Below are 558,759 nucleotides of genomic sequence, written 5' to 3'. Positions count from 1 at the left end.
ATACCGTGCCCTATGCCAAGGACACAGTTGTTCCATGTACAGAAGGTACAAGGGCACTAAGTGTGTGAGGCTGACAGGGCATATCTACCAGCCTGTAATATTTGGGAGGTAGGGATTACTTGGTCAGAAGGGTGGTTCCACTTCTTTTCCTCCACCAGAGTCACCCTCTGTCCTCGACCCACACAGTGGATAGCAAAGTGTTGTGATAGCACAGATCTTCTGCCTAAGTTTTCTTATATGTAAAGTATGAATATTTGCTACCTACCTAGTAAGAGTACAGCATAGACCTTTTTAATCTTTGTGAACACTAAGTCTTAGCATCATCTGCTCTTCTTGTGAGCCAGAATGAATGGAGAAAGAACAACCAGGCTGCATCAACAGCTGCTGTCTCTATTAAAGTATTCTCCAAGGCTCTCAGCCCTGGAAACCACCCAACCCTGAAAGCTGCTGAAAGGATGATGCTAATGATACCAGTTTGTAATTCATTACCAATTTGTTCTGACAAGTGGAAAATACCTGCCCAAAGGTTGTTTCTTTTAAGTGTCCACATTCCAGATTCTGTGCACTCTCCATTCTACGTGCATTTCTATGTGCATTCTCTGGAGGAGAATAAACTCACTGTGAGTTTGTTTGTTTTGTTTTATTAAGTATCTCTGTATGATTAACAGTGGTCAAGAAATTTTCCTGCATATAGCAATAACATTTCCTCTGATAATGCATCAAGATTTTTCTATTATAAACAACATATTCACATAGGAAATTTCCACCATTTAAAAGGAAAACAGTTAAAGGCTGATTAGGGGTTTAATACAAGCATATTTCAAACCAGAACTGTTATGCCCTTCATGATTTAAGCCCAGAAGCACTGTGCATTCTCCTCCCATGCTAGATACGATGCATACAGGCTCCTCCTGCAGATACCACAGTGCTTATTGACAAGTAAAAATACATCTCCATTAACAACATTATCACTGATTAACCCACAAAAGAGTTCACAGAAATGGGGATTTTAATACATTTACCTTTGATGTTAATATAATCTCTGACTTAAAATGTGTTAGCAGAAAGCTCACTACTTCTTTTAAAAAATCCGGGTTTTATTATTTTAATATTTTGGTTTATATGTCAGCAAATATTCTAGTTTGATAATAATTCTTTATAGTTTTCTTAAGAAAAAATAAGTTTTATATCATAAAATCTTGGCTCTGCTCTATTTTTTTAAATTGATAATGAGGAAAGATGTTTTCTAAAGCAGAATATCATGCTCCCATTTAGTTATGGATGAAAAATAAAATCCTACTGACTTTTCTCAGGAAGAAATTACACTATTTGCTATGCTATTAGCTATTTTATCTTGGCCACATTCCCAGGGAGAATCAAGGCATTTGTCAGTCCCTGGCAATCAACTTCATAGGATAACAAGTAAACACTTCTATTTCCTTCAACAAACAAGAGGTTACTGGTCCGTAGGTGGAAAGATAATCTTACTCCCTTTTATAGCAAAGCAAGCCAAACCATGCTGTAGCCTAATGTGATCACACTGGATTTCCATTAATTTCAAACCCAATTAAAAGGGAATTGCAAGAAGATAGGATTTGCTATATCAAATCTCTTGGTATAAGAAACTGCAGTTTAAGAATCATGACAAATAGGATATATTTCAGGATAGCAGTTTGTTACAGAAATAAGAAGAAACCTCTTAGCACAAAATCCAGCTCAAAATCACCCGTGACTACTCCTGTAGAGAAGTACTGTAATAAAGGATGAGACACAAGATAAATTGTTTTAGGATAGCATTCATGTCATAATTCAGCACTTGGACAAATATGTGTTGACCTAAATTCAAAATGTGCAACTGCTGCTGCTTGAGATAATAAAACTCTCCATAACAAACCTCTGCAATGCCAAGGGCTTATATTTTTCAGGACAAAGGCAAGGCTGGCTCTGTGCTGCATGTCATTTTTATTCTGTGTTTGTGCTGTTCAATGCTAGATTTTCTATTTCTTTCTAAAAAAGAAAAACAGTCAGAAAAAAACAACTTTTAGAAGTTTGTTAGCAAATGCATAAGACTGAAAGAGACATGAGAAGTCTGGGTCCTGTTAAAATCAGTGGGATTTTCAAATGCTAGTGATCAAAATGCTTGTATTCTCAAGAGACTTAAAATGTCAAGTAGTATCAGTATGCTTTCTGGTTTCTAAGCTTTAGCCTACATTCTGTTAATATCTCCAAACTTTTTCAAGCTTTTTTCCACAAATGTAAGATTTTAGAGTACTTCTGCTTTCTTTTAATAAAAAAGCTGCACTTTTCCTGAAATTTCAAGATTCTGTGTACAGAAGCTTCAAGAAATACACTAAGTAGCATAAATCTCACAGTGAAACTGTAATATTTGGCAACACTGCATTTCTGGCACGAATACTTGATTATTGGCAGGTTCACTTCCACTGTTACCAGGTGTGATCCTCCATGGAGCAAGCTTCTTTAGCACCATGACATAGCTTTTTCTGAGCAGGGAGATTCCAGTTCTCCACTGGGACAGCTACAGACCTTGCCATCTGCAGAACCAAACCTGTCAGTGAATGTTTAGGATTGGACAGGGGTTAGCTAAACTGAGCACTTCTGCTATGCCATGGGATTGCACTAATGAAGTTCAAGGCTGTTTATTAGAGGCAGGGAGGAACAGCTTTAGCTTCTGTTGTCAAACACTGCAAAAGAATGCCTACACTGCTGGGTGACCATTAATATTGCACTTGAACTGGGAGCACAGTCTGTAAGCCCCAACAAACAGAAAATCTTTTATCCTTTTCTGGTGAGTCTTCAGAAAATTCCTGTGAACTTTCAGGCATAAGACCGAAATTACTGTAATTATGATGTGCCTGCTACAAGTCTGAAGATATTTCATTATACATACTGCCAGTGCAAAGAATCAGCTCTTGAGAGGTTCCTGCAACATGTGGACACAGAGGTAAAAAAACAGATGATTTCTTGATTTCATTAAGGAAGACTTCAAGAGATGTAAATTCCGTAGATACAAGTACTGGAAAGCATAATATCCATGAAGTTATCTCAAAAATTCCCAGTGAAGCTCCTGCCAGATTTTTCTGCTCAAATAAAACCTCTCAGTGAATGGTCCTCAGCCTTCAAAGCCACATGTACCAATACTAAGCAAACCATACATTGCATGGAATTGCTTTGTCCTCAGTTTTAACTTCCTCTTGGCATAAACAATCTTGGTGACTTAGGGCTTTAAATCTTTCCAATGCCATACAAGCTTTAAAGAGAAGATGATAATTCTCTGCTGAACAGGATTGTTGCTTTCACTGCTGCTATGACTCTTTCTCTGCAGTTCAGGCAAAGTTTAGGTGGGATAATTTGCCAGTCTAGTACACTTTCTGGGGTGTCAGAAAAGAAATATGGAGTACTGAAAGAACCCTACAAAATATTGATTACCCTCTAAATCATTAAACCCATCAACACACGGTGTAGTTTAGCTTTGTTAGAAAGAGTCTCATAAAATATTTGTTTTCTCTGACATGGATACTGAAAATTGTCATCCCTTCAAAGTCTTCATGCACTTTACATTCTCTTCTGGTTCTTTTTGCCTGTTTTACATTTAACAAATAGGAAATATAACTTTTTTAAATGCTGTTTGAACTATATTATACTCTTCTGGTCATACAGTCAAAATCTTACAGTAGCCTGGGAAAACTCAGTTCTGTCACAAACAATTAGGATTTGGTAGGCATTCAAGAAGCAATGTGACCTTGCACAGGGATCCTCCCTGATATCTACACTAGGCAGGCAGTCTGCTCTCCTGCATATCCTTGGAAAACATCGTTTCTCACAGTTATAACTTCAGGGCATAAATGTATCATAAGGACAATCATGGAATAACAGGCTCTGATTCTGTCTACTTGAGCACTCAATACATTTTTCAGGATGCAGTGCCTGCAGTTTGGACACAATCTCTGGAGTAAATTTTTAAAGACACAGTACTGTTTACATAAGAGAACTAAATGTTACATTTCCGTCATAAGTGAGATCCTTGGTGCCCCCACTGCTTGGAGAGAATATTGCAATGTGTTCCTTGGACTGGGACTCCATTCTTTCATCTCCTTTCAGGCATCATGTCAGGAGAACTCATTAGCTGTTGCTTGTGCAACATATTTACTTTCTTTATAAGAATAATAGCTGTTCAACCACAAGTTAAAATTTTCTAAACTAAAACATGGTCAGATGCTTGGGTCACCCCATTTGCTGCTCTTGTAATCAGTTTTCATTACTTCTCTGGATCTATGTGCACACAACATATCTGGAAAACAGGAATTGTAAGCTTTTAAGCTGAATAAGCAAAAGAAGGAAAAAAAAAGAAGATGGATCCAAACTTTGTGATTTTTCTTTTATAAACACCACTTGTCTGCGAGTCAGTTTGCTGATCTGTATGACATTTACATAAATATTTACCCAAATCACCAGGGGTTGTGAATCCTCATGAATCATTGTTGGTGAAACACTTCATAATCTTTTCATGAAGTGTAACACATGCATTCAGAGTATGGATCTAATTAATGGCAGAAGATGAATTAAAAGAATAGATAGGAAAAAAAAAAACCAACACATCACCTTTTTTTTTCCTTGTTAGAAATTGATTTAAATTGTTTTGCTTATAAATGCAAATCTTTCTTTTTCACACAGATATAATATGGTTAGTACACATATTGGTGATGATTAGGACACAATTTCAGCATATTCAAGTTTGTTCAATTTTATTAAGAGAAAAAAAGCAAGTATTGCTAGTCTATAGTATTTGAAACTCATGTCTATATCACTATATTTTATTCTTTCTATGTAGAAATATACACAGAATTATTTAAATTACAATATTATCACATTAAATACTCCTAATTTATATGTAGACAAAGTCTTTTCTGGCAAAATTCTTTGCTTCAAGAAATGGGTAAACTAAATGAGCATACTGGCTGCTTCACTTAGCTGTCATCTCTCTAAAGGCTCTATGAGTAAGCCTGACACACTTCATCTCTCATGTTACCATCATCTACAGGCTTCTGTTAGTGTCTCCCATGTTAAACTTTTTGGCATCTTCAGTCAAAGGAATACAAGTGAGGCAAAGTGTGGGACTGGAAATGAATAAAACATCTAGAAGATTGGTTTAAAAAATTATCCTGAAGCTTGTGTGCACACAGCCCTAGTTGCTAAAATATCAGTGGGCAAGAACCATATAATTCACCATCACAGGACATGCTTGTCCTAAACCAGGCACGAAGAATTACCAGCTGACAAGAATCCCTTCAAAAGGGGCAATTGAGGAAATTTGAGAACAGCCTAAGAAGCTTGTCATTTATGCAGAGTTACCTATCTCATGCTGAGTGAAAACTGCAGGGATTGATAATCTGAACTACAGATTTTGGAAACTGAGGTAAGAAAGTTCCTTATGTAAATAAGGAGGGTTTTCCTATTCATTCCTTCTTCTTTCTTCCTACATCTTTTGGTATTATTCCAGCAGTACTAGGATTGTTTGGTAAAATACCTTCTTTCTCTTGTTGATTTTAAGTCAAAGAATACAAGCGTAGCTAAAGTATTTCTGCCACCTCTATATTGTCACAAAATGAAAAATGCTACATGTTAAAAAGGAAACACAATAATACTATAAAACCATTGACTAAAATATAACTTCTTATGGTGCAGTTAATAATGCTTGGGTGGCACATTGAGAAAAGTGCTGGGTGGTGTTAGTTAGGTTCTTCACAAGGACACAGCACATATCCTTGTTATCAACTTTTTCTTTATCAGTAATTTCTGTAACAGCAAGAGTGTCTATCCAAAATAATAAGAGACTTGAGCTTTTGATTTTTCACCAATATCTGAGCGAGGTATGTTGCTATCTGTTTTTTCTGCTGCTTCTGTCACCTTCTTTCCAATGCTAAATTAATCATGCAGGTGACCTTGCTGGTTTTATTAAGCACAGCAGGCTGTATGAGCTATTGCTGGAAAAGCGTGACATTGCTCAACTAGTGGGGTCCTACGTCTATATTTTTCTAATATGGTTTCACTGCCACTTCTAAGTACAGGTTATATTTCTGCTGTCATTCACAGTTTCCTTCATTTGCCATCAGTTAAAATTAATTATGCTGTTAAAAGGAAAGTACAGCATAACTGCTCATAAACAGAAGAACTTTTTATAATACACTGGTTTGCCTCAACTTTCCATTAAACAACAATGCTGAACACAGGAGTCATAGTAACCTGAGCAGCTTTCATACCAACATATTGAGTGAATGGGTACATCAAACTGAAATTTGACAACAAGGGTCTCAAAAAAATCCAGGCAAGTCTGAAATGGCACTGCATGACTACAGTACAGCCATGTACCACTGCATGATTCCAGAGAATGGGCAGGAGGCCATCTGGAAACTCCAAACATGTTGATCTCCTAAATTTGCCACAACAGTAAGGGAACAAGTCAATAAGGCTTTCTATCTCACATTTTGAATTCCTGAATATTTGTGAACAAGAGCATGTCATCTGGGAAAGTAAGGCCTCTTCTGTAGCAAGGATCTGGCTTTTTATGTTCATGATTCATCTTGCATAATGTGAATGAATTGTCTTACAAATCTCTCTCTAGATTTATTTTGGGAAGCATAACCAAACTCTGCTCCTGAAGCCCCTGTAAGGTCCCCCAATTTAGAGTTTATTCTGTTCAGACATCTACAGACCTGCACTGGATCCGCTGGCCTAGTGCAAGAGAAGTTTCTGACAGGCACAGGATCTAAGAGCAAAGATCTGATGTGTTGGGGGTGGACATTGTTGTGATACAGTAACTAGAAACACTGCCCTAATGGAGTGTTACAGGAGAAAATAACTACTTTTCTAGTTGCATTGATTCATGGAATTAAGCTTGAAAGATTATTTCAGTGTGCAAAGCATGATGCAAGTAAGAGATGAGGTGGCAAAGCTGTAGCCTGATACCGACTATTGAGTTGTTCCATTGAGCATTGGACCTCATTTGCTGATGGACCACACCGCTGAGGTGGAGGCTGCTGGGACCTCCTCCCTCCCTGCCACTCCATCAGCCCTGCAGGACTCAGCACCTGCCAGCCAGGTGCACCAGGCATGCTGATGGCAGGTGGAAGACAGACAACATAGTCTAGCCAGGAGGAGAATTAAATACCAGTCTGCTTTGCCTTAAGAGATGAACAGTGTTTCCTAGTCATTAAATGTTTAACACAACAGCCCAAGTGTTTTCAACATACTTCTTGAATGTGACAGTTGATTATGGGATCAAAATAACTGAAAAGGGAGATTCAGAAGAAATTAAACCATGTCCCTGAAACAGGCATGCTGAAAGCTATTTTCAAATTAGGCATAGAGAACACTTAGAAAAATAGGTTAATTAGCATTTTCAAAGGACTTCTGAAACATGAAACTTTTGGCTAATGTCGGGATGCCAATGTGGCCTGACAGGCTGCTTACAGCTTCAAAGGAACATCTGGACAGATGCACGCAGCAGTAAGGATGAATGAAACACAGAGTACTTGCCTACTGGCAGTAGATACTGCACTGGGCAACTTTAAATGATTCTGTGGATGCTGCGGACAACAGTTGTTATTCTCCTAGAGGGAAGAGCTATAAAAATAGGATGACATGCCTATGATCCCAATTAGCTGACTTGAAACTTTGAAAATCAAAAGCCTTCAGGATATACTGCTGGGGGAGAAAGGACACTGCTTGACAGGTCAGTGGGCTGGGATATGGAGGAAGGATACTGGCTCGCTGAGTACTACCCCAGCTAGCCGGGACCTTAACCCCGAGGAGATGTTCCCCGCTTTCCCGTAGGACCTTAACCGTACCACTGTGGCTGAGCTCCCCTGAGCGCAGACAGGTATCGCCTTTCCTTGGCAAGCGCGGGGAGGACGAGGCGGGGGGGAGGTCTTGAAGTGCAGGGATGAGAGGCGCGCCCTGCGCTGGGGGCCGGGGACGGACGGCGGGCGGCATGCGGGGAGCTCCGGTCGCTCCCCGGCCCCTTCCCCTCCCTGCGGGGCGGGCTCGGGCCCCGCCGCAGCCTCCCCCCGCGCTCGCCGGTAGGCGGCACCGCCGCCCGCCTTCCTCCGCCTCCTCCTCCTCCTCACCTTCGCCGGGCGCCGCGCCGGGTGACCCAGATCGCGGCGGCGGCGGCAGCTCCGTGTCCCTCCCGGCTGGGAAGGACGGCTCGGGACGGCGGCTGCGCTGCGCCGCGGGCATGGAGCGGCGCGGAGCGGTGAGTGCGCGGCGGCGGCGGGCCCCGGCGGCGGCCCCGCGGGTCGCTTAGCGACGGGAGGCGGCTCCGGGCATCGCATCGCAGCTCCCTGCACCGCTTCCCTCCCCTGTTCACCGCCCGGCGGTGGGAGAGAAGTTTTGCCCCTCTGAATGCGGGACGCTTTATGGAAAGACCTTGCGGCGTAAGGAAATTTGGAGGCGCTGAGTGGTTTGCACATTTAGGGTATTCGTAGTTGATTTTTAAAATTTAATTTATTTTTTTTCTAGCGGCCCCATCCTTTATAACTGTACGGGAGGAGGCCGGCACTGGGCGGCCGCCAGGCGCACGGCTCTGCGGCTCCGCAGTGGGCTGCGCGCCCTGCCCCGCAGCCCGCCCTGCGCGGCGCCGCTGGCCTGGCTTGCCCCTCCGCACCTGCCCCGGGCTCTGTGCACCTCAGTTACACCAGCGTGTGCACATGACAATGATGACTTCTTTTTTCCATGGCACTCTCTTCTTCCCCGCCTCCCCTTCATCCCCCCACATGGTCATTGTGTATTGAAGTTACACTTGCTCCGAGTTTATTCCAGGATTGATGGCTTTGATGTTTCCCTTTGTCCTCACCGATTCTGCTTTTCTTATAATTTCCTTTAAAATGGCTAAAAGAGGATAGGGAAAGTGTATGTCAGAATGGGGGCGGTGGGGGAGAGGGAAGAACAACACCTTTGTCCCAATTCAGTCAACTCAACAGTCAGATCACAACAAGCTGTTTTTTTGTGACAAAGGCATTTGAAACAAAGAAGCCATTTTAGAAACGGAAAGAAATTTATTTTGTGGCTTGCATGTTTTTGTCAATCCAGGTTCTCATTCTTTTCTCTTCTGTTCCCCCCTGCCCCCTCCTCCACTCCCCATTATTCTAATTTATCCTAAAATGAAATAGAATAGAAAAAATAGCATCTCTAAAATCCTGCATCATTCTTGTGCTCTTCAATAGGCTTGCTGATTGCCTTCTGTTCCAAACGTTTCATTGCACATTTTTAAGGAATGTTATTTTGTACTCGTAGATCGATGAATAGTTGAATCAGTTGAGTGTGATAAGAACATCTCATCTCCCCGGGAACAGAACAGCAAAAGCCTCATTATGTGTAGTAATTTGGTAGGTGTTGCATACTTATATCTATTTAGCAAAGTGCAGGTTCAGATGAGACTTACTGATTCTTAGGAGAGCCTGCTTTTCTCTGACTGTCTTTAAATTGTGGGCCACTGTGTTGCCAAGATGAACAGGTGGAGCTACATCTAGAAATATCCTTTGACTTGTTCAGGTCTTATAATCTGCATATTATTTTAAGAAATATTTCAACTAATGCAAAACTACATTGCTGTAGCAAATGACTTACCATCAAGGCTAATAGAAGCTTGGAGACAGGAAGCCTATGATTTTCGAGGGTGAAATCATGTGACAGGCTCAGATGCTGTATGTATTACTCTAAACAGAAAATGGGCAAAAGATGATTCCAGGAAAGCAGCAAAGAATGGGAAAACCGTGCCATGGAATGCATTCGTTAACTTTCCTACTGGCTCACTGACACACAGTGAAACATGTCCTGCTAGTGTAGAAACCTGCTATGGCTGAGCACATAACCACAGTGTCTGTGAATCCTCAGCCTGCTCAAGTTTTGAGACAGGGCTTTATTAACCATGGGACAGCATCACATTAGCTTCACTGACATGTGTGAACCCAAGAATTTCCTGTAATCAAACATCTTCCTGTCACTCTTGACAGGGAATTGCAGCCCCCTGAGCTAAGCTATACTTAAGTGGTAAACTTTTGGGCTATGTTGCATTAAGTGATTATTTTGTTATCTGTCATCTTCCCTGCACAAACAGACTTGCTGCAGGGAAAATGCTATTGCACAAATGCTGGCACATGTAGGGCTCCAGACTGCTGCTAGTATTTAAATAATCTTGTATTTTAAAGTTAAGCTGTGATCAGCTATAAACCAATTTAAACAAAAATTATGTTCAGTTGTACAGTCAGGGCATTATAACTATACAGAGCCAGGCAAGCTTTATTTTTCCCTAGGGGTCACTTGAAGTGTTAGCAGAAAATTGCGAGAAGAACAAGCTTGAGTTGCCTGGAGATCAAATCTTGTTGGATTTAATGCTCTCCGGCTCATAAGACTACATTTTAATTTTTTTTTTATGAATATCTGCTCAGCTTTCTTGATTGGAAAGCTTCTTTCATTTGACATTCCTTTTAAATCCTTTGCTTGGTAATGCAGGGCAAAGGACTGCATGAAATACACTACTGTTTGAATACAAGCTTTGGGAAGGAGGCCTGAAAAGTAAACTCTAGAGGAGAGCTTACTGAAATACTGAGAAGGAAACCAGGTGGTGAGATTCCAAACACACAAGAAAGATAAAGTAAGGAAAAATAAAATGAAAGATGAGGCTGATGTAAAGAGATGTGGAGAATGTTTGTGGTCGTGCAGGACTGTGGCTATGGTTCAGGCTTAGCATCCTCAGCATCCATCTAACATGATTCAGGCTCAGCCACCTAACTGAGCTCAAGTGCTGAGCTGTGCTGTACCGCAGGATTTACCAAGCCTGAGCTGGAGGTGGAAATTTTGCTTGTTCCTGCCAGGCAGTGTAAAGGGAAGTATGACAGCAGAAGCTGTGGGAGCAGCTTCCCAAGTCACTACTTAGTGGTATGTGGGACTGCATGAGCATTCCTTTTCAAGGCAAAGCAAGCATTTTTGTGACAAACTGACCTGTCTGACTTTGCCTTGAGACACATTATAGGTATGTTTACTGGTGATTTGGCTTGCATCTGGCTTAAGTATCTGACATATCCTCCAAAGACCTTCTCCGGTTGCCTTGCAGTGGTTCAGGTCTCAGAGCAGTCTGGCTGCAAGAGATCTGAACTCTCCATTGAAACTACACCAGGACTTCTGCTTTTTGTTCCCACTCAGTTTCTGAGCCTTTCATGAAAGATATTGGTTTCTTTAAAGTACCTCCTAGCTGCAGTCTAGTGAGCAGTTCTCATCCACTTTAGCATAAAACCAATGAAGGGCCCCACGTCAACTTCATCAGCTTCAAGTGTTTCTGGCAGTTTGTTCTGGAGTGCAGTATCCTGCTCCTCTGCAAAATGTGAGCAAACACTTCTCAGCTTTTTCTTGCAGCTGAGAGGCCCTTCAAGAAGATAGTTTCTAGCCCTCCCAGTAAAGTACCTGAGAGAAATTTGGCATAGTGTTTTTACCTCATCCTAATCTGTCTACAGGTCTGCAGGCTGAGCACCACAGTCTAGTTCAGACAGATACAGCCACAGATGTCAATAGGAGCCTGGGGAACAGGAGAAATATAGGAGCTACAAAGACTGGAATTGAAAACAATTGACAATATAAGCTGGTGAAATTGCAACTTGTTAGAGCAAAGTTAGGAGGTGAAGTAGTGGTCCTCAGGATTGTGTCTATAGGAAAATGTGTACCTGTGAGTTCTTCGCTCTCTGGTAAGAAATTACTTCACAGGCATTTTTAGTCTAAATATAGATGTCTACATTAATGTTTCTCAAGCAAATCTCCTGGCTTTTGTTCTTCACCTTTCTTTGTGGACTAGTCTTGGAGCACCTGAGAATAAATAGGTGAAAATATTTTGGAGCACACCAACTGCAAGCTGATATTCAGTCCCAGGTACCTGGTTGGAGCTACTCCAGCATCTGTATAGGATGTTTTGTTTAAAAACAAACTGCCTTCCCCCATCCTGTGCAGTTTCAATTTCAAGTGCTTGGCAGCAGCATTTCTTTTGGTCTGTGCTCTGCACTGATGTGGCTGTAGCTTCTGTAGTAGCTATGTATTTTGTTTTTCCAGGGAAGGATACTCAGGTAAATTAAGGGACAAGACCAAACCCAAAAGAATTAGTTATACAAAGTCCTGTCTCCATAGCTCTCTGAATCATCTTTGTAACTTGGCCATGGTTAACCAATGTTTTCTGATGGTGCATAAGAAAGAAGGGCAGTTTCTGCAAAGAAGGCTTGATTAGGACTGTGTACAGCTGTCTATCGATCTCACAGACATAGGAGTTATTCCTTAATATATATACACCATCTGCCATTTAAGCCCCTATTGTATGCCTGTGCCTATGCCTGTGTCCACCAAAAGTGAATCAGTAAGTTTCCTAGGACCCCAAAACTGATACTATTATACTTGCCCAACTGAGCAAGGGCTTCTGTGGCTTGTTACAGATTGCACTAATGATAAAAAGAAGTTTCCTAATTATGTTTATTTCTTCTTTATTTTTTTAGTAGTCTTATTCATATATTTGAAAAATAGAATTAAATCTCTACCTTTCATTATCTTCCAGGATGACTTAGATGTTGAGACTTGTCCATGGCATATCAACAATTTGTTACTACACTGATAATACTTGCACAGTCATGTGGGTGTGTAGGTGATAAAAATTGGGCCCTTTAGTACCAAGCTGTCCTGTGGTCATGGAAACTACAGTCCTCTTCTGATAGGCAGTTATAAGAGCAAGCCTCCTATTCCTTCTCCCACTCTGCTCTCACAAAGCCATATCCATATCAACATTGGCTTGGACATGTGCCATCAAGCAGGTTGTTCCTCTAAAATACTAAAATCAATGTGGAGTTTGTTAATTTTGAGCTTGCTAGGCCCTCACACTGTCAGTGTTAAAGCAGCCTGAGGAGAACAGATGGGTTGAAGGAGGAAAAAAGGAGTTCTTGCTGAACTGACTGAGGAAGGGAAAGAAATGGTGGTGCTCCCAGAGGATGACATGGAAACAGGACATACCATAAGCAAAAATTAGGAAAAGGCCGCACAACCTACTCCCCACTCTTTCAAGCAGGACTACAACAATATCTCCAATGGTCTGAGATAGTCATGTTCTTCTTTGAACCTTGTTTGTCCTGACCAACGTGTGCTATATTGTTCATGTTACTGTCTCAAGGATAAGATCAGTTCATGCTACTGAATTATTATGGGTGTATCTGCTGCAAGGGTTCTGGAAACTTTTTTAATGTGTTTCCTTTTAGAAGTTTTCCTATCACTTTACACTTACTAGGTTAAGAGTAAGACTATGAGAAATAAAAGTATGCCCACTTTTCTGAGAAAAAAGAGACACCGAAGGAGGAAGATTTTCAGTGTTAAGTGTGTTTCAGTGTTAAGTTAAATTTTCAGTGTGTTAAGAATAAATGCTTTATGGAAATCCTGTCAATCATCCTGTCCTAATCTGTTGGCTCCACTTTGTTCCTCCTCCCCCTCAGTAATATTGCAGGAACATTGTTCAATGATCTTCATGTTTCTTCTTTCTGTTTTCTTCCCCACATGGTCTTCTCCTGTCTTTCCAGTTTTCTACTATCAAATCTTTGCCATCATCCTTTTCTGTCTGAGAGTGGGCACCCAAAATAAAGTAAAGGTCTGATTGAATTAAGCAGGAAGCAGCAGACAGAAGAGCACCACAGTACCCTTGTTACTCACTTTGTTTTCCTTCTTGATTGAGAAAATACATTTTGTGCAATTACCACATAAGAATGGTTCCTACGCCATGCTTGAAAGTGTGTTTCATACACCTTGCTTACAGCTGGTGGAAGTTCATTGACCTTCAAACCATTCTTTCCATTTTGACCTTTTGCAGATCTTCATTGCCTTTTCTTGTTACTTTGTCGTGTCAGTGTGGTGTTTGTGTTGATATATCCCTTATTTTTATGAATGTCTCTGTCTCCAAAATCCATCATAGCTTTCTTTCTCCACTGCTTATAGAAGCAGTGTTTGACTTTGATGCTACTTGGAGGTATCTTAAGCTACAGAAAGGTGAAGGAAGGGAGCCTTAGTGTGGTCATTTTTACAGTTGTTCACAGCTCTTGTTTATAGAAATAAAAACTTGGTAAGATATTTGTGACTCTTTCAAGTTGAGCTGATATGCTGGTACATAGGTCTGTCTGGACAACAGATTGGATAGATGCCCTGGAGCAATAAATTACATATATATATATATATATATATATATATATATATATGTATATGGTTTGGGGTTTTGTTTGTTTGTTTGTTTGTTTGGGGTTTTTTTGGTTGTGTGGGGTTTTTGTTTGGTTTTTTTTTTTGGTTTTGTTGCCATTCAAAATTTTTCCCTAAAGAAGGGCTTAAACCGGGTTCAACCACAGCATGGAGTTTGCAATACATATTAGAGAAACTTTAGAAAAATTTTCTAGTTTCTGTCATAAAACAGATGATTTCTTCCACTTCTCCTCACTTCAGACATTGGTAAAACCAGAGCAGTCTACCCTGCACATGTCCTTCGGGGCAGCAAATGCATAACCAGAGTTTCCAACAAGGTCATGTACTTGGAGTTGTCCTGATTTCCTACCTCCTGGGATGCAGAACATCTCACTGAGCAGCAACCAGGAGATTAAATTGTAGGCCATGAAGTTTGCAAAATAACTGCAGTGGGATTTTAGATCCTCCTTTCTGGTGAATAAGTTTTTTCCTCTTTGATTGTGGTCCGCCTGCAGGCTGCAGGACTGCAGGCAGCAAACAGCTGGTGCATAACATTATTATAGAATGCTATGATTTCACAAGTGTGGTGCTTCATGACATCATCTAACTGGCTGACTGCATGGGAGGTCATCATTCTTGAATCCTGTCTTAGTAAAATGGCAGAAGGAAATTCAGAAACTCTCATGGATCCTACTTGCTCTACTCTTGCATGTCTGTCTCTCAGAGCTCTATGGAAAAGTTGCCACTTCCATGCCAAAGTAATCTGGTGAAATGAAGGGAAAATGGCACCACATGGAACAATTTTCTGTTAGATCAGTATGAATTGTGTCTGATCTTCACCAGATTCCTGGGTAAATAAGTTGATTTATACTCCTCTAGCTCAAAAGATGAGTTTGGCTTTTGTCCTGACACCTCTGGTATCCTTAACGTTTTTTGGGAGGAAGGGTGAGTTAACAAACTAAATCTCAGTTCGTAGTTTTAGATGCTTTCAGGCTGATACTTGGGGTGAGGTTGTATTAATCTGATGGCTGAGCTAACTCTGCTTGATCCAAGAAAATACAACAGATGTTGGAAAGGTGGATGCATGGATAGAACAAGAATCTCTGTTGTAAATCTATTGACATTGCAGGTCTGTATGTACCCTGTTGATAGGATGATGGTTCTTCCCCATAAACTACTGTTTGTTAGGAATTAAAAGGGCTCTAAAGCAAATCTAGACTTCAGGTAATTTTGGTGGCAAGGGAATACTTCATCTTTGCATTTTAACTTGTACCCTCCACTCATCTCTGGGCAATGGAATGGAAGCCAGGAAGGGAGGGAGAGCAAAAGCACATCAGTCATTCACTTTTATAAATAGTAATTTTGGGTTTTTTTCCTGAAACTTCTTCAGTAATTAGTCTGGGAGTTAGTCAGGCAGCCTCTTTGGATTTTATGTATCCAGCCTTGTAGGATTTATTCTAAACTTGAAGGATTTTTGCTACGAAGTGTGATGTTTTATTTAGAACACACTTCCTTGAAATACAAGCTGTTGTACAGCGTGTCTGGCAACAGAGCAAGCTGGCCAGAAACATTCCACTGCAAACCATGGAGACACATGTGAGCCACCCAGATGATGCTGCTGTTCTCCTGGGCAAACTCCTTAGTGGTCAAGTGAAAGTTCATGAGAAGTGACTAAAAATTATACCTTTTTATAATGTATGAAGGAGGGGGGTGGAGGAAGTTTCTATTCTTTGAAGACTGTTTTCAAGCATGAGAACTCCATTTTTAGCTGGATATGTCATTTACTCAGTGCCCTTCTGAAAAAAATACACTTTCCTCCATATGTAAAGTGAGCTTGTTAAGGATGGACACACTATAGACAGAGACAAGACAAGACAATACTTTAATTCCTCTTGAATGTAGGCATCAGATTACAATTCTAGAAGTTTATAGTATTCTGGGTTGTGGAGAGCTTGCTCTATTTTTTACCTTTGTATTTATTAGAAATAGACTTATTATTAGAAATAGAATTATTAGTATCTAGCAAAGTCTTCACCAGTGACCTGAAGTGACTTCATATAGTTTTGTTCTTTCTTTCCATCTTTCAACATTGTAGTAGAGCAGAGCTAATAGAAATTGGAAAAAGCAGATTATTGTCACAGTTCTGCATGTAAAGTGTGTCTGTATGCATGAACATTTCCTTTGCCGGATTTCTGGGATTTAGTTTGCTTTGAACAGTCAGGTAGAGAACCCCAGCCTTTTTCTTTTAAAGGGCAGAGATCTACAATGAAAGGTGGAGATGCTTCTACAGTGCTGAGTTCTGGTTTGACGTTAACCTTCATCAGACTGTGGGTTGTCACTGAGCCAAAATCTGCAGGTAGGCTGAATTGAATGGTGTTAGAGGTAACTTGCCATGTGAGACTTGACAAGTAAGTTCCCTTGAACCCAAATACAATCCTACATGACTGTCTCTTATGAGAACTTTAAGACCTTCTTGATCCTTCCTTATATTCGTAATGCTTTGAAGAGGCAGTAATGGACTGAAATGCTAAGTTAGAACTACAAAATTAGAGGCTTTCAAAGCACTCTTCTGTGGCTTGAGAGAAGCTGGGGGTTTTGTGCCCTCTGACTCCCCAACTCTGTTGTGATTTTAACCTTTTATTCAGGCCTCTTTTTCTTTTTATTGCTTAATTGTGTGGTATGTGCTTATGCTCACAGGACTAAAATTCAGTTAAATTTTACTTCATATGTAGCCTTGCCCTCACTCTCCTAGTGAAATACAGAAATGTAAAATGTCAATGTGTGATGGAGATTAGAAGTGGAAAAAATTTTATTACCTGTGACAGTGTGACTGAAGTCAAGTCTTGCTTATTAGGGTAATCAGTCAAGTGTGACATTTTGTTCCAAGATTTTCCTCTAAAGAATGCTTGAAAGGCTGTTGAATATAGCCTGATCTTGGGCACATGGAAATGAAAATACCCTTCTGTACTGAGATGGGGAACTAAGCTCACACAAAACAGGCATCCACTTTTGATCTCTAAGGTGAGTCCTGCCAGTGGCTGCATTCATTGGAGACAGTCAAAGCCGCTTCTGAGCCAACATAAAACTTTTGAACTGCATGGAACAGGTGACCTGTTCTTGAGAGCTTTTCTAGCAGTGGAGCTGTTTCCAGGATGTCCTCTGAGTTGGAGAGGTCTGAGCAGTGTTGTTGCTATAACATTCAAAGACATGTAAATGATTATGCTGTAATAGGCATGAAGATCCTCTGTTTTTACTAGTTTAATACACTTCAAGTGATTTTTATGCCACCTTTGGGCATGAATGCAAGATGGAAGATGCAAGTAGGTATGTGTCTATTCCATAGGATAGCTGGATAAACAGTACTTAGAATTATAATGGCTTACTAAACTGGGGCCCTAGAGGTGTTAGGGTTTTATTTGTATTTGGGCTTTTTGAGTGTTTTGTCATTGGCATGATTCTTGTAGACTCTCATTCTTGAATTGCTGGACCTATGACTAGTAGGTCTAGTAGGACTAGACATAAACTATGACTAGTTTATGGTCAAATTTCATGGTGGAGGCTTTTGGTGGGAGTGGTAGGGGGAGATGAGAGAGGGAATGATTTTGTTCCATCCTAAAGGTAAGCTTGTTTCTTGGGAGGCATTGAAAAGTATACTGAGAAGTGGGTAGCTTTTAACTGATGAAATAGCAGGCACTTGGGCACCCTGTCAGTGGAATCTCTATAGCACTGTAGTACTAAGAGTATTTGGGTATAACGTGGGATATTTGAGATTGCCCTGTGAGAGCGACTGTGGGTGGAGCAGAGAATCAGAGGCTGGAAGGGACCTCAGACTATCTCCTGCCCAACCTCCTGCCCATAAGAGGGTCAGCTTTGAGGTCAGGCTTCTCAAGGCTTCGTTTGGTTGGGGCTTGAAACCTCAAAGTGTCTCTGAGCAGCCCGTGCCACTGCCTGACTGTCCTCTTGGGAAAAAAATTTTGCCTCATATCTAGGCTGAACCTCTCCTGTTTAAGTTTTTGCCTGTTGTTTTTCCCCTTCTAGTCCTGCACTGCTGTAAAGACTCCATCTCTTGACTTTTCAATGACATCCCCACAGGCACTGGAGGTGCTGTTATGTCCCTCCAAAGCTGTCCCTGCCTGGAGCTGAACAAGCTCGTCTCCCCCAGACTCACCCCCATCATGCCAGTGGCCTCTGCTAACTCTCTTAAATTTGTTGGTGTCTTTTGTGTATTGCTGGGGCCCCAAACTAGGCAGTGTCTAAATATGGCCCAGAGTGCTGAGTAGAGGAAGATAATCTCTTCCCTCAATCTACTTACTGGCTCTGCTTGTGTTTGTGCAGCCCAGAGTGCTCTAGTCCTTCTTTGCATCCTGCTGGCTTCCAGCCAGCTTGCTATCCTCCAGGACCTCAAGGGATGTTTCATAATCTGTATCAGCTATTCTTCCGTTTTCCAATTCTAGTTATCTTACATTGGTGTTTGAGATACAGAAACACTAACATTCCCATCAACAAAAGAAAAAGGAATGTACTGTAGCAAAACACTTTTTGTAACATAAGGCTCAAGCCTATTGTCCCTGACAAATAAATAAATGTAGGCTATCAAGGTGAATGAGGAGTAGATGCCAACCCAGGATACCAGAGGAAAGAAAAGTGGCAACCTGAAATCAACATTATGGTGATGGCATTCAGAAGAACATACTTTAACACATACTTCAAATTGCAACAACTAAAAATAAATTACTTGGTTTGGGGTTTTTTTTTTGGTAACCTAATGATCCATATAAACAAAGTATTATATCCAGCCTGCTCACATTAATGTTTCTGATTTTTTTTCTTCAGCACACCCATTCTTTCTTTATAATTGGAACATACATTTTGAAGTGTTTGCAATATGCCAGGTTGCAAATACCCACTAGCTTGCAAAACAGAGATTATGAAATGAACTACTTTGGGTTTATATTTTACTCTGAAAGTATGGTGATTTAAATTAAATAACACAACTTTTCCCGGCAGCTGTATCTGCAGCTTTATTGAAGACAAACAAAGCCAACCCTCAGCTTTAGATAAAGAGGTGACGTTTAAGGCTTACTCTTGATTTCTTTAAGCCTCCAGCAACTGTTACCCTTTCAGATTGATGCATGTTTTGCTGTACAACTGAAAAGATCATAGAGTCACAAGAAATTCACATAGTTGAGTTTTATTTAAGAAAAGCTTCATTTATATTTGAGACAGATCTTGCAATAGTTTTGCTGTTGTATGTGATTATAGTAATAGTGCTTCTCTTCCAAGAAAAGCTGTGGTTAGTTTTAGGAGGGGAAGATGCTGTCTAGTGTAAAATAAACTGGATGAAACAATTGGCAATGAATGGGTACGTGGGTGTGTTGTTGGAGGGAGTAGGAAGCTGCTTTGTGGAAGTGATAAAATGGGATAAAATCCTGCAAGCTGAGAACATGAACATGTGGGAAACCCAAACTTCATCCTCACCCCATCAATCTCAATATAAAGCCTTAGAACATGTGTGAGTCCCTTCATGTCAAAGAGCAAACTTCAAACACTTACTCTAGAGGCTTTCTGTAGTTGTAGGTTCAAGCTACCTCTAGGGAGCTAATGGAAGATTGCTAAAAAAGTCAAATCTATTTGTCTTTAGACTTATATCAGCTGCATGACTTAAAATCAGAAAAAGCTGAAAAACTATCTACAGAAGAAAAGCATCCTGAGTATTCCTTAGTGAGAAAATGTGCTTATAGCATGAAGCTGCAACATTTTCTTAAGCCATAAAAAAAGCCCACAGCTACAGGTTCACATGAGTGAAACCATGTAAAAGCACAAACTTGGGCTCTGAGCAGTGGGTGGATGCTGTGGCAAACTGGCTGCTCCCCAGCACCTGCTGGCTCCGGGTGTCCTGCTGTCAAGCCTTCAGAATTTTGTATTTCAGTCTATCCAACCATAACTGCTGACAACTTCTCAACTGAATTTATAATTGTTGTGCCCTTTCTTTCAACAAACTCATAAACATTGATTAACAAGATTATCATTTGTAGAGGAGAATCTTTTTCTCATGGCTTTCTTTCCTACAAGTGGACCTTGAAAGCCTTCCTGATCAGCAGACATCCAGCTTGGTGAGGAAGGTCTTTCCTAAAGACAACAGGAGGCTGGAAGTCAAGTCGTTCTCCCTAAATAAGAATGAATATGTGACTTTTTTGTTCGGGTTGGATTTTTTTCTAAGCACACCTAACGGCAAATGAGTCTTTTTGTAAATTCTGAATTGTTGATAGAACATATCATTCTAAGCTAGGGCTGTTCTTCCTGTTCACTGAGATGCTATAACAACCTCACTGGAAATAAAGTTTCACTTATGAGAAATCTATTACATTTTGAGATGAAAAGAGATTGGTAGAAATTAGATCTTCTGGCTCTACAGGGTTATGAATAGTTGAACTTAGCTGTAAATTGTGGTAATAATCTTTCTTAAGAGTTTAAATACTGTTTTCTTCACAGAAAATCTTTACTGAACTCCTCTAGAGGATCACTTATGGAGGTATATGGAAGCAGGAAATGCTGCCCTCCAGTCCTACTTGTTTTAAGATGACTGTAAAATCTCACCTGATTCAATTTCTCAGTTTATCCTGGGTGTAAATAGCTTAATGCCGTCTGTATGTGTGTGTTCACAGAGTGAATTGTTGCAAGAACCACAGAGCATAATGTTGATTTCTGTACTTAGCAGATGACAGCATTTAGAAATGCTGTCTGCCATACACAAAACCTAAACTTTTTACCTTATGAACTAAGACAGCAGCATTCCTGTACTGTAGATTCCCTGTACTTTTGTTTGAGCTGGAAGTCTTGCCTCTAGATATTAGATTCCTCTTTTTAATAGAGTCAGGTGGGATTTGATTGCTTTGTGCCCCTGTGGAGGAAACTGCTTTTGAGGCCATGGCCTTCCTATGGACCCAGTTATTAGTTGGGCTTGTACTGTAGGGAACTGGCTGTTGAACTTGCACATGAACTCTCTCTCCATGCTGAAGGGCTTTGATATTGACTTCTACGGCATCAGGTCTTCAGCTGTAAAGTTTCTTTCTGTAGACTTCCCCACACACATTTTAATAAAAAAGTAGAGACCAAGGAAAATTTATTCTTGTAATTTCAAGTGTGGGCTTTTGAAGACACCCAAAATAGGCACTTTTAACCACTTGTCATGCTTGTTGTGTCATTTAGTTTTTCTTTTATTTCTTTTTTTCAGTCAACTGTCTTTCTTTCAGTGGTCTCTGGACAGCTACAATGACACTCTAATTTTTAATGAGCATTGAGAACAGATTTGTAATTTATAATTGGCTGGAGCTGGTAACTATTCTTGAAGAGACAGTATCTTGAAGCTCCTACCATGCCATGCTTGTATGAGCCATTTCTGGAGTTGGGACAAGTGGAATTTCTCTTCACTTTAAAGCAGTAATAATGAAGCAGCATAATTTTCAGCAAGGACCTTGGTCAGAATCAAGAAGGAGCTGACCTCAGAGACTGAGAGTCGCATGCACTTTTAGAGGGGGTTGATTTGACAGCTTCTGGCACTTCTGGTGTGTTCCTTGCACTGATGCCCTTATGGGTCAAATTTTGTGGTGGAGCTTCCTTTGTTCAAGTTGATGTTAAAATGCTGAGACTCAGCTGTGAGAATCTTTCACAAACGATATCTTTTAAACAGCAAATTATTAGACTGGAGAAGGGGAGCAGGTTACATCCCCTCCAGTTTTTGCCTATCTCCTGTGCTCACTGCCATAGAAGACCTATCAAAAGCTGTCGCAGGAAGTGTTTGGAGCCTGCCTCTTGTGTTCATTAATGAGCCAGAGTTAGCATCTCTCTGCCCTTGCAAGCAGGTGTCACTGCAGCCAGCACCAATTACAGCTGTATTCAGGGGACAGCAACATGATTCAGCCAGTCAAAAACAATATAAATGAAAGAAGCTTTCACAGTTCAGGGATTATATATTTTTAGCAAGCTGTATGTGATATAATCCAACAAGATAGCTGTATTTTTCTGAACTTAAATACTTGTTCTGTTCCTGTCAGCAGGCAATAGCACAATATAAAACTTGCAAGTTACACAGAGGAAAGAATATGAGAACATGGTAGGGCAAGAAGATTTATATCCCATCATTGCTGATAGGTCTTGCAGAAGAAAATAGGTTTAAGTTCTCTAGATTTCTAAATTTGTGACAAAAGAGGTCAGATTTCTTAAGGCCTTCAGTACTTTTCAGCATGCAGTGCTAAGGAAGAATGGGCTCTTAAATGATTTTTAACAACAGAGCTTTCATTCAGGCCTTTGTGTGTGGTTTGTACCAGTACAGAGTTTGAAACCATGATCTTGTTATCTCTAAGTGTTGGATTAAGTTGTCCCGATAGCAGTTGCCCCTGTGTAACAGTGTCCCATTTTTCTGGCAGCAAGTAAAAATGTTTTACTGTCTTTTACAGGACATGAAGTACAGTAATTTGAGAAGTCTGCATCTTTTAGTCAAGTATCACTTGTATATGAATACTTAATTTTAGAAACTTAAAGTAAAGAGATGGTGACTGGGGAGAGTCTGCAGTACACAGGCAGGGTTATATTTATGAAGTCTCTTCATTCATTCTTCCTGTTGTCCTCTGCTGGAACTATGTGGTAATTATAATGGGCATTAACCATAGGACACAAGGTCACAGAACCAGTGGGCAGCCTGTATTATAGGAACTCTGTCAAGAAGTTCCTATAATACAAGGTCAAGTGTATTATAGGAACTCTGAATTCAAGAAGTGTTTCTGAAATGCTCTCAGGCACATGGTGTGACTCTTGGGGTGTTCTGCACAGGATCAGGAGTTGGACCTGATAATCCTTGTTGGTCCAACTCAGTATATTTTATTATTCTATTATACATATTATGCAAATTCTGGTGAAGAGAAGACTTCCAACAGCAGAATGAACTGTCTCTTGAAGCTGCTGCTTGGAAGTTGAACCAGACAGGTGTTTGAAGAACACAAGAAGCATTTGAAAATGTCTAGATAATTCTTCAAGCTTTATCACTCATTTCTGTATTCTCATTCAAGATTTTTAGATTTTTACTTCTCTAAAAAAAGACATGGGTAGCATAGTCTGGTCAAAGTATGTGCTCAGGCTGAAGTGTAAACACCTTATGATTTTTCATTTTGTTTTTATTGACATAAAATTTTCCTAATATATGTCCCTTGTATTTCCATAGATGTTTGTTTCAAGAGCAATTTTAAAAAACTGAAGTATCCCTTTTTTTTTTCTGTCTGTAAGAAAGTCTCAATTCTATTTCTACAGCACTAATATCCCCTGTGAAGAAGAGGTCATCAGTGATCAATATATTCCAGCTCTAGCAGCACAGACCAAACCATCACCATGAAACACTTCCTGAGGTAACTGTTCTGTATTTTCTCAAAAGTTTTGAATTATTTCAATTACTTTTATGCTGCAGTGAGCTAAATGGTTTAATTGTTACAAGTATTACAGAAGGTGTAAACTAGATTATACTAGACTGCTTTCTGTTCACCTAGATTTCACTATTTAATTAAAGCTATTTTAATTTAAATTTTCTTTTGCTGTTCTTTATAGAGGCAAAGAATGTGGGAACTGCCTTGTGGGATTGGAGCAGTGATGTATCAAATGAGTAGTGCCTGATATGTCAGGGGAAAAGAGAAAAAATAATAGCATAGAACAGTGCTTGGAAAATGTCAGGTTTTTTCCTTCCTGCTCTTGTCCACTGTCTGGATTTTTTGGAGTGTTGTTTGTGAAAGCAGAGATGCTTGCTGAAGATGTGCAAGTGTTTTTGAAGCTGATCATGCCCAGTTTGCAGGAGAAATGTCAATTACTTGCTCCCACATATGACTTGCAGTTGCTCCTCTATAAACTAATTATAGAATGGGGGACTTGCAGACAACAGAAGTAGGTGCAGAAAGCCCATGTTGTTTTTGTTCTGTAGTCAGTGGAGGGAGTTGAGCACTTCTCAAAACTAATACAGATCAAGAGCTCATTTGTGTATAAACCAAAGAAATCATATTCTCTCTGTATGGGAGGAACCTTTTCAAGAGGACTAAACATATGCTTCTGTATAGAGCATCTGTCACTATATTTTTCTCCCTTTTTAGACTGTTTATAGCAAAGAAGCTTACACACTATGGATATCAGCACCATTACCTCTAGGCTGATCATCTGTAATGATTTTGCTGCCAAGACAGACATAGCTAAAGCATTTCTGTGGAGTGTTTGGGCCAGCTTCCTCATCTTGAACCAGCTGCAAAAAGGGCTCTGTAAGAAGGACATAGAAAGATTGAAAGTATAAAGCAATTATTTGTTTGCTAACATCCACAAAACACAGCCAAGGCTGAATTGGGCCTTAATTTAAACATTAGTGTGCTCAGCACCTGATAGGCACCAGCCAGGAGGGAAAGAACTGACCCTTGCAGCTCTGTGGCCCAGGTCTTGGGTGGTCACAAATCTTCCACCAATTCCATTTTGCCATGGTTTGACACTGGGACAATGCCAGTGCCCCCATGAGAATACCCTCTCCCTGGTTTCTGCTGTGAGATGTGACCAGGAATAAGCAAAGCAGGCTCCCACTTAGGAAAAAAAAATTTATTAACTAAACTACAAGGGAAAGGGAGGGAAAAAAAAAAACCACGCAAGGAAAATGAAAACTTCACAAATACATCTCCTCCTCCTCCCCACCAAATTCCCAATACAATACATCCCCCAAATCATCGACTCTCGGTCTGGGAGCACCCTTCAGAATACTCAATCCTCAGTTCATCAAGAGGAGAAGGAGTCCTTCTTGTGCCAATGGTGACCTCTTCCTTTCATGTCCAGCGCTCTCACCACTGAACGCGGACCAGAGCTGCTTCTAGGGTCGACTTTTAAGGATGCTTCATCCCACTCCAAAAAGGCACAGTCTCAACTTTGGGACATCTGTCCCCCCCATATTTTTCACCCCCTGGGGCTGAGGGGCACCAACACTGAACCCTCTTGGCTCTGAGGCCATTGCCTCCCCCTAGAATGCAGTCTCTGTATCACAAGGAACATGGTTCTGTCCATGGCTACACAAAAAGAGTCCAGCAAAAGCCACTCCATCATCTCTTCCCACTAAGATTCTTCTCTATTCTTCCAACATCTCTCACTTGCCCAGACCTCTCTCACACTTGCCCATGCTGCCAGCACAGGCCCATGTTTATCAAGTTTCAAGGTTACAGTCTCAGGCACGGGCTCTCTCTCTCTCTCTCTCTGTGTCTCTCAGGGGGAGCTGCCCGATGGCTCCCGGTCTCTCTCTTCCACCCTTCCACCCCGGGGCTCAGGCCTACCTCTCTCGGCCACATGGCTTTTCCCCTCCCCCTGCCCAGCCAGCAGCTGGGCCGGGGGAGAGACCCGAACTCTTTCCCGCCAGAAACCCAAGAGAACCTCCCAGGGGAGAGCTCTGCTTTTAACCCCGTGTTCTCAGAGGTGGACCCACTGTCCCAATGGCCACATTAGGTGCCAATATTAAAATCTGAGCACCAATTGGCCTGACCACAGCATCCCAGAAAACATATTTCCTGTCAAACCACCACACATTTGTACTAGTTCAGTGATGTAAAAGTTCACAACTAGCCTGACTAACATCCCTGCACTGCTTTTTCCCTTTACAATTTTGTAACACCTCATGTCAGAGCCTTTGTTCTGGAATCCTTCTAATTATTTCCTTCTCAGCACTCCTGCCTCTATAATTTTTACCTTTTTTCTCTGTACAGACTTGTTCAGCAGCCTGACCCAAGGTCACAAATTGATGCCATATGGGATTGGGTTCATGAGTCCCTCATAAAGTGAACTCTACCATCCTGTGAGAAGGGTGGGAGCCTCTGACTGGGATTGCAGAGGGTATTACACTTGCTCCCATAAAGGTCTAGTATTTTCTGAACATAAAGTAATTTTGCTCCCTCCTGATGGAGAAGCTGAGCTGATGCCAACTTCTAAGCTGCCTGCTCTCTTCCTGTTAAACTATCTGTTCTGTTCACCTTTACTTTCCTGGCCCCTTGATGATTTTCTCCATGTTGGAGAAAGAGAGCTGTTTTGAATATGTGGGTTCCTAAGGCTGTCATGGAGAAGCTACCTTCTACTTCTCTTCATGTTTTTCCTGAAGTCAGTGAATCCTAAAAGACTTGAAAGGTCTCAATGGTGTTAGATTCTCTTAAGTAGTCAAGGTAGATCTTCTGAAAAACAGTTGTCTAACTAAACAGGACAGTCTAGGACTTTGTTATGGAAAATCCAGTATTCCAAATGCTGAACAGAAAGTTAGATTAAGGAATGGGGCAGAGGAGAGTACAGAGCACCAAAAATATGAACACAGTGTTGAAATAGGAAAGCTATTTCTATTTACTTACAAGCATCTGGATTTTTTTATATTATGTTAAACCTTTGACATGAACTGATAAGAGAACTACCCTCCCCATTTTCTGTAAATGTAGAAGAAATCCAGAGAGACTAAGAAGAAAAACCCTCCAAGGGAAGCACTTACTGGGCATAATGAGTTCTGCTCTATGTGTTGCAACCTGCAGTTGCAGGTTTGTGTGATGGGGAATAAGTGAAGTGTGGAACTGCAGGGACATATATGGGCAAGACAAGGTTATTAAGCCTTCCAGCTTGGAAATGGGTTGGAAAAGAAGTTAATATATATTGTGTCCCCATGTTTGTCTGTAACCAATAGCAGCACCACCTGGGAGCTTAAATCATCCTTAGCTGTTTGTGAAGATCAGTGCAGGGTTGAAATGTGGAATTCTGATTGTGGGGACTGCTCAGTGGCACAGTGTTTTCCTTGTTGCACAACGTGGGACAGACACCAGAATAGCTGATGCTGATGGCATAGATTATCTCTGTGGTTAAAACCAATGACTTTATTCTGCACAAGCTGCAAGTCATTTTGTTGATTGCAATGTGGAAGTTGCCATAAAACAGTCAAGAGGAATAGGACTTTCATCTCTGAAGTTATGATAATCTTGACTTTGCTTTCTAAGTGGTGACAGTATTTTACCTCTAGCAACTTCATGCAGCAGATACTCACCTGGAGACCCAAGGAGGACTTCGAAGAGTGGATTTCAAATCTAGCTTGTTGTTTAGTGAGGTTGAAAGACAGCTCTGGAAATCATCAAGTCCTTTCCCACTGCTCAGAGCAGGGTCACCTATAACAGGTTGCTCAGGGCTGCATCCAGACACATTTTGAGCACCTGTAAGGATGGAGATTCTGCAGCCTCTCTGAAAAACCTGTTCCACTTCTTTAGAATCATAGAATTTCTTAGAGCCTTTTAAGATGATTCAATCCAAGCATTAGCTCAGCATAGTCAACTGTACCACTAAACCATGTCACCTGAATGCCACATCTATGTTTCCTTTAAGTATCTCCAGTGATGGCGATTTCACCACCTCCCTGGGAAGCCTGTTTCAATGCTTGACAATTATTTTTGTGAAGAAATTTTTAATGATTTTCAATCTAAACCTTTCCTGGCACAAAATGAAGCTGTTTTCTCTTGTGCTGGGAGAAGAGAATTACCTCGACCTGGCTGCACCCTCCTGTCAGGCAGCTGCAGAGAGTGATGAGGTCCCCCTGAGCCTCCTTTTCTCCAGGCTGAACACCCCCAGCTCCCTCAGCTGCTCCTCACAGCCCTTGTGCTCCAGAGCCTTCCCCAGCTCCGTTGCCCTTCCCTGGACACGCTCCAGCCCCTCAATGTCTCTCTTGCACTGAGGGGCCCAGAACTGAGCACAGCATTGGAGCTGTGGCCTCAGCAGTGCTGGGTACAGGGGGACGGTCACTGCCCTGCTCCTGCTGGCCACACCTGGCTGATCCAGGCCAGGATGCCATCGGCCTTCTTGGCCACCTGGGCACACTCTGGATCGTGTTCAGCTGCTGTTGACCAGCACCCCCAGGTCCTTTTCCACCAGGCAGCTTCTCACCACTGCCCCCAGCCTGCAGCACTGCCTGGGGCTGTTGTGACCCCAGTGCAGGACCTGGACTTGGCCTTGTTGAACATCATGCAATTGGCCCTGGCTCTGTGATCCCGCCTGTCCAGATCCCTCTGCAGAGCCTTTCTACCTGTAGTAGATCATCACTCCCACACAACTTGGTTGGAGAAAGAGTCTGTCTATTAAACAGTCCAGTAGCTGGAGTAACCCTAAATCTCTGAATTTAGACTCTTATGTTCATATTTCCAGTTCAAGGCAACGTCCAAATGAAAATAGTTGGTCTTTTCTTTTTCAGCTTGTCTGATATGAATTATTTCTGACATCTGAAATATTACTTATGAAAAAATAAAACTATTTCTCAGTTAAATACTTAATCTTCCAGGGCTTTCTCATTTTGTTGTAAAGGGGCTCTGAGAAGTCCATCATCAACACTTTTACTTTGACTGTAATTTATCTTAAACATCTGAAATAATAACAACTTGGAGAACCAACTGTAGTAGACAGGTTTTTTTCAGTAAATCCTAGAAATCTTACATCTCTTGCTCTACTGCAAAGCAAACTGTAAGCTCTAGCAGATTTTAAGTGTACTGGAGTCATCAGATAAAATGAAAATCAAATCAGCAAACAGCAAGAGCAGTGAATATGTGGAAAGCTGCTGTTAAAAACTATTCATATGTCTTCCTTAGCTGCCACAGTGAGTTGCTCCTATGTCTAAATGGGGAGATAAGGTGGATTTCAGTTGTCATGTCTGCAAAGGCACAGAATGAAAGCAATTTCTTGTGTTTTAAAGTAGCTGGTCTGCCTATGGCAGAAATGGTGATTGGTACCTCACTTCTTGGTTGACCTCGTATACCCACTGTAAACTATGCACATAAACCAAAGATAGTCAAGTTAATGAGCTCCTACCAGGGTTGTATCACTTGCTTACTCACCCATTGGACAGCTGATCAGCTATGACTAGTGTGTCCTTGACTTCACAAACAGTAATTAGAATTCTCAGAAAGGAAATACTGATATGTAATGCAGTCTTATCTGAGATTAGTATGTTCTTCAGGAAAAAATAGTTGTGTAAAAATCTCCAGAATCCATAGGGCCTAAAACACGCACACAGAAAAGAAAATGATGTGTAAGTATGCTCAGTGACTTTTATTTCATTATTTTAAACAATTGCTTTGGGGGAGAGGATGAGGGGTATTTTGTTTTAGATTTGGATCTAGGGTTTTAGGTTTTGGATTTGTTTTGTGTTTGGGTTTTTTTTTTTGGTAGGGCTGGGCATTTTGGCTTGTTTGGGGTTTTTTTGTTTGTTTGCATGGTTTTCTTTGGTTTTGGTTTGGTTTGGTTTGGTTTGGTTTTTTTCTTGTTTCAGGAGTTTGCTTGCTTTCCCCCCAGGCTGAAGTCCAGTAAGTAGCATTGAGTATCTAGATGAAGCTTTTATTTTACCCAGAATACCTATGTTTGTTACTAGCTCTGAAAATACTGAGGTTCTCAAATAACTGAAGGAGGGAATAAACACTTTCATTAGTTTCATGCACAGCAATTAATCTCTACTTCCCTTCAGGAAGTACTTCATGTTGCATCAGACATACATCTTGATATTTAGCTGAACAGATTACACAGGAAGGAGCTTCACAGAAATATTAGGCAACTTTAGAAAGTTTTGCATAATTTTGCTTCTGACATTTTATCATGGAGAAGGCTGTGCTTATCTCCTAGAGGTAGTCACCTTTAAATAAAAAGCCAGATTTCATGAAAATGTGATGTCATACTGTCATTGGAGAGAGATGTAAATTCTAATAGCCATTGCATTTCCCATTTTAATCGCACTGTCCCAGCATCAGCTGGGCTAGTCAAGGGCAAACCTGGAAATCCCTTGTTGAAAACCACTTAAATCCTTCCCTTTGCAGTGCTGGGGTGTGAAGCAACATGCTCAGTGCTTTTGGCTGGTTGCTGCCACATGCTTTCATTCCCCAGGCAAAGCAGCACATGCTGTGGGAAAATAGAAGCACTGTCTCTGCTGCAGCAGTACTCTTACTCTGTGCTGGCTTTGGCTCTACATTTCCCCCTGTCTTGCAAAGATGTGAGAAATTGTAGAAACCCCTTTCTTTGTCTTCTTTGTCATGGAAGAGAGCACTCCAGAATCTCTTGAGCCTCATTATTGCTGATAGAGATTGGTTGCTTGCTTGGTTTTGTCATGCACCATCCCTGGCAAGGGAACTGAATGTTGATTTGATATCTTAGTATGCAGTTTTTTCTTTATTTTGCTTGAATAAACGTTCGTATGAACTGTTTTAATGCATGTATAAACCCATATATGCAGGTCTATACAGCTGCTTGGAATACAGGAGGGGAAAGGAACTTGGATTGAAATAGGAAAAAGTGTGAGTCCCTGAGGAACACCTTCATTTCTGTCGTACTTCTGTTCTTAGACCTCTCCTCTGAGGATCTGAAATAATCCTGTACATGACCACACAAACTATTTTCTGTGCTGAGAAACCTGCAAAGGCAAGCAGGTGGGGGAAAAAAACCACAAAACGAACAAAGAATAACAAACTAAAGAAAACAAAACAAAACAAAACAACAAAAAACAAAAAACAAAAAACAAAAAAACAAAACAAAACAAAACAAACCAACAAAAAACAACAAAAAAAAACAGAGCACAGAGGATATTGAGTGGAGAGGAGGTTTGGAATTTGACTCTAAAGCAAGCCAGAAATTAATGCCACTGTGCCACAGTCGAAGCACATGGCTGTGCCTTTGGGGGGTTCATTTTCTTGATATGCTGTTTTGTTTTACAGTGCATAGGGGCTAACATAAAACCTGCCTTGCATAATCACTAGTGTGCCTTTATTACAGGATTTCTGCAAGCAAGAATTCCCTTTTATAAACAGCTTGTGATACTTTTTATGTCTTTCATGTTACAAATGGAAGGTTTCAACTACTGTAAACTTGAGATGGATGAGTGGTAAAAAACTGAAGGTACCCACAAAGATTGACTTTCTTCTATATAAGTTACCTAGTCAAAATTAGTGTGTGTTTGGTTTATTAGAAATAGCTGCTAAGTATATTTTAGTGAATCACAGAGGTAGCGTTTGTGTGCTGTAGTGTCTTGGTTTTAGTAGATGCTTTTTTAGTAGTCTTTGTGCAAACCACAGCCAAAGCAGAACTTTGGTGGAGAAAGTGGTTGCAATTATGTGGTCACAGCTCTATCCCATTTGGAGTTTTTCCTTTGATTTGCAGATCTGTCATTGAGCCTAAGGCAAAAATATGTAATTCAAATGCACCTGATACCTTCCCACCTCTAAGTCCCCAAACTTATCCACAACACACAGTATTCAATTATCCACAATATAGTACACAGAACATTTTTTAATGAAATGCATTGTCATGTTTTAGCATTGGAGGCAACAAAGTATAGGCATGAACTTTCTTAAAGCACATCTGTATTTACAGGAGCTCTCTTGCTCATGAGAAGGAAATCTTACATGGACTGTAAACATGAAGTTAAATGAGTCTTTCCATCTTCCACATAAATGATCTCTCTGTATTTTTTTGCTCTAAAAGAGACCTAACACTTGGAAACAAAGCAGACCAAAAGAAAGCAACTCTAATTTCTACTACAAATATATGATGAAAATTCAGGACTCTGTTTTACCATATTCGGCCTTCAGGTTTGGTGTTTTCCTGTGCTTTTAGCCCAGCTACAGAGCTGAGTTGTGCTGATCAAACTAAGGAATGGCTGTAGGTTATATTTGAATTCCTCTTCTTGGTCTTGTGGAAGGTGTCCTTGCCCATGGAAGGGGGATTTGGAGCAAGATGATCTTTGAGATCCCTTCCAGCCCAAATCATTCTGTGTTGGTTCTGTTATTCTACTTCTGACTGTTGGAAACTTAAAGAATGGCTGCTTGCCTGGTGATGGCCTTGCCTCCTGGTACCTGGTGATGTCCTTAATACTGAAGGTGATAACCTGCTGTGAAGCACAAATTAACTCCTCACAGTAGTGTGTTCTGGCATATCTTGAGTCAGGGATGAGGGAGTACCCAAATACTTTGATGTCAGCTCCTGAAACTTTTTTCTTATCTAAAACTTGGTTCCATAATGGGACTGATTCCTCATTCCTTAGGTATCAATTTCTTTCTAAAATAGAGGCTTCCTGTTGAATAAAACTAAGGAGGTTTTCTGCATGCAGGCATTTGGGAGTTCTAAGTGAATTAACTGAAAGTCTAAAGATAAATTGGATGCTTTTAAAGCATTTTAAATACTTGTGTGGATGCTTTCCATTTAGACATAAAATGTCTTTAGTTCCCTTAGCTTAATCCCCCTTCAAAGCTGAAGCCAACATAAAGCAGATTAAACTCCTGTGTGGACCTTAACACACCTTAATTCATCTTCCCTTCCTTGAACATCCTTCTACACCATGCCCTTCAGGAAGTTTTTAAGTCATGGAGCTCTTCAAGCTTTACATACATACACATGCATATTTATAACTGATTTGAGTATCTGGAATTCAGTGTTTTGAAATAATCACTGCAGTCCATTGAAAAGGATAATAGAGTCTCCTAAGAAATAACTGTCCTTTGAAAGCATCAACAATAGAAAATAATGGGCTAATGATGAATATGCATACACACAGACTTAGACCATAATGGACCAAATTATTTGTGAATATTTATTGGCAAGCTCGCATATCAAAGTTGTATTGATGTTTTCATATAATGTAATCACAGAATATGATCATAGAGAGTTTGAGATAGGAAGACACCTGTAGATGCCATCTAATCCATCCCCCTGTTCTAGCAGAACCACCTGTAGCCAAGGACCATGTCCAAATGGCAATGTTCCTACTGCTAGTTCTTTGCAATTTGTCTTTTATGAGATGTGTTTCTGAACCCAGGGGCTGTGGGTGGATCCATGTGGTGGATCATCCTCTTCATCCCAGGAGGTTGACAGATAGTTGGGTGATGTGGCAGGATCTGTGCCATCATAGCCATAGAAACAAGAAAGATAAATTATTTCCAAATAAGTTGTTTCCCATTAAAATATGGGTTTGGGGTGTGTTATGTAATTGTGGTAGCAATATGTGAGCTTTGGTAGCAGGTGTAATGCTAACCAAGTTTAAAATTGAGGGGTTTTCATGTATGCAGCCTTTTTCAGGCTTTTGTAGGATCCCAGTTGGGCCTGGGAGGGACCTTAGCAGGTCTCCAGTTCAACCTCCCTCTCACAGCAAGGTTAGCACTGAGGTCAGACTGGGCTGCTCAGGGCTTCTTCCAGTCAAGGATTAAAAAACTGACAAAGGAGACTGCACAGCCTCTCTGGGCCACCTGTGCCACTTCCTGACTGTCCTTGAGGGAAAAAGCTTCTCCTTGCAAGGCTGATTCTCTTGTGTTTCAGCTTAGAGCTGTTGTCCCTTGTCTACTGGCCCTGCAGGATCGTTGAGAGCCCAGCTCTGTTTCCTTCAAGATCTTCCCATAAACGCTGGGGGCTGCTGTTAGATCCCCCCCATATCTTTGCTTCAGATGGAACAAGCCCAGCTCTCCCAACATCTCTTCACAGAGTTTGTGCTCCAGCCCTACCATCTTCACTGAAATACATCCAGTTTGTCAAAGTCTTTCTTCTGTTGCTGGGACTCAAAACTAGTTGCAGTAGCTACGTAAGGGCTTTCTTGGCTTACTGTCAGTTCTGTACTTTGAGAAATTGTGCAGCATCACTGCTATGTAACAGCTGCTCTTGGGAAGAACTGGCACTCCTCAAGAGCAAAGTCTATATTATAAGAACCAAAAGGTTCTTAAACACCTTTTCTTCTGCAAGGGCAGAAGCTTTGATTGCCTTAGTTTTCCTTCTTAGGGACATGACATGAATGCTGTCAGGATGTCAAGTTTGTCAGGATAACCAAGCATTCTGCTTGGAGCAGGTTGTTGCTGAGGCAAAACTAAGCTAGGGTGTAATGTCTTCCTGAATTCTCAGCATCCATTATATCAGGGTGAGCTGTACTCCCTTCTCATGTAGTCCTGTTTCCCCAAAGCATTGGTAGGAACTATACAGCCTTTTATGTTAAGAGGACAAAGAGTTTTTGACAACTACTCTTTTAAAACTCTGGAGCTTACTTATTCAGTGCTTCTAGTTGTGGTGCTTTTTGTGGGGGATGTTTTGTTGGCTAATACTAAAAAGCCCAATTTAATATTTACTGGCATAAATGTTTGTAGTGTAATTGCTGCTTTTGCTCTGAAGTTGCCTTTAGGCAATGAGAATTTGGGGTGAGGAAGTACTTTCTGTTTGGGTGGTGAACATGTTGAAACAAACTCTGCTCCAGACTCTTATTTTCAAGCTTCTTCTTTTGCCAGGATGTTTGTCCAGGTATGCCTGTACTTCTACTGCAAATGCTTGTGGCGCTGCCTGAAGTTCGTGGTCAGGAAACTAACGGGTCAATGTGAATTGCAAAGAATCTGTTACAACACCAAACCTGGAGCTGCCAGAACTATGAAAATAGGTAACTGCAATACACTTAGTTCTGCATGCCTTTGTAACCTTCTGCATATGGTCAGAATTGTACATTGTTACTAGAAATAAGTTATTAAATTGATTCAATGTAAACATGCTTGTCTGACATGATGCTTTTGAATATTTCCCTTACAGAGGCATCCCTGAAAGGTTCAAAAAGTAAGGTGAGTGAAAGATCTCATTATTCACCTTTTCATGATGTCTTGTGCTGTTGGTTTGTTCAGTCTGGTATTTGCTCACCCCAAAAAGTCACTTTAAGGTTTGATATGATTTTACATTTTCCACTGAAGAGGGTCTTGTGTCTGCAACAGCAGTTGATCTTGCAAAGTTGGGTAGAGTGTCCTGTGTTCCAGAGACAGGCCCACTGTGGCAATGACGGAATCAAGGGAACAGTTTGCCATGGTGCAGGTCATGAGAGTGAAGTGTTGTAATTTAGGAGTTCGTGGTTTGATTCCTCATACTGTCCTAGAGTATCTGTAATCTGCAGTCAGTTGCTTCCAAATTTAGAAAAGTCAGAGGTTTTTGTGTGGAAAGCAACTTTCCCAACTTTGTTCCCTCTTTTCCTTTTAAATACTTTGATGGAGAAAAGCCTCTTTCACTTCATCCTTTTACTGTACCAGTGGCTGAGCTAACCTGAGTTGCTCCCTAAGGCATTTGTGTGTATGTTAAATACCACCCTTCAGCCTTTAAATTTTCTGTCACAAGAGTCAGTGATATTGAAAACCTTGCCTCACCATTAACAAAAATAAAGTCATTTAGCTCTTAGTTCAGCATAGTAGTTCCAAATGCATTTCTAGCACAAACAGAAAGACAAAATCTTATGTAAAAACTTGGATTTAAGTAATCGTGAAGTTTGAGACAAAGCACAAGAAAATTCAACCTCTAACATTTTCAGATGGCATTTTGGTTTTTGAAAACTGAACTTCTGGGGGCATTTGTACAAATAGCAATTACATGTGAAAGAAAGGAAAGGATGTTTTGCTGTGTTACTGCAGCATGTTGGGAGAGGGAATGGCAAATGAAGACTGTCAGTTCCAGTGTAGTTAGGTGGATGGTCTGTAGCTGCTTCTTGGTCTGCACTGAGGCCTTTGATCATCTTCACTGACAGCCACCACAGAAATGTGATAAACTGACTACAAAGGGACTCGAGTTCTTACAGGGCAAGTGCTCTGAAACAAGTCAGAAAGGTTGAATAATTTGAAAAGATATGTACAGGGGTTAAGTTGAGTCTTCTGGGCTCTTAATGCAGAAGCTTTCAGGTATCAAACTTACCACTGTTAACTTCTGTTAAGTAATAGCTTTTGTAGGAATTAATATGTGTTTAAAACCTCTTTTTAGCGGCTGCAAACATCAGTAAATGTTCACCCTGATGCTATTGAAAAAACGATAGATGACATCATGGAGCTGAAAAGGATTAATCCAGATATAAATCCACAGTAAGTTCATAGTTTCCTTATAGAGCAAGTGGGAATTACTGATTTCCTCAATTCTTGGGTCCATGGAGAATTTGTTCTCTATAGTTATTGTGGTACAGAAGTTGAAGATGAATTCTGTCTCTTAGCATAAAATTCTAATTTTAGCTTTGCTGTCAAAAAACTGATGTAAAAATGAATGATTTTTTTATGGTGACTTAATAAGCAAGTCCTGAGTCTTTTATCTATCTAATACTGTTTTAGTTTATTGTTGATGCATGGATTTAATGGGGGTCACTTCCCCAGGGATAAAACACCACCAAACCACAGGTCCTGGCAGGGACAGTGATGGCTTCTTCTTCTTAGAAAGGCTGTATGCTGCCTTTAGAGTAGGGAAGAAACCATCTTGTTTTAGCTGATACAGATGTATGCTGGTTTGCACAAAAAATCACCTGAATTATCTTTTTTTTGATCCATTTGGTGTTCATATGCTTAGCACAGGACAAATGCTTAATTGTCTTTAGAATGCTTGCATTCAATATTTTACTGCATTTGAGTCTCTCATCCCCTTTTCCCATTGCACTCCCTCCCATTTGGTAAAATATCTTAAAGCAGTGAGGAATGGGGGCCTGAAATGTGCAAGAGGAGGTCACATACGTAGATACACACTCTGCCACTTAATTGGTCCTTATATTAAATTAATCATATTTCTGCTAAACTTTAGACATCTGCACTGAAGTTTTACATGCAGCCATTTATTTTATACTGATGTTTTCAACAGAAATTTGAGCAAAAGCAGGTCAGCTGCGTCTTTAGACATGATTAAGGAAAATCCAGTGCCTTGCCTTCTCTTGAACATAAAACACCTGTATGCAAACGATCTTGTTTAGAAGCTCTGGCCTTGTGTTGGATAGCAGAGACTTGAAATTTCCTGGGGTAAGGACAAGGGGACATGTGTCATACTGTATGTGTTTCTGCAAATCTGTATGCAGTCATTTTTGTTAATGTGGCATCTTTGCAGAGCTGAATTAGCATCCCAGGGGTGCTTGCACTGGCTGTTCTTGAAAGCTGTGGGCTGCTGTGATCCAAAGAGGAGAAGGCATCCCACAGTAATTTTCCTTTATCAATGCCTCTCAGATAAGTGTGTGTATTTAGCAGTAGGAGCAAGCAGGTTGAATAACCTGGTGGTGACGTGCAGTCTACTCTAACTATGGAAGCAGACATAGAACCACAGGAAGGCTTGGGTTGGGAGGGAGTTAACGATGATCTAGTTCCCCTGCTCCAGTTTTGGACTTGCCTCCATCTGGTGGAGCACATGGAGCCGAGTACAGTGGGAGTGCAAGCCCAGGTGTGTTGCTCCTGGGCTCTGAGAACAGCCATAGCCAGCACCAGGTGACAAGGAGGAGGTGTGGGACATCAGCACTTCACCCACATCCTGTGTTTGGCAAGAATAACAAAGCATTAATGAAAAGGAAAGGGAGGAATCTAATTCGACCCCCACCCCCTCACCCGAATAACATGGTGTGGAGCTTTTGACTGCCTTTATATAAAGTGCAAAAATGGTTTACTTTGAATGTGTTGTGCACCTTGTATCTTAAAAACATGTATTTTTTTAATATAAAATTGCTCTGCTTTGCCACAGCCTGTGTTCTGCTGCTCAAAACTGAGACTATAAAGAAGTTAAAAACATTATGGCTGTGATTTAGTGATACTCTACAGCAATTCATAGTCTGTCAGGCTTTTCAGCTTTCTTTGAAATGCAGCCTTTCTGTAAAATTGGAGGCTATAGCTAGTGAAGCATGTTAAAAGAAAAAGCCCCAAAAAAAAACCAAAAAAGAAACAGCAAAGGATGGAAAATACTGTGGAGGCTTTTCTGTCTGAAAGGGTTATAGCTTCAAATGGGATAAAATTGCGGCATGAGAAATGGACTAATGCTGATGTCTCTGATTCTGTAGATTAACTGTGGAATCATTTAGGTTAGAAAAGGTTTAACATTCTGAAGTCCAACAGTTAACCCAGCACTGCTAAATGCACCACTAATCCATTTCCATAAGTGCCACATACATCTGAAAGATGTACATGTCTTTTAGATACCTCCAGGGATGGTGACACTGCTTCTTTCCTGAAGGCTGTTTCAGGGCTTGACAACACTTTTGGTGAAGGAAATTCTCCCTACTATCCAATTTAAACTGTTTCTGGGGCAACCTGAAGCCATTTCCTCTTCTCCTATCACTTGTTACCTGTAAGCGAGTTATAGAGAGTCCCCCCCCTTATATATAGGTCCCCCCTGAGCCTCCTTTTCTCCAGGCTGAACACCCCCAGCTCCCTCAGCTGCTCCTCACAGCACTTGTGCTCCAGAGCCTTCCCCAGCTCCGTTGCCCTTCCCTGGACACGCTCCAGCCCCTCAATGCCTTTCTTGCAGTGGGGGACCCAGTGCTTTGCCTTGCTGAACCTGATACAATGGCCTTGGTCCATGGATCCAGCCAGCCCAGATTCCCCTGCAGAGCCTTCCTGCCCTCCAGCAGATCAACATTCCATCCAACTTGGTGTCATCAGCAAACTGACTGAGAGTGCACTTGATCCCCTCATCCAGATCATCAATAAAGACATTAAACAGAACTGGTCCCAAACTGATCCCTGGGGAATGCCACTAGTGACCAGCCCCCAGCTGGATGTAACTCCATTCCCTACCACCCACAGACAGTTTTTTACCCAGTGAACAGTGCACCCACCCAAACCACAAGCAGCCAGCTCCTGCAGAATGCTGAGGTGTCAAAGGCCTTAGTAAAGTTCAGGTACAAAACATCCTTGTCCTTTCCCTCGTCCTAGGGAGCTCAACTTGACATAGAGGGAGATCAGTTTAGACAAGCAGGACCTGCCTCAAAAGATAAGCAGTGAAAAATCCTTATGTTCAGAGAATTTAAGAGTATTACAGAATAAACAAAATGTTTCAGTGTGTCAAGCACAAAAGGCAAGGAACCTGTGCAGCTTAATATCAGTGCAGCCTGTGTTCCACAGAGGAATAAGGGTGCACACTTAGCTTGCCCTCCAAATTCATACCAGGTGTTCAAATAATTTTACATACTATTAAATATTAAAGGGCTTATTCCCATATATAAGCAAATATTTCTATGAGCATGGCAGCTGCATACTGCATGACTTACATTTTGTATTGTAAAATCTTAATGTAAATCTGTTGTTTGGTGCAGAGTTTTCTGGTGGGTTTTTTATAAGTTTGGTTTAGGGTTTTTTGAGGGTAGTTATTTCATGTATGTTGGGTTTGGTTTTTTTGATGCATCAGAAAATGTAAAAAGGAAACACAAAAATCTGCATTATAATGAAAAGAGAACCATTATGATGATTCTTAACAAGAGACAAAAGCCAAATCTGCCTGGAGGCAGATTTTTGAAACTATATTACTTCAGGGTTTTGGCTTCTTTATGCTAGCTTTAGTGGCACAGGAGCAAAACAATTATTTTTAGCTTTTTGCTGAATTTTCTTTCCCCCCTCAGCCTTTTTCAAGTTCACATCTCTGATCCCAGGGAATTTTTTGAAAAGCTGTCATTGGAATGAAGAGAAAGATTCAGTAATGTGCTTGTTATAGGCATTCAATTCTGCTGTGTATAGTTATAATGTGATTTCAACGTGAAAAATCACTGTTCACGGTTTTAAAATATCCTAAATAGTATAATCTAAGGAAGGCACTAGATGAGACTGTGCCCTTCACAATGCCTTGTTTAATGTAATATTGATCTCTTGGAAATTTTCCTGGTGCAACTGAAGTGTTAGACTGTCAATTAATGGATGTAACAGTAATTGTGTATTAGCTGTGTACACGGCAGTGCTGTTTCATGGCTGGCTATACCTGATTCAGGTGGAATATGTTGCTCTCCCCACCCCCAGGTTGGGAGTGTCTCTCCAGGCATGCCTGCTGCAGATTGTGGGCTACAGAAACCTCATTGCAGAGGTGGAGAAGCTGCGCCGAGAGCCGTACGATTCGGAGAATCCGCAACATGAGGAAATGCTGCTGAAGGTAGGCACTGAAGACATGCTTGGAGGGCATCCTTTATTCATGTCAGCTCCCAAGCCTGCTTCATAAACCTCTTTGAAACACTGAGAACTGTTCTCACCTTCCTCCATCGTGTACCTGTTTTAAGATAAGACTACACAGCATTATAATCTGGTCTGGGTGTATCACCCGCCAAGCAAGTGGCTCACTCCCTGGCTGATAAATGCATTTCCCTTGGCTGGACTATATCTAGGCACTGGATAACACAGGTCTTAGAGCACAGAGCTGTTATCTGCAGTGAGCTCTGGAAAAGTAGTTTTATGTCCTACTTCAGTACACCTTTCTCCAGCACAAGAAGGTATTTTTCTCTATTAACCAAATTACAAATTTATTTCTTCAATTTAATGTATTTTTGCAGGGCAATGTCTGTGTATACCAATGGAAAACATCTATTTTTTATTGTGTGGAATGGAAGAGTGGGAGTTGATAACTTATGCATTTATAGTTACCAAATGTATTTTCAAGCGAAAACAAAATGAAACTATTATTTTGATAATACATGCCGAGTCAGGAAAACCATAACAATTGGGTTTTACTTCCTTCATGCTTTCAGGAAAGCCTTGCACTGGAGCAGATAATAAAAGCAATTTTTCTATCTTGAAGCCATAAGCAGAGAAAGAGCTAGAGAGTTCTTATATTAGAAGGAAATTGAGGAAAGAATAAAGGTCTGGAAAACAGCCTAATAGCAAGCCCTGGCCCTGATCCTGGTTTAACCGTAGCTATTGCAAGATGCTTCAGAGAAATGCCAAGAAACATAGAATAAGTGATAGGGAGCTTATTGGCTATAAGCAAAATGCCTTCCTAGAGAATTTTCAGAGTTCTTATAAAAGCATACTACCTGTTTGGTTGTGGGGGGTTTTCTTTTTCAATTTAAGACAAAAAATACTGAAGACTTTAACAGTACCAGACCATGATAAAGATGTCTTCCATGCTGTAGCTTGCAGTGCAAGGCTTTGCACAAGTTACAGTGAGAGCTTCTGGAAATTTTACCATAATTACTTGGTCTTCCAAAAATCCCAGTAGGCATATTATACAAGCACTGTCAGATGCAAGTAACTACTTCTAAAAATGCCTCAGATGGTCAGGATTGCTGTCTGGAAAGCTGCCTTTAAGGTTTGCCCACTGATGGGAGGTGGGAGTCTCACCAAGGAATGGTCCAAATCCAGAGCTGCCCTGAAGGAGTCTTGTAACTCTCAGGTAGACTTGGACAGATGGACTTCTGTTCAAGTCCTGCCCCTGTGCATCCAAATGCAAAAATTTATGGGAGTGGAGTGAGTTTTAACTAAAGAGATACACGGATTTACCCATTGAGGAAGCCTGTGTCTTGCAGGTGAGAGATCCAGGTGGCAGCCTACAGCGTTGGTTGATGAAAATACCAAGCACCACACTGCAGATTAAAAAGGGCCTTTGGCTCCAGGAAAGCATCCCTAAATTCCCTAAATACAAGAATACAATAAATACATTGCCCAGAGAGCAAATAGGGTCTGGGGGTGGGGTCATAGGTGAGAAGGACCAAGGAGCTGGCTGTAGTCTCTCCCCACCATCCAGCCTGAGAATCATGTCAGCAATGATGTGTAGTCATGAAAGTGCTTTAAAAACATAATTATAAAAGCAGAATGGAAACTGGGCATTTGTCTGAGAAGAGATTAAACAGTGCAGTTAATGCAACATTATGCAGTCAAAATGTTGAAAAAAGTATCAGTTTTACTTAAGTATTAGCACTTGTTTACAGCAGATGTTCTACTTTTGCAAATGTCAAATGAAAATATGTCCAAGGGTTTAATTCATTTTATAATCCTCTCTGTGTAAGAATAGTCTGGTTGGTTTTCATTCCTTCTAGATACTCTGCTAAGTGATCTCTGCAATGGGTAATTCAGATTCCTAATGGCTATCATTTATTCATGTTTACCAGGAGAGCACTTAATGAATGAGAGAAAGATTAACTTAATGTGATTGTACTAATGATTAATACTGTATTTACTGTTGATGGATGAACATTGGTTTAAACAATGATGCTTTATGCAGTTGTTACAGACTGAAATCATTAAGATTTTAACCTTCCCAGGGCACTTAATTTTAAATGCAGTTGCTAAAATTAAAACAATTTCTGTTTTTCTTTGGGAAATGTGCACACATCTCTTTCCCTTGGGTAGGCTTTGTCTGAGTGATTTTCTTGAGGATGTACTCACCAACTCATGACTGGTGATTAATACACTTTCTTATTCTAAATTCTGATTTCTTGATACACTTCAAAAAGGATGAGCTTGTGATATGGCACATGAGGTGTGCATAAAGGTATGCATTTGTCATATGTCAATTGAGGCTTCTTTTAGGTGCATAGCAACGTGATATTTAGGCACTAAAGTTGCTGGACCAGTGCAGTTAAATGGATTTATTCCAGCTGATGATCTGGCTTGTTAAATCACTTCAGACATTTCTTTATGTGAGATCAATGAATGATTCTTCCCTTAGTTAAATGTGATGGTGCACGTGCTATCCTTATATGGATTTTTTTTTTTTATGTTCCCCAATTTGCTTCTCAACACTGTGGTAGCCAAGTCTCTTGATTTATAACCTTTCTAGAGACTTGCAAAAGATGCCAGAGAAAAGATTGCTGCAGAGCCTCAGGGACTCAAAGCTCCTCTGCTGCTCTGTCAGTGATTTACAACCAAATTCCAGCCCATTCCTGTCTCTGTGGTTATAGAGGCAGACACCACCTTGATGCACAAAGCATGAGAAAAAAACAGCTCTTTGTGTGAGATGTTAGAGCAGCTGTGATAAGGTCAGAAGGGCCTTGTAGGGCTGAAATGTCTGCAGTACTTCAGAGCAGTTTGGGATTTCCCCCCACAGACACACATCCTGAGGAACTTCACTTATTTTGTGTTTGGGTTGCTGGGATAGCAGTGCAGTGATGTTACTGCAGTTGTCTGTTCAGTGATCAGAATTTAGCTTGGTTTAAAAAGAGAAAAAATAATCTTTACTGTGTGGAAACTTAACTATGTTTTACCTGTAATCTTCCTAGTTGTGGAAATGCTTGAAGCCGAATTCACCGCTGAAAGCTCGGATTTCGAAGCAGTGGTGTGAAATTGGTTTCCAAGGTGATGATCCTAAAACAGACTTTAGAGGAATGGGTCTCCTGGGCTTATATAACTTGGTGTAAGTATGTCCCTCTGCAGATGGGTTTACGTGTGTCTGAAGTCATGAAAAGCAGCATTACTTGCAGATTTTAGCAAATCTGTGGGAATAATTTATAAAAGTGCCAGGGACTTCATATTAAGCAAGTGAAAGAATTTATTTGCTAGCCTAATTTTTGGAGTGTTTCTCAAAGGGGTCTCCTTTCTTTCAGTATTCCTAATTCAACCTTGTAATACCACTTGCTAAGCCCTTTTTTTAGTTTCTCTGTGACACAGTGAGTTAGCACTCTCTTCCTACCAGAAAGAAAGTGTAAAGTGGATTTTCATCAGTATCTAGATCTCCTTAAACAAAATGCCCTGGAAGTATGTAGGTGGGAGGGTTATGTTACTGCTCAGCTGCTGTCTTTGGGAATTTCATGCTGAATTCTTAAGCAAAACACTTGATATGCAGTCACTGATGGCAGATTTAAGTAGTTTGAGTACTACTTCAATTTCTGTCAATACTCAAAATTAAGCAGTGAGTTTACATCACTTTTTTCTTCCAACTCATGCACACCAGGTGTTAACGCCATAGCTGTGCTTTGTAATTTGGGAATTGACTAATGCCTGTTATTTTCTCCAGCCCTTGTATTTGCTGCATGCAGTTACATAACTTGGAAACATTTGGTAAAATAACTTCTCCTTACAAGGCGAAGAATAAGTATTTTCTGCTTTTACAGATTGCAGGACATAAATCATCCTCTGTCCGTATGTCGTTCCCTAGTAAATCTCAGTTGAGGATCTGGACTCTTGACTCTGGCTTTGAACTTCCATTTGAAATTAATCCCTACCATGTATTTAATTTCTTAGTCTTCTGTGATGACTCTTATCTTGCTTAATGAATCTGCCAGATCAAGAAGCCTGAACTGTTTTTCCTGAGCTCAGCACCCGACATGCTTCAGTCATAAACAACTGATTTTCCTCAGGGTGGGTAGAGAGGAGACTCTGGCAATGCACATTCACTAAACCCATATAGGAGTGCACTTGGAGTTGGAGGCTGCTTTAATCTTTCAATTTGGGCGTCTGAGTGGCAGTTTAATGAGTTGAATACATCGGATGCTACTCATACGGTGTAACACACGCACCTGCCTTCAGAAAGGTGTGTATAGACAGCTTAATATGACTTCAGATGCTTTTTTTGGTTTTGTTTCTTTTTAAACAATTCACCTAAACATATATGTCTGCAGGTATTTTGCTGAATGGGACACTGAGATAGCTCAGCAAGTTCTCACTGATTCTCTTCACCCTAAATACAGGTAATGCTTGAGACCAGAAGCAATAACTTGAGAGAGCACTCTGCTGGCTCTCTTTGAGGAAGGGGGCTGGGGTTTTTTCTCCTTTTTGGGCATATCCTTGGATATTGCCACATGCTGTCTGTTGTAAAGTACTGGTCCTGAAAGTTGATCAGGTGCAAGAGGCAAACTTGCATTCTGAATCTTGGAAATAGTTAAATTTAATGTTAATTGTTTTCACTTCTGATTTCAAGTTATTTTTGTGATTTTATTTACCTTTATTTTAATTTGTTTGTGTTTTTTCATAATAAAGGGAAGTCACTAAGAAGGAACTAAGGTATTTTTTTTTCTTTTTTCTAAGTTTTCTGAAACACTACATGTAAATAAAGATCAAACTACAATTTGGTGTGTTATAAACTTAAAGTTTTTGTTGCAACACTGGAAGATCCATATTCTTTCCTTTAGACCTAAACTGGGAGGTGGAACACTGGGTACATATGAACATGCTTATATATAAAAAATGAAGTCCAAATCCACCACAATATCTTGCTTGATATCGTTAAAGTGACTGACTTGATAATCATAAGTAGTCTATGCCAAATATTTGTTAGCAGAGCTGGAAAGCCCCTTTATTTATAGTCACATACTCTGTCTACCTTGACTAATGATGGTTCCAATCTGGCTACTCCATTGTCATGGCTGTTGAGAGATCAGGCACCTTCAAGTGTCACAAACTGTGCTGTAGATAATTTTTCAATGAGAGACTCTATAATTATTGGGGAGTCGAGGCCTCTTAGCTACATAGAAATCAGTTGCCTTAAAAGACATTTTTCTTCTGCCAGTAGTGTTAGATATCCATAAAGCTGGTTCACACCTAAATCCTGAAGCTTTTGATCTCCTCAGGCTTCTTGGTTTTTTTTGTTGAGTTCCTAATGGTAATTCTGTGACAAAAAGCCCTTGGAACATATTAGTGTGCTTCATTTGCATGTTTGATTACCAAGGGCAGTCTTGGAGTGCAGTGTGAGCATGTGCAATTTCTGTGCCTTGCAGAGCATTCAGTAAAAGATAGATGCTGCAGGTGGTGCCCACGGTGATCTTCCTGGTGTGGTTGCTTAGCAGCTGTGCTGTTTTCTGATGGGATCAATGGATTTTCTATCTCAGTTGAGCTTTTTCACTTGCCCACATCCTATGTGTGCCACCTTTATTATTCAGTCTTTACCTGGGGTTTTCTAACTGGTGTTATTCCACAGCCTGCAAAGATGGTTCAGATTTTAGAGGATGGTGAAATAATAGTGTATTCCTGTATGCAAAGCTATTTAGGAGCTGAAGTTTTTGTTCTCATGCATGCCAGCTAGTAACCCTCAGATCACAATGGGTATGAATCTGTTAGCATTTTAAGTAATTATTGATAACAATTTTTATATAATATATTTACTCAATATATTTAAGCTCAGGGAATTGTTTTTAGTGTAATATATACTTGCTGAAGTTCAAGAATAGTCTAAGAGCAATGCTTTCACACATGCCTGTCTATAATTTGGGACCTAAAGCTTGCAAACTCTGATTTGCCTTACTAGGGCAAAAGTCCCACAGCCATGTAAAGGTTGTAGGCTCCTGGTTAGGGTCAGTTCTATGCCTGCCTTTAGCTGGTTTTAAATGCAGGCAATGATTTCTGCTAAACTTGCCTATCTCAGTAGACTCAAACCTGGTTAGTGGGATGTTGGCTGACTGGTTGGATCACACAACTCTTTTAAATTGTTGAAGAGCTGAAATTCAGTCAAAAATCAATCTGTTCCCTGACTAATTTTATTTTAAGGGAGGCGTCTTCTGTGTCCTTGAAAAGCACTGCATTATTGTGCCAAATAATAGGAAACTCTGTTCCTTATCTTTGGCTTTTGAGTGATTTCTAATTTGGCTGGTCATAAAAACTTACTGTCAGAGGAGTATTTTCATGTTTGCTGCCTCAAGTGAATCATGCCACAGCATCAGTGATGAGTATCACAAATATCTCTGAAAACACAAAAAAGCTAAAACCATCTTTGATTAGTTAAATGTAATTTCAACTTCTTGTACAGCTCAAGCTTAACTGAAGTGGTTCACCTTTGTGGTCAATTTAGAAAACAATGAGTTTTTGCTGAGAGCATTGACATAGGTGCATTTTGTAATGGTGAGAGCAGTTTGTTGGCAATGCTCTAAACCAGTTACCCATTTCAAGTCTGTTTATGTCAACCCATTCAGCCAGACGGAGTGTTAAATGGGATTAGCCATATAAAAGAAGATAAAATATCATGTTCAGCCAATATTATTGCATCAGAGAAGCTGAAAGAAAATATTTCTCAGTTAGTAGTGGTTGGCAATATCTGGATTTTAACTATTTTTTTTTCCTCAGCCAACTTAGCAAAGCTGAATGGGAGAAGAAAAAGTTTGATAAGGCAATTGGGTAAGTTTAAAGACCTTTTTAATTTGCTACAAACACATCAGGTAACAATGAGGCTGTATATTTGAGGGAGAAAAGGTGTTTCCTAGTTATTTTTTAAAGGAAATTTCTGTGAGCATATGTACATCTGCCACACCTTGATTTTGGTCGAAGATTACTGGAGAAACAATTCAAGTTACATTCAGAAAAAAATAACCCAAAAATTTTGTAGCAAGGAGAAGCTTTCTCTTTGTGCTATATATAGTGTGGTGATTAATATCTGTTTAATTCTTCTTAGCACATGACATGCTCAAGTTTCACTTCTTGCTGTCAAATCCAGGTTCAGAACTGCTTTTGGGAAAATAGAATAGTGAAGAAATAATACTGAGGGTTATTTCTTCTTTAACAGTGGGTTTGGTATAACTGCATTATTCATGGAAATGGAACAGGATGTTCCTTCTGAATGTATCTAAAAATCTATAATACAAGATTTTACTGCCCAGATTTAATTTTTCTGTGAAACTTGCCATTAGGCAAGTTAACTTCATGTTGAAGTTAACTTCTGGACTTCAGGTTTGTTTTTTTCCCTCCGGAAATGCAAAAAAAAAGGAAATGTTTGCTTTATAGAGGTAGTTGAAAAAATACCCAAGACAGTCTAGAGAAGACAGCTGTCTTTAGCTGAGAAAAAAATTCAATCACTGAATATCCAAACATGTTTGCTTTTATGACTAAATGTCCGTGCGAGTCTTTATGTGCTTCCTTGGGAAATAGTCACTGCTAGGAATGTCAAGTTCTTTATGCACCGGCCTTACAAGTTAACTTCCAGTTTCTGAGTTTCATTGTGCTTAAATATACTTCACTTGTTAATATCTCCTAGCAGGACAGAGTTTACTTAGTGAGTCTGATTTTCTTGTTTCTGTTTCCTGCATGCTTTGATTTAGGATTCTGCCTGTTTTCTGGCCTTGTCTCTAGCTCTCTTTTAGGGAGAAATTAGAGGTCACTCTGCTGGATCCTTTTCACAAGCTTTTTAGACATATGAATGTCTTTATAGGACAGGTTGTTGAAGCATGATGTTCCTAACTATGGGTAATGAGTTCCAGTGGGAACTCCAGCAGTTAAAAATAACAAATGATGGGTCACCCTGCAGCCGTGGCCACCGTGTGGAGTCCTTGCCCTGTTTCAGAGGCGAGTGCAGGAGCACGGGGATGTCTGTGCTTGTTCTTATTTTGTAGGAATTAATCAGTACTGTTCCACTGAAAAGGCTGGCACATGAAACTCCTGTTTTTACTGTGACCATGTATTTCCCAAGGGAAATGCTGTACAAAGCGCACAGAATAAATGTTTTCCTTGCTTTCCACCCCACACACACCTTGGATACTCACATAGGAGAGAATTAATACATCTCAGTAACAGGGTCATCAGTGTTCCTTAAAATGTGACAAAAGAAAGTGAATTCTCAACAAAAGTTGCTGCTTTTCCTTACAGCTACTCTTTTGCCATCGTGGGCATTAACATAACAGACCTTGCATACAACCTGCTCGTGAGTGGGGCTCTGAAGACCCATTTCTACAATGTTGCTCCAGAAGCACCGACGCTCACCCACTTCCAGCAGACGTTCTGTAAGTTCTGTAAGGGTGGGAGTGTGGGGCAAGGGGTGGAAATTCATAATTGGTACTCTGCCAACATACTACTGCCCATAGTTTAAAAAAAGAAATAAAGTCTTCTGACGCAGCACAGAGACTGTGCGCTCCTGTCAAGGATGCTTGGATTCTGCTCTTCAGCTGTGATGGAGGCCTCTACCAAGCCAAGGTGTAAAACAAATTAAGAAACACAAACAAAAAATGCACTAAGCACCTTACCAAGTGACCTTCCTGTTTTTTAAATAATAAGAAAAAAGCAAATGTGCTTTAAGGAGTGTTTGAATATTGTTTCCCCTTAAATCCAACTGCCATATGATCCTTGCAATTGCATTCTGGTGTTACTCCCCACCCTTCAGCAGAGTTGCAGCTCCACCGCCAAAATAATGTTTTGACAGCTCTGTCCCCTGTATTTAAGCATCCCTGCTACAGCAGAGGCCTGCTGTTCATCTTTGCACAGTGGGAGTAACACTTCTAATATTTTTCAATGTGTAGGCAAGGAACTGATAATGAGCACCCGCAGCATCTTTCCCCCTTTTTATACTCCCTGGTTTTATGTTTCAATTTGTGAGTCCATATATCAAAATGGCTAATGACTTGCTGTGTTTATTGTGAGAAATTCTGCCAATGAAATTCTGTGTTTATTGTGAGAAATGCATCCAATTTTGGCGTTGTCCAGAATAGGTTTAGTCTTGTTCCTGCCCAGTGTCATGAGGTGTCAGATCTCAGTGACTAGGATTCTCTGTGCAGATCATAATTATTAATTCCAGGGTACTTTTTAATTGTATGTGTCATCTTCACATACAGTATTTATCTCTTCTTCCTTCATATTGTTTTGTAGGCTACTTAATGCATGAATTCCACAAATTCTGGATTGATGAGGATCCACTGGACATAATGGAATTTAATCGCGTCAGAGAGAAATTTTACAAGCGAATCTTGAGACAGCTCCAGAACCCAGAGATGGCTTTGTGTCCTCACTTTGCTGCATCAGAAAGTTTAATCAATATGTAGTTACTCAGTTGATTTAATTTGGAAGCACTGTCTCACTCTTGGTTTAGATCACTGTTAGACCATCAGTAGCATACTGAATGACCATGGCAATTGTGTGCATGTTTTTGGCGCAGTGTTCATCTATTTTTGTCACATGATCCCCTTATGCTTCTCTTGCTGGGGATTTTTCATTTTAAATGGGTGCTCATATTGCCTCATTATGCAGTGTTACCTTCTGAATTGATGTCCAGATATCAGAGTTTTTCTATTTTTTTAGACTTTCCTCATAATTCAGCATTGACAATTGAATTGTATTTCTCTAGCAGTGTTTTTGTATATGTGGAATAAGTAGCTGGATCTTGTATTGTGAAAGCTTTTTAACTTCTCGGTATGTTTTAAGATAACTACTGGCATTTCAAGCAAAATATATGTTTGGACCTCATCTAGAAGATAATGTAATTTAATCTAATTCAGACAAACACATTTAAGTCAAATTTTCTCCATGCAACCATTATATGCTTAATGCAAAATAATGAGGCTTATGAGATACAACTTTCAGTGAGACGAGTTTATGCAGAATTATGATCAAATGCATGAATACCAAATGGTCTGGTGATGCTAACACAGTGAGCTGTGAGCACATTCACAACTAACAGATACCGGCAGGGGCCAAAAATTATAACATCAGGCTGTTGTCACCAACACCACCATGCTGAAGCATGGTCTAGATTCCTGCACATTCCTTTGGATATGCAGAGGTTAGTGCTTTGTGTCACACATTGGAAGGCAACATGATTTGGTCACATGGTGCTTGGTGAATTCAGGGAAGCAAAATTATGTATCTTTTCTTAGAACTACTGAAAATGTTGCTTTGGTTGTTAATTCAGTTCCTAAGAGCTGGGAGAAATAATTGGTTAGAAGGTTTAGAACAAAACTGCTTGTGTTTCCCAGAGTACTTATTAAAAAAAAAATTCAAAATGGCAAACTGCCTTTTTTCTAAAACCATAAATGAATAAAAGTGTTTGACACTAAGATTGTGTAGTATACTGAACAACATCTACCATGGCATTTCATACCCATGGTATTTTTTACCTTCTAAGCAATCAATTTTAGTATTATATGTTTGTGTAAATCACTTGCATATGGAGATCAAATTGAGTAGTGTCCAACTACTTGTGAATATATGAATAAATTATACATCATTCTAAACTGAAGCACTGTGGGTTTTATTTTTGAGGTATGCAGTAATACAGAGGAAAAGTGTTTTACTTAATGGATGAGGTAAAATGGGTTGTAACAGCTCTGTGGTATTCCCGAGGATGAAGTGTGATCACAACTTCTTCAGATAAGGTGCTTTATATCATTTTAGTTACTGCTTGGGCCATCACTTTATTTAACAAAATAAATAAATAAATAAATGGAAGTGCTTCAACTTCCTAGGAAACTCCTTGGGTTTAAGTTGTCTCATTTCTTTGCTAAAATGTAAGCTGGGGTCAGGACTTCTCTACATGGCTGGAAACTTGCACTCATGGAGTTAATCAGCAGCATTTTATGGGTGTTGCAATAATTAGTCTTTTCCAATGAATCTGGAAATATGGAACTGGAAACATTAACATTTGCATATTTTGCATGACAATACAAGGAATAAAAACTATGCATGTTCAACTTAATACCATTGATTTTGGAAAGTGGTTATTTATAGCTGTTAGGTCTCAAGGACTTTTTTGTGTGACTCTTGAAGCTTCTAAAATAGGTTTCTAGTAACAGTTATCGTTGTTTCAAATTTTAGGCTCTCTCTTTCTTTCCTTGCCCCACTCTGACTTAAATATCTTCTGCAATTTATTAGGTTACTCTGGTTTATTTTTAATACTCTGCAGTGGAGTTCATGAAGTTGTGGGGGAGGGAGGGAAGGTTCCTGCTACCTTCTTACTGCTCTGATCCTCTCAGGTGTGCCTTGTCTCAAGGTGTCAACCTCAAATAAAACCAGAAAATGTCATCTGGCTCTATGTCAGATTGTATCAGTATAATCTAACTAGTTTGGGTTATTATTTTTCCTGTCTTGCAGGAAGATAGATTTAATGAAGTGAAAGTGTGAAATTCCTTCTCCTGTGGAGCCCTTGCATGCTGGTGCCTTCAAATCTTGTCTTCCAGCCTGTTTGTGCTTCAGCTTTGTCCTGTGATTTTGTTCCCAAAGTCAATGTCCAACCTGGAGCAGAGAACATCCCTGGTGGGTGCCCAAAACTGGCTGGGCACTGCTGAGGAAGGATGTTTGTGGGGCACTGCCTTCCTTCCTCCCCAAGAATGACCTCTTACAATGATATAAACCTAAGCATTTTTTTAAAAAGTTAGAATTTATGCTATCACTAGTACAGATCCATACTGACCTGTGAGCAACTGGATGCTGCTTTCCCTAGGGAGGAGAAAATTAAAGAAACGGTAAGGGGGGCAGGTGTGTGAAGTATTAAATAGCTTTTTCAATAAAGAAGAATCAATATTTATACTCACTACAGGGTGCAGAATTTGGTTTAATTGAGTATAGAGAAGGTTTAGGTTGGATCTTTCCACAAACCTTCCACAGCTTCATGGTTGTTGCATTTCACCAGCCATCTCTCTCAGGCTCATGCCTGGCCACGTTCATCTCAGGCAGTAAGTGCTTCCTGCCCAGGCTGTAAAGTAAATGGTCACCTTCTTTCTTAACAGGCAATTTTTCTCAGGCAAATAATTCACATTGACAATGCCATGCAGCCCAGGTGTTGTTTTTAAAAGGCACAACTATATTGTAAGTCTAAGCTGCTGCTTTACTGTATAAAATTCAGCCTGCTGAAGCTATGCAGAATATGCATTGCTTAGAATATGTATTGCTTGGGGTCAGCAGGTGAAAATATAACTGATAAAAGTATAATATTGGGAGATTGAATGTGTTAAAATGCAGAAATACTAACTTTGATCTGCTTAAAGCCAGGTGGGGAAAGGGCTATGTAGTACTGGAGTTCTTTAATTGTGTATTCATCCTTTTATAATGGTGCTTATATTCTTCTCTGTTACATGTTTGAGCATTTCCCATAGCACAGCATTTTCTTATCCTAGCTAATGTGTATTTAAATTGTTACCAAGGCTCCTTCAACAACATAGGTGGGCACGGACTTGTCTTCAGTAACCTTGGTGCTTCAGTACCTTTTCCATTCACATGCTCCACAGCATCTGTGGAGCTGGGGCTGTGAGAGCCCCAGGATCTGTGCCTGGGGGGTTGTTTACAGCCAGGAGGAGGAGAGCAAGTGCTACTCCAGCTTCCTGTCACTCTTTGGCTTGTAGCTTTTTTTTCTTTGAGGGAAGGAGAAATATTTTTGCTGCACTTCTAACTGGCTCTTTTGGAAGGTAGTTTTTCAAATCCTGGTGCTGGTGGTATTTCTATGTGCTGTTTTTAGAAGCAAACAAGGTCTACCTTATGTATACAATTTGCCTTGGACAACTGTATCTCCTGACTGTTTCCTGGAGCAGCACTGAAGCTCTATTGAAAAATTTACTGTCATTTAGAGAGTAAAGGAGATTAATTTATTGTCTTTTTTAATGAAAGAGCAATCTCTAAAAGCAACTGTGCCCACTGTGGGCCCTGTGGGGCACAGACAGCTGGTGATGACTTAGCAGGCTAAAACACTTTGCTGCAAGCAGGGCATTTTCAGCATGTCCCCAGCTGAAATAAGTGCTGTTAGTTGGAACAGGATGTATGTGAACAGAGTGCTGATGCTCAGGTTAATGAACCCAGATACACCTCCACTGGCCCAAAGAATCACTGGTAGCATCATAATACATTGGCTTCCATTATGAGGGATCATAATTTCTTTCTTAATCCCCCCCTTCATAGATTGTGATTAGCTTTTAACATGCCATTTGCTGACCCATCCCTTTTTGTCAGAATGTGACCAGAGATTTTTGACCCTTCCACAGGAGTGACCAGCATTGCAGGGTTGTCCCCTAGTGTGGTATTGCAGATTGTTGTCATTCCTGCCCAAGCTCTAGGGGAAACCTCAATCCACAGCTCCACCACTTGGATGGATCTGACCAAGGTAGGAACCAGTTACAGCCTGGAATAGTAACCTGAGAGCAATTCTATAACTTCATGTTATAGGTTAAGTTCATGTCTTTGGCAAGTGCTGTTGGGGAAATAGGGAAACTCTGTATACATATTGGAAAATATGGTAACTCTGATTATACTTACTTCTGTCCCCCAGCTGGCTCTTAACAAGCTTGACATCATCAACATTCTGACATCATTGTGACCATTTTGCCATCACAGTAAGACTTCTCTGGAGCTGTGATTTTCAGAGAACTGTTCTACTTTGAATCTTGTAAACTATCCTGATTTCCACCCTCAGTTCTCACTTGGAAATTGTTCCAATGGGAGCTCAAATTTTGCACTAATGAATCCTCTAGACTACACTGAGACAAACAGTAGGGTTCCCCTCTGTACTCTTGCATCTACAGCATGGTGCAACTAAAAATCACATAAATTATTAAAATAGATGTTTTGCAGAAAACAATCCTGAAATGGATAAGGCAATGAATAATTCATTGTTTTCCTTGGTTTGCAGCAGAGCAGGTTTTCTGTAAGACTTGCCAATGATTAGACAGGACTCTTCCTGCCAGATCCTAGAGGACAGGCTTTGTGCTTTCCCCTGTGAGCAGTGCACATAGAAATCAGGTCATTACTTATTCTAGCAAAGGAAACTGTTCTACTCTATATAGAACTATAATTAGAAAAGAGATTTAGCTTTAAAACCCAGCAAGAACTGGGGTCAGCAGCTAAACTCCGAAGGAGCTATGAGGAAGGGCAGAGGGCTGCTTACTAGGCCTGGGCTCCACTGTGCTGAAGGATCCACTGCCAGAATTATAGGTGGTGTATTCCCCGAAAAGCTTACAGCTTGGAATGAGGGAGGCTAGCAGGATGGGGAAGCTCAAGGCCAACACACACCAGCACAGCTGGCAGCTCAGCAAAGCAGATCAGCACAAGAGGAGTTGGAAAAAAGAGACATGAGGTCTCCTGTTGTATGTTTACAGTCAGTATTGCCCAATTGAAAGGGTAACCACAGACACATGCAAGTGACTGTGAAAAACCTAACCCAAGGACAACAGGCCATGGCACTGTGACACTGGAAATAAGGACAGACATAGGAGACCCCAGCTCGAGTACTGCACCGAGCTCTGGAGTCCTCAACACAGGGAGGACACGTAACTGTTGGAGCAAGTTCATAGAAGGGACACCAGGATGATTGATTAAAGGGATGGAGCTCCTCCCCTATGAAGAAAGGCTGAGAGAATTGGGATTGCTCAGCCTGGAAAAGAGTAGCCTTGGGGTGACCTAATTGCAGCTGTTCAGTACCTGAACGGGCATACAGGATGGAGAGGCTATTCGCAAGGGGAATGGCTTCCAGCTAAAAGAGGGAAGGTTTAGATTAAATATTAGGAAGAAATTCTTTACTGTGGGGGTAGTGAGGCACTGGAACAGGTTGCTCAGAGAATTTGTGGATGCCCCATCCCTGGAAGTGTTTAAGGACAGGTTGGGTGCAGCTCTGAGTGACCTGGTCTAGTGAAAGGTGTCTCTGCCCATGGCAGGTGACTAGAACCACATGAACTTTAGGGTCCCTTCCAATCCAGGCCATTCTATTATTCTGTGACCCCTGGTGCCTACCACACAGATGAGAAGAAAATCTGTGATTCTCAAAGGAGACTAGTCAGGAAGTATCAATAAGACATAGACATAGCTTTGATGTAAAGCTCAGAGGGGAGGTTAAGGCCCAAACTGGGATCCTTGGTCATGGTCCAGAGACAAGATAGGATTGTTCTCCTAAGTTAGAAAGTGCTTCTTGGCACATCAGCCTATGAAACCTGCCTACTCACCCCTGAGAATCTGCCTCTGCTTGATGTGCTGGATGGGGGAACACCAAAGGAGCAGGATGCTGAAGACCCAAGGATGCAATTTGCTGTCTGTCTTTGATAGGGGAATTTGTGATGTTGTCTTGGCTCTGGGTGGTCTCACATGTTCCTTTAAGCTGTTATGATTAGCCACCATTTGCCTCTTCGCCCTCAGTGTTCCATTCACATTGGCTGGTTGGTTTGAATTTAAGGCAACTGGCACACACATCACCTCCAGTTTCCATGCCTCTGGCCCTTCTCACATATTTGTCAGCAAGCCATTTTGCAGAGCTTGCAGGAGACCACTGTGACACCAGGGGTAGGAAAGCTGTTCTAAGCTTGGCTGTGTCAAGGCTGCTGTCTCCAAGTGCTTTGTGCCTGTGTTGAGGGCCGTGGAAAAAGGACATGAGCATGTGGCTGCACGGACAACCCAGGGCTTCTCTAGTTAGCTGCTGACAGTGCATGGGGTTGTTCTGCCCCTCAAGCACCCTCAGCCTCCCACCAGGTTCTCTCCAGGGGGAATCAGCTTTTTCTGTCTTACAGAAGAGAGCTGGGGATTTCAGGAGTTATTTTGTCCATGCCTGAGACTGGCCTCAGTGTAAGTCATGCCTGCCTGCTGTGAAACTCAGCAAGTTTACACTGGTTCCAAATCTGACTGGAATAAATGAGTCCAGCAACAGCAGAGAACAGGGGATCCAGAGCCATGGCAATAAGTTATAATCCCAGAAGAGTACTCTCCTTCATTTGCTGGATAAAAAGACATGTCTGGGGGAGATATAAACATCAATTATCTAGCTGTAACCAAATATCAGTAAAAATAAAATAAACTGCTTAACACCAATGTAATACTAAGAATCAGGTGTTCTTTATTTGTCAGAAGGCATGAAGGAATATTTCCTTCAAAATACTGTGCCTGCTGAGTACAGGAAAGCTTCTGATTTTATACTGTATTTCACATACATATTCACTGATTGCCCCAGAATAAACATACATATATGATAGTCATGTCCCTGAAATCATTGACATATTTTCTCTCCCCTTTACACGGGTTCTTCTGTGCTGGGGGTCTCTTTGGTGGTCAGCACAAAGTCACACCTGAATGATCAGTGAACTAGTATAAGCTGGCAGAACTGGGGCTGGTTGCTTTCCAGCTCTCCTTCTTACACAATGGGCATTGTGCAGATCCAAAGGCCAGTGGGTTTTAAAGAATAAGCATTGTGTTAGCTCTCCAGGTGTAGATGATTTTTCATCTGGCAACACACAGAGTGGGTCAGAAAGCCTTCCTTGATCACTGGTGTGAGTGCCCTTGTATTAATGGGTAGACTAAGCCTTCATATCCTTAGAGACTATTGTAAAAGCTTGCCAGTGACTTTCTCCTTGTGTGAAATATCAGTGCTTTTGGAATGCTAAACTAATTTCTAATTCCAGCAGAGATACAGATAGATGGTGGGAACCTGCCTTTTGGAGCTGTCTGAACTGCAAATCAAAGAGAGATACTGGCACTTCATTTTGCATGTATAGGTGCAAGTTAAGAATAGAGAATAAAGTATTAAACATCACTGTCTAGCAACAGTATCTTTTGTGATCCTCTTCAATTTATTATGGATGTCTGTAATCTCTGCCTTTGAGTCTTATACACAATAGAGATTAACTTCTATGTCACAGTTCTGTTCCATTATTTTTTAGGCACAGCAATGACAGCTCCTAGACATCTGAGTGATGAGAATTAGAAACTCTCATGACCAAAGAGAGAGAATTGCCTTTAGGGTAGATCATTGTGCGAGGCAATGCTTCCTATGTCATTTGGGTTAGGTCATCTGTGATGCTACTGAAAATTTAATCAATATAACCTTAATATCAGTGCCTAAACTTCAGAGAGGGATATCCACACAGGTGAACACATTCATAAGACCATGTACCTATCCAGGAAAAAGGTAAGCCTGAAATACCCAAATTGCAGTTGGGGGCTGCAGAGTGATGAATTACCTGCACAAGCAGTGGGACTTCTACATCAGTCTTGCACTGTGTCAGGAGTTATTTCCAGGACACCTTAGCTCACTGCTGCTCTTGGGATCAAAGTAGTTACAATATCTTTATTTTCTTCATATTAAACTGTCTGTTACAAACACTGCAATGGGGGAAATATTGTGGTTTAGAGAGAGCACATTTTATCAGTGTATCTCAGCTGCTCGCTGTCGTATGACTGAGTCCCAATAGCCATGCTCCAGCAAGGACAAGCAATGCTTTGCCCATCATAAGGAATTCAGCTTCACAAAATCCCTGTACATGGACAAATAACACCTACTTGTCATATTTGAGGAAAAGGAGGTGCCATGCAAAATAATGTAGGTTTAAGGTATGCCATGCATGGGAGAGGCCTGAATTCCCATGCTCTCCTTTCTTGCTTCAGCAATGAGGATGCTTTCCCCAAAAGACAAGTAGAATACCATCTGAGAATGAAATATCTTGGTTTATAACTGGCAAACACAAATTTTGGGTATGATCTCATTGTTTCGTCTCAGCTGCTGAAGCAGCCACTGCTCTGACATTGGCTGCATTTTGTGGTTTTCCAAATATATATGCACTGAATATGGAATACAATGTCTCATCTTGCTTAAAGCTATCCCATCACCATCATCCTGCAACACTTGAAACCTGACCTTTAAGCAATTTATATCTGTGCCAATTTTGGCTGAGGTAGAGTTAATTTTCTTCATATTAGCCACTGCATGGCCGTGTTTTGGATCTGTGCTGGAAACAGTGTTGATAATAGAGAGGTATTTTTGTTATTGCTGAGAAGACCTTGCACCAAGCCAGCAGTGAGTAGGCTGGGGGTGCACAAGAAGTTGGAAGGGAGCAGAGTTGGGACCAACAAGGTATTCCAGACCATATGGAATCATAGTCAGCTTATAAAACTGGGAGAAGAAGGAGGAAATGGGGATGCATGGAGTGATGGTGTTTATCTTCCCAAATAACCATTAAATGTGATAGATCCCTTCCCTGGAGATGGCTAAACATCTACTTGCCTATGGGAAGTGGTGAATTAATTCCTTACTTTGTTTTGTTTGTATGTGAGGGTTTTTCTTTTCCCATTAAACTGTCTTTATCTCAGCCCATGACTTTCTTGATTTTACCCTTCTGATTCCCTCCTCCATCCCACTGTTGGGAGGGTGAAGGAGTCACTGGGGATGCTGAGTTGCCATCTGGGGCTAAACCACAACACCACCTAAGTGCAGAAAGTCAGATACCCCTGGCGGGGGGGCAGCTTCCTCTGTTTAATGCCCAGCACTTTTTCTAGTTTCTAACGAGTTAACCATTGTACCAAAACCTTTGGGTTTTGCTTCCTTGGTTATTTTTTCACCTGCATTCTTATTTCCTCAAAACCAAAGTCTCACTCCTCCTTCAAAACTTTCGTTCTTGCAAGGCCCCCACAACCGAAGTCTTCACCACTGATGTCTGACTATACAATGAATAATAAGGGAAAAAAATCCCCAAAAACACAAAAGACCACTTCAAAGCCATTAGCACCAACATTTTTATGAACAGCCTCACATTATGGTGAGTGAAGGGCCATCATGATGGTGAGAGGTCTAGAGAGGAAGCTGTATGAAGAGCCACGGGGGTCACTTGGTCTGTTCAGCCTGGGGAAGAGGAGATTGAGGGGAAACCTCACTGCAGTCTGCAGCTTCCTTGTGAGGGAAAGAGGAGGGGCAGGCACTAATCTGTTCTCTGTGGTGCCCAGTGACAGGACAGGAGGGAATGGGTCTGAAGTTTTGTCAGGGAGGTTTAGGTTGGATATTTTGAAAAGGTTTTTCAACCAGAAGGTGGCTGGGCAGTGGAACAGGCTCTCCAGGGAGGTTGTCACAACACAAAGCCTGACAGAGTTCAAGAAGGACTTGTAAAATGTTCTGAGGCACATGGTGTGGTTCTTGGGGTCGTCCTGTGCAGGGACAGAAGCTGGTCTTCGGCGATCTTTGTGGATCCCTTACAACTCAGGTGATTCTATTATTAATTGCCTTCCAGCTGACCCCTCTGTGTTATAACCAAGGGCCGTTCTGGGGTAAAAGCACGAGATTTCTCTTCTTGGTCTAAAAAGCAACAAGAGGTAGTGGACAACCTCCTTCTCCTGGTGCCAGGGTCCCTCCCAGTGCCGCCTCCCGCCGGGCAGAGCCGCCCCGGCAGCCGCGGAGGATGAGGTGCAGCCGGTTCAGCACCCTGGAGAGCGCCGGGCCCGCACCGCTCCCGGTGCGACCGACTGGCGGCATTGGGACCCCGAGGCACAAATAACAACCCTCTCCGAGCTCCTGTAATTCCCCTGTTACAGCCCTTTGCTGCCGCTGAGTGCTGGAGCAATAGCAGTGGGGATGCTTGGTAACTATCTCCAAGAAAGCCCTGTTAATCAAATGAGGTAAATTTTAGTTGAGTTTCTGATGGAATTCAGAGCTTGGCAGTCGTGTTGAGGTCATGCCCTTCAGGGCTTTGGATCTGTACGGGGGACTTTTCACTCAGCTTGCCTGTCAGAGTTCACTGAGAGACTGGACAATGCTCTCAGCCCTGTGTTTTAGTTTTACATATTGCTGCAAGCTGCAGGGTGTTGGATTTGAGGGTCCTTACAGGTCCCCTTCCAACTTGAAATAATTTATGATTCTATTCTATCAAGAGTTTCTTGAATAGGATTGGCTGTTGTGAATTCCCTCACCTTGGGGATATTCTGCCAAGGACCCTGCACTTCAAACCTGACAGATCCCAAAGAGACAGGAGCAGCCTGGAGGAAATAAAATCAGAGCAGCATTTGTCTTCCCTGAGGCAAGCATTTTCCATGCTGTGAAACACTGCTCTGAGTCACCTAAACACTTCCTAAATTCCATAAAGGCAAGTGCACATAGGTCTATTCACATCTCCTTGTTTCTTCCTGTAAGCAAATTACAGCAACATTAGCATTTCTCTCCATTGCAAAGTGTCCTCCTCTTCATTGAGCCAGGCTGGGAAGGCTGAGGCCTCTTAAACTCTGTGATTACTGCTTTCACAGGAACTCCTTAAGAGGTAGTATCCCTTTCCAAGCTAGGAGAGTGGTTATAAAGTATTCCTGATGGATTTTTGAACCCATTCCCTGGGACCACTGGCAGCATCTCTTGACATTGGTAGCCCCACACCTTTCAGCAATGTAGCATAGTAATCAACTACACCAGCCATTAGTTAGACTAAGAAAACTGCTACAAAATCTCTGTTGCTAACATCCAAACCCATTACTTTATGTGCAAGGAAAAGTTTTTTCTTTCTTTCTTCTTTGCTGTTATGTTGTATGTATTTGAAGGCTGTCAACAATCTTCCTTTGTCATATTTGGCCCATCCCCATTCCCAGTGAGGTGCCTGGTGTCTGCTGCTGGGGCTGGTCACATTGGTGCCCTGATGGTAGGTGAAGCAAGGTGCAATAACTCTTCAGAATACCTACTGAGATTTAGCAGTCTGTGGGTTAAGCTTCCTGTGGAGCCCCAGCAAGCCTACCCTCATATTCGTCAGGTCTTGAAGCCTTTTATTCTCCTTCTGCAGATTTGTCTAAACATTTTAAAATATCTGTTCTGTTTTCTTTCAAAACATCTTGTCCTTTTGAGTTTTACACTTCAGTTTTGCTTTGCCAAATGCCTTTCTTCATTTTATATGTCGCTATTATGTTTGCCATTTATTTGATGGACTGAGAGACTGCAAATAGCCAGTCTTTTTGCCTTTATTGCTATTACTCATGTCTTTTCTTCAGTTACCTTTTTCTTCAAGGTAAAGGGATCTATGTCTACCAGATTTCTTCTCAAGTCAAAACTGTTACAATGCTTTTTATTATTTTATTGCCCTCTGCAATTTTTCTGACACTGCCCACGGAGCTGATGTGTTCAGGGAACTCTCTGCAATTATTCCTGGATTTTTCCTGTATGCCAGTGTCTGCTGAGCTCATTATTTTGTGTTGGAATGTTCTTTCTCCCAGTGTATTCTCCTTCACATTTGTCAACTTTTAACTTTATCTACCATTTTATTACTTATGATTTGGCATTCAGATGACTTTCTGCAACCCCTCGTTTATGACATGTATACCACCAGAAAATTTTGCAGTGCTTCTGCTTTTCCTGTAAATACATTAAACAGCAAAAGCTCTTGTGGACCTCCTTTTATTATGCAATTTCACTGTTCACTGCCACTCTCTTTCCATCTTTCACCCAGTTAAAGGGAGAAGTCCCCTCTCGCTCCCATCACAGTTTGTGGTTTTTAAAACTTATTGATTGGCTCACTTTTACTGTTTCAGAATTGTACTAGATACCAAGAGCAAGATTTCCCTTTGCTGAAGCCTTGCCGACTTTTCCACTTAGATTCATAGAACTGTATAATTTTTTAGATTGGAAAAAGTCTTTAAAATCATCAGCTCCAACCATCAACCTGGCACTGCCAAGTCCACCATTAAATCACGTCCCTGAATGCCACATCTACACTTTTTTTAAAGACCTCCAGAGAATTTGACTCCACCACTTCTCTGGACAGCCTGTTCCAATGCTTGACAACCCAAGGCAACTATGTGCCTTTGAATTCTGGTTTTCTGTGGTTTGGGGTTTTTTTGGAAATGGAGCTTCCTGGTCTGTAACTGCCCAGCTGTCCTCTGCTTTCCTCTTAAGAACTGATACTTTAACTGCCACCTCCCATTTCTCTGGTACCAGTCTGATGTGAGAAATAAGTTACACTCCACAGTAACTTGGCAGGCAATTTCATATCCAAGCTCCTTTAAAATCACCAGGTGAACATCATCTGGTCCTGCTGATATATCACTGCTCATGCTGTTGGCTTCTGGCCCATCAGTTGAGACCATTACTCATTGCCTGCAGATAAAAGTTCTTGCATGGAAACTCTCATAATCTCTTCTACAGGGAGCAATGCTGCAGGTAATTAATATACCTTTCCTATACCAAACGTATTTTCTGAGCGCTCCTGCTCTGTATCTATCATCTGCAAACCCTGCAGTCTCCTGGCAGGTTGCCTGCTTCTGGTGTATTTTATTTTTAGCTTTTTAATGCATCTGCTGTGCTGTTAATCAACAGTTTTCTTGCCCTCCTTACAACCTTTTATTTAACTTTCCTGAGTTCTCTTCAGTTTTGCCAATGTAGATATATTTTCTGTGTTTTAAGCAGTAGTATTTTATTCATAACTCCTCCCTGTGCTTTGCTGATTCTTCTTTCAGCCTTCCTAGTTCCATAAGGAAGTTTCCCTCATGTACATTGTGGTCACTGTCACACCATCATTTTACAAAAGTAATATTTGATCCTGATCCCATGTTCTGTTAATGGCTGCACAGCTTCTCCTTCTGTGACATCTGAGTGCCCAAGGGGAAACTTTATGTTGCTTAAAAACGTAGCAGGAATTAGAGACCAGTTTGACCTTTTCCCACTTTGTGGAGGTGGTGCAAAGCTGGATTTTTCTATGGCCACAGTGCTTTCTGCCTTACAGCCTCCCTGGTGTCTTATTCTGGTTGACACTTTAGTCCTAATTGCACTTTTCCTATTTTTGAAATGTCAGGCTAGAGGGTTATTATATATATATTTTTAACAGTGAGTTTATTTTGATAAAGATTTCTTTAATGCATGCTGCACCTTCTTTACTGATGTTGTCATCTTTGTCTTTCTGATATTTGCATTACCACCATGTCCTATGGTCTTTTTCTATTTCTGTCTAAATGGGCCTTTATTTGTTGAAATTTCTGATTGTTTTTTCTTTTTGCCATCTGAATTTCATTGACTTTCACTCTGTTCTGTGTTGGGGAATGCAGTATGGTATGATTTAAATCTATAAACTGAGAACTACACATTTGGAGCTGGCTGTTTATGCAGACAAGTTTTCCCCAAGCCTGAAAGGGAGTTTTCAGTAATTTCAGAGCTCAGCTGAGTGCAGCCTAAGAAGAGACAAGAGCCAAAACTCCCAACCAAGGCTGCAAAAAGGAGTACAACTCTGGGACAACAGATATAAGTTCCCACTTATTAATCTCACAGGAGACTTTATTTAGCCTCATTATGACATGGAATTGACTGTATCTGATGAGACAGTTTCAGTTTCACACTTTTCTTGATACACAGGTAAAAATGCAGCTGAAGTACCCAGAGGGATCATTAAGTAGGGAAGTATCCCAGACTGAAAAAAGGAAAAAAAAAAACAAGGCTTAGTGTTTTCAACGTTTATCTTCTGACTTCACTTAGATTTAAACCACTTTAAAAAATAGGCTAGATTTAAAATTCTATTTTAAATAGAATAGAACAAAATTCTGTTCTAAATTGTAAAAACAAATCTGCTGCAAAAGAAGTCTATTGAACTCATTTAATTGTTATTACTTATTTTGTTCCAAACCAAGTAAGTTTTAGAACCTAGTAATTTGAAAGCATATTTTGAAATAGATGTATATATTTAAATTGTGAGGCTTACTGTTTCTGAATAATAGCTTCATTAAAGTGTTAATTATTATTGCTTATAGTGAAATTCTTTTATTAAAATTTGTGTTGAAGTGGAAGAGCTAAAGCTACTTCTGGTGTATCTCTTCCAGGTGATGCTAAAACAGAACTCTGTGGAGGGCAGATCAGAACCAGAGAGACACAGAGGGGCAGATCCTTGTCTGACATAACCAGGCCCAGCTCCACTGGAGCACACTGGGGAAAAGGCTTGCAGCAAGCCAGAGCAGATCCTAACATGGTAACAAGGCTCGGGTCAGTCCTACTGGAACTGGCAGTCACCAGTGAAACTGTACTGCAAGTATTAAAAAATCATGCCCCTGCTTTTAGCTATGCCAAGAGATGTCTGAGAACAACGAGCTGAGCAGCAAAAGGGTTGAATGCAGCAGGGAAAAGAAGTACATGCAAAATCCATCCTAGATTATTTATTGCTCAACGTGTCCCGTAGTTTTGATTAAGGAATTGGGTCACTCCCACCAGATATTTTGGGTGATGCATCTGGGACAGGCTGTCACAGTGACGTGCAAGCCCACACAAATGCCATGTGCATGTAAAAATATGCAGATTTCTATAAGCACAAGGTAGGATCTTCTCCAGGAGCCCTCCTCCCAAGGCACATATCCATGAGGGATTAAGTCCCTCCTGAGCAACTGATACCTGGATCACCATGAATATCCCGACCCCATCAATTTGATCTTCAGGTCACCTGAGCCACACTTGCTCCAGGCCTTCATACATGTGGCAGGGACAGCAGGGTGGGGCAGACATGAACAGGGCAGGACATTATTCTAGTATTCTGTGTACATCTCTGGCCACGAGGCTGAGACAATCCCCACAAAACCCACTGCCTGCTTCCCGAGAGGGCAGAGTTGAAACACAAGGAAAACAGCCATTTGGAAGAGAGGCACAGCTCTGGCAGCTCATCTGGGTACACCAAAAGGCATAAATGCAAAACCAAAAGATTAAGGCACATCCAGGCACATACAGAAACCTTCCTGAGCCCTGCCATACAAGCTGTAGAAGAAGGAAGCATGAGTCTACATTTACCTAACAACTGCTGCCAAAACCAAATTATTACTCATCTCCTTCATCCACCCACTACAGCCAAGAACTGGAAAGTACAAGTGGAACACAGCACACACAGTGGGACAAGATGGCCACCTCTGTTCGTCCCATTTACAAATTTATGCTTCTTTGCACTCCCTCACAGATCAGCCCAGTGTGAGTAGAGATTGGCATTAGCTGATAAGCATAGCAGAGCCTGCTTGAAATGCTGTCATCTCTCTGCAGAAGCTGCCAGCTGAACTGTTAAGCTGGGAGGTCAGAGCTGATTGGCTTGAGCAGCAGCTGTATGTGGCCCTGAGAAACGTGCCAAAGGCTTTTCCAGCTCAGACCCGTAATCTGTGGGTAAGCCCAGCACACAGGGGGCAAACCAGCTCAGCTGTGCAGGTGAAGAGTGATTTAGGAGTCCCCACAATGGCCAGCCAGCGAGTCAGCACCTGTCAGTCTTCTTGATCCCTTCTAGCTCACTGCACCAGCAAAATATAGATTATGATTGTGCCAAGTTCTTCTTGAATTGCAAGGGCATCTATTGCCTCTGGCATGCTTCCAAATGCAGTTGTATAAATAGAGCTGTGCTGGACTTGCTACATAGCGAGGAAGTTATTTATGCTTCACATTTTTTTTGGCATGACCCAGAGAAAGATTCTGTACATACACAGGAACACTGCCTTGATAAGGCTGAGAACTTTTGGATTTTCTTCTTTTTCTTTGTCATCTGCTGAACACATACACAGCACTTACACATTTCATGTTATATATTTCCATCTGCTGAACACAGAGCTTACACAGTGTGCCATTTTTTCCCCCCACAGAAAACTGAATTTTGAGTGAATCTTTGCAAACTAAAAAATGTCACTAAGAAAATGTTTGTAATCAATCCACTTAGGAAGCAGCACATGCAGATCCTTGATGTCAGCCACTTCTTTTTCCCATACTCACCTCTGTCTCATTGCATGACAATTTCCTACCTTGTGATTTGGAGGTAGCACACCATGAGAGTGATTGGTTATGCAACATGGGATAGAGAGCCTGCCTGGCCTGGAGCCTGGGCAATGAAGGAGAAGGGGGCACAGGTCACATAGCCTACAGCAGCTTTGACACATCATTCAAAAGCAAAATGGACACAGTTGGTTTTCATACATGACATTTGACTTTGACAAATTTTATTTTTCCTTGGAAAAAACAATTTTCTTGAAAAAAAAATAGAGAAACTGGTTTCAACTGAAAACATACTGGATTGGTAAAAGTATTCTGGTAGACCCCACTGAACAATTTTCTAATGATTAGCCAAAGTTTCAAATCTTGGTGCCTAAATTTGTTCTAGGTTGGTACGCAGGCCCATAAACTAGCAGTCTGATTTTTCCCAAAAGCATGCTGAACATCCTATGTCTTGAGCTTCTTTGGAATGAAGTACTTAAGGCTTAGCAATTCCACATGACCAGGCCTAGACTCAAGCTCCTGAAATCTGAACACCTAGAATTAGGTAGCTGCAGTCTGACCTAAAGCCCAGTAAAGGGAATGGAGAGATTGCTGCTGGACTTCTGCCTCTGTGTGTGGCTAATTCATCCATGCTTAGGTAGCAGAGTAAAAATTACCTCGTTTGAGTCAGGTCAGTCCTAAGCAATCACTGTTTTGCTCATCGTAAGCAGCTCCTGCTGCACAGAGTGCCTTTAGCAAAGGAGGTGGGATAGCAGAGGGATGGGGTATGTGAGAAACAACTGCTCACTTTGAAAATTTAAAAAGGTTTATTAAACCTTGAAAAAATACAACAAAGGACTACATAAGGAAAAAGCTGCAGCGCTGGGAACTGCCCTTGTGCATACCACATGGCCAGTTCATCTTCAAGATGGATGCTCAGTCCTTCATACCCCTGGGGGTTGCATCAGCCAGCCCTGGCCCCTCCCAAAGTCTGTCAGTCAGCTCTTCTTTGCCATTTATTGGTGGAAACCATTTTCTTGTAACTTGGTTGGAGATCAGGTGTTGCCATGCCGCACCCCCTAAGCACCAAGCTTTTCCCATTCCCAACTGCCCCATGCAAGGGGCGCATGTGCAACCTTCTTCTTACCTGTCCTAGACAACCCCAGATGTCTGATGGCCACAATACAGGGAGGGGGGAAAGGAACTATGGGGAGAACAGAGGACATCTAAACTACAATAACATAACTATACATCACTAAAGCTTTTCTTAATATTCACACAATAGTCATCTTTTAATTGCGAGAGCCAATCATCTCATTATCCATCTATAACAGGGTAGTAAAGTGTCACCTGGGCAATCCTCCTCACGGGTGAGAACTGTGCTGCATTGATGCCCTGGGCATGCTGTGTAAAACTGCCAAATGCTGACATACAAATGCATAGGAGGGGCCAAGCAGCTGGAAGGCTGCTCTGCAGAGGACCTGAGGCTCACTGGGTACACCATGAACCATGAACCATGAACCAAAAATGGGTCCTTGCAGCAGAAGTCAAAGAGCCTCCTGGGCTGCACCAGGCAGAACACTGGCAGTAGACTGAGGGAGGTGATCCTTCTTTTCTGCTCAGTGCTGGAGACACATCTGGAATGCTGTGTCCAGAGCTGGACTTTCCAGTACAAGAGAGACATGCAGAGGGTCAAAGAAAAGGGTCATGAAGATGAGGAAGCATCTGATGAAAAAAGGCTAAAGGAGCTGGGACTGTTCAGCCTGGACAAGGCTTAGAGGGGTCTTCTCAGTGTATGTAAACACCTGGTGGGTGAGAATGAACAAGACAGGGCCAGACCCTTCTCAGTGGTCCCCAACAGCGAGACAAGAGGAAATGGGAACTAACTCAATGGCAGGAAACACATTTAAACATAAGGAAACTCTTCTTTCCTGTGAGGACAGTCAAGCACTGGAACACTTTATCCAGGGAGGCTACACTTACACTTAAAGTATTGTCCAAATGAAAATGAAAATTTTGAATAATGAAAAGTATTGAAATGAAAATTTTGCATAAAATAATTTTGCTGATAAACTAAAGACAAATCACTGTTAGCCCAGAAGTCCTCTGATGTTCTCCATCTCCTTTATACTGCAGAAGGATGGAAAATCATTACAACATGCATCTCCACAAAGCCATCTCTCATCCAGGGATTCTTTGGTGAGCAAGAAGGTAATGGACAGTTTGAACCTTAAGGGTCACACCAAACACCTACATTAAGTCCCTCAAACTAGGAAATTTTGTATTTACATATCTGTATTTGGTTGAAGTTCTTTGACATTAATGCGCCTCTAAACTACAAAATGCTGTCTCTTCACAGCATCTGGCACTAAATGTTGAATTGTCTTTTTCCTCAGCTTCAGGCAAATGACCTAGGCAAGTAATTTATCTCATTCAAAATTTTCTTGAAAACTAGAAATGCCTGAAAAGAGAACCATTTAGGCTGGTATTCTCACTTTTAGGAACTTGTTCGAGGTGATTTACTTTAATCATATTGTCAAAGTCAGATGCATGGTGACTCTGAAAAAGATTGCTGACAAAAAGTTGTGGATGGCCCAAACTCTCCAGAATATTTTCTTAGCAACTTTCAGCACAAATACAGGCTGGGTAGAGAATGGATTGACAGCAGCCCTGAGGAGAACGACTTGGGGGCACCAGATAATGAGAACTGAACACAACCCAGCACTCACATCTCAGAAAGCCAAACGTGTCCTGGGCTGCATCCAATGGTGGGCAGCAGGGCCAGGGAGTGGATTCTGCCCCTCTGCTCTGCTCAGAGCCCACCTGCAGGGCTGCATCAGCTCTGGGGCACCAGCACAGGGAGGACAGGGACCTGCTGGGGTTGGTACAGAGGAGGCTACAAAGACGATCAGCAGCCTGGAGTACCTCTTCTATGAAGACCAGCCTAGAGAGCTGTTCAGCCTGGAGAAGAGAAGGCTTTGGGAATGCCTTCTACAGCCTTCCAGTACCTAAAGGGGTCTGCAGGAGAGCTGGAGAGGAACATTCTACCAAGGGCATGTAGTGATAGGACAAGGAGGATGGATCTAAAGTGAAGGAGTGGTCTAGTGGAAGGTGTCCCTGCCCTTGGCAGAGGGAGCTGGAACTAGATGAACTTTAAGGTCCCTTGCAAACCAAGCTATTCTGTGAATTCAGTTTTCATTGCACACTGAAAACTGCTAGGATCACCTTGAAGTGTTTCTGAACCACTGCTGGTTCAGACAGTGAAGACTACACCTCTGGTTTTTTATTTGCTAGACTGGGATGAGCCCAAGGTATTGCTCTCTTCTGGGAGTTACAGCCAGTGAAAGATTCTCATCTTTCATACTGAATTATCAAGTATTCACAGTATTTATAAATAGATTTTCCATGTCCTTCTCTAGCTGTTGCTTGCAGGTCTCAGCCAAGCTTTTGAACACAAACAGACCATGTGCACTACCGATAAAAGAGCAGCATCTGGTGCAAGGTGGGCTGCAGAGAAAGGCTGTGTCCATTGCTGACAGAAGTTCATTTCAATGTCTCAGCGCTTTTTTTTTCTGAAAATTTGCCATCCCCAGAAGTTCTGGAGGCAAGTTTGCTCATTTGCAGTCAAGAATAAAGAAGAGGTGGCTTTTTAGCATTGCACTGCAGTGGGGATTCCTTGACTGGGAGAATGAGAGGCACAAACTGCAAGACTGCAGGCCCAGACAAACAGTACAAATGACACAGAGCAAGAGCTCATTTATTAGCAAACTTGAAGCAACACAAACCCTTAATAAGTGGTTCTAACAGAATATTTGCTATTTTCCCAAAACCCAGGCCCAAATCCCACCTGTGAGGGCCAGCTCTGCCTCACCATCAAAGACCTGGGTAGCCCAGCACAGCCCTGCAATGCTGCCTGCTCCTTCCAGGCTCCTGGAAGGGAAAGAGACATGTATCAGCATCGTGGCACATACTAAACTGCCTTCCTACAGGAAGCTGTACTTTGTAGAGGATGCTGATTCTCTGAAGCCATTAAAATGACAGATGGGGAATTCCTGGGAGGAGTTTGATTACTGATATCACAAGCCCAGGAACTGTGGGCTCTTCAAGCTGGCTCAAGATGCTTTAGCAGGCGACGACACCGTGACAGCAACCCAGACACAGTCACACCTCAGCCTCCTGAGGCTGGCCACGGCTGTGCCATGACACCTGGCGTGTCCCACTGGGAATGCTGCTCTGGGCAAGGCTCATGGCTGGGCTGGGGTGCCAGCAGGAACCTACGCCTGCAATTGGCCAGGCTCATCCCTGCAGGCACTGCTCCAAAAATAGCTTGGCCCAAAATAAAACTGTGGGAATCCCTGCCCAAAATCGAGCGTCAGAAAACGCGATTATTGACGATGTCCCAGTGGGACAAAGGCTCTCTTTGAAGTCTGTGTCCACAGGCACCAAGGGTGTCAGTCTCTCTGGACAGAAAATCACCCAAACAGGTCATATATGTGGTTACATGTCTGTTATGCTGCAGGGTTTCCATTCTACAGCACTTTTTAAAAAATACAAATTGAAATGTAAGTTGGAGGAACAAGCAAACCACCCCACTTTCACATCACACTGTACCACAGCTATTATTGGCTCAGGTCAGGAGAGGGATAAGGAATGCTCCAAAAAATGGTTTTACGTGGTCTTTATTTAAACAAAATGTGCAAGTGGAAGCAGAGGTTTCACATTCCTTTTCTCTAAGCAAGTTTATGCCTTTTACATTGGATAATACAGGCTCTTACATTACATATTGCAGTTTTACACCCTCCAGAACCCAACACTGATGCCAAACAAGCCAGCATGGTGGGCTGGGAGTACAGCACTCACAGAAACTAGCACAGAGGAGACAGCCACATCAAGCTGTTCCTAAGCATCTTACACTTTACAGCTGGATCACTGCAGACTGAAAGAATTACACCATCACAGACCCATTACAAACATTAGCACAGGCAACAGATAGGAGAGAGTGAAAAATAAAGATTCATAACATCTTCAATTGACTGAAGGCTAATTGATGTGGCATGCTGTGGGTGCCACTGATGTCTGCCACTGAAATCACCTCCAGGGTTTCTGAGAGTCTTTCAATCCTGATAGGACTTCACAAGGAGCCACATGAGGATTACAGTAACCAGGACAACCATGAAGTTGAGGCAAATTTCTCGTGTGGAAAGTTCCATTTTTTGGGAGTAATGAGGAGAGAGCAGAGGTCAGCAGGCAGAGCAAAGGCAAAACTCCAGTGACTTGCTTGGATGTGTCCTTGAGTTCAACCTTCAGGTCACAGGCTCTTAAAAAAAAAAAAAAGAAAAAGAAAAATACGTAAAGGACAGATGCATGAAGGTGGCAGATTCCGTAGAGTTTTTTATGTCAGTCTAAATAAATGTTGTTTCAGTGGCCAGGAGTCAGTAAGCACTGGGGTGCTAAGAAGTAAAAGCCATCTTTGGCAGCTTATCACCTTCTTTGATTTCCAGCAAGGACCTTCCCAGTGTCACCCCAAAATAGAGTACACAGGGGTAAGCAGTCTGTGTAAATCAATGCTGCTTTCTGCAAGTGTTTTCAAATAAATAATGCCCAAGACCCATTTCAACAAGTATACATTGTAAATAGACTACTGTTAAGAGTTTTTAAATTCCTATGTTTGTAGGTGTATTTTTTTTAAAAAATTAAGTGCAAACTATTATTTTATAGAAAAATATTAATAAATGTGAATTATTTACTACTACTAAAAGTACTAAAAGGAGAACCTAAGGTTAGACATTTTAATTTCTGAAGAACTTCACATATTTTGTGAGTCATTTCCACAGATGAAATAGTATTTTCTCAATAAACTTCTGCCACTCTTGAAATTTCAAGGAAAAATTGAATTGAAAAATGCTAAAAGTCTCATATTTCAAAAATCCCATTCGAGTTGTACTCATAAACTTTTTTGTTGGTTATTGCTTTTATTTACTTTATGACAGCAATTTTTAAATTTTATATGATTTTGGAGTTCATGCAGAGAAAAGAGAATACTTTATCAGAAATATCATGCACTAATCTCTGCATACCATGTAAATATAATAAGAACCCTTAAACAAATGAAACGTTAAGTCTAGACAAAGAATTTCAGCTACACAACCAGATTAGGCTGTAACATCTCTGGTGCAAATGAGAAGCCTTGGGACCATACCAGCATGAAGACAGAGAGTTTCAATTGAAGTTACTTTAGTTTGCAGATTAAACATTAAAAGCCTAGTGCATGCAGTTAACGAATTCCTACATTTTCAAGTTGTTTTGCCAGCCTTCTATGTCCTTGCACATGAGAAAATCTGACCTAATAAGTAAGCCAGTTCTTTTACCTTGAGGAGGTAAATGAAGCCCAGTGGTTCTGCCTCTGGACTTTGGGTCACTGCAGATAATTTTTCCCTCCAAGCTTCTGCCTATCTCCCACTCAGTCTGGATACTCTGTCCCTGTGTGGGAGCTAAAGTAGGCTGAGGGTGGAGACCAACAAGTGCATTGGCAATCCAGGTGCTGACATCACCCCCCCCAAATATTTTTAAAGGGCTAAGCTGGGCTGCAAAATTGGTTAAAGCTGTTTATGCAGTGGGCTCTGTGGGCAGATTTGCTTCTTTTGCCACAGTGCTGTACTAACAGCAGAGCTGTGTGCATCCCTTGGGAGTCAATTGGATCAGATGAAGAATTTCATGCAATCATAGAATGGTTTTGGTTGGAAGGAACCTTAAAAATTATCCAGTTACAACTCCCATGCTGTGGACAGGGACACCTTCCACTAGACCAGGTTGCTCAGAGCCCCATCCAACCTTGCCTTGAACATTTCTGGGAACTGGGGCACACTGCTTCTCTGGGCAACCTGTTCCAGTGTTTCATCACCCTCAAAGTGAAGAATTTCTTCCTAATATCTAATCTAAACCTACTCTTTGAACTGGAAGACATTCCCCATGTTCTGTCACTACATTCTTTCCTTTGGCTGGTTGGTGTCTTCCCCAGTGTGGAGAAAGGGAAAGAAAGCATTGAGTTCGTATGCATTTAAAAGAGAGTGAATAGGAGCAAAATATACTTTTCGTTTCAATACAAATAACTGAAGGAGGATAATTTCCTGGATAGGAAAGTTTGGGACTAGTTTGTGCTGAAAAGTACAAAACATTTCTTTAGAGAACTGTTGACACTCTTGCATACTCTTCCCCCATTATGCACTCTTCCCCACTCTTGCATACTCTTCCCCACATGAATTTCAGTGCTGGTGTGAACTTCAACTATCTGAGCATACAGAGAAGTATTTCTGCCACCATGCAGTGTTTCACCCCACAAAGACTCTGCTCTGTGGCCTAGAGAGCTGTAACCCCCACATTCCCTTATCTTTGCTGAAGGCACTGCTAGAACTTGCTGTAAACATGAACAAGAAGTAGCTATTTGCTCCCTTTGAATTGACACAGCAGAGCGAGCTGGGATCGACTGGGAGCAGACAGTGCCCATGGGTTTCCCCCTACTTGGAAAATACAAGTATTTCCACTGAAGTCAAAGGGTCACTTCTGCAATATGGTGCTGCCAGAGGAGTGGGGGGATCCTGCTCGGGTTTAAGTGTGTAAGGCTAGCCACAACACTGACCTTATTCTCACTGCCAATCACCATGTGGTACATAGCATGCAGATAATTTATTGATTCTGATGCCTTTTGTATATTTATACTCAGGCATGCTGGGACATATTTTAGCTCAGAGTATCCAAGTTTGTTTGTCACCATCCCCCTTCCTGAGGTCCCAGGGAGCATCATCACTGGCACTCACATCACAGGACCATGGCCAGTGAGTGAGGCCAGCTGGCTGGAAACCTACCCTGTGGAAAACACAACAAAACAAATAGCTGTGGGTAACCAGGGGGGTGGAGGGCAGTGTTGCTTGGGTTTTGCTGGATGGTCTCCCTAAATAGTCTTCCCACGGGATCAGTGGAGATGGGAGGGGGATCGGAACAGTAGAAGATTTCCTTTTCTTTGGTTTGACTGCCTTGCCACTGCCCTCCTACACAGCCAGGCAGCATGTTCAGAAAAGCCAGTGTGCTGCGTGGGAGCCTTGTGCTAAAGTACACAGATCAAACAGCAAGGGCTTTAACCCTTGCCTCATGCAGGAGTTACATGCCTAAGTAGGTTTGCAGGGTTCTGTTACTATGCTTGCTCTGCTGAGCCATCCTTTTAGGGGAGACTTGGGCAAACATCCCATGCTTACAGGGATTTGGGAAATCCAGGATGGAAAATGCTCCTTTTAGAGGGAAGCAAGATTATGACTACCATGAGCCTACCCTAGACATTTCCTCCCTTGGGATGTTCTGAAGCAGAAATCTGTGGATTTCTCATGCTATACCTCATTTACTTCACCTTGAATCACATAAATGTTCACCAGAGAAAAGGTGAAACATCTGAATGCCATTCACCCTAATTACTGAATGTTACACAGCACTGCCCAAATATTCCCCTTGGGCTATGGAAACCTTGGGATTTATTTTACTTTCTGCTAACAGAAAACTCATTTTTAATCCTAGAACCCATCAGCTCTGGTCCCCATGCTCAGGTCCCCTGCGGTTCCACACTGACGGAGAGCTCCTTCTCCTCTGTCCCAGTTCATCTCCTTCTTCCTTAATGTCCTGCATGACAGCTAGAAAATTTACCTTCTTCAAAGCAGGGAAACAGCACCATAAATGTCATTAATCACAATACACACAACACTCCAACTCACCTCTACAAGCATAGATGTTTCTCTCATTTTTCGTGTTGAGGATCTTGCAGTAAACCATGGATGAGCATATAGCATCACAATTATTCATTGCTGAACCAGAACAAAGTTCATCTAACCCAACACACTGACTGGTAGCGGGGGGAAGTATATAGAAAACAGGAAATATGATATGATCTTTGCCTAGATATGCTCAAACATCTGGGATTCGGTCTATGGGGATTGCTGGATAGAGACTACAAACAGGTTGCGTTTATGGCTCCCTCTTGCTCATTCCATGAATAATTCTAGATCAGGCAACTTGTTAATAATAGTTGAGCTTTACCTATATATTACATATGTACACACAGACACACAAACACACAGACACACACACAGACTCTTGTGAAAAAAAAAGGGGCTTAGCACTGACCAGGAGGTCCAATAAACACCCCTGAGCTCTGGAATTTTCCCCGGATGCTGACCGTGAATCCAACCAGTGTCTGAACATCTGACTTCAACTCACCACAGATTAGAGTTTGTGATTGACCAGAGGATGAAACTTCTGCCCCCTCCACCCAACCTCCCCCCACAAAAAAAAACCAAAAAACACTTACTCCTGCTCTTTATGAAAAAGCATAAAGACCTTAAAGGCTGTCTCTTTAAAAAGTTGGTCTATTTATCCAAGTGATTTAGTACTGATTAGGAAAGCAGAAAGGAGAGTAAGAGAATGAATGTAGTGATTTTACTTGAAATGCTAATCCAGAGGTTTAGATACAGTGTTGAATTTTTTTTCTCGTTGTCACTTTTTCTCCTTTTTCTGACAGATCTGAATGTTCTCAGCTTTCATGTGGCCATGCCAAAACTCCATTTTCATGCCTCGCATACTCAAACTTAAGGCTCCAGTCTATATTTAAAGCTGCTGTGACTATCTCACATTCTTCCCAGCCTACTAATCAAGTTCTATATAATCTTTCAAAGCCATTCTTACACAGTTAGAGGATATTGTGCTCATTCTTGCTCTCAGCATTACCTTTCTTACCAAATGGAGTATATGTATGTATAAGTATGGACCACGAGTCACACAGGTGTTTACAACTGTTGTCAGCATAATTCCTTGTTCTCTGTCAGAGCTCGTTTCTTTTTACAATATTTTCTTCTTACAACACTTTTATTAGGTTTTGGGTGTTGTTTCATTAATTTTAGACTTCAGAAGATACTCCTTTTTTTTCTCTACAACATTTTCAATTGGACAAATATTGCAATACTGTGAGACAAACTAAAACCCTCTGTGGCAATGTACTTAGACCAATAAAAGACCATGTGCAACCCTGAACACAGAGGGGAAAGAAGAAAACTTGAAATTACTTCTAAAGCTCCAGAAATGGGAGGTACGATAAGAAGGATAAAGCAAAGGAGGCCTTAATTTTAAACTTTTAAAACTTTTAAACATAGCTGGCTGTCTCAAAAAAATTAAATGTCAGGTCATGAGTGAAGAAAACATCGATTCCCCTTCAAAAGCAGTGGCCCTGTCACTCCAGGGACAATCAAGCAGTGAATAGCATTAGGAGATTAAATATCACAGATGGAATTATGCAAAAAGTTATGTTGAAAGTTAGACAAAAATGGGTGTATTTTACATCTTGGCTCCCATATTCTTACATTTTACTTGTTCTGAATGGAGTTGAATTCTGGGACACAGCCTTCGTCTTCCACAGGGCTTTACAGAAAACCATTAAAAGCCAACTACTCCCAGGCATGCTAAATGTCAGGCCTTGAAGTTAATGAGTTTCTCCAGGAAGATAACCAAAGGCCAGGAGGGAATTCATGGCTATGCACTGGGATATGCCATCACTGCACTTGCTTGTCCAGACAGTACTAATGGAAGCTATGGAGAGGGTTTTGAGCTTAAACGCTTGTAAAGCTAATTTCAGCAATCAGGATCAAGGTCACAGACATGCAGATTACTGAGGCCACACTCTTCCATACCACCTTAAAATGTGCTGCCAGAGAGAGCTGCAGTTTGGGCAGACAGAGTAGGCAGGAGCATGTTAAATCCCTGGGAATATGAACCCCTGCATTGGCAACATCCTCAGCAGCACAGTAGTTGTGACCTTTGTGACATCTGTCTTCCAAAAAATGCCATTAATGAGGTTTATGCTTGAGCAGACTTCTGTCCACAAGCATAAGGTGGTAACAGAACAACTAAAGATCTAGTCAGCCCTGGTTCAAAGAAAAAACAATCTGGAGACTAGTAAGGAAATACATGAGAGGGATTGATGGCAGAAGATGAAGTGGAAGAAGAACACATTCAAATCAGAAACAAAATCAGTCTCTTTAAAAGTGATTTCTGAGTGGTGCAGGAAATTTCTGCAGGTGGTGGAGGAGAGACTGGTGCCGTAGGGTTGGGGGCCTAGGCATAGAAATGCAGATTTCTGTACTCAGGCCATGGTGTTCAGTGCTTTTGCATCAAGAATTATTGATGCCCTTATAGGTATCAACATGTCACAAGTCTGCAAAGGGTTCAACTATCCTGGAACAGGTATGGGTACAGAGCACAGAAGGTGTCTATGAACCTACAACCTGTTGGTGGCACCCTGGTAAATGGGCATATAAGCAAAGACAGGGTGCTTATCTCTGGCAATAAAAGGGGCAGCTTTGTAAGTAACTGTAAAGTAACTTGTGGGTAGGAGTTTGGCCACGAGTTTCCACTGATGTCAGTCTGCTTCTCCCCTTACTCTAGCACAGAGTGAGGCATCTGTGCACTTACAGCCTGGCTTGATCTCTTCCATGGAAAGAAGTGAGTCTTCAATAAAATATGTTCTGGCACCGAAAAGAAACACAATTTTTATCTCTGTGAACAACAATATCAGCACTACTGGTATGTGACAAGCTTCCAACTTAACCCATACAGCTGTTGTGTGAGCTCTCACATCTCTGAAGTCACCTCCAAGGCAGCCTGCAGCCCCTCCCAGAGCAGGAGCTTTGCCTTTAGTTACTGAGTGGCCACCAGCTGTTGTGCCAACACACCCTGGTGCCTCAGCCAGCAGTGTTTGTGTGGGTTTGCAGGGCTGTGGGCTGGTGACCCTGCCTCTGAAGGCTCCCAGCCCAGCTCTGCTGCAGCATGCAAGGCTGCCCTCACCCCGGGTGTGCTGCGTGGTGCCCCTGCCCCTGTCACATTTACCATGGAACAGCAAACACAGGTGCCGTGGAGCACCTGCTGCCTTTCAAGAGAGCAGCACTATTTCTCCCCAGACAGACAACATCCTGCCCAAACCCTCATGGCAAAGCTGTGGCAGCCACAGGGGAGTGTTAAACACCCCTGGCTGGCTGTAAGAATACAGAGAGGGGTGTGCTCCAGAGGGGTGTTGGGGGCTGTCCTGAAGGATTGGCACTGCTGAGGGAGAAGGCGGCAGGGGAGCAGCCGGTGCGTGCAAAATCCGAAAGGAGTGGAGGGCACCACTCTCTGTGCACACGGGAAACAAATCCTTTGACAGCCCCACCTGAGTCCAACAGACAGTCCAACCTGAATCCAACAAAAGAAAAACCCTGGAATTCTGACTAAACCTTGGCCAAACTGGGTTCTCAAATACCACTCCAAGCAGCAAGAAATTCTGGGTATGCCCTACTTGTTGGTGCAAGCTTTCATTGCCTCCCATTCTCACTACTTCACAAACACCAACAGCAAACTCTTTGACAAAAGAGTGCACTTGGTTCAATGAAAAAAAACCCCAAACCAAACCAAAAACCACCATGGTGGGACCTCACCCTCAGCCAGGAGATCATCAGGAAGTAACTACCAGCAGTAGGCTGGTATTTTATATAGTCCAATATCCACAGTAAGAAGACAGAGATCCCACTCCTGGGAACATGGAAAGGAATTTTCCTTCCCTAGAGACACTCAGAGGAGCATGTGGACAGAACCAGCAAGCTGAAGCCTTAGCCTGGAACCTGTCTGGGGGGAAAAAAAAAAGGAAAAAAGAAAACCAAACTAAACCCCAAACAAACAAAGAAACCACCCAAAAAAAACACCAAACCCCACCAAGGAAAACAAATAGAAAGCAACTGTCCTTCTCCTGGAGTTATGGAGCTCAGAGGTACATAGAAAGCCACACATTTTCATTCAGAAATCAAGAAAAAGAAGTGTGGGGGTCTTCAAAAGAGAATGTGTGGGATGAGCTCTGGGTCCAGCTCAGGACTGGTAGAGAGGAAACCACACTAATCTGGGTATCTGTATTAGAAGCAGGAATATTGTTGATTTTAAACTGCAATAAAAGCTTATCTCTATAAATGCTTCACTGCATGAACCCTGTTAAAGCAGAGTTTAGCACTTACCATCAATTAGATTATTTTCTAGGTTTTACAGTAGTCTGAGTTTGTGAATGCTGTAGACAAGAAGCCTCAGACAATGCTTGGAACAGGGGGAAGCCAACAGGCTGGAAGACCGAATGCTTCTGCAAGATTTAGGTGTCTTCTACAAATATAAATATTTATGATGAATAAACTGCTACTAAACAGACCTAAAACATCTCTTCTGGCCCAGCACTACCTCAAACACCCCTTGCAGAGATGTTAACACTCACATTTCAGTACTATCCATTGAGACAAATCCAAAGCCAGTGTTATTTAGCAAGAAAAGCTCATGAAGGATCTTATCCTTCTCTCACTGAATTCCAGAGGAATCTTGCTATGGGTTTTAGCAGGGTCTGAGCAGAACCCAAAGCACTGAGTTGCATTGCTGTGTGTTCATTAGGAAAAACAGAGCTAATAAGGGCTGGATTGACTTGGTGGAGGGGAAGGCAGGAGCAGATCCTCCCTCAGCACGGATTCACCCTTCATTTTTGAGGTGTTTATACACAGCCAAAGAGAGTCAAGAGGTCTCTAATGACTTTCTAATCACAGCAGTCCTTGGCCCTGTGTGAGTGGGATGAAATCTAATATATAGCTTGGCTCAAGACAATGCAGACCAGAGTTTTGTAACAACTAATGAATATAAATTGTTATTCTTTCTCAGAGCAATGTACTTTTATGGAATTTCATGGAATGATTGAGAAGTAAAACCTGGCTACTCTCAACAATTCAGTAACCCCTTCTTTCTCCAGAACCCAGACGATTGCTCCAGGCTATGAAATGCACCTGAAAAACTTTTGAGACTGTCAGGATTTAATCCAGAAAAAAGGTTTGAACAGCCAAATTAGTGGAACATTCCAAAACAGCACCCTCAACCTGGACCCCGCCAGTTCTTCTTCTTTCCTCTTACTTAGTCAAAATCCACATCTATTATAATTGCTCTCCCAGTCTGTTTTGATGGGCATATGTTCTGGGTCTTGGAAAGACAAGTCTTAAGAGTGAACAATAACTTTTAACAGGACTACTGACCAGTAATTATTGGGAGCAAAGTCTTTTAACACTAGATAGCTGCATCACTAAGGTTAAGCTTCCTCCATTGTTTGAGATAAATGTCCTCTTATTGTCTTAGTAATCACAGTTTGTGCATCACTGATGAATAGTTAAACCTCCTTTTTGCTTTCTGCAAAATCAATTCACACATCTCTGTGTGAGCAGATGGAGGCTTCATTACCTGAGGGTGTACAACTGCAGAGAGGAGCAAGTGAGCAGCACACAGACACCCACTCTTATGCCCACAGACTTCGGTGTTATGTGGCTAAGGTGAAAATTAGAGATCCACTCCATGCTCAGCTATCATACCTTTCCTTCCCTTCCTCTGTTAATACATTATCTTTCATTCCCTGCCCTGGAATAGGAAACTACTTGCTTTGCCCTCTCTGGGCTTGGTTAGGCAACTGCTAATAGCAAACCTGTGCACTACCAAACCAGCTTGTGATAGATGAGTATTGTGATGATTGACTCTCACAATTAATGGACAAATAGAAAGCATATAGGTTAAGAAAAGTTTTATAGATTTTTAGTCATGTTTTATCGCCTTGCATGGTTATCAAGGGACAGCTGGAGTTGGGACATCTGGGAGGGCCAGCTTGTCACTATGGTGACATCTGATCTCCAGTCAGAATTTGAGGACAAGATCTCCACCACTGGACAACGAAGAAGGGGTTGATGGACAGAACTCTGGGAGGGGTTACAGGGTTAAAAAGGGAAAACCTCCATTGTGAGGGGGCTGAGCACATGGTAGGAAAATCTTTTGCTCCCAGGCTGTAACCTTCTTTCTTTATTCAGTCTCCTGTTGTATTTTTGATAAGGTTTAATAAACCTTCCTAAACTATGAAAAGTAAGTAGCTATTTCTCACAAGCTGTCAGCATGACTCTCTTTGGGTCAGGTCACAGACATAATCCTGCAGCAGTGAAGGTGACCTGGCAGTGAGCACTCAGTGTTTATGGCAGCTAGAGCCGGGCACCCCACCTTCCCTTCACCCTTGGGTGTGTTCCTCAGTGCTAACCATTTTACACAGTGAAAACACTTCATAGGTGGTTATTGGAAGGCGTGTTATCTGCCATCTTCCAGACCTTTCTGCATCACAGGAGACACTTCCCAGGTGGGTAGTCTGGTTAAATTTTGGACAAGACTTAATTCCTACCCATTGCAGAACATGAACCAGGGTGTGCCCAGGTGGCCAAGAAGGCCGATGGCATCCTGGCCTGGATCAGCCAGGTGTGGCCAGCAGGAGCAGGGCAGTGACCGTCCCCCTGTACCCAGCACTGCTGAGGCCACAGCTCCAATGCTGTGCTCAGTTCTGGGCCCCTCAGTGCAAGAGAGACATTGAGGGGCTGGAGCGTGTCCAGGGAAGGGCAACGGAGCTGGGGAAGGCTCTGGAGCACAAGTGCTGTGAGGAGCAGCTGAGGGAGCTGGGGGTGTTCAGCCTGGAGAAAAGGAGGCTCAGGGGGACCTCATCACTCTCTGCAGCTGCCCGACAGGAGGGTGCAGCCAGGTGGGGTCAGCCTCTTCTGCCAGGTAATAAGCAACAGAACAAGAAAAAATGGCCTCAAGTTGCACTGGGGAGGTTTAGATTTTATTAGGAAATATTTCTTAACTGAAAGAATTACCAAGCATTGGAACAGGCTGCCCAGGAAAGCAGTGGAGTTGTCATCCCTGGAGGTGTTCGAAAAGTGTGTCGATATGTCACCAGGGGTTGGAGGGACATGGTTTAGTGATGAACACAGCAGTGCTGGGTTAACAGTTGGACTCTGTGACCTTAGAGGTCTTTTCCAACCTAAATGATTCTATGATTGTAACTCTGCCCTGCAAGAGAGGGTCAGGGGTCCAAGTCAGTGCACTCTTTGGCTTGATTTGATAATATTAACAGGATCAGTACTTTGCCCATAGGAGCTAGGCAACCATCTGACACCTAATAGACTGCTCAGGCTGGATGACATGACACTGACCTGTGTCAACCCTGGATAATAGAAGTATCTCTTAATCCAGCCGGAACAGCCAGGGAACCACACTCTGATCCTTTGCAGAGCTCCTGTGGGGCTTGTTATGCTTTTGGAGAGAAGCAGAAATCTGTGCCAGGTCAGTCAAGAAACTTGTTATTCCAGGAAACATTAGAGGAATGTTGCTTCATTAGCTTGAGCTAAAGTTCAGTTTTTCCACCCTACACACTGATAAGGGCTGAAGTTGTTGATGATTACCTGGGCAATAAGGGCACAAGAACCTTGCTAGCCTGTGTTGTTTTCTACGTGCAATCCTCGTCGTAATAAGAAGTTATTGGTTTTGTGCCAATTATTTTCTGAGGTTTGCCAGCACGTGGCTGGGGTATGACCAGCCTGAGAGAACAGAAGGTGCTGAGGAAATGTCAGCCAAGGAGTAATGGAGGAGTGTGTGTGGTATAGGGGGGGCAGGATGCACGGGATACCCTGGGCCAAGGAGCCTGCCTGCTCCCCACCCCCAGAGGCATAACTGTGTGCCTCTGCCTGCTTACTGTCCCCCAAGCCACTTGACTTGGAAGAAAAAGAGGTTGTTGCCCCATGAGTGCCCTCAAAAAATGCAGTCTATTAAAGCTGGTTGGAGGGAAATGTGGCCAAGCAGAGCCCCATTCAAATTTGGGGGAACTGGTAAAAGACAAGTCACAATGACTTAGAAAATGGTGTTGGGTCCCAAGTACTTACAGTGAGGTTGGCAGGACTCAGAGACCATGTCCAGTTAGAAAAGGGCTGAACACAGATGGAGACAGATGTAGGGCACAGAGCTTTCTGCATCCAGCACCAAATATTTTTGAGCATGATTGACCTCACCATCAGTTTTCACTTGGTCGGCAGTGGCACCCAGAATGGGACTCACTGTGATTAATCACCAAGGCTGGTGCCTCTGGCTTTACTGCACTAACCAGGCATAACAGAGCTGGTTTAGAAATGTCAGGGAAATACATCTTATTTTGGGCAGAAAACTGCAAATAAAAACGTGACTGTATAAATAACTGGGTTTTGCCAACCAACCTTAAAGTCCCTTCTTCAGCTGCAATTCAGACAATTACAGATTTAAAAATGCAGTAGGCAAGAGCATAAAAATCCCATCCCAGTTTCATTAATAAGAGAAATTGTTTCTAAAATCAGGTTATTTGGGCTGCTTTGCTTCCCCGCAACAGTCCTCTGTTCTTCAATCCATAACCACTCAGCTCAGATCCAGGTTATCGTAATTGTCCAAGCCATGAATTTCATAAACACCTTTGGCACTTTAGCAGGTTGATGCCTGTAAAATAACCATAATCTCAGCAAGAAATATTGCTGATCCCACCTGTAAATCCAACCTTGGATTTGGGTTGCAATCTCTTTAGTGCATGTTTTGTCCAAAACTCATCACAGAGGACATGCAGGAGGTGATGAGTTCCTGAGTGCACAACAGAGACAAAAATTGCGGCCATCTGTCTGCAGCATCCCCAGTGCCCACCCTGAGGACTTCATGACATGTGTGGTACCCATTGAGCCCTGTCCCTGTGGAGGAAGGAAATTTGTTCCTCTGAAATCAGACCCAGTGCCCACTGGCTCTGCATGTCTCTCACACTCTGTATTTTGCATTCCCTTTCTGTTGTGTTTTATTCACAAGTTTCAGATTCCCATCGCAGGCTATCAAGTTGCACATGACATAGCAAGTGAGAAAAAGGCATGTTGTACTATTTGATCTCAGTCCCACCAGGTTTATCACAGACCCAAAAGTATTCCCCATAGGAGGCAAGGCCTTTTACTGAACAATGCACAGCTTGCCACACTTCACACATGGCTAGGTGCAAATCCTTATTTACCGGGTTGCTGAAAATTTAGCTAAGCTCCAGTTTGAAAAAAAAAAAATATGTGACCGCATTCACCTACCCATGAATTTTGCAGGACTGTGTCTCTGCTGGTCTTTGTCTTTTCAGCAGTGTCCAGGCACACAGGAGGAGTGGAGGGCTCTGCTCCCCTCTAAAACCCCAGAGATCCCCAACTTTGTCACACAGATGGCCCCACCTCTGTGCTTCCCACTAGTCCCAAAGGTACCATTTGTCCACCCAGGACCCACAGGCTGAGCCCCACAGAGGCAGGTGCCCAAGCATGGCTTCTGCAGTGTGTTACTGGCACAGTCTGGATACGATCATCCCATCTTAAGAGGGAAGAGAGCTATGGGCAGGGCAGCTGGGCCATACCTCCCCTTCTCAGGGCAAATAATGGCCCTCGGTTGTTTTATTCAGTAGCACAGGCACAGCTGTGCAGGGCTAACACTGTGCCAGGCTGGTCAACCTCAGCGTAGCCTGACGTACCCTCACTCCTGTCCCTTGCCCAGCTCTCCAAGCCTCCTCACCTGGTGCACTTTGCTGAGCCTTAATTTGAGTTCTTTTGGGCTGAGATTAAAAGCAAAGTGTTAAAGTGAGCCTGGGAGAGGAGCAGCAGCTCCGGGACTCCTGACAAAGGGAATCCATGCTATTCACAGTGTCACAAGGGAACAGCTGTCCCACTTACAGTCCATGAAATATTTCTGAAATAAACTTCTGGAATGTGATAAGAAGGTCTGATAGGATGTCACCTCCTGGAATGAACGAAGCACTAGAAGTGCTGTAAGGTCACAGTCTCATGGCCCTCGTCTGCCGCTTGGATTTGCGGGGTGGAGGTGTGTAGTGGAGAAGCCCCTTGTGCCAAGGGCCATTCAGGCACAGGATTAGCCATGACCACATGGCAGCCCTGGAAGGAGGTACCAAACCCAAGCAGGTCTCACAACTCTGAAGGAAAGACACAGGTTTGTCTTCTCTGGGGAATTCATTAGGCACTTGCCTGCCCCTGGCTTTTGTGCATCCATGCAGGCTACAAGAGCAGTCCCTCCCCAAGCTGGGCTATGGATCTGTCCAGCCTCTGAAGTTGATGTTTGATATCCAACACAGGAGGCTCTTCAGGAGCTTCAGGGCCATTGCAGTGCCCTCTGGAAGCAGCGTGCAAAGGGGATCCAGGGGAATTGCCCAGCACCCATGGAGCTTCTGCCATGATCCAATGGTGGTGTAAAAGTGAAAGCCAAGTCAGGCAACTTGAGAAAACCAGACTATGGGAAGCTCATGGCATTTTCCTGCTTGCATTCTAAGTACACTAATCCGTGCATACCAGAGGAGGTGAATAATTAACAGCTACCCTCCTAATTTCTAAAGGGTATTTTGCTATACAGGTGGGAATGGCTGTACACACCTCACCACAGGAATATCCTGCTTTCTGCCATAGGAAGGTAATGAAAGCAGACTGGCAACCCCTAATTTCTCACCAGCCTTTCAGCCTAGCTAGCACATTATAAACTAAAACCAGCTTGGTGACAGGAAGGCAGGAAGAGGAGGCAGGTACATGTGCTTCACTGGCTTTTACCTGACTCATGCTGCATAATCCCAGCTACTAGAAAATGTCAGGAGTATTAAATTAGCTGCACTGGGGTTTATATGCACCTTTTTCCATTAGGAACATTCCCTGAAAATTTCTGGTAAACATTGCCCTGAAAACTTGAGAAAATCGCTGACACTTTGAGTGAGATTTTAAAATGCCACTTCTCCCATCTTCCTCTTGGTAGGACTGGGGAGGAATTATTCACAGTTTATTTCTCACTATCTTTCCTGAGAATGGTTCACTGAGGTGATGATTTTACATAAATTTATCTGATCTCTAAAATTGTACTATTTCTTAGTTTTCCTAAAATACGTTCCTGGACAAATGTGAACATTTCAGTAGAGAAGCAGTTAATGGTTACTGCAAATTGTGGCTGCGGTGAGCTCAGGGAGAAACAGCACAGCTGGCAAAACAACCTCCCCCTAGGGCCTGATTTAAGCCCCAGGAAATTCAGAGAGACTCTGTCATGTTTTTAGTTCAAGCAATACTTATTCTGTCAATATCTTGGACCTTTCACACTCTTGTGAATATTGGATGGACCTGCAGGAGAAGCTACTGCAAAAAAACCCTGAAAATATTTTCAGGTCTACTTATTTCATTTGGACAAAAAATTCTTTGAAAAAATGTTGGGTGTTTCATTCAAGAGACAGAAAGAGGAAAGCCTGAAAATATTACCTACTAAAAAAAAAGAGTTGGGGTTTTTTCCCCATTCAAAAGCATTATTTATTTACTTTATAGAAAGTCCTTTTCTTTCAATTTCAAAGCTGAGGATCACTAAAGACTGAGCTATAGTCTCTCCATTTGAAAAAGGGCCTACTGGAAAGCTCTTAGCTGTAAGTAGTTCATGGACAATGAAACTATTGCATGGAATCTTTTTTATTCCTGGATAAACCCAGAGGAGAGAACAGGGGGAAAAAGATGAAAAGGGCATATACAAAAAGCCATCATGATTTTTTTTTTCTTTGCTCACCTGTCTGCATGATGAAGACTTAGGTGCACACAGCCAAAGCACAACTTCAGCCCAACAATGTCAATCTTTCTGAGATGCCCCAGCAGAGAGAGAGGCCAAACTCAGCATCCCTGGAGGCCCTTCTAGGGGGTGTCAGCCAGTGCAGGCCACTGTGGGCAGCAGGGTGCTGCTGGGGCAGATGTCTGCCTTGGTCCCAGCCACCCCTTGTGGGGAGGGTCTAACCTGCAGCCTGCCAGGAATGGGGACGAGCCTTCCCAAGCCAGCCCCATGAGATTGGTGCCAAGTCCTTCACAGGAGCACAGGGATCCCTGCCTGTCCAGCCCTTTCAAGGAAGAGCTGTGCTGCAGTTCAGCTCTGCATGGGACTGGGACAACTTTGGTGGTATCTGCAGAGGCCAGAAAACCCAAGAAGAAATTCCTGAGACTGCTGAAGGACTGGGGAAACTTTTCCTTGCTACAGCTTGAGTTCTCCAACTTTCACAGGCCACCTGCTTCAGTCTCAGGTGGAGATGAATAGAGAAAAAGCAGTGTAGATATGTATGAGCACAAGACATTTACATTTCTTTCTAGTCCAAAGAACTAGACAGATAACTTCTTTTGCTGTTCTTGGAGATGGAGAAGAACCAGAAAAAATATTTTCATAACTAGACACCATTAAGGATGCCAAAATAACCCTCATCTGTTATAAGCATTTTATTGCAATACAAACCTGCTTCCTGAGAACAGAAAGAACATGGCCATGGCTCAAGATGCTCTCAGCAAGGAGGAAAGAGAGTCTAGATATGAAGCCTGGAGTTCATGCAGAATTCACCACTAACCCCTGTATTGTGACTGAAATAAATTGGCTTAAAAATTGTAATCTAAACCCAGCCAGGATCAGTCTCACTTGTCAAAGTCTTACATTTGAAAATATTTGTATTGTTCATATACTTTATGTTCTGTAAATGTCTTCTGTAAGAATCTAGGAAAGTTGTTTTTTTAAAAATCTGTTTTAAAAATTATTTTTCAAAAAGAAACATATCAACCACAAATTCTCTGCTCTTTGTCTAGGTAGCAAGATTTCCCTGTTGGTACTGTGACTTTTTATGATTGTGAATATGGGTCTTTTACCAGACCTTTGGAGCTTGTCATTCCTGTGAGGAGATAATCTGAAGGGCTTGGTGTTTATGGACAGGCAAAGGACAGATTTCCATGGTTTATAGAGGGTTGAAAGCTAATCTTCATAGACACTGAGTTTCAAGCAGAGCTTGCCTCTTCAGTCATTAGTCCTTGCTGCTGCAGCAGCATCTGAAGAATTCTTTACAGCTCACAGCTCTGCACATCCACACCAGCCCTGTTCCAAGGCAGTCCTGAGGCCTGGCAGGTTTCCTGGGACGAGCTGTGTGCTCTCCCACAGCCAAGGCACAATGTACAGCCAGAGCCTGCTGTTGACAGCGTGGCCAAGGCAACATCACGCCCGGCTTCCATGGGTCTGGGCTCCAAAGCTCCCCCCACAGCTATCCCTGGAATGTGCATCCATCCCTGCCACAGGACACCTGTCAGCTCTTGCTTCAAAATCTCATTAAGGACTAGCTGGGCATTATCTAATCCAGAAGGACTTGTTTGGATGAATTATTTCTACAGTGAGGATCCTGCAGTATAATGTTTCAGCTAAAGTTTGGTGCTCTTATTCTTCCAGGGATGGAAATCAAGAGAACAAATGGAGAAGGATTAGGAGGACTAGATAACTCTTGACTGAGGGCACTGGTTAAATAATCCACTGTCACCTTCAGTCCTTTTCTGATTACTAAGAGGCAATCCCAAAATGGATACAGCTGATGAAATCAAAGTAAGCAACAAAACCACAAAAACCTTGTAAATGTTCTTGGCCTGAAAAAGTACCTCTTCACATACAAGCAAAGTGTTTTAAGACATTTAAATAAGTGCCTTAGTTATGTAGTGGAAGGAATGTGGGTGTGCAGTTAACTTGCAGCCCAGCTGGCACCACAGTAGGGGACATTGACTTCAGGACCTCCTGAGAGCCACACTCCAATTTGGAGCTGAAGGGAGCCAGGACAGGGAAGGAAAAACTCACCAGTGCCACTGGCACTTAGATCCCAATGTCTTTGTTTGCCTAGTGACAAAAAAGTGACAATATAATAAATGTACAGCTCTGGGGGTGGGGGGTGTCCATTCCCTCCACCCCCAGCCTGGCTGGGTGTAGAGCTCCCTGCAGGAGAGGAGCCATGCTGCAGCATCCCAACAAGTGCTTAAGTGCATGTTTAGCTCTTTGTGAGTCAGCTGCTGATTTCAGAATAGCTCTTCTCACTCAGAGTTGAGTGCACTTGAGGAGCTTTGCTGAATCAGGCCTCAGGCATATTGTTATGCAGGCATGTTATATTCAAATGGTGATGTTTTAATGAAAAAATGTATCCAGTCTTGTTCCAGCCATTTGAGATTTTGCCACTGACCAATATAGGGCCTTTCTGTTGTCCAAGAAATGCTATGAAAATGCAATACAGTGAAGTGTAACCAGTTTCAGCTTTTTAGAAGCTTTCCATTCAATTAGCCAGAAGCCACCTGTTCAGGCAGTACATGAAATGGCAATGTTGGATACCTAACCCTTGCTCTGTGTTCAGCAGGGTGACACCATGTACCATGGCCCACAGAGACCAAGGGACAGACCATGGCCCTGTGTTCCTGCAGTCTGGTCCCACATATTCAGCCAAGACAGGCTAAGGACACTTTGTACCTCAGTTACTGTCCCCATTTTCCCCAAACCCAAGTCCCTATCATCCCATGGGCCTTCAATGCTGCATTTTACAGCACTGGGTGAGAAATATCCCCCACAAGCTGTACTGGGAGAAGCAAACCTGATCTTCCCTAGGCTGAGGGAGCTGACTCCAGGTCTTTCATTTCCCAAGTGAATGCTGCAGTCATTTCTCATTAAACTCCAGGCAAGCAGTGGTCACAATAGTCACCAGTGCCATCACTGAATTTAGTGAGGACCCTGTTCCTGGCGGAGTGGGGACACAGGTACAGAGACCAATATACAGTCCAAGAGAACCAGGTGGCACCTCTGGAGACCTCTGAGTGAGCTGTGATGCCAACCCATGCTCCTTGTTCAGATCCTGGAGCCAAACATTGGAGCATGACGAGTGTGGGCAACATGCAGGAACTGTTGTTTGGCTTGAATAATTTTATGGGATACATTGGATCTGGGGCAATTCAGTTCTGTCTCAGTCCCTTTTCAGACCCAGTGATCATTACCACAGCTAGACTGACAGGATTAATTTTGGGATCACTGGCCATCTTCCCACAGGTCTTCAATGTCATTGTTTGCTCAGAGTCTCGTCCTGGTGGTGGGTCAGTGAAGGAAGGTGCTGCCCTTTGGACCAACAAGTGGAGCCTGTTGCAGCATTGCAGCCTGCTGGAGGATGTCAGAAGTCAGCCAAAGTGAGGGCAAAGTACTCCATAGAGACATACAGAGAAAAGGCTCCCAGGAATCCTCAATGGGCCTCAGAAGTCCTGCAGCCAAGCTGGCCTTGCCAGAAGCAGGAGGTTGAACTTACTACCAAGAAATTATGATAATTGTTTCTAATTGATTTAGCCCCTGCTGGTTTTCATTAATCTGGTCCTTTTGATTTCTGTTTTGTGTTTGGTTTTTTGGGGTTCTTTTAATTGCTGTGATGTCTTCTTCAGTACTGTGTTCTTTAACACCTCAGTTGTAGAAGTGCATGTCCTTGCAGAGGGAGTATTGGTTTGGTTGCTCCACATCAGTACAGCCAAAACAGAGAAGACAGACAGCTATAGAAGAGACTTCTATAACATCAGTACTTCTATAACATGTCTGTAACATCAGTAACAGCTTGCCTCCAACCTGTACACTAAAATAGGGCAATTTCCAGCTGCATGCAAGTATTTTGTAACATTTTGTGATGGCATTGGTAGGCACAATTTTTCAAAAGCATGTGAGCTAGGTAATCATCAAAGGGGCAAAGACAGCTGTAGTTGCACATCAGAGGTATCCCAGTAAAAAAAGTTTCCAGAGAGAGGAGAAGTGCAGGGGCATAGAAATAGATGGGATAAGAACTGTTGGCAAGACAATAAAAAATAGCACAAGTGGCATCAGGAACAGAGGAGACCTCCTGCCACTGTTTGCAGAGGGTGCTCTGAGTTCTCCTTCTGATGAACCCTCAGGACCTTGGTGATTGTGAATGACCAGGACTGTAGTCAGCAGTGCAAACTGTTATCTCTGTGGTGTCATTCACTCACAGTTAATTATGACTATCAGGGACTAAGACTTTTCTCTATGTAGTGGCAGTGCTTAAAATGGTGCAAGAAATACCCATTTGCAAGTGTGTTGCTAATGAATAAATTTAGAGGAGGATTTCATTTTAGAGTTAAGTTGGTATGATTTGCCAGTCTTCCAAATCCGTGGTCTTGAGCAGCCTGGAGCATATAATGAAAGATATATTCAGTTACATAGGCAGGACCTACCCAAGCTGTAGCTGTATCTTGTGTCAGCTAAAATGTAAGTACAATTTTATTCCCACATTAACAGCTGCAGTATAGCCAAGGGCTACTTATGAACTTAACAGTGATTTTGTTGCTGCCCTTTGAATTAGGACTTGGAAACCAGAAGGTTTGCTTGAAAGGTGTAACACAAATTGCAGGGTTAGGAGGTCATTTGCCTAATGGCTTTGCACCTCAAGAATCCTATTTTCAAGCACTTCTAACTATGCACATATGATTTTCAGTTTAAGTGAAGTATTCCTGTTTCTAATAAGCTTCCTCATGCTGGAGCTGCAAGGGGGACTTCAAAGGCACTGTGAAAATCATTATGAATCTCAAGACTTGACAGACTCATACCAACTGAAAACTGAAGTTCTTCAAGATTCAACCTGGATTTTGATTGATAATGGGACCCCAAACATGTCAGAACTTTGAATCTGTTTCATCAAGGGCAAGGAATTAAATCAGTCCACTGACTCAGCTGCAGTATCAGGGAAAGGGCTCAGACTTACAATTGAGTAAGTCTCTCTGTTTCATTTCAGCTTCAGCTAAGCCTCAGTCTTTTCTGGTAAGAGCTCACTGATCAGTCTCCAGACATTTCCCTGCTTATCAAGCTTATCTAAAAACCTCCTTTTGGTGTATTCTTCCCTTCTCATTGTTTGCAATCAAGCATGGATGTTTTTTCCATGATCAGTATGAGCTCAATGCTGATAAAGATGTTCTGGTCTTGGTTCCTCCACCAAGGGGGCTGTAAACAACTGCAGCTCATCTGCCTTTGTAATGAAAGGATGAAGAGGAATGTGATTTGGAAAAGATGCTGTGTCTATTTACAAGGCCAGCTTGAGCTATATTTAGGCAGTGCTCAACTGGATGTGAAGGAGGTCCCTGAGCTGTAATGTAATACTTGTGTGGAACAGAGTAGAAACAAATTTGTAATGCCAGACCCAAAAACTGGATCAAATATAGAATAAAATTGAGCAGATGAAAACGGGGGGGGGGGGGGGGGGGGGGTAGGAGAAGAAAATGCAGGATTAAAATCTACACTGGATTTCCTACCCACATTATACACCAAACCTTCTTCTAGCCTACAATTTAGCTCCCTCCATGTCTAAATGCTTCCATCCCAGAATAAAAGAGAGGCAAGAGCACAGACAGGGGAGAGCACTTGACAAGCTGCAACTATTTTTTAAACCTCATTAACTATTTAGCTTTACCTCAGGATGTGTAAATAAAAAGCATCCCTCCAAACCTGTACTTCTGTCTTGTGTCTGCCAGACCTGCTGGGGGCTCATGGTACCACCCCAGCCAGGGAGAAGTCTCCAACTACTGATAGCATATGGAGCAAAACCACATTTGGTAAAAAGGAGGATGAACGAAAAGTACAGGTATTTGGAGGCTAAATGAACCCACAGAATCACAGAATGTTCTGAGCAGGAGGGCACCCAGAAGGGCCATCAAGTGCAGCTCTGAAGTGGATGGCCCATGGGGGATCGAACCCACAGCCTTGGTACTGTTAGCACCAGGCTCTAACCAGCCCCATCTGCTTTATCTTGCTGATTCAACATTCTGCAAATTTCTGACCTCATATTGATTTCTGATTTTAGTGGAGATGGTGTTTATAAGAACCAATAGTAACTTGACCTACTTACGCTTTCCAGGTCTAAGAATAGCATGTTTGGGCTGCTGCTGCCTGCCAGGACTGGCAGCTGTGTCTCAGATCACTATCAAACATACTTGAAAGGGTGTTTTCCACTTAAGAAAGATGTCTTTTGCCTTTTTTAGGTTTCACTTATTGGTGGGGGGGAGGGGAAATACTAATTTCAAGGTATTTGTGAGCTAAAATCAGCCTTGCAAGAAGTTGCCCTCCCTGTCCCTGAAGCAGCACTCAGCCACCTCTTCATGGTGCTCAGGACTCAGCTGTCCCTGGTTCACTGCAGGCTGCACCAGGCCCTAATTTTACACCTGTCTTTCCATTATCCTATTCTGGGTTTTCTACTTCATTTTAACATATTTTTTTCCCCAAGATCAAATACACTCATGGGTTTCTGGCGACAGCCAAATAGCTTTGATTTTTTTCTCCTTTTATTTCTGATTTTAATTTTTTCCTACTTTTAGGATTATAGAGCACCCTCTAGGGTAAGAGCTGTCAGATTTCTCTCCCTGAGAAATATCTGTATTTTACAAAATTGAAACTGAAAAAGAATCAATTACAAGTCTTAGAAGTATTAGAAGTTGTGGGGAAGGCAGGGAATGAGGCTTGAATTTTTATTTTAAAGAAAACAAAGAAGGAACCTCCACTACCTCTTCAGGGGGTGTGAGGGAGGCCAAAAAGCAGCAGCAGACATGTCCCTGGCTCTGTGCCCTGCCGTGCCAGGCAGGCTGCAGTGCTGCCCCAGCAGTGCCATGGCTGTAGCACCCAGGGGCACAGCATCCCACCCAGTGCCAGAGCCACTGCCAGGGCCCACCTCTGGTGCTTTCTGGGATGCTGAGTGCTAATTACACTGCACATTCCTCCCCACTGAGAGCAGCTGACAGGTCCTGGGGACAAAGTACGTGCTTCAGTGCTGCAGCTGGAGACACAAATGGTTCCTTGTCCAGGGACCACTGGGCAGTAGCACAACGGAAATCGTAGAGGAGGCCCCATGGGGGTCCTTGTTGCATGGACACCCACGCTCCCAGCCTGAGAAAGATGGTTTGTGGTGCTTTGGAGCAGAGCCCAGAGACCCCAGTGCCAAGGTGAGTGGTGAGGGCCAAGCTGAGTGAGGGGAAAGGTGACTGTCATGCCCTGTGCTGTGGTAATCACATATTCTCTGAACAGAGAGAGACATAGCTCTCTCCCAGGATTTTCCTGGGAAGCTGTGAAAAGCTGTGAGAAAGCTCAGAGAAAAGAACGAGAAACAATTCTTATCTCCACTTGCTGTACCTGTTGTTGTGCACATGTGGAATGTGTTACGGAGATTTGTTTACCAAAGGGTGATTTCTTAACTGGACACTGGTGTTGGTCTTCGGATTTCAATTGACCATTTGGATCTGTCTGTCTGTATCGCACTGTCTGCAAGGACAATGTTTTTTTCTTAATAGTATAGTAGAGTTTAGTACAATGAAGCCATTGATCAGCCTTCTGCAATCATGGGGACAATACTCATTATTGCGCAGCAGGGCCCACTGCTACAGTATTGGGCAGCCCTGGGTGGGAGAGGAGGGCAATCCTCCCTGCACAGCCTGGGCAGATCCTCTTCTGCTGCTGTCCCTGTGCCAGCACTCTCCCTGTCCCCAGCTACAGCATCACCACTTCCCACAGGTTTGCTGTGAGATATTAATTTCCCCTTTTCAGGCAGAGGACCAAGCAGGACATTCACTGGGCTGAGCCTGGGCCCCCAGCTAACTGGATCTTGTTCTGGTGACTGTGGGGCAGCTTTCCACCATGGAGTGTGGCTGTGAGGCACCTTCTCCCCTGCAGTCCCTGAGATGCACCCCAACCCTTTCCTTTCTGGCCACCCAAACCACTGCTTTACCATGTAAATTTAAGCATTTACACTAAGTGCCTAATAGAAAGTTAGAGCCAGCCTCTCCATTCCCCAAACCTTCAGAGACTGAGGATAGGATTTATCCAACTCCATGCACAGATCTCCTGAAGGCAAGAGCTGGAGGATGGATCTCCATCATCTTTTTTTCTCCCTTGCTTCAGCTGCTGTTTGTGGAGACTATGGCTGGCCAAGGACATGCTGTGGTAGGGCATGGCCAAAAACTGATCCTGACTGAGAGGTCGAAACTCAGAAGATTTAAGACCTGTATGCTCTCAGCCTTTGAGACAGTGGTAAGAAAGACAGACTGTATTTATTCTCAGTGGAATATGATGTTTATTAATGAGATGCTTATTTGCATTAAAATCAGAGGTATTTATTAAAACTTGTCATTCATAATGGACATGTTTTGTAGAAACATGTTTTGATCCATCTTTCTTTGTCACCTGATAGCTATTACTAACTGCCACAGCTTTGTGATTTGCTGCTTTAGAATATCATAGATCACTTGAATCATACAATTGTCATCTTTCTGACTGAGCACTGTAGATTTTATGAACAGGAATACCCTTATCTCCTTGGAAATTACATTTAGATAAGTTCAAAATTTTAATTACTACCTCTAATTTATAGTCTATTATCTATTTGGTCAATAAAAGTGCTTGACAACGCCTAAAAAGTCATTTCAGTAAGTGCCCTCCCAAAGACACTATTGCCTTCATGTTTTATTACAGTTGGTAATGTTTCAAGATCAGACTTCACTCAGGATGCACCAAGCAGTTAAAAAAATTATATCCCTGTCTTAAAGAACCTATATCTATACTCAACAGTATAAAAAGAGATAGAAAACCATATAGGTTTTCTTTGCATTTACTGCAAGTAAGTGCATGAGGAAGAATTAAAAATGTTACTGGAGGAAAAACCTTTTCTACTGACACAATCAAGTACAATGTGCTTAATTCAAATAATCAAGCAGAGAAAACTTCTGCACTCAAATACCTGCAATATCATGTGACTCATTTGCTGTGTACTGATGATAATTTTCCCCATGTTGGTTTTGTTTGGCTTAATTTGCCCAGCCCTCATCTTCAGGACAGCCAGGATGCAGCACCAGAGCAATCACCACCATGCTGCTGTGAGGCACAAGGAAACCTGGGCTGTGGGCTGTAGCTGGGCCTGAATTGCTTGGGTAGTTGCTTCTTTTGATCCAAGGAATCGAACAAAATTGCAGTGTTTCTACTAGGAAGAAAGGCTAAGAGGTATATTATTTTCCAAGTATGCAAAGCTTCTTTTTCCCATGAGTATGCAGTAAGAGACCACCGGGAAGATACATTGTCTCTGGCCTTGACTCCTTCCACCCAAAGTTTCATGCTTGTTTCTTTTTTTCTCATAGTTTCACAGAAAGCACTTCTCTGGTTGCCTAAAAAGCTGAACCTTGATGGTTTCCCTCTTTCTCTCACAAATATGCAGCAGCTACCACACCTTTCCTTCTTACTGAGGTTTTTCAATCAGAGCAGAATCCAAACTCATCACTTCATCATAGAATCCTAGAATCATAGAATAGTTTGGGTGGGATGGGACTTTTAAAGATCTAGTCCAGCCCCTGACCATGGGCAGGGACATCTTTCACTAGATCAGGTTGCTCAAAGCCTAGTCCAATGTAACTTTGAGCTCTTCCAATATGGGCCATCCATAACTTCTCTCAGGAACCAGTTCCAGTGTCTCACCATCCTCATCACTTTGCCCACGTGCAATAGTTGTCCTCTATGTCTAACCAAGGTCAGTCTTCCCTTGATCCCCAAAATGTCGGCAGCTGCCATGGCCAGAAGCTCCTGCATGCTGATATGACCACTCAACCCTGAGCAAATCCCCTAAGGATTTGTTAATTCCACTTCTATTTGATGGTGGTTTGGATGCATGAAGTCAAAACACACAGAACAAACATTGGCAAACACAAAGAATGGCAAACATCCAGTCTTTGAGTAAGGCATCAGCCTCTCAGAGCAGACTGTGTGTGGGACCAAAGACATTTAAGCAGCGACTTTACTGCTTCTGTCACATCCATCTTGACCTGGCTGGAAGCTACTTTGGCTCTAGAATGAAAGAGATCCAGGTCAGGGTGAGGGTATGGATAATGTGGACATTAAGTTTTTGATGGACACTGCACAACATGGTAACCAGAGAATTATCTCACAGGCTGCATACCCCATGTGTCCCCTCTGCAGTGACAGTGACCCCTGAGCTAGCAAACATCTTTGATAGGAAGGAAATCTGCACTGAGATCTGAATCTAAGCTACCAACTTGTGCTTTGCTTTGAGCTTCTTACTTTAAAAAGTCAGATAAAGCCTTTAAAATTATAACCCTTGCTCTGTTTGTTCTTTTTGTTTGTTTGTTTTTTAATTAGCAAGTTGCAGAGAGCTCAGTGAATGAAAATAGCATTGGAAATTAAGAAAATGCTTCACAGAACTACAGTATGCCAATTGTTTTAAAGGAAAAGCATTCTTTCTTTCTTGGACCCCATTTTGCCTGCTCTACAGCCTTGTTTTTAACCAGACTAAATGCTCTCGTTTCTGCAGGACTTCCTGCACACTTTCTGCAGAAAAGACATGGATGCACGCAATTGTCAATGTTAATTAAAACTCAATTACAGCCTCAAAATCTGCACCCAGTTGTGCAGCCTCTCAGCTGAGCCACAGACCCACAGCCCCTCCTCTGGCAGAGCTTGATGATATTGAGAGTGGCAACAGCTCCTTGCAGGAGTGCTGAACTTGTGCTAATGCTCTTCCCTGGTTTTCATTTAACCAGGCTCTCTCTCACAACAAAATGACAAATAAGAGCCCCAGGAACAGAGGGGATGTGCATGGACATCTAGTGAGTTCATAGTAGTGGTGCTGGTCTAAAAACTTGTCTTTTAGGTGATAAGGGCCTCTAGAGAAAATTTCCACATGCCAAAGGATTGCCATGCATGTGCATGAGGTGCACAGTGAACAGAAAGGCAGTTGACCTTCCTCGTACTTGGGAAAGGTGATTTTTTCCCTCATCCACAGAGGAAAGGTGATTTTTATTTGGGGATACACTGAAGACAGGGAGTGCTGCTCTGGAGCAGCTTATTTGCCTAAGACAGTAATAGGCAATCTGCCGTGTGAGACAAAAGTGTCCAAGAGCTCTCATGCTCTACCTAAAGGAAAGGCTTCCATAACAACCCTATTCTCCATATGGGATTTTCATATGAGAAACACAAGCCTGCTCAAGAAGCTTGCATCTCACCATGCCTCAATATGATACTTTAGTGACCTCTTATGCAGTAGGAATTTCTATGGCACACATTTCCTGTAGAACAAAAATAAGATACCTGAAAAATGGCAAACGATTGTGCTTCCATCTATCTACTTTCTTGAGCTGAAAATATGTGAGAAACTTTCCATTTCCTGAATACACAATAGACATGTTGCTAGAAGAGCTGGGTCTTGATTTGAAATATGAATATAACTTTCAGGCCATCAAGTCCAGGTCTCTGCTCTCTTGGAGAAGGGATCCAAGCCAGCTAAATCAATGTACAATTGGATATGGAGCTTGACTTCCTTTTTCCTCTTGTTTCAGGACACCAAAGCTCAAAGGTGTGCCATTACTGTGAATTCTTGCACAAATAGGGGAGACTCCAGTCCCTGAGTGTTGTCACCACCATGATTACTTTGTGAAGAGGTTGTGGAAGTTTTAAATGGAGAAACAGAGAGTTGGTTGCTACTGCCAGGTTCAAATATTTAAGTATCATGGGCCACATTCCCCCAGGTCCAAATAAAATTTTCTTTAAATAACAAAGGCATTCTCTTGACTTAGGCTGTTATTATTCCTTTGATCATATTTTCTCTGCAAGCACAAGGGCAAGAAATTTACGTTTTGTAAAAACCAAGACCCTAATCTCAGATCTTCAGAACCCACAGGTCTAAAAGTGTGTTTAGCCACCAAGGTGGCTAAAAACATCACAGGCATAGTGCTAAATAAACCTGTCTCCAAATGCTACTTCATTTTCCAAGCTCATTGGTAACTGGACTTCTTGTCTTCTCTTTTCTTCAGCGCTTTTTTGTTTCACATACAGAGCAGAAAACAGTGTTTTGGAGGGTAGCATGATAACATTCTGGCAAGTGGGTCCAGAGTCTCTTTTTCCTCTTTGAAATGCTTTAGATTATGAGATATTTTCAAGTTTAAAAACTGCCAGGGAAGGAAATTTCTTCAGAAGTGTCCTTTGAGTCAGAGATGAAAGTGGTGCCCAGCAGGTATAGGCTAGCAGTAGTCAAAGAAAAGATGAACTCCCAGCAGAAGCTATGAAGTTCACTCCCTCTAGTTCTGCTGTTGTATAAGACTACATCATTCTTTATTTCTAACCTTTTCTTTTTCTATCCAATGGCTGTACCAATAAATGTGCAAAACCTCTGCCTGTGAATCTGCATTCTTAGCCTAATTATCCTGCTGTTTATGATGTTTTCCCTGAGGACAGGAGTCAGGCTACCCGTCACTTCATGCAGTGACCCGAGCTCCATCAAGCCCCACAGGTGACACATCTGGACACCTCTGCAGAAGATGGAGCACACCCCAGGGCTGTGGGAGCAGGCACCAACTTGGACCTCAGGAAGGCAGTATTCAATTTCCATGTTTAGCAATGACCTTTTGATAAATCAGTGAGCATTTAAGATCTTCTGCCTTGATAAATCTGAGGGTTTGTGAAAGTTCATTGATAGTCTCTGGAATTACACATTAGAATGCAATGCTATGAATGCAGGAAATGTTAAGATCCTTTTGCAAAGGGGAAAAATTTACCTGGGAAGGCGGGGTAAGAGCATTCAAACATAAGAGATGCTGGTGGTGAGAGAAGTGCTTCTGAGAAACCTGCTTTTATCTCCTGCAAATTTGTTTTACCATTTTGGCCCATATTCCTCATTTGCCCTCACCTCATGCCACACATGTTTAATTTAAACCTGAGACAAGCCAAGGACAGAAACACAAACTCCGTGTCCATGACTCTCTCATGCCATCTCCAGCATCCCCAGGAAAGCCAAATATGCAGAGAGTGACACAGAGACACCTGTTCTGGCAGAGCAAATGAAAATGTTGGTGCTACAACATAAAATCAATGTTGCACATTAAAGGGTCCTTTAATGGCCATCAGGGAGGAAATTACATTTTTGTCTGGCTAGATGAATTAACTTTTAGATAATAATATTTAGATATTAGTATTCCTAAACCATTTTTAATTCCCAGCCCTTTAGGATTGCTGAGGAACAAACCCCTTAGAAGCTGTTTCTAACTCCAGAAACATTTACAAAGAGGGCTGCTATAATACCTGGAAAACTTGAGTTTGGGAGATCAAATGACCATTGGTAGCCAATTACCAGAGCTGTGGCAGACTGAGTCTCCTGGCTCGGCTCCTGGGGTCTCAGCTATCAGTACAGTTCTCAGACAGTGGCAGTTTCATTGTGTTATTTGAGAACCTGTAACAAAATACCTTATTTCCATGCTGTCTAAGTAACCTGTACTCCATGCACCCCCTCTGTGCCTGTAGTGCAGGCAGAAACCAAAGAAGCCTGTGCTAACTCCTGCCTACCCAAACAGCAACCAACACCCCTGCATGCAGAATGCCTTAAATACACTTCTTCCAAGTTAACTAAGTGTTGCTGATGTTCTCTGATAAATAAAAGCCCTATAAACTGTTCCCAGTAGTGAGCAGAGAGAAGTGCATCTGAAGCCAACTACATTACACTGAAGTTTTATATGAAGAATATGCTGAGGCTTCATCATAAATAATTAAATACCTTTCTAAACTATTAATGCAGCTTGTTGATGGCTTCTGTTTTGCTTATGGTGTTTCAAAGTTGTTGACTGTAGGCAAGTATAGATCTTTATCTGGGATGAAAAATAGCTTTGAAAATATCAAAACACCTTTGCAGTTGAAAGTCTTTCTCCAGACAGGGACAGGAAATTGAAGTGTGCTGTCTGCAAGACAGCACTCCTAAGAAGGATCTAAAGATCAAAACAGAGTTTAGTAAAGTCACTGCAAACAAATCTATTTGGTGTTTGACCAGCTAATGTCAGCCACTTACAAAACACAAAGTTTCACTGCATAAGGCCACCATCAGAAATATGCTGAGCTAGACAGAAATTGTCTGAAGCAATAATTGACATTATTTCCAAACTAACACCAAAAGTGATTATTCAAGGCATTCCAGAGCTGAGAAATCAGGTATGAGACTGCATTACATCACTTTTCCTTGCAGTTCCTCTCCATTTAGAAAGAGCTTAAGGGTACCAAGGCAGATGGTATCTAACAAGTACTATCCCAGTTTCTGGAGGCTACCATGATGTTGCCAATTATCAGAACTGTATTTGTGAACTTGGAGAAGTGTGACAGAGGTTTTCCAATTATTTTTCTGTTCAGAAAGATTTGAGTTTTCTAATCAGCTGATGAAGGGTTGCACAGAGAATCCTGGAGTATTCCAGGCTCAACCTCCACCAAGCAGAGGGCACAAATGTCACAGCTCTCATGCCAGATTTATAAAAAATCCCTGTCTAAGCTCACTCTGCTAAGAATGATCCCACAAGCAATTTTTGTTAAGCCATGTGCCCTCTGCCCCAGACAACTCCAGGCTGATCCTCAGTTAATATTTCTGTGCACTCTGGTGATGATGACAGCCTACAGTAAGTGTCCCAGTGGATTGCATTAGTGATTGTATGTCAAAATGGAAAGGTTTACATGAAAGGAAAGAGGGAAAACTAAGCTCAGAATAAAAAAAAATATTCTGCTAGCTTTTAAGTAGAGTCCCAGATGTGGAAAAGCATCCCACCTCACCCCTAACCCCATGTCCTTGCCTTTGTGCTACCACAGTAAAACAACCAATTTCAAAATGCCAGCATTAAATAATCTCCTGTTGGAGCAGTAAACCTGCAGATGAGCACTGCTGACCTGTCCTGCAGAGCACAGGGAGCTCCTGTTAGTGCTGCTATCTGCTGGGCTGGGATTCCCATGTGCTCATGGCTGCAAGGCTTTGGAATGCTGGAACCCATCTGCTCTGATGTTTATGTTAAATGGGTTGTTCATGTAAATAGTCAAAGTCATTATTTCCTCCTAGGAAGGTGCTCTATCTGTTCCAGTTAGAAGGGGCTGCCTCTGTTGACTCCTGCAGCCTGCCTGCAGATCTGTCATTGCAACATGATCTCCAATCAGTTAGGCCACTTCAAAACAAAATGAGAATATTGAGTGTCACCGGCAGATGGTGAAGATCTGTACCAAGCAGAGAAAGTCCCTGCATATTTTTGAGGAATATGAACGAAAAGAATAAGAAGGAAAACACTAAATGTTGCTCAACTTAGGAGAAAAATCATGTTCTGCTTTGGCTGGACAGGAATAGCAGAGCAAGAAGCAGTGGCATCAGAGGGGGTGTTCTCCTGCAGCCTGAGCTGCATCACTGAGATTCCCAAGGCCTCCACTCACAAACAGAGCCTAAGGAAAATAATTAAACTCTCGAGTACTTTGCAATTCAATCCAGTTACCATGGATAATGCACAACTTTTGCCCCACCTCATACAGCACCAATATTTTTTGGTATCATGTTGGGGCACAGACATTTTTCTGAGTGTCTGGTCCATCTTCCAGAGAGGGCACTTTAAAAACTAGCAAAAGGCTTGCAAATTACTTTTGTATAACACTATTGGTCTGGATTCTTATCTTGGCAATTTAGCATCAAAATGTCACTGATCAAAGTGCTGGAATTCACACTAGTTTTCTTTTCTTGAGGAAGCAATATGATTAACTAGGTTATTAGAATAAAAACTTAACAGTGTATGTATTCACAACATTTTGCTCCCACTAATTAATTTCCTATCGAATACCCTGCCAGAGGATCAGCTTACTACTGAGAGAGAGATCACAGCACACAGAAGCTTAATTGGATGGGAAGTGGTCCCAGAAGGACACAACTCCCCTGCATCTTGATGCTGTGCTGGATCAAAGGCTGCCAGGGGCTGGGCAGAACTGGAACCCCATAAATGTGGCTGCAAATGCAGTTGCCAGGCTTTGCTGGCAGCAGGGCCCTCATTGCAAGCACCAGGGCATTGGAGCACAGGAGTGTGTCCTTCATGCTGAAAAGGGTCTTCAGCCAGCTTTGCATTCCTGGAGGAGGCAGGCTTACATCTCATCAACAGCATGGTCAGGTGCCCCACAGCCCTGTGTCCATGCTGGGATGCTGGCACACCTCAGCTGTGCCCCTGCAGGCACTACCCCAAGGCTGCCTGCCAGAGCTCTTGCTTGGGTCACTGAGAGCTGCCCCATCACACCTCAGTGTCCCCTTGTCTGTGCAGCCCTCAGCAGCAGAGGGGTGCGGGAACTCAGCACATCGCTCCCGATGTCCAGAGATGCCAGGAGAACCCTTGGGGGTCTCGGAAATCCTGGAATGTTGCCAGGAGTGTTTGGTGGCTTGATTTTGATCCATCCACAGAAGTGACAGCAGTTTGAGGACATGAGAATCACTTTGGAGTGAAGGGTGTAAAAGGGACACATTTATAGGGTGAAATATAAACTTTAAGGTTTTGGTACAGGGGGGTTATGGAGACAAGATGGAGGGATCAGGGCGTGTCTCGTCCTTCTTCTTTCTTCTTCTTGTCATCCATTTTCTGTGGTGATGTTGGCACTTGGGGATTGGTTCATGGTGAAGGTGCACTTGCTAATATGGGTGAAAAGTATTGGAAAACAAAAGTAAATATCATGTACGTAGATTTTAGTATAAAAAGACATGACCGCCCCGTGGGTGGTCACGAGTGCCTTTGGCTGCCTTGAAGGTCAGACCTCTGTTGGGCAGACAGAAAATTTTGTAGATAAGAAACAATAAACAATCTGAAGATCGAAAAGCTGAAGAGTCCAGACTCGTCCATTGAAACGCGTGCCACCCAAGAACCACCCTACCCGTGTCGGGGCAGAGACAGACAGCCGGACCCAACAGAGGGGGAAGGCAGGGGGACCTGGGGTGGGCACCATGCCCATGACCCTCCCTCCTGGGCACACAGGGCCAGCCAGGACCTCACACTCCCTGCCAGACCATGCTGCCAGCAGCCACTGCTGGGACATGTCCCTTGTGGGGCAAAACTGACCTTGCTGTGGCTGATGGCAGAAAGGGAAGACCAATGCAATCAGGTTCTTTTTAGCCAGCTTTGGTCATTTAAACCAGGAACGTGACCAAAATTCATCCAACAGAAGCTTCCATATGGCAATTCCTTACTGTGAGAAGTTTAATTGGCAGTTGTCATCTGTTCTCTCTTCCCTGCTTTAAGGGAAGAGTGTGAAGGATTTGGTCACAGGTCAGCATCTGTCCTGCACTGATTTTCAGGCCTGTCATGTTTTCAATACATGGTCAGTACCTCATGGACACAAATCTGTCGGCATTTTTTGTAGGACGTGAGGTACAATCCTGAGTTCTTCTGTGAGGCTAAAGGTCAATCTAGTAATGAGTAACTCAACATGCAACTTCTCCAAATTATAATCAAAATTGAATATTGGATCATTTAAATGAAATTAATCCATCACTTCTGTTAACTGAATTGTGGTTAAATGACCTGGGGCAAATTGAGGCAGTCCATGTGGAAAACTTCTTAGCACTAGAAGCAAATTAAAAAGAAAAATGCAGGTCTTCTTTAAAACAGTCTTAATTCAGTTTGTTGTAAACCTGACTCCAAGTTCTGCCAGCAGCCTGAGAATGCTGCTAAAAGGCAGTTGTACTCTACTGCAGAAAGAAAGGGGAGCAGTTCTTCGGTTCTCCTCATTCAATACTGAGGTGAAAGGTCCTTTTCTTTACAAAAAAAGTTACTAGCTCTCAGTAGACCATAATCCTCATGTTGGAGTCTTAAGGTTAATAGCCTGGGTTGGGGCATTCATCTTTTGAAATGTCTTTCATGCTTTGATAAATCATTCCTTTCCCTCAATGCAGTACTTTTTTTTTCCCAGCAGCCGTTCAAAAATGAATGAAAAATCTGTGAAGGAATTGTAGACAAAAGAGAGCAGACACCTCAAACTTCCAAGGAGTTTTGAAAAGACCTACAGAAAAAAAAAAAAACCTAGATGGGTGTGTGATACAACATTACAAATTTTACTAGCAGCAGTTGTAGCAGCTCACTGGAGCCTCTGAAGCATCTCACCCACTCTGGGTGACTCATTTCTCCCTCATCCCAAACACTGCAGCCCATCACAGTGGAAAATACTGACTTTGCAGAGCAGCATTAAGGGATGAAGAGCATGCACTCTGAAAATTCCCATGCTGTCCTTTAGCAAAAATAGACTTTACTGAAACAAACAGGGCCCAGGAGTGTGAGACTTGACATTTGAGAGATTGTCATCACACAGCACTATTGCATCTGCACTAATGCTCATCACTGGTTGTTCCTGAGTGAAATATGTGCAGATTCCTGACATCCAAGTGATTTGTTGCAGAAATCACACAGCAGAGGCTAGCGAAGGACGTTATAAAAAGAATCTGGAGCATGGGTGAGGTGGGCCTCTCACATTCAACCTTGCTCAGTCTCCTGAAAAGGTGTCACAACAGGATCATGGCACATGTAAGGAAGTGGGGGAATTACTGGATCCTTCCCTACTGACTTTGCTTGTGATAACCAAAGGTGCAGCTAACTTCTGCCGGAGTCTTCACTGGGTGAAATATGGAAAATAAAGTAAGAGCTGGCAAACTGTGGCCTGTGTTGGCTGAACTTCCCCAGGCAAAGTCGGGGAAGACACAGAGCAGTGCAGAGCATCAGCTCATCCTGGAAGGCAGATCCATGAAGCCCCAGCCTTTAAGGAGGGAAGTGTAGGTGCAGGGACACAAGCTGTGTCACACCACCTGCATGTAGAGCCAATCAATGGCTCTCAAACATCTCAGTTTCCTTGCTGACCCCTGGATCTTGCTGCTCTGATCACCCAAGGCAGCGTCCTCTGGGACCAAACCCAGCCAAGGGCTACTTCAGGTGAACATGGATAAGGCTGCACTGGTCTGGGCTCCCACAGCCCTCTGTGGGCCCCAGCACTCTCCTGAGGGACTCAGACAGAACTTCCTCCAGGCCTGCCAGGGCCTGTGAATATCCTCAGTTCCATGAGGTGAGTCAACCATTCTGCTGGTTGACTATGTCTCACCCTTCATGCTTTCTCAGACTCTGCAACTAAGGAACCCCCAAAATGATAACCAGCGTCTCAGAGCCCAGAGAGGATGAGGGCTGAGTACCATGGCAGGGGAGGCAGCTGTAAGCACATCTTACAGCTCCACACCTGTCCAGGAGACCAGAGTGTGAGCACCAGGCAAGGTCCCTGATGATCTACAGTCTCTCAGCAAAACCTGCTGCTACTGCAAGTCCGTTTGTGAGACAGCCAGCCTGACAGAGGATTTTTGTTCCCACTGGTTTCTCCTTTCTGCTGAGAAATGTTTTCATGACAAGAAATGCTAAGAAATATATTAATATAAAGCAAAACAGGAAGGGGGAAAAATGCAAAGACTAAGTTAAATGTGGTGTTTTCATTGTGTTTCTCAGCACCTTTTTCATATCAGCTGCCATGAAGATGGGGATACTTTCCTCTTTGCAGAAACAAGACCTCAGCTGTGGCTGAACCTGCAGTTTCAGATTAGGAGCCAGAAAACAGCCTTTTCCATTTACTGGTGCAAACACATCCATAAAGTTGTGTCAGTGACCTGGCTCTGCAGAACATGTCTCATACAGTGCTTTGCATCCAGATTTGAAGCATCCCAGATTTACATGGCAACCCTGCACTTGTTGTCTGGTTAAGATCCTCACCAGAGTGGAGAGCTGAGCTAACTCCAGATCCTGCCACAGGTTGCTCACACCCTGCTGCAAATCCCTTCCTGGAAATGATCACCTGTGTATTCCAAAGTGGGCTCCAGAAAGTGAGGCTGGACCCAGGTTTCACTGCAGTTGATTTGGGACCTACACCTTTCCTCTGTCCTTGTGAGCATAGACTGATGCTGCAGAGGGCCCATGGCAGCTTTATTGCTGCAGTAAATGCCCTTTGCAGAGACCAGGGGACACTCACCATTGGCAAATGATGTTCCACTAGAAACCAAGACCCTGGGAAAGCCACTACAGCTGCAGTGCATCCCAGCCAAGAGCTAGGATGTTTGAGACCCATTGATTGGCTCCTGCAGGTCCTTCCTGCTGCCCCAGGGGAAGCCCCACAGCAGCTCCTGGGAGAGTTAGGCGAAGGTGAGAGGTGCCCAGCCCCCTGTCCTGTCTCCTGGTGCTCCTGTGCAAAGAGAGCAACAGCTCTCAACAGCAACTCACTTCCTGCCTCCTTCAGACTGAGGAAAGCAAGGGGGATAAGAGCAAAATCTCTCTGGCAGAGCACAGTGTGTGTCGCTGCCCATGAGCTGAGCTGGCATCTCCCGTCTGCGCGCACAACACCCGCAGGTCGTCCTCAGGTCCTGTTCTGCTAACACGGACATTTCCATGGCAGCTCGAGCAGACAAACACCACAGGAAGGAAGCAAGCACATCCTTGGTTCCAGTTTCACTACATTCATAACCTTAATATCATATTAACACAGCAAGTGCATCATTGCTGTAATTGCGTTCCAGCTGCCTGAATGCTCCTCTTAATTTAGTCATGCTACTTTAGCTTTGTTGTGAGTTACAAATCATTCTTGCTCTCAAGAAGCAAATCAATTTACAGATGTTGCAAGAGATAGGATTACCCAGTAGGTTTTCTTTTTTAAACACATGCAATGTATAAACTTTATTAAATGAAAGCAATTTCTCCAGGGAAGTCCAACAGGAACTTAGGCTGATGGAAGAGGCAGAAAAATTTCAAAGGTTTTTGAGCTTCAGGGAGCAGCACAGCCTCCTTGCAACTGACTTGAAGGAATTCTGCCACAAACAATACAGCAAAGCAAGAACACACGTTGTATCCTGTACCTGTGCAGGTTTTTAAATGCTCATTGATTTTTCAAGTGTACAGAAATTATGAATATACATATGTTATGGTCAGTCCATGAAAAGTTGGCTTGTTTGAGATTGGTGGCATATTTTTTACTCTGAGCAAGATTTTTCAATCAGTTAGAATTTTGCCATGGTTTTGACAAGGAAAGGTGACCCAATAGTTTGAGGCTAAAATTAATTTCACTACTTTGTTACAATGATCTGTGTATGGATGAGTTATCTTGTTTATTAAATAAGAATAATGGATTAAAGCAAAACCAGTTTTTTCTGGACTACAGGCAAGCAGCCATACTCTTCTGCAGCCTTTTTCTGCTACATTTATCCCATTTCAAATCACCCCCTTGGTCATGCATTTACTGAATTACATGGTTGCGCTGGGGAATCTGCACTTTTGCCTGTATGATCGCTGTTCCTAATTAAAATAATTAGAAACAGTGTCAACAGATGGTGCTGAAGAGCAGCAGCATTGCCCTGGACTGCTGTACAATCAAAAATATTCCAGAGAACTGCAACCACTGTCACCAGCTGCTGATTACATAAACTTCCAGTGATGGGTACTTCTGGAGATAATGCACTGTTTCCAGACATCAGTACATAATAAACTTTGGTATTTCTATGAAAACATCGTAACATCTCAAATAAACATCAGCATTTCATTTTGTGCAGTAATAATATGTCTCTCTAATTTTTTTAAGCCATCCTCTTGAATGCCTTCTTTGGAAGTTGTCTGTAATGCAGTCTCAAGTCATGTTGTCTGCTCCTTCGGAGTACTCTGAAGACTGTGCTACTATGATTTATGGGCATGAAGCACACATTTCACCTGTAGTGCCAGTGATCTTTCTGCCGTGCTGGACAAGCTCTGCTCCTGGTACTGACACAGGGAGGCAGGCTGGAGATGAGCTGGTGAAACAAAGTCTGTTTTGCATAGGGTGACGTCATGGGCCTCAGTTCAGTGATACTGACTCCAGGCCATACATTCAAGATGAAAATATCACAGCTGTTCCCAGCTGGCACCTTAACAATACATCAGTCTTGAAGGGCAGGGAAACCTGTTTTTAGAGGCTGTTTACTCTCAGAGAGCTCTGAGAACCATAACTTTCTTCACACTTTATATATCCAAGAGCCAGTTCATGAAAATAAAATCAATCCTCCTATTTCCAGAAAGGATGAATTCAATATCGCTTTAAGAATTTAATCAAGATTTTAAAGAAATGCTGCAACATTACTAAAATCTATACCATTTTCTGATTTAGGCTAGGATAGAGTTAATTTTCTTCCTAGTAGCTGGTACAGCTAGTAGCTGTGTTTTTTACTTGTAAGCAATCAGAAGCAATATGGTGACCCGTGTTGTACAAGAAATCAGGTTTTTCCTTCTGGGTCTTTTCTGTAAAATCTATAACTTTCAGTCTTGAATGCTCTTATGCAAGAGAAAAATTAAATTGTATCAGGAGAGGAGTGAAGATACATTTCAGATACCACTACACACAAAACCTTGTCGAACCAGCCACAGGCTTCCCATAGCTGCTAAGAAAATATGTCTGTGCCTCTTTTATCTCTCACATAAATTGAAAAAAGGTTCAGTTTGTATAGCCCCTTACTACAGATACCAATGTCCATAAGAATGGGACATTGCCCTTGGCTGGGATCTCTAGGTTTGGCTTGACTCCACTCATGAAAAGCAAACTCAATAAATAAATATTGGCATCTCCACGGGAGAGCTGAATTTCTCCTTCCAAGGACTGCAAAGAGAGAATTCGAGAGGGTGAGGTTCCAGTACCTTGGATGCTGTTTATCTGATGAATATATTTTTAGGTGTAGCCTCAAGTTAAACATTAAATCTCCAACATCACAGCTCATTGGATTCTCATCAGGTAGAACACTGAAATTGCCAGAAGGCTGTATTTTGGTGAAAGACCAAACCAGTCACAGGATCCTTCACTCTGCATTTTCTGGAATCTCTGTCTGCTTGCTCAAAATTGTTCATGATTGATCACAGAGCATGTGCAGTTTCTCTCTGTCAAACCTCCTAAATTGATTGAAATAGATTGTTCCAAGACAAGCATATATATAACACAATGAAATATCCCACAATAAATAGTGTGAATGAATGGTGCTGACAAGAACCGATGTGTTTGTTCCAGACATCACATCATACAGAACTGAGTATGTGCGACCTAAAAAAGGTCAAAAACCTTAAAATAGCTGATGTCCACAAGCCCATCCTCTCCCTCAAGCTCTAGAGATGTTAGGACTCAATTAGTGCCACACTAATTTCTTACTTCCCAACACACCGTGACATTTTGATGCCAGATAACTTTTGCTGTTTTGTAACCAAACCTTGGAGGAAGGCTGGATGTCACACATTTTTATTTGGATTCTTGTGTTTAATGCAAGTGACAGATGGATTTATTTTTTTTCTCCAGCTTATTCCAATATTCCAGAAAGATTTATGTTAAAGACTGACCTTGTCTCAGAGGTACCAGAGGATCTGGCATATGTGATTCCTTAACCAAACATTTGTTTCCCCACGAGCAATACCTGTGTCACTTGTGCTCTGAAGCAATGCATCTTTCTTCAACAGCCTGCACCCACTTCCTTCTGATTCATGGGACAGACAGCAAGGATGACTGATATATCTGGCCCCCTCCCACACAAAGCAGGTTCAAGGGGCCAGCATCCCGTGCTGAGGACTCTGCAAGGTCAGGCTTCAAGTACCTCACGTGCCCAGAGCCTGGACCACACCATGGTTTGTGATGCAGAACTCTTCTGCAAGGCAACTTTGCCTCCTCTCCACCCAGACAGCCATTCCACAGGGATGCAGTAGAAATTTAAGGTGATGAAAGGCAGGACACCAGGTGTGCATGACCACCAGTGTGTGGCTGGCCACTGTCCCAGGCTGCCAGAGGTGCCTGCATCCAGCAGGATCACAAGGAGATAAATGGGAGCCATCATGAGGATGGCAAGAGCACAGTCATCTGATTGGATTGACAAAAAATATCAACCTTGTCCTCACTGAGAGCTTGAAAGACCTTCTTGGTAGCATTAGCACATGTGAATCTCAGCTACCCCACAATATTCCAGGAAATCTTTTACATGGCGTAAAATCCCAGCATAAGAAATTAAATCACAGTCTGTATCTGTGAAACAGAGTTTTAAAGTTTTCAACTCAGAATATAAGTGTCAAATCTCTAAGGTGTCCCAATGTCCATGCTGGGGAATCTAAGCTGCCCCACACTGCTCCCTTCTCCTTGCAGAAGTCCTCTCTGGTCCAATTTGCTTGAATCAGATTCCAACCTCTCATTAGAGTCAGATTTTAAAAGCCTTGGAAGAAAAACTCCAGGCTGTGGATTTTAAAACATCCAAGCCACGTTTTACACAGTTTTGGTATTTCAGTGGTCTATATGCCAGAAGATGAGCTGCTGCCTGAGCACTCTCACCACACCACAAGATGATCCCGTGTTTTGAAGACCGGCCAAAGCCTGAGCCAATACACACTCCCATGCTCTTTCTGATAAAATCTACATTATGTTACACTGATCTGTGTTCTGATGTTACTACCACATAATTTTATAAAATAAAATAAATACCGTCCCCCCTCAAAAAGAGCATTCTACATGAGAGAGGACCCAAATGCTTTCCATAAAACAGCACCTGTTCACACTTCTGTGCATGAATGACACAGTGAAAAGCATCAACTGTTGCTGTAGTATTTGTTGAACCTTTGTTGTCTTTTTGTAAACAATCAGGTAAGATTTTTCCAGGAAAATATTGCTTGAATAAACTACACCAGAAGCACAAACCCACTCAGTGTCATTTGATCACCAGTATCTTCAGAAAATGTCGTATTTCCTTCTAGAGCAAAGTTTAGCCAGTAAAAGGTTTATTTAGTTGGCAAAATTAATGAAAACAATTTTGAGCAGTAAGAAATCCTAGCTTAAAAAATAAGCAAACCAAGACCAAGTGTCCAGCTGCTGAATACTTTATTCTTTTTTTACTTCATACACCTGAGCTCTTAAGGCTTGTACAAAATATAAAATAAAACAAAACCCCAGTATGGTTTTACTGATCTTAAAACTGCAGCCTTGTATTTTTTCATCATTTATTGTAAATATAAAGAGGGGTATGAAAATTGCTAGTGTATCTACTGGAAGCATCTACCCTTTTGGATATTATGTCATTATTGTTGCCGTGAGAGTTGGCTTAGTTGATTCAATTTTTTGAAGAAATGCCAATTTTATTACAACTCTTTCAGCAGAAATGTGTCCCATTTCAGGGAGAAATTCACTGAGAAGTGAACTTCTGTTAAAACCTCATCCAGAAAAAAACCCACTTTCAGTTCTACTGAAGAGAGGAAGAGCCTGCCTTTGCCTCCCCCACAGCTAATAGGAATGCACCAAACAAAAGGCCACAGAGAGAAACAGGAAGAATTATAAAAACACATACTCAAACTTCCCATACTAGCAAAATTCAAAATAAAATACAAATTGCAGCCCCAGTGGCGACAGGGACTGCAGCAATATGAAGAGACGAACATTTGGGTGGAATGTAGGCAGCCAATCCTTCCACTGGCAAATCCTTCCATCCTTCCTTCCAGAGGAAAGAAGTCCACTGGCACGTAGAAGGTGTGTGAATACACTGTGGCTTGCTGAACCAGGTCCTGGGAGTAGCTGAGCAGCTTTTGCAAGATGCTGTCTGAGGGCACCCTGCACCAAGGGGTGGAAATCATGAAGCCCTCAGACAGCATCGTGCAGATTTAGGTCCCTAATGCAATATAAAACATCTTTGTTCCCCATTAAGTGACCTGGGAGCTTGCTTTGGCTTAGTTTCTTTCCCCAAGCATTTGTTGTTAAGTTAATTAAGCATTTAAAAATAACAGTCTCTCACTTTCCAGAGACTCCACATAAATACTAATCTGTCTTCATCTAAAGGCCAGATTTTCTGCAAGGGCAAATCAATACAGTTTCACTGATTGAGGATCTGGCCTTAAAAGTCTATCAAGTGCATTAAACCCAGCACAGTATGACATGTGCCTTGGCAGTAGGACAGTTCTCTGGATTAATATTTGAGGGAAATTTGGCAATTAAAAAAAAAAATCTCTGTTTTGAAGTGCTGCCATTCCTTTAATTGGTGCTGAGCACCACAGTTTCTCCCCTGGAGAACTGCACAGCCACGGCTGGGCTTTCGCCGTCGTTCTCCTCCAGCTTCAGGGCCGCGTTGTCCAGGCCGGCGTGGCCAGGCTGCGGCACGGCCGTGGGCTCTGCCGTGGGAGCGGGAGCGGCGCAGTACAACGTGAAGCCCACCATGATGATAACAAAGGACACGATGTAGAGACCTGAAAACTGGCAGAGGAGAAAAAGAGATGCATTAAGTCTCGCCTGATGTAAGAACGTGCCGCATGTAAGAACACAACATTGCCTTGTTTCAATAATGTGAAAGCTACCCTTCTTTGTAAAAATTATTTTAATGAGGATTATCACCATTAGCTGGATTCACGTCTGAAAACCAGAATTCAACAGCTCTATTTACTCAAAGACTTGGGCCACTGACTGATTTTCTCTGCACTTTGTTCTCAAGACTGTTGGACAAGGAGTTTCCTTGGGTCTACATGCATGAATCTTAACAGAGAGAACAACTGGGTGTAAACACAGACATACTGAATGAAAGCTGTTTACTCACAGGAATACTGAAACACTTTACCCCTACGAGAATTCTGATCCAGCATATGCAAGTATTTCAAGTTCTGGCCAAGATGAATCTCCGTGCTATTGCAAGCCACCAGGTTAGTTCTCTGCACAGATCTCTAGCCATCTGCAGGGCTAGATGAGTGTTATTGCTGGATCAAAACCAGTTTGCTCTTTACACCCAACAGGTCCTTGAGGGGACAGAGGCTGGGGCTCCTTTTACAAGATTGGCATTTGCAAGCTGTGAAGAGTGGTGAGAGCTAAAGAGTAAAATTGCAGAGGTACATCAGGCACTCTGTTGTTCACTTGCCTGTTAAAATTCCAGTAATTGCCAAGATTCATCCACCTTGACAGAAAGACAAATACTTTATAACACCAGATTCAATAATACCAGGTGTTGAAGTTATCCACAGAAAGGAACATTTTTCAGCAGGTTTATTAAAATCCTCCATATTCCTTTTGTCAAACCACACTGATTAAATACTAGGAGGAAGGACCAGCATATCCTACACACCTCTGTCAATATCCTCTAACTTCCTTAGCTTCCTTAGACATGCTTGAAAAATATGTTCTAGTTTATCAGGATGAAATTAATGGTAGGACCTAGACAGTGGACTCTCCTCCAAAAAAGACTAAGGCATCTAGAATTTAGGCACTGCAATTCCTAGCTGGCAGTCACTTGGCTTGGAAACTCTTGGATGGCAGCACACAAAAAAAAAAGCAGACTGAAAGAGGCAGCAGGATCACCCATGGTCACACCTCCCACTGACTGCTCCCAGCAAATGGGCAGAGCCTGGGGCTGTATCCAACCACCTGCACAAATTCTCCAGCCCAAGGCCCTGAGTGAGCATGTGCCTGTGTGCAAGGACCTGTGGCTGGGCAGTCACAGGAACTGCAGGAACTGGAACTGTTGGAACTGCAGATCCCTCACAGCACAGTGCCCACAAGGCTGGAAGTGTCTCTGATCCTGATGAGTCAATTCCTCCAGGAGTAGATACAGTCACCAAGGCAGGGTGCCAAAGCTGTTGCAGTGTAGCTGTGACTCAAGTCCTGCCTGTACTTTTACATTTATTGACACAGGTGAACATCACCCATGCTGCCCTCTCAGACCTATACTCTTTTTTTTTTTCCCCTTTCGAGGAGAACTTGGTGGTTTTTTCTTTCTTCTTTTTTTTTTTTTAATTTCAAATATTGCAACAACTTGATTGCTTCAGACACTGATTTCAGTCATACCTTGTGCAGCTGATATCCTCATTCCCACTGCAGAGCCTAGAGAGTACTTTAAATGTTACTGGAGGACTGTATCTCCATCTAGTGTCTGTGATGTATACTCCCTTCTACAGTGCTTTATACAGCTAATGCATGAGATCTTTCTCAACATCTCCTGAGGGATTACAGGTATCTATATAATGAGTTCATTAGCAAGCACAGCAAGGATTCATTATGGAGTAAAAGGAAAAAATAAAAAAGAGTTCAAAGCCAGCATGAAAAATTCACATTTCACTTGAAACAGACATGCTGGGGCCAAAAAGTTAAGTGCATTAGCAAAACACTGTGCACATATCAAAACTTTATCAATTCCTGGGCCTGGTTTCTGCTGCAGCCACTGACTGTGGTTCTTCTGTTTGTTTGTTTCAGAGCAGGCTCAGACCTTGGCAATTCAGAGCTCTCCATGGCTCTCTCCACTCTACAGCCCAGCCAAGCCTCCAGCTGCCTTTTGTGAACATCATCTGATAATGGGGAATACTAATTAATAGGGAATAATAATTTCCTGTATTTTTTTGTTTGTAGATTCCTGTATCCAGAGTGCTTTTTAATCCAGCAAACATCCTACTTGGTTCCTTTGCCCCATAGGTAAAGAAACTATATGGTTAACTTGGCAATAAGATTTTCTACTGCTAAGAGCCATGTCAAAATTAGGCTCTCACTTCATGGTTATCTCAGATAACAGATGAGAAAATAACTTATCTCAGATCCTCTGATCACTAAAGATGTGGCATTACTATTGCTCCCCTTTTTGTTACTTCATTGTTTCTAATCCCAGATCCAAGTTCCTGTTTCAATAAATATCTGAAGTTCTCTCAACATAATCCCAAAGTCTTCATCTGTTCATTTCTCCTTTTGGTACCAGATTACCTCACTGTTAGAAATTATGAGATGGCCTGCTCCCAGAAAAACCTCTTCCCAAAATAAGCTAAAAACGCGAAAAATAAAAATTTAATATATCCCTTCCAAAGCTCTTCTTCCTCTTCACTATAATGAATATAAATTTATAATCACTTCTTGAGTTAAGCTATCTGGGTGCCAAAATCCACATTTGGAAGTGACTCAGAAAGGATTTAATTGTTAGACCATAAGTATGCTTTGCTTCCTGTATTCATTTTTAATAGATGCTTTGTAGTTTGGAGCAAAGTCTGGAACCCAAAACAGGGAGGAAAGCTGAGCTAAGAGACTCTTGAAAAGGAAAATCTAGCTGCTGTCAGACCCTACCATTACCAGACTCTGCTCTGCCTTCATTTTCAGAAAACAAATCTGACCTAAAAGCTTCTGGCTGAAGAGAAAGCAACCACATGGAATAATACAAATTAAGCTCCTAAGCAAAGTTCACAAGCTTCTCACTCTCACAAGCACTTCCAGTCACTGAGTTGCTGACTCAATTACTCCAATTACTTTAATGAACTAGGTTCTCACAAGATTCTGGATTGAAAGTGGAGGGTGGAATGAAATCCTTTCAGCACTGTCATTTAGCTTGAGCAGACCCTGCCAAAAATATTTTAGAGCACAATAGAAGTAACTGCCTTTTGGAGAGTGTAGAGAATAATACATTTATCTGTATTTTTTCAGATCCTTTCGTTTCTCCTTAGCAGCAGCCCTAAGAGAGCTTGATTCTCATCGCAAAATGTTGGTAATGAACAGATTAAACTTCTGAAAGAAAGTATTATTTTCTGAAAATCAAATCAGTCCTCTTCCAGACACCAAATGCCTTTCAGGAAAGGGAGATTCAAACCCTCTCCTTTGACACTTGGGAGTAATGAACCAGATCTAACATACAATTCCACAAAGGGCTTTCAGTGGGAACTCTATTATTGTTACACCTCAGGAAATTATTTACTGTCTCTTAACTTATCCCTTCAAGTGTGAAATGGTTTGAAAGTGGCTCTCTGGCTAATGGTGCAAGGCTCTGCCATTAACTGACATGACTCCTCCTGACTGACACCTGCCAACAATGAATGACAAAAACTGCAGAAATGTGCAGGTGCAAACGGCTGTTCTGGAGCTTTTAAGAACATTACACTTCATTCATAATTTTGGAGTAGAAACATAACTGAAGGAATGTGAAAGAGGAGGAATGAATGTACTCACCTTGTAAAAAAACAGGTAAAGCCCAAGGAAGAGACTGTAGAGATCTGAAGTCAGAATCGCCAGGTTGACGGAGGTTGCGCTGCTAACTTTAATCACAACTGGCATGAAGCTGTACAGCCCAAACATGCACAGGGCAAAGGCTGTGAACAGTAGTGCTGCAAAACAAGGTGACACCTTACACCTCAGGCACAGAATATGATTTTATAGAGCACTGATATCCTTCAGATGCCTTAAAACTATGCATTTCTATCTCCTAAAAGATATGGGAATGGACATGCAAGAGAAGCATGAAGGACTACCTTATATTGCAAGAATAACTCTACCTTCAAGAAAGTATAGAATATATATATATGTATATATACAAGATGTATATATATATATATATAGATGTAGATGTATATATACAAGAAAGTTCTTGTTCATTCCTACATAACATAGGAGTTGACTGAAGAAATTTAGAGCCACGCTTCTTGATAACATTTAGTTCTGTTCAGGTCAAAATGTGTCAAGTTTTTCTGTACTTCATTTAGGAAGGACAACAGAAGAGTGTTCTTGTGATGTTTCAACAACAAACACGTCAGTAATTAAACAGGTTTCATTTTTTACTTATTTCAATTTATTTTGAAAAATTATTTCAAGTACTATGTAAAATGCAAAACCTGTTTTAATGTTCAATCCTGCAGACCCTCTCTCTTTGCTGAGCTGCAAAGTTTGAAGAAAATAAACTTGTGAAATACAGTATTCATGCTGCTTGTAATTCAGAGAAAGAAAAGCCCCACCATTCAAAGTCTAAATGATTATAATTTTCCAGTGTTCTGTAACATGCACATTATTTTGTCATACACATACCAATTTTCCAGTTCCACTGAATTTTCATTATCTCTTTATGTTCCACAATGGCTCTAGAGTTAGAGAAAAGATATAATATAGTAAAAAAGGAAAAAAATCATACTAAAATAGAGAATTTAATTACCAAATATATAAGAAACTTTTCATCTATAAGCCATTCATTTTTTTGTTTCAAATTTTACTGAATGACACTAGCTCAAACATCTAACAAGCATGAAAAAAGACATAAAAATTAAAGTGCCTGAAAGTCAAGAGCACTGTTATTTAATTTTTATGCCTTCTTCACAGGCGTTTTAATCCTTCAGCAATTCAGTTTTATTTGATATACCATTTGAGGAAATTATTAACTATAATGATGAGAAATGAGGACTATATAATTCATTAGACAGACTTAAGTGCATCTGGGCTGTTACTCAAATGTGGTTATTTGTAAGAGTATACATGGCTTCATTTTAAACTTGAGTTTATTATGGAAGATCTCCTGCTAACAATTATCTCCTAATCTTTTCCACAGAGAAAATTCTTTAAGAAATACAGTCCTATGAACAGTCCTCAGCATACTGAGTGTCCTCACAAACATCAACAAAATAAAAAATACAGCCAAGTATCCTATGTGTTCAACTGCAGGAGTTTAGCTTTAGAACTGCTGCAATAGGAGTAATGCAAATAAAAAGGATATAAAACAGATGCTGATCAGCAACAAAAATCAATTCAAGTGGAAGGACTCCCATATAGGCCACATACGGATGCAACAAAGAATTTAATAACATCATTTCAGGGTATACAAGCAATCATCTGTAGTATATTCTTAATTAGTTTTAAAATAAATATTAGATCCTTACAGCTGTAGACCGCTGATAATAGTCCCAAACAAGCCCACCATTCCTAGAAACTCCACTCTGCTCAGATTTTTCACAATGTATTCCTCACCCACATTAGAAATGGCATACAAAGAAGCAGCAAGAAGCACTAAGACATCTCCAATCACCACGTCACTACCTGTACAGAAATATTAATCCACAATAAGGGTAATGCCACAAATACTTTTTAACTTTCCTTAAAAAAGCAAGCAAATTTATCTTGAACATCTCTATCTTCCTAGCTCATTCCAGGGGAAGGGGGAAGGAAGCCCTTCCTGTGTGTGCAGAGGAGTGTCTGAGCACAGACTCTGCTGCCTGCTCACCTCACCCTGCAGTGTGGAGTGAGCTAAACCCAGATTTACATCTCATCCCAGCCAAGACCCTGCTGGATCATCTGGTCCAATCCTATTTCTGCTGACCTCAGGCCTGCAGGGAATTGAGCAATCCCAGTTAGAGATGCTCTCTGCATTTCAGGAATATTGTCCCCACTTTTGCAGTAAGGCCTGATTCAGGGCTTGCTAAAATCAGCCTATTGATTTTGGAGTGGCCTGGACTCAGCTTCAGGTTTAGGACATGTCCTAAGTGGGCACTGCAGAGGGGTGGTACCGTGTGTCCTGCTGCAATGTATTTATACTGCAAATGGGACTCCCTGTGCTACCATCACTCACCATTTAATGTCTCTGTGCTTCAGCTAAATAGCAAGAGGATCACTGCTGTTCAAATCCTTCGATTGCTTTAAAATTTCCTTCCCTAAGCAATCACTAAGAAAATATGTCTAAAATATGAGGGTAAGCAGCAGTAAGGATCCCCAGATCAGCAAATAAAGCACAACTTCCTAATGTCTCAGGGGAATATTCTTCTCCCTCCAAGATACTTGTACCACATAGCAGTAAAGCTGAACTTCAGTTTGACCTGTCTTACCTACAGTAAGACCCCCAAAATAACAGCACACATTCTTATCTCTATGCTGCCTGATGAAGGCAGTGCCCTGAAATTTACCTTCTATCATAGCCTGTGGCTCTGAAAATTCAAAATTCTCATTCCAAATAAGATTGCTATGATAGGGGTTGATTTAGACATCTGTCACAGAGAAGACAAGACCTGTCCTTATCTGCACCCTGCTGGCTCCTGGTCCCAGAGCCCAGCCTCCCTCACAGAGGTCCCAGGAGAAGTCAGCTGCTGTGAGCAACTTTTTATGTGTTACTTGTACCCAGAGAGAATTGCAAATCAGAAAAGTCTGGCTGCCAGCAGGTTGATACTGTATAAACAAGACAAGGTTTGCAGGCATAGGCCACTTCTTCTATTAAACCATCTCTCATGACAGTCAAAGTGACCAAGCTTTCGGGAATGAGACTTTTTATCACATTGTCTAACGAACAGCAGCAAAATTTAAACTTAACACAAGTGGGGCTTTTTTTAGGGTGGTAGAAGTTTCCAAACATACAAGCAAAGAAATTCCACAGCTCCCCATAAAATCAACATCTCCTCTTCCCAGACAAGAAATAAAAACAGCAATATCTTCTCTTTTAAAACAGAACTGTATCTGCTACTATTTCTGCTTTACAAGTTCCTGTCCACAGCAGGAACCATCTCTTTGCTCTTCCCCCCCCACAATAAAGGACTCCTTACCTTCACCTTCCTCCCTCCCTGCCAAAATGTCTGCACCCACCATTGTTGCCACACCCAGCAAACAGATGGCAACAGCAACAAAATGTATCATCTTGTATCTTGCTCGGAGAAGGAACCAGGACAAAGCCATCAGCACGGGAATCCCAAAACAGTCCAGGAGCTGTGTGTGCAGAAAAATTGTTTGAGTTAGAAACCCACCCCAAATCTGGACTGCAACATCCTGAAAACAAATGCACAGGATCTTACTTCCAATCATCAGATGTTAAGGAAACCTGCAAAGCAGCCCCAGTAGAAGAGAGGGATGAGACCCATATTTCACCATTAAAAGCATTTTGCAAGTGAAGGAGGAGCTGGAACAGGGGTCCACTATCTCTTGGTAGGAAAGCACTGATTTAGAAACTCTTCTAAATGATGAATCTAATCAATCTTTGCAGCTTCACAAACGAATGCTAAGGTGCTGCTCTGAAACAGCATTGCTCCCCGGGGCTCCCTGTACACAAAGCAAAAATATGGAACTATTGATGGGTACAAGTGATCTAATTTTACATTGATGTGACTGTGACAACGACTTGACCCTGGAACTTTGGGTTTGATGCTCTGCCTTATCTTTCCTTTCTTTATTTTTTCTGTATAAGTTTCTATGTATCTTTGCTTTGCTGTTAGACCCACCCATAACCACAGAACTGCTTGGATTGGAAGAGATCTTAAAGTTCATCTAGTTCCAACCCTCCTGCCATGGGTAGGGACACCTTCCACTCAACCACTCCAACCTGGCCTTGGACACTTCCAAGGATCTTCTACCTATTCCCCTTTAGGACAGGAAGCAGCAAGACTTAGCTGTGTACTTAATACAGAAGAAGATACACTGCAGCATAAGATAGGCATATTGTTCTAAAATAATCAAATACCATCAAGACCACTGTGCTAATCATAATTGGTTTAATATTTAATTCAACAAAATAGGTTTTGTTTCTGAATTTGTGAAAGGAAAGGTGTATTTCCTGACCTGTCTCATTAGAGTGCCACATAAGGGAACAGCCTACAGTAGAACATACAGTCAACTTCCCAAAGATTCCTGAGAAATTACTCTCAAATGTCAGCCCTTAAAACCCGGCCTCTTGAAGCCCCAACAAAATATCCAGATCAGTAGGACTGGGGTATAATCCCTGCAATCATGACAAGAGCTCTTAGTTCTTAATGTTTATTTCCAGACTCTGCCTGCCTCAGTGCACCACTGCAGTTAACTTCTGTGCTGTGCCATTTCCCAAGGGCTTCAACCAAACTTGTTAACGTTTTGATGATGAGTCTGGTTCTACTTGTTCATAACTATACATAGTAAAGTCTTAGAAGCATAGTGCTAAGAGCAGCTATTAAAGATTAAATCCTAACAGTGCCTCTAATCCTTCCATCTACTTGTCTTTGCTCCTTGGATTGCCTCCAGCTTGTCCAGTTTGTAAAGTCTACGAAGTGTAAAAGTACTCCTTCAGGCCATATTATGAGACATTACAACTACCTAAGTCTCAGTATGTGATACCAAGTATTTCAATACAACTTTACACCATGGAAAATATCACACTGTGATCTTCTATCTTGTCACAGGTCTTGTTCTCTATCTCACCTTTAGTCTAGACTTGTGAAAACCTCTGAAATTTCCTTCAAATTTGACTGTTTTGACTAGTATCAAACAACAAGAAATACTACAAGCATTAGAAAGCAAAATTTTTACCCCTCTGGTGGTATATCTACCAGAGGGGTAAAAATAGACATAACTCTTCTACTAATAAGTAAGCTTTCACTCCCATTAACTGAGATGTTAGCATGTAGCCTTCCAATCTCCAAACAATTTTTCAACCTAAACAGAAAAAGTAGAAACCCTTTAAAAATCATCTTAATTAGGATATGAGAGTAGTACATAATGAGCCAGAAGCTCCTTCAGTAATGCAAGATGGGGAATTGCTGCATCCAGACCAAGAACACACCGGAGAACCACAGCACCATGGTTAGAGGACTTGCAGCCAGGGCACAGAGGCACCAAATGATGAAGAACACACTCTGGTAATCTGTTCCAGGAGACAATTACCCTCAATTACAGACAGATGAAATCAGATTTCCATCTACTGGATATTACCTTCCCTTCATCTAGTACATTACAGAGCTCTTCTGTACAGGATCAAGATCAAAGAAGTGCAAAGCAGATGTAATACCACAATAAATTGTGTCAATGGAACCAATTAAAAAATAAAGTTTATTTATTGAGGTTTTACAACATTTACAGCAGTACTGTGGTGCTGACTACTATTTCCAGTACAGCCTCTTCAAACTCTCATCTTATTCAATTCTAGCCTGTATTTTTAACAAGGGGGGGAGAGGGAACCAGATAACCTGGTGATTTGATTTACAAATGTTTTGACTCAACAAAACATTGTGGCACGCTTTGGACACAATGTTTATAGGAGGTTTTAAAAGTAGGGTAAATTATTAAAAGATGCTTTAATATAATGGTTAATAAATTATCATAGACAGTTGGAGGTCATTGGTTTGCTTATAATTGCCAGCTTCGGACAGCTTTGTAAGCAAGAATGCTCAACTGCTCATCCTGCTCATTCCCCACAAGGCTCCCCAAGGGCAGCCTCCAGCTGAGCCCCAGGGGCTCATCCTTTATTTTCTCCTACTGAGGCTGGAACTCTTCCATCAGCTGACAATCTGTCAATAGTTGCCTGAAAAACATTTCTATCTGAATTATCTACAGAGCAAATGGTAAATGTGCCCAATAACACGTTAAAAACATCAAACCACAGCTATACTGCTTGTTTTTTAATATAAATCACATAATTGTTATCACAGAATATCCTGAGTTGGAACGAACCTTTCAGAATCTTTAAGTTCAACTCCTGGCCATGCACAGGACACCACAAGAGTCCCACCATGTGCCTGTTGTCCAAATGCTTCTTGAACTCTGTCAGGCTTGGTGCTGTGACCAGTTCCCTGAGCAGCCTGTTCCAGTGCCCAACCACCCTCTGGGGAAAGAACCTTTTCCTGATATCCAACTTCAACCTCTCCCAATTCAGCTCCATGCCATAACAGGCGGTCAAACTGCAGCACAGTCAAGTCCTGCCACAGGGAAAAAAGGACGCTGGCAGTAAGGAGTATCCTGGCACTGCCTCAGCCACAGCCAAACAGTTCAGTTGTGGACCAAAGTCTTTGTCTGTATTTACCAAGAAATGAGAGCTGTCATCCCACTGTTATCACCCTAAAAATCTCCAAACCCCTCCTGTAAAATGCTGGTATTTGAGAACTCAAGGGAAACCAGTTCTGCTTGTGTGTGCGTGTGTGAGAAAATACATGGAAGTTCCTTGCTGAGCTGAAAAAAACTTATCTTTGAAGCTATGTTTCATGGTGGTGAGTGAAGCTCCAGCCAGACAGCATTTTAACAATGATTACACGGCTTTTGGGAAGGTGCCATAAACCCCTGTGTTGTTTTTATGGTCCCTGGGAATCCACTCACAGCCAGTACTGCAGACAGGCCATCAGGCTGGGTGCTCTGAACCACGGGTACTGATGTAGCTGCAAAATCGCTTGCCAAAAACAAAAAGAAAATGCCTTGCACTAGAACAAATCACAGGCTTCTGCTGTATGTTTTTTTTCACTGTATCTCATTTCTGACAATGGAGAGAAACTGGCAACTTCAGAGAATGTGCAAGAAACCTCAGGGCAATTGCAAAAAAATTGCAATTACTGAACTGATCAGTCGCAAGGTTACCAAAAGTGAAAAAGGCTCAGAAAAAGCTTGAGCTTTTTGGACAGGACAATCTATTTTATATATATTCTTTCTTAATTTCTATGAAAGAAATCATGGGAATAGCTTTACTATTTCTGAGAACTTGGATCAAAGTCCTGGCTTCTTCAGCTGTAAACTATAAGGTCAAACAGTGTCTAACTTACCAGCTTAACTTAATCTTGAGACTGAAACAAGTCACTCTCAAAACTTTGATTTCTTAGGCATTATTTGTAAGGAGATTAAAGACCTAATGAGTCATAACACATAAGTATGAAATGGAAATGTGACAAAACAACCCAAGAGACACAATCGATCTTCAGTACTGCAATGAAAATTTACTGCAATTCTCTAAAGGGAGCCCAGACTGCAGGAGTTTATTGCTTTACAGGTAATTCTCTTAAACATTAACCCCTATTACTTTGACTCTGTAAAACACTGACTCCTTTCCAGCTAACCACCAAGTCTTCATGTTACTATTTTTTTTTATTCAGGTAAGTGGGGCCATGACCCCAGCCACAGATCCCCACCACTGGTAACAGCAGGCATGAACTGGCACAACATGGACACACTCCCTACTCCACACTAACACAGTGAGTTAACCTGGGCCTGACACAGCTCACTAACAGTACAGCCAAAGGCAGGGTTTACTCCCACTTTGCTCAGTGTTCTGAGTTAGTTTGTTCAAGGAAACTGTCCCTGCAAGCTCAGGAGACTGAAGGAGGAAAGCACTGACTCTTCCAGCAGCTTTTGTCTGTGCAGTGTGACAAAGAAACCCCAGCTTTAGCCCTTCTGTTTACAGAGCTTTTTCAGAACACAATATTTATCCTAAAGCAGCAATGCAGAATCAAGCACTGGTGTTGGAGAGGATGTCTACTATTACTTTATTTATGCTGAATTCCTTCCACCTCTTTCAGAGAGGGCCCTGAACTGCCACATTCAAAAGCCACAAGGCTGGTACCCCCCTGCATGGGCTGCAACACCAGCTGACATTCAGTGTGTCTCACAGGTGGGGTTGCATCTCACAATGCCTCCTGTAGCTTCTAGGAGTAGGCAAAAGAGCCACCTCACTGTCATCAGTAAGAACCTGCACTGAGTGACTGAATCTGGTCATAAATCTTTATTTTGTGTCAGGAGAAAAAACTGAGTGGCTGTCAGCAAACTCTTAGAAGTGCTTTTATCAAAATAATTAGGGTTCAACTCAAGAGCTGGCACAGCTCTACCAGCCAATCTTCTCTGCTTCCTGGAAAGGTTATTCATGATACAGGATGCTCTTCCCTGTACTGCAGAGAGAAAATAGATGCTGGAAAGTTCTTTTCAGGCTTAAATAGCTTCCATGTCTGTCCTATGAATCTCATTTTAGAAACCAGTCCAAAACTGTAATAAAAGCAACAGCTCAAAAAGAGAGATTGGTCCTTACCTGCACACTTGTGAGGTTTGTGTATTGGTAGGCTTTTACAATCGTGTAATTGGCTTCAACATCAGCCAGTCCCACAATAATATATTTCCACCATCTCTGTTTCAAAATCTGACAGAGACTGTCACTGCCTGTTTAGAAGAAAGCAGCAATCAATATGTATTTCTTTCCAACCAAACATTGCACAGGAATTTTGTTTTTTAGAAGCATAAATAATACCAAGATTGACTTTGCCTGTCCCTGCTTAAGATACAATAACAGGAAACACAGCCTGGGAGGAGACAATACAAATGCTGAAAAGCACAGAAATTCTTCCACATGAAACAAAACACAGCAAGACTAGAGTTGTCTAAAGAGTAAATTAATAATAATTGGAGGAATACTAAATAGCCTTTGGTAACAAAGCGTGTTAAAACAAATCTTATTTTTCCTAATATAACATATGATTTCAAACCACAGAGCACAAAACTCTAAACAGATATGACATTACATCAAATTAAATGCACATTTAACCTGTGAAATTAACTTCCATGTGTTGCTATAAAGCAGGAACTTCAAAAACTAGTAGGAGTACTGAGGTCTTAATTTTCGAATTCTGAAAGGAAAAGAAAGAGAGAAAAAGAGAGAAAAAAAAAGATGAACAATAATCTCCCATCCTGTATTTCACATACCAGTCTTAAATACCAGCATTGTTGTATAAACCAGAAGCAGCAAACAATAGTTGATGAAACTTTGCAACATTGGAGTATTCACATGGAATTTGTCTGCCAGGTACTGGCTTGTAACAGCAGTCCCACAGATAAACAAGGAGAGCATCTGGCCCAGAATTACAGTTTTCCAAATATGCCTGTGAACATAAAAGACAAAACAGTAAGCTTAGAATTAAACATTCACATTTCTAATAAAATATTTTCTAGTTTTACAGGAAAAATGATTTTTTTTTAGACTGACACTTTTTTTCTTTTTTCCTACTCCCTACCAATGTTGTCCTGTTACCTACAGGTAAGCAGGGTTTTGTGTACACAGAAGGTTTAGTCTGACCTCAGGACAGCCACGTGAGAAGTGAGGCCAGCTCAAACCACCAGCCATGGAGACTGCAGTTACTCGCAAAGATCTTCAAACAGGTCACCTGGGCAGGCTCTAGCCAATAGCAGGTCCTATTCTTATTAAGCAAGTTTTGAGTTAAATCCTTTGTTTCCACTGAATTCCACCCTGACTGATCAACAAAGATCTACAACAAGGAGATAAAGCACAACTACTTTCAGGCTCGTCTGAGACCTGAGTTGTAGTGAGCTGAGACCTTAAGATGAGCAGTGGAACACAAAAGTATTAATGATAAAACCAAATAACAGTTCAGTTTGGAAGGCTCTTGAAAGATCATCTGGTCCAAACCTTCCTGGGAAAGGGAACCTTGAGGAGACTATTTAGCACCCTGTCCAGCTGCATCTTGCAAACCTCCAGTGATGGGGACTCCACAACATCCTGCAGAGGTCATTCCAGTGATTGCTTGTTCTCACCATAAAATAAATCTTTCTTATAATAAGAATTATTATAATTAATACTTATTGTGGATTTTTTCAGTTCTATCACATCATGTTCTGCTGCAGCTGAGGATGGAGTTAAGAATGCATTTTGGGTAAGATCATGTTTGCGTTTACAGCTCAAGTCCCACCCACAGCCAGTAGGGACAAAAAAGAGGAAAAAAAATCTCATGCTCTTTTAGTAGCAATTCTTCACTTAATGTAAGATGACCTATTCCAGATGCTCCAAGACAAACAGGGGCATGTAACTCTATGGGATTTTTCTGGCTTGCTCTTTCTCCTGCCAGTGGAGCTATGCTAATTTGTACCACCCCAAGTCTCTGCACATGGCACAATACACAGTGACAGCTCAGCCCTGTGCTGGCTGTACAGGTCTGCTAAGTTCACATTTAATCTGTTTACTCTGAAGACTACTGATGACAATTTAACTGTCAGCACAATCAATAAATTTGTTTCCACTCAAATTAATCAAGCAAGGGAAGAAAGGACCCCATTAGGATTCTGCACCTACCCTGTGCCCACATCTCTCCACGCTGACTTCTGGCAGGACACCCACGTGTCAGGCACAGCACCTGAGAGTATCACTGCCTGTTTTCCCAAGGTGGGTGACCCCAACACAGTAAGTACCAGCTCACTCTGCTGTGCTGCACAATCCAGCTGCCAGGCAATTAGAAGGGTGTGTTTGACAGTGCTAAACCTGACCACAATCATGCAATCAATCCCTCCTTTTGGAAGGGAGGCATCTTCCTTACACAGACTCCGATGCACCTGCACGAATCCTGTTTTCAATTCAGCCTGACACCAAGCTCTTCTGACTTTGAAAATGCTGCTGGGCACATTTTTCTCTCCAAGTCCATTCTGATGAGACAGCAAATCTCTACAAAGTCCAGCCACACTGTACTTCCAAGAGATTTGAATCCCATGTTTGCTACAGCTTGCCTTGCCAATCCCAGGAATGGTGCACATTCACACTCTTAAGTATTATATATTATGTGACAATCTTGTAAGGTACTGTCCAGTCTCATCTGAGTAACTCTTACTGGTGTGTGAAAGAAAAACATTCTCATTTCTAAACAGATCTCTAAAATACATATGGTGGGTGTGGTGGGTGGTTTTCATTAAAAACAGCAGGAGAAAAAATTGAAGTAACCTCACTTCTGTTATATTTTAACTGATTTCTTTTTAATTTCTTTATATTCTGGTCTATGCTATTTAGTGAACAACTCAGACACATTTTGGCTAATTATTCTGGCTGATGCAGAAATATCTTTTTATAGTCACGTAAAGAATTTAATCATTGCCATTAGAACAAATGTGATGTAAGTTAGCTAAATTTCAAGCAGGCATGGATGAGGATTCCAGCTTGCAGTTTGCCAGCTCTGCAAACTCTGGCTCCTTTGCAGAAGGTAAAGTGACAGAAGACCCACCGAAATTCAAAGGAAGATACACTGTGGTGAACAGCATACAAAAACATGTTTTCAAGCATTTAAAAAAATACACATGAACTTTTTATTATTCAAATAAAGCCTATTGCCCCAAACTAGCAGAAAAATGTTTCTTCTTCACCAGCAGCACTCAAGTAACACAGCAGGCATTTAGCAGTTTATTAGACTAAACTCACCCTGCACTTGTACTAGCTGGGAAGAGAGTGTGGAGGTCAGGATCAGACATGAACAGAGGCATGACTGGGCAAAACTGCTGCAGTTTTACTGGAGCAAAGCCTGTGTGCTGCACAGAATGAACTGCACTTGTCCATATGCTACCAGGAGAGGTCAAAGCTGCCTTGGCTGGCAGAAGCCCTGATCTGGACATAATCTCCCCCTCTCCCCTCCAGCCACCTGCTGGGTGTTGCCACAGAGAAGGGCAGAAGCACAGGCAATACCAGCCCACAAGCTTGTTTAAGGAGGCTCATTTAACATGGACTTCAGTGTGGTAGGGCTTTAAACATTTTTGTCTAGGAGATGAGTTGCAAGGGGCAACTTTGCTCCTCCTGAGCTACAGCACCTTCTCTACAGCAAAGGCCTGGACTCTACGTGCAGCCCTCTGGCATACTGGATAGCAACCATGTTCCAGTGAGAGGATAAAACGGGGGAAACCTGCTGCCACTCAAATTTGTTAACAATTGAGCTGCTCCAACCATCATTTACTGAAAACAAAACAGACCCATCTGCCCTCTTGCAGTGGAGTAACTCCACTAAACTAATCCTCAGCTTTTCTAATGACCAAATTTCCCCCGTTCAAAGTACCTAAGGAATTATCTCCTTGCATTTCTGCATTTGGGAACAGAGGCAGGTCCAGAACCTCCAGAACTGTTTGCTTTGTGGTTACTGCCCTAGCAATCATTGCTATTTAGTTAATATATGTCTTGGCAGTACTACATAACAAAGGCGTCTGACAAAGCAAGCAGGGTTCATCACACCTCATGCCCTTCTCTATTTTTGTCTATTTTAATTCAAGGAATTTTTTTCTTGCCTGAACAGATTCAAAATGTTAACATCAAAAAACACACAGAAAGACTTAGTCTTTAGTGGAAAACTGCCCTCAAAAAACGTCTTCTGTGAATCCCAAAATGCTCCATACCTGGCAGCTTTCTCAGCTGTGTGTAAGGTAACAGCCTCTTGCCCTGACTGCTCCCCAGTGCCAGGTGGAAGCCTCAGCAGGAAGCAGCAATGGTTTCCCTCATACCACTTGCCAAAGCATGAAAAATAATTTCTTCAAATTGAGATGACATCACCATGCTCCTGGCATGATGCACTGGGCTCATAGCATATCTTAAAAAATATGTTTGATCCTCTCTAAACTTGAGAGCAAACTTTAAATCCTACTGTTTGAATTTTGTATGACAATTTCTTCTGAGAAAAATGATTTAAAGACACAAGTTTCCATTCAATTTGTTATTGATATGAGTATCGATGACAGGGACTTTCTTATTAATAATTGATCAGATTTTGAAATATATTAATTATTAACTTTTCCATGCCAGAACTTAATCCTCTCAGCTTTTTTTTTTTTTTAATGCACTGGAAAAGACGAATTCACTTTGGAGTCTCAGATGATGCAAGGTAAGTGTTCTGAAAAGGCCTTTCATTTCATAGCTGGGCGGGGTGGGTTATTGTTGGCTTTTAATGCTTGGTAGAGAGCTACTAAGATTAGTCCTCCCCTCCCTTCAGCCACCCTATCTTAGCTAGCTGTATCTATGGCTTTGAGCAAAACTAAAGACATTTTGGGACTTTTTAGAGCATGAAAGTTTGCCACAAATTGGTCTAAAGTGTACACTGAACAATGTGCAGCTCTCAACATCATGAGAAACTCAGGCTGGCTTTCCTTGGCTCCATGTGAAATGCAGATTAAAAAATACACCAAGATACTAAAGTACAATTGATATAGGAGGAAGTTAAAGGAAATTTAGTAAGACCATAGTTAACAATTTTACTGGCAATTAGTTTACTAAATCCTGTAATTTTAATGTGAATTTTTAACTTATAAAAAATACAGCTAATCAAATATTCATTTTAATTCTGCCACCAATCTAATACTGACATGGCAAATCCTGGCAACACTGTTCACGTACAGTGTGTACTTGCAGTTAGCTTTAACTACCGAACCCTTCCTAAACAGGAGAGGAAGTGACCTTTTAATTTCAATGATCTTACTTTTTCATGCTAGTGGTTAAGGGAAAATGCAGGTTCAGACCAAACCATATTGCAACATAATTAGTAATTAACTAAGAAGAACAGAATATATTTTCAAGAACTAACATCATCAGAAGTTAGTTTTTCCATGTTCTGCTTTGAAACTGATGTCAATTTAATTTGCAAAGTAAAAAGCAAAAAATAGAAAAGCATCAGAAATATATTTTCTAATGGTTCTACTCAAAAAACCAAAAAAAAGCAGAAAAAAAACCCCACAACAAAACCCAGACCCAGCCTAGTTTATTACATACAACTATTAAACCTTCCTACGACTCAGAAAGGCCTCAAACAAAACTGAAGTGGCTGAGCCTGCTGTCACCTGGAGGAAAAAAATAAGAAAAAATATCAATTCAGTATCTCAGACAACACTTCTTAAAATTCAGTGAAAGCTATTGATTTTCTTTCAAATACCTTCCATAGACTCCCTTAGTGTAGCCGTTGGCAAAACTAATGGCATAGGTGAGGTTACTGAACAAGTCAACAAGTTTCTGTCTTGCCTTTTGGTTCTCTCCTCACAGGCAAGAGGAGTGAAAAGAGAAAAACTTATAACCAACAAAGATGAGACTTTGTTCACTGCAATAAGGCTCTTCTTGGCCAGCATACACCATCTCATAGTCCAGCAGCCAGACTACAGTTTATGAGCACGAGACTGGCAGGAAAGCCAGCACAACCTTGGCTGACAAATCCTATGCAATAACTATTAGTGACCAAACTTACAGCTCAAAAAAAGCCTTTTAAACAGGGACTGTTTTCCCCCTCTAGAGGGGAAGTGAAGCTGTAAATGGATGGTCTAGAAGTCTGAGGATGCAGTCCTGCTCTCATGAAGATAGTGCTTCTGAAGTACCAGCTTGTCTGTACAGCTTGGCAGGTATTTTTCCACAAGTTTTCCATGCTTAACTAGTGCTCATATTTCAAGAGATATACCTGAACGAGTCTCTATCCCAAGCTGATTTACGGAAGGAGGAAGTGGGGATATTGGTCTTTCTGGACTCCACATTTCGTCTCAGTTATTTTGTTCTATTACCTTTGCTATCCCCCATGACCTGTCCTTCATAATGATCGAGAACTACAAAACAGATAAAGTGCAGGGAAAAAAACGGAAAACAGAAGAACAAAAAATACAAATGCATGTGTTTATGTGTGAGAGCACAGTCCTACTTCAACAGAGTCAAGACGTCACTCGCTAGTTCCGCGCTCAGCCGAGGCGACCCCGAGCGCTCTCGCCCAGCAGCATCCGCAGGCTGCAGCTCGGCGGCGCTCCCGGAGCAGCCCCGGCATCAGAGCACCCGCTCCGGAGGCAGCGGCCAGAGCTCCCCCGGGCTCCCCGGTGCCGGGCCGGCCGAAGGCTCCGGGCTCAGCTCAGCCCCGAGCAGCCCCGGCCGTAACCGCGGGCCCGCACCGCGGCGGCCGCTCCGGCCCAGGCTCCCCGCGGCTGCTCCCGGCGGCGCAGAGCGGCCTCCGCATCCCAGCCGCGCCGCCCGCCGAAGCGCCGAGAGCGGCACGGACGCTTCCCCTCTCCTCCCGTCCTTCCCCCGCTCCGGCGGGCGGCCCGGAAGCCGGCGGGCGGGGAGGCCGGCGCCGCGCGGTTCCACGTGGAGGCCGGGGACTCACCAGGTGCAGAGCTTGGCTCCGAGCAGCGCCAGCAGCCGGCGCGGAGAGGAGGCGGCGGCCCCGGGCGATGGCTCGGCAGCATCGGCAGCATCGGCAGCATCGGCAGCATCAGCAGCAGCAGCGGCAGACGCGGGCCGCGGTGTCCCGGCAGCAGCGGCCGCCTCCTCCATGGCGCGGCTGCCCCGGCCCCGCGCCCGCCGGCAGCGGGCAGGGAGCGATGGAGGGCGGGCGCTGCGAAGGCGGCACCCGGCGGAAGGAAGGGATGAGCAGCAGCACCGGGACAGCGGCACTCTGCTCCCCGGAGAGCGGCCGAGCTCGGCTTTGTGCCCGCCGAGGGGCCGCCCCCGGGAGAGTCACGGGTGGTCGGAGCTCTCCTGATGTTGCTTCTCCTCTCCGGCCCTGCAGTTTCCTTCAACCGCTGGCTGTAGGTGGGGAGCTTTAGCAGCGCCAACGCCACGCTGGTGTTCCCGCTCTGCCGCGGGGCCCCTCGGCAGCAGCCCAGCCCGGTGCCCCGGTGCGGGTCCCTACTCTGCCCCCAGCCCCTGCGCAGGCAGCGAGCCCCAGGGCACGCGGGAGCCTGGCAGCAGCAGCAGCCGGGCGCTGTGCGGGCAGTTCAGGCGCATCCGCCGGTTACAGGAGTAACAGTTACTGTGTACGCTTCGAGTTCAACTTCTCGCAGCTTTCTGCGCAGCCTCGGGTCTTCCAACGTTTGAACTCCCACTTTGCTGCTTCTTTCCCATGCCTCTGGGTTTTTCCACATCCTGTTTGACTTCACCTACATCTCAGGGCAACTCAGCTAGAGAACCTGGTGACATTTTGCATACTTTGGTGGGTTTCTTAACAGTACTTCTGATGATGCTCTGTAAGTGATGGAATTGAACCCCGAAGGTGTCTCCAGGAAGAGCAACCTTCGGCCCTCATTGAGGCAAATATTTATCACTGTCGTCGCTAAGCTGGCAGAAAGGATTTTCTGCCACAAGACACTGTTGGTCTCTACCTTCAGCTTTTCCCCGCAGAGCACCACAATCTAATCTTTCTCCCCCCAACACCATAACATTTTTTTCAGACGTTTTTCTCTGTCATAGTTCTTTCAGTCAGATTGTGTTTATTTATGCTACTCCTCAAATTCATCCTCATAGGATTAGATTTAGGAGTCAAAGAGGCCTTACTGTGCCATTTTCAGGTTATCTTTACATTTCCATGTACCTGTCATTAATGAAGGTGAATTTTAGTCTCCCCTTTCCCCAAGGGCCCAGGCTCAAATAACCAGTAAGGTGTTGGCTATATGGGAGAGGACCCCAAATACCCTCTTTGACTCTGTGATGGTGTAATGTTAAAGGTCATTATGAAAAAAAAGCTGTATAATTACATGCTTTAAAAGCATTAATAGATATACTTCTATATTTATAGCATACATACCTATTTATTAAACTGAGTTTTTATGTATTTTTCATTTATTTGTATAACAGAATAGTTTACTGGTATTTAAATTTTGAATTCCTAATCCAATAAAAGTCCTGCTCTGACTCCTGCAAGAAATCAGTCTGCCAAGATTAGTCTCAGTGTTATGATAGTTATGAATCTGGTCATGCTGGTTCTGATTCTTCACAACCTAAACTAACACAAAGTTTAAAAGAAATGGACTTATCAGACCCTGTGTATTTAGTCATATCTGACTTCAACAGCTGTGGTCCTCTTATCTTCACATTTAATTCATCCTAGTCTGCAATCTGCTGCCAGTTTTCCAGAGATGGTGAATCTTGTCTTTGGTGCTCTTTGACTGCACTTAAGCTCAGCTCTTGGAATTCCTCCCTACAAGTAGGCTGCAGCAGCCTCACACCAAAAGACACTGCCAGGCCAGAGCTTTACCCTCGACTGCTCAGTTGCAGAAAGATTGCGGTACCAGAGGGGTACCTATGAATTCTAAAAATGTGAAACAAAATAAAGTTTGATCTCTTTTTAATTTAAATTTTAACAATAACAACAAACAAAAAAACCCAGCAACAACTGTTTAAGTGCCAACTGTTAGACGTTGGGGACTAAGTTCATTGCAAATGAACTTGGGGGCCTAGACTAACAGGTAGGTATATTTCTCCTTTTTGACTAAGAATTTTTAGCAGTACATTTACTGAATTCTTTAGAAATTAATTATTCATATTCAAAAGTTGCATCTAAATTCTCAAACTATTTTGAGGTGTGACTGAAAGGAACTAAGAATCCAAATATTTCTTACAGTTGGATATCTTCTAGAATGGGTGAAGGATAACTTAAAAGTACCAGCATAGCTTTTTTTACTGTTTTTCTTTTTAAAAAAAACCAAACTTTTGAGCTGAGGACAAATAAAAGAATTAGCAAAGCCATAACAAATACAAGATAGACATAGCTCTGGTATCCTCATCTGCTTTCTACTCCTTTTTGCTAAACAATTTCATTTCAGTGTGTCTTATCAGACTGTCCCTCCTGCTGAGAAAATCATAAGTTTGAATAGGTGATAAAAGTAGATAACAATGATAACAAGTAAAGGGCAAAGCCATTGTTCAGCGAGACACTTTGTGTACATTAGTGTAACAAAATTATATTTTTTGCATCTGTGCCAACTAAAGGAAAGACAAAAAATATTACATGAACTGAAGTCAAAATCTGAAACTGCAGAAGTGATTCTTTCTGAAATGCTGAGCAAGCATAATGTCAGGGTTTTTTCGATTGGAAGTATATGTGCCACTAGAGGTCCTTCATGGTCAGATTATGTTTTCCTCCACAGCATTTTTGGAGGGCTTTTTTTATTCTTTTATCCATGGTATATATGAGAATTATGATTTCTAAAGATATTTATTTAGTTTAATGTATTAAATTCTTAGAATAATGGAGTGGTTTTATTGTGATGAAGCCTTTTCAGGGAAGATACCAATACAATTTTTCAGATAGCATTTATTCAGTAAAAGCACTTGTTTTATTATGAAATAATAAATGTTATTTATTTTTACTTCAATAACTGCACTTTTTTAAATTTCCAATTTTTCATTGTCTTATACCACATCTTCAACATAATCACTTTTCTCTTAGAAAAATAAAGGAAGGAAACAAATGTCAAACTAATGAGTGAAATTAGGATAAACAACTGGAACAATAAAACAAGATGTAAGGTAATTTTTCTCTGCTGTGTCATTATTTTCTTATTTCTCCTAGTTAGAAGTTGGTTTAAAATGTCTGAACATTGTTTGGAAGAACTGTGCAGCCTTGGGACTGACATTAAATTTATCACTACAGAACACAATGTAATTTATTGGGAAACTAGTAACAAAAAAACCATAGCTCATTAGTTGGAAATGTTTAGGAACTAAGGCAAAGAAATACTTGCTGTTCCTGGGATGGTCTGAGCTGGAAAGGCCTGATAGCAGCACAAAGGTCAAATGGAATCACAGAATGCATCAGCTGGCATCTGCACAGAGATGTGTTACACTGTACAAAGTCCTGGGGAAACTTTTAATGAAAGGTGGGGTATGTGCTGGTTACTCATATTCGGGACAAATGTGCAGAAAGATGCAAAAAGATCTGTGGATTCACTGCCATGGGTTCACTGCAAAGGCCCTGATAGCCAAAAGACTCCTTACTATCCTGTATCTTAAGGAAAAAAAAATCTGCAGATAAAGGAAATCACTATTTCAAAATTAAATATTAGCAGTTCTAATATTCTCTAAAATTCTCTAAAAAAATTTAGTCTGAGAAATGTCACAGTAAGATATTTAGTGGAAAAATACATCTTATGTCTGCAATGCCATATCCTGGGGTGCAGGTGTGGTTCTGCTGTCTCTACCAAGAAGGAAATGTGAAGAAAGATGTCTTTTCAAATTGTAATGTCAAAGAAGGTATCTACTAAGCAAAAGCAACTGAATGAGGAGAGGTGAGAATGTCAATATGTGGTGAGATTTATTGATGAGAAAATATAAAGAATGGAGTTTAGGTACTTGATTTGCATTGAAAATCAGCAGAGCCAACAGAAGAGGTAAAACATATGCATTTTGGGGGCAATCAGTACGAGGTCACACAAGTCTATGCATCTGTAATTCTGATCTCACACACCATCCTCACTTCCCACTCACCTGAAATGTGACCCCCTGCTTACAACCGTACCCAGACAAAGAAAAAGGTGGGGTTTTATTGCAAATTTAGTGTTTCCAAGGCCTAAATAAACCAACGTGGGTGTTACTTTCGCTAATAACTAGCAAAATCTCAAAGGACTCTGGTTTTGTACCCAGTCCAAACAGAGCTCACTCAAATCTTTAACCTTCCAGCACTGACACAACATATATAATATTGAAAGAGCTACTGGGACAACTGGAGATTACAGCTTCAAACCATGAGTTCAGTCTCAGAAAGGCAGACATAATAAAGCCCAAGGACCATCTAAATTTAAGCCTATTTAGCACATGTTGAAGGCTTTTTTTTAATCAAAACTCTCTGTCCCTGAAATAAAAGGAAATATTCGTCAACTCTCTGACAGATTTCTTTCTCTTAAAAGAATTGCATTCTCTCTGTGGTTTCATGGAATGGCATCTAATACTTCTGACTCTGCATCTGCAGGATCCAGTAGATCCTCTATAACACTCATCTTTGGCTGTTTGGACTATACAGAATAGTTTGGGATTTTAGTCTCAAAAAGAAAATCACAAAGAAAATAGTCATTTTACTACATTGACTTAAATTTTTTATCAGAATACTCTATGACACTGCATTCAGCCTTGCTATTACATGAAAAATAAAATCTGTGTAAATTGAATTGCAAAATTTGCCAGTCTGAGATCTTTCTTGATTAAGACTGTGTAGTACTCATTTCAGTTTGCCTGCTTGTCCATGCTGGGATATTGTTAGAGTAATTGAGACTAAACTTAGAGTAGTGAAGGCCAGAATCCACAATTCCCTGCATGAATGTGAATGCCAGACTTTGCATTGTGTGGTGCATCTTTAAATCTTACCACTCGCATACAGACTAGGGCTGAGAAGAGCCAAGCCCCAACTAAAACAGGTATAAGGGTAGAATAGTATTTTACAGGCAGGTGAAGACCCCTGTTTCCACTCCCAACCTAACAGAAGAGTTGGAACAATCTTTCCATAATTGTTTTTACACCTTACTGGCACTGCTACTTTTCCTTCACACCTCGATGAAAAAGTTGAAGGTAGCATCATCTAAGGCAGCATTGTGATGATTCACCACAAACAAAACATGGATTCCAGGGAGAAGAAATCCTTTAATTAAATCAACTGGTGTAATTTGAAAAGAGTTTAGCCAGACACACAGCAGTTCATTCAACTGGATTTGCACTGTTGCAGATTTGGGCTGCATCAATGCAATATTATGAAGACAGGGACCCTAGGATATATCAAAAGATTTTCACAGAACTGCAGCTCAAATTGAAAGGGATCCCTGGAGGCTATGCAGCCCAAATCCCCAAGGGATCCCTGGAGGGTATGTAGCCCAAACCCCCGCTTAAAGCAGGGTCATCTTGAGCAGGTTGTTCAGGATCCTGGCCTGTTAAGCTTGAATATCCCCAAGGCTGATGATTTCACAATTCTTTGTGTTCTTTTTCCAGTGTCTAAGTATGCTCACAATAAAAGAGCCTACTTAGACATAAGCATACACAATACAAAACAAATAAATAAATCCTTTTCCCTACTCAGAAATTCCCTTGTTGCAAATCATGATTGTCGGCCTTTCTCCTTATGCGGTGTGCCATCAGGAAGGTGAAGAGTGCAAAAAAACCCCCTTTTCATCTCCAGCTTCCCTCAGCTCCACCTTGGCTGTCATATGCTGCAGACCCCTGACCATCTCCATTGCTGGACACCCTCCTAAATGCCATTGTCATTCTTGTACTGGAGAGACCAAACCTGAACACAGCAATGAAGGTGATCATGCAGAGTGATTTCAGCAGTTTTAATATTTATTATCTGAGAAACATGGATTCTGCCAGGTGCCTTCTGAAGACTTACATTCTCTTACTGATCTATTGATTGTTCATTATTTTTGTGTACATTGAAAGAAGTGTTACTTATTCTTAGGAAAGACTTTGTTCTTGAAATAAAAACATGCATTTTGACATTTTAAATCATACTTGGAGGAAAAGCATTCTGTAGAAGCATATTAGGTGTTACACAAGGAAAAGCAAAAATTGAGTATCAACTTCAGTGTGAAACTAAGACCAAATTTTTTTTTCTTCCTTTTAGTTTTTGGCAATCCAACAAAGCACAAGTAAAACCAGACATTTGAATGGTGTAAAATAAAACTATTCTACATATAAAAAGATACTGTGGGGAAAAGATATTATATAAATAATGCAGAGGTGAGCAGCTTTACTTCTTTTTTTTTTTTTAATTCTTGCATATTCAAAAGCTATTTCATTGAAATGTCTTGAAGAAATTTTAGTCAAATAATATTTTAGTTAAATAACAAATAATAAATTATTCCTTCTCAGAAAAATAATTATCTTTTTTCAAGAATTTTTTTAAGTATTAAGTATAGAAAGTTGGGGGGGGTAAATATCTCTGTTCTTTTACCCATGTTGGAGTTTAGGAGTTTGTATTTTTATTCTGAACAGTTCCTAAACACTTTCTTTAAGCAAGGAGAGAGAGGGGAAGGTTTTGCAAAAGCAGAATAAAAGGCAAAGGGGTTAGGCTTCAACGAGACCTGTGGAGCTGCATTCCACTCTCTGTTTTAATCTTGGCAAGGAATTCCACTAATGAGTAAATGATGCAAGCTGCACCTTGATTGTAGCATTACTTCAGTTGAACTTTCACCTTGTGGGAAGATGTTGTAAGACATTTTGAACTACAGTTTAATATACATTCCAAGAGAAATTTTTTAGTTGCTCTCAAAAATTGACACAAAATAAGCAATGCTTATCAGGTTTGTTGGCTTGTTTGTTTTCAATATGACTGTCAGAAAATATTGGTCTTTGAGACACTTGCAGAGCTTAGTTGCCAGGTTAGGAAAATATTAAGTACCCACTTAGCTTCATATGTTGAAGTGCTTTCCTAAACATTTTTCACCAAGAAGTGTAACCAGATAATTTTACTCATTCTTATTCCTATTATGATTCCATCATAGAACTTAGATATTTTAGGACTAAGATTGATCACAGAATTCTCTTTATCTGACAGTCTTAATATATAAGCAACCTTAGAAAATTGAGTGTTATGTTGAAATGTAAGTTAATGAGAGGGAAATTATTCTTTTTTGGGGGGAAGATTTAAAAATACACGCACTTATCTGAAAGCTTAGCTGTTTTATGATAAAGTGTGCTCTGTGTTTCAGATTTTTATATCCTTTATAACAACATAAGGTAGTAATAAGTTTGCAAATCATAGCATTGAACAGAATTTTATTTGGTCTTTTTCTTAGAACTTTTTTCTTACCTGGTCTTCAGTCCTGGAAGCTACAAGTTAGGTCTTTCCACAGGAAATACACAGGCAGGGAGTGTGTGTCCAAAACTGAACAACCATGGTGTAGCAGGGTGTTATGATTGTTGCTTTTTCATGCTGTTGGGGTATGATAAATGAAATATCCCCTGCCAGAAAACTAGCATTACATCTGTGAAAGAAGAAGAATGTCTAGACTGATTTACAGAAATGACGTGCACGACATTATTACTAAGTCACTCCTTTATGAAAACTGTCATTTTTGTTGTGTGCCCTCTTTTGTTTACATTTCTTTTGTGTGGGATCTCTGTTTGGCACACACATTTTCATGCCCCCCCCCCCAGCAATCAGAGATATTGATCCATCAATATCTCCCAGTCCACCACTACCACCCAGCCCACTTACACCATGAAACCCCTTGTCAGCATTGCCCTTCTCTCCAAACCAGTGATATCAGCCATAACTTCAGCAGCCACATCAAATGTCTCAGGTTACAGTAACCACTTCCAAGACCTGATTCCACCTTCTGATTCTATAGCCAGTATGTACAAACCAATGGTTGTTCAACTCTCTCAGCATGCTAAGGAGGGAACTCCTGTTATCTCCATTGCATTAACAGTGAGCTAAAGACTTTTTCAAATAGCTCTGATTATTTTTGCATTATGAAAAGGCCATTGTGTTTCCTGGAGCTGTAAATAATACAATATCTTAGACAATGCACACTTAAAAAAAAGAACTTCCTAAATTTGTAGTCAAATATGCACTTCTGTGTTTGGACCTATCTGGAACAGTCACACCTTTTCCCGTTTCCTTACAAGTCAGTCAGAACTTAACCAAAAGAAAGAACAAGGCATTCTGCTATTTGGAAATCACAAGCCAGATTTTGATTTGAGTTAGAGTGGAATAAATTCAGGGTGGCTGCCAAGACTGTACATATATATCTGAACTCCAGCTTTGATCTAGTCACACTCTATTTTCCTTGCATAGAAAAATGACCCAAATCAAAGGACCAGGCAACTGAGCCGGCCAGCTGGCTTTAGCTAGCTGTAACTACTAGATGAAGGCAAAAAAAAAACCCACAAAAATTGTCTTTTCAACTGTTTGGCACAAATGCATCTATTTGAATGAAATACAAAACCCTGAATGTTTAAAAAGACTAATGAGGCTCAATAAATGTTGACCAAGCGAAATAGATTTTATCTTCAGGTCTGGCTTGAAGAGAGCTGGTAATTGATCTGTAACGCCAAGAGACCTGTGCATGTTTGGCACCTCCTAGAAAAAAAGCAACAGGCTGAACATGTTTATCCTGTGTTCCCTCTTAAAAGCAGCTGGGTAATTGTCCTCTAAACTATTTATGATAATCTTGTATGGACAACTGTACTAAACTACATTCATGACAGTGTTTCTGTTGGGGCAGTGAACATGATACTGTCATTTCCAAAGACATCATAGAGAAGAGAGTAGGAAACACATTCTAATCACAGCAATTGAAATTTATTCCCAGAAAAAGTTTTTTATAAAAATGATCCATCTATAAACTTGTCTGGGAGTATGACCCTGAAAATCAGTGAGATTCTCCTCAGCACCAAGGGTTTTTTTCCTTTGCCTTCAGCAAAAAAAACTTTGTCAAATCATTTGGGTTTTTCCCATCTTAAAATGCCCTTGGTGCATGCAGACACATCTCTGGCATAGCTCATAAAGGGCACAACATGGCATTACAACTTCTTACTATGTTTAATTATTTCTAATGCAGCCACATAAACCTGGTGTGTTCCATAGAACACAATGGGCGAAAGACAATGTGTTTTAAGCTAAGGTGTAGATTTGGAAGGTAAAATGTAGAGTTTTTCTGTAATTTTGTGTTAAAATGATAGAATTGTAGGATGGTTGAGGTTGAGGTTGGAAAAGGCCTGTAAGATCATAGAGGACAACTGTTAACCTGACCCCACTGTGTTCACCACTAAACCATGTCCCCAGGTGCTATCGCCACATATTTTTTGAACACTTCCAGAGATGGTGATTGTACCACTTCCCTGGGCACCCTGTTCCAATGTGTGACCACTCTTTCAAAGAAGAAATCCTCCATAATATCCAGTATAAGCTTCCCTTGGTGCAACTTGAGACCATTTCCTCTTGTTCTGCCGTTTATTACCTGAGAGGAGAGGCAACCCCCACCTGGCTGCATCCTCCTGTCAGGCAGCTCTGGAGAGCAGCAAGGTCCCCCCTGAACCTCCTTTTCTCCAGGCTGAACACCCCCAGCTCCCTCAGCTGCTCCTCACAGCACTTGTGTCCCTGAGCACACTTGTGCCCTTGTGCCTCCTTCTTTTGGACATGCTCCAGCCCCTCAATGTCTCTCCTGCACTGAGGGGCCCAGAACTGAGCACAGCATTGGAGCTGTGGCCTCAGCAGTGCTGGGTACAGGGGGACGGTCACTGCCCTGCTCCTGCTGGCCACACCTGGCTGATCCAGGCCAGGATGCCACTGGCCTGCAGTGTCCCAGGAAGCGCTTGCTCTCCCCAGCCGCGCTCAGCTCCATGAGGCGATTCCAGATTTCCAGGCCGCGGCCCCGGCAGGGCCCGAGCGCTGCCGCGGGCGGAGGGCGCCCCCTGGCAGTCAGGCGGCGCCTCACGGGCCGCAGTGCCGCCCGCTGCGAAGGTTCCTCACAGCCGGGAAGAGATCTCCGCTCCTTCCAAGCAAGAAAGGCAACATGCGTGGCAACTTCAGCGGAATTAAGACATTCAAAGCTTTTTTTGTCCTCAACCCGTAATAATGATAGACCTTGAGATGCCCTGTCCCCTGAATTTGAGGACCACGAGTGTGGGAGCAGTGACCTTCCATTTGCTGACACTGAAATTGCAAAGGAGCAGCTCTGCCGGGTGAATGCTCACAAGTCCCTGGGGCCTGATAAGATTCACACCAGAGGTCTGAAGGAGCCTGCAGATATTATGGCAGGACCCCTCTTCATCATCTACCCAAGGTCTTGGGAGTCTGGGGAGCTCCCTACTGGCGGGATGTTTGCTGGTCAGAGTGACTCAGAGATACATACAAGTCTCTGTTCTCAGCTTGGCAGTCGAAGAAGGAGTCAGAATTCCTCAGCTGTAGTTGTTAAGGTTGTTTGTTATTTTTTATCTACAACATTCTTTCTCTGGCCTTCCAAGGTCTGTTCAGCAGGTCAGTCAGAGGCAAACTGACCGCCCTCAGAGGTGGTGTTATCTTTTTATACTAAAAACCACGTGTACATTATTTACAATAACTTCCCAATACCTATCACCTATGTTAGACAGTGAGTTTCTACCTAAACCAATCTAAAAGTGCTAACATCACCCAGAACATGGAGGTTAGGAAGAAGAAAGAAGAAGGACAGGGCATGCCCAAATTCCTCCATCCTGGGACTCTGAGCTTCCATTCTAAAACTCCAAAAATTTACATTTCACCCATGACAAACTAACTGTTATTCTACTTAAACTCTCTTGATTTGTAATTCTTCATGTAAAGGTGGTAATTTGCTCTATGGGTCAAAATCAAAGTCGCAGGTGTCTTGGGCACTGTGCCAAGGTCTCTGAGCCCCCTGGCAGGGGCTTGAGCCAGGACAACCAGGGAGATGTCCTGGGTTCCAACACCTACTGGCAGGATGTTAGTCTCACCTACAAAAAGGTATGTGAGGGAGGACTCAGAGAACTACAGACCTGTAAGTCTAACCTCAGTTCCTGGAGAGAATATGGAGAAGGTTATTTTGGGTACTATTAAAAGCCATTTAAAGAAGAATTTGTACTCAACATGGGTTCACAAAGGGAAACTCTTGTTTAAGTAATTTGGTATCCTTCTGTGAGAGGGTAATTTCCTTAGTGGATGAAAGGAAGGAGTGGATGTAGTTTTCCTGGATTTTAGTACAGCACCCTTCTGGACAAGCCCCCCAGAAGGTCTTGGTCCCAGCTGTGGGCTGGGTGGGTTCATGGTGTGCTGGGTGAAGAACTGGCCAAAGGGCAGAGCTCAAAGTGTTCCAGTGAATGGGGCTGCATCTGGCTGGCCACTGGTCAGGAGCATTGCTCCTTCAGGGCTCAGTTCAGGAGTGAGTTCTGTTCACTATATTTGTTAATGGTCTGGGTGCAGGAGGTGAATGCACCATTGGCAAGTTTGCTGATAATACCAAACTGGGAGGTGCTGCTGGCTCTCTCGGGGGACAGGAGGCCCTGCAGAGGGATCTAGATAGATTGGAGCATTGGGTTTAAAGGTGATTATTACACTGTATTCCAGATCGGTGTGGCCTTATCTTGATTGCCATGTGCAGTTCTAGGTCCCACAATTTAAGAAGGATGTGAAGGTCCTTGAATGAGCTTGTTTGTTTTGGAGAAAGGGAGGCTCACTGGCAACCTCATCTCTCTCCACAGCTTCCTGAGGAGGGGAAGTAGAGAAGGGGGTACTGAGCTCTTCTCCCTGATATCCAATGGCAGGGTGTGTGGGAATGGTTCAAAGCTGTGTCACAAGGGGTTGAGACTGGACATTAGGAAGAATTTCTTCACCAAAAGGGTGGTCACATACTGGAGATGACTTCCTGGAGAGGTGTGAATGCTCCAAACCTGTCAGTGTTAAAGAGGCATTTGGATCATGCCCTTAATAGCATGCTTTAACCTCTTCTCAGCCCTTTTGGTCAGCCAGTTGGACTGGATGATCATTGTAGGCTCCTTCCAACAAAAATAGACCTGGTCTATTTTATTCTATTCTAAAGCTCCTATAACAACTACTGGGGGGATGGGGAAAGGCAAGTGCTCTTCTATTAAAAAGCTCTCTCTGCAATTCTGGGTAATTATTAACTATTTCTTTGGCAATGTTTGATTTTAAAGAGTAAAGAGCAGTTTCCTCTGTATATATATCACACTTATTCAGCATGCCAGACCACAGCATATATTTTGAGGAATAAAAAATGGTTTCATTGATTGCTTATCCAGGAAAATCTTTAACATTCATTGTCATACTCTAAACGTTAAGGTGGGAGTTCTGCCAAATCAATAATAGACTCAGAGGGCACACATGGAAACATTACAGATACACAGACGTTATGCCATTGTTTTATGGCATAGGTATATTTTAGGAGCTGTGAGGTTGTTGGACATACTCCAGAGATTTTTGTTTAATTTCTCTGGTTAGCAAAATTTCCAAATCCTGTCTCTGCACTTGCACACTGTAAATAAAATTTGTGAACTGAAGCTTCAGCACTTTTCTGCTGCAAGTCATTCACAGTGACCTTTTGTTGGTGGATTAAATGGCTGTTGCCCATGCAATACAGACAAGTACTCTTCTGAATAGAGGCTCAGTGCATCCACTTCTAGCATTAGTGTGGTGTACTTTGTGCAGAACCACTTATCTGCAATTGCTGGAGCTTCCTTTGTGTTGTGAGAGAAACCTTTTGGCCTGAGGATTGCTGCATCTGGAAGTCCAACAGAGGAGAGGCTGCCCCAGCTCTCCCTGTTGCCAGAGGCAGTAAGTACTGGGGTGGGCTGTTGCTTGTATTCCCAGTAATCCCACAGAGTGTGTGTGTATATATATATATATATATATATATATATATATATATATATATATATATATATATATATACACACAGGTGATCACACCACCAGAGGCACAAACATCCTAATCCTGCCTCCTCTTTGGAAGATAAAGGGTTTTTTTATTGTGAAATAATTTTTTTTATTGTGGCCATGGAATGAGTATAATTCAAGCACTCTGTCCAGTAACTGACCATGGACCCTCGGCCTTCCACTTTACTCTGCATGACCCCACACAAACCAACAGCCTACATGTGTGCACTATGGATCTTCCCAGTAACTGTCCCTGGCTCCTCTTGTCTCCGCCTGAGTCACATGCAGAGACATAAACCTGCAGATGGGTCTCAGGCTGACCACTGACTCATAGCCTCTCCAGTGGATGGGTTGGACCTCTTGGTCCCTCCAGGAGCCAACTGTCAGACCACTCTGGTCTCACTGGTATCCAGCCTAGACCTACAGCTTCTCCATTTTACAGCTTCCACGCCTCTTGTCCTTCTCACTAACAAATCCAACTTGATATTTGCAGATATGTACACACTGATATACATCTCTTGACAACAAACAATCTTCACCAAAAAAGCAGCATCCTCTCTTGAAACAAATATATTGCATCTGCACTTGCTCAAATTACTTTGCTTTACAAAGATCACTAGAACAGGAGCTGCCTTTTGCTTACAGCATCTAGTAGTGGTTTCTTTCCTTGTCACTTCATATTTCTTACGCTTTTCAATTTCTGCAGTTTGGATTCCTCCCCAGACTGTAGTCCCCTTCAGTGTAGTACCTGCTCCTGCAGGAATGCCTTCATGGACTGCAGTCATCTCAGGATGTTCCTGCACCTATGTCTTCCTGTGTGTCATCACTTGTACCCTCACAAATCTCTCAGCAGCTGCTTTATTAAATGTGTTTCACAGAGATGCTGCATGCTTCTATAATTGGTTATGGTTTTGGCATGTGGTGGGTTGGTGGTATCTGTTGCCAAGCCAGCTGGAACCAGCTGTGACTGAAGGGCAGACCTTCTCCTACACAGCTAGCCCCTGTAGTCCCACTGCTACCAAAACTCTGCCAGCTATGCACAGGGTAGCATTTTGTTTCCGTTTGAGGCAATTCACGATCTTTCCAGTTAGGAGCTGTGTTTAGGCAGAAGCATTCTCAGCCTCACCTCAGGTTTCCCCAGCCTTTCACTGCCCTCCAGTGGAAAGTGCTGCTTGTCAGCTTTGTCTGCCGCGGCATACACGGCAGCTTTAAGGTGTTTCCTGTCCTTTCACACCACATCCTTTAGCAAATAAAAAAAAAGAGCAACATGCATGTGAGTGGCAGTGTTCCAAGTTTGAACATTGATAATGTGTAATTGTCTTTGATTGATTCCTGCAAAAACAGAGAGCTTTTCTTTTGAACCCAGACACATTCCGGGACATAAGAATTAAAGGAGTGAGAGCAAAGATGCTCAAATTATATTTGAGAGATCACAGAGAGGTGTTAGGGTGAGGGTTTGACATGTTGATAATAGTTTTTCTTTTCATTCCCGGTGTCAGAAGGTCTGCTGAGTTCTGTTTCAATTCATAGTGTATTTTACCTGAGATGAGGTGCAGGACTTCACTGATGGAAGGCTTGTCTGTAGTTCTTTCTAAAGAACTGTCTAGTCTTGGGTACAGGCATATTCCTGACACTAACATTAAGTGACTCAGAAGGCAGAACAGAAGTGAAACCCTCTTGGGAGGATGGACAGGACTGCAAACAAACCCTCATGAAAAACGCCCTTCTTCCCTCTGCACAGCTGTCTCCTCTCCTGTTGTCCTGTTTCCTCACACCATGCACTGCACTCAGTCCCTTCAGTGAGGCAATGGCCAGTGCAGACACTGGGATCAGTATGTAGTGGTTCCTCCATCAGCAGCAGTCCCTTCAGAGTCATGCCAGGTGGGGCCCTGCTCAGGCATGGTTTTTGCTATACTCCTGGTCATTTTTCCCTTCCCTGCTGGTGCTTTCTGCCCTTTCTAAAGCAGATGTTTCAGAGGTGCTACAAACCCATCTGGTGGCTCAGAGCCACCAATTAGCTTGGCTGATGTGCTCAGCTGTGGCCTGCAGGGGTGAGTCAAGAGAAAACTGGGTGTGTCCGATGTGGCTGTGACCTTCCCACAGAAGCTTATCCATATAGACCCTTCCCCAACATGCTGGTTATGTTTAGTAGACAGATATATGACATTTTGCAAATTATATGACTTCCCTTTGCCATGGGAGAGATGGTGCAATGAAGTGGAGCTGTTGGGCCAGCTGGCATTGTGGTTTCATTCACAAGATCCTCATTCTGCAGGAAACATGGTGCAATCCTGAAGGAAGCATGGGTGGGTCAGTGTGGTTGTTCCTGCCATGCTTTGGCATCCTAGCACAGGAACATGGGTGGGTCTTGGGTTTCCCTCACTCTTTTCAGTTCTCTGAACTCAGAAGCTACAGATACAGTCCTGCACCTTATAGCAGAGTCATAGGCCCTCCCTCCCCAGGGTCATTTTTAAGTCCCCTCCAGTTACCCCAGTACCCTTCCATGTCCTTACTTGTAGGACTGGTTACACAGTACCTCATTGATGACAACCCCACTTGTTTTCTGATTTGTTGTTGTTTTCCAGTTCTTGCTTCAGTTACTTCTGGATGCTTTTCCATTTCCTGATGACCATTGGCATAGATTGGCTGTCTGTGTCCTTGAGCACACCAAAGCCATCCCTCACCAGGAATGGAGCCCAGGCAAAGGCCCCCACCAGTGCTGTCCTTCAGCACAAGCGTACTGACCAGTAACCTACTTACATCGGTCCAGCTCCTTTTGTCTTCTTTCTTCTCTGTTTTCTCATACTCATTCCTCCCAAGTCCTTGATCCTTCCGCTAAACATCCCACAGTAAGTCTTGTACAACCCCAAAATGTTCTTTCAACTTCCCACAGTGAGTCCTATGGTCCTGTAGGCAGTAATTCTCTCTGAATCTGTAAAGGCATTGATGAGGAGTGTCTTCAATTGACTCAGCTGGGGGTGCCACCCCCAACCCACAGGGCTGGTGGCTCCCCTGTTCCAGCCCTTGGAACAACCCTGCCAGGAGCTCATTCAGCTCTGGTGCAGTTACTGGATTTCCCCTGCCTGTCATTTTGTGTCTCTGCTCCTTTGTGTTCATGGGAATGAGCCTTCAGTCACATAATTTAATCTTTACCTAGTCCATAAATTGTGCATACTCATTTAGGTTCACTTCTTGAAGTTCTATGGGGTAAAAAGTCCCCAAATAGCTCTGTGACCACAGTCTCTTAAGTCCAACCCCTTCTGATGATTGCCCAAACTGTAAAAAATTTGTCCACTCATTTCTGCTAATTCCCTCCTACGAACTTCTTCTTTGTTCTAAATATCCTCATGTGATGTTTGCTTTTTGAGCAGAGACACAGTCTCTTAAGTTTATAAGAAATTTTATTCACTTTTTAAAGGCTTTAAATTCCCAGGGACAGAGGGAAGGCTTCCTGTCCTAAAGTCACTCAGTCTACCTCCAGAGCAAACAAGGTGCAGTTTCAACTGGAAGCATAGAGGATGGTGTTTTGGGAGAAAGACCATGGGGCCTACTTCCAGTTGCAAAACCTAAGGCAAGGCTTTACACCAGAAGCAGGACTGCAGGGCAGCTGTCAGTGTTTTTTGAATGAAAGCTGTCTCTGATCTACACCATACATGCCACAGTCACGAGGAGATGAGGTGTGATACACACTTTGCCTGAGTGGATGGGTAAGTGGGTAATGAGGATTCCTGATCTGCAAACACATCCCACACAGATCAGAGCTTCAGCCCCACCAGTCCTATACTGGTAATCCCAGAGGAACAGGTCTCTCATTCTGACTGAGCAACATGCTAGGTCTATGGATGACAGTGTAGCTTCCCTGCATTGCAGTTCTTGTGCTTCAGCTCCTGCATGGTATCAGATGACCACGTGTGGTGTTGCTCCCAAAGGACTATCACTTTAACAATTTAATACCTTTCATATTAAATCATTGATATAAGGTGGCAATGGCTCTGCTAACCACACGGCCTGAGGCCAAGCATCTTTCACTTCCTCCATCCCAGAGGCAAATTATTCGTTCCCACCAGAGTTTCTATAACCCTCCAGCACTCCATCCAAGGTACAAGAGAAGAAACATTACCTGTGCTACCAGCTCATACTGGATTCATCAGTTCAAACTTGGCAGATGTTATCACAGCATATTTGTCTGGGCAATTCTTCCAGATAGGCTAAACTCAGCAGAACTCACCATACAGGGAAGTTCTTTGTTTAATATTTGCCAGCAGTGCAGGGAGACTTGTTTGCCCGTCCTGAATTATCTCAGCAATTATATTTATGAAGGCAATTAAAAATAATACACCTCTTAAGAAATTATCAGAGATTGCATCTGACCAAAACTGGGACTCTGTCAAAGTTGACTATGATAGTGAGCCACGACTTGTAGGATTCCTTTAGAAATGCAGTGCTAATGAAGAAAATACCTCTTTGATCAATATGTCCAGGGGGTCCATGCCACAAATCTCAGACAAGGAGCATTCTTTGTTAGTGGAAATCTAGGTTGTTTCACACACCAGCAATCCTAAAGAGAAAAGAAATGTAAGAGACAGACTTTATCAGAGCAAAAGATGCATAGAATCCTTGAAGGATCCATTCCAAGTGACAAATGGAAGAGTGAGGCAGGAGAACAAATAATTCACTTATTTAGTGTCACAGAATAAATTTCCATTTGGAATTTATCTCACCTAAAGGAAATCTAATCCTGCCTAAAGACAGGTTCTCAGCCAGTTTAGGCATTATCTCTGACATGTCAATGAGCATGAATTCACTTTAGTATTTTAGTGGAGCAGGTTACATGTTCCTGTATTTTCCTGACAGTTCATGCATTAGATGTGCTTCTGTTACTGTGGCTGTCTAAGATGTCACCTTAGATGTCTAAAATGGCAAGATTTTCAGAGCTAGATATCTTCTATTGCTCCTGGAATACACAGGTGTTTGGGAGGGAAATACATTTCTTGTAGTGCATCTTATTTAGGCACAGCAAAGACCAAGATGTGAGTCATTGCTGAGTATAACATAATATTCCTAACATTTTGAGGGAGGAGATAGTTGGCCAAGAGGGTAAGGCAATGATGACCCTGTAGTTCAGGTACACACTGTTAACCTGTGTGAAATACGGAGGGCTCAAGAGTTGATGAGATGTGAGGAAAAATATAAAAATATCTAATGGTTATAAAGCATTTGTTGAGTAAATATCCAGCCCTTGATTTTTAATACCCTGTTAAGTAAGGAATTTTTTTTCCCCAGGCTTGTCTTTGAAATTATGTTGTAGTTACTTCTGGAAGATCAGGTCTGAACAGTTAGAAGTTTTTTTTGTCCCAGATGGGTGTTTCTCTTCTTCACTGAAACTGTCTTTATGAGTTCATTCAGCTGTCGAGTAGTTTCACTTGCATCATCTCCACAGACCCATTTTAATGCCTCACAAAGTGGACCTTTATGTACATATTTATTTATTTAGATTTTTTTTTTATTTTTCTATAAGTCCATTCATGGATTCTGATCACTCAGTTGGGCAAATTGTTTGTTTTTTTTTTTTTTCCTGAGGTTTGTACGATGATTTTCTATGTACATATTTATCTCAACAACATAAGGAACACCCTCATCAAACAAGGACATCTTCTAAGAGGTTGTCATTTAGGAAATGTCCTTCCCATCATCATGTGAAACCTAGCTGGTTGATGACATCTCAGAGGAAGGAAAATCTCTGCTAATTAGTAGCCTCCAGTACTACTCTAACAAAAGAAAAGAACTTGCAGCAAAAAAATCAATAGTTTGCATATTGGAACTTGCTCTGTGAAAAAAATTAACAGCTGTATCAGCCTCCAGATTAATAGCCTAGGCAATTAAAACAGGTATGGATGGCATCTTGCTTCCAGACTGGTCCCTCAGTTCTCTTAGATCATTGGGTGGCAGCAGAAGGCATAGTTTCTCAGTCACGGGCTGTCTGGGGTTAAAAATCTATTGCTTTCATCTATGTTTCTCTAAATTTCTATATAAGCACATGAGCATGTTCTTCAGGAATGCTGTGATCTATGTAGTCCCCTACCCAGTCACCAGTGTTGGAGAAAAATCCATGTTGGGTCAAAAACATAACAAGAAATGAGGAATTTTTAGATTGAAACATCTTGGATTTGCAGCTTTGTGCAGTCATAATGGTGATTATGCAGAAGATTTGGAAGTTTGGGGTTGTTTGGCTCTTTTTTTCCCCCCAGAATTTAGGTTTGATTCACCCTCTCTGGGAAGAGCAGATTGAAGCTGCCAATGTACAAGTGATAGGAATTGTCTGAAGGGAAGTCAGGTTCTTGTTGCTACTTTAACCACTCTGATCTAACCATCCCAGCTCCTCAAAGCAGCAATTCCTGATTGCTTCTTCTGACTGCTGGTCTGAGATCTTTGTGAGAACTGTGTGCTGTCCAGGGCCTCTGTACTCACCAGTAAATGAACCAAAACTGAATGACTTGGACAGAAAATTCACCCATTGTGTTCACTTCAAAATAGACAATTCAAATGCAGGTTCTTTAGGTAGCATTGATCATATGACACCCAAAAGATCACAAATGAAGATAAAAGTTTTTGGTTTAGATATGTATGTGCCATAGCTTTTCTACAATGACAAGCTTAGCTAGACAGACCAGACTCTGGAAGCCTGATAATATTTGGAGACATATTTAGCTCAACTGTAAATGCCCTAGGCAAATTGGCTTTGTTCACCTGTTAGAAATGAAATGAGCTGTGCAGCTGATTAGTGTGGTGTTTTTCCAGCCCAGATGTACAAAGGACAGCAATCTGCTGTGCATCTGATCCAGGTATTATACAGTGAACAAAGTCCACTTGAAATTTTTCAGTATTCACATTTGGGAAGTATCAGAACTACTGATATCATGTACCTTGAACCTCTGTTTCACGTGAGAATACTTCTTGTATGTAAGTGCCACTTTTTTCAGAACACTTAGGAAAGATTCCAGGGAATCACCTGTAATCATGCCCATGAAGAACTTCAAGAAATTCACTGATTTCAGCTTTATGGGAGTTCATTTATCATTATCATTATTAACACCATTTTATTTTAATTGCTACTTAAAGGAGCAACTAGTCAAGTATAAGTTATGTTCAGTTTCTTTTAAGAAGAGCTGGTGAAAGTACACGGGAGCAATGTACAGGAATCAAAAGGGAACACACTCAGAGATACATGCAGATGCAGAATCGCTGTGTCCCAGGGACTGACTGGACAGCCTGAAAAGTCCCTGGTGAGAAGAGATTCTTGGAGCAGGTGGCATCTTGCAGCTTCAGCTCAGCATGCATAGCAAGAAAAATCCCTCTGGCAGCTCCTGGCTGTGCCTTTTACAGCTTCTAGACTGCCAGGCCACATCTTTGCTGGAAGGTTCTGGGGTCATCTGGATCTGTTCCTCAGGACCAGCCACCCATTAATATCCCAGAAAAACTCATTTTGGGGCTGGGAGACATCATCTCCTGAGCAGTGCATGCAACCCCTCTTTCAACTTCACCTTGTCCTTAGTCTCAGTCATCCACTCTGTGGAGCTGCAAGATCTACCCAAGCCTACAAGGGAAATCTACCTGTCCCACAGTGGTGACCAAGTAACAGTAACAATACCAGACTCATGCAATGAGAATACTTGTCAAAGCAAATTGCCCCAAAGACTTACAGAAGAAATGTGGTTTCAGCTATGCCCCTAACCACAGGTACTTAGGCGTTTAGCTGCATTTGTGCCCCACATGGACAGAGGAAAACAGGCTGTGTGAAAAATAATGTTACCCATCTCCTCTCCCTGTCTTTTTCACTATCAAAGTGCCTGTTCATATCAGTATTCACTTGCTGCTGACCTTCTGCCTACAACAGCCTACTTCCCAGCTGTCCCAGCCTACTCAGTTGAGTTTTCAGGCTCACTGCCCATGGCTCCCTCACCCCAGCTCAAACTACAGAAGAAGCTGATGCAATTCTGTTTACCAGAAGTCCAACGATTTCCTTTTATTTGGCTCTAATGCCCTTACCAGCCATTGTTAGTGTTTGTTATCCCATGTGGTTCTGAGACTTAAAAGAAATCTGAGGAAACTATTGCTCAGCAGATTTATCATAACATGATAGTCAGGTGAAGATCCCAGGAGGGCAAAGAAATTTCTCTGACGCAGGAATCTCTTCTGACACAATTCTTCTATTACTTTGGGTAAAGGCACTTTCACCAAGGCCAAATACAGTTTGTTCCACTGGGAAATGAAGAGTGTATGTTCCTGTCATTTCCAGTATTATGCCCTTTCTTTAGGCAGTTTGTGTGATTCTCTCTGGGGATAACTAGATTGCTAACTCTTCTTTTCCCTTCTGCCACTTTCCCAGCAAACCATTACAATCTGGCACTTATTCCTCTCTATCTGTCGGCCTGCACAGCTCCCACCCACCCAGACACCTTCCTTTCCAGGTCCGTGCCCCTTTTTCACCTGCCGATCTTGTTCCTCCACATCTTGCCCAGTATCTCCTTTCTGCTCCCAATTTCTTTGCAAAAGTCATGCTTTAACAGTCTCTCTCGCATGATATTCCATGCCGGCCTGTCTCCCTACCCCAGCATCCCCCTTTTCCCGGCCCAAGCCTGCACTTGTTGCCCGCGCGGGGAGTTGCACGCTGGGCACGGGCAGTAGCCCCAAGGTAGCCCCAAGCTCTCGGCGCTCGCTGCGGCGGAGGAGGGCCCGTCTGGCCGCGCACATGACGGCACGGTGGGAGGGCGGCCCCGGCGGGCGGCTCGGCCGCGCCACCGCCCAGCGGGCGGCAGAGGCGGCCCCAGCGCGCACGGGCCGCGGCGGCAGGGCCGGGGCAGCGGGAGCGGCGGGAGCAGCTGGGGCAGCGGGGGCGCGGAGCCGCGGCCGGAGCGGGGCAGCGCGGTGCTGAAGGGACAGCGCCCGCCCCGCCCCGCCCCGCCCCGCCCGGGCAGCCGGCGGGGACCACGGCGCGGAGCCCCGGGAGCGGGGCGGGGGTTCCCGGCTCCTGGCCCCCGCCCAGAGCGGCGAGCGCGGGGACTCCGTCCTGCCCCCGCGGGAGCGGCGCCCCGGGCCCCGCGCAGCCCCCGCCGCCGCCCGCCCGCCGCGCCGATGCCGGGCGTGGGGGCGATCGGGGCGCGGTGCACGCACCGGCCGCGCAGGAGCCCCAGGAAAAGCCCCAAGGCAGAGCCGGGCCAGACCGGGGCCGCCATGGACGCGGCGATCTGGATCTACCAGTTCCGGCTGATCGTCCTGGGCGACTCTACCGTGGGCAAGTCCTGCCTCTTGCACCGCTTCACCGAGGGCCGCTTCCCGGGGCCACTGCACTCTGACCCCACCGTGGGGGTGGACTTCTTCTCCCGGCTGGTAGAGATCGAGCCCGGCAAGAGGATCAAGCTACAGCTCTGGGACACGGCGGGGCAGGAGCGTTTCAGGTACAGGATCTGGGATCTTACCCACACCCTCTCCTGCCCTCTCCCCAAATCTGCCGGCCTCCGGGCACACCCTGCTGCCCTCCCGGCCCTGTACCCTCCTCATCCGACACATCCCCGGCCCCAAGGACTTTGCCTTGCCCCTCAGCAAAATTTTCCTGCACCCATTTGGTTGCTGTGCCCCAAGCAGTCCTCCATCTCATTGCCCACCAGTGGCCCAAGCCCTGTGGCCCACCATCCTTCTTGCCCCAGTACCCTCAAGTTCCTCCCCAGTAGTTTCCTTCCCCACCCTTTCCCTTCAGACACACCAGGGAACAGCTACCCTTCTCCTTCCAGCTGTCACTGTAGGGTAACAAGTGGCCTTGTCCTGTTTCTTCTTCCCTTCCTCATCTTTCTCCTGAAGTCCTGCACCTAACATTGCAATCCCTCCTCCACGTTTTTTTCTTTCATTGCTGCAAGAGGCCTCTGCCTAACTCTGCATTTCTTACTTTGTCATCACCTCCGAACTCATCCTCCCCTGCAGTATTTCACTCTGCCATTACCTCTCCCATGCAATCTGGAGACCAGGCCACCTCCCAGCTCTTCTGCCTTCCAGCTCAGCAGCACTGTCTGTACCAGTGCAGTGTGGAAGCCACTGGGCAGCCAGCTACAGTCCCTTATTTCAGTGTTTTGTCTGCCTTCTGCACCTGCTGTGCACTGATTGTTGCTAGAAGTCTTCACTAATACTGCTACCATTTATAATGTAGTTAAACTAGTTCAAATGCTGCACTGAGTATTAAACACTCTCCTTTCTCCCCTCTGTTACAAACAGTAGCAAAACTACCCTCTTTTCCTCCCCCAGAAAAGTCTCAGTCGTTTCCCAGTTAGCAAGTTGATACTGTCACTCACTCACTCTTGTGTCTCTGTTGTATCTGTAGTGCTTGCCACTTCAGGCAAGTTGTGCATGGATTTTAGTTTGGACTTGGGGTTCAACAGATATGAATTCATGGCACAGGCAAACGCATAGTCCATCTCTGTGTACCTGACCACACATCTGTTGTTACTGGAATGCTAGCAGGAGAATTAAAATGGGCCCCTTCACTGGCCAGAATCAATTCCTCTAAACTCCCTGTCTTCTCTTGCAACAGTTGTGCAGATGCCTATACCCAGCTGAAGAGGTGGGATTGCACTGTTTTACTGGGGGACAACAACTTTTTTTCTTTAGAATAACCATTAAAGTGAAACAACAAACAACTTTCCTGGGCTTGCATGAGTAAGATGTATTTTTGCAGGTAGGCTTCTGAAGGGTTAGCAAAGAAATTAAGTGTTAATGGAAAGCTCTTGGCATTTTTCACCCTCTGTGCATTCCAGACAGAATGTAGAATACTTGTAAATAATTGAAATTGCTGACAATTAACCAGGATGACCAATGACAAGATATTCGACTTAAAGAAATGGAAATACACAGGCTCTTGCATACATTTAAAATTAAATTATGGCAATCCTTTAACCCCAGAATGCTCAGGCAATATACACTGATGAGTCATGCTGTCAGCTGCTCTTAAATTTACCTCTGTGTTTTTTCTAATACTCAGAAGATACAACCTGAAAAAAGTAGTTTTAAATATTTGCATTTGTTTTTCTGCTAATTTATCTCTGTGTTTTTTCTAATACTCAGAAGATACAACCTGAAGAAAGTAGCTTTAAATATTTGCATTTGTTTTTCTGCTAAGAAACTGACAGTTTCTTGTCAGTTGGTGTACTAAATATAATAGTGTTTGTTGTACAGTCTGTTTTACATTTAGTCAAATAAATTATAAATATTTTACTACCTTGCACCACAGGTTACAATGTTGCATTCTGTTCTGCTAATGGAGAACATTACAGATCACAAACGAAGACGATCTTAGGGAGGAGCTAATTACTCCAAGTTATACTGGGGAACACCAAGTAGTTTGCAGTTCTGATTTCCAGTTCTGCTCTGGCTCACTTGGGATTTTAGAAGAGGTAAAACCTGTCTTGAAAGCTCTCTGGGGAGTTCCCTGCATGCAGGGAAAACTACTGGCTGTGTAATAACCCCCTTCTTTTGGTCCCAGGCATCAGGGACACTCCCAGGGGAAAAGGAAGATGTGACACACCTGCCATCACATTCTCTTGAAAGATGTCATGTACTTCCTTGGATGAGTTATTTGGGAAAAATTCTTACATGTCTCTAGCTCACTGATGAATCCACATTTGAACTGTATTTCATACATTGACGTAGAAATCATCTTTAAAATGCCCTGAAATAGCAGCTATTGAATGTATTTATTTTGACATCAATCAGGCATCACTAAGCAGACTTTCTCATTCTCTGAGGTGCCACATGGACAATAACAACATAGTCAGTAATGCTTTTAACATCTTACTAGAACAAGAACCTGCAGACTTGCTTAGTATAGACTCAGTTCTGTAATGCGGATTAACATAAATGAAGGGCACATCCACAGTTTCTTTCTATCTTCAGATCAGTCATTTAGAGCAATCTGCTATTTTGTTTGTGTTTTACATCATCTACTTTGCTATGGTTTTTGTTTGTTTGTATATTTTTCCCATATTTAAATCAAATAATATATTTAAATCGTGAAACCTCCAATGCCATAAAATGCTCATGGTGCTAAGACTGAGAGTTCATTTCAGTAGGGGCAAAATATTGTGGGGATGCTTCCATTAACCCACTTTTTAGTAGACCAGGATATTAGACACATTCTGTTTCTAGTACATCTTGAAAATAAAACACTATCCTATTCTTTTTCAGTAAGCAATATGTATTTTCAAAATTATTACATTACAATGTAGTCTTTAGTCATAGTATAAAAATAACTCTCCAAAATTAGATAAAGCTTTTAGGGAAAGTTAGGTTCATCTGGTAAAGATCAGTAAGATCATAATGAAAAAGAAACACTGACTTAAAGCCTCCCTAAAGCCATAGTCTGATGTGATTATACAAAGAATCATAGAACCATGGAATACTCTGAGTTGGAAGGGACTCAAAAGGACCATCAAGCCCAACTCCTGCCCCTGCAGAGGACCATCCTCAAGAGTCACACCATGTGCCAGAGAACATAGTCCTAGTGCTTCTTGAGCTCTGCCAGGCTGGTGCTGTGACCATTCCCTGGGGAGCCTGTTCCAGCGCCCAACCACCCTCTGGGTGAGGAACCTTTTCCTGACATCCAACCTGAACCTCCCCCGACACAGCTTCAGGCCATTCCCTCAGGTCTGTCACTGGTCACCACAGAGCAGACATCAGTGCCTGCCCCTCCCTTTCCCCTCACAAGTCATTGCTCAAGACTGCAATGACGTCTCCCCTCAGTCTCCTCCAAGCTGAACACATCCAGTGGCCTCAGCCACTCCTCATATGGTTTCCCCTCAAAGCCGTTCTCCATCCTTGTTGCCCTCCTAGGGACACTCTCCCATAGTTTAATGTCTTTTTTATATTGTGGCACCCAGAACTGCCCCCAGCACTGGAGGTGAGGCTGCCCCAGAGCAGAGCAGAGCAGGACAATCTCCTCCCTTGCCCATCTGGCCATGCTGTGCCTGATGCTCCCCAGGACAGGGTTGGCCCTCCTGGCTGCCAGGGCACTGCTGGCTCATGAAGTGTAAAAGCACTGGGACAGGTTGTATGGGGAAGTGGTGGCATCACCATCCCTGGAATTATTTAAATATGTGTAGGTGTGTCAGTCAAGGAAGTGGTAGAGTGCTGGACTGTGCAGTGCTGAATTAACAATCAGAGTCAATGATCTTAAAGATTTTTCCCAGCCTAAAAGATTCTGTGGTTCTATGATCCTTTTCTCAGATTTTAGAAAACCACATAACATGATATTGTGTGTATCGATGTTTCTTTAAAATTTTTGTGTTGCTTTTTTTCTTGCATTACTGTTTTCTAAAGCTTCTTTGTAATACAAATCTTTCTGTTGGTAATGAGAAAAGTAGTTCCAAATTATACATACCAGAAGTACAGAAAAAATGACTGTTGTCTCTCCAATATATTCACCCAGTTTTTGTGATGTACGGCACAAAGTATCCTGTAAAGTTACAGGATACTTTTTAGTCATCTCCATTAAAAGCAATACATACACATAATTCAATATAATGGCTTAGATCATCAGCTTCTGTAAATTAGCACATTTCTGCAGAAGGGACTTGCAAGACATGAGGGTACTCACTGCTGTGTATAAGCATCCATAACCACGCAGAGGGCTGGGTTTCAGTGCTCCAGTTTATAGATAAATGATAGAACAACTTTTTATATAGAAATACTTGGCAGGTGATGCATTGCATTTTCAATACTAACCTACTTTCTTTCCTGGCTAATGCATTTCTTTGTTTTCAAGTTTTGGGGTGGGGGAAGGGTTGTTTGAGTTTTTTATTTTGGTTTGGTTTTTTTTCTTTAATGATAGTAGGTTGTGTTAACTTTTACCTCTCCATATCAAATCCCATTTTTGTCATCCACATTTGCTCTTACTAGAACTACCTGAATTATTTTTCTGCCTTAATTTGTGTTTGCAGACACTCTAAAGGAAAAAAATGGTTAGGAAAACCAGAAACAGATCTTTATGGTACCTGTATTTAATATTTCACAAAATGTGACACCCCTAACTTATGTTCTTAAACAATTTTGTGCAACAGTGTGCCATTTTTTATATCCAGGCCTTGTGAATTAATCTGAGGTTGAGATCCTGTTGTCTTCACATTCAGAGAGACACTGCATGGAGTCTATTACTGGGAATATAGAAAAGATCTTTCTAAGCATTAGGAGAAACAGCCCCTCCTTCTTATCTAAATAAAACCATTTCAAATGCTGTTTGCTGTGGCTAAATGAATTTGGATATACCAAGAAATCTAAGTCTTCTTTATCTGTGCACTTACCTATCTGTAAAAGGACTATTGCTGCTAATCATGCCTCTGTGTTCAAATTGTCATCAAAAACTCTATGAAATGTGATGAACTGAGATTTGGAGGGAGCTACTGTTATAAAAAGTTGTACTATTGTGTACAGTTCATCCTGCTTCCTAAAGTTTTGAGGTTTTGGCATCAGCATGCTCTTCATAATCATGAGATAAAATGGAATTAATTCTTAGCTTAGGTTATGATTTCAAATAATGACTGTTTAGAGATTGTGCTTCTCATTTCATTTGGAGAATACTTATATATACACTAGTTATATATTTATGCCAGCAATAAGGGCTTGTGTACATTCCTTGGTAGGCTGTCACTTTCTTTAAAATGTCTCTTTTCAACTTCTCCATTCTCTCCTACTGTTCATGATTAGAGACTGAAAATAATTGTTTAGTTCCTGTATCTTTTACACTCTCTGTCTCTCTCTACATTCTAACTTCTTTTCCTTATTCTAGAGCACATTAAATTTTTTTTCAACCAGAAGAAGACTTTCCGACTTCCAAAATTCCTTCCAGTGAATATTCTGGAGCTTAGAAGGCTCAAAAGTAGAAAATAACTCTTGCCAGCCCTCATGCAAAAAAATAGTAAATTTATAAAATATAAAGGGCTTTTGAATCTCTGTGTGAGAGAGATGCTGGAGGTAGATGTGTCCCTTCCCTGTAATAAGTTTGTGTTTGCCTAGCTCACTCAAAACTTTTGGACAGTTTTGTTCAGGGAGTTTCCTTTCTCTGCCTGCTACCTGTTGACTTCTGCAAGCATGAAGAGTTATGATTAGCTATATAAACATTCTTTTAAAGAACGTTTCTTCAAGGAATGCAAAAGGATATGCTTGAACATCGACAAGTTTGGCCTTCAGGTTTCTTGACATATGTGTACATGTTTCAGTCTGAAATAATTGATTAGGACAAAGTGAAGTGCATGTTTATATGAAGCTGAAGGACTCAGACTTTACACCAAAAGTGTATATCTTTTCTTCTGTGAACATGTCCCACAGTTTGCTAATAAAGACCACTTAACAGAATAATTCAGCATTCAATATTTGCCCTAGAGGTGTTGGGTTCAAGAATGTTTAGAAACTGAATTTTGGATGTAGGAAATAAAATGGTAGTCTAGTAGATTAAATTTATAAATTTCAATCAGCTTTAAAAAGGAAAGTTATTTAATAAAACTTATAAAAGATAAAAACACATTGCCATATGGAAAAGTAATTGCTTTATGAATAAAATGAAAATGCAGTTTAATTTTCCATTTTCTTTATTTTCCCCTTTGCAGATCAATAACACGCTCTTATTATCGCAATTCTGTGGGTGGCCTACTAGTATTTGACATCACAAATCGACGATCTTTTGAGCATGTGAAGGACTGGCTGGAAGAAGCAAAAATGCACGTGCAGCCCTTTCAGATTGTGTTCCTGTTAGTAGGACACAAATGTGACTTAGTGTCACAGCGCGAGGTTACGAGAGAAGAAGCTGAAAAACTGTCATCTGACTGTGGTATGAAATATATAGAAACTTCAGCAAAAGATGCCACAAATGTCGAAGAGTCCTTTACAATTCTTACACGAGATATCTATGAACTTGTAAAAAATGGAGAAATCTCAATACAAGATGGATGGGAAGGTGTCAAGAGCGGCTTTGTTCCAAATGTTGTACATTCATCAGAAGAAGCTGTAAAGCCCAGGAGACAGTGCATCTGCTGAGTTTGTAGCATGCCAAAGAGCCCATGGGGTGTTTAGAAGATGATGCCAATCTAAATGACAGCAAAATAATTTTGAAACAATATTAGATCATGGCATAGCTGAATCATAGAATGGTAATTTGGTTTTGTATCCTTCTGTCAAGGTTATAATCCATAACACTTTAAGTGCTTTTTTTCTTTACAGAGTACAATAACTTTGTGTGGTCTTCAGGAAAATAAATTAAATATTGCTAAAGGGAAACCTAGTTCTATAGCAAGACACTGAGAAAGTGCAATAACCATCACGATAACATCTTCATTTGGGCTTTGTTTTCTGAATACTGTTTAAAATCAAGTCTTGTTAGATGAGGATCAGATGATTTCATTACTTTTCTTCATCCTGCCTTAGCTTTGGACAAGAAAATGTTATACCTTATACTTTTTTAATGTGATTCTTTACTCAAGGGCAAGGTTGCTAATGACCATTAAAGTTAGAATGCTGTAGAATTTGATAGTAAAGATAACTCTAAGGAAAGCAAACTGAAAGATTGCTCAAATAGCAAAACTTTTGATATGACAATGAGTACAAGCCTTACTACAGAAAAAGAATGTTTTAGAACAGATGATTTATTTGTATACAAAAATGGGGAATAGAAACAATGGAATTTATTATTAAATATTTTCTGAATTGCCAATGAAACTAAACATAACATGACATATGATCCAGCTGTTATTTGACTTGTATACAAAACAGCTTTCCCAACCACTGGAGTTACATTTCAGTGGCCAGATCCTCAGCTGGGTAATTATCATCGTCACATTGATGCCTACAGAATCATGTTAATTTACACAAACAAATTCCATATTAGCTTTAAAAAATAAACCCTCTTCTAACTAGAAGTAAAAAAAAGTTTAAAAGTGCTGCAACCCATGGGAACCCAGGCCTTAAATTTGAAAAGAGCAAGGACAGTTTTATTCTTAGCCAGCAAATGTTAAACTGTTGTTTAAAAATGGAAGGTTTTAAACTAAAACTGGTACAAACAGAGCATTTGGAGAAGAAAGAATTTCTAAAATGATGCTCGTCTACAGAGAGCAAAGTAAGAGAGCTCCTAAGAAAGAAACACATAATAGCTTTTAATAACAACAGTAGGAGAAATCTGTGATCATGTAGCATTTTACTGAGCTTGGAGTCATCTTTCTACTCCTCTGAATATAACACACACTAGCTTTATGCAAACTAGGTCTAGCACATAAATACCAAATAAATCTATTTCTATTGTATTGTAGTAAGTAGTATGAAAGATGACTTGATCTCCAGAGTTAATAAGCATCTACAATTTATTTGGCATAATCATAGCCAAACATCAAGCCAGTTATCTTCATATAAAAGTGTGTTATCGTGTACAATTCTCCTTTTTCAAGATCAGGCAGCAAGTCTATCTAATCTAATTTTCTTCTTCAACAAGCAGATGATTGGTTTTCTCTCAGGTTACTTTGACGTTCTTTTACAATCCTTTTTCAAATATTTTGTAGTATGGAGACAGGTTGTTTGGTTCCAGTTACTTTATACATTTAGGGCAACTAAAATCATTGACTTCAAAGGGGGCTAGAACTTAAAGTATTTCTAAAGCCTGAGTCTTACCTGCACTGAGGCACAGTTACACTATTATGGAAGGATACAGAGGCCTTAATATAAACAGGAATCAGCCTTAATTCATTAGCAAATAGGACAGATAATTCTAGTCTCAGCATGCCAGAGAGTAATTGCTGTGAACCTGATTCTCTGTTAAACTACATGTATTGACACCAAATCAACTTTGTAGGGTATTTTAAGCCCTCTTTACAAAGCAAACATGACTACAGATGCCAAAAGGTAGCGCAGAATCAGGCTGCAAGCATTTGATACTCATTTCTTTATAATATGAGGCTTATGTTGTGCATCTCAGAAGATATCTTTGTTGTTTAATTAATTAATTTAATTAAATAAATCAGTGACTAGGGAGTCAACAGATCCAAAGTCCACCACTGGTTCACTGTGTTTTTCTGAGCAAGGCATTTGTGGTTTTTGTGCCTCACCTTCTGTATCTCAAATATAGAGATGATTGTTCTTCCTTAAATTCACAAAAACTGCTGAGACCAAATCAGTCTATGTGATCTTTAGTCCTGGACTCTATCCTCTGTGTGCTACCTGGTTTTGAGTGTTTAGCATCATGGGATGTGGATACTGATTTCTTCTGACATACCCAAATAACGATAACAAAAAAATTAAATTAAAACAGCCTTATAAGTGCCAGGTATTGCTGTGAATCTACATTTCATTGCATATTTCATTATTTTTAGATTAAAGTCTTGTATCTTTAATTTTTCTTCCTGAATACTCTGGAGCCAATGAGCTTTTCATTCTGTATGAAAAAAATGGGTTTTACTGGGGGTAAAAGGACTGGGAGAAGAGGGGAGTGGAGGGGAGGTATGCACAGAGAAACAATCATCAGAACAGAGCCTTAATCTCTGTTGTCAATGTTGTAGCTGTGGTGTCACGTTTATTACACTGGGAATGGAGCTTTTAACCAGATTCAACTGTGTAAGGAACTGGTATTGGCCATGCAACTAGAAGAGAAGTTCACTACATTTTAAAGTACTGTACACATAGTTGTCTTATTTGTAATTCCTAAAAATGTAGATTAACGTGTACTTTCAAACACTGTCTTTATGATATATTAAACCACTACTGTATCTTCTCACTACACAGTGAGATAGTGATAAACAGATAATTTGTCAAAATGTGTTATTTTCTTTTCAGATGCTTTGCAAGATGATATGTAAGTAACAGCTTGAATAAGTTGTAGAATGGGTGATAGTTCAGTGCATGTATATTCTTTTTACCCCCAAGGAAGCATGAATATTGACAACAGAATTAAATTCCCAGAAATTACAGAAATTAGATAAATCTTACATGGTAGCCAAATTTAAAATATAGAAAATATTTAATAAGAAAACACAAACTTTGCAAATTAAGATTTGGTCAATCCCAGTTAGGAAATGAAAAATGTTGAAAAACCTTGACAAAGGTTTTATTTGGATTCATAGGCCTGGCAAATGAACGGATAAAAAGTATTGTTTTGGACTCCTAAAATGTTTAAACTTCCATTGCTTTTATTCTAAGCTTGATAAAGAAGAGTAAATATCTTCCTCATTAAAATATTTTACACATGAATTCTTAAGATATTTTGGCTTGCTCATAATTGTATCCATCCCATGTAAGAAGCAGAAACTAGCCTCATACCTTAGGAATCAACCAAGGAAAAGATTTAGATTTAGTTTTGTTCATTTATGCCTTCATTATGGAATAGACTCATCAATCTAACCAAAAACTGGCGACTGTCCTGTGCTCACAGAAAATGATGCAGGCCTGACTGAGCTCCCAGGCCTTCTGTGCTGCCCTATGCTGAGGTTCCCTCTGCTCACATGAACGGCTGCTGGTACCCACGCCGCCTGTCTGAAAGCGAGGGGGGAGATGATCACAGATATTTCAGTCTCAGCATTTCAACTCCCTGAGGGAGTGCATGCTTCATTGCCCTCTTTTTACATAATTAACATCCAGGAAGAGTGCTTTTTCCCTCACTGAAGACCCCAGCACAATGGGAGCTCCTCCAAGTCTCCACCTTTGCTTTTTACACAGAGCTGGCACAGCAATTTCAGCAGCCTTTATTCAGTCCTGAAGAAAAAGAAGAAAGGCCAAGGGTTTATCCTCTACATGAGCATGGAACCTTACCACAAACATGGTGGACAGTTTAAGAAATCATTAAATATCAAAAAATAACTGTCAATTGCAAAAATTTGCATTGCTCATTTCTCAGGGTCTAGAGACTATCGTTCGATTAAGTGAATGAAATGAAAATTCTAAAAGAGGAATCACCCATCGCCCACAGAGGCTATTGGGAGTAGCAGGCTCTTTATGAAGGGTAGGTAAATCTTCATTTAAACTCAAACTGAGGAATTCAAAATCCCAATCCTGAGCTGCTAGAGTGGATCACTGTCTTTGCAAGTATTTAATTCATTTACTTCTCAGAGAAAGTAATGTTTTAAGCCAGGCCTGAGTGATGCAGGGATGGATGCACAGTGTGTAACCAGCAGAGAGATGACTGCTCCCTGGGAGCCAGCTGACAGCAGCCCCCAGCAGCCTCATAGGCTACAAGGGCAGCTCAGACTGAGATTAACTGATCCCAGGCTGCCAAAGGCCCCTCTTGCAGCTGAAGAGCTTCTACAGAAAGCCAACAGTAGAAGTAGCAAACCCAAAAGCTGTGCATTGTAAATAAAAGCAACGTCTAGGTAAAAAACTGGCATTTCAGCTATAGTTCAATTACTGCCATTCCTCATTTGAAGCTATGGCTTCAAATCTGTGCAATCTATGCAAACTGGGCTTTCCTGCTCCATGAAAATTGTGGAAGGACAAACTGAACCCCCTGTAGCAATAAAGTCAGTCACCGGGGAGAGGGCTGCACAAGATAAAGGTGGAAGGAGGACAGATAATTTCTTCCATCCCTGCACAGCCCTGAGGGAGAATTTTGACTGACCACTGCCAGAGCCCTTAAGACCCTGCAGAAATATCCATCACTGTGGTGGGACTTGTGGGATGAAAGAAAGCACCAAGGACCTGGAGTCTGCACAGAGGTGCAGGCTCCTGGCTCCCTAACCCCAGCACTCCCTAAGGATCAGGTTACCTGTGGGGCACAGCTGCAGGAATGGTTGGGTATAACTCTGTGCTGGCACCATGTCTACATTGCATAGTGTCTACATTGCATAAAGGCAAATGTCTACATTGCAGGCTTTTTCCCCTTTCACCTTCTCCCCCATGTGGTTTCTTTACAGGAAGGGACTGACAGAAGGCATATCTGGCACCAAGGTCTGACAGTGAGCAGGGCAATAGGTGGAAATTTTAGTGGTCGTTGCTAAGTATTAAGGTACTAAAACCGAGGGGAGGAATTGTGGAAAATATTCCAGTCATAATCTTAGTAATAAAAACCTTCCAGGGCTGGCACTGCTCTGCAGCACTTTCGAGAATTGTCCATTTTGGTTAAGTTTTCAATGCCAAGGAAATAGTTCAGCTATTTAGTAATAATTTATATTTGTTCATAATTTAAAAATAATTACTGCATATTATTCAGGAAGAAAAGTCTTCTATGTGAAGATCATTTTAGTAATTTTGCTGACATACAACTTATGTTGTATATTTTAAAAGAACAAGCTATGCCAGGACATAACTTTAAAACACATAAGTCTCAAATCCCATCAATCAGTCAAATCCCATCAAAACAGTTCATTTTATTGGGATTCTTCTCTGCCCAATTCTCTGTGGAAAAGAGTCTGATTCTCAGAAAAGCTTTTAAAACAAAAGAGAGGCAAAGCTTACTGAGCACTGAAAAAGAGATTCATATGTGAACAAGTGTCAGAAAAGTAGAACATGTTTTTTCTTGTGGTATCCTCTTTCACACTACCATGCTTCACAGCCCAACTCTAGCTCCCCGAGTACATAGTGAACAGAACAGTAAATTTCTAGCTGTCCAAAAACCACTGGGAGATCAAATGTAATTCCCCACAGCAGTTCTCTGCAACTCTGTGCTTGTGTGAGGAACAATGGCCACATTCTGCCTAACGCATGCCACGTGTTTCTCTGTGTCCCAGGAGGAATTTGGCCCCAACAAAAACCCTCCTGCAGGTTCTGCCTGCGAACAGTCACTCTGCACCACCCCTCACCATTCTCAGTGACACTCAGGATAAAAAGCGTAAGGTTTTCCAGCAAGGAAACTATGAAGGAATAGCACTGTGGTCTAAAAAACACATGAGAGAAAAACAAACATCAGTGAGAAAGGTTATTTAAGCTAAAGGACAATGTTGGCATGAGAACAAAGGGGACATACTGAGATGCACAGGATAGGTGGTTCTGGTGACGCTAAGATAGCAAGGCCTTGGGCTGCTTTAAGTGAAAGCAGCAGTAATCTTTACTGCCACATGCAGGCAATTTCTGCAGAATGCCATTGCTATTAACAGAAAAGGTGATGTGAAGCCCAGATAGTAAACACCAGAAGTGTTCGCTTACTTGTTGAAATGGAAACATAGAAGTTTGGTCACTGACAGTGCTGCTTTTTTCAGCTACAGGTAGATGTCTGAGTGTTCTTGCCCTTTTAAAAGGATTGTCTTTGGTGACTCACAGCACATTTTGTGCATGAGGTCGTGACAGTCCACAGCAGCGATAAACAAGAATTTCCAACTGAAAGAAATCTATAAGTTTTAGCATCCCTACTGAATATAACTAGTTTGATGGCAGAAGAGTTTAAAAGGACTAATCAAGCACCACATGTTTTTTCCCTTCATGGACTAAGATTAGAACCATGTTTATGTTATTGGTTCATCTTAGTGGTTTCAGGTCATTAAAACATATATTTCTCTCTGATGCAACTCATTCAAAGCTTGGAATCAGTTTACTCCAAGATATCTAAAATATTATGATGATAATAATTTCACTGATCATCCAAATCTTCATGAGCTGCTCCTTGCAAATCACTTTGAAGTAGTGCACATGTCTGGGATTGCCATTCCCCCTGCCTTTTACAATCCATGGAAAGGATTAAAACTGTAGGCCAATGTAGAAGCAATCAATAATTAATATCTTCATTACCAGCAGAATTTAATAATCCATTTGTAATAGAATTAAAATAAATAAAACAATATTGTGTAACTCTGAGCACTGTAGAAACACCCTGAAGCGGTACTAAAATACCACAAAACCTTAAGACTCACAGATGTCTTTACTTCCCAGAAAATTCATGCACAGATCTTCAGGGAAAAAAACCCCAGCAATTACAGTCATTGTGTAAACCATGCAAAATGAGACGCACACTATTTTTAATATCAGTAAAAAGTACCAGCATTTCCTTGTCTCTCTGCTTCTCAGATGTTCAAGTTCTCTTTATTCCTTGGCTAGCCTATTCATAACTGTTGCACAAGAGCATACTGAGGCAGGATGCAGGAACTCTCATACTCAGCACAGTCATTGCTGACCCATCCAGGCCAGCAGCATAAGGGTTACATAATGTCTACCAGGTGCCCCAGGGGACTTAGAAAAGACCAGACCATGAAAAGTACTCTGGTGCTCCTGCATCCTGTGTACTCCCACACTTTTGTGGCAACATTTGTTAAGATTGGAGGAAAAGTGCAAATACAGAGAAATCCACCATTTTCAAACATAGCATTTTAAAACACTGCCCAACTTAATTTAGCTTCAATGTTGATTAAGCAAAATTTGCAGTTACAGCATTCTAATGATTTGTGCTGTTGTCTAAGCTTTGCATCAAAGGGACCTGAGATGAAGCTCTCTACAGCAGTTCATCTTCTGGCTCTATGTATCAAAAGCAGTTTATAAACACCACCGAATTGTGGCATTAATAGCAAACGTATATTAAAAAGGAAACAGTTAAAAATTAAAAGAACAAAAAATATAAAAAAATTGGAAATGCTCACATTTTTAAAGGGTATGGGCAAAAGAGAATTAATCAGTTCACAGAATAGTGGCTCATAGAAATGGTTGTCTCCATGTCACATTCTGTAGAATATTTACCTGTATCTCAGCTTCTCTGGTACTTACACACCTGTAACATAATACAGAGACTGGGCAGTGGAGAGGCTGACACACAAATGCACAATGTACACATTTTACTGCCCCTGCTGGAGACCTCCTAACTTCAGCACTGTTGCAGAATATATGTGCAATAGAAAGTGCAGAATACAATGAGATCTACATTGCATAATTATATATTATATGCAAAACTGTATAACTGAGTTCATTATATGTGCAATAAATACCATATACTGAAATATTGATAGTATAGAACATATGATAACAAAGCAAAGAAAAAAATCATAAATTGGAGCATTTGGAAGCTGAAAACTTTATCAAAATAGGACATTATTCAACACCTCATTTCCACTTCTCAATTAAAAGAAGGCCTTAATATGACTATCATAATTTATTCATTTACTAAGGCTGCAGGCCACATTTGGTCAGCATTATCAAAACTTCCACAACAGTATAGACATTTCTTAAATATTTTTTTACAGCTTTTCTTACACTTCAGGGTCCCTATCCTCTGCAATATGAATTTATCTTCAAATCCTGTGCCGCAGGAAAGGCGAAAGGAGGGCTGCCATCCCTGGTGGCCAGTGGTGTGGCTGTCCATGCTAATGACTCAGGGCAGGCCAGGCTGAACAGGAAGCATCAGCTCTCAGGGCTCCAAGCCTGTACAGAAACCTTGGTGACATTTCTTTCAAGGTAAATTTTTAGGCAAAGGCTAAATATTTTAAGAGAAAAGTGAGATTCTGTTTTATATAAATATATAAAGAAACCCTGAAATTTTCCAAATCCTTCTCAAAAGGTGCCTAAATGCAAACTTTTCCTACTGAATATTCCCTTGTGTTGGACTTGGATGAACCTTGTGTATCCCTTCCAACTCTGAAGATGCTGTGATCACAGAATCACAGAATGAGTCAGATTGGAAAGGACCACAGGGGGTCATCTGGTCCAACCTCACTGCTCAAGCAGGGCCATCCTACAGCAGAGGATTGTGTCCAGACAGCTCTTGAATTCTCCAGTGAGGAGACTCCACAAGTCCTCTGGGCAATCTGTTCCAGTGCTAGATCACCCTCACAGCAGAGAAGTTCTTCCTTTTGTTCAGGTGGAACTTCTGTGCCCATTGCCTCGTGTCCCGATTGCTGGGCACCACTGAGAAGAGCCTGGTCCATCCTACTGACACCCTGCCTTCAGACGCTTACACACTTACAGATTCTGTAAATAGAACTCTTGTGACAACTGGCACGAAGCGTGATGGCTTAGCCGGAGATTGGGTGTAGGGCAGCGGCTTGGCTTCGCAGCACACGGCTTAGTGCGGGTGGCCGTGCGGGGCTGTGCCCGCGGCGCTCTCCGATCCCTCCGGCCGGGCGTGCGGGGGGCGGTGCCGCAGCACCCGCGGGGACAGCACGGCGGCACGGGCCGGGGTTAGCTAGTTAGTTAGTTAGATAGCTAGTTAGTTAGATAGCTAGTTAGTTAGTTAGAAGTCAAGTTATTTCTGCGCTTACAAACCACAGCGCCCCGGCACTCCGCGCCGAGCCCCGTCCCGCGGGGCCGTGAGGGCAGTGGCGCCGGGGCCGGGCGGCGCGGGCGGGGGGCCGGCAGGGGGCGCTGCAGGCGGGGCCCGCAGCCGCGCTGGGCGGCGGGGCCGCTCCCGGCGCCGCATCATGTGGGCCCGGCCCCTTCCATGGAGCCGCGGCCGCCGAGCGCCGCCCGGGCGGACGCCGCCATGAGGCTCTGAGAGGCGGCTGCGTGCGGAGCACCCGGCCGGTCCCAGCGCTGCCGAGCTCCCCGAGCCTCGCCGCGGGACAGGGAAGCCTAACGCTGAGGCCGCCGCCGCCGCCGCTGCTGCTGCTGCTGCCGCCGCCGCCGCCGCGGGTCCGGCCGGGCGGGCGAGCGGCCCGGGGCCATGTAAAGCGGCAGCGGCCGGTGGGAGCCGAACCGAGCTCGGGCAGAGAAGCCGCCGCTGCCGGCCGGGGAGGCCCCGCAGTGGGGATCATGGCGACGTCTAATCTCTTAAAGGTGAGAGCGGAGCCCGGCCGGGTCCTGCGGGAGGAGGGGGGAGGCGGCAGGGCCGGGCGGCCCTGCGGGTGGCCGGACCGGACAGGGCGGCAGGGACGGGGGCAGGGCCAGGGTCGGGCCGCGGGTGCCGCTGGCCGGAGTTGCTGCTCCCGGGGCCCCCCCGCAGGTGAGCGGCCTTGGGCTGCCGGCCTCGGCCCGGCCCGGCCCGGCCCCGCCGGCGGCTGCTGCTGCCTGCTGCCAGCACCGCGCTCCCTGCCCCCGGCTCTCCCTTCCCAAACACGCCCCGTTGGGAAACAGCGTTGCGTCGTGCGGATAGACAGGGCTCGGTGTCTTCTCTTTGTTTATTTAAGAAAATCCGGGTGTACGGAAAATGAGTTTTAAGTTAAACAAAGAGTTGGAAAATGTCTTCGCTGAGGGCAGGTGCCGTTATTGGGGTGGCTGCCGTGTTCCAGTTTTTTTGTTAACTGCAGTTTTCCTGCAAAGGAAAACTCCCGGAGGCCTTTCGCTTACGTTAAGCAGCTTTGCTTTTGTAGTCATATGTTTTCAAGCACTTTCCCGACGTTTGATGGCAGATGTCAGTCACCCCAAGCTGCCGCAGGTTGGAACGGAAGATTTCAGTGGGACAGTCCAGGGTTTGAGCTCAGGACTGCCTGTCCTGATCTTTGTGGTATGTATGAGTAGAAGACTCTGTGTGGCCTCTGAGGCCATGCTAGCACAGGGAAGATGGGCCTACTTGAAACCACTGTTATGAATGCCTCCAGTAAGTGCTTCTAAAACACCAGTTAACTACAGTGCTAAGATAGGCCTAGGGCAGGCTGTCTTCTTAACGTGAGGAATTGACAATTGAAGATATATATATAAACATGTGTTCAGCACTACGTATTTTAGTTCATTGTGGTCCTGAAGAAGTGTTGCTTGCGTTTTATTAACCTGACCTAATTTGGATGTATAGATCTAGCCTGAATCTGCTGGTTTTATTTATTACTCTGAGACAGTAAGTGTGAAGAAATGAGAAGTAATTTATCCCCTTGTTTCTTCCTCATATTCAGAAAAATCTCTATATTAAAAAAATATGTTTAAAAAAATCTTCCTTGAAATTGAAATGAATTTTAATTAATTCCTGTATATTTTTTATGCCTGTAAGTGGTTCTTAGATATTTAGGCAGATAATACTTCAAAATACTTAAAAATCTAAAATTGAGGAACCCAAGAACACAGGTGAAAAAAATAATATCTCAGAAGAAGAAGTGTCCTTTTTGTGGAAATAGATGTATTCAGAGCAGGGCTCAGAGAGTTTTATCCACTTGGTAATGTTTTAGACCATCTCTTTTCTGTACATTTGAGGATTTCTCAGAAGTCCAGGACGTGCTCTGATGATACACGTGGTGGGATAGCCCACAGCAGATAGGAGAAACAGAGGCCTGTAAGATTTGTCAGCATTCTGCTTCAGCTATTTTGAAAGAGCAGTAAGTAGTAAAAACAGAGGCCTTGACTTGGCGAGATGGCTCTTGCCAAACTGAAGTCTTTGTGTTAACTAGTCATGTTTTTGCCATTGGCCTTTGAGTCGTCAGTATTTTATATTGACAATAAAATATATATGCACAGTGTGTTTTAGGAAAAATGCTGCAGAGATATATCTTCTAAAATAGGCTTTTCTGGTCACTCAAAGTGTTATTAAGCATATAGCTTACTAATTAGTGAGTTTTCCGATGATAATAAAGTATGATTCCCACTTTACAGAAGGAAAAATTATACAGTGATTTGACTTTGTTTATAATGGCAAGATAAACCAGTGTGAGAACTGGAACTAGGTAAGGTCCTTTGCTCCCCAGTTCCTCTCATCAGAGTGCTCTCCGAGGAGCAAACTGTTGATTCCAGGTCAGTGTTGCCTGGCAGTGCCTTGTGCCATCTGAGTCTGTCCAGCTTACTTCTGCTTTCATCTTTAAGGGGGAAAAAAAAGCAATGTCTGGGCACAGTATAAATCCCAGGATAAGAAAGGAGAGGTGTTAACATCTGTAAGTTTTTTCCATGTCTTTTCCAAATAAGCCTGCATAATCAAATCTGTGTTGGGTATAGACAGGCCTTAGTTTTGCCAGCATGAGCAGGACCTGAGTATTTTCTTTTGTTTTCCCCCATCCTGGTCCAGCTTTCCGCATAGATGAAACAATGAAGTGACATATTCCTTTCTGATTCTATTAACAGATCTAGCTGAATCCAAATCTGACTGGCTGTCACAATTTTAGAGGGCATCATTTAAACTCCACTAGTGCTTAATTTTCCTAATTGTAAATTCTTTTTTAGTGAGAAGCATATTCTTGGAGAGCCTTCTTTAAATGCAAAATTAGAATGACCAGTCATGTTGAATCCTGGTGAGACAGAACAAACTGTAATGTGATGGAAATGCTGCAGTACTTAGTAAGAGCCCTTACAGGCTCAGCTGGTGCCTGCCCTACCTGTAGCAGAGCTGCTCTCCCTCGTTGAGGCAGTGGCTTTCTGGTAGGTGACCAAGCCACTTCCAGCAGAGTCCCCTAGAGTTTTTTGTCTCAACGCATGTGTGACACTTCTAAAAAGGGGTACTTCCTTTCAGGGGCCCTGTAGGACTTGTAACTTGTTCTCTTTGCAGTGATGATACAGTCTAAACCAATTCACCCATGTGGCATGAAGACACTTGAGTTTTTCTGCAGTTTGTGGAGCAGAAAGCACATCAGCTTATTGTAGCACAAAGAAAACCTGTAGCTGTATCCATGCTGGCAGATCTTGACACTACTGTAGGGCCTTACTGGAGCTGCCAGCAAATGCAGTAGTCTATCCTTGCAAGAAGAACTCCAGCATGAGCCTGATATTAGGAAAGAAGCAGCAGAGGAAGCAACAGTTTTTCCCTGGGCTTAAATGAAATGAGGATCACTATTTATCTTTGCATCAGTTTCAACTGTTTGTCACTGACAGCTAGAAACACATTTGAAGATTTTTAATTTTTTGACTTGAAGTACAGGCTTCCAGTCTGTATTTAGTCTGTTCCTTCCTGGCTGTTTCCATTTAGGATATCTTTAAGAAGCTAGGGAGTGTTGCATGCTAGTTAGTTGCATACAAAAGCTTTTCCTGTGGCTACTTTTCTGCTTTGAGCAGAAACTTGATACAAGCATTACGCTGATTTTTACAGCTACTTGTAGCAGAGATTAATCAGACAGTGCTTGTTTCCATCTAGGACATCATATTTCCTACTTCATCCCTCTGTGAGCTGGCTTTGGTATAAATACTGTCTAAAAACAATGAAGTTATAAAGGTGAAGATGTTACTCAGATGTAGATCAGATGTACAGTAAGACCTAGAGAACACTTCTTTTCTACAATACTGTGCAGAGCATCTGGCAGAGACCAGGGCTGAATTTCTGTGTGGCCTGAAATAAAGAGGTTACACAGCATAGAGAGTTCCACAGAGACATTTTGAGGTTCAAAGGGAGAGTAGGTTGATGAAGGTCTTGGTGTATTGCCTTGCCTTGTTATATCTGTAATGTTTAAGTACTTATGTGTAGAATTGAAGAACAGGGAAAAGTGTAATGTGTAAAGCAGTATGTATTTCAAGTAAAGTTTAGTGTTAAAATGCAACTTTAAATCTTTATGAACAAATCTAATGAAATTAATTTTAAAACAAAATATTTCATAAGTGGAGTTGTCTTTCTAAGCATTGAAATTTAACAAGAAGAATGGCTACTTAGCCAGGGTGTGACTATCAATTGTAGTCTATGTTTTCAGAGAAGATTTGTTAAGTGGAGTAATTTTATTTCATCAAAGGTATACCTTACTGTTCTGTTTACCTTTCCTTTGGAACTGGGGTTGGAAACAAAGTAGGAAAGAAAAATTGCTCAGGAAGTACTGCTCAGAAATTGCATGTGTGACTTTGGTAACAACTAAGAATTGCCACTGTTGGACCTCCTCTTCTACTATAAAATCTGTTTTCTGTCGCGCACTAACAGGCACTAACAGATGGAATTAATGAATGGGAATAATACACAGTAGGTGGTATTTAATGCACCCTTTCTTCCTGTAATTACTGTGTAAAATTGTAATGTCATGGAATCCTAAATCTACCTAAATGACGTTTCTGTAATCTTTTTTGATTTCAGTAAAGCTTTCCATACTGTCTCTCAGAGCATCGTTCTTGAAAAATGGTCCAGCCCACAGCTGGATAAACACATCACGTGATGGGTGAGCAACTGGTTCATTATAGGGAGTTGGGTGATGTCAGACTGGAGACCTGTCATAAGTAGGGTTCCATGGGGCTCCATCTTAGGCTCTGTGCTCTTCAACATCTTTATAAATGACTTAGACACAGGACTGGAAGGGACAGTAAGGAAGTTCGCAGATGAGGCAAAACCGGGAAGAGCTGCTGACTCCTTTGAAGGCAGGGAGGCCATGCAGAGTGACCTGGACAAATGAGAGGGCTGGGCAATCACCAACCAGATGAAGTTCAAAAAGTGAAAGTTCTGGATTCTGCACCTGGGATGGGGCAACCCTGGATGTACGGGCAGACTGGGGAATGAGATGCTGGAGAGCAGTGCCACACAAAGGGACCTGGGGCTCCTGGTCTGTGGCAGGCTGATCCAGCAGTGAACCAGCAGTGCCCTGGCAGCCAGGAGGGCCAACCCTGTCCTGGAGGCATCAGGCACAGCATGGCCAGATGGGCAAGGGAGGGGATTGTCCTGCTCTGGGGCAGCCTCACCTCCAGTGCTGGGGGCAGTTCTGGGTGCCACAATATAAAAAAGACATTAAGCTATGGGAGAGTGTCCAAAGGAGGGCAACAAGGTGGAGAAAGGCTTTGAGGGGAAACCATATGAGGAGTGGCTGAGGCCACTGGATGTGTTCAGCTTGGAGGAGACTGAGGGGAGACATCATTGCAGTCTTGAGCAATGACTTGTGAGGGGAAAGGGAGGGGCAGGCACTGATGTCTGCTCTGTGGTGACCAGTGACAGACCTGAGGGAATGGCCTGAAGCTGTGTCAGAGGAGGTTCAGGTTGGATGTCAGGAAAAGGTTCTTCACCCAGAGGGTGGTTGGGTGCTGGAACAGGCTCCCCAGGGAATGGTCACAGCACCAGCCTGGCAGAGCTCAAGAAGCACTAGGACTATGTTCTCTGGCACATGGTGTGACTCTTGAGGATGGTCCTCTGCAGGGGCAGGAGTTGAGCTTAATGGTCCTTGTGGGTCCCTTCCAGCTCAGCTTATCCTATATTTCTGTGAATTGTTTATTGAACTTAAAGAATAGTTGAGTAGGATTTTTCATCCATCAATTTTATTTCATCTTCTGCTTAATTAAAGAATAAAGACAGAAATGTGGAAAAAAATTTACTCCTATGTATAGGAAGCAAAGTTCTACACTTCTCTAATGGGATTTCAGGATAAGCTTTAGTTGAGGAGCTCTTTGTAAATAGGCAGGTGTTGGTTACAAGTGGACACTGGGTTTTTTTACAACTGAAGTTGTATTTTATTTGTGCTTCTTAGGATTAAGTAGGTAATCGCAGTCTAAATCATATGAACGGTTGTGTTTGCAGTCCTCCTCCTCTCCATGTTTTACAGTGAAACTAATCTTATTCACACAGATAGAGCATTCAGGTTTTATCTTCAGCTGGTTTTGGTGAAGGGCAGAATTGCACTTCTCAATAATTGCAGAACAGATTTTTTTATCTGTTCCAAAAAACTTAAGAGGTCTTCTCTGATGTTTCATTCAAAAGAAAAACTTGTAAGGAAGTTGCTTTTACTTTTTTTATAATGCCTTTTCTGGAACTTCTAACTGTTCAGTATGTTCAATATTGTTCCAAGAGGGACTTGGAACAGAAGTATCTGCAAGTAGAAGCTAACAAATTTCAGAGGACTAGCAAAGATTAGACCAATGCATCAAACACTAGGAAATAATAGTAAAGCTGGTTCTGTATAGGAGAAGCATTTAGTTGATGATTTTCAAAGATGATGCATTCAAATTTTCTTTTTTTGCACTGGGAAAGAATAGGTAAAACTGTCTCTGAATAGGCAAACAATTTTTTTTTTTTATGTTGAAAGATTTATACACTTTATCAACAGGGGCTGATTCCATGAAAGCTGTGTTGGTACCACAATGCTGTGAGACCTTCAGATGCTGTGGCTGTAAAAATAGTTATTGTGGTGCCTGTTGCATCTTTATAGCTTGAAGATGAGGTATCTTTGCAAACTTGAGAACACCAGCAGATATGGTTGCCAAACTGTGCTTATTCTGAATACTAAATAACAGATTTAATTGTAAATTTCCATGTAGAAATTAATCAAAAGGAGGTGATTGAGGGAACATTGTGTGCTGCTTGTGCTTGTTTATCTGAAGAGATGTTAGTTGCAGAACAGTGCACTTATCAGAATTTAAAGCAGTTAGACTGTATTAGTTGCTCTATTTGAAGTGAATTGTGTCGAATGTAGTATTTCTAGCCAAGACAATGATCTGTTCAGAAGTAAACAGTGCACTGGAACGTAGCCCTGCAGTTAACTGAAGCAGTAGTCTTTCTGCCACAGAACTCTCAATCAGTGTATTCTTTTAATTGCAGATTTCTCTTTTTAGAATGTGGAGCTTTAAGCAAAGAGAATCACAACAAATGTGGTAGAGCTGCTGTTTTTCTCTCAAAGTTGTTGTGTTGTTTGGATTTTCTAAATAATGAAAGTTAGCCTGGATACTGTGGTGAGATTTTTTAGAATAATCAGAATTATATGGGAGCACTTCTTTTTTTCCCCTTTCCTCTTATTTTGTATCATAAGTTTGGAAAGTCCACCTGGCATTAGATTTTTCATCATGGAGTAAATAATTTTTATCTGCGGTAGTCTTGGTCTTGTGGCCAGTTAACCACAGGAAGGGAGTCTGCGATGCAGCAGCTCCTGCGTTACTCTGCTTCCTTCCTCCCTCTTTGCTGCTGATGCCAATTGCACAGTGAGAGAAAAAAGGTACCTGGTAGCATCCACAATACCATTCCTGACTCCTGGCTGCCATTCTGGTCAGGGTAATTTATTGAAGACAGGTTTGCAACTGCTGCCTGACTTCCATTGCTGGTATCTTGGTTGGAACAGTGAAGCTGCTCCAAATACCATCTGTGTTGTCTGTGTATAACTGCACTAACAGCTGAAGAACGCTTGCTAGAACTTTGCTTGTAGCTAATGCAGTGATTAAATGAAGAAATTGGCAGTGTCTTTGAACCAAATAATAGCTCTGTCACTCCTTAAAATAGTACTTATTGTGAAAAGTGTTGTTCAGCTGTGGTAGTGTAGTTTAAATGCTGGCTTATGAGGAACACCTGAGAAAATATTTTTATGTTAACTGTATAAACTGCAATCCTAAAAGACAAAGTAAGATACTGGTTTATTAACATTACTTTTTTGTTGTTTCTTTTAGAATAAAGGTTCACTTCAGTTTGAAGACAAATGGGATTTCATGCGCCCGATCGTTCTGAAACTTCTTCGTCAGGAGTCTGTCACGAAACAGCAATGGTTCGATCTGTTTTCGTAAGTAATTGTTTTGTATCTTGCATCCTTCTGCATGATAGGAATACAGTTACTGAGCTACTCCTGATACACACAGAAGTTATGTGACACAGATTGTTTGGAAACACAGAACAAAAATACTAGTTTAAGTTTTATTAAGGGGTAAGTGTGCCAACATCACTCTAAGTGTGTAGAAGGTGAGCTTTGCTGGGATTCAGGTCTTTGCAAATAGGGTGGAGAAAGAACAGCAGAGCTTTTGACTTCAGTAAACAAGTTTTATACCTGCCCACAAACTTCTTGTTAGAATTAGAAAGAAAATGTTTACTGCTGTGTCAGTAAATTAATTTAAAGGCAGTTTGCAGAATGTTACATTATTCTGATTTGAATGGCTTTCTTCTAAAATAACTGAAGTAACAGGGTGGTGCAGTTTAACTTGAATTAACAGATTAATTTGAATACTTTTTTATGCTAAGAATGAAGTATAAGAATTTTCAGACAATGTTGGTACTAATGTGCTTTCTATAAACCCTGCCATTTTCTTCCTTCCAAAAAGCAAGAAGATGCTTTTCCAGAAGCTTAGGTGATTTTTTTTTTGTGTGATTTTTGAAAACATGATATGGAAGTAAGTTGCAAAAGAAAGACCAAAAGTATATCTAAAATAATCTTTGTCTCAATGGAGTTATTTGCCCTCTAATGTAGTCGTAATTCAAATCTGCAGAGTATTCTTTTGGTTTTTAGAATCTGTCACAATTACAGTTTTTTTCAAATGCAGTCTTGTTGCACTCTGTCTTTATTGCTCTTTTTGATGGGTAGTGACTCTTTTTACACCCAGTTTAATACACTTGTCACACTTTTCTGCCAGCCAAGAGGAAAGGTAATCTAACATGTGGTGGTTTTAATATTTTACAATGTCTCTGCTGTAGTAGTTGCCAGACATGGTATAGTTAAGGTAAAAATTCCGTTCTGAGTCATTGCTTTAATTTTTAATAACTAGTTCAATAATTCTGCATTGGAATGAAAACTTAATATTTATTATTTTTTTCTTGTAGCTGAGTTATTGAATAGAACTTAAGTAACTTCATGGCTAAATTAAAGCTATTGAGGGAAAGGATCCTACTTCCCTAGATTTATATTTTTGGACACTGTTCTTTGTTAAGCTTCTTAATAAAAATGCAAAATCTGTAGGTGTCTTCTACATGCCCTGTGAGTATAATTACCTGGTACTGCTTTTTTTCACTGCTCTCAGGAAACAGTGACATTCTAAATACAGTAACACCTTTTCTGCCTGTGAATGTTGTGTAAGTCCCACCAGTTGGGTTAGACTTCTGTAAAACTTGGCCCCAGCACCTTTAATCTGTGTCAAAGCAACTTGTGAGTTTTGTCTTTTCGATTAAACTGAAAAAGCTGCTTTTGTATTGAAATAAGTGTATTGATTTAATAGGAACGAAGTGATAGCTTTAGACTATAGGGGTGCTTTTCTGCAGAGATGTGGCCTTGTTACTGAAAGGTAGAAGAAGAACCAGAGGATAGTAATGAGTCAAAAATGGCTTGCTAAGCCATGTTATATATGATATATGGTTAGGAGTGTAACTTGCTTTATTTAGTCTTCAGTATGGAAAGAATAGGAGTTAAGATACACTTACTGGGCTGTAAGGTAGGAAAAATTTCATTTGAATGACAGCTAAAACTCAGAATTTTGCTTTGCAGTGCTATTTAGTAACTTTTCTCCAGTAGTGTTTCACTTGAAAATGCTACCACTTCCATGAAATGTGTTGAGTGATCTTATTAAACTAACTGAATCGTTTTTTAAATCACCTGATCCCTCAGGGTTCAAATTTCTCATGAGGACGGTCTATTGCCTTTGTAGGATGTTGTAGTGCTTGGATTGTGAAACTGTCAGGGAAGGCTGCATGTTAATGATAGCATTTTAGAATAGCATGGGCTGAGTAGTAATGCTGTTATTGGCAAGTAATGTCAAAAAGAAGCTTTAAAAATTGCCCTTAATTCAATAAGGATTATTGAATAGGTACTGAAAACAGAATTGCCTTACACATCTTCTTGACCATAGCCTTCTAGATAGGTTGCAGTTACTTGCTTCCAGGACCTTTCTTAAAGCTTCAGTCTGTTCCCCAAACATGCTTTCTCCCATGTGTCACTGGGATCTAGCTGTGCGTTGTTCAATAACACATATAAATTTCTTAGACATGCTGAAATTATGACTGTTAAAGCCTCATACATTATGCCATTAAATTTTGAGTAGCTGTTACTAAAAGGTGGATAAATTTTTTTCTAGAGATGTACATGCAGTGTGCTTGTGGGATGATAAAGGTCCAGCAAAAATCCATCAAGCTCTGAAGGAAGACATCCTTGATTTTATTAAACAGGCACAAGCAGTAAGTTATTAATGTTTCATAACTTTTATTCACATTGTTAGAAAAATAGCCAAATAATTCTGACTTCTGTTGGATCAAATGCATTGCTTTTTTGTTTGAAATTTTGTGATGTTCTGGAGATCATAATTACCCTGCAAATTTCTATTGAAAAAAGAAGAGCCTTGAGCCTGGCTCATTGTTTTCTCACAGTGCTTAAAGCTGGGATGGGCAGTGATTTTTATGGTATATTTAGAAAAAATAAAACACAGCATTATTTTTGTTTATCCAGCAGTACTTACGGAATTTTCTTCTGCTTGAAAACTTCAAAAGGCAGAATTTTTCATAAGAAGTTACTGTCTGAAAAAAAAGTTTATATAGCTTCAGTGCTATTTTGACATGTTCATGGATGGCTTAAAAGAAGCCATATGTACAGTGTACTACAAATATCTGTGCTATCAACTCAGCAAGCTCAGCTGTCCAGTTTTATGGGCTTCCCTCCAAATGAGTGGCACTGTCAATAGACTCAAAGGAAGTTCTTGTGTTTGTAACACATACTACAGAGAACATCTTTTGCTATGAGGGATTTAAAGGAGGGAGTTGTGAAATTAAAAAAAAAAGTTCTAAAGCATCCTGTGGCAATGGTTTAGATGGTTTAGAAAAATTCTGTACACTTTTATTTTATCCTTTTAGTGAAGTGATTTACACCACTAAGGCTTTCCATCAAGGAAAATAATTTTTTATAGAGGCCTTTTTAAAACCAGGCATATAAATGTTGTTTTTTAAGTTCCATAGCTTACCTGCTTACATACATAAATGCTATGCTGAGCTGAGGCCTTTTGATGTGGTTTGTGTTGTCTGTTATTTGATAGACAGGTTTTATTTTTGGCATTATGATAGCCAGTGTACAATATAGCTAAGTTTGCAGGATTTAATAAAATATAGGTGTTAACTATCTGTCTGGGTCTAATGAAAGGTTAGTAGATGCCATTGAATCAAAACCTGTCAGTGTATAGAATATAACGCAGTCCTTACAGGTTTATGTTGATTTAATTTTTTTTTAATATGGTTGTACCACCACATGCCTTTAGACCAAATATTTTAATTTTTTACTTGCCCATGACTTAAAAAGAGAGAAAGAGGTTAATTTAGAAAATTTGAACTTAGTGTGTACTTTTTTACTGCTGTCTTTCTTTGCCCTTTAGAAATGACCCATATGACATGGGTTAATAACTGCTTCAAGAAACCAAATGGCACTTCAATATGTAGACTTCCTTAGTCTGATATATGCGTATATTTGAGTTTTATATGGGGAGTTATTTTCAGCATAAACAGAGCCCATATTTTGTGCATAAATTGATTAATAAATTCCCTCATCTGCTCGCCTCACCTGCAGAGAGTGCTGAGTCACCAGGATGATACAGCTCTACTCAAAGCCTACATCGTGGAGTGGCGCAAGTTCTTCACCCAGTGCGACATTTTGCCCAAGCCCTTCTGTCAGTTAGAGATCACTCTGATGGGCAAGCAGGGCAGCAACAAGAAGTCCAACGTGGAAGACAGCATTGTTCGAAAGGTGAGTGGGCTGTACTGCCAGAGAGCTTTGTTGCACCAAACCTCATGGGATGCAGCAGCATTAGCAGCAGTCACCAAAAATAACAAATCACACAATGGAGTATAAAGGGGCACATTGAGTGATGAGGATTTTGATAAGAGCCTCCATAACTAATCTTAAAACTTTGCAGTGCTTAGATGAGATACCGAGTTTTTTATAAACTACAGATGCATTATGTGCATACTGAACTTTCTTGTTGGATAAATGCAATATAAATCCATCAGTCTTTCTCTTCATGTAACTTTGGTGTTAGTTGAGTTTTTAGTTTTGTCTAAGGCTATGCCTGCCAAATGGTGAACTATATTTGGGTGTTTGCCTCAAAAGTACCCCTGATATAGCAACTCCTGACACATTGTATTGCTGGAAGGTTACTTGACTGATTATGAAGAACTCTATAAGTAATAGAGAATTACGGAGTGAATACATGAATTCAAGACTGATCCCCTTAGCTGTCCAGTTACATAAAGTTTAGAATGTAAGCTGAATATGGCTTGTATTACAAGTTCAGAGCAACATCAGGTTCTGGCATAGCTGAACTGCTGTGTAGGACCTGAAAATTACATTATAAATTGCTTGATTTCTGTTTCTAATGTCTTGTACTTTTTTGCATGAACTTAGGTCTGCATGTACCTTTCTAACAGGTTGTCTTTTTTTTTCTTCCTTTTCTTCATGCAGCTCATGCTAGATACATGGAATGAATCCATATTTTCAAATATAAAAAACAGACTTCAGGACAGTGCAATGAAGCTAGTTCATGCTGAAAGGCTAGGAGAAGCTTTTGACTCCCAGCTCGTTATTGGAGTTCGAGAATCATATGGTACGTCTTGCACACACTGATCTGTTGCCTCCTCACTTTATTAAATGAATTTTCTTCCTACAAAGTTGGCAGTTGTGGTGGTAGGGTTGGAATTATCTCAGCATTTTGTATTGATTTTTTTTGTTGTGCTTGTTGATTCATGATACCAATTAATTTTTGTTTATAATCTTTAGCTTCTAAGTAATTCACCTATGTATCAGTTACTGCAAAATCAATGTTTTCAAAGAGAAGAGTTTTTTGACTTTTTGGGGTTGCACATATAACTGTACAATGGTACAACAGCAGTATGTCTGTACTCCTTTATTTACTGTTTCTGATTCTTTAGACAGTTTGAAGAAGAAATGCTAAACAGGCTACATTTAAGAGTTTGAGTCTCTCTTTGTTGCAGAACAGATCTGTGTATCTGAAACTTCTGTGATATTTCACCATTGCCTGCTACTTTTGAAAGCTTTCCAGCCTGTTGAACTAAAGTTGTGGCTAATGGTGAACTTAAACTTCTTTAAGCCAGCTTTTTATATAAGTCAAATTCTAACTTTTTTAAAAGCATATTCCATTTAATGACTATTCATTTCTCTGTAACAGTTGAAACTCTCTTTCAAATAGTGCAAAGCACTGCAATAAGCTTACTGTCTCCATTCTTGTAAAACAGGGAAAAAAGTCTAAAATGGAGACATTGTGATTTCAGGAACAGTGTCTAAGAGAAGCTTTTTGCTCAGTCAAGTGGAGAACTTTTTACTTTATTAGGCACTATTCTGAGCTTTTTTATTCCTTCCTTACAATTTTGCAGTTGTATGTGTATTTATGGTTACCAAGTGCTGGAGTGCTGGAGCTAAGTATGAAACTTTTTTCCAGTTTGCCATAGTTGATCTGAATGTTTCTGGGAGCAAAGATTGGCCAAATTTGGTTACTTTTGTGATCAGAGGCCATTTATCAGATCTTTCAGATTGTTCAATGCAACCTTTTTAAACAAGTCTCACTCTTTCATTGAAATTTGCTTATTATTAGCCACATAAATTTCCAAGACTTGAGAGTAAGTTTGGACTTTCTCTTTGCAGTTAACCTTTGTTCTAATCCTGAAGATAAACTTCAGATATATCGGGATAACTTTGAAAAGGCATATTTGGATTCAACAGAGAGATTTTATAGAACACAGGCTCCTTCTTATTTACAACAAAACGGTGTACAGAATTATATGAAATATGTAAGTAAAAATTCTGTTGTAACTTCGTACTGAATGTGTTAGTACTTAAAATGATTGCTGTTCTACTTTTGCACAGGCAGATGCTAAACTAAAAGAAGAAGAGAAAAGAGCACTACGATATTTAGAAACAAGACGTGAATGTAACTCTGTAGAAGCAGTGAGTATAATGTGTAGAAAAATTGTGTATTTCCTAGTTATATAGTGTTGTAGTTTTTAGTTTTGTATTACAGTATTATTTGATAGCACTAAATTGGAACTGTTTATTTTGTGTTCGCAAATCACAAATTATTTGTTGCAAAAACATGTATTACTTTCCAATCTGGTAATCTACAATTTCTGCAAATGTTTAAATAGTACATGTAGATCAAAAGTTAAAACTGAAAGGCAGGTTTTTATTCAGATTGGCTTTTGTTCTTTCCTTTTGAGTTAGGTATGGTGGATTTTTCCCTATGGTTAACAGGGGATGAGAATCATGTTTGAAAATGAACTGTCAAATCTGTTTGGCAAATGATTTCTCAGTGCTCATTTAGAACACCTGCAAGAGTTATTGTTCATTGCAATCAAAAGGAGCAATAGAAATTTCATTAAAGCTGTAATATATTTCCTCTTAGGCTGAAATATGGCCATTTAATATAAAAGATGGGTTTTCTTTTTTTCCTTCCCCTTCTTCCCTCTTCAGCAATTCTTTTACATAGTTCAGATTCTAGAGGAAGAATGCAATGAATATGTCATAATTGTCTGTGTTGGAATTAGTTCAGGAAACAGCTTATTTTAAATAAATACCTTTTAAATCTGATAATTTTTTGAAGTGGATCAAAATGTGCTTTACACCTTTTGTTAAGCTGTGAGTCATTCATTTTGCACAGGTATAAATTGTAGCCCATATAAAGAGGCTGACAAAGGAGAGATGGTCCTGACATGTACAGGCAGTAGATCTAATGCCTTGTTCAAGCCATCCAGCCTGGTCCAAATAGGGTATGCTGGAATGAGAACTATTCTTAGCTCTTGGATGTATACTTGGAAATGAAGTAGGGTAGTTACTGTTCCAAAAGTGGTGGCTCCCTTGAGAGAAAAGAGTCAACAGAAATACTAAGCTCCTTAATGGTTTGGAGGAGACTTTGCCACTTTTACTAACCTAAACATTTTGAAGAAATATGGTTCCTGTATAGATTCTATTCAAACTGTAAATAGTTTTATGAATCAGTGAATGAGTTAATTATTTTGTAGAGTTAGTTGTTGAGAACAGTTAGTTTTTGTGTCATGGCAAACTTGAGACACGTCAGGCTTCGGTTCAGGTGGCTGCTTGAGCTAATCCTGTGTTTAATGTATTTCAGCTCATGGAGTGCTGCGTCAATGCCCTGGTGACATCTTTTAAAGAGACTATTTTAGCTGAATGCCAAGGCATGATCAAACGAAATGAAACAGAAAGTAAGTGGAGCTTCAAGAGCAGTGCAGGGTGAACCCTGCATGAACTGCATAAAAATAGATTTGTGTGTAGATATATCAAATTACTGTTTTTAATAGATGGTGGTAGTTTTTCATATAAAAATATTATTGCGCATGAACAATCACACAAAAAATTACTATCATTGATTCATATTTTTTCCTATCACTTTTGAAATTGATGTACACAATACTTTAATTTGAATGAGGGGATAGCTCTAATCTTGTTTGAAAGAAAATATTTTGTGCTCTTTTTTCTTTATTTTTTCCTACACTTACTTGCATTCTATTGACCAACTCTGGTAAATGCTCCATATGTCTTTACTTTGTCTTTGAGTACTCCAGATACAAACATTTCCTCTTTGTTTCACCCCACTACCTCTTTACACCTGGGGAAAAAGTGAAACATCTCTTTAGAAAAGATTTTTTTTCTGAAAGGCAGGGAGAAAATTTTCTTATTCTGATTATTGATGCAGGACCTGTAGGTCGAATGAACAAATCTTTGCAAGCTGTTCATGGGGGTTTATGGCCAATATATCAGTGTGAGTATTGAAAGTTAGCTCTGCATGCCTTTTGAAAGTTTTCAGAAGATTTTTTTAACTCTGCTGCCAGAATTTGAGAAGTTAGTATGGTAAAACAAACTAAATATGTCATTAAAATGTTGTAATTCAGGTAGGAAAAATGAAAAAAAGAAACCAAACTGAAATCACAGGTTAATTTTTCTTTGAGGTCTTGGTATCCTGCAGCCAGGGAATATTTACTAATGTCTTCAGAGGTTTTCATTTCTATTGAAATGAGAAAACTGTTTTATGACTTAGAATATTATAGAAAATACTCACTTCTAAAGCCAGCTTTTAAGAAAATATTTGACCTCAAAACTATGTCATACTGATCTGTTCATCTAGCAGCATGATTTCTGGAAATAGCCCAGAGCTAAATGTAGAAAGCAGTGAAACTTCTTATGAGTATATGTTACAGCCTTTGGGAGAATGCAGGAGGCTTATGTAAACACAGAGCTTCAGAAGGGTTCATCTGCCCAAGGACCTTTCTTTAGAAACCTGTTGAACTATTCACAGAGCCCTCTCTTGTGGCTGTGTCTGTCCTGTGGTTGCAGGGCACTTCTGCTCAGTCTGTAAGAACTGCTTCAAATGCTTCAATGAAGGGTGCAGGTGCAGATGGCTGAAACATAATTAAAGACTGGAGCTATGCATAGGAATGTATACATCTGATCATGTCCTCTGCTCTGCTTTGCTTTGCTCACTCATCTGACTTGCTGATATTATCTGCCCCAAAGAATTCAGTGATGTTTTCTTTATTAAACAGCACTGACAAAAGAGGGCTGTTTTGGTGGGGATTTTTGGTTATGAGCTGTGCACATACATCTTATTATGTTAAGTAATATTTACATGCTGTGCAAAGACAGGAAGGAATAATATTTTTCAACTAAAATCTATCAAAAATGTCATAGCTTGCAAACACTTCAGAACTGACTTTGTGTGGTTTTGTTTGCTTATAGTATTGGGGAAGTGAGGCCTAAATTTTATTCCTGAAGTGCAACAGAAATGAAAAGTATGCTTGGCTTTCATGAATACAGAATGAAAGCAGACTTTAAGTGCCCCAACAACTACAGCATTGATTTCTTTACTCTTCAGTGTCGTAATATATTCTGAGAGAAGTTCCAGTAAAATACTCCTTTTGGTTTTGTTACTTTGAAATCTGTCTTTGAAGAATTTATAGGTTTTTGGAAGAATTTATAGGTTTTTGGATTCTGCAGTCTTAGGATGCACCTGGAGTCTTCCTTCGCTACTGATTCTTAAGAGAAACCACTGATTTTTTTAATATTTATGGCATCACTACTGTACAGAAACAGATGTAGAGTCCTTTAACATATATTTTTGTTTCTCTTTTTCTGCCATCTTTTCCTCCCTCTTACTCTTTTTAAAAGCCTAGATTAAAAGATCCAGTAAAAGTTGAGCTTTTCGGACTTTTTGTATGTAAAACAGTGCTGCCATTTGTTATAGCAGATCTAAATTGCACTGAGAATGCCTCCAACTACATTTTTTTCTGGTTCCTGCAATTCAGCCCATTATGAGTTGTCTGTAGTACCATTGCAAGCTCTTATTCAATGTTGTTTGTAGTTCCCATTCTCTAATTTGCTTTGTTATGTTCTAAAAGGATTTATTTTCTTCTCTATGCTTTTCTATTTGCTTCTGCAGCAGCTGTTGTGGTACAGATAATGGTAGCATATATCGTCCTCAGTGGTGATGGGATCTTGATGTTTGTTGCTTACAAAAGTAATGTAGAAAAGAAAGCAAAGGCAGGGCCTCTGACTTTTCCACTTTCACAGTAGACATAACATTAAGGAACTAAGTGAATCTATAAATTTTGTTTTCTGAGAAAAAAAAATTGTGTCCATTTGTTCTACTTCATGAAGCAAAGTCCTTTGCCAAGCTGAGTTCAATTCTCTGTGGTGTCTTTACAACAACCTGGTGACCTTAATCCCAGTGTTCTTTGTAGACAGCTTTGTCAAGATGAGTATTGATGTTTCAAAATCCTCTTTTTTTTTTTTTTAAGCAGTACTGAAATATCTTCACAAAAAAGTAGAAAAATAAAGCATCACATTTTGAAGTTTTTGTACTGGTAATTTTCCGAAAAACTAAATAAACTCTTTGGGAAGAAGAGTTCAGTGTTTGCATTAGTCAGTTTTGGTTACTTCAGAACTTCGCAAGCTTTTATAAAACAAAGCATTGTAAGTGGTGTTGAAACATACACAAAGACAGGTGTGTTTGGCTTTAGTTTAAAATATAAAAATGTCTTGAATCCATACAGTTTCTTGCATAAACTCCTATAGGCTTCCAAATGAGAGAAATTCTTGCCAGGGATTTGAAGGCAATTTGTTAGAACCTGGACTTAATCCAAATTGGCATTGGTTTTAGGGGGGGCTTATTCAAGCTTGTGATACTATATGCATTAGCATACTATATAAGATACTATATGCATAAGCAAGTATTACATTGCAATGAACATACCTTTTTTTGCCTTCAAAAGAATCTTCTTGTGGGACCAGAATTAGAACAGTACTCAAGTCATCTTTCTTTTTAAGAGATGAGTTGGATTATCCGTTCTCCACATATTTAATGTTTCACTTGAGATATGTCTAGGAGAAATGCAGTATATTTGGCTTTTATAGATGTCTTTGACTGGTGGCTTCATTGGTATTTGTATCTTTCAGAGCTGCATTTAATGTTTTCACTGATGGATAAAGTTCCAAATGGCATAGAGCCTATGCTGAAGGATTTGGAAGAACATATTGTTAGTGCTGGACTTGCAGACATGGTAGCAGCTGCTGAAACTATTACTACTGTAAGTGTATTGGGTTTTAGTAAAATAACAACAGGAAAACAACTTTCCAGAAGTTAAATATTCTCTATTTTTGGCACAAATGGATAAATGGAAATAATTTTTAAGATTTGTGTTTAGAGATCCAATTTTGGTCCACTGAAAGTTTTAAGTGTCTTTAGGATAACTTTTTATTTTTTGTTGTCAGTTGTGGCTTTAAAAAGTGAATCTAATTTGCAGAAAAGTTATAAATTAAGTGCATGGGTTGTTTATACAATACAATTATGCTAGAATCTTAATTTAAAAAGCCTAATCAATTTTCCCAGAATTATAACTTCTTGATGAAATTTGAAATTTGCTTTCAATCTAAGAGTGGTTGTTCAGTGTGAAAATTATAAGGGTTTTTTCTCCACTGTACTTTTTCAGCTTTTTATCATTTTTTTCCATAGGGTCTAGGAGGCCTAGGTGGCTGCAGCAGTTAGGATGTGGCATTTGTCTTTTATTGATGCTTGGAAACGTCCTTTAAAATAAAACATTGCTGTATAGTATTAGAAAGTTAGAGTTTTTAATTTTTTTTTTCTATATTTGAAATACTATCCTGAAAGTCTGTGTTTAAGCCTACATGCTGTAGAACTCTTCAATCCAGAGACTGAAGATAAAATATAAATTCACAGTATGCAGATTTTTTAGGGTACAGCATTTTTACAGATTAGGAAATCACGTGTATGCTCACACTGAATTCTGTGGGGCCTTGGTTTTATATTTGATTTTTGCCTCTTTAGGATTCTGAGAAGTATGTAGAGCAATTGCTCACGCTATTTAATCGGTTTAGCAAGTTGGTTAAAGAAGCTTTTCAGGATGATCCAAGATTTCTTACTGCCAGAGATAAGGTATGTGTTTCTGCTGGTCTTTTGTTCACTGTAAGACTTGTTGCAATTTGTGTTACGATGTCTCCAAAACCTTTTGTGCATTCACTGTTAAATTTAGAAGCTGCTATTACTCTATTAAATGTGCAGACTAAAATATTGATGAAACTTACTACCAACTTAGGAGCTTTCAATTTCTGTTACAGTGCTGCATAAAGTTGCATATATTCAGCTTTGTAATGGTGTAGAGCACATCAGAAGATGACCTTTGTACTGAGAACCATAATGTCCGACTCAGCAATAATTTGTGTTTGGAATTTACTTTGTATTTGTGTCATGACTTCAGATGTGCAACCTGCTCCATGTAATCCCTTGCTAAGTTGCTGTTTAAAGGAAACTATTATGTTAGTGGAAAAGAGGAAAACATCAGTTTATTGGGAAATTAAGTCATAGAATTTGAACTCTCAAACTGAAAATAGAATCTGCAAACTTTGGGCTAATAAAAAAAATTGAATTAATTCCATGTTACAGTAGTGTAAAAAGAGAGAAAACCTTTGCAATTCATATCAGAAATTGAGTGAAGCACCAATAATCTAATTATTTTTCAGGCATACAAAGCAGTTGTGAATGATGCTACAATATTTAAACTTGAATTGCCATTGAAGCAAAAGGGGTAAGCCGTGTAAACTTCATGTGAATCAAGGTTTTTAAAATGTCTCTTCAAAAAGTAATGCTGTGTTTAAAAGGGCTTTGTGTTATTTGCATGATGTAATTTCAGATTGCTTATTGACCTCTGGTAAGACTCTCTTTGTGTGGAAGCAGATCAGTGAATAGCAGCCTGGTTCAACTTAAATTTATTTGTAGTATTTGGGGATCTGTTCTTTTACGCCATGAGTCAGTTTGTTAGCTGAAGTTCATAATGGTTTCCTGGATTAATTTCAAAAACCTCAGCTGTATAACTCTGTCACAACTTCAGCAAAGGTCCTGGGGAAAAATGAGGCAGTAATCTTGGGAATAACTGTGGCTGATTAAGGTGTAACCATCCACAAGCTGTTTTCCACCTCCTCTTGTGCCAGTTGTGAGTGTGACCTGTCCAGCTGTTGCATTTTTGTTTCAGTGCAGGATTAACCAGGTTAGTTTAAACAACTTCCAGTAGATTAGGCAGACCTGCGTGACTCAAGAAGAAGGACCATGCTTACAGAGCCCGCTCTGCTAACTCAGCCAAGAGAAGGTAGCAGTCAGTTAATTGATTGTTAACATTTACCGTGTGATGTGCCACTTGAGTAGGAACTTGTGTTTATTTAGGTGCTTGGGATGGCTTATATATAGTTTGTCATCTGATTTACTATGGAAACAAAGCTTTTGTAGCTGGGCTGCCAGCTTCCCTTTCCAATTGCTTCTAGTTAGGGGTGGATGGTTATAAATATCTGTCCAGCGTCTTGGTTCATATTCTGGGTTTGGTTTAGGATAATGGCAAGCCAGAATAGGGATTAGTCTTTCTCCTTGTATTTATTGGAGGAATGCTGTCACAAAAGACTGGATCCCTGCTTTGTATACTTTGCATAGATGTAGGTAAGGTAGAGGAGTTTCTTAGGTATCTTCTAATAGTTTCCTTTCCTCTCAGACCATCCCAATTGATACCTCATTCAAACTGTTTCACTCCTAAAGTGAACCCAGCCTAGTGGTTTCTTAGAAACCACTGTAATTGTGATGGTCTTCTGTTCAGCATTCTTCTTCCCAAGCACTTTGAAGTTGTCTAGATATGCAGCCTGGTTTGAGCAAAATGAAACTTCATCTTGCTTAGTCTTCTGTAATAGCCAAAAGACTTGTGATCTGCTTCAAATGGTCTTTAGGAGGGCAGAATACATTAGCCTGCAAGCTGCTTCATGAATTAAAAAAAAGGACAAGTTGTCTGAAGAGTGTTAGCTCTGTCTGTACTAATTGACGAGAGGCTGAAATAATGAGCAAGAAAAATGGATTCTTGAGCTTGCTGTGGGCCCTTAAGTAGCAGTCAGGTTGGTGCCATCTGACTCTAGGAATAGGGATTGGTCCTTGCTATTTGGTTTTATTCACCATTCTAGACACGGGTTTGGAGCATGACCGTGGTTGATGAATTTTGAAGAACCACAATCTATCTACTGTAGCATCTTGTTTAACTTTAGTCTGCATTTAATCTCCTAGCTGTTAGTCCATCCTTTATAGCCGTGATGAAATAATTTTATCCTGTTACTATGTGTTAGATGGGTTGAGTCTGTGCAGTCTGTGTAGTGTGGTGCAGGAGGCTGTTCTTGAGAACTCACTACAGCATACTGAGGAGATGAGTGAAACATTTCACTGTAGCATTTGTTAATTCTTTACTGGAATATTTCTTTCCATACAATATTTTGTTGTTTCACACTGTAGTTCCACCTGTATACTCCATTGTTACAGTTCTAAAATTGTAATTAGTTAAAATAAGCTGTATAAGCTTTCTGAAACTGTTTGGCAGTATTTATTCTTTCAAGAAGAAAGGGTGTTATCCCTAATTTTTCATTAGTTTAACAAGGATATAAATTCACCACCAGGATCCTTGCCAAGGGGATCAGGAGAGAGCAGTCTGTCTTGTTAACAATGTGACTACTCCAGAATAGCAGGATGCTGTATGGTTTGAAGAAACACTGTTCTTCTTTTATCTAGTGTTGGATTGAAAACACAGCCTGAATCCAAATGCCCTGAGCTTCTTGCTAATTACTGTGACATGTTGCTAAGAAAAACACCACTAAGCAAAAAACTAACCTCTGAAGAAATTGAAGCAAAGCTTAAAGAAGTGGTATGTTTTTGCTTTTTATTTCACAATTATTCTGAAGAAGGAATTTATTTGGTTTAATTTATTTCCTTATGTGGGTTGAGGCCTTGATCTTCAAAAGCAGTTATGCAGGGTGTAAAGAGTTTATTTTGTTATGAAGTGTGTGTGTGTGTTTGAATATTGTAAATCATTTGATGTTTCATGTCTCCTGTGTTGGTTCACAAAATTCGTATATTAAATTAACGCCTATATGAGACTGTAACATATTACAATAACTAATATTTGTCTAGAAAATAATACAGGGGATTTTCACATACCAGTGTCAATGTCTTCTTTGATTTAAGATAATTTCCTGATGTTTGAAAAATTAAGAAATTGAAGGTGTGATATTATGAAACATTCATTGCTGATGCCTATGATAGTGCTAACACAGTTGCTCTTAAGCCAATGTCAAGTAGCCTTTCTCTAGTCATAGTCTGCAGCGCCATTAGATCAGCATTCAGACTTGTCTGGCTAACAATGCAAATAAATACATTTAACTCTGTTTTTGACAGCTTTTGGTACTTAAATATGTACAGAATAAAGATGTTTTCATGCGATATCACAAAGCTCACTTAACAAGACGTCTGATATTAGATATATCAGCTGACAGTGAAATTGAGGAGAATATGGTGGAATGGCTCAGAGTAAGTAGCATCACATCTTTCTTTGGTTGTGTCTCATGCTTGTGATTAATTAATATTCCACTCTTGAACTTAAATATCTTTCTTGCTTAGGTGAGTTTTATCTTTAATAGCAGGCCCCTCAGGGCATCTTAATGCTTCCCTTCTATCACAGTACTTCATGAAAGTAAAACTCTTTGGCTCTTCTCTAGTAGTGCCAGTGACAGATTTTAAAATATTTCACATACAATTATCTAAAGGTTTTATATATTCCATATAAGCAAAATGCAGTGTACTTATTTAATTATGTAAATAATTTGAGATGCATTCTAATTTTGAATTTTTATGTAGATTATAATATTATTTGCATGCCTGAAACATTCCTTCAAATTTCAGAACTCATGGATTCTTTAAAGCATGCATACGTTCTTCAGCACTTGAATTTCTTTAAAAGAATCACCATATGCCCTTAAGGGATAACTACTTACGATTTATGCAAAAAACCCCTTATATTGTATTGCAGATTCACTATTACTGTAAAGCAATGATACCAGTGTACTTCTTTATGCTTTTTATTTATTCGAGCTTCTTATTTTAAACATAAAACTTTTTGTTCATAGTTTCCTATGTCATATTTACTGTTCTGTTTGTTTATGTAGGAAGTGGGAATGCCAGCAGACTATGTAAACAAGCTGGCTAGAATGTTCCAGGATATCAAAGTCTCTGAAGACTTGAACCAGGCCTTCAAAGAAATGCACAAAAATAATAAGCTTGCTTTACCAGGTATTGTTTTCGAATTATTTGCTACTTTTTATTTCTCTTAGTGAAAAATAGCTCAGTTAAATCTTAGGTTAAAAATTATGTCAACTGCAGGTTGAACACAGTCTCCATGGCACTGTTGCCCCTAGATTGGAATTGTCTGTAGACTCTGCTTTCTCCTGCAGTTGATATTAGAGCTGTATCACTCTGTGAGTTGTTTTGGGTTTTTCTTGTCAGCAGTCTCGTAGATAAAGATTCCCTTCGCTTGTAGCCAAATTGCAAGCAGGGGCTTGAATTGGCATCAACCAGGTGAATGCCTGAACTACCTCCTTTTATGCCCTCATCATTCTTCTAGTGCTCCATGCTGTGCTCTCCTTCATCTGCCAGCAGGAGAGCTGGATGCATACCATGGAGAGCATAAATCACATTCTGAGATTGTTTCACTGATGAGAGAGGCTGAGGAACATCAAGCACTGGACCTGCCATGCTGAAAACCCTTGAGTAGTGCTTATAAGCATCAGCTGTAAAGGTGCACCAGTGTTTAAGGAGCTCTGCAGCAGCAAGAGAAAAAAACAGATTTTGATCAGTGCTGCTGGCAGAAAGCCAGTGGTGCATAGAGTGCCTTAATGTTTAAGTGGGTAGACACCCTGCAACTTTCTGAAAATTCAATCCTTCATAATTGTGTTGAGAGTAGGAAGAAAACCCAAAACATTTTGGTTTATCTGTTATACCTGGAGATTCATATCATCCAATATCATCTTACAGCTGACTCTGTGAATATTAAAATTTTAAATGCTGGTGCCTGGTCCCGAAGTTCTGAAAAAGTGTTTGTCTCGCTGCCCACGGAATTAGAAGATCTCATCCCAGAGGTCGAAGAATTTTATAAAAAGAATCACAGTGGTAGAAAACTCCACTGGCACCACCTCATGTCCAATGGAATTGTAAGTGTGTCGTTTTCATTGTATCAGTCTTAATGACTGCACTCTCTGTGTATTTATAACAGTAAGAAAGCTTGTGATTCAGACAGGCTTATAAGTAAAATGTTCATCCTCTTCACAGATAACATTTAAGAACGAGGTTGGCCAGTATGACTTGGAGGTTACAACATTTCAGCTGGCTGTGCTGTTTGCGTGGAACCAAAGACCCAGAGAGAAGATCAGCTTTGAAAATCTTAAACTGGCAACTGAGCTCCCTGATGCAGAACTTAGGAGGACTTTATGGGTATATCCCTTTCTCTTGAAACAGATTGCTTCTTGATTTTTGTACTCTGAAATACTGGATTAGTATTTTTAAAGCACTGTCTGATAACACTTTCAAATGTGAACGCCTTTCTTGGTAATTAATCAGTTGTAGTGCTGGCTCCTTGCACTGCTGCTGAACACACACAGCCTTTACATTGACATGTTCTCTCTACCCAGTGTTACTTCACAAACTTTTGGAAACTGCAAGAATTTTTTGACCATATGCTGTCTAAAGCAGAAAGTTACAATTGTATATTGTCAAGTAGGTTTGGTCTAGGAAATTAGTGACACCTGGTAAATGTTCCTTAGAAATAACTTCAGTGTTTGCTTTAGCAGACTACTAATTATTTAGCTCATGGATAAAGAGAGAAATCACGTAAGTCAGACTTGACACCACTTCCTTAGTAATGAGTTTGTGTGTTTTACTACTTTGTATGATTTTGCTTATACTAACCCATTTCAGAAGGAGGTTTGGTAAACTGTGTCCCCACTCTGATTTTACTAGTTCCAAACAAGGCTATGTGGTTTCCTCACTACAGTCAGTACTGCACTGAATTATGGTTATAGAAAGTAGTTGTTACCATTTAGAAAGTCTGGTGATTTATTTTCATTCTTTCTCCCCCTTCCCTTTTCTCTGTAGTCTCTTGTAGCATTTCCAAAGCTGAAACGTCAGGTTTTATTATATGAACCTCAAGTCAATTCACCCAAAGACTTTACAGAAGGAACCCTCTTCTCGGTGAACCAGGAGTTCAGTTTAATGTAAGATGATGTTTGAAAAGTAAAATAACCATGTATTGTTTTATAACTAAAGGAATTCACTTTAACTTAACCTTTGTTCTTGAACCTAGACACATGCTTTGCTGCCCTGCACTCACTTATTTTGGCAATAGTTATGCTTCAAGTAGGTGATTGGACTAGATCACCTCCAGCAGCCCCTTCAAACAAATGTTTTTATAATTCTAATTTTTGTGACATTAAATTTCTTACACACTTAGGGACTAAGTACAAAATTGGAGTTAGCAGTAAGTCCATAAAATTTCATGGAAGACAGCCTGTAATCAGAGCAGTAGTGCTGTATTGATTATTATACACACACAGAAGTTCAGAAACAATGATAAGTTAACAAAAAGGAAGTGAAGCTGCTTAATGATGTGGTGTGCTGTCAAGAGCCAGGATTTTTGGTGTGGCTCTCCCCAGAGAGGAGTGTCTTTATTTCTGTGAGAATTGCAGTGCTCTTTTATTGGTGCTTTGAAATCCTTTGAGCACAAGATAATACAAAGAGAGAATGTCTAAGTGATACATACTACGTTCAGTGTGGTTTACTTGCTTCTGCTTGCCTCCACTCTCACTGTCTATGATGAGAACTGGCTCCTTGCTAGGAACCTCAGATTCTGTGCCTCATTCTCAGCAGCAGCTGGACATCTGGATCTGTCGAGAAAGAGATAAGTGATGAATCTGCTTTCCTGGGGCTTAGTTTATTGCCCAGGGCCATAATGATTATTCCTGTCATCAGGATTCTGAACTTTGGAAAATGATGATAGGACATGATAGAAGACACAGGCTGTAGAGAAAGTTTGTGGGTGACCACTGAAGAATGCCATCAGCTTTCTTTGTTGCAATAGCTGGGTTTTGTCCCAGATGGTTCTTTGATGGAATATTAACTATCCATATTTCCTGAACTTTGTTGTAAAACCTTCCTCCAAAAGCTCTAGATTTATGTAATTAAATTGAAATATATTTTTCTGAAATTCTGTTGTTTCAGCTGCTGGATTTACTTGTAATGCTTGCTAGCATTATTTAAGTTTCATTGTGCAGAGACATTGGCATTGAGTTTTGATCTGTCAGACAGCTCTCTCGCTGCTGCAATGCTAATAGCCTATAAGTATCTAATCTATCATGGTACTTGTTGCTGCTGTAGTTTAAGTTTAACAGGAATTTTATAATTGAAAGTTTTGGGGTTTGTATTTTTTTTTGCTCACTCTCATGCAATACAACTTTTTTCAGAAAAAACGCTAAAGTTCAGAAAAGGGGCAAGATAAATTTGATTGGTCGATTGCAACTTACTACAGAGAGGATGCGGGAAGAGGAGAATGAAGGAATAGTCCAGCTAAGAATATTGCGAACCCAGGCAAGTAACCTGCCAGAGGAATACAAAATTCCCCTATTTCTTTTATTGCATTATCATTACTGTAATTTGTTGTATTATCATTACATGCTGCCCACCATTGGATGTTGATGTATGAAATGGGTGCCTTTAAATGCCACTGGAAGTCACTTCTGCTGTATGACTCTAGATCCTTTTAAATACCTGATTCTGCATGTGTGTTCGTGCACTTGTAGCTATCAGCCTCCTGTTCTGAAGTACCAGGTCATCATCTTCAAAGAGGACAAAGCAGATATTACACAAGTGGTGAAGGCATACAGTGAGGGGTGGGTGACAGCAGCAGATTGGCAAAATTGACTGACACTGGCCACCACCATGAATAAACAGCTTGTTGATTTTGAGATCTCTTTGGTCTGTATGAAGAGAATAATCTTGGAGGTGGAATCATGCTGTAAGTGCTACTTAGCTGTACAAACTGCAGCTTCCTGCTTTGTGGCTGATAGTTAGCTACTCATGCCAAATCTTTTGAGCTGACAGTTTAAAAAAAGCCTGAATTTTTTCAGGCATCGGGGATCATTACATACAATGGAGTCTCATTTTGTCTTCAAGTTTCAGGTCTGTTCTGTCAGTCAGGCTGGATTGCAGGCCATGCACATTGTGAGTTGTACCACCTGATGTAACATGATGTAACTATTCTGGCAGCAGCAGGGTTAATGCCTGGTTGTACTTAGAAAATGAGTGAAATGTTAACAAGTTATATCACGAGTAAACTGCGACTTCTGCTCAGGGTGTGAGTTAACATTTGGTTTCAGTGAGTAATTCACACTCTAGATATAGGATTTAACTGCTCCTTTGACTGGAATTGTCTTATATCTCTTGCATCTTGCCAGTGCTTCGTTCTTTTCCTTTATCAGCTTGCTTGTAAAAGCAGTTCTATATAGGCTAAAAAAATGCAGTATATTTCTGATTTCTAAGGAAAAATACAGATTTCCTTGCTCTCTTTCCTTACCAGGAGCCTCCTATTAATGCTCTGTTCATTTTGTCACTTCACCCAGGTATTTAATTTTTTTTTTCTTGTGCCCCACTAGGAGGCTATCATCCAAATAATGAAGATGCGGAAGAAAATTACTAATGCCCAGCTTCAGACTGAACTGGTAGAAATATTGAAAAACATGTTCTTGCCACAAAAGAAAATGATAAAAGAGCAAATTGAATGGCTTATAGAGCACAAATATATCAGAAGAGATGAGTCAGATATCAACACCTTTATATACATGGCATAATTGGAGGACTCTGCGGGATGCTGAGAACATAAATGGAAGGGTGCTTGGACAGACAGCTGCAACAGTTTGTGCTGCAGAAGGACTTGTTTTGACTTTCGTTACATATTAAAATCCCTGCCTTACCTTACAGAGGACTATATTTTGCCAATCTCATTCAGCTAGCATGATGGCATTCCCCTCATGTTGCACACTTTTAACAGCATGCTGTTTTGTGGGAGACTTGCATTCATGAAGAGCCCATTGTGAACTTTTTAAAGTAGATTTGATTTACACCCACCAGGAAGAATACAGGTTTGGGTTTTTAGATGACCAGTACTTGCACAAGGAAAAATATTCAAATATTCATGCACTGAGGAACTGCTATTAGTTTTGTTTTGGGTTTGTTTTTTGTTTTGTTTGGTTTTGGTTTTTGGGTTGTTGGTTTGTTTTTTTTTTAATGCAATTAGGACTAGAAGTAGCACTTTCACTTTTGTGTTTTGGATCAACAGAGTAATGTACTGTCCATCTCTGATCCTTATTTCATGTAATAACATTTGAGAGACACAAACACATGCGTCACAACTGATCCGTATTTGTTACAGTTAAAACCTGTTTGCTAGAGCAGTGCTTCAATCTAGTAACTGGATTTTAATAATTAACATATTAAGTGACACAAAAGTAATTCCAAGTCATCGGTGATATTTTTCCCAAAGCAAGAGATCATTGTTTTTAAATTGTTTCCTGTAAACAAGTGGATATGTTGTTACCTTAATTTGGACAGGTGATTTGCTACAATCCTTTTTGACAAGGTAAAAGTTTCTTGAATGATACTTCACTCTAAAAGCAGTTTTCATGGGTGGGTCTGCTATAGGAACAGAAATATTAAGTGTATTTCCTTGTACATTTAATATTTATATTCCAAATATTTCAGTATGACTACATATATCAGGATGCATTAAAGAGTAATTTATGCACAACTCCCGCAGAAAGAGAATAACACTTGAAGATCCCTGTACTATTTCCTTAGTGGTAACTTTTATATACATGCAAGGTTAATCCAATTGGACTAGTCAACATCTTTATATGAAAAACAAACCCTCTGCTTTCCATTTGGTAACTGGTAGGGTAGGAAGTACTCTTCTAATGAAAATGATAAAATGCTAAGGAAAAATACCTTGTTCAGTGTATGTAGAGAGAGTGCCAAACACACATCAGGAATCTCAACTACTTAATGTTACCTCTTCCATTCTCAATCATCTGAAGTAGTCATTTGGCACTGCCCTACTCTCTGCTGTTCTGAAATGTCCCAGCATGTACTGAAGCGATACCATGAGTCATAGGAGCAGAGTGCCTGTCTTAGGACAAAGGTAAGTTGTGCTTTACTCAGTTCTGTATGAATATTTCTTCTATAAATGACAAGTGTGTGAAGTTATTTTTTAATTAACCAGTTGAACTATGACATCTAAAGGCCTCATCTTTGATGATGAAATGGGGAAGAGGATAAAATTAACTTTAGTCAAAAAAGAAAGCCTTCCAGTAAGTAAGAGGAGGAGTTTTACTTTCACATGGTTACAGTAAAGTATGCAGGAGTGGTTTAAAAGCAAACTCTCCAAGAATGGCTGTTTGCACCCTTAAAGCAGGCTGTGTGCTCTGTTACTAATGTAAATGCCAATGTGACTGCCTGAGAACAGTGTGTATTTGGACATCTGTTTGAGTAAGAAGTTTTTGGTAGTGAGGGTTTCATGACCAAGAGATGGAGAAATCAAGGCCTGGCCAATTAGAATTGATTGAAATCCTACAGCTTGTGTTCCATGCCTCTATTGACACTCAAAAGTAGATGCTGTTTAAAAATATTGCATCTTTTATGCTGGCCCTGTGGTGTTGCAATTCAGAATCAAAAGGAAGTGGTGCTCTGTGTAGTTAACCAATGAAACTATTTGAACATTAGAAAACGAAATTCTAATAAAACACTTTGTGCTGCAAGACTTTCAGTCTTTGTAACTTTAAAGTAATAAATGTTTACTTGGGATAACTGGGGAGAACACGACAGTGAGCACACTCTTCAACATGAAAAATTCCAACCCTAACCAGAGAAGAAAGGTGTGAAATGGTCACACGGAAAGAGCTGCCAAGGGGATAATGCTAATTTTGAAGCCATTGGTTAAATTTGAGAGAAATTTAGGAGACTGCATCTCAGATACAACTCTTTAGGAAGCTGGAATGTATGCAGAAAGGAAAGGCTTGCTAAAAGCTAAGGAGCTACACATTCCCTCAACTAATAAATACAATACAACCTGATTGTACCTATACGTTTCTCAAAACCTGTGATGGAAATACAGTTGGTAATGTGCCTATGACATGGTCATTTTTTCTTTAAATATATACCAGAAATGGATGTCGGGTTTTTTATGAAATCTAAGACAGACACCAGCAAATTTGTTAAAGATGCAGAATCACGTTTAGCATCCTTCATCAGGTCACTTCACCAATATGCACTTAAAACTAGTATTACCTGGGGCACAGGGAGATACCTAGGGTAAGCTGTTCTTTTGGGGAGGGTAGAGTTCAGATCTAAATGAAAACTATTCTTCACTTGCAATATGGCAACAACGCACTTTTAAGGCTGCAATTTTTAGCTCTGAATATATATGTCCAAAGACCTAGCTTAAGGAGGTGCTGCATCTGAAAAACACGTTGCCACACACACTGCCACGGTGAATAGCTAAGGAACGAAATCTGGTGTAGAAGGGGCGGGGGGGAAATCACTCCTAATGGGTTTAATAAGGAAATACTGTTAAATCTTTCTCAGTCCCAACAACTTGATGATAATCTCAGTTTCAATTCTGAAGTCTTCCATTTTCCTCTTTCCACAGTTGGTGTCCCTAGCTTCTTCTTTTACTCATTTATTTTTTGTTATGACTGTAATGCAGTTACATTTCCAAATGACAATGTGACTTTCTCATTTTCATCTTTTTAAAATTAATATAAATGTTCTGAATGTTCACATCTTGCATTTATCTGCATTGGGATGCCATTGTCCTGTAAAGTGCAAATTTTAGAAATACAATTGGCAAAAAGATTTGATAGTTTTACAGAAAGATTTGCTATCTCAAACTGTTTTCTATTTTCATCTAAATAACTGGGATGCTATCTTTGTAATTCTTTAAGGTCATATTTGTGAAATAAACAACACATGAAAGCTTTCCTGTCATATACACTATATGTAGTCTGGAGTGTTGAGCAAACTCGGGTTCCTGAGTTGTAATAACTATCTCCGTATGGTATTTACAATTTTGAATGTGTGCCACTACCAAGATAATAATGCTGTACAATTTTGAATGGTGGTAGTTTCTGTATGGCAGTCCAGCTGAACTATTTTGATGTACTGCTTAATTTTTGAATTTTATTTTTTAAGTTGTATAATTTATTTTCTTGCAAAATAAAAATGTAATTTAAAAGACTCCTCATTTAGCAAGGTATTTTGGTGTCTCACCCTACAAAATTTTTAAGTTGAATTCAGGTGCTGCTCCTAAAATTGCCACTGTATGAAATTGGCCTCACTTCAAGTCCCAACAGATGTTATGATCAGAGTAATTAAAAAACAAAAGTGGAGACTTCCAATTCTTTTCTTGGTAAAAATTTTTAAGAATGTAAGATTATATGTAGAGCTATTTAGTCTTCTGAATTCTATTTAAAGATGAGCTGTAGTCTTTCAGTCAGTGTATCAAAGCCTACCATGCCAAAACTGGCTGGGAGTTGCCTAACTTAGTTTATGGCATTTTTAACAGGGTTATGTTTCTGCAACTCACAGGGATGAACTTGGATTGCTGAATATTTTGGTTGATTTGTCTTTGAAGTTATTTACAAGGTGCATCACTGAAAGTTACTGGTGTTGCCACCAGGACCTTCAGGGAGCTGATCCTGCAGTAAACCGTGATGTGGGAACAGTCACTTGCCTGAAGGAGTGCTTTTAATGTAATGGCTTTTCTTCTCTGATTGTTCTTGCCTTTTAATGTTAATCTCTTTTTACGTATCAACTCTCTTCTTTAAGTGCAGCAGCTAACCATTGGTGTTTTGTGCTCTCTGGTACATGCAGAGTTTAGAACTATTTGTATGGAATAAACAGCTATTTTTGAGTGAGTGCTCAGTACTGTGCATGGCAATTGGCCAACTTGCAGTTCATGTGGGAAGAGTTTTGATGGCAGGTTGCTATTATTTCCAAACTTTTTTCCCTCTGTTAGGGCAATATATAGTCTTTCCCAATGATTTTTCGGCAGAAGTTGTTCAGGAGTTGTGCAGGAGTTCCTTGGCTAAATCAACTCCTACCCCTGTAAATTGATCACAGTTTAGGTTGATGTAAATACAAAAGGCTTAACCTTGTTCATTCTTCTAATAAAGTGAGAATGTGGCTTTATTTTCTTCTTTGCTTTACCTGTCAGCATGCACTCATAGAATTGTTTAGGCTGGAAAAGACCCTTGAATCTGTTAACCCAGCACTGCCAAGGGCACCACTAAACCATGTCCCTGAGTGCCACATCCTCTAAGTCCAGGGATGGTGACTCACTTCCCTGTTTTACTGCTTGACAACCCCTTCCATGAAAAAAAGTTTTCTTAATATCCAATCTAAACCTTCCCTGGCACAACTTGGGGCCATTTTTTTGTTACTTGTTAGAAGAGACCAACCTCACCACCCTTGGCTGCACCCTCCTGTCAGGCAGTTGCAGAGAGTGATGAGGTCCCCCTGAACCTCCTTTTCTCCAAGCTGAACAACCTCAGCTCCCTCAGCTGCTCCTCACAGCACTTGTGCTCTTGATCCACTCCTTGGATATCTCAACATCTCTAGGTAGACATTGTGCCTGGCATTTGATCCTCATTTATTTTAGTGATGGAGATCCACTATAGAAATTCAATTGGATACTGTGCTTCAGCTCCTGCATACAACCTTAAACACCTGTTAGAACAGCTGGAGTCACAAATGGCAGCTGCTGCTTCCCTCTGTGGATCCAGGGCATAGCCAAAGCAAATACCACCTGCTGAGCTAAGCAAGAGCAGCACAGTGTGACTTTTTAATAGTCTGTGACGACATCAAAAGTGACCTTGAAATTAGTACATCATAGTCAATCTTGGTGAGAAGAGATGATGAAAAAATTAAAGAATGTTAGCAGGTTATATGCCTGAAAAAGAGCTTTATACCGCAGGGGTAAAGGCAAGTTAAATGAGAATTTACTGGGTTTTGTTCTACCTGTTTTCAGCATTACTTATTTCTGAAAAATATCTTCATCCAACCTGGATGTTTTTGCTATATGGTACATATATATTTTCAGAGTAAAACCTTCAGGTTTTCCTGAGACGATATTTACCTTCAGTTTTTCTTGAGACAGTATTTATCAGTTCCTTTGTTATGTATGGTTTGAACTTGAAAACTGTCTCTAAATCAAAGGTCTAGACTAGACCACCTTAGAACATCAGCTACTGAGAGTCAAGAAAGCAAAGGAGTACAAATGCTTCCCTCGCCAGTGCCTGTCCCAATCAGCCTCTCGCTGCATGTCTGGAGAATCTTCGGATATATATATGGAAAGCAAGAAGTATCTTACTTTTGAGAGCAAAGACAAAGTGAAATCCTCTCTCACAGGGAAATGAATGAGATGTAGAACAGAAAATCAATCGAAGTAGTTTTGACAAATGTTAGTTCTACAATGTGAAGATCAAATATTAAAAAAAAAGTCAAGGTAGCAAATGAATGTTACCAGGTTGTTGAAATACTCTTGCTTTCTAGTGCTATATCCAAAGCCTGGTTCTTGGCATTTTTTCTAGTTTCGGGTACAAGTGGAAGGAAAGGTGCAAGTAAATGCTTGTTTATGTGACTGGGAGACCTCAGCTCGGGGGAATGCTTCATTCAGTTGTGGGTTACTGTAGCAGTATACTAACTCCTTCAGGGACTAAAAAAGTGGTTGAGGAGAAGAGACTGATGAGAAACAGAGAATTGCTTGTCCTAGACTGTGTGCTCCAGCACAATTCAGAGAAAGTAATTTTGTGTTCTGAATCTGTTCCTTTGAGATACAAAGCTGGCGACCAGGAAAGATCCAGGCTTTTCCTGGCCTTGCTCTGTGCATGTTGGAGAGCCAGGGTGAAGAGGAGCGCTGTCAGGCTGGCAAACAGCTGTAGAGATTTTGTGCTGGCCTTCCAGCACAAATGCAGGTTCAGAGACAAGAGTGCGAGGGGAGAAGGCGCAGTGCAGCAAGGACCGTGGGACTGGGATGGGCAGCCTGAGGTCAGCTGGGTTGAGCTGCATCAGTCGCTCCGTGCAGGCAGCTGCCGGGACCGTTCTCGGCCACGTTTGAATTCTGAGCTAACCAAGTCCGGGGTTTATGCCATGGCCAGGCAGGAAGGGGTTTAGGGGGAGTTAAGTTGCTGACTCTTCTGAAAGCAGCATTCAGCTGCAGCACAAGGGCACGCCAGGCACAAAGCCATACTCGGCGCTTTCATCCCCACGGCCTTGTCGTGCGCAGGATGTTTCCGATACGGGATCAAATGTCCGCGGCTCAGGTCAGCTTAACCTGCAGCAGAGTTAAGCGTGGGGCGGGCGAGGGCCGGGCCGAGGAAGGGCGGTGGCGGAGAGGACACAGCCCCGGGGGCTGGCTCTTTTCCCGCAAGGATTTTCCAGCTGTCTCCATGAGGTTCTCTACCAGTGATTTTCCTTCTCGGCGCGGCATCCCAGGCTGTCCACCCCACGCCTGGCCTCCGGGCGAGAGGAACGCGCCTGGCGCTGCGGAACCGCAGAAATCCATTCGGTCAGAAAAGACCTCCGGGAACACCGAGTCCAACCCGTGACCCAGCCCCACCGTGTCACCCAGACCGTGGCACTGAGTGCCACGCCCACTCATTCCTTAAGCACCTCCAGGGACGGTGACTGGGCCGCCTCCCTGGGCAGCCCGTGGCGATGTCCGATCACCCTTTCCCGGGAGGAATTCCGCCTGATCTCCAGCCCAACGGGGCTCCCGGCTGGGGCGGTCCCACGCACGCGGCAGCCGCGGCCCTAGGGCAACGCACGCGGCACCCCCTCTGACGCCGCCACGCCTTCCGCACCAGCCAATAGCAGGGGCGGGTGTGGCACCGCCCCGCGCCGCGGGGCCAATGGCAGCGGGCAGGGGGCGGGGCACCGCCGGCTGTAGGCGGGGGCGGCGGCGACGGTGAAGGTGACGGGGGCGCCGGCGGGAACATGGCGACGGCAGCGGGGGCGATGCTGTGCGGGCGGCGGCCGGCAGCGGGGCTGCTGCGGGTGAGGCGATCCCGGGCCCGGCTTTACCTTCTCCTTTCCTACGCAGTCCCGGCCCCGCCGCCGGGCCCGGAAACGCTCGGCCAAGGTCACAGTGCCCTGTGGCGGGGCGGCTGCGCCCCCTCCCCTCACCCGTGCGGGAACCCCGGCCCGGGAGGCGGCCGAGCGGAGGGAGCGGGTCCCGGGCCGGGTGGGGGTGAAGGGCGGCCTCTCCCGCCCCCGCAGCCCCGGGCCCCGCGCTAAGCCCGGCGGGACCTTTATCCGCGATCCTGAGCGCGGCTTCTTCCACTGTCAGCGCCGCGGGTGCCGAGCCCTGTCCGGTACCGCTGCAGCCATAGCGGTGTCCCGGCCGGGCCGGGCCTGCACTCGGGTTGGGTTCCTCTAATTAAGCAGTGTACAGATATAAATTTACACCGGTGGGTGTTGTTTCTCAGCTGGGCAGTGGGATGCTGCTGCCCCCAAAGCCGGTGTGGCGGCAGCGCTGCTGGCACTGTGGGGGCAGGTGCTGGCACCCCGCACGGCGGTAGGAGCTGTGCTGGGAGAAAGGAGGGCGAGTGGATCGCATCCGAATGCCGTATGCTAAGCTGGAGGTGGCATTTTACCAGCTGTGCAAGTGGGTCCTTCCTTCCTTCCTTCCTTCCTTCCTTCCTTCCTTCCTTCCTTCCTTCCTTCCTTCCTTCCTTCCTTCCTTCCTTCCTTCCTTCCTTCCTTCCTTCCTTCCTTCCTTCCTTCCTTCCTTCCTTCCTTCCTTCCTTCCTTCACGACAGAGCATGAATACTCCTAGCAGATGCCAGCTGCACTTGGTAAACAATTGTCTCTTAGTCCAGTTTAAATTTCAGGCCTTGTGCAGTAAGAGTATTTATGGTAGTATAGGTATTTATTTTACTAGGCTTTGTTTTTTTGGCACCAACCCTTAGAAGCACTGCTGTTAAAGCCCTCCAAGGGACATAATTCTTTTTCAAGGAGAAGTTTTAAATTAAACTTCCAGCTGGCTATTATAAGTTGAGCTGGGGAGAAAACCAGACAAAAATCCCCGAAAAAACCAAAAAGCAAACAACTAATTCAGAGCAGTAAAAAAAAAAATCAGCCTTTTGTTAGTTGAAGGCTGGCAAATGAAGAGGAGAAACAGGCTAAATTTTCATGTTGAGACACAACCAGAAAGCTTTGTCTAGTTTATAAAAATGGTAGTGTTCTTGTTGTATCCTTAAGCAGTTGTTTTTAATTAGTATTTATTTAGCTGTAATTCAGTAATTACAGATAGAAGGCCAGAAGTTTCCAGTATGCTGAAGTGTTGTCTCAGGAAATGGCTAAAGAAAGTGGTTTAAGCCACTAATGGAAAGATCACTCTGTTAATATGAAACAATACCTACAGATATAATTTTGTATCTTTGCACTGCTTAATTGTATGAAGCTACTGGCTGGTGAATTCGACTGCTCAGATAATCCCTTTTTCTTGGTTTTGTTTTATTATCCTATCTTGGTGTGATGTTCTGAATTTGTTGTCCTCATTTTTGTTTATAAAACACCAAGGGAGTGGGAGTTGTAGATGCAAACTGCCACTGTTTAAAAGCAGTGGAGTTAATGGTAGGAATGAATGAACAACGTCCAGGGAAGCAGACAGAGGGACTAGTAACTTTTTCAAGATAACAGCACTCACCCCTGGCTTAGATATATGCTATAGGTGTACATAACAGACTTGGATAAAATGAATTTGGTGTTGTTTTTGAAGGAATATTTGTTTATTTTTCAGAAAACATTTTATCACAGATGTTATGGTGAGACTGTACTAGACTACACTTCTTTGCAAAGGCATGTCATGATTTTTTTCATATTTTTCCAGTGTTTCTTAGATACTAATTTTTGAAATAATGACTTCTATGAAAATGGGTACATTACAGAATGAAACATTATGGCACTGGCTTTCTTGATGTGAGATTCTGAGGACTTTCTTGTTTTCAGGCTCTGAAGTATACAAGCCGTGGCTATGCATCACAGCGTACTTTAAATGTAAGTATAAAGCACTCTCTGACTAATCAACTGCTGGTTTAGATTTGCTTGTTAATCACTGACATTTTTAAGAAAATCATCACAAAAAAACTAGCTTAAAGACAGTGTCACTTGTGCCCAAGCCACATTTTACTGCAAAATCTGAAATAACTCAGATTGCAGTTTATTTTGGTTGGCTAAGTGTGGGACGAAATTAGAAGTGTGTCAGCTGATGTAAGCTTCATGTAACTGTTAACCCAGAATTGGGAAAATACAGCTGATATTAACTGATCCCTTTGAAATTATTTGTGTTATCCTGCAACTTGCTGTTACAATGTGAAAGATGAGGACAAGTTTGTTACTGTCACTCATGAAGTCAGTCATGATGAAGGGGTTACAGTAATAGACAGCCCTTCATAGTTTTAAACAAGTATCATTTGTCTTTATTTTTTTCCTAGTGTTTTCTTTCTTTGCCTAAATGGAAAAACCCTCATGACCAGGCCCTGTAAAGCTTTGTGGTTAACTTTCACTGAAACCAGTACAGCTGGAAGCAGTCACTGCTGTTTCTTGACAGCTGTCAGGGGCAGCCAGAGGTCTGGCATGTGCCTTTTTGGTGCCAGGTTCTCATGCTGCTCTCACAGGGTTTTTGGGTGCACACATGGATGTAACACTAAAGCTAAGAGGCAAAATAAGAGTAAAATAGGGCTGGATGTCATAAACTGCTGCTTACACGTTCTGCTGGCACCTGGGCATTTGAGTATATCCAGGGGTGGAGACCTCACAACCACTCTGGGTAACCTGTGCCAGAGTTCAGCCACACCCCCAGTGGAGAAATGTTTCCTGATGTTCAGTGGGAACTCCTTTGTGTCAGTTGGTGCCCACTGTGCACCACTGAAAAGAGTTTGGCTCTACCTTCTTTGCACCCTTCCTTGCAGTATTCATATACTCACCTCCATGGTGAGGTGCTGCTGTTGAAGTTCTCTGTGGCACTACAGACCTCTGGTGTAGCAGCCACTCCTCTTTTGGTGTCACCAGCAAACCTGCTGAGGGTGCACTGCACCATCATCCAGTTCACTAATGAAGATGTGACACAGGACTGGACCAGTACTGAACCCTGCTAACTGGCCTCCAACCAGACTTTGTGCCTCTATCATCATCCCAGCCTGGCCATTCAGCCCTTTTCTATCCCCCTCACCATCTGCTTGTCTAGCCCATAGTTCATTAGCTTCTGTATAAGGATTTTATGGGAGACAGAGGTGAAAGCCTCACTGTAGTCCAGGTGGACCATGTCTGCTCTTCCCTCCTCTACCAGATCAGTCACTTCATTGTAGAAGGCTGGCAGTTTGTCTGAGCGTGGCTTCCCCTTGGTGAGTCCATGCTGATGACTCCTGATGATTTTCTTGTTAGTGTAAATGTTTTTTTTAGGATTGGGATTTTTTAGGATTAGGACGAAACAATTAGGATTGTTTCATCCCTTTCCAGGGGTTAAGATGGATCTCACTGACCTGTAGTTCCCTGGGTCCTCTTTCTTACCCTACTTGAGGATTGGAGTAATGCTTGGCTTTCCTCCACTCCTTGGGCACCACACATAATGGCTGTGACTATCTCAACATTATTGAAAGTGACCTTAAAAAGTCACCTGCCAGCTCCCACAGAACTCATGGGGGCATCTGGTCAGGACCCATGGATTTATGTATGTCCAGTTTGTCCTGACTTGTTCCTCTTTCACCAAGGGTGCATCTTCCTTGCTCCACCCTTCCCCCAGTCTCTGGAGCCTGGAATTCCTGAAGGCTACTCTTAGCACTGGAGACTGAGGCAAATCAGGCATTCAGCATTCAGTATTTCAGCCTTGTTCTTTGTCACCAAGGAGGCCCATATTTTCCTTGCTTCTTAGGTGCTCATGGAAGCCCTTCCTTTGCTTTTGACATTCTTTGCCAGATTTAATTCTTGGCTTTATGACCTCATCCCTGCATGCTCAGACTGTGTGCCAGATTCTCAGTTCCTGTTTCCATCTCTTGTACAATTCATTTTTGTGTGCGAGTTTTGGTATCCATCCTGGCATTTTTACCCAACTTATTGCTCGTTGGAATGGATTGCTCTGGAGCAAAAAGGGTCCTCTTTGAACATCAGCCAGCTTTCTTTGTTCCCCCTTTGCTCCAGGATGTTCAGGATTCTTGCAAACATAATCAATGCCAAGGCTGAGCTCAATGCACTCCACCTGTTCTGTCCCTTAACGCACAAGGCCTCTCCTCTGCCCCCTTGCCTTGTCTTCTTGACCTGTCCTTCCTGGAGAGCCCTTATCCCTGCATGGCAGCACTCCAGCCATGTGAGCCATCTCACCACAGCTCCATGATCCCAAGGTTGTAGTGCTGCAGCTGCACACCAATCTCCTTATGTTTACTCTCCATGCTGCACGCATTAATACAGATTTTAGTGCTCTGAAGCACTTGCAGGATGAAAGAGAAGCTGTGACATCAATGAAATAATAACAAGTAGATACATTTAAAATATACTGCTATATGTGTGCAATTGTGAGAGAGATTGTGACTTTTACTCTATTCTTCTGCACTTAGGAGGTGGTGATAGCAAGTGCTGTAAGGACACCTATTGGATCTTTCCAAGGGTCTCTTTCCTCACTGCCAGCCACTAAACTTGGTTCCATTGCAATTAAGGGAGCAATTGCCAGAGCAGGTATGCATACACATTTTTTTTCTCTGTGACAAAGAAAACCTTAAGTGGCTCGGTGTCTTTTCAATGGCTTGGTAATGAAAAAAACCTGCAATGTCCTGGATTTTTTGCTCCTGTGGCATTTTTAAGTCTATCCACAAAAGCCGTTTAAGTAAAGTTGACTGTCAGACTTCTATTCAATCTGAATTAAGAGCTGCTTCTAGGAGCAGAATGTAGCCTAGGGGTATCTGTGCTATTCCAAATGTGATTGAACATGGTATTTGGTTTGTTGGGATGGGTTTTTATGACATGTGTAAGCTGATGCAAAGGCTGCTTGCTGCTGAGACCAGTGGCCTTTCCTTTCCCTGCCCAGTTTTTATGTGGGTGCATGTACTTGAAGCACAGCCTTGTCAGCCTTTTGACAGATTCAGTCTAGCAAAAAAATTTTTTTAGGGAAGAGGAGGGTTAATACTATAGGAAGTTGGACACCAGGGCTGTTGCAAGAGATGCAGCAGGAGAGCATACCTCTTCTCTGTGGTGGTAGCTTGCTATGGCCTTGGCTTGCCCATGCTAAATAAACAAAATTGTCTTTAGACATAATTCTAGCGCAAAAAAAGTTTTGGGCATTTAACTATCCATGGAAATCGAGCTTCTCAGGTGATTAGTAAGACTTGGAAATGTTGACTTCGATGAAATAACTGCAGCTTGTCCTGCAGAGTGACAGGGGAATTATCTTCTGGGGGGATCACCAGTTCGCCATACTCCATGAATATGAGGGTAGAGATCTGGAATGCACCCACTGAGGCCTGGGTTCTGTTAGCATATGGGTTGGATGTGGCAAGTTTTATTAGTCTTTGATAGAAAACGTCAAAGGGAACTTTTGTCAAAAGGATCCTGAATCAAAACAATTTTGTTTTGTAGGAATCCCTGCAGAAGAAGTGAAAGAGGCCTATATGGGCAATGTCCTGCAGGCTGGACAAGGACAAGCTCCAGCCAGACAAGCAGTTTTGGGTGCAGGTAATCCTTCTCTTTGCACTGGGGTTGAAGGTTTTCTGTCTTTATGTAGCTGGGATCTACTGGGCTGTGAGTTAGAGCAGACTGGTGGGCAGCCCTTTGTCAGGACTGTCCATGGATGCTTTTTGCCCTGTGATGGGTGAAGGGTGCACATTGCACTCACGCAAGTGGGATGTTATTGCCTGAAGTGCTTGCAGAACCTGGAGAAGACAGTACTGGAGATCAGGCTGGTAATTCCACAGTACTTTACAGTAATGATGGATGCTGCTCTGAATCTTTCACAAAACAGACTTTTTTTTTGGTGTATTATTATTCTTAGTTCTTACTGGATAAGGAGTCAATGAGTTTCCTTCAACACATGAGTGTCTACATCTCATCTTCCTGTGGAGTCTGGAGCTGACACTGGAAGTATTCACTATATGATGTTAGCTGTAACATTAACTTCTCCATTCTTCTGTGGGGGTGGGATTCCATAGCTTAGCTTGTTTCTAGGTAAGCCTGTAGGTCAAGGAGGAACTATGCACTTTCTTGGATCTGTTGTACATTTTTGAAGGAAAAGGAACTACTTCCATGTTAGGCAAAGTGATAAATATGGCTCTCTTCATTCACAGAATTATATAGTATCTTGAGTTGGAGGGGACCTTAAAGATCTCATTCCAACCCCCCTGCTGTGGGCAAGGACACCTTCCATTAGAGCAGGGTGCTCAGAGCCCTGCCCAGCCTGGCATGGGGTCTGTCTTGTTGCCAGTTGCTAAATTCTGCAGCTTATTTATGCTTTTTCAGCCTTGGGTGCTGCTTAGAAGCAGAGATCAGGGTTTTAGGAACAGGAGCAGTTCTGGAGTCCCTTCCTTGATCTTCCATTTCCTTGCCTTTCCCCTTATCACAAGTCAGTTGTTGGAAGGGGAGAAACAGCAGGGGTTTCCAAGAACTATGAATAAGTGTAGATAAATTGCCTTGGCAGGCTAAACTGTGCAAGCTGGACATCCTGGGCTTAGATAAAAACTGGTGCCATATGAAATATTGCTGAAACACCAATAAAATGCTGAAGTCTGCCCTCCAAATAACAGCTGTACAAACTTCTCTGACTTAGGTCTGCCGATCGCCACTCCTACCACAACTGTCAATAAAGTCTGTGCTTCAGGAATGAAATCAATCATGATGGCAGCACAAAGCCTGATGTGTGGGAGTCAGGTATGTGGATTTTGTGCTGTTCTATGGAAAAAACCACACAGTTAATGTTGTATATCCTGTCCTACCAATAGCTGTGCTCTTTGATTTGGGATTGTGTTTTGGCTTGGGATAATAAAGCTAATTAGCAAGGGCTTGTTTTGTTTTGTTTATGCAACCCTAATTTTATAGTCGGTTAAGTATGTTTGAGTTCAAAACAGAAAAGAAAGTAAATACTATAGTTGGAAAATTCAGATGTGTTTTTAGAGCTGAAGAAACAAGGTGGATTGTTTGGGGGGTATTTTCTCATCTCTCTACCCCCCACCCCACCTACCAGTCCAGCCCCCAAAATATAATTAAGGGAATTTTCAAGCTTTCAGTTTTGAAAAGGTGAAGAAATTTTTATGTACTTAGTTTTTGGTAAGTTGACTTTCAGACCGTGTTAACATTTAAATGAATTAAATACACGTGTTCAAGCAATGTTGTTTCCAGGTACACTAAAGATCTTTCAGGCTTATTTATTATTTTAGAAGAAGCAGAATTTGTTTATGAATAAGCTTTTTCATTACAGAGCTTGATGAAGGAGAATTGCTCATCTCTGTCAACTTTCTTACAAGATTTTCTGTACAATGGGAAAAAAAGTTCTGTCACTTGATGGGAGGATAGGAGAATACATCATTTTCAGTAAGCCATTAAATGCTGCACAGCAAAGAATGTGGGAGAAGTGTCAATGTGAAGAAAGACATTTCAGTTTTGTTTTTAATTCCACACCCAAAGCATTTTGGCAGCATCTTTGGTTCTCTGAAGTGAAAATATAATCAGTTCAATTATATATATATTTGGCTTTAAAAGTAAGTGGCTCATAAGTGAAGAAGACTTTTCTGTGTGTGTTTAAAACAAAAGTCTTTAAATTTTGATGTGCCTTCTGTGGAAATCACAGTGTAACTGGAGTTAAGCAACTGCTTTATTGCTTTGGCCTTGCCCTGCAGAAAACAGCACTTTGTCTGGGGCCTGCTGAAGTTGATGGAAATCTTGTCACCAGACTTTGAACCAGGCCCAGCATGTCTTTGTAAACAGCTACATTTGGATTTAGTCATTTATATCCAATGACTTCATGAGAGTGCTTGTGCCTTTGGTTGGTTTGACAGATGTAGGCCATGAGCTCTGAATAGAAGTGGAATTTTCAGCTGAATTAATCATACAAGCTGTGCTGCCAGTCTCAGCAAAATCAGAGACTCAGCCAGTTATTAATCTCTTAGAGCTATTAATTATGGGGGGGTTGGTATTGGTTTGTTTTTCCTGGCTGTGGGCTGTGAGGTATCTGTGGTATGACAGTGATGGTTCCCAGTGGCTTGAGTCAGTGTACACCATTATATAAACAATTGTACTGGCTCTCTCTCCAGGTCTTTCACTTAATGGAATTTTAATGCCAGGGATTCTTGTTCCTCTAGTCTGCTGCTGCTTCCATATCCTCCACTGCCTTTCCAATCTGTCTTTTCAATAGCTGTCCTCAGCCTTCTTTTTTTTTTCCTTTATTACTTCATGTCATGTTTCTGCCAGGTTGGATTACCTATCTTCAGTTGTTCCTGTTTGCTTTTTAAATGCTTAAAGGGTGTTCTTTTTATGTCCTTCTCTAAGACTTCTGAGAAATATAAAGTGTCCATGCTTAAGCTTTTACTAATACTGGTTCTACAACTGCATGATTATTAACTTCATCTTGTTTCCTTTGAGCAGGATGTCATGGTTGCTGGTGGAATGGAGAGCATGTCCAATGTTCCCTACACGATGAGCAGAGGGGCAACACCTTATGGAGGAGTAAAGCTGGAAGACCTGATAGTAAAAGATGGGCTGACAGATGCTTACAACCATATCCATATGGTAAATATTCCTGCACAGTGCTCATGTATCAACCATAGATAGACCTGATGCAGATCTGAAAAGCTTGCTTATAGTTGTTATGAAACTGCTTCCTCTAGCAAGCCTGGAAATGAGGAGGAAAAAAGTCTTCCATTTCCAGGTTTCCTGCAGTACCAGACCAGAATAGCAGAGTAGTTTGTAATTACCTGTCTCTGCAGTCTGAATAGCCTAAAGCAAGGATTAAGAGAAAAATTAATTCTGCTGCTGATGGGTTGCTGTTGCTCCATCTGAGGGAGGGAGCAATCAAGTTGCTTGGTGTCTGTGAGGATATCTGCTCTGAAGGATCCAGCAGGCTCATGTTTTTCCCTCCCCCAGAGTACATATCTCATATCTCCTGTGGGAAGGTTTGAGTCAGCTGGTGTGCTTACTCATCAGCAGGGTAACTTAAATTGGACAAACAAGGGCAAACTTTGGATGGGTTTGGAAAACAACTGATGCAAAGACAATCAAGAACAATCACCAGGGAAGAAAAGTTTAAAAAGAGAATGGCTGCTTTCAGCTTATGAATATTTCTGACCTTTACCCAGTGGCAATTCACAGCTATAGAGCAGTATTGATTGATCAGTTGGTGTTCTTTCTGGGATACAGGAAAACATGTCATGAAGAATATTTACTTTGATTCATAGATTTGGTACAGACCTCACTTGTGTATGATTTATTCTTTTTGTACCCTAGTGCTTAGGCTATGTGGGAATGTTGAAACTCATTCCCACATTTCAGCTAAAATGGATTTTGAATGTGAGGATTTTATAGGAATCTAAAGGGTGGCTTTGATAGTTCCCTCATGTGAGGAAAAATTCTAGCAGTTGGTTATAACACACCAAGTTTTAATAGATTGGGACTGTATGTTGGAACCTTTTGTCTGTCTTATAGCAGATGTAGGTTGTTTAGAAAGCCTTGACAGTCTGTGTGAGAACATACAATAAAGTCCATAGGATGGCTTTGGGAATTACTCTTGTCTGTATTTTGGCAGTAGCCTAAGTTGCTGGTGCTTTGAGGTTTGAAGACTTAAATTTCATTCATTACATAGAAATGAACTTCCTTATTTGAAGAACTGGAGGGACACAATACTAAAGGGTTTTGTGTTGATTCATTGAGTTTTCCAATGAAATGAGAGGTGGAACAAAACCTTTCAAGGGCAAATCTTTCCAGTTGACTAAATGAGTTTTTTTTAAATTTTGTCACTGGATATTTAGACAGTGATGGTAATGAATTGTGAGTATATAATTACAATCATGATTTGCCTATATAAAAACTGATTTGGTTGTTTTGTTCTACTTATTTCATTACAGTTATTAGAAAAAAGGGATACATATTTTTATTTCTACAGTTTTAGAGATTCTGAGTTTTAGAGCTTTTTAGAGATTCTGAAGGCCCTGTGTGTTGACCTGTTCTTGTAATCTTTGGAATAGGCAAGATAATAATGGAGTGAAAACACTAGGAAAATGATGTGGACATGTGCTTCTGTGGCTGAACAATAATCTTCATTCTCTGAAGGTGTCAGCCCTAAGCACTTTAAACTTACTTTTGCATGCAGTTAAACTGAAAAAAAAAGCCTTATAAGGAAAGTTCCTTTATGGATTTGATAATCTGGATCCAGAAAACATTTGCTAAATCTGACAATTATATTTCAAAACCATAAGTTACTTTTGTTACTGTTACGACTGTGTAAACCAGAAACAGAACACCAATATTAGTCACATTCAGTTCTGGAAATCTGCTGGTTGAGGTTTTTTCAGTTGTAGTTGAGCTTTACATCTTCAGGAATACCAAACCTAACAGGCCTGTTTTCCTCCAAGGGCAACTGTGCTGAGAACACTGCCAAGAAGTTCACTATTTCCAGAGAGGAGCAAGACACTTATGCCATAGGCTCTTACACCAAGAGCAAAACAGCCTGGGACTCAGGAGTACTGAAAAATGAAATAGTTCCTGTCACTATTTCAAAAAAAGGTACTGTGGAAAGGTGTGATGAGATGAATTTTGTTTCTTATAGAAAGCTGTAATGTTGTTTGTATTCACTGCAAATTGTATTGTTTAGACATGTGAATCTCAGGAACATTCATTTTGATCACCTAAGAATTTTCTGTTAGGCAGACTTTCTGGTAAACAGCAGTCAGTGACCTGTCATCTGGTTTTTGTTTTTCAGTTTTTCTTCAATGTTGCACACCATTTTTTTTTTTTTTTTTTGGTCTGAGTGAAAGTTAGCTATTGAATTCAGTTATGGCTAAAAGACATCTATTTGTATCGATTTGTTTTAATTTACATTAAAGATAGGCTCTTTGTCCTTTTTGTTCAGCCACTGGGAAGTATAAATGGATTTTCTGCAAATAAATTTGATTAAGGAATAACTTTTTTTTTTTCAGTTCATGTAAGCACATTTCCTGATGTGCGTTTTACATGCATTTGCACTTTTTTACTGAAATAAGTTATTTATATAAAGCAGTATTTAGTCAACTGTTCTACAAAATACTAAACCAAATCTGAATTTCAGGGAAGCCAGATACAGAAGTGAACGAAGATGAAGAATACAAACGTGTTGATTTCAGTAAAGTTCCAAAGCTGAAAGCTGTTTTCCAAAAAGAAAACGGTAAATATCATAACAGAACTGCTTAATTTTCTGCCAAGTGCAGGGATGCTTTGTCAGGGTGGAGAGTCTATTCACAAGAGCATGAATGCTCAACAACAGCCCTTTTAATTTTAAATGTCTGCTGAGATAAAGAAACATGCTGCACAACAGCAGGAACTGGCTTGGATTAAAAGATGGTCCAAGAACCTTAAACCGGTGAACACCTCTGTTTGGGACATTCACCTTAAAAAGAGTGACAGGTGGGTTTCAGTTTCACTGGGCCTTGGTCTCTGCCAGGTGTAAACTCCTGTTGCTGTGCAGCTGGAGTGGCTTCCCAAATCTGTAATTGATAAACCTTCCTGGCTAAGTCAAAACTGCCCCTCATTCACAACCCCTCCTGAGCTGGAATTCTGTGACAATGCCAGCAGTGCAGCTGCCATGGAAGGCATGATCTAAACTGGCACTGGGATAAGGATACAAGTACCTCTGGCTGCATTGTTTCATCAAACAGATGTCAAAAACCAACTCATTTTTAGTTAACTCAGTGCAACAGGTTTCACCAAATGATTGAGACTTCATGTTCAGTGAACTCAGGGAGAAACAATCCTTCACAGGATATATGTGAGCTATTTTGCATAACACTCTCACCTCTGCCTAAGGGATGTTTTTCCTTTTCTAGGAACAGTTACAGCTGCTAATGCCAGTACTCTGAATGATGGAGCAGCTGCTTTGGTGCTGATGACTACAGAGGCAGCCAAGAGACTGAAAGTCAAACCTTTGGCACGGATAGTAGGTATGATCTTCCTTACCTCTAGGAAAGTCCTGGAAAATACTCCCATAGTGTGCTCTCAGACTGGGAGTCCTGTTAGGCTGCTTACCTGACATCATGGCTGCATCTTCCCAGCACAGTCCTTGAAATTTCAGGTGTTACAACAGCAGACTTTTGACCATAAACAGAATATTCTATATGTAATAATAAAATTTGGAAAATATTATTGTGTGGCTTAGGGCACTATGTTTTAGATGCAGCTATTTCATAGACCATGGTATTCAGAATTTCTCTTATCTTGGCAGTGTTTGCTGCTTGCAAAGAAAGAAAATAATGTATGGTAAAAACACAAGGTCTTTAAACACCTTTTCTGAATTATTTTTCTTTTTTCAGCTTTTGCAGATGCTGCTGTTGATCCTATTGACTTTCCAATTGCACCTGCATATGCTGTTCCTAAGGTAAGACTAAAACTGAGTGAGTTTTAGAAAAAAACAAGCTTCCCTAGCATTCCACTGTCAGTTCATCCCCTCTCAGTGGGTCTTCTTGAATTAGGATTGAAATTTTAATGATGTCATAAATACAAAGAACAGATGTTTTACAGAGGACCAAGGCTAAACTGCAGATCTTCAGAGTTAACAAATTTCTCACACCTATTTTGAAAGAGAGTATTGTTCTATTCTGCTTTTAGCAACTTTTGACACATTTGCACCTTTGAAGTTTTGCAACTTGTATGGCCAAAAGGCAAAATAAGTATGATTATACATGGGTAGATTTGTTCTAAAAGGAACTGAAGATAGGTGTATGATGTGAGGCAGTACTGTGTCATTTTAAATGGGCTTACTGTAGCAGCAGTCTTAGTGTTGTGTGATGGAAGTGCATCCTTGGATGGGCTGCTCACCATTCCTTCTTTGGTGAAAAGTCAAGTTTGTGGTTCAGTCCTTCAGTTTTGCTTTTTCCCATCTGACAAAGAGGTTCCTAAAATGTGAATTTGTGAATCAGAGTATGGGGAGCCTGAGTCACTGACTTCAAAATAGAGCTATTATTTCTTTAATTAGTTTCCTATTTTTTTAATAGTAGTAATTATTTTGTATTATTTCTAGATTCTAAGTGAGACAGGCCTGAAAAAAGAAGACATTGCAATGTGGGAAATTAACGAAGCATTCAGTGTTGTGGTGCTGGCCAATATAAAAATGCTGGACATTGATCCACAAAAAGTAAATATTAATGGAGGAGCTGTCTCTCTTGGACATCCAATAGGGTAAGCAAAATAAGCTCTGGGTTTTCTCTGCACAGAGGCATTGTCTTCTAGGTAAATGAGTTGTAAGCAAATAAGAGTATGTTTGAATTTAATCCTCATTATTGATTTGGTTATGGGAGATCCCTTCTTTGAAAGAGCTTTGCTGCTTGTAGAGGTACTCTGTAATATACAGGCTGACATAGAGGTGATTTCTTTTTCCCAAAGAAACTTTAGCTATACATACACAAACAAAAATGCCATGTTGAAGAACCTTGTGTTTATTCCTCTCTAGCTCCAGTACTTAATCTGTACTGCACTGAACTGCAGACAAAAGGATTGTTTCCGTGTTTTTGTTGGTACTATGTTCTACCAACGTCCCTGTGTAGGTCAAATTGAGAATTTCCTTTAAACTAAGCTATGTTCTTTTGTTTTTCTGATATCTAGAATGTCTGGAGCAAGAATTGTCGTTCACATGGCGCATGCTTTGAAACCAGGACAATATGGTCTTGCAGGAATCTGCAATGGAGGAGGAGGTGCATCTGCAATACTGATACAGAAGCTGTAGCCCAAGCAGCATCATAAACACAGCCTTAAAAGCTCTCTGATCAAAACTGAGTGGTAGCTGTTACATCTTATTTATCAATCAGTGGATGAGTTCTGTAACTGCTATTCTAAAATTTCCTAAAGCATCAATGATTACTGATCCAGACAACTGGCCCTTTTACTGCTATATCAGTTCAACTTTTTATACAGTACAAGTAAGCAATGTCAAATTTTAATTTTGGCTTGACATCTGTCAATAAAGAATGTTAACTATGGCTCCCTCTGTCACTGACTTATCATTTCTTAAAGGCCCTTGAAAAGGAATTCTCTTGGTAACCCACAGAGTGCTGCTACTGGAAACAGCTGTTTTCTCCTGAAAATTACTTGCAGTATGACAGCAGCTTGGTGCTGAAGATACTTTTTTCTAATGAAATTGAATGGATAATTCACATCTTCATTAGAACCAGAGGGCCTGAGCTGAAACATTATGGTGGGTAGTGGATGGCCCAGGCAAGAGTTACCTTCAGTCTCAAACAGCAAATTAATTTTAAGTGTCACCATCACTATTAAGCATTTTATGCTTAAGACAATTTTGGTGCTTGCCTGCCCTAGTCCCTCTGACAATTGCAATTAGAACTTAGTGTTTAATATTGGACTCTTCATCTTCAAAAGCAACTGACCACCAGGACTTTTCTATTCAGTATCTGCAAAGCTGCTTAGTGGACTGAAAAACATTAAGCAAGACACACAACTTTTTATTAAAACAAAAATATTTATTCAAGCTGTAAATGCTATGCAGTATTTAGTTACTGGATGGGTTTAATATAAACATCTACTGCATAATCTTGGTTCCTTAGGAATCCTTGTATTGTATCTGAAACATTGCCCTGTTGCTGTACAGATCTCTGACAAGAAAACGTGCAAATTTTTTTTTTTTAAAGATGTCAACAATTTGAGAACAAGAAGAAATACCAGTAAAGAAAATTCTGTAGTTTTGGAGCAAGGTGTGCTCATTCAGCAAAATGTAGGCTGAGCTCCTCCTGCACCCCTTTTGGAGAGTTTGTGTAATAGCTATGACAACCTCTATGTTAAACAGAGAAATCAGATGCAAATCCTTCCATGCCTGGCTAAAAATTTAAGAGTTAGATAATATAATTTCTCAGCAGTACAAATGAAAGGTGAGGGAATTGACTTTTGCATTAGAACACACTGTAATTCTTGTTTAGCTGTAGCTTCAGTTGAAGTATTCATACTGAGGCATGACCCCACACAAAAAATATGTTGCTTAAAAAGAGCTTTTGCATTTGAATGACATTCAGCAGCAAATACTGTAAACAGAGAAGGCCTGTCCAAATTAAAGTTCTTTTCTGAATGACAGCTGGGAAAAGCTCCACCAGATGAGAAATGCATTTTGAGGTTTTACTGGCCTTATGTTCAGCTATTATTATTTTGTTCAAAGCCTTACAACATGGGCTTGACAGTGATGAAATGACAGAGTGTGAGCACAAGCCAGTTGGAGCTGAATATTTAAGTCCTTTTCAGAATCAACAAAACAATGAGAAGTGGCCAAGGTAGCTGCCCCATCTTAGAGTGGTGAGAGACAAACACCACCTTTTCACAGACTGGCTGAGTGCTTCAGAGGGGTAAGTAGAGAAAGCAGCAGAACACAGACAACGTGGTCTAACAGGAAATGTACAATCTTTCTTACATTTCATTTACACAAATTTACAGTTTTGCAAGTTAAATGGCTCTATAATTATGCAAGTGCTTTTTCAAAAATAAACATATACCAACTCAATGATATTTACACTTTGCAACCTGCTTCAGAATCAGCATGACTTTGCTATAAAGTGAAACTTCAGTGCACTGAAAGTGCAACTTGCTCTTTAGAGTTAGTTAACTTCTCTTCCCATGCAAAACCTCAGCACTGCTCCACTGAGCTTCAGATGGCTCACTTCAACTTCTTTTTATTCATTCATCGTAATGCAAAGACAACAAGAACTTGTCCACATCCATTCCTGCTGGAAAAGAATTTGGGAGCTTCTTTTTCTGTAGGAGAGGAAAGTAACAACTGTGTTAAATACAACGAATCTAGGGGAACTGAAGAGTCTGCAAGCATTCTTTTCTCATCCATCCATCCATCCATCCATCCATCCATCCATCCATCCATCCATCCATCCATCCATCCATCCATCCATCCATCCATCCATCTTTTATCTGTTCCTGCACAAATGTGCCCCAGAACTCAGACACTGCCATGTGCCATTCACATGTGCCCCCCTCTGTGGAATGGAGCATTTTCCAGGCTCAGTGTTTCAGTAACATGCTAAAGCTAAGTATGGGAATTACAAAGTTATACTCCTTTTTGTTATTTACATGCAAAGACATGTAAATAACATGTGTCTTTTTGTGTCTCACACCTTGGCTATTTGCCTTTAAATCCTCAAGTCAAAGGCACAGTGCTGCACACTAAAGAGACTGGGAGTATCACTAATGGTACTAAACAAGGATGCAAAGCAGCCTGAATTCTAATAAGGCCTACTTTGACTTTGGCTTAATTCCTACATTCCACCTAAAAATTTGGAATTTAGAAACTCGTTCATGTTTTTGGAGAAATAATGTAATTGTCATTGGTGCCTATTTAGAGAGTTAGTAGGAGTTACTTGTATGTATCTGAACACTACACCAATCTTAAAGCTTAGTTCAGAGTATGCTCAAGAGGCAAAGTTGGAAAAACTGAAAAAATCTAAATAGGATGCCAGGGATTTGCACTAGCATCTCTGAACCCTTCCATTACAAACAGTACACATGAAGATACCTTATATATATATTTAGAATTTAATTAGAAGAAGTAGATGTTTGTACTTGCCTTGATTTTCTTCTTTTTGCATGGCGTTGGAGAGCTCTGAAGCTCTTTCCTATTTGCAGAACGGGAATTTCTCTCCCCCTCATTTAAGTCCTCGGGTTTCCTTTTCTTGACGGTGCTCCTGAGAGCCCTGAACTGCTGGGTGTTGTCCTTGAGGGGGGTGGCAGCGCTAGTCCTGGCGATGGCGGCGCGCGACAGGATCATGAGGGTGTGCGCGGCCATGCTGACGCTGTTCTCGCTGCCCGTCTCGCTGGCGGGGCTGCAGGCGGGCAGGTCGGGCGTGGCGGGGGGCACCATGATGCGCGGCGTGCCGCTCTCCTCCGGGAAGCGCCGGCAGGTGGGCGTGCGGACGCTGTCCGTGGTGTCCTCCGTGTGCCTGTCCCCCACTCCGGACGGCGTGCGGGGCACCGGCAGCTCTCCGTTCTCAGCGGTCTTTGCAGCGGGGCTCTGCCACTGGATGTCCTGCAGCATCTCCACGCACTGCTTGCCAAAGGGGCTGGACAGGCCCAGGCCTTGGCCGGAAGCTTTCGCTGCTTCTCGCTTGGGCTCCTTCGAGGACAAAGAAACAGACACGGATGACTTGCAGCTGCCAGCCCCAGCTGCCAGCGACCCCTGCTTTTTGTTCAGCTCTTGGACTGAAGCAACTGTCTTCTCATTCCATAAGGCAACGCTCTGTTGGCCATTTGAGAGTTTGGCAGTGTCCTGGCTCTTCTGCTTTTCATCAGTGTCCCTTCGTAGCTCATTTTCTTTGTTTGCTGTCGTCTTGTGGAAGGGATCTAATGAAAGCCCTGCAGCTGCCACCTTCCGCTCGGGCTGTGGCTCCTTTGCAGATGCGCCTCTGTTGCTACCAACTTCTGGCCTACACAGAATTCTGGGCAATGTTTTGTCTTTGTCTCTCTTTGGTACCTGTGCCTTAGCAGAGGAGCATGCAGAGTCAACAGCAAATAAAGGGCTTTCGTTTCTTTCTTTCTGGGATGAGCTCTTAGGAGGCTGAATTTGGGTGCTTCCTCCTGGAGTGGGTAGGACGTTATCAAAGCAAAGCACTCTCCTGTGACTCTCACTCTGTCTTGAATTTGAGCTTGTGCTCTCTGCTGGTGCAACAGGTAAGTTCTCTTCCACTTTCCTTCCTGCCTCTGCACTGGTAAGCTTGTCGTAATTTCCAGCCCTGAAAACGAGATGAAAACATTTCACTGATGTGTTTATTCTTACCAGGCAAGTTAATTTCAGCTGGCTGGAAGTCCCCACCCATCCCTCTAAAAAGCTCTCTCCAGCCAGAATACAAGTATTTTATCAACACATAAAGACCAAGACTAAGGAATGACAACAGCAGAAAGCTCAGAGAAGGCCTTCTTGGCAAAAAGGTACCAAACAGAGTATGCACACTGAACAATTAGGTAGGCTGGGGCTTTTCAGCCTGGGAAGAGAGATCACTGAGGGGAAATGAAACAGAGCTCTGAAGAAAGCTCACAAAAATGACACTATCTGCTGCTTTTCTTCCAGTAGAAAAACTAAGGGCATGAAATAACACTGGTGTTAGGTTCAAAATACAACAAGGAGGTCTGAACACTGCATGTAACTAAACCTGGGAACTTTTTTACCTTGGGATATTGGTAGTTTACTTGACTTCAAAAAGAAACTGAGTGCATTCATGACAGGACAGTCCCTCCCAGAATACTACTTATGGCTCTGCGATCCTTGGAGCTGAAATTCCTAAGAGGCTGCCAGAATATATTGGACAATGTAATCACAATGTGTGCCTTGTACTCTTCCCTATGCACTTGCTGTGCATGGTGGGACACTGAGCAGGACAAAAAGCTTCTGGTGGGCATCTGGACAAAAACATCCAAACTGCCTGGGGTGTGGTCTCCACCTGACAATCAGCCCCATCATGTGAAAAAGCCACCACTGCACTGTGGAAAGAAAAATGCTTCTGCTCTGTCAGCTCATGCCACTGTTCTGTCTGTGCCCTCTGCCTGGCTTATGCTGCATTTCCAAGAGAAGCTCTGGCATCACTCATCTATGCCTGTAAGGCTCTCTCCATGCACATAAATCTCTATGATTTCTAAGAGGAAAAGTCAAATTTTTGGGATGCTAACTTGGTACCTTTGAAATGGCAGAAAAGGTCTGAGTAGTAGCAGCTTGTTTTATTTCCATGAAATTTGAGATGAGACAGAGGACAGAAAGTGGAAATAAGAAATTACACCTCTTTGCAGGGAAGATTTTGCTCTCTTTGCTATGCAAAACATACACCTAAAGATCAATTAAAGATAACAGAAAGCTGAATTATTGAAGTGGTATTATCCAAGATCTTGCTTCTGTGTTTTTTTAAAAAATCAGTACTCTTTGCATGCATGTATATGGTATAACTTGATGTATGGTTGGAATTTTTTAATAAGTTGACTTTAATGGTCCTGTTTTATCTCCACTTTTCCACCATTTTAAGTGAGCTCTAAATAGGTAGTTTTTTTAAAGTATGAGCTAGTTTTCCAATAAAAGATCATTTCACCTCTTATATTTAAATTGAACTTCTGACCTGCTCCTACACTCTTCTGCTCATTCCAACATCCTTTTCTTTCAAGTCCATTAATGGTGAGGAGAGTTACTACTGCAGCCTTGCTTCCTTCTCTCATTTGCCCAACAGAAAACTAGTGCCTACCCCAAGGAATTAAGTTATGCTCATTGACATAAAGTTAGCATGCTGTTGTCCTCACCTTGCATTCAGTTCTCATTTTTAAATGAGCAAGCAGAGTTCTAATCTACACAGCTGAAATACAGATGCAGAACCCAATCTTATACACTCTACTGGATCTCTACTGGAAGTCAAAGAGAATGAGACTACACTACAAAACCATGAGTACCACTTGTGAAAAGAAAAAACAAAGGTTTTAGTCATTTAAATCTCACAGTAAATGTAACAGGCAATTCTCCTAGCTTAGACTCTGCTCAAACAATTTTTATTTGACATTTGAGACAGGAGACAATGAAGACAAAGCTGTACAAAGCACAGGAACAGTGACAAGACAATTCCAGCACAGGCTGCACCAGTCCCAGCACACATCTGTATCAATACTCCTAGCAGACAGGCAGCAGGAAAGGGGGTACTGCTTATGCCACTACTAAAAATAGTTCCTCTCTTCACCAATACTGGATGAAGAAATTCACAACAGGAAAAAGAAAGCAAGTTTCAATACTTAGCACTACTGACCTCTGTGTTCGAGGATTTGCATGGTTCAAAGGCTCAGCTACATTTGGTACCAGTTTTCCTGGAACAAGAGATGAAGTATTAATGAATGATAGGTAAATAATTTCACAGTTTTAGTACAATGATATTTCACCTGACAGAGAACCAACAAAGAAAAACCCAACAACAAACTCCACAGTATTTTGTAACTTTAAACTTTAATGATTAGTAGACTAGCAAAGGTCCCCAACTAAGAACAAAGAAGAAGCTTGCTGCCTACACTTAGATAATGCATAGCCCTGGCAAGACAAAACAAACTATCCTGAACTTTAAAATGCACAGTGGGGATTTCCAGATAGCAGGAAATTAACTCAGGGAACTCTCAGCTATCCATCAGCAAACCAGACTGCAAGCAACTATACAATCCTAGATTTTATCTTAATTTGAAATTTCATTCTGTTTTCATTTTTATGTGCAAGCCAACTATTTTTTAAAAAGGCAGATAGGCTAAAGCACAAGTTGTCCTTATAACTCAATGTTTCTATTTTCAATTATTTTTCATTACCCCTTTCCAACACTGAGATAGGAACATAACTCCAGTCTTGTTACAATTAACCATTTAAAGAAGCAAGGTCTCAATGAAAAGAATATACAGAAGCATATGCCTGAAAGGGCAAAAGGGAAACAGATAGTAGAGTGCATTTTTTCTAGCAACAGCCAACACTTCTAATTAATATTTTTCCTTAATAAATTTTTAGAACTGCTGACTCTTCTAATATCTTCATTACTATGTGGCTCGGTTCCAGTGGCAGCAGTAAACTACTTAAAACCAACAAGATGAAAAATAACCAGAAACATAAAGAAAAGTAAACTTTTAAAACTGCCTGAGAGCCTTGAAACATTACATTTTGGAAATAAGCTTGATGCAAAAACTGGAATTATGTCATATGCTGAAGTTCTCTGCAAACTGACCAAACAAGAGTCACTAACTGCAGGTACAGACCTCTCTCAGGACAGCCCAGCAGCTGCCAGGAATAGCAGAGATATTTATAAATAACTTTTTTTACTTAGAACTGACTTGTCCTTAGAACACTCTGCTTTTCTTCTGCCCCTCTCAAGAATGCAAGGCAGGCACCTGTAGTATTCCTGTTTCTTGCTCCAGGAATCTTCTGTGATTTGGGAGGGATGGGAAGCTTTGGGACACTTCCATTGCACACTGGATTAGCCACAGGCATGTGAAGAACCTTGAAAGAATCAAAATATTCTATTACAATTTACCAAAGCACTTCTTATCACTGCAGCTTTAATCTTGAAAATCTTTATTTGTCATGTGCTACCTGGCAGGCAGGTGCTGAGAATGTATTTCCATTCTGTCCTACTACAGAGAGAGGTATCATTCCCACCATTCCTTGCAAAACTGGCTGCACTGGAGATGCAATTATAATGGCAGAACCTAAAAAATACCAAAGTGTTAAGATTGTACAGAAACTAAAAATACTTCAGTGAAAAGAAAAACTTCTTAAAATTATACGTGGTCAAAACCTGTGGCAAGAAAAGCTCTGGATTTTCAGAAAAACGTCACTGTCCTTTGCTATAGTTCACTACTAGAAAACAGGGTAAGCACCAGTTTTAGTTTTAGTTTACAAGGAATTCTTTAGTTAAAGTCTGTTTTCCTTTGTAAGAGGTAGCTCAAAATAAAGTATGATAAACCTATCTTAACATTTAAACTTTAATTTAAAAGTGATTTATAAAAAACAGCAAAAGTAACATAAAATATCATATTTAGCTGCCAGATATATGGGAATTATAAAATATGGAAACTATCCTGGCACATTAACTGAAAAGTGGAAGAATATTTTCAAAAGTGAAAGGAAACTGTTCCTCTCTCTATGACAAAAGCATTGAAGGTAAGAGTTGCATAAAGAAATCAAATGGCAGAAAAGGCTGTCACCCTAAGACCTTGCATGTACTGGTCTCTGTCCTCAATTAAATGACTACACACAGAAATTCAAAGGTAACTGCAAAAAAGTTCATAGTTTTTGAAAGAAATCTAAATGTGATTACAGCTGGTTTATAGCTGTTTTTTTTAATATCAAAAAGCACTCAAGATTTTTATTGCTGTAGTAATAAAAATGCTTGTATAGACTTTAAATCATGGAAAGAAATAATCTTACATTTTCATATTTACTTAAATATACTTCCAATGCAGACTAGGTTTTGAAATATGAAACAAAACCAAGAAAGTGACTTGAGAAGGACTAGATACATCTACCCAGTTATCTACACAAAATATGGACATAGAGCATTGCACTTATAACAGGAATCTTATTAAAATAAAAACCTGTTTTATTTAGCCAAAGTAATGGAATCCTTTCCAATGTAAACCAAAATATGTTTACTACATCTAATGCTGCTAAAATTATATCAGTTCAGCTTCTGAAATATGAGGCTTTTTTTTTTTATTCAAAGCAGCCTGATCAATGACTTCTCATAGTTTTATTTCAGTTCTACTAGCAACTAATATACTAAAAAAAAAAGTAACTCCTGGATAGTTGCAAGTGGCAAACAAAGCAATTTAAAAATTGTTTTACTTTTAATGTTTACTTAGTGGAAAAACAAAAATAACAAACACCAGATTTTCAGTACTTTCCTACTAATGAGATTACCCTGTGGGAAGTTTGGGGAGACAGTCTGGTTTGCTGGAAATGTATTGCTGGATCTGGGAGGAGTCCGCAACTGCTGTACAGCTGGAGCTTGGGAGGCCAGTGGCATAGAACTGCCAGGCAATACAACTACATTTGATGGTGTTACAGCTGCTCCCAAGGCTGCTGGATCAGTCATACACGTGGCTATGTAAAGGTTGCTTGAATTCCCAAAAGCTGTGCTCGTGGCTGGCATCAACTGTATAAATCCCCCTTCGTTGGAAAGATGAGTTGAACTTGCAACTGAAAAACCAGCACAGTCTTCATTCTGAGTGTTAACCGAGGTGACCACAGGATCCTTGGGTCTAAGCACGAGAAGATTCTGCTCTGCCAGAGCTGAATCCACATTTTTTTCTGTGTCTTCTGTAGTCAGACATTTGGGCAGGCCTGGGGTTTTGGCTGGGGATTTGGCTGGAGATGACAATATTATAGTAGGCAAATTTTCTCCTGTGATGCTGGAAACAGCATTGTTTAACTCCGTGTCTGATGCAATAAAGGGATCATCACTGATGATAATCTTGAGGGACATTATATTAGAAGGATCAACATCCATTGGTTGACTACTAGAAGATACATTGCTTACACTTTTCGCCTCAGTACCTGACTCCTCTGCTGAGGATGCAGTTTCAGGGAGAGGAGAGTGGCATATTTCAGAGGTAGTAAGATTGTTTTCAGTGGATACTACAGAAATGTCTGTACATGCATTATTACCAGATGAGAAATATAAATTATCAGCGTCTACTTTTGTAGAAGATGAAGGTTCTTGCATCTCCCCTTGTGTTCCCTCTGTGTTTGGCAGTTCTGAAGGGAGGTTAAAATCTTTCTTACAAGGCTTATCAAGTGTATGCTGATCATTTGAGTAAGTTTTGTTAGATGTATCAACAACTTCAAGCTGCAACTCTGTTTTGTCAAGACCTGTGATGTCCACCACAGATCCCGCAGCACAGTCTGCCTGTGTGCTCTGGTCCTGATGGTTAGAGGGGTGGCTGGAGTTCTCCTCTGAAACACCAGGCAAGGCAGCTGGATCACTGGTTACAGTCTGTTCTTTTCCTACATCTGCCAGTGGGCTAGAAATGGAGGAGTTGTTTTTTCTCAGCAGTGCACTGTGGCCAGGGCCCCCATCAGAAGGGCTTCCAGGAAGTCTTTTTTCAGACAGTGATGTATCTGGTGATAATAGACATTTACTTCCTGAATCAGTTTTGTTTTCACCAGCTATAGTATCCTCTGCCACTGAAATCAAAGGAATCTGTGGAGTACCAGAATGAACATATTCTAAATTAGGACTACTTTGAGAACAATCACTTGGTGGGCTTTTTTCAATTTCCATAGCACTCTCACTTTCAGATACTAATGTAGATGGCTCTTTTGTAATGTAAGTGTCTGCACACTGTTCATTACATTTGCTGTCAGAACTTGATCTCTTGTTAGGTTCAGTCAAATCAGACACCGAGTCAAAAGCAATTTCATGCTCTCTAATATGTTCAGGGGTAATGGCTGTAAGTTCTTCAGTCTGCTTCCTTGGTCTACAGTTTCCATGCAGCTGTTCACTGGTTGGATTTTTCTTAGCCATATCATCATCATTAATGCTGGTCTTCAAGGCACATGATGCTTCTCCCAACTGAAAGCCTTTACAAGATAGTGGTTCTCTAGAATTATCACCTGTAAAAGACAGAATAAAGCAGTTCCATAATTATTAGAGCAGATGATCCTTTTAGAGCATTTTAGAAATAACTATCAGTTCAATGGAAAACTATTTCCCATGAAACTAAGTGGGAATAATGTTACTCATCCTTACATTCAAGCTGAGTCGAATATATATAAAAACATACATAAACTAGATAATCTGGAAAATCAGTTTGTACATTAGTAGTAAGTACACACATAACATGTAAATATCTCAGGTCACTACATCAGATTTCCAGAAGCACAAAAACCATCTCATGATAAAAACCTCTTGGCTCTATTGCTCATATACTTTCACTAAATACCTGCTACTCATGAACTATTGTCAAGAATGGTGGAGACAAAGTAACATCCCCTTTGTCCAGAGTAAGACTCTTTTTGTGTATGAATTAGCAGATACATTACAGAATAGAGATAGAAGATTAATATGGTTAGATGTAAAATATTCTCTTTATGTGTTTCCCAATGGACACTGCAAAGTATCCATTTATTGACAACCTGCTTGCACTAAGGAGCTTATCAAGTACAATTTTAAAGTACACTGATGGGATTACTGTTAAATTTAATAGATTGAAACGTTGTAACATGCCAGGTGTATCTGTATGTTCACACAATGTAAAAGTCCACATGGATATTACCAGTGAAAAAATAAAATTCTGAAATGTACAAATTGTCTGAAAATATTTTCATAATGAAAAGTTAACAGAGAAATCTTAGAGGAAAAAAAACCAAAAAACAAAACCATACATCTGTTAGTTTCTTCTGTTCCTAAAGAACTTCCAAATGTTTCCAGGCTATCCTCAGCCACCAGGATTTCATTCTCTACTCCATTCCGACCAGAAATACCACCAGGTAAGTTCTTGTTTACCTTGCTCTTTCCTATTTTCAAAATAAAGCATGAAAAATGGTTAAATATGTAATTTTCTACATGCATGTCATCACTACCTTTTAAATGAACCACAGTGTAAAGATCTCCTTATGATTCATGTGAGGATACCCCTGAAAATTTTACAACAGCAAACAAGTATAAACTATCATCCTTCAGAGCTAGAGTGTCTAAAAAAACAGCAATAAAATAATCACTGAGCCAGCACAAACCCAGAATATCAGCCACAGAAAAATGCTGTACTTACACACAACTTTATAGCTGTGTATAAATGTATCAAAGAATCTAATTCTCTATTAAGGCATACCAATGTCATTTCTCTTGCAAGAGGCCTGCTGAATTCCTTTGCTCTGTCAAGCAATGCTTGGGAAAGCTCATCATTCAGGATGCTTTACAGTAACAGTACAAGTGAGTACAATGTAGCCTACCATAATCAAAGCAGTCAAACAGAGCCTGGAAATCTGGATCTGATTCTGTCTGCTCCAGAATGTCCTGGATAGCCTCTTCTGACATATGAATTTCACCCTGAGAAAAGACACGAGATACAGAACTGTTAAAAATAGACAAGAAGCGTTTTCTTTTCAGGTTGTTTTTAGTTCTATTACTTCTGCTCAGCACAGAAACAAAAAGAATAATGCTGGGAACATTTCTGCCACAGATTTAAAAAATCTTAGTGATTGAAGTTGAAGAAATACGGTTCTCCAAAACCCAAATGTGTCTGCCAGACATCACCCCCACCATGTGTGTACTGGAGTATTCTCCACATAATGGCCACCACTAACCAAAAAGAAGGACTAAATCTCAGGCTACACTGGAAGCTTATGCATGTGGTATGGATGCTGTGAACCTCTACAAGCAAACCACTGGTTAAAAAAAATCCCCAAATTAATCCTAATTTCTTAGGTTTGAATATATTATATATCTGGAAGCCAACACTAAGTAAATGGAAGTTTTATTTCATATGCCAATTACACGTTCTATATTACAGCCTCCAGCTACTTCTTTGTGGAAGGCATTTTGGAAAGCACAGCTACATGGGACAGTGCTCTAAGGTTCCTGATTCTTGTTCTGTGGCAGCCCAGGAATAAAATGAGTATCTGGTACATACTCAAACGATTAAATACAAAGTTCTCCTGCCTTTCTGGAGACCCTCTAAGCACTCTCCAACCTTTGATATATATCTCCACCTTTTTTGATATATATCTCCACCTTTAAGGGTGGGTATTCCATGTTATACCCTTGCTTTTGTCTCAGCAACTCCAACCAAACCAAGAAGCTGCTTTATTTCTGCTCAGAAGAGTGGAATACAGCTTTGTAGCTCTATTTTGACAACTGACCTAAAATCACCAAGCAACAGAAGAATAGCATTTATAAACCAGACACCTCTACTTCATCAACAGGGAACTGCCTCTACTCTCCTGTCTTTCTCATGAAGGCTGTGAAATTTCCCTCATTAGAAGTCCTTTTTAATTCTCTGATTGCCAGCTTGAGACTTACAGAAAAATGAAGGGAGAACACTATAATTATGTTTAGTTTGTAGAAGCAGAACACGCATTTCCTCCAAAAGCAAGAAAATACAAAATTTGAAGAAAAAGTATCATTGTTTAGGCTCAAAAAATAATTTCTCTTGCTATACTAAATGATCCATGCTTATCTTGGAGTAAATCACAAAATCAGATCAGATTAAATGTATTTGGAGACAGCAAGGAATTTATTTTAAATTCTTTTTCTTCTCTGAGGCTATTGATTAGATCCCCAGTCAGAAGCTGGTAGCCAATTACTGATATGAAAGATTGAGTGAGAGGCAGGCAGCTCTTAAATCCAGTCCGAGTGTAGGCTTACCAGCTAATTACTGACAGAATCAATCCCACTCTCTTGGCTTCGACCCTGCTGCATGCTTATGCTGCCTTGGACAGGCACTGGGAATGAATTCAGAATGCTAAACTGGCACAAAACAAGCTCCTGCAGAACACCAGGGTCCTGCCAGCTCAGCTCCCTGAACCTGCCCTGCACCACACAAGGTCAGAGTTCACACCTCTGCAAGGGGAGCTGCGGAGCTGCCCCTGCACAGAGCGGAGCTTCAGGGAGGCTCAGCTGTGCTGGGAAACAGAAACAAGAAAAGAAAGGATAGGAAGAGGAGAGAATATCCTCAGATGTCAGAGGTTCACCATAGATCTATCATTCTTACATGCCTGGGCCTAAAAACAATGTGATCAGGGCAATCTACACCTACCTGAAGTCCAAGGATTTCATCAATCGAAGTCTCCTGTTCTGTGGGACCACTGTCTGTCTGTTTAGGGGCCTGAGCAACACTGCCATCACTGCAACATGTACATCATTAGTTCAAAAGTCAAAAATAATTTAAATAAGAATACATATTAAGTTTAGAGGTTCCTTTTATTACCTCCCCAGGATTTTGTTAATGTTTTCAGCGAGCTTCTCCTGAAGAGATTTGCTGCTCAGGATCTTTTCTCTGGCATTTTCAATAACCAGTTGCTGGAAAAAAGTTTTGAAGTGGTCAGGTTTTTATTTTTAACATCACAAGAAAAGGAGCATGAATTTCTGACTAACCAGTAAAAAATAATTTAAAAATCAATTCAAAGAGAGAAGACTTTTATAACAGAGAGTCACCTGTGACTGCATTCCATTGTTATGAAAATCAACCCAAAACATTCCTGTGCATCTACTCTCCTGAAGGACAGCAAGGCTTAATGTGCCTTCTGGTTTCCATTCTCTGAAGAACTACTGTATTCTGTATTCTATACAGCCAACAGGTATCTTAGCAAAGCAAATAAACCAAGAAAAACAAAACTCTACGTAGCCATGTCAACTTTAGGAATTTAGTACACATAAGAACTAGTTCAAATACAAACCAATAGATTTGTCTTTTAAAGGTAATTTCTGTAAAAAACATGAAGAACAACATGTTAAAGATTAGTTCTCTTGAGTTTGACTTTGTTTCTTAAGTGTAAATACCTTCTGTAGGCATATACTCACTGGGAAGTTACCATCAATTAATTCTTCTAGGGGCTCACTTTCTTTTTCTACTACTGCTTCTTCAGATTCTTGAGAACTTCTAGCTGCTGAAAGAGGTCCAGATGTTGCAATATTTTTCCTCTTCTGAGATTCACTGAAACATTCCAGGAAATTTATGACACAGTTTATGAGAAAATTGCAAACAGTAGACCTAATGGTGAGTAAATCAAGTGCTTCTCTTTCCTTTTAGCAAACAAAAGATCTTAATCACTAGAAAATTAAATACATATTGAAAATGCAGTAAAAGCTGGTACCTGTTTTACTATCTCTAATGCATCTATTGTGTCTGCCTTTACAGAAGTTATAAATTTAGAGATTGTAGGTAAACAGCTCAATGGCAAACTGAATTCCATGCCCACTATTCAGCATTTACTGCCCCTCTACTACATGTTACTCTAACTGGTGGTACCAGTTAATGGATCCTAATTAACTGCAACTCACAATCAGATTTGGGCATTACCACCGAAAACAAAGACTTCTCAAGGAGCACTTATTTTCAAAGAAGAAAACAAATCTTAAATTCTGTAAGAATTTAGTTGATAAATAGGAAAAGTAATGTTTTTATAGGAGACAGTGTAGGCTCTTCTGAAAACATCTATTGGCAGGGGCACTAAAATTACATTTAAAAAAAATCAAGATAGATTAGGAAAGACTTGGGGAAAAATGGACATCTGAATCAGAGAATAAAAAACGCAAAACTAGTACAAAAGAAGTTTTTCACACAACTTCTAGTGCAAATATTAATACTTTTCTGACAAAATTTACTCAACTCAATAGTTTTATGAAGTTAAATGCACATTTTTATCAATATTAAGAATTTTCATAATTGAAAAGGACATTTTGGAAGAAACACCAAGTCTCAGCTCCAAGATTATTTGCCTAAGTCTAGTAGTGGAGTAAAGACAGAGTGTACACAAAGAAGCCTCCTATCAGCCTACTGTTAAGCTCTTTGACTTCCCTTTCCTCTGTGAAACAACAAACACTGCCCCCCCCCCCCCCCAGCAGATCATACATTTGAAACACTCCACCACTGAAGAAAACTTACACTAAAGGTTAGAACACTGTCTAATTTCTAAACAATTAAACAAAAAAAACCAACCCAAAACCAAACAGACATCCCTGTTTACCTTTTTCGCCTTCCTGGAGAAAGCAAGTTTGAATGAAGCTTTCGTTCTTGTGATGCTGGAACCTGAATGTGTATGAGACCTCCTGCTTTATAGAGGGAAAAAACAAACAAAAATAGAAGTCATGATGCCAACACCTTTTCCAGTGACACTGTTAAAGCACTACAAGATCTACATGTTGCTTACTATGTTCTAATCAATTCCTGGAAAGTCACACAAAAGAATTTGGTATTATCATGGAAATGAGGACCAGTCCTTTTAAACATATCCTGAAATAGACATTCACTTAACGTGGATCATCCCTATCTGATGAAACAAGTTTTTTGGGTGAGGATGAGAGCACAGAACAGACTAACCACAAATTAATGCACTTCTGATTTCTGAACTCACATTGGCAAGCAAGTATGCAAGAGCCATCTCTCTTTTGGGCACTTACTTTCTTTTAATCACCTGAACCAGTCTGGAGAGCTGGGGAACAAAGCATGAATTTTCTGGAACTTGTTGGTGGAAGATGATTAGCCCTGATTTTAGAAAACTTCCATTGATAGCCACAGATTTTTCACAGGAAAATAAGGTTTAAAAATTTTTGCAACTTACTGTTGATCTTGTTTTCTTGAGCTTGTGACTGGTTCACAAACAGTGTACTCAGTCTTGTCTGTGGCATGCTTTGATTTATTGCTGGCCTGTGAATTACTTGAGGAGGTACAACAGAAGAAGAGGAATTCTGCTGCCCTGACTGATGGGCTACTGACAACAGTCCTGAGTTTGCAGGAGCTGACTGCTGAAGCATTCTCTGTCTTTTCATTTCTACAATTCCACTTCTTGTACGTACTGGAAATAAAGACAAGATGAAAACATAAGATAAAGGAGTTTTTAAAAATTGCTGATATTCACACAAAATCTGTTTAAAAAAATTTAAACAATGGAACATCACCCAATCCAGTGAATCTCAAATCTGGGAACAATCACTATCTGTATCTCACACTCTTTTCTTATACAGTAAAAATACTACAGAGAAAAACTTATTTTAAAGTAAACCAAGTTTTCTTTGTTGATAGCTCATTTTCAGCTTTTGTAATGAAAGAAACAACTTTAGATACAACAAGCTTGTTTTTGTATTTTGGTTGGATATACGTTTGTATATATAACAAATGCTACAAGGTTGCAATGTTTCTATGTTCCTCTTCTACAGAAATCCAACTGCATTATACTCAGACCAGCTACGATTTCAGTTCATCTATGTACCACAAATTAAGTCAGCAGTTTCAGGAGTGAAACAGCAGTTTTTAAACCTTTTAATCATGTAAACTTCCAAAAAAGTTTTTTTTCAGCAGAGAAAATGCTATAATAGAGAATTTATGCCCTTTGCAAAAAGCTCAGCTTTTCTTATTTTCCTTTCCTGATCATTACAGTATTTCACAGACCCCAATGAAGACAACAGACATGCATTACTGATAGCTGCAGGCCCCTATTTTTTGCCAAAACAGGTAATTTTAACATAAAACCTACTGATCCCATTTTAACATAAAACCAACTGATCCCATGGAATTGACTCAGTTACTTACTCCTCTGGTTAGAAGAAAATCTGAAATCTGAATTCTGCATGCTCCTAAAAAATAAAGCAAGTGACAGAAATGAATGGAGCATAATGGAAGCACTCAGCTACATACACAATGTGACACTACCTGTCATGTGATTAATGTCACTCTGATCCTAACCACAAATTCCTTCAGAAAAATCCATTGATTGCTCTTTTTATTCCTTCCAACAATTGTCACAGATCCTTCAAGTGAAGCTTACTGTTTCATTTTTGACCAAGTAACCACGAAGATATCAGATTCTAAATGAGTCATAGTATATTGTTTTATTACAGGAAGATCACGTGCTCACACTAATGCCCTCCTTATTTGCTAGCCCCTCCTTAAAATCTTGAAATGTCTGCTCAACTATCAACTCTAACATACTCATCTTTTTCACTGTCTCTCAAAGGAAACAGAGAGTTAAACCACTCCCATACAATGATAAGGGAAGTTGGTCAACACAGGGACTCACTCTTAGAGTGAAATATTACTTTCTTGATTTCAACACTACATTACCTGATCTGAGAAAGTGTATAGTCTAATTTTTTCCACAGAGATGACATCATTGCTGGAACTTCATTTGTTGTTTCTGAAATGAACCATAAAAACAAACTGATGCCCAAAACCGATATATGCTGAGAGAAAAGTAAAATCACAAACAAAATAATTATTATGGAGTGTTTCAGACATCATCTAACTTTAGATGCCTAGCTGCCTTCTTAATATTCTATTAGTTAGAGAGTCCTAACTCCTAATTTAAAGAATTCAGATTGATATGGATACAGTTCTGCTTTAGAAGCCTTGTTGAAACTGAATTAATGACTATAATTCTTGGTGGAATTTGCACATGGTGTTGACTCCTCAGCAAACACATGCTAACCTAACCCATGCTAACCCCCCCAACCCACTTCTGGAAATGGAATTCATATTCCCAAGTCACTTTTGTGCCTTTGAAAAATCATAACCTGACAGACAGGCCTTTAAAAGTAATAGTTTATTTTATGATATTACTCAAAACAGGTAAAAACATTTGGTCTTTCTGAAGCACAGAACATTAGAAGTGTGATGGAAAAGATAAGTAAACAGTTCAATTTACTAAGTTTTTCAAGATGCCAAGTACAAAGCATTTTGAAGGAAGTACATCTGTGTTTTAGTTACCATTTCTGTCAAAGCTAGTGTGAAAGGAAAAAAATGTTCAGAAATGTTCCATGTATAATTTTTAACACCAAGCACCATTAAAATATGATAATATAACAGATATCAAAAACCTGTAAGATTTGGAAACATTCAGAGGCTTGATAACTAATTTAAAAACCAGCAAATGCCTTAGCTCTGCCTACAGTATTCATACAAAATATTAGGTAGTTCTGAAACTATTTTAGTTAGTCTTAAAAACAAGATAAGAAATATTTCATACCATAGGACTCCTCCTGATTATTTAATGGAATCATAGAATACCTTAGCTTGCAAGGGATCCATAAGGATGACTGAGCCCAACTCCCTGCTCCTCACTACCTAACTCTAAACCATGTGACTAAAAGCATTGTCCAGATTCTCCTTGAACTCTGACAGGGCTCAGTGCCATGACCACTTCCTTGGGTAGCCTGTTCCAGTGACTGACCATCCTCTCAGTGAAGAACCCTTTCCTAAGATCCAATTTGAACTTCATTTCACTTTTCTCATGAAATGACACAGAATTTCATTTTTCTCTCATTCTGTTGTTGGTCACAAGAAAGATAAGCACCTCCCCCTCCTACTGATAGTATAAACAATAAGCAGTATAATTTCACAACCATAAACCCATACATTTTTCACATTTTATTGTATCTCTATGCTTTTGAGATATAAAAATGCTCACAACTGAAGTGAAAATATATGCTGGCATATGCAAACTAACAGAATCAATTACTTTTGCTCACTAGATGTCATGGCTGTTGGCTGTGTGATTTGGTAACCTTCAAATCGTAGCCTAAATGGGGGATTACTCTAAGACCATACACCTCTTCCTCAAGGAGGTCACGTGAGATAAATAAAAATAAAACAACACCTCATTCTGAAGGCTTACCTTTTGTTTTCATGGCTACGTATTCATTAAGAATAGTTGTCAAGTTTTTTCCACACAGCGACTGGAAAAAAAAGCAACTGAGCTTAGAATTTTCACTAAAATCTTCTGCTTCATCTACTGTAGCACATCATACTTAACGAGTTCTTTAGCAGTCTACACCATGCTGACCCTCAGTACCACAGACTGTACTTGGGAGAGAACAATCAATGGATTAAAATCCTCTTATGTACCCAAAATGTGAAGTACTCTATCTCAAGGCATAACACTGGTAGTTAGAGCTGTCTGACCTTCACTCACCTTTTTTCATTATGGAATAAACCCATGAAAAGTTGATGACAAACAGCATGATGCTCATTAGTCTGCTACTGATGAGCAGTAACAGACTAATGAGTACGTATCATGCTGGAAAACAACATGCACTAAGATGCAAACGTGAAGGAACCTCTGTCTGAAGCAAAATTTTTAACAGTCACACAGAATTAACCTTCTTATCATGTTTACTTGTCCTGTAATTTTAGGTTACACAAAGATAATTAAAATTTTAAAGTTACCACTATCCTGTCTGTAACTTCTTCTCTTGTTTACTAGTGGGAACTCTACAAGACATGACAAATACAGCCCTTTACTGCAAGTATTTGAGCTGCAGTAAGAATTCTGTCTTAGATACTATGATATCACTTTTATGTGAATAATAAACATTTCTACTGAGAAAAGGATGATTATAAAAACGCTTTATTAATCTGGATAACCTATCTACATTTATGTTTTCTAATTTTTGATGGCCACAGCTTGGTTCTCAACTCCCTAACACCAAAGTACAGATGACTGAACACTTGTAAATGAAATAAATTCAATAGTTTGTTTTGAAAAGGTGCATCAAGAAAGTGCACCTTGGATCTCAGAAAAAGAACTTCCACGAATTTTGAATACTGTGGACAAAGTCCTAGACCATGAAATTAACTAACATACTAGAAGAATGAAACAGAAAACATGAACAGGACACGCATATAAACACTAAAAGTTTGATACACAGCAATACCTAAACCCTGTAATTTGCACAGTATAGTAAAAATTCCATTTTGTATATTTGTTTAAAATGCAAACTATCTAATTATGCTGCAGCTCTACACATGTATCTACAGATGTGGCTGCACACTATTTATGCACACCCAAAATTCTGCCTTTCACTCAGAACAATGGATATGATACTGAACAGAGAGGAGGCCGAACACAGTTTTTGCCAATAAAGTTTGGCAGACTCAGACAAATCTGAGGTGCCTTACCTAAATATTTACAATATACCTGAAATTGAACATTATTGGCTGCCATGTCTAGAATAGGAAAGTGATCTTCAGTAAATTACAAAAGCAGCCCTAAAATCAGTAAAACTCTTGTAAGAACACCCTTCCATAAATCAACCTCAAAGTTGTAATGCAGACTAAGCATAATATGCTGAAACAAATTTGCAAATTTCACACATGTTTCTTAGTAAGCTTAAATATTAGAAACCAAATAACTGCTAATATCATAGGATGAAAAACACTAAACAAATCAAATATCAAAAAGTTTAAGCAACATTTGAGAATTAATTGTACACTGCAAAATCCCCAATATTGTTTTCCATGGATGCAAGACAATGTAACTTTCTGCTTTGCAAATACAAACTCACCAGCAAGCAGGCTGGAATAAAACCATCTTCTGTACAGTGCTCTGCATATTCTTTCAAATCTGAACTTTCCAGAATAAATTGGTGGCAGGTAGCTTGAAGATTTTCTTGTTGCAAATAGCCTGCAACAAATCAGATAGAAAAAGCTGCCATTTCATTCATACTTCTGCTCAATAGGTATCAAAGCTGGATACAGTGTTGGAATAATCAGATAAAAATTTATATGTAAGAAAAGTAAAGTTATGTTATTTGAAAATACGTAAGTTCCTACCAGAAATTTAACAGTTAAAACCCAGAAGAGCAAAAAATATAGATTGGAATTACACTGTATTTACAAAGTATTCAAGATTGAAAGTGAGGCAATATGAACAAATTTTGGTTTATCTTTAGTACACACAGGATAATAAAAGTTCTTGGCTCAGAAGGCTGACAAACAAACCCTCATATGGGCTGAACCACTCTACTTGATACTCCACCAGAAATCTACAATATTTTGTTAATAAAATGCATTGCTATGTAAGAGTAATTCTCCATACATTGTACTGTTTGAAAATAGGCAAAACCTGTACAGCTGCTGCAACAATGGATAAGATTTATTAAAAATACAGGCATTGTACAAAAATGAGTAAAGAAAAAGGTTTTTCCCCACCTCACTTACAGTAATTTTCATTTAGGATAGATGTACTAGATGCAAATTGTGCTCTCTACACTCTAAGACTCAGTAATTATCATCACAGAAAATGTACTGACAAAGTTTTCCAAAATTCCATTCCTCATCAAATATACTCTACTTTAATTAAACTTTTTACCCTGCTTTAATCTTCAAACACCTTAAACACTAAAAGATAGAAATGGACCAATCCTAATGAAGGATTTTAGAACAAAGAACCACAAAGAAAAGGTTTCTTCTTTCTTGCTCTTAGCAGAGCTTAGCATGGAAAATTTTAAGGGTAAGATAAAACATGTGCCTAGTTAAACAATGCAGGATATATACATTATCTATTTCAATGGACCCCCAAAATGGTCTACCTCAGTTCATGAAGAAAAATGCACCCTTTAAGTTTAAAAGAAAACAAATATCTTTCACCAGATCTGAATACAGCTGAAGAAAACAAATAGTGTTTCCAACATGCAAGCCTTGCTCAAGTCTTCAACAAGTAGGCAAACTTGAAAGTTAAACACAGCCTAGGAATAACCACTGTGAATTTAATCACAATGTATGAGCAGGCCTATCTGACAGAAAACATTAGTGGAATGGATAAGGAATATCTTATATAATTTTTCAATTACATTTTTATAGAAAAATCTCAAGCCACAAATGGCTGAATGTGTATTTCTCAAAAACAAGATGATACCTCACTGTTGTCCAGGCTGGAAGATGGGGTATGAGGCTCAGGGGAGCTCTGATCTGTGCTGGTATGACTGCTCTTACAATCAAACTTACCTGAACACCAACACAAAAAGTTGCAATTTTTCTTACTTGAACCTGCTACTAGAGTATCACAAGGGATGACTGAATGCTTGCGTACGGGCACGTTTTACACACACCAATTTCCTGGTAATAACGCATTCCAAAGGCTGAAAATGCCTGTGCAGCTGGCCCAAAGTGCTTGTGCACACACTGTATAATGACTTAAGAGTATGTGGTCCCAAAGGTTGCCAAAATTAAATTAAAGGCACAAAAGGGAATGTATGTTTTGAACATATGAAAATTATTCAATATTTTGTGCTATCTTAAGAAATGTCTGACCCATAGTACACATTCACTCTATCAAATAGGAAAAGATAAATGTTCCTATGCATTTTCCTGTTCGTGAGCTCAGCTTATCATTTAAGCTTTGTTTCTTTAACAAATATTCATCAACCTTCACAGCACCAGAAAGATTTTGGGGGGAGCTTGGGGGAGAAAGATGGAAGAGATGCACTGGGAAGTCTGTTTACCCACTGAAATTCAGAGACGCCTCACAGAAGAGGAATCTCTATTAGAGAACAGAAATGGTTACAAGGAATATCCTGCTCTACAACCTTAGGTTGCTCAGAGGTTTCCCAGACATGATGCATGCTCCATGCCACAACAGACACAAGACAGGATAGATCATTCTCAGCACACAGAATGTTGCCAAGGTTGTGTACTACGTCTGCAAGTCTCAGATAAGCACATAAGAAAAGCATTCTACCTGGAAACTTGTAATTTCATCAATCTTGTTTGGAAGAGTGCAATGAGAGAGCTCACTTGTATGAATTCAAATCTTCTTTTACAGTCCACAGAACTTCTAAAAATCCTGTTACTTCACAGTAATAAATAACCTGCATCTCCTACTAGCCTTTTTACTCAAGACAGTAGGAAGCAACATTTCAGGTAGTATTTAAAAATAAATTGTGCTGGGATAATACTGAAGAAGAGATTCAACTTTAATGGCTTTGAATTAAAAAAAAACTGTGAACAACTGAAAACTGAATCTCACAGGGCAAGCTGCCAGGAAATCTTGGCAACCTGTGCCAAAAGGTACTTACTATGTGTGGGACTGAAATATGTGGGTCACATTTTTGCTTACCATCGATTTGCTCTCACCTTTGGCAGGATCTAAATAATCCAAAGCATTAAGTAATTTTAAAAAGTCACTGTCTGCTGCCAGTGTCCTGAGCACACTTATGCTTTGCTTTCCACAGACTCTGATCACGCCTGAACTTTTAGTGCACCCTCAAAGGTAAGCAAAACAGGGCCGGAAAGAAAAACCATCTGACCCTTAACGAAGCCTTCCCTGGGATTTTAGGTCACCCTCGGACTCCTCCTGTAACCAGGAGCTGTTTAAGCCCTGCTCAGCAGTTCTCAGTCCGCAGGTGGGCACCGGAGACCACCACGTTTCCTTGGAGCCGTGAAGAAGCCGAGCCCAAGGCACGGCCGGGGAGCGGCCTGGTCCCTCAGCACCCGAATCCCTCAGGAGCCAGCTGCGTTCGCTCCCCGGCAGAGGCCGGGCCGGAGAGCGGCGGGGCCAGCGCAGGGACCGCACGGTATGAACCCCGGCAGTGACAATCCCAGCCTGGGGTGACCAAGAGGCGCTGCCGAGGACCAAGGGCGAAGCCGGCTGCGTCCCGCCGCGCCTCGGGCGGCTGACAATGCCCGGCAGAGCCCTCCCGGCGCGGCCGGTAGTCCGCGCCTTACCCGTGCATCCCTCCGTCCCTCCCGGCTCACTCACCCAGCACCAGCCGGGCCACGTCGGACGGCAGCAGCATGGCCCGAGGCGGAGCGGGGCACGGGCGGGCGCAGCTCGCCGAGCGCAGCCGGCCGCCCCGCCACCCAGGCGAAGGCGCGGAAACTCCGCCAGCCAGCGCCGCGCCCGGCCCCTTCCGCCGGAACCCGCCGTGGCCGCTCATCCGCTTCCAGGTCCGCCCGCAGCCGCTGCTTCCACACGTGAGCCGCGCTCCGCTCCGCGCCGCGCCGCCGGGAGCGGGGCTGCGTGCGCCCCGGCCGAGGTGAGGGGCCGGGCCCGGGCGGGGCGGCCGCGGCCCCGGCTGCGGGTGCTGAGGGGCGGCTCGCGGGCCCGGCGCGGGGGGCGGCGGCCCGGGGTTGCCGGGGACCGGAGCTGCCGCTCGGCGCTGCGGGTCTGCCTGTGCCGGGGCACCTGGCAGCGCCTCAGCCAGCTCCTCTCTCCGCCTTTCACGGTATTCGGTGCGCCTGCATCCCCCTGGGTCAGCCATGTAGCGCGTGAAGGTGGCCGCCATGTGGTAGTTGGAAAACTGTAGCCAGGAAGAGAAGTAGTGGATTTAGTGGGAATTTTTCACTGCTTTTGTTATGGCTGTTGAAATACCAATAGGTCGAGAGGGCTGCCTTCTTGAATGCCCAGGCCCTACTCCTGTTGCCACAGTTTTCGACCAAGCGCATCAGAAGCCCCTGGTGTTCAAAAAGTTTCTTTCTGTTTCGTTTCCAGCTAAAGCATCAGCTCTGCTGGGTTGAGTTATTTTTCGTTCCATTGCCCAACCACCAGAGGGACAGCGAGTGGTTGAACATTGGCGCAGGCTCCCAGGGAAGAGCTCACAACGCCAACTTGCAAGAGCTGTTTGGAAACACTTTCAGGCATACGGTGTGATTCTCGTGTCCTGCACAGGGCCAGGAATTGGACTTTGGGGGTCCTTGTGTGTCCTTTCCAACTCAGGATATTCCATGGTTCTTGAAGTTAATAAAGGAGCACTTAATTTAAATAAGTGCAGTTGTACAGTACATGCAGCCTTCACACTTAAAATGTGTTATTTTTCATACACATAGATCTATCACTCACCAAATCTCTGATTGTACTTAGCCCCAGCCTGATCGTGATTGAAGCCAAGGAAATAGGAAATAATGAAATAGGAAATAAAGGAAATAAATGCAGTCTAAGACAGTAGATATTTAAAGTTTTACTTAATTAAATAGCTATTTTTGTATTCTCATCTAAGCACTCAAGATGCAGTGCTGTGCATCATGAACGCCTGCTCTCCCTTCCGCATTACAGCAGCAGCATGTGTTTGGAGTTACTTCCAGCTTGTGTGATCTGTCTTTTCCAAACAGGGTTTCTCTTGGGTCTGCTTTAAGGGTGTAAAAGTAGAAGCATGGCAGTTAAATAGAGTGTCATGGTTGTGATCTGCAGCATCATAATTTTATGTACTGCAAGGTCTAGCTAATTCCAACCTCTGTCAAAGAAGAGGTGTAATTTTAAGTGTTCACAGAAGGAAAAAGTTGTTTTTTCATATGACTGATACTTAATAATCCTTTGACATGTTGAGTCCCTGGGGATTTGTCCTGCACCTGGAGATGGTGCATACCTATGAAATGTACAATGTGAGAAAGCATTTTCCAAGTGCTGCCTTCTCCTGGCAGTATCACATTAAAAGAGCTACTGAAAGTTAGTGCCACTTGCCAGAATGTATTTAGCTCTGTCATTCTCACTATAATTGTCCTCCCAATTGTGTGCCCAGCTCTACTCAGCACTCATAGAAAGGAAGTCAGAGTTATGTGAAGGGGTTCTCTGCGGTTATTCTGTGACTGTTGTCTGTGGGAACAGATTGCATTCCTGCCATGAAACTGATTGAGTTTTGCAACCAATAAGACTGACCTAGCCACAAATAAGCTTTTCCATGAAACATTGAACATTGTGGTTCTGTTTGATACTGGACTTTCAGTATACTTTTTTTACTTGGCTGTGTGGTCAATAATTACTGTTTAACCCATTTTTCTTCTGTGTGCAGATATAAATGACTCTTCTTCAAGCTGAAACATGAGTCTTGCATTAAATGATCTGCTGGTTTGTTGTCGTCGCCTTGAAAATGAGAAAGCTGTGGAGCGAAGGGTAACGAGTTTTCTTTTGGGCAGTGTAACTCAAATAACAATGAAGGGAATCATAAGCAATTGTTCTTCTTGTAATACATTTTCAGAAAGAAATTGAAAATTTCAAGCGACTTCTCCGTGATCCTGAAACAGTTCTCCAGCTGGACCGGAATTCTGATTCCAAACAAGGAAAGCAACTCAATTGGGATGCTGTATTTAGGTAGTTCCTTGGTTTTGTTTGTGAATGGTCACAATTTTCTTGAATGGGATATCATTCTTTTGTTTGTTTGGCCTATTTTAATGCTTATCTTTCTGTATATTGAGTTGGACTTCTTGTCAGCTTATAAAGAAGTAATTACTTACCTTAGTCTGCAAAGGAAGTAAGTTTAAAATGGCCAAAAGTGCCACACTTATCCCTTACAGAAAACTGCTAGGAAACTCAATAATTGGGTAGGTTCTTTTACTTGCAAAAATAATAGTTACTTTCTTCTTTGGAAAATTATTCTTCACTTCTGATTTTCAGTCTATACTCTTAGGTGGATTACAGGTAACTTGGTTAAAGTTTCTTGTGGTGCTGAATTCCTCAAGATACAGTAGAAAGCCTGTGGCATGTTTGTAGAGGCTGATCTTTGGTACAATCTGCTTAAAATGTACTTTAAGATTGGACTAAGCATGAGTGTGATAAGTTCTTACGGCAGCTTCAGCCAGTGTTAAATTTCATGGTGGAAGTTCATGTGAATTACTGCTTTTCATTCAATGGGTTCCTGCTTTCCATGATGCTTTTTTTAATTTGACAGCATTTGAATAGTTTTTGTTTCACAGGTATACCAAAAGTTTCGTAAAAAGTACTTGATAAATTTTGTATGTTGCTTTAGAGACAGTAATATATTAGGAATACACCGGAGGAATACAAAAATAGAGCCTCTAAACTGAATTCAAATAGAAGGCCATAAAATCTGTAGCAATTACCATGACAAATACAGTGAAAAGTTTAATTTATTGGTAGATCTAAAATATAATCCATATATTAACTTCAAATTATAAGGAAATAGGACTTGAAGGCTTTCCCAATAAAAGCAATGATAAGTACTTCTTATTATTTTGTTTTATAATGTTGCAGCATAAATAAAAATACTTAGCAAGGTTTTTTTTCCTAATTGTATGTTTAGCACTGTGCAAAGTTTAAAGGAAAGTTTGGTTCCTACTCCAAGTTGCTTATATGTTATCTTTAAAACTTGCATCTTCTTTTATAGACTGTTTTCCAGTCATGCTTGGACTGTAGTGTATTTCAGTTGGGTTTAGTCTTTGATAATTAGAATTGTGAGAAGAACAGGAACTGGCATTCTAGCCTAAACCTACATTTTCTTATTTTACTTCAGTCATAAATGAGCAGATCCTTGGTTAATCTCTCTTTTATTTTTGAAGTGTCTTGCAGAAATATTTCCAGAAAGAACTTAAAAACCTGCAGCTGACAAAACCAAATGCATCTGCTTCAACCCAAACTACAAGACAGAAAAAAATACAAGAATTTGGAAGCTTGGTCAAATACTTCATCAGATGTGCTAATAAACGTCAGTAATACGCATTATCATATAGAGATACTGATTTGGTTTGGTACTTTGCTTTCAACTTTGAATTTTAGCTTTGAAGTTACCAATGTAGGGTTCATCATATTTGCTTCCAGATGTTTGTTATTTAAATATCTTAATGTGAATCTGTCACTTGTGCTCCTTATCTGTCCTTTTTGATGTTCACAGTGCCTTTTTCCAATTATTCAGTGTGTCTGTAAGATATATCCTCCCACTGGTAATTTATATTTTAGAAACAGTTTAAGAAAATATTTCCTCATAGAACTAGGAGGACGTTTGGGGGTTTTGTTGTTTTGTTTTTTTTAATTAGGTAACATTTACAAACTATTAATTACAGGTTTATTTGGTAGAATTTGGGTTAATTAAATAATCTCATGTTGTTTCTTCATATAGGAGGACCCAGACTGAAATGTCAGGAACTTCTGATTTATGTCGTGGAAATTATAAGAGATCCAATAAGTTGTGCTGCTTATGGTTCTGACTGTAGTAGTATACTCCTAAAGGATATTCTGTCAGTAAGGAAATACTGGTGTGAGATATCCCAGCAGCAATGGTCAGGTAACATTTTTGAGTTACTTGGAAATGTGTTTTCTTTTGTAGAAGCATGTTTTAGATGCATTTTAATTTGTTTGATGTCCTGTTGTGTGAGGTAGTGCACAAAATATGGAGTAAAGCAGTGTCAGCCTCTAAGAGCTTACACTTGAAGTAAACAAAGCAACAAAGTTTAGGAATTGATTTTTTTTTTTCTTTCTGTGTACTGTTTGTCTATTCTTGCTGAAACATAAGCACTTCTGTACAGTCAGGTCATGTATGCATGGTCTGCACAGGTCACTGGGAGGGAGCACAGGCATGGAGAGCCAGTGGGTTCCTGTGTGGTGGTTTCTTTAGGAACATGGAATTTAGCTGAGTCTGTGGATGGGCAAAACCGGGAAGTGTGGCAGAAGAAATGTTGACATTAGATCATAAGGAGCGCAGTGGAATTTAGTTACTGAGGTGAGGCAGGGCTGAAGGCCGTAAATCTAGAGGAAGACAGACTTTAATCCAGTAAGTGGAACAAGTTGCTTTTATTAAAGAAGGGATATATAATCTTTGTAAAGGTTACTATAACCTTTTCTAGTGATTCCACCTTAATGCTTGCTTATAACTCTTAGGGTACATCAGAGAAGTCAGCTTTTTTATTTATAAAATCAGGGATCTGTTGCTGTTGAAAGTAAGAACATGGATTCCAGCTGTTGACCACAGAGTGGTGGTCTCTGTATCTTTAATGCAATATTTTGTGTCAATATTTTTTTATGTAATCCTCTGTATTATATATGTTTATACTTATCTGCATTTTTTTTTTAAATACATTTGCAGAGTTGCTGACCCGGTATGGCCATTTATACCTCAAACCTTCTGGAAGCATTAATAGAGTCTTAGTGGCTAGGATAATTCACACACTTACAAGAGGGTACTGCTTACAAACTGATGGGTTGTGTTCTGACATGCTTGTCTTCTTTTCAAAAGCAATGCAATCTGCAAGGTAAGTTGCAAGTGCTCCTTTTGTATGCTAGAAAATAACTTATATTAAGTACTTGGAATTAGACTTGAGTAATAACAGGTAATACTTCTTCAGATATATTTTCTTCTGTCTTTGAATGTCAATTAAGGAACTTCTCTAAAATACTAATGACTTTTGCATTTATTCAGCAAATACTGTTCTGAATGTTGTTACTTGCTAGAATTTGCATTTAAACAATACTTATGAAAATAAATAAGGTTATTTCTCTTGGAAGTTTGAGTGTTAGGTTTGTGTTACAGGCAGGAGAAGAATACTGCAGGCCTGGATCATATTGTTGGAGCAATGAATACCTTCTGCAACAAGTTTGCTGACAACTGTCGCATACAGATTTGCAAAGTAGGGGAAGAAATTTTGCCTACGGTGCTTTACATATGGACTCAATACAGACCAAAGGATTCCCTGAAAGAATCAATAATTGAGTTATTTCGTCTCCAAGTTCATATTCATCATCCAAAGGGTGCAAAAACTCAGGGAAGAGGTATAATGAAAAGCTTAATTTGTTTTTTTTTTTTATTGCTGCATGTGGTTGTTTAAATTATTGTGCCCACTCTGAATTTTGATGCTGAGTCTTGGAAACATTAATGGTAGTGATGATTATTTGTCAGTAGTTTTATGCTATGGGTAATACTGAGTGAAAGTGAAAAGGAGTTTTCAAATTGTATCCACTAAGACCATATTAATTGTGTTAAGTCCTTTAAAGGTTGAGGCGTCTTTTAATCAAAAGGCAGTTTTAATTGCTAAATGAAAATACCAAGTCTTTGGGGAAAGGAAATAATAATTTAGATTGGCTTTGTATTGGTGTCTTACCAGCTCTATTTAAACCCAGAAATTACTACTGTTAATTGAGTCTGACTTACACTATAAAACTGGTCAGAGAATATAACTCAGTAATTATGTTTGTCGTGGTCTATTTTAGTTCTAGCATAGTTTTTTTTTACTTTGTACAAATCTATCCATTACCTTTAACTGTATTCTTTCCAGTTAGATGAGGACTTGTTTATTAGAAACTTAATTCCTACCCTAATTATTTCTGTATGCTGATTAAGTTCTCTCTTAACTTTTCCCCTTTTTACTTTATTTGTTCTAAAGTATAGAATTTACTTTTCAGGCCCGCACTTGCTGAGTTTTGTTTGCCTTACTCAGATTTTGTCTGTATTTTGCATTGTCTAGGTAGGTTTATGTATTGTATCAAGTGGGTGATACATGCTATCTTTTAATTGTGTTTGCATGTACAGGTGCATATGACTTAACAAAGTGGCAAAGCATCTTACATAACCTGTATGATCTGCTGGTGAATGAAATAAATCTCATCAGTAGCAGAGGGAAGTATTCTTCAGGCTCTCGTAATATTGCTGTAAAGGAAAATTTAATTGAGCTAATGGCTGATATTTGTCATCAGGTAACATTTTTATTTGAGTACATGATTGACTATACCGAGCTGTATGTTTTGCTGAAGTATTCATGCCTTTTGTCTGTGATCTGTTGTGTTTTGTTAATTCTGTACGGTTTAGAAATGTATTATACTGTATTTCACTTTGTTTCTTGTTAGCCTGTAAGTATTTCAGTTTACTTGTAAATACTGCTGCTTTTTTTCCCTTAATTTGCATGCTTTTTAATTTCTCTTTATGAAAGGTTTTTACAGAGGATACCAAAGTCCTTGAAATTACCCAGTCATATGCTGTTTCACAAAGAGAGCCCAGTGAGAACATGGTGCCAAACAAGCGCAGGAGGATTGAGCTTGGCTGGGGGGTCATTCGAGACAACATGCAGAGATCCCAGAAGGATTTTGATGTCATACCTTGGTAATAACATCTTTACATGGAAAACATATCACTCCGAACATCTTCTTACATTTAACGTTCTCCTGAATATGTTGTGCATTTAAGTTGGGTGTCTGGACATGCTGTGATTATATATCTAAGCAGTGAACTTAGAATGTCAGCACATTTGGAAAGTTGCTCTAAGATGGCTGTGTCATGGTACAGTAACCATTAAGAGTTTGGCCATTTTGGTCTAGTTCACACAGTTTTCTGTAATACCTGTTCTGAAAACTGTTCCAAGGCCTGGCTTCTTACCTTGGACCTTGATTGAGTGATATTTTGTTTGCCATGAGGGACCTCTGAACTGTAAGAAACTGTTAGTGATAGTGAGGCTAGATGAGTCTTTACAAGTGAAAATGGTAGAAATACTGGATCTTTAACTTTTGATAGTAAACAAATCACCTTAATACTGTAAAATGTAAATGAGAAATGGCAATTGAAGAAGGCTTTGTTTGTTTGTTAATTTATTTCTGAAAGTGCAAATTTTTGTATATTTGGTATTAATTGCTTCGCTTTGTGTTTTCAAGGTTACAGATTACAAGTCAGCTAATATCCAAGTATTCCATGAGTATTCCTAACAGTGAGCTGCCTGCCTTACTCAATGTCCTTCACCAGTTACTGCCTCAGCAGCGCCGAGGAGAAAGGACCCCCTATGTGCTGAAGTGTCTCACAGAGGTGGCTTTGTGTCAAAACCAGAAAACTGATTTGAAAAGCACCCACAAGCTGGAGCTCCAGAGAACCTGGGCAAAGATCTGGACTCTTACCATTCGCAGCATTAGCCTTCAGCAAATTGAAGTGGAGAGCTTTGGGCTGCTTGGAGCTATGATCCAAGAGAATCTTGTTGTAACAGATAAAGAGCTCTGGAAGATATTTTCAGGACCTGCATGCAAGCCTTCAAGGTAAAATGGAATCAAGGATAGTGTCTGATCCACATTCCTCTTTACTGTGTTACTCAGTATTATTGTTGTTGTGATTGTATTTCTGCTTAAGAACTGCACACATTTGTGCAGACAGACACACAAATTTTTGTTCTAAGCATTTGAAATTATCATAAATATGTAAAAAGACTGAAAGCAGAGGCAGAAGAGGCAATCATCTTCACACTTAGAATATACTAAAATATAAAATGGACGAAAAATTTAAAGATCTGACAGACAAATGTTGATTTTTTGAAGTTAAGAAGCATGTTTTCTTCTGAGTTTTTATTCTGAAATAAGTACCTGACTTAGTCTTTAAGATAGGTAGGAAATGTCTGTAATAGCCAAGAGAAATGAAAATGCAAAGATTTTAATGAAGGAGTTGACCAGTGTGCATGTTTTTTAACTTGCTTATGTACTTGATGCTTCCTGTGCATGCAGAAATACTCGCTTTACTTTAGAGTTCTAATGAACAAAATACCACATGGTTTCTCACAGATCCCCTGTTCCATTTTTGTTACAGTTCTGCTGTATGTTGTTTGTCATTAGTGATGTCTGCCTATTCAGTGCCAGAAAATTTGGACATAGGAATGGAACAGAATAGTTCTGAAAGAAATCTGGGTTCTTTGTTAAGGGAGGCAATAATGAAATGGCTCCTGTCCAGCTACTTGGAGGAAGAAATAGAAGAATGTGCAGAGTTGCCTCCTGTGCTCCTCAGGTAAAGTTTTTGTGCCATAATTTTACATGTAAGCTCACCCTGTAACACAAAAAAAATTGCAGGGAAAAACATATTATATTAATGCAGAATTCTGTTATATTAAAGCTTAAGCAGAGTCTGTAGGGTTTTTCAGCTTCCTGTAGAATGTCATTCAGGGGATATAATTTGTTATCTGTCCATATCATGGCAGATATGTGATCTATGCATTATAAATCTTCAGTGAAAACTTAAATTTCATTGAAGATACCCTGTTGATCCAGTCAATGTTTGTGTGTGCTTCAGGAATCCTAAGAGCTTGTCTGATTGGAAGAAAATACAAAAACATTTTCTTTCTTACAGTGATTATCCTCATCTTATATTACAAAAAATTCTTGTGAGCCTTACAATGAAGAACTGCAGAGCCTCCATGATCTTTTTCCAAAATGATGCTAAATGGTATGTTTTTGAATTAATCATTACAGGTACTTAAGCTAGGAATGCTGCTGCATCTTTCATCAATGCTTTGGACTATATCCAGTTTCCTCTTAATAAGACTAAAATGTGTGTAACTTGTTCTGATGCAAGATAAGACTTACCTACTAGAAGTTAAAAATATTAGTTTCAGGGGCTTTGTGGATTTCTGCTTCAGCTGTGTCAAGTAGGCTGAGGTCAGGGACCCTAACACAAAGCAGATGCTGCTCCATAACTGCATGATCTGTGTGCAGGCTTCATGTTTCCTTACAGTTCAGTTAGAGCTGGAATGGTATTGTCCATTCCCCAGTAAAAGTCATGTCAGAAAGTAAAGGTCAACCAGGGTTTGGAAGCACAAAAAGATAAAATATTTTATTTTGCTTTTATATATTTAGTGTATTTAAATAATAATATTTAAGACTTTTAAGTTATATACTGGCTGCTACAGTAAAATCTCTGTCTTTACTTCAAGTGAGCAACATGTGCAAGTGAAAGAAGAAAATAATTTTTCTGATGTTGAAGAGCTGTACCTGCAGACTACATTTGATGAAATGGATATTTTCACTAACTTTGGAGTAAATGTTGCAGATAAAAATGTGACTGGTTCAAGACTTGTCATCAACCAAAATCTTAGGGAAACACTGGAGAACTGCCTTTTAGCAATGTCAGATAAGCTTTTAAGCAGTTGTGGTCCTAAGGTAAGTTAGAAATTGTTACATCCTTACATTTGTGCTCCCAAACAATCTATTTCCAAGGCAAAGTGTATGGAGTCTGTATTTTGTGGTGATGATACTGGTATTGATACTGTGTATTTGATTTAGTCTAAGGTTGTTGCTGCTGAGCACCTTGTCCGATGTGTCAGTCTCTTGGCTGGCGTTCTGGGCTGCTATTGCTACACTGGTATTTTTAAAGAGGAGGATGCCTGTAAGTCAGAGTTGTTCCAGAATGCTAAGGTAAGCAGTAATGCATTTGGGACCTATTAAAAATTAAATAAAGCATTGAATATTAACTAATTCATAAAATTCTGTTTGTATTGGCACCTTTTCAGAGCACAGGTGTCTCCTCAGAAAAAGGCAGCTTAGAGAGGTTTAAATAAGTTTCTGCTGCTGAAAGAGAGGAGTCACTGAAATTCTGTCAGTACACCAGCTCATGAGTTTTGCAGTGGAGATTATTCTAAATATTGATACATTTCTGAGTCACAGCTTTCCAAAAAATGGAAGTCATGGACATGTAGACAAAGGACTAATTATAGGAGAGCAAGTCCTTTTTTTGTAGGTCTTTTATTCAGGAATTTAAGATAATTTGATGGTTCAAACCAGTATGAAGACTGCTATTGCTATTATTTTTATTATTAACAGTATCTGAGGTGGTTCCTGGCTTAAATACAGAAACCCAAAACTTACACTTTATGGAGATGTGCTGTATTTTTCTTTTGTGATGAAAATATTAGTGTTTCACACATCCCTAAACCATGGTTTTCTACTTGAGCAAAATGAGCACAACAAAAATACCAGAAAAAAAAGTGGGTTCATTGATGCACACTATGAATATCAAAGCTGTATGAATGAGAATGTATGAATGAGAACCCTTTCCTTTTGTGAAAATTTGTGTACTGTGTAGGTGCCAGTGTATAAGGGCATTTCACTGGGGTTTTCTAACCATGTTGTATTTTTGCTAGTCTCTCATTCATTATGCTGGAGAAAGCATTTCCCAGTCTATAAACAAACTAAATGAAGATACCCAGATCAACACACTGAGGACCTTGATAATGCAGTGTACAAAATGTTTGTGCAACTGTACCAAGGTAAAGTTTATAAAGGACTTTAAATTTCTTTCTTCATTAATGAGATCAGGAAATTGAGTATATCATACCTTTAATTCCTGAAAATAATTAATTAAGCTATCTGTACCTCTTACTTCCTTACAGAACAGTGCTAATAAGATGGTGTCTAACATATTCCTGCGTTTGTTAACGTCAAAATTTATGAACGATCTGATAGATATTTGCAATAATCTGGTAAGTACATTCTGTCTGTTTCTGAATGCAATGCTCTTCTATGAGGGGATTGTTTTTACAGCACAGTAATCTGGAGGCCAATCAAACAAGATACATATTACTGAAAAAAATAAATTGAAACACATTGAGTCTTATAGAAAATTCCAAACAGAAGCACTTCTGTTTAGCATTTGAACTAAATGAAGAGCAGATGGATAACATTTGATCAAGGTGAGCATTCCAGCTCACATTAAAAAACAAATTTATGCTGTTTTTCATGTTTTTAATACTTTCTTGCAGTAGAGGTGTATACAAAAGAATTCTATACCACTAGATGGTTAATGTTAATGCACTTGTAAAGGAGCAGGGTTTTTTGTGTTTATCATGTATTAAATCTTACTGTAAATTACTCTTTTCCCACTGGCAAAAGTGGAAGTGTACACATCACTGCACAATTCTTAAAATTTTTTTTTGGCACATGGTGCTGTAGTCAGGTCTAGGTAGGCAAATCCCTGCTTTTCAGATGAGGGAGAGCTGGGGGTTTTGCCATGTGTTAACTTGCCATCTGGTAGGGAAAGTAGTAATTAATTTGCCCTCAGAAAGTCACATGCCTCCTTTTCATTTCTTTCTAATTATGAAGTACGGAGAGAAGTTGGTGAGTTTTATGGAAAAAACTGTTTTTTTAAAAACTAACACTGTCCTTGGCAGAATCTAGAATGCAGAGATCAGTATCTGTCTGAGGAAGCTTCTATCCTAAAGAGAATAGTTCAGACAGTGTATAGAAAACAGGTTTATCACAAAGGATGAAATTCATCAATTCTGTGTCACCCTTACTGTCTTCACCTGTTCTGGTTCACTGGAAAACTGCAGTGTCTTTCCTTGTGCTATGTCTGTGGTGTTTCTTCTGTCTCTAAAAAGCAACTGTAAAAGGCTGTGGTGTTTTTGTCAGATGACAGTTACTGGAAAGCCAAGTGTACTGGGAGAAGTGGATCTCAGGAATGATCCTGAGGAGAGTATTATGGAAGTAGATAACCAGGCATCTGATGGTTTGTTTGATGATCATTCAGTGACTGACATCAGTGATACAAATGAATCTGGTGACATGCAAACTGTAACAGGCAAGTATTTTCTAATTCCAAACTACTTCCAAAAGCTTGTTTTTGCAAATATCTCTTTGCTTGAAACTTACTAAGGTACAAAATTGTGCTGCATTATTAGTAGTTGAAGCAAGTAGTGGTTGAACTAGGTACTTTCTAAGCAGTTATAATTTTCATCAGTACTTTAAAGATGTTAATGAAGTGTTTGAGCTCATTTAGAAAGGAGTAGTTTAATTTTATAGATCAAATAAGGCAAGAAGAGACACTAACTTTTTCAGAGTCAGAGAGAAGTTTTGGCATAGAAAAGACTAGAAAATGTGTCTATAGAATAATTGTCTCTCATTAGATTGTGCTTCATTATCTTAAAAATAGTCCTATTTAACTTTTCTCCTTCTCCTGATCAATAATTCTTGACACTCTATCTGGACCTTCAGAGGGACAGGAGCATAAATCTGTCTGTTTGTTCCTATTAGAAGCTACAAGTACTGATGTTACCTTTTGTTTTAAATTCTTACTTAAAATGCCCTAGCTGCTCAATAACAAATGAACACAAAGGTTGCTGGTACTCTATCTTTTTTGAGAACTAATATTAGTTTTGCAAAGACTTAAAATGTTACCACCTCTTCTATTGCCTTTGGAGAATGCATTTCTTACATGAAAATCTTACTTCCAGGTGCTTTGAGCCCATTAGCTGAAGAGCAGTTGACAAAGCAGGATTTACTTCTCCTTGAAATTGTGAGGTTCTTATGTATTTGTGTAACCACAGTCCGAGTTCAGACACTGAGCTTCCGAGCCTGTGATATTCGGAGGAGGCTCTTAATGCTGACTGAAGGCAGTGTCTTTGACAGCACTAAGCCACTGCATCTGCACATGGTGAGTCTCAGGGGTTTTTACAGCAGACCCACTTCTGTAATTGTACTCTTACTAAATTTGCATAGTCTTTTCTGTTGCACATTGTCTTTCTCCTGTCATCAGTCCCCTGGGAAGACTTAAAATGGCTCCATTTGGTGTTTTGAAGTGTGTTGTAGTCAGGAAAACAGCAGTTCAAATTTGCAAGCCAGAAAATGAAGAGTTGAGAAAAATATATATCTTGCCTTTATAATTAATTGTTTGTTAAAGAACTAGAAATAGTCTCTGCAGTAGAATAATATCTGTGGCTTAGTTTACAAAGGATATATATTTTACTGCCAGAAGTAAAAGTTTGATGTGTGTAAATAAAAGATTGACTGGTCATCTTTTTTTGCATGAAAAGATGACCAGTCAAGCATGCAGTTGCTGATGATAGGTGTCTTCCTGCATGGTTTTGTGTAAGACTTAACAAAACAGTTCCTAATTTTTCTTTTTGACTACTTATTCTTCCAAGTACTGTTCATCGTTTTAGTTTTGTTTGGGCTTTTTATTCCATTTGGGTTTTTTATTCCACAGTACTTGATCCTGTTGAAGGAGCTCCCTACTGAAGAACACCTCTTGCCTGTAGTCGATGTTGAGATGCTTCTTAAGCCTCTCTCGTAAGAAAGAAACTATTCAGCATGTTTTACATCCATTTCAAGGCATTTGGTGGCTTTTTCAACATATTTTTTCTTTCTTTCTTTCCAGTACTGTGTGTTCTTTGTATCGTCGAGATCAAGAAGTTTGTAAAGTAATCCTAAATAATTTGCTCCCTATAGCAGCAGGGTTGGCCCAGTTCAAAGAACCTATTGAAGAGGCAAGGAATGCCAAAGGACAGTTTTTGACAGTTGTTGGAGCCTTCTGGTATGTTACTTAATGCAGGAGTCTGTTGGACATAAAATTTTTGATTTTTAGTTTTTATCTTTGCTATCAGTAAAAAGACTGTAGTGCTGTCTGTTTCTTGCTTGGGGTTTTTTTTTGGTCTTGTTTTTGTGTACTGTGGAATCCTTATGCAGCATTTAACTTCTCAGATTTTCTGTGTCATGCTATATTTGTAGCAAAAAATTAATCCTTAAGATGCTACCAGGATAATAAACACTACACTGCTGTATATAAAAAAGGACTGATTCTTTGCTGAATTGTTTCAGTAATTATGACAAGGGCTGAATTTCAGCAACCCAAAAAGAGTACTGTCTGCAATTACCAATAAAAATGTCAAATCCTCCCAGACATGCCCATGGAGCACAAAAGAGTCAACTGTGAGCAGCAGAAACGAACTTGCTAGACTGTTTCTCAAAACTGTGGACACCTTTTTCTGTTAATTGAGTATTCCTTGTTTTAGGCATTTATCTCAAGGAGGGAAGTGCACAGCATCAGTAAGAGTGGCCCTTTTAAATTGCATGAAAACCCTGCTTGAGGTAATCCCAGATTTTCTGACATTCATTAGCATACTAAATATTTATTTAAGATGTACTTAAAAACAGTGTGTAAATATCTTTTGCATATTGCAGTGTATCTTCTGTACATTTTGAATCACAATATTAATTTTCTTCAGGTCGATCCTCATTGCAAGTGGGCAATCCTTAATGTGAAAAATGAAGATCTCCCTGTGAGTGATGCTTTCCCACATTTCCTTGCAGATAGTCACCATAAAGTTCGAATTCTTGCTGCAAAGTCAATTACCAGGTGATAATATAGATATTGTTTCTGTTTGTAGGAATAATGCCTAATTTCACTTAACTGGATGTCACTTCTGCTACTGCGTAGCTGCTCTTTTCAATACCTCTGGAACTGCAGTCTTGTCAGAATATAAAAGCCTATCAAATTTTGTTGAAGTGTTCCAACTTTGCATTTCAATTATTCTGTGATGTGAGAGATCAATATAGAAACTGCTCTATAAGAAAATAAAGAAAAATCTATATAAGGCAATTGAGACAAAAATAATTATATTCAGAAAATCAGAATCCAAAACCACCATTCTGTGCTGTTATGCTTATAATTATTGTTCTTTTTTTTTAAAGCTTGTTTCAAGATGTGAAACAGAGAGATTCTTCTGGAATGTCAAGACCTCTTCCCCTGAAGCTTCAGCAAAAGGCTTTTGAGAATGCATACCTCAGAGTTCAGGAAGGAATGAGCAATCTGGTACCAACATCTAGTCATTAGTTTTTGTCTAGTTTGGATGTTTTGAATAAAATTACCTTTAACATCATCATGTTTAGTTTTCTGAAAATACTAATTCTTCTGGACTTCTTGTAATCTGAGCTCGTGAAACAAAGTGATAGTCAGGGAATTCCTTTCATATCCAGTCACTCACGGTTTTGCCCACATGAGAAGTTTGTAAATTTGTAAAATGTATGTTTTAGACTTCTCTTCTTTATAATACTATTTGTTGTTCAGTTCTGTACTGTACTGTACTGTAACACTTAGGAATAGCAGAAAAATGTAGCCTCAATAATCTAGTGAAAACATATAAATAATGAATAAGGAGCAGTGTAAATTAAATAATGTGTTTACACAGTATAAAACTAGATTTGTAAATTTCAGAAAGATCATGTTTCCAGTGGTATTAAGAGCACAAAACTGAGATTTGCTTCAAAATTTGAGCTATTCAGAAGAAGCTTGAAGTGAAGGAAAAGTTACACTTGGGTGAAGTGACTGGAAATACAACAGTGTGATGCAGTACTGTAGAATTTCTTAATTTTTCTTTTAGTGTCTTTCAGTTTTCCTCCTTCCTTGCTACCATGTAAAGTCGTCTACTTCATCATTTTCCCTCTTTTTCTGTCATGCTGTTACCTACCTGCATGTCATCTCTTTTCCCTTTGTCTGCTGTGGCCTTGCTGCTGAGGCCTCTTCTCTCTGTCATCTTTTTCATCCCTCTGTACTGTCACCTCCAACTATTTGTCATCATCTGATTTCTATGTTGCTTTGGGTCCTTGTTCTGTCCCTTCAGCTTGGTGGTGTCTGTTAGCTTTTCTCCTTTCACTGCAGTTTCTTGAAACTTTTATTTAAACTCATCACTTGTCAACACAATGCCTTAATAAGGGGAGGACTGCATTTAAATAGCAAGGCAGTTCTTCCCTATATGCCCCAAGGAGTTAAAAAGAAGACTTGTTCAGCAGTATTTATGTCAGTGCCCTAATTTTACATTATTTATGCTGATTTATTAACTAGGAAATTGCTTTAATGGAATATTTGCTCAAGGTCTTCATGATTTCTTATTGTAGGTCAGGGGTGATGCAAGTCCTGAAGATCTTTTGGACAAACAGAGTAATGGAAAAGCAGTTTTGCTGATGCTTATAACCATGGTTCTGTGCTGCAGCCCAGTCTGTGAGAAACAAGCTCTGTTTGCTATTTGCCAGTCTGTGAAAGAGAATGGATTAGATCCTCACCTTGTGAAAAAGGCAAGTCTGATATTTCATTTGATATTTAGGTTATAAATTAAGGTTAGGTTAAAATTAAAAGACTACAAAATGTTTTGCTCAGTATTGAAATGTGTTAAATATTGTAAAGGTATAACTAATATGGTACATTACTGAATTAATTTGTCTTTATATTTAATGACTTACATAGAAATAATAAAATCATGAAAGGCAATTGTAATGGCAAATCTTGTATGTTCAAAGCACAGATCTCAAATACAAATAGACTTTTATATGCTGAATATTGCAGATCTCACTTTAAAAAATCATTCGACCCAGAGGAAGCAAGTTTTCTTATGTGGAAAATATGTAAAATAAATGCAGTGTATTGGAAGATGGTATGTGTCTTGTGGAATTCTATTTTGAAGTTCACAAGGGTGTACTGAAATGATTGCTGTTTATACATCAGCCTTTCATACCAGGAATTTTTTAAGTGCATGTGTTCTTTTTATCCTTTCTTACTATTCACTGCTTGCTTCATGTTTTTGCACACAGTCTGTACCCAAAATGAGTACTGGCCATCCTTTCTTTACTCATATGAGTTAGTTGTAGTTCCTGGATTGCACTCCAGGATCTCCTGAGATATGGCAATACAAATTATAAAATAACTTATGCGGAAGAGGGGCTGAGTTACACAAATATTCATTAAAAGGCTGGAGGGTACACATGGAGGTGTAATATTGTCAGTTTGCCATAATACCATCTACTCTCTATGTTATTTTTGCATTATTAATTCATGCATTTCAGGTTTTGAAAAAAGTGTCTGACATTTTTGGCTATAAAAGTATAGAAGACTTCATGACATCACATTTAGACTATTTGGTGATGGAGTGGCTGAAAATAAATGATACTGCATATAGCCTGTCTGCTTTTCCTTATGTTCTTCTGAACTGTACTAGCCTTGAGGAGTTCTACAGGTGAGTTTGCTATATGATGAAAGTATCATTTAGATTTTATTTACAATTATGATACAGGGTCTCAAGTTGCTAAATGTAGCAATGCATCAGGATTTTGTTGTAAGGTGATGTATTGAGAACTTTTGAAATGTATTCCAAGCATCATGTGTATTATATTTATGCAGGTAAGATTTTCTTTTTTTGTGTGTGTGTGTGTAGCAGTAGCTAAACAATGATTGGAAGTTTAGTTATACAGTAGAGAAATGGTATTTACTATGTGATGCTCAAGGTTTTTTTAAAAAGTAATTTAAGGACATTTTGGAAATGTATTTACTACATGTAGGTCTTGTTACAAAGTTTTGGTTCCACACCTGGTGATTAGAAGTCAGTTTGAAGACGTGAAATCACTTGCCAACAAGATTGAGAAGGACTGGAGACAAGTTCTGGCAGACTGCTTTCCAAAGTTACTTGTCAATATCCTCCCATACTTCGTCTATCAAAGCCATGAAAAGAGTGAAGTAGCAGAGCAAAGAGAAATGGCTTCTAAAGTCTATGACAGGCTTAAGGATGAAAACTGCTTAGGAAAACAGGTATCCATTTAAAATGTGTAAGTTGAGTTTTATGGTGTTTAACAGACCAGTCAGAAAAATTTATATATTATGTAAATAGTTCAAATTTAGAGGTGCAAAAGTAATATTTTATTAAATACAAACTAGATGAATTTTTATCCCAAGGATTTCAAGGAGCTGTTCAATAGAAACTTTAAGACAGAAAGTTGACTGAAGCATAATTTTTTTCATAATGCAATATTTTTTTTTCCATTCATTGTACAGCCCTGAGTTTCTCTGTCATATATCTGTCACATTTTCCTCTTAAAATATTTTGTTAAGGCTTTATGATGAGTCATCTTCTCCACGGGCAGACTCTATGTTCAGAACTAGTAGTAAGGTGAAACTTTTTTTTTCTATATACTGTAGGAAAGCAGACTGTTCTACCTGTTGCTACCATAGAGAAACTTAACCAGGCTTAATTTATGAATGGATTGTATGTCATGGATGATGGAACAAGTAGAGAATCTAGACAAGTAGGCTTTCTCAGAAGCCAAAGAAATAATTCCGGCTGAAACACATTTTTCTAATTAAAATGCTATTTTTCTTCTTGTAGCAAATGGACAATTTATCTCATAGTAACTTGCCAGAGATTGTGGTTGAACTGTTGATGACTTTACATGAACCAGCTGGTACCACAGTCGAAGAAGGGTCTCATCTAAGTAAATACATAAGGTATATACTTGCAGATTTTCTAAATGCTGAGTGTGTTTGTGTAACATTGTGCATTAAAATGTGCCCTTCAGGCATAAGAAGAGGTAACTCTGCAGCTGAGAGGGTTTATTGTTACTAGTAGTGACAAATCATAGTCATACCTCCTCAGGTAGTTACTCCCCAAGGTCAGGATGAGAAGCTCCATAATGTGGAATTTTTCTTCACTCGAGGTCACCAGTTGTGGTGGTGTTCACAGGGGTCGCAGGATGAGGGAAGAGATGAGAATCTTGACTCCATGTTTCAGAAGGCTGATTTATTGTTTTATTATATTAAAAGATAATGATCTACTAAAACTATACTAAAAGAATAGAAGAAAGGATTTCATCAGAAGACTAGCAAGGAAAGTAATGGAATGATAACAAAAGCCTGTGACTCTCAAAGAGTCCAAGCCAGCTGACTGTGATTGGCCATTAATTAGAAACAACCAACCCATTAGAAACAACCAACCCAACCAATCAAAGATGCACCTGTTGCATTCCACACCAGCAGATAATTATTGTTTTTCTTTTCCTCTGAGGCCTCTCAGCTTCTCAGGAGAAAAATCATGGCAAAGGGATTTTTCAGAAAATATCATGGCTACACCGTAGTAGTGCAGCCAATGGAAGGAATGAACAGTGGGCCAGGGAGTGCTGTTGTGTGGCGTTGAGCTGGACTGTTATGGCACTGCCAATTGACATAAGTTCAAACCTAGATGGACTGCCCTCTGTAAAATTGGTCAGATTCTAGTCTATAAATTAAAGTGATTCAATGATTTTTAATAACTTGAAGTCACAGAGAGGGTGACTTAGTGGTTTTGGCAGTGTTTCTTAGTGGTTCTGGCAGTGGCAGCTCTTGTCTTTGGTAAGGAGACCAGTTAGGCAATGCCAAATAAACAAATTCCTAATTAATAGAAATAGCCTAGTGCCAGAAATATCTTCATGTTTATTACCTTTTCAGTCTTTGTTTTTATCCTAAAATATCCATATTTGCATAATAGTTTTCCAGATTTTTATGTTCAGATACAAACTTTTTGGAAAAACATTGCAATTTGTAAAGTTTTTGAAGAAGATACCTTTATTGTAAAAACAGTTAGTTGAAAGAGTCCAAAGCATTTATTGGAAAATCTGCCAGAAGTTAAATAGCTGAGAATTTAAAAACTCTTCAAAGAATTTTTTTTGCAATGAGTTTATTAACAAACTGTGGTGTCTGCTTGTAAACAAAGCTCTATTTAAGAAGGAAATGGTAAGAATAAGAGTGATGAAACTTAGGTTATATGCCTTTATTACTACCATGATGCATTTCTTTTCTTCTTGAGGTCCCAGAAATTTTCACTCCCTTGTTTTTCCTCAACCAAATTGTTCCCACAATTACATAATGCAGAAGATTTAGCCATGAATTGTAATTAGATTTTTGTGCTAAGTACCTTAGATGAGACAAATGTGTGGATTTTTAACAATATCATCTCTCAAAAAAAAACAAAAGTAAAAGAATGTTTAGAAAGTACAGTTTTGAAAGCTACCATAGAGGAACAAGAAGCAGATACAAAATAAGATGCATGTCACTTTTCTGGATGCTTTTGATGCTTCTTATTAAAAGCACGTATTTTCTAGGAATTAATGTGTTTATTCATCAAGACTTACTATATTAAATACAAGTGGTTTGACTTTTGAGAAGAAAAATATAAATCTCTTTTTTATTCATTTAGAGAACTGGATCCTGCTCCTAATCCACCTCATTTTCCATCTTATGTGATTAAAGCAACCTTGGACTATATTAGCAACTGCCATAAAAGCAAATTAAAAAGTATTATAGCAGTTCTTTCTAAAAGCCCTGTAAGTATGATGATGTATGATGTAAGAAAATTATGAATTTATTTCCTATAGAATAAAAAATTTCTGTTATGGGTACCCTTTAGTTAAATTAGACATTTTCATCATTTCTATGTGAATCAAAAAACCAGCCTTAGTCCCTTTTCTATTCATTTGTTTGCCTCTTGAAGTGGAAGATGTCCTAAATTCAGGGACAGAGTTATGTGCACTGTATAATTATATTACTTCATTAATTATTATATTATATATGTAAAATGTCTTATATAACTGTGTAAATTATGTAATTATATGCATTATATAATACATATAAAGTAGAGTAGATTATTTTAAAGCTTTTTATTTTAAAATCTCTGTGTACCAGTCACAGTTTAGAATGTGGCATATTTGTCACGTGTTTGAAGAGTGTTCTAAAATAATTATACTTGGTCAATTGTAACTACATACAGCGTACAATTAAAATATAAAATTTACTTACTTTTACTGGCAGTGTGAAAATTTTATACTTAGGGATATTTTTTGACACTTGATTTTCATTTGTTAAAGCAAAATATGGAGACATAGGAAATTATACAGCCTTGCAATGAATCATAAATATTTTACTGTCTTCTAAGTTTGTTCCTTAGAAATGTATCTGTTTAAAGTTATGCTGTTTTATTGTATATATTGTCAACAACTTCCTTTGCCTACCTATAAATAATCTAAAAATAGGAAAAAAAATTTCTAAACCATGTTTTATCTAAATCTTCTGAGTGTAAAAGTTAATATTGCCAGCCAGTGGACTAAGTTTTTTAAAATGTTACACTACCTGCCTAGTGTTTTATAAGTTTACAGTTTTAACAGTTGCAGCCTGCAGTGCTGTGTTCTGTGAAACAGTGCATCTTTCACACGTGAAAAAATACAGGTTGAATTCTTACCTGATGCTTTCATGGTTTTTAATTGATGTTTCTCTGTTGATACACATTGCCATCATTGTTTGGCTTTCTGAAAAATGGGCATAGCATATCTCATGTGGGGGGGAATAAAGAAAGGAAAATGAAGAGGTATATGGCTTATAGTCCTGTTTGGGGAACTGGTTTCTCTGTAGGTCTTTTGTTTGTTTAAAGCAATAAAAATAATGAAGCTCATTTGCCCATGTTTGATTTTAAGTTTTTTAAGTTTTTTCTTGATATCTGTATTGACATTATGAATAATTTTTTGTGCTCGTATTTTATTCACTCTTAGGATTCATTCCAGAAAATCCTTCTAGCTCTTTGTAAGCATGCTTCAGAAACAAAAAACATGTATAAGAAACACAGAGTTCTTGTAATTTATCACCTGTTTGTTGGTCTGTTACTCAAAGAGATCAAAGACAGTTTGGGAGGAGCCTGGGCTTTTGTCCTTCGAGATGTAATTTACACCCTGATTCACCACATCAACAGCAGGTAAACAAAGTAATTATCTCTAGTTCTTCCTGTCTGTGCTCCCTTGCTCCTGTAACCTTACAATCTGATATTGCTAGCAGATGGTAATTAATCTGTAAAATTAATTATAAGTTGCTAAAATTAAAAATAAAGTTGCTATTCTTTTATAATTTCAGAATTTAAACATAGAACTCCTAATAAAATATGGAATGTTTTGTGCTAGCCTTGTATTTAGATGTTTGCTATATTGAAGGTTTTGTATCTGTAGTAGGTTATCAAATTGTAAAAATAAGCAGGGTTAGGAGATTTTCATGATGGGGTGCTTAGGAATTTAAATCATATGAGAGAAAAATTAAAAATGTGGGGTTAAGTGCAAAGTAAGCACATGTCAAATAAAATGTGCTTTTTGAGTTAATAAGAGTGTTGGCATTTACATTCTCACCCCTAAGTACCTATAGCAAAGTGAGAATTGTACACGTTGTCTTAGCTTGCCTTCAGACTGAGAAAACTGGTCCTTCATCAGGTTAAAATTTAAGTGGGATTCTTACCTTTTGCATAAGAAGATTATAGATACTTTCTTACTTGAGCTTTAACTTGGGGTTTCCCAGACAGTTATTAGCCTACATGTCTCTGAGTTTATGTATAAATTGATTCCTCAGCTGGTTTGAAGCATTTCATACCCTGAGATGTTGGAGACATGTGTGGATTGTAAATGCCATTATTATGGCATTACTGTTCTTATGTTGAACACTCAACTGAGGCAGGGGCTGCTGATGCACTGGAGAGCAACACTTCCTTTCAGAGGGACCTCAGAATTCAGCTCAATAAAACCCTGAGAACCTGATCTGAATTTGAAGCTGAAACTGTTTAAGGGAGGAAGCTGCACTGCATAATCTCCAGGTGTCCTTTATAACCTTTTCTTTTTTAAACTAATAGTCATTTTGGGTAGAGGAGGATTCAGAGAGCATGTTTTCCATTTTTTTCTGCTTCTGTCAAGATTGTCTTGATAAGTAATAATCTAAAACCCTTCTAGGGATTTTTTTTCTTTATGGTATTTATCTTTTAACAAGATTTTATTCCATTTTCTGAAGTGATCAGTCAGATTCACTGTGTTTCTTTGTGTTTCCTGAGCTAAGTCTTTAAAGCTGATTCATTGAGTTGGTAAATTTTAAAGTTTAGAATTAATTCATCCTGACTTTATTCTTTTTCCCTTATTATTCCAAGATGCATGAAATGTTGATACTCAAGACAGTGCCAATTTGTATTTCTTTAATTCTGCTTTGTTTCCTGTGACAGACCCGTCATAATCAGGGACATTTCCATGCGCAGCTTCTCACTCTGCTGTGACCTGCTGCATCATGTTTGCCACACAGCAGTTACGTGCTGCAGCGATGCTCTGGAGACCCACCTTCATGTTATTGTGGGAACCCTGACACCTCTTGCCATGGACCAGTCTCAGATTCAGGAACAGGTAATTCTGTGGTGCTGCTTATGCCTTAAGTGGTAGTTTTCCAGTTCACGTTCACTGTTCTTAACGCTCTATCTGTACTTGTGTTCAATTTTAATTCCTTTTTCCTATGCTTTGGAGATTTATATAAAAACTATTTTTTGGATGTAATACTATGCCTTTAGTTTTTTTAAATGCAATTTCACTTTTGGTACTTCTGTTTTGCCAAATAGCACATCAAGCAGCCAAGCAACTCCTTAAAAAACTCTGTGGGTGATTTAATGGGAAATATGATGAAGACCTTTAGTACAAGGTGTCTAAAGGACAAAAAGGAAATGTGTGCAGAGAACAGATTTCAGTAGTTCAGCTATTTATTTAATAAATGATCGTTTTAAAAAAATGTAGCACAGGTCTTAAATGGGAAACAAAGCAGTTTCTGTTGTGTGACAAGCATTGTTTCCCCTCTAGTATTGCTTTTTATGTGCATTCTGATGGGGGTGGAAATATAAGAGGATTCAGAGATTTACAATTAGTAGCTGTAGGTCAGAAGAGTGTGCCTGTTGCACTTCAGTCCTCATGTTGCCTTCTGGCTTAATCTGATTCCACTGTACCATAGGCATCTGCATGGTTGCACTGTAGCCCTGTGCTGTCCTCCTCCTTGTACTTCCAGTTCAGCTGGAGGGCTGCACCAACCCAGCTGAAAGTAACCTGGCAGTCTTGTTTCACAGCTTCCTGATTGTGATCAGATTTACAATATGTCTGTGTAAACTGGTGCACGTGCACATCTGCAAAGGCCACATGTCAGGGTATCCCTGGGCAGGACAAAGTGGGGAGGACAGAAATTTCTCTGAATTGGAACTGATGTCAAATGTGAAACCTTCTCATATCCTACTCCTGCAGGGATGCCCACCCTCTAATGATCACTTTTCAGTTCCTTCTTTTTTATTTTTTCTTCTAGCATTGAATTGAGGCTAGTTGATAACTTTCAGGTAAATAGAAGTCTTCAAATAAAACCCCCATCATTTAGATTTAAAACTTCTCAAAGGTGCTTGGATTTAATATCCAGGTGCATTGATTTTTAAATAAAGCATAAATACAATGGTTTTCCAAAGAAAGTATGGTACCCCATTGACATTTATTCAAGTTGTAGATAGGTTGTTAAACAAATTCTGCCAGAGTTCAGTGATTTGGGTAGTAAGGTACGATATATAGGTGTTTGTCTAAATTCCAAATTACCAGCACTTTAGTGAGAACAGGAAAGTCCTAATAACTCCAGAAATGCTTGGGTGCAGTGTGTTGTTAAATCTTTGTGAATATCATAGAGATCATATTGGCCAGCATTTGAAATCAGCTTCCTCAAAAGACAGAGCAAACTGCAGGCTGGAATAGTAAAAGCTTTGATTTCTGTTTGGAAGGAGGAAGAGCAAAAATGCTCCACCATTTTAGAATGTATCTGTGATTTCCCCACACCTCTAATAATCTTACAACTTTTAACAGTGTAAATAAATTATCTTAGTAGTTTAATGAAACTTAGAGAAATACAAACTTTATAACCTGAATAAGAAATACAGCTCAAAAATGTTCCTCTGTCTTTTTTGGTTTTCATTTACTTTTTATGTTCAGGTCCTAGGCTTGCTGAAATACCTGGTGATAGAAAGTAAGGATAATGAAAGTCTGTACCAAGCAATCAAGTGCTTAGATCCTTTTCCTGAATACCCTGCTTTTAAAGATCTGCGGGCAACTCAACAGAAAATAAAGTACAGTAAAGGACCATATTCTCTTTTGGAGGTAATTACATTTTAAAATACATCTCACATAATGTTTTCTGTAATGCAGACTTTCCCCAGAAGAAAAATTTTCTTACTGTAGTTTAAATGAGACACGTGGATTCTTTTATTGCTGGTTTCAGCCACGGAGACACTTGTAGGTCTCCATTTTTACTTTGCATCCTTATTGTGAATTTGCTTAGAGCCACTTCTTTACCTGAAGCTTTTACTTGTATGCTGTATGTGCTTAATAATGTGTTGTTTTGCAGGAAATTAATCACTTTCTCTCAGTTGGGGTTTGTGATTCACTGCCCTTGACACGGCTTGAAGGACTGTATGATTTACGCAAAAAGTTGGAACAGTATAAAGATCAGATGAAGGATCTCCTGAAAATTTTCCAGGGTACTGATGGCTGATTATGTGTTTTATTTCTTTTCTACCTGGTTTTAGGTGTTTAGTGATGTACCCTATTCTAATTTGACATGGAAATATTTTTTGTATAATTAACAATGTAATCATATTATAATTTGACACACAGAGTAGGTTGACATCAGTGTTTCAGCCCTCAGTCCAGACCCAGTTCCTTCCTAGTTTGGTTTTCAGATAATTGTGCCAGACCATTTCACTTTTCTCCTCTACATCAAGTCTTCATCAGCTTGTGTGCATGACAGGAGAATAAAACAAGATGATGTGATTAATTGTAAACAAGTACAAAGTAAAATTTGGTTAAGAATTGTAATGTTGTAAGGCGATGGTGCAAGTGCATTTTGGCCCCCACATCCCCAAATTTACAATTTTACAAATAACTCACTTTGAACAGAGTTAGTGAAAGGGTAACAAGCTTTTGTGGAGCAACTTCCATCAGAGGAGAGTCTTGTGAGATTGGAAAAGAGATTGAGTAAGAATAGATAGAGCTGTATGAGCTGGTGAATGGAATGATGAAGCATAGTAGGGAGTGCTTACCACTTTTATCACAGTACAAAAACAGATTAAATAATCTGGGAGCAGTTACACAAGAGAAACCATGTAATTTCTTCAAAATAGATTCACCATGTGACTTACTACTACTTACTGTGAAAATTAACAATATAACTGACCTTAAAAGGAGTTGGACATATTTTATAGAGATTATTAGGTGTGAAGATGTGCTCAGGCAAACCCTGAGAAGTATTTTCTCTTGCTTTGCTGGAGATGGGCTGGCAAGCTTAATGGGGCTTTTGCCTTATAATAAAATTCTATTAAGCACTTACAAATCTATTATTCTATGTATTCATTTTTCTAAACATATCAAGTAAGCATAAAGTCTGATTTCAGGTTGTAATCCAATCAGTACTTTTTTTAAAAGTACTGCTTTCTTGGGGTTTTTCTTTCTTCCTTACACCTGACAAATCATCATATTTTTTCCTAGACCATTTTGTTTGGAATGTGTATTTTAAAAATGAAGACCTCCAGCAGGGAGCAAATATGTAAGGAAATACTCATCTTGAGAGTTTTTAATTTGGCAGAGTTAGTTTGTCAACTGAAAGCTAATCAAATTCTTGAAATTTCCTGACAGGCTAATTTTGAGGTATTCCTTGGGTTCAGATTTAGAACAGAATGATGACATTAACTTAAGGGCTGTCAGTGGAGCCACATAGTATGCCTTCACTATTTCAAATAACATTCTTACACCAACTTAAGCTAATCTTTCATGTATTTAATTATCATTTTTGCATGAAAACACTGAAAATAATAGCATAGGTGCATTCTAGTTTGGGGATTCTTTGGCTTATTCAAATGCACAGACATTTTTCCAAACCATGATGAATAAGAAAAATCAGTAATTTAGTTGGTGTACTGTTTAATACCATCTTGCTTCAGTATTAATAATGCATATTAACATTTGTAGGTAAAAGACACCGGAGCAGTATTTTCTTCTAATAACTTCACGTTACAAATATACTGACATGCTTGGCATCTATTTTTCTTTCTGAATGATAGAAAAGCCAGAAGATTCTGTAATAGTGAAATTGGTGGTGAGCTTACTGCAGCTGTCCAAGATGGCAGTTAACAATACAGGAGAAAAAGCAGTGCTGGGTAAGTTGATTAGACCCACAAGTAAATCATGGCTGTCATTGCAAACACCACACTGAAACTGTGGTTGTTCTCAGTGTTACTTCCCACTGCGCTTTCCACTTCAACACACCTGCAGAATATGAAGGAAAGAGCAGGGAAATAATTTTGGGTTTTTTCTAATGAACATTTAACATCCCTTGTTAAAAATTATTTTCAAAGTCACTTTTTTGGTTGTTTTTTTTTTTCAGTTGTTGTGTTTTGATAAAATACTTTGTCTGGAAAGCAAATGAGGAGCACATTGATACACATTTTTATGTAAAATATAGATTAATTCTTACTGAGTTTGCAGTCTACTGTTTGGGCTCACACAGCCTTCTGTTTGCATTTACCATACCCTTTAGGCATTGAAAATGAGTAATTCTGACCTTTTCCATTTGCCAGTTTCTGGCAGAAGCAAACATAAAAGACATATCTGATATAAGCTGGAAAATCCAGAACCATAGGCACTCCTAGAAAATTCAGTTATAAAGCATAACTGTAATATTTATGAATCTTAAGTGGCAAAATTTGTTCACATGTAATTTTAATCATAAAGCTCCTTAAGTGATTATTTATAAATACTTGCTGCTTTTTACCTCATAACAGTCTCAGTTCTAAAAGTAGAGTGAGACCTTGTTTTAGTATGCATAAGACTACAGAAAGACTATATGATGGCATCCATTTGCAGAGGCTGTTGGAAGTTGCTTGGGAGAAATAGGTCCCATGGATTTCTCCGCCACTGCTCTTCAGCGGGCTGAAAACGCACTGGATTCTAGAGCAGCAGATTTACTTGAAGATAGAAAACTTCAGTGTGTCTTCATAATGTTAATTCAAATAAACACTGCTTTAACAGATAATTGGTGAGTACTTATTTATTTAGTTAACACAAAAGCAAAATAGGAGCCATTAAGTTGTTCATTGTTCAGATCACCTCAGAGTAACTCCCTGAAAGTGTTCTTAATACCAGCCATGTGCTTCTCCAAGGCTCAGATTATTTACCCAGTCTATCTTAGATTTTTCCTGGAAATTCTGTAGTAGGATGCAAGCCAGAGAGTCTCCTCTGTGCTGTAGAGGATAGTAGTGCTGTGGAGTAAGTACTCACACTTTGTTCTGTAAAAAATATGCAATGGCACCATAGATGGTGGAATTATTTATCTTGTGTACTTACAAAGGTGATTTTGAAAATCAAATACCTGAATGAAATTAATGATAACAATGTTGTGTGTGTTCTTTTTTCAGTATTGATGTTAGAGCTGCTGCTGTTTCCTGTTTGAAGAACATATTAGCCACCAAATCTGGCAATGAATTTTGGGAAGTTTATAAAAGTAAAGCTGATCCCATGTTAATCTATCTACAGCCTTTCAGAACATCCAGGAAAAAGGTACTTCTGATACACCTCATATGCATGGCATGTGGAGTAGAGAAAAAAGAAATATCAATCTTTTTTAAAAAGTGAATTTGAAAAGATGTTTGAGGTAGGCTTTGATAAATGCCAGATTTGGCATCAGTATAATTGAAAATCTGATTGCTTTTGTATGTCTGTTTCTCATTTCTGTTTTACCAGATGCAGCTTTCCCTTCATGTAGGAAATTACTATTTTGACATTAGAAAGCTGTCTGCTTTCATTTAGACAGGCCATTTTTGATTACCTAATGGATAGTGTAATACTGTCTCAGGATTCCAGTATTATTTGAGGCAAAAAATGGTGGGAAGTAAGTCAGAAAAAGTGCATAATTAAAAGTGCCTAAATCAGACATTTCCTAATTTTCAATATTTTTATTAGTAAATTAAATGTGATGCCTAATGTGACCTTGTTGATGTCACCAGTAAAATTTTATTTTTAATACTTTCAGATTTCCTTGGAAAACTTTACATTTGCATGAACAAAACTGATATTGTTAATCAACTGAAGGATCAGTAATAGTTAATATGTTTGAATGTGTGCATTGCAGTATGGCTTTTTAAAAAGCTGTAGAATTTTTTTATATTTGCAATATGTATATTTTTCTTGTAGTTTCTTGTAGTGTCTGCTAATGATACAGAGGCTCCTTTAGAAAGATTGGATGACACAAACCTGTGGATTCCTCTGGGGGAAAGCCATGAGACCTGGATCAAGCACCTAACTAGTTCAATACTAGACAGTGGAGGTGTGAAAAATGAAGTTCTCCAGTTGATGAAGCCACTGTGTGAGGTGAGCTAAATCATACATTTTTACATGTATGTGTGCTGTGATACACAAAAAATGTGATTACTCATCTTGATAGCAGATAGTAGTTTCTGCTGTTAAGTAATTCAGGGCCTTTGTGGTCATATATTGTAGGTACTCATAAAATATACTCTCAAAATACAGGATTTGAAAGATAATTGCAAACATAGGAGAACTTTATATGGCTGCTTTAAGTGAATGCCAGCATAGGCCTGTTGAGTGGTTTGTGTGTTCTTTCTCAAGCATTACATGTTTGTTTGGGCAATTGTGAGTTTGGTTGTAACCTGAGAAAGACAACCAAAAAGCATTTCTTTCTTAGCAGCTGCTGTGCATTATTATTTTCTAGGTGAAAACAGACTTGTGTCAAACTTTGCTTCCATACCTGATTCATGATATCCTTCTTCATGACTCAGAAGAATCTTGGAGAAATCTTTTGTCACTTCATATCCAAAAGTTTTTTACAGCCTGTTGCAAATTTGCCTCATCCTGTAGATGTACTCCAAATTCTGATTCAGGTAATGCCATAATAGTTTTGTTTCAGCTAAAAGAGGAATTCTGGTTGTGAAAAAACTATCTTCTGATATCAAATGTATGATGTGCACTTGTAGGCAGGCAGAATTTAGAAGCTTCTGCCCAGCTGATCTTTTTTGATGGAGATGCCAATAATTTTGAAGTTGTTCATTGGCAGAACCCAAGAAGTATCTTCTGTCTAACTAATTTTTTTTATCCATAACTAGATAATGTTTAGTACTTGCTGAATTTAGGTGTTATCCAGTGTTAAGTGCTGCAAGACTGAGTCATGGACTGTCTTTTAAAATGACTGATGGGCAGGTAGATTCCTCTATTACTCAAACAAGAGCAATAAAAAGCAGTTTTCACCTGAATTTTCCCCTTGGAGAAGATTAACCCTTGTTTTAAGTATTGCCTAATATTTTAAATGGTATTCTTATACATTCAGAAGACCTGTTCCATTCCAGCAAAATAAAAGGAAGTTGTAACCAAAAGAACTGCACCAGAGTGTGAGAAAGGCAGTAAGTTAATTTTAAAGAAAAGCACCATTTAAACAAGCTGTTTATGTCATTTCCAATTAGATTGTGGTTGAATTTAGCAGAAATCTGTGTAAAAGGAAGATCTTTGTTGTTTGACACTGGGAATGGTACGTGCACGTTTTTTCAGGAGCTGAAATAAATACAGTAACTTCAGGTTAGGGTAGGTTTGTTTTTTGGTTTGGTCTGGGGTATTTTGTGCAGTAGTTACTGTGCTATATCTTTTAACTTCCATGTTCAGTGGCAGATCACTGAAAAAAAAGAGTCTGTACAATGTCTTGCAGTCTCTTTACAGGCAAGTCATGCAAGCTTCAGGTTGCCAGAGAGGAAGGGAAACCCTTAGTATTGCAATTTTTACTAAGAGTGGTATAAATAACCCTAATGATGCTAGGTGTATTTTAAAATATTTTCTTGGATGCTCATTAGCCTGGACTGAAATTCTGGAACAGTATTCTTTCATGTTTTTGAATTCAGGTAACAAGTTCTTTCTACAACTCACAAATTTATGCTCCGATGTACAGGGTGACCCAAAATGTTCCAAGAAAAATATGAAGGGATTTTTCCAAGTTCTAGAAACTTGCAGTTAGTTCAACAATACCAGTGAGCAAATGATGGAGGCCCATTCAAACACTGATTCACAGAACCACAATCACTTAGTTTGGAAAAGACCTCTGAGATCACTGAGTCTAACCTGTGGCTGAACAGTGTCACATCAACTACACATTGCACTGAGTGCCACATCCAGTCATTTCCTTAAACAGCTTCAGGAACAGTGACTCCACCAATGCCCTGAGAAGTCATTCCAATGTCTAATCATCCCTTATGTGAAGAAATTTTTCCTAAAAGGAGTTCTACACAGGGAATCTTATTGAGGCAATAAAAATAAAATACAATAAATAAAAATAAAAATAAAGAAAAAAAGGAAAGACATGCAGAAGCTTTAAATGTGGAGTTCTCCAGATGAAAAACAGTCCTGGTAACAAAAAAATCCCCCACAACCATGAAGTAGCACACAGCTCATTGTATGACAGATTGTTTACAGATGAACTGGAGGTGCAGTAGCCAACAGAGCAAGGATATGTTAATTCCAAAATTTGAATGATAGAACATCAGTATTTGAAGCAAAAATTTTAGTCATCCTCAAGGAGAATCTGTTATCCTGTGAAAATAAGGAGAAAACTCTTCCTAGAAAGTCTAGATAAATGTCATTCCAATCCATCAGGATCCAAATGGGATAAAACAAGCAGTTAGACATAGGAGAGTCAAATGATTCTGAACACATAAATTTCTGTTTGTTGGGACACAAAAAATGCCCAGATACTTTTTTAATGTGGCTTTTTCTTTTTTAGAGGAAATTGCTACTTCTGCACCTTACTGTAATCAAACCTTTGCTTGTGTGCTCCCTATTTCTTGCTTCTTGTAATTGGTAATTCAGAAATGACCAGAAGAATGAAGAAATTATTAACCCAAATACCAGAATGCAACCTGTAGCTGTCTGATTTTTTTTTAATCCAGAAGCAACACATGGAAATACAGATTGTTTGAAAGTATGTGCCTGTATGTGGAAAGTAGGGAGTTTTGTGTAGCCATACACACTCTAAAATCTGCGATACAGTAATTTAATAAGAAGTATTTCTCTGACTTTGAAATAACTTACATGGTGGAAGCCTAATGGCAGAAGTCTGTTTGTTAGAGAGCTTTTTGCAATGATGTTAGTTCATCTCTGAATTCTGTAAGAAGAAATAGAATCCATAAACTAATAATACAAAGATAATTTCATCAAATTGTGGCACAAATTACTATAATCTCACTAGCATCATGTAAGGAGAAGAAATACATTTTGTGAAAAACTATTAATTTAATTTTGGAAATGCAATTCAAGGAAGTATTTAGTTATTTTTTTGACTGAAAATTAATTACTTTTTATTTTGTAAAGGGATGTGATATGACAAAAGTTCATTATATTCTTTCCTTTGAAATATACATCCCAGATCAAGAAACCCATAATTCTAGAAGTTTGGATAAAGTATCTCGACGAGCCATGCTTGCTGTTGTTGATTACTTGAGAAGACAAAAGAGGTGAATACAAGCTTTTCAAAACATTGCCCTAATTTAATTGTGACTGTTCAAAGATGTGTTGGTGCTCTAGATTAAAGAACATGGTAGAGAATATGTTGCTTGAAAGAAAAGATACAGTAGTGACCTTGCATTTGTTACAGAAGTGATACAGCTACCCTTAAAGGGTTCTGACTATGCTGAAGGAGTTTTCTAAACCCTTTTGTCTGATGTACTTCTTGTAGTGTGGGTTTTTCAGGAGCTAAGATAAAATTAGCCTTTGGAAAGCTTTGTAGTTGATACTGGATTTATTTTGTTTAATGCTGGATAAAAGGTCTGTTACAGCAGTATTAAAGTCTTTATTTAATCAGATCTGTTTCAGGTACAGTTTTTGACGACAGCTTCTGGCTAGATCTGAATTATCTGGAGGTTGCTATAGCAGCACAGTCTTGTGCTGCTCACTTCACAGCCTTGCTCTACGCAGAAATCTACGCAGACAAGATAAATAGGGACAAGCAGCAAAAAAGGTAGGAGGAGGAGTGCTGTTTCCTGACATTTCTGGTAAAATGAATCATGTTTTGTGAATCCCAGCAATGTTTTGGTTTTAGTTACATGAAAAGTCAGGGAAGCTTTAAAAATATTCCATAGGTGTATATATGGACATGGAAAATATTTCCAGTCCTTGAATGCGATCCAAGCCTCAAAAGAGTGTCATGTTGACGTGTAATCAGAAACTTTTCTTAGTGCTGTTGGTGAAATTACAGCCAGAAGTTAACCAAGGGGTGAAAGTAAACCCCAGAATGATGGCAGGAATTCTGTGGGTAGAGCTAAATGGTCCTTGTAGGAGCTTTTCTTCCATAATAGACAATTATCTTTGTTTTCTGGTCTATCAAGATCAAAATATGGAACTAGTTTAAATTTTGTGACAAACCACTGTCAAGTAGTGGAAATAAAACAAAAGTTTGGTTTTACGTACATACATTAACTGCTAATTAATTGCTTTTATTCTTTCACAGAGGAAAGAACACTTCAGGCATTCACAAAAGCAATTTGATTTAATAAAAGATGAGGAATTTCAAGATGTGTATAGGGGGGTTCTCCAAAAGAACACTTCAGTGTTAAAATCCCTTGATGTTGATATTCCCAGCTCAACTGATCACTTCCTCATTCTGATGGAGAGCCATACTGAATAACCTGGGAATATCATAGTCTTGCATTTATTGTTTGTGCCCCTTATTTCTTGAGTGTTGTCTCAGAATTTATTTAGTTCCCTATATGAAATTTCATATTGAAACATTTCTTTTAGATCTTCTTTTAAAGCAGCTAAGAGTTTGACATTTGAAGAGGAAAGTCAAAGAACACCTATTACTACCTTGAATGAAAAAAGTAAAGAAGAAACTGGTCTAAGTTTGCAGGTACTTGTGTGTGCTTCCTAATCGGAATGTAAACGGTCTTGTATAATTATAATTAACAGTAGGTTTCATCTGAGCTGAGGGTATATCTAGTAGAATTCAAAAAATGTATTTTAAAGTTCTCCTCATACTTTAATTCAAAGTGAACTCAGACAAATTAAATTGAGTATTTGGTCACCCTGAAACACTAACTAACTGGCAAGTCTGAAATCACAGCAAAGCAGGCTTTGTTTCCTGAAAGAACTGACTTCAGGTTGGTAGCCAGCCAAAGATTTTTCAGATTTCAAAGATTTTTGTTTTGTCACAGGTATATATATAAAAATCAGCAAGTGATATAGAAGTTGTAATTATCAAAACCAAAGTAGTATTATCTCCCTCAGGTTTATTTGAGATATCAAATCTGATCCAGTAACCTTATCTAAGTTACTTCTTTCTATAGTTCATTATTCCAACACTGTGCTTGTATAACTTCCAAGATGCATTGCTTAGTTGGTGTATCTGATGTCATTTACTAATATTGCCTTTTGCTTTTCAACTAGCCCACCTAAGGCCCAGCTGTAGATCTTTAAGAAATAAATTAGCATTGTAAGTAGGCCTGAAGAGTTTGGCTAGACTGCATAACTTTTTTTCCCCTGTCATGATAGCAGACTCAGATACTATGTAAAGGAAAATAAAGCAATGATGTTATCTGTAAAAACATTTATAAACTGATATGATTTATGGAAAACTAACTCGAGCTGTTTCCAGAAAAATAGTTCTTTGTTTTGTGGTGCATGTTCTAGGACCTTCTCATGGACATCTACAGAAGCATTGGAGAACCTGACAGTCTTTATGGCTGTGGTGGAGGAAGAATGTTGCAGCCATTGGCACGGTATAATTTATTCATGTTCTTATGTTGTTTAAAGGCATTGCTTTCATTTACTAGTAAGGAACTTAAATTGAAAACTTCTTTTTCACCTACAACAGGATAAGAACATATGAGCATGAAGCAGTATGGGAGAAAGCCCTTGTAACATATGACCTTGAGACAAGCCTCTCTCCATCTACTCGCCAGGCAGGAATAATAGAGGTAATATTATTTTGTAAGAGGAAATGAGTGTAAGAAGTGATATTCATCATATTGAGTCATTTGCAGTGAGTTCAAAATTGTTTTAGGACTGAAAGTGATGTCTTTGTTCATTAAGTCTAGCCCATTGTCATAGGCATCCAAACTGTGAATATAAGACAACTCAGTATTTGTTCTGAAAATATTAAGGTTCTTAGTCCTCTTGTCACTCACCCATAATCCCCATCATGGGTAATGAATTTTGTGAAATACTTAAAACTAAGTATATTCAATATTATTCCAGGTTTAGGCCAGCTCCTAAAATGACAGGATATAGAAAGTAATGTAGTTGGTTATTTTTGCTATCTCATTCTTAAACCACTCCACTATGAATCACTATGTGATTTTTCTGATACAGTAGATAAAAAGAATTGGTGTTATTTTGAATCCTCAATATGCTTTGCCTCTTTAGCCTAAAAATGTTTATACCAGTTCTATAAAAATGTAGCATAGATGTATGTGTGTTTCCCCTCATTTAATTTTCCTATGGTACTTTTAATTTCTTAATAACCACAAATTATTTAGTATCACTGTTAAAATTCCATTGCATTTGTCCTTCATAGTGGCTTGACATGTAATCTGGTTAATTGGTCACAATTATAGAGATGTTATGGCTTTTGAACAGATAGGAGTTATAGGAAATCTTTTCAAATCCTCATCAGGAGAAACAGTTCATTAAGAAGTAAAATTCATTTTGACTTACCAATCAGGAATGATGGCATGGAGAAATGTGTACTGATAGTTAATTTGAAGCACAGTGTGAAAAATTATTTCAAAAAATGCCAGCCACAGTAGTAATAAAACCATTTTCCTGGAGTTGCAGATGTCAATAGTGTGATTGGTAGTCTTATTAAAAAGTTTTCATTTTACGTGTAGAGTTTAGAAGTAGTCATGGTCCTGTCTTTCCTGCAAAGAGTTCTTTGTTTCCAAAAGTAAAACCAAGCCCTTAATAATACCAGTTCAGTTTAATAAAGGAAGAAAATAAATTTTGAGTAATTTTTTTAATTCCAGGCTTTGCAGAATTTTGGGCTTTCCCACACTCTTTCCATGTACTTAAAAGGTCTGGAACATGAAAACACTGAGTGGTGTGCAGAACTGCAGGAAATACGGTACCAGGCAGCATGGAGGAATATGCAGTGGAGCCACATCTCTTCTGTCAAGTAAACCACCTTATCTTTTTGCTAGTTCTTTAAGCAAAAAGCAATAGGGTCAGATCCAAGCCAAAAAAGACAGGATCAGAGTGTAGTTTCTGTAAAGCAGGTCACCTAATTAATTTTAATCATTAAACTGAAAAGCGGTGTTTTTCACTTAGACTTGTCTTGTTTGAATGCACATCACTTTTTGTTTTCCTGGGGAACTGTACACAGGTGATTCTTCTTTTTGATTGTTCATAATGTCAAACTGAAATATACCATTTTTTATTCATATAGTACTTGTATCTTAAGTACAAGAGAGGGATAGAGAGAGCTTTTAGCATCTCATTTATAAGAAAACAGGAAATATTACACAGTAAGCCACGAGAGATTATCAAGTCCTGGACAAGCAAACACCAGTATTGACTCATGGCTACTGTACAAATAAAACTATTTGTCACAAAGACAAAATTGACTTCTTCACAGAGAAATAGGTTTTCATTTTATTCTATGTTAACTTTTGTTTTATTTGTTAGAGATGAAGCAAGGAGTCCAGGGTACCATGAATCATTGTATGATGCTCTTCAGTCTTTACGCGATAAGGAATTCTCTGCTTTCCATGACTGTCTTAAAGATGCCAGGTAACAGATTGTATGCAAATACTGTGACATTTATGTGCACATGCTGGGAGAGAGACATGGAGACAATGTGTGTGTTTGTAGTCACAGGTTATGCATGAAAGACTATCAAGGGGTTTTATGGGCTCAAATAAAGACTCATGCATAGAATAAAAACTACTTCCAGACTGCAGCTCAAATCTTTTTATCCTCAGTATGTCATCTGCATCTGTAATTTGTGTGCTAATTGAAGATACATTTCCTGTACATACCCCTTAGTTTGTGGACCTCTTAAGTGGATTCTGGTGCTGAGTGCTCTTGTTTATCTGAGGTATCACATCAGTTTTGGAGTTTCTGTGTCCTTACTGGGTTTTCATTTATTGGCAATCTTTTTTTTCTTAATTTGAATGGTAGTACAAAGTAACTCTAGACTGAAGAGTTTTGCTGTTTAAGTTCTCTTCACTGTATCGAAACTATGTTATGGATATTTGGTATTACTTGCTGATATTAAATAAAATAATCTACTATTTTTCTGTTAAATCCACAGAGTGAATGAAGTAGAAGAGCTGTGCAAGGGCAGTCTTGAGTCGGTTTATTCATTATATCCAACCCTTTGCAGACTACAGCTGATTGGAGAGTTGGAAAATGCAGGCCTGCTGTTCTCCAGGTGATTTCTTAAGATTGTTTCATAACATTTCCTCAGTTTGCAGGATTTTTAGTAATCAAGCATAGTGAAAACTTAAAATGACCACAACAGATTTTATTCATCAACATCTCAAACTTCATATGGAAAATAAAAAGGATTTTACCTTCTCTACATGAGGACAATTTTATATTATCTTTATTTCCAGGCTGGCTTAATTCACAGTCTAGTTTGAGTTATTTCATATCATGCCAATATAGTGTTTTAAATAACTGTTTTCTTTCCTTTTTATTGAGTTCCCTCATACTCCAAGGTAGCAGTCATATCTCCTAGCTTCTGGTTTACTCAAGTAACTGAGTCCTCCTCTTTTAGTTTCTTTTCTAAAAATGTTTTCCATTTCCCTAATGACGTCCAAAGCTTTACTGAAAGCTGTTTCAGTTTGAATAATTTTCTTCATGGACCTCTATTACTATCAGTATTCTTAAATTCTTAAGATTGCCTTTTAATCACAGAAAGGTATTTATCTCTGTAGTGCTATTAACACTGAATTTTCTCTGCTATAGTTCTGTCAGTTTGGTAGCAAATAGTCACCCTACAGTCTTTTCAGCAGCACTGTGTTTGAGTGTCATTTCCTTTGCTGAGGGACCTTTAACACAAGTTTTTGATGCTTAATCAAGAATATTTACAGAGGAGTAGTTCACCTGAGTGTTGTTGTACTTCATGTTTGTTAAAACTGGAAGGCTTCCAGTATAGTCTGCATATGGTAACCATTGTAGGGTTTTATCACTATTTCTTGCAGTGTAGGTTTTGAACTTTCTCAGCAGATAACTTGTTACTCATCTTTCATTTCACTGATATTTACTGAAAATTAATAACAAGTCCCTTTTCTTTTGGGAACGATTGCAGATCTGTTACTGCTCAACAACTGAATGACATTTATTTGAAATGGCAGAGACAGTCCGAGCTTCTCAAGGACAGTGACTTCCATTTCCAGGAACCTGTCATGGCTCTGCGCACTGTAATTCTGGAAATCTTGCTTGAAAAGGAGAGTGAAAACACCAAAAGAGAATGTATTAAAGACCTCTTGACCAAACATCTGGTGGAGCTCTCTAGATTGGCAAGAACTGCTAAAAATACTCAGGTAACAAATTTCAGGAAAGACCAGGAACAGATGTTTAGGTTTTTTTTAATTTATAAAAAACTTAATTTTTAACAGTACTAATGATTAACTGTATTCTAAGTTTATTCAGTAAATCAATCTGAGACTTAAATTATGTAGAATTTATTAATAAATTGTATTTATGAGCATGTTTTTTGAATTTTGTTCATAAGTGTAAGCCACTGAATGAGGTAGATAATACAGAAATTACATTTTTACTGAAGAGTGCTCTTCTAGCTCTGTTTCTCATTTTGGTGCAGTTTTACATATCCAACTTTCACTTGCATCATATGTTGTAGTGTTCCAGGGTAAAACTGCAGAGGTAACTTCATTGCATCTCTGTATTTAGTGTTGTCTTTAAAGCTTCATACTCTCAAAACTTCATTGCACTGTGGTAAATCTCTTGCTGTGCATACTTTCTGGGATTTGCACTGTCGGTGGTTTTTTTAGTTGCTGATGCATTTAAGGCCCAGAGTCAGCCTTGGCTTGTTCTAGGTGCTGCATCTGGATCAGTAACTCCACAAGAATTTACAGAACAACAGTATCCTCCAAGGAACTCTACAGAAAATAGTTCCAGCTAAATACAGAACCTGAAAAGGTGTTTAACACTTCACATATGCAAAACTAAATTAAACTTTGATTTCACTATTCGCTATTTCACACATCACTATTCATTTTATGAATTCATTTTAACTCTTTTTATGAATAGTGATGAAATCAGTAGAACAGCGCTGTCTTTGATTTCATGAATTTGCAGAGGCACTTTATTCAGTGCCTCTGAAGCTGTTGGGGAGAATGATTTCAGATATTTTTGTCTCATGCCTGCCCAGCCACCAGCACTGTGGCAGTGGGTATTCAGTAAGAACCTCAACTTTGTTAAAAGCATAGTTTGCTCCTTATGCTGTCACAGTCATACTAAGTAGTGAGGATGGTACTTTACCAGGTATATGTGTGAAAATGTAGGCATGCTAAAGAATTAGTATATGGTGGTGCCATTTTTGTAATTATTTTTCTGTGGTCTGTAATTATGTATGTAATGCATGTAATAATGTAATAATAATTGCTAAGCTATAAGTCCATTAATTTGGTAGGTACTGATTATAGAATTTCTCGACCTCCAGTTTAAAATGTTAAACATAGACACTTTATTTTAGAGTTTGTGAGGTTTGATTCTGTTCTGTTCTTGTTGCAAATCAGGATTTTCTGCAAGTATATAGAAAAATAATTTCATATTTTTGCTGCAAATAATTTTTTTATTTGGATGGGCAGATTATGCTGCACAAATAGAGAAAATGGAAGCAGAGTCTAAAAACAAAACTTGCTGTGAGATACAGATATTTTACTTAAAGAATTGTTCATTATTATTTTTCAATTTCAGCTTCCAGAAAGAGCTATGTTTCAAATCAAACAACACAATCCAAATGGAAATGGAGTTTCTGAATGGCAACTTGAAGAAGCTCAGGTTTTCTGGGCTAAAAAGGAAGAGAGTCTTGCACTGAATATACTTAAAACAATGATAAAAAAATTAGATGCAGATTGGTTTCAGGTATGTGTTACATAATGTCTGAACTTACGGGAATTAAATTATTTAAGATCCTAATTCCACTCTCAGAAGTTTTCCTGTAGAAGAAAATTGAAAGCCCCTCTGCAATATTAAATTCTAAATCTGGGTTGTACTCTCAAAATGTCTGAAAGCAAAAAAAAAAACGGTTAGCAAATCTTGTTAGGAGTTTTTAAAGAGAGTCTGTAAGATTGGCAAGTGTAAGAATTCATTATTCATGGTCCAACACTAAACAATGTCCCTAAGCACCACATGTACATGTCTTTCATATCCCTTTTAAACAGGGATGGTGACTCCACCACATCCTTGGGCAGCCTGTTCTAATGCTTGACAATCCTTTTAGTGATTAATATCCCATCTAAACCTCCCCTGGTGCAATTTGAGGCCATTTCCTCTTGTCCTACTGCTTGTAGCCTGAGAGAACAGACCAGCCCCCACCTGGCTGCACCCTCCTGTCAGGCAGTTGCAGAGAGTGGTGAGGTCCCCCTGAGCCTCCTTTTCTCCAGGCTGAACACCCCCAGCTCCCTCAGCTGCTCCTCACAGCACTTGTGCTCCAGAGCCTTCCCCAGCTCCGTTGCCCTTCCCTGGACACGCTCCAGCCCCTCAATGTCTCTCTTGCACTGAGGGGCCCAGAACTGAGCACAGCATTGGAGCTGTGGCCTCAGCAGTGCTGGGTACAGGGGGACGGTCACTGCCCTGCTCCTGCTGGCCACACCTGGCTGATCCAGGCCAGGATGCCATCGGCCTTCTTGGCCACCTGGGCACACCCTGGTTCATGTTCAGCTGCTGTTGACCAGCACCCCCAGGTCCTTTTCTGCTGGGCAGCTTCACAACTGCCTGGAGTTGTTGTGACTTGGTACTTACCTTATTGAACCTCATACAGTTGGCCTTGGCTCATCAGTCCAGCCTTTACAGATCCCTTGGGATGATGTTTGTTAAAATATGGTCTACAAATACTTGACTAGAACTTAATTTTATGTACCACTGTGGTAAAAAAGCCTTTATGTCCATACCTTTGCATTTACCTGTGGTGGCATTCTTTGAGAATTTCAAAGCCATTTGCTTTGAATCTATGTATGTTCTTAAGGAATATCACTCTTCAGAAAAGCTGCATTATTTTGGGCCAAGTTCTCTGTACATACCAGGGCAAAATCAAGAGTTGTTGCTCGTTTGATTTTTGTAATCTCTCCATGAATCATAGAGAGGCCATGAGGCCCTCCAAAAATTTTGTCCTTCCTTACATTTACCCTGTCTATTTAAGGAGAATTTGTGTTTTCACAGCCTGTGATGTTCACATATATGTTTCACAGTCAGTGTTGCCATCTTGGTCACATGGTCTTTCACATGTACCCTATATTAGAAGTATTTTGCAAACTTATCCTACTCTACAGTTAAAGCTGAACATCCAGTCTGAAGAAAAGCCCTTTGGAAACGTGCTCCATCATCTTCTCAAAACACTTACATCAAGTTTCCATGTAGAAGTCTGTGGGAAGAATTTGATCATCACACAATGGTTATTGTGGTTCCTGACTGTTACCTACAGAGTTGTCTATGGTACTTCAGACTAAATGGGGATATTTATAAAATACAATTCTGAAAACACGCTGTGAATGTTTAAAATTTTTATTACATTTTGTCATTGGTTTATTCTGCTTTTGATTGTTCAAACAGGTATTTTAAAATGTGCACTCTCCTTTTGCCTTACATAGAATGTGAATGTGATTTAAGGTTATTGACTACTCTAGATGTGGATGGAAAATGACTCTGTAGATGCATTATGTGTAATAGGCCTCAGTGATTGAATTCTATTCAGGGTTTAAAGGCTTTAGAAATTTCCTACCTCATATGTAAAAGATGTTTTTGTTTTATGCCTCCCTCTCTTTAATTTTTTTTTTCTAAAACTTGCTTTTTCAAAGGTCGAGACTGATCCTCACCTGAAATTGATGTATACAGAGTGCCTGAGGCTCTGTGGAACCTGGTTAGCTGAAACATGCTTGGAAAACCCTACAGTCATCATGCAGAAATACTTAGAAAAGGTGCATTCAGTCTTTGAAATGTACATTCTGTGAGATAATGCTGTGTTAAAATACAGTGTTAAAATGTCAAGTAGATTTCTCTGTGCAGTCTTTATTTTTCTGTATTGAAAATATGATTTCTTATATAAATATTATGGTTTCACATTGTATCGTGTAACATTGTCATCTTCTTAAATGTTCAGAAAATGGCTTTGTAGAAATCACAGTGAAATGTCTTTTATTGGCTCAGAAGTGCAGTGATTACAACTACTAGTCTAGTTTCCCTTTCCTGTTCCCTATCCCTACCTCTTCCTTCTCAGGACAGATTATTCACTCAACAGCTTTTTAGTACAGCATTGCATTTCCACAGAATCAATCAGGTTGGAAAACACCTCTGAGATGATGGAGTCCAACCTGTGACCCAACATCCCCATGCCAACCAGACCATGGCACTGAGTGCCATGTCCAGTCTTTCCTTAAGCTCCTCCAGGGATGGTGACTACAACACCTTCCTGGGCAGCCCACTCCAGTGTCTGATCACCTTTCCTGTGAAGAAATTCTTCCTAATATCCAACCTGAGCCTCCCCTGGTGCAGGTTAAGGTTAAGGTTATGTCCTCTTGTTACCTGGGAGAAGCGCCTGACCTCCCACCTGGCTGCACCCTCCTTTCAGGCAGTTGTAGACAGTGATAAGGTCACCCCTGAGATGCTGCAAAGTCTTGGTCTAGTGTTTCAAAGTGCTGGGTTTTTTTGTTTGTTTTTAACTTTTAGCCAGTAATAGAAATGTTTGTATTAATATTTGCCTGCTCTGCATTTCTTTATTTCACACTAATTTATGAAACTCAACATAGTTGCCTTTCTCTGTATGCTTTCTTCACTCTGATGATTTGAATCCATGACTTTCTTATATAATTTCCTTTACTTTTGGCACTTTTTGGACTGTCTTCCATTTTTTTTCCCACCAGCTTGTGATACAAGGCTATAAGACTGTTTTAAAACTTCATGCCTTGTTACTGTAAAAGATAAAAGCATGGAAAATTCCTGTATGGCTATTAAAGCTATTTCATACAGGATAATATTTTTTGACTATTTGCACTGAAACATTTCTCAAAGATTAAATTCACTTAGGAGAAAAATATTCAGCCTGTTAGATTCATTTTGTATTCATATTTATTCTATCACAGGCAATATTAAATAATCTATTCAAGCAGATGACCCTGAGCAGGGAGGAAGTTGAACAATATGAGTTCCAGAAGTCCCCTCCAGCCTCAACCATTCTGTTTTTCAGTGAGAATAGAGTTTCATCAAGTTTTATGCAGCACTATGTATCTGATTATTGATCTTACCATTATTGTAACTTCTCCTTTAGGCTGTGGAAATTGCTGCAAGCCACAGTGGAGACAGCAGTGATGAGTTGAAGAAAGGAAAGATGAAGGCTTTCCTCTCCTTGGCTCGTTTCTCTGATAATCAGTACCAGCGGATTGAGAATTACATGAAATCCTCAGAGTTTGAAAATAAGCAGGCCTTGCTGAAGAAGGCCAAGGAGGAGGTTGGTCTCATCAGGGAGCGTAGGGTTCAGACCAACAGGTGAGCGTTAAATGGAGACTGGGTACTCTGGAGCTGTCACAGGCTCCAGCTCTACTTTCTGGGCAACAGGTGCAGCGTAGGTCACATCCCTACAGCTGCATTTTCCCTTCTCCACAAAGCAGTGGCCAGATCCACAGTGCTTGTTGTGAATGGTTTCTGAACTGTGCCCGGACGTGGGCTGGGCATGTGCTGGATAGTGTGGGCCAAAACTAAGCCAAGGACACAGTGTGGATGATAATGGCCTGGAATTCATGTGTATTCCCTGGATCTGTTCAGTTTATTTGACAAAAATGTTACATAGTGTAAATAAATGAGTTGGCATTTTTCTCTATTTCACATTTAGTGAGAGAGTAGAATTAAATTTATTATAGAATTCTTAAAGATTTAGTAAGAGCAACTGCAAGTGAGCAGAAAAGGATGAATTTCAGCTGCTGGAAACTGAAGTTTTTGCACAAATGGTCTGTACTGGGTATTCACATTTTTACCAATATTGAGATTAAATCAAGAAGACAGAAGACAGGAAGTTTACTTACAGCAGTGGGTCTGTGTGCACATACAGTTAAGGAGTAGCTCCCACAATACAGTTTCTTAGTTGTTTATTTTACTGTGCTCGTACATACAGAACAACTTTAAAAATGTTAAAATAGTGAGAGACTTAGGGAATGCCTTGCAGTAAGTTGAGAAATTAAGGAATAATTTGTTGTTTAAACATGACATCTGCTCATATAGATACACAGTGAAGGTTCAGCGGGAACTGGAGCTGGATGAAGGGGCAATACAAGCCCTGACCGAGGACCGTAAACGCTTCTTGTGTAAAGCAGTGGAGAACTACATCAGCTGTTTACTAAGTGGAGAAGAACATGATATGTGGATATTCCGACTCTGTTCCCTGTGGCTTGAAAATTCTGGAGTTGACAGAGTCAATGAAATGATGAAGGTATATGTTTGCTCCATTTTTTTCCTAATGCTTTGGCAAATAATTATCCATCTTCTCCTGTATTTCTAGAAGATGAATTATGTAGCTCCTGAATTTTTCCTGAAAACTTTCTTTTTTCAGTTGTCATTGCTTATCAGTTAGTTTTTCATCAGTGGGACCTGTAGTTCTCAATGCATTTTAATTCAACTTTAATCAGCATTTTAATTTGATAAGTCTGTATGGTTAAACATATCTCACAATCGTTTACTGTGGTCCCCTTGTTCTTCACATACCTTGGAATCTACCCATTTTCAACATCCTTAGGAACATTATTCTTGTTTATATTATATATACTTTCAGGTGAAAAGCCGTGAAAGGTAGAATAGAAAACAGTACTCCTATGAAGGAATTGCAATGTTTAGGAGGCATGGGCCAAGATGATATGATACTGAATTGCTGCTTGATCAGATAGGCCATGATAATTCTTAATTTTAAATTATTATTATTATTATTATTATTTGCAAGGTTTTGTTAGTACAGCTAGTTTTGTTTAGTACAGCTCTCTAACTGAGTTTTCTCTCCTACAGAAAAATGCACAGAAGATCCCTTCATACAAGTTCTTGCCTCTGATGTACCAGCTGGCTGCTCGAATGGGAACTAAGATGATGGGTGGTTTAGGATTTCATGAAGTTCTGAATAATGTAATTTTTGCTTTTCTTATCTAAAGATACCTTGACTGGCTTGGTAGTGCCTACCTCTAAACAATATCTACCTTCCTCTGAGCAGTTACAGCTGAACAAGTTACATTGGTGATAAGGGTGTATTAAAAATGAGTGATGCCAAATCAGTACGGTGGGGGAAGAGGATTGGGGACTTCTTTAATTTCTTAACTTAAAAAGTCAACTTTATTGATTTTCTTGTAATATCAGAGTAGTTTTATGCAGTTATAGAAATGTACTTTGAATGTTTTTTCAGTTGTGGAAAAGTATTACCTTTTATTTCATCTTAGGAACCTTAGAAGTTCAAAAGAAATAATAATGTTAATTAAGTATTGGGGTTTTTTTCCTCTTCTGTACTGTTTTCAATAATGGGATCTTTTTCTTTTGTTGGCAGCTATTGTCTCGAATTTCACTGGATCATCCACATCATACTTTGTTTATAATATTAGCTTTGGCTAATGCTAACAAAGATGAACTCCTCACAAAACCAGATGCAATAAGAAGAAATAAGTTAATTAAAAATGCACCAAAAGAGATCTCCCAGCTTGATGTGGTGACTACAAAAACTTCTATTCTATTAATCACATTCAATCCTTTAATTTTGTTAAAAAATGAAAAAGCCCAAAACATGTAGAGGGGTGTTTTAGTATAGAGCTCATTAGCAGACTTTTGTTAAGAAGTAAGAGGGAAACAGTACTTTTAATAATTAAAAAACCCCTTTTGTGCGTAAGTAGGTAATTATTATTGAAAGAAATCATTACAGGGTTGAGGAAAATACAGTTAATGTTTTGTGCCACAAATAGCCCTGATTATTGCAGACTCTTGTGATAAAAGTCCCTGATGTGTCATTCTGTAAAAAGGATTTTAGATGCAAGAAAGACTTGAGTGGCTTTATTGTTGAAAGTACATACTGAATTGGGTATTTTTTCTGCTTTGAGTGGTAACGTGTTCCATCTAAGCAGTTTGCCTTGTGCATCTTTCGGTCCTTGTTAAAAGTCATGCTGATAGGTAATACTGACCTGTGGTTTCATGATAATGTTGGTTTTGCTTAATTTTTCTTTAACCTGTCTTTGGCATCATCCCACATCCAAAGTGTTGCCCCTTCTTTCCTCCATCATTGTAGGCCAGACATGGTTGGTTGTCATTGTGCTCTTACCCCCCACACTGATACATTTTTTTCACCACATTTTTATGTGGCTTTTTTTTTGGCCTTTCTCTCACATCTGTAGTTGTTTTGTGATTCCCCCACTTAGGGTTGGAATTATGCTAAAGTCTCTCAGAGCCTGGCACAGAAGGAATTCATGGACAGGTTTCTGTCTTTTGCATATAAGATTTTTTTCTTCAGCTGGGAGGAAATAACAGAAGCAGGCAGATGGTGGAAGAACTTCTAAAAATCTGTCTGTCCTTTTTTCTGAAGAACTTGTGCATGTCTTTTGCGCTTTGCCTGGACAGGTTTGCTCCCTCTCCATTGCCAATAATATTTTACATTACTCAGATCAGACAGCACAGAATTTTTTCTTATAATTATTTCAGATCATCTCACAAAGGGCTGTCCATTGCTGCAGTTTGCTCTGTTTTCATAGGACATATCTCAATTGTACTTAATTGACTGCATGTTATGATGCATCTTTAATATTAAAAAATATAGTTTACAAGATCTGATGTTTGTTTTCCTTGGGTTTTTTAGGACAGAATGGAAGCTGCCAGCACGATAATGAATATTGTAAGGAAAAGAAGAGCTCCTATGGTTAGAGACATGGAAGCACTTTGTGATGCTTACATCACATTAGCAAATTTAGATTGTACTCAGTGGAAATCTGAAAGAAGTAAGTCTTAGGAAAACTGGTTTTTGTTTTAATAATGAAGATAGGTTTTATTTTCTCAGATTGAAAAGTGTATTTTAAATACTGATGTTTAGTTAAAAGAGGTAGTAGCATTGTGTCCTATTTTTGATAGATATAGAATGTAGTCTGGATTAGAAGTCATAGTAATTACTTGCACTGTAGGGCTCAGACCCTTAGTATGAAATTCTAAAAATCACCAGTTGTCCTGTGGTCATCTTCATCAGCTCAGTAAAATATGCAGTGCGGTTTTGGGTCCCAAAAGCAATGTAAGCTGGGTTTTGTCAAATATTTTATAGCTCTGAATTTAAAAATATTAATTCCTCTTAATTACAGAAGGAATAAGTATTCCAGCTGACCAGCCAATCATTAAACTGAAGAACTTGGAGGATGTTGCTGTTCCTACCATGGAAATTAAGGTGACTGAAGTTGGAAAAATATACATTATAGTACCATCATCATAGAACCATCTTCAAGCTTTTGTAATGGCAGTCATCTCTTCATCCAATTCCCATGGTCTTTACAGGTCTACCTATGGGGATACTTCCTTGTCAGGTGGGAGGTGCAGGCTGAGATGGTTTCCTTAGAAGACCATGATCCCAGGCATTATGTGTGCTGGATAGTGGTTTATTGTACAGACAGTTTGCCACTGTTACCTCTGAGTAGTCTCTCATTATCCAAAGGTGATATCATAGTGAGCTCCCTAACTCACCCAGGGCATTTGGGAGTGGGAATCTCCTGTGTAGGCGCTAGCTCAGAGTTTCAGGGAGGCAACTGAATGTCACAGAAGGTGTGAGAATTAATAGGTGTGCCTCTTCTGCTGTTCCTGTGCTTTTACCATTCAGTAATGGGCAATGATCCGTTCCCATTGGCTGGATGGGTGCACAGGCACTCCCTCTTTGATACCACACACTCCACCTGGGAAACTGCAGTTTCAGAAGCATAGAGTTGCTTTTTTGACCAGCATATAAGTTGAAATGTTGCAAGGCCAGAATTCCTTGTGTTGAAATCCCTCAGGCTATATCTATAAAGCTGAATAAGTCAAGGGACTGCTTTAAGGTATTTGACTTCACAAACCAGAAGTTGCCACCCATGCTAAATATCATCTGTTTGTAGGGCTTCAGTTGTCCCCAGGTGTTGCTCCTTTGTACAACTGGATCATTCTTTTCTTTGCCTTCCTTCTCCTCCAGTACAGACTGACTGCAATGGCTGCAGCTCTGTGATGTAGCCTCCTGGGGCAGTATTCCTCTGGGGCATGAGGATACAGGGGGTGGCTGAGGTATAGATCTTGTACCCTGTAGCAGGTTTGGCATTGAGATTTGGTCCTTAGATTAGTCTAAGCCTAACGCTCCCCAGCTATGTGTGAGCAGTTTTGTGAGACAGTGCTAGCTGGGACATTGTGTCACAGCTTGTTTAGTGGAAGTCTGTAGTACCACGTCCCCTCTACCAATGAGGTGAACAAGGAGGAATAAAAGAAAAAAAATCCTTTGCTCAGCATATTTTTATAGCCTTTGTGGTATTATCTTTGTAGATGATGGAGTGCTCATATTAATATTTAGTATATAGTCTGCTAATGAGGTTTGCAAAGAACTTATTACTGCTTTGTCTGAGTGAAATTGAGGTAATATTTACATTTATTTTAATGTATTTTTAATTTCAGGTGGATCCCACAGGACAATATGAAAATTTGGTGACAATAAGTTCATTCAAGCGAGAATTTCGTTTAGCAGGGGGCATAAATCTGCCTAAAATAATAGATTGTGTGGGATCAGATGGTAAAGAAAGGAGGCAGCTGGTTAAGGTGGGTTCTGTCAGTTGGAATGATATCTCAGAGACTTAGCATGCTGGAAATTTTTTTTAAAGTTCTCCTGTCAGTTTTCTCATGTATCATTTCTGTACCATGAGCAGATTTTTCACACTTCACTGTCAGTTTCCTTAGTCGAGGAATGCTTTAATAAACGAAATTGTGAAGTATTAATAAGTAATATAATATAAATAATAAGTAATTATATTAAATATATTTGTAATTATTTTTTCAGCAGTGCGTGTAATTAATATCTAGTAGCTTACCTGACAACTACCAGACTTGCCTGGTCATGTCTCAGCTGGTGACCTGAAGTGTTCTGTAAATAAGAACCATCAACATATTGTGTTAAATACTTCCTTTCTTCTTCCACATATAAAAAAGTATTTGCAATTCAGAGACAATCAAAAGCATGCACATAGAAGTAAAGATCTCTAAAAAAACTTTATTTCTTCTCAGACTCAGCTGATTTCATTCTCTCTTAGAACACAAACATTGGGCAGTTGCTGGGAGAATTCTATTTTGCTGCTAAGTATGGGTTAGTTTTGAAAGCTTTAAAGAGAAGCATGAATCACTAGATCTGCATCCAGCAATCAGAACTGCAGTGCCAGCTGATGCTGCTTCATCTGTGTGCTGGCTTGCTAAATAATGGTGAATCAAATACCTATTTTTAAAAAGAGAACCATAAGACATTTAGGTTGATAGAAACCTGAATCAAACAACATCTGTCTAAAAAAAAAAAAAAAAAAAAAAAAAAAGTGATGATTTAAGTTAATGATGGTTCTGTTTAAGCAGCTGAGCACTAACAGAAAACCAAATACATACAAAAAAAAGCAACTGTTAATTACATTTAATTGCAAGTGACTGTTCTGGAAAAGTAACTTGTGTTTTGTGCAATTTTTAAAATAATTTCTTTTACTTGCTGAGCAAGAAATGGATGCTGAGAAGTGTTTTCCAACTGCTTTTTCTGTTTATGCTGAAGGGGCGTGATGACCTGAGACAAGATGCTGTCATGCAACAAGTTTTCCAGATGTGCAATACATTGCTCCAGCAAAACACTGAAACAAGAAAGAGGAAATTAAATATCCGAAGATACAAGGTAACCCCGAACACTAAATTTTCTCTGTGGCAGTAGAGAAATAAAGCATATTTTCCTCTTCTCCTCTTTTTAACCCAAATGCAATATAAAAGGATTTTTATTTATGGGCTATTAAAATAGTCACTGTGCCTTCAGGTATGGAATAAACAATATATTTATTACAATTTAATTTTTTTCAAATCATTAAAATAAATTTATTGATGCCTAATATATATTTAAATACTCTTCATAGATTTCTTTATATGAACTTTTAATTGAAAAGAAATTAGGTAATACACTGTCATTAAACTGTAAGTTCCTAGTCATTAAACTTGAACATACAAGTTTGTTTATGAATTCTCATTAATTTGCCTTGTGATATTCCTTAATTAATAATTATTTCCAGTCTTGCAACATTCCTTACAAATAAATTCAGAAGTCCCATCTAGGATCTTTCATGCAGAATTTGAACTGTATTTTTTTGGAATTGGGAATACAATTCCAAATCTTGTTGGAATCAGAACTGGGAATAGGAATTGGAATTGGGAGTAAGAATTGCAATAAATTCTTATTGTGAATCCAGAAAGTGTATTTAAACAGGAACTGTTTGCTTCCTCCCTTAATGTACTTGGCATTATAATAATTGCTGTGAAGGTGACCTCCGAATAAGTACTCTCAAAGTATAAGCTCTTCTCTTTGACAAATAAGAAATGTGCACTCTGGAATCTCTAAAGGTGCTTATCTGAATTGCTAGTGTGATTTTAAGAATTCTCAGGTGGAGTTAAAGTCACTTTTTTTGAACAATTTTCAAGCAAGACTCAGGTTTCTATGTGTGTTAAAATGAGCGACAGCAGGGAAGAATAGAATGGGTGAGAAAAATAGAATTGTGAGATATAGAGACTTCCATAAGAAAAGAAAATTGAAGGAAACAGGCAGTAGCTAATCATTACAGGTCTAGTGGAAGGTTCACTGGGCTAGGAAAAAATTGCAATTATTAGGTGAAAACATTTGTGTGGATTTTTATATATGTATACATGTGTATTTAGAAGATATATTGAGGTGTCAGCTGCATGTTGTGGCCTTCTTTGTCTTTTTAAACAAGCAGAAATGTGCACCCATGCTCTGCAGGGTGTGTATTCATAGTTGAGTGTGTATAGCCTTCCCCCATGTATAATCTCCCCTCTGTGGTTTTGCTTTTCCAGGTGGTTCCCCTTTCCCAGAGAAGTGGAGTTCTGGAGTGGTGCTCAGGAACAATTCCCATTGGAGAGTTCCTTGTGAATGCTGAAGAAGGAGCTCACAAGAGATACAGGCCAAAGGATTACTCCAGTTATCAATGTCATAAAATAATTCTGGTGAGTCCAAAGAACTTAAAAAATCAAAACTAAAAGAAAGCTGATTCATAATATTTACTGGGGGGAGGGGTGTGGAATTTCCAGAGAACTACATACTATACCTTTGGTATATCTAATAATGAATGTGACCAGTGGCTTGGAATGAATGGATATTCAAACTATTAGTTCAGTTCCACAGATCATAAGTTTATGATTTTAAGTTTATGATCATAAGTTTATGATAAGTTTTCTCACCATAAATTTACAAAATTGCAGTCAAGTATAGCTGTTACTTAATATGCCCATGATTGTGCAAGAATCTATTTCCTTTCAAATTGCTATAGTAGTAACAGGATAAAAGTGTATTTTTATGCTTGGTGAAGCATTTGCATGGGAATGAGTCAGGATGACTTTCTCACAGTGACATGAGGCCATCAGATAAGCAGAGGTGTCAGAACAGAGTGCAAGGAAAGGAAGTGTCTCCCAATAAGATCCATTTATCTCTACATGCCTATAAAATACATGCACCTGCTGCATCAAGGAAATAGGAGTGGTTTTTCCCCATGTTTTTTAGCCTCTGAGTTGTGTATAAAAATAGAATTGTTTAGTAAGACAGATAGTTAGGGGCATTAATAATTGCTGCAAAAAATGACAATAATTCTTAGCTCAGAAAGAGAAAGAAGTGATAACAGCATTTGATGGAGGGGAGGTGGATAGAAAGGAAGGAAGACTTCATTTCCTTCTGAAGCAATTGGGTAAAATATTTCTTATGTGTTTAAAGGATGCCCAAAAGAAACATTCTGAAGAGAAATACAGAATCTTCATGGAAGTCTGTGAGAATTTTCAACCTGTGTTCCGGTATTTCTGTATGGAGAAATTCCTGGACCCAGCTGTGTGGTTTGAAAAGCGATTGGCATACACTCGCAGTGTGGCTACATCTTCTATAGGTATTGGATTAATTACAGTGGCTTTTTAGGTTACACAATCTAAGAGTTTCTACCATTTCAGACATAGTGGCTGTCCTGCTTTTGGCACATGTCAAAAAAGGCATAGTAGGGGGCAAAAAAGGCCAGCAAGAACGTCAGCATTATTTTTGTAATTAAGATTTCTAATTTGTTCCTCCACACCCCCATTTTTGCTGCAGAAGGAAGAATGAAATTCTGCTCCTCTTTGTTTATATAGTGGTTTGTTTTCTTAGATTCTGGTACTTTGGGTTTTTTAGTCTGATTTTATTTCTGTTGTTTTGATTTAAAATTTATTCATTTTATGTGTAGCCTCTGATGCTTTAGCTGAATTGAAAAGCTCAATCTTTTACTGTCTTTGTACTGGCATTATTATCCATGGCTGAAATGGTTATTTAAGCTTGGTTATTAAGCCTTTGTTTTCCCTGTCATAATGAAGAAAAAGAAGTACTTAAATGTAAGTACTGTGGATTTTTTTCTGGATGACTCAGTTCTGTACTGAGTCTCTGGAAGACATTTGTTAGTAGATCTCAGAAATTGCAGTAGATCCCATTTTAGATGGTAACATGTTTGTGCACTCCCTTTTTACTAAAAAAAAAGGTAAATCTGCAGTTTAGTACAATTCAGAGGAAAGATTTTTGTAGGAAATACTACTGCTGTCATGTCCATCAAGTAATAAAAACAGTAAAGGGTGTAAATTGCAGTAAGGGAGATGTAGTTTGGAGGTTTTCTACATTTAAGGACAGTAAAGCACTGAAATAGGCTTACATGAAAGATCTTATAATTTGGATCACTGGAGATTTTTAAAACTGACTTGGACAACAGTTGTTTTGTTGGAGGGGGTTGCTAATGTTAGTAATAATAAAAAAAACCTGATTTTATTATGCAGTTGCTTTTAATTTTTAAATTTTTTTGAAAGATGTAATATTATTTGATAATCTTTGATCTACAAGTAGAAATGGGGAAGAAACCTGTGGAGCAGATAAAACAATACACATTTGTATGAGAATAAACTTTTTGCAATTTCATTCAGTCAGCATTTTCTTTTTTGGATTTGTGGAATGCTATTTGCTCTTTCCTTAGTCAACACTATATATGGGAGAAGAAATATTCTCACAGTAATCTTTCTTAAGCTTTCTGTGGTTTTTATGACATGGTTTCACCACTTACATTTTTGTTTCAGTTGGCTACATTCTTGGACTTGGAGACAGACATGTTCAGAATATCTTGATAGATGAACAAACAGCAGAACTGGTGCATATCGATCTGGGTAAGTAGGACAGCAAGAGAACCTTAATTTTTGTTTACTTTAACTTTTTTAAAAAAACTTTTATTTTCCATTCATTTAGGGGTTGCTTTTGAGCAAGGCAAAATCCTTCCCACACCAGAGACTGTTCCATTTAGGCTAACCAGGGACATTGTGGATGGAATGGGCATCACCGGTGTGGAAGGGGTCTTCAGGAGGTGAGTGCTCCTGAACTGCACAGGGTTTAGGAGGCAGCAGACTACTTCCAGCTTTTTGATTGTCACATGTTAAATAGTTCTGATGCTTGAGAGGGGACTCAGATTTCTGCTGGTAACACCCAAACCTAAATACTGACCTTTAACTCCTATGTTTGTATTTATATAACCAGCTGCAAGCTCATTTTTGTTGCTCAGTGTTTCATACTGTTCACTTGCCAATGGGTTAATGTCACCCTCTTGTGGAATTCAGGGAGGGCTCAGTGTTTCCAAAGGCTCCACAGCTAAATGTTGATTCAGAATGATTTTTTTTTTCCTTCAGAACTATGTATTTCTTTCACAGCTATACTATATATTTGGAGCTGTTAAATGTCTTTGAACCAATTTGTTTTGACTCTAATTTCTGTTTAGTTTTATGTATGTAATTTGGAGTATTTTTTCCCTTGTGGATCACATATTTTATATTACTTTGTAAGTGCAAAATCTAAATCCCATAATAGATCTGGACTGCAAAACAGAAGAATCCTAAATGAGTTGAGTTTCAGTCAACCTCCATCCTACCTGCTGTGAATGACCCAAGGGATTCCTAAATAGCAGGACATTTCTCATTCCAGACCTGGATGATGTTCGTGAAGTAATGCTTGCAATCCCCAAATTCCATGTCTTTAAAAAAGTCACGTAGTGTAGGTGTTGTCTTTCTAAGGCAGCAATTAAGGCTAAAAAGTAGTTCCTAGTACACCTTTGTCCCATGAAGGAGCAGTCACTGCCAGTTCTGGTCAAAAGATGATGCTGTCAAACTCACAGTTTGGAATCACTTCCGAAACCATGATACAGAAAAACTTGACTTGTTGGGCTTCAGCTGAAGTTAATGAGTATCAAAGGCACTGGTGCAGATGCTGTTTCTGCCTCAGCCAGCCTGATTTGTACTGAACAGTTCAGGCCCTTGGCTGTGAATTGTTCAGTTAACTTTGGTGTGTGTGTGTCCTCATCCTGAGGTAGACAGATGCCAAACCCTTTCACAGGAGTCCCTGTCTCATAGGATAGTTTGGCATTCCTTCCAGGAGCTTAGTTTGCTTGGGAGTGAATGCAGGTAACCACTTCTGTACCAAAACTCATTGGGAAGATTTCAGAAATTGCTCATTTCATGGAAAACAGCCCTACCAAGATTCTCCAATTCCAGAGCACCCCAGCCCATGTTTTCATCCAGCCAAGCAATGATGCCATTGTGGCACACCCTAATAGGCAGTATTAACTCAGTGGTTAATCCTGCATATCAAAATATTCCAGACTGTGAAGCAGGTCATCCCTTTCCACAGAGAAATAATAATCAGTGAACTACACAGTCTTCTCTTGGTTTTACATGTCTAAATTTCTCTTTTCCCCTCCCTCCCCAGGTGAAAATATCAGAGAGGTTAACTCCTATGTTAGAAATTACACTTTAAGTAGAGCACAAATATTCATTATTTAAATTACAAAAATACCATTTCATTTTACCAAAATAACCTAAAATACTGTAAAATATTTTCTAGATGCTGTGAGAAAACAATGGCTGTTATGAGAAATTCTCAAGAAGCTTTGTTGACTATTGTAGAGGTAAGCATTTTTTCTTGCCTTTGGATAGTAACCTGCCAGAATGTCTTCAGTTTCTTGTCTTTGTATGCATCAATGCACCAAATACTCATTTAGAGTGTTTTGTACTGAATTAGAACATAATGGTGTTGGTCAGATTTGTTAATTCGTGTAATCTTTGATAAAGTTGTAACCAGTTTGCATTTTCTATGGAAACTGTTTCCTTCAGGCAGTTCTCCCTCTTGAACACCTACATGCTTCTAGCCATGGTGCAACCTTTCCAACAGGAGTAATACTGATTCAATTTAATCCTCTTTGCATAAGTTACAAAGAAGAGAATGAAACTGATTTTTGAAAGCAGGTTATACTGTGCATTAAAAGCTAATGATTCTCTTGAGTGCCTAGCAGTGTATTAAAAAATTCACTGCTGAGATGGCACTGGTGGCAAAACTGTATGAAGTATGAACAACACAAATACCTGCAAGTGCCCAGAGGCAGTTTTGTTGGATAATTTACTAACCAATTTAGCCCAATTCTATTGATTAAAAAAAAATAAAACCAAACCAAAACACTCACCCTCCTAATATTGTGGTTAGTGTGAGCATTTCCAATAGTGCTAGGGCACTGAACTAGCTGAATTAACAGCTGAAATTAAAAAGAGGTTTATTTACTGTGTAGGTGCTGCTCTATGATCCTCTTTTCGACTGGACCATGAACCCCTTGAAAGCTTTATATTTGCAGCAGAGGCCAGAGGATGAGGCTGACATGAGCTCTACACTTGGTACTGATCCACAAGAACCTAAAAGAAAAGCCAGGTGCAAGATCTTTTCTTACCCTCCTCTTCCTGCACTGTTGCCTTGCTTTATGGTTTTCTCATTGGTGTTGTTCATGTTGCACCTCTTTTTCTTTTTTTATTCTGCCAGCAGTGATGACCAGAGTTTTAATAAGGTGGCTGAGCGTGTTCTGATGAGACTTCAGGAGAAGCTGAAAGGTGTTGAGGAGGGAACAGTGCTCAGTGTGGGAGGGCAGGTGAACCTCCTCATCCAACAGGCCATGGACCCTAAAAATCTGAGCCGTCTCTTTCCCGGATGGAAACCCTGGGTGTGACTTGGAAGGATCCAGCACGCTTTTAGAAGAAACATATTTTTTTTGCACCAAGTGTTCTAACATTTCAAACTGATATTTCACAAAATTTATATCTAGAGCAACCATGATGCCTTATCCATCTTAGCACTTGGTGGATGCTTCGGGGTTGTTTTTCAATAACCTGTTACTGAGAAACATTTTTGATTCTGCTTAGCTTCATCCTACAGTCTAAACCACCAAGCACTGCTTTGATGTTCCTTGTGACCCACAAGGACTTTGCTTGGGCAGACTGGATGTGTTGTGTTCTTAAAACATGAGAGTCATCACTGCTGTGTATCTGCTAAAATGCAGGACTCCGATATCTTGTAGTGACTGTGTAAAATAGATGATCCAAAAAAACAGGGTTCATGATATAACCACCTAAACTACATTTCCAAAAGGGGGTCATACTTTAATTTCATAGTGAAGGAAAAGAAAACCAGAGAACCTCATGTGTAATGAATCAAGGGGTTTTGGGATTGGGGTTTTTTAAGCTTAGTTAAATGGACATTTCTGTATATAAATGACAACTTTAGGTCAAATAAAATATGCTGCTTTTTTTTTTCTGTTGTAAATTAAATTATGCTGGTACTTTATATTACTCTAATAGTACAAAACAATAAAAAATATTTAGCTTTTGTTCTCTGACTTCCTTGGCAAGACATATTGACCCTACAATGAAACTTAGCATATTGGAAATGCCTGTAAAAAAACCAGTCACTGTATTTGCAGTAAACACCTCTCAGAAACACTGAAGTTGTATTCTGAGCACAAAAATCTCATTCTGAGTGTATGTGGTTTTACAGAAGACATCGCTCCTTCTTAAAAGTAAAAAATCAGGTAGTCAGTGAATATGGATAAATAGAGAATCCATTCAAATAATGGTCTAACTTGCATAGTTAATAAATCTTCCCAAAGCATCTTTATATTTCAAAATAGGAATAAAGATTGGTGTACCCTTACATTATCTTAGTTTACATTTCATTCAATATTGTTTTTACAGCAGTATAAATGAAGAACTCCTTTTCCAATCAGCATTTAATGTGGTTTTATTTGTACAGTGTTCCCACAACTTTTATGCTAAGATATTGTCTATATGGCAAAATGAGTCTTTTGTAGTGTGTTTTCATGCAGCTGACATAAATTTCTGTTGATCCTTGTAACCAAAAGCGCATCCTGGCTTTTTTTGTGGGGAGGAAATACTGTCCAATTATCTATTTGTTCTCTGAAAATTAAACTAACAGACAGAGCCCATGCTCTTTGTGTGAAATTTAAAGGACACTTAGGAAAGGGAGAAATGTCCTATCAAGCAATGGCAGGTAGGAAAGGACTGAACAAAAAGTCCTTTAAGTATTTTTCTTCACCAGAGACTGTCCTGGAGTGACCTGTAATGTTAGTGTATTCCATATCTATCTACACCCAAAAATTGTTACTGTCTCTTATTAATCATTGTAGTATTTTTGTACCTTATATCATCAGTAAAGGGAGAGCAGATCCTGCTTTTATGTGATTTTTTTTCCATCTGGATACAGATCTTTTAGATTCTCATCAGTTGTTAACTCTTCCATACAAACCCAGCTTTGCCTCCACATACACTTTCCCCAAACTACCTCTGTCTGTAGAAGGGAGTCTTTCAGATTTCCCATAGAGATAGATCCTGATTTTTAGAAGACCAAATGTTTAGTTGTAGGTGTTTCTCAAGTCACTGCAGAGAAAACAGTGGCTTTGGAAACTCTATCCAAAAAGTGCTCTGTACAGAGCAGACTATATAAAATAAACAACTAGTAAGGCAGTTGTGCTTCTCATGACTCACCTGTAACGTCCAGACACCTTCCAGTCATCGTACCCCTGAGCTCACCTTTGCCTGGACACTACTGTTGGATTTGGGCCCATCAAGCCAAAGGAAAACCTGAAATTACATAGTTGTACAATAGCTGAAGCTTGTGGTGTGCACATTCTTCAGCATACCTTCCCAAGCCACTGTTCTTTTAAGGGAATTTAACTTCATGCATTTTATCAACACAACCAGTCATTGTTAGACAGGGAGTTACATTTTTTCTTCAAGTCTCCAGCCCTGCTTCCAAGCCCTTAAACATGCCATGGAAGTTCTGGATATCACTTATCAATAATCAAGATGTTTTGCCTAAATGAGTACCTCTCATGGGCAGCTCCCCAAACAAATGTTTCATGGAGGAGAGACTCTTGGAGTGCCCTGACCTGTGTTCAGACAGCTGGCACGTCAGGACTAGACCAGTACTCCTTGGTTAAGATTTTCATTTCACAAAGTTTGCCAAGATACCTGAAATAGCTCACACATTATATAAGCCTTTAATTGAAAAGTAACATCACCTTACTCAAAAACTAAAAGTCAGTTACTCTAATCAGACATAAAAAGGAAGCAATGTCCAACCAACCTTGCTTAGTATCTCTTACCCTGTCTTCACATTGGTTTGCATTTCCTTTTCCCCCCAGACTCTCTGCACTCACAGCCCAATGTATATAAACACTGTTGAGCCAAACCCCAGGCAGTGCTATCCGCTGTCCCTTTTGCATCATTTTTGAAACAAGCTCTCTGACAAACCAAAGCTGAGAAAAAGCCAAGTGGTGCTGCTTGAAGCTGAGCCCATAAAGTGGGTGATGACTGAGCAGTGTGGGGCATCAGGGATCCAGCTTGCTTGACCCATGGCCCTTGTGCTCCCTCACCCCTTTGGTATTGAGCAATTAAGGCAAAGACTTCAGTTAAGCAAAATCCAAGGTGAACTCCATGGTTCTTTAGGGCTCAGGGCTGATGCTGCAGACAAGCCCCGTGGTTTGGCTTCATCTTCCCTAGAAGCAATACTGACAGTGACAAAACATCCCCTCACAACATCCTGTCCTGAGGAAATTCTGTGTTGTGAACTGCCAGAAGTGAAGCACACAGCCTGGGACAGGGAGAGAGAACAATCACAGTTCAGAGGAGATTACTTCACAGGCAAAATGTATTTAAGTAAATGTCACTGAAACAGGTTAAAGATTAAAAAATCCTGGTAATAAAAGCTAAAAATAAAGGACCAGTTTTTAACAACTTTTGCAGCTTTTAGTATAAAGTTTGAGCATTAATTCAGCAATTCTTCTACTGCGCAGAAGCCTTGTGCTGTGCTCTGAAGTAATGTATTCTGAAAAACTAAGTTATTGTAAATTCATTTTGAGCAGGACATTGACATTGGCATTTATAATCAGCAGAGTCCGCTATAAAAGCAGCTGACAAGCTGACATTTGCTTTTTCAGTCAGGCAGTGCTTGTTTAGTCAGCTTTTCTGCTGAAATTACAACTTCACATCACAACGGAGTAGAGAAGATACAAACAAATACTAGAAAAATGACCATTTAGTGTTTGTATCCATTGGAAAAAGGTCTTTCTCAGAGAAAAAGAGAACTTACTGGTGCTACATCTGGTCCTGATACGAAATCTGTTTCTCCTTCTTGAAAGGGAGTAAAAGCTTCGGTTCCACTGAAGTTATGGTGTGGATATGGATCATATTGTGACTTAATAAACTGGAAGTCTAAACAAGAGTGGAAATGCAAGTAAATAAATAATTTACATCTTTAAAATTCCTCTATACATACACATGCTACAAATCCTTATAACACTAACTTAAAACTTTAAAACAACCAAATAAAATCAAAGCTAGAGACAGTTCTATTTGTGCTGCAGAAAACGAGATACAAGCAAATGAAATTTCCTTAAGATGGCACATCTAACAAGGTAGTTTCTGTAATTATGAGACATATCTGATATCAATGCTCTGGGGTTTGAGTCTTTTTATTTTACTTAATAATTTCCACTTCATATTGTTCCATAGTTTAAAATAAAAAATTATTCCTCAAAAAATAAGTTTGTTGGCAGATTTTTTCTAGACAACAGTGAGTCCTAAATCACATCAAACCATTTCAAATCATCTCAGTGTAAAGGAAAGGAGAATCTGGGCCTTTATATGATTTTGTTTTGGTTTTTAGACTTGCCTCACTACCTTAATCAGTTTATTATGTTAACACACCTATGCATTGCATAATACATAAGTAGATCATACACACTAAGAGCCCCTTTGGCTATGTCAAAACACAGAAACTGATGCCCTATCAGCACACAGCTGTCCTACCAGTGTAATTAAAACCAGTTTTAAATCAATTTATTTAGGTCTGTGAAAAGCACTGTGGTTTCAAACCTCCATGTGACACACACCTCATTGTAATTATCTCTTATCTGTTCACCTTAATTCTGTCATTTACACACAAGGTCTCGTAAAGCACTGACAATACACGAGGGATTGTGTCAAGGCAGATGTTATGTACAGAAAGATAAATACAAACCTTTGAGCCTCTGCTCCTCCTCAGGATATGCAACAATTACTTCAAGCAAAAGTGTCCTGTCATCATTCAGCTCCAAATTACCAGCTTTACTTTATGTAAAACATGGAAGTCAGCTTGTGGGCTCCCTGTTTCTCACTGTTCTTCTCAACCACTTTCCTTCTCACTCCTACACTGTTTTCTGAGTCTTTGTTGTAATGGCTATAAAGTACATTTTTTTTTTTTTTAATTTCAAAAGCCCTTACTGAATGTGGTTCTCAGGCTGTCCCTCCCCTGCTTCACTCATTGTTTTCTGGTTTCATTGCAGCATCTGCATTACAGTTGTAGCTGAGGGGTCTTTTTATACCTTGTTGCTATGAAAGAACTACTCATCTCTTAATTATAGGAATGCTTGAAGCTTTTAAAATTAAATAATGCTTTAAGAATTTGCATGTCTACAAAACAATTTTAAGGAACTAATATGATTGTATGAAAAATATTTTTACATTTCTGTTGCATTTTCCAGTTACTCTTTATTAGAAATATGAGTATCTCAGTACAGGAGTGATCCAATTGACTACACATCAAGGGGTTAAATGGATTTCTTAACTGGAGGAGGAGGCTGTTACAACATGTTCTCTATATAAAATAAGTAATTTACTTTTATTGCTGGCTGTCACAATGCATTTAACATATCCAATTTATGAATAACTCATTATTTTGATATTGGTCTTCCAAGTCTCTCTATGAGGTAACTAGAATTTACTGAAAAATGCATTCTCAGAAACTGCTTCCTTGTTGTAGAGTTGCTCAATATTTTAGGATCTGAAAGTGATTTATCCTTGCAGATTCAAGAAAAACAGCTGGTTCCTATTAAAGATTCATGATACCACTCCCATGTATTGATGTATGGCCTTTGTCAGTTTTTTGGGGTTTTTTAACAAGAAGACATTATTTCCTAATATTGGAAGTGTTAAATAGAAAGAAAGTGCTGCAAAGGACTGCATTTGCAGTCATTGATTAATTGCGTCTCTCCAAAAAGTACAATCAGAACCAAAATAAACTTAATTCTAAAATAATTAAGTGCACAGGCAGCAGTGTTACAATCCTACTTAACTAATCCCTATGCCAACAATAAAACACAATAAAACCAGTTAAATCCTTAGAGTAATTCAAAAGTATAGATGTGCCTAATGCTTCATTTTCCTTGTGTATAATTGAATTGAGGTATACTAATTCACTATATTGTGTGCATAACCCAAAGTTAAATAAGGAAGAAGAGGTTTGAGACAGAAATCAAATCATTATAGAAGAAAAGCAGAAATTTAGTAAAAATGCCAGACATCTGGGAAACAACCTAGCTTCCTTTCAGCAATTTCAGGTGAGGCAGCCATAATACTTAGTTAAATAGCCCCAAAGCATTAGATATTTACATAGGACTATGATTTTTCATGTTATTTAAACACCAAAAATCAAGAGACAAGCATTTTATGTCTAAATCAAAGCAGACCTGTGTAGTAAGATATTTCAAGTAAAAGAACATTTAATCACCTCATACCATTTTTCAAGTCTCCCTGTAGCACCCATGCCAGAAGCCTACACTCCACAGGCTCCCTCTGTGGCTGCCAAAGCTGGAAAGTTTCTTCCCCAGAGAAATTTTACAAGAGCCAAGATATTAATTGCCCTACAGAGATCCCAGTTTCTTGCTGCTGACTACAGAAAAACCTTGAACAACTCTTCCTGATGTATCTCTGCCAAGGGACCAAAGACAGGTGGAATAAATCTGGCCATCAAGAGTCTGCCATAAGAATCAGGTGTGGCTGAAATCAACAGAGAAACTAAGCTTGAGCTGGGGAAAAAAAAAAAAGAACAGCTGTGATTTAGTAAAAGCAGAACCCCCACAAATCTCTAAGTCAATAACACTGCAGAGATTGAGGATTTAGGAATCTAGTTTTATCCACTTGGACTTGCTTTGCTGAACACATTTAGTGAATGCAAATGTTCTTAATGCTTTCGTGCAGTGGCAATTTTGTGCATCCAGAATGGATACCACAGAGAATTCCCCATATGGTAAAGTGATGCTCACCATACCTCAGTACCTAGCCTGATTTTGATGACAGTGTCTTATGCAACACCTAGCAACTCTGTCTGCAAGGAAAGATAATGATCTGTAATGCTTGCATCCTACAGAGAAATTAGGTCAGAAAGTATTCTACTGTGAATATTCTGCTTCAATTACTTGGCAGTACTTGCAGAAACAGGCTCTCGATCAGGTTTAGGCCCTTTAGTAGAGAAACTAGAAAACTTGCAAAGCATAGTGAGGTTTCTAGCAGGCAGACAAAGCTGCCTAAAGAACACAGCATCTTTAGTCTCCCAAGAATAAGCAAAGGAAGTCAACTTGGCCTATAAATATTTTCATAATTATCAAGCAGCTTTCAAGTGGCTTGTAAGAGATGAATTCCAGTCCATCATAATTAACTCTAAAAGACAGCTGCCTTCTGTGTGCTTAGTTTCTTCTGTTCTTCCTTCCCTTTAGTTTTGTCTTTACTTTGATGTTCAGCTTTGTTTTCCCTTGGATCACAGTTTCGGTTTTCAACCTCACAGAGCATCCGTAACTGTGGGACCCAGAAAAGACTAGGGGCAATCAAAAGTAACTGTCTGAGTTAAATTACTGTAATGAGCCTGATTTTACAACCCTATGCCACAACTATAAAGCAGTGGGACAGCCAGTAGTGGAACCCAACAGGCCACTCACTAGTAGAATGTCCCTTACTTTGCATTGGACTCCCTAACTTGTACAGCCCTCATCTCCTGAGGGTAAATGCTCCTCACCAGAAGAGGAAGATCTGTTCCTCTAACACCTGCAGGTTCTTTGCTGTAAAGGAATATATGGGCACCCTGCAGAGAAGTGCAAATATACAAAAAAAAGGTCTTTCTAACTTACTGTTGTGGAAAAAAGCTGTGAACAGATTTTCCCACTCTAACCTTAGATAATTTTAGAACTTGAAATGATCTAATAAATCACATTCATGTAAGAGAAACTGAACACATTTTTAGAACAAATATTTAATTTTTATATTAGAGTAAGCTAACAGTGAACAAGCTTTTACAGAGAAGTATGCATTGGTATAAAGTACAGTCCCACATTCACTACATAGAAAGCAGTTGAAATAGAGCATCTAGATTCCTGAATTTATTTTTCCTAAAAGTAACCACTGGGTGAAACTCAGCTCTTTTTCTCCAGCTTAGAATTTACAGAGATACTCTGAAAAATAATGTTTTAGTCCTACACAACTTTCTTTTTTAATAAAATTAGCTCATCATATCCACATCCTTTTCTAAGCTAATTCTTTTCTAGCTATAAGTAACTACTTGTGACCCTTGAAGAATCCTTTTCCTCCTCCTTTTTAAGTAGTAAGAGAGGATATGTGTATGGTTGATGAATTAGAGTCATCTGATGGACAAGCAAGCATGTAGGATAGGTCCTCACTTCTGGAAGAATGACCTCTATAAGTACATGACCCTGAATTAAAAACAAAAGACATGCACAGAAGGAAAAAAAGCAGGAATAACAAAAGGCAAAGCAGGCAGGAGCAGGTTTGTGAATGGTCTTTCACAAGAGCTGGTCCAGAAAACAGACTTGAGTACCATCAGAGAGCAAAAAGGAGATGAGAGGTGAACAGGATACCAGTGAAAGTTTGAGCAGTTCTGTGATCATCCTTGAGGTGGGATACACACAATTTCATGCTCTCAGGCACATGGCGTGACTCGTGGGGTGTCCTGTGCAGGACCAGCAGCTGGACTCAGTGATCATTGTGGGTTCCTTCCAATTGGCAGCTTTCAAGCAGATCACAGAAAGCCATTCCTGAACAATGAAAACTATCCCCATTTTAGATTTCTGAGTCCATGTATCTTTCCACAGTGCTTGTTTTCCCCTCAGCCTGACACTCAGATGTAAGCTGCAACATAAGCTGAAACTCGTGTCATGGCTTGACAAATGTGCTTCCCACCAGCTGGGAATGAGCAGAGAAATCCACCTTTTGCTTTGAGGATCAAGCCAGGAGGAGGGGGTGACTCACAGGGAGCTGGCACTCCCACAGCCAGCCCTGTCTGCTCCAGGCCCAGGGTGTCTCGTGGCTGCCAGGGAGTGACTCTCGGTCATTTTTTCAAAAATTTTGTATTTGTTTACTATGATGCTTCTTCTCTTACTGAATAGTTCTAGATTTTAATTTAAAGTTGCGTCAAGAACATTCAGGAAGGAGAGCACTGGTGAGTATCTTCCCTATCAGAATATCCAATCACTTAAAGAATAATAAAAGAAAACAATACCTACTGCCAACAAAGTAGATTTTGTTACTGAGTTCAAATGCATGTAGACATGCAATTGAATCTCCCAATAGATCCATTTTTAAATGGATGTGTATATCCATTTGTATTTTTATGTAATGTCCATCAGTTTGGTAAGTAAGCAGAATCTCTGTTTCTGAAATCAGAGATTACCAGATAAGCAAATAAATACATTAATTTCTGGATAGCCTGTGACCAGTTAGATATGGTAGCAGCATGTGTACTACTTTGACTTCCTTTGTCAGTAATGTGAAGACCTGAGAAATAACTATCATATTCACACTGGTGATCCAGCCTCAGGTAATGGGAAATTTTAAATGTATCAGAGAAAGAAGAAACTTTATTTCATTTTAATTTATTAATCCTTCTTATCATCTAGCATATTATCCTGTATTGTTTAATTTATCACAGGCAAAAAAACCTCAAACAAACCAAACCCTAAAGTTTTTTTATTTTAAAATAAAAAAGTTATATATGGTTAGTGCTGTTAGATCAGTTAGATGGATAAAACCAGGTAAATAAAAGAGGAGAATGCCTGTACTGATTAAGCAAGGAGATACTGTTCCACAAAACCTGTTGCCTTTTATATAACAAAGAGTTTCAAAATCCTTGATTGAAGAAGAGGACAAAAAGCACAGGAGAAAACACACCCTAGATTTGCTGATGATATTGCAACTTCTTTTCAAAGACAAAGACTTTGAAACAGCGATCAAAAAGCTGTGAAAGTAATAGAAAGTCTGTTTGAAAGCAGGCCCAGCTACACTCACAAGATAGCTTTTGAAACTACTCAGGCCAGTTGTAAGAGACAACTCTTGCCAGAGGCCCTCATCCCCATCAGTACTCCAAATTAAAATTTATTACAGAAAGCAATTACATGTAATTTAACATTAAATTAAAATGCAAAGCTAAATCCAGACAAGTATTAGTCTGACAATATAGGGAAAACACAAATGTAGGTGCAATATTATACAAATAAGGCAGCTGTAACTATAAATATATGGCATTGTTCCATGGAAAAACAGAGAGGACCCTGTAATAAGCATTGGTTTAACTGAAAATACAAGGACTGATTTCCCTTCTGTGAGTGAATGCTTGATCCTGGGGAAGTGCCAGGAAAGCTGTCCCTGCTCTCAGACCTTAAGATATCAGCCAAGGGAATAGCTGCTGGCTCCCTGATGGGAGCAAGTGTTCCTGTGAAGGGAAACACTAGTTTTGTAACTCATGATTTGTTTGCTTTGCTTGCTTTCTTTCCCAAAGGAAAATCTGTCTCAGCAATTAGTGAACTACTGATCATTCATGAACTGATGATTTTTTTCAAGAAGGGGAAGAGGAGAAACTTTATAGGTTCAGATTCAACTCAATATACAATATTTTGTGTGAAAGGGAGCCTTAGCTTCGTTTCATTCTGTCTTCTTTTCAGGCAACCTCTTTTAAGTCTTTGAGCACTATCAGAATATATCCATGTAATCAGAAAATGCTTCTTTCCCATGCAATTGGTGAGTATGGAAAATTTTAACCATTTATTAACTTGGGAAAATGTAGTATAGTGATCCACTTCAAGAAGTCTAAAATTAATAATACAGTTAATTAATACAGTTTTGCAGTAAAAGCCAGACCATTTTAAGTGAGAAGCCCCAAAAAATGTCTGAATTTTTTCTTATTTAATTGGATTAGTTAAGTGACCAGTATCATATTTTCTCTTTTTCTATAGAATTAAGAATTTTTTAGAATTAAGAACAGACCATTTAGTTCTCAGAAACAAGTAGGAGACTACAATCTGATACGATGCAATTTTCAAGGGCCAGTTTGAGTTCAGTGGGTGCTGATGTTGCCTCCGTTGCCCTGAAAATGACAGTTCATCATCCACATTCATTGGGCTCTTCATATCTGGGCAGAGGTTGTTAAAATTTTACTTGATGGTGTAACCATGAGAAATAATTCTAACTGACAAGGAACTAAATTTTATTTCCATATCTTTGCCAGTTACACATATAATTTCTTATTTGCTTTAGGGTTTTAGCTGCTCTTGACTAATGATGGAGTGGTTCAAGGGAATTGATTGAGGGGACAAATTGTTAAGTTATCAAGTTCTTAGAAACAGGAAATTGCTTAGCTGGATTTAGATGTCCTGTGTCTTAACCCTAAAGATAAGCAAGTTAATTTTTCATTTGTCTACGAACAGTAGGCGCTTTTTCCTTAATTTTTCCATTGGTTCAGGTAACCTTCAAGACCTTATCTATTGTTACAAATCTGAATGCACTCAGCAAAAACCCAGTGCTGTTTACTCTAATGGGACCAGAGTCTGGCGTTTCTATGGGAACATAATTTGTATTCCCCATCAGAAGTGATTTTTTTTAATGGCCTCCTTAACAAGATAATCCATCAAGGAACTGGTGACAACTGCACCCTACTTAACAGATCCAGTTTGACAACAATTACACATTACTGCATGTCATCAAGGCAGGGTGTAACTTGATATTAAATATAGCAAACACATTTGACAGTGGACCACAGCTGCTTGAGAAGGTTGAAGGTGGTGACTTCTGAGCAGAAGAATTGTTTGGCTTTGGGGTAATACTGACTTGGGACTGGAATGGAGAAAAGATGTACTGCATATGAGGGTAGTTCAGCCATCACCAGATTCAAGTAAAGGCTTGAGTTTGTGGATGGTACTCAGAGCTCTGTGCTCATGAAGGACTTCCTGAAGACTTTATTTCATTAGATTATTAGGATAGGCACATGATGGTAGAGGAGACCTAGAGGAGACCTCATTCAAACTGTAACTGGCATCTTAAGTGAACATACTGCCTGGTCTGAGTTGATCCATTCAAGTTTAACAGGGACAAGCCAATTTTCCCATGTCTCTCTCCATTTTGAAATAAAAGATCCGATTGATAGTGTGTGTTTCTGTGACTGGAATGGAACTGCAATGAGAGAAATATATATTTTATATACATATAATGCATATACCTTGCAAGAGAGTAAAGCAATAGCTATTAACAGTTCCAGTGAACAATTCACTCTACAAATAGTATTATTAATGTTCAGGAAAAAGTCACAGTTTTTCTGGATCTTTGGGAATGTTTTGATTTGAGACAACATTTTATCACAGGGAAATTTGCCATCCCACAGGTAATCAGAATTTGGAAACTATTTCACAAGAAATACTGAGAATCATTCTGCATCTTATCTACATATTACCTGTATTTAAGTATTGCCAAATATTTACAATTGTTAGAAAGTCATAATCTGAGTGATCTCTACCAGAGAGTCATAATCTAAGTGATCTTTAAATGCTTGGTGTTTTTAAAGAGTCAAAAGTTAATTTAGTACCAATCAGGTATTTAAAATTCACACCTACATTTCAGCTTCAGTTACAGGAAGTTTGGGATCAGTCTGACTGTTACCTTACAGACACAAATAAATCTTTCAGGGAATAGAGGAAATACCAAGGTCTAAATAATATGGAACGGTTGTAGTGTGAAAAGGCACGCTGGAATTTGTCAGGGAGGGTTAGTCCACATTTAAAGTCCCTTTGTTCCTAAGGCAGAAGAAAGCAGAATTTATTGGCAGAGATGCAGCTTCTATCAGTAACACACATTCCTGACATTTTCTAAATAACCCACCTTGCCAAAAAAGCCTAAATAAACTTCAGGACATTTGGCAGAGTGAGCTGAATCTCTTCACTACAGGATTTTGCTTGAGTGCTTATGTTAGAGGTATGTCTTCTTAATTCTTCTGTTTCTTATGTTTTAGCAAATAAAATCTTATATAATCCAGGCTCTAAATTTCACTGTTTTGAATTATCTAATCTTGGCTATCACTATCAATGTACAGTAACATAGAATAGTTTGTACCTGAAATATCCCTTCAAATTAATTTTGCTTATAAAGTGCTTTGCCTTCACTACAAAGAACATACCAATGTATCTGTAACAGGCATCTTTTTTAAAAAGAGTAACAACTTTTACCTGCAGAGTGGTTTTTGTTTGGTTTGGGATAATAATGTTTCTTTTTTTCATTCATCAAATGAAATGAACTGTGCTGACAAAACTACCTTCTTCCTGAGGTAAAAGCTGATGGTCCTGAGCAAAAAAAAAATCATTATTTGGAAGAAAACCCAGTTTTCATTCTAACCTTTTTTCACTCTGAGAGCAGATTTCCATGTAAAAATTAGTAAGATACTCAAATATCTTTCTATTGCAACAGTGAAAAATTTGGTGAGAGTAACACGCAAGATGAAATCGGGTGTTGGACGTGCAGGATATGAATGTGGTAGCAACCATTTTAGTTTATCGTGGCTATCAGCCATGAGATGGCAGATCTCTGCAGCTGGAGTGATGAAAATGCTTGTCTGGGCATTTTGGGAGACAAAGAATAACTTAAAGTGTGGCTACTGTTGACCCAAAGATAGGTAAAATCATCTGCTAATGGTAAAAGACCTCTTTGAGTCACATAAGCTACAGGGAAAGCTGAGTCTGACAAGTACAACTTGAATTGATCTTCGTTCACACAGGCTCCATCCAGGAGAACATATTTTGTGGGTTTTCAGCAGGCAGGTTATCATGTCTCACCTGTCCTGAATGGGTAGGCCCTTCTGGCATTCTGCTGAGCTGACTTGAGTCTCTCCACACTATATTGCAAACCTGGGGTACAGATGGATCCTGACTGATTTTTTAGTGTTGGGAGTTGAGAGGGGAATATGTCATGCTCATTCACCAGTGGCCTACAGAGTATGCTGGCATTTGAACATATAGCTTAAAAATACATTAATACATTGGCTGCTTAAAATCAATTACTTTGATGGTTCATAACTGTATTCACAATATTTTACAATTGTCTCATACCTGTAAAGTATAAATGCAGCTTGTTGAAAGAGGTCTTGCACTTTCAGTCCAGGCCTGTAATGCCAAATCAATGTATCTCACTTCTGTCAAATCTTCTGTGTACTGCATGACTAGGATATATTGTGATAATGTATATTAGTAAGGTAAATTATTATATTATACATACTAATATTATAAAAGTAAAATTAATATTAATATGTAACTTCATAGCCTTACAAGCCAACACAAAAATATGTGCAAAACTTTGTATTAGCAAGGGAGACATAACCACAAATAGTGTCAAAAGTGTCAGCACAGAAAAGCTACATCACCTCTTGGAGACACTCGAGAGCTGGGTTCATCCTCCTGCTATGTGACTAGATAAATGCTTGTTGTGTGACTAAAAAGCAGTTCTTAGAATAATGAACATCTGGAGGTCACACAGACCAAGCTTCATCTCCTTGGGGATAGCAGTTTAGGATTCTTTTTCCCTTATCTAACTGGAATTTCCCATGATGCAGCTAGTGTCTGTTAGGATTTCTGCTGTGTCCCTCTGAGAAGTCTTCTCTCTCTAAGGCTGACCTAACCCTGCTCACTCAGCTTGTCCTCATACCCATGTGCCCCATTGCCTTTATCACCCTGGTGGTCCATGCTGGGTGTCAATGTATTTCTTGTACAGGGGAGTCCAAAACTGAATACAGGACTCCAGCTGCAGCCTCACAACTGCCAAGCACACCTGCCTTGACCTGCTGGCCACACTGCTGCTAGTACACCTCCTGCTTATCACTGCTCACATGATGGGACTCAAGGGATGTGCTACAGATGTTTAAAACTACTTCAAACAAACATGCAGATCATCCTTTTCCCCTTATTCTCACAGCAAAACCCAAAATTAGTCCCATAACTGTCTACAGTATAGATTTTCCTATTAACAACTCAAACAGAAGCATTGTACTCAAAACTCAAGCATTAGTACTCATATAGCTCATTAAAATCCTATAAAACTTCTCACAGACAAGAAGATTCTCACTGTTAAATCCTGTGAACTTAAACAATATTAATATAAAATCTTGCACTTCATCACCACCCTTACAGAAAAGAAAAAATTTGCAAAACTACAGTGCTAAAGGAGCTGATAATATCATAGGTTTATATAATGCTTCTTTTCCTTATTATAGTTTCTTTGCAAGCTTCTCAGACGTGCTCCAACAGGTGATGTATGTTTTCCCTGTCAGCTCTCCTCCCTAACTAAATAATTTACTTTGTAATGTAATAAATGTTGGGTGTATGCTTCCCAGCATGGATGTTTGAATCTAACATTCCATCAGACAAGCTTTGATTATAGGGTTTTTAAAATTATGAATCTACAAGGTGGGCCTGGCACAATTCAGTCACGAAACCAGCACACTGGTGATCTTGAGGTAAATATAAAATAATACAGTCTAAAGTATACATGAAACTGTATCTCCTTTATGTATAACAGATCAGGATTTACTCAAGACAAAATTGAGGTTGGGTATTTCCGAATGTGGGTGCCTAAATATATTAGGACATACATAAGACATAAAACAAGTGTTCATTATATGAAGGTTCACTGTTAAGGTTGAAGAAATCTGAAAATAAAGAATCTTAGGTAAAGACTCTGCCTTCCCAACATTACTGGATGTTAAACCCCTCCTCTGCAGATGCCTGTGCTTGAAAACATTGGCCCTGGGACTATACATTATTATAAACCATATACTATTTCAAACAAACAAACCTGCCTCTGTCATCACTGGTAAATCCCTGACAAAAACAGGACAGATTTTATTCTCTATTTAAAAACTGAAATTACTAGAGCAAAATTTAGTACTGTGGTATGGTAGCAGTTTTCCAAAATTACCACCAACAAGAGATTTCTATACCTTTGGACAGTCACTGTTCAAGAACTACCACAGAATAATACGAAGTCCAGTCTATGTATGCCACTTAAAAATTCTATTTAATGTATGTATTACACTTCACATGCAAAACCAGGTTTTACTCAGTATTTAGCATTTCCTGTAACACACCAGGGTGATGGGTATCATCTTCTCAGCAAACTCACATAGATCTGACATATTTTCTGGCCTGATGGGGCACTTGTTATGATTGTTCTTCATTACAATTTAAATTGCATATAGTAGCACCAATGGAAAGAAGAGAGACTTTGCCTTACCTTCTTTTACTTTTGGAAGAGCTATAGCTGTAAACTGAACCAGATTCTCTCAAATTACTATGGACTTGTAGTAAAAGTTCCACCATCTCTCTACTATTTTTTAACTACAGCAAGAAGATTAGTACAGTCATATTTTTCAGGATATTTCTTGCTGTGAGCTATAAAAGCAACTGTAAGGCATTCTGTTGACAAACTAGTCTTTGAAGTGATACTTGTTACAAAGGAAAGGACTTTTTTTTGGCAGAGAAGAATTAAGAACAGTTTCTTCCCGTTTTTATGAGGGAAGGAAGGAAGGATAAAATATCTACATTTATTTATAATTAAAATTTTATCTGATTCTTCTTTCAGTTTGAAAGACTTCTGTTTCAAGCTAGGCAAGTTTTTCTACATAGGTATTTCCAAAGAACCATGAAGTATGTGTCATGACTCCCCCTATTCTCTCTCATTTTAAAAAATACAAATTAATCACTTTTGGACTCTTGATTTGAAATATGTGGAACACTTTGTTTTTCAACCATTTTTTATGCTCACTTGCCTTTGCTGAGCGCATCACCTCCACAAACACTGGTGAATATAAAAAGCACGTGGCATAATGGGTAATTTCCCAAAATAAGATCATGTAATATAGTAAAAAATGACTGTGCACATGGAACAAAAGGAGAGCACATACTCAGTCCTGAGTGTCAGCTTCAGCAATGGAACCCTGTTCCTGAACTTCGATGTAGAAAACTTTATGTCAGATGAGTCGAACACGTATTTATAGACTGAAGTTCCAGAACTGGTTTTCATGCTAAATAAAAATACAACCACTATAAATATGAGTGTCAGAAGCAGAACAAAGAGGATTATAGGTAGAGCAACATGATACAGGTTTATTTCTTAACTGGCATAATGTAATAAATGACTGATGGACAGTTGCACTGACCTCTTTAGAAAGACACAGTTCTTTCCATATTTAGCATACTGCCTTTCTTCCTGTTCTAATGCAGAAATTTCATGCAATTTGCAGTGTAGAACCAAGAATGAAGCCTGCATGATGTGTAGTGCACCAAATCAATCAGACAAGTCTACTGTCTTGCAGACATCTCCATTCTTTTTAGTGTAGGGAGAATTCAGTATCCATGAAAGCTTCTATTTGCCTGTAGTGAGTCAGAAGCTGCTCAGGCAGGCTGCACTAGCCAAGATGGAAACACAGAAATGGGTGCTTGTGGGCACTGGTCTTGGTATTGGTGTCTCCTTCCAGGACTATTTATGCATTTTGAAGTAGACAAACTTGGACAAAAATCAACAGAGGTATTTGGAGTTGCATCCAGGACTAGGATTCCTCTTCTGCCCCAACCAAAGGCAGACTTTATCACAAAGGTATGACCAGATCCTTCTGCCCTTGTGAATTTTGCATTGCTAGCTTCATGGCTGCATATGAACTTCAGCAGAAGGCCTGAAAACCTCTTCCACCCTCTGGAAAAAAATGGCCATGAATTAAACCAAGGAGGACAACCAGCTTCCCAGTTGCTTTACATGGACTCTAACTCCTAGACTATTACAAAAGAATTAAACCGAGTTGGTCTAAAACTCTGCTAAATCTAAAGCAAATTTCAGATTTCACGTAGTCCAGAATACTGTGGATGGTATTGCTGAACTAAGATACCAGTGTTTCCCATGGCATGAAATTCCCAAGTCCTTTTGTGGAACTGTGACTACATTTACAGACAGTCACAGGAAGGGAACATGTTTTCAGAGTGGTGACTTGGCACCCAAGGCACTGTGACAGCTAGAGAGTCTGTTTTAAAGCAATATTTAATTCTGGTGATTCATAGCCATAATGCTTATAAACATATTTTTCTAATCTCTCCCCCTGCTCTCCATTTTCCTCTAAAGTTGATGAGTGTTATATCATGTTGTCAGTTACCTGTCATAAACCACAAAATAATCTGAAAGCATGACCAGATCCGATATCTGTAAATCTCAAATATTCAGTTTCTTTGTCTAGTTCGAAAGTTGTTTTGCATACAAGAAACAATCTAACACTGAGGTAAACTTTATGAAGAAATCATAACACTGTTTCAATGTATCACAAATGCTCCTTTAGAATAACTTGCACTGACTCATGGCAAGATCTTTTGCAGTGATTAGTTCCTCACAAAACTTCGGTAATAGGTCCCATCTGGAACATGAGCAGCTCTGTGCTCTGCTTCCTGATGATGCAGTACATCAAACAAATCTCCCAGACACTCCCCACTGCAGGCTCACTGTCTGTCTGGTGGTGGTCATGGAGCCAAAACTGTGAGAACCAACATTGCAGATCAGAATGAGCAGGAAAAATGGTATGAAAATACAAGAAGAATACATAACTAAGAATGCCTGCTACTGCATAAGAGTCTTAGATTTCACAGCTTAATTCCTATTCCTGCATTTTAAGTGGGTAATTTTCTCCATCCAGTACAGTTATAGATCTTCCCTTAAAGGCTTTTTCCTGTGGCAGCTGCACACTGAGTCCCTGTCATCAGGCTGAGGTACAAGTTCCATTCCATCCCGTATTTCAGGTTTGCTGGCTTGGCGTTCGGCATATTTCTGAAATATGTAAACAACATTTAAGGATGCTATAAGCACCAACATATAATTCAAGAAGCAGAATTTTCCTCCTCCCTTCCACTCAGAAGCCTACCTTTATCCAGGCTGCTTATGCCATTGTTCACAGCCTCTGCACAAGGTGTCTTTGTAACACACCTACTAATGGGCTACATTGCCTCTGAAAACCTCCTGTCATGTTTCTGCCTATTATTATGGTAACTTGGATATTGTCATCATCTGTGCCTAACCACTTTACACAGATAATGCATAAAAATGTCATTTTTGTACACTGAACAGTTCCATCTTTTGTGTTAACCTGTGGCTGGTGAAGTTGACATCTAACTGCACAGCACTACAGGAAAAAGATACTTTCAGAGAGGAGAAACTTTGTTCACTAGAGATTTGCATTTTCTAAGGAAGAAATGACTACTGGGTCTGCTTCATCCCCTACACTCTACTAGTCACACTTCTGGAACTTCTTTTCCATATATTCATTGTTTTGTAGTACAGTAGCTCAGAAGTATGAAGGGAAAAAGGAAGAAAAGTGGATATATAGATTATCTCCTACAGAGATCTACTGGAAACCAAATACCAAGTGACAATGAAAACAGGGCTGATTGGGGATGGGGGCAAAAAAAAAAATCCTGATTCTGTAAAATAACCATGATGGCAGGTAGATTCTTTTATTAAGAAGCAGGGTTTAGCAAAGCTCTTCACACTGATCTATGAATAATATGTCTGCTAGTGATTTAAGTAAGGACTGAAAATGAAATTTGTAGCATCAGTAGCAGCTGGGGGGAGAGTAATAAAGTGATCTATTGTACTCACCTGGAGCACTTTATAATAGTAGCAGTAAAACCTGTGAGGCTGAAGTAATTCTCTTGCCATTAGTTGTCCTTGTTTAGCAATTTTTCTAGCTTCCTCATCATTTTCCTGGAAAATTCAGATGAAACAAATGAATAACAGAGCAACTCAAAGCCTGACTAGCATTAGAAGTTTAATTAAATGGGCTATTCAAATCTGCAAAATTAACTGCAATTACTGGTAGATTGCAATGGCATGAATAAAATTGCAGATTTGTTTAAAAATACTGGATTGCTTTTACTGTCACTACTGCTACCTTAGGGCTATCAATAACAACTTTCATGACTAACTGTACAATTTTGAAAACTCAATTGATTACTGCTCTACCATTTTGTCGAAGCCTCAAGTCTCTTCAAAATCAATTCTGATATCTCCCAGACCTACTTAGTTTTACAGAGGACCAAAACCACAGCTCTTGTCCTCTCCAATGCAATGGAATTCAATGTCTTTTTAAAAATAAGTGCATGAATTCAGGTACTTATTCTCAAGCTTTTTAGGTCTATGTTGCAAAGCTTTTAGTACTCTCCTCTGATTCCTTAGGTAGAATTACAGTACTCTCAGAAAAGAAACTCTTCCTGTATTTTTTTTATCGTTAACAGCACTTTGACTTAAAGCAGAAATGGTGTTTTCAATCACAGAATTGTATCTGTTTGCTTACAGGATCCCAGTCTCCCACTCTCAGCATGTTACAGAGAGCAGCAATTTTCTGTACATTCCAAACAGAACATGCAGTAACTTCTGCTCTAGTCAGGGCCTAGAAAAGCTATAGCATTAATTAAGTAGTATCTAGGAATCTGGTTGTTTCTTTCACAATTACCTTAGACAGTATGCTAAGGCTCTGACTCATGAACTCTTCTGCCCATACTTAAAATGAACACTTAAGTACTGCCCTAAATAGAGATGGTTATTTCAAATAAGGCCTTCCCATTTTATACTAACAACAAAATGTACTTCCTTTATTCCAGGATCTCAACACAGTTTATGCAATATATATATATATATATACACATATATGTGTGTGTGTGTGTGTGTGTGTAAATACAAAAAAAGAGACTATTAAGATAAATTTGTTTATCACTTTAAACTTAAATCAATAATGGAACTTACCTTAGCCCATTTTATTTTGTCTAGCAAGTCCTCTAAGTTTCTCTTAACTGGAACATAATGTTTCCAAGGTTTTAATCCAATATAAAAGTGTTCATAGTACTGGGAATCTTGCTTCAACACCAGGCTGTCACCCAGCAAGAGGTATGGAAACCTGTAAGCTGCTACGGTGCCATCTACATTCACTTGGTATTTGTACTACAGCGTGAAGAGAGAGGAAAAAAGGTGAAATGTTTTGTACCAGAATGAGAACAATGACTGTACAAATTATTATTTTAACAGGCAAGAAGTAATCATGTTTATTCATTTTCATCTTCAAATTCATTTCAGTGTTAAGCACGTGTAGTTTCATGGTCTTCTGGATAATACAATGGAAAAAGGATTTGTTTTCAACATGAGGCTGACAGTCAAGAACCTTTGTGTCACATGATCTGCCTGATGGGTGTCCTATTGAAGTGTCCTGGGATAGAGCAAGGGCTACAGCAGGGAAGGAAATAAAACTAATCTATACTTCAATTCAAACAGAGTAAATTTATTCTGACTTAATATTATTATATAGAACAACCTGAAACATATTATTATATAAAATAAGCTGAAACATAATACTAGAAATAACCATGAATGTCATGCTTTGGCAGATGTTCTTGGCTGTTACAGCATTTCTGAAATACTGAACTTCAGAACAGAATTTCAATTGCTATATATTATAATGACTTTATACAGGATTCTGTCCCCTTTATTTTTTTTATTTCTCTTGCAGTAGAATTTGTATGTTAAAGTACAACAAAAATACTCATCTATTTTTCTAATTTGTTACTATAAAGACTCTTTCAGACATCCATAGTGTACTTGAAATGGCTGTAAATTGTGTCCGTTGTTTTCATATTACCCCAAATCAAAGAAACCCCGATGGTGAGAAATCCAGTCTATTAAAACAAAAAAATAAGCCAAGATGTCTCTCTAAAGGTCTTTCTTGGCTTTCTCTACAAGTGTGTCACATTAGGAAATGGATTACAGGTGGTTTATCTACTCTGCATGGACCTGTGCTCCTACAGCAGCATAATCGTTTTGTTTACTGAAAAGAATTAACAAAAATAAGCTTTGTCTTTTCAGCTGAAATTAATTATTTGAAATAATTAATTTCAAAATAAATCCGAAACTATAATTTGATTACTACCTTAAAGAAGTCAAAGAAGCCCATCAGCTGAGCCTTCCCCAGCTCTTTTTCTTTTTCTCTGAAGAAGAAATACCCAGTTATTCCAGCATCCAGTAGTTCTGGATTTTCCTTGGATAACTTGACAAGATGGAGACGTTCTTCTCGGCTGTCTCGACCTCTGAATAAAGCCCGCTCAGTTTTGTTTTCCCAGAAGGGTCCTATGAGCAGTGAGTGATAAAACAAAAGCAAACAGCAGTGAAATGTTTAGGATCCGTTCAAGGCAAATAAGGAATTTGGTTTGACAGTGGTATTACACTTGGAGACATGGTAGGACAAGCATGGTTTCCCATAACCACTTACTAATCACAGGGTTAAACTCCCAATTCTGGTTTGAATTTTGGGATCAGAAACTCGTACAAGGAAAATTGGAGAATTGCTTTTCCAGTCAACAATTTTGTATTTCAATAACTTCAACTATCTTGAAAGCTACCTAAGGGATTTAATAAAATACGTAAGGAAAATGCTAATAATTAAAGCAATTCTCCATCCATAAAGTCTGCCACAATAACCTAATTTCTTTAGTAAAATCCACTTCTGTTACCCAGCAGTTTAGGAGCTCATTGAAGAACCACTTAATGATGCCTTAAAAAAGAAAATAAATGGCTATGTTGTGTCCTCTAAATACTTAGCAAGAGTCTGAAAGATGTAATCTCTGCTTACTGCATTAACTATGCCCTTCCTCACCTTTCTGCTGAAAATTTCCCTTAAGGATCTAATAAATGCTGTAGTCTCTTACTGTCTCCTAATTGGAAAAGCAGCTGTACTAAATCAGTAAACACACAATGCCTCTAACTGATCATTTAGTTGAAATATTTAATTTAAAAACTAATAAAGAGAACTGAGAACTAATTAAATAAAAAGAAGTAACTTTCCACTCCAGTTTTACTCCTTAGGTACTGCTTATGCCATTTGTTTGATCCCTAAGAATTCTTTAATTCCCTGAGGGGGAAGAAGACACCTGTCAGTAAAGCTGACTCCTCTTTCAAAGCCAGAAAAGCAATTCAAGAGATCTTACTCTGAGGCATTTCTTCATATAGACAATGTTTTCTAATTTGAGAGAGGCTGCAGCATAGTATCAGCTTACTTCTTTCAGGATTCAAATTAAGTTTTTGTAAATAGAACACTGGGCCACAAGACAGTCAGGAAAAGGGCTAGTGTTTGATTAGTGTTTGAGTCCTTTACTGAGGAAAAAGGCCTTTTAATTTCATTTAGTTTTCCTTTGTCAGGTCACAGTAGGCATCTTCTGGATACCTTTAATATAAAATTCACATTTATTGCAAACTGGACTTCTTAAATTTTGGTTCTAAATTATACACCTGCTTAGTGGCAGTGTTGAGAAGTGTTTGCAATCTGTGAAGACTAAGCTGCTTGTACTCAGAGATGTCCCAGGGCACTTGTAACTGAAGACTTCAACACATTTGAATGCAACTTGCTTCTCTGATGGAAATCACAAATTTCTTTTTAAACCCTCAGTCCTAACTCACCTGTATGTCCTTGAATGGAAAGGAGATCATTGGTGACGCCACGCAGGGTTTCCAGAGTTGAGTGGGTTACATCATATGTTGGCAGGATGATATCTCTGGAATCCACAGAGCCACACCAGGAGATGACAGGTACAGGCCCAGGTGTATCATTAACCTTCCTGTGCTCAACTGGCCAGTCTCCAACATTGAGATAAAACTCCACGTCAGGAAGACGAACCTAGATGTGTACCCAAGAAAGGATAATAACACAGAGAAGCTGTCTGTCACTCTTACATCTGTTCCTCAGTTCTCTCATGTCACACACTCAGTGCACCTACTGGATAGTTCATAGATTTAGCTGGGCTTAATGCATGAATTCCAAGCTTTTTTCCTACAAGGAAGTTTGAAAGAAACACCCAGAGGCCAGGAAACAGCTCCCAGTTGGGCCTTAGCCCTTGGAGCTTTCCAAGCATTTCCATTACTGTCAGGAGCAGCCCCCACACATTACTCCTAACACCCAGTGTTGTCTTGATGGAATGTCAAATCTTACTTTAGATTTTTTTTTATCTTTACTTTACATTTGAAGATACAACAACAACTGCAGTACTGCCATATTTAAATATGTTTAGCCTGGATAAGAGATGACTGAGAAGGGATCTTGTCAATGCTCACAAATGTCTTAAGGGCAGCTGTCAAGAGGATGGGGCCAGACTCTTTCCAATGGTGCTCAGCAACACGACAAGGGGGAGACAAGCATATACTTAAACACAGGAAGTGCCATCTGAATACGAGGGAAAACTTCCTTATTGTGAGGAAGATGGGGCCATGCAACAGACTGCCCAGACAGGCTGTGGATATTCAAAACCCACCCTGGAGATGATCTTGTGCAACCAGATCTGGGTGAACCTGCTTCAGCAGGGGAGTTGGACTAGATGTTCTCCAGAGGTCCCTTCCCACCCCAACCACTCTCTGGTTCTGTGATATTGCCTTAATGTGTGACATGATCCAAAGCAGTACCTTCCTGGCCAGTGACAGGAACATTTCATCAGAGAACATCTTGAAGTCTGTGTACTTCCCTAGGGAGCGCCGGTAGATGTGATTATCCAGGATAGTGTAATGGACAATAGCACCTCCTGTTTGGCTGAACTTGGCTGGGATTTCCTTGAGCATTCGCTGCAGGTCAATGGTGGGAAATGAAGTGAAGTCTTTTGTAATTTGAGGCTCCTGGGATGGACAGGACATCATGTCCTGCCAGACCTCAGGGTCTTCTACAGGACAGTCACAGTATTCATGATAAACTGGTTCTGTGGAAAACAAAGCACCCAGAGTCTGTATTCGTGATTCTACAGCACACATAATTTATACATTACAGTGGCTTGGCACTTTTATACCATGCTTTCTACAGTTTTCTTAGGAAATCATCCTTCCTATAACTTCTGGAATTTTGCAGTGTAACTGAAAAAACAGCAACATTCTTCTCTTTTCAGAAATACAAGACTTTGTGTTATCAGGGTGAAATTATTCTGCTAAATGAAAGTCCATTTCTGTGAACCTGCCAAGCACATGGGGGACTCAGAACTGTTTGAGCTGTCCACAGCTACCACAGCCCACGTACTGCAGTTTGAAATATACCCTAATTCAGAACTTTGACACATTACATTATAACAAAAAATACCCTTACCTTTCAAAATATAAGGTGATTGAGCCACGTGCTGATCACCATAAAGTATCTCAATTTTCAAGCCTTTTGTGACACTTCCATACATCCGATAACGCATAAGGAATGTACCATCATTTCTATCCAAAGGCCAAGGTGTGTAAATTCTGGTGACTTCTTTTGGAGAAAGTGCTTTAATTACCACTTTAAACTGTGTTCTTCCTGGCAAGAGGAAAATAAAACCAGACAAAATCACTTTAAGCTTTTAGAATTACATCTAGTAAATAAAGGTAAGGAGCAAACTCCACTGAATTAAGACCACGGAATTTAATTTATTTTTCAGTACAATTTTTTAATTATACCAAGTTGGTAAAACTAGTTTCCAGTGATGAAATATCACCCTACCAAATATTCTTAGTCATTGCACACCTCTAAATGGAAAACCTGCAGGTGTAGATAGAAAGTTAAATATTTGATTATAAGACAGAAGGAAAAGCTAACAGTATTTTGAAGCTAAGATAAGGTTTTATTCTAAGTTTTCAAATTAGTGCTCTGAGGACCAATAATTTCCTCTAGAGTAAGAAAGACAGGAAACCAAGTTAAAGTAACAGGAGAAAAGAATACTTGCCAGCTTGTGGAAAGGCAGTTGCAGCATGCAGGAGTCACATACAAATTGTTCAGCTTTGGGCTGCTGCTGACTGTCTTGCACATTTAAAGTCCCAGCTACTGAAAAGCAGTGATAAGAGAATGATAGTAGAGATGTTCCCTGGACATCTGTCTGACCTGTGCTTAAAGATCACCAGCATTTCATCATTAATGCACTAAGATATGGAATAATTTATGGACAATATGAGTATGCATAAACATAAATCTGTTATAGTCTTTAGTTCTATCACAAGTGGTCATTGCCAACTTTATTAATTAAAAAAAAAAAAGGAGGGGGACAAATTATTCACGAAGTGTGACAGTCTAAGCATTGTGAACCAAACAAATACAATGAATGCTACCACCAAGTCATATACAGAAATAAATGAAACTGAAAAAATCCAGAAAAAAATCAAGATCTAACTAAAATCTGAATATGTCCCAACAGCACTAAATGGTTGAGATGTCAAAGTTATATTTCGCATCCACAGAAAAATACACTGATGTGGTAAGTACCAGTCTTTTAATGATTAATCATGTCTTCCTTAGATCACTGGGTCTTGAAATTGGATTCAAGTCAAATACTGTGCAAGAATATTCAGATTAAATGACTCTCCCAAAGGAATGAACATCTCTGCCTCTAAAGGTCACTGCAAGTCACAAACTTGCTTCAAAGTAGCTGACTTCAACCAAGTACCCTCTCCCTATGACTATCACCTAGTATTATTTGGATGAAGAAGCATTCAAATCCAGAGTATGTCATGAGGTTCACATAGAAAACTGTTTCCTGTTGGTATCACGTCTTTGTCTCCTTGTACCCATTTTATTAAACAGCATTTTTACTGGGTATAGTGATTTCCCACTGAAGAAAAGTAAGTTTTCAGCTGTCATAAAAATAAGTGAATATTGTGAAATCAAAAGTCAAATATTACTGAATTTTATATACTTGTCCTCACCTACAGGAAGTAACTAAGTGGGTCTTTTCCCCTGCTGGTTAGGCACGTCCTGCCCGAGACATGAGGAGCTCTTGATCTGCCCAGAGGATATGTTAGGTTTAGTTGGTGGCACTTCAGACATAGGAATCATTTGATAAGGGAAGTGACTGATAACAAAGCTCTCTGGGAAAAAGCTAACTCCAGTGAAAGTGAAGAAAAATGAGACTGAGTATCTCATGTAAGTACAAATAATTCATTGGAAGAAACAGACTTCTTGTTCGTAATTTACAGCACTGATTGTGTAACGGGGCCAAAGCCTCCATGGCATACTTAATCATGACATCTTTTTGCTGATTTTTATTTTTTATTTGGAGTAAGTTACCATGGTGCTTTCACTCATGTTTTTTTTTGTTTCTCACAATCCAAAGGAATTATAAAAGAAAAATGTGTCCTTGTTGAATTTGCACCACCAGTACTTCTCTGTTGCCCTGAGAACATGTCTGGGACAGCATTTTAAGTACAAAATAATTTCCCAGTACTAAAGGGAGACTAAAATATAGACACAGTCAAAATAGGATACTTTAAGAAATGCAGATAATGACACCTGCTTTACGCATTTTTTTTCTGTGTTGCAGCTTGCAAATGAGGTATGCCATGCCAACAAGTGGTGAAATGGAGGGAAAGAAGGAAAAGGTAAGAAGACACTGAATTTAGGCAAATTGCTAGAGAAGAACAAAAAAAAACCTAGTCACCCTATTTCTGACATGTATGCTGAAGAGAAATTAGAAGATCTGAAAAGAAGATTTTTTTTGATTCAACTGTTTTACTGGAATTGTTGCTGGTTACTTTCACAGACGGAAATCACAAAATTGACAGACTCACTAAAGGGACACACAAACTATTAGCCTATACTTTCAGAGAGCTGCAAGAGCATATATCCAGTAACAAACAAATACAGGTCTTGTGTGTGAGCATCACAAAAGCCCAGGGATCAAAGACCCAAAGGGAGGTCCTGCAGTGCCCAGGTAAGAAGGTGAGTGAACTGAAATATACAACTCTGTTTGGCAGCACTGGAACGAAAGCTGGAAGAAGCATGCCCTGCTCTTTGAAAGCATTTGCTGAAACCTGCAAGAATACCTGGGAGGCCTTGAAAAATATTTATTAGCACAGTATCATCTAAACAACAGATAACCTGAACAGATGATCAAAGATCATCTGAACAACAGTTAACAGCTGATTTTATCATGGTCAATAGTATAAAAAGACATGGTTAGCTGTTGTTAAACCAAGGATAAAACCCAGCAGAAAAGAAGGATAAGGCTTATCCAAGTAGCCAAAGGAAAAAAATCTATGCAGTTTACACTAAAAGAAAGTTCTGTATTTTCAGCAGGGATTTTCTTAATCTTTGAAATAATTTTCCTAGGGAAAGAATGAATTCTGCATCATTCAACATCCACCTACAGCCTCTGGGCTGAAATTCCAGTGTAATGTGCAAGGGTGCATATCAATTCTGGTGAACAGACTAGATATTCAGAAAACAATTCTGGATTTAAAATCTACTTATTATGCTATACAAGTTTTATAATGGATCCCAGTAAGTCCTGACCCACTTGACTGAAATTCTAATGCACACAAAAAACAATTTAATAGATTTGGACACATTTCACAAATGTGATGCCTTAACTGTAGCTCTGGTGCTCTGATCACAGTGTTCCTGTTTTGCAATGGGGGTGATAATGTCAATTTTTTGCTATCTCAACAGGTATATTTTGAGATGTTTTTAGTTTATGTTGGAGAGTGGTGCCTGAATGAATATTGTTAATTGTAATTCTTAATGACATTTTACAGATTTGAACATTTTAAATCATTAGAGAACAGAAGTTTATACCCAGGGTCTCTATGAATACTTTAAACAGTGCTCATGCACTGAAGATAATCAACTCTACCACTATTTTTTAAGGATCCTTGGCACCCTCCTAAACAGTTCTTGGCTTGGGACAGCAGTTAGCACAGGCTGAGGCAGCAGCTCTTCTCTGCTGGCAGCACTCATGCTCTGTCTTTGACTGGAGGCCACAGCAGGTCATGGGATGAATGGAGATCACTCCAAGCCAGATGGCATTGGGACTTGGAAACTATCCTGGGACACTGAATTTATTAACATAAATACGAACACACACAAACACATTGCGTGTTTCAAAACTAGTTTCTCAGTACCCATGTCCTCCCAGTTTATCTTGGAGCACTTACACCAGCATGAGAATCCAACTGAACTTCACACCTTTTCACCTTTAGCGACCTCTTGTTTGAACCCAGGGCTCTCCCTGTGCAGCTGCTATCAGCCTCTACCCCACCGGCAGCGAGCGTGCAGCTGCATTCTGGACTGCAATTACAAAACTGTGCTGACATCCAGCACCAAGCTGCAACAGCAGATGGAGATAGCCCAGACCTGAAATATCTGAAGTATCCACACTCCTGTCAGACTAAAGACATCCCCTGTATAATATATGGCTACTCCTTAATTCTGCAAGCAGCAGCTTTCTAACTGACAAGACATGAAGTGGCCGTGCATACTTGGTAGCTGCCCTCTCAGTACCATCTCTGTGAACAGTAAATAATACACAGTAAATTAAATAGCTTCTACCCCATGTAAATTAGCGACACAGGATTTCCTCTGGGGCTATCTCAGGGTTATCTTCATTATGGAATCTGTGACACCAAAGTAATTTTTATTCCAAATTTAAACTATTAATATAGAGTGTGTGGAGTTGACTTGCAGCAGCAAACAGCTGACTGCCATCACACCACTGGCCTGCAAGAACGAGCCCAATTCCCACCCTCAGGAGAAGTGTCGTGGGATGGTTTGTGCTTGTGCTGAGTAAACAGAAATGAAAATTACTCCTTAACGGAACAGCAGAAGGATAACAGAGCCCAGAGGGCTCTGCTGACTGAGACACAAATTTTAAGCAACTGGTGTGTGTGCAGCATTAAAAGTAATTACGTTACCACTTCCCAGCTGTGCACTGGGAATCTACGGCCACTAACTCCAGGAAGACAGGTTCTTTCTGAGCTTACGGTTTTTTGCAGTAAATTCCAAACTGTTTAGAGCAGACTACTGGTGAGAGCAGCGGAGGCACTGGGCAGCACCAGAAGAAAGGAGGCTCGGACCATGTGCTCTCTTGCCATCCTGGCTGTCCCGGGCGCTGCGGGACCGGGCGCGGGGGGCAGCCCGGGCACAGCCACCGCACGTAACGGGGAAAGGAAGGAAGGAAGGAAGCAAGGAGGAGGGGAAGAGGGCAAGGGCTGGGCACCTCCAGCCAGGTTCTGCAGCGAAACCGCGGCCCGGGGTAGGGTCTCCATTCCTGCCCCTGCCCACCCCGGAGCACACGAACGGTACCTGGCGGGGAGCGGGAGAAGTTCCGTCCGGCCGCGCTGACCGCCTGGATGTAGAAGTACCGCACGGGCACGGTGAGCCCCGCTTCCAGCCCGGGGCCCCACGCCAGGCTGCGCTCGGCGCTGACGGGGTCCACGGGGTCCACGGGGTCCGCCGACTCCGCCGGCTGCAGCAGCGGCCCCGCGGCGCCCAGCAGCAGCAGCGGCGGCAGCAGCCCGCAACCCCCCATCGCCCCGCTAGCCCCCACCGCGCCCGCTCGGAGGGGTCCGGGGCCTCCTCGGGCCCTGCGCGGCGCCCGCCCGCTCCCCGCCCCGCGGGGCGGCCCGACGGCGCCGGGGCCGGGCAGAGCCTGAGGGAGGCGAGCAGAGGGCCGGGCTTTCCCCGGGCGGCTGATTCCGCCTTTCCCGGTTCTCCTCCTCCTCCGGGCTGTCCCGCGATGTCCCCAGGGAGGTCGGGGGGTAAGAGCCCAGCCCAGCCCGTGTGCGCTGGACCGCGCCGGCGGCGGGAGCGAGCCCTGCCCGCGGGGCTCAGGCGCAGGAGCGGGTTCGGAGCCGTGCAGTTCTCCGGAGCCGCGGGAAATACAGCACTGTGAGAGTGCTGGGAGAGCGGGGAGCGGGCTCGGGGCCGCTGGTCTGCGGCTGCCTGTCCCGAGGGGTTTTTCTTCCCTGCCTGTGGGCGCTTTGCGGGCCGCGCTGAGGAAGCAGGTGATCGGGGGTGTGTCGGCCCCCTCAAAGAACACGCTACCTGTGGTTTAGGACACAACTCAGCCGGCAGCTGAACAGCTGGCCTGGAATTTAGAGAGGAAAAAATCGTCTTTAAAGCTTGTTACTGCCTTGTGTCAGCTGATGTAGAGGGATTGCTGTAAAAGGAAAAAAAAGCCCAAAAACTGACATAATTTGAAATTCCTCACTGTTTTAGGATTTCCCATAGCAATTGCATTTAAAACAAAGGACAGAGCATGGACCCTGTTAAGAAGCGCTGACACATGGTCCCTGTCACTGGGCTCAGCTCCCAGTTCCAGAGAGGAGGCTCAGACATGCACCCATGCCCAGGTGCTCCTGAGGTCTGTGGGTGAGATGCTGCTGGTGGCCCTGATCAGTGCTGTGATGCTCGGTGAGGGGGAAAAAGGGATCACAGTATTATCCTCTAGAAAATGTAACAACAAAATAATTTCATGGATTTAAAATGTTAGATTACAAGTAAAGAGGGTAAAACTCCCATGATTTGTCTCCTAAGGCTGTTTTATCGTTTTTGCCATTTGCTGCTATTAGGAAGTATTTCAAGGTATGAGTAGATGGGAGGGCTTACAAGGCTGTAGGAGAATTAAATCAAGCTTCTGGCCAAGCCTGGATTTTCACATGCAAAGCAATGAGAGCACAAATGAATTCTGCCTGGTTTTGAATAACATGAACTTCAAGTCTCTGTGCATGCAGACCATGAAAAACAGGTTCCTTTGAAGGGGGAATTATCAAGTCTCATTTCCTCCTTGCTTTTGTCTTTAGTCTCTTCAATTCCCTCACTTCAGATAGCCACAGATCTCTGTGGGAACTCAGCACATCGTTCCCAATGTCCAGAGATGCCAGGAGAACCCTTGGGGGTCTCGGAAATCCTGGAATGTTTCCAAGAGTGCTTGGTGGCTTGATTTTGATCCATCCACAGAAGTGACAGCAGTTTGAGGACTTGAGAATCACTTTAGAGTGAAGGGTGTAAAAGGGATACATTTATAGGGTGAAATATAAACTTTAAGGTTTTTGGTACAGGGGGGTTATGGAGACAAGATGGAGGGATCAGGGCGTGTCTCGTCCTTCTTCTTTCTTCTTCTTGTCCTCCATCTCCTGTGGTGATGTTGGCACTTGGGGATTGGCTCATGGTGAAGGTGCACTTGCCAACATGGGTGAAAAGTATTGGAAAATAAAGGTAAATATCATGTACGTAGATTTTAGTATAAAAAGACAAGACTGCCCCGTGGGTGGTCAGAGTGCCTTTGGCTGCCTTGCAGGTCAGACCTCTGTTGGGCAGACAGAAAATTTTGTAGATAAGAAACAATAAACAATCTGAAGATCGAAAAGCTGAAGAGTCCAGACTCGTCCTTTGAAACGCGGGCCACCCAAGAACCACCCTACCCGTGTCGGGGCAGAGACAGACAGCCAGACCCGACAGATCTCCACTGTCATACCATGTCTGATACTCCCAACAGGTGAGAGAAAACTTGTGTAGTGTTGCAGGGTGCAGGGCAGGGCTGAGGTCAGGTGGGGACATCAATCTGCAGATCAGGATCAGTCCCTGTGAGGGGAATTGGGGTCAGACACCACTTTGGGATAGCTGCCTGTCCTGGGGTTGTCAGCCTGCAGATAGGGCCAGGCTCAGCAGGGAGAGCAGAGGAGAGATGGAGACCAATGACGTATGCCATCAGTGCCACAGGGACTGATGGCCCCAGGCTGGCCTGAAATGGTGTCCATGGGCAGGGAGAGCAGGAGGAGTCCTGAGGAGATGGGGGGATCAGGGCCTAATGGTGCTCTTGGGTCCCTGTCCCTGGGAAGGAGCCACCCCTGTTCTGGTATGGGCTGGGAGCAGCTGCTGGGAGCGGCTCTGAAGGAATGGCCCTGGGGATCCTGGTGGGCATGGAGGGACAGGGGCCATCAATGGCAGTAATAGTGGCCAACAGCAGCCTGGGCTGAAGGAACAAGGGCAGAGCCAGAGGTTGAGGGGAGTCATTATCCACCTCCACTCCGTACTTGTTAGACCACATCTAGATCCTGCATCCAGCCTTGCGCTCCCCAGTACAAGACATCAATAAACTGGATCAAATCCAGGGGAAGCCACTGAGATGGCAGAGCTGGAGCACTGGCCCTGTGAGGAGAAACTGGGGCAGCTGGACTTGTTAAGCCTGTTAAGAGATACCTTCGATGAGGGGTTGGACCTCACAGGAGCCCCCAGGAAGATCACGATATGGTGTAGGGCAGAAGGATGAAAGACAACTGGCATGAGTTGAAATAAGTGATGGTCCATCTCCATGTTATAGGCTGAGGCACAGGTTGCCCAGAGAAACTGTCCAGTCTCTATTTTCTGAGATTTTCAAGCCTGAAATGGATGAAGCCTTAAAAAGCCAGCCCTGACCTTGAAGCCAATCTGCCTTGAGCAGGAGGCTGGACCATAGACCTCCTGAGGTCACACCCACCCTGACATATCCTTTGATGAAACCATGACATTTCTGTCCCTGTTGCAGTGCAATGTATTACCTTTTCTATTACCTTTTCTCAGTATCCTGGTTCTTTACCCAGGTGTACCAATAACCCCTCCCTTCCCCCTGCTAAGTGCTGTCCGTCAATCTTAACATTCCAGCAAGGGCATGGTCTGATTGGCAGAGTTCCAAAGATGCCTCTCAGCCCTGGGGACATTGGGCTATCCAGGTGTCATTTGTCCCCTGAGACTTCCCCTCCCTTACCTGGTTGGTGGGACCCCTAACCCTTCCCTTCCCCTCTCCCCGGGGTTAAAAGACACAGCAACCATGTGGGTTTTTGTTCTGTTGGAGCTGTTGCTGTGTTCAGAGGCCTGTGTGCCAGGAATAAAGCTCTGGATCAAACCCTCCAGCAGGACCCATCTCCTTTTTCCTTCACTTCGCCTAAAGCCTTTCCACCAGAGGTAAACCCAAGTTCCTGCGTGCCTGGACTTGTCCCAAGTGCCAGCTGCAACATCCAGCCAGCCAAAGGTGTCTCTGAGGTGAGACCACCAGAGCTGCTGCCCTTGGTCAAGCGGCAAGGGTCAGACGAGCCCAGGCATGTCCCATCTGGCAATATTGGGATCTAACTCCAATATGTCCCTTCTTTCAAATGTCATCAAGATGGCAGAATGCTCAAAGATCATCTAGGTACATACATGACCTACTGGGTAGACAGAGGTCTAGACAGAAAAACCACCTTAGTTCATAAACTGTGTTTCCTTCTGAAGCCAGGCTGAAGGACTGCTCAGGTACCACAAGTACTGGCTGTAGTAATTAAGGCTGAAAGACTGTGATTAGTCTCACACATTTACACGCACGTGGCAGCCAGGTTTCACTCAGGCCTAATTGCAGCTGAAGGCATCTTCACGTGGAGCTCATCACCTTGTAAAACTACTCATCAAACACTACCCTTGGCCCCTATGTGGAGTACAGGCACCTCAAGGCAAGTTGCAGGCATATGCCTCTCAAAGGGTTTAATATCCCTACAGTGAAGGTTCTGCCATGGATGGAAAACTATTTTGTGTGCTGGAGACTCATCAGCTGGCAGGCCAAGAGAAGGCAGCACATCCTGCCTGGGCCCAGCAGCTGATGTGACTGCTGGCTACAGCTGTGAGGTAGACCAAGGCTGCCTGCCCTTCTCAATCCATGGCTTTGTTGGCCATCAGCACCCTGATGATGTTGGCAACCATATTAAGATGCTGGATTTTTTTTTAAATAATCTACTGCATTCACAGCATGTGAAAAAGAAATACAGTACCAATACATTTTTTCATGTAAATGAAGAATTTATTTCAAAGAAATAGTTTTAAATGTGAAAATCCTGTAAATTATCAATATTTATAGAATATATTTTTGCCAAAGAAAATCTTGGAAGAGTGGAAGTGTAAAAATTTGGCTCTGCTACACTGAATGGAGCTGATTGCTATTCAAAAGGTATTTCTCCCTATGTTTTCATGCAGTTGACTGTTAGAATAGTGTTGTTCGGTGTAAATTTTAGTTTACAGATCCTCAACAGGCTGCAGTCTTCCACAACTAATTTACAATCAAAAGCAGTTTTTACTTGCTTACATTAAATCAAGCCACCTGATTTCCTGTCATACACAGCATAGTAAATGAAAAAAAATTATGTCTGCAAGGTGAGCACTTAATCCAACTACTGTTGAATGGTTAGAAAATATTTACAAATAAAATTGTTCTAAACCACATCTAGTCAAGAAAAACTGTATGACCATTTACTTCCTTTGTACACATTTCTTTTACTATTCTTTACATTATGTAGGCTAGTGACCCAAATTTTTGGATTAATTTATTTTGCAGAAATGTACAACAACAGAAATTCCACACAGATACTCAGCTGGTTATATTGTCTTACTCTACAGAATCCTGTACACACAGAGAATAGAGACATTTACAGAAAAACATAATCTCTCCTTAGAATACCACTTTTTACAAGACTGCAATTATACAGTAGTCATCTCCTTCCAGCATTGCCTATGTCAGCATATTCTTTTATCCTGGTGAAAAGGCATGTGGTAGAGATCAGTTCTATCTATAAATATACAGTTTATGTTAGTCCTTCTATGTACAACAAAAGACAAATTACCCCAGCAAAAAGTAATGATACTTATCTTATATCAGTACAGATTTGAACTACAGACCCACTTCTTTAACGAAGCTTACAGTATGAAAAAATAAGGATACCTCTTACCTACTGTAATATTTTCATCTTTTAGTTTCTTGTGGAGTAGTCAGCGATACAAGCATTGCTTGTTTTGTGTAAAATATATTATTTTAAAATACCAGTATACTGTCCTTCAAGTTAGAAAAATATAATTATGTTCTACAGAAATTTTATTGGATTAAAAAGCATATAAAAATAAGGACCATAATTTCAGACCATATATGAAATTAGAAATAAAGTAGAAGAAAATGTATAATTATTTTAAAATATATCTTCTGGCTCAGTGAGCCACTTCTGATTTTTCATAAAAAGAGAACAAAGCTTAGTTAGAAATTTTATGGCCAGGGACAAGTTTTGGCTACTGAGTAATAATACTACATTGTTGTTGTGGGTGAAGAAGGACCAATGGAACATGTTTACAGCCATTCAGAGGATAAAGAGTACTGTGGTCACAGCAGGAACAGCTGAAAAATACCAAAAGGGTATTGTAGTTTGACAAAGAGCAAAGAGCCTTTCTTACTGGTTTTATTTACCTTGCCTGTAGGAAGCCACTAGTCTGATAGGTGCAGTGGTGCCCCAGCCAAGTGCCCTCTCAGGCTGCCCCAGGTGCTGCTGCCCTGAAGGAGCCCAGTGGCTGCAGGTGCCTCATCCTGAGACCAGCCAAGCAGAGGCAGCTACAGAACTCTAGGACCTCACAAACTGTTTTGGTTATTTTCTCACTGCTAGGACAACTAAAGATTCAACCTATGAGGTTAATACAGGAAACCAACAAGCTAAATCTTTTTATATTTTGAATTGTTTAAAGTGTATGTCTTTTAATCCAAATTAACCTGTTTCTAAGACCAGAAATCTGGCCAGTCATATCAACTGTAACCAAAGCTGTGCTGGTTATGAATCTTCCATGTCTGGAAAGCAGATTTCCATGCTCAGCTTTCTTTCTTTTGGTAAGTTTCCCAGTGCTGTGCCCTGTGTTGAGCTTTTTCTCCTACACTAGAAGTATTTCTGCAACTCACATTGCTCACGGCTCTTGCAATGCTGGAAAGTCCTGGTGTGGAATCTGCCTCAACAGCATAGCAGAACAAATGCCACCAGGGACATTGTTGCTATGCTTCCCAGGAATGCAGAAAAAGAACATTCATGCAGAATATGCTGTAAAGATTTAAGAGGTTTCATTTTGTGAGGATATTGGTTCAGTGGGAAGGATTAACCTTATCATGCTTGATAATGAGGAAGATTGGAGAAACAACAAATCATCAGTAAAATAACTTCTTGGTTTTCTGTTAAGTTCTGTAAGAAAAAGCAGCTCAAGCTAAAATTTATCCATTCCAGCACTGTGTAGCTGGCAGGAACCTAACTACTGCTTTCTGACTCAGAGGAAAGCCATCCCCAGACTTACAGTGCCCAAAGCTCAACAGCTGTTTACCTTCTCTTATTTGGGGAAGGGATTTTTTAACATTGTTTTTCCCTGCTAAGGGAGACAGGAAAGGTGAATCCATACATTTAATACAAAAGTCAAATGCTCAGCTAATATACCATACTAACTCCCTTGAAACTAAGGAAGCTGTACCAATTTATAGCAGCACAAGAACGGGCTCTGTGTATTTGACATGTTTTTGCCAGCCCAGAAACTACCATGCTATTGTGCCCTCTTAGTACCACAGTCCCTTCATAGCTCTGATTCTTTGTCTATCTCATCTAGGTAATATTCATCATCAGTGGTGGTATCACTGTCTGAGTCTGAGTAAGCGGCTGGGTCTTCCCCGTAGGTATCAGTCAGCTCTCGGGGGGACGAGGCAGCTGATGACATTTTGCTCCCAGCAGAACTTGAGCTCAGAAGCTCAGCCCTGTTTATAGAAGAGCTCTCTGTATCTCTGAAAGCACCAGGGTTATTCAGAAGACATGGTCTCCATAATCGCCCTTCTGTGAGTGACCTTTTGATATTTTCCAGGAAAGCCAGTTGTTGCTCTTTGCCAAATATACCAAATTCCACAGACGGATACATTAAATTTCTGGTGCTGTAACATTTCTCATCGTCTGATGCCCAGTTTTCATTCTCATCACAAGACAACAGCTCTGAGTAAGATTTAAATCTCTTGCCATGTATGCCATCTTTGGGTAGAATATTGCTTCCTGAGGCAGAGATCTCAAGGCAATCTCGAGCACAAATGCCCTCGGAGAGGTGACGCTCACGCTGACTTTTTGCACGGCTCTTGCACAACTGATAGCTATTGAGGTTAGCGTTTTCTAAGCCAGCAGGCTGAGAGGTATTTTGATGCTGACCAAGCACTGTCTGGGAAGTCAGGTTTTGCTCTGGACATGTGTCTGCCTGCAAGCAGCTATTTACATAGGTGTTGGAGTTTTTGTCAGTTAAAAGTGGCGAGGGAGGAGCACAGGTATGACTGCTAGCTCTTCCTTTCTCTTCATCCAGTGGGTATGAGGTAGTAGCACTGGGAGAGATGGGCTGGCTTTTGCTTTCTAACCCGAGATCAAGCACTTGGGAATTCTTATTTCTTGTGGTTACTGATTTATCTGGAAATAGGGTTGTGAGTCTTGGCCTATTTTCCACTTTCGCTGCAGTTTTTTGAGGACTGATGGCTTCCTTCTGGGTATATGAACTTGTAAATGGCCCCCTTTTGCTGTTAACAAGCAAAGAGGGATCATTCTGATTTTCAGTCTTCTTATTATCAGCTGTTCTTGGTCTTGGAGTATTCTTGTCAGAGTTCAGACTGTGATTCTGATTTTCATTGTCCAACTCCAGGAATGGCTGGTGGGAATCCACTGAAATCAATGAGTCAAGGGACATGTTGACCTCTAAAGAAGTAGCACTTCCATCATTCTGTGAAAAAATGTTACTTATGTGTGGTTTGGGGGGTAGATTTTTACTTGAAAATTTACGACTTGTTTTGTAAACAGCTGCTAATTTATTTTTAATTGAAGGTCTATTTTTCCTTTTCTCTATATCTTTGACTTTGTCTCTTGTGCAGTCAGAGAGAAGCTTGTTCTCCTCTTCTGCACTCTGTGTTATGTTCTGATTTTGTGTAACCCTGGGGACTTTATCTTTAATGTTCAGGTTGCCCTCAATATGCCTCTCTGATTCCTGAAAACCACTGTAAACTTTACCCATATGAGAAGTCTGTGAGTTTTGCTCTTTTTTAATTTTTGAATTCTTTACTTCATCTGTGCTAGCCACTTTGTCTAGCTGAAGAAATGGATCAGCACTGGAAGCTGTGCTTACCTCAGATGCTTTTCTTGGAGACTCTGGAAGCACTTTGCTACAAAAGTTTGAACCATTCTCTTTTTTTCTTGAACTTTCAGCCCTTAATTGCAGTCCACTAAATTTATTATTACACAGAGGGGTGGTTCGGTGTAGGACATCTACTCTCTGTTTAACTTGGGCACTATCCCTGTACATACCTACCACAGGAGTAAGTGGCACATCAGCATGCTCTGTGTTACCACTCCTTCCAAGGGAACTCTTCTCCCTGGAGCGGATGAATAAACTGTTCAGATTTTTCTTGTTCATTTTTGGGGGCTGCGAACAAGTTTCAGAGCTTCCCTTCTTTACAATATTTTTATTTGTTGAATTAGAATATAAAGGCTTCTCTAAATGTCTGGCTGGCTTGGGAGGGGTTGATAAAGTGGACATTAGTGGTGTGGCTCTTTGTAAAATTTCCTTCTTTTCTTTTACATGTATTTCTGCCTTCTGGCTGCTTGAAGCATCAGAAATGGCCTTACCTGACTTAGTCACTATTGCAGTGGATTGTGGGCCACCAAAAGAAATTTCTTTTGTCACCACATCAGAAAGTACATTTTCTGCTAATGGAAGACATGCTGAATTATCTTTCTTGTTAGGTACCACACTCACTGACTTCTCAGACCTAGGGGATAAATGAGAATTCTCTTCTTCACTATCAACAGCAGTTCTTAAATTCTGAGGTGTGACCAGAACTGAAGATACTTGGTCGGAAGAATATGAAGGCACCTCTTTTTCTGAAGTAGTAGGGAAAAAAACATTTGCTAAACTCACATGACCTTCATTTTTCTTGTTTTGTATTCTTGGTGACTGAGCAGTTTCTTTGGGACAAGGTAAATCTGCATCCTCTGAATTATCTCTAAAGAGACTACAGAATGTTTTTGAATGCCTCCGTGGTAGTGTGTAATAAATTGAAACTAGTTCATGATACTTGACATGATCTTCATCAACACAAACTGTAAATGTGCTTGTGGTTTTATATTTCTGCAAAAAATTTCCCCCTTCCTTATAATCTGAAAACACAGAGGATTCTCTTCTACTTAGATGTTTACATCTGTCTGTCAGATCAACTGATGTACTACTACTTACTGAATCATTACTATTTTTGGTTAAAGGAGTGTGGTAATCTTTTTTAGTTGTGGCAGCATTTAGTGATGCTGATGTTAGAAAGGAGCATTTTGGATCTAAACAAGATACATCTCCTTGATTAGAATAACAGGTGTCAGCTCTATGCAGAGTTTCAGACCTTAAACAATCATATGTTGCTCTGCTTTCTCTAGGTAAAGAGATGGGCGTCTCTGACATAATACTACCAGCAATGCTAGCTGATTTTCTAGGCAAAGTGTAATAAATAACAAGGGGGTCAGAAGATTTGGAGCTGTTTCTGCCAGGGGAGCCGGTAATGCTACAGCTACTGCTATGTCTTGGCGAGCTGTCTTGCTTGTGAAACCTTCTGATACAAGGTGAAGTACTCCTCATTTTTTCAGTTCCTTTTTCAAGGCAAAAATAACTTAAACTATTTTCAGAGGTATTGGGTTCTCCATCAAAGCCACGCATATAAATATTTCCAGAATTTCCATTTCGTGGGGAACTAGTAGTGAATTGTCCATTATAGTCCTTAGTAACTAAAGTGCTTGCATTTTGCAGTGTTTTCTGTGAAATCTCTTTGCTAACACTTGTCCTACTCACTTCAGCTGTCGTCCCCCCTTCTGCTTGAGATTCAGTAACAGTGCTATTTACCGAAGAGCTAGTTAGTGTTCCTAAGCATTTAGCATTGTCTTTATGAGAAAGTGCTCGGGGAGAGTTTTGTGAGAAACTAGATGAGAGCTCAGGAGGACAGGACAACATGCCTTGACAGTTTGCTAATTTTTCAGTGGATAGAGCAGAAGTAACATTCAGTAATGAGGAGTGTCTCTTTGGAGTAGCTTTGTTAAGGGCTTCTGCACTCCAGCTATCCTGTTTGCTGCTCTCTCTTTGTGCTGCATAATGCAGATGATGTTCCCATTCTTTCTGACATGGAAGAAAAGGTTCCTTCCTGCTCCCATCAGCTGGCAAAATACAGGGAGGCTGACTGAACGCACTATTGGGTGGGCAATCATTTTCCTTCATTTCTACATTTCTTTTATCACCATTTGATGTATAAATTTTTGCAGTATCTCCTCTGGCAGTGGCTTGGGCTTGTCTCTTTGATGTCATTGTGCTATAGAGAGATACATCTCTTTGCCACATGGCAGAAGCAGGGCTGTTAGGGGAAAAACTCCTTGCGTTGATGTAGCTTGTATCTGCTTGTTGAGGAACTGACTGTAACAGCGTGTCTTCATCTGCCTGTTTCATACCTTCAGCCTTTTCCAGGTGTGTAAAGTCTGCCTTTGTACTCCTTTGGGTAACAACAACTGAATTCCTGTTCAGTCTTGTAGGTTCTGGTTGGTTCTTTGAATTGGGAAAGACTGACTCATCCGTTCTGATACCAGATGAAGAAACAGAAGAGGTACAACTTAGCCAAGGCTGACAGCCCTCAGTGAATTCTGAAAAATTTCTGTTTGCACTTCTTGTCATCCTTTTGATACTTGTATTTTCTGGAGAGTACATGTGAAAATCATTCTGCAGGCGCTGTGAACCAAATTTGGCATTCTTTTTATGTGCCCACTGCTGGTCATTTAAATTAGCCATAAATGCTTCAAAGCTGGCATCAGGGGAAATAAACACATCATCGCTGTAACACTGAGGAATATCAGCCCAAGAAGGATAGCTGTCTTTTCTTCCATAAGAATTTTTTTGGTTTGCATACAGCTTCCCATGAGAAGAGACGTCTCTATAGAAGGATCTAGAGAGATTATTTTCTGATTTGTATACAGGATAGTTTTCCCAGTTATCAAAGGGCAATGGAGAAGTAGCTTTGTCAGGGCAACTAACTCTGCTAAAGCAATTACTGCTTGAAATGGATCTGTAGTGGTGTTTTGGGTGGTAACTTGGGTATTTCTTAGTTTCTTGTAAAGACCTGGGATATCTACCATGGTCTGTAGCATGAAATTCCATCAGTGATTGAGTTCTAAACATTGTTTCTGGAGCTTGTTCTGAAGAGTCTGGTGTGTTGTTCCATACAATGGAAGACAGAGGAATTCTCTTTGGGTTCTGTCGACCAAACCTAGGTACAAAACCATTCTTGCTCTCCCTTGCCAATGGATGCTGCAAACTAGATGCTGAGAGCTGATCAGAAGATACTGATGATGGACATCTCCGAAGGGAGCACACAGAGTAACTTCTGCCAGCTGTATCCCTGTTCATACAAGCCTTGTGCCTAAACCCGCTGTTGTGCGTTACGGAAGGGGGATATAAGCTGCCCTCGGAAGACCGCCCGAAGGACACTGCGGACAGCCTCCTGCGGTGCAGACGGGGATTCCCATCCACTGCATCACCATAACTGCAATCCTCTTGAAAGGCTGTTTGGTGCCAGTTTATATATGCACTCTGTAACTTCCTTGGTCTGATGAAAATCTTGTGCTCATCTTTGGCCCTTAGTGTTCTCATTCCATCTGGGAAAAATGTGCTAGGGATGTCACTCCAGTCATTTCTCTGTTGCCCCCTGCTAACAGTCTGCCTCTTTGAAGTAGGGAATGCGCTACTACTTTGGACATTGGATGCACTGCTTGTAGAAATGATCCTGTCCAAAGGGTCTTGGGCTTGTTCCTGGGCCAGTTGGTCATCCAGATCACTTAAAACTGCACAGGGAAAAAAAAAAAAAAGATACTTGGTTTTGTTTTCTTTAATAATCTTCTGACTGCTTATGTTAAAATGTTTCACGTCCTACATTAATAATCAGAACTGGCTTTAAAAGGAGTCAGCTTCTCAGCATTCAAAACCCTTCCCAAACCACACATTCTTCCTCCATAGGACTTTTCAGCAGTGACCCATTATGACTACAAGAAAAAAAATGTTCTCCTCCATGACTGCTCTTTATGTAAATGTTAGTCTTTATGCTATTTAAAAGAAGAACAAAACAATTTGAAGTCTGAGTTCTCACTCACTGTATGTATGTGTGTGTGTGTGTGTGTGTGTGTGTGTGTGTGTGTGTGTAAACCTTCTAAATATAGTCTGTAAGCAAAAAAATCCCTGAAAAGAATTCACTAGGCAAACACGGACCTTTCTGCGTGTTCACAAAGCACAGTTATGACATAACTATAAGAAAACAGAATCCTGCAAACCATCAAACAAGCATATTCAGCAGTCTGGCATGTCCACTGTTTATTTCATTCATAAAATAAGTTCTCTTCTGAATTGTATGAGCACTGAAAATGGCATTTTCTGGATAAGAAAGGGTAATTAAATAGTTAGGAAGCTGTGATTCAATCTAGCAACAAATATGTATTTATATAAACATATATAGGCAACCTCATGAAATGGAATTAAACACTATGTAGCTCAATTAACCAAGATATTCAGTCAGAAGACTGATAGCAATGTATTAAAACTAATTTTATTGTCAAAAGCAATTATTCCTTTGCTAATTGTATTCTGCTATTTTCAAAATATTACGCATAATATACAATGGATATGATTGTTTTTTTACAGAATTTCCTAATCCACTTAAATACATAAGACTGAGTGATCAGTCACTACAGACCTGTGTTAACACTACAAAAGCATTAAGAAAGCATTGATAAATATGTATAGTAGGAATAAAATGTGATCCAAAGGTACTAAAATTCTCCGTTTTTCCTAAGTTTCTCTTCAGCACACAAAATAGAAGACTCCTGAGAAATCCAGCTTAGAACAAGAAAAAAGATGAGTTGTTTCTGAGTCTTCCATTGGGAGGACATGAGCCAAGCTGAAAAAGAATCTGCAACTCTTGACTGGGGGTATAAAAAGGCTCCCAGAAAACTAACTGAATGCCATAATGCCTCTTGATTCTGTGGTTTGTGGCTTTACAGTTTATAAAACCAGGCCAAATAATTCATCATGATCCAAATTATTCATGCAGGAAATGGATAGAATTCTCACGTAATCATGTCTGCAGCTAAAGGGTGCAGTGCGGGCTCCCAGCAGAAACAGCAGAGAGAACTGTGCACAGTTACATGGGGTTCTTCTGAACTGTATCAGTCTGAGATGAAATGCACTCTTAGAGTGATTGATCACTGACATCTCCTGAAATCAGTGTTGGAGTAGACATTCTGCTGTCAGACAAAGACAACAAAAAGTAGCCTTTCTGCTATAAATGAGCCGTTTTTTACAGCTGTGCTTTTGCAGAAAATTCTCCCAAACCACAGTAACTTCTGGTAACAATACTATCAAACAATACCGAAATAAGGACACACTTACCACTGAAAATCTCTTTCTCTAGCTGTTCATTCCATTCCAGTGTACTTTTCTCCACTGTTTCATTTTGGTTTGTATCAAAAGATTGACCACTTGTTTCAGTTGACATTGGGGAATTACACATTTCAGCCTGTTAAAAATTGTAAAGTAAACTGGTTTCAGTTCATGTGGGTTCAAATCACATTTCACATATCACATCACAACCCATGTCACAAATTCCAGAGGTGAGTAAGCTCTGTCACTCCATTAAATAATGTATTATTAAAATACACAACTGAGGGTTGTAAAATTGCATGCAGTTTATAGAGTTCTACACATATAATAAGGAGAATTACTCATCTTGTCCTCATCCTGTAGCATTTTTTGGATAAGGGCATAGTTTACTTAATTTATCCTAATGCATCCTTATTGCATTGTACCTCTCAATTTAGTTTTCCACAATCACATCTTCCTTGATCAGTGTATTTTAAAATTCACCCACTGACCTCCCAACAGATATTTAATAATTTAACACTACAGTCCATTTTCTTATAGAAAGACAGCACTTAGTGATAAAAGTGGGGAAAATGTCATCCTATTCCCCATCTGGTTTTTGATTACATGTTAAACTGAGAGGTTCTATCCCACCCAGTTTAGTTTCACTAAACTCACAGTCTCAGATGGTGGAAGTGCAGACAATTGTTTAATTGCTGAATTATTTTAGCTGAAACTCTTCCTCCTTTTTTCAAAAAAAACCCACACTACTACTTTTTTTTTGTTTGCCATATTCATAATATTTTACTCATCTAGCTATAATATAGCTTTATATAATATGTTTCCATAACAGACAAGATTCCCTGATAAGATCTTTGCTCAGTCATATATTAATATAGATTTCTCTTTTTTTTTGAAATATGAGAGAAGGGAGGTGGCCAGTTTACATCCTCTGTGCCTTTGATTATACACTGTATATCTTCTTAGTACCCTCTGTGGTTATGTCACCCAATTGAAGATGAGGAAAAACATGTTAGTAATACAGGGTAATGAAATAATTAAGATAGAAAACATAATCCTTGGAAGAAAATCTGATATTTCAACAGCATGCACTTAAATTACATCAGAAATAAATCTGGTTTATCCTTAAAATGAGCTTGTGCTTATAAAATGGAACATCCATCCGTCCATCCATCCATCCATCCATCCATCCATCCATCCATCCATCCATCCATCCATCCATCCATTCATAAAAAAAAAATGTTCCTACTTCAAAATTTACATTTACGTGGTAACTCTGTGCATGGAAATGTTGCACAAGAGGTTCTAGATTACTGCCTGCCCAGGCCAGCTACTCTTTTTCATCCTTGTACAAATGAAATGAAACAAAGTAAATATACTAGATTATGATTTAGTGTGAGTTTTGATCTATTTACAGGTTGGTTACAGTTGCCAAGATATGTGAAGGTCCTGACCTAGGAAAATATCCATGCAATTATTATGAGAGAACTGAAATCTGGCAGAGCTAGATGTAGGCCTAGCTAGGAAAGCTTTGGATTTTAACAGACAAGCTCAGTCTACTACATGCAACAAGTTCACAACAAAGACATTTTACTCAACATTTAAAACAAGAACTGCAAGAATACTATTTAAACACGTTAAAGCAACAGCCTAGAGCAAGGGGACTAGTTTTTGAAACATCTGTATTTAAACATTGCAGACAAGAAATTGATAAACTACTTACCGTTGCCATTTCTTCCACTTTTGAGGGTGGGCTAGCAGAACTGTCATATCTGTAGGCAGAGGGATTTAAATGTTGGTTTTGAAAAGGAACTTGCTGCAATTTCATCAAGTAGGAAATATGCAGCAGCTTCTCATTTTAACAACTATTGAGAAGCATCTGAAAAAAAACTTGCTCTATGAAGAATTCATCCTTACCTCCCCCCTGCCAATATCCTGCAAAAATAAAGTGCTCAGAAAATGTCCCATTCAGTTTGGCCTTGTCAGCTTGCAAACTTCATAACTGCACAGCCAAGAATGAACTCAACATACTGACATCTCAGTGTCTGCAACAGAATTGCTTCAATCCAGCATTATGGTAAGATGGTATTTGTTCTTTTTCCAAACAGCTATAATTTAATAAGTACTAGTCATAGCCTAAGTTATATACTTGTTAAGTTCTGACTGGTTTGCATCTGAAGTTCTATTGTTTTTCTCTTCCATTTCACCCTACTCAGATGCAGAGCTGTGCTCTGTCCCTGCAAAAGAGGAGAGTCAGACAGCAGATTGGCTTTGGTGTTTTGGGTGAATAGCAGCAATTTTTATTTACCAATTTTTAAGAGATGGTAGAAGGCTCATCTGCTTTCCTAAGCTATTTAAGGCTGCAAGAGCTTGGCAGAGAGCTGGCTCGAGCATCCGTGAGTAATGCAGTGGTTAGAACAAGCCGAGAAGCCCTGAACATAAAAAGTACTCTGTCTGATGGGGTGACTTGCAGACAAATACAAAATAAATGAGAGAAAGAAGAAGAGGACTAGACATCACTGAGTCTATTCAAGTCTGCAGATCCTTGTTTTACAACTAAGCAAACCCAGTCCCTTCAAAAGCCCCGAAGGAAATGTTGTTCAGCCTGTGCTGATTGCCAATTCTTCCTTGTCTCAGAAACTGTTTTTTTCCCAGGAAGTTAATTCTTGGGAGAAAATGAAGTAGGGAAAGATGGTTCTGCTCAGTCCTGTTTGTCTCAAAGTCTTTTTGAATCACCTTGTTCTTAGGCTCTTAAAGCCTCCCTGTGCTCAGGTAGACTACTTTATTGTGCTTCAACAGCAAGTATAAACCGGCTTGTTGGCAAGTTCTTTGTGGCCCAGCCTTTCCTCCTGAAGTGCTTTGTCATTTGTTTGCAATGTGCTTGCAGGCAGGGAAGAACAGTTGAAAGGTGCAATTTGTTTTTGCTTCTGTAATTGTGAACTGTAAAACCAGGATTCCTCTCTGACATGGGGTCCAACTGAAACCAAACAAGCCTGTTGACTTCAGCGGGCTTAGGATTTGGCTAGACAGTCTGAATCTAAATTCTCTAATTTTTCCTTGCAGCTCTGAATAAAAACAGCCATTAAACCGGGGCTTACCTCCCCCTTTGAATGAAGTTTACAGAACCAGTACCCAGAAATCTATGTAGCTTTTCCTTTAAACTTAAATAAAGTTGTGTTTTAATGCTTGTAAAACAAACTAAGAACGAAACTTAGGTTTCAGAGCTTTTACAATGATTTCCTGCAAATTAAGTTCAGTAAAATCCTGTGGCTTAGCAAGTTACCTTAGTTTTACTTATATGCATAACAAAAATGCAAAAGCTTTGTTAGAAGCTTTCTTCTTCAGCTTTACTGTGCAAAGCCACTCTTTGGCAAAGCCCAAGAGCACAAAGCTCTTCCCACTTGATGTTGTATTAATTGCTCCTTGCAATGAACGTACATGAAGTAGACATGTTAGAAATGTCAGTTAGAAATGCCTTCTGATAGTCTAGGCAAAATTTAAATTTTCATTTGCACCTCTGGCACTATTCTAAATTCATCTGTGTCTTTATTGTCACTATTCTCTCAGAAATAACTGGTCATTGCATCCTGCTTTGTTTTTCTCCCTGCTAACTTACACTGACGAGGTTCTTTTAATATTTTTCCTATGCCAATCTCTCAATTTCCCAAACTGCCTTATTAGTTTCTATGAACTGTCTTAAATTTTCCAGCATTTCAAAATTAAACTTTTTCTTACTTTCAGAGAAATATTGCCTAATTTTAGGAAACAGTAATTCAGTTTCTTTTTTGGTTAACAACACTGAGCAATGTTTACATTATTTTGCACACAATGCATATGCACATATAATTGTAAATATTGTCTATTATTCATAAACAGGAAAGAAGCTAAATTGATGTTCAAGTTCAGAAATATTTGCCATCTGGAAAATACTCCTCTGTATAGAAAATGAGAAAATATATTTTCTACTTTTCCACTTCCATATATATGTATCTTTTTAATGACAATCAAATGTAAGATTAAAAGTAAAAGATGACTATCACAACTGGTAACAATAATAAAAATCCATGAATTAAAATCTGCCCGTGAATTAGTGTTTCCACAGAGGCAAGGCACCTGTCTTCCCCAGGCTACCACCAAGCTCTCTAATGTCAGTATAATCCATTTTCTTCAAGACTATTCTTATCAGTACTAAGAAGTAACTAAAAACCAAACACATAAATCACATATGCTGAAAACACAATTAAACAGCATTTTTATCCCGGATGAATCACACTTATACATATAGAAAAGAGTAAAGAATGAATTCAAGGACTGACACCTTTGAACCAAAAGTGATCAAACTGCCTTCAGACTACAGTTACAAACCTTTTATTAGCATCTTCTGTATGTCCATGTGAGTGCACTCCTTCCTGCAGCATCCATAACTTATTCTCAGAGCAGAACACCACCACAGCTGCCAAAACTCCCTCTCCAGAACTGAAAGGACCCTCTAACCAGCCATTAATGTTCAGCCATTGAAAAGCTTCTGCCAGTTAGGCTTACTTACAGGATTTACAGTGCTGCGTCCTACAGCGTTTCACTAGCTCTCCCAAATAACTCTACCTGGAGAGAGGCAGATTATTTCAGTGCTTTGCCTATGCATAAAGCAAACCACATGCCACGGCAACACCTAGAAGAGGGTGGGGGAAGTTTTCAACAGAGAGGCGTGACTAGAAAATGTAGCAATCAGCTCAGTTACACGTCAGGATTGACTTGTTTATTTTTCAAGTTAAGCTCGGTCAGAAATCAAAGGCATCTGAGCCTGAGATACGATAGATTTTCCATGGAAAAGCCAGATAAACACACACAAGAAAAGCTGATCTAATGAGTAGGCACAGTTTGGTTTTTTTGCCTTCTTAAATTAAGAAATCATTTTGGTGCTTAGATTCTACAGCAAAGCCTCGACCTTCGTGTGTGCATTGGCTACCTCACTGTGCACCAGGATAAAGCACCCTTGAAATCTGATTCTCAGTTACACAAGTGTCCCTTTAGTCTTCAGGGAAGACTGTGGCCCAGTGTTTCTGTGTTCCAGGATAAGGGGCATTACCAGGTCACAAGAAAGAGGAAGGAGAAGATGACAGGTATGGAGCAGTGTTAACACTGCATATTCCTTTTCTATGTTGTGTTGTTATGTAAGAGAATTGTTACCAGTGAAAATCCACAAAGCTAACCTCAAAGCCTCAACTTAAACCTCTCCTTAAATCTCCTGCTTTCATACAAACACTCCACAATAGCAAGCTGCTCTGTTACAAAACCTACGTATCAGACTAATCATAATTTCTTTAGAGGCTTGCATTCCCTGTCATTGTTTATTACAGCTGTTTTATTACATCATGCCAGCAGGGAGCCCCAGGCACAGACCAGAATACCAACGTGAGACGCGCTGAGCAAAAATCAGCTTTTTGTACCAAAGATCTCGCATCTTTGCACTTGGATTTCACAGCACTGCACGATGCAGCTCTACCTGTGATTGCTAGTCCCAAGCATTACCCTAAGATGCACACAAGAATAGTAAGACTTCATGCACGTGTTGCTGACATACAGCCACACGGGACAAAAGTTAAGAGAGATCAGGCAGCCTAACCAGCCTGACTGTAGCTTCCCCCACCCCGTTTCCTCTGAACAACAGCTTCAACCTTGGGAATGGCAAAGGAGAAGGATGCTCTTCAAACAGCAGCTCCTGAGCTGTGTATGAGACCAACTTTGGTTCAGATTCAAAAACCAAAGTAAACCAAAGCAAACCCAAGTACTGAACCCAAAGCACTGACAAAGCCCAGAAGACAAAAGGGCCAAGAGCTGTCCGGTTTGCCTGGCTGGAGCTCAAGCTGCAGGGCTGCCTCTAAGCTGCCTCTGGGCTAGAAATGGTGGGAACTGATGCAGCAGAGCTGCCTGGGGCCGGTACTCTCTGCCATGACTTGGGAAAGCTATGCTTTCCTATTGTATGACAGCCAAAGGGCACCAGATCCCCACGCACCTCACACCGTGTCCTCTTGAGAGGGAATGAAACGATGCAGCTGCTCCAAAGTCTACAGTCTTTCATATACTTTAAGTCCTGTGCAAAAAAAGGTTTAGCCAAGAGACTCTACCTACTACTTGTGACTTAGTCCTCTTTCTTCTGACATAATATAGATAATCTCTTCATTACAGGACCAAGTAAAATCACAATGTTCCCAATGAGGTAAAAAGCGAGAGACTGAAAAAAATAATTCAACAAAATTTTCTAAAACTTTAGAACTTTGTTCTATACCACAGAACAATTCATATACTTTTTAAAAGCTGGAAATAATGTATGTTCTCATTATAGCTCACCGTGGTTGCTTCTGAGTCTGGGTTTTCCTTGATCTTCTAAAGGAGGAAAGCCAAGCAAAAGGTGATCTGAACCCCAAAAAGGAAGCTGAAGTGTTCTTTTGTGCTTGAGGATTCATGCGGGATGACATTTTTATTTCTTTATGATCTAAAAATGTGATAAAAAGTAGATTTGTTTTGAGTTCTTAATAAATGCAGTATTAAAATATACATAAATGTTTTATCTTAATAAAAAATTTCTTTTGCTTACCTTTTATGTCAGGTAAATCCAGTTTTGACATTTTTGGACAGACTATGTGACATACTGGTTTATAATGACTAACTAGAAGACAGAAAGATAAACAGGTCTAAAGTTTCAAAATGTATTATTTGTTTTGGGTGATGCATGTGAGCTACATGAGGCTGATTTTCACAAAGTAATCAGAACTCAATTACTTGAAAATCATACCTGTTTTAAAAATACAGGCAAATCAAACATTTGAAAATTGAGGCCCTCACAATCATTACTCACTTTCTTTTTACGTTTGTAAGAAATATAATTGTGACAACCCAGAACATACAATGACCTAACTGACTGTAATGTAACTCCATAACACTAACTCAGACTAATGTATCCTCTGTATCATAGATTTCCTTACATTGGGATTCCTGTGGCCATTAGAGTACCTTTTTTTTCTGCTACAAACTGCATATCACCTCTGTATTTTCAATGCAAGATATTGTGAATGATTTCTTTGGGAACGTTATGACCTGTTTTCTTCAAACAGAACATTAACTCAGTCTGCCTGTAAAAGCAGCTGGCATTTGGTGGGAAGATGAGTATCACTTATAGAAAAGGCAAAGAAATGGCAGGATCTGCACCACACCACAGAGAACTGGAGGATATAAGGAAACAAGATGCCACTCAGGAATAAGGCATTACTTTTTTTTTTCTCCATTTAAAGCAACACATGCCTGACACAATACAACAGCCTGAAAATGGCTTATCCAATGACTGTAGGAGAAAGCAAACCCAGAAATTAGGACAAAGTATCATTCATAACAACAGCAAGGGGCAGCATTTTGGACATTGTCCAAAATGAAGTAAATAATTCATGTCATGTGATTTAAATCTTGTGTGTAATACATGGCTTCACCTTCAGTGACAATCTCTGTGTACTTCAAAATGCCTCATTCTTTACCCCTTTCAGAGCCTATTCTCTTGGTGGCATTGACTTGACAATGCAGGTAACATCAAGAGAGTCCGAATAGCACTGCCATAGCCAAGATGGTCTAGGGATGTAGACACAGCAAGGCTTGCAGGAAGAAGTAGGATCTTTTATTTAGTCAGCTTATACCGTTGGAAATATCAGACAAGCCTCTGAGGCACACAAGCCCTTCTTCAGATCTGAAATAGAAACAGGTGCTTTCAAAGTTAAATGCCAGAGAACAATTACACAGAGTTTAGTCAATGAGACCATCTCTGAAGGAGAAAAATAGTAGGTAGCTGAGGACTGGAGGGGATGTTGGGGATAAAAGGTCAGGAAAGACTGAGATCTATTCTGTGCAGGTCTGTAGTATGATGAAAATGTTTAAGGTTTCACTTATCTTTTGAAATCCATGACTCGATTTCCAGTTGCTATGAAGCACAAATAGGAGGAGCTCAATGAAAAACATGCAGAAGTGTGAATGGAATAAAAGCATATATTGTGCATGAGAACTATCTGGATAGAAGATGAAAGACAGTGCAGAGTACTTTTTTATAGAGAGTATGCTTTTTATAGAGACACCATGTTTCTTGTGCATGTTCATTTTGGATGGGCATCAGAACCTGTGAAATGAGATCTCAAGAAATTGCTTCCTGGTCAGGCCAACTTTTCAGGCTTTGACTCTCACCCTTATAATAAGCACTAGCATGCCTTTAGCCCAGTGTTACCAGAAAAAGTTTTCACTAGTATAGTCAAACCTTTTTCATCCAAACTCATCTACTTATTCCAAATGTCATTTAGGTGCTTTTAGTTTTTTAAGAAAACTAGGCAAAATGAAAATTTTTTGTGCTGGTTTTGGCTGGTATAGTTAATTTTTTTCCATAGCTGCTTGCATGGGCTATGCCCTGGATTTGTGCTGTAAGCAGTGTCAGTAACACAGGGATGCTTTAGTCACTGCTGAGCAGCACTTTCACAGAGTTAAGACCTCTCCTGCCTCTCACCCCACCCTACAAGCCAGTAGCTCAGTGTGCACAAGGAGCTGGGAGGGGACACAGCTGGGACAGCTGACCCCAGCTGGTCCAAGGGACATTCCCGACCATACAGCACCGTGCTCAGCGTGGAAAGCTGGGGGGGAGAGAAGGAAGGGAGGATGTTCAGAGTGATAGTGTTTGTGTTCCCAAGCAACCATTGTGTGTGCTGGAGCCCAGGTTTCCTGGCGAAAGCTGAACACCTGCCTGCCCACAAGGAGTGGTGACTTAATTCTTTGGTTTGCTTCCTCATGTGCAAGGTTTATCCTTTATCTATGAAACTGTGTTTATCTCAACTCATGAGTTCTCTCACTTTTAGCCTCTTGCTCATCCTGATGGCGGTCAAGTGAATGAGCCACTGGGTGGTGCTTAGTTGATGGCTGGGGTTAAACCACAAGAGTTCTTTGGGATACCCAATGTAAAGCTCAAAGTGTTTGAGATAACGACAGATTTCAGTGGAATGTGCTAGACTGAATTTATCACTTTTCATGCTGTTTAGCTATTAATTGACAGGCTCCAGTGCTTGCCATGGGGCTTGCTTGCCAGGCTGTAAGTTAGAGCCTAGTGCTCCTTGGTGCAATGGTTACATGCCATGGTTATGGTGCATCTCTGAAGGGATTGTGACCAAGAGTAAGTCCGTAGAAGGTACACACCTCGAAGAATCTGTGGCTGTGCATGTGGTCATGCTGGAGAACCTCAAAGTGAGTGGCCATGGATAAGCCCATGACTCCCCCACAGAGACTGCAGCCACAGGTAAAGCCATGTTGGAGTAGGTACATTTCTGAAGGCATTGTGGCCCATGGAGGAGGTTGTGCTGGAAAAGGTGCACCTCAGATGGACTGGGGCTGTGGATAACTCCATGCTGCAGCAAGTATATCCCTGGAGAGACTGTGACTCTACTTGGAGCAGGTATACCCCTGAGACACTGCAGTATATGAGTAAGGCTAAGCTGGAGAGCAGAGGCAAGGTGAAGGCAGTGGGGTGGTTAATGGGGATACACTGAAGAGTGTGGGACCTGAGTGTGATGTAAATGGCATGGAATAAGGAGTAAAGAATGTGCTGGGTTTGGCTGTGATGATTAATTATTTCTATAGTAGCTAAAATGGGGCTGTGTTCTGGATTTGTGCTGAGAACAGTCATTGGTAATTCAGGGATGTTTTCCTTACTGCTGAGCAGGGTTTACACAGAGCCAAGGCTTTTCTGCTTCTCAGCCCATCCCATCAGCGAGTGGATTGGGGGTGTACAAGGAGGCAGGAGGGGACAGCTGGGGCCAGCATACCTGATGCATATCCCATACCATACAGCATCATACTCAGCATATAAAATCTAGGGAAAGAAGAGGGAAGGGGGGACATTCACAGTGATGGCATTTGTCTCCTCAAGTCACTGTTACATGTGATGGAGCCCTGGAGATGCTGAACACCTGCCTGACCATGGGGAGTGGTGAATGAATGCTTGCTTTGCTTTGCTTGTGTGCATGGCTTTTGCTTTATCTATAAACTGTCATTACATCAATTCACTGTTAGCCCTCCAATTCTCATCCCCTCCCATGGTGGGGGAGCGAGTGGCTGTGTAGTGCTTTGCTGCCAGCTGGGGTTAAACCACAACCTTTTTGTACAATGCAGACATCACTGCTTTGATTGGGAAACTATCACTGTATTTACTATAATTATAGCAATTTCATTTTGATTAATAAAGACATTTTTTTTACAGTGAGAACAATTAATCACTGGAACAGCCTCCTCAGGGCCATGGTAGAGTCCCCATCACTAGAGGTTTAGAGATGTGACTGCAAACGGTGCCAAATAATGTCATTCAGGTTCCCCTTCCTATGAAAAACTGACCTGGAGATCTTCTGATGTCCTTCCAACCTGGGCCATACTATGATTCTAACTATAGCATAAAAATATCAGGGATTTTCTGTTGTGAATCCCAGCTCTGCTTTTAACAGAACCTGCTCAAAGAAACATACCCATTTTGAAAATACATCTTTAGTAAAACTATGATTTGAGAAGAAGCTCAGTGCAATTTCAGAAACTCCTTAACTATTACACTTTGATATGCCATAAGACATTGGTTTGGTGATCACTATTATATAGATGAGGAGATGGACAAATGTAACTCACTGGTGTTTTTGCTCTTCCTTAGCTGATGCTCTAATGGTGGTTTTAACATTCTATTGACATCAATGTAATTCTGATATTTTCTTCTTTTTATTTCTTCAAACCATTCTCCAGTCACTCCCTGCAGCCCTTTTTCAGACTTCTTTCTCTTCAGAAGTTTGCTAAAAAGGAAAAAAAAAAAAGCCATTTTAGATATAACAGGGTTATCATTAGGAACTCTCCCTGTTTTTCTTTAAAGTATTTACAGTATATCTCTACATATAATGACTTTTACAAAGGCAGTGAGACATGATACATTCATAGCAATCACATAAAAGTTTTAGTGACAGCAGCATTCTCCTGTTTAACAGATGAGATTTAAATGAGATTATGGGACCAGGTTGAGTGAATGACTCATATGCTTGCATTATTCTCTTCCTTGAGGAAGTGCATCTTTTTTCCTTGCAAGAATAAGGCAATCCATACTCATCCTAAAACAAATTGAAAGTAAGATTAAGTTGGTCCGATAATCAAATTAGAATAAATAACACTCTGAATAAAGCAAACTTTGAGATATTTATTCACTCATTTAAATAGAAGCAATAACAAGATTATTTTTATTTTCTAGGGGTAGATCACTGATGCCCTGACAATGAGGTGCCCACTACACATCTTCCATGCAAAGGAGAACAGTAAATTGAGAATTCATATTCATGAAACATGCTCAACAAGTTTATCACATTTTCCTCTTTCCTTGATGCATAGTGATTCTGCTTGTGTTCAATATGGAAGGAGGCAGCTAATAATGAATATGAATGTTCTGCCACACTGAAGTGCAGCCTGAGCAAGCTACACGCATGTGGCTGCAACTGAAGAAGATATTTAGTATCAAGTTTAGATTTCAGACCAAGAGGTCATAGGAATGAATTGTTTAGTTGGACAGAAAAGAACAAGGTGCAATTGCAAAGGAGTGGGAATAGTGCAAGGGACATGGAAAATTACTTGTTTTCAAATTACATTACACTAGTGTCGAAAGTATGGATGCAAATACAGTAAATCCACACCCCCAGCTGATTCTGATGGCAACAAAACAAGACGTCGTGCACAGCCTGGAGATGTAATACCAATGTTTGAGCGAGGCTTTCATGTAAATCTGCCTCCTTAATCAGTCGTAAAAATCTGTGTCCAGGAATACAGATGCTCTCAGAGAACGTAAGTTGCTTCAGTTATCAATTTAAGTAAAAACTCATCTGAGACAATACTACTTCACAGAACAAACTTAAAATTAAACATCTAGTCTGGAAATGGATATATTTTGATCTGGAATTTATAGAATTCATTGTCCATACTAGCCCCTACCATGCATCTGGTGGCATCTGCTGGACAGGAAGGCTGGAGGGAGACATTTTTGGGAAATGAGTATTTCCCTTGAAGAAGATTACACAGCCACATGCACGAGTACTAGCCATTCCAAATAAACTTATTACAAAGGCAAAAATGTTACTCATCGCAGATATTACCGCACCATGGGAGTGACTAAACACCGTAAATGCATTGTGCAGCCTGGAACGCAGCCTAGCACTGATGTGAAACAGGAGGGGATGAACAACGTGCTCTCAATAGCCAACTCCATGACCTCACTCCTGCTGTAAAGGGGATCCAAAGGGGATCCAAGATACTGGGAGGAGTAAAAGCACGGAGAGGAGGGCATGAGCTCCTTGGGGAGTAGCTGCAGCCACGGCGACTGCTCGGGATACAAGCCCTGGGCAGTTCTGCTGAAGTCCCAAAAGCGGAGAGCATCTGTTAGGATCCATCCCCGCGGGGTTTTAGATCCCACCGTGCCGAATCGCTTCTCCCGCGGGAGGCGGCGCTGGGATCGCCGCTCCCGGGCAGCGGCGGGCGGGGCCCTGGCGCCCCCCGGCGGCGGCCGCCGGCAGCACCGCCCAGCGCCCGCTCCCGGCGCGTCCCGGGGCAGCGCCGCCGCCCCAGCGCCCGCGGCCGGGAAGCGCCAGGGCGGACAGAGAAACAGCTGTTTGCCGCACATTTACGCATTCCAGAGCAAAGGGAACTATAAACCCCCCACAATCACTCTATAATAGACCATACCAGACACGGCACGAACGCGCCTTGCACAGAGAAATGGAGTTAAAGTAGTGCACAAACACTGACTTCATTGCTTAAACACTGTAAAGTCTGTACTGGTACATGCTTGACATTATATGTAGTCCTTATCTGTGAATATGCTGCTTTTGAATTGTGCTGTCATGTCCAACTCATCAAATAAATCCTTTAAACTGCCTGTGTATATTTATATTTACACACACAGAGAGGCATATATGTAACCCTATATATGTAGTTATTTGAGTAACAAATAATAGTTAATGAGTATGATACACGATACATAGTCGCAGTATTGCACGACTGTTAAGTATTTCTCCTTCGTGATGACTCCCAGCCAAACCACATCATTTCCCTACATATCTGCTCTGTCAAGTTTACTGCCCCCTCACGACACTAATGAACACTGGTTGTGAGCCAGGAGGAAAGCCCATCTCAAGAAACAATTACAGCAGGAGATGCTATCTGCACTCAGTATTGCAATGAACCTGCCTCTGAGGCAGCACTATTGTTACTTGGGTAACACATTATGTGTTGAGACACTGCACCTTAGGAGTGTCAAAACACCTATTGCCCTCTAAACCAAATGTACTAATCCTGCTTCCAAGTCTGCTCCATCCATCCTTACTCCTCATTTGCCTACAGCTATTTTGTACACTTGGAGCCACTACCTTTTGAGAGGAGAAAACATCATTGTGACTGGGAAAAGTATCTATAAACTATTGTGGGATTGAAGGCAAATCCATTCCCAGGATTACTAACAGGAGACTGCTCCACAAACCAGTGCAGGCAGCAACCCTAAATGACCTCACAGGCTCATTATCTTTTCCCATCTATTATTCTATACAGCGCCTAAACCAATGAATCACTCAGGAGCAACTTCTTTGCACTGTTTTTAAAAACATCTCTTCCTTATTGGCACAAGGATGTCCCAGTATTTCTTACAGACATCTCCAGGGAAAAGTTACCCTAAATGTTTGTGTGCTCTAGACTTTCATGTGGGTTACCATAAATACTGTCCATAGATGTGCAGCCTCCCCTGCCACTTCCTGTTAGGATAATAAGGAGCTTTAATTGCTACTGTAAGAAGAAAGGCATTTTCCTTACCATCTTCACTCTGAATATAAAGAGGAATATGTGTTCAGGGTAGTAGAAACTGGGTTGCCAAATAGGACATTTGGGGACAGCACTTGTTTGCAGAGGACAGAGTATTCAATCCCAGTTTTGCTAAAAGCAGAAATTATTATTCCTATTGAATTTAGCAGAGCAGGATTTGACCCTAAAGACTCTTACCACACACTTCATAAGAGAACAGATAAGCAGCAACTACAAAGAATGAAAAATTGCACCAGGTGAAGAATAAACAGATCAAATTCGCTCATTGGATCAAAGCTCTCAGTGTCTGAAAATACAAGACTGAAAGGATTGCAAAAAAAAAATACTGTTGAAAGCATTAGACAAAAAATACAGCAGGGCAGATAACTTGCAGTAACCTAAACCAAGCTTTTCTCTTTACTCTGTTCATATTCCTTGCTTTGTCAGGAAGAAAAGGCAAGAGATCAATTAAAAATCAATGCTGAAGAATCTGTTGTTTCCCAATTTTTTTTTTACGTCAGCTTACCCCCTTCCTACCACTTTATACATTATGCTGCACTGGTGAACTGTACAACTCCATCACTTCTATGACCAGCTATTTTTCTAGAAAACTCTGTCTGTTTTCACAGCCTCAAGTAGCTCTAAAACGCTGTCCTGGGGCAACCCTATGATGCTGGATTGTATCCCCATTTGTCTGTTTAGCCCAGAAATACGTTCTGCACCTCTCAAACTAGATCTGACAGCAAAGAAGGGGATAAGGAAAAACAGTGGATTTTTTTTTCACAACTGTGTTCAAAACACAGAGGTAAGCAGTGCTCTCAGAGTTCTCTGCTCTGCAGACAGATGGGGAGTTTTCCCTTGCTATTTTTGCTGGTTTTTCCTCTCGTTAGCTGAAGCCAGAAGGGTTTTTTTGGAATGGTTTGGCCATTGTTTGGCCCGGGAACACCAGGACTATGATCCAGGGGTCCCCCAAGCTGCACTGCAGCCAGGACACCAGACCCGAGCCCTGGAGAGACTGAGAGAAAGCCAAGGACACACCCACAGAAAGGACTCTGAACTGCAAAGGACTCTCTCTGAATCTGCCATCTCTTCAGAACAGCAAGAGGTTCCATCGTTTAATATTTTTCATTTTCTCATGTTTGTGAATACTTTGCTTGTTAAAGAAACAGACTTTTCTACTTTTCTCAAAGGCCATTTATCACCTGAATACATGGGGGGGAAGAGCTGCTGAATTTTGCCCTTTAGGGAACATCCTTTTGGAAGTTCCTTTCCAAATTTGTCCCAAACCAGGACAAATGCATGCACAAGTATATTTTCTTACTTATAGTTCCTTTTAATTTTATGAAAACAATTTAAAGACATGCTTCCAAGTTATCATTTTATTTAGAAAATAAAAGGGAAATGAAGTATTACTGAGAAAGGCAAAGGCTACCACATGTGAAATAATTTGAAAAAAATTATTATCTGTCATTTCCTAGAAACGTATAATAGCAATAACAACAACATTTTGGTTTCCAAGGTGCCAGAGAAGCTCCTGTGGCAGGTTAATCCTACCAGGAAGAAAAACAATGTGTCAACACACTCTTTCCTAGCGCGTCAGACACACAACAGGTCTGTTTTCTAAAGCAGTCTTTATTCTTAGTAGCTGGTATACTTTTACTCAGGTTAAAGCACGTTTTGTTTATTTTTCTTTCTTACTGTTGTCTCTAATAAAAATGAACCAAGTCAGCCTCATTATTACCTGTAAGACATTATGCACAAGTAGATGAATCACAGAGGAAAAAGACTCCCATGTTTTGGTTGTACATACTACAAGACAATGTAAAAAGATCTAACAGAAAATTCACTTATTTTTTAATTTGATATATGTAAAATGAAGCATTCCTGTTGTAATTCTCTGAAAAGTCAAGGTCTCCTGTATTTTGATGAACAAAATGTGTTGCAAATCAATAATGGTTGAATCTAACCTGCTAGGTCGTTGCTGCTCAAATTTAATTTTCTCTTCCCCTGAAATACTAGTTTTCTAAGTGTTCATCCTTTTCATCCTTCTGTCATTTTTGTCATTATGTATTCATTTTATAATGCTCACTAACCCACTAGTTTCCCTCAGATGTATTTATCTGAGTATGTGACCAACAGAACTAAAGATGTGCATGGGCACCGAGCATGTGGCACAACAATGCAGAATAAAGAGTGTGGGTTCAGTGTCTGTGACGGACCAGGACCCAGACACCAATAAATGTAATGGAGGGACTTCAACTCTCCTGAAGAGGCACCAGGTCAGGCTGCGGGAGGGAGAGTCCCCTAGTGGTGACAGCCCTGCGTGGAAAGCAGCAACTGGAAATGCCAAGAAATATTCACCTGAAGGCCAGGGGTGCCCAGCACTGAACTGTATGGCATGTGTTTTCAATTCCACTTTAATGGTTGCATGACGTTGCCAGCTCATAATTATCCCTAAGTACCTAAATTCCAGTAATGTGCAAAACCAACAGGCAGAAGGCAGAGGAAAGTGGAAAAGTAATTAATCTTCTCTAGTTTTTCATCCCAGACTACATTTAATAGGCAGAAGTACTTAAAACACAAAGATATCACTTCTGCACATGAATTTGATATGCAGTCAGAAGTATCCTTTAAACAGCAAGTAGGGCTACAGAAACAGATACTTGCAAACAGAAACATAATTTTGTCCTTAGAACACTTTTTTTGAGAACAGGTATCAGATTTATACATTAAGGCCTGCTGTGTGTGTCAGGGATACAGTCAGAGAATATGTGAGTTTAAGGTAGAACATCTTTTCTGCCCTTACTGAAGTTCTACCTTGTCTGCTTATGGGGAAAACTCTTCCACTTCCACCTCTCCTCTTCCTCATTAAAAAGTAGAATAAATCACAAAATCTGACATTATTACACTATCTCTATTCAACAAATTTATTCGTTTAAATTAAAGCTGATCACCTGCTTTGAGATAGCCTAATCCAGTGGCACTGTGTGCATTCATTACACACAATCCACAAAGACAGTGAGACTATGAGCATACATGAAACATTGGAGTCCCAATGGACATTCAACACTTCTACTCTATAAACCACGATGACTTTTGTGTCTACAATTCTTTAACTTCGGCAGCATCTGTACAGTGACCAAAAGTTACCTGTGTTTTCTCCAAAACATTAGCTTCTCATATTAAACGATGTGAAATTAATATACTGACTTACACTAGCCGCTGTTTTCCTTCATCAAGTCCAACACTCCTTTCCCCTTGCAGCTTTTGTCTGCTTTCCTGAGCAAGAGCAAAGAATGACACTTTCCTTTGAAATGGAAAACTAGGAAATGTTGTAAGGGCAAGAACAAAGGTTAATTCTCATGCTGACTACATAACTCCTCTCTGTTCTGGCAGCTCAGGAATCAGAAGCTCTCAGTTAAAGCCCTGAAATGAGAAGCTCAATGACTGCCTTCAAAAAGTTAAGTTTTCAAAACAGAGCATTGAAACCTGAGATCACGGGAGCTGAGGGTGATTAATCATGCATCTCAAGGTGTAACAATGCCTCAAGACATTACTTTTAACATTTAACTCTTTCTTCAGCAGCTACCCCGGGTTTACAGTGAAAACATAATTTCAGCCCTGCTGGAACAAACAGAAAAGTCTGTAAGTACAGATCTTTTAGCAGTTATACATACTTAGAAAATGAAAGCTTTTAGTCCTTTGGGCAGCTGGTCACTAAGAGCAAATGAGGTGGAATACCACTAGGAATGTCACAGCTGTTGGTGACTCTCCAGCTTGGGCTGACTCTCCGCAGTTCCTTTCACAATGCATGCAATACGGGGGAAAGCTCTATTCTGTGAATGTTTTATCGATTAGTTACAATGTCTCTGTAGGCTACAAATGACAGTCTAGAAAAAAGGGTGTTACATTGCAAGCTACCTACCAATATTGTATGGTAATAACAAAACAAACCCATGATGCAACGGAAAGAAAACCCACTTATCATCTTTAAAGTGTGTCACATAGCTTCTGAATGGTAGTAATTAATGTCTCTAATGAGATTACTTCATTAATAGGAATTTCTATTAATATTAATACATGCTAATAGAGGCAATGGATATAATTCTCCACATAAAGACTCTGATTTATTTGCAGTCATAGACGTAGTCTCAGTCCAAAACCACTGGAATAAGTTGTGAGCTCCTGAATTTCTGTCCCAGAAATCCTACATGGAAATGAAAGATGTATACCATGTGTAGCACATGATGGGTTGGAAGGCTGAGGATCAGGTCTCTCAATAAATCTGAAGCTAATGATTAACAGAGACATATTTACTCTGCAAGGGTAGAGCTGCTAGTTGATTACAACGAACTTTTATAAATATTGATAGCATGCAAAGAGACAGTCATCTATTGCAAGTAATTTACGACTCAGTCATGTATTGTAAAGTTAACTGCCTTCCAAAGACATAAAATGCAGACACTATTCCTCATCTTATTGTTTGACTTTCTTTATGAAAAACCTTTCCTAATAAACAATATAAGAAAAAAAAAACCAAAACCAGAAACAAAACACAGACTAGGTGAGAATTCTGTAGGAGGGGAATCGGTTTCAAATTAAGCGCAAATCCTCATCTCTACAAGCAGGTTTGTGTATGATGGCCCATGGGTCTGGACAGAGTTCTGAAATGGAGAGGCTCCAAAAAGGCCATTTGCTTGTACAGAGCTAAGCCTGAAGCCAAGGGCTCTCAAAATGCACCTTTGCAATCTCAGATAATTGTGCAGAGTCCCACATCGAGCAGAGTTCACAGCTCTGGACAGGTTAGTGTACCTGCACACAGTTTATGTGTTACTGTAACATTACAAAAGCCTCATTTACATTGCTTTAAACTAAGGAAATAGGTCATAAGAATTAATGAAAGCTTTAAAAGTTGACACAGTGGGTGTTTTTCATCTGGAAATGTAATGCTTATATACATGTATGTAATATATACTTACACAGAGATTCTCTCCTATAGTACCTTAGACTCTCATAATTTATCACAACTCTTCCACTGGAAATGGAAATATTTTAGTATAATAATGCTTTAAAATATTATATTTACATGTGTACAATTTTGCATATATTAAAAAACACACAAATATACACATATAAATATATATTTAAGAACACACAAGTCTCTAATGAAGAAAGAGACTGCAGAGCACCCCAGACACAGTGCTACAGCTTTTCCTGACTGCAGCTTTCTCCACTCAGACCCCTGGTGATCTAAAAATCCAAAGATATGGCCAGTAGAAGTGTTACAGTTCCTTGATTATTCCAATAACAATGTAAATTCGATGTAATTTATGTGCTATAAAGTGTAAACATACTGTACTTTTCATAACTTACTCTTGGCTATTGTGGTTTTGATGCATTTGTTCACAGTTAATATGGTACCAGTATATGGATTTATTTATTTCTGAGGTAAGACTGAGAAAAAGAAGATAGTTTCAGTTAAGAGTTTAAAATTCAGACATTTAAATACAGTTTATTATAGTTAACAGTGTAAACATAATAATTTAGCTGCAGAGAAGGATTGGGAATAAATTTCCTGTGAACTTTTATATGCACATGTCCTCAGAACAAATCCCATTTTTCTCTACCTGCTTTAATGAATTTCCTGCATTAAATACTTAAGTAGTGCATTTTTTCAGACTGTAAGCTCCAAGGAAATATGTAATTTGTCAATTTAAAACAAGTACAAGAAAGACCAAACAGAGGTCAGGCCTTAGTATAGATAGTCCTGTGTTAAATTTCTGGAACAGAAAAGAAAATGAGGTCTCTGTGCCCAAAATTCAAAACTCCAGTGGGCCAGACACCACTTGATTTGAAAACTAGATCCAGAGAGAAAAAAGATTTTAAAGGATAATTAAATTCACTACACACAAACCACTGGCAAAACCTAAATTTAAGAGAAGAAAAAGAGACAGACAGCCACAACAATTTTCAAATGCCATCAAAACAGTATCTGACAGAAAGCAGTGAACATCAGCTGGAGTCCTGACACACAGCCCAAGCAGCTTTGCCCCCAGCTGTTAGCCAGGCTTTGCTCCCAGTCTGTGGGAGGTGCAAGTGCTGCATGTCTGCATGGATGTGGGAGCTGGAAGTACATCAGGGGCCAAATCCAGCAAAACTCCAGCTCCTTGGGCTTCACTAGGGAAAGAAGGTGCTGCAGCCTTTGTGATACACAGGCCTATGAGACACATGTCACCAGAGCACAGCTGTGCCAGTAGGCACAGGGAGATCGCCAGACACTCTGAACATGAATCAGATGTGCTGCTGCAAAACACTTTTTTGAATTACAGGCACAACCAATTTATTATTTCTGAAATACATGCAAGGACTTGAAGGCATTGGGACACTGTGTAGAAGTTGTCAGCATGAGAAAGTCATTCTCTTCTCATCATAGAGGCACCTCAATGACTCTCTGCTAGCCTAGTAGGGAAAGCTGTCTTCCATCTAACGGTAATTTCTAATTCCAATTAATGTCAATTGTTAATTTAACTTCTGCACTTGAATTGTGGAGGAGACAGAGGGTGTTGAGAATATAGAGACATTACTGTTGGAAAGTCAAACCTGGGAAGTGTGCAGACTTCCTACAAGGTGGACAAGACTGTAATTGGATCAAGACCATACAAAACCTAAAAAAATTGGACTGTTCTGCATTAGCTATTCCAGAATAACTCCCCATATTGACTGTCTACTCAATAGTTAGTGCTTGCTTGCTCTGCTGTGTCCGACCTATTTATTCTTGAAGGCTGGTCAATTTATCTATATAGACAGAGTTCAATGAATTCTGTTTTTACCATTAAGCTTGGACTTGGTAACTGTCTGCCTATGACTTAACAGTAAGTCTTTGCTTAAATCTCATCAGTTTCAGCACCATCTTACTTTTGGCAGCCCTAGTGACATCAGAAAGTGAGCTCAATAATAACAATAATAATCTTTGTGATTTTCACTTTTACACTGTTTGGTCACTTGAAAATGCAAACATTAGTCTCAACAGTCTGAAAGACAAGGCAGAAAGCCTGTGTTTGAATGAGCACAAGTGAAAGTGCCCTGAGAATGTCCTTCCTGCTCCTGTGGGTTTGGCTGCCTGAGCCCTGGACCAGCCTAGGCAGAGCAGGGCTGGGTGTCCTTAGACAAAGGTGTTGTGAAGAAAACAGCCACAGGCTCAGCAGGAGTGAGCTCTCCTTCCCGGGAACTGCCTTTCAGCACAGGCTGTCCCGCTGGGCCATGCTCCACTTACAGCCCCAGGTGCATCCCCAGCTCCATCTGTGCATGGCCTCTGCCCTGACCCCTAGGCTGACACCCAACTCGGCCTCCTGCCCGGCCCCTCACCCCTGGCCTGCCTGGCTATCAGGGGGCCATGGCTGACCCCAGTCACTGTCACCAGGTCTGACCCTATCCTGACTGCTCAGCTTGAACATGGCCCTGCACCATGATTCCAGGCCTGCCCCGTGAGCAGCAGGCTGTGGTGAAGCAGGCCTGACCCCAGCCCTGAGCGTGACTCAGCCCCACGGCCTGGCCCGGGCCCCAGCCCCACCATGACACCATGGCCATCACGGCAGTGCCCGTCTGTGTCACCAGGGACAGGCCCTGGTGGCCAGGCCCTGCCCTGCCAGCCCTGTGGGGAGCCACCATGGACCCAGTAACCTGAAAAAAGAAGAAACACATTCAGTGCCCTGCTGACAGGCTATTCCAAACGTTATACACCTCAAAAGGTTCTCCTTCTGCCACCACACACACCATAGGAAACCCCCTGCCCTCAAACACCAAGTGCAAATCTTTAGAGGAAAGGACTGACACTGAAATTAATTCATTATGAAAGGACAAGACCAGTGAGCTGGCAGCAAGGCTGGTCCAGACTCTGCTCTGTAGGCATAAAACTGGAGTTACATCACAGACTTTGGTCTAGTTAGTCCAGATGGACAGAGTAAAAACCAACAGAGAAAATGGCACACACAGTGCCTACTTGCCCCTGGCCATTTCTACTTCTCCTTCTCAGCCTGTGTGAAGCCCCAGTCTGCGAGTCTAGACCCCACCACAAGATAGGACTATTAAAAAACACAATGAGGAAAAAACTTGGTATGCAACTTACCAATTGCATTTGGCTACAGTACCCCCACTCAAACAAGGGAAGTCTCAAAATGGGATTCTTATGATAGCAATTGTTTACCAAAGCAAGTAAAGGTTTTTAAGTCCCGGTCTTCCCTGCCATTTTTGCTTCTACTGGCACTTCTTTAGCATATTAGCCCTTCAGGGCTTCAAAGGCCTATTTTCATTAGTGTTTACAAACCACTAAACACACAGGTGGCACAGTATCAGTGGTAAGTAATAATAGTATCTCCTCCACATCGAGACACAATAGAACACTTGCGCCCTGAAACATTCCTGGGTGGAGTATCTCTTATGAAAGAATTTCTTTATTAATGCTTTGTTCAGGAGGGGAGTTCCACTGGAACAACTATATACCCAAGTAATGCTGTCCTGGTATCCTGTCTGCTCTCCCCATCCAAGCAGCTCATGTACTTTGGAGCTGATTTTTAAAAATTCTTTGTAATTATGAGGAGTTGAGCCCCAAATCTATATCTCTAACACCCAAGAAGTTATTCTTGATCTCCAAGAAGGTAAAGAGGACTACTTCTGTGAATATGACAAAATAAAGCCTGCAATGGCAGACTCCTCAAACTGTAAGCAAGACAATGTGATTGAAGCACCAAGCACGAATATGTTCAAATACATACAAAACTGAGTATGTCTGCACTTCTGCAACAAATGTCTTCCCAAAAGAAGAAGGTGAAAAAATACATTTCCAACACAGGATTGTATTCCCCTGCTATTGCCAGACCTGTGAGAATAAATGGCAGTCAGGAGAATACAGTAGGGAATTACTTGCAACAAATGAACTCAGTAAATGATCTGCGTGAGGCAGTAAGAACAGCTGTGTGCCTGTAACAAGTAACTATGTCCAAATGATTTAATTTAGAGACTGTCTAGAACAGTCAAAGGACAGGACTCATCTTTCCCACAACACTCAAATGTTCTTAATGGGTCAGCAAGAGTGGAGCACTGAGTGGTGCTGACTGTACCTCCCAATTAATTTCATGTGCTTTTCATCTTCAAATTTGAGGGTAAATTAAAATAAACCTTTGTTTTGCTCCTGTCTATTCTCATAGTCATCTGTAAAATAAATCTCCTAAACCCCCTCCCCCCCGCCCCCCCAAAAGCATAAACCAACCTGGAAAAGAGCAAAACAAATTAAACTAAATGGAATGAGTGCTCTCCTCTCCCACAAACTCCATTTCCCTTTCCTCTTTTTTTCAGTTTCTACTCAGAGACAGTGACTGAGGTGCCAGATATGTTCTAGAGCTGGCAATTATTTTTTTTGCCATTCTTCCTACTGAAAAAAAGAAAACAATCCTTAAATAATACATGCATACTTAGTTCTCAAAACATGATCTAGAAAGTAAATTGCTGCTAGGGCAGGTAGGTTCATTTCCCTATTCTGTGGCTCAGTCTCTCAGTTATTTTCAGTATCTCTTTTGTAAGTGAAGATAACAGTATTTCCCTTTTTCTCAAGGATTAATGAACAAAACCAGCCCAAGACTATTGCATGCAATTGTAATAGGAGCATTACATAAAACAGCCAAGTCTCCTAAATAAAATTATTAAAGGATACAGAGCTTTTGTGCCCTTTTACATGCATTTTCTATTTATCCATAACTCTTCTACTCTGTCTTCCAACTGTTCACTTTTCGGACAACCCGCAACTGTACCAGCTACCTGTTCCCATGCCCCATCCCCTACCTGCTGCCTCTTTTAAGTAGCTGGCTCCATGTCTCCTGGCTCTTCTCATCTCAGCTGCTTTCTCTGGGCCTTGATGCAGTTCCAGGGGTGGAGGTGCATCTCAACACCCAGTGTTCAGACTATGAGACATCAGAGATGCAAACTTGACTGGAATGACACCTGCTTGGGCACTGTCTGCCTCTCTACACTCTGCAGAGGGAGGAGCTGCCTTGGAGATAAAAGGCATTAGCTCCACCTCTGTATCCCATAGCTTCATGCCCTAATGCTGCTGAGGCTTCCTACAGGGACTGCCAGTTCCTCTGCTACCTGCCAGGCTCTGCTGTCCTGAAGAGATGGAAGGCAGTCAGCCTCTCTTCATCCTGCCCATTTGCTTCATCAATAAAGGACAGAAAAGAGAAGCACCTTCAGGTTTGTTTGGCCTTTGGGACCTGGAGGTCCCTGTGCAAGTATTAGCTGTCAGTTCTTTTTTTTCATTTCTGTCCCCACTAGCTGCAGAACAAAGCTTAAGAAGATGAGCTGGGTGCACTCTGAAGTCTTGAAACCATTAGTAGTCAAATATGTGATTTTCAGGCCTATTTCATTATATACAGAAAGTTGATCTGTGATATTAATACCTGTGCAAGTATTCATTGCACTCTTACAGAAACTGAATTTTTGGAGAGCCATCTGAACAGGATACTGCACTGCAAACATGCTGTATTCCTCCCTGCCTTCTCCTGGGCATCTAATTGTGACTGAAGTATTTGTGACAAGGAACCTCCTTCCACAAGCTTCTGTAAAATCATCAGTTTCACTAACCAGGCTTATTAAGTAGCATTTAATGACTTGAGTTGGACTTCTGCCTTAATACTGCAAATACTATAATGGAACAACGCATGTATATTTATATAAAAACACGAAATTCCATCTCTCTTCTGCACTAGCATGTAAATGAAATTTTCTTTGAATTGGTATTATGAATGAAACTGGATTGGATGAGCAAAGAAATCTGAAGGGAAGTGTTACCCAAGTTCAAAATGAGTAAGTTTTTGGGGTTTTTTTTAATTATTATATACGTGATTAATAAGTTTCTGAAATATTTTCGGTGTATATAGCAGTGAGCAGCCATATGAGTTATACCAAAGCTGACTGTTGCTGCTTCTCTGAACTTGTTTCAAGGAGAAGGAGGCAGGTAGGGCTGGTTTGTGGTGGCTGTTCAAAGGTACAGCTGAGAGGAGCCACGAGAGGGCACTGGAAGGAGAGAACCGGCCAAAAAATGCACTCCTGGGAACCAGCAGGCCGGGACACAGCAAGAGCTCTGCTCCCTGCTCATAGCAAGAATAAATTAAGGTCCAACAGGACATACCATTCATACTGGCCTGGGACACCTCTCAGAGACACCTGAGAGGTGTCCCAGGCCAGGCTTAGAGGTCTGAAAGCTTCCAAGGGAGCCAAGAAAGGGCCAACGGTTCCCAAAGATGGTGCTGGGGCATCAGGAACAACAGGAGGGGAAGCACCAAGCAGAGCTGAGAGCTACACAAATGTGTACAGTTGACAACCTAACTCACACGTTCCTGCTCTACACAAAGGCTACAAAGAGAAAGGGAGACGAGAGGCTGTGTAAAACAAACTGTTCCCCAGAAAATCTCCCCATTAAACACTTCATTTCACAAAGGCATGGGCTGACTGGATGAAGAGAGATCCAGTTCTACCCAGTGCAGGTAAGCAACAAGGAAATAAATGTACTTGTCAGGAAATAATTGCAAGCTCAATATATTTGATGAAGTCACAATAAACCACAGAGAATGTCAGAATTAATATTTTGATTTTATTACTTATTTCATCTTTCAAAATTAATTGGTGCTAACATTTTTCAGTATAACAAATGTAGCTTGTTCCTGCTTTTTGGATTCTAGATCTCACTTTATAAGTGGGAATGAATTTCAATTTTTCATTGATCTTTTAAGAGCCTGGCAGACAGCTTGCTTGTGCTTGCTTGTATGACACCAAACAGTGTGGACAAGATCAGTGCAGTCATTGGAACCTGACTTTGGTCTGCCAGCAAATGCTTCATTCCCTCTGTCACTCCAGTCTAGATTGGTCTATACAGGAACCTGCTGTATTGTAAATACAGATGATCACTGAAAACACTTTACCAGTTTGTTACTGACCACTGGTTGTTATTGATTTGCTCCCTGGCCCTGCCCAGCTCCAACTAGCTCTTTCCAAAACCATGCCCAAGACCAGTTTGAAGGGCAACTCACTTCACTAACTTTGTGCAAAAAGAGTAGTCTTAATGAAATTGTTCCTTGCATTCCACAGTGTCTCCTATATGCCTTGTTTGATTGACAGCATCATGATTGATGATTGATTGATCAAATAGCTTCAAAATCACACTTTGAAAATATCCCAGGAGTGGGCTGCCACAGTTCTCAGGCATTCTTTAAAAACTTTTATACTGAAAAAATGTCTATGAAGTTAATTATCAAAATAATAGTAATAAGAATGGCAAGGAGGCAGGCATATGGGACAAAGGGGAACAAATGCAATTTTGTTTAAAGCCTCTGAAGCTCACTGTGGTCATATAGGAACTGCAAGATTTGGCCCTCCAGGGTGATCACTGTTATTACTTTGATTATAGTAGCACAGGGCAACACCACACAGACTGGAACCTGTCTGCTCCTGATGAGAGTCTTCTGGCCCGAAGAGCTTACAGTCTAAATAGGACCAGGTAGACAAGTGGAGTGAGAAAGAAAGTACTTTTATTAGGTCCAAGAGAGATTAGGAAACTTGCCCAAGGACACATACCTTTGACAGATCCAGGGTTTAACCTAGATTTTCAGTATGGCACCTTGGTCATAAATACTTCACCTACCTTCTGCTCAACTAGTAAATGCCTCTTCAGCTGAGACTTAAACAGACTACATCTCAGTAAAGCATCACCAGTAACATCCTGTTATACCATGTTTATTTTGACAGCTTTCACATACATAACATTTTCTATTGACAAAGTCCTAAGTGCACAGACAAGGAAAAAATATGAATTTGGGGGTAGGTGAAAGCCTCAAGCTCAAAAGCAGGCTACTGCTTCACAAGGCTCTCTATGGCACTGGAAGTTTCAATGCATTTGCTTCAGCTTTAGTCCCAAAAACTCTAGTTTTAAACTTATAGCACTCCAGCTATGTAATTCCCTATATCCAGCAAAATATTTTTCCTTTTTGGGAGGGTAATAATAATAAGACACATGGAACAGAAATTAATCAGAAAAAGAAAAGTAATACCAAGTTATGGAAGGAAAAAATTGCCAAACAACTCAGTCCAGGTGCACATGCCACAGAAAACCAAGACAAGTTTCAGATGTAAGTCATTGTTGACACATAATATTTAACCATGCTCATCATAAAATCCACTTTACTGAAATCAAAAATACACAGTACAAATATCCACTTGAAGCAAATGTTACTCATTAACATTCCCTCTATATCTCACATGAAAGCATTACTTGTGAAAAGTGACCACTTGCAAATCTGAGAGGACACTGCCTCTTACTTCACAATGTGCCAAAATTCATACCTCCGGGAAGAAATTATAACCTTTAATAATAAACGGCTCATTTTCCAGCATAATTTCTATTAATTCCTCGACCTTTGCTTTCACTATCAACACAAATAGCTTTGATGATTGCACAAAGGAGAAAAACGAGCTAGAAACAAGGTCGAGGTGTCCTATATCTTGATAAGGAGGAGAGAATTCAATTAAGTCACTTTCAAGAGTCTTGTGCACTAACTTTCAGGCAGGTGAGCGCCTGCCTTTGTTTCCAAAAGCTGCCAGGATCGACTCAAAAGCCGCAGAGTTGCTACGTTTCCCTGCAAGGTCCGGCACAACTTCCCCGTCGCCGTGGTCTCCCGGGTACCGGTGTTTAGCCCACACCCCATGCCAGCGGCACGGTGAAGCACAGAAGCGGCCTCCTCCTCCTCCCCGGGGAAGGAGAGGTGCCACGGGGAGCCGCAGCCGTGACTCAGAGCCGTCTCTGTCACAACACGCATTTCCCAAACGTCCCGATGCTCCAGGTGCCCGGCCGGACGGCTCCGGCGGTAGCCAGCGCTGGCGGGAGCCACTGGCGCTCCCCGCTGCCCCGGCAGCACCGGGGGAGCTCAGCCCTCCCTGCCGCGCAGCCCCGCAGCCCCACGCCGCCTTGGCCGGCGCAGACCCTTCCCCGACGGGCGCACCCCCGCCACCCCCTTTCCCGCTCCCCACCTCCTTTCCCGCTCTCCCCGTCGGGATGAGCGTCTCCCCGCACCGCCGGGCTGGGGCCGTGCGCCCTCCGCAAACCCCGTTCCGCGCCCTCCACCTCGCACGGGCGCGATGGGCACGGCGGGACGAGGCTGAAAGCCGGTACCTGACTCTGTCCTTCTCTGCCCGCCGGAGCTCCGCGTCCCTCTGCAGCACCTGGAAAATCGCCCTGGCTTCCTCCTCGTTCAGAAAGCTGAGATCTGGCCCCTGGGGCGCTGCGGTCATGGCTTGGCTTATCGGCGGGCGGGCGGGCGGAGGCGGGCGGGCAGCGCTGAGCCCCGCGGAGCGTGCAGCCGCACCAGCATGGCCGAGCGCCGGGCGGACCGGCACGCCGGCACCGCGGGACACGCGTGTCCCTGAACGGCGACAGCCGGCGCGGCGAGCGCTCGGGACCGCCCTGTCCCGGGCTGGGCAACTCCCTCCGCAGCGATCGCAGCGCAGCCCGGCGGGGCGGGGCGGGGCAGGGAGGAGCGGGGAGGCGGCACCGCCGTCGGGGCCGAAGCCCGAGGCGGAACCGGAGTGGGCGTTGGTGTTGGAGTGGCCGCTCGCCCCGTGCTCGTGTCCCCCGGTTCAGTCGGGTGATGGATGCGCTGAGCGCTCGGCGCGGTGTTCGCGGTGGCACTGCCCCGGGAGCGCACGCCCGCACGGCGGGGCCGCTGCGGTTCCCCCCTGGCGCTGACGGCACCGTTCCCGCCGGGCGAGCCCCGCCACGTCTCTGCCCGGTTCCCCGCGGCACCCGAGTGCGGCCCCCGGTGCTCCGCCTGGGCGCCGCTCGGCCCCCGGCAGCTCCTCCGTGGGGCACTGCAGGAGGACATGGCCGTAGTTTTGCGGAGTAGATGCAAAGCGGCAAGTTTTCCACGAGGGAACAACGGGACAGTGTTTCCTATTTACTCTCCTGTAAGGCTTTCCTGAAGAAATAATAGGGAACTATTCTTGTTCTTAATCTGGGAGTTATAATCGCATCTCGGAAGTAATTTCATCCTGACTCCATTCTAACAGCTCTAATGCACCTCAGCTCTGTGTTGGTGAGAGCACCATGAATTGCTGCATCTCTCCTACGTATGTGTCTGACTAGTTCACTGTATTAGTTGAAAACTTTGTAAAATGTCCTTTGAAATTTTTCCGTCGGAGAAGAGCTTCATTCAGGGCTGAACTGCAAATGGAGAAGGAAAATTATGGTCAATTATTTCAGGCTGAGGAAGTTGGAGCTCTTCAGCCTGGAAGAGAAGATTTGTTGTGCCGACCTTGTAACAGCTTTTCAACACGGGAAGGGGGCCTACATGGAAGCCAGAGAGGGGAGACTCTCCATTAGGAACTCTAGTGGTAGGACAAAGAGTAATCGGTACAAACTGAAAGAAGTGAAATTTAGGTTAGATATTAGGAAGAAATTTTTTTACTGTGAAGTGAGACACTGGAACAGGTTGTGCAGAGTGGTCGTGGATGCCCAAGTCCTGGCAGTGTTCAAGGCCAGGTTGGACAAGGCCTTGAGCAACTTTTTCTAGTGGGAGGTCCTGCCTATGGCCGGGGGCAGGGGAGACTAAACAATCCTTAAGGCCCCTCCCAAACCCCTAATATTCTCTGATTCCATGAAAGAAAAGACAATTTTTATTATGGCAAAGCAAGTCAGTGGAAAAAGGCAGGGCAGCATGCAGCAGGAGCTGGGCTGTGATGCATGTAGCCACTGTCCCACCCTGCAGCAGGCTGACGTGGGGCTGCGGGAGAATGTTGCCCCACTAGGGAGCTGAGTGGTGCAAGTGGAAATAAGGGCCTTAGAGCACAGCGGGAATAACAGGTTGCAGGAGGTTCCTTGTTTTGAAAGAGCTTCTGGCATCATTTGTCTGACCCAAAGAGAAACTTACCTGATTCCTGGTAACCAAACAACAAAACCAAGGCTGTGAGACAATTGATGAAAATGTAAAAAAGCATATTATGAAGAATTATGATGTGGAGAGGGTGTGTCTCCAACAGAGAAAACACAATGAATTTTTAAGAGTGTATGGGAGACACTTCTGGGTAAAGTCCAAGCATTTCTACATTGTTTCTAAAGGTGCAAGAGCCACAGCCATCCCTGGTGCAGTAGGGGAACTTCCCTCTAAGAATAAATGTCCTGTCCTTCCCATTCTGTTGCATTGAGCATAACAGGGTGACTGTTTCACCAGCAGAAGCTGAGTGCATGGAGTTCTCCTGGGGACTCTCCCAGGCAGCGAATTAGACATCACTCTCCCTTTCTGACTGGCACCTGCAGGGTGGGAAGCAGTTGCTCACTGTGCTTCTGCATCATGCATCATGCTTCTGCTTCTGCATGATTCAGAGCTGGGGCAGAACATGGTAACATTTTTTTCTGTACATCCATTGCAATGAAACTCATCAATGCCCACACTTGCCTTAAAAACAATATTGCGTCTTATTGGTGAGTTGTGGTCTTTTAACTCCTTGTGCAACTTACAAATTGTCACTGCTCATTGCAGGAGATTGGAATAGACGACCTTTAAACCAAACCGTTCTGTGATTCTATGGTGAAAAATAAATACATACATACAGAATAAATAGGAAGGCTGTGCATTTTCTTACGGTTTTGCAAAGGAAGTTATATATTACAGTTCTTACAAATAAAGGGTGGCATTTCCCCACAAATTTGGTGACTATCTATAATTGTATCTATCCTGCATGTAAGTCAAGAATGGACTAGTATTTCTAAGTTTCTGTCATTCTTTTCTTTAATTTCTACAAATTGAACTAATTGGTGCATTTTTCTTCCCATCATTAATAATGGGAAAAACATAATTCCCATTATTTTTTGGCATTTTTTTAGTGCAGAGGGAAACGGGGACAAGATGTTCATTTAATGTATAAGCAATGTATAGTCTGTCAGGTAATAAGAAAGAATTTTTTTTGTGTGTGTGTACAAAGCAATGGAATTGTTTAGAAGAGTGACAAGTACATACACTAATGGCTTTACAGGGATGCTGTAAGACTTCAGAATGAAAATTATTTCAATGGTTTCTATTCAGAAATATTCTATTCTATTCTGTTTAGAGATTTGGGCATAGTAATTTGTATAATAGTAAGACCTTCATTTTACACAGCATCTTTGGTATGTTACATAACCATTACAAAGTGTGTGTTGGACCAGGAATAGAAACAGCTCCTATCTATGGAGTCTTTTACCAGAAATTTATTTTCTGGTAAAATAACCACTTTTCGGTGAAAAAAAACACTTTTCCAAATGTCTTTTCATTACTCCAACTCTCTTACAATTTATTTCTTTTCGATATATGGATCATGATGACAAGAAAACACTGCCTGTATTCCAGTATTTAGAGTCCCTAGCACCTTATGTGCTTTAATTTCTGCTTGATAAACCTAAGATAAGAGACATGCTTTAAATTTTTTCCATGTTTTTCAGTTAACAGCTGTTCCAGGAAGATACAGAAGTGTTTCTTGTGAATAAGTAGTGTTTTCCGGTTTAAAAACCTGAAACAGAGGGCCAAAATAGCATGAGAGGCTGCAGACATGAGACATAGTTAGTAATGTTAATTGCCAATGCCACTAAAGAGGATGCTGACACACATACTTTAATTATAGGGCAAATTCTTCAAAAATTGTGTTTCGCAAATACTGCTGTACTAATGGGTGTTGCTAACTTCACTTATTCTCAGTGGAGGAATTAAAAGTGTAGGGTTCTGGAAAGCCAGAAGGATTGATTCTAAAAGTTGGTCTGTACCTAGGGAATTGAGAGGAATGTGCAGAAGTGTTGGTTAAATCTTGTAGCAATTGGCCTTGAGGCTCGTAACAGCCTTGAGGCTTGAAAGAACTGTAAGGTCTTGTCTGTTCCTGTTGCACTAATTACTGTGTAAATTGTCAGCCAGATTAGTGAAGGCTGGTTTAATTAACTCCCTGAGTTAAGTGAGAATGGCTTTGTGAGAAGGCAAAGAATAAATATGAAGCATCTTCCATTTAAAATGTACTAGATCTGCTTATTGCTTTTGAAATAAATATTTCTGACACTAGGCTAGGCGAAAAATGCTCAGATCACACTACTCCTGAGGACAAAAGCAGTGCCTCTCCCCTGTTTAACAAGCCCATTGTTTATACCTCCATTTATTCTAATAGTCATGGCTTATTGATGTGGGTTAACATCTGGAGATCCATCTGAGTTTCAGGGGACATGGAGTCTTGCAGTGTATGGCTCCCACTGCCACAAGTCAGCACATCCACTAAGTAGTGGGTGTCCTCCAGGATCTTTCACTGGGCCCTCAACTCCCCCTTCAAAAGAGCTTTGGCCTCTCTTTTAGGCATTTCAGCTGTGAAGTGGTGCACTTTGAAGATTGCCTGGACATCAACATCCAAATGCTATTTGTGTTTTTGTAGCTGTTTGTGTGCTACACAGCCTCTTGTGAGGCAAGGAGGGAGCCAAGACCAGGCTGAGCAGGCTGTGGGGTGCAGATCATCACTGACCACCCTGTAAATGCCATGGGCAACAGTTCTGCTCCCACAGGGACAGCCAGTCTTCAAGGTACGCTGTGTTCCCAAGTCACATCTTGCAGCCTGTGTGGCTGCAGACTGCTCCTTTTCACAATCTCCTCAAGCACTTCCTCTTGCTGAGTCTGTCATTCACCTGCTTCTTTTTCCCTCCCCATCCCTGGAGTGTGGGCTGCTCCCTTCCCCCACTTTTAGACTCTGTTCTGCCCACACAGCACATTTCCTCACCTTACAAGTACTGCTTGCTGCTGCTGCCTCTTGCTCCAAGGCCTTCCTGCCCCATCCATTGCCAATATGGACTCCTCAATTTGTTTCCTGTGCGGTGTTGTTTCTGCTGAAATAGACTTCTTGATCCCTTAGAATGACTTAAGGACATCAAAATATGATCTGGTTTTTGCCTACCAGAAGAAGGGTAAGAGCAATTTCCCAAAAGCATATTAGCATTGCATAGCAGCAAGGAAAGGTGGTCATGAGAGAAATCTCTGAAATGGTCAGACTCTGCAGTCTGACCCTGGCACTTCATGACACTACCCTCTGTGTATTTGGTGCTGCTTTGGAAAATGAATCCATGAGACCCCTTTGTTTTGCTTTCTCCTTATGACTGACCATCCTTCTTCCTTCCTTATTTTTAGGATTCAGTTAATCACTAATTTCATTTGTAATACTCACTTTCTCTGGATGGGAGAGAAGAGAATATTGTGAGTAGGATCCCCCTCACAGGGCAAGACAGATTTGGCTTGTAGGGTGTTGCTGCAGAGAGCTGCAGCCCAGAGAGGCATACAAAACAGATTGTTACCTTTACAGCTCTGGAGTATGGGAAGGTGAACTTGTTTGGTTGAAATTATGCAGGGTTTCTGCTTTTTTAGAGGTCTGATGTCTTGACTGTCAGAGCCATAGGTTGGCTAGTACTGCACGTAACATCTGCTCTCTTGGCAGAAACTAGGCAACCTTTTCTTCCTCTTTAACTAATATGTGCATAAACATAATCACCAGAGGCCAATACCTGGGACATGGCAGAATTATACATTTAATATATTTAGGTCATATGCCAGTGCATGCAACCTATTAAGACAGGCTTGAGTAAAGGTACAAAGAACCAGGCGTGACTAAACCATAAGGAAAAGATGTCATCAGAAGCAAGAAGGCAACCTTGAAAACACAGTAGTCATATCCAAATGAGGAAAATAGAACAATTCATAAATCCTGGCTGATAACATATTTTAAAAAAGGGAAAAAAAATATGGGAGGAACAACTTGCTGAAGATCTCTAAATGAGGACTAAACCCTTCTTCAGCACATCAAGAAACTCATCAGAGAGTCTGTAAGGCAGGTCAATGAATGCTATATAAAAGAAGCACTAAGGAAGACTCAGTATGACTTCTAAAAATAAAACTCCTACTTGACAGTGCTCTTTTTGAAGGATGGCAGCAAATATTTGGACAAAGCCAAGTTGATGTAATCTGCTTGTACTTTTAAAGACATTTCATAGCACTATCATCAGCAGCTTCCAAGGCAACTTAGTATTATGAGATTAAATAAAAAGTCATTTTATGGGTCAATAACAGGTTACAACTTGGGAAATAGAGGGTAAGAAGACAGGTTACTTATTATAGTGGAAAGTCAGTGGTAAAAACTGGTAACAACCACTGGTAACCATTGATTTTCCCAAAGCTCTGTGCACACTCTTAGGTGACCTGGAAAAGAAATGAGCAGTGAGGTGAGCAAGATTGCTAGTGTGGTGGTAAAATTTGTGATATGAAGACATTCAGGATAGTAAGGACAAAGGCATACTGTGAGGGACCACAAGAGGCCTTTGTAAGACAGAATGACTAGGAAATATAGTGGAAAAAAAATCCTGGCTTCACCAGGATTCACAAAAGCAGCTTTCACCAGTAAGCAGTGGACTGTGAGCTGACTATTACCATTTGGATTCAAGATCTTTATGATATGCATAACTTGTGAAAACATCAGAAAAGGAACCCAAATATTGTGATTTATTAGAAAAGGAAAAAATTCCATAGTTTTCTTACAGCTTATATATGAATATGGAATTCTGTATGGAACATAGATTATATTACATATTCCTATACCATATGAATATAGATTTCTGCATATATATTCTGATTATAAATTCATATATATTCCATATAAATGAGGGAATTAGAATATGGAGTTCTGTATATTCTATATTTCTATAGAAATGATGGAAAGGAATTAACTTTGGTGTTTCTTCAAGTATAAGAATGAGGGACCATCATTCTGAATTCCAGATCCATGGCTGTAATCAGGAGTATGTGTTGCATGTCGCTGTGGAAGGCTCCTTGTCTTAGAAAAAAAGTTCATGAGGATTCCTCTTCTTTTATACCTAGCTGTTCTGCTAATGTGATTATAACCAGCTGCCATGAGATGCCATGACCAACCACGAGATTTTGTTGGAGTGGCAGTCCTCAAATAGTTTTTGGATATTTACTACTAGAAGATGTAACCTTAGGAGCCAACAGATCCCCTCTTGATACCAAACTGTTCTTCATCATCAGAGTCTTAAAAATTTTGCAGTTTACCAGCAGCTGAAAGAGGGATATCAGAGTTGAAGCAGAGTGGTGTCAAGATAAGGATAGATGTGGCTGCTCTGTATGATGGGACAACTTTATAGGATTGGGAATAGACCAATTCAAATGAGCTGTGCATTTTTGCATCCAAACTGCTTTCAGGAATTAACTTCAAACTCAAAATTTCTCTAGTTGTACCTTAATTTCTTATCAAGCCAGTTTTCATGCTTATGCTAGATTCAGGTTCCTGTGAACCAGCACATGAGAAACATAGGCAAGGCATGCAAACTCAAGTGAAATCTCATGTGACAGTGAAGACATACTCAAATGTCCTTGTGCTTCCCTCTGCATGTGCAGATAAAAGCTAGCCCAAATCTGACTGCTGCATCTGGCCTGGTTTTGGCTGGGATAGATAATTTTCTTCTTAGTAGCTGGTATCTTGTGGTTTGGATTTGGTATGATAAGACATTGATGTCTTTAGGTTTCTAAGTAGTGTTTCTGTCAAGTAAAAGACTTTCCAGCTTCTCATGCCCTGCCAGCAAGAAGGCTGGAGGGGCACAAGAAGTTGGGAAAAGACAGAACCAGGGCAGCTGACCCTAAAGACCAAAGGGATATTCAGTACCACATGCCATCATGCTGTATATAAATTATGGCAAAAGCTGGTCAGGGGCTGCTCTTGGGAAATGGCTGGGCATCACTCAGTAAGTGGAGAGCAGCTGTATTGTGTACCACTTGTTTTCTATATTCTACTTCCTATTATTATGGTAATTAACACTACTATGATTTACTTCCTCTTCTGTTTCATTAAACTGTTTTTATCTCAACCCACAAGTTCTCACTTTTACTCTTCTGATTCTGTGCCTCTGGGACTCAACTTCCTTGCTGGATGGGGTTAAAGCAGGACAGCATCATGCCATCTATAGTTCCTGAATGATGAAATGGAATGCATCCTCATTAGCAGGTGGGGAAAATGGTGGGGAAAAGATGGCATGCTGGAGGATCAGGGGGATCTCAACAGGCTAGAGAAATAGCCTGACAGAAACTTGAAGTTCAAAAAGGGAAATTAAAAAAACTAACTGAGCAAACAAAAAAGCCATTTAAAAAAGGCAAGTAAAGCCTCATCTAAAGCTCTATGACACAATGCCACTGTACAATCTGACAGGCTAGAACAGAGTCTTTTGGGAAAGAAACTGGGGGGTCATGGTGAACAACCCAAACATGAGCCAGCAATGTGCCCTTGCAGCAACAAAGCCTAACTGCATGCTGGCCTGCTTTATTAAGGGTGAAGCTAGCAGGCCAGGGAAAGTGACTTCCTTGTGAACTCAAGAGGCTGTGTCTGGAGCGTTGTGTCCAGTTTTGGACTCCCAAATACAAGAAACATTAGCACACAGGGACAAGTCCAGTAGAGGAGCATAAGACTGACCAGAGGACTGTAGCCTGTGACACGTGAGTAGAGGTGAGGTAAATGGGTAAGTGTAGTCTGAAGAAAAGGTTAAAAAAATTTACTTGTGTACAACTTTTTAGTGGATGGTTACAGATCTCCTTGGAGGTGCAACAAAAAAGGACAAGTAATAATGGACATAAATTCCCTGAAAAAGTTCTAAGTCACCATTATTAAAAAAAAAAAAAACAAAACAACAAACCACATCCTGGATTTATTTGGGTTGAAAGGGACTTTTAAAGATCATTTGGTTCATCTCCCCCAGCCATGGGCAGGGATGTTATTATTCACTAACTCAAGTTGCTCAAAACTTCACATTGCCTGACCTTGAAAACTTCCTGTGATGGAATCATGGCTGATCCAGGTTGTCTAAGAAAGTTGCAGATGAGTAAAACTGGGGAAGGCACTGAGCATCTAACATCAGAGTTAGCCCTGCTTTGAGAGGGGATTCAACCTGACAAGGTCCCAGAGTGCATGTAGATTACTTTATGCTTCTGTGATTGCAAGTAGTTTATAGCATATATGTCACATTTAACTCCTCAAAATAAAAATTATCAGAGACAGAAAATGCTTCTGTGTACTGACTGCAAGATGTAAATGTAATCCATCGTGAGGAAGTTTGTTTCATAATATAGATCAGGTCATCTCTTACTAGAGACTAATAATCAGATTATCAGAGAGAGTCACCAGCAGCAACTCTGATTAGTATCCATAGAATTTAATGATTGCCATCACTGGGTGGAGAAGAAAGGTAATAAATTTTACAAAAAATATTACTTCAATTTTAATTTAATTAAGACAATTAAAATAAATGAAACACAATTAAAAAGTCTCAAAATCTATAAAATAAAGTTGCATAAGAAAAAATCTTAATGATATCTTTAGTCAAATTATTTTTGAGCTAAAATCATATCATGCTCTGTTTAAACCCTGAAACAAGTACAATTATTAATGCCCCAGAGAAAACTCTGGCTTTATTTACGTGCTCTGTCTCAGAGAACAAGGTACAGCAAGTATGATAAAGCTAAATCAGAATGCCTCTGTGAATATGCCAGGGGAAATTAATATAAATTATGGCATGAAAATGCCTTTCATTCCAGCAAAGCAGCAGATTATCATGAACTTAATTATATCACAGATAATTCTGTGTCATTTTTAGCACTTAACTCCAAGAGTGCTTTTATTGCAAGAGAATCACAAGAATTAGGCCAAATCCTTACTTTACCTTCCCTCCTGTGTTTGCATAAACACCCTTAACAGTGGAGGGGAAGGAGTAGCTCATTCACATCCTTCTTTTAAATATTAGTTACTTTTGATGTTGGTCAGCTACAAATACAGCAGATCAGAAGAATAAAGAGCATTATTGAGTAAAAAATATTTTATCTTTGCTTTATATAGCAATCAAGTGTTATCTGAAAGACCAGGTAAAATATACACTTGTGCTTCAGTGCCACTACCTAGCTTATCCTCATCTACACACATTGATGATGAGTCTAAATACCTTCATCTGCCAAAGAAAGTAATCATTTTCCTAAATATAAACACTTGTGCTGCAGACAGCTCCCTTTAAATGAATTAGCCTAATTACTTTTATTTTCAATGAAGAACACCAAATGGTTATAGTACACAATTTATCTCGTTCCAAAGTAGACATTTAAATAGGTCAGATGAATCATGCCTTAAGAGAGGCTGTTTCTCTCTATTGAGTATAAAGGGAGTCTGGCATGACTAGCTCCAAATTGTAAACTGTATGCATCTAAAGTTAGGTGAGAGGAATCTCATCCCACCTGTTTGTGCACTTAATAAAAGAAGAATACCAATACAGTATAAAATTGAACAAACTGTCCCCAGGCTTTGAAAGAAGTTGTTTTAATCTTGAAGCAATCTGACTCTTAATTTAGGGTTTGATTTAACTCCCACTGAAGTCCATAGCTGTATGTTTTAAGGGGAATTTAATGAGTCTTGTCAATTACTGCTGTTCACTCTCTAATCAAGTATACTTAATTAAATTCAAGGAGAAATGGATACTCAATGCTTAATGAGAAACAATATTCTATAAATACAGGTTATATTTTGAACAGGATTTTTTTGTAAATTAGTTTTTTCCCCCCTCCATATTATAAATTAAATATGTAAGCCGTATAGATAAACCCTTAGTGATAACTGTCTTTAACCATTCTAATTCAAGTAGCATCAGGAAATACATATGTTTTTACCTTCCACAGGATTATTAGCTCTTTAATTAATACTTGGAATGTATTAAATAAAGTCCAGCAGGATGTTATCGCTCTGTTTAAGTGACACCTCTGAAACTTGTTTTACACTGTCACTTTTGCAGAGCTCCTCAGTGCTGCAGCCCAGGTAACAGTAGGCTTATTGTACTATTTATACACAGAGTGCAATGGAGTTGCACTGGAGTTCGAAAATCTGATAGAAACTTTTGGGCTCTACTATCAGAGATGGAAATGAATGGCTATCCAAATGAAACCATTGAAAATTTACTGTGTGGCCAGGGTGTGGTTCTAGTCCTGGTCTTCATGTGGGAAACTGAGGAAACAGTGGGCGTGCATTACGTGACTGTGACCATGGCATGTAACACAGGGCCTTTGCTGGGAGAGATGAAGGCAGAAGATTTGCGTTCTCTTTCCTCCTTGATGAATTCCTGCGAAATACCTAACTGGCTTCACAGCTCATTGATTTGATGTGCAAGTGGTATGGAGGTCTTGAAAGAGGAGAGAGAGAGAACTCTGTGAAAGGAAGGAGCTAGCACCTGAGTGATATTTACAAACCCTGTAGTTAAACACTACACATCTATTCTCTAATTCAGTTTCCATTTCTACCTGTAAATCTGCTTCAGAGTAACACATGTTTGAGAAGACAGAACGTTACCAGGAGCTGCATGAGGGAGAGGAGGCTGCCTTGCTTTGGCTCTTTGCTGAGAATTGTGTGTTTCAAGTTCCCCAGAAAACCTTTTTTGGCAACCCTGCAACTCTGCATATTAATAACAGGACTAAATTAAATAAATGGATCAGTACAGAGGGGCTGAAAGCAAAAGACTCTCCAGTGCACCTGGCAGTTAATGAAGAGGATCTAAGTAGGTGGGGTAATAGAAGCAACTTCAATACATTAGAAACACTGATGTGAAATTGAATGTTTTTTCTTTTATTTAGCCTACCCCATTCTTGTGGTATGAGATTTTCTGCTAAACAAGCAGCTCTCCTATAAACGAGCTCTTCTGTTCCATTTCTAGCTTCAATCCACACAACAACCTTTATTGTGGCACCTGATCCAGCCTCTGATGAATAGTTGGTCTGTGTAAGCCTGTAAGGGAGAACTGTGTGTTCTGCAGAGCTTTTTAGTGGGGAGCACTGGAGATGATAGCTTGTAAGGTTAGCAGGGAACTTCAGCCTCTTTGGTACTCTCCTTCTGGGTAAATCTGTGCTTCAATTGTTTTAATTGTGTCAACATGTATTTAAAAACATTTGGTGCAGACTAAGTAAAACCCTGGGTCCTGAAGGGATGCAGAATTAAGAAGTTTTTCCTGTTCCAATTGAAGTAACTACATTGGTAGTTTTCTTGCAATTTAACACTTTTTTAATGAACCATACAGACTTGGTATTTCATACTGAAAAGAATGTGAAGTTTCTGTGAATTAAAAAGTGACTGTGCTATGAAATCCATTACAAATTTTTTCATGAGGAATAATGAAAAACTGAGAAATTGTATCAATACTCCACAGGGAAGGCATTAGAGGCTACACACATACACATAAATTATGGTTACATTCAAGGATATAATCAAGTTATGTTGATATAACTGCAGCATTTTCTGGTATTTTTTTGGTACAGTGACCAGTGGCATGCTGAAAAATTTATATATGTTCTCATTTTCCTGTAATACCATCCATAAATTTTGCCTTATACTGGTCTATTTCATCAGATGAAAGAATCACACACAAGTTTTATAACACTATAAAGATAGGATGAGTCTGGCTACTTTAATTACTAGCCCAAAAATGCTAGTAAAAGTAATTTTGATGGCAGAAGAGATGTCAAAGCAACTTAATCAGTTTTAACTTCTCATTTTATTTACAAGCTTATGAAATCTACATAGAAGCTTCTTTCTTAAGAGCAAAAGAAAAATACAGAACCAAGATGGCACAGCCTTTAGTAATGGCTTGGCTTTAAAGGCAAAGGGATTTATGAGATGTACATGTTAAGTAAACAATCACATTTATGTACTTGTCTGGGTTTGATGGAAATATTGCCACAGGTTTGGCATGGCAACAGACATTACCAAATCAGTGGAATTGTGCAATAATGATTTTGTGCCATATATAGAATGGAAATTCTATCTGCTCTCATGGGCTAATTTTGCAATGACTTGCCTACCCTGCAGGCTCTTGTATACCAGACCCATTGCAGTATAGAGATCCTTATATAGTGGTGCTAATCTTCTATTGGTTAATGATTCTCAGTCATTCTCTTCTCTTGAGCTGTGGGCTTTGGGAGTCAGTGGGCCCTGAGCCATGGTCAGTCTCCCACTACCAGAATTACCTTTCCCCAGCTGAGGCTGATTCAGCAGAGTTGATGAGTTGGATTTATTTTTTTCCTTATCTTGTCCATTCTGCCAAATTTCCTGGTGGCCCACAGATTCTGCATTCTTTGAGTTCACTCTCAGTGGTACACTCTCCTTCCTATGTTTTAGTAATGTCCCCCTGGATCTGAGATCATTGAAGCTTGTCAAGCCCTAAACCTTAACAATGCAGTGCTACCAACAACTAACTTGCCCTTCTAACACTCAGACATCCCTTAGAGCTTGTTAGCTGCTATCTGTTTCATGGATTCAATTTCCTTTTTATTAGGCCTGAAATGACACAAAGATCAAACATCAAAGAACATACTTTCTTAAGAAAATTTTATATATGCCACATTTTGCAACACTGGGACACCTAATAGCATGTTTTGGGGATCAGTTGCTGCCCCAGAATGTAGAAAAAGGCACTTATAGAATTGACTACTGTAATCTGGCAGAATGGACTATCCGAGTGCTGTAGCACATTGAAAAGTGTTGCATCACCTGGGTGACACACACCTGGACAAATAAATAATATGGAGGCAGTTAGGAGCTGCCTATCACCCTTAACTTCTATCCCATGTATGGACAGCCTCTGGTAATAGTATCTAGCATTTTGTGTGATCTTAAATGTCATGATCTTGTTAGGAGCTGGATATGCTGTCCAGGGGATGGGAATGAGAAGACTGGTGATGTAAAAGCAGACAGTTCCTAAGGAGGGGCTAAGTCCTGTTACCCAGAACAGCAAAAAATTCTCCTCTCTCCTTAATTTCCTTGGCACTGTGATGCTTGGTAGAAGATGCTCAGAAAGGAGGAAGAAATAATTATTTGCCTTTGCAATTAACCCTTGCCATGCGCAATTAAGTCAGAGTACCAGAAATGCTTTTTCATTCAAACACCTCCTCATTCAAGGTGAGAGGCAAAACCAGTTCTTCATCCATGTCTTGTTGGGGACACGTGTACCTGTTTTCCATCAGCCCCGATGGCAAAGAACAGATCTATATTCATTCAGGACAACAAAAAGACTTTGTCAGCCAAGGCAAAAGTAGTTTGTGTGCTGTAGTGGCTGACCTTGAGCCTAGACCTAGTCTGTTGCTCACTTCTCCCAAGAGAAATGGGAGAGAGACTTGGATGTGCAAAAGCTGAAAATTTGGATTGAGATAAAGAGTTTCATAGATGAAGAAAAATTATTTGCGGAAGCAAAGCAGAATAAAGAATTAATTCACTACTTCCCATCGGCAGAAGGTGTCCATCTACTTCCCGGGAAGCAGGACCTCACCACATGTAACAGTTACTTGTAATGACAAATGCTTTAACCACAAACATCCCTCTTTCCCATTGATTTCATAGTAGATCACAATGTTATATGGCATGGAAAATCCCTTCAGTCAATCTGAATCATCTGTCCTGGTTGTGTCCCCTCCCACCTGCCTGTGTACCCCCAGATTATTTGCTGGTGGGGCAGAATAGAGGGGAAAAAAAGCGCCACCCTGGGGCTTTACAAACACTGAGCAGCAACATCCAAACTGGTGTGTTTCTAACACCTTCTCATCTCAAACAGCAAACACAGTAGGCTATGAAGAAAGTTAACTCCATCCCAGCCAGACCCATTGCAAGGGATGATCATGTTCTGCTCCTGCAAAAGATGCTGTTGTGAGAGGAGAGGAGCCCCTGTGCCAGCAGACATACCTATGGAGGAGCCTGATATGTCTGGGTATCACTGTAAACCTACAAATCAATTAAAAATCCATGACTTGTGAGTGTCTGACTGATGCAGCCCATGTTGTCTCCTTGTTTCAAGCAGAGTGAGTTATGAACGTATCTGTGTATCTGTTTTATTTGCATTCAAAATTCAACATATCAAGCACTAAACCTTGATGGAGCCAAGCTGTGTTCCACTGCTGGGAAATGCATGGAGGAAGCTGGCAGGGAAGCACAGGGCCAAGGGTGTGTGGAGGATCCCAGTCCAGGCAGGGCCAACAGAGGTGTTGTGGCCAGGACCAGGAGTGGCTCCACAGCAGGGTGTAGAGAGAGGTGCGGCCCCAGGCATGGCTCCAGAGGTGAGGCAGGCAAGAACACATGAGGTCCAGGGTGGGGTGGAAGAGCAGCATGTGTGCTGGCAAAATGCCCAGGTCCTGGCTCCATGCCCAGAAAATGACAAAAGAGGGAACCAGGAAAGGACCTACCAAATGACCTTCTTGCCTGGGAAACCTAATTATGGCTCCAGCGTGGGCTGTGGTGACACCTTGCTGGTGCAGGGTGAGGGTGGAAGCAAGTGAGGGCTGAGGGTGAAAAAAAACAGGCTATGAGGAAGGCAGATGTGTGGAGAGATTGAGTAAGAGATTAGGAAGACGCCAACTAAGTGTAATTTGATGTTAAAGCAAAATTTTAAATTGGTACTTGCAGCATCCAGACCCAATAGCCACCAGAATCAGTGAGTAGGAGGGAGAGTCAGAGAAACTGATGAAAAGGATGAGACAGCTGCAGATATCATTCTTACAGAGAGGCAATGCCTAATGTGACAAAGCCTACTAGTTGACCCAGCAACATACTTGGAGTAACTTTGAGCTGGGAAAATACTTTTGACTGGGTCATTGATTTGTGTCATGAAGGTAAAGTATTGACCTACTTGTGTGAGGCTTCAGCTCCACTCTAGCGGATGATCAGACCAGAGTGACTCTTAGAACAGGGAATGGATTTGGTTGCATGAGAATCACAGAGCGAAGGTGTACAAAAGCAACCAGGAGATTAGAAAGAGCATTAGAGACCTCTGGAAGTGTGACCTGAAGGAGAACCCAAAAGAAAAAGCAAGTCTTTGTCACTGCCTTACAGCCCACTTCAAATCTTTTACTGGATTTTTAATTCATATTACTTAATGACATATAATTCTCTGTCATTGCTCTCTTAGAATGACATACTTCTCATTTAACAAAAAATAGTAAACATTAAATTGTTTCCATGCCTATATTCCACTACCAAAATACACCAATAAAATCTATACTTGTAATTCAACATGTATCAAAAATTTTGAACTCAGACCTATCTGGAAAAAGAGGTTAGGCTTCTGAGTATGGAGGTTACCCTCCTGCTATTGTGTATTATTATTGTATTTAAGAAACAGGACTCTGGGTAGATGATTTGCACAGCCAGAGCAATGCAGAGATAAAGCAGGTGTTTTCCTTCCAGTGAAAATGATCCAACAAAATAATCCTGAATACTCTCTAACTGCCTGAGTCAAGGGTAAAAGCAGTTTATGTATACTGAGATATTTGCAAGTTGGCTGAGTAGCTTGTTAAATGAAGATCTACTTAACCATATGCTTACTCTCAATAATTTGTTAGTAACTTGATGAAAGTAGATCTTGTTCCAGTGCAAAGTGACTGTCAATTGCAAGCATTTTTAATAACAATAGCAGTGTATTGTACTCATGTAGTGATAACCTAAACTACTGTTCAAAGTACAAGGCAATAGAGCCATTGAGGATTTTTCTTATCTTCTGTCTAGTCCTCAGTCCCCTGAATATTACTGTTTCACCCACTCCTGCTAACTGATAAAAAGATACACCCTGTATTTCCAGTGAAACTGCATATGCTTACTGAGTTTCAGGATTTGAATCTTGTTATGCAGTGTTCTTCGAGTCAAATTGCTAGTGAATTTTTTTCCATAATGTTTATGTGTATCTGTAGGAAGAGTTTGTTTCTCTGTCACCATTACACATAGAAGCCTTTGCAGAATACTAATGAAATAAATTTATCTCACTAAATGGGACGTCAAAGCAGGTATCCATTTAAACATTGTGAATGATGACACTTCAACAGATGTAGACCTTCTATATATCAATCTACATATCCTAGTATGTAACTGTACTATGGATATTGTAAGTGGCAAATGAGATAAAAAACTACTGTGGTATCTTAGAAAACACAGAGCAACTTTATTGCTCTAATCTGAAGCTCTTGGAATACCAAAATGACAAATTACTAAATAAGTGCATAAATAATTGTAAAATTATTTAAAAGCAAACCAGCATATGCCACTGCCTTTGAAGGATCCATTACCTAAGAAAGAAAAAAGTGGCTTTGTTTATTTTGAAACTCAGGAGAAGAATGTATCTATTACCAGTTCTCATCTCTTTGTAAAATGATCTGGTTAAATGAACAGGATAATAAAACATGAACTTATGTTCAGATAATGGTCTCCTGCTTCTGAAGAAAATAATGAAGTAAACCTAAGAAATTTATTTTGATATAAATCTAAACCATTTTTGGAGCAAAATTTACACTTTGTCAAGGTTAATCGTAGACCTCAGAATGTGCAAGGAGATCAAACTTCAAGGTTGCCAGGGCAGCTTCTCTCTCTTTAACAGGAAGAAGTTAACCCAACGCAGGAATGTCAAATGAGACTATTGAGATAGTTCAAAAGTAATATACTGTGAATGCTACTTGCACATTTAAGCTGCTAGAGGCAACAGAAATGGTCATAAATATACAGTGGAGACTTTTAAAAATCTGCAGCTCATAGTAAACTTAGCTTTTCACAAGAGTTTTAATACTCTGAGTACAGCTGCTTCCTGGCAGATGTGCAGAAGAGTCTCTATGAAACCATGCTCCTCCAACACTCCCTTGCAGTGTGATGTCCAGCTGCCAAAAATCAGGGAAATGCACTGAATCCCTTGCAGTGTGATGCCCAGCTGCCAAAAATCAGGGAAATGCACTGAATCCCATCATTTTGTGTGCAAGCTGGGTTTGAGACCAGGTACTGCAAGGAACTATTTACCTGAACTCCTTGGATACATGCTTTGTACAGTAGAGATAGCCTGTAATTCCTTTTAAAGATGCAATTTGCTATGTTTATCACAGGATTAACTGGGAGGAACTGCTGACTCCCTCCAAGGCAGGGAGGCCATGTAGAGAGACCTCAACAAATGAGAGGGCTGGGCAATCACCAACCAGATGAAGTTCAAGAAGTTCTGGATTCTGCACCTGGGATGGGGCAGCCCTGGATGTATGAGCAGGCTGGGAAATGAGATGCTGGAGAGCAGTGCCACACAAAGGGACCTGGGGGTTCTGGTCTGTGGCAGGCTGATCCAGCAGTGAACCAGCAGTGCCCTGGCAGCCAGGAGGGCCAACCCTGTCCTGGGGGGCATCAGGCACAGCATGGCCAGCTGAGCAAGGGAGGAGATTGTCCTGCTCTGGGGCAGCCTCACCTCCAGTGCTGGGGGCAGTTCTGGGTGCCATAACATAAAAAAGACATTAAACTATGGGAGGGCAACAAGGATGGGGAAAGGTTTGAGGAGAAGCCTTATGAGGAGTGGCTGAGGCCACTGGATGTGTTCAGCTTGGAGGAGACTGAGGGGAGATGTCATTGGGGTCTGCAGTTTCCTCATGAGGGGAAGAGAAGGGGCAGGCACTGATTTCTTTTCTGTTGTGACCAGTGACAGGACCTGAGGGAATGGCCTCAGGTTGTGTCAGGGGAGGTTTGGGTTCAATATTGGAAAAAGGTTCTTCACCCAGAGGGTGGTTGGGCACTGGAACAGGCTCCCCAGGGAGTGGTCACAGCACCAGCCTGACAGAGTTCAAGAAGTGTTTGGACAGCACTCAGAGACACATGGTGTGACTCCTGGTAATAGTGCTGTGCAGGGCCAGAGTTGGACTCAATGCTTTGGGTCCCTTCCAACTCAGCTTATGCTGTGATTGTGAGATTCTGTGATTTACAAAGGGTTTTCTGGCTGTCTAGGAAGAGTATGTTTTTCAGTGGCTTATTTTTCACTACATTTTTCAAAATTCAAATTGATGTTCATGTCCTTCATGAATTACAATGTATCTCCAAGGTCTTTATTTTGCAAAGCATATTTTTCCAATCCATACTGTCTAAGAACTAACACTGATTGTTTTCATCCCCTAGAAGGATTTTGCGGGACCTTAGAAAATGCATTTACCTGCATATTCCAACATATAGCAGTTGCCTTGCCTGCCTCAGAATCTTGAAGACTCAGAGCAGCTTTTAAAAATCCATCTGTAACACCAAACTGCTTTTCCTGCTGCATTTGTTGCCAAGTGAACCCCTCCCTGAAGCTGCAGTAATTGGATTTATTGCAGAAAGGCATCCAGAAACAGGAAGTTTCTCTTTAATATTACTGCAAGGAATGGGGTGGAGTGATTTGAATGAAGATGCAAAATAGTTGTTATCAGGAGTGAAGATCAAAGAGAAGGTGATGAATGGGCAGTTTCAGTTGTTATTGCTTTTGAGAGGTGACTGAAGGGAAAACAAAGCAAAACACACACATAAATTGTTGCCAGTAAGTTAAAGGTATTGGTCTGGATTCTTTGTACACCAAGTTCACTCGCTCTGCAGTCCTTAAAACAATTCAACAATAAGGAAAATAAACCTTTTTATTCTTTTCTGTAAGAACATAAATAGTAACTCAAATGCCTCTTCCTTTTTCCTAAACTTAAACTGAAAACCTCACTGTGTATCCTGGCTTTTCTCCTCTGATCTCTTATTTCTTTTCTAGGATGTCTCTTGCTATCTTCGTATCTCATTCAATATCATAATATGCCATATTATGCTGATATATATTATGCCAGTTTTTGTGGCCCAACAGGCAGTAAGCACAGATTTACAATGAAACAGAATAACAATAATAAATGGTAGGAAAAACCAGAAGCTTTTTGTGAATCCAAATTTGAGTCCATATTGTTTTCTTCTGAACCTGTCCATACTACCCCAAGCAGAGGGGCAATGCCAGGTGAAAGAGAACATTCTTGCCGGGACATACTTCTGTGACCACTCAATGTGATTAGATGTGCTCATTATAGTTTTATTTATACCTAAAAGGAGCTACCTTCTTCCCATGTCTGGAGCATTGCAATCAGAATAAATCCTAAGCCTCGTGTACATCTACAGCAAAACTACGAGCGCTAGATTTCAAGTTTTTGCAGTATTTGCATTGCTATATTTAAAAGGAAGCAAGTGTTCTGGGGCTTCTTCTCAGAGAGGCTAAGCCACTAGATGTTGTCTGCTTCATTTACCCTTTCTGTGCAGTCAAAGTGCTACTGTTTCCCTGATGTCACAAGGCTGGATGCTTTGGCCACCCCAAACCAACTGATAGAGGCTGATGTGAATGAATGCATGCAGTTTTCCTCTGTCTCAGATGTGGAAAGCCAGAACATGGTGTACTCCCTTTGAAATTTTCTGAGTGACTCAGCAGTATAAATTCCTCACAGACTGTTTAGAGTCTGGGGCAGAAAGCTGAGCAGTGTTACCATTAAATCTCTACATGCAGCCATCCAGCTGGACAACACTCACACACATGACAGAGCACTGGGGCTTTTGTTGCTTTTGCTTTCAGTCACTATTTGTACATCACAGGATAGCTTCTAGTTAGACAGATAAAAATGCCTAAATAAGAATCTTATGATAGAAACAGTTTCATTGTAACACCCAAATTTTATGAGTAGTAAAAAATCAACTAGGCAGCCATCATTGGTACATATGGAATGGAACATACATACATGGTTGGAACAGTTTTCCTCGTGTATAATTTAATGTTTAATTACCTTGAATTTTAATTGTTGTTTTATTATCTAGCTAGTTATTCTACAGTCTTCACAGAAAATCCTTTGACACAATAGAACATACTGTGGAACAGTGAGCCAGGAGTGCAGAGTGAAAGTGAGGCAGATGAGGACAGTGTCCTCCTCCCTGACGAGGCACAATCCCCCAGTGCCTGAGCAGGGCAAGCAGACCTGGTCCTGTGGCAGTCACTGAGCTCAGCCACATGCCAGTGACCACCAGACACACAAGTTTGTGGTGATCCAAGGTCCAAGGCCAAGCCATGTCCCCTCTGGAAGCCATGAATCCGAGCTCTGCAGTAGGAAGCTTTTTCTGCCAAACCCCATTGAGTGGCAGAGCCTGTTAGCTTAGACTGGGTGGCTGTGACTGTCAAGCTCCTGAATGTGGCAGGAGCCAATCCTTTGTAGAACTGTGTAGAGCTTTTATGGGTTCTGTGTTTGTTTTTATGAGTTGTTGAACCGGTCTAATTTAAGTCTGAAACAGAGATGCTAATATCATTAAAGAATACCGAACATTTTCTTAACTGGATCCAAAAAGTAGCCACTGAAAGATCTGTTAGATTTGTTTAGGCTTTAAGTTTGTGAATCAACCACATTTGCTGAAACCTGTTTCCTGAGTGTCATTATTGATGGTGATTTAAAGGATTGCTAAATGAAGCGAAACTGGAACACTAAACTGCTAAGAAGCTCAGTGAAGCTTTTTATGTCTACGTCTTCACACACCTTTTATCGAATCTTTACATTTGGTGAACATTAAACTCTTTGGGGAGGGATAGGGGGCAGTCAGCTCTAGCTTGGAGGCACTTCAATTTCCTGTCTACATGTCATGTTCCCATTATAGTGAGTGGAAACCCAGTCAGTTCAGCTAATGGTCTCTGCAGGGGGATTCAGGTGTCTCTTTCAAAATGAGTCAAATAGCTGTACAGTTTCCAGTGGGACTGAGGATAAGCATTCAATACTCTAGGATACAGAAGCAAAAGGCTGGCATATATAGTGTGGGGTATATGGGAGATCTGCATCCTTCTGGAGAAGCAGCTGGGGCTCAGGCAGGGTGCCTTACAGCACCTCAGGTGGCAACTAAGCAATTGAACCAAGCCCCTCCATTTAGATGCCTATATATACATATATCTGTGATCTGGAGCTGAATCCCACACCTGAGGTTTGATTGTTCAGAAATTTTAAATCATTATGTTCGTTTACCAAACAAAAGTAGCCAGAATCTCCCATGAAAAATGTTATTTTTCTTAACATAGTTTCTGTTTTTGCTTTTTACCATGTTCTTACAACCAGAGGAAGTACAGAAATGTTATTGTAAGATTTAGAAATCCAGCTATTTAGGCACATGTCTTTACTCCATCATCATGAACTGGCCTTTGGTAGGGAACTGTAGACAAATCCACACAACTTCATCATCACATCCTGAAAGAAACCCTTCTAACCTTTCCTTGCATTTGTAATTGTGAAGATGAGGAGATTTAGCACAGCAGCTTTTCTGTCTCTAGTTTTTAGAATGCTGTGATCACTGAAGTTTGGAGGTCACGTGGCTACTCATGCTATAGCGACAGTTTCCTTTTCATCTGAGCCTTGTCAGCACCTTCTACTTGAGAAACCGAATGCAACTGAAATAATAAAGCATGAAGATAAATTTATTTTTTTATGAGACTTTGCAGTTATTTAAGGGATGAATTTGGTTTGACAACTTTACAGGTCATGCAGCTGTTGCCCATGCAGGTCCACACAGGACTCCTACAAGTACAGGGATTGTCAGCAGGAATGGCTGAATGGTAGGGACATGGGCATGGGTCCAGTCTCACCTCTGGCAGCATAAGTAGGCACTACCAGGGTAGTTTATCTTCAGTTTCCTTTGCCTTCCCACATTGCCTCTCTGTCACTGACTTCCAGCCTATATCTCATCTCAAATTTGTCTCATGACCCATTACTATAAAATATCAGTCTAATGAGTCTAAACTTTTGAAACTAATTTAACTTCTACAGTCAGAAACGTGCAGATAGATAAGGCGGGCTGGGTGGCTTACACTTCCCAGCCACAAAAAGAGGTGTTATTAAATCATCATAACTAGGAAGGAAATGTACACTTCAGAGTTGAGCAATACACCTGGTGAATAAACTAGAGGATCAAAATAATAAACTATGACTCTTTCTCCAAATGCAAAAATAATCAAGCACATAAAAACAAGGATAATAAGGCATAAGTGCCTGTTGCATAAAGCTGCTGTGTCTTTTTTTACATATCTGACAAACCAAATATATTGTACTATGCTAATGATCTGGGAAAAACAATACATAAATTGTCTCCTGAAATTATTCTGAAATACAGAAAGGCCAAGAACTGTGCTAAATAAAAATGCTTTTTTTCTACAGAATGCCTTGATAATTAAAGGACAACATTCAAGCATGTCATTTTAATATTAAGCTTCAGTAGCACCACAGTGTGTACTATTCTGTTTGGGGAATGGCATTCTTCCAAAATGTGTGATCATCTGAAAGGTTAACTCATCTTTTGTAATTTCATTTGTCAAGTCTGCATCTCAGTCAGGAAATCAGCTCAGTTGTGAAAGAACTGTCAAGTGTGTTCAAGATGAATTGCATATTTACGGAGTTCCCTGCATTGGAACAACTGCCTGTGCCCTGGGACTGTACAGAGATCCCAGCCATCAGGAAAAGGCAGGCTCGATGAGTTAATGGTCATTCTCAGGATGGTGTGCCTGTTATGATCCCAGTTTATTACTCATTTTTATTTCTCCAGTCTGTCACGGCCCCTAGTGGCTCACAGACACCCAGACACCACCGTGGGCCCGGCACCAGCAGCCTGGAGAAGGGTGAAGTGCTGCAGGGCAAACTGTGGGAAGGGGTGAAGTGATGGGGCCTGGGAAGCCTGGGCGTGTTCAACACCTCTGTGAGTCACAACAAGTTCCAGCACATCCCATCATATATTTCTTGCAAGATTGGTCATGCTTATAATTTTCAATAAAAATATTTTTGTTGACTTAAAGGAAAACTGGTTTGATTTTGTATTTGTTTTAACATTCATCTTATGTTTTTATTTAAAGAAACTATGTATCATAACATTTTGAAGAAGCAGATGATTTATTTTAAACACTGAAAGCATGACACAGTAAGTAATTAATTTTTAAAATTGCTTTCTGTTTTATAGGTTATCTTGTCTGACAATCTGAGTGAAAGCTTTTCTTCTTGTCCACGGAATTGTTCTTGTTGGCCAGAGTTTACATCACAGCTTTCCCAATGTTCAGTTGGGCTTTCATTGGCAAAAAGTTCATTCTATGGGCCCTGCAGACTAAATCAGGAATATTATCAGTCCTCTAGAAAACAAAAAGTACTCTGGCATTCCTTTATGCCATTCTAGTTATGGCATCCTTAGCTTTTGGATTGTCTACTTAAATCCAAATTCCTGTAATTTATATGCTTGGTAAAAGAATTCTTGTTTTATCAGTTCCCCAAGAAGAAATGCATTTGCAAGTTCATATTTGTTTCATTGTTGGGAAATAGCTGTTCATTACTTAGAGGAAAATACAAGATCTCAAGTACACCACACAATATTCTTGGTAATAACTGACTGCTTATCCATCACAACTAACCCATTTGCTCAGACCAGGAATTATTGAAACAGTGTTTCTACTGTGTTTTTGAAAATCCATTGTAACTTTCAACTTCAAAAATATAATTTCTTGGTAGCCTTTTATTATAGGGCTACCCAATACAGGAAAAAACAATTCTCTGGGTTTTATTAATTTTTTTTCCTCTACCTTGTCTCTTTTATTGATTGCTCTCCATCCCAAACACCAACTGTGACTCCTTTTTAGAGTTGGTTATCCTAGGTCTGCATGAGAGTATTGAAATTTCTGTTTTGAACTGAGAGCATTGATTTTCTTAGCCTGCAGTACTCAGACTAATACCACTTGGCTAAGCTGAAATGGAGTCCTGAGACCATGGGCAGGAGGTGGGAGAGACCCTGGGGGAAGCTTAGCAGGGACAATAAGGTCCAATAGTGCCCTCAGGACCCTGACATCTACTCTAACACCCATTTATTCTCTGAACAAGTCTGTCCATCACACCTAATAATGCTCATTTTAAAGTGATTTTTCTTTTTCCAAGCGAGATTATAATTTTTCTATGTCATATTGTACATCCTTTGGGCTGATAAAATTTCTTAATAACGTCTGATAGGAACATTACCTCTGTTAAAAATAACTTACAAATCTGACTGCCATTTTCTACTTTTTCCAAACTGCTCTGAATCTGCATCATAGTAGTGCAAATATTACATTGAAGATCCACCCTTTCACTGTGGGTGTCTCATTCAGAGACAGTCAGGCAGAATATTCTCACGTGCTTTCTCTCAAATCTCCTGAAGCACAGCAAGTGAGCCTCAGAAGATAAGAGTACTGAGAGCCATTGAGGAAATTCTCCTAGCACGTGGTTGTTTTACTGAGAAGGGTTTTAATGGTATTTCACTGACAAATGGTCCTTCAAGGGTCACTTCCTCTGGTTTGCTGATTACTTCTTTAGGTATATCATCAAAATGGTGTAGAAAAATGGAAAGTAAGCATGTTAGTATAAAACAATCAAGGATTTAATGTGATTGCCAAAGTTTAACTTAAACACAGTGATAATTTAAAAAAAAATTATTATAAAATAAAATCAACATTTACTAATCTTAAATTCCTGTAGAGATTTGCAGAGGCAATATTTAACTGGGGTATGTGGTATGTGAATGAGAGTCTATGTGGCTGCATGAGGCACCAGGAGAAATGGTAGAGCAGGAGTGCAGGGAGTGATGCACTTGCAACAGATTATGACCAACCACAAAATGCAAGAAGGAATATAGGTCAGAATGGAGAATTGGCAACATCTGGGTGTTGGGCCAACTGTTCTAAATCCTTGGCATGAAGAAAGCCCCATGAAACACAGTTCTATAGCTGTGTGGTACAACTCAGCTTGGCCCTGAGGTTTTCTCAAGAGAAAATATCAAGGATACCAGAGATTGCGAACCATTGTCACCATTCAGGATGAACCCAGAAAGTGGTGAGGGCTTGATTGTCAGGGCACAGCCAGGACTGGCTGCTCCCTAAGAGCCAGGATCACACAACCCATAAGTGAGGGAGCAGGGTGTGCTCACAGCTGGCAGCTGTGGTCAACCAAGAGTCCACCTCATCAAACACACCTGAAGCAGGTCCAAGGTCAAGCTGGAAAAATCAGTTCCTGGTCAGGGACAGGATAAGGAAGAGGATCAGGATGAGGTCTGGTGGCCATAATGAGGGTCAGATATAGTCACTGATGACTGGGCATGTCCACAGTGACAAAGCAGGATGGAGGTCAAGCCAGGAAGTCATTTTACAGCTCTGGGTCCCAGCTGGTGGGATCTATGACCAAAGACAGGCATGGCCATGGCTGAGCTGGGGACCAACATGACATGTGACATAACTCAGACAGGCCCTGAAACTGCAGGGTGGAGCTGTGCCAGGGTGTAGGAGGAGGACTGAGGTGAGGCTGGTCAGGGCCATTAAGGTCTATGAGTGCCCTCAGGGCCCTGACCTTGATACTTGGTGCCCCTTGTCCTCCTCACCATAAAGAACTCTTTAGAAACACACAGATGTTCATGCTTATGAGTAGGAAAGATTGAGTATGCATGAAAGTGAAATCTATGGAGAATGACTGTTCCTAAAATAGGTCTTGTTTAAAGTGAAAAATTGCTGCCTTCTTCTCTGTGGTTGTGTATAGGGCTTTGCTGCTTTTATTGTTACAGCTGTACTCCATTTCTTCAAATTACAAGAAAACAACTGTGCTTGAATAATTTATTTGAATCATTTCTCATTTGTCTCTCTCAATCTCTCTCAGAAGGACCTCTGGTTTTGCCACAGTTTTAGGGATAGTACTATTACAAGACAACTGAAATTTCAAATGTCTTATTAGAAATTTTACAAGGTAGAGTTTGTTCCTGTATAAAAGAGAAACTTTCACAAACCCCTGACTGTTTCTCAGGCAGGCCCGTCACAGTGAGAGGACCAGAGAAATTAGAAGGGCAGTTCCAGAGCCTTTGCAGGCTCTCAGACCTCCAGCCTGGAGCTCCATCCAGCATTTTACCTCGTACTGTGGGACACAGAACAAGGCCCTTTTGACTTTCTGTTTTCCTTTCCTGGTATATGGACCTCTTGGCTAATGAGCATATTAATCATTAAAAAAGCATCAGCATGCTTTTTTAAGTAGCATAAAAAGTTGTTTTAGAAATAGGATGGCAAGATATGATTTTACTTTTTTTTTCATTGAGGATTTATGTCTGTCATGACTCACAGAATACTGCTGCTGTTCTGTTATGAAAGAGATGAGCCCTGCAGGCAAGACACAGACCAGGTGAGCAAAGACAGCATGTTCAAACACAACACTTCTACTGTACATTTACTCAGGAAAAGAGTAAACTTACTCCAGTGCTTGGACAGCACTGGACAGGAGGGACAGGAGGGTTTTTGCTTGTATGTTTTTCTATTACAGGCAGACATAAAATGCTTAAACTGGCAGCTGAGCCCTGTGACAGTCTGACTGTGCTAGATTGGGACTTTGTTTTGTATGTCACAGTAATGTGCTGTAACTGTGGGAAACATGAGCCATCCCCCAAAGCACACCCTTCACGGTGGATCAGCATCTCCTGCAAACAGCTTTTTATCAGGTAGTTTTGGACAAAATAATTTTTGTTTCAAGAACAAAACCTTCAGTTTTATTTATGAATACTTACTTATTCATCTGCACAGCAATAAACCCCTAGAAAAAAACATTGCATTTAAAGCTGTACCTGGGAGGAGAGATCTCCCTGGGGCATATTTAAGGGAGATTTTTCCATTCCCTCCTGAAATTAGTAACTTCATGGATTTTAAAGGGAAACCAAACATTTCTATGATCATAGGTTTCCCTGATCTCAGGGAAGAGGGAAAACATCTTTCAGTGATACACTCAACATATGTATGGCAAAAGTGGAGCTAATTAAGAGACACTCCCTTTTCCCTTGGCTTTCTGGAATTTCAAACCCTCATCAGAGACAGCAATTATTTTGGGAGTCTTTCACTGTTCCCCTCATCAAGGTGTTTACTTCTGTCTTATGCCATTGCATAAATATGTTTGTAATTTTCTCTTCCTGATGTGGCACAATAATTCCACAGCCTGTTTTTGTTTTGAATTCTGTGTGCTGATGAAGGGCTAAAGCTCACTCAGCGAATTGTTTCTGACCGCTGAACAACTGCAGAGTAATGCAGACCTTCTTGTTGGGAGGGGTTAAAAATTGGTGAACGTAAAGATAGTGTAATATAAATCTGCAGGTTGGTTAAATCTAGTTTGTTCAGAGATATGTGCCTCTTACAGACACCAGCATTACATCACGCAGTGTAAGACAACTTTGTCTGTTTGTGGTTTTCCCTGTGACTTTCTGCCAACACTTTGCATAGTTCAAGGCTCTGAGCCAAGGCCATTAAGGCTGACTACAACTGTATTATGAAGGGTCAAAGTGATGTCAGAGCTTAAACCCAGCACCTTAAACACGAGCCCTACTTTTTCTTTCAACTGAGTTTTGATTTTTCCAAATTTCTCAGTTTTTCCCTGTACTGAATGAGCAAATAAAGGATTAACAGCCTTGCCACAGAATTCTTCCTCCTGATTTCAGCTCCAGACTACTCATTCCAGCTCTGGGGTCCTCAGGACAAGAAAGACATGGACCTGTTGGAATAAGTCCAGAGGAGGCCATGAAAGATGATCAGAGTGACAGAGCACCTCTCCTATGAAGACAGGCTGAGAGAGCTGTTTAGGCTGGAAAGAGAAGGCTCCAGGGAGACCTTATAATAGCTTTCCAGTATCTAAAAAGGGGCTTATGACACCAAGCTGGGCGGTGCAGCTGACACACTTCAGGGATGGGATGCCATCCAGAGGGAGCCGGATAAGCTTGAGAACTGGGCCTGTGAGACTTTCATCAGGTTTAAATGCACCATGTGCAAAGTGCTTCACATAGGTCTGGGCAACTCCCAAAGAAACAGATGGAGAGCAGCCCTGCTGAGAAGGACTTGGGGGTGCTGGAGGATGAGAGGCTGGCCATGAGCCAGAGAGCCAATGGTGTCCTGGGCTGCATCCAATGGTGGGCAGCAGGGCCAGGGAGGGGATTCTGCCCCTCTGCTCTGCTCAGAGCCCACCTGCAGGGCTGCATCAGCTGTGGGGCACCAGCACAGGGAGGACAGGGACCTGCTGGAGTGAGTGCAGAGGAGGGGCACCAGGATAATCAGAGGGATGGAGAACCTCTCCTGTGAAGAAAGGCTGAGAGAATTTGGATTGTTCAGTCTGGAAAAGAGAAAGGGGTTACCTAGCTGTAGCCTTCCAGTACCTGGTGGGGGCCTACAAGAAAGGTGGAGAGGGACTTTTCTCAAAAGCAGGTAGAGATACAACAGGTGAATGTATTCAAACTAAAAGAGGGCAGATTTAAATTAGACATTTGGAAGAAATTTTTCACTGTCAGCATGGTGAGGCACGGAAACAGGTTGCCCAGAGAAGCTGTGGATGCCCAATCCCTGGAAGTATCCAAGGCAGGGTGGATGGGGCTTTGAACAACCTGGTGTAGTGAACCTGCCCACACCAGAGAGGCTGCAACTGGATGATCTTTAAGGTCCTTTCCAACCAAATCCATGTCATGGTTTTGTGATTCCCCCACACCAATCACACTGCTGAGGACAAAATTTATGCCAGCACTAAACACATATCCCTTTTCTATTAAGGCTTTCATTTTTTCCCCTTTCCGTTTCATAATCTCTATCAGTAACGTGCAGTAATTTCCTCGCTGCGGCACGAACTCATCTCTTAGGGATACATTCCACACTTCCCACCCTGGCGGCGGCCGGGCCGGGGCGGTGCCTGCTGGCGGTGCCGCCCCGGGAGTGACGCGCTCCGGCTGCGCCCGACCCGGCCGTGCGCGACCCACGCGGGGCGGAGGGGCAGCATGGGCCGGCCCGGCGGCGGTGGGGCTGCGGCGGCCGCCATGGACCCCGTGCGCAGCTTCGAGCGCTGGAAGAAGAAGTACACCCGGCGGACGAAGAGGCTGCGGCTGCAGCGCAAGGAGAGGAAGCGGCCCGAGTGGCAGGTGGAGCGGGAGAACATCGGCCGCCTGGTGCAGCGCTACCCCGAGGTACGGCCGGGCCGGGAGCCAGGGGCTGTGCGCGGCGGTCTATGGAAAAGCGGCTCCTTCCTCGTGTGGCGTGTGTGTGGATAGAACCGGGAGGAGGGACGGTATCTGTAGGTCCGTGGTCGGCAGGGCTGTTGGAGGTGCCCGTAGGTAAGAGGCGTGCTGGGTGGCACTGCTCTGCGGCGGGCAGCCGGCTCTTACTGTCTCGAGGTCGGGATGGAGCTCTGTTCTTTATCCCCAGGCAGAGGAGCAGGGGCCGGCAGCCGCAGTTCAGGGGTTTTGGTGGAGGTGACTGGACAGGCTGTGCAGCCGGGGCAGTGGGACCCTCGGGTGGGGAAGTTTGTGGTTTAAAGGGCAGCGAGGAGGAGGAGGAGGCTGGAGCAGGTTGTAACCAGGGGCGCTTGGCTCTTCTCACCAGGCAACGTGGGTATCTCCACGTGTTGGAGATAGCACACGTTTGTCTCCTTAGAAAACGCACGACGCGCAAACCATCAGTATGAATGAATGTGATGTTTAGCCTCAAGCCAGGAAATAGGTGTTTGAATGCGAGACCTGAAGTGAGTGGTGTTGGTTTTGTTTCTCAGAGCCCCTTGAACTCCTGCGGGAGATAGTCGGCTTTGGAATCACACTGATCAGTGGAAAGCGCTGTAATTGTGAATAGCGGGTTAGATGTGTGCTGCCTGTGGTGCTGCTCTGCCTCCTGCCAGCTTTTGCTGAGTTTGCAGGGCAGTTGTGCTTGGCTATGCAGCGCTCGGCACAGCTGGTGGTAATGACTTTTTGGTGGTTGTGACTTGATTGAGCAGAAAGTAATGACAAAGAGGTGTAGAGGAAACACATCTGTTACCATAAAGAGGTCATGTTAGCTCCATTAGTTAAGATTCAGCAAGTTGGTATTCTTGAGCTTCACTGGATCATTTGCTTTGCTGTTTGAAAACAAACGGCATGTTCCTCTACTCCTGCTCTTGGCTATGTGAATGCCTGTGGATGTTTCTGTGTCACTAATGTGACTGCACATGTATCTGTTTCTGGGCCTGGGCGATAGTTCAGCTTCATTGTGCAGCTTGGGGCAGCATAGGTGGGGGTTGGATAGTGGAAGGTTGTGTTTATGTGTGTTTTTGGGTGTTGAAGAAAAGAGGCTTGTAATACTGAGGCATGTTTCTCATACAAGAAAGAGTAAATGTATGCTTGTGTTAGGATAGTTCTGGGGGCTCATAGTCTCACTTCTTCTGGAGCTTTGCTGTCCTTTTGCTCCAGGATTCTCCTGCCTGTGAACATACAGTTGAATGTGCACCTAACTTTCTGTCTTCAGTCCTTCAGATAGTCTTTTCTGGTCCTTGACAAGGTTTTCTACTGGGTCTCCAGTGTTTCTTCCATATTACCCTGGATCTGGTTAGAGTAGGAGTGGGAATTGCGAAGAAGTGCCATGTGCTTGGGTCATCAGCGGTCCCCAGTGAGTTCTGCATGATGCAGATCCCTTAGGGACAAGGAAGTAGAAGCTTTTGGGTGAGCTCCTCTCTGTGAAGAGCAGTGGCTGGGGTCTCTGGCACACAGGCTGTGCCTGGGTTAGATTTATGTGTGCATGGAATAGTGGTAGAATGGCTGATGGATCCAAGATGATCCAGCTTGACCTCCTGTCCATGATTTCATGTGTGAGAATGACTGCAGTGGATAAACAAGACAAAATTAATAATGAAGACTCAACCACTATACTTTGTTACTGGATTTTTTTTCCATTTGTTGACATGTGATGGCAAGCGTGTGGCAGCATAGATGGAAAATGTAAAATTTAGTTTCAGTGTGTCCATATCATGGGACCATTTTCTGTGTTATATGTTCATAGATGAGTTTTTTTTCTGTTGATTCAGTAACTTTGTTGCCTGACTGTCAGGCCATTGATGGACCTAGTCTATTCCAAACAGTTGTGCTCATGAAAAGCCTTAACAGCCTAACTGATGTGCTGGGGAGCTGTTTGTGAAAAATCCTTTCTAGTCTGCTTGGTGTCAGATTAGTCAAGTTAGATCAGAATATTTGAAATATTTGAAATGAGCTGGCTGCTCTCATGTGGAGGTGATTGGAGAGAGCTCATGGTTACAGCTTCCCAGCAGATGAGCAGAGGTAGTAACTTTGGAGAAGGAAACAAACTAAAAAAGTAGAAGTTGGTGGTGTTTTCCACTGGTGCATGTAGATGTGGAATAGGATTATCAGAAGATCTACCTTAGACATCAGTCCTTGTGCCTTCCATTTGGACATGACTTAAAAATATATCAGTACCTTCAGAGTTGAAAGGTTCTACAACATAACATTATTCAGCTCCTGGAAATATTCAGGGCAGAGAAATAATACAAGAAGCTTTGTGACGTGGCCTTTCCCAACATTCCTTGCATTTTCAATACTGTTCTCACTTTTTTTTTCTTGGACATCCTTGAAGGAGCTAGGCTTATGCTTGTAATGATTTTTAAATTGATTTGCAGAAGCTGAGGTTAGAAGAGTGGAACAATATTTGTCTTCTTTTTTGATTAATACATCTGTTCTTACTGAGTCATCTAAAATTAAAAAGAAATTGACTACTGAAATACTTCAATTATTTAGAACAATTTCAGATTGCTGATAGCCTATTTGATGTATCACAAACCTGTTAAAATCTATCCCTTTAGCTGCACATAATCGATTGCATGAATTCTTTTTTGATGTTAGTAAAATGCTTTTCCCTCCTGTAGGCCTACTGCTTTTCTATGCAGAGAGTCTCTTGGCTGAAATGAACCAGAAACTGTACACATCACTGAGTTGTAAATATTTAGCATGCAAAATAGTAGGACTGGGAAATACCAACTGAATTTGAAAGTATTTGTCAAGAATTCCAATTTATGAAAGTCAAAAAAAGACCTTTTTTATGGTGATTCTGGTAGGATTTTTTCCCTCCTCCAAAATGATGTTTGGCAAAATCTAGTTGCTCTGTTAGGACACAGTGAAAGCTTGAAATCTATCTTGCTAGTGCTTTGCCTTGAAATGTATCAAAACCAGGTTTTATTAAGAGCATTATAACTTTTTACCTGTTTTTACCTTTTATTTATAGAGATTAAATTCATGTGTTAAGTTACTTGTCTTGATTTTACTGGAGAGACTTAGGCTGAAAAGAGTGCTGTTGTGATTTAGACGCTTCAAACAGCTACAACCTCTCAGTTTTCCGTAATAGGCAGAGCCTGTAAAATGCTTGGTACTTCAAGGAGATACAAGGCTGATCTAACAGCTCAGTAGCTCTTTATCTGAAACCTTTTCTGGAATTGTTAACACAAGATGTCAGGAGGGTCTGAAGACTATTTTGCTTGGTCCCTGATCTGGGAGACTTCTGTTCAGCAGTTTGTTAGAGATAAACAATACCTATTAGAAATGCATGAGTTGTAAGCTCCAAGTTTGACATTTAGAAATCTGGGTTTATGGATTTTAGTCAGCATGCATTCAAAGCTGTGTAGTCTGGCTTCTTTTTCAGGCTTTATAAATTCAGTAGTCTCTATGTTTTCTTGAGTTTTGTGGTTTTTTTTGTCCTGCTACTATTAGTTGTGAAATTTGCCAGTGAGAGCTGTTCACATCTGCTAGAACAGCCTTGAAAATACTGCATTTTTTCCAACAGCTCTACTTGACACCTCATCTTTGTAAATCATTGAGCAAACTCATGGACTCAAACACTTTTTATTGGGAACTCTGTGTGTGTGTGTAATTAACAGCTCTCAAATATGGGTGCATACAGAGAATTAAGTTAGTAGGTGCCAGGACAATCAACTACTTTTTTAGTATTTTTTTAACCCTGTAGGACAGTCCTAAAAAATTAAATTCACCGAGTGCTAGAGGTTGGTGAATCTGGTGAGCTTCAGGACATAAGTGAACTCTTGTCAGTCAGGTAGATGTGATATTGCTGCAGCTCTGAGTACCCAAATACATGCTGCAGTGAGGATGAGATACAATCCCAAGCAAATCCCTGCTGGGATCTGAAAACACAGATCTGAAAAGGACATCTGGGCTCTAGTGAGGTGTAGACCAGGGACCTCCTGAGGCCCTCTTCAGTCTAAATTTCTCAGTGATTTCATGATGTCTGAGCTTTAAATTGTGCTATTAGCCTGCATTATTCAAGTATATAATTACTTACTGAATAGTTTATGGTAAATCTGTGGTTTAGATTAGGTCAAACTAGTATAGATTGCCTGACTAGCTAACTTGAATCAGGTCATACTGAACAATATATTTATGTTAACACCAATTTGTAGAATGCTATTCAGTTCCTCTCTTATGGTTGGATTGTAAGCATTGATTAAAATTATTTTGTTTCAGATAAATGCAAGTGAAATCCAAAGATTTTCAGATTTTCCATTGTCAAAGAAAACCCTAAAAGGTGAGTATAGAATTTTTCTTTAGAAAAATAATATAAGTAAAAGGGAATACGTCGTTTATCTGCATCTGAACATTTTTTTTCTTTAAACTAAGTTTTAGGTAAGTATTGCCATGTACAGCATTTTCTAAGCAGAGCAATGCAGTTGTGAACCAGACAAAATTGACTAGCTTTTTTTCTTTCTTCTTTTTTTTTTGTTCCTCTTCCCCTCCCACCCTCTCTCTTCCCACCCTGCAAATACCAGGACTGCAGGAATCTCAGTATCGTGTGGTAACAGAGATTCAGAGGCAGACCATAGGTTTGGCTTTACAAGGTAAAGATGTACTTGGAGCTGCAAAGACTGGATCGGGCAAAACGTTGGCCTTTATTGTTCCAGTAAGTAAATTACATCCTTCTATTTCTACTCAAACCACGTTATCTCTGAAATACTGATGTCAGTCAGTTTACATTAGTAGATCCTGAGAGAAAAGTTAAAATCCAATTGGTCTGTTTCAGGAAAGCCAAGATACTTAGGAATTGAATAAAGCTGCTCGAGCTTTGGAAAGAAGTGTATTTTTTGTGCTAGGAATATTCTGCGACCTAAAAGTTTCATTTTGATCCTTACATTAGTAGACCCTGTGTGATTTAGAAAGTGCTTTGTTTTTCTCTCAAGGATGTTTTCCTGGTGCAGCTCTAGTTGGCCAATTTTTCTGGCATTTGAAAACTAGCTGTTTGAAACAGAATGGTGGATTTTCAGTTCCTTAGATTTTTTAATGACTGGTTTTCACTCCTTTAAAATGTTACAATTTGGACCTTACATAACAAAGTTAACCTTAGTGATTGTGGACTTCCTGTCAACTCCTTGGAAATCACTTCTAGGGGCAAGCAGAAAAGTGGGATGAAAATCCCTGTAAATGGATGTACATATCTGACAGTTTTACTCAAAGCATCATGATCTGCATTTCATTTCTTCAGTTGAGATGTGTGCTTAAAATGCACATATAAGCAGATACAAACCCCAGAGGGGAGAATTTTTTTTTTATGGAGTTACTCTGTTGAACATTACTTGCATTTTTGTAAGCATAAATTTCTTTGGAGCCTATTACTGTGAGAACAGTAGTAGGTGCTTTGAATACCCTCTCTAGTAAAGAAGATTTATGCTGCTTAAAAAAAAATCTTATTAGTAGTGAATAAAAAAAATGTAGGTGGTTTCACCAGTCTTGTGAATTTAAGAAACCAGTGAGATTACTATTTAATGTAAGAGTAGATGTACTTAGTTTTACAAACCTTATTTTAAAACAGTTTTAGAGACGAGGGCTAAGAGAGGAGCTGAAGAGCTGAGAAGTGGAAAAAAATTCATTGTGCAAGTATGAATTACCAGCTCTCTGTATTTCTTCAGATATAAGGCTTCAGATATTCATACCTTAAAGTCCTTGTGTTAGGATTAGCTGACTGATAGAGTGTTTCTGCAGCATCAATTCATAAGAGGGGGAATAATCCTCCAACTTAAGTTGGAACATTCTATATGTAATATGTAGATAGACTGCTTCAAGTCTATAAGCCAGAATGAAAGCTTCAATAATTAGTGTTCTTCCAGGTGCTCACTGTATTCCTGGTTCCCACAAAACCTCATGAGCAGAGAAATTTCTCATGTTTTTCTGTACTGATTCCTATTATCATATAAATGGCCTAATTTCAGAGTTTAGCAGAGTAGGATTAATTGTGCAGTGAAGTGTTTATGATTTTCCACTCATTGCTGTCTGTCTTAGATTGGTACTGGAGAATTTTGCTTAACAGCAAGTGTCATTACCATTAGTTAGAATTTATATATCATCAACCATATAAAGTGTGCACTGATGTTTCTTCATATCATTATTTTAATTAACGTGGCTTTGTCTTTTTTTTTTTTTAATTACACTTTGATACCAACTTATTGCACATTTTCCTTGTGAGATTTTTGTGGTGATAACATGGTCACTTCTTTCAGGCTTTGGAGCTCCTCTATCGGCAGCAGTGGACTTCAGCTGATGGCCTGGGGGTGTTGATCATCTCACCTACCCGGGAGCTGGCCTATCAAACCTTCAAGGTTCTGCGCAGAGTGGGGAAGAACCATGAGTTCTCAGCTGGCCTTATCATTGGAGGAAAGGTGTGTGTCCTCTCTTGGAGTTTGCTGTATGGAAGCATAGTTGAGTGCTGCATTAAGTGCTAGTTAAGGAAGGAAACCCTGGGCTTGGAAAGTCAAGGAGGAGAGTGGTTAATGGGAGCCTATCAGTGACCCACTATTTTCTTGTGTGTATTCTGTCTTTTTTCTGAAGCTTTTTGAGGCATATTTAAGGTCTTTGCAGTGTCCGTGGCTGGATGGACCTTCCTGCTAAGTCTTCCAGGACTATCCTCTTAATTTAGATTACTCTGAAATACCTTTTCCTCAAGCCACAGATGTGAACATGCTGAAGAGATGGTGGCATATCTGTGGGAAGAGGAAAGCTGCTCCTTGACTATTCTTTCTAAGAGCTGTTAATAGGTTAAACTGGCCTAACTGGTACTGGACTTCTAGTCTAAGCAACTAGAGCTAAGATGGATTAACTCCATTTCAGGATTTGAAAGAGGAGTCTGAAAGAATCCACCACATAAATATGCTAATTTGCACTCCAGGACGGCTTTTACAACATATGGATGAAACATCGTATTTCTATGCATCTGATCTGCAAATGTTGAGTAAGTTTTTTAAGTACTTGAAAATACTCAGGAATATATTGTAACAACTCATAATTGTGTGCAGCACTTCTTTGCATAAAAAATTTATTCTTGTCATGTTATGTAGATGAAATGGCATTTAAACTTGCACATGTTCAGATTAAATAAGAAAACAGCAAAATCCCTTTCTTATGTGTACTTTATCTGAAGCAGTTGATGAGCATGCCATCCCTAGGATGAAAAGAAGCAGGGGATTTAGTAAGGAACCCAAACCCCAGTGTAGTGCCCCATATAATCTTTTACATTTGTCTTTACTAATGCTAAACTTACCTTTCTGGCTATGGCTCTTGTGTCTTTCCTGACATGATAGTTGACTAGCTATATAGGATATCCATTGCAGTGTGTGTATTTTGGACCAGTTCTAGAAAACATAGTCTTTGTGTTTTAAGACAGATTTCCACTCCTTTTATTCTTTTGTTTGCATTGTTACCATTATTTGTTTTCATCTTTCCAGTCTGAACAAAAATTTTCAGTGTAATGAAAAGGTTTGCCTGCTTCTAAGAGCTGCATAATCTTAGCATAGCTTGAGGAACTTAAAAGCAATTAAGAAGCTAATGAAGCTGATAAAATGTGAAATTATGCTTGCTACACTTAGTACAATTCATGACAGACAAGAATTGCATTAAATGTAGGCGCTTTTAAAGCTTTGTCTCTGTGCTGCTTGGTTTATACCCTATATTTCAATGGTAAATTTAGCTTAGGTACAGGAGAGTGTTTTGCTCTGTCACAAACGCTACAACATTGTTTTACGTTCCGTGCTTTTATTTCAGTAAAAGGACAGGGAGTCTGTTTGCAAATTGCCAAACTGTTCACTTGAGATGCTGATCTTTTTCCTTCTGCATGTGAAACTGTGGGCTGTAGTGCACACATTATGGGAAATGCTATGATTTCTGTTGCAGGTATTTTTAAAAAAAATTTTTATGAAGTACAGGGATATCTAAAGAGGTTGCTGTCATGTACAGTAGTTAATTTAATCTCTGCATTTTAAGTACAGATAGAATTTTGTGCTACATGGATTTAATGTAGAATTTTTTAAATAAATAAATCTAAACCCAGTTTTTTGTCAAATTTATCTTTCAATCCAGTTCTTGATGAAGCTGACAGAATTCTAGACATGGGGTTTGCTGATACAATGAATGCAATCATAGAAAATCTACCTAAGAAACGCCAGACCTTGCTTTTTTCTGCAACACAAACAAAATCTGTGAAGGATCTTGCACGGCTGAGTCTGAAAGATCCAGAATATGTTTGGGTTCATGAGAAAGCCAAATTCAGGTATGTTGGGATTTTTTTTTCACCCTGTGGAGGGTTAGATAGTGATCCTATTTAACTGCTGCTCTGACAGTTCCCTGAATCAGAGGTAGCATTGTACGTCCATCACTGGATCAGTGTCTGATCCTGCTGTCTGCCTTCCTGAAAGCAAGGAATTTCCAGAGGGGACTAGTTCTGACTGAATCACTGGAGGGAGGCTGAACCTGTGTTTGTCTTGACTCCTCAGGCAGCTTCTCAGACTGGAAATTCTTTTCCTCAGGAGGAAGCTGCAGAGTGGATTATAGCCAGTGTGCTGGGTCTAGCAGCACCCAGTTCTGAGTAACTCCTTTTCTGCTGTTCAGCATCCTTGCCTCCCATATGTGTGTGCTTACTGTGCAAAAGCACCACAGATAGTTTGTCTGTGTGCCATTTGTAAATCTGGCTTTCCAAGCATGAGCTTTCCTCTTGGGAAAGTGCAGAATGGCAGTCTTGCTTGTGTATTCAGTATTAGGTACCCAAAAGAAAGCATGTGCTGTTAGTTGATGTGTGGTAACTCCTGTGGCTTCCTGATGTGCTGTGTTTTCTATGCATGTTTAGGGCTCTGGCCCTGTGTGCACTAAATAGATTTGTCCTGCCCTACAGTTAGGAGTAGGATGGGAGGTCCTTGCTGGAAGGGAAGTATGTGGTGTGCCATACTCAAAAAATGTAATGTATCACTAAATGAATGTTGCTTTTTGGCACATAATTTTCTTTTGAAATCCAAATGAACAATGTTATTTTGCATTTCTGTGGGCTCGATCATCTGAGTGTCAAATTACTTATGAGCATGGATGATTCTTTTTCTGCTCTTCTCTGAAATATGCATATATTTCCATATGTGAGATGCAGGAGAAAGGTGAAGCACAGAGATAAAAATGGTTTTCCTGGGAGCAAACAAGAAATCGTCAGGAAATTGCATGACAGAACCATGCAATTGAATCTTGAAGAAGTTTTAACTATTTGATTTGATTATCTTTGTATTGTACTTCAAATACCTTTTTTTAATCAGTAGTACTATCAAAGGCATCTTAAATAAATATGATTGCCAGAAAAAAAAGTATGGCTAATACCCTTTTATCAGAAGAGAATGTACAAGCCTCGTATGCAGTCTTCATTTTGGCGACTATCTATTTCACAGATCTCCCATGTTCAGTGAAGTCTATTTTAAAGTACATTTAATTTTTTTAAATATTTGGGAGAATGCAATTAGATAACAAACCAAATTAAAAGAAAGGTAAGTATTAATTTGTTTTAGAGTTTACTGCCTTAGGTTATTGCCTTATAAAAGCAATTTCCTCTGAAAGATGTAGAGAGCAAAAAGTGCTGTGGCGTAATTCAAATTAAATAGCAGAATGAAAACTGGAGGAGTCTCTTGTAATTTCATCCTCCCAAGCGACCACCTTAGAAAGGTAATTTTGAATACCCACAGTCTGTTTAGGGTGAAGTCAAGGAAGATGAGCATTTAGATGTGTTTCAAGGGCAAATATCCCAAATAATTTTTCTTGTTTTATTTCTGCTTTTAAGAACAGAAATGTGAGTTCAGATGACAATTCAGAGCTTTAGAAAGTCACTTTGCATCTCAGTGTAATCAGTACAAGTACATCAATGCTCTCTTTTTGTGCGTGATTAGACTCTGCTTTGACATTGCCTTAAGCACAAATGATGCTTTAATAGGACTAATAGACAAAACTGCATTTTAAGTCAAGGCAATTTGAATGTCGCTGCTTAGACATGAAAAGTTTGCCTTGCTGGAAGTAAATGAATTTAGAAGTAACATCAAAAGTCATCTGTCCCTCCCCACTGGCTTTTAATAAGGGAATTGATGTAGCTTTCAAATGAAACTGATAAGACTTGTTTCTCCAAGTGGGAGAGCTTTCCAGCCTGATTCCTTTTCTTTTCTCCTTTTTCTGAGTATGTATAAGACACTCTTGGCTTAAAAGAAAGGTGAGACATTTCTGTGATTTATCTAAATGAACTTTTTTGATGTTGGTTTTTTTTTTCCTTCCTTAGTACCCCAGCAACTTTGGATCAGAATTATGTTGTCTGTGAGCTTCAGCAAAAAGTAAACATGTTATACTCTTTCCTGAGAACTCATTTGAAAAAGAAGAGCATTGTGTTTTTTGCAAGCTGTAAAGAGGTATGTTTTTTCTCTCCCTCCTTCTGCCCCAGAATTTAAAAACTGATAAATGAAGGTATTGATATAGGTATCAGTGCATCAGAGAGGTGAGATTGTGGACTAATTTGCAACAGGAAACTGGAGGAACAAAACATCACCTACTGCTGTATGTCATTCAGGACCTGACTTTGAGGCAGTTCAGTGACCCAGGCTCAGTGCAGGAAGGTTCTGGAGACCTGAGTGTTCTCAGCCATTTTTGTGGTCTGCTGTTCAAAATGAATGCTAAAAGTTAATGTCAGTAAGGCCCAGCTATTTCAGTTCTGTCTTTTGACATGTTTCATAGTTAGCTTACAAAGTATTTCAGTAATTGTACTTGCTTTCCTTACAAGCTTTTAAATGGGCCTGTTTGAGAAGGTGTGATTGTGAAATAGTACTGGCAAAGGTTTTTCTTACATAGAAAGTAATCCTTCAAGTACCTGCTTGTGTAAGTGTCCTGGGACCATTCTGTTGAAGCTATTTGCATGTGTTTGTTTGGCACAGGTATTTGTACCTATAACTACTGCATGTATCAAGTATTTTACAGTGCAGGTATTGCTTACTAGTGTAATACAAGGCTAGTATTTTACAGTAACAGACCATTTTACAATGGCCTAGTAAATATTCATTGCAGTTCTTTCACCTGTGGAAGAGGATGTGATATTTTTGTTGTTCTGCAGTTGACTGGTGGCACTGAAGTGGTCAGCTTAGTTGTGCAGAAATTTTTGGAGCTGCAGCTGTTCAGCAGTATACACAATTTATGTAACTACTTTCTTAAAAAGATGCTAGGTAGCTGCCTGCTGTAAAACAATGCTGCATCATGGATACTGTAGGTAAGAGTAAACAGGCTGATTTTATAAGAGAACATGTTGAAACTTGAAATAGTAAACTGAGACTGTAGACTGATTTAAGTTGCAAGTATAAAACACAGCACCCCTCCAGTACTGTCTAAAAGAAGTGCTTCTCATGGACTTTTCAGATGGACTTTGGTCCTTTGCATACAGCCTAAGTACTCATGTCCCAAGTTGTTCTTGCTGTTACCTCCTCTGGTTTCCTTTAGGAAATGCCATCAAAAGGCCTGGCAGTCTTTTGCCACAATTGCTTTCATCTTTTAGTACCTGATTGTGTAACAAGGTCTCAACATCTTTTTTCTCTGATGTGGAGAAAAGTTTATTTAATTTGGTGTACAGTTTCAGTTGCTATATCCACTGTATATGATCTTAACATGTTTAACAGCGCATGGTAATTCTTTTCCCCCTTGATTTGTTGGGTAGGTTCAGTATCTGTTCAGAGTGTTTTGTAAGCTTCAGCCTGGTCTTCCTGTCCTGGCACTCCATGGCAAGCAGCAACAGATGAAGAGAATGGAAGTCTACACTTGTTTTGTTCGGAAAAAGGCAGCAGTGCTTTTCGCTACAGATATCGCAGCTCGTGGCCTGGGTAGGTATCCACCTAGGAGTGGAGCAGCAGCTAAACCTGTTGAAGCTTTATCAGACATTATACTCTGAAGACTGACCCAGTTTTTGAAAAATGAAGCTGTAGTTTGCTTAGGAGCTCAAAATAAGAGATGCTTCTTAGAGTTCTGCTGTTCCTTTACTGAAGCGGCCCACTTCGTCTGTTCTTATATTTTCTTTTTATCCAAGAGAAATGTGGTAGGTAAACAGTGATGTATCAATGATGTATTTTTTTACTTGTAAGGCAAGATTCCAGCAGTTTTAAGTATTTCTGATATGCTTGTATCCTGTGGGTTATTTCAAAGGATATGAAAAATTGCTAACCTACTGATATGTGGAAATGGAAACCTGAAATTTTAATTGATGATGAGTGGCATTGTGGGACTGTATTGATAAGGAGACAGAAAAATAAATGAGGGTAAAATAATTTTTTTTCTTTTAGTTCTTGGAGGCATTTAAGTATAACACAAGACTTTTCAGGAGTCCAGTCATTCTTTGAGATAGCAAACTCTGTTGTCCAAAATGTGAGGTTTAGTCAGTGTGTTACAAAAAGAAAGAAGGTGCTCTAAAAACTGAAGTCAGGAATGAAACTGGTACTCATACCTTCCATACTGCTGAAATCTCACCAGTGACTATCTAATTTGGGTATGGTTAGTTTGGTTTAGAGTGTGGGTATGATTCTGGAATACTGTATAGCTGCAGATTTGGTTTCACTGCAAAGCAGGCTGCTGCTGAGTGAAGTGCAGCAGTTGGAAAATGCTTATTATTAATACCATTGACAGTCAAGGCTGACTTTTGTCAGGCTTGGTCACCCCCTCCCACTTTTAAGAGGGGCTGTTGTATTTCTGTATGTGACAGCTGAAGTGATGCAGTCTCACCACAGCTAACTTCACACCCCAGTGGTGTAGCATATTAACAGTAAGGATTAAAAGTGGGTCAGATATTGTTGTATAATTATTAACCATAGGGTGTTTTATCATCTGTGTGATACAAAACATGTCTATTCTTGTCAAGTGTGAAATTATGTTCCATTCATTGCACTGTCATAATTTAGGAAATGAACACACAATTAATTTAACTTACTTTGATGAAGAGAGTGATTGTTTATGTATGCTAATGCATGCAACATTTCAGAGTTTGCCCCTAGTGTCTGTAAATGGGTCCAAGTGATGGTTCTTAATGCTCTTGCATAGGAGGGTTTTGAGTCCAGTGAACTTACTTGTTGTATTTTCTTCTTTACACAGATTTTCCAGCAGTGAATTGGGTCATTCAGTTTGATTGTCCAGAAGATGCAAACACATATATCCACAGAGTGGGAAGAACAGCCAGGTTTGTTTTCACTTTTCATTAGTATTTTAATGTGTAAAACAAGATTTCTGTAGGGACAGATCACTGGCTAAAGACTCATTGAAAAAAATTAAGATATAAATTAGAAAGAAAAAGGCTGTTATCACTAAGAGACCCTTTTGATTAGTAAGGAGTAATGATTTAACTTAATAATTTCTTAGTGAGCTTCAGAGAGTTGTTACAGCAGACAAAAGTATCCCTGATTGTTCCATCTGATTAGGAACAATTATTGGGGGAAATAGAAAACCTTTTTCCCTTGGCAGGATTACCTCAAAGGATGAGTTGAGTGTGTGTATGTGAGTGGAAAAGCTTGTATTGCTACTGACATTTACAGATAAGTAATGTTTTACACTGTGGATCCAATTTCTTTGTGAAGACTCTTCAAAAGAATGGAACTATTTCTTCCTTATTTTAACTTGGGAGGAAGGAATCAAATGTTAATTACAGGTTAAATTTTTAATTTTCTAAGTCTTTTGTGGAATTATATACTTAAGCATAGCTTTAGTTAAAATATTTGTGGCTAAGCTTTTATGATGGGAGTTACCCAGATACACTGTTGTAAACCAGGTCCTTCATCTCTGAAGTAGATTTTTAAGTGAAATAGAAGCTGTTACTGCATATAATTCAGGAGATCAAAAACCTCATGCAATTATCTGAAGGATGAAATGCAAGGCCTAGCATTATATCTTGTCTCTAATTTAATTTGTTTGTAGTAGAGCTTGCAGTACAGGCAGTTGTCAAACCTAATGACAGAGCAGTTACTAGGACTAGGATTTCAACACTATAACAATTTGAGATCTGTGTTCCTGGATCAGAAGACTGTAAATTTTGGTGACTGTACCATGCCAATGCACTTCTCGCACTCTTTCAAAATGTAGATGTTTTAGCCATGTTTTCATTGTAATTGGTGACATTTCTGCCCCATTCTGTCTCTCTGCTCTCAGTTTTCTGATCTTCTATGATAGAAGGGAGTGATAAATTTTTAAATGACTTTGAAAAAAACCTGTCAATGAATAAAGTCAGTGAGTGTTGTATATAATTAGATAAAACACGTAGCTATTTTGCTAATTTAAAATTTAGATGTAATCTTATGCATACCAATTGAGAGAAAAGCATATAGGCTTGGTTAGAGTTCTGTTAAATTTTCTTTTTTCTCTTTCTTTTTTTTTTTTTTAATCCTGAGTGGATTCACAGAAGGCTTGTAATTTTGTCTTCATGGCACACTGTCATCATGGAAGGAAAACAATGTATTTGGCACTGTTTAATTCGCAGGGTTTAGGATACTGGTTGATATTCTTTCTGAGCCATGTCACTCAGTTAAAGCACCTTGCTGGAGTTGTAATCCTCAGGCCTTTTCCCTATTCTCAGTAGGAGCTGAGAAGAGCAATTTTAACTAAGTTTAGCATGGGGAAACAGCTCTAAAGAGATGCAAAGTCAAACAGCTCTTTGTCATAATGCTTTTATTCAAATGTCCTCTGAGAGGACTTCAGCCTGGCAGCCTTAAGGGTCTGTCTTCAGTGGCCTCTTAAGTGCAGCCTTCTGTGATTGCTTGAGGGACAGATTTAGACAGAAAATTGGGGCAGGGTGTCTGTCTCAGGGACTGTGGGCTGTGCTGGATGCCTTGCTGGGATGTTGATTGCATTTCCTTCTATGTCAATTTTTCAGTAGGGCGACCTTACAGAAATTGGGAGTACATCTGAGCAAGTTGTGTGAGCTGGAGGGTGTTGACTGACAGTGAAAAAAAAAAAATCTTTTCTGTAGGAAAAGCTTCATGGGTATTTTCTCTTTCCTAATCTCATACAAGGATCAGCAGGTTCTGCCTATACTGGGCATTCATTTTGAAGAAACACACAGGCTGTTTCCATCCTTAAGGTAAAACAGTCCTAGAAGGAAATTTGTTTAGGAAACTTAATAGCATGAAATAAATCTTTGAAAATAAAACAAGGGAGATGTCTAATAATTTTAAGTAAATACTATGCAATAAGTAAATATGCTAATGCAGTTTTTGATGTGGGTAATTGACAATGTACTTCTCATTGAAATCTAAGTGTTGAGGAGGAAGCTTCATTTGTTTTCAATAGCTAAAGTTCATATGAGAAGCTTGTGTTTCTTCTGGAAACTTGATAAAAATGAACTGAACTGCAGTTTAGTAGTCCTCATTAATGAGGTTCGAGATAATTACAAATTTTCATGGGTTATGAGAATATAATTGCATAGAATGAAAGCTAAATTAAATATCTCATCTAATTAAGGGGCTGTGTTAAACTGTAATTAAAACTGGGATGCCAAATAGTGTTTACTTTTAAAGTCAAATTATTTTGTGATATGAAAGTAAATATGAAAGGAGAGAAAATATGTTGGGGAAGGGGCTGGAAAACCTTTGACTAACAATCATGGACGTGTTCCCACATACATCTTACAATTTTGCAAAGCTTGATCTAAAACAAGAGGTAGCAGTTTATTTTTAAGTGGATAAGGCCACTGTGTTCCCTAAGAAACATTTCATTTGCATTTTACCCTGCTGAAGAACATAAGTTGCAACTCCTGCATTTTTGATTTATTAAGTAAGATCGAGAAAATCTGGGTGTAATCCAGTAATACTTTTGCTTTATAGTAGAATTGACATATATTGAGTGGGTTTTTTTTTAATAAACTTGAAAGGTATGCTACAATTAGAGTGACTAGAAGCTGTTTCTTCCAGTTGCTTTCAAAGTCTTAAATAGTTCACTGACAGACTTTCTAAAATACTGACAATGTCATGGGCAGTCTAGTAAATACTTTCAGTGTTATATTTGCCACACAATTTCTTAGAAAAGTCAGTGGTTTAAAACACTAGATTACAGTGTTTCCTCTGGGATTTAGTTTCAAAAACTCTAAATAAAAGCTGCTTGTAGCAATTGCCTGCAAAACTAATTTCTTCTGGCTTTTAATTTCTATTGATGCCTTCTATTCTGTAACCTATGAAGCCTACAGATGAAAGTATTCTTTCATGAATTTTGTGAAAGAAGTTACGGTGCCACTAGGGGACAGCAGAAGATAATGATAATTTTTGAAGCACCCTGATGCTTATTTTTTCCCCCAACTGTTTTTCCAAACATAATGTCCAAGTTGTATGGCATGAAAAAAGTCTATAGGGATGTTTGTCTTCCAGTCATGATTGCATTGGTGAGACAAGACACCAAAAAGTTTATTTTATCTTTTTGTTCATGCATAACTACCTTCAAGTTTGGATGTACCTATATCCTGGCAAGTCTCAGTAATTAATTTCTTTCTTTCCTGGCATTGCATTCATCCCTCCACTTAATGTTTAATTTTTTTTTTTTTTTTTGCTTCAGAAGCAACTGCTGCTGCTTGAATTAAGTGATTTTCATGTCATGAGTCTTTTTTTAAAGGCATTGGCACTGGAATGTTAAACAGAATAAGTATTTTTGTTCTGCAGTTTTTATCTGTGGTATGTCTGGAGCTATATATGATTTAGATCTCGCTGGTTCAGACTTCTGATGGTATTTAATCCAGCCTCGTTGGTTAGCTTTCTTAGGTGCTTACACTGACTTAGGAAAGTAATTGTAATTCTGTTGTTGTCGGCAAACAGGCATGCTTCTTTTCTTTTAGTAAATTATATTTCTGAAAATAAATGGAGTAATTAAACTCCATCTTCCCAAAGCAGAATACTCTGTTACCTGCCATTTTTGTGGTGGCTGTTATGATGATTAGACTGAAAGAGGTATGACTAAAGCCTCTTAAGAAGAATGTGTATTTTGATGCTTTGTGAGTACTGGAGAACACACACCTATCAAATTATGGGCAGGTGAAAGGGGCAGGTGATAGAATGATCTTACTCTGTCATGCAGTGATAAGCTTTGAAGCTCATTAATGCTCATTGGGGCTCTCCTTAAGTAATTAATTTCACACATTATATGTGTGAAAGTGAGACTATTAAGCCTTAAGAGTAATGTGACAATAAAGCATTTAAAAATGCAAGTGGCTCTTTTTCCATGGTGGAAGCTTGATTTTTATTTCTCTTTTTAATTGGGAAAAATATTTCAAGGATATATGTCTTGGGTCCTGAATAATCTGGGCAGCCAAGATGACAACTCCTTGTTTTGATTATTTTTCTATTTTTAAGACCCACTGAAGCACTTTGAATGTTGTTTAAAAATACATACTGTATTAAGACCCTCTCACATTGCAGTCAAGTCATCATCCTATCTCAAGTTGAGTAAAAATAGCTGCCAGTGGAGGTCACAAGATATTGTTGACATCACATTTAACTTGGAATTCACTTTATTAAATTCTCTAAAATTAAACACTGTATCCTAGCTACATTCTTGACAGTGGCCTCTGATGCTGCATTTGTACTGACTGGCACTGTGTTATCTGCTAGAATTCGCTTCCTAATGGAATGGCAGGAATGTTCCTGTGCACTGAACGATTAAGTGGCCAAGGTTATTACCTGCTGACAGGAAGCTATGCTGTTTGCTGGAATAACAGAATAAACAAGCACATGTATTTTAACTCAGCAGAGTGGACACAGCTGCTGTGGGTAATGGATTGCTTCCAGGGTAGGCTGGAGCAGTCAACAACCTCCCAAGGCCTTTTGAAATCAGTTTATTCTAAGACTAACTTGATAAGATTGGTGAGCCACAAGAACCAATAATGATTTTTGTCAATTATTTCTTGTGACCAAGACTGGCAAGCAGGGACACTCACGCAGTATGACTGAATGGAGGGGACTGTGGTTCTGTGGGGAGAGTAGAACTAAGATGGTTCTCTGAACTTGGCTACTTTCCAGACAGAAAAATGACATTAAATGGTCAGTGGAAAAGAAAAGATAAACTGAATCAATTAATTTCTGACTTCATAGCAAAATTTACTGGTTATTTTTTGGGGATTCTGAACCACAGTGTATTCAATGGAGAATAGAAGTGATCTAAAGCAAAACTAATAAAGGAAGCCAGTTCACATTTTGTTGTTTAAATGCTCTGTGGAATGTCAGACTGTTCCCAACCCATGGGAAGAAGCTTCTTTTCCTGGGTGAATTAAAGACTTTGCAGTGAACTCTGGCTGTCTGCTGCACTGGGTCAGCTGTGAATAGTCAAGACACTTTCTGGTCTCCTGTAACTTTTATTGGGCTGCTTTGGTAGGACTTGCTGTAGATGGTACAGCACAGTTTCAGATTGCAGTGCACCCAGATTTCTTATTAAAGATTTGTTGTTTTAAGCAGAAATGCATATTACAGAAAGAGGCCATTGATCATGTAGATGGGATAGAAATTCCAGTACGCATTTATTTTCTGTGCTCATTTGTCATTTAAAAAAACCCAGCAAATCTGTATTATGGAAGAAACCTGGCAGTGTAGAAGTTATAATAAATGGCAGATAAAACTCTTCCTATTCCCGCCTGGAAAAATACCGTTTTCTTGGTTTGAAGCTTAGATTTCACCAGTCCTCATTATGTCACAAAGCCCAGAAGGTATTATGATTGGAAATAAATTTCACCTGAACTGAGCCTGGTATTGGAGACCTAAAACTGTTACTTTGTTTAAGAAATATGTTTAGAAATAGTAGCTTATGCAGTCAAATTTAATGGTTGTGTTTTAAAACAAAATATGAATTACTGTGTTCCTGTAGAAGGCCTTGGGGGTAGATTTGGATTTTAGTTCCTCTTTGTTAAAGGATAATGTGTGGGTGAACATATTTATTTGTTATGTGTATCAGATTGAAACAGATCTGCTCAGAATAAAACTATCCATTCTGATATTTTTTGGATATATTTTTATAGAGGTCTTACATTGTTCCATTATACAAAAAGTGCAACACAGAAAATGTCTGCTTCAACTGAATGCTTTTTCCTTCACTTCTGTAGTTGGTTTAAAAAAAATTAAAAACAGTTTCAAAATTAAATATAAATTACATAGTAGAAATAATATAACTTTACTCACTCTAGCTTTTTTCCTAATCTATCTTGTATTAAGCATGATTGTTAGGTTATTAGCTAATAATTTACTGCAGTTTCTTTCAAGTCTTTGCAGGGGCAAATCTTTGCAAGAGAAACAGGAGTCTGTGCTGCTTTATGTATTTTGCTCACCAGTTTTTCTGCATGATGAAATAGTCTTGTTCTTGACTCTTTATTGAAACTAAAATTATGTGCAAAGATTTAAAGAGCATTACTTTTGCAAAATCAAGTTGTCCAGATGATTTCTGTTCTGAGAAGGGTGTGAATGGTGTGTAGTGAATAAATGATTGCCTTACATAGTGAGTAACTTGGCTTCACAGTGGAAATAATTATTCAATAGTTTTGTATTTATAGTTTTGCAAGTATGTATGATAAACAAAGGGTCCATTCGAAGAAGAGTTAAAATATATAATTGGAGTGTATCATCATGCACATGCAAAATCAGGCACATTTATTGGGATTGGTTTTGATGCTCTTCCAAATGCTTAACTTATTGTCTTTAGCATTTTGAAGAGAGCAGTGTCTTACTTGCTCCTGATAAATCTCTAGCAGATTTGATCTGGGTGAGAATGAGGCAGTTGAGCAGTTGATCTGGCATCCCTAGTGCCCAATTTCCTTTCTCTGAAAAGATTTTGCTGTTTCTGAGTTTCTGCAATGCTAAAGGTATCTGAAGGTGGCTTGTTGGCTTGGAATGTGATACTTTTGGAAATGGGCTTTAAGCTCACAAGCTTTGCAATGATACCTTACTTCCTTCTATGTCTTTTGACAGATAAGATGATAGCATATGTTGATGCTATCCATGCTGGCCCAGTTAGGCTAAAATTAGATCTTTAACCTAGTCAACCTGGTAAAGTCCTGGTAAATTCAAGTTACAGATTTAAAAAAAAACCACAAAAAGCTTGTTTTTTAATTATGGTGGTAAATGTGTGACGTTCAAAGTATAAAAAAAAATCATCCTTACTTTTCCTGCATGTTCATGTGTGGTAAATATCTTCAAAAACGTAATCACTTCCTGTATATTGCATTTTCTCTAATGGGAAATACTCCAATTCAGGAAACTCTTATGCAAGTATCTTTTTATCTGTAACCCTCCTCCCCCAAATTTTATGACTGTCTCATCCTCTGTTTTGTCCTTTGCCAGTTTTTAAAATAGATGATTTTTTCTTGCCAAGCAAAGCAGAAATACTGCCTTTAACTCTGGTAATTTGGCATCAACTTATGTCTTCTGAAATACAAACGTTAGGGAAACATGTTGTAATACATCTGTTGGAGACAACCTGTATAACATTTTCTATAATGTCTGCATATCTATGCACCTTATCCTTACAGTTCCTTTTCCATAACTTTTTTCCTACTGGATATTTGCTTTTACAGCAGAACACTGGTGCCTGATGATCATCATGAGATGGTTCCCATTCCTGTTTTATTCTGTTACAACCACAACTCATATGTCACTGACAATTAAAATGTGGTGCATTTGACTGAACCCTGTGTTACAATGGTCATGGCAAGGATGTAGAAGTACTCTGAATGTGGTTACAACAATCTCAATTCTGGCTGCTTGGCCAGGTGGAATTGATTAACAATCAGTATTGCTATCATTTACTGCCTTTGTGGTAATGGTAATGTTTAATTTAATGATATTGCCTAGGGGTATATGCAGCTGTGGACTGGATCTGATCAAGGATGGGTTAAGATGGGGTAAAATTAGGGAAGAATTGAGTGTCTGTTTGTCTTGCATGAAAGCCATTTTTTCTCCATCCTGTCTTCACTGGACTGTTGCCATTCTGTTTCTTCATGTTTGATACCAGCTGTTGGCTCAGGGTGATTTTTAGAAGTTTAAGATAGATTCTGTCATGGTGCATAAACTACCCTCTTAGTTTTAGTGGTTTTTTTTTTTTTTTTTTTTTTTTTTTAATCAAGTGAAGCTATTTGGCAACGCTTTGTGTTTCTTTGCTAAGGAAATGGTGTTGTGAACATTTTAAAGCCATTTTTCTCTACTGGTAATTAGCCACTACCACATTGTTGTAAGTAATTAATCCCACTTCCTTTTTGTCTGCCTTTGGCACTTGCTCTTGATTGTAGGCATCTTTCTTTTTCTCATCTGCAGTCGCTGTAAATATAACCCCTTGCTTTATAGAACTAATGATGATTTTCACAGCTTCCTGCTTGCAAGTCGTGATTGAGTTGCAGAGAAGTTGTTTGCCTTTTTCAAACATATTGAAGTCAGTAGACTCTAGAAAACAAAGCAGATAGGAACTAGAAGTGATTTTTTTTTTTCCTCCAAGGACTTTCTGCAAGTAAGATACAGTTTTCCATGGACTTGGAATAAATCATATACCCTTAGAGACTCTTAAGATCACAGTGTAAAGATGAGTCCCTTCTCTGGTTTCTTGATCACCTTGAAGAGATGACAGGATGTCATCAATTATTACACAGTCCAAGAAAGTTTGATTACTTTCAGGTTTTTAATTTACTTTTCTTCAGCAGAGTCAAAGTGCATACTTATTGGATAATAAATCACCAGAGTAAATTAGCATTTTAGGACAGATGTTTGGTTTTGGTGATGATGGACAACTTGAAGGCTGCAGTGAGCAAGAATAGGGAGAACTTCTAATATTGTCTCATCTGCAGAGGTAGTCCTCTTGCTGAAGAATTACAGTAACCAAGGTTGTTTTTTCGTTGCTTTATCATCTGTAAAGGTTTAAGCATTTTATTTGTGTGCTGAAAATAATTAGAGATATTTCTTTGGTTGCTTTAGTGGAGTACTTTATTCCTGTAGGATAGTAAGGGGTGTTCTTTTTTCCTTCTTTAGGCATTGTAATGGAAACAAATTTTGAGCAGGTCCAACTGTTTTTGTTTATGCCAGTTTTTAGTAGCTTGTCCTTTCCTAAGTTTGCCAGTATGGAAGCTTTTAGTATGAAATATGCAGAGGGAACACTTTGGAAAAGTTAAATTTTACACTGAAGCCTCTCTTCTTGAGATGATCTTTAACACAATATTTTTCTGATTAGCACATTATGAGGTTGGGTTTTTTTTTTTTGAGAAATAAGATAATACTCTGCCCAACTAAATCTCCTTTTTTATAGGCTGCATTTTGCTTTCTTTAACTGAACGTCCACTCAATCGATACAGACCTTCCCAGATGGTATTTAAGATCCTTTGGTTTTTAGCTTTATCATTTCTGTGATGTTTTCATTTTTGTGTTTAGCTCTGAAGAACAGTGTTGTTATTAAACTGTTTGTTTTCATTAAGTCACGATTATGGTATAAAGGGCAAAGACTGTTCCTCCTTAACTTCAAATATTTTTAAACTATTAGCATTTAAAAGAGAATGTTTCCAAAACATGTATGGGAAAGGATTGCACTGCATTAGTTACTAGATGTCTTTCAGTCCTTTAGAATTTCTGAAGACTTAGCTCTGAGAAATATTTCTCTGCTGCTTTTTTTTTCCTCCTCAATCGGTGGAAAAAAAAGAGAAAGTAGAGGTGCTTGAAAACCTCTCTTTTCCAGATCTATATTTTCATGTGGTCATTTGTTTACTTATCTGTGCTACTACTTTGTCTACATAAAGGCTTTGCAAGACTTAATGTAAACATTGAAATAGTTGCTGTCCATAAATACCAGATGTGATGCTTGGCTTTTTTGGTGTATTACCTATGGAATGTGCCTTTAGGATTTGTACTTTATGAAGCAACTACTGACTCTGCATACAAAGAGTTTAGCACTAATAACACAAAATAAATTTTTAAGGGTCAGAGTGAAGGTTTATCTGATCCTGAATCCTGTTTCAGAGAGGCCTCTTGGATACTGCTGGAAAGCTATAAAAACAAAACAAGCATAGAATGGTTTTTGCTGTACTGTATCATTGCAGATTTTGGTTTTGTGGCTTGTAGAGAGGATATCTGCACTCTCTGCCCTTTGAGTATTTCTTCTTAATTTCTATGACACTGGCCTTTCACAGTGTTTTGCACACTGAATAAAAGAGATATGACAAAGAAACAATTTAATAATGCCAAGTCAGGCACTCTGGGATAAGAAATACCACGAGCAACAAAACTACACAAATCCATGCCTTTGGCTAACTTTAAGGAATCTGAAAACATCATTTGTATATACAGTGAAGTGAAGACTTTTCTTGACAAATGACAAAGACTGTTAAGAGATTTAAGAGACATTTTTTGCAGATACCAGATCATTCACGTAGCTCTTGTTGGAGTCCTATCCTTTCATATCATCTACTTTGGAGAGAAAAGTAGAACTGCATTATTCTGTACTCTAAACTGGGGAGACTGGGATTGGCAGCAATATTATCTTTGTCTTCCTTTTTGATAGATACAAGAGAATATTTTTTCCAACAGTGCTCTGAGAGCTCAGCTTCTTTTGATGAGTAATTGGTTGTCTTGGTAGTATGATCATCAGTTTTTACAATAAAATATAAAGTCCTCTAAGGTTCAGTGGCTTTCCAGGATTTCATTGCTTGTTCAGATAGTGGCAGTGTCCAACAGGTACCCACCCTGTAGGTATGTAATTTGTAATTTGGTTAGGTTGAAACATATAGAACTTCTGTAAAAGGTGCACTTGGTCCATGTAAGCAAGTTCTTTCCAACCTTAGTTATTGTATAAAGGGTGCAGACATTCCATGGGATGTTTGGTCAGCTGGGACAGCATGCTTGGTAAAGATAATAAATTAAGACAAATATATGTATTGCTTTAGAACTCTTTTTTTGATAGATTGTACAGGCTGATATTTTTTGTATTGAGAACATTGTAGATATACTAATGAAATGGATTTAAATTGTTATCGTTTTTGTACAGTAACAACATACTTTTATCAATTCATTTATAGTCAGTAAATTTACATGATGTTGACATGTAGCTGAGATTCTTCTCTTATATCAATTTTATTTCCATGTAAAATTTCAAAATCTAGAATGTAAAGTTTAAAATTTCATGATGTAAACATCTACTAGACACTTGGAGATGATCTTCAGAAGTTGGTATCCAAGCCTATCATACATACATTGAAGAAAAAAAAAATCCCAGGCATCCAAGAGCATTTTGTTATGATTTTTGAAATTCATCAAATGAAAGCAGAAAGCTGTAATAAAAGCTGTCAGACTGTTTTAACTGCAGATTTTGTTTCTACTTGCATTGCTTACTGTGCTGTGACAGATAGTGTTTATAGTTTTCAAACAATTCTGCAGTACTGTTTTTGCCAAGTGATAACTGTTTATCCTTGGAGAAATGTAGGCTCCCTGTATTTCACTAGAAATGATTTTTATCAGTTTTAATGGTATGATTCATGTTTGGTGTGCCTGAGAATATCCTTCTGTGCTCCCTGGCCTCCCTAAAGAAGGGATTTTAAAGCTGCTCTACAGAGCAACTTACCAGTTTTGTTTTGCTTTGTCCTGCACATTGCTCTCATCAGTTGGTGATGAGTTGAATTCTGTCCAATTCTGGCATATTTCTGAAATTCAGTTGGAATTTTGTTTTTGTAATGAGGGACTGTGCAGTATTTTCTTATCAATCTGTAGTCTTTAGAAGTATTTGTAAATATAAACAAGGAAACAGTGTATACAGTGCTACAGTGGATAGAGACTTGGTGCCTGCAAGCTCATTACCCACTTCTTCAGGAGATCTTAAACCCACTGTGTTGTTTGCTTGCTAATGCTATTGGGTACTTTTTTCTACATGAAGGTACTGAAGTCAGTAAATGTGCCAAAAGCAGGAACTGATATTTTCTTGCACAAAGAGAAAATGCTCAGGAAGATGCTTTAAGCATAAATTAGCTGATTTTTTAATGTCTTTGCTAACCATGTATCTTGAGTAATTACCAGCTCATCTACATTTGATACAGCTGTTAAGTGCACTGAAGAGTGAATGCTAGATACATTCTTATGGGATCAGTCTGATTGTATCTTTTGTTTTGCATCTGGAAACTGCTTCTATAAATGAAAGAGCTCCTATTTTTATGCTTTACTTTCCTTGATGTCACTGTGACCTGTTAGCTGTTACTGAGCATGTAACAAGGGGTTGTTATTTGAGACCAAGGCATTTATCCTTTTTTAACCTTTCCCTGTCTTTGGCTTGCAGAATATGCAAAGAGAATCAGTTTTTACCAAGTGTTAAACCTTACCTATTTGATTTTTTCTCAAAATCAAACCTTACCTATTTGATTACCTATTGAAACCTTAGCTGGCAAATGCTGAATGCAAGTAGCTGGATTTTCTAGTCCTGTAGTCAAAGTAAGCTTTGATCAAGTGCTATTTGTTTGCCACTAATACTCAAACTGAGGGAGGAGAAGATTCACTGGTCTGAACCCATGTCTTAGCCCCAGATGTTCAGAACTCCAGGCATAGTTTTAAAATCAGCTCAAGTAGGGATATTGGCAAGTCACTTAACTGGTTTGCCTCTTCTTTTCCCTTTGTTAAGTGAGAAGTTTTGTTCATTCTTTGGACTGTTTATAAGGAATCAAATGTAAATTCTCATTGGCTCTTGAAAACATCAGCAAAAACTAATTTTTTCATGTTTGCTTGAGGTTTCTTTTTTGTCCCCTTTTGATCAGGTACAAAGAAGGTGGTGAAGCTTTGTTGGTATTGCTTCCTTCAGAAGAAAAAGGGATGGTGGAACAGCTGGCACAGAGGAAAGTACCTATCAGTGAAATCAAGTAAGTGGCTAATGCCCTGCTGCCCTGCCTGTTATTCAACCTTCTTTCTGCAAGAGTAATCTGTGATGAGTCTATGACAATCTTGATAAAGTATTTTTATTGCCTGAAGCTGGACAAATCAGGGAAATGAATTAGTTTTGGTAGTGTTGTAGAAGGAAAAGACCTTGAGAGGTTACCTATTTTATTGCTGTTCTCATAGGCAGGATGAGCTGCACAAATCATTCTTATCAGATGCCAATTAATATATTCACAGTTTCCCAAAGAGACCTCATCTGTACTCAACAGTTACTACCTTTAACATTTTTTCTTCAAGTGTCTGATAAGACTTGTAAGTAATTTAAATGAAATATTTCTTTTGCCTTGTGCCAAGAATATATGGAAAGTGATGTATTCTCTTACTCTCTGCAGCTTCTTTTTATGTAATTGAACATGATAATGCTCTCTTTCTCTTTTGCAGATTAAACAATTACAATTTCTTTAATCTGTCCCTGTATGTTTTTATTGCTGTTATCATTTTTGTTTCTCTTATCTGTTTTTTCTTTAGTTCTGGACTTTTTCTTCAACTTGTCATGACCTTTCTGAATCAGTTAGTTGAAAGACAGGAAGTGAAAGATGGTAATTTTACATACTAAAAAGAGTGTTCCAAGGGAAACCTGTAAGAAGCTATGTTATCTGTACAAATAGAACTGCTTTTGAAGGAGTTGCAGCAGCATATAACAATACCAGGTGAAAATAAAAAAGCATGTTTCCATTTTCTGTTAAATGCAGAGTAATGGATATTTAGGAAACACAAAAATCCTAACTGTAAAAATATTAAAAGAAAAGACCACCACTAAAAAATCGATGGTAGTTTCTTATTTAGCAGCTATATGTAGGAAGGAGTTTACTGTTTTCTGAGCCTGTCAGTCTGATGTTGAATTAAGAGAGAAAAGAGAATGTGAAGGAAATATGGAAGAATTGAAAACAAGCCAGAAAATGTGATATCAGCCTGACTCCATTTTTAACACTTTAAAAGTTCAGGTCACACCATGCCAAAAATTGTACAGCAGAGATAAAAGAAATCAGAGAAGGATGACAAGGTAGAAAATGTAAGTTTCTGTATGAGTGGATATGAGCAAAGCTAGGCTTGTTTTACTTTGAAAAGCTGTGGTTTGCATGTGAAGATACAGATACTAAGCAAAGAAGGGAATTACCTATACTGAATTTCTACGTAGAACAATTGTTTTTGAGAAGAAATCAAATTAGGATGAAACCTTAGGTAGTTATTTACACCTCATTGCTTAATCTTCAGGTTTGCTCAAAATGTACAGGTGAACATTTCTTCAGAGAACAGAAACAATGCATATAGCACTTTCTGCATTTAATTTTACTTTTTAAAGTATTTATGTTGTATAGGATATGCCATTTCAAAGGCTCTTCTGAACTGTACCTGTGACTGCTATTTCTGTGCAACAAACTGAGTACACAGCAGCTGGTGAAATAAATCCACCTTTTCTCATTAAACACTTATCAAATCCATGCAGGATGTGGACCAACTTCAAATATAAACAATTTTTGCTAAAACAGTGAAATAAGGACTATAATGCAGTCCAACAACTACTTAATGACAACCCAAACAAAACCTCACCAACTGTGGATAATATCGGTAAAGGAACTGAATCTGGCATTTTCTTTTCCATTAAGCATCATAGTGCTTTAGAAGGATCTGTTGTATAACCACTGCAGTAAATTTTCTCCTTCCAAACTTCCATCTTTTTCCATCTTAAAATGGTAGTTATTGAAGTAATTTATCTTTCTTTTATATTCAGTAAATAAATGTCTGATCTCATGCACATTATAAATATTTCCCCTTTCCCGTTTCTTTGTCAGCTACACTTTTAACTTTGTAAGTAATGGTGTTGTTTGACCAGCTTATCAAAGGAAGTGGTAAAATAACCTCTTTAGGCTGTATTTATCCATGTAAATAGAAATACATGTTTTTGTACAGGGATAATAAATTTTAATAGGGCAAATATTTCACCCCCAATAAATGCACATCATATTTATTATCCAAGTTAGGTGAGTCTCTAGAGAGACATTAATGGTTGCATCTCTTAACATATTGTGGTTAATGTGATGTTACTTTGATGGAAAACTCTGCTGCATTATTTTTTTTTAATAATACCCCAGAAATTCCTTCTTGTATCAAGCCACTAGGACATATGTATTTTAAGTACATTTAAGAAATATTCTTAATTGGAATCATTATTAGAAAAGTCAAGGATTTTGATTAATAACATATTTTAACATCCTGCCCCAATATCCAGATTTTCAATCTGCAAAATAAACTTTAATAGAATTTATAACATTATAATGAAGGGGAATGCTTTCACTTAGAATGGTCTGCCTAGTGTGTTATGATTTAAAATTTGTAGCATTGTCCTTGTAAAAGGCTAACTAAAATCCTTAAAAAGTTATTCTTGTAATTACTTGTGGATTGCAAACCAATTTAATTCTAGAAGTTTTTAACTACAGATTTTCTCATGCTGTTTGCTTCCAGCCAGTTTCCCAATTAATATAAGGCCAGTTTGTTTTGTCAGTTTATAAATTGTTTAAGAAGTTGCATGAACCCATGGATCATGTTCCAGGTCTTGTGGTGAAGTCTTCTCCTGTTGTTTGTGCTTATTCACCTAATTATAGATTCTTAAGAATTCTAACTTGGGAATTAGAAGATAATGAGCATTGCTCACTCCCAACAGAATTTAACTGTTCAAGTTTCTGAAATTCATTCTGAAAGCTTTTTTTCAAAAGCTTGTTTCTAAAATGTTGTATATTCAAGTGTTTGTTTGGCTGTTCTTATTGACCTGTTTTCTGGTACAGTGGTCGTAAGAATGCTGTTACTTTCCTTATTTTGTATTTTTTTATTTGCAAACTATTTTTGATGTTGTTTTATTTCATCTAGACAGACCTTTTAAAACAGTTCCATAATTTGAAAGTGGAGAAAGGAAGAACTTTCCTTGATACCTGTTCAAAGGACTAGGGTTTAGGCTCTTTCCTTAATTTTCAATTTTAGATCTAAGCTGCCAGTAGAGGTTTTCAGTAAACTAGTCCCTTCTAATTAGCACAAGCTGCCATATTACAGGTAGTGCTTTTAACAGTACGTAATTTCTTCATTATTCAAAAAGAGCAAGAGAAAGTGCAAAATATGCAATAATAAATACAATAGCTTAGAGCATTTAAATATGGCAAAAAGGTACTCTGAAAGTATTAAATGGTTTGTACATTTTTTAAATGAGTCTGTAATCTCCAAGTTTACCATGCAAGCTGTAAATTTAAATTATGTTTGGTAGTATTTTGAGGTTACTTTGTTGCATCTAACTTTGTTGGGTAAAAAGATAAGAGCTGCTTCCTCAGGGGTTGCCATAACAGATTTTGTGTCTAGAAAATTTTACCAAAGGAAGTGCAAGTATATAGATACCCATGATGTAGTATCACTTTCTTTAATTTTATGGCAAAAAAGGTGTTTTTTGAGGAAAACAGCAAAAACAACAACAAAACACCTTTTTTCCCTTCTTTTTTCTTTCTCACAGTGGATAACATTTGGATGTGTATCCCACACGTTGGTAGTATTAATATAGGGGATCTGTTAAAACTCACTGCCTCCCAGTTGCCATAGTTACTGTAGGACTGGTGTCACTGTTCAGTGTGGTTCTGCACTGGTGTGTGATCTGCTGGGTGAGCCTTCCCTAGGTGCCAGCCCTTCCCCCTCCCTCCAGCCTTCAGGGTGTCTAGTGGAACCATAGGCAGCCACCTTCACACTGAGAGCGCAGAGCAAAACATGCTGCTGCTGCTTGGAAGCTGGATGGACATCTGGAAACTGTTCTGCTGCAACAGGGTCTTTTAGGTGGTTGTTGATCTTTTTTGCTTAAATTCTATTTTGGAGAAGAGTGGGGGAAGGACAATGCCTAGTTAAAACAGTGCTTGTACCCCAGTGTATAGACCAGGGATAATGAGAGGAAATCAAAATGTGTATCAACCAGAAAATTTGGAGATTGCTGTCTGATCATACATAAGGCCAGGCAAGCTGGGTTGGTGTTTACATCATGGCATAGTCAAGTGTGGCCATGCAACTGGTAGGCAAAACTGTAGCTTCAGCAAGTTCTACTACTCCTTAAAGGTAAGATATGTGATCACAGAGTAAGAAATAACCAGCCTACTTAAAATGGCAGACCATGTTGTAAAATCCCCTTCTAGCCTTTGCATAGTAGGTTTTAGCTCATTGGTTCTTGCCATTTAGGCAAGCTTATAAATGATGATAACTAATTTCACTGTTTAGCTTTTAGGTTTGCTTCTCCTAATAGTCACATGTATACAATTTATTGTAAGGTGTTTTATTTTTTCAGAAAGAAATAACATACAAACTCATTATAGCCAAAATCCAGTTTAACAGTGGCCAGCTTTCTCATTTTTTGAATCTCAGTGTGAGAGGAAGATGACAGTGGATGACTGTCATGATACAGTGTTGGAGAAGAGAGAATTCAGTACTGCTTCTGTTTTTTGGTAGTCAGTGCTGCAAATTTGCTCATTCATTAACAAACACATAAGCTCAAGATGTGTCTAGGGTACCATGTTCTTAGTTGACATTGCTTAGATTTATACCACATTATCTAGCCATTCTTTTAAATGTGAAGGGTCTTGTTCTTGTTTTTGGGGTTTTTGTCTTTTTCAAACCCTTTTCTTGCAAATTTCCATCAAATTACTCAAAATTTGGATGCAGTCTACAAAACATGACTGTATTTTGTGTCGAATTGTTGTCTATTATGCTTGGAGCCTCAATGACACATAGTCTCTTATGAATAATGAATCATATTCCTACAATAATCAAGTCATAGAAAATAATGAGTAATAGCATGTCCAGGTGAAAATTGGAACTTCATAAGCATTTTGAGTTTGACAGTGGCAGCAGGAAGTAGTTTGCAGTCTCAGCTACTCTTTGAGAAGTGCTCTAAGGCCATTTTTTCATTACTTAAAGATTTCACATAGACCATGTTTCCCTATTTTATGAGAATGTACCACTGCCAGATACTTTCCTGAAACCAAACACAACATCTACTATTTCTTTCCCATTCTTAAAACCTGCTAATGCTGCTATGGAGGATAATCAAACAGATGAATCATATTTTGCTTCTGACTAAGCTGTGTTAGGTGTTGTGGATTTGCTTATTTTCTTTAGGTCCTTACAAATTAGGTTTTTTTGGTATCAAGAAAAAGTTAAACAATTAACTTCCTTTTTGCCCCCTTTGAATATGAGCACTGTATTTACATGGCCTTTTGGATAGGATTTTTTTTTCCTTCATCTTGATGAGTTGGTAAGATTAGGTACAACTGTGACTCCAAGTGCTTTTACTTTCTCTAGTTGCTATGGAGCAATTTCTTCTGACCCAGCTGATTTATCAGAGTACTTGGTCTCCCATGATTTTGATTCTGGTGTGAGCTTGCACCCTGCTGTAGCTGTTGTTAGCTGACTGACTGCAGCTGCCACTTGCAGTGAAGACAAGGAAAAAAGGCACTGGCTAATTTTAGGGCTTTGAGGTCATCTCTTAATATCCTTCCCATAACTTAGCAGCAATCCAACACTTTTCTGGACTGTCTTACTACGGGTGTTCATATTAATTTTTTTATAACTCATGCTATCCCTTCTTTACTTTTTGTATCATTATATTTCAAAGATTTGTTGGTCAGTTTGTCCCCCACTCAATTTTTCACGCTTCTTTTTTTCTGTCTTATGCTTTTAAATTTTTAGAGCAAATTATGTGTTGTCTGGAAACTGGAACTCATGTTTTTTGGTCTTTCACTAAAACTGTCGCTAATACTGCTTCTGTACACTGTAGTTTTCCCCTGGCTGTATCTGAACAGAGTGAAGAAATTGGAATTGTAAGGGAAAGAAGCTTGATATCTGTTTTCATATTTAGTAAGAATAACTTCCCACCATGTTTGCTAGGTTTTATGATACACTGGGGTGGCAGTAGCAGCTCAAAAGTAGATGACATCTGGGCAAATAAATCTGCAATAATGTAGGTATCACTGGAATTAGTTAAACATTCAGAATCTGGGAGAGGACCAGATATCTTTTTAGTAGGTTTAATGACGATTTTTATAGTGCAGTCAATATTCTTTATTTACTTGAGAAGCTCTTAAATCTGTTTCATCTCAATGTCCTTTATTATTGCTCACCTGGCTATTTTTTCTATGAAGTACTTAAATTTCAGTATTCCTGGCACAATGAATCTTATTTAAGCTTTTAAAAATGCTGACATTTTCCTTATGAAGACTTTTATTTCAGTATAAAGTAGTACTATAATTCATTATGCTGTTTCTGTATTTTTGCAGTATTTTTATAAAATCAAGAAGTTCTTTTCTGCTGATTTCTGCTTTGCTTTGTAGTTTCACTACCTTCCGTGAAAGCTGTCTGAATAAAACAGCTGCCATTTGTCTTTTCTGCATTATTTGTTTGAGGAGTGTAATCTTCATCCTTAATATGGTTCCATTCTCTGCTATTTCAGTGGTAATAGCTCTGTGCATATTAAAACAATGCAAAAGATGTGAAGATGCTCCTGAGAACCTAACAGGTGCTTATTTTGAAATCTTATAATAATTAAAGCTTGTTTGTTTTCTTTTTTTTTCTTTTTCTTTAAATTAGAATTAATCCTGAAAAACTTACAGATATTCAAAAGAGGCTGCAAGCATTCTTAGCTCAAGATCAGGAGTTAAAAGAGAAAGCTCAAAGGGTAAGTCATCTGCTGTAATTCTTGGGGCATGTTGGTTGAGTAGAACTGCAGTTGGAATAACTGACCAGCTCAGACATGCCCTAGAAGCAGTGATTGGAACTGAAGAACCACCAGAGATAATTGAGCACTTGTATTAGGAGAGAAACATAATTTAGAGAGAACCAGAGTCTTCTGAGTGATGTCCAGTGACAGAAGAGGAGGCAACAGGCACAAATTTCTGTACAAAAAGCTCAATTTAAACCCATAAAAAGCCTTTCTTTGTGAGAATGGCTGAACACTAGAACAGCAAGGCTGTGCAGTCTCCAAATGCTGGTTATTAAAAACTGGGTTCCTTCCTGGGCAGCCTGCCCTAGCTGACCTTGGTTTGAGCAGGTGCTTGCACTAGATGGTCTCTGAAGTTTCTTCTCAACTTCAACTACTTCAAGTTTCTTGGGAAGATGGTACAAAAAATGTCAAAATAATGCTACTAATAAAAAAGGTGACTCTAAAAATAGCAGATCACATTACTTGACTTGAAAAGTTAGAGATACAAAACCATGTAGGCCTCAACATGCCCACCTTGATAAGTTTTTATTGTCAGGTATCCTGCATATATGTGACAATTTGTCCTTTCTCAAGGTAAAATCAAATGCATTGAATAAAGCATTTTAACTTTTGTTTGGATTTGAATGATCAGCAAAATAGCTTAGAATAGCTCTTCTGGGTAAGATGGAGAATTATGTGAATGGTTTTATGAATGGGATTTCTTTGCTGTGCTGATTAACGCTGGGAGACTTCATGGACAGGCAATATGTGCATTTCACCACATGTTTATCAGGTTTGGGGAAGGTAGGGACCCTTCAAATAACTAAGTAGGTTCCTGGATGAGAATGAACTTGGTTGAAAAAGATACTTTCTGTGAAAAGTAGCCTGTGAAACATTTCTGGAAATTGAAACATTTCTGGAAATTGCACTGCCTCTTGCCATCACTAAACATGTTTGCTGACCTTTCCCTGGTTTTATAATGTTTTTAGGCCATGAACTCTTTAGAATAGAGCTTGCTACTTTTTTTATTGAAGCCCTGCAACATGTTTGTTTTCTGAGGCTGGTTGGTTTGTTGGGGTTTGGCTTTGTTTTTGTTTTTGAATTGTGTATATCATTAGCCTGTGAATTCCGTAGTTGTATCAAGTCTCTTCAAAACTATACAAAATCAAAAGCTCAAATTGAGATGCAGGAAAACAGACTCTGAAGGATAATAGGCAAATCTTTAATGTAATTTTTTCTTTTATATATATATATATATATATATATATATATAGGTCAAATTAAAAGAGTACCACCAAAGGCCACATGGTGAGAAATCCAGAAATGCCAAAGCCTGAGAAATACATGATTGCAGAGATTCTGGATTAGTGTTAATAACTTTTTGTATGAGCTAGTGTGGACACTAATGACACTTGAAGGTATACTGGTGAATCTGAGTGGTAGGATAAAATGAGAGGAGGATTGTGAAAGCTTACAGAAACCAAGAGTTTTAAGCTTTCTGTTGAACTGGGACGTAAAATGAGTCAAGTTGAAATATTTAAAACTCTTGAGATTCATCTCACCTAGCTTTAGATGTCCTCTGTGAGTTAGTCTGCCTGAACTTTCTTTTATAGCTGATAGGGTGGAATAAGCACTTCTACAGTGCCTCCTGGCACAGATACCTTAAAACCCCTTTGGGATGGATGGATGAATGGTGGTTTTTTTGTGCTACAGCAGAGGTAGGCTGTGTGATATGACCTATCTTGGAGGCCTGCAGTAGGGACACTTAGTGAGTCAAAGGAATGCCATTCTTACTTCCCTAAACAAGGAGATTTAAATCAAAGTGTCTGAGGAGCTCAGTGTGAGCTTTGTGAATAAAATGTCTAAGGCAGTTCCAAGGGAATGCTTTTAAAAACTATTTTTGGCGTTTAGGTATTCCAGGTTTTTGTAGTGGATAAAGCATTACTTGAAGCAGTGGGGAATGTCAGTGTAAGCTTCATCCTTGCTGCACAAACCAGAGGCACTGGTGTCACATTCATCTCCAGCTGCCACGGGAAGTTGCAGCTACACCAATTTATGTCAGAAGTGACAGAGCAGCTGGCTGGGGGAGGATGAGAGTAGGAGTAATCCAGCATCATTTTACTTGGAATGAAAACACCAACAAACCTCTGTTTCTGCCTTTGGCTTTTTAAGATCTCTTAAAAGGCAGAGAAGGATCATTCTGAATTGAGCAGAGGAATGATAAAATTTCAAAATAGCTCAAGAATAAAATGAAACATGGGCTGTCTGTCAGTATTGCAGATACAAACTTAAATTCATTTGGAAAGATTTTAATTGCCATATAATTGCCATTTGAGGCTATTTTTGTTGCAGTTTTTAATTTATGGATAGCAGAGAAGTGTTATTCTTGCAGGCAAGCTGTAAATACATTCAGTTTTTGAAAAACTTGAAGTATGGACGAGTGGTTTATCACAGAAGTGTCCCTCCTTAATAAGGTTTAACTACGAATGTTCAGACATACTATGCAAATGTGTCCAAGTAGTCTTACATGTCAATGTGAATAAAACCATAAAATGCATGCAAATGAAATCCTGACCTTGGATCCTTATCTGAAATGCTGGATTTCTCAGAGGCATGGGTGTTACGTTGTCTAGCCTGTCTGTTGCAAGCTGCCAAGTTCTTGACATTTGTAGTGTAAGAAATAAATTCCCAACCTGCATGGATGAGATAGCAGTGAAACAGCACAGCTGTGCACAGAAGTTAGGATAGGATGGTACTCTACCATTGTGTGTTGAGGGCATGAGGCCTAACTTACTGTGTCCTCTAAGCTTGTTGATTTACTTCAAGGTGCCTTTACTTTTTTTGAAAATAGAAAGTGTTTGATTACTAATTGTTTCAACAAACTTCATGGTTCATTTAGTAGGACATGGCTCCCCTGCTCTTGCTTGGAAAGACAGTTTGAATCAGATCGGGGCTTTTTTGAAACCTTTGCAGTTCTTCTCGTGGAATGATGCTGCCTTTTGCCATTTCTTGTAATTTTAATATTTAATATGTCAGTTCAGCCAGTTCTGGAAAACAGCTTAAAAAAAGAATCTTTTTTCTTGTTAGTTTGAATGTTATTGTGGCACTGATGTGATGTCTGTTCATTAAATTCTTCATCACACCCAGAGGGATCTGCAGGGTGTTACAGCCTGAGATTCCAGCCACACCCTGTTGCTTTTGAATTACTGTCAAAACAGCACATCAATTGAATTGTGTGCATTTTAATACTTACAACAGTTATCCAGGAAATAGATCACTAAGTCAAAATTTAGAGGTAGTAAATTCCATGAGCATGGTACTTTTTCCTTACGTATTTCCAGTACTTGTACAATAATCTCCACTGCTTTTGGAGACCTGTGGCTACTATTGTAGTAGAACTGTAATATGTTAATGATGCCCAACCATAACATTTTCCATAGAAATTACTGCATATAATATTTTTGCATTGTTCAGTTATTTAAAAAAAAACCTTGAAAGTCATATCAAACAGCAGATATGGCAGGGGACAACAGCAATTGTAAAATAGCAGGGGAAAAGTTCAGACTGACTAAACTTGTTCTCCCTCAGCTCCAGTGTGTGTATGCAGGCTGAGGAAGTCTCAGGATAACTGAATAAAATCCAACTGAGATGACAGAGTTTTAGACAGAGGTTGAAGCCAACACACTGAAATCAAATTAAAAAATCAAAGCAAATGGCTTGATTTCTCTTGTAAAGTAGAAAGCTCTTTCTATGCATTTGTTTGGTGTTTCAATCTTAGTTATTGTGGGGCTTGAAAAGTGTGCAAAAGGTGTGTTCTTTCTGCCCTTTATAGTTTGTTAATTTCTAGACCACGTGTACGAAATACATGCTAGTAAGGTAAGTGGATGGCTTTATCAGTTATCCAACAGATAACGATATTTCAACCCTGTAGCAAGTAGTGACTCATGCAGATATTCAGATCTGCAAATCTTAGGTTCACAGGAAGGATACTTCTTTTTTAATCTCCCTTTTTTTCATCTGTCACTGCAGAGAAAAAAAGAGGCTTTCATTGATTTTTGTCACTTGCTAGACAGCAGTAGATTAATGAGATCTGTCAAATTTGAAGCCTTTTCCTAAACATTCTAATTACCTTTGTAAAATGATTAATAATTCAATGTGAGCAAAGAAGTGTTTGATGTAAGTATTCCACATCTCAATCTTGGTAGCAGCTGAATGAATTGAGCTCACACTTTCCACAGCTAAAATTAATTGAAAGACATAATCAGGAAGGAAGCTTTACCCAAAACCCCCTCAGCATTAGGAAAAACAAGCAAATGAAAATTTCCTTTCATAGTGAATTAATGGGCAGCTTGCAAAGTATATCTCTTAGCTCTACATACCTTAATCATATTTTATTTAGCTCTACATACCTTAATCAATAGTTTTTATTTCTGTTTACTCAGGAGAAAAGAATAAGTTTATAAAATTGCTTAATTTACTGTCTTATCTTTCATTTTACCTTTTAAATGTGTTTTTTCTCTTACAAGCATTTAAAGAATCCCCATAAGACATCAGTGCTCCTGACTTTTGGGTGTTTGCTCCTCTATCTGAGGTTAACAAGAAATAATTTTTTTTTTTTAAATTTCACATGAATTATTAATACAGTAGTTTTCTCCAATAGGTGCCTGTACATAACAGAACAAAGGTGTGATTATAGGATGCTTGAATATAACTCTGTGAGCTTAACTTGCTGTTGTTATTAGTGTTTGATGGTTTAAGCCTCATGGTAGGAGTTCTGGCATGTGTCAGAAATAAGATTATGAACAACAGAAATCCAAGGATCTCTTCTGATACTTGAAATATTCCAGTATTTATGCTGCTAGGTAGAACTAGACTACGTAAAAGAAGCATGAGAAGAAGAACAATCTTTCCTTTTGGGAAGATGCAATGCAAGATTAAGTTATTCTCCTGTGTAGTGCTTCCAGTTTTTTTGGAGAAAGTCTATGATTAATTGAGACTTCAACCTTGGATTGGTCTTAGTAGGTGTTGTATAGTGAATTTGTCTTGATCAGCTGAGTTGCATTCATTGACTGTGTGCATGTGATGAGCTGATGGTAAATGCAAGGTAATATGAATCATCTTAGACCACAGTGAAGGGCAGCTATATTGAGTTAAATAACTTCCTGCTCATGGCTAAGATTAAGTCAGGACAGCTCAGTTTGATAGCAACAAAGTCTGTTTGAAGTTCCACATAATTTAGATATCGGAACAGCATAACAACATTCAGAAAAGCAAGGAGAAAAAAAATCAAATTGAATCAGTGATGTTTCCTTCTGACTAATATGTCATATTTTTTTCTAGGAAAATGTAACATGACATACTGTTGGGAAATTCAGTCAATTCAGCTGAATGTAATGAAATATTTGAGCACTTGAAGTTGCATCATTTCTGTAATAATAATAAAGTTTTGTCTGATGAGTATTTTAAAATTTCCGTCTGAAATCGATGTTAGACTACCTAATAGTGAAATTATATTTTGTGTTTAGAGCAACAATATAATGTTTGTTTCTTGTGTTGGTAATTGAATGGTGTGTTTTTTGTTGAATACTTCCATTTTTCTTTCAGTGTTTTGTATCCTACTTGCGTTCAGTTTACTTAATGAAGAACAAGGAAGTATTTGATGTTTTCAAATTGCCTCTAGCAGAATATGCTCTGTAAGTACGGTCAACTTAAAATATGAAAGCTGTATAGTGAGATGTTTTGCAGTCTTTAAATAGCTGTATTGATTGTGTTAACACAGAATTGGACTTCTAGTCTTCTAGTGTATTTAGTTTCATATTTATGCTGAGCTTTTGCATATTTTCAAGAGCATTCTAAATGGAAATTATGTGTAAAGGCAATATATGCTGTACAGAGAAATAACTTAGGGCACAAGGTACATTTGCTATATATACTAGAAGACATAACTTCTGAAGTAAAATGATAGAGAATAATGTTTTGGTGTTTTTTCCCTCCCCAGATTTGCCCTTCAGCCTCATAGCTAAATACCAGCCTGTAAAGTGTATTATTTAAAAAGAAATTGGAGCTATCTAAAGACTATGTATTGGAGTCTCTTTTTGAGTATGATTCAGATATTTCTCTTTGGCCATCAATTACTTTTCAGAAGATTCTGTGTGTTTGGTAATGATGAAGCATCTGCACTAGACTGAATAGCATCTATTTTGCTATGTCTATTTTTGTACACCTATGTGAATCACTCCATATTTTGTATGGGAGGGAAATTAATTTTGACAGGTTGACTGTACAGATGACAGCCCCTTGAAATTGTTTAAAGATGTAAATTTTTTGAAATCTCATGGGGACACAGGGTAGTCGTAAGGGAGCAGCAAGGTGTTCAAAGGTTCACAGTAAATTAATTTGATATGTGTGGGATTTCATACAGAGAAGGCTAATTTGCCATCACATGGTATAATGAACTAAAATGTGACAAATTACTAGACTCTGGAACACCTGGTCTTTCTGTGCTGTGCTGTCATTAACATGATTATGCTTTTTAAGATACATAAGCCTATTAGAAAAGATGCTTTTTAACTTCATGGGCTGAGACATTTTGAAAAAAGGAGAACTAGCATAAGCTCAAAAATTTTTGCTACATGCAATGCCTGACCATTCTCTTGTGTGGTTTCTCAGCATCTTTAAAATCAGTTGTAGGTCTTACTGTGCTATGAATATAAGGAATAGTGGCAGAAAATTAGGGCTAAGAGGGATAACCGTGCAAATTCAGCCAGTGTTAGAAACAGACTAGCAGATGGTGGTAATGCTGAATTTGCAGAATCCTAGTGCCTCTTTCTGGATTTCAGCATGGTTTGCCATCTAGTATCTGTAGATGGAGTAGTCTACAGTTCTGTTCTTCTCAGGTCTGTGTGCCCAGATTTGGACCTTCCTCAAAATAATTCTGAGTCTCAGCTTTGGAAAGCTACTAATGTCATTCCTGTAATAAAATGCAAGAAACCAGTCAGTTGTTTGGAGAGAGTAGGAGAGGTTTAGTCAAGGCTGTGAAATATGTGGCAGTATAATCAAAAAGTCAGAAGATAATAAATCTGGGAGATAATTTGGAGATTCTCTTCTAGTTTGGTGGCACTATTCTTCCCCACTCTCCAGACTGCTAGTCTAACTAAAATACACCCTGCAGTTCAGTGCAGAGCCACTGATACATGGATCAGCCGTCTTCATTTATATGAAAGTCCCTCAAAGTCTGGTATGTTTGAATTTTGCATCCAAACCGACCTTGGTTTCCATTCTGCACACAAATTTATGGCAAAACCTGAAATGAGAATCCTTTCTTCCCTTTACCTTGTGTGCGTTTTCTGAAAGTACTTAAGCCTTTCCGTGGAGATTTACTGCTAACTTGATAGATGTTGCTCCACTAAAAATCCTGCAGAGAAAATAGGCTGCTTAATGCCCCTGTCAGGTTTGCATTGCAGGCTGTTGCCCACATTCCCCATTGCTCTCCTGCTTTGCATGTCTGTGCACTGAGATTCTCTTAAGCTCTGTTGATTGAGTCTGCAGAAGAGCAAGTATTTTTCATTTTTATATCTTATATAAGATCATATATATATAAGATATATAAAACAAAATATATAAAAAATGTATGCACGCACACACACATCTATTCTAGCGATTGATTACCTTTAAGCTCGGGTGCATTACTATTCTCTCCAGTATTCTCTCATTATAAATTGCTATCAAGAATAATTTGCTGGAGGAAGACTTGTGTAGGCCTTGTGTTAACATAGGCAGCCTTTAAGTCTGATGAAGGAGAAGCTCAATGCTGCATTAAAAAGAGAAATTTGTCTTTTGATTGCAAAGGACAGCTTTGAAAGCATAAGAAAATGTAAACAAACAACAGGGTGAAAAGGAATAATTACATAGTCTGGTCTCCTGGAGAGGAGGCAGTGTTTTGAAATATAGTTTCTTTCTCGGGCACTTTGTTGCTAGCTGCTAACACATACATATATCTATACATTGTTCTCCAGGGGCAGATCTTATCAGGTGAGTGTGCTGGATGGACAGGTTAGCCACAGTTCTAAGGGGCTGCCAGGGAAGGTAATTTTCTTTGTGACTGTAGTCATGTCTTTCAGGAGAAATGCAGCATGTTTTCCTGTTTCTCCCTGTATTGGTACATAGAGAATAAATAAAACAATTGAAGCCAAATTATTGGGAAAATGTCAGATACACACTCCTTAGTATCCAGATAGTTCTGCAAGTATTGCTTGCAGATCAGTATTAAAAAGCAGTAGGTAGCTGCAGGTGCTGTCAGGACTGAAAGGTGATAGGTGATAGCAGAATACATGATCCATCTGTCCACCTCTGTCTGTCCTTTCACTAACCAGGGAAAACCCCCACTGCACTCTAATCACCACCCCTGGCCTGACCCTTACTGCATGGTCAGGGCAGAAGGTTTTATTTGTTACCTTGCTCACAGCTGTCTGTCTCATCCTCAGACAGTGCCCATTGCGGTCCTTGCATGTCTTTTTGTCTCTTTGTTGGTTCTTGGCCCTCCTTCTGGCTCTCCTTATACTTACTTTTCTACATGCTAATCTCCTAACTAAAAAGATAGCTCCTAATTACTTTTCCCCTGTTGTTTCCAGTCTTTATGCACCTGTAACCAGACTTAGTATTTCTCATGCTGTTACCTGGTTAATGTCAGCCTTGTATGCTATTGCTCATACATACCTCAGCATTCCCTCCAGTCATTTGCAGAGTTTGGGTGTTCCTCATTGAGCTCCCCCTCAGACACCTGAGATCCAGCTGTCCCTTCCTGAGCTTCTGTAACTACTTCTGTAAACTTTTGCCTACAGCTTTCTGAAGAAGCTGCAGTCTCCTCTTTCAAAGTCCAGGGTCATTATTCTCTTAGTCATCATCCTCATTTCTTCTAGGATCTTGAGCTATCTTTCCTCATTCTGCAGCCAAGCTGGCTATTGACCTTCAGTCACCTTGGAAGCGAATGTACTTGCATATGCATGAGTAGCAGTTCCAGTAGAGTGCCTATCAGAGTTGGCTAAGCCAGCTAACTTGGAGAAAGGGTTTTTAATGCACTCTAGAAAACCTTGTTGCTTGTGCTCTGCTGTGTTGCCCTCTGAGCAGGTGTCAGGGTGGCTCAGGTACCAAGGAGCACCACCAGGGTTTGGAACTGCAATGTGGAGGCTCCTTTTCCTTTGGTAAGGAAGGCTGCATCTTGGTCTTCTGAATTATTAGATTGCGACCATGACATCCTCTTTGTTCTCCTTCTCTTTGCTCCTGACCCATGAAGTCTTGAATAGCTTGGCCCTCATTATTAATAGAGTGCCAGGCACTTGAACTCCTTGATGGAGAGGAATAAAGCTGGCTGGTAAAGTAAATAGCACAGCAAACAGAATTTCTCTGTTCATTTTGGTTATTAATCAGACCATCTGGATAGCCTGTTAGTTCAAATTTGTGTCTTTTCAGCTGATGTGATTTCTCCTGTTTTCAAACGGTTGCTCATCCTCTCTTCTGATAACATTTTAAATGTTAAATGTGGATGTAGCATGTATTGCTAGGCAAGTAATACATATTTCTTCTCTTGAAATAGCTTCTGGGAGTATTTAACCTTTTCCAACCTATTTTAGGTCTTTGTCTGAATCTGTACCACAGTAAAAGTAATCTCTGTGCTGTGTTTTTATGCGTTCACATCATTCTGAAGTAGATCACTAATGGAATATGTCTATATTTAGTAAATGTGCTAAGTTAATATCAGACTAAATCAGTAACTTGTGTAAAATTGTTCTGAAGCAGTTTACAGCTGGCTCATGTTGTAAAAAGGACTAGTAATCTTCTAGGAGCAAATTAGGAGCATTTGTCAAACTTAAAATTTTAAAATTTTTCTGGTCTTAGATTTGTTTTTTGCAAAGATAGATATTGCTTTGAGTGTCTAAGATTTGGTCTTTCTAAAGAGTTGAGAGATGTTAAGTTTTTCTCTCATCCCAGTAGAGGCAAAGTTACCATGTTAATATAAACACACTCCAGGTCTTTGTATAAGCACAATTCACAAGCCTTAGAAGAGGCAGTATTTAAAGTCCGTTACACCGTTCATTTAAATTCATTAAAAAAAAGATAATTGACACTTGATCTTCAGTATTTACTGGAAACAAAAGTGGAATTCTCCTTAAAGCCATACAGTGTTACTTCTTTGCAGTTTTACTCTTTTAATTTATTTCCTGGAAGTCCTTGTGAACTTGCTACTAAATTAAAAAAGGTACATGAGCATTATAGGTCATTTGTGTAGTTCTATGCATTCCCTAATCAGTGTTAGGGAATGCTGATGTCTAGCCACGTTGGTTTCAGCTGAGGAACTGAACCCATAGAACTGTCAGCTGTACTTTGATTTATAGTAGTGAAACACTCCCTTGGTTTCAGTATTGTCTTTAGAAACTGATTTCAAATGTCATTCTAGAAGAGCTTGCTCTTAAGAAGTCATTGCATTTCACACCAAAATACAAAACCAGGATTTTTTGGTTTGTCAGCTGAGTTGTTGTTGCCATTTAAAGGCTACCATAGTCTGAAGACTACACTGTGGTGTTACTGTGTTTTTGTGTGTTGTCTGTTAGGATTTATGAAATCTCTTAAATAACTTACCTGCTTTTTGTCTGTCTTCATCAGAAAACCCTGCACATCTCTTATTCCAGATGAGTATGTGAAATGGTTGCACTAAAGTAAAAAAATATCTGCAACTTCAGTCATAGTAGGATTGTGATCTGAGTGGCATCTAATGAATTATTGAGAACTAATAATGCCCTTTGTAGTTTATGAAAAGAAAGGCTGGTTCATACATTGAGTTGTTTCAGTATGACTGAACTATAGATTTGGTGAATAATTAAGAAATAGTTTCAAAAGAAACTGTCAAATCTTAAAATATGGGGAAGCTTTTAGCAGTAGTAGAATGTCCAGACTGTTTGTCCCAGATTTTTCTCCATTTGGAATATACTATGAAAAAGAGGCAGTAATGGACCAAAACACTGACATTTCTTTGAGAAGTTATGTAATTAAAAGTATTTAATACACTTTTTCTAAGCTTATCTACTATTACTGTCTTACCAAATAAATGTGACCTTTTCTCTCCCTTCTGCCTGAGGTCTGTGTTCTTTTGGAAGTAATTTGAATTCTGATAGTACTAGTCTTTTTTTGGTAGGCTTGCTAAGCAGTGAATAAAAAATTGCCAAGACTAACTGACAATTAATTTTATTCAATTATTAAAGTAAGACATCAGTGCATTACGGCAGTCTGACAAGTGGAATTTCATACTTGAATGAAAAAAAGATCTGTGATATGAAGTCCTGTCCACATCGTGGGCTGCTCTTTCTGTTTTGTAACTTTTGCTGAACAGAGAATAGTTTTTCACCTTGTCAGACTTTTCTATGCATGTGTATTCCTGATTTTTGATGCTAGCTCTGGAGGTGTAGAAGAAAAGCTCTGATAAAATCAGTTTTCAACCCTGTGTACCTTGTGCCTGTCTGCTTGAGAAAGAGAAGTAGGACTGATTGTGTAGTTGCCATACAGTATTGCTGCTTGCATTGCTATGTCAACACTTGACAGCAATATGTTATGTAGAATAATGTGATATCTGGAAAAGCAAAAAAGCATTTGTCTTCCAAAGGATTTGATTTTTGCAACTTCGATCTCCTTGCTGAAGAGATTGAATGCAGCAATCTCTTGATGAGTGTTTTACTGTGCCTGCTGTTAAGGCCCAATTCCAGGTTTGAATGGCTTCCAGCTGCTGCAGTGAAGCATTACATCTGCTGTTTGGTTATTTCCATTACAGTTAGTCAATAGGCCAAACTTTAACACATCATTTCATTGCAAAGGTAATTAGTGTTTGCTGTCAAACAGTAAAACGAGTTTAAGATCTCTAGTTGCTCCAATTTCAGTTCCCAACAGTGTTATCCTCTGCACTGTCAGTAAATATGCAAAATACATTGGATAAAAACTTCCTTTGATATTTTAAAATAAAATTCTGTTTGTTTTGTTATTGCTGTTAATTGCATGTAGAACAGTACTGAATTATCAGAAACACAAAACCAAAATTTTTACATTAAAAATAAACTTTATTTGTTGGAATATTTGTTCTTTATCCTAACATTGTGGATTGCTGTTTGGGTTTGTGTCTATTTTTAACCTGTGGCTGGTACCAAAAGTGCCCTCTTTAAGCACAGGGTGATTACAATTGGGTTTTTTTGTTTGTTTAAGCAGGACACTCCTTTTGACTACCATTTCCCATTGGCTACCATTAAAAGTTCAAGGCTCTCCAGAGCCTACAGTGCACTCTTGCTGCTCTGCAGTATCTTTTGGGTGCTTAGTCAACTTTTTATGACATTTCTGCTGGGTAGTATGGATTAGATATTTCTCCTGTGCTATAACGTGGGTTTTTTTCACAGGCTGTATAGTGAAAATAATAAATTATGCCATCTACTCGAACAGCATTGAGAGGAAAGGTGGTGTATAGCTGTGCATGTTTTGAGTTGAAAGAAGCTGGTCTTTAACAGGTGTGGATGCCTGTAGTCACTGTATATGGTTAAATCCTTTATTCCTTTTGAAGTGCATGTACAAGCACCAGGTACTACTTTCAGTTCTGTATCATGGGTTCTCTGTGTGTTCCTTGCACCAGTACCAGTGTCCCCTCACATTTTTTATTCACCTAATGAGATGGCTCATGAACTCTGAAATCAGAGTTGCTTTTTTTTTTTTTTTAATTTGGAATTGACAGGGTCAGGTGTAATAACAGTAGACAGTCACAAAGTCAGATGGGCTGTTGGAGTCAAGGTATCTGTTCCCATGCAGTGCTCTCCACTATTTTTTCTAGACAGAATTTTTGCTTTTTCTGCAATTTTTGCCCCTTCGTGTAATGCTTATTAGTATAACTTTGAATTGTCATGAATAACTGGGTAAAATAACAGCTTTGCTGGCACTGTTAGTTATGTATGCCATGCAGGTAAAGCCTTGCTGTAGAGAGGTGGAAGCAGATGAAATTGCCTTTAAGGGAGAAATGTCTCTCCCCTAGCTTTTTCTGCAGTTGGTTATTCATCCATACCATGTTTGTTCTGCTGATCTCAGTCACTGCGAGGGCAGGGGGATAATGTTCTGGGTGTGCTTCCAGTAGTGAAGGACACTTGACAGATCAGTGTTATCTCAGTCCTTGACATGAAATCCATGTATTTTCAATACCAAATTACATTGGTGTTTCTTCCACCATGTTTTACTGTGAATCATAGATAGTTAATTGGCTCTTATCTGCAACTTAGCAGCTTCTTTGTTTGCTTTCCTTCCTGGGAGGCTTGTAATTGTTATCGAGAGTTCTCAGTTATTTCATCTTGCTTCCCCTTCCAATGTTTACTTGTATTTTAGACTTTTCTAAATGTGTTGATCAAATGTATCAATATGAATGATAATTGAAATTGAATCACTTGAGCCATCAATGAGAGCTTCTAATTGATGCTCTAAATTTTGTGTATCTGCCTTTTAAATTTATTCGGTTAATTCCATGTTTTAGGTCACTTGGTCTTGCAATGGCACCTCGTGTGAGATTCCTTCAAAGAGTTCAGAAGCAGCTGTGTGCAAACGAGGCAGCCAATGGGGCAGACCCATTGGAGGAGACAGAGCAAAGTGAGAATGCCCTCACCTTGGTAAATGAGGAAACAGTGGAGAAATGTGGAACTAATGTCAGTGGAAAAACATCAGTTAACAAAACAAAAGAGAAGAAGAGAAGAAAAGAAGCTGAGGAATGTTCTGTTTCCAGTGGAAGTGCTGAGGAGAGTGGTGAGTCTGAGGATGAATCAAAAGAAGTGTCTGAGGAGGAAGAAAAAGAAGTTCATGTACCCAACAGAGTACCAAACTCAGACTCCATGCAGTTCTTTGAAGATGATGATGATGATGACGAGGATGATACTGAAGGTGTTGATTTGCTGACAGTGAAACAACGGGATGTTTTTGGTGTGGAAGCTAAAGAGAATCCAGCACCGGTAAGTGTGCTTTATAGTAAGGCTTGTGAATCTTAATCATTTTTTATTGGACTTGCTCCAAGGAAGGAGGAGAGGAAGAAAGGAGATTCTGCTCTTAGCAGAATACTTGTTTGAAGTTGGACGTGTTTTGCATATGTATCAGAGGTCATAAATACTCCCAGAGGATCAGTGATGTGACTGAGCTTTTATCATTTTATGCTGTTAGCACAGTTTTACCTGCATAACAAATATCCTTGTACTCGCTTAAATTTATGAATAATGTGACTTGAAAACCTGGGAAATTTTGACAGTTTTAATTCTCATCCCTTCCTAATTTGCTTGTACCTCTCTAAATAGCTGCCAGTTTCAGTCATAATTTTGATGCTGAACCACAGTTTATAGCACTGGGAACTGAATTGCAATACACAATGAGCCACTTCCCAACAGAAATCATAGCAGAATGATCTTTACCAGAGTGTAACCTTCAAACAATGACTTTTACTTTCAACAGGACCATTCCTATTAGAATTGAGCCAGTATCAAAGAGAGAGAGGAAGTGCACATGTTTCTTGTGAGGCATGGCTATAAAGGTTTATGGAAAGTATTCATGTAAATCTTTCATTTCCTTGGTGTGTAGCTTTATAATTTTGATTTCTTTGTCCTTGCTATTCTGAGAAATATTTATTTCTTTTAATCTTTAAATACAGGTTACAGGAAGGGGAGTTTTGGGTTTTTTTAAAATTTTTTTTGTAATTTCTGTAAAGCAGATTTGGTATGTGCATATTGGGATTTCTTTTTTTTTTTTTTGGTGTATCCTTTGCTATCTAGCAACTGTATTTCTGTAGTAAAAAGATACAAGCAAAATAACCATCTGGTTTGGCAAGGTTTTCTTCTGCACTTGAATGCATTCATGGGCAACCTCCTGTTAAGCAAAGTGTTTATTTTTCCAACTGGTATTTTAAATCTTTCTTTTTCTGGACTATTACTTAACACAGGGCACTTACCATGACCTTGAAGCTAATCATCTTACTAGCTGCATTAATAAGCAGCATCTTTCCTTTGGTATGTAGTGAAGTATGAACTAGTTTTATCAGCTGTCATTGTCACAGATGAGCAGTTGCACAGTCATCTGACTGCTGCCTGCACTCTCCTCTCTACTGTGAGGAGGCTGGCAAAGGTTGCAATCTCATCTGAGAACTGTGGAAACAGAGTTAACTTTCTGTTCCTGGTATTGTCAGCCTGAGTGGTTCTGCTCAGACATGGCCATTGCCTGGCAGGAGCTTATATTTATTAATAAATTTCAGTTCTGTGTAGAAGAGAACTTTGTGTTTTAAAAGCAAAGAGGAGTAAAACATCTCTGCCTTATTTAAAGAATGATCATCTCATGGCTTTCTTATTGCTTTTACAATTTTGCATGCTGAAATACACAAACAATTTAATGCTGATTTTACTATGTTGCAAGGTTTTGTTGAGGAAATGGTAAAAGGTGAAAATTTGAGGTAAAAGAATGAACAGAAGAAATTTTATGAAAAATATAAGTGGTTTAGAAAGTAATTTGTAACCATACTGGCTAACCTTTTAAGAGTTTTCCAGCATTAAGCATTTGTAGTTTAGTTTATGTTCAGGTAACTCAGACATTATTTTCTGTGATAAGTGTGGAATAGCTGCTGTAAGGGTTAGTAGTTCATGATTGGTGTGCAAGTACAGAAGACTTTGTACCACCTAAAAGCTCTGGTATATGGGGGCATAATAAGAAAATACTAAGTTTTTCTTCTAAGCAGCTGAGAATAAAAGAAATGGAAAGTTTCAAGATCTGTGTCATTAAAAACTTAAATGATATTTAAATAAACTCCTGCAGAAATGCCTATAGTAGTGAAATATGTGGCTTTTAGAAAGTCAAAATGCAGAGCATACTCTGCTTAACTTGATCAACGCATGCAGTAGTGTGGGGTTTATTACCATATGATACTGTGAAAATTATTGATAAATTATGGAATGCTTTAAATGCAAGGATTCTATTTTTAGTAAGAATAAGAGAATAACAGTTTCTGTCACTTAACCATATTAACTTTTAAAGTTTTGTTACAGAAATGCAACATAGTAGAAATTACATTAAAAGACTTGGGCATTGTGCATTTTTATTTGACAGAACTCAGCACCTCATTTTCTGACTGTTAAGACAAAATTGATTATATGCAACAGCTTTTATATTTTTTCCCCATTTCTTTATTTCTTGGATAGAAGTTCTGAAGTTCTTGGATAGGAAGTTCTGAAGTGGTTATTATTGCATTAAGACAGATCAGTTAATATTTAAAGCATTAGCATTCTGGGGTGTGAGAAGCACTGAGCAGTCTGAATGCAGTTTTGCTGGTGCTGTGTGTTGCAGTGTCCTTCTAGGAAGGACTCAGGAACCACTTTGCTGCATTAATTAGTACTAGGAAAGGCTGCAGAGTGTCTGGGACTATGAACATAGAGTGTATACTCAGCTGCATTAGTTAGGAGGATTTTTTAGAAAATCTGTTCTGTGTGCTAAATAAGATAGGAGTCCTTTGCAAACCCTGGCATGTGGTTATCTAATTTGGGGTTTGTGAATATGCCCACAAAGATTGAATTCAGTTTGCATTTATGCTTTTAATGTGTATAATTGATTGTGCAATTTCACTATTTCTGCTTTAGGCTTCTCATCCTAAAAGCAGCTCCAAAGCAGTCCTGCTGTGATTATTGAGCTCCAGAACATTTTTTGTAAATGGAAACATTAGGTTTAGTTTCAGTTTTTGAATTGCTGTAGTTAGAGACACCATTGCTTCCTCATCCTTGTCTCTACCCTAGTCCCTCCAATGGAAGAAGGAGCAAAGGGAAGTGTTAGACTGGCTCTGATGTAGAATCCTGACCCTTGATTGCAAGTGGGGTTGGCTCATCCATCTTTGTACCAAAGGAAAGGAACTGGTCAAGAAGAGCAGGGGTTATTTAAACTGATGACGGTCTCAAAGGGGATTTGTGGGATTTTTGTAGAACAGGTTTTTTTTTTGATGAATGTACACGATACCCAGCCCAACTGTAGAAGAGGTTATGGTGTAAATTGTGACACATCCAATGTTAATCCTTCTAATAGTGGGACTTGTGGCTCAATTTCACTCTTTCCCTTTCTTGGTGTGTGTCCCTTGGCTGCATGTGTACTTGTGAGAGACTGTGTCTCTGTCATTTTGTGATAACACATATAAAAGAAAAATCTGTTTTCTGCATTGCTGTATAAAAGGAGAAACCTTGAATAAGTTGAAAGACCTTGGCAGATATTGCAATTTTGTTGTGAGCTTTCTAGCTCATTTTTTTAAGAGATAGTCACTGGCTGCTCTTTTTATGAATTTTACTTTGATATGTCAGGATTTTTAGCTGGTGGTCTAACTCATGGGACTTATTTAGATAAGTACAGTGTTCTTATGCATAAAAAGAAGGTCAGCTATATGCATAGAGCCATTAGCAGATAGGCAGTATTTAGCTGTTGTGTTAACATTATGGAAATTATTCTTTTAAAGTGCGTTTAACAGTATTAGCAGTATTGATGTTGCAAAGACTATAAGTACTCCCTGGTTACAAACTTTGTTTCTAATGCTAATTTTATGAAATTGCTTTTTGCATTTGGCAGTTCAAAGGGTCTACTTGTTCAACTTCTATTGTTATTTATTTTGAGAACTAAGGTTAAACCTATAATATTTTTATTGGGTTTGTTTATACTTTAATTTTAGTCAACTTGTCAAACATATTACATACTGTCAGACTTCTCTTCTGCTGTTGAATTTTCTGTTCTAGTGAGGAAACATTACTGAATTCTTAGAATTGCTCTGGCTTCCTCCCTGCTTCCCCATCCTTTGGGCTCCTAAAACTTCTCAGGTGTATTCAACAATTTCTGCTTGGAACACTGTAAGAAGCAAAAGCGTACAGGGGGTTGCCTTGAATGGTACTTGCAGTTTCCTTGGCGTTAGTCTGGCTCTTGGAGAGCATGCTGTTTGAATATTGGGGCTAGGGAAGGAAATTATTTTATGTGCTGTGATTCTGTCTGAGCTATCTGGCTTGACTTACAATCCATTATTATTATTACATACAGTGAAATTTTCTTAACCTCTCAAACACATGAAACAAACACTGTAAACTGGCATATCATGACCTGGATATGTACATACTGATAAAAGAAAGAAAGAATGAGAAAAAGGTAAATCTCCCTAACTAGGATGATGGGTGAGTCTGTACCAAGAAACAGAGAGTGGTAGCTCCTTGTAATGTGGACTTTGCATATGACAAAGATCAGGGAAACATCATATAATATGCACCAAAATGAAGACATAATCCCTGGAATTTTATTCTGTGATGTTGAGAAGAAAGCCTGTTACACTCCACAGAAATTGAAATTAATTTTCAGAGATGTGATTTATCTAGATTGCTTCTCTTACACTGTCTTTTCTCTCTGCATGGGATTTCTTTCCTCCTGTTATGAGGAGAGCTTTTCACCACTCTTATGTTTATATACTGCTTTTTTTGGCATGAAATATCTTCTCGTTCTTCTCACCACCTCTTACTGGCTATTATTCTTATGCTTTCATATTAATATATTTTAAGTAGTTGACTTTGTCTCCTTGAAGCTTTTCAGGGGACAGCAAGGTAAAAAATACCCAAAGGATGGAAGAAGCAAGGAAACACGCTGGCTGGCTCTGGCAGTGGCATTTCCCTTAGGGGTAGCCTGCTTTGCTGCTGCTGTAGCGGTGTGCTGTGTCCAATAGAAGAAAGCTGCTCTGGGCAGCCTGCTGGCTCTGAAGAGAGCATAATTCCTTGGAGACATGTTGCAAAGCGAGCAGTCTGGCAGAGAAAATAGAGAAGTTACTTATTTGTAAGTTAAATAAAAGTCAATAGTGTGATGCATTACGTACCATAAAGTCTCCTTCCTAAAGGATCTAAGTGCTTTCGGTTCTCAGCCCAGTAACAGAGTGCTAATATATTTCTAGTTGAATTACAGCAAGTAATAATTTATATGAAGAACAAAATATTTGCATACAAATGAACTAGGCCTACATTTAGATATTAGCCAAAGTGCTTCAAGATTCCAGTGTTAGAAAAAGTTATCACCCGTGAATGGAGATGAAACCTGCTGATGGTACCTCAAGCCTCTTTATGCAGAGCAATCATCACAGAACACATTCTGTGAACTGCATAGAAAATTTTAAAGAAGTCACATTTTCTTTCAAAGCAATTTCAGTAACTTCTTCAGTGCATCTCAGACTTGTTTTTTTAAGTATGTTTATGATGTCCAGTTTTATGTTCTATGTAGTTTTTAAAAGTCCTGTTAGTCAGGACTCCTTCTGTGAGCCACAAAAAGGACAGAGCAAACCCATTTACTTGTCTTCTTGGACAACTTCTACTTTTTGGATTTGCAGAAAAATTCATTCACCTTGCTCTACTATTTTTGTGTAGAACACTCGTGACTTGCTTCCTAGATTAAACTGTGCAGCAGAGGCTTTTCAGGCAGTCCCTTGTAAGCACCCATTACCTACATAAGCTCCAGCTTTGTAGATCAGTCATTGGTTTAGACTTTCTTCATTGCTTTCTCAGGTTAGGTGCTTTAGCACTCTTCTGTTGGCTTCACATGCATCTTCAAATTTCTCTCTAAAGATTTCTATTTCAATTGCATTTTTACCAGCTTACTAAGAACTTCTATAGTTTATGAAAAAATCCCTGTAAGTTTTTAGATTTCTCATACCTATAAGACAGCACTCCAGGTATTTGTGCTAATCCCTGTGATGCTTAGGTTAATTTAAAAAATCTACAATTAGAAGTCTTGGAATTACTGGTAAATGGTGTATTTGAAATAAAAGGATGCTATATATCCCTTAAAGGATTTATGTTCAAGACTGTCATTCTAAATACTTGAATCATGTTGAAAACCTGGATAAGAATATGGGGCTTTTATGAATATTTAAGAATTGTATTTGATATATCTGCCTCTGTCACAGATACTAGCTTCCTGTATCATAGGTTATGGAGTACATAATTCTCATGTGCTGGGCTTTGCTTCTGTGGAGAATTTAACGTGTTGGGGTGCTTTTGAACCACTGTGAATAATGGTCCTTTTGATGCCCACAATCTGTCCTCTTGGCATTTGTTACTCTTGTAAGTAGGAATCAGGCGTAGAAAGATGGTAGATGAGTAGGAAACCTGCTTTGAGGAGCCTGATTTGAGCCAGGAAAGGCTTTCCCAGGTCTTTCCCAAGGACTTGTTCACAAGTCAGTGGCTTTTCCAGCTGGCTGAAATGTACTGCTTGCCATCTAGAGCAAGGGATGTTGACAAGTCAGTAGCCACAATCTGAATTTTGAACCTGGATGGAAGATATACTAAGCAAGTTCCCAGATGGTACAAAACTAGAAGGAGCTGCTGACTCCCTCCAAGGCAGAGAGGCCGTGTAGAGAGACCTGAACAAATGAGAGGGCTGGGCAATAATGTTCCACAAGGGAAAGTGCTGGGTTCTGCACCTGGGATGGGGCAACCCTGGATGTATGAGCAGACTGGGAAATGAGATGCTGCAGAAAGGGACCTGGGGGTCCTGGTCTGTGGCAAATTGAACCTGAACCAGCAGTGCCCTGGCAGCCAGGAGGGCCAACCCTGTCCTGGGGGCATCAGGCACAGCAGGGCCAGATGGGCAAGGGAGGGGATTGTCCTGCTCTGCTCTGCTCTGGGGCAGCCTCACCTGCAGTGCTGGGTGCCACAACATAAAAAAGACATTAAACTATGGGAGAGTGTCCAAAGGAGGACAACAAAGGTGAAGGGCCTTGAGGAGAAGTCATATGAGGAACAGTTGAAATCAATTGGTGTGTTCAGCCTGGAGGAGACTGAGAAGAGACCCCATTGCATCTACAGCTTCCTTGTGAGGGGAAGAGGAGGGGCAGGCATTGATCTGTTCTCTGTGGTGAGCAGTGAATGCCTGAATCTGTCTCGGGGGAGGTTTAGTTTGGTTATTGGGGAAAGGTTCTTCACCCAGAGGGTGGTTGGGCACTGGAACAGGTTCCCCAGGGAGTGGTCACAGCACCAGCCTGGCAGAGTTCCAGAAGTGTTTGGACAGCACTCTCAGGTGCATGGTGTGACTCTTGGGTATGGTCCTGTGCAAGGCCAGGAGTTGGATTCTAATCCTTGAGGGTTTCCCTTCCAACTCAGGAATTCATGTGATTCTGTAATCTTTTCAGGTTATTGATGATTCATGCTGTGCAGAGTGCTCTGAGCAGGCTGGGCTATTATTTGTGTGCTCAGGTTTCAGCATCTGGTGCAAATTCAGGCTGAAATGAGGTGTGTGCTTTATCTCTCAGTTGAATCGACCTGAAATGAATGAGAGAGATGCATGGTCTTTTATATCAAGAAATATTAGAGTATGACTTGTATGACTTGAAATATTTCACTAAAATCTTACTAATTACTAATTTAATACTTCTAGTAGGTTACTCAAGCCTGCACTAATATCTGCAGTTTTATTTGTTCTTCATCACTTATAGCCTTGTTTAATATATTGCAGCAGTTTCGTAGATAAGGGTGAATGAGCAAAATACTCTGCATTAAATCTGCCTAGTTTTGACCAGTATTCTCTAAATATGGAGGATTTGTAAACTATTAAAATGTCACAGTTTCCTTTAAAATCATTAGTCCTGAATGGTTGATGAGCGATGCCATTGGAAATCTTTATAACTATGACATAATTTTGTATAAGTGTTCTGGAAGTTGAATGCTAAAATTATGAAATACTACTAAAAATTATACAACACTAACTTTTAAAGGAATGCTGCTTCCTGAAATTGTAATAATGCAGACCAGCTATCCAGTATGTATCTGGAGTCTTCTAACTATGTGTCAGCAAAGTTAAAATTTTGAGAACTATTCTTTATTGTAGAGTGACTTCTCTGATACAGACATCTGCTACTGTAAGCATTGCTTAACAAACTACCCATGCACATTTTAAACAATACTTTGAGGCACATTTCTAAATTTCTGTCTGAGCTGTGTAATTTTCAGATGGAATAATTTGATAACTTGAAAATAAAATTTGTGGGTGATGATTCATCAGCTATTAACCAAAGTGAGTTCTGGGGTAATTCATTGCACTATCACTGACATTCTGCAGATTGTAATTTAATGGCTATTTTAAAAAGGAAAAATGTGATGCTCTTTTGGAATAGCAACCTGCTGACTGATCAGGAGCTAGGAATTCTGCTTAGTTGCATGGAGCAGATATTCCATGTTTCCATGAGGCTGTGGTTCGTCCCAGCTGGGAAGAGTTGTACAGCATCCTAACTGGGATGGAGTCTCTCACTTTTTACAGCCTGGTCTCTCTCCTCTCCATCTTGGATGAAGCAGTACCTGCATCCTCTGGGGATAAAATTCTCTCAAAGGAGCATTACTTTGAATGAGTGAAAGGAAATTAAACCAATTAAGACTGCACCCTCTAGCTTTATTTCAGTAAAAAACAAATTAAGTATAAATCTCTTTGGGCTAGCCTGGTGGGGAAGTCTTAGAGGTCTTCTCATTCTTTATTACCACACTGTTCCTGTGGTAGTTTTCCGTGTATTTCAGTGCAGGGTGGTTTCTCTCCTTTGCCTGAGCTACATGTGTGTTTGTTCCTCTTGCTAGAAATCTTCATCTAGCTGATGCTCAGTGTATCAAGATAAACTGCTTTGCCTGCTCCTTATGGCCCATATGTTCTGTATGGACCTCTGTGCAGTAACAGGGTTGTGCTTGCAAAGAGAGGCGGCTGGCAAACATGCCTCAAGAAAATGAGGTGCATTAGTAAATCCCTGAAAAAAGCATAGATGGGTGACCTTGAATGGGAAAACAAAATGACACATGGAGCTTTTTGAGGAGCTAAATGGCAGTATGATTTCCCTCAGATTTGTCCCCTGTGTGACCAAGACCACAAAGCATTTTTTAAAATTGTCTTTCTTGGTATTTTTCTGTGGTTATATTGTCTATGCTTCTTGCAGAGAGGCTGTGCATGTGGGCCACTGGAGAAAAAAAGCCAATGTCAAGCCATGAAACCACTAGTATTGTGTTTTTTGAAATTAGTTTTACCTGCTAGCAGAGTAGAAGAGGAGTGTGTTTGAGGTACCTGTGCAATGCAGATCTTGCTGTGAGTTCTCAGGGAGGGGAACACAAGAACTATACTCATTTAATAGAGTAGCTAATACTGACACCATTCATTTTAAACTGGAGTTGTTGAAGGTGCCTTTCTTGTTTCCATAATGTCCACATTGAACAAAATTAATATTAGTTGTTTTATTTTTGTTGACTCTTACCTGAGTAAGAGTGGGAGAATTACAAAACACCAGCTGTGTGGTAGCAGCTTTCCAGCAGCTTTGCAACAGAGACCACATCTTGCAGAGCATAAAATGACAGTATGTGTTTCTTTCTGCACAGGTCTGTATGCATATACATGTAATGCATGTACCTCTTACTTCTGGGAAAAATACTGTTTTTGCAGTCACTATTCCTCTGCTGTAAATACATACAATTCTAATACATTCTAATTCTTCTGGTGTCTGTACTTGTGGGTGATATTCTTGCATTTGGATATTTCAGATTGCACTAATGCAAAGCAGGGGTCCTTCTAATCCCAGTGTTATTCCCAAGTGTTTTTTGTGGTTTTTTTTTTTTTTTTTTTTTTTTGTTTTTCTGTTTGTTTTTTAATGGAAGGGAAGAGAAGAACAAGCTGATAATACTAAAATGTGTATTGGCAGCTGCATCTGAGGCTTGTTTGCATTGAGATGCACTGAATACCAAAATGTACTTCAGCCATAGCTATTTACATGCTTGTAAAGCAATAAGCACATGATCTGCTGGGTTCTGTTATATTCCAACCATAGGAACTCACTGTGGGCTTGCAGAAATCAGTAGTTCATCACTGTGTATTTTGAGAATAGCCTGCTGACCTAGAATCACATCATTTCTGCTAAAGAACTCGGTGTGAACTGTTGCTGTCATTTCCTGTGATGTCTGCTTTGTGTGAAATTGAGCATGGGAAGAAAGCAACTTCCAAGGAGTTTCATGAAAGTTTACATGTCCTGGCTCACAGATGAGTGCTGTATTTGCAAGACAAGTCTTCGCTGTGTTTTGTCATGTCCTGTTTCTTGAGGTTTCCACTTCAGGTTCAAATTTGAGACACACTTGACACATAGATGGGAAGCATAATTGCAAACTAAAGTTAAAATTTTGTGTGTGTTTTGATCAGTGGATTGACAAGAAATACTCATCTCCAGCTTTGGAACACATTCTGAGTGGGAGTTTCTAGCACATGTAGGTTTTACATCAGTTTAGAAACAGTGTTTGAAGATAGAGGCACATTGTGAGGGAAAGCTTTGTAAGTATCTGTCACAGAAGCTATTGGGTCCAATGTCAAGAGGGGATTGAAGGAAGAAAGGAGAATAAGGTGAGAAACCTGAGCTGAAAGGCAGTAGTTTGGTATGGGCATGACAAAGCCATGAAGCATCTTTAGAACCTGACCCTTGGGGAGCCCAGAGGATACTGTCTGCAGGTTTCTGTCTCTCTTAACTTCATGTTTCATAAAACTTATACCACCCCTTTTGCAGTCATATTTGCATATATGTTTGTGTCTTGCTCACTGCCACAGTTTTGAATATTGACTGTTCTAGTAATATGTGGTTTATTTTTCTACAGCTTTTTAGTGCTACAGTAGTTGCATTTTATAGATGTAAAGGGAAGTGGTCATCTGATCTGACCTTCCTGGGTATTATAACCATGTTGTGTTACTCAGTCATTGAATGCAAAAATTGAATTTTGCATAAGTGTACCTTTCAAAAGGCATCCTTTTTAGTTTTGAAGAGGTGAAGAGATGTAAAATCTGCCTCAACTAGTTACTTTTCTCAGTGGTTTAACTCATATGTTTGTGTTGTATTGAAGAGGTCGGTATGGGATTGAAGAAAAAAGACAACAGGGGAAATAATAAAAGGACAGCAGTGGAGAATGAAGATATTCTAGCAAATACTCCTTTGGCCTTACAAGAGAGACTTTATTTTAGCACAGAGAAGAATGTGAGAAGAAAATGTGATAATGTTATGGAGGAGGTGAATGACATGATATAAATTGAAAATGCAGTGTGCAAATGCAAATTAAGGCAGCTTTTAGTTTATGGACAATTCGTTGCTGAATGTCAGCAAAAGTGATTTGGATGGCCTCCCATAGTTCCTTAGGTGTGGAAAGGGCAGTGTGGGAGTTGAAGATCTGTTTTGACTGAGTGAACTTGAGTCAAATTTCTGCTCTTTGCTGGTTCAAGTATTATAATTATATCTTAACAAGGAAAGCCTTAAAAGAAAGAGAAAAATTTCATATATCACATCTGCAGGTAAATTTTCTCTCTTTGGTTGTAAGATCAGCACGTACTGTAAGCCAAGGAAATGTTGTGTTTTCATTAACCAGTTTTGTTCTTGTGGCTCTACTTTCCTAATCCCTTCTTAACATAGGAAATTTAAAACATAAATTACTTTGACTTCTCTACATTTTCAAGAAGCATTTTACTCTTTTTAGTGCAGATTAATTTTTCAGTGGGTCATTGAAGATAATCAATCTTGAAATTTCTCTGTTACTGCTAATTTTCTTTTGCTCTTGGAAAAATAACATTCATATTTTATTTTTCCTGTGAACACTTTTGAAGCACTTACAACCAACAATACTCTTCTAAAACATTTAATGATGTAATGCAGAATAGCTACTAGTGATTAAAATCAAGATGGTTATAATGGAATATTTACTGGGTAAATCCAAAAGAGACTAACTGGTAAATAGTGGTATGAGAAACATTAAATTCTTTTAGTGGAAAAACATCAGAGAATTGGAATGTAATTTTAGCTTGAGTCTTTTATCAAGCACGAGCATTTCATTGAAATGCAAATGCTGGCATGTTGTTTTAATTTTTTTCTTTTCTTAGTGAAATAATAGTTAAAAGGTATTTCAATTATGCTGTTGTTACCTGCTCAGCTTAGTGTAGTGTGAGTGTTGTGGTCTCTGAAATGGACAGGGCTGTGGTGGTATCCACACTGGGCTGGTGTTGGCATGGGAGGTAATGGATGTAGTTGAAAACTGATTGCACTTGTCCCTCTCCCACGGGTCTTCAGCTTGATGAATTCCTTGCCTATGTGTGGGTTCAGGCATCTCTGATTTCCTTTCCTCACATTATATTCTCTGGTGTTGGAACTTCTGGACTGTAATATCTAGGGCCAGGCAGTTCCTCAGATATTTTCTTGAAGAAAGGATGGGAAGTACGTTGGAAGAGATTTAATTTTACGTTATGATTTTCTGCCTGTCTGGAGCTCAGGAGGGGATCTAGAAAAGGGCATGTTTCCTGCTCATGTGAGATGCTGGCTCCCAAGCTGATGCAGCAGGTGGTGGGAGAGGAGGGGGCTTCAGGCTCCTTCCTGCTGCAGTGGGAGGCTCAGTGGGCAGGGCTGGGCCTCTGCCACTGACTCAGGGCTCGAAACTGGTGCTTGCCCTCTGGCACTGAAGGGGTCGAGCTACCCTGACAGGAGACATCTCTTCTTCCCTTTGTCTCATCTCTGTCTGCCTCTTCAGCTTTTCTCAGGAGCAAAATGCTGCAGCATTTCTTCTCTCCTGAAGAGGTGACTTTGTTACCTAATTCCTGATTGGTTTTATGGTAACTGAAGGTTGGCACCCAATGAAATAAAGGGGCGTTAATGGCAAGGAGTTCAGCATTTAAAGTGGAGGAATACTTTGTGCTTGTACTGCTGCTTCCTCTCTCTCAAGTCTGAAGGTAATAAGGAAGCTAGGTGAAATTAAAAAAAAAATTAGCAAATCCAGTTTTTCTGCACATATAACTGTGTCTGAAGATTTTACAGCTAAAGAATCATTAGCTCTTGTTTTCAGTTAATCATCCGAGCAATGCAGTGCTTCTAAAAGACATATTCCCAACTAAATTTCTTCACATTTTTTCAGTAGGAAGGCTCAAATCTACATTAAAGTATTATTAGCAAGATTAAATATAAAGTCATATGGATGTTCAGTACATATTTGGGAGGTTAATGCTTGTATTTACCATTCTAACTTTTAAAACTGAGTTATTGGTTTTATGGTTTAACCCCAGCTGGCAATTAAAAACCTCATACGTATTTGCCCACTCCACTTCAGTGGAACAGGGGAGAGAATCAGAAGAGTTAAAGTGAAAAAACCTCCTGCTTTGAGATAGAAGGTAGTTTAACAGATAAAACAAAAGCTGTGCTTGCAAGTAAAGCAAACCAAGGAATTAATTTACCACTCCCCATGGGCAGGCAGGTGTTCAGCCATCTCCAGGAGAGCAGGGCTCCATAATGCATACCAGTGACTTAGGAAGACAAAGACCATCGCTGCAAATGTTCCCTCTTCCTTCTTGGTCCCTCAGCTTTATATACTGAACATGATGGTGTCTGGTTTGGAATATGTCTTTGGTCACTTGGAGTCAGCTGTCCTGGCTGTTTCCCCTCCCAGCTCCTTGTGCACTCCCAACCTACTCACTGGTGGGGTGGGGTGAGAGGCAGGAATGGCCTTAACTCTCTGCAAACTGTGCTCAGCAATAACTAAAACATCCCTGTGTTGCCAACACTGTTTCCAGTACAAATCCAAAAAATAACCCCATACTACCTACTGTGGAAAAAAATAATTCTCCTCCAGTCAAAGCAGCACACTAGGCTAAAAATGTTGCCACAAAATCAGTGAAATAGTGAGTATTTAATTTCTGAAAGCCACAACTACTAAATCTGTTTCAGGAGTGAACCCAAACTTCATATTCTTAATTCTCTTACCCTTTTCATCAATTCCCTTAGAATTCCATCCTCTTTGACATGTGGTGGGCAGGCATTTGTGATTCACACAAAAAGTGCCATATGTTGCTGAAAGCTGTATATACATTTGGAAAGAGGTGTGAAGCTCTCAGATCTCAATACTGCCTTTATAGATGTCACTGGCCAGGGTTTACCTTGAGAATGTTTAATGAGGTGGCTCAGCATAAGAACAAACCAGTTGTTAAGATAGGGGTGACTTGTTTAGGGCGTGATGATATTAATGTATGGTGACTCAAGTTCTTCAGTCATGAGAGCATCTAGTGGTAAAGGACATTTAAGGTGATGGGAGAAACCAGATTATTTCTAACTATAAAGCTGTAACTTGTTTGTTTTCCTCTATTTGGTTTGTTTACTTTGAGAAAATTCTATGAGCTTAATTTCTATGCTGTGTAAAAAATTTTTTTTTGTTTACACATAGGTTACTTAAAATTCATTGAGCAATTCTATGTAGTTTAATGTCTGGTATTTGTGGGCTGGGTTTTTGCATTTGCAAAATGACAGAAAACTGTTGAAGGTGAAAGCTTAGGTCTCATGGTAATCTATAATGTGAGCTTGAACAGTGCATTCAGGCTTTTTAACTTACCTTTTTTATTTACTATTTTTGTATATAACAAGGAAAAGCTTTATGCTTTATCTCTGGAGTTCTCTGAAATCTTTCTCTCTTGCCTAAATCAATGACTTATGTCTGAGATTCCCTGTCCTTGGACAAACTTCTGCTGTTCTCCTGCGTTCAGACAGAGGCTAATAGACAGGCCTAAACTGCTCTTGTTGGTGGTTGTAGAATAAACCTATTTTTGTACGCGAGCCGTGCCTTACTTTGTGTTCCCTTCTCTCGTACTGCCTTTATGTTGTTTTTTTATTGCTGACTCTGTCACAAATGCAGGAATTAGCTGACATGGGGGAGAGAGTTTCTCACCAGTCAGTCTTCTTTGTGCAGAAAGATAAATCTGTGCATTTTGCCAGTCTTGTATTTAGTCTGAATGTTTGTTGTCAGCTTTTCAGGAAAGAGAGAGAGTTGATACCATATTGAGCTCATTTTTACACATAAGCAAGGCTGAATGCAAAGGTTTCCTATTCATTCTGCAGAGTGGTAGGAGCTCCTGAACCACTCTGCAGAAATTACTGTAACATAAGCAATCCACCTTACCTTCAGGTGTACATTGAGACATGGAGGATGTGGCTGTATGTAGTAGTGAGTAGCTAGACTGAAAGAAATCCAACTTATCCCTTTTGGGCCATTCAACCAACATGATTTCCTTCAGTGTATGTGGTTATGGTTAGTAGCTGGAACTTCTGCAGATCCCCACTGTGTGCCAGGAGCAGCAGAAGTCACCTACCTGTTGCTAAGCATTAGCTCTAATTACTCACAGGGAGGGAAGGGATTAGAGTTTTTTAGTTTTGTTTTGTTGAAGGCCAATTTCAGAGAAGGTATTGATAACCAAAAGGCATGATATAAGAAAAAGTATGTAGGGATAATAGACTTGAAGAGAGAAGATAGAACCACACTGATACTCAAACAGAATGGGAGCTTACCAGTGGCAATTAGAATTCTTTAGTACTGTGGGGACATGAGCTAATTTAAAATGTGTGAATTGTTAATACTTCACCTTTTACTGTACTCCTTACTTTGTGTCAGATATGCTAATGGCAGTTAGGCAGTGAAAACCTACTTTCTGTTTTATCAGAAAGCTGTTGCAGTTGTTAGACATTACTTTATGAACATCTGTCACTTTTAATATTGAGTTGGCAACCCCCCAAATTGTTAATGAATATATGAATTCTAAGATCTGAATGGGTTGTGCTTGTATTGGAAAGCTTTGGTGGCTAGCTGCATACACAGCAGGCATCACTTCTAAATACTGGGTCTAGAGTAATTAGGTTGTTCTAATAGATGGGTTGTTGATGAAAGCACTTAAAACTTTTGTTGAAAGAATCTTCAAACAAGCAACAACAACAACAAAACCCTATCCAAGAACTCCCTCTTGAGCTTCAAATCAAGAAGTGTTGCTAATCCCAGCTGTGTAGTCAGAGTAATGTGCCAGCTGTCCCAGACCTGCATTTGACAGCTGACTGCTGTAGACAGAGTGACAAGTTGTAGACAGCTGTAGAGACAATTTTTGATAATGTCTGGGGTGAGGGGGAAAGTGCATAAAATATTTTTTAAATGGTTATTCAGCACAGAATGAGGAAACACTGAAACAACAGCAGCATCCCTTACTCTCCACAGAGGTATTGGCCAACTGAGTGCATCCAGGTGCTGCATTGAATAAGTGTGGTTTTTTGGGAGATGAACTGTTCAGTTCTTGAAGCTACAAAAGAGGTTATTACTTTTTTTCAGTTTTTTTAAAGGCATTGTGATACATGGTTTAAGATGGATGAAATATTTTGGGTAGACACAGAGGTGAAAAAAGATAACTGCTTGAGAAGGAGAGAAAGTTTCCTTTAAGAAGTGTTAGAGGCCTTTCTGCGTGGCCTAGAGCAGGTCAGCAAATCCTTCTGGCCCTTTTGCAAAGTATTTAATGTATGTGCTTATGCTTGGATGGTTATTTCTCTAAGTGTATTCACAGATGATTAGAGGGATGAAGCACCTTTTCTGTGAGGAAAGGCTGAGACAACTGGGTTTGCTCAGCTTGGAGAAGAGAAGGCATGGGATGCCCTAACTGTGGGCTTCTAGTAACTAAAGGGGGCCTACAGAAAAGCTGGAGAGAGACTATTTACAAGAGCATGTAGTGACAGGACAAGGGAGAATAGATTCAAATTGAAAATAGGGTAGGTTTAGATTAAATATTAGGAGAAAAAATCTTCACCATCAAGGTGGTGGGACAATGGAACAGGTTTTCCAGAGAAGTTGTGGCTGCCCCATCCCTGGGTGTGTTCTAGGCTGTGCTGAGGGAGGTTCTGAGCAACCTGGTCTAGTGAAAGGTGTCCTGCCTATGGACAAGAGGCAGTGGCCTCAAATTGCACCAGTGGAGGTTGAGTTTAGATATTAGGAAAAAATTCCTCCTGGAAAGGATTGTTAAGCATTGGAATGGGCTGCTCAAGGAAATGGTGGAGTTGCCGTCCCTGGAGGTTATTTAGAAGACATCTCAATGAGACACCTGGGGACATGGTTTAGTGGTGGACCTGCCAGTACTGGGTTAATGGTTGTGCTCGGTGGTCAAGGTCTTTTCCAACCTAAATGATTCTGTGGTTCTGTAAATCAGGTTCATAAATCAGCTCTGTGACAAAGGCTGCAGTACTGAAACTTATATAGCAAATAAAAATGATACCTTGGTCTTGGCTACTGGAATGCTCAGAAATTGGAAAACCAGTCTGCTCTTACATGCTTAAATGTTGAGGCCAACAGACTGCTCCATGTGCACTGACTTTCGCTAGAATGTTTAGCACTCAAAGTATGCTTGTATGTGAGTAGCTTGAAATTTGAAAGCTCCTCTCTCTCTCTCCAAACAGTGTCAACTGCCCAAAAAGGACTCAGGACTTTCTCAGGAGGTGTTTATTCTTGGTGCATGAACTTGCATTTTAGCCTTGTTCAGCTCATTTGACCTGTGTCTCATGATTTTGAAATAGAATTGGTACTTGTATCAGAAACAGGAAAGTTTAAAGGTGATATCTAAATACAGCAATACCAAAAGTGTGATTATTCTCACTTCAGAAGTGCTTCTCAATGGCTGTGGTAGCAGCCAGCTTGAAGCAGCTATGGGTGCATTTTCTTGCATGGACTTGAATGTGAAGATGTACTTCAAATAACCAAAAGTTTTAAAGCACTTTGCTTGTTCGGATTTTTGGGAAATAATGGAGTTCGTAATTTTGTAGTTTATGAAGATGCCATGAGTATGCTTGTCTTGGCAATGTGTCCCAAGAGATCCTTTATTATTTCTTGAATGACAACCTAAGTGCAGCGCTCAGCCATCCCTGATGAGTGGGCTGAGCATGTGACTGGGGAACAAAGCTGCTACTGACAACCTGCTCCCTTTAGGTTTGTCTAGGGCAGTAAATAAAAGTTACATAATTTGCATAAGCCTATTAAGTGGTATTCTCAAGGGGAATAACAATAATTTCTAATGCTGTTTTCAGTGCTGACAGTTGATCCATTTAAAAATTAGATACTAAGAAGGATTCCAGTGAAAGGAGAAGGTGGAATGGTTTGTGGCTGTGCCACAGCAGGGTCAGGAAGGTACAGAAAAATGTGAGTCCTTCTGTCAGCAGTGAGTGCCCAGTCTTATATGTTGTATGGAGTGAATGTAAAAATCAAGCTAGACCAGTACAGTTGTTTGAAGAATAAGGTAATTTCAGAGATTTAAATGCAGGCAGAAAGAGATTAATGAGCACAGTATAAATTCGATGTGACTGTCTGTTTTAAGCTAAAAGTATACAGATGCTTGTTTTTCTGCATGAAATGAGACAAAATGAATCACAGTGAAATTGAACATATGTTATTTGCACTGGCTTGTTTAAATCTGTTTCACAACAAACATTTATTGGAGCCACTCAAATTGTGAAGAGGAAAAAATGCTTTTGTGGTCTGTGATGTTTCTTGAAGTGGCATATTGAAAAAGTTCACTACATCATCCTTGTAAAACATAAAGCTTCTGTATACTGTCTATTTAAAAAGGGACTTGTAGAGTAACTTGATTTGGTAAAAGTGTATGAAAAGATAAAAGTTAACTTTTCTTTAAATTTTTATAGCATTTCGATTTTCCCTATACAAGTCCTCACATTTGTGTTACTGTACCTTTCAAGAGGGTAGCACTATGGTGTGGTTGGCCAAAGTTTGTGTGATTCTGCCTTCTGGAAGTAAAAATTACTTGTTGATAACCACAGGTACGGAATAAGTATATCAAGATCCTCCCTCTTTGTTCTGAGATGTAAAATGAGTGTATCCCAGATAATGGGAATGCCAATATGTGCTCCAAATACAGCTTTAATGTTGTCTAGGACATTTCAGGAACAAATGTTCAATTTTTGTTCTCTCTTTTACAAATGTGTAAAAGCATTTTTGGTACAAGTAGTTTTTAAAAACGTTGACTGGTGCAGAAAAGTGAGGTCTAGAGAAGAAAGGAGAAGATTTGTACTGTATTAAGCCTCTTCATTATTCTGAAAAAATATTTGTCATAGCTTAAAAAGCAGATTTTAATTTGCAGAATAGACAGTGTTATTCCAAGTCAACACTGGATTGTGTTCCTAGGGTTTGAGACTATTATTTTATTGATGCTATGTAATTAAAATGGCAAATGGAAAATTAGAACTCGGCATTTGGGGGTAGTTTTATTGATGTATTCCATGATATATTTTCTGTGCTTATCCAGCCTGCAAATGTGCATAACTTCTTAGACTTTTGACTATTTCTTGAAACTTAAATTCGTGAAAGCTCTTTTGTATTATGGAACAGTAGTAGTAGGTATTGACTTTGTGATAATGGCTCAAACTGCAATTATCTTTGGTCTTTTCACGCATTGTGAAATATTTGCATAAGGGTCACAGAAATCTTTAGCAAGTACAATGTATATTTGTTGAGTACTTTCTGGTTTAAAATGTGGTGCTTTTATGCCTAGAATTAGCAGATCAGGTTATTGTTGCAGCAAGTTTTCAGTTCTGTGCCAGTGAAGCTGGCAGCTTTGATTAGATGTTGCAGTGCAGTCAATAGGGTTGTAGTTTGTCATTTGAGACTGCTTTGGTTTCAGCATGGAAATTCTTGCAGCAGGAGGAGCTCTCGACTCTGCCAGTGTGCCAGCCTAGCTACGGTTTGCCTGCTGTCTTAAATGGAAGCATTGTTGGGACCAAGGCTGTCATTCTTTTAGGCACTTGCTTGATCTCTGCTGGAGTTTACAGGGCTGTACAGTATCAAGGTAAAATCTTTTTAAAAGTATTTTGAGAACAGTCAATTTGGTGGTCAAGCAATCCCTGGAACAATGTCCCCCACAGCTGGACATTTTCAAGTGGCATCTGAACAGTGTGCTAGATAATCTCATCTTGGCTTCTTTACCCATGAGAAGAGGTTGGACCAGATAATTTTTGATGTCCTTCCTGACTCTTTTTTGATGAGGTTATGTGGCAAATTGGTAATACTCCTTATGGACAGACATGTACACTGAGGAGCTTCAGGAGTATCCAAAAATGTTTTGAGTGCTCCCAGGCATCTTCTGTTCAGTGGAATGACTTCAGGCTGCAGCACAGCCGTCAGTGCTGGATGCCTCACATGCTCGACAGTCAGCTTCTGATTTCTGGTCTGGCACTTCAGGATAAAGCAGGACACTTTGATAAGCCAAAAACCATATGGTTACGCTTGGCAAAAACTCTGGAGCTGCTGACTGAAGTGCTGTATTATTGTGGCATGAACATGGCAGGCAGCACAGCCAACCTCAGACTGTCCTGAGCTGAGACACCACTGTCCCCAGTCATTAGGGTATGACAAGAAAAAGTGAGCAAGCCTGACACACAGGCTTGCTCTGGAGTTGTTTACTCCTTCATCTCCTCTGCTGCAGGGATGCAGGCAAAAAGCAAATATTACTGCTGTTTTCAAAAGGGTTCTGGGGTGGGTTTTAGGATTACACAGTTGCTCTTTTTTTCTTGACTTAGTGTCCGGTTTCTAGTAGAAGTTCAAACTGGTGCAGACAACTGTGCATACTGGTTTAGATGTAGGTGCAAATGCTGCAGTTGAGCATTAGACTTAAAAGCTAGGGATCAGAGTTTTGATTATTTAGGTTGTCATCTCCCCACTGTGCTGTTTTCAGGACACTGGCGGGGGGGGGGGGTGGGGGGGTATATTAAAAAGAATCTCACTAAAGCCTTCAGAATTATTGGACTGCCCCTAAAATAGAGTAGAAAATGCTGTATTTTTCAGTGAAAACACCAAAAGAAATTACTTCTGCTCTTTCAAAGAGGTTCGGGAAGGATAGGAGTAGTTAAATTTCAAAGTTGTTTTGAAGATGGTTAATTAAAAGGTTCTGTAAGGTAAATGTTGACACTTTTTAAAAGAGTCTTCATACCTGTACATACTTTATTCTTTGTTAATACAGTGCTTTGAAATATTTTTGTGCAAATGAAGTTTTTTAAAAGAGGAGATTTTCTTAGGTTTCCCTGAGTCTGCATGGATTTCAGGACCAAGCTGGAATTATTTGGTTATTCTATAAAGTGACACACATGACTGTAGAAGGGTGGTTGGAAAAACCTGAAGTACCGATGATAAATCTGTGAGGTTAATTTTGCCTCCTGATTTACTTGAAGGAATGGTATACCGTTAAAACATGGGGCTGAAGACATTTTTCATTGTGCTTATGAGTCTTCCTTTTGTTGATGTTAAACAGTGTAACTTAGTCTGCTGCCATTTCCTTTACTCCACAGAACAATTACAACAAAGCATTTTGCTGGGTCAGTGCTGTGTTGATTCTGTAGAACACTTACCTGTCTCTGCGTTGAGTCAACAAACCAAGTCAAGAGCCTTATGCTGTACTTAACTTTGAAGGCAAATTGTGCTTTTTAAGTGCTGCTGTATTTGTTCTGAGGAGTTTTTCAAGTGGTACTTCAGTGTTACAGAGAGATACTTAGAGCTATGGTAGAATCACACAGGTTTGATTGTATTTTCAGAGCACCTAGTGAAATTTCTGTTCCTGTAAATGGTGCCTTTATTTTAAAAGGATTTAAATTATAGAGCCAGGGTGGGTCCTCAGAGAAATTCCCAGACCCTTAAGTTAATTCAGACCAAAAACTACTGTCTTAAAATGCCATTCTCATTTTTAAACCTTCTCTTCTCCCCAGTAATGAACCTAGAGACATGAATGGGACAGTTTATTTAAATTGCCTTTAGCTGTATCTATTTAAGAAGTAGATGAAAAATCTTTTGCATAAATGAAAGCAAATACTAGCTTGCATCCCCTGAACCTGTGTCACTGTAAGCAAGTTGCTGCCAGAGCAGTATAATGTGTTTAATTTGGGACCTTTTCCACTCATAAATATTGAAAACCTAGCTGAAATTAAATTAAATGTTTGGAAGTTTAACTGTACAAAATGAAACTTAAAGCCAGTTGTTATGTTTTCTTCATTAGATGAAAATGTGCTTTCTTTACAAGGAAATTGTTTTGAATAGAAATTATCGATATTTCAAAAGACTGTAAGCTGAAGGAAAAACTATGGACCTTCTGATATGCATTCTTGGTTTTCCCTGTTCAGTCTGGAGCTTTTAATGAATTTAAAAGAAAAATGGGTTCTTTATCTACTTCTTCTTCTTCTTCTTCTTCTTGCTGTTTGTCAAGAGGAGATGATTAGTACTGAAATCCATTCATGCATGCGTGTATTTTTTATATATACATATATATGAAAGCTAAGGGATCTTTCTGAGATACTGATTGTACAGATTCTGGAGGCCTGGCTGTTCTCCATTACAGGATGCACATGTGTAATCCTATTAAGCTTCAAAATATTTAATTTAAATTATTTTTCTGACTATATGGCATGTTTTATATAGGCAAGATATAAATGGAAGAGTGGGAGACAATGTGCACTGTGCCTATAAAAAACACACCAGGAATTTTAATAATCTGAAGTGATCATCTCACTTTGTATTAGGAAAAATGTCATCTTTAAACATCCAGTCCTTAAAACCATTTTTGAGCATTCATGCTTGCTCTCCACCTATTCCAGGATTGCTTTGTTTTCTTGGGAATTATCTACTGTGTCAGGAACCTGCTTAATTGAGATCTAATAAGGTCATGTCTTAACATGGGTTTATAGTGATATATCTAGAATTAACCAAACTTTCTGGTAGTGCACCCCAGTAACATATTCCATGTGTTTTATCATGGAATTGTTAGGGTTGGAAGAGACCTCTGGAGATCATCTAGTTCAATCCCTCTGGAAAGGCAGGGTCATCCAGAGCAGGTTACACAGGGACATATCCAGGTGGGTTTGGAATGTCTCATGTCTCTAGAGAGGGACACTGCATGACCTCCCTGGGCAGCCTATTGATGTATGAATAAATTCCATCTCCAGTATATTGTCTTAGGTTCTCCAAAATCCTCTGATCCTATTTTATTTGGTATGCAATATCAGATACTTCAGGAGTACTAATTCATGTGTGTGGGGTGGATTTTGTGATGAGCTAAGTTATTATGGATTAGTTTCGTGGGAACTAGCGTTGCAGTTGGAAGAATAAACTTTGTCAGCAGGTTGCAAGGCTTTTTTTGGTGTGTGCATCAATTTGGCTAGCAAATACTGTGTGATGCTTTCAGTGGTCTCCAGCCCTTAAATGATTGTTTCCACTAAAATATAGATCACTATGTTAACACTTTCTCCCATATGTGACAGCACGTAGGCAGGCTGCGTTCTGCCAAAGACTGTATACCAAGCTGGCACTGTGAGGGGACAAGTGGGGACGTATGAACTGGCAAGACATTAAAAATCTGTGAAATCTGTTGTCTTAGATCTTGCTGGTAGAGTGGAAGAACAGAATAATCTGTGGCTGTGGCTGCAGAGGAAGCGGTGTAATGCAGTAAGGGTGGATCTGCAGAGTGAACCCCATGTTTACAGCACACTCCTGTGGGCTTTGATGCTGGGGCTGATCCAGTCTAGTCCTGCCCATAGGCAGTCAGAGCATGTAAGGTGTACTCCTAAGGGCATCTGAAAATCTTGTTTCATCCAAACTGAACCCATTTCATTTGCTCTGAGACTGCTGTAGTGTGCCCACCAAAACAGGTAGGAATGATGGGACACACTCTGTAATGCTGATGGTCTACTTTTTGGTTTACTTTAGGTCTTACTTTTTTACTTTTTTTACTACACATTTTATTTTGTTTTTGTCCTCTCTTCTTTTTACTTTTTATCACTGATGTTTATTCAGTGCAAAATGCCATGATGCACCATACCAATTTCCTTCATTCTTAGCAGAGTATCAATTAGAGGAGTATGTGTATATGGATGGATGCCCACAAACATGCGTGCACGTACTTTCAGTGAGCAGTTTGTGTGTCAGTAGCCCGATACACTTACAGTCTGTAACCAGTAGAGTCCTGGCAGTGATTAAGGAAGGCATTCAGGATGGAGGAATGTCCCAGTATCACTGATGGGCAGTGTAGGCTTGAAAATGTCTTTCTTGCACTGAAACCAACTCTGCATGTTGTCCCCCTCAGCTCTGTGTTGTAAGTGCATTCCCCGGGGCCAGGTTGTCTTCCTTTCCCTGCAAACAAAGGATTGCACTGTGCTTAGACAGGGAAGGAATTTGGGGGAATTTCTTCATTAGTCCTTGCCTTATGAGATTACTTCAGGCAGTGGGATATAGTGTCTCTAAACATACTGGTCTCTCTTACAAGGTCAGTGTCTTTTCACTGCACGTTTATGCCGTTAGTAATACAGTTCTCATTTTTGATCTTGAGATGCTACTGAAATGTGACTTCTACTTTAAAGGAGACAAGGATTTATAATTGTTTGCTCTAATTTGCTTATGAGTCTTCAAATGTATAATTTGAATACCCAAAGCTCCTATTAGATATTCAGATGAGATTCTGTTCTTCAAGGCTCTTAAAACAAAAGACTGGGATCACGAATGAAAAATTATTTCAGAGCATGCCCAGCAGCAATCAGTGCATCAAGAAGTGCAGTGCGGCTTACAACATACAGTTAACTTTGAACAGTCCACGCCTCTGCGAGCCTCTCAGGAGCCCTGGGCCAGTCCTGAGTCGGCAGACACCGGGGGGCAGCCCCGACACGGCCACAGCGGGGAGACACTGTCTGTGTGTGCCCCGAGGGTGCTGAGGGCACCTGGGCTGGCAGGGAGACACTGTCTGTGTGTGCCCCGAGGGTGCTGAGGGCACCTGGGCTGGCAGGGAGACACTGTCTGTGTGTGCCCCGAGGGTACTGAGGGCACCTGGGCTGGCAGGGAGACACTGTCTGTGTGTGCCCCGAGGGTGCTGAGGGCACCTGGGCTGGCAGGGAGACACTGTCTGTGTGTGCCCCGAGGGTACTGAGGGCACCTGGGCTGGGGGGAGACACTGTCTGTGTGTGCCCCGAGGGTGCTGAGGGCACCTGGGCTGACAGCGGGGAGACACTGTCTGTGTGTGCCCCGAGGGTGCTGAGGGCACCTGGGCTGGCAGGGAGACACTGTCTGTGTGTGCCCCGAGGGTGCTGAGGGCACCTGGGCTGGCAGGGAGACACTGTCTGTGTGTGCCCCGAGGGTACTGAGGGCACCTGGGCTGGCAGGGAGACACTCTCTGTGTGTGCCCCGAGGGTGCTGAGGGCACCTGGGCTGGGCGCCTGTGCAGCACAAGAGACACCAGAGACATCGGTAGAAGAGAAAGGGCCGACTCTTAGCAGGGGTACCTTCTTGAAATATAGGTACACCATGGAAGGGAAGGGAGAAATCAAATCTCTGGTTCTGGACAGCAGCACAACATTCCAAATATTACTAGTTATCTGATGCAGTTTTGAAAATAGCATAGTTTGAATTTAATAGTTCTACAAATGAAATTTACTGTACAAAAAGGGTTTATTTCTAGAGTTCAGCTAGGAGGCAAGAAGATTCTAGTATCAGATCTGTGTTGAAACAATATTGGGTCTGTCAAGTCTTCACATCCTTATCTCTCTTCCTGAATATAACTGTTGTTTCTACTCTGGAAGGTCACACCGAATTCTGTCATCTTATCACTAAATAGTCCTTCAAACTTTTTTCCTTCATGTCACTTCTTTCAACTCCTTCCTGTGTTTTGGTTGAAGTTCATGGATTTGCAGTGTATTTTTTAAGGGCTGTTGCAATCTAAAATTGTTTTATCATCTTGGAAATTTTTTAGGAATACAGTCTTGGAATGAACTCAGCTTTCAGGATTCAGGTTTCTATGTTTCCATATAGAATGAACATAATCTCTTTTTTTCTGCTTTACAACATAATTGTTTTTTATTTTATGTCTAAATTATATCTACCTCTTCCCATGCAGGCTTTATTTTTAAATCTAAATAACAGAAATTTCTTATTTACTTTTTAAATTTTAGAGGCATATTGTTTGATTCTAAATTGTGTGAGTGAGAGTTCTTAGAGATTCTATAATCTTACCCTGATCCCTATGGTCTGTTTAATATATAGGATTTGTTTATGGTTGCTCTGTACTTAAGTTGCTCCATACTTCTGATTATCTGTGTTGCTTTATTCTGTATCTTTTGCAAAGTGTCCATGTCTCTGAGGCAAGGTGATTGGAGCAGATGTAGCTATCAGAATGCAGTGTATAATGAATAAAAATATTGGTTAGTTTTCTGTTTTGTTCTTGATTTATTTTCCTTTTTGATTGCATGTAAGTGGTTAGCTCATGTTTGAAAATTTATGCACAGTAATTTGAGATCTTTAAGGAGTGATGTAGGTAAAGTTCATTAGTGTGTGAGTAGTGCTACGTAGCTATTTTTTCTGCATTAATTTGTGTTTTCTGTTATTCAGTACCTCATTCTGTTTACAAGTTCAGTATCACTGTGACTCTTCTCAGTAAGTTTGTTGTTGACGGATTTTTCTAACCCAGTCATTCACCCCTGCTTCAAAATTTCTTGGGAATGTGTGGAGCATTACAAATCTTAACTGCAATTTTTGGCAGTTCCTGTTAACAACCCACTTTATGAAAAGTGTCTTTCACTCTTATATAAATTAACGCCTTATCAGTGTATAAGGGGGTCTGCCCTCTTATACTGCAGTTTTTCATCCTGTAATGGTTTTTCCTGGTCTTTCCAGCTGCTGCTGCCTCTCTGATCTTGTTCCTCATCAAATAGAGTTATAACACAGTCTTTGTGCAAAAGCAAGTAATTTGAATTTTGAAGAGTAGTGCCACGACTAATATTTCAGTTGCCGAAGTGATGGATGTGGGTGGTGGGCAATGGGATGCAGATGCTGATGCCTTTTAGGGAAGCAGCTGCAAGAGGGTGCTGGGCTGTGCCAGGAAAAGCCAGGTTGGAGGAAACCTCTTGGCAGGAATTCACTGAGCATGACTGGAGGCAAGTAATCCTACCTGGAGGGAGATAATCCTGAGGTGAAAGCCTGAAGATGGGCATCAACCTGCCCGGCAGGTTCAGCTCCTCACCTTGTACAATTTCCCACTTTTTTGTGCTTTTCTACTACAAACAAGCTGGTAGGACTTCATTTTGTCAGCAGTTCATTCGTCCCTCCAGGTTTTCATACCTTTCCACAGATGATTTTTGGCTTTTTCTTTTTTCTCTTACATTATGTTGAGGGAGTCTCAAATCATACAGTGGCAACTGCTGGTGTTGATTCAGGAGGTTCAATCATAGGGTGCTTATGCTGTCATTTGCTTGTGCTGCCTACAAGCCTTTTTAGGATGTGCTTAAGGGTTGTGTAACCTCCTCTATAGTCCTGCTCTTAAGCTTGCAGTAACACCTCTGTGCTATCTTCAGTACAGCTAGATGACTCGTGGCTAAGTTACACCAGCGTCTCTTCAATTTAAGTAGTGATTTTCCATGTGGCGTTGTATCAAAAGCTATATTGAACGAAATTATTTTATGCATTTCTTGTCTTAAAATAAATTTCTTTGATAGCTAAAGAGTATGGATTTGGCCTGGCATCTTTGGTCAACCCATGCTGAGTCTTGTCCTGTTTTGTCTTTTTATGTCTTTTGTTTCTGTTTCCACCAAATGTTGTTTCAGATCCTTTCATCCCACTGAGTCAGCTGGTGATGGTTGTTCTTATTTTTCCTGACTCTGTATGTGACTATGCTGAATCGTTTTGAAAGCACATTCTGATATTCTGTAATCCTATATTCTACCTGCATAACAACTCCACTGTTACTGTTTTTACTGTATGTGCAGTCATAGGAATCAGTGTGATTTCAGTCCTATTAGCTGACTTGTATGTTGTTATTTTCTCACTTGGATCCCTGTTTTGGCTACTTGCAGGAGTCCTGGTAAGTTGTCTTGTAATGGTTATTTATCCAGAAATCTCTAGAGTTCTACAGGCTTGGTTTTGCTTAGATTTATATTTTTAAGAATTTCACACTTGCTGTTAAACCATCTTCTCTAATGAAGCCAGCCTGTCCTCCAGCTGCTCTCCACTTGCTTAATTTCTCAGCCAGCCCTTTTGGGGCTTGGATTTTTCATGCTCAGAGTATCCCAGGCAATAGGTGCTGGAGTGTGTGACACTAATAGTCCACATGTGGGAAGTGTACGTAGGTCCAGAGAGAATGGAGAGGATGAAATGCCATCTCCAGGGACTTCAGGCCATATTTAACTCTGTGGCTAGTATTTGCAATTCCCAAAAACCTGCTTTCCTAAAGTGCAAACCTAGATATTGATTCAGTTTTTATTTGGGTCTTATTTCTTTAGCATATTTCAGCAGGAGTATGCCTTGATTTTCCTTTGAGCTTTCTGTAGCACCTGGGGAGCAGAAAATTAGATTCTTTCAGGTCTGTGTAATATAAGGCATTATTGATCATTAATGGCCAAGGATAGCAATACAAAACCCCAAGTAACAAGAAAAGAACATTCAGTAGGAAAATGATAATATCTTAGTTCTTGTGATAGATGAATGAATGAATCAATCAATCTTTATTTCACATAGCTATGAAATAGCATAATATACTTAATCCCAAATTCTGTAGGAATTTTGGGCTGGTTTTGTTTATTATTTACTCATGAAAAAATTTATTTGATCTCATAGACCTATTTTCTGCTTTGTCAGGCTATGCAAATAAAACCATGAGAAACAACCATTGTAGTTGTTATAAACAAGCAAGCATCTTCATCATTGGTGCTACACACAGACATTCAAATCTGCTGTTAACAGATCATGAATCTCTGTGTTGGAAATGAATGAAGAAATATTTAACTTTCTGTTTATCTCCTCTGGTGTGTCTCCTTGTACTCTGTATTTCTGTCTTGATTGATGTGCCTTTAACCTTTTGGGTGCCTCTCGTGTTTGCCTGTTTGTTTACCTCCAGCCTAGCTTTTTTTTAAAAATAACCTTCCTCTATATGAAACTGGAAAGCCTTTCAGTAAAGGTTGTTACAGTTTAGCTCTGTACTGCTGTGTTGCTTTTGGGAAAAGAGGATTTTTTTCCCTGTTCTTTTTTCTCTTCTTGCCACATTTCCTGTCTGTGGAGGTTGGTTTGGTATCTTCTGAGCTGCTCTACTGCTCTGTGGTGCTGCATCTTGATTTTGTTCCCTTTCTGACAGGACTCTATTAAATTGATTTTATTTTCTTTTTCATCTCTCCTATCACTTTGTGTCTCTTCCCTGTTTCAGTGGGATAAACTCCTGCTTAAAAGAAATTAAAAAGTCATGAGTCTGAGAAAAATAACACTACAAATAGTATATATAGAAGTAGCAAACAAGCAAATGCATGTTTTGGGGTAAATTGATTTTTAGAGAATGAAAAGAAATTTGAGAATATGCTTGTTAAAATTAATGCGTTTAGTTTTTTTTTTTTTAGATGGCTTTTATTCTCAGAAGTTCCTATTTGTTTGCTGTGCTTTTTATTTACTGTGTTATGTAATCTCCATTTGCTGAAATTTGCATTTCTGCCTTCATGAATATATTATTTTTCAGAAACATTTTGGGTCAATGAAAAACTTTAATAAAGTATCTATTTATTTAGGAAATACATCGCTGGAGGCTCCAGAAGAAATAATACCCTAGAATTTTTAAGCTTTGTATTTCTGAAGTATTTATTGCTTTAACAGAAATTTACAGAGAAGGGGAATAAGAGGATATTAAATTTGCAGTCGGAATAAAAATAGCTTTACAGATATAATTTGAAAGAAATCTAAGGTATTAGAGTAAATAGTCCTACTATCTCAAATTTCATTAAATGATGTACAGGCAAAGACAGTAATGTATTTTTCAGCATTAACACTGCCTCAGAGGTGAGCAGTTTGCATTTGAAAAAAAAGATTGATATAGAGGCTTAACGCTTGCAGTTTCCTTTTAAACTGCTTATTAAAACAACTGATCAAATGCTTTCTATGAGATTTATTGCTTGCTTTCATCTGTCTTAGCCATGTATTTCACTAATTTAGAGTGATATTTTAGCAGAGTGATTTGATTATGGCTCAGCAACAAGGCAATGTCTGATCTGGATGTAAAGGTTCAGTTTTTGATGTTGTGTTTTCTCATATAGCACAGCATCCAGGACACAACTAATGAGGGCTTGTAAACAGTAAAGGAGGTTGGGACACAAAGGAGATGTGCTGTTTTACAGAGGTGCTCACCCAGTGGCACAGTAAATGAGAATTTTCTCTGCAGACCGCAACTACTGCCAAATAACGGTGGAGAAACTGTGGGCGATGAGCACTTACTCTAATTGCAACGCTGACGAGGAGGAAGCAACAGGATAAAAATAAACCCCTCAGACTTCACTGGGCCTTCCATTACTGTAGCATTGGAGATTTTTGTATCTTATGAGTTAGGGGAATCTTCTGTCCACACATACTTTGGGCTGAGTCCAGTAGAATGTAGTGAAACATTTCAGGTCCAAAATACATCCAAGTTACTGGTTCCTGAGTTCTGTGAACCAACACTAATCTCTGATGTTTATGGAATGAGGCAAACTGAACACTAAGTGGTGTTGAAGTAAATGAAGAGGCAAAATAATGAAAGCAATAGTTTTATCTTGTAGTTCCTCTTCTACAATGTAATGTAAAAGACTTGCATTTGAAGGCAAGGGAGCACTAAATACCTATTTCTGTTACTAACTAAATTAAAAAAAAAAAACAACCGCATGATTTGTGGATGTTAATAATGTACATTTTAAATGGTCTGTGCACAGTCCTGATTAAATGTGATCTATATTTTGTTTAACATAGATTATAAAATCTCTAATTAAAGGCTGGGACTTTGTTGCACTAGGCATTTAACTTACTACATATATACTGTAGCAGAGCTGCTGGTTTAAGGTGAGAAAACAGGTGGGCACAAAAGACAGATGGGGAAACACAAGGTGATGAAGACAATTATGGGGGTTGTAATAAGCTGCAGTTGCCATTTACCATCTGCCCAGCTACACAGAGAAATTTTGTAATAGCATTTTTTTGTTGTAGTGCACTAAATTTTCATTTTGCCTTAAGGATGTAGCAGTGTATGTCCATATATAGTTATATGGACTGTGTTATATGGATCAGTGTTGGTTGGTAAACATTATTATTATAGTGACAGAGAGTTGTTCCTCAGCTTTCATGTGCGTTCAACCCCCTTGATTTGTGGGTGCTTGGGATCTTGCTGGAATTACAGTTGATAAGGGGGTATCAGTGAGTGTTGATCTCTAGTAATAATCAAGTAATATTTTTTCCACTCTTGCAATGGAGTATTAGGGACATAAACAAGAGCACTTTTCTCTTATATGTGGTGTTCCCAAGTTTTGCCCAAATTGCACTATTCATGTGAATTTGTTTTAAATCTATCCAGTGTTTGATTTTTCTTGCCTAAATCATCCTTTAAGCCCTGGTAGGCTAACTTGACTCAATTCACCAAAGGAATGCTTGATTTTGAATCTGAAAGGTACAAAAATAGTAAGGAATCAAGATAGTTGTGTGGAAAGACTGATGTTGGTAAATTCTGCTGTATGAAATACAACTGGTATTGCCATCTAGCATCACACCACCTTTTCCTGGTGAAGATACACTAGGAGAGGGCATGAAAAGAATGTGCAGGTTTCTAGGGAAGAGAGTGTTTAACAAGGAGCTGGTGCTTTTTGAGGAAATTCAGATGAAAACTGATAGAGCACATCTTGAAGGGTGGGTAAGACTGACCATAAGGATAATTACAGTTTTTGCTTGTGTAGGCCAGTCATCCAAGGTTACTCCTGTAGTGGAGAAGGAAGATAATGCTTTAGATAAAATACAAAGAACAACATTTGTTGCGGTGTGATGCCATTTCCTGTTTCACCTATCCCAACCCCCCAGGTGTGCCAACCTCTCCTTTCCCTTCCCCTGTCCCCGGGCTTAAAAGGAGACGGGACCATGCAGTCTGGATTCTGTTGGGAGCTGTTACAAGATTCAGTCTGTCATCCTGCAATAATACTCTGGATTAAAACTCTATGGCAGAATCCTCTCTTTTTCTCTTCACCGTCGCCTGAACCTTTTCCACCAGAGGTAAACTGAGTTCCTACTATGCCTGGATTTGTTCCGAGTGCCCAGCTGCAGCATCCAGCCACCCAAAGGTATCTCTGGGGTGAAACACCACAGCTGCCGCCTTTGGCCCAGCAGCGAGGGTCAGACGAGCCCAGGCAGGTCCCACCCGGAAATATTGGGATTCATATTCCATATACATTTTTACAATGAATGTGGTAAAACACTCAAATAGGTTGCCTGGAGACTTGATAGATGTCTCATTCCTGTAAGCTTTGAAGGTTGGGCTTGGATGGGGCTTTGAGCAACCTGATGTAGTGGAAGGTTCCTGCTTATTTCAGGCAGACTGGACTAGATGACCTTTAAGGTCCTTCCAACTCAAACTATTTTGTGATTCTAGGATTCAGTGATTTCAGGAGTTGATTCAAAGTCCCTGATGTTTTACCTCCTGCTTAAAATCACCCCCTTGGTTTGCAGAGGTAATAAGGAGAAAATAGATTTCCTTTGTTTCCGTGCATGCTTCTCTGCTCTTCCTGTTTGCTTTGTTTGAGAGTCTCTCGTATTCTGCACTTAGTTAAGAAAAGCACTCAAGTCTGTAAAGTAGAGCTCTGCTCTCTGCAGAATTCCTGCTCCTTGTTCTATAGAATGTTTGGAGAAGGGGATCTTTGTAATATGTTGGCCTTGTTGATATTTGTACTGCATTGTAGCAGTATCTTCATAGTGAAAACAGCTCCTTTGCAGCTGAAAACTAACATGGAACAGTGACTGCTGGATTATGTGGAGTGAATGGGCCAACCCACTAATGAAGCAGTTTGCTGTATAGCTTTTAAACTTCTGCTACAGAAAACATTTAGCCAAAAGGATTGGTGAATCAGTGTCCCCTTAGATGTGAAAGGGACATGACTGCAGGTTTTTACAGGATCTAACCTGAAATGTCCTGGCAATGTCTTGGACTAAACTAATCTCATAATAAATAATCCAGATGGCAGAATTCAAAACTGCTGGTCAGTCCACTGCTCACCCCTGTGGTTTTGTCTTGGCTTACATCACTAAGACTTGTTTATAGCTGAAGGAGCAGTGGGACCTGAAGCTGGAACGTTGTAATGATGAAAATAGTTTTGTATTGCAGATCTTAAAATTCTAAGTAGGATTTTTTTTGCAAGTTCGCCTTTGGAAGAAAAATAGGAAATAGAAGGAAATAAAATTATTATCTTTTTAGAAATGTAGTTGTTTCCCAGATAAGGTTTTTAAAAGGTTTGAAAGTCTCATGTCTGATTCCCATTAAAATTGAGTTTATTTCTCAAACCACCCAAACAGTTGAAAATCCTACTATCCTTACAGAACTTTAACCTCCTTGTGATGATTTTAGTAAATCACATACCAGAAAACAAACTCATGGTGGCTCCTTTGAATAACTGAGTGCTACAATTTTGCAAGTGAAGGACTTATAGCCCCGAATTTCAAAAAGATGAAAAAAAAATGGGATCTGTCTGGACCACAGTCCTTGAAAGTGAGTAGTCCATGAAAATATGAAGTAAAGCTTGGCCAAGCAGATGTTCCTTGAAAAGTTTATTTGTGCTCTGGAAAGTGTACTCACATTTTCAATTGGAATATTCAAAGTCAAGATGTTTTTAATGGGAAATATCTCCTCCCATTTTCGTTATTCTTTTTTTTCCCAGGAGGATAAGAAATATTCCTTCTTTTTTTAAAAAGCAGCCTACTGGGTGATTAAAAAAAAAAAAAGACTCTTTTGTTGCATATATTCTATTTTAAGCAGTGAGAGTGGATTTTATTAGAGCAGTGTAAATAAATAAGCAGATGGCTTTGAATATTAATAATTTGCTTTGCATGTATTAAATGTTGGTATAAAATTTTTTAAGAAGAAATATTTGCTGCTGGACTGTCTCTGTGTAGTAGGTAGTTTTGATCACTAAACATTCCAGTTTTATCCTAGCTAAGATATTGATCTCTTTGCACTGATGGCCCATAGCTGACTCATTATTTTTCCCATAGCACTACTAAATACTGAAACCTACTGATGTTCTAAACAGCAAAGTAGATAAATAAGATAATAAATTATGGCAGTTCTCTTCTGCAAGCTGCTAAACTGATAGAAAATGTATTATGGTTATGTCCTTGGAAGAAACTGGCTGTTTCAGTCTAGTGTGAACTTCTTATCAGGCTTCTTGTCTTCTTCTGGTTATTGACCACTAAATACCCTCAGCAGCTTTTTTTCACTTATCAGTAAATCAGTCAAATAACCCTTACTGTTAAAAAAGCTCCATGTTAGACAAAGCATAAGAGAGTTCCACACTAGACTGAAACAGAAGACATTTTATCCATATGGTCTCTCATATTCTGCCTGTCTGTGTTAGCCTAAACTTGGATATGCTTTTTTATGTTTTTTCCTCAGAGCAGTTGAAAATGGTAGATAAAAAGAATCTTACCCACATTTCTGTAAATGGCTACAGGAGTAAAATCTATTGAATGCATAATAAAAAGTTACTGCAGCATAAAAAAGCTGTATTGTTCAAGCATGGAAGCACTGTAAAAAGTGCTTGTAAAAGCATTTCAGAAGTTTTTCTGCTACCAGAGTTATGAGTAAGTCATCTCAGTATCTCTCTCTTTTGAGAAAAATCAAAGCAATCAAATGCAGCAATACAAAGGGATAGCATCTGTTTCTGTATATTTAGTAGGAAAAATTACTTACATATATATCTATATATATCTATCTATATATGAACTTTCATCATCTTGGAAATCAATCTATGCAAGAAATGCATAGGAAAAAAAGCATGATCTCAAAGTAATGTATTTTGTAGTTTGAAATTGAGTTGTTTGTACGGAGGGTAAATTTGTGTGTTCTTACAAACTGGATTGTCTGCAACAACCATATTTTATTACATTATCACTATTACAGAGTTTGAGAAAATACTTGCTCTGGAGAAAAGGGATCAAATTGCTCTGTCATTTGGTTCCATATTGGATTACTGTTTTGGATAGAAAAAGATCACTAGCAATGCGAAGTACATGGTTATCTTCCCACTCAGTAGTGTTTCTTGTGTAGAATCTTTTTTCTGCTGAAAGGTTTTAAGAGGATGTTTTTGTTTAATGTAGAATAAGATGTGTCAGTGTGAATTCACATGTTTGAAATCCAGTTTCCACATTGGCAGTCAATCTACTATTCTTGGTTTTCTTGCTCTTCCTAACTTTTGCTGTTAAAACTGTCTCCAGCTGCCTTGACATTCTGGGTAAGTGAAGCAGCATTTGGGTTTCTTCCAGCTGTGGTCACTGGGTGGCTCTTGGCACAAAGTGAAAACACTTGCAGTTAAAATGGGAAATATTTCTCACCATCCTAGAAATGTCGACTTTCAGGCAGATTATTCTTAACTGAACAAATGTGATCTGCCACACATGACCCATGCATTCTGTGAAACTGCTTCAGAAACTGTTTTTTGAAAGAGATGAATGTTTCTCTTATTTCTTAAGCTAGCTATCTGAATTTATTTTTAATGGAGACCTGTCAGCAGCTACCCCGTATTTTTTTTAGTAGTGACGACAGATTCATAGTCCTAAACACATTTTTTTCTTCCTTTTCTTTCATCCATTTAAATTTACTTTTACAAACTCATGTATTTTTGCAACACCAGTTCACTTGAAGTAGTGTGTGTGAAGTTGTTCCAGGTGAACAAGGTGAGCTTTTCCATCTTTCTGGAGTTAGAATGAACATAGGGCAGGCTGAGGGTGGGGTTCATGTCTTCATTGCAGTGGCCCAGTTGTGCTAACATAAGCTGCTGTGTCCCCACTATATTGCTGGCTTCAGGCTGTTTTCTTGGGTGTGCCTCTGGCTCCAGCTTACTTCTTCACTTCAGGCAATGTAGCAATTTGTGTGTGTGCCCAGGAGTCTAGCTAATGCTCAAATGGGATAAGTCTTTGGTGGTACAGAAGTGAAGTCCAGCCAAGAGATAATCTTTCAACAGAGATTTCTTAATTTAGGGAAATTTCTCAGGAGACCGTGTTGTGTGAATTGCAAGGATGGGAATTAAGCCTGAAAATGAACAAATTGCAGCTTATTTGTCAGTGCTCATGAAAATGCTTCAGGAATGGGAATGTTTGTTTAGTTTCTATTACTTGAATTGGATTGGTCCAGCTCTTGACCTTGGAGCACGGCGTGTCCTGCAACGGGCTTCACAACAATTTGCTGTGCTCTCAGTGGGAAGAATCAAGACATCTCTTTGGATGGCAGAAATATCTTCCATCTCCAGCTGTTGAACCTTTTCTTGTGAATGTTCTGGTGCTTGGAGCTCCAGTCATAATACCATCCCTATTCTCTTTGCTTGTGCTTTAATGCAGCTTTCCTGCAGTGCTGGCCTTGGTGTTAGAACGAGGAAGAGGCAGGGATGACTGATCTCTGCCATGTGTCTTCCCTTTGGTGGGTTCAGAGCATTTTCTGCTAAAATCAGTGATGCATTTCCATTGACTTTGGTTTGTGAAACTGCATTGTAAAATTTTTATGGATTTCCAGTAAGCACAAGAAATGTCTAGGTCTAAGCTATATATTTTGGTGAATAGCTAACAAGGCATTTTTTCATGTGTTATCCCTGCAGACTTGTTTTTCTGTCTATGCAGAATATAAAATCCACATTTATTCAAAACTAGTGCAGTTAAATTTAAGGGAGAAGAAGAGTATGTAATGTCATACAAAGTTAATTTATGATGATGAAATAACTATAACAAGTAGATTATGTTAATTTCTGAACATCTCTAAGGCCCAGTGTGTTTCTCTAGAAATAATTACTAATTTGATTTCAGCTTGACTTTCTTCCAAGGATTTTAAAATATGAGTATTATGGCTCAGATAGGATAACCAGAACATAAGTTTTCCTACAAGCTTGTAGCAAAGTTGTACATGCAGCTCAGGAGGAAAGATTCAGTGTTAGAGTGCAATTAATTGACTGCCATAAGCTTTAAGACATTGTGTATTATTAATGACAGGTGTTTGTTCTACTTTCAGAACAACTGTCGTAAACTAATTGATCTTGACTTGGCCTGAGAAACTAAGGGTGCACACAGAGCAGGAACCATGGATGTGACTGAGGAGAATCAGTAGCTCCCCAATAATTAGTCTTCCAACACAGATCATTGTAGTCACTGTAGCAGTTCTAATCCTTCACCTCTCTTAACTCTCTTTGACCATTTTTTAAACTTTAGTTACTACTTTTTAGAATGAATTCTTTTAAATGTTCCACAGAAAGTTAAATTGGTTACTCCTGTTATATTGCCTTTGTCTAAAGAGTCAAGAAACGTTATTTTTGCAAATGTGCCTTTGGCATTCTTGTGCTGTAGATTATTTCTTATTCCAATTTCCATTTTGTTTTTGTAATCCATCATTCCTCTAAAAATTGCTTTTCTGCTTTGCATCCTTTTGAGTTCAGTCTGAGGGCCTGTCATAGCCCAATTTCCTTGCCCTTCACTGTTTCTTCTAAGTGTTGCTATTTCCGCTTCTAAATCAACTGTTACATCCAGTAAGAAAGATTCATTAAAAAAACCCCCACAACTGGTAGAAGATACTCTGTTAATGGGGATTACCTAATCATTTAATGCCTGAATTGGGAGGAAAATTATTTTTTTTTTCCTTCCAAATGAGTGGACAGTTTTCTTATCATCTTTGCTGGAAGCTCAGTTGTCTTTGCCCTTCTAGTTGTAGTGCCAGCTTTCTGCCAGTTCTACGTCCTTGGAGCACCAGCTTACCAGCTTTTCTCTTTGGGGAATGACCAGTGCTAGCAAAGGGCAGCAGTGGAGTTGTGTAAAAGAACTGCAGGACCACTTGTGGCAGCATTTTAAGTCTGTATTGAATACATGGAAAAAAAAGTCAAAATACTCAACCTTTTTTAAAGAAGAGAAATAATAGATGTGAAATATCTTTCCTGGTTATTATTGTGGTATCTGCATCTGCCTTTAGTTGTGAAGAGCTTCTGTCTGTTGAGATTTTCCTTGATTGACATTGGGTTGAGAGAAACCAGCTCTGTTCTTCTCAGGTCTCTTGGCAGCCGTGAGCAGCTCCCTCAGCTGATCTCCTTTCCTGCAGTTCTCTGTTGTGTTTCTGTGAGGTTACTGAGGGGGCCCTGGTACACTTGGGCTCTGCTCTCCTTGTTTGGGAGCAAAATTCGACCAAGCCTCGTGTCAAAGATAAACCCTCTCAGACCACCAAGCAGTCAGTGTTGGATCTTCTTGCTCTCTGTAGTAGTGCTGTGTGTGGGTGGAGGCAGGGGAATGGCTTCACTTGTGTCTGCTCCTGTGCACTGAGAGGAGCATCACCTTCACAGGCCTCTGAAGGGGAGAGGGAGGAGGATGTGCCATGTAGGTCAATCAGAAGAGGAAATAAAGCTCTCTTAAAGACAGTGGTGGTTATCACACTAATTACTGCTGAAAAGTACACACCGGTCAAATAAACAAAACTCAGTTTTTTTTCTCAAAACATCTGCAGTCTTTGTTATTTGTGGTCAGAGCCTGTGGAGAATATTTTTGTGGGTGGCAATTAAATGGGCATAGGCTGTGATTTTAGCTTGTGCAAAAGGAGGGAGAGAGGGAGTTGAGATAATACATTTCTCTACAAAGTAAAGTTTTTGTTACTTTCTGATGACAGCTCAGGAGAATGTAGCAAACAAAATGTTTTGAGAAGCTTCAGCCTTGACTGCTGCTGTGTTCCTGGGGCCAGGCCTGTGGCTTTCTGGGGAGAAAGGAAGGTCATGCATATCACACACAATAAAATATATTCAGCCTTAAAGAAAAACAGCAGGAAAGTTTGGTCTTCTCCTCCCACCTTTTGATCTAAGTTTCTTCTACAGAGTATTTTTAAGCCATAATTTTAACTATGTTTTGACATTTATTTAAGCCTTGGCTGCCTTAATGATTATGCAGAAAAGTTTTTTTTTCTATTTTTCCCTAGAATAACTATGTCCTAACTCCTAGAAAATAGTCACATTAAACGCAGTGATCTTTATTTAACTAAAAAAACCCCAAATTAATCAGTTCATTAAATGTCAGCTTAGCATTGCCTTCTGGCTCTATCATCCAGTGATTACGTTTCTCAGAATATTTCAATTTAACTGTCTTGCAGTAAGATATTAAGTGTGGACTTTTAGTTTTGCTGAAAATTGCTCCTCTCTCAAAATCGATAAGGTCCAGAACATATGTATGTACTTAGCACACCTCAGGACTTAAGGATTCTTTTCATCTTTAAGGGAAGGGCAGCCTTCCCTTTCCCTTCCTACTTGTCTCCCCTCACTCCCATTTTGAGTGTGGGCCTTTCATGTGGAAGATTGATGGGGGATGAATAAGCAGAATCTTTCACCTGCTGAAAACTTTAAAAATATCTCAACATCATCGTTGTTGGAGATCTATAATAGAACAAAAGTTGCAAAGAAAGTGCAATTTTCTCAACTCCTCAACTCCACCTTAGTGTGGTATGGGATTTGGGTTGAGTGTGGTTTTGTTTGATTGAGGGTTTTTTTTAGAAGTGACAGGAGATGCCTAGGTTTGAAGTAATTTGTAATTTTGTCCAATACCAAATACATGATCATGCTCTCCTAGTTTGCCAAGTTGTAATGGAAATAGCATCTTCATGATGGCTTTTTCTTGCTTGCAAAATGGAAGCTCTGGAGGGTAAATAGCAGTCAACAAAATAATGGGATTTGCTTCATTGATGTTGTATCTACTTCTCTTGGCTGTGGAGGTTCTGGAGAAATGGTGTGCTCAGTTTGGATTTTGTCAAAAGATTTTGTTGTAAGGGTGCATAGCTTATTATGGCAGAGAGGAGTGGAATGAAGGCATTTTGTGCCTTGATCTGGCACTGCAGTTACTAATGGGATTCATCATTATTGTATACTTCTTTGATTTTTACAGTCTGAGGCAGTCTGAGTTATTAGAATATCTTGACTTATACATGTTTCTTTGGAGATACATTTTTCTACCAACCCAGATGCTGAATATTAACGAAGCTGTGTTAATGTGTTTGATTTTGAATTACAGTATTCTGGAATGTCTTTATCTTCATTTAGTCATGCATACGTGATTATAACTTAATTTAGTTTTTGCCTAGAAATATGTGAATGGTTCTGTGGTCTCTATTAAACCTCACTTAAATAAGCTGCATGAGAAGTGATGGCTATGTGTTGCTAAAGGGCTAATGCTTTAGAAGGGGATGTTGTTGCTACTTATGCTCCCAGATAATAGAGATTTTCAGCCTAATGCAATAGCTATACTGAAAAGTTCTGTTTTCCAGTGCATTAAATAGAGATATTATCTAATTATTTTATAACTCACAAGTTTCTCGAGAAGTGGATTTTTTCGTGTTAGATCGTATAACAGTAAATGTAGAGGGTTTTTTTTTGCCTGTATTTCTTGTATAATAGTCTTATACTTAAAGATTCGGAAAATGAGCTGCCGTGGTTTTGCAGATGAATGAAAAAAATGTTTTTTGGCATATACAGATAGAGTTGTGTTTACAATTACATAATTTATAGTCTGTAAATCAAATGTTTGTTTTGTGGGCTGGGGGGAGCTTGGCTCTTCACCAAGGCATTTCCAGTTCTGTGGAGGAGTCAGAAATATGTAATATAAAAATAAAAAGAAAAAAGCAGAGGGAGAGGGTAAGATAGAGGGGGGAAAAAGCATGAAAAATTGATTGTGCAATGCTGCTCATTCATGGTTCCCTCTGGTATTCTGGGATTTTATATCGGGGTAGAACATTAACATTCTATTATTCAGTATAGAACATGAAAGCATGAAAGTTTTCTCATGAATGTAGGGATGAAAATTCACTTAAAAATACCTTTTCATGATTTGGTTTAAATTTTGTAGCTGTTAAATGCTGCTGTGAGGATGCAGGAATTGTATGAATTGTATTTCAGGATTAAGAACTGTAACCAGGCATTTCTAAAGTACCTGTAAAGAAACGAGAGGAAATGGTTAAAGGAGAATTAAACTTCTTAAAATGAATGCAGAGATATGGGAGTGTGTGGAAAAAAATCCTTTCTCTCATCTAAATTCATAGTTGGAAGTACAGAGCTACTGATGGAATCCCCAATATCCTAAAAGAATAGTTTTTTTGTTGAAAATGTTTTGTCTTTACCATTGTACAAGTAGTTATGATTTCGAGTCATAATTGACAAAATAAGTTCAGTCAGTTACAGTAAATGTTGCAATATTAACATATTTTTCTTAATATTATCTCTTTTTACCTACTTGTTAGAGAAACTTTATCCTCCATCTCTGTTTATCCTTTGCCAAAACTCCCATTTTTAAGTCTGGATACCAGCTGCTGAAATGAAGAGTCCTGTATCACACGTAGTATGCATTCATTCCTAAGAAAAGTGTAACAATTCAGTGGGAGATTATTTTAGTTGTTTTCTGTGTTTTAGAAGTATTCTAGAGAAATGCTTCTATGTGGCATCAGAAATGGGAGTAAGATTTATCACTGGAGAACTATTTAATAAAGATTTCTCTACCTAAGCTTGGCTCTTGTCTGTGGTTAGAGATAAATACTGGACAGGGACCCATTTACTGGTGCCTGTTTCTCCTTCTTTTCTGCTGTCATAGTCTATATACAAGTAAAAACAATCTCCTAAATAAACACCTTTTTAAAATAGAGGAAATTATAGCAAATTGCTGTCTAAACACAGTGCCAAGGTCATAATGTAAATTGCAGAATATTCCAGTTGTTCTAGCAAGTGGCAAGGTTTTCTGATCCTACCTCTTGCATTTTATGTTGAACACTGAAAATTTAATCTTAAATTTAGTTATTTTCAACTTTCCTGGCTTAATTGAATCTGTTTTGTAGAATAGTAGTATATTGTGTAATAAGAAATCAATTCTCACCAAACCCTTGCACCTAAACTCAGAACTGTAATGAAACTCAGATTCAGATGTAGTCTCTTGTGCTAACAGTCATCAAAGCCATCATGTAAGAGTATGGTTGCCATAGTACAGGTCTGTCTTTGCTGTGGCTTATTTCATCTGTGTCTCTTTCGTTGATCTGAAAGGCAATTTTAACTGGAACACAGTAGTGTGATGAGCTGCTGGTGGTCTTTGTCTGTAATGTGATGTGCTGGTTTTGGCTGGGATAGAATTAATTTTCTTCATAATACTGAGTATGGGGCTGTGGTTTGGATTTGAGCTGGAAATTGTCAATAACACAGGGATGTTTTCATTGCTGCTGAGCAGGGCTTTCACCAAGCCAAGGCTTTTCTGCTCCTCACCCCACCCCACCAGTGAGGACACTGAGGGTGCAGAAGGAGTTGGGAGGGGGCACAGCTCAGACAGCTGGCCCCAGCTGACCCAAGGGACGTTCCAGACCTTCTGGCATCATGCACAGCATATAAAGCTGGGGGAAGAAGAAGGAGGGGGTTGGGACGTTCGGAGTGATGGTGCTCATTTTCCCAAGTCACCATTATGCATGGTGGAGCCCTGCTCACCTGGACATGGCTGAACACCTGCCTGCCCATGGGAGGTGGTGAATTAATTCTTTTGTTTGCTTTGCTTGCATGCATAGCCTTTGCTTTAGGTTTTAAATTGTCTTTATCTCAACCCAGGAGCTTTTTCATTTCTATACATCTTGATTTTCTCCCCCATGCTGATGTAGGGGAGTGAGTGAGTGGCTGCATTGTGGTTTGTTGCTGGCTGAGGTTAAGTCATGACATGCAGTAAGCAATACTGAATAGTGGTTATTAGAATGTTTTGTTATTTACATGACTTTTGTTTCTTCTGTTGCTGTGATTTTGAAATAATTCATGTCTAGGCTATTCTTTGTGCTAAGAGTGCTGTTTTTCTTTTGAATACCACCCTGAGCCTTTCCTTCGTAACTGTTACTGTAAAAGCAATATGCAGTTGTTGATGTAAGTTTTTCTCTCCTAAATAAATGGTCTCTTTTTAAAATCAACATTATGTCACTAGATTTAGAAAGGAAATAATTAATGGATGTACTAGGTAATTTAGCTGTCTAGAATTTCCCTGATCAAACTGTGGTATTATGTAAAGAATTACCAACCAATAACTTCAGCTTCTTGCATTTTTAGCATCTTGCTTGAGATCTCGCATGATACTAGCTGAAAAAAGCCAAAGCAACACACACACACATACTAACACCCTGAAGAAAAAACACCCCAAACCAACAAGACCCACATCAGTCCAGTCTTTTAATTTAAGCCACCCCTTGAAAAATTGAAGGTCACTTTGATCTTCATGCTTGATTACTATGCTATAAGAGAGTTCATAGAGAAGCAAATAGACAACATGTAAGGAGTGTTGTTTTTTCTTTTGAGTATGTCTACCTATTTCCAGATTTTCACAACTGCTGTGATAAAAGCTGTCCTCAGTGACTTCTACCAATGCTGTGCAAGTTGTTTGGATAGTGTCTGTGAACTTAAGCTTCCTAAATTTTAACATTTAATTAAAAAGTAAAAACTTAGAATACTTCACCAAACCACAATTAGCCACGCTTGTATTACATAAAAAGTAGAACAACAACACAGGCTAACAAAAGAAGCTTGTTTTCCTAGAGAAGATTGAGGGAGTTCTTTTGTGGAAGCAGCTTTGCCCTGCTGCTTCTCAGTGGCTCTGGCTTGTTCTGATGTTCACAACAGTGCAAAGTGGACCAAGATTTATGAGCAGTCAGCAGAAGTTAGGAAGGACAGAAATAGCTGTTGTTTAGAGAAGTGGACTGGAAATCAAAATAAAGACTACCTAGTTATAGCTACCACAGATCATGAAGAAAAGCAGCACCCTTGCATCCCCTTGTGGTCATGCCCCATCTTAGGATTTTTGCCTCTTTGGTCCTCTATACTCAATAGGATTCAAATTGTATTATCAAGAGGAAGCTATTGGTGTTTAGCATTTTGTAGATGCTTGAAGTAAAATGGTCAGGACTTCAGAGTCTGACTGTTTTGCTTCTCTTGATGCTTTCTGTCTTATCCATAGCAATTTATGTGTGAGGAGTGAAGTTTGTAACTCACTGCTGCTTCTGTGATATTTTAGATATTTTTCAGGAGAAGTGAAAACTTCTCTCCCCTCTAAACTCCTCTCTTATCCATCATAGGTAATCAAAGCCTTGTAGTCAGAATTTGGGAAGTTTATGGGTTTGGGAGGTAAGGCTTTATGGTGAGGCTGCTTTAGGTTAGTGACTGGAGGATAGTTAGTATTTTCAAAGTTCTGTGGTGCCTACTGGATGAAAACCATCTCTGCTTTCCATGGCACAAAGAGGAGCCCAGTGCTTTTCTTTGTCTAAGGTTTGGTAGCTTCAGTCTGCAAGCCTTCTGTGGGGAATGACATCTGTGGCATTCACATTCTCTGAAAAGATTCCTTCGCCCAGGATTTTTCTCCTGGGAAGCTGAGAAGCCTCAGAGAAAAGGAAAACTATTCTTATCTCATTTTTTTCTCCTGTGTTTTGCTCATGTGGAATGTGTTTGGAGATTGTTTACCCACAGGTGATTGTTCCATTGAATTCTGGTGTGAGTTGTTTTGACTCATTGGCCAATTGTGGCCAAGCTGTGTTAAGACTCTGGAAAGAGTCACAAGTTTTCATTATTATCTTTTTAGCATTCAGTAAGTATCCTTTCTGTATTCTTTAGTATAGTGTAGTATTCTTTAATATAATATAGTATTATAAAGTAATAAATCAGCCTTCTGAAAAGGTGGAGTCAGATGCATCATTCCTGCCTTCGTTGGGGCATTCCCTGCAAATACAATAGACATCCAAGTCTGAACGCAGTAGCTCGACAGGGGGACCGACGTACTTGGTGATACTGCAGATGTGATAGTACTTGCTCCTCTTGCTCCTTGTTTCTTCAAGAAATACAAAGCAAGTCTGTGAAATTGAGTCCCACACTGAGTTTTATTTCTCAGAGGCGGTTGCTGTTAAATTCTTAGTAAAGTAATGTTGGGAGAGATTGGAAAATACTTCCAGGTATGGCACCATTCTTCCTAGGAATTGTATGATACAAGCAGGAGGGAGAAGAAAAGCCCACAAACCCTCTAGAAATGCAGTAATGCTTGTTTTAGCTTGTGGGACTGGAGAATTGATTCTAACTTTTTTCTTTCCTACTGATATTTTAGCCTGCCACAATAATGTAGTCCTGCCTTTAGGCAGATTTTCTAGTGAGTGTTCTGTGTTGCTTTCAAAGGTGTGTTGAGGTGAAATGAAAAAGAAAATTGTAGTTAGAAACAAAGTAACTTTAAGTTGATGATGAGAAACACTCCAAAGGTCAAAGTACATATGTTTTGTCTTGCTTGTGGTAAGATACTGTTGTTAGATCCTGAGTTACTGAGGATTACATGCTCAAATCTATCTATTCACTTCAAAATTGTATTAATAAGAAAAAATACTATAATAGCAAAATTTACTGATGCCTGTGTTTCTGTGCCCTGTCTCTTCAGGAAAATACTATAACTGGAAAAATAGTGAATCTTATTTCTTAAACTTGTCAGTATCTTCATTTAGAAAACCTTTTCTTGTTGATTCAGCTTAAGAATGTCAGATGTTTTTAGCCAGAAATCAAAAGCCCGCTCCTTTTTGGAAAAAAAGAGAAAAGAACTTCTATATTAGCTATATTGTTACTGATTCTGTATCAAAATGTTTGAATTTTCTGTGCCTGTAAGAGCTAGGTTTTACTGTTAAATAATCCAGCAAACCATCTGGCATGTACAAAAGGAAAAAGAAATTTCGGCTTTAGATTAGTAACAGTAGAAAATCCCCCAATTTTGCAGCTGATCCTGCATTTTATGGGTTTTTTTTAAACTTGAGTGACTCTTAATTTATAATGTTTAAGTATTATATATCATTTTAAAGAGGCTAATTATTGCCCTGGTTTTTGTTTGATAAATTTAACTGTTGCCACATCTTTATAGAAGAAAAGATGAGACTGAAGGCCAGTTGTATTGGGCATAGGGCAAAATGTCCCTGCTGGTGAGCAGCAGGTAGCCTCTTCTCATTGACTGAGAGGGGTGTGTGCACCAGCTGGTGCTTAAGCTGCTGTTTGCAACTTGAGTTCAAATGCAGAATTCTTTTGGTGTCTTAACAGCAACATGAAAACCTGAGCCCAGATCACCCATGCTGTTTTTGGATCAATGGCCTATCTGATGGAATAATTCAGCTTTAGAAAGGGATGTACCGAGGTAAATAGTTGAGCAGGACCTGCAATGAGGTGATCAGTGTGGACAACAGCTGTGCCCTCTCAGCTCACTTTAATATGCCCAGGCCCATGGCTTGCTCTGGCACTAGAAGCAGGGTCTAGTTGTCAGCAGAAGCCCTCTGTTCACTTGTATCTGCTGATGTGATCATGCTTCTGCCTGCACAGCCTGTGACCCCAGTTCCAGTGTTCACTGGGCAGAGAGGAGTCAGGACTCCTGCCATCTTTGAATTCTCTACAGAACTTCAGGTTAACAGTTGACAGGGATCTTTTGGCAACCTGCAGCAGTTGGTGGTGCCTGCTGCTGTGGTGAACTCTTAGTGAAGAAAAGAGATGAAGCCCTACAGAATGTCAGCCTGCTGCTTGTCCGTGCTCAAGTATCTCCTAGTACAAAAGATGAAAATGGGAAATGAGTAAGCAGGGTGGCGTGAAAACACAGGGAACCAAGGGTTAGCACTGAAGATTAGGAAAGCCTGAGGTCTCATATCCAGTTGCACATTTAAAATAGAGGACTCAGACTCCTGCTCGATGAGAAATTTGTATTTCAAATGTGAGGTCAAAGCAAAGACAGGCGGTGGCATTAGAAATTTGGGTGAGAGGGTCACAGGGTGTCATGGATCCCTGAGTAGGCCATGAGCTCAGATGGATTTAAACAACCCATCCTGCATCAAGACTTAAGCCACTTGGAGAAACACCTGGCCAGAGGTATGTTCAATATAAAGCAGCAGGAAGTAGGGCAAGAGGCTCTTAGAGTGTGGGGAATAGGTCCTCTGAAAGATGCTGCTGGAGACACATGGAGGGAGAGGATTAAGTGACAGAAGAGGGACACTTTAGGATTATGTAGGGACTCCAGAACAATGTGAAAGAGATCCCCAGAAGGGAATCAAAGCAGCATGTATGGGATCCCACAGTTGCCCCAGGACTGTATACACTCCATGGCTGATCAGCCTGACTCTTACCCTGGACTATGTATTCTCCCCCTTGGAACAGGGAAGCTATGTCAGAAACCACTGCCCTAACACACCAAAGGTCCCTTCTTCTACTGCTGAATACTAAAGTCATGTAGTTTGGAAAATTGTGCCTGCATCTGTGATGAAAATGTTTTGATATCTGAGCCCATCTGGTCTTAAACTGAGTCAGTCAGGGGAGTGTCTCTGAAGCTGAAGGAGCCTTGATAGCCATCAACTTTGTAGTGTGCTCAGAAAGCTAAACTACCAGTGTAGTGGTGGACCCTGACTGGATGCCTGCACCCACCAAAACCTCTCTATCACGCCCTTCTACAGCTGGACAGGGAAGAGAAGATATAATGAACAGTACGTGGGTTGACATAAGGACCAGGAGAGATTGCCCAACAAATGTCATCACAGGCAAAACAGACTTAAATTAGAGATATTAATTAAAGTTATTGTTAACAAAATCAGAGCAGGATAATAAGTAGTTATATCAGACCTTTAAAACAACTTCCCTGTACCCCTCCTTCCCAGCTCTACCTCCTCCTTCCCAGTGGCACAGAGAGACAGGGAATGGGGATTGTGGTCAGTTCATCACATAGTGTTCCTGCCACTGCTTAGGGTAAGGAATCCTTCCCTCGCTCCTCTGTGGGGTCCCTCTCATGGGAGACAGTTCTCCAATGTGAATCCATCCCATAGGCAACAGTTCTCTGTGAACTGCTGCAGTGTGGGTCAGTGCTTCAAGGGCAGGCTGCTCCAGCATGGGTCACAAGTCCTACCAGGAAACCTGCTCCAGCATGGGCTCCTCTCTCCACAGGTCTGCAGGTCCCTGCCAGGAGCCTGTTCCAGCACGGGCCTCCCATGGGGTCTCAGCCCTCTGTCAGGCATCCCCTGCTCTGGTGTGGATCTCTTCCATGGGCTCCAGGTGGATTCTGCATCCCATGGTCCTCTAGGGGCTGCAGGGGCACAGCTGCCTCCCTGTGACCTGTGCCATGGGCTGCAGAGGAATCTGAGCTCAGTGCCTGGAGCCCCTCCTGCCCCTCCTTCTGCCCTGCCCTTGGTGTCTGCAGGGCTGTTCCTCTCATGAGTTCTCACTGCGCTCTCCTCTGGCTGCACTTACATCTGTGCCGTAACTTTTTTACTTTTTTTACTCGACTTGAATATGTTATCACAGAGGATTTACCATCATTTCTGATGGGCCCTTGGCTGGCAGCATGTTCATCTTGGAGCCAGCTGGCATTGACCCTGCTGGACATGGGGAAAGCTTCTGGCAGCTTCTCACAGAAGCCACCCTTGCAGCCTCCCTGGTACCAAAAGCTGGCCATGCAAACCCAATGCAGTGTCCTAATAAAAAACCACAGTTCAATCATCTAAAGACTGTGTAGTGTTTTATACTCATACTGTTTTTCTGTAAGTTTTCAAAAATTTTGATCCCTTTGTGTAATGCTACACAAGGAATGTTATAAATCTGCCAGATTCACCCACTGATCCTACACTATGCTTTTTGAGTCTATAGTGAGGGAATTTAGCTTCCCATTTTTTTCTTCTCCTCCACTTCTTCCTTTTATTTGTTTGGAAATTTTGAACTATCCCATTTTTTCCCATGCAACTTGACTGTATCAAACTCAGAGGAAGGAGGGGGGGACAAGGTACAACTGGAAACGTTGCCCAGTTGTGCATGTAAAGACAGCTCATTGGGTATTTGTGCTCCTTAGCTGGGAAAACCCTTTTTAAGAAATGTAAACAGCTGAAATTCACAGTTAAATACAATTTTGCAAAATACTGCTGTACCAATTTCAATCTTACAGTAATTTTTTTTATAGTAGCATATTTTGCTGGTATCAATAATACTGGTAGTGCAGAAATAAAGGATTATTTATTAAAAAAAGAAAGCCAAAAGCAGCTGCTGAAAGAAAATGCTGTGGTAGTGAATAGTATTGTCCCACCACCTTGAATTACATCTCTCTTTAAATTATTTCTCTGGACAGCTCCTGTTGTTCTACTAAGTAGTTTGTATTTTGAGGTGAGGGTTTTGTGCTAATGCAGCTTCTGAAACAATTTGTTTGTAGGGTAAGCAGCACTAATGCACACAGCTTTCTGAGCTGTTACAGATGTACCTAACCTGTGGTAGCTGCACAGTGCAGCAAAAATCATTTGACAGTGCTGAGGACAAAAGTGCTGCTACTGTTACTATTTTCTATAATAGATATGGTCATTATTTGATATCACAGGCAGTAGCTGTCACAAGCCATTTTTCCTGTTAGAAGGACTGTAATTTTTCTCTTTTATAGTTCATATTTCAGTGCATTAGTGTGCTGACCATAATGACAGTGACTTTCTGAGTTAATGTTTTTTTGCTTCTTTATATAGTAGATTTTGTATAGAACTGGAAACTGATTAATATGACCAAAATGAAAGTGAGAAAAAGTTCAGTTTTTTCTTTTTCTTTCTTGTTGCTTTGACTGCTTTCTGTTATTTATTAGAAGTTGAGACAGTTTAGTGACTGTTTTTCAGGCACTTTTCTTCTGAGTAGTGGAGAGATTGCAGTCTTAATGGGTTGATGAATGAGTTGTGGGCCTTCTCCTATGGAGTCTCCACACATTCCTTCAGAATATTTTTGCTATAAAATAGTTTTGTAATGTCAGTTACTGCTTAAAATGTCCTCTGTGTATTGTGCCCTGGTAGATGTTAGAACACATTCAGGCTTTTTTCTTGAGAGGAGATTTCTGGGAAGAAGAGTTGGGGGTGGTGAATCTCCACATTCTTTAGTTCCTTGATGTTGCCACTAGATGAGTGCCTTGGGGAAACATAGATAGGCCATCTGTGGATTTCACTATTTCTGTGGATTCATTCATTAGTTGCTCTGGAGTCTTCATCATTTTTCCCCCCTACTTTCTTTTATGATGCTAGTAACTTTTATGATATTTAAATGGTATTTAATTCTAAACACCTTCTGGATGTTCTGCAAGAGACAAAAGTTATGCAGTATTCTTGCATGGCCACTTGTGGCATTCATTGACACACACATATTTCAGACTAGTTTACTGTGGTGCCTGGGACAGTGTGATGACAAGTGAGATGAAATTGGTCTCTGATCAGTTGTAGTTACTGGCTTCAAGTCAGTTATACTGTATTTCTTGTCTGATGAGGCTTGCTAACAGCATAAGCTGGTGAATCTGGTGTCCTTGTCTTTAAAAGGTTAGTGAGATTTGAATGAGCCAGGTGTCCTGGCACTGGCAGGATTAAAATTATGCTAAATTTTTATTAGAGTAAATGAATTTCTGATGATGCATCCTGCTTAAAGTGCTTTTATGAAAAGGTTTGCGGGCTGATTTTTACTGGAAATGATTCTTACTCATGTTTTAGGAATTAAATTTTCATACATCTAATTGCTTTTAAGAAAGTTTGAAGTGTATACTCTATGACTAGTAAAAAACTCATAAGAAACCTTACTGTCTTTTATGCAGACCACGTCAAAATTAAAGATGAAGAAAAAAGCAACTAAGACCCAAGAAGCCAAAAAAATCTTGAAGAAGAAATTTAAAGTTAACACAAAAATAGTTTTTACTGAAGATGGAGAGGTAAGTTCACTTAAAAGTAATTGTATTTTGGTGGGAATTGAAGTTTCTATATTTCTATATTCTAATTGTAGTTTCTATAAAGTCAAAAATGTACTTTATATCTGTATAAAAAGACACACTTCTAAAAAATGTGTGGTATTTGTAATTGGCTTACCTTTTGCAAAAGAGTTCGGCTTCCATTTAGAATTCAGTTCCAGGGAGAAAAAGAGAAATGTTGAGCACTGACCTCTTTTCATCTTTGTATGTGTAAGATACTTGTATGAGAGCTGTAAGTGGATGTACAGAACTGTATCTCTTTTCTCCCTGTTATCTTCAATTTCAGGTGGAATCAAGAGCTTGGATTTTTTTCTCACAGAAATGTAAAACAATTTTCCTGTAGCTGTTTGCTAAAGCTCCCCCAACTCTTGAGTTAATGTACTGGAATTGAAAGAAGACCGTGGTTTTCTTCCCAGTATTCACTATTTCTAGAGAAAAAGTTTTGTTAGAAAAGCTAAGGAAGTACCAAATTTTGGCTTTCTGGTGCTGGCATAGCAGTGCTTGGAAATTTGCCGGTTATTTGATTTGTTCTTTTAGTAGAGCAATAGAAAAATTTATTGACTTTATACTGAAAGGAACTGTTGTGGATGCTAGTCACTCTAGGGTTTCCCTGTGGAAATAACCTCACTAGCAAGTGTCCACATTCCATGATCTTTTCTGTAATTTGATTTCACAGCTTCAGATGCTGTGCATGTTGTTTCTTCCATTTCCAGCAGTAAGATAAAAGTTGGGTGGGTTTTTTTCCCTCTTTATAATAATTTCAGTAAGGCATAAAGAGAGGTCACATTTACAAGTATACAATTTGCTTTTTTTCTGACAAAATAAAGCATTTTATATTGGAGGTGAAGGGAGTGTAGCCATATGCATAAATACTAACATTAGGCAGAATGTAAAAGGTTTTAGAGGTTGCCCCATTGACTGAAAACAATGTCAGATATTTTTAGATATTCACAAGCTGTTGTGTCAACTTAAAATTCATATGCAAATGTTTTAGGTATCTATGCAATGAAGCAAAAAGGAGGAAGAATTGAGAGAAAAACAATCACAAAGATTGTAGTTTGAAAAGCAGTACAATAGAAAAGGGGTGACATTTAAGGAAATACAAAATATGCATCTGTGGATGTTCTTGCTTTTTTTCTCCCTGAGCTGTGTAAAATTGTGCATTGAAATGTTACCGTTCTATTCCACATGCTTCTCTTTGATTAGGTCCTCTAAAAATGTATCTTTCTAGAAAATACAACTGCACAAACTCAATTTTACAAAAGGATATGAAACAATGGGTTGGATTTATCTGTACCTATTAAATAAACAGCCAGTGTGCATTAGGGAGTCCTAAATGTGTTTGGTTTTGCATTCTCTATTTTCTGCCATGTACTTTCCTTTCAAGAGTTAGTACTCTACCAGTCCATGAGCAAGAATGATTTTGCAAAGACTTTCCCTTGAAGGTTTGTGCTCATACCCTGAGGTATAAGCTACTAGGTCATAAGATAGATGGGGATATTTTTTGGTGAATATTTAGTCTTTGTCTTGAATTCAGAGTTTCAGATATTTAGGGGAAGCTGGATGTGTTCAATGTGTCATCCATCAAACATTTCATCAGCATGAGTCATCAAACATTTCCAATACAGTCTTAGTACAATAATCAAAAAACCCTTCCATGTCTGTTCTCCTTGCTCCCCTCAAACATGAGCCTGCAGTCATGTTTTTTTTTTTGGTTTTTGTTTTTTTTGTATTCTGGAATAAAGGTTTGTCTAATTTTTGTCTTGGTTAATATGTTGGAATGTTGATTGTTTACATGAAAGGTACTGTTTAGATTTACTGACATTTTTTTCAGAGAGTCATTCTTGAAAGCAAGTAGTTTTTTCTCCCCAAATGAGTAGCAGGATTAGAAATTACTTGTTCTAATCAGGAAAGAGGACAAAATAAGGGAAGAGATTGAAGTGAGTTCACTAAACAATAATGTGAGCTAATGAAGACACTTTAAAATAATAAATTTAAACTGAGTGTGGTGTTAAATAAGGTTTATTAATTTGTTTCCTTTGCAGATGACTTTTTTTATTTGGTGTGAAAAAATAATGTATTGGAATATTTAAGACACCAAAAGCGTGATGTGGAAAATATGATTCTAACCATTATTTTTCTTGCTGGCATCTCTAATTCAGTTAGTGCAGCAGTGGCCACCTGTGCAGAAATCCAATCTGGCACAAGCAGATGAGGAAGATGATGCCAGTGGTATCAACTTAGATAAAGCCAAAGAAATCCTGCGTGAAGAAGACAAATTTGACAAAGAAGAATATAGGAAGAAAGTAAAGGAAAAACATAGGGTAAGTTGATTTCTACTTCAATTACTGAAGTACAGAAGTACTGCGCTGTGGATTGCTCAGTGAGGAAAAATACTTAAATACATTGTGAAATAAGTGTAGTACAAGTTCATTTAAGTTCTTCAGTTTTCTTCAGGACTACACTGCTCACAGGAAAACTTCTTTAATAGCTGGATAGCACAAAGCCTTATTCAGCACTAAGTGTTGGTAACAGTGGAATTTTATTTACAACTTTAAAGTTTGGTGAATTTAGGAGTATCTTTTTTTTAAGCAGTGTTCACTGGAAAGGTTTGTTTCACCAAAAGAAAGTATTATTAGGCATATATGCTCTAAAACCTGCTGGCAGTGAAAGAGTATCTCTGAAGTGTCTTCAGCCTACCATTTGCTCAACATTTAGTGTCACATTTCCGCTAGGCCAAAGTGTTAACTTTTTGTGTTAGTGTGCTTAGGGCTATCAGAATTTACTTAATGAATTACTCAAACTACATGATATGATTTTGGCTGTGACTTGAAAAGATCAGTATCTGCAGTCTGGCTTCTCTCTGGTGTTTAAAAACCTTTAAAAGTTGCAGACCACAAGTTTTCTGCCTACTTCTCTATTATTTGTTATGGACCAAAGCAGGGTTTTCTGACCTTGCCATGTACCTGTCATATAGAACACAGCCGTGTCTTTGAGCTCAGGGGTCATTCTCTTAGTGATTGCCAGATGGGTATGGCATTCTTGTAAGATTCCACAACTATGTGTTGTTAAAGGCCTGATTTATACTCAAAGCTTCAAATTTCCAAAGTGTTAGAAAATGTTGTTTTATTGTCCTGTTCTGTAAATGCTGACTTAATTTAGTTTGACTTTCCACTGATTGTAAGTAGTTAGTGCAAGATCCTCCAGTGTTTGTGAGTGTTTGAATTGGAACAAAATAATTTGGAAGGAATTTGTGAAAGTTTCAAGTCATGTTTTGGCTATGAAGTATCCTAGCTAATGTCAAAGTGTACTTCACACATTTAATTTGAGTCTGCTCCTCTAGTCCTGTTGCAGTCATTTGACAAATACAAAAAAACTCACATCATTTTTAGCAAAGGGTTCCAGTTGATAGGAGGTGAAAAGAAACCATGTTTGCTGTACTCTAAGTGAAATAATAGTAGTTTACAGAAAACAATGCAATCAGATTTCAAGGATGCACTTAATGAACAGGGAAGGAGAGACTGATTCTATGACTTTGCAGTCAATCTCTTATTCACTAGCAGATTCATAGACTTTGAGTGTAGGTTTGGCATCAGACTTCAATGATAAAATACTTCATTTCTTGGTCTGTTAGCAGAGCTTCATTGTTATAGTGCTGAGGGGAACAAATGATGTTGACCACATATTTCCCTGCATTGAAGAAAAATACTTAAACTGTGGAGATACTATGAAAAGAGAATGCCTCTTTTCAAAACTGAGACAGACAAAATTACCAGACTGGCCACATCAATGTCATTGGGTTTTTTTAATTATAGAAAGTGTCATATGTGAAGCTTCTTGCAGGTTAGTGCATGAGTATTTTTCACACTCCACCTATTATCCTTTATGAAATGAAATAAAATAAATAAATGATAGTATATAAAAGGAAGGAAATAGATTAAAAAAAAAAAGAAGACGACTTCTGTTTGACATCCTGTGAAATTATTGTCTAGTATTAAGGGTTGCCATTCAGTCATTGCATGACTGACACACATCTGACATTGTTCCAATTTTTTATTTGAAACTTTACAGTTTGAGGTGAAAAATACATAATATGTAAATTCTCTGTACATAACAAATTATTCAGTTACCTGATTGTCATTTAATTTTTGGAATAGTCTTATAACAGTTTAGAATTATAACATCCAAATTTAAATAAGATGAAACTTGCAAAGAAAGGGCAGGAAGGTGATGGGGTTACTCTGGTAGAACCTCATTTGCCATCCCATTGTCTCACTAACCTTTGTGGTTAAAGATTAATCTCTCTCCCCACTACAAAAGGCATTCAGGATACCAATTCATTTCATGTATTAATTAATACAGGTTATATAAGGTAAGGCTGACATACAGATTGATTCTCTTGCTCCTCCTTATTACTGAGTCATCCATTTATGTTTGGGATTCTTGACTGTCAACTGTTGCTGCTTAGGAAACAGCTGTAGTAGTAATTAAAGGGAAAATATGCTAAGCCCTGCTCTTTTGTCTCATCCAAGGGGAGACAGGCATACCTTTTTTTTTTGGATCATCTTTAACTGGTCCTGTGACCAGAAGATGCCTTTTTCCAGTGATTCATGAAGAAGCTACATAGTTACTAGGTAGAGAAGATACTACTCAATTTTTTCATTACCAGAAAATGTGTAATTTTTAAAATTCACGCTGTAGGGGGAGGTTCTGTGGCATAATTCAGAAATCATGGGTAAGTGTCATAGATAAACATCATTTTAGCCATTTCAGTCATTGTTTTTTCACTGATATTTTTGGAATTTATTGTGTTGTTAATGGGCAAGTCATTTATCCTTCATTAACGAAAGAATGCCAGGGGAAAATTTGAAGTGCCTCATGATAAAAGTGAGCTACATGGCCATTTTCACAGTGACCTCCCAATGGTATTTAAAAATTCTCCCACCTCATAAGGTTTCCCTTCCCAAAAGATAATTGCTCAGCATCAGATACTAGTTGAGTCTGAATCTTTGGCTTACATCTCAGTGATATGAAAGAAGAAGAACTATGCAAGTCTGTATCATGACTATGCTGTGGAAGCCTGATCAGGTACCTGATGATTGTCTGAATTTCTTATTAAAAGTTTGGTTATTTATGTAAGCCTGACAGGCAAGTGGTCTAAGTTATTTCTTGCCCTCATTTGGAGCGAGAGGGTGAAACCTAAAAGATAAATATTCAAGTGTGTTACCAGTAAAGGATGTGAGAGCAGTAAAAAGACTAGGAGACTTTATTTTCATGACTTTGGATTTTGTGTAAGTGCATATGTCTTAGTGCCCTTTCTTGTGTCATTGAAAGAGGAGCTTTTTAAAGTCACATACTTTAATCCCATCTTATATATCCCTTTGCTGGCACTCAGCAGAACCCTTTATACAAAGTCCTAAATCCATCACTTGTGACTGTCGTTGCTTCTTTTTAAATCCTCTCTGCTTCACTGTGAGCCAAAATACATCATGTCATAACATGAACTTTGTTATCTGACCTGTTCTTTCTGCAGTAATGCTAATTATTTAATTCCTATCTTTGTTTAAATTTCCTTCCTGCAAGCAGACTGCTGAAGATCTTTGTCCATTTGACATGTTCCAATATCAGATGTGACAACTTTGTTTTCTTGGTTTTCTGACTTGGCTGCTGAATTCTCCTACAACTCTTTTTTCTAGCTTTTTGAAAAAGCTATGGCTGAATCTTTCCTTTCTGCTTTTGGTTAACATTTTCATCAACTTAACTTTCTTCTGTTCCTTCACTTACATCAAGTTTCAAATATATCGTAATTCATATTTCCTCTTCTTAATTCCTTTTCTTCCCTACTGCAGCTGATACCTGGTGTAGTTTCCTGGTGTGTGTGTGTTGTGTGTATGGCAGTTGTTTTTTTTTTTTCCCTTTAAATCAAGTTTTGAAACATGCTAAATCTATTAAAGTTATCAAGATTAGCAGACCACTAGAGACAAATGCATTTTCTTTCTAATTAATCAAATGTAGCAGTCCGATACTTGGTTATTTACATATAATCATAAAGTCCCCTCAAGCTGAATGTGTGTTAATAAGTCTCTACATTGGCTTTGAAATGGTGACTTATAATAACAAAACAATTTACAGAAGGCTATAAATGCAGATGTTATTTGATCTGGGTTTTTTATCAATAGGTGGGTTCAGTTTTTGATTTAGATAATGAGTGGATGTAGAAAAAGCAGTGTTTTCATTAAGCTTGTAATTTTATAGGTCATCTTCAATTGAGAATCCCTTTCTTAAGGTTTCTGCAGTATAATCTTGAAGATTAGAGATCTCTGGGAAAAAAAGTTAACTTCTTGAAATCAAAACATCTCTAAAATAGCTTTTTTTTTTCTAAGGGAACATGGCACATAAGCTTATTACGAACTTTCCTTGCAAAGCTGTTTCTGATGAAGAACAAAACTATTCAGAAGTATCCACAGGCCATTGCTTTTAAATCCATTTGTGAATGTAATTTAAATGAGCACAGTTTCCTGTATGATCAGAAAAATGTTTTGATGCATTCATGAGATGCTTGGATTAGAAGAGTTGTGTGTTGCAGCGCCTTAAGGCTTGTGGCAACTTGCAAAGCATCTACACTATAATTAGGTTTCCTTCATGAGTCTCACATTTTATTATCCTCTCCTTGCTCTGCAAATATGGAAGAACTGAAAATCAGATGGATAGAAGTAAATAAAACTCTGAGGTATAATTGTAATGTAATTAATGCTTACTGAAGACTTGGAAGCTAAGTAAATTTTAGTGGTTGAGCACAAGGGAAGGACAGTAACACTGATCAAGATGATGTGAAAAGAATTCTGCATTAATGGCTGTTTAATGAAAGCCATTTGAAATGTGTATAACGTTATAAACAGCAATAAAGGAAAAGTGAATAAACTATTCAGAACATGTTTTGGCACTCCATTTTTCAAGTTTTCAACTGAAAATGCAGTGTTGTTAGGAGGAAAATAGTGGCAGAGGGGGATTCATCTCACTTCTTAATAACCTCTCTTTCCCTGTACTGTACTAACTCAAGCTCAGAAAAATGCCTGTTGGTGATGAAGGAGAGATGAATAGGAGCCTTATTTCTTACCTCTCTTTCCCACCAGTAAGATAGACTGTGAATTTTGGTGTGAGAAGAAGGCTAGAATATTTTTGAAAATATAATTTTATTTGGGCAGTATTAGTAGAAATCAAGCTGAGAGTGTCTTCAGGGGTCTGATACTGCAAGATGCAGTAGTTCTGTACCTCCCTGGAAGACCTTAAAAACTATATTTATAGAGAGAAGACTCAGTTAGACTGCGGGTGACGGGGGATCTTTCAGAAGGTACTGCACTGTACCACAATTCTGTATTTTAAATATAATATATCCTTTGTATTTTTGAGATTCCTTGCACCATCTTCCTGGGATACTGATGTTGCTCTATGGAATCTGGAGATATTTTGTGGCCCTTGTGCCACTGAAATGATTTTGATTTGTACCACTTGATGTTTAGGGCTGTATGTTCTCAAAGTTTTGCTTATGCTGTTCTTAGTTCAGTAGAAAATAGAGAATTATTTTAGAAACTGAAGCAGAGTACCTCTCTTCGGTTTGTCTCCTGTGCCCTAAATGCATTTGTTAGTGGCATAGTGCATAATTTTAATGAGGAGCAAACACTGCAATGTTTCACCCTTTGTATGTTTGCTCTCCCAAATACTATTACTCTATTAACTGTTTCCAAGGCTAAAAGAGAAAATTCTTTGTACCAGACTTAGGTAGGGACTATAATAAAATAAATAGCTTTCATTTTCACAGAGTATATTGAATTCTGATTAAAATTCATTTTTGAAAATGGGAGATTGCAGACTGGTAAGGGACCCAAATCCCTTGGGTTTGAACTCAGGCAGTTTCATCTGCAGGTGTTTTTGATGAAGCTTGCTGCTGTTCCAGGCTGCAGAGCGAGCCCCCTGCACATGTATTGCACAGAGGGACACACACACACAAGACACACTCTGGATGTCCACAAAGACAAGAGAGGCTGCACTCATATAAACATGCACAGCACAGGCAGCACAAGCTTATTTCTTCTTGTTGACTGATAAGGGGTGATGTTCACCAGCAGGACTAAGAAGATCTCATCACTCCTTTGATTGAGAAGCACACTCACCAACACATTAAATAGTAGAGTGGATCCTAAATATGTCTTATTTCATACCTACATCATAGGGCCCTTGTGTAGTCACTGACCTTGGGTTTTTACTCATGCTGGTCTTTCTGCTCAGTCTTATAGTACCTTTCAAATACTCCATTTTAAATTTGCTCTTTCCCATGAGGCTGATAAACATAGATAACCTGTTTTCTCTTTTTCTTACCAGTTACAAAGTTTTGTGTGAATCTTCCCAAGATTGTGTTTGTGTGGTTCCTTAAGTGTTCATCTCTCAGTGACTTACGAGTTCACATCTTTTGCTACTGTCTGCCTTACTGCTCATTAGGGTTAGAGTATTTCATATTCACTTTAGTACTTTTTCTCCTTCTTGTCTTTGTCTCAATTGTTACAGGCTATCATTGCAAACTGCACTTCTACATTCAGCATATCCCTACCATCAATGTGTCCCTAGGACTTACTCCTTCCTTTGGCAGCCCCATTCCAAATGGAGCTCTAGGCTCTGCCTCCCTGCTTTTGCAAGTGATTTCTGTTGATGGCAGAGTAGTTTTGATTGAAACATGTTTGGTTTATAGTTTTATAAAATAATTCTAAAAGTTGTATGTAGTGTGTTGTAATAAATCATTGAATAATGTATATATCATGCTCAAGAAATGGAAAAGACTCCACAGGGATTTTTTTTATTTTATAAAATAGATGTTATATAACACAAGCTGTTCAATATGGTTGAAGATAAATGCTCCCATGAAAAACAGTATTTTTAGTTTGAAATCGGTCATTAGATTAATTCTAAAAGAAAGTTGCATCATATTTCCAAGGAAGTAATCTGAAGGAGTAAAAAAAATTGCCATACAGGATTATGCTCTTTATTAAATAAAGCACCTGAATAGTCCTGCACTTTGAGGTGGAATTTGTCAGATTACCATGTGTACAGTTGGTTTAATGTGGTACTGGGTAAGAATGATAAAATTCTCTCACATAAAGAGTATGCCAGTGTAGGAGCAAAATATAAAGGGAAGGAGGTTACTGCTGAGAGGAGTGCTCAGCTGAACAGCAAGGAAGAGTATAGATGGAGAGATGTGTAAAATAAATCAAGGAGTATTACTTTTTTAGAAAGCCTGTCTGAGCTCTTCCATAGCTTTTGTGTGCAGGCAGTGCTGCTGTTATGCTCCAGATGCACAGCTATTAAGATAAGGGTGATGGACACTGAGAAATGGGATGACAAGCATCCTGTTTCAGCCTTAGCTGCAGCATCCATCTGGTCTCCCTGTGGTGCCAGTGGAGGCAAGGGCTTGCTTGTTTATCTTTCACTTCAACAGCTGAATGGGCTACACTTGGAGCTTGAAGTGTTCTTGGATGTTTTTTAAGAGTCTTGCAGCAAAATCAGAGTTCTTGACCTCATCTTATTGGTGTGAAAAATAAGAAAACGAGATCACAGGTGACAGAATATTCTGAGTTGAAAGGGACCCACAAGGACTATTGAATCCAACTCTGAAGTGAATGGCCCATATGGCAATTGAGCCCACAACCTTGATAGTCCTAGCACCAGGCTCCAACCAGCTGGTTGGTGTACACAACTAGTCAGATGAATGCCAGGAGGACACAGCTGTGGGTAGAGGGTGAAGTAGTTCAGGCATAACCTTAAAGTGGGTCTTTACCAGCCCTAGTGCTGTAGGGGAACTTCCATGCCAGGCTGCTTGTCCTGCTGAAAGATGTACTGGAACAACAGCCCAAAATGCTGACCTCTGTGTGTAAGGCTCTGTGAGGTACCCTTGCAGCTTCTGGCAGGAGCTGTACCCTTTGCTTGCTGAGGATCCCAGTGCTGCTGGGTGCCTGCATGAGCAGGCACAGATATGTGAGGGGCTTCTCTGCCTTCTCTCAGAAGCCCTGGGCTCTGTGGTTTTTGGAACCCAACCCTAGGCAGAACCCTAACCCCAGGCAGAGCAGTAAAAGCAGCCTTGGGCTAAGGCTGGCTCAAAGGAGAAAGGTGTGGAGGCAGCCATGCTGTGGCAGTTCTGTGTTCCCCTTGGCATGCCTTTTGCAGCTGCAGTGTGCCTGGAGCTCTGGGCTCTGTTGTTTTCCTGGTGTTTGAGCTGGGTATTTCCTTATGGGTGGCTGCATTAAGACAGCTCAGGAACCTGTTACCTCTATTGATAATGAATTTTCCACTGGCATCATCCCTTCAAAGGCTAAAGCAGCCACAAAATGAGATGAAGGGCACCATTTTCCTCTATTTTTCTCTGGAATATACTAGCATGGTTTACAGTGTGACTTCCATTGATTTTTTGTTAAAATTTTAGTTCACAGCTTTAAACATTACTTTTAATCATTAACAAACTAGTTAGTTATCTACCTTCATTCATCATGTAATTCTGTTGTAGCTGTATTTTGAATTAGTGCTACCTTTATCTTGCACTTATGTGTTTGTGTATGTGTAGGTTCAGTCCCACCAGTCTCACAGTAAACAATTTCTTTGTAATCTTCAATCTAAACTAATCTAAATCTCTTTCTATTTAAAGCCTTTACCCCTTGTCCTGCCCAGTACATGCCATTGTAAAAAGTTCTTTTCCAGCTGACTGACTGGAAGGCCACATTTAGGTCTTCCCAGAGTCTTCTCCAGGCTGAATACTCTGAACTCTCTCAGCCTGTCTTCATATGAAATGTCTTCCAGCTCTCAGATCACCTTCATTGACCTCCTCTGTACCAGCTCCAACAGATTCATGTCCTCCCTGTGCTGGTGCCCCAGGGCTGGTGCAGCCCTGCAGGTGGGCTCTGAGCAGAGCAGAGGGGCAGAATCCCCTCCCTGGCCCTGCTGCCCACCATTGGATGCAGCCCAGGACACGTTTGGCTCTCTGGGCTGTGGGAGCACACTGACAGCTCATGGCCAGCCTCTCATCCATGTACATGTTTAAACCAACTCACTTAAAAGCTTTAGAAAAAATTCCCTATCCTTAAAACCTACTCACTGTGTTCAGGTCTAAGTGGGAAAGGAATCATTTTAATTTTTGTCCATTGGTTTCTTGTGTTGGTTTTGTTCCAAGAATGTCCTTTTAAGGGTCAGTTTCTTCTAGCTTCTGTTTTCTTCTTTTTAATGAGAATGCTTTTTTTCACTGCCTCTAAGAGTTTTTCCAGTGCTTGTTTAATGATTAAGATTGTCCATATGCTGTTTTTCACATGCATTTGATGCCTACTCTGTGTTGCCTTAAATTGGTGATTACTAGGTGTTTCAGTTTTCCTGCCTTTAAATAAACATCAGCTTTACAGATGAGGCTTACATCATTATGTTTATATAGCTTGTTGCTTAAAGAGATTATTTAATAGGTTTCTAAAACCAAACATTGAGATTAAAAAAGAACTCACAACAAAACAAACACAAAACAATGACAACGGTTTTGCTTTTTTTCCTGAAGGTATTAAGATTTATTTAATAGCTACCAAAACTAGTTATTTCCAGATTTTTTTAAAAAATAGTATTCAAAGAAATACTAACAAGTTTATGCAGTTCAATGTTTGAGTTAGGAATGTTAGTTTGTTTTGGAATGTTTGTTAGGAATGTTAGTTGGAGAAGTGCTTGCATATAGATGGTTTTCTAGTTTCTGTAAGGCGAAATATTAAGCTACATAGCAATATAGATGTAGCAATGAGCCATGAGCATGGAAACAATTCAAGCTTGGTGTGAAATCTTGGGGAAGAAAACTGTGGGAAACACGTTTATTAAATCAGTTTTCAAGCACATTTGTGCTTCAAAATTTTGGTGGAAACCAGCTCTTGACTATTGCAATGCCACTGTATGAGAACTGCTCTGAACTTTTGAACAACTCTGTGTTTTCTGCAGCACAACTGACTGAATTTAGCTGTGCCCCACTAAAATAACAAAAGATAGTTGGATACCAAGACAAGGTTCCACTATTGACCAACATGTATTTACAAATGACAGCCAGATTTTTCCAGGCAATGGAGTGATTTGTTCCAGAACTTGGTCACCTGTGAAGATCTGTTGTGTGGTAGACCATTACCTCAGCTGTTAAGTAGAATGGGTTGGTAGCTCCAAATTATGGCATCAGTATGTAAAGGAATAGTTACTAAAAATCTGGTGTTAAAATGATGGATCAAAACCTGAGGGAGTTCTTGAGTATTTAAATAAAAAGACTTCAGAGGACTCAGATGAGCATGAAATTTTTCCAGGAAATAGATTTGCCACAGGCTTTTTAATGCTCTCAGAGCTAAATATGCCGTAATATGCATTAGTTTTGTTGAGTGAAACTTTTATTTGTCTTCAGGTAAGGAAATATAAGAGGTCAGTGAAATTTTAGGGTGGAAAAACAGCAGCTTGTCACCAGCTAAAAGAATTTATTGAATGTAAATCTGACCTATGCATAAGTTCTTTAAAAGAAAGAAAGGCGACTTTTATTGTACAAATTTTCTACGTCTCAAAAAAGCTAAAAGAAAAATTACTGCATGAAACAAAGCTGTTCATAATAGAAATAACAGAAATAAACACTGTATTTTTTTATATTGCAGTAAACCCTCTGTACAATGTAAAATGAAATCCTAAGTGTAGAAAGAGGAGAGTCCAAGGAGGAGGGGATTTCCTCTGGGAGGAAAGAACTTTGAAAATTGTTGGACTTAATTTTTTTATAACTAAAAACTTGGGATTTAAGCTCTCTATTAATGTGTCTTTGACATATTCCTGACCTCACCAGCTAGAGAGAGCTGCCGTGCTACAGTTAATTATTTTTTTGTCTCAGGTTGAGAACATGGAATGTAAATGTTAGAATATTTATTTAAGTGTGTTGGAGTTTTAAGAATGAAATGAGTTTTTGTTTTAAAACCCAACAGTAGAAGGAAGGAGAGATTAAATGTGAAAAGAAGCCAGTGTCAGACTTCTTAGCTTCATGGTTAAGAGCAGTGAGCATTTCTTCCACATATTAGACACAGCTTTATCCATGGTTTGGGCTCCTTTTATGCAGAGCTGTTTCTGTTGTCAGTTCTAGTGCAAAAAAAGTGTTAGAAGGTTTGTGACTCTCTTTAAAGCCAAGTGATTTAGCCATATTACATGTTGATGACTAAAAATTTTCATCCCTTTGATTACTGAGGTTATAACCATCCTTTTAAAGTAGCTTTGAAAGAGGGAAGAAAAAAAGATAATCTGCAGTAAATTTAAAAAGCTGACCAAGAAGATCTCTGAGCTGTATAATACTATTAATGAAAAACTAAATGAAAAGAATACAATACTAGCCAGTGAGGGTTTGTAGGAATTAGATGTATAGTGAGTTACATGTTTTTGTCAGAGCAGAACCTTGTTTGTAAATACATTTCTGGAATACACTGAAATTTCTACATGGCTTTTCACGTGAATGTTCTGATTAGTAAATTAACATGTCACAAATTAAATGGACCAAAACCTCTGGCAATGGCCATAAGGAAAACAAGAGATTCAGCATGGATTTATGGGGAATTTTTCTGTGTGAGAACAGTCAGGCTGTGGCATGGGCTGATCAGAGATGATGTGCAGTCTCCAGCCTTGGGATTTTGGCATGGCTGGATGAAGCCCTGTGCAGCATGACCTTACCTCAGAGCTGACTCTTCTGTGAGCAGGAAGTTGAACCAGAGAGACCTGCTGATGTTCTTTCCAGTTGGAATGATCCTGTGACCCTGTGAGTGGCCAGTGTTGTTCAGAGTGTGTTGGTGTCAAGCAGCAGAAGCAGCCTGATTAGGACATTGGCTTCTGAAATGCACTCCTAGCTCCAGCTCGGGGCCAGCATGCATGCATCCTCTGCAAAATCTGCTTTTGTTTTTCACTGGCAGGGATCCAAACCCTTTCTCCCCCCTGCTTGGGAAAAAGAAAAACAACAGGTCTTGACAGCATCTCCTGGTGATTGCTTCTCTGTCTTGTTTTTCTCTTGTGCTCCTTATTTCAGTCTCTGGACCTATTAACTTTAGAATTTTTTTGTGTTTTCACTGTCCTTTAGAGACAACAGTTTATAATGCTGCCTGTGTTCTCCTCTCCTGTGTCCTTATGTCAGTCTTCTGCTTTCATAGCTGTCTTCTCAGGGCTCTGTTGTAAATCCCTTGAGCAGGAACTTTGCTGCTATATTTGTTCAAGTCTGTAGCTGTAGTTAAAACACTGACATTTCATACACCATAGAATTTTTCCATCAGAATTTTTCTATCCAAAATTTTCTAAACTGTCCAAGTCAAAAGCTGCTTTGTAACATACGGTGTATTACTTTCTACCTATGTCCTCTCTGTTTTTTAGGGGTTAAGTTTGAATATTACCACAGTTTTAGCAGAAAAATGCGAGAACCCCAATGGTTACCCCAAAGAGTGGAGAATGTGCAGCTAAACCATGTGGGATGGAGGAAGTGGAAAACTTAAGTGAATAATTAGAAAAGCATAAGTAAAAAGGATCAGAAACTTATATAAATTTGACTTGGATGAGAGGGAATCATAATATGGATGATCATGTTATGACCATGATGCATAGGACTACTTTGTTGGAGGAACTGCATGTAGACCAGACATTACTTGGTCCTGGTGGCTTTTGTTGTCCCATATGATGCACTTGTGACCTTAAATGTAATTTTTTTCTCTCTCTCTTATTTTTTTTTCTTTTTTTTAATTATATTTTTTTTTATACTTTAACACACCTAAATAATAAGACAACTATGTTGTATGTGTCTGCAGTAGTGTGTTTTTTGGTTTTTTTTTTTTAGTTTCACAGCATGCATTAAAGGCCCTGGTATGTAACCCTGAGTGTATTGAGCTGTTTGAGTCAGACAGCTTTGCACAAAGCATTGGGGAATTGTTTCATTTTGATTTGGAGAGAAGAGGTTGACTTAGACAGAAAGGGATTTTGAAAATAAGCTAACACTTGTATAGTGTGGGCAATTGGGAGACTAGAAAATGGCACATACCTGGCAAATGTCTCAAAAGGCCCTGAATTTATCGACCAGCTTTGAAAATCTTGGTGGCTGTGTTCTCTTTTTCCCATGTCTGCAGTCAAACTCTGCTTTTCTGAACAACTTTGTGTAATACCTACCAATATGTTTTGGCAGCATCATTGTGGTGAAATGGCATCAGGACTACTGAAACTGTAGCTTTCTCCTTACTCCCATGAGTGAGCTGATTTGTAACTGCAATTCAGCCTTCTCTGTGCTGAAGTGCTGACCCTGGACTGATGTTAATGTCTCCTTTTATGTGGACTTGAGTCTAAATGTGCTGATGCCAGGGTGGCCTGTATTGCTCAGAGAAACTGAGTTGTATTTCAGAAACATTTTTATGCTAGCGTAAAAGAGTTTCAATACCAATGTCATCAGGATCACTAAGATAAGAAGAGGGAACCATGTGCTTTTCTAGAGGATGTGCTCTCAGTTGAATTTCTGTCTTTTCCTCATGAAATAAAGAATTTAAGGGATGTTCAATTACAAGGACCTGACAGTATAAATATAGAGATAATACTTTAGTTGGTGTAAAACAAGCAGCAATAAATGTCATTTGATTTAAATATCTTGGGCTCTTCTGTATGCTGACAGATCTAGCAGGTGGCTTTGGATGAGTTTTATCTGCATTTAGGTCATTTTCCTGTAGCAGAATCTTTTTGGTTAAGAGAGCTTTGTTACAGTTTCTGAATCAATGCAATTACTAAGCAAATGCTGTTGTAAAGTGTTTGTGTAATGGACATATGAAAGGCAGAAGATGTTTTAGCTTTCACTTCCCAGTTACTTAAGCAGTTTTGAAGTTAGGAAAATTTTCATTTTAATTTAAGTGGATTTTATTTCATTTTAAGTCACCGAGAAATAAGCAAAATTGGATCTCTTAGTATCATTTTAACTACCTTATTTTACAGACAAATACTAGCTCTGTTAAATTACTCAGCTGCATTATTCCTTTAAGAGTAGTAAGTCTTGATAAAATATGAGCTTTGACCATTCTTGTAGTTTTATGATTTCCTTTAAGAGCAAGAAGAATAAATAGTGTCTCATTCAGATCTTTCATTTATTGTTTTCAATAACATGTAGGGTGAATACCACCAGTCTAACGTGTGCATTAAAAATACCTAGATGGCTCAACATTAATCTTAAAATATTAAAGAAAAATAAAAACAGTGCAGGAGTTTGCTTTAAAACTGTATGTCTTGTTCATTTCAGGAGAAGAGGCTAAAAGAAAAAGCAGCACGGAGAGAAGCCAGGAATAAGAATGCACAGGTAAGGGGTTTTGTTGTTTTGATCAAGCTACTGGTTGAGGTTTGAAATGCTTTTTAAATTATTTCATTCCTTTCTTTAATAAGCAGTGTTGTGATTAACTGCTCTTTAAAGGCATTTTCTCTTTGCTTGTCTTTTCTCACTCCCTTCCTCTGATGTGGTTGTAATAACTTGGTATAGAAGGATTCCGATAAAGCATGAATATATATGTTTGTGTGTGTATAAATACATAAAATGTGTGGAAGCCTTTTGGAATTTCATCCTCTTCATTATGTACATCAGGTGAGTAGCAATTTCAGCTGAAGTACTGATGCCATTTTTTTTCTCTGACTTGGGTCATGTTTATTATTTGTAGGCAGTGCGATTATTTTTTTTGTGTGCCAAATCTCGCTCTGACCTTTTTTCTGCTGAACTTCTTTTTAAACAGCATGTATTTACATGGAAGTTCATTCCTTCCCCTCATTACCCCAGACAAAACCTGTGTTATCCTTTTCTTCATGTATATGTTACTAATTTCCTAGAGGCTGTTCTAGTTTCTCATGTTGCTTGGATTGCAATAAACTGAGGTTTCATTCAGCTGCAGTGATTTCTGGAATATGGACATGGGGATGTGTGACACTGCATCTACTTTTGCTACACATGAATAGTTACAGTTTCTTCTTGACAGTTGGCAAATACCTTACTCCCTTGAGAAAATCGATAATGTTCTTTGTCTGATTTTTGCAAGCTGGCTGTGCTCTGGGAGGCTTTGGTGTAGGAAGATGCTCCATTGTGTAACTCTGAAGTGGAAAGTAATTACAGTTTCAGATGAAAAGCCTAGTTATGCTCAGTTTTAAGTATGATTCTGCCTTCAAAGATGGCAAGCTATGAGAGCTGTTGGCATCATGACTCCCCAATCAAGCAATAGAAATTTTCTGCCTGTAATTGAATGTATAAAGATGCATACTTTTTAATGCATTTAGCAAGCATTTTAGGAAAATTATGGAATGAATAATTAACAAACATCTTAATAAAGGGAGAAAGCATTGATCAAATCAGGCTGTATCACATTCATGAATACTGCTTGTTAATTTTGCCTCTTTTTAGGGAATAAAATATTATTCAGCAGCTGTGGAAAGAAATCCATTTCTTTCAAAATTATCTGCTTGCTGATGTACATCTCCTATCCTCTTCTTGGCCAAGCGAATGAATCTGTCAGTGCTATTGGAAAGTGAATGAAATTGATCTCTGTTGAGGAATGATTTGGGGGGGGGGGGTGTTGTTTTGTGCCCATGGGCATGGTTTGAGTTAAATGTGGAGCCTTGGAGCCTTAGCCCCAAGCCCACAATTTTATTCACTCTTGCCTCTCTTCTGTGCAGCACTTGCATTTGGAAAGCTGATTTACTAGTGCTGGTCTGGTGTGAGATTGGCACATGCTCTCCTTGAGGGTACCAGCTGTGTAAAGCTGCTATTGCTTTGACTTCTTTTTATTCTGGAACCACTTAGCTCACTCTCTGCAATAAGGTGCAAGCCTCAGGAGCTGACATGTCTCCTTGATGAAAACTGTTGGGATTTTTCTGTTGTTTAGAGGCTATTCTTGCCAGAACTCTGTGCAGCCAAGTCCTGTCATTTTCAGTGTGGCTCATTTCAGGAAAAATGCTTCCACTGGGAAAGGCTGCCAGCTTGGACCTGGGCTGTTCATGCCTGGAAGTGGAAGGGAGCAGCAGACAGTAGATAAAGGTGCCAGTTTCTGTCTGCTGGGTGTCTGAGGAATTAATTAAGAACACTGCCTGCTTCTCGGGATCTTATACATGAGGCCATAGTAGTTAAAGTTCTCCATAGTCTGTGTGGGATATGACTCAAGCAGCTTGTACAAGATACCCAGGGGAATAAAGAAGGAGGAAACGGTAAAACGCAGAAACTCCAGTTTAGAAAATATATGCTCCCTAAGTCAGGAGTTCAGAAAGTGTTAACATTTTCACTAGTGCTTTCATAATATGGCTTGTGACCCACATACTCTGCAATACACTACTCCTTTGGCAATTAGTAATGTTTTCTTGAAAGGGAAAGCAATAAGGAGAGCCAAAAAAAGTAGAAAAGGTATTTTTAGCCATGTTAATGCAGTTTAGCAGCTGGAGAAAAGGACTAGATCAACAATTATGAGTAGCCAGTCACTTCAGAGCAGCTGTGGCCATAATTTGTTTTCCACATCTATCTGCTTTATCCTCTTGTTAGTTTTATTAATTGTCTCCCTCGGGTTAAAAACTCCTTGGGTTACAAAGTATTATCTTGCTGTCTTTCACTAATACACAGCCCACCAGGTCTGACATGACCAAAACAGAAATTTACTTTACCATTCTTAGTATTAAATAATAAGTCTTTGTGAATTTAGGTGAAAAAAAGAGAAGAAAAATTATAGGAGAGAAGGATATCCTCTCTTTTCCTCTGGTGCTGCAGGAGCAATTGCAGGGAAGATTTTGCTCAGCCTTTGTCATGCTGGGACAGGCCAGGCTTGCTGCAACTGGAATTGACTAACCAGATTTTGGCACGCTCTGCTGAGTGTGCCTGAGCAGGAGATTAGATGAGTAGGTAGCTGCAGTGTTATTGACTCCACCTTGGATAAATCTCCATGCAATAAATCAACTAAGTAAGAAGTGAAGACTCTTAAAGGATGCTTTGGATAAAGTATTTCTAGGTATTTATGACCATTAATTAAATTTTCATGCAAAAGACTGTGAAAACAGATAAAAGAAGTCTTCTCATATATTCTTATTGAAGAAAAACTGGAAATTTAGGGTTTTGGTTTTTTTTTTTTAATCTTAAGATGTTTAATTGTCTTCCATTTGATGAGAATTTGATGTGATACATCAAATTGTACTAATGAAATGTTTTAAGATGAAAAGAAGCACATACTTTGTCCTCACTCAGTACTGATTAAATTATAGTTCTCAAACCCTCCAACAAATTTCAATACTGTTTATTTGAAGAGAGTGTGGAGAAAATTAGGCAAGAGGTAGTCTTTTGAGCAAGAAGTAAAGCACTGAGCAGCAGCAGCAGAGAGCAACTGCTGGCTTAGGAAGGGAGCTGGCTGTTACTTGGTGAAGCCAGCCCCTGGCCCAAGCAGGACATCCCTTTGCTCATGACTTTGCACTTTTTCTTCTAGAATCTACACATATTGATTTCATAATCTGTTTAAAGTACTTTCAGGTTTCAACCAGTATTTGAAGGTCCTGCCCTGCTAGCAACTGTTAGCTGCAATGAAGCTGAACAGGACTGTATTTCTCCTTTAGTGATTTTAGTCTTTTGCTATCCTGATGCCTTAGAGCACCACTGATGTGTTGAACATTATGTGAAGTGAGGAAGATTTTGATTTCTTAAAAAAAAAAAGTTTTTGTAGGAAAGGAATTTTCTGGGAGCAGCTAAACAGGTCTGTGCTTCAGGGGTGGAGAGCAGAGCAGGAGTCAGGAGAAGGTGCTGTTCCCTGCCCAGCACTGATGTGCTAGGTGATCCTCAGCTATCAGCTCCCAGCATCATGCAGGAAGTGATACCTGGTCCCTAAAAGAAGGCATTGATTGCTGTCTGCTAGAAATAATTTGGATGCCATCTGTAAGCAGTGTCAGGAGGTAAAACTTGCTCAGTCATGGCAGTTCGGTGCATTGATTCAGGTTTTGGCAGTCCTGGAGCAGTTACACCGTGCTGGTGTCCAAAGCAAAACAAAACCTGAAAAAGCTCTGACTAGCAGAGCAAAAGCTGTTTATCCAAGGTCCATAAGAAAAATGGATTAGCCTGCTGAAAACTTAGAGAAATACAGCTTGAACACATTTTCCTTACTGAGATGTTTTTTCCTATTTTCACTGGACAAAATTGAGGATGGGGATTCTTGCCCAGCTGGAAAACTGACTTGTGGAAGAAATCCAAGAGCTCAGTTGTCAAGGGTGCTTTTTCTCGGGAATGAATGGTTGCTGAATAATTATAGAACATTAAAAGATCAACAGCAACAGCAGGATAATAAATATGCTTTAACTTCTCTCCTCCCTTTCTCTCCTGTTCTCTCCCTAATATATTTTGCTGTTCCCACAGGAACTAGTGCTTGCATATGATATTTTACAAAATATATGCTGTATATATAATTGAAGATTTTTCAGAGTCACAATCTTTCTGCTGTGAGCACATCTACAAAATACATGTGGGTGAGCAAGGGGCATATTCTCAAAAGATATGGCAGATTCAGGCATTGATACCTGCCTATATCACATCTCTGCAAGCTATGATGCTGCACCCCTGAAGCACAGGCCTGTTTAGCTGCTCCCAGAATGCTCCATATAGCATTCTCTTTACTGTGCCTTGTTCCATACTCTGTTGAGATTTTAACTAGAAAAATGCTTAAACCCACCATTTTGTTATAATCTCCAGCACCTCCCATGGAATTTCAGATACACTTGCCAAATGTAGCTCAAGAAATCTTCGCACCATGGGGGAAAATTTAAACAGGAAGGGGGAAGTCAAATCCCTTGAGTAGGTGTGGCTGGTAATCCACTCATAGCAATATGTACTTCAGAATATTGTGAAAATTCTTCATCCATTGTGGATAATTCCTGTAGTTACTGGGTTTATTGCACCTCTGCTTCTGCCTTAAATTTACCTTTTCTTGAGATCTAACCTATAGCTCGTGCCTAGGCTGGAGACACTGGATTCAGTATGAATGTGAACAGTAATTTCAGTGTGGAAAGGAGGTTTACAGGAGTGAAGGAGGAATTTGGTCTGTCTCTCCTGTGAATCCAGGTTCCCAAATCCCCTTGATCACTGGGGCCACTGAGTATTCTTGTGAAAGTCTCACAGGATAACTGCTGGTTAATAGTGAAGATGCATTGTTCTGTCTCTTCTCATGACCCTCTCATGGATGGTGTTGAGGAGGCATTGCTTTAGCTCCCTGTGATTTCTGGAACTGGAGCAGGGTTTCAGATCATTCTGATGGTCTGGAGGATGTTGAGGTTGTGGAATTTGTTGTTCTTAAGGAGGAGAGAGTTGTGTTGTCCTGGTGTAGCCTCAGGACAGGCTATGTCTTGTCACTGCTGTTTGATAATCACTGTGAAGGACTTGACATTATTCTTCATCAGTAATTATTTTTGATTCTGAAAAACACAAAGAATGGCAAAAAAATGAGGTCATGTTAATCTACAAAAACTTGCAGTATGTTTAATGTGAGGAGCTTACAACTGAAATTACTGTGTCAATTTGATCCCTTTTAATAAGTCAAACTTCTTTCTTAAAACAATCTCATTAACCTTAGTTTAGAAGTAGTTCTGGTCTGTTAACTCTTGTGTTTTGGATGCATATTCAAAAGCTGTAAGTAACTTTATTTATTCAGTGCAAGGTTTGAGTGTTTTGTATTTCCTTGAGAAGCTCTGAATAAACAGAGTAATTTGGGATATCAACATCTTAACATACTAATTTAGGAATTTCATTTCAAAGTCAAGTCATGGAAATGGAAAATGAATTCCTGATTCTGAACTACTTGTATGCTGAAACCTTTTGTAAAATCAAGGTATTCTGCAATATTTTATGTTTGAAAATGGGTATTATGTGCCTGTATGGAAATGTTACCTGTGTTTTGCTTTTTGAAAATAACATTGATTCCAGTTAATATAACAATTGAATTGCTTTAAGTAAAGCTATAATAAGTCCTGTCTTTTCTGCAATTAAGAATTTATATGATTAAACCAATATTTCAGTGTTGTGACCCTGAACAAGTTACAAGTTAGAATTCTGATGGATTGATTTGCCAATTACCCATGCTTCTGTAAACCTTTTCATTGCATCCAACAGCACACTGAGGATTTCAAACATATTTATCAGATTGACCATTTAAACTAATTGACCATGGCTATAGCAATTGAATTTTGTGAGTATAATGTTCACAACTGTTATTTTTAGTCATATGTGGTATGTGATGAGAGTTTGCTGCTCTACATGCCAAAAGCTGATGTTTTATCAGTCACTGAGGTGATTTCTTCAGAGACCTGGCACAGAAGCATAGTAGTGGGACTATTGACCTTGCAAATACTCTTATTCCCTGAAGGTCTGCTGGGATGAGGTTGATGCACAGTAGATCAACACAAGTGCATCTTTCATTACCATTTCTGTTATAACTATACCTTATTTCTTGTTTTGTGTTCACTTGCACATTTATGGTGAAGAGAGGAAGCTTCTTTTTTCTTCAAACTTTTGGGATTTTTTTTAATATTGGTGGCTTGCGAGGGAGCTTTTGATGAAATATGTAATGTGGATTTTTAAGAGCAGAGTAACAGAATTTCTGGCATGTTAGGGAGCACGAAGGTTATTGTCTTACTTGATTGTAAATGATTGTTGAAAATTTCTAGAGCAATACTGATGAAATTTCTCCAGTAGACTCTAGGAATATTACACTGTTAAATTCATTGTTCTTCATGAAAACCTTTTGTTTTTAGAATGTCTGTGTAAGTTTGATTGGAACAGAGGTTTTGGAGACAACTGCTGAGCTTCAGAGCTTTCAATGTGTTAAAGACTACACTATTTTATTGGTTTCAGAATCAACAATAAATTGGCATTTTGAGGGGGAAAAGAAACACTTATGTTTTCTTATTGAAAGTTTAGGCTATAAAAATTGCAAACTGAGTAATTATGCCTTTCGCTCTTCCTCATGACTTACGTGGGTTTGTAATAATTTATTTGTATCATATAGTTACAATAACTCTTGGTAGTTGTAGAATTGAGGAATGCTTTGGCACCGTTCCGCCAAAGCTCTTGGATGGGGCTCAGCAAAGAAGGGAATGTTTACTTGAGTTGCTGCTTCACATCCATCCCTCTTCAGAGCAAAGGAGGTATATATTACTCTGCTTCATTTTTACTCTTTGTCTGTCTCTGGGGCTATGAGGAGCAGGGTTCCACCATCAGGTGTTTGCCTGCATATGGCAGTGTGGTGTAGCACAGGGAGAGCAATTCAAGAGCTCTGCTAGCCTTGCAAAGCAGCATAATTTCTTCCTGGCTTCCAAAATTTCTTGTTCAGTTTCTTCACGGATTTAATACCCTCCTCAATAGTCTCTCTCTGAGCAGCACATGGAAAATTGTTTTGGCCCTCCCTGACTCTGGCCATGGAATAAAAGGCAGTGGACAGTGCTGGAGCAGCAGATCCACCAGTATGAAAAGAAGAAGAAAAAAAAAACCAAACTGTTCTCAAATGTTATAAACCTTTCTTTGAGCATTTTCTTCTTAGTAAATAGACCACTACATGAAATTAATTGTAATTATACTTCATTTGTTTATCTGCTCTATGTTACACCTTAATAGTGTTTAGTAACCAGTATTTGAAATTTCTTTGCCTCTAAAGCACAAAATTTAAAGCTGTTGCTCCAAGCTCATTCGCTGTGTTCCATACATGTGTGGAGCAGCAAAATGTTGTATATTAGTGTGGAGTTGTTCTTGCCTTTGGCTCACCACAGTCCTTTAATGCCATATTCAACACAGTACAGAAGAACTGCCTGGAACTGGACTTCTGGAGATCTTCACCCTCTTTTCCACCTCTGCTCATAATCCTGAAGAAGTGAGAAACTCCAGCCAAGGCAGACATAATGACCTTAGGCTTACAGCAGCCTTCACACAAAGCTTTTATTTGGGAAGTAGGTGTTTTCTCTGGACTGAGGGGTCTTTTCCTGTTCCATTGTGAAAAGCCAGGTGTATTCACATTCCTCAATTCTATCCATAAAAAACATTGTGCAGGTGATTGCATTTCACAAGTAAACTGTATCAGTTAGTTCAAACTTGTTTATTTTGCACCTTGGTTTGTTCTGGTAGTACTCTGAGCTGCTTTGCAGCTTTCCTTATGTGTTTGAAACTTTCTTAGATTGTAGACCTCAGATGCAGGAGTTCTACTTTGTTCCATATCTCAGATGTGAACTTCAGAATGAGTTAATTGGCTGATGAGCAGGGGTAATCTTTCAGATGTGTTTTGATGACATCTTCATGCAGCACACAGTGGTATTTAGTTTTAAATTAAGCAGTTCTGTTTTCTCAGCATCCCCCCCCGTTTATATTCTTGGAATGTGTTACTTGCAGTATTGTACATAGTCTGCTATAGCAGTTGTAATTGCTACTAGTGATGAAAATTGATTTGGGCAATCAGAAAACGATTATCTGCATTCTGACTGATAATGCTGCAGTTACCAGCATCTTAAAATTCTTCTGATGGTTGTTTTTTCAGAATGCTCTGGGGTCATGCAGTCACCAGGATTCCAGTTGCTTTATGCTGAATCTTAAGTGAGCATTAAAAGAGAAAGAAAAAGTTCTTGGTTGTTCTCTCAAATATATTTTTTTCCCAGAGTTTTTAAAGATTTAGTGTTTTGTCAGTCCTCCCATGCCAAATATTAGATCAGGAGTAGTGCAATATCCCTTGTTTTACCACAGTGTGCAGAGCTTTTAATAAGTTTGCTGTTCTTTCACACTATCAGCTGCATTGATAAACCACGCAGTTTGTTAATAAGAAATGCCAAGCTAGTAACTAACACGTGGTTATTTAGTACCTCATGGGAAATCTGGTAAGCCCATACTTCCCCCAAATGAAGCTCATCTTGGATATGGAGTCCATTAGGACTTGGGTCTTTCTGTGTTGATTCCCTCAATGTTCCTTTTCTTAATGTTTCCTAATGTTTCCTTTTTGTATTGTTTTTATTTTTTTTTTCCTCTGGTCTTTAATGAAATTTGTTGTGGACTTACAGGTTTCTTATCTCCTGCTGTTTCCTTACCCTGTTTTCTTTTTCTTTTGAAGGAGCTAACTTCAGGCTGCTATTGCTTCTATTTGGGTACTTTCTGCTGTGGGGAAACCAGGAGCAGTAGCAAAGGGGAATAACAGGAAGAAAGATAATAGCATCATCTAGTAGCAAAGCCTTAGGAAATGTGCTCTGTATTTTTAGAGAAAAGTTTTGAGGGGCTTTTTTGTTAGCTTTATTTCTTCATACTGTAAGGTTTCTTACTTTTCTGATGTTCCTTCAAATGAGTATATAGGGGTAATATTTTGCTGGGCTGTTGCTAGGATTCATGTTTTAAAAGATGCCTTGACCAAATGAAGGTGCAAATGAGACCATATGCCAAAGTCAAGAGTACAGATTTTATTTAACAGTAAACCTGAGGTACAGGGAGGAGTGGAGGGGTGAAGAGAGAGAGAGATAAGTAGAAATAAAGTCACCACCATATAGGTCCTGCAGCTTCCTGCTGACCCTTTTTCTTCTGGTCTCTTCTGTGGTGGGGGTCCTGAAGTGTTCTTATGGAGTCACCACTTTTGCAGTGTCCAGGTCCCAGGTTTGCACAGAGTGTCGATGTGTTCCTACAGCTGGAGCTGCATGTGTATAAGGAATTGCTTCCTTTCTCACAGTTTGCCATGGTGGAATTTTGGTAGATTGACAACTGATCCTTCCTCTTACTTTAAGGAAAATACTTACAAATAAGTAGAATTTTCTTATAAGCAGCTTTGCAAAGCAAACTGTTATGACTGATAATAAGGTAAGTTGAGCATATGTCAGTAAGGCAGTCAGCAGCATGTAATAGGATTAGACCTGGTTTATACAAGTATATTACTCTCCTCTCTTCATTCTTTTTGGACAATCTGCCAAGGCTTTGAAATTTTCAGCAAGAAAAATTCTGGGTGGACAGGGGAAGGTGATTAATTACAGTCACAGTAAGCGTACATTTACCTGAGTGGCTATTTAAGGTGAAAGCTCATAAAGATCATTAAGTTTCATAATAAATGGCAATCTCAGTCCATTTTCTTTGCTAATTCACGTGCTGTTAAAAATGCCAGAAGTTTTTAGCATTTTTAATTTCCAATCACCTAATATTCTAGCAGACTACGTATCTACAAAAGTAGTGCTAGGGGTCATTATAACTATTCAAGGTATTTACTAACTTAAAAAATGCATAGAATTTATGAAATTCATCCTTCCTGGGTACCTGTACAGCATAACTCTATGAATAAAAGCAAAGCTTTCTGTTTATGAATTAAGTCATAGCCAACCAAATCAGAGTAGGATAGTGAGAAAATTAGAACATCTTTGAACACCTTCTCCCCACCCCTCCCAGCTTCCTGGGCTTAACTTCAATCCTGAGTTCTCTACCCCAAGCAGGATGATTGGGCTGTTAATGTGGTTGTGGTCAGTTCATCACACATTGACTCTGGTGCTCCTTCCTCCTTAGCAGAATGACTCCTCACCCTCTTCCCCTGCTCCAGCATGGGTTTCCTCCCAGGGGAGACAGTCCTCCATGGACTTCTCCAGCATGAGCCCTTCCCCAAGCTGCAGTTCCTCACAAAGTGCTCTGATGTGGGTCCCTTCCACGGGGTGTAGTCCTTCAGGAAAAGGATGCTGCAGTGTGAATCCCCCATGGAGCCCCAAGTCCTGCCAGCAAATCTTCTCCAGGGTGGGCTCCTCTCTCCATGGGGCCACAGGTCCTGCTGTCATGGGTAAGAGAGGGGGGACCTTCAGACAAAGTTTACTAGAGAATCCATCCCACTGAGTCACGAGGTGCAGAGTGGACCCCCTTCCTTTCTGAACTCCTTTGCAGAGAGAGGCCTGGGTGAGGCTGGATCTGATCTTAGCCCCAGACTGTCAGTGCTTTAAGTTACTCTGTCCTACAGGATTAAAGATGAAAAATCAGATACATTTATGTAAAATGAATTATTTATTATGACAAATAATTAGATAAAATATTTTAATCAGAATTATTTACTACACAGTTTAAAAGCTAAAAATACTAGTACCATTTAGTATAGCATAGTACTCTATGTCAAAACAGTTATATTAAAACTAGCAAAAAGAAGCAGTCATTAAATAGAGATTGATGTAACTTGCCATACCAACAGTTGTGGGCAGATCTCTTTCACTCCGCCACAAGGAGTATCTGTGAAGGGACAGTCCCACTTTAAAGAAGGGAGCTTCATACCCACACTCCAAGAAGGAGTATGTTAAAAGAACCCAAAATGTGGAAGTGGACTGGACTGTTCAAGTGTAAAGTGATTGACTGCCAGTCATATGTCTTCAAGTCACCTTAGGGACTTACCTGCCAAGTCTTTGGCTTGCTGTGAGGGTTTGAGTTTGGGGTTGGTGAGACATCTGCCAGGAGCCTCCTGGAGTGTGGGGCTTCCCACAGGATTTACAGCTTCCTTCAGGCATCCATCTGCTGTGACCTGGTGCTCTCCACAGGCTACAGATGGGTCTCTGTTCCCCCATTTAGCTCCATGGGCTACAGGTGGGCTCACCTGGTTGGCACCATGGAATAGAGGAAGATCTCTGCTCTGGTGTCAGGGCACTTCCTCCCCATCCTTCTGTGCTCAATGTCTGCAGGGCTGTTTTTCTCACGTTTGCTCACTCCTCTTCAGCTGCAGCTGTGCAGTTTTTCTTCCTTCCTTTAACTTTATCCCAGAAGCACTGCCACCATTGCTGATGGATTTGATTTTGTCCAGTAGTGGATCTTTCTTGCAGCTGGCTGGCATGGGCTCTGTCGAACAGTGGGGGAGCTTCTGCTGGCTTCTCTCAGAAGCCACCACTGTAGCTCCCCCTTGCTACCAAAACCTGCTATGCAAACCCAAGACAGGGACCCAGCTGACAAGTGTAAAGCAAAGAAAGACCTAAAATTAGAAGAGGTAAAAATAGAGGATGGGAAGCTCTGTGATTGATCTTACAAGCAACACATTTATGCTTAATTCTGTCAGTTAGGTTTGCTGTATTTGTTAGGTCAGACTGTGGCTCAGACAAAGTTCACAGAAAAGCAAAAAGTGTCATGCTGAAAAACATTGATTTAAAATTTGTTTTAAAGTCTATAAAAGATTGGCTTGTCTTTAAATTTGGTTGATAAGGCCAGGCTGTTCGGATTTATCCCGTGATCAGATCAGAAGGACCAGATCACTGTTTCAGCCTCAAGACAGGAAGACAAATTACTTATTAACTTTGAAGGTAGTTTACTTTGATGTTTATCAGAAATATTCATCTATATGATGCAGTTGGTGAAAGGACTTTTGATGTCATAGTATTGCATCACAAAAAGGAATTTTCTAGTGAGTGTATTTGCGAGGGAATTCCATCCAGTTCCCTCTGTTGCTAGTGAATGCAGAGTTTGTCTGTACCATGGCAGAAAGACAGGTTCTGTATTTGTTTTCCCTTTTTCAGAGTTGCCATGTGGATACAGGTGAGGAGTAAGCTTGGAGCTGTACTTTGCAGGATGCTGGCTTCACTGTATGTGTGTTTATTCATTAAAAGCCAGACACCCATTGCTCTTCTGAGACTGGGCTGCTCTGACTGCCATGGGTTGAAACTACTTTCTGGGTAGTCAGTGTGGGATCATTGTGACTTCCTGCTGTAGTTCATCTTGAACTGTTTTTTAATGTCTTTGTTCTCATAATAATGCCAATGATACTGAAAAAATTCAGGAAACACCTAAATGTAGACAGAGAGCAAGAGATTAGTGCAGATACCTGATTCACCAACTGAAATATGAGTTCTGTTAATTTGCTCTGCTTAAAATGAGTTGACGTACTTAATTCATTACTACAGATTGATGAGATTAGTTTTTCAGGGGCTAAAGAAAATATCCTGTATTGTTTGTTCTGAAAGGCATTTGAAAGACAATTCCCTGTGTAATTCATTAGGCATTGCATTTCAAATCCAGTCTTCAGTTGAAATTGTTTTCAGATTTTTACAGATTCTGTAATTTTACAAATTGCTAACTGCATTTGAGTGTCAGACGCTGAGTGAATTAAACTCCTAGAAGGCTTCTTGGTTGGAACATAAAGAACATTAAAAAGATTAATGCAGCCTGCATATATAGAAGTGCTTGGGGTTTTTTTCTGTCACTAAGAGCATTCACAGTAGCATCAAAATATTCTAGACTTCTGGAAAGATATCCCTTTGTAAAACTGCCTAAAAGATCTATAAATATCACTGCACCTGTTAAAAAAATGTTTAAAAGAATATTAGATAGATAAATTACTGTATATTCCAAGGCTCTGATCTGTCTCAATAAGCAGATATTGACTTAATGTAAGGATTATTTTGTGGCCGTCTGAGACCTATATTATTCCAGAGGCTTTCCATCTTAAAATCTATGAATATAAGGATGGATTTCTGTGTTAAAGGATTCTCTTTCTGCTTCAAATTTTTAGCTTTTTATGTTAGCAAGAGGAATCAGAAAAATCTTGTTCAATTCTGAACAAGATCTATTATCAGAACAAAGATAATAGCTGACTCAGTAACCCATTGCTCACTTATGGATAATATCTAGTGAAGCCTTTTCCAGACTGTGAATGGTATCCCAGTTTTGGAGCAGGTCTGTAAGTCCTTCTGGAGAAATGAGGTAGATCAAAGTGACTTTACAGATGCACTGGGAGTGCCCCTGGCTGGGGTAGAAGATAAGAAGCTTTGGTCTGAATGGATCTGCTGAAGCATTTCTAATTGACAAGTAGAAACTAGGAGAGTGATTCACTTAATACTTCTTCATGTTCTCTTGTAGTAACTTCCAGAGAAAGGCAAAGTACAGTGTAAGCTTTCTAGCCAGCTTGAGTTTTTATATAGTGAGTTTTAGTTCCTTCTCTAATCTGGTACAGTGACTCCTACTGATCATTCTGTTGTTTCCTGTCTCATTTTAAGCCTGAAGTTAAAATACTAATCATAGTAGTGATAAAATACCAATTCTCATAAACATTGTACTTTCACTGTGTGTGAGAAATACTGCCATAGTCTTCTGGTTTCACACATTCTGGGTATCTTCTGGCTACAGCCTGAGCAGCAGGGTCCCAGGAGGAAGAGCAAGCTATTTCTTCAGTAGGTAGTGGCAGTTAGGCTTTCCCTGGTTGCAGTTAGGCTTTCCCTGTTTCCTGGAATGAAAGAATGGTTTGGGTTGGAAGGGACTTTAAAGATCATCTGGTTCTAACACTACTGCCATGGGCAGAGGCACCTTCCACTAGACCAGGTTGCTCAGAGCTCCATCCACCCTTGCCTTGAACGCTTCCAGCCATGGGGAACCAACAGCTTTTCTGGAAACATCTTCTAGTAAGTCTGGAAGTATTCCAAAAAGAAGAGTATTTTTTAATTATGTATGCTATTAGACAAAGATGATTTGGCCATAGTGAAAAATCTATGTTGTACATAAATTGTTTGTCAGTTCTGTAATTTTTCTTAGTGTATATCATGTAGACCTCAAAGCAAACTGCAGCTATTTTCAGTAGTATCTCTGGAATATGCACAAGAGAATAGTTTCAAACACACAGCGAGAAATTGCAATTTTCAAGTTTGGCTTCTTTATTTGCTTGTTTTTTCTGCTTTGTGGTGATGTTGAGTAGGACTTTTACTTTGTCCCTCTGCATACTGATGTCTGAAATTATCTTTGGCAGTAAGATGCCTAGCGTGTTTGAAGTTGTCTTACTATAGTACTGTCCTCAGAAAGAGACTTTTAGCTCAAGCATTTTTCAGATACTTGAGTCACAAGCTCAATACTAGAATGAAATAGTGTCATAAACAGTATTAAAAAGAATTATTTACTTGCCTTGATATTTTCACCCTGATGTGTTTCACTATAAAAGAAAGAGACGCAGCATCTTTGCAGAACCTTTTGCTCTCTTCCTGGCTCTTAATTGGTAGCTTGAAACATCAGTATGATCCATAGCTGCTAGAGCTATTCATTTGTTACCCTCACCATTCAATGGAAAATTTTCGGTCTGTTTTTGCTTTTAGGCTGCTGTAAAATGCTGAAAATGCCAGCACAGAAGTCTTTGTCCATCAACCACTGCAGATGTGACTTTACTGTAATTAAAATACATGTACTTTAAGTATGGTATTTGTAAGCAAAGATAAAAAGTTGCCTGTTGGAAAATTGTGTCAAAGGCTGGTGATAAACTACTTCTATTGCAATACCAACAACCATCTAACTTAGTGAAGGAGCAGGAAATGTCCTCTGTAATTCTAGTCATATTTTCCAGGCTGGCCTTAGAAAAGCTTTCTTACTGTAAGGAGCTTCTAAACCAAATGAGTCTTTCATAAGTCTAACTGAAGGTATTTCTACAACACTCATTGCTGGTGAATGCAAGTGTTATTTAAAATAGTGTTATGTAAGTCTTCGTGGACTGAATTTTTAAATTGCCATTTAGCTTTGAATTCTGAAAAGCTTTTCCTTGCATGCTACGTTGACAAGTTAATAAATTGTTGTCCAGTATGTTAGACTCTTTAAATTTTGCTGACCTTGTGACTAGTACTAAGTGCCTTGTGATCTTTCAGTGTGTTTTTTCTCACAGCAATCTGTAATCAGGATTTACTTCTGTTCACATGTGCAGGCAAGAGCAGTGGGACATATTGAATGAATTCCTTGGACTTTTTTTTTTGACTTGGGGCTGGAGCAGAGATTTGAGTAGGTTTTCCCACTTTTGTCATGCTAGTTGCTTGCTTGCTTGACAGTCCTTCCTCTCTCTTATCTGAAGGGCTTTTAAAAAGAGAAACAATAGAAAGATGGAGTTAAAAAGAAATTTCAGTGTATACATGATGTGAAGATGGTACACGCTTTTATTCCAGTAACTGTAGATAAGTCAGGTTTCTACTGCTCTCTGTATCTCTTGCTGGTAACATCACCTTCCTGTTGAGAGGTATTTCCAAAGGTGTTTTTCAGGCCATATTATTACACTGAGGGCATCAGAATTTCAACAGCTTTGTCACTTATTTGGCAATGAACCAGACAAACTGTCAGATGTGTGTGGATTACAATTGAAAGTGTAGCTATGGATTATGGTGGCTTCTTAAAAGCAAGAAGTGTTTTTTGTAAATGTGTTATCCTTTCCAGTTAGAATACTGTATAGCCATCTTAGCTTTTCCTTAATTGACTGCCAGTGTTTTTATGGCACTATTCCTTGAATTATGACAGTAAAGTTTGCTTATTACAGTGTCAGTCCAGCAAAATAGAAAAAACATTGTACTCAAGGTCAGTAATAGATTTTACTCTCATTTGGAGAGTCAAATTGCAAAGGTATAGAAAATGCTGGTGCAATGCTTGAAAAAATCTCAAGGCCCTGGATACATCTGGATACAGAAGGGCATCTTCTGTAGTACATATGAAGGAGAGGATAGAGGCTGTAACTTATATTTTACTGTTTTGCCTGAAATGTTCTGAACTCTTCCTTTGGATAAGGATTCTTTGGAACTCTTCAGGGAAGTCAGACCACTTGAAATTTTGATGCATTCTTATTGTTTGTGAAGCATCCTTGTGAGTCATCTTTTCTGGGAATGGTTTTTAAAAGGCAGTGGGATAGATTACATAGGAGTATTCTTTATAGTCATCAGGCAGTATCTAGTAGTTCGAGGAACAACTGGAATTTTTTGTAATTTTTGGCCATTGTGTATCTATTTTGTAAGTTTATTCATCTGTCCTGTCTTGTAGCTTTGAAAGCTATTTAAAATGAAAAATTCTGTCCTAACACACTATTAAAGGTAAGGCCTTGACTTTATGGAAGCTCTTTTTAAGTGCATTTTTAAAAGGAGAGCTTGAATGTAGTTTTACTTTTTTTTTAATATCTGATGATAAACTTTTATTTTACCAAAAGAAGTAGAAAGTATTAATTTGGACAGTAACAGACTGGGTTTTTTTCCAAATCAAAATCTTCTTGTATTATATGTTCTTGTACAAAAAATATTTTCAAGTAGCTTAATAGTAGTAATAGTTGTCTCTGAACAGCAGTACTGATTTATTAGCTGAAAATGGTCTTAAAAAGTAATTAAAATAATTCGTACCAATGGCATGTATTTCCATGGTCAGGTGATTAGAGAGGCTATCAAAAACTATATCAGTAAAGTGCATTTAAAAGAATCAGGATGAGATACATTGGTTTGACTTCCGTGATCAGGTCATTAAGTTACGACTAAAGTTAAAAGCAAGTTATTTGTTTATCCTTCACATTTATAGAGTAGTGATACATTCCAGTGTTGAATTTTCCCTGTGACTTTCTGCTTCCTCTGGAACTGAAGTTGGAATATATTGCTGAGGAGAACTTAGAAGTCTTTTAGACATACATCAGGGGTACATTTTGCTCTTGGGTTCAGGATTCAGCCTGTCACCAGATATTTTATATGTCTGTTTCTTTCCGTCTGAATCATGAGGATTGAGGGTTTCTTTTTGTTTTGCTCTGTAATTAGAGGAACAGCATCCTCTGAAAATGTCCCTCTAAAAATTCCAGGCTTTCATGAGAACTAGGAAAAATCTTTCTGAGGCATTTCAGAGTTGTGTTTTCTGGTACTCGTGCAGGATCTGAGGTTTTGCCTTGTTAAGTTTTGCTAAGTGTTCCAGCATGTGGCAGCAGGGTTGTTATGGAGTGTCTATCTGTGCCTTCCATTCCTGCATCAGTTGAATTTTGATACTATCTAGATTTTGTTTCAAGCAATTGAGTTGTTTCTACATAATAAAAGATAAAGATGATGTTGATGCAGTGGCACTTCTGACATGATACTGCTTATAAATATTCTTGCTCTGGATGTGATACTCACTTTTTCAGTGGTGTCAGAGTTTAACTAAAAAATACAACCAGTTGCATAATATATTCTGTACTTTAATCTCAATTACCTGAAGTCATGATTGGAGTAGGTGTTCTACTTTCTCACTTTTCCAATTACATATATATATATATATATCTAAAATCAGACAAGAAAAAAGCTGAAATGGTTAATCCTGATATTATTTTTGTGTACGGCTAGGTGATTTCTTGTTGATGTTAAAAGCCCTAGCACTTTGAAATGGTTTATTTCCTCTGTAGTTGTGACCTTGCCTATTTAAATTCAGCTCCAGTTGAAAAGAATGCACAACCATCAGTCTACAGGGTAGCACATCATAGAAATAAAGAGAAAACATAGTTATTAAGCAAGTGGCTTGATGTAAATGCATTTAGTTGAAGGTGTTGCTCTGGCCTCCAGTCATCCAAATGTTGTCCTGAATAATTTTTTAACAAATTAAACTTTTTTTTTGCATATGCCCTTATGGCAGCTTCGTTACTTATAGCTGCACTAAAATAATTGTATACTGATAACAGTTTTTAATTTATTTTACTTATATGAGGTGTTCATAAAGAACCTGCTCTGTAGTATATTTCTTGGAGTGTTGCAACGTTGTAAATTAAATAATATTTCAGCTGATTCTTGTAGCTGCCTCTTCAGTGAGACACAGTGGACTTCCTATCAGAGAAGCTTGAACCGTACACCCCTGACACCCCTGACTAGGTCATGTGGTGTCTGACTAAGGCTTAAGATTTCTTAAGATAAAGTAAAATATACTTGTATTGTAAACATATTTTTTTTGAGTCTTAAATCACAGCCATTTAATAGGGGTGATTTAATTTAAATTTAATTTTAATTAGTGTGCACCTAGAAACATTTAAACAACAGAAGAGCACTGGTTTCCTCTGTCCAAGGTGCTTTCAAAGAAAGAATGCTTGGAAACAGAGCCTGTCTCAGATATTTCAAAATTTACAAATAATCTGTGCCCTCTGTTACCCATTGAACTCATTTATCAGCTTGTTGTCACTGGAAGCAGTATTTGGGGTGCTAAAATGGATTTCCAGCAAGGTGCTGAAGCTCTCAAAGAAACTGATCACCTTCAGCAGTGGTGCCTCTTTATCACAACTGTGAAGCAGAGTTATGGAACAGTGATTTGAATTATGCCTTTAAGAAGAGGCATCTACAAATTACTTTTTAATCTTTTTTTTACTTATACATAATGTATAAAGCAGGATTCTGTACTTATTTAATAAAAATAGACTTAATACAAAAGCAAGTTTAATTAAAACTCATAACTGGAGATGTCAGAATGCTGATCATAGGTCTGAATATACTTCTTTCTAAATTTAGTTATATATTCTGAATTTCATGATGAATATTATGTACTCAGTGCTTTGGGAAGTCATGCATAATGTAACAAGGATATTCAGTTAACAGTACCTCTTGCAAATGTTCTCTGTGCTAATGTTGTATGCCAAGTACAATGTGATATAACAAATTATTTATTTATTTTCAATAGATCATTAAATTTTATCCTCAAAATTTTGTGAATTTGCTAGAACTTAAAAAGGAAGCGTAAGCCATTTAAGATACATGCGTGAGGAGATAGGTTTGTGGGTGCAATCAAATCATAATTGGATTTTATAATCAGGTTGCTCTTCTGAGGCAGAAATAATTTTAGCGACTCCATAACGCTGAAATCCTACTCTTCTCTGTGGCAAAGACTTGTAGTCCTGAAGAAAGCAAAAATCCTACTTTGAAAATAAAATGTTCCCCTTGCAAAGATGTGTGACTGTGCAAAGAGAACCAGGCACTTATGGCCCACCATTTCTCAGTGGAGAAATTCTGCAGTGTCTCTGAAATCAGTTTAAAAGTCACAGTTCTTTTGTTTGACTGTCTTTATTTAACATAACAGATGCAAAAGGTTTCTAAGGAAAAAAAGTGTTTCCTTTCATATTGGGTCAAGAATTGAAGGATTTTGCAAATCTAAATCACCCACCACAGGTAATGGAGAAAGTAGCATTTGAATATAATTTCTCTTTTTGGAGTGTGTTGTGGTTTCTCCCTTCAGATTTTCATCAAGACTGAAATACTAAGGAGCAATGACTCGAATTGATCCTTGAGGATGGGTCTCAGGGAGGAATTAACGTGGCCACAGGAAGCCCTGCCTGACCCCTCGGCAGTTCAGGAAATACTAAGCACAAGTTTAAGCATTGGTTTCTGCCAGAGGTGGAACACCCCAGCAAGGCAATATGTGGCAGTGTATGTACACTCCAGCCAGTGGCTGCTGGTCCCAGTACTTACTGATGGCTGGAAAATGGTGATTGCAAGCAGATTGTGTAACACCAGAAGGTTGGAAGAGCAGTTGAAATGTTCGCACTGGAGTTCAGAATGGGCAGTAGAGTTAAGCTAAAATGACTTTTCCTGACAGCTTTCTAAGCATGTTATGATCTATTTTCAAATCAGAGAGATTAATATTTATCCTTCTTGTTTTCATTTCCTTCACATATTCTATATATGTTGCAAATATTTGGGGGAATGGGAGGAAAAACCAACTTATATTTATTAATAGTGTGATAGATAAAAATCACTGACTGAATAACAAAAAGTGTTATCAAAATACATATTTTGAATTGTTAGGTACATTTTTTTATTTTTGAAACTTTAAAATGTTGACTAAAATGGAAATATTAAGGAATGACCAAAGAAAAAAATTTGCTAGAAAAATCTAAAAATTATTCAAGAAATCAAGTTGCTGATTAAGTTTCAGATAGAGATGTGATTTAGAGAACAGAAGTAACAGAGAAAACTAACTGCTGTTTCATCTCAACTTGTATCCTTTCCTCATTCTGAAATACTTTATTTATTTGTTAAGTTAAATTCAAGGTGTCATTAAAAGTTGAAAAACATATTAGGATTTGAGGAACTGGTCATCTTTGTTTATTCTAACAATCCTCTTTCAGCCGGTGAATGTAAATTGGGTTTGTCTTTTAGCCGTACCAAAATCTCAAAAGATATGATGCTTAGAAGTAGTAAATTTTGCTAGCAGCAGAGACTGTAGACATAAATGTTAAACTCACAATACAGCATCTGCTTGGATCAACTTAATTTTGCCTACATGTATGTGTTGTTTTTAAGGTGGTCCTGTTTAATTATTAACTTTTAAATAATATGCATACAATATACATATTTTAGAAAATAAGTAAAATTCTGGTTGGAATCAGTTTCAATTTCAGATGGAATAGAAGTCAGCTTGACGCTAACAGTGATTAAAAAATGAGTAATAATCCACTGGCAAAAAAGTGATGGCTTTTCTATCATTTGCTAATGCAAAAGGAAAAACTAGGAATTTAAATTATTAGCATAAAATAGTGCTACACATTTTGTGTTAAGTCCAGTGTAAAACAACTGTGCCCCAGAATACTGGCATTAAAAAAAAAGTAGCAGTGATTACATGTGAAACAAACTGTGAGAATTAAAAAATTCCTGATTTTAATGGGGTTTATAATTAGTGATTCAAAGCACTAGTTTAAATTGATTCCCCTGATGTTGCTGTCTCTGATTCCTTGAGAAATGGATGTCAAATAGCATTGCTTTAGTACAGTGTGAAGAGGGAAAGTTTGTACCTGTCTCTGTAATGTTAATGACATTATGTCTAACCATACCTAAGTTTGATCATTCAGACAGTTTTACCAAAAGGTAATTTTCAGGGAGTTAGAGAGAGCCATGTTTCACAAAAGCTGTCCCCACAGGAGCTAAATGCCAAGGTAATCAATCATACACCGTACTGCATCCTTTTGTTATGGATAAAGTACATTATTTATGCAATATAAAGATTTTTTAGATATTGTTGAAATGAACAGACTAGCACATGACAGCTCTAGGTTGTAATAAGTTACATGAGCTGCAAATTGCAATTTCATAGGTTAAAATTTGTATAGATGCCTTCCATGCTTGCAGCAAGTTAGAAACTGATTTGCTTCAAGTGTGGACTTCTGGGGAGCAGCAAATTCTGTTAGAAGTCTGTAGTATGTCAATTACATCTATAGATGAGTATTTGTATACCACTTGTATTTCTTACTGAATCCAAGAGTTGTTACTCAGTCACTGGAAATAGGGTAAAACTTTTTGGCAGCAGTACAAAACCCAAAGACTGTTTGAGGGATAGCACAATTTGGGTTCTTCAGCAAGCCATTGCATAGGATATAATTAGGCACAGGCTTTTGATGGAAAATTGTCTCCGCTTTCAATTTTTCCCTCACTGCATTGTTCCAAAACCTTTTGGTTTTGCTGAGAACAAGATAGTCATCTTCACCAGATTCATTTAATAAGCTGTTGTATTTGTATGACAAGCCCTAAAAGATAGAAAACAGAACAGTGGTGGAAAAAAATAATGGCTTCCATGAAATGAGGGTGACCTGCTTCCCTTCTCCCTGTCAGATATTTTGGTTGGTTTGAAGGGAAATTTGCAGTCATACCTGTAGAATGATTTTCAAATTGTGACCATTACCCCTCTGTGGCTGAAGAGTTCTGAAGCTGAGAGAGTTACTGGGTTATTGGCAAAGCGCTGCTGTTCCTTACCTGGCCTTGATATATTTTATTACTGTTACCTATGTACTTTTTGAGCCCATGTAAACTCCTGAATACTTTGGTGAAACATTCATGGCTTTGGTAAAGAGAAGAGGTGCCTTTGTGTATTCCACCATGCATTCTCTAGTTCTGTTGCTGTCGATTTCTTTCTTCTATACCTGGGACATCTTCCTCTTGGCTGTTTTTCTACATCCTTTGCGGTCTTGCAATCAGCTCTTGTGCCATTCTCATGCCTTCTTACTCTCCCCATTTCCTACTCTCTTGCATTTTTAAAATAGATTTAGACAGCTCTTCTCTCCCCTTTGGCTCCATTTGTCATCACTGTCATCTCCATCAGATCTTCTCTTGGTAGTCTTCCTCTCTTAGGCCCTCTCACTTTTGCCTTACAATTCTTACCTGTTTGTCTTTGATTCCTATTTCCACACTGGTCTTTTGTACTTTTTGAGCTGCCGCATTTCTTCATGCCCTTCTGTTAATTTGCAACGTACGCATGTTTCAGTTCTACTCAACTGCTGCAATGTGATGCCATTTCCTGTTTCACCTATCCCAACCCCCCAGGTGTGCCAACCTCTCCTTTCCCCTTTGCCCTCCTGCTGAGAGCTGTCCATCAATCTTAACATTCTAGCAGGGTCCTGGTGTGGTTGGCAGAAATTCAAAAGATGCCCCTCAGGTCCGGGCTCATTGGCCTGTCCAAGTGTCTTTATCCCTTGAGCCTTCCCCTCCTCCCACCTGGTTGGTGCCTCACCTGTCCCTTCCCCTCCCCCTGTCCCCGGGCTTAAAAGGAGACGGGACCATGAGGTCTGGATTCTGTTGGGAGCTGTTACAAGATTCAGAGGTCTGTCATCCTGGAATAAAACTCTGGATTAAAACTCTACGGCAGAATCCTCTCCTTTATCTCTTCACCGTTGCCTGAACCTTTTCCACCAGAGGTAAACTGAGTTTCTACTCTGCCTGGATTTGTTCCGAGTGCCCAGCTGCAGCATCCAGACACCCAAAGGTATCTCTGAGGTGAAACACCACAGCTGCCGCCTTTGGCCCAGCAGCAAGGGTCAGACGAGCCCAGGCACGTCCCACCCGGAAATATTGGGATTAATATTCCATACTCAACAAACATTAATCAGCCTTCCTCTCACTTGTTGGTCATTCACTTGGCCTTTCCATATCCACTCCAGTTTTAGGGGGTTTGCAAACGTGACCACACTCTGTTCTGGTGTCTCTCTTCTCTAGTAGCTCCTCCTTTAAAATATTCAGTCTCCTTCTGTCATGATGTTTTGCACAGCCTTTTGCTTTTTTCCCTTCTTTTACTTATGTAGAAAAATACAAATTCGTGTCTGTACTCAGGAGTCTTATTTCAGTTTCTCTACTCCAGCTGTGCCTTTCTGCCTAAATTAAAATCTTAGCTGGCAGATTTCATGGATTAGGCAATACTCAAGAAAAAAATTCGAGCTTCTTTGCTGCCTTCTTTCGCAGTCATTCTGTGTATGACCACTTTATCTCACTTCAGCCTAGGCCTTAGCATTGCCATGGTCACTTTCTGGTGCTTATGTAAATCCTTCCTAATTCTCCATTTGTCTTTTCATTTACCACAGATCACAAATGTGTTCTCTTCTTCCTGAAAGTTCTCCTGTAGGTTCTCTCTGTACTAGCATTCCCCAAGCCTGCTGCACATATATTATGACATTTTACTCAATTCCTAAAGTAACAGTAACTCAGCAATTATTCTTAATTTGGGTTGAAGTTTTTGCTTTGAAGTTGCTTTACATTATTTTAGACCTGAAAATTTGTTTCTTTCAATTAGTTGGCCTAAAAGATCTTGCTTCATATAAATTTTCATGTTCTTCATACTTGTAATTTTTAAGACATGCCTGTCATACTTTTTCATGTAGATAAAATTGTTATTAGGGGATATTATAATTTTCTGTCTGCTGGTGGATGGCTGCCAGTCTACCTCAGAATCTTTTTCAATTTCTTCATTGAGGTTCCCCTGTGCAGAAATGCTTGTGGAAATACCAGAGGGCAGGTCTGTCTCTGTATCATGCCCATTGCTCAGATCTTCCCCAGGCAGCTTGCTTCCTTGTCGTTCATCAGTCTGGATTCATCTGTTCTCTTGTGGTTCTACGTAGAGCTAACACTTTTTGTGCCAGCAGTTGTCTTTTGCAAAATTTTGTAGCCAGAAATACATGGCTTAAGAAGGTGAATTCAACAACAACAAAGGCGATTAATAATAAATGACCCTGCAATTCTGCAGCATCAGCCAGTGCTTTCTGATTTACTTGTGAGTGGTTTTGAAATTTGAGCAAATATGAAACTGTTGCAGCTGCCACATAGGTCTGGAACAAAGGCACACCAGGTCTTGTTCTCACAGCAAGCAATTGAGCCAGTGCCATGAGCAGCAATGCCTCTTCTGTGTTTCTTTTCCTCAGTTCATGTCAAATCACCAGAAGGAGTTAAAATAACTTTCACTGCCTGGAATTAATTTGATTTCTGTTTTTCTCCCTGTAAGTATGCTATTCTATATGCATATTTTGTACAAGCATTTAGAGTACGTGACTTAAGCAGTACAGTGAAAGCATTAAAGTGGTGTCGTTGGACAAACACTTAATGGCAGTGTAGCTCTTTGTTGTGTACTGAATACAAATCAGTTGTTTCAAGAAAAGAGCAGAACTAACCAGTTTACAGAATTACGTGACTTAAAAGGCTTCCTTTCTAATTATTTCATGTCAGTGCTGCTGTTGATCTGTTCCTTTTTGAAAAATACCCATCACTAAGCAAAGAATGGTTCCTGCCTGTAGTCTCTGCTGTGAGTAGTGCTGGTGGTGGGACACTGCAGCAGGGCTGCAGCTCCCCCAGGCTTGTGCAGAAGTGCTGGAAAGTGATACAGAGAAGATTCTCTCGTGTGGGTACCATCTCTGGACATATGCTGAAATCCCCTGGAGAAGGCGGATGTGTTGAAACGTTTGAACACAGACACTCCTTTGGAGACTTACTTTGTGTATTTGAGCTGACAGCCATGACTGCTCTGAACCTGAAAGTGGAGAGAAAGGAGGAGTGTAAAGACAGCCCAAGGATTATGTTTTGTGAATATAAGTTCAAAAACATTGTTCTGTGCTGTAGTTTTCTAGTTGGAGTTTAGCTGGTTTTTTTGGTTTGTTTTTTTTTTTTTTTTTTTTTTTTTTTTGACATGGCATAGACTTTCGGACAAGTATGCTGACATGTTTAATTCTCCCAGACTTCAGTAATTTCTTTTAACACTGCTACTTTCCAGAATATAATGCATTTCAGTGTGTATTTTGCTTCTAGTGCTACCTACCTAGCAACTTAGTTTCTTTTCTGTTGTATTTTCATGTCTGTAACATGAATTACACTTAAGGTAACAGTGTAGTTGTTTTATCCTGATACTAGTTTTCCCTATTGCTAAAATCACATTGATAATTGTGGCTAATAACAACTTGAAGAAACTTGTCTTTACAATAAGTATTCTACATGTGTCATAGAAGAACAAATCAGAAAAGGAGAAGTGTAAGGTCTAGTTCTGAGACATATCCACATTATAATTGAAATCCAAATACATTAAAACAAAAGGTCTCTGAGTAGATTTAGAACATCTCACCAGTCTCTATGAGTTTTGTGTTTTCAGTGCTTCTGAACTGTGCTTTTGGCAGGAGCCATTTCCAGCACAAATTGCTTTGCTGTAGTTACACAGGAATTTGAATGTCAGAATATGTGCATCAATGTCTGCTAGTTTGGAACACAGGCTTGCCCATTCACTGACCATAAAATGTGAGGCATTTAGGAAAGCCAAGAAAGAAAATTAAGTATTCTCATGTGTGTTATGTGAGAACACTGGTAAAAGTAAGATTCTGCTGGCTAAAGAGGTATACTGTATTGTTTGGGATCTCCAATGGCTTAAAAGAAATAAAAAATGACTGCATGAAATTGGACCTTGATGTGACTGCTAGCCATCAGGAATGGTGAATGATTGAAGATGAGGCTAAGAATTATCTGTCCCTTCTAGTGAAAACCAAGAATCAAATTCTCTGAAGTTGTAAAAAACAGGAACTATGACCGACTCATTCCAGAGCCCAAAGATCAGTGAAATCATCTTAGTGCAGGGATTGTGTCTGGCTGACTGACCTGGAACCTTGATTTCCCCAGTTTTTGGCTACCAGCCTATCTGGCCAGAGCCATGGAACATGGATGCACCTTAGATGGTAAAGAGGGGAGATGGGAGTTTTGGCACAGCTTGGACAACTCTGTGTTTGTCAGACTGTGTGTAGTTTGCTCCACTGGCTCCCAGTCAGTTTTCAGTTTATGCTAAGGCTTTTGTCTTGATCTTCAAAACAACTGTTGGATCAAACACCCTAGCAACATCAAAGGCTGTATTTCATTTCTGAACTGCCAGAAAAGCTGTATTCCTCTGGGGCAATGTAGATAATGAAGTATTAGAGCAATCATTCATCAGCTGGGGACAGTGTGTTGGGTTAGGGTACAGGCTATGAAAAAAACCCAAACCTGTGAGGTGATCAGGTGAATCCACAGTAACACATTTTAAAGGAAATGTTATAAAACCTCTCTGTATGTATTAATGGGTTCCATCATAAACATGATGCAAAAGCAACTTCTGTTTTCATCTAAAAAATAATTGTCAAAAAGAAGATAATTGAGAAAATTTGGAAGACTGTCAGACCTTACAAGATACTTTATTTTTAGATATCCTGTTATATGAGCTAAACTTCTGAAAATTGTGTACCTGTGTTGGGTAACCTCCTAGCAGTGTTTAGAACTTATCTTTTCTTGGTATTACAATCACAGGCATCACTTATTGGGAGAGGCATAGTAGCAAAAACTAAAGGGTGGCATAGCTCAAAAAGGACAGAGTATTAAGTGTGATGGACTCAAGTGTGATCAAATTCTAAACAAACCTTAAGAGTTTTGTTTCCAGCTAATTGGAAATATTCTCCCACTGTGCTTTGTAAAGTACTATCTACAGAACTGATAGTGCTTAAGCAATTATTTCTCCCCTCTCAACCTGGTTGTTAGAAACTGATAAATGGCCTAAAGTGTTGAACATCAAAAGTGCAACTCTAGACAATTTAATTGGAGGGAAAAAAAACTTCTTAAAGTAGAAAAAAAAACCTTCTTAAATTAGATATAAATTTAATATGATAATAAGTATGTATTTTAGAAATTAAATCTAAATACAGTATTTTTCTATCTACAGGTCTTCATGATGTGTTTTTCAGTTCTCTCTTTTTTTTTTTTTCCTTCTGATGATAGTCAGATAATTTCCACCTGAGTGCCTATTGCCTGATAGAAATGAGACATCATTCTGGTTTTTTTGAACATTCAAGTCCCTTGGGTGTCTGAGGTGCATCAGTTTCTTAATTTTAAGTTTCTCTTAGCCTGTCTAACTCATTTATCTGAGCTCCATCAGCCATTCAGGCCCCCTTAGGAGGAGGGGAAGTTGTCATTACATCTTGTAAGAAAGACAAAAGATGAATTGGAGGTATTTTGTTGATAAACATGGCAAAAGCTCTAGAGGAGCCTGTCTTATCTGTGTCACAGGGTGTATGTTTTCAAAATGACTGCAGTAAGGTCAAATGTGATTGGCTTGGTACAATGTGTAATGTTGACGGCAACAAGGTTTCCAAAACTTCCAGAAATTTTGCTGCATTTTTCTGAAATGTTGAGTTTGCATAAGAAGAATCTCTTCTTCAGAGGGAGACTGTGTGAATGCAAACCTGATTGCATCTCAGTGTCATGTTCAAACTGAAAATCTTTGTGCAGGTTTCTATAGAACTAGAATTACAGAATATATGGCCTGGTGTGGTACAAAGAGAGCTTGTCATCCCTGAGCAGAGTCCCAAATTCAGTTCTGGCCAGCCTGATTTGATGTCTTTGATGTCAAGCATGGCAAGTTTCCTTCCACAGTTGAGCTTCACAATAAGTACACACTCCAGAGTGGGTGTTACATTGCAGCCAGCCTTAGACATGAAGTACAGCCCATCAAAATCTCTTCTTCTAAACTCTTTGATGGCAATTGCCTGCAGACAAGTCTAGTCCCGAGTCTGTAAATTGCATCCTAGTTGTGTCTGAAGAACTTCTACACGTGTCATTTTGAACTATGATTTTACTTCTTTTCTCCAGCTCTTGTGGTGAGTAATGTGAAGTCACAAGATTTCTTCTTTTTGACTGGCTGATATAAATTTGAAGTGAGAGAGGAAAAATAATGAGTTTCTGTTGTTCAGCTGTGGATGATAAATGTTCCTGCTCAGGTTCTTAACATTTTCAGGGTCTTAGAAATATTTTAATGAATATGTAAGCAGTGATACTTACAAGAAATACAGCCTCATGATTCCTGATGAGTGGAAGTTTAACACTTCTCTGCATCTTTTCTGCTGGACAAAATTAATATGAATGTATAATTAAAGCGAGGGTTTGGTCTGTGTGTCATAATGGAGAATATTAATGAACAGCCCCAAGTTTTAAAAGATGACTGCCAATAAATGTTAGTAGTGCAGAACTCTGTTGCATGGTGTCATGCATACATATTAAAAATGCATTATTTCATACAAGAGCTTTGAATGCTACTTATCTTTCTCTTTTCAATATAAGATTGGTATGCACCAGCTATATCAAAAGAATAGGTGCAATTGGAAGAACAAGTAAAGAGCAAATATTTAATGTTGTAAGAAATTAAAATAAGCTATAATTTAATGCAGAACGATTTTCAAATGAGAAGATTCATTAGCAAAAAGGTGACCTTCAAAATAGTTTTCTGTGGAGTTAGTAATGCTCTGTAAGATTGTACAAAGAAATGAGCTTGAAGACATTTTTTTGTAAGCAAAAACCCTGCAAAACCAAAATGAACTTTCTTGTGAAGTGGTACCTGAAGTTCCCAAGAATCAACATGCTTTGCTGTTGGTGGTTGTTACCTTAGGAAGCTTACAGTGCTGGAGTCTGACAATGCTTTTAATCATTTTATACACCCAGCTATATATATACTTTTACTGGTATTTAAAGTAGTGAAGAACAAAGTGTGTGTTCACTATGTTTTTCTTCTGCTTCCTCTGCCAGATTGCAAATCTGGCTTTTGTCCCTTTCTTCTACTTGCTTTCAGTACACTGCAGAAGTATCACTAGTCAAGCAAGAATGGACTCTTGCAGTGGTGGCTAATCTTACCCCTCACCAGCTCATTGCCTGTCACTCACTGTATATGCACATACAGAAGAGACCATTGGTATGGTTTCTGTTTGACTTTTAAATTTATTTTTCTTGCAGGAAGGTACATCCACATAAAGACTGTTCTTTAAAAACTTGATGATAGAAATGGTGAAAAAGCAAAACAAAAATTAACTTTAAAGATATAATGATGTGAAGTTATTCATAGAATGAAAGATCATTTAAATGAGTACTGTTTTAGAAACTCAGCTGTGTGCATGTTGATTAGATATATAAACAAAAGGTAGCAATGTCTTTAATTATAATTTCTTGGAATTCGTTTTTGCTTTCCAGCATAAATATGCATGGATCTAGGGTTCACGTTGCTTAGAAATGCCTGTAAGCTTGCTGTCTGCATTTCTGTGTGCATATACAATTGCATGTGCCCTCCAGTGTATCTGGTTCTTTGTGCCTACTAGCAAAAATTTACAAGAGTGGTACCATCAGTTCAGGATTAAGTGGAGCAGAACCTGTATCTGCAAAATTAACCAGCTTTTTTAAATTATCCAGGACTTCTGTGGAGCAGCATCTTCTGTGCTCTCTTTGTTAAGGAATTAGTGAGGCACTGCCACACCCTGGGAAAACTTGCCAATGGCATCAGCCCATCTGAGATGTGCTGTGGGGACAGAGGGAAGCTGAGTCCTGGAGAGGAGGGATGAGGGGATCTGGGAAGATGCCTGAAGAACATGTATCTCTTGCAGAGGATGGCTGAAACTCCCTTAGAGCAGTTAATTCAGCTTAAGCAGCTTTTTGGTTTTTAGCTGCAAGGACACTCAGATGAGTTTTAAATCAGACTATTTCATTAAATCCACCTAACAGCAGTGATTTATGTGTCCACCTGTGAGTGTCTCTTTGCCAGTGTGTTTCTGAGGGACAGTAAAGCTGCATATTACTTAGACACTTGCTCTCAGATGGCTGTTGATTAGTTGCTGCCCAGATCTCTCCTAGATTTCGTAGATTTAAGATTACAATATTGGAAAGTAGAATTTGAACATAAATCCTTGTGCTTCCTTTTTTAATAATGTTTCTTCAACCTTTAACAAACAGCCTTGGAGGAGAGTACGATGATGACAGAAGTGATTCTCTTTTCCTGGCTATGATCCTGGTGGTGTTTGACTGCATTTGGGGGCGGTGGTTTTTGTTACAGCCTCCCTGTTCATGGGGTTATGACAAGTAACATGGACTTGTTTGCTTGTCTAGTAATTCTCCATTTGTCACCTCACAGGCTGAAGAGGAAACGGTGGCCTTTCTTGATCACAGTGGAAGTGAAGAAGAGTTTGATCCAAGCACTCTCCCAGATCCTGATAAATTCAAAGACTCTGATGCAGAGCAGGATTCAGAAAGTGAAGACAGCTATAGGTATGCACCATCTTCCATGTTTATTTTAAAATGATGGTTTTTATGAACTGTTTTGTTTACATGTTAGGAATTCATCTTACAGTCCTCTTTCTCATGGGATTTAGTATTTGACTTACAAAAATTTATGTTAGGTGCTGAACAGAGCTGAGCTAAAGGCTATTATTTTCTTTTGTGAAGTTGTATAAGAATGATTTTTGAGTCCATATTGAAGGGATCTTGGTGAGGCTGTTTCACACGCAAAAATCTTGACTAATACCCTGGAAGTTTCATGTGTTTCTATGGTGGGTTTACCCTCTCTGGATGCCCAGTGCCCACCAAAGCCACTCTATCACTGGCCTCCTCAGCTGGACAGGGAACAAAAAATGTAGTTTACAGCTCAGGGGTTGAGATAACACCAGGAGAGATTCCTCACCAGCTACTGTCATGGGTGAAGCAGACTTGACTTGTGAAAAAATTAATTAATTTATTGCCAATCACATGACAGTAGGGTAATGAGAAATAAACCCAAATCTTAAAACACCTTTTCTCCACATCTCTCTTCTTCCCAGGATTAACTTACAATTTCTTCTACATCCTCATCCTCAGCAGCATAGAAGGATGGGGAATGGAGGTTGCAGTCAGTTCATCACATGTTGTTTCTGCCACTCCTTTCTCCTCAGGAGAGGATCCTTTCCCTGCTCCCATGTGGGGTCTCTCCCACAGGGGACTTCTTCCACAATCTTCTTCAACTCTTTCCTGTAGGCTGCAATTCTTTGTGAGCTATTCCAGTGTGGATCCCTTCCATGGCATACAGTCCTTCAGGAACAGGTTCCTCCACTGTGGACTCAAGTCCTGCCAGCAAATGTGAACGTGCTACAGCATGGGCTCCTCTCTCCACCCGGCCACAGGTCCTGCCAGGAGCCTGCTCCAGTGTGGGCTTCCCAAGGGATCACAGCCTTCTGGGGCTGCAGGGGCACAGCTGCCTCACCATGGGCTGTGCCATGGGCTGTACCATGGGCTGTGGGGCAATCTCAGCTCTGGCACCTGGAGCACCTCCTGCCCCTCCTTCTGCACTGACCTGGGGGTCTGCAGGGCTGTTCGTCTCACGTGTTCTCACTGCTCTCCCTGGCTGCTTTTGCACTGTTTATTTTCCTTAACTATGCTATCCCAGAGGCACTCCCACTATCACTGATGGGCTCAGCCTTGGCCAGTGGTGCATCTGTCCTGTTTCAGAAATGCATTTCTCTTCTGTCACATTGCAGGTTCTTTCTGGGTGGAAGGAAAAATGTTGAAGTAGTTTGAAGTAGTTTAAGGATTTCATGATCCCTTTGCACCTGGGCTGTATTAAATAAATTTGTGCAGGGTAAAACTTGATACGTTCTATGATTCAGTATTGTTCAGACTCTTCAAGAGTCAAGTGAACTGGACTCTTGAGTGGAAGTAAATGTATAATAGTAAATTAAATTAATTCAATTCAGTGTTTATAATTGCATGAAGCAGAAGAATTTGTTTCATGTAGCAAAAAAAAGCACAGGGTGGGAATGAGGATCTGTACTTGATACCACCATACTGTGGGAAGATGAAGGGATACAACATGAAATCCTGTGTGGTTCACTGCAACAAGAAGGCCACTTGTGTTTTTCTGACAAATAGCGTATCATGATGGAGAAGGATGATCTTGACACCTAAATGGGAGCATAGATGTCTAAGTTCATAAAGCTCTTGCTTTTCACATATGAGTCGGGTGAATCCTGGGGCTAGATTGTCCTTACATGTGTGTCACTGTGTGTTGTGGAGTCAGTATGCAGGACTGGGTGTGGGACATGGATTTAAGGAGTAGATAGTCCTCAGTTAACAGGCTATTGGCCATGTCCCTTGGAGCCTGTTCACCAGTGAATGCCAGCAGAACTGACAAGGATGGGGAAAAGCATTGCTTTTTCTGAGCAGCAGTAAATCTCTTCTTCTTTGTGTGAGGGGAGTATGTATTCATACATCACCTTTTGTATTGATCCTTTCCTCAGAATGTCAGCTAGACTCAAGATTAGCTGCACTTTAAGAATAAAAGTTGACAGAGATGGACAGATTTTTGGCAGTGGTAGTAAGTGCAGACTTTTGTTGGATCAGTGGCTGATCTGGCCCCCCTAGAGTCAGGTCATGCGCTCTTAAGGAGAGCAAGGACTCAAAGAAAGTCAAGGTCCTTGATAATCTTCCCTTCCTGTGGAGTAGATTAGGAAAGAAAGAACATACACTGAAGGAAACCAGGGAGGTTTCCTTTAGTATATCTCTAGACATACCTACACTGAGCATCAAAGCTGCCTTTGGAGCTGGAGAACAGACCACTACACACATTGAAGAAATGTAGTTTCATCAACACTGCTTACTGGAAACAGTCCTTGGCCTGTCTTACTGCACCAAAATACTGAGACATTGCCCAGAAGAGCTTTAGTTGGCACCATGTGAAGCTGCAGCAGTTGTGGACAATCTCATGCCAGTACTTGTGCCTGCACCATGCCCAAATCCATTTTGCCTGTAACAACATGACTGATACTCCCTGGGCAGGCCATGGTCAGCACAGGATTATCCATCACGTGCTGCACTGTCACCAGAGTCATCAATGGTGCTGCCTTCCAACACACCCCACTGAGGCACCCATAGAAATAGAAAAGCTGTTTGAGAACTGCTCCAAAGTCAGCTTTCATGCTCAGTGTGGATAGACATATCCACATGGTGTGGTGCTCTAAATCAACAGTCATGCCTCATGCAGCTAGCTCTCTTAGAATTGCTATTGAATTGTATGATGAGTTGCTTTTGGGGCTGGGAAATACCAACCTAATGATTTTAACAAAAACAAATCAGCTGAGAGTAGCAGACAGTCTAATAGGGCTTTGAGATGAGAAAACACAACTCTATGATGTTTTAAATTTCCAAAATCCAGAGATTTTGCTTAAAGAGTTGGATTTAAATAGAAATATGTTGGGCTACACTAGCTGCTCCTTGCTTTAAGGGGGGGGGAAAGCTTCTAAAAGGGATAATTCATAGTAAGTATGAGACCTAGGGTGTCTTCCTTCAAGAGTCTTTAAAAAGAGACTATCTGTCCATGGTTTCAGAAGTCAAAATCTTCTCTCTGTCCTCCCACAGAATTTTTTTAAACTGGGGGAGCTGTACAAATCATGAGTTAAATTTGCCTTTGCATAAAAATTGCCTTCCAGCCATACCTCTATAAGCAGAGTAATTAATGACTTCAAGCATGTAATATGAGATTAATTTTTGTATATCTAGGAACATTCATCATATTTGGTTTAAGGCTATCAAATGTAAATTGTTAATGAGGTGAAAAATCTAAGAATATAGAACAGGGCGAAAGAAAAGCAGCTGGATTTCTTAAATATTCATTTTGCAGTTAGATTGTGGTTTTGGTATTTTTAATTCTTCAGCTTCTTTAAATAAAAGTATTGAGGAAGAGCAAAGTTCCGATTGACCTCATCATCTTCTTTAAATCTTTAATGGGTGCAGCTGATCACATTAACTCCTAGATCAGCATGGAGAAGATCTTGGATATGAGGGGAAACATCTTAGTTCTGGTACTGTTTTGTTTGTGACTTTATGGACAGTCACCAGGTGACAACTGTACAAGTTAGTAGTCATTGCTACTTTGCTGTGTGCCTTCCTTTATTTATGAAATTTATGGGCAAATTGCAGTTTCTTACAGCTTCTTCTTATAGCAGGATGCTGATGTTGACCTGCTAAGTTCTGGGTTATTCTTGATGAGGTTGATGTTACATTGTCTTTTGAGATGATTTATCAGCAAATCATGGTGCTCCTTCTAAAATGGATTATTCAGGTCATATCTGTGACTTTGTGAAGGCCAGAACTTAATGTTGTGATGGCCAGAAAAGCACCATAGGAGAGACATTATAAAAGGTCTCAGTTTAAAAGCCTTGGTCATTCTGATTAGCTGCAGAATTGGACACTGAGATATTGAATTGCTCTTGATAGAGGCTTATATATTCAGTTTTAGAGGTTTTTTGATTTATATCAGTGGAATGGCCAGTAAGGGAATCATAGAATCATTTAGGGTGAAAAAGACCTTTAAGATCAAACTGTTAACCCAGCACTGCCAAGTCCCACTAAACCATGTCCCTCAGTGCCACATATACAAGTCTTCTAAAAACCTTCAGGAATGGTGACTTCACCCCCTTCCTGGGCAACCTGTTCCAGGACTTGACAGCAATCCTTTTGGTGAAGAAATATTTCCTGTTATCCAATCTAAACCTCTTCTGGTGCAATTTGAGGCTGTTTCCTCTTGTCCCTGTCACTTGTTGCCTGGCAGAAGAGGCTGACCCCACCTGGCTGCACCCTCCTGTCAGGCAGCTGCAGAGAGTGATGAGGTCCCCCTGAGCCTCCTTTTCTCCAGGCTGAACACCCCCAGCTCCCTCAGCTGCTCCTCACAGCACTTGTGCTCCAGAGCCTTCCCCAGCTCCGTTGCCCTTCCCTGGACACGCTCCAGCCCCTCAATGTCTCTCCTGCACTGAGGGGCCCAGAACTGAGCACAGCATTGGAGCTGTGGCCTCAGCAGTGCTGGGTACAGGGGGACGGTCACTGCCCTGCTCCTGCTGGCCACACCTGGCTGATCCAGGCCAGGATGCCATCGGCCTTCTTGGCCACCTGGGCACACTCTGGATCGTGTTCAGCTGCTGTTGACCAGCACCCCCAGGTCCTTTTCCACCAGGCAGCTTCCCAGGCACTGCCCCCAGCCTGCAGCACTGCCTGGCACTGTTGTGACCCCAGTGCAGGACCTGGACTTGGCCTTGCTGAACCTCCTAGAGGTGGCCTCAGCCCATTCATCCAGCCTGTCCAGATCTAGAAAATAACACAGCACAATATATTTTAATTACCATTTTTATGTGCTGTAGCATTCTGACAGCAAGTAAGGAAGAAGCTGCACTGGGCTTTATGGAAGGGACTGCAGTAATTAATCTTCATTAGGACTGCTGCCATGGCCTTGTGAATTAAAATTTATTGCATGGAAAAAGTTTTGGGCACAGCATGTTTGATTAGCAAAATGCCAATATTTATGGGATAAATTATTCCTAACTTTTCTGAACTGTATTTTACTAGCAGATTCATTCATTATTCGTGTACATTTCTTTGGGAAAGAGCTTGTGTGCTTTATTGCAGCCTGGAAACTTGACTCATGTCCTGTAGTTCAGTGGCGAGGGTGGTTTGTTTCCAGAGGAATTCTGGTAATCCTATGCTCCAAAGCATCCTCTGATAAATGTTAAGTGAAGCAGAGTCTGTCTAGAGATCTTGCCAGGATCACGTTGTTTAAACAACAGCTACTTGGCTCTGTGACTGCACATTTCAAATGGCTGATTCTCAAGCATTTAAAATCTAAATGTTACAGCTTGTTAAGACATTGCTTAAAGCCCAGAAGCGAGTTAAATACTAACAATTAAAGCTTTCTATTTTTCCCTGGTATTACCTGAAAGCATTGTGAGTTTATTTTGTGGTAGTTTAAAATTTGAGTTTCTTGGTGTATAGCTGTCTTGGTGTATAGCTGGTCATAGTTAGATCCCGTTTCCCAGATGCCATTCAGATACACTGGTGTTTGTTTTAGGGACAGGATTCATAAACTGTACTTTATGTTTGAGTAATAAATATTTTCTACCAAATTGATAGCATCTCACTTAGGTGTTAGAGCTGAGCAAATGGTGGCCACAGAAATTACTGTGCCTGTTGATAAGTTGGCTATTGATAGCTCCTCACCTGTGTAAACACAAAGTAAATCCTTTCATCAGGCAGCCTCAGACTGCATGGTTTGTTCAGGCAGCTGAAAAGCTTAATTTCACCAGATAGTAAAAGGGAGAAATTGTAAGCCAGATGCACATGCCACTTTTGAGATGTTATTAGTAGAAGACAAAAGGATTCCACTGGCCTTGGTTTGGATCTGAATTGGGGATTGCTTTCTAACTGAGTTGTTCTGCTAGAAAATAATTTACCTTAGCATAACTTTTGTTGGCAATTTGTGAACATTAGCTGGTAGTACATCAGTTTGTGTGTTTGTGAGGAATGAGGGGCCATTTATGTCCATGGAAACGATAAAAGGACTGGCTCTACAGGGTGACAGGCCTTCAGTTAATGGAGACTGAGGAGGAATTCATTTGACAGTAAGTGCAGAAGTTATTCCCTTATAGCTGCTTTTGCACACTGAGTCCTTTCACATGTGGAGCTGAGAGTTATGCCTGTTACAGCTCCTCCAAAGAGCTTTCTGTCCATACAGCTAGGGAAAAGCACCCTGAATGAGCACAGGATATCTCTGAGCATCATGATGCCACACATTTTTCATCTCCCTTTTAAAATTGCCACTATCACCTCTTGTAAAAGCTGCAACTCTGACTTCAGAGCCCCTTTTCACACCACCCAAACCAGTGCTGGTAAAAATCCATCCTGGAGGAGCAAGGAGGGGGGTTGGACTTACTGTTCTTCAAAGGTCCCTTTCGACCCAAATCATTTTGTGGACAGTCAGTCTGTCTTTCTTCTGCATCTCAGAATTAGGAACATCTTATTCACATGTTTCACATGATTCTCTGTTTACCAGCCGAAGCTGTTGTTAACAAATACTGGTTTGCATCTACATTTTGTGCATCGTGAAAACACAACTATTTTGCTCTCTTCATTGCTTGTTGCTTTTGCTGCTTTCTGTGTTATACATTCCTCTTTATTCACTTCTCCAGTCCACAACCCAGCTGGGGTCAAATTAGCTTGAAAATACACTTGCCTGTGTGTAGATGTATCTTCTGTTTACACTGCTAATCAAGCTGCACAATCCCTCAGTAACAGTAAGGAGCAGCTGGACTCAGCAGAATCATCCCACAAAACTTACGATGAAAATTATTCATAATTGTGTTGATGTGCTTTTGTTTGTGGAAAAAGCTGAGGAATCTCACAGTTCAGTTCCTTTGGAACGTGTTTTATATTTAAATGTTTTACCTTATAGATATCTATGCCTAAGGTCTCTGAAACTCCAGAAGTGATTATAATTTTTGCTGTTTAAAGTCTGCTGTTTCATAGCTTGTAGGTACAAATGCATAGCTTGTGAGGTTTCTGGAGGGTTTTAATTGCTAAGATGTTTTTAACTAATGTCCTAGATGAAGCATTAGTCATTTATGAATGCAAACTGGGCTTCAGAGTCCGTTCAAAGACTGGAAATAATTGGCTCTTTTGCAAACAAGCTAAAATGCTTTTACTTAATGAGGCCTTTCTTGAGCTTTTGAAGTGAACCCCTACAGTCTGTCCTGATCAAAGTGAACGCCATGAAACTCCAGCCCAGACCCACACTGTCCACTTGGAAAAGTGAGAATTCTTTCTGCTTCAGTATATTTTCATATCCTGTCAGTTTTTCATATAGCTTCAGCATTTATGGAATATCTTATGCACTACAGAGAGAAATATGAGAGAAATATTCCTTTCCTCAGAAAAGAAATAAAATGTTGGTAGCAAGCCCTGAAAAGCCACCCCCATGCAAATGACAGCTCAAAGCCAGCAAAGTTGCTATATCCTGTGAATTACAGGAAGAGTGAGTATGTGGAGCAGACATCATCTATTCATGAATCATCACTGAATGTTTTCTGTTGGAAGGAACCTTCTGGATCATCCAGGTCCAGCAGTCCCTGCCATGGGCAAGGACGCCTTTCACTAGACCATGTTTCTTTATGCTCTTTTCTTCTTTTCTCTTGGGTAGGCAAAGAAGAACAATATAAAGGTAGGGTATTTCATTTGCCTTAATTGTGGAAATGCAGGGTGTTCCTTATAGGATTTCCCTCCTTCCTCTGGGCTCTGAGTAGGCAGGAGGTGGCACAGTTCCTCTATGAAAGGTGGGATGGATGAGAGAGGGAGGCAGGTCATACCTGTGCAGCCCACCAGCCAAAGGCCATCAGATCTCCTGTAACAATTCCTTCATCCCTATGGAGGGGCAGCCAGAAAGCAGTGTATACAAGCTGCATAGTACTGCTGATCCCTCTCAGAGAGCATTTGGGAACTTGCTGAAAACTGCCATGGTTGGGGTTAATGTTTGAGTTAGGCTGGTTTCTAGTGAGTGGTGAAACCAGCATTTTCACAGACTGTTAACTAGCCCCATTAATGGGAAAAAATAAGGTGGGCAGCTGAAGGTGGGTTGAACTGGGCTTTGCATTCCTTTGCTGCATTGATTCTAAGGACAGTATTCCCCCATTAGAGCTATTTATTGTAACTGCTGTTTCTAATTGTTAAATGTCTAAACAGCATTTCTGAATGGAACCATTCACAAGCATTACATTTACGCCATTGTAAAAACTATGGACATGAAAAAATTCTTGTTGAAATGTTTTTTTTTAAGTAAGCTGAATTTTCTTAGTAGAAATTTGACAAATTTTAATTGGAAATCTGAATTTAACCAGCTTTTTTAGAAAAGCCTTAACTCCGTATCTGAAGTTCCATTTCAATTTTTGTTATATTTTTAAAAATACAAACACAAAAAGCTGAGAATGCTATTTTGTTCCAGTTAGTTTGTTTGGATGCAATGATTTGGGGTGTGGAGGTTTGAATTTTACTAGTTTTGGGGTATGAATTCTACCCTACAGCATACAACAACCAGCTCTCCATAATCTGGTTCACAGATATATCTTAGAATAGATTTTATTTGATTGTTTTAAACTTAGATAAGAAGATTTATAGCATTTTTAGAATGTTTTGGACAAAAACCACATGAAGATACATGAAAGCTCTGTCTTTCCTCCCATTGTTGTCACATGGCCGTGTGGTAGAAGCCAGGGTGATAAAACATATTGGCAGCTGTTTCATCCAGATTGAAGGCTGCAAAAGGCAGTTCATTCAGGTCTTTAAAAAACAGCAGAAGAAATAGGAATTCACCTGGAAAAATTACTGGGTTTTCCACTTCCTCTCATGGCAGAGAGGTGTTTAGTAGCTTCCAAGAGAAATGTCTGACAGAAGAGGAAAGAGTGATCGAATTAAATAATCCCAGCTCAAAACTGCGTTAAGTGTAGGATTTGCCAGTGAAAGAACAGTTTTTATATTTTTATTTTTGGTGCATATTTATTGTAGGCAATATCTTGAATGCATGTCAAGGTCCACTGACACGTCACAAAATCAGTTTTGTCAAGTTGTCTGTTGCTGTATTAGGCAGAAAATATTAGATAAGACTTATGGCAATATCCTGATACACTGTAATCAATTAAGACAGCAGAACATCCACCACCACCTCTGTCTGAGAGCAGCTCTAGTTTAGACATTCAGAGTTCATCAGCTTCCATTGCTTCACCCTTTTGAATTGTAATTTTGTTTGCTCTTATCTTGACACAAATTTGCCCTGTTTAAAAGGAATTGTTAGATTACAGGATGATATTGATTACCACAGTTGTTAAAAAGAATAATTGATTTTTTTCTGCAGTGAACTTGAGGAGAAGACTGGAAGAAAGAAGAGAAGCTATAGCAACAGTGCCACAGCAGAAGAAATGCCACTGAAAAGAAAAAAGATGCATTTCAGCCAAGAGGAGGACCCCTGTTTGCCATTAGATACTGGGCTTTCTCTGGCAGAGGATGAAGAGCTTGTACTGCATCTACTCAACAGTCAAAACTAATTATTTTTTCTGCAGGTTTTCTTCTCTGGGACATTTCCACAATTTTGTCAGTAGTTTACACAAAATTTGGCATCTGGGCAGCTGGATCCCTGTGAATGTAGATAAATGAGTTCCACGTGCAATGGGATTGTCTTAGAATGGCTCACAGGTCATAGACAACATTTAGTTTGATTTATAAGGCTTTCTAAATGAACTTTTCAACCTGAATCCCCAGGTGTCATTTTGCAGTAGCCTCTTCATAATTTTAAATCTCCAAGTTTTGAAGCAATTACCTTCTTTTATTTTCATCTTGCTTTAAATGAAAACTGGATGTTCCTTTCTTGACCATGCCAGGTTTGTTATTTTGGAAGATATATGTGTACTAAAATTTTTAAGGAAGAAATGCTGTTGGCAGCTTAGATCATATTACTTAAAAATAAAGTATGTACTTTCTTTTGTGTATAAGACACACATTTAAAAAATATTTTAATAAAAATTTCTAGAGCCTTGATGTAAACTTAACTGTCTCTTTCAGCTTTGTTATGAAAGCTTATATTTATCCTTCAGGTATCACTTCTGTTATGATTCTGTCACTGATGTTAGGCAATTCAGAAAACAATATTTAGAAGCTAAAACTGAGTCTTTTCTTTGAATCCCATAGGAGTGAGAACACATTGTCTCATAGTAGTATCTGTTTGGTTTTTCCATATGTCCATAAGAACATATTAAATACTCCTTTTTTGTCAATATCACTTTCTTGATCATAGGAATTTATCATCACCTATTCAGTACAACCCTTTCTTCCTCTCCCTATACTCTGTTATCTTTTAGCTCGTTACCAAAACTGAAAATATACTGCAAATTCTTGCCTCCAAATGTTTCTTCCACTGTTCTGCCAGCAGGCAGGGTATCATAAAAACAATATTATAGGCAGAGCACATCTGCCATCTGCTCCTTCCTGACAATGTGGAATGAGAAGAAATGACTGAGTTTCACAAACAGCTAAACATGAAAGATGGGACCTGCTTGGCAGCTGATGCGCAGTGTTTGTTTAGTCTACAGTGCCACAGCGGGCCTGGAAAATGCTGTGATCTGGGAGCAGCATCACTGATGAATCTGTTAATGAAGAAGGATCTGCTGTGGTGCTGCTGTGACTGGTGCACGTGTCCTGTGTGCCATCCTATGAATGGCTGCACTGAATGTAATGAGCAGCCTCAGCAGAATATCTGTTTGTGTTGGGTTAGCAGAGCTCCTGCTCCTGTAGCTGTGGAGGAAGACAGAAAACTGCAGTGCAGAGAGCTCCACCAGCAGAAATCTGCTCAAAGATGATTTAGGTAGAGACAGCAATACATACAGTGGTGTGTTCTTCCTGGAGATATTCAGAGACCCATAGTGTACTTGGTGGTGGTCAGTTGTCTTGCACATCACCTGATGGATGTCTCTCAAATCAAAGCTTTGCTCTAAGGAGCATGAGTTGTTGTTGAGGCAAGCAAGTAAAAAACGAAAATACTTACTGTTTCTGACTAGAATATTCTTATTTGTATGCTGAAGTGGGAGAGATGTTCCTACCTACTAAACAGTAAGACTGAAATTTAAATTATATATGTTGGAAGTATTGTGGTGCACTTCTTATCTTGTGATGATTTTTTAATTGTCTGCATAAAAATAATTTTTCAAGTGCTTTTACTTTTGTATTTCTGTATAATGAAGTTTCTAATGTATTTGTGTTGTTTGATACAGAGCCAGTGTTTCTTGAATCCTTATGAATTTGCCCATCTACTTCAAATGTGCCCATCCTTGAGGGTATGGTGTGCATATAAAGAATGAAGCCATGTGAAAAAGAAGAAGAAAGGGGCTTAAGGCAGATGCTCCATGCCATGAGTGTATGTAAGAACAGGTAACTGCTGCATATGCTAGAAATGGTAAGACAAAAAAATCCAACATTCAGCATTTTTGGAAAGCAGCTGTGGTTCTGGGTTATCATTCCTGTGAGCTATAGATCTGCTTTAAGGGGCCCCTCACCAGCCCTGCTTTTAGCAGTGTTTTTCTGGTCTAAGAAAAGAAGCACAAATAGACAAAACAAATGCCAGTCTCAGGACTGACTAGGCTGAAGGACATTTTCCAGGGAGCTTGTTTCAATTCACACCTGGGGACCTTTCCATCTGATGCCAAAAAACCTGGCTTGTGTGTCCAGGGCTAATGGCCAGGTGGAGCAGGGCTGGCTGGGCATGCCACCCATCATCTATCTCCTTTTCTCCTGGTCCCAGGCATGCCACTGTAGCATCAGAATAAATCCCAGGCTTTTGCAAGGTTGTACTTCATGAGCATTATAGTCCCAGCTTACACAGGAGAAGTGGAAGTGGGGAAATCATAGCCAAAGGCTTCCTTGATAACTTTATGTAGTTGATCTACACTCCTAAATCACTTGTGGATTACCAAGAGCAGCCTCCCACTTGGCATCTGAGCTGATGCTGTGCAGAATTGTAACCTTCAGGTGTTGCACTGTCTGCTGGGGTGGGTTTCAGGCTTCTTCACCCCTGTAATTGCAGTCTATGGAAAATCCCCTTTGGAGACTTCTTCAGAAGGGGTGGAAGAGTCTGAGTAAGGTGCTGAGTATTTTCCAAGGCCATTGGCCAGGAGACATTCTTAAACTGCCAAGCAGGAAGTCTTGTTTTAATTAATGCATTTTCAGATCAGTTTGCATTTTTGTATTATATGTATAGTGGTTGATTTCCTTCTGCTGCTAGAATGGCTCTAGTGTGTTGATTTATAGCTGGGTATAGTATTAAGATCTATTACATGTAGCTAATTCTCAAGATAGACATTAGGCATTTATGTAATGGCATAGTTTGGTCAGCTTTTATTCAGAATCAATTTTTCTCTTTGTTGTGTACAAAATAATGAAGACTTTTGTTTGCCAGATAATTTATTGCAATTTGTTTGAAGCCTCTTTGGATGAAAACTGGAAGTCAGGTAAAAGTCAGGAGAGCATTGAAGAGTTTAGGTTTTTTAAATGGGTTAAATAGACTGACCCTAGATGTGCTAGGTATACTGAAGACCCCCAGCTTGCAGTATTTTCATGAGGCACATAAAGTGTG

General features: G+C 39.9%; 11 protein-coding genes and 2 long non-coding RNA genes across 25 annotated transcripts; 6 read left to right on the top strand and 7 right to left on the bottom strand.

Annotated features, from left to right (window-relative positions):
• The first annotated feature begins 7,622 nt into the window (after window positions 1-7,622).
• On the top strand, window positions 7,623-51,095 carry ELMOD1 (ELMO domain containing 1). 6 transcript variants are annotated; one of them, XM_077173931.1, is made up of 13 exons: window positions 8,044-8,272; window positions 9,313-9,404; window positions 23,563-23,657; window positions 34,560-34,705; window positions 34,852-34,880; window positions 36,055-36,152; window positions 40,032-40,161; window positions 43,220-43,353; window positions 44,558-44,626; window positions 44,916-44,939; window positions 46,992-47,042; window positions 48,504-48,637; window positions 49,497-51,095. In XM_077173931.1, exons 3-13 carry the CDS (start codon window positions 23,641-23,643, stop codon window positions 49,667-49,669), a joined length of 1,005 nt encoding a protein of 334 aa, XP_077030046.1. In that variant the 5' UTR covers window positions 8,044-8,272; window positions 9,313-9,404; window positions 23,563-23,640; the 3' UTR covers window positions 49,670-51,095. The 6 variants fall into 6 exon arrangements, with proteins under 6 accessions (XP_077030050.1, XP_077030046.1, XP_077030045.1 ...); XM_077173935.1 differs by lacking the exons at window positions 8,044-8,272; window positions 9,313-9,404 and adding an exon at window positions 7,623-7,750; XM_077173930.1 differs by lacking the exon at window positions 9,313-9,404.
• A 20,000-nt stretch (window positions 51,096-71,095) lies between these two features.
• On the bottom strand, window positions 71,096-72,463 carry SLN (sarcolipin). Its single transcript, XM_077174702.1, has 2 exons — window positions 72,378-72,463; window positions 71,096-71,326 (listed from the first exon to the last, which is right to left on the bottom strand). The coding sequence occupies exon 2, from the start codon at window positions 71,217-71,219 to the stop codon at window positions 71,124-71,126; it is 96 nt and encodes a 31-aa protein (XP_077030817.1). The 5' UTR covers window positions 71,220-71,326; window positions 72,378-72,463; the 3' UTR covers window positions 71,096-71,123.
• A 39,003-nt stretch (window positions 72,464-111,466) lies between these two features.
• On the bottom strand, window positions 111,467-132,614 carry SLC35F2 (solute carrier family 35 member F2). Its single transcript, XM_054654376.2, has 8 exons — window positions 131,922-132,614; window positions 125,749-125,924; window positions 125,081-125,208; window positions 119,886-120,045; window positions 118,239-118,395; window positions 117,397-117,449; window positions 116,548-116,702; window positions 111,467-112,842 (listed from the first exon to the last, which is right to left on the bottom strand). Exons 1-8 carry the CDS (start codon window positions 132,089-132,091, stop codon window positions 112,624-112,626), a joined length of 1,218 nt encoding a protein of 405 aa, XP_054510351.2. The 5' UTR covers window positions 132,092-132,614; the 3' UTR covers window positions 111,467-112,623.
• Window positions 132,615-153,667: 21,053 nt separating this feature from the next.
• RAB39A (RAB39A, member RAS oncogene family) lies at window positions 153,668-164,170 on the top strand. The gene is made up of 2 exons (XM_054654644.2): window positions 153,668-154,365; window positions 160,552-164,170. The coding sequence occupies exons 1-2, from the start codon at window positions 154,043-154,045 to the stop codon at window positions 160,976-160,978; spliced, it is 750 nt and encodes a 249-aa protein (XP_054510619.2). The 5' UTR covers window positions 153,668-154,042; the 3' UTR covers window positions 160,979-164,170.
• A 6,057-nt stretch (window positions 164,171-170,227) lies between these two features.
• CUL5 (cullin 5) lies at window positions 170,228-202,007 on the top strand. Its single transcript, XM_054628534.2, has 19 exons — window positions 170,228-170,599; window positions 177,998-178,107; window positions 180,380-180,479; window positions 181,852-182,028; window positions 182,743-182,884; window positions 183,940-184,085; window positions 184,162-184,242; window positions 185,420-185,513; window positions 188,761-188,891; window positions 189,650-189,757; window positions 190,342-190,406; window positions 192,410-192,542; window positions 193,073-193,204; window positions 193,840-193,963; window positions 194,705-194,880; window positions 194,999-195,160; window positions 195,821-195,939; window positions 197,185-197,308; window positions 198,373-202,007. The coding sequence occupies exons 1-19, from the start codon at window positions 170,576-170,578 to the stop codon at window positions 198,565-198,567; spliced, it is 2,343 nt and encodes a 780-aa protein (XP_054484509.1). The 5' UTR covers window positions 170,228-170,575; the 3' UTR covers window positions 198,568-202,007.
• Window positions 202,008-205,678: 3,671 nt separating this feature from the next.
• Window positions 205,679-219,963, top strand: ACAT1 (acetyl-CoA acetyltransferase 1). The gene is made up of 12 exons (XM_054654502.2): window positions 205,679-205,825; window positions 207,782-207,829; window positions 210,382-210,499; window positions 211,397-211,492; window positions 212,580-212,680; window positions 214,391-214,534; window positions 216,373-216,523; window positions 217,065-217,160; window positions 217,819-217,932; window positions 218,302-218,366; window positions 219,009-219,166; window positions 219,590-219,963. Exons 1-12 carry the CDS (start codon window positions 205,766-205,768, stop codon window positions 219,708-219,710), a joined length of 1,272 nt encoding a protein of 423 aa, XP_054510477.1. The 5' UTR covers window positions 205,679-205,765; the 3' UTR covers window positions 219,711-219,963.
• A 477-nt stretch (window positions 219,964-220,440) lies between these two features.
• Window positions 220,441-243,834, bottom strand: NPAT (nuclear protein, coactivator of histone transcription). Of its 2 annotated transcripts, none has more exons than XM_054627772.2 (18): window positions 243,675-243,834; window positions 240,481-240,599; window positions 238,812-238,872; window positions 237,263-237,335; window positions 236,732-236,775; window positions 235,764-235,997; window positions 235,170-235,254; window positions 234,004-234,136; window positions 233,411-233,502; window positions 233,240-233,327; window positions 231,435-231,531; window positions 230,868-230,999; window positions 228,402-230,096; window positions 227,073-227,188; window positions 226,871-226,979; window positions 225,760-225,817; window positions 222,558-223,719; window positions 220,441-221,737 (listed from the first exon to the last, which is right to left on the bottom strand). In XM_054627772.2, exons 1-18 carry the CDS (start codon window positions 243,709-243,711, stop codon window positions 221,660-221,662), a joined length of 4,413 nt encoding a protein of 1,470 aa, XP_054483747.2. In that variant the 5' UTR covers window positions 243,712-243,834; the 3' UTR covers window positions 220,441-221,659. The 2 variants fall into 2 exon arrangements, with proteins under 2 accessions (XP_054483747.2, XP_077030040.1); XM_077173925.1 differs by having other exon boundaries at window positions 235,170-235,251.
• Window positions 243,835-243,836: 2 nt separating this feature from the next.
• On the top strand, window positions 243,837-300,958 carry ATM (ATM serine/threonine kinase). Of its 2 annotated transcripts, none has more exons than XM_077173924.1 (63): window positions 243,837-243,951; window positions 245,701-245,801; window positions 245,887-245,999; window positions 247,205-247,350; window positions 247,762-247,926; window positions 248,725-248,890; window positions 249,169-249,407; window positions 250,165-250,328; window positions 250,562-250,731; window positions 251,277-251,648; window positions 252,190-252,384; window positions 252,724-252,819; window positions 253,307-253,532; window positions 253,656-253,787; window positions 254,513-254,638; window positions 254,762-254,851; window positions 255,780-255,948; window positions 256,601-256,800; window positions 257,353-257,435; window positions 257,524-257,679; window positions 258,158-258,233; window positions 258,371-258,501; window positions 258,837-258,957; window positions 260,040-260,216; window positions 260,982-261,151; window positions 261,474-261,720; window positions 262,295-262,413; window positions 264,137-264,263; window positions 265,482-265,681; window positions 266,957-267,131; window positions 268,731-268,895; window positions 269,143-269,275; window positions 270,854-270,949; window positions 271,656-271,827; window positions 272,207-272,348; window positions 272,982-273,158; window positions 273,520-273,688; window positions 276,211-276,298; window positions 276,646-276,801; window positions 277,581-277,689; window positions 278,469-278,557; window positions 278,653-278,755; window positions 279,803-279,951; window positions 280,461-280,565; window positions 281,089-281,208; window positions 282,091-282,325; window positions 283,722-283,889; window positions 285,821-285,940; window positions 287,287-287,504; window positions 288,234-288,441; window positions 289,008-289,121; window positions 289,534-289,692; window positions 290,827-290,965; window positions 291,317-291,399; window positions 292,641-292,781; window positions 293,767-293,883; window positions 295,065-295,214; window positions 295,975-296,140; window positions 297,339-297,425; window positions 297,505-297,619; window positions 299,146-299,209; window positions 299,864-300,000; window positions 300,112-300,958. In XM_077173924.1, the coding sequence occupies exons 2-63, from the start codon at window positions 245,730-245,732 to the stop codon at window positions 300,290-300,292; spliced, it is 9,198 nt and encodes a 3,065-aa protein (XP_077030039.1). In that variant the 5' UTR covers window positions 243,837-243,951; window positions 245,701-245,729; the 3' UTR covers window positions 300,293-300,958. The 2 variants fall into 2 exon arrangements, with proteins under 2 accessions (XP_077030039.1, XP_054483754.2); XM_054627779.2 differs by having other exon boundaries at window positions 300,109-300,958.
• Window positions 292,776-297,505, bottom strand: LOC143693363 (uncharacterized). Its single transcript, XR_013180968.1, has 4 exons — window positions 297,326-297,505; window positions 293,704-293,842; window positions 293,051-293,103; window positions 292,776-292,929 (listed from the first exon to the last, which is right to left on the bottom strand). It is a non-coding gene; the product is annotated as an uncharacterized LOC143693363 (long non-coding RNA).
• Window positions 300,959-301,079: 121 nt separating the features above from the next.
• LOC143693364 (uncharacterized) lies at window positions 301,080-306,908 on the bottom strand. The gene is made up of 3 exons (XR_013180969.1): window positions 306,194-306,908; window positions 302,466-303,851; window positions 301,080-302,219 (listed from the first exon to the last, which is right to left on the bottom strand). It is a non-coding gene; the product is annotated as an uncharacterized LOC143693364 (long non-coding RNA).
• A 775-nt stretch (window positions 306,909-307,683) lies between these two features.
• On the bottom strand, window positions 307,684-330,177 carry POGLUT3 (protein O-glucosyltransferase 3). 6 transcript variants are annotated; one of them, XR_013180966.1, is made up of 10 exons: window positions 329,854-330,177; window positions 324,904-325,101; window positions 324,240-324,526; window positions 323,244-323,460; window positions 321,721-321,917; window positions 320,547-320,741; window positions 319,404-319,508; window positions 316,930-318,575; window positions 316,675-316,794; window positions 307,684-313,938 (listed from the first exon to the last, which is right to left on the bottom strand). XR_013180966.1 is itself a non-coding variant. In XM_077173928.1 (9 exons), the coding sequence occupies exons 3-9, from the start codon at window positions 324,998-325,000 to the stop codon at window positions 318,450-318,452; spliced, it is 1,224 nt and encodes a 407-aa protein (XP_077030043.1). In that variant the 5' UTR covers window positions 325,001-325,097; window positions 325,504-325,605; window positions 329,854-329,991; the 3' UTR covers window positions 315,770-318,449. The 6 variants fall into 6 exon arrangements, 3 of the variants coding, with proteins under 3 accessions (XP_077030043.1, XP_077030044.1, XP_077030041.1); XR_013180967.1 differs by lacking the exon at window positions 316,675-316,794; XR_013180965.1 differs by lacking the exon at window positions 307,684-313,938 and having other exon boundaries at window positions 315,770-316,794.
• A 4,226-nt stretch (window positions 330,178-334,403) lies between these two features.
• On the bottom strand, window positions 334,404-372,184 carry EXPH5 (exophilin 5). Its single transcript, XM_077173923.1, has 6 exons — window positions 371,900-372,184; window positions 354,499-354,656; window positions 350,161-350,305; window positions 345,536-345,584; window positions 343,822-343,948; window positions 334,404-342,224 (listed from the first exon to the last, which is right to left on the bottom strand). The coding sequence occupies exons 1-6, from the start codon at window positions 372,016-372,018 to the stop codon at window positions 336,919-336,921; spliced, it is 5,904 nt and encodes a 1,967-aa protein (XP_077030038.1). The 5' UTR covers window positions 372,019-372,184; the 3' UTR covers window positions 334,404-336,918.
• Window positions 372,185-401,347: 29,163 nt separating this feature from the next.
• On the top strand, window positions 401,348-556,183 carry DDX10 (DEAD-box helicase 10). Its single transcript, XM_054654855.2, has 18 exons — window positions 401,348-401,604; window positions 405,925-405,985; window positions 406,227-406,357; window positions 407,949-408,107; window positions 408,556-408,676; window positions 409,801-409,990; window positions 412,016-412,142; window positions 413,432-413,594; window positions 414,853-414,937; window positions 427,478-427,579; window positions 434,259-434,346; window positions 439,975-440,063; window positions 447,914-448,382; window positions 498,858-498,971; window positions 501,170-501,331; window positions 515,326-515,382; window positions 545,935-546,068; window positions 555,493-556,183. Exons 1-18 carry the CDS (start codon window positions 401,419-401,421, stop codon window positions 555,680-555,682), a joined length of 2,628 nt encoding a protein of 875 aa, XP_054510830.2. The 5' UTR covers window positions 401,348-401,418; the 3' UTR covers window positions 555,683-556,183.
• The last annotated feature ends 2,576 nt before the right edge of the window (window positions 556,184-558,759 follow it).

Source organism: Agelaius phoeniceus, chromosome 2 (genome assembly GCF_051311805.1).
Source record: "Agelaius phoeniceus isolate bAgePho1 chromosome 2, bAgePho1.hap1, whole genome shotgun sequence".
NCBI classification, from domain to species: domain Eukaryota; kingdom Metazoa; phylum Chordata; class Aves; order Passeriformes; family Icteridae; genus Agelaius; species Agelaius phoeniceus.
Note: the sequence above shows the minus strand (reverse complement) of the source record. Positions and strands in the feature narration are given on the sequence as shown.

Bases quoted from the DNA above. Each gene is read 5' to 3' on its own strand.
- ELMOD1 (XM_077173935.1), top strand. The intron at 44,627-44,915 runs GTAATGCTTGAG...TTCATAATAAAG, and splicing joins TCTCTTCACCCTAAATACAG to GGAAGTCACTAAGAAGGAAC. The intron at 44,940-46,991 runs GTATTTTTTTTT...TTTTTTCCTCAG, and splicing joins GTCACTAAGAAGGAACTAAG to CCAACTTAGCAAAGCTGAAT.
- SLN (XM_077174702.1), bottom strand. From the start codon at position 71,219: ATGGAACTTTCCACACGAGAAATTTGCCTCAACTTCATGGTTGTCCTG.
- SLC35F2 (XM_054654376.2), bottom strand. From the start codon at position 132,091: ATGGAGGAGGCGGCCGCTGCTGCCGGGACACCGCGGCCCGCGTCTGCC. The intron at 125,925-131,921 runs GTGAGTCCCCGG...TTATGTTCACAG, and splicing joins GGAGCCAAGCTCTGCACCTG to GCATATTTGGAAAACTGTAA. The intron at 117,450-118,238 runs GTAAGGATCTAA...CTCTAACTCTAG, and splicing joins ATTATCAGCGGTCTACAGCT to AGCCATTGTGGAACATAAAG.
- RAB39A (XM_054654644.2), top strand. From the start codon at position 154,043: ATGCCGGGCGTGGGGGCGATCGGGGCGCGGTGCACGCACCGGCCGCGC. The intron at 154,366-160,551 runs GTACAGGATCTG...TCCCCTTTGCAG, and splicing joins GCGGGGCAGGAGCGTTTCAG to ATCAATAACACGCTCTTATT.
- CUL5 (XM_054628534.2), top strand. From the start codon at position 170,576: ATGGCGACGTCTAATCTCTTAAAG. The intron at 182,029-182,742 runs GTGAGTGGGCTG...TTCTTCATGCAG, and splicing joins AAGACAGCATTGTTCGAAAG to CTCATGCTAGATACATGGAA. The intron at 184,243-185,419 runs GTGAGTATAATG...AATGTATTTCAG, and splicing joins AATGTAACTCTGTAGAAGCA to CTCATGGAGTGCTGCGTCAA.
- ACAT1 (XM_054654502.2), top strand. From the start codon at position 205,766: ATGGCGACGGCAGCGGGGGCGATGCTGTGCGGGCGGCGGCCGGCAGCG. The intron at 210,500-211,396 runs GTATGCATACAC...TTTGTTTTGTAG, and splicing joins GGGAGCAATTGCCAGAGCAG to GAATCCCTGCAGAAGAAGTG. The intron at 219,167-219,589 runs GTAAGCAAAATA...TCTGATATCTAG, and splicing joins TCTCTTGGACATCCAATAGG to AATGTCTGGAGCAAGAATTG.
- NPAT (XM_054627772.2), bottom strand. From the start codon at position 243,711: ATGCTGCTGCCGTCCGACGTGGCCCGGCTGGTGCTGG. The intron at 233,503-234,003 runs GTGAGTATATGC...ACTTTTTTCCAG, and splicing joins TAATTGATGGTAACTTCCCA to CAACTGGTTATTGAAAATGC. The intron at 221,738-222,557 runs GCAAGTACAAAC...CCTCTCCTACAG, and splicing joins GCAAAAAGAAGAAAATCAAG to AAAAAGAAGCTCCCAAATTC.
- ATM (XM_054627779.2), top strand. From the start codon at position 245,730: ATGAGTCTTGCATTAAATGATCTGCTGGTTTGTTGTCGTCGCCTTGAA. The intron at 276,802-277,580 runs GTAGGAGGAGGA...CATTTCTTTTAG, and splicing joins AGGGACAAGCAGCAAAAAAG to ATCTTCTTTTAAAGCAGCTA. The intron at 281,209-282,090 runs GTGATTTCTTAA...GAACGATTGCAG, and splicing joins GCAGGCCTGCTGTTCTCCAG to ATCTGTTACTGCTCAACAAC.
- POGLUT3 (XM_077173926.1), bottom strand. From the start codon at position 330,079: ATGGGGGGTTGCGGGCTGCTGCCGCCGCTGCTGCTGCTGGGCGCCGCG. The intron at 320,742-321,720 runs GTAGTAATCAAA...TTCACGCTGTAG, and splicing joins GCTTCTTTGACTTCTTTAAG to TACAAATACCAAGTGAATGT. The intron at 318,576-319,403 runs GTGAGTACAATA...TACATATTTCAG, and splicing joins ACTATTATAAAGTGCTCCAG to AAATATGCCGAACGCCAAGC.
- EXPH5 (XM_077173923.1), bottom strand. From the start codon at position 372,018: ATGACCGCAGCGCCCCAGGGGCCAGATCTCAGCTTTCTGAACGAGGAG. The intron at 350,306-354,498 runs GTGAGTTACATT...TCACATTTTTAG, and splicing joins AAGGAAGAGCAAAAACACCA to ATCATAAAGAAATAAAAATG. The intron at 342,225-343,821 runs GTAAGTGTGTCC...TTCCCTGTGCAG, and splicing joins AGAGAAAGAGATTTTCAGTG to TTTTAAGTGATCTGGATGAC.
- DDX10 (XM_054654855.2), top strand. From the start codon at position 401,419: ATGGGCCGGCCCGGCGGCGGTGGGGCTGCGGCGGCCGCCATGGACCCC. The intron at 414,938-427,477 runs GTTTGTTTTCAC...CCTTTTGATCAG, and splicing joins AGAGTGGGAAGAACAGCCAG to GTACAAAGAAGGTGGTGAAG. The intron at 498,972-501,169 runs GTAAGTTCACTT...TCTCTAATTCAG, and splicing joins TTTTTACTGAAGATGGAGAG to TTAGTGCAGCAGTGGCCACC.